The following is a 576,716-nucleotide window of genomic DNA, read 5'->3' as shown; positions in this document are numbered from 1 at the left end:
TTTTATAGATGAGAACCCTGTGTCACTGACAAGTTAAGTGACTTGCCCAAGGCGAAACAGCAGGGAAGTAGCCGAGTAGGAATTGGTGACAGCTCTACCTTAGACAAGAGTATTGTGGGCAGGGAATGTGTGTGTTTATTGTTATATTGGGAGAGTACTCCCAAGGGATTAGTACAGTGCTCTGCACACAATAAACATTCAGTGAATACGACTGAATGAATAAATGAATAGGTGGCTGGAAATCAGTCTTGTGATTCCCAGTCCTTTGCTCTTTCCACTAGACCACACTGCTTCCAGAGAGGAATGAGAAATCTAGGATGGGCTCTGGTTCACCTGGAAAATTCTGGTATTTCTTAAGTGCTTCCTGTGTTCCAAGTACTGTACTAAGCACTCTGGTATATCCAAGATAATCAGGTCATACACAATCCCTGTACCACATGAGGCTCACCGTTAAGGAGAAGGAGAACAGGTTTGAACTCCCATTTTACCAATGAGCAAACTGAGGCCCAAAGAAGTTAAGTGACTCACTCAAGATCACACAACAACCAAGCAGCAAAGTCAGGATTAGAACCCAGCTCCTCTGCCTCCCAGAACCGTGCTCTTTCCACTAGGCCATGCTGCTCTTCCTGGGAACGAGGAAGCAGTTCCATGGATGAGGCCACCTGAACCAAGAGCTTCCTTTGCTGGGTGCTCCGGCCTCTCCATTTGTTCCCTGGTCCTTCCAGTCTCTTCCCAGGGCTGTAGGAACAAAGGCATCACTTGCGAGTCACAGAACTCACCTGCGGAACCCATGTCAGAGGGAGGCTGAGAGCGGCAAAATAAAAAATCCAACGCTAAAGGTACCTCTTGGTGCTCAGCACTACTTCAAGGGGAATCTGATTTGCCACAGAGTCCTGCCTTCTGGTCTCTCAGAAATGGTTTGACCAAACAATCAGTGGTATTTATTGAGTGCTTACTGTGTGCAGGTCTCTATGCTAAGTGCTTGGGAAAGTACAACTCAACAATATAATATGGCATTTATTAAGCGCTTACTATGTGCCAAACACTGTTCTAAGCACTGGGGTAGATACAAGGTCATCAGGTGGTCCCACGTGGGGCTCACTGTCTTAATCCCCATTTACAGATGAGGTAACTGAGGCACAGAAAAGTTAAGTGGCTTGCCCAAAGTCCCCCAACAGACAAGTGGCGGATCCAGGATTAGAACCCATGTCTTCTGACTCCCAAGCCCGTGCTCTTTCCACTAAGTCACCCTGCTTCTTGTCTAAGACCCATTCCCTGCCCAAAGTGAGTTTACAATCTAGGAAACAAGCTGGGGAGAGGGCAGCAGTTGGCAAGTCCAGTCACACCATCGTCCTCATGACCTGAGTTTCAGAACGGGATCCAGAAGGGGACCAGCCAGCCCCAGATCACAGAAGCCTCTGGGGCAATAAGGTGGGTACACATGAGAGCTAGAGCTGTTGACTACCCTGATTCATAGGTCATCTCTCTTGCCATCGATGCTGTACCCCTTAAACACTTTAATGCTCATCCCTCCGCCAGCCCCACAGCACTTATGTCCGTAATCTTATACTCTGTAATTTATTTTAATGTCTGTCTCCCCAGTTAGACTGTAAATTCCTGGAGGATGGGAATCAAAGCAGTCCATCACCTTGCCCCTCCTACCTCACCTAACTTCTCTCCTTCTACAACCTAGCCTGCCCACTTTGCTCCTCCAGGGCTAACCTCCTCACTGTGCCTCAATCTCTTCTGTCTCACCATCAACTCCTAGCTCACATCCTGCCTCTGGCCTCCTCTAATCTGATGGACAACCACTCTCCCCGGCTTCAAAGCCTCACTGAAGGCACATCTCCTTCGAGAGGCCTTCCCAGGCTAAGCCCCACTTTTCCTCATCTCCCACTCCCTTCTGCGTCACCCTGACTTGCTCCCTTTGCTCTTCCCCCATCCCACTCCCAAAGCACTCATGTACCTATCTGTAATTTTATTGGCTTGTATTGATGTCTGTCTCCCCCAGTCTAGACTGTGAGCTTGCTATGGGCAGGGAATGTCACTGTTTGCTGTTGTATTGTACTTTCTCAATCGCTTGGTACAGTGCTATGTACACAGTAAGCGCTCAATAAATATGACTGAACGAATGAGTGAATGAATGTCCACCAACCTTTTTGTAATGTAGTCTTCCAAGGGCTTAGTCCAGTGCTCTGCATACAGTAAGCAGTCAGTAAACACCGCTGATGATTGACTGACTATTCAGTGGAAGCGTCAGGTTTACTGTGAATTCCACTGGTGGCTAATCCTAGTCTCCTCCACTTCCCTGCCTCAGAAGGCCCCAGCAGTGCAGAATGAACAAGGAGGGAGAAAATGCAGAGGAACAAAGGTGCAGTGAAAATAATGAAACCCCTCAGAAGAAAAATTAATTATGAAACCATACACTCCGGCCCATCTCTGTGATAAATTGGATAAAGATCCACTGAACATCAGTTGGGAGCCGGAGGGGTAATTAATCTCTCGTAAATCACAGAATCAATCTGATAACTTCTGCTCGCTCCACATTAGTGGGCCATTAAGCTGCTATTAGGGATAGCAATGAAGCTGAGGGGGTTTGGTTCCTTTCGTTATACAAGAGGCCACTCTTCCTCAGCACCCTGAAAGACTTGAGCTCCGTCAGTAAGCGGTGAAGCTCAGAAAATAGAATCTTGAGATTATGAAGCTCATCGTGGGCAGGGAACATGTCTACCAACCCTGTTATATTGTACTCTCCCAAGCACTTAGTACAGTGCATGGCACACAGTAAGTGCTCAATAAATGCCATTGACTGATTGATTGATTGATGAATAAACACTGAAGGATGGCAGTTTTAAAGGTGGACAAACACCGAAGGGGTGCCATTTGGAGGACAGCGCCAGCCAATCGGACTGCTCCCTGTTGTGTCCCAGTGGAATCCTGGGGACCCTTTGACCTCTTAGTGACCTCTAGCCCTTTCCTTCCATAGTGCAAGCACTGCACTCTTGGTACAGTGGTGAGGAATCTGAAATGAGTTCCAGACAGGAACTCATTTCAGATAATATTATGGCACCAAGGCCATAAAAGATGAACCTCTTTCAGTTTTAATATGCGAGGGACGGTCTGGTGAAGTATAAAGGAAGACAGAGGTGGAAATGACATCCGTAATTCATTCACGGCAGACACTTCATGAACTCAGAGGTGGCCAGATGGAGCCTCGGACAGAAAAAAAAAAAGGGAAATTCCATCTCTCCCCTGTGACTCCGGGTCCCTGAAGCTTGTGTAGCATCTGTTGGAAGGGAGAATGAAGAGACTGAGCCCAGGGTTAGGGTTACCTCAAAAGCAACTATTTTCTCTATTGGATTAAAATCCCTGCATTTTACTAAAAAGTTCCAAAATGCAGCTACAGCTTTGCCAAGCAAGATTTACCACAGACAAGCAACACACATGCCTACACCCAGAGACACACAGATACACATGCACACACTGCAAAAACAAATTTCAAATGGTTCACTGAGACACCCTTCTAAATGTCCCTACTTCCTCCCCCAGGCAAAGTATTACACCCACTGCCTCCCAGTCCCCTCTGCTCTCCAAGAAAGCTTCAGTAGGAATGCCCAAGTCCCTCTGATTCCAGTCACTTGCTTTTGGGTAGTTGGTTTGGTTTGCCTAACTAGGCCATTCAGTGAAGACTTTCCCAGCCCCAGCACTGCAGGGAGTGCACTAAGATTTCGTCCAAATTTGGGGGGCATGTCAATCTTTGTTTCCAAAGTTCAGGTCTCCCCATGATGTCAAATGCTTCTGTAAGAGTGTCAGCAAGCAGATGGAGAGTTTGTAATGTTGTTTCCCGTGGTTGTCCCGTGTCTGATATGTAATAAGGAATTAATCAATCAAGTGTATTTATTGAGCTCCTTCTGTGTGCAAAGCACTGTACTAAGCACTTGGGAGAGTACCATAGTCATTAGGCACATTCCCTGCCTACAAGGAGCCCAGAGTCTAGAGTAATCCATCAGTAAATAGATTTGAGTGCTAACTCTGTGCAGAGCACTACACTAGCACCTGTGAGAGTGCCGTAGTGTTAGCGGGAATGATCCCTGCCCTCAAAGAGCTTCAAATCTAAAGGGGGAGACAGATGTTACATAATAACTGCAATAGTTACCATCCTCTTCAAGGGGGACAAAGATGGAGTAAGGTCAGTAATCAAATAATGCCAAATAGGGAGGCCTTCTCCAAAATACGTTGCTCTAGAGAATGTTTTTCAATAATTAGTGATCTTTCTGGAGCATAACACAGCTTGAGAGGCAGCATAACCTAGTGGAAAGAGTGCAGGGCTAGAAGTCAAGAGTCACGGCTTCTAATCCCAGTTCCTCTACTTGCCGACCATGTGGCCTCAGTAAAAAACACTTTAAACTCTCTATCCCTCAGTCTCTTCATTTGCAAAATGGGAATTGAATACTATTCTCCTTCCCTCTTAGACTGTGAGCCCAGTGTGGGTTAGGGACTGTATCTGATATGATTATTTGGCTAGAGCTCCAAATAATACTTTGGAGCTCCGTGCAATACTTTGGCCCTGAGGAAATGCTTTAAATGCTTACTAAATGCCATCATCATAATTAATATTATTATTATTCTCCTCATAGATCTTGGTTTATCAATCAGTGGTATTTATTGAGCACTTTCTATGTACAGAGCACTGTATTAAGTGCTTGGAACAGTACAACACAACAGAATTAGCCGACATTCTCCCTGACCATAAAGAGTTTACAATCTGGAGGGGTTTTATATGCCACTGGTCTCCTTTCAGTAGTACTACACCCAAGCCTTATTTTAAACACCTGGTAAAATTATCTTTTCTCTCTTACTATGAAAATATCTAATGTTGAAACTCACGAAATTTTTTCTGAAATTGTTCCACTGCATATTTGATTTTGTTAAAGACCTTTTTATGCCAGATTTGGAGTGTCCTTTCCAATTAAATGAAAACAGTCCAATGCCTTCAGTATCCCGGGCTTTTTGGAAGAACTATGTTTGTAAACACCCATTTTGATCTATGCCTACACCATCTGCTAACCATTTTTCCCCATGGTGAAGTCTCCTTTAATCAAAATTAACATCGACATTCATTCAGACTCAGGCCCATTTTACATATTTTAATCAACTCTGCTCTCATATTCCTCTAGTGATACACACTCTGAATCACTGAGATTGGGAAGTAGCATCGCCTAATGTAAAGAGCACGGGCCTGAGAGTCAGCTAGATCTGGGTTCTAATCCCAGCTCCACCACTTGTCTGCTGTGTGACGTTGGGGAAGTCACTTCGCTTCTCTGTGACTGAGTTACCGTAACTGCAAAATGGGGATTAAGACTGTGAGCCCCAGAGGACATGAACTGTGTCCAACCTGATTATCTTGTATCTACTCCAGTGCTTAGTACACTGCCTGGTACATAGTAAGTGCTTAACATGGAAAAAAAAAAATCACTGAGCAATAAATGCACTCTTCTGTGCCTTTTATGTTTTGTGGTATCAGTTGTGTTCTTCTGTGGAAAACTTCAGCAGCAAAACTTCACTCAGACGGTAATTTTGTAAAATTGGTGTAGAAGGCGTAATGATTTGTATTGAGTGCCCACCATGTGCAGTGCCCTGAAATAAACACTTAGAAAAGTAAAATAAATGTCCAAAAAAGTCTCTTCCCACAAGGAGTTTACATTATGATTGATAGGAAGGCAGAAATAGAAATAGTCACAGTGCGTTGAACAAACCCAGAATCTCAAAGATGCATCTATAAATGAAAAGCATTTAAGGCCTTACCATTTCACCAAAACTTTCATCTCTGCTAAGAATAGAAAATGATCTCTCTGAATATACTTATTCAGTTCTTTGGGCTCCAAATACACTTATTAAGTACCTTTTAATTTTCCCTTAAAGTTAATGATACATTCTTTTGAGCCTATTTTATCTGAATGTAATCTTTCTTAAGCTCAGTTCTATATTGGATTTCTAACTTCCCTGTACCTTGAAATTCTACGGGATATTTATCTTCAGTGTTTACCCGAGAAAAGTAAGGTGAATTATGCTCTTTTAATTAGTCCAATCCCTGAACATATTTGCAATTCTAAAACTACCACCTTGTTCTCCTTAACAACTCTAAATTGTACATTTCCATTGCTTGTTTAAATGGCACTGGTAATTTCCAAGAGCCCATGGCTAGAATACTATTTCCAGGATAGGATCAAAAGCATACCCTGAACCATTATATACTTCTGCTTGAATTTTTTAATTTATAAATTTAAAATTCATTATAGTATTTGAGCACCTGGGAAGAGGAAAAACTCTTCTTCTGTAACATTTAGAATTTACTTTATACACCATTGAAAAGGGAGGGTGGTGGCAGTTTGGAAGAGGATTATTGTCCCCTCGCCCCATCCTGTCATGAAGAATTAGGGGATGGGTCTCCGTCAACACCCAGGATGGGGAAAGAGGAACTCAAGCCAACTAATGGGTAGCAGAGGGATGGAGAGAAGCAGAATAGCCTAGTGGAAAGAGCACAGGCCTGGGAGTCTGCGGTCCTGGGTTCTAATCTCAGCTCTGCCACTTGTCTGCTGTGTGGCTTTGGGTAAGTTACCTCACTTTTCTGTGCCTCAGTTCCCTCATCTGTAAAATGGAGATTAAGACTGTGAGGCCCATGCAGCACAGGGACTGTGTCCAACCCAATTTGCTTGTATCCACCCCAGCACTTAGTACAGTGCCTTGCACATAGTAAGCGCTTAACAAAGACCACAATTATTATTATTAATTATTATTAATCCCATCTCTACCAACTGCTTGATGTGTAACCTTGGGCAAGTCATTTAAATTCCCTGTGCTTCATTTCTCCTGTTCTCCCTCCAATTTAGACTGTGAGCCCCATACGGGACAGGGACCGTATCCAACCTAATTGACTTGTGTCTGTCCCAACACTTAAAAAAGTGTTTGACACATAATAAGCACTTAACAAATACTATTTAAGAGAGAGAGAGAGAGAGAGAGAGAAACGGGAATAGGGGAGGAGGAGACACCCAAGGGAGCCAAAGAAGAGCCCTTAATCTCATGAGCACCAGTTTAGTTTATCCTGCTCTTCTCCGGTCAGTCTGTCAATCATATTTATTGAGCCTTTACTGTGTGCAGAGCACTGTACTAACCATTTGGGGGAGTACAATATAGCAAAGTAACAGACAATATTCCCTCCCCACAAGGATCTTAGAGTCTCCATTTCTAATATGAGCTAATATTAATAACTGTGGTATTCCTTAAACACTTGCTCTATGCCAAGCACTGTAGTAAGTGTTGGAGTAGTTGCAAGGTAATCAGGTTGAACACAGTTCCTGTCCCACATGGAGCTCCCAATCTAAATGGAAGGGAGAACAGGGATCCAATTCCTATTTTACAGATGAGGAATCTGAGATGCAGAGAAGTGAAGTGATTTGCCCTAAGTCATACAGCAGGCAAATGGAGGAGCTGAGATCCAGGTCTCTGTCTCTCAGTCCTGTGGTAATTACAGACAAGCAAAGGAAATGGCTTACATTTGAGATTACAGAAGTCTGTCTTCAGCTTGACCTCTCAGCTGCCTTCAATCCTGCAGATCACCCCCTTCTCCCTTAAACATTGTTCAGTCTCGGCTTTACTGACACTGTCCCCTCCTGGGTCTCTTCCTATCCGACTGCTCCTTCTCAGTCTCTTTCACAAACTCCTCCTCTCCTTTCCACCAGACTCTGGAAGTCCCCCAAGGCTCAGTTCTGGGTCCCCTTCTTTTCCCCATTTAAACCCACTCCCTGGAGAACTCATTCACTCTAATGACTTCAACTATGAAGATTATTTCCAAATGTACCTCTCCAGTCCTGACGTCTCTCCTCTGCATTCTCACACCTCCTCCTGATTTCAGGACATCTCTACCTGAATGTCCCGGTAACAGTTTAAACTAAACATGTTCAGAACACAACTACTCATCTTCCAACCCAAACCCTGTTCTCCCCGTCTTTACCATCACTGTAGACAACACCACTAATATCCCTATTTCACAAGCCCCTAACCTCAACTCATCTCTCTTATTCAACCCACATATTCAATCAACACTGAATCCTGTCAGTTCAAACTTCACAGTATGGCTAAAATTCACCCTTTCCCCTCCATCCAAAATGCAACCAGGTTAATCCAAGAGTTTATCCTGTCCTTCCTTGATTACTCCTTCAGCCTCCTCGCAGACATCCCTGCTTCCTATCTTTCCCCACTCCAGTTGATACTTCACTCTGATGCCCACGTCATTTTCCTAAAAAAAGTTCAATTCATGTCTCCCTGCTCCTCAAGAACCTCCAGAGGTTTCCTATCCACCTCCGGCATCAAATGGAAACTCCTTACTATCATTACTCAGTTTCTCTCTTCCTACGCCTCCTTGCTGAGTTTCAGTACGATCCTGTCAACACACTTCACTCTTCTAATGCCAACCTACTCCCTGTACGTCGGTTTTGTATATCTCTCCGTCAATCCCTTGCCCATGTCCTGCCTCTGGCCCGGAACTCTCTCTCTCCCCTTCATTCATTCATTCATTCATTCAATAGTATTTATTGAGCGCTTACTATGTGCAGAGCACTGTACTAAGCGCTTGGAATGTACAATTGGGCAACAGATAGAGACAATCCCTGCCCATTGACGGGCTTACAGTCTAATGAGGGGAGAAAGACAGACAAAAACAATAGCAGTAAATAGAATCAGGGGGATGTACATCTCATTAACAAAATAAATAGGGTAATAAAAATATATACAAATGAGCAGATGAGCACAGTGCTGGGGGAAGGGGAAAGGAGAGGGGGAGGAGCAGAGGGAAACGGGGAAGGGGGGCCTAGCTGAGGGGAGGTGAAGGGGGCAGCAGAGAAGCAGCAGAAGGAGCAGAGGGAAAAGGAGAAGCTCAGTCTGGGAAGGCCTCTTGGAGGAGGTGAGCTCTCAGTAGGAAAGTTGGTATTTGTTAAGCTCTTACTATGTGCCGAGCACTGTTCTAAGCACTGGGGTAGATACAAGGTCATCAGGTTGTCCCACGTGAGGCTCAGTCTTCATCCTCATTTTACAGATGAGGTAACTGAGGCCTAGAGAAGTTGTGACTTGCCCTAGGTCACACAACTGACAAGTGGCAGAGCCGGGATTAGAACCCACGACTTCTGACTCCTAAGCCTGGGCTCTTTCCACTGAGTCAGACAGACCACCACTCTCCCCACCTTTAAAACCCTATTAAAATCACATCTCCTCCAAGAGGCCTCACTAAGCCCTCATTTTACCACTTCTTCTCCCTTTTGTATCACCTCTGTACTTGAATCTGTACTCTTTAAGCACTTGATATTCACCTTATCCTCAACTCCGCAAAATGTAGATACATATCTGTAATTTATTTATTTAAATGTCTCCACCTAATAATAATAATCATCATACAATTATTGTTTAAGATTATTATTATTCTTAGAGGGAGGCACATTCAAATAAATAAAGTATTACTATGGTATTTGTAAAGCGCCTACTTTGTGTCAAGCACTCTTCTAACCATTCATTCAATTGTATTTATTGAGCGCTTACGGTGCAGAGCACTGTACTAGGGGTAGAAGTTAATCAGGTTAGAAAGAGCCTCTGTTCCTCTTGGGGCTCTCAGTTTAAGTAGAAGGGAGAACAGGTAGTGAATCCTCACTTTACGGTTGAGGAAATTGAGATGCAGAGAAGTGACTTGCCCACGATAACACAAGCAAGGAAGTGGCAGTGTCAGGATTAGAACACAGGTTCTCTAACTTTCAGACTTTTTCCACTAGGCCGCACTACTTCCAACTCCAGACTGTAAGCTCCTTGTGCACAGGGAAAGTGTCTACCGACTCTATTGTACTGTACCTTCCCAAGTGGTTAGTACAGTACTCTGCACTCAGGAATAATAATAATGATGGTATTTGTTAAGCACTTACTATGTGCTGAGCACTGTTTTAAGTGCCGGTGGAGATACAAAATTATCAGGTTGTCCCACATGGGGCTGACAGTCTTCAATTCCCATTTTACAGAGGAGGCAACTGAGGCCCAGAGAAGTTAAGTGACTTGCCCAAAGTCACACAGCTGACAAGTGGCAGAGCTGGGATTTTAACCCACGACCTCTGACTCCCAAGCCCAGGCTCTTTCTACTAAGCCACGCCGCTTCTCAATAAGTGCCATTGATCTAGTGATCTGTTCCGCTTGGATTGTGAACCCCATGTGGGACAGGGACTCCGTCTGATCTGATTATCTTGTAACTACCTCAGTGCTTAGTACAACGCTTGGCACATAGTAAGTGCTTCAAAATATCACAGTTATTCTGGTTCTATAAATGATGAAGAAAAAAATAGGCAATCAAGCTTCCTAATGGACAGGGGACAGGACTGGGAGTCAAGAGACCTGGGTTCTATACTTAGCTCCGCTACTGTGTGACCTTGAACAAGTAATAGTAGAAGTAATAGCTGCCTTTTTTCAGTACCCATTGGGTGTAATGCACTGTACTAAGTAATAATAATAATAATGTTGGTATTTGTTAAGCGCTTACTATGTGCCGAGCACTGTTCTAAGTGCTGGGGTAGACACAGGGAAATCAGGCTGTCCCACGTGAGGCTCACAGTCTTAATCCCCATTTTACAGATGAGGTAACTGAGGCACCGAGAAGTGAAGTGACTTGTCCACAGTCACACAGCTGACAAGTGGCAGAGCTGGGATTCGAACCCCTGACCTCTGACTCCAAAGCCCGTGCTCTTTCCACTGAGCCATGCTGCTTCTCTATGGAAGTAGGGCAGCTTCTCTCTCTCACTGTGGGCCCTGGAGCAGCGTGCTCAGTGGATACAGCCCAGGCTTGGAAGTCAGAGGTCGTGGGTTCTAATCCCGGCTCTGCCACTTGCCAGCTGTGTGACTTTGGGCAAGTCACTTAACTTCTCTGTGCCTCAGTTACCTCATCTGTGAAATGGGGATTAAAACTGTGAGCCCCACGTGGGGCAACTTGATCACCTTGTATCAGAAAGACTGATATTTCTTGCCTCAGTTTCTCCCTGTTCTCCACCCTTTATGACAGTGATCTCCATGCAGGTTAGATACCGTGTGCAATCTGCTTCTCTTGTAGCCACCCACAAACTTTATGCACTTATGTCTGTATCCCCTAATAATTATTATGGTATTTGTTAAGCGCTTACTACATGCCAAGCGCTGTTCTAAGCGCTGGGGTAGATAGAAGGTAATCAGGTTGTCCACGTGGGGCTCACAGTCTTAATCCCCATTTTACAGATGACGTAACTGAGGCACGGAGAAGTTAACTGGCTTGCCCAAGGTCACAGCAGACAAATGGTGGAGCCGGGATTAGAACCCACATCCTCTGACTCCCAAACCTGTGCTCTTTCCACTAAGCCAAGCTGCTTCACTAAACACATCACCGAAACACTTTGATACTCACCCCCCCTCCCCACCACACTTAAAAACATATCTTTATACTCTTCAGTCTCCCCTAGCTATAATTTATTTTATTGTCTATCAGACTAAATGGCAAGCCCTTTGAGGACAGTGATCATGTCTGCCAGTTCTATCTTATTGTCTCGAGTGTTTAGTTCAGTGCTATACACACAGTAAGTGTTCAATAAATACCACTGATGGATTGATTGGTACCCCAGTGCGTAGTACAGTGTTTGACACAGAGTTAACACTTAATAGATACCATCACTGTCATTACACCCAAGAGTGCTAAGATGGCCAACTGGGTAACATGAACAAGAAAATGGGGATTCATCAGGGAAGTCCTCTAGGAGATGGTGGCTTTTTAGGAAAGCTTTGATGTTGGGACAGATGAGTTCCGATGAATATGAGGTGTCAGGGAAGGGCTAAGACATGAAGCATTGAGCCAGAGTAAGAGCTTCGTGAGTGACGTACATTTAGAAGTTGACCTACCAGCTCTGTACTGTATTCTCCCAAGGGCTTAATTCAGCGCCCTGCAAATAATAAGAGCTCAATGAATATGACTGATTAATTGATAGCTCAGGAAAACAGAAAGAACCTGCTCAGAAAGCATCCCTGGGCCCCTTCAGAAAACATCTCTTTTTCCTAAACCCGCGTCCGAGGATTAGAGTCAAAAGCCACAGTGGCATTCCTGCTTGTGAGCTAATCATGTTGTCAGACTGATCTCGTACCCACTCCGACAGGCACACCAAGGGGTCATGGGAAAATGGCAGAGAAAGAGCTAGAGACGTGCCGAGGAAGAGAGAAGGCTAAGAGGAGAACCAAAAGACAAATGGAGAAGAATGGAGAAGAGAGGCCTCCTAAAAAAGGAAAGGAAAGGGTGTCAGAGTCAGAGAGCACCATATGGCAGGTATGAATTATTTACCATTTATATACAATAAAAAGTACACTTTAACTAAAGGAAGAACACCAAATACACTCAATAACCATTTAAAAGCATATGGAAATAAAACAGAGCAATTTAAAGAACCGTAATAAATGTGCCTTGCTCACTATAATGCTCCTGAAAAACACAAGTGATAAGCTTCGGTAAATTACACTTAAAAGTAAATGTAACATAAAAATGAAATTAGGCAGGCAAATGACCTGACATTCAGGCATTTAGAGAGTCTGTTCCCAACAGTTAATTTAAAGAACCTCCAACGAGAGCAGGCTTTCCTTCTCCCGCATCTGCTTTCCTTATAGATCGTCAGGCAAGACATCTTGGGTACAATCCAGAAGGAGAGCCTGCACTGGCATCAGGCGAGCCGGAAAAAATCGAAAGCAGAGTCCAGAGTTCTCGCCTATTTCTTCACAAGAGGGAATGTGCCTTCTCTAGATGTGGGCCCGGAAGCCAGTGGGCTCCCAGAACTTGATGCCCTGAGTCTAAGCTGTAGTTATTCTGCTCTTCTTTTCCAAATAGAGCCAGTCATATACCCTCCTCATCTAGAGTCCAGAAAAAAGCCGAGGCTCCAGCCCTGAAGGAGGAACGGACTCACCGGGGTGTTCGGTGAGAGGGGCTAGTCGCTTGAGGGAGATGAAAGCAGCAGGAGGGTCCTGCCATGGACAGTTATGCTCCTGAGGTGTGGGGATCGAGTGCTGTTTGGGAAATCCTACGCCTATTTCTCATGTGGCCCAGGTGGAGATGATTACAGAATGAAAGATCAAGTGACTAGAGTTCTCCCAGGGCCCGCTCTTGCTCTCTCTCAAAGGCCTCACCCACAGGGCTGGCTTCATTCATTTGGCTGGTGTGAGACAGGGCCAAAATAGATTCCCCCACATGCTGTGCAAGAGGTAATCACATCACCCTGCAGTTGCTAGAAAATAACAAAATGCCACTGTACGCTACATTTTTCAGAAAAACAATTCTCCACCGCCTCCCTCAACTTAGGCAACTCAGTCCCAGCAGCCCAACTAATCCAACTCCAACTATGAGGGAAACCATGTGGCTGCCGTCTTTGAGAGAAACCACCAGCTTTAAGAAGGACCAGAGGGGGCCTTCCACCTTGGGAAGATCCCTCATAATCATCCCCCACCACGTGGCCCTGAGGCAATGGCTTATGTCACTTACCGTCTTAAACCAGCTTTATTCATTTCTGACTAATGCTCCCATCAGCAATTCCATGAGAAATGCCAGAACCTCTTATTCAAATGAGTCAGTGATTCAATCCCAAGAGACAGGAAAGATCTGACTACTTGAACTCGGGGAAGTAGCTCTCTGTTCTCCCTCATTGACAGGTAGTGAGCTTGGGAGAGGAGAGAAAGGAAGCAGGGAGTGAGGTTTTCTAAGGACTTTTGTGTGAAAGTTGTTTTTCATGGAGCTAATCCCCTGCAAATGACTCTCCCGACAAAAATCCCCAAGAAAGCCACGCTCTGGTTTTACTTCCTCAAGAGTAACATTGTCATGGTCACTGCCTCCAGAGGTGACATTTCTGTCCCAGTGGGATCAGTAGGTTGGGACTCCCCAGATGTCCATCCTGCCTGTTGGGCACTTCCTCTTAGCCTCAGGCAGATGTTTTCTTCTAGATTACAGAGGGAGCCCTCCACCGCTCCCCTCACAGCTAACCTAAGAAGCCCCCATTGAGGGAGAGAAGTTGTCCCCTTCCACAAGTCACTGGGACTCCCATGAGCCCTTGCTCCAGGCCAGAGAGGACGTACACAGCAGCAATAGCGGTATCCCTCCACCGATCCCCTGACACCTAAATAAATAAAAATGAATTGTGGTATTTGTTAAGCGCTTACTATGTGCAAAGCACTGTTCTAAGCGCTGGGGGATACAAGGTGATCAGGTTGTCCCACGTGGGGCTCACAGTTTTAATCGCCATTTCACAGGTGAGGTAACTGAGGCACAGAGAAGGTAAGTGACTTGCCCAAAGTCACACAGCTGGCAAGTGGCAGAGCCGGGATTAGAACCCACGACCTCTGACTTCCAAGCCTGGGCTGTATCCACTGAGCACGCTGCTCCAGGGCCCACCAGTGAGAGAGAGGGAAGCTGGCCTACTTCCATAGAGAAGCAGCGTGGCTCAGTGGAAAGAGCACGGGCTTTGGAGTCAGAGGTCAGGGGTTCGAATCCCAGCTCTGCCACTTGTCAGCTGTGTGACTGTGGGCAAGTCACTTCACTTCTCTGGGCCTCAGTTACCTCATCTGTAAAATGGGGATTAAGACTGCGAGCCCCACGTGGGACAACCTGATTCCCCTGTGTCTACCCCAGCGCTTAGAACAGTGCTCTGCCCATAGTAAGCGTTTAACGAATACCAACATTATTATGCCACCAGAACGCCCATCAATCCTTGCTGCACTCAGGAAGAACTCAATCAGCATCAAAAAGGAGAGCCCTCAACCACCCCAGAGCTTAGAACATGGGAAGACCAATACTGTGGCTGTGACTGTTGTTCTGAGTTGAGAGGAATCTGAAACCCTGCTATTCCTGTTGTATTTATCATCATCCTCGTCTTTTATATTTTTGTTTCATCTCTCCTTATGTTCATTCATTCAGTAGTATTTATTGAGCGCTTACTATGTGCAGGGCACTGTACTAAGCACTTGGAATGGACAATTCGGCAACAGATAGAGACAATCCCTACCCAGTAATGGGCTCGCAGTCTAAATGGGAGAGATAGACAGCAAAGCAAAACAGACCAAAACAAAACAAGCAGTCCGGCGCAGATATCGCCAAAATAAAGAGAATCGTAGAGATAAACACATCATTAACGAAATAAATAGAGTAATAAATAATATATACAAATATGCGCAGTGCTGAGGGGAGGGAAAGGGGGAAGAGCAGAGGACAGGAGGGGGGGAATGGGGAGGGTAGGTTGAGCAGAGGGAAAGGGGGAGGAATTATGTGTCTGTCTCCAACCACATCTCCCTCCTTACTCAGATTATGAGTCTTTTCTGGACCAGGGACCAGGTCTATACCTCATCAGGATATATTTTTTCCCAGGACTCAGTAGAGTACTAAGTACTATCTGCGCAGAATAGGTCCTTAATAACTACTATTACTGCCTGTCTACTTGATTTGTTTTGTTTTGTTGTCTGTCTTCCGCTTCTAGACTGTGAGCCCATTGTTGGGTAGAGATTGTCTCTAACTGTTGCCAAATTGTACTTTCCAAGCGCTTAGTACAGAACTCTGCACACAGTGAGCACTCAATAAATACAACTGAATGAATACTACTGCAAGAGTGATCCTGGACAGCCTGAAGCTGAAAAAGCCATTTCCTACTGAAAAATCATTTTCTAAGAATTATTCCTGTCTCATGCACGGGAAGCAGTATGGTGTAGTGGATAGAGCACAGTCCTGGAAGTCAGAAGGACTTGTCTGCAGTGTGATCTTGGGCAAGTCACTTCACTTCTCTGGGCCTCAGTCACCTCAGCTGTAAAATGGGGATTGAAACTGTGAGCCCCATGTGGGACAGCGACTGTGTCCAACTTGATTTGCTTGTACCCTCTCCAGTGCTTAATCCAGTGCCTGGCAAACAAGAAGCACTTAAAAAATACCATTATTATTATTATTATTATTATGATCTCCTTAACCTTCACAACACAGGCAGAAATCAGGAACTCAAATGAGAGTTAAGGTATTGGTTAAACACTTACTATATGTCAAAGCACTACAGTGAGCACTTAGGTCAGATACAAGAGAATCTTATCAAACATCATCCCTGTGCCAAACCTAAGAGGAAGGGAGAGCAGATATTTACTCCTGTTTTATGAACCATTGGTATTTTAATTAGTGGCATTTATTGAATGCTTTATTATTATGCTGTTTGTTACGTGCTTTTTAATGTGTCAAACACTGCTCTAAGTGCTGGGTTAGATATAAAATAATCAGGTTAGACACGGTCCCTGTAACACATGGGGTTCACAGTCTAAGTAAGAGGGAGGAGAGGCACTGGATCCCCATTTTGCAGATGAGGAAACTGAAGCAGAGGGAAGTTAGTGACTTGCCAAAGGTCGCATAGCCGGCAACTGTCAGAGCCAGGTTGTGCAGAGAACTGCACTAAGTGCTTGGGAGAGTGTAATATGACAGAGCTAGTAGACTCGTTCCTTGACCACAAGGAGCTTACAGTCTAGAGAAAGAGCTTACAGATGAAGACACTGGAGCACAGAAAAAGAGGATTTATCCAAGGTCACCCAGGAGGCCAGGTCTCCTGGCTCTCAGGTCCTGCGCTTTTTCCACAAGGCCACTTTGATCCTCGGGATGCCTGTGGGCAAACAGGTTCAGAGAGGAGAGAGGGGCTAGTGTCAGAGCTCAAGCACAGATGGACAAGGTCCCCTGGGATGCCTCATGAGCCACAAAGATAAATCCGCTGACCCGGGGTTGAAGATGGAAAGACAAAAAAACATGGGAAAAGGGGGGGAGAGTGTTTTCTTACACCTTTGAATCCTCTCCAACTCCTTTGTCTTCTTTCCCAAGGGTAGAAGGAAAAATTTGTTCAGTAAATTATACCCCAACTGCATTTGCTAAGTGTCATTAAAACAGCTCATTTTCTTCATCTGAAAAAATCCTCTTTCAACTCTTGCAATCAACCTTCTGCTTCCTGTCTAGCATTACACCTAAGGGTGTCACAGTCCCCACGAAGGCCCACCCTGTTTCATTTCATTAATAAACGGACCAAGTGTTTTGGACAGAAATTTGAATAGGCAGCCCAGGAAGGGACCAGGCATCCACTGCAAAGACTGGGCGTTTACTGCACCTTTCAACCTCCTTTTGATTTCTCATGGTCATTCAGTCAATCATTGAACATTTACTATGTGCAGAGCACTGTACTAAGCGCTTGCGGGAGTACATTATAACAGAGTTGGTAGGCACATTCTCTGCCCACCAAGAGCTTACAGTCAAGAGGGAGAGACAGATAACAATATAAATAATAGATACGTGCATAAGTACTCTGGTGGGGTAAATATCAAGTGTTCAAGTGTTTAAAGGGCAATAATAATAATAATAATTAACTTGTGTTTACTATGTGCCAAGCACTGTTCTAAACACTGGGGTAGATACAAAATAATTGAGTTGGGCACAGTCTCTGTCCCACATGGGGCTCACAGTCTTAATCACCATTTTACAGATGAGGTAACTGAGTCTCAAAGAAGTGAGGTGACTTCCCAAGGTCACACTGCAGACAAGCGGCAGATCAAGAGTTAGAATCCAGGCCCTTCTGACTCCCGGGCCTGTGCTCTATTAACCAAGCCTCACTGCTTCTCCTAGGGTAGATCCAAGCCCGAGTGAGACACAGAAGGGAGAGGGAGTAGAGAGATTCTGTTAAGGGGCAATAGCGCAGGGGTGGCCCAGAACATTCATTAAGTCAGATTTACTTTCTGCATGCTGTGCCAGAAGCCTCAGGAGCAGAGTTAGAGCACCAAGAAGCCAGTGTTGGAGGCTGTTCTCCTGGCATGTACGGCAAGTGAAGACATTCCATCCGATGGATGACCTTGGGCAAATCTCTTAACTCCTCTGTGCCTCAGTTTCCTCAGGCCTCAAAGGGTGATTAAATATTCATTCACTCATTCAATAGTATTTACTGAGCACTTACTATATGCAGAGCACTGTACTAAGCGCTTGGAATGTACAAATCGGCAACAGATAGAGACAGTCCCTGCCCTCTGATGGGCTTACAGTCTAATCACTGTTCTAATATCTGTTCTCCCTCCCACTTAGACTGTGAGTCCCATGTGGGACAGGGACTGTACCCAACCCGATTATTGTCTATCTAATCCAGTGCTTAGTACAGGGCGTGGCCCCATAGCAAACCCCTTATAAGTACCACAATTGATATTATTCCACCTGAACACCTAGACGCATCCCTCTGGTAGATTCCTTACGTCTGACACCTAATAGGCTCTGGCCCTCCTGGCGTGGGCTGTCACGCTGGGGGAAGCAGCATGGCTCAGTGAAAAGAGCTCGGGCTTGAGAGTCAGAGATCACGGGTTCGAATCCCGGCTCTGCCACTTGGCAGCTGTGTGACTGTGGGCAAGTCACTTCACTTCTCTGGGCCTCAGTTACCTCATCTGGAAAATGGGGATGAAGACTGTGAGCCCCACGTGGGACAACCTGATTACCCTGTGTCTACCCCAGCACCCAGAACAGTGCTCTGCACATAGTAAGCGCTTAACAAATACCAATATTATTATTATTATGACGTGGGGATGGTGGGAGTGGTGTCCTCCATAAGTAGATCAACTGCCAAACTCTCCTAGCTAATGTCTGACCCAGGAGAGCAGGGGCTGTGTGTTAGGGGAGGTGATGCATTACCCTCTGGTTGCTATCTGGTCCATCACTTGGAGGACAGGGGGCTGGGTTCCTTGCCAATGTGAGGAGACTGGCAGCCCTCATGAATGCTCCTACCTAGAGTAGTTGGCAGGTCCACCATAGCTCCCTTTATTATTATTATTATTATTATTATTAATAATGATAATAAAAAATTGTGGTACTTGTTAAGCACTTACTTTGTACCAGGCACTGTAGTAGATCCAAGCAAATCCGGTTGGACACAGTCCCTGTCCCACATGGAGTTCCCAATCTTAATCCCACTTTATAGATGAGGAAAATGAGGCATAGAGAAGTTAAGTGACTTGCCCAAACCACATAGCAGACAAGTGGAGGAGCTGGGATTAGAACCCATGACCTTCTGACTCCCAGGCCTGTGCTCTATCCACCACGCCATGCTGCTTCCAGTGAAGCAGCATATCTCCTCCAAGAGGGCTTCTCTGACTAAGGTCTCTTCCTTTTCTTCCACTCCCTTCTGCGTCACCTTGATTTGTTCTCCTATTCATCGCTCCCCAGCCCCACCAGCCCTACGGCACTTATGCACATATCTGCAATTGATTTTATATTAATGTCTGTCTCTCCCTCTAGATTGTAAGCTTGTTGTGGGCAGAGAATGTGGCCATTTACTGTTATATTGTACTCTTTCTAGCACTTAGTACAGTGCTTTGCACACACTAAGAGCTCAATAATTACGATTGACTGACTGACAAAACCACCACCCTCATGGGACAGTTCCCTTCTCAAAAGCCCCTCAGAGCTCAGAAAATAAGGTCCTTTAGCACGGTCACTCGCTTTTCTTTAGAACTGGCCTGATTTCTTTCAGATCCCAGGAACAGATTAATTCCAGATTGACCGAGGGATTCCAACTCATCAGCATTTTAGCTTTTCATGTTCACAGAAGCCGGTCAATATCTCCCAAAACATGACCATGAAAGTCACTTAGCTGGCCAGGAGGCTATGTCTTTGGTTCCTTCATGTCAGTCTATTAGGAGAGAACTAATTATACATTTTTCTGGCACCCCCGCCCTTTTTTATCCCTTGAGGAAAAAGGAATCACAAATAACAGCGTTTCCATAGAGAAAAGAGGTGCAACAGAGCAAACACATCCATCTTATCCATCTACTGAAGCACAAAAAAACCCCTATTAAGCTGCAGTGTAGTGGAATGATGCTGAATGCTAGCCACCGAGCACACCAATCCCTTCCTTGCAACCAACTTGAAGCAGCATGACCTAGTGGACAGAGCATGGGCCTGGGAGTCAGAAAGACCTGAGTCTTAATTCTGGCTCTGCCACTTTGCTGTGCGAACTTGGGCTAGTCACTTCACTTCTCTGTCCCTCAGTTACCTCATCTGTAAAATGGGAATTAATACTGTGAGCCCCATGTAGAACATGGTCTGAGTCCAACCTGATTAGGTTTACTCTACTCCAGCGCTTAGGACAGTGTCTGGCACATAGTAAGCACTTAACAAATACCATTTAAAAAAAGAAAACTTAGAAACATTTAGTGGTCTTTGTGGGCCATCCCTGACCTTTGGTGGACCGGAGTCAAGTTTTATTTTCAGCTGGTCCTGTGCCCTTGACACTCCAGGAAAAAAGAGAGACGGGCAGGATCCCACAGCAGGGGCATAGGCATTCATTAGAGCATGGCGGCCTGCTGGTTTGGCCTTCATTTGCAGACGTTTTCCAAACCGGTCAGGGCAACGGATAGGAAAATCAGACAGGGTGCCAATCGGGAAAGCCCTGGAGCAATGCAGCCAAGCCTCGGTTAACCCCACTCCACAGCTGGGCCCATGTTGGGAATCATCCTGGCATTTCCTCAGCAGAAAAAAAGATGAATGATGTTCCCATCCAGAGGAATGGTGACAAGCAGGGACAGCCTGGTGGGCCATTCTTGAAAACTATTAAGAAGTAAAGCCCTCCTGGCATTTATTTTTCCAATTCAGGTCAAAAGGCCTATTTCCCCTCTAAAAAGCACATCTGCATGATTAGATTTTTTTCGCCCATCCAAAGTGTTCGAGTTCATAATGAGGTGCAGCTGTTGGTAGGCTTCTATCCCTCCCCCTACCCAGAGGTCAGAAGCCATTCAGTGCCCGACCTCTGACTCATCTTCTATTTGTCAGAAATGTTACCTATCCAAGACCACTCTTTCTGGCCTAGTCCAAGGTCCTTCCAGCACATAGAGACCACTAATGATATCTGTTGTCTCCCCCTTTAGTAGTAGCAAGAATAGTACTTACTGATCCCCCACTGGAAACTATACAAGCAAAGATACATTGCCTGCCCACAAGAAACTTGCAGTCTAACAAGGGAAATAGACTTAAACCAATTTACAACTAGTAAAATCAGAAGAATCTATGAAACGACATCTTACGGTGGCAGAAAAGTTTGTGTATGTTGATGAAGCCTTGAGCTTTACTATATAGGGATACTCATAATGGAAGAATCTAAGCCAAACCATCAGGCAAAGTTGTTTCACCTATGCTGGGCAACAGAGACATGGGAAAAAGTCAAAGGTTGATCAGAAACAATGGCCGAGCCTCAAGTTTAATAGTGCAGAAGAAGGCAATAGTAAACAACTTCCATATATTTACCAAGAAAACTCTATGGATACACATACCAGAATGGCTTTATGACAGAAAATGGGATGTTCTGAAGAGGGGGTGTCCATGGAGTCACTGTGGGTCAGAAACAACTCGGCATTTGAAGATGACGAGAATCAAAAGTGACTGTAGAACTGAATACACATATACCCCCAGTTTATCTCCTGTCTCTCCATTTTATATTCCCTAGTTGCCACTTGAGCCCTTCAGCAACACTGGAACATTTAAGGACTCACAATCCCCCAACAGCTTATGCACTTATCTCATATACTCTACCATTTCCTCCTGTCTGCAGTTTATTTTAGGTTTTGTCTCCCCGGCTAGATTGCAAGCTCCCTGAGGTCAGGGATCATATTTACTAATTCCAAAGTACTCTCCCAACTCTTAGTACAATGCTCTGCACACAGCTGGCAATAAATGAATGTTATCAATTGATTGGCATATATATACCAGGACTAAGAATGGTTATAAATAAGGACTCAAGAGCTGGAGGTGGTTTTTGAGTTGATAGGATTTCAGTAGTGGGAATCAATGGAGGAAGGGTTGTTGAAGAAAGATAGCAAACTCCTTGAGGAGGAAAAGCTATAGCTTTCCTTTATTGTCTGAGTACCTCTTTCAGCCTCTTCACCCAGGAGGAACTCAATACTACAGCCGATACTCATTCTGAAGATGTTGTTTCAAGAAATGCGACTCTTTCTTTTACTCGACAAGCAATAATCAGAAAATCTCCTGCTTCAGTTGGCCAGCCATTAAGGTAGCCTGCCCTCCGGAACCTTTTCTACAGCAAATAGGCCTGGTTAACTGACCCCTTACTTTCAGGACTGAACGTTCAACCCAGCATCAGATCAAGGTGGATCCAGGGCTTCCACTTCCATCCGATATCCATGTCCTGGAGGATGGTGTCTTCCCAAGGGATTTAGCAGGAGGTTGTGTTGATGTTAGGGATGCTTCACTCTTAATCTTTTTCCAGATGTGCTGGACAAGAAGGACCTAAGGATTTTCCATAGAGGGATCCAAGCCACTCCAATCTGCTCAGGTGCCTGGGTATTTTGTTGTTATTGTTTTCATTTTTTATGGAACTTGTTAAGTACTTACTATGAGCCAGTCACTTTACCAAGGACTGGGGTAGGTATAAGATAATAATCAGTTTGGACTCGGTCCCTGTCCCACTTGGGGTTTACGGTCTAAATTGGAAGGATGACAATTTAATCCCCATTTTACAGATGAGGTTACTGAGGCATAGAGAAGTTTAAGACTTGCCCCAGGTCACACAGCAGACAAGGTAGATCCAGCAATAGAAACCAGGTTCTCTGAACCCAAGGCCTGTTCTCTTTTCACAGGCCATGCTGTTTCCCCAAAGTCTTCATTTTTTATGGAACTTGTTAAGTACTTACTATGAGCCAGTCACTTTACCAAGGACTGGGGTAGGTATAAGATAATAATCAGTTTGGACTCGGTCCCTGTCCCACTTGGGGTTTACGGTCTAAATTGGAAGGATGACAATTTAATCCCCATTTTACAGATGAGGTTACTGAGGCATAGAGAAGTTTAAGACTTGCCCCAGGTCACACAGCAGACAAGGTAGATCCAGCAATAGAAACCAGGTTCTCTGACCCCAAGGCCTGTTCTCTTTTCACAGGCCATGCTGTTTCCCCAAAGTCTTGCCCAGACTCTGGTTGTATTTGGCCCCCAGAGAAGGCAAGCCACAAGATCCATGATCATCTTCCTGTTCTCCTTCTCTCAATTGATAAGACCTTCCCTTCCTGCCTACTCTTCTTCCTTTCTTTTCTGAGAAATTCTTCCTTCACCGTCTTCTACGGACCCATCATGGATTTTGCCTTCTCATCATAGAACCCTAGGACCTCTTTGAAATTCAAATGCAAATGAGGCCCCGGTCACTTTCCTTCAACAAAGAATCATTCTGCAGTAGTGAAAGGAGAAGGGATATCATTCACTAATTCATTCCTTCAATCATATTTATTGACCACTTACTGTGCGCAGAGCACTGTACTAAGCAGTTGGAAAGTACAATTCAGCAACAGATGGAGACAATCCCTTCCCAACAACTGGCTCACAGTCTAGAAGTGGGGAGACAGACAACAAAACAAAACAAATGGAGAGGCATCAATAGCATCAGAACAGATAAATAGAATTATAGATATATACATCATTAATAAAATAAATAGAATAATAAATATGTACACATATACACAAGTGCTGTGGGGCAGGGAGGGGGGTAGAGCAGAGGAAGGGAGTAGGGGCGATGGGGAGGGGAAGAGGAGCACAGGAAAAGGGAGGGCTCAGTCTGGGAAGGCCTCCTGGAGGAGGTGAGCTTTAAGTAGGGCTTTGAAGGGGGGAAGAGAGTTAGTTTGGCGGATGTGAGGAGGGAGGGCATTCCAGGCCAGAGGTAAGACATGGTCCAGGGGTCAGTGGCGGGACAGGTGAGAACAAGGCACAGAGAGGAGGTTAGTGGCAGAGGAGCAGAGTGTGCAGGCTGGGCTGTTGAAAGAAAAAAGGGAGGTGAGGTAGGAGGAGGCAAGGTGATGAAGAGCTATAAAGCCAATAGTGAGGAGTTTTAGCTCCATGCAAAGGTTGATAGGCAACCACTGGAAATTTTTGAGGAGGGTGGTGACGTGCCCAGACCGTTTCTGTAGAAAGATAATCCAGGCAGCAGAGTGAAGTAAAGACTGAAGTGGAGAAAGACAACAGGTTGGGACATCAGAAAGGATGCTGATGCAGTAATCCAGTCGGGATATGATGAGTGATTTACCAACAAGGTAGTGGTTTGGATGAAAAGGAAAGGGTGGATCTTGGTGATGTTGTGAAGGTGAGTCGGGCAGGTTTTAGTGGTGGATTGGATGTGTGGGGTGATTGGAAGAGTCAATCAGTGTCATCTATGGAGCACTACCCGAATGCCAGGATCTGTACTAAGAATGAGGGCGAATGCAAAAGTAGCTTAGACCCACATTTCCCTGCCCTCGAGAAGCTTATGATCCTTTCCTCCCTTCTGCATCGCCCTGACTTGCTCCCTTTATTCATCCCCCTCCCAGCCCCACAGCACTTATGTACATATCTGTAACATTTTATATTAACATCTGCCTCTGCCTCTATAGTATAAGCTCATTGTTGGCAGGTAATTTGTTTTTTTTGTTGTATTGTATTCTCCCAATTGCTTAGTACAGTGTTCTGCACACAGTAAGTGCTCAATAAATATGATCGAATAAACGAATGAATTGAACAATTAATTTATTTAGTTATATTAATGTATGTCTCCCCCTCTAGACTATAAGCTCATTATGTACAGGGAATGTGTTTGTTATATTGTTATAGAGAACACTCTCCTGAGCATTTAATACAGAGCTCTGAACACGGTAAGCGTTCCATAAATATGATTGACTGACTAATGGGAAAGATAGACAAAAATGATTTACAGAGAGTGATAGCTGGAGGAAGAACAAGAAAAAAGAAGGAATACATACACATCAGGGTAAAACTGATGGAAAAAAACCAATTGAATGTTCCACTAAATATAAGGCTGGAATGTATAAATAAAAGCATACTTATGTCCCCAAGTGCTGAGAATAGGTCTGTGGGTGGAGAAAGCAGACTGTTTCCAGGATGCCATATTTCTCCTAGCTTCCCTCCCTGCTGGCCCATTTCCCAGATGAATGTAAGCTCCTTCTGGGCAGGACACATGTTCATTCATTCACACAATCGTATTTATCGAGCACGTACTCTGTGCAAAGCACTTACTAAGCACTTGGGAGAATATACTAAAACAATAAACAGACTCAAACCCGGCCCACAACAAGCTCACTAATTTCTGCATTATCCTCTCACAAGTGTTCAGTACTGTGCTCTGCACACAGTAAGCACTCAAGAAATACCACTGGTTAGCTGGTTGATGTAATGTACGACATAACATCAATCCATTAGAGATTCAAGAGCACAGGAAATCCATAACTTTAGAGCAGTCATCCTCATTACCGCTGAAGGTTCACAGATTTGTTTTGTTTTTAATACTGAAGCTTCAACAGCAATGGCTCTGCTGTCCACAAAGGGCACACTAAAGGTGCTCAATAAAAAATATTGATTAGTGATTGATTGACAAGGCGTAAGATGTTCCCCAGCTCTGCCTTCCACAAAGGGTCCAGTTTTCAAAGAATCAATCACTCATCATGAGTACCTACTACGTGCCGAGCACTGGAAGAGGACAGAAGAGTTAGAAGACTTGATCCCTGCCCTCAATAATAAGAATAATAATAATAATAATAATGGTATTTGTTAAGCACTTAATAAGTGCTAAGCACTGTTCTAAGTGCTGGGGTAGATACAAGGTAATCAGGTTGTCCCACGTGGGGCTAACAGTCTTAATCCCCATTTTACAGATGAACTAACAGGCACAGAGAAGTTAAGTGACTTGCCCAAAGTCACACTGCTGACAAGTGGCAGAGCCGGGATTAGAACCCATGACCTCCGACTCCCAAGCCTGTGCTCTTTCCACTAAGCCACTCTGCTTCTCTAGATCAGAGACAGCAGGCACTCAGTAAACACCTTGGCTAGGGATCGATCAATCCGTGGTATTTATGAAGCTCTTACTGTGTGAAGAGCACCGTACTAAGCACTTGGGAGAGTATAATTTAATGGAGTGGGTGGACGTGTTTCCCGCCCACAAGGAGTTTACAACCTAGAGGAGGAGCTTACGGTCTTCAAGGTCATTCTGATGATGACAATGAAAGGGTGATGTCATTAATTGACCTCTGGTTCAGTGCTGAGTCCTCTGTAACCATCAGCTGTCCAGCCTGATCTACTGAGGCAGAGATTTCTGTGTGAACTGCAGACAAATGAACCTTAGGGGAGGGTATGAGCAGAGGCTCAGACATTCAGAGCTTCCTCTAGAGCCTTCCTTTTTTATGGAATTTGTTAAGCACTAAGTGCCAGGCACTGTTCTAAGCACTGAGGGTAGGTACAAGATAATGCTGTTGGATATAATCCCTGTTTCACACAGGGCTCGCAGTCTTAATTCCCATTTTATAGATGATATAACTGAGGCACAAAAAAGTTAAGCAACTTGCCCAAGGTCACCTAGCGGTCAAGTAGTGGAGCCAAGATTAGAACCCAGGTCCTCCGACTCCCAGACCTGTGTTTCAGAGTTTCAAATCTAAGCAAAGCAAGCAGTTCTTGCTTGTGTCTAACCTGATTAGCTGCATCTACCCCAGTGCTTAGTACAGTACCTGGTACATAGTAAACACAGATTTAAAAAAAAATCCCATGCAGAAAAGCTGAGAGTGATAGCACAGCCATGCGATGACTCTTTATTATGCAATGTTCAATGGAAGACAAGCTCTAAACTTCTGGAAAAAACACACTGTCAGTTGTTTAATGGCCATACCCCTCAATGAATAATCAATCAGTGGCATTTAATGAGTTCTTACATTGTGCAGAGCACTGCACTAAATGCTTAGGAAAGTACCATACAGTTGGTAGACACAAACTCTGCCCTCAAGTAACTTACAGTCTATCACTCAGTGATATTTATTGAGCACTTCCTATGTGTAGAGCACTGTACTAAGTACTTAACGAAGGATAAGCAGACCTAATTCTTAATGTCACTATTCCTCCACCAAAAACCAAGAGGCACACTCTCATGTCGCTATCATCTTCCACAGCTTCTTCTAAACTGACTCTACACTGATCCTCCGGCCCGTGGCTCAGTGGAAAGAGCCCGGGCTTGGGAGTCAGAGGTCGTGGGTTCTAATCCCGGCTCTGCCACTTGGCAGCTATGTGACTGTGGGCAAGTCACTTCACTTCTCTGGGCCTCAGTTACCTCATCTGTAAAATGGGAATTAACTGTGAGCCTCACGTGGGACAACCCGATGACCCTGTATCTACCCCAGCGCTTAGAACAGTGCTCTGCACATGGTAAGCGCTTAACAAATACCAACATTATTATTACTCAGAAACAGAGGATGGAATTCAGTCACCTGGAAGCAGCAAGGCCTAGTGGAAAGGAAAGACAAGGGCCTGAGAGTCAGAGGAACTGGGTTCTAATCCCAGCTCCTCCACTGCCTGATCTATGACCTTGGGTGAGTCGCTTAGCTCCTCAGTTTCCGTACCTGTAAAATGGGGATTAAATCCTACTTCCTCCTAGTTAGACTCTCAGCTCCATGTGGGACAGGGACTATATCCAACCTGATTATTTTGTATCTACCCTGGAAACTAGTACAGTGCTTGGCACAGAGTAAGGACTTAACAAACACTTGAAAAATAAAAAGACACTTTACTTTAAAAAAAAACTGGAACTCAAACGCAGGTCTGCCAGTCCTATATTCTGTCCATAGGCCCTGCTGCTCTGCCAAATTCATTCAGTCGTATTTATTGAGCACTTAACTGTGGTTGGAAAGTACAATTCGGCAACAGAGACAATACCTACCCAAGAGGCTCACAGTCTGGAAGGGGGGAGACAGACAACGAAACAAGTGGACAGGCATCAATAGCATCAGTATAAATTAAAAAATTATAAATATATAATACACATCATTAATAAAATTAATAGAATAATTAGCAGAATATTAAATATGTGTACACACTGCTGTTGAGGGTTGATGGGGAGGGGAGGAGGAGCAGAGGAAAAGGGGGGCTCAGTCTGGGAAGGCCTCCTGGAAGAAGTGAGCTGTCAGTAGAGATTTGAAAGGGGGAAGTGTGCTAGTTTGGCGGATGTAATGGCCTTCGAGTCCTGAGTTCTATCAGTCAATTTCATTTATTGAAGATACACCCATTCTAATTCATGGGCTACAGTGTCCTAAGAGCAGAATATGGACTCTGCCATTCTCCAACGATGGTCCCACCTCATCCCAGCCTGGTCCACCACTGCCTCAGGGGTTTATTAGGGAGGACGATGAGTGAGGCAGCTGGACAGTTCCTCAGGTCTTCTAATCAGTTTATTTTAGTTTCCATTTTTGTCTTTTTATCACTTTCAAGTTCATGGTAGAAGAATATTGCATCCTCACTTGATTGATGCAATAAACAAGAACTGTGGGCAGCATTTGGACTGAATCCAACTGAGTAGCACATATAATCACCCCTAACTGACTGCTTGGTGATTACGACTTAGACAAAGCAAAATGATTTACAACTAAGGGGTAAGATTAAGATTTCATTTTAATTATTCTCTTTTCCTCCATGTTTGTATGATCTTAAAGGAAGGATTACAGCTTGGGCAGTTGATATACACTAGAAAATGGCCTCATAACAAAGTTAGTGAAGCTATGTCTGGTATATAATAATAATAATAGTATTTGTTAAGTGTTTATTATGCACCAAGCACTGTACTAACCTCTGGGGTGGATACAAGTAAACTGAGTTGGAACTCAGTCCCTGTCTCATAAGGGGCTCACAGTCTCAATCCCCATTTTACAAAGGAGGTAACTGAGACCCAGAGAATAATAATAATGTTGGTATTTGTTAAGCACTTACTATGTGCAGAGCACTGTTCTAAGCACTGGGGTATACAGGGTAATCAGGTTGTCCCACATAAGGCTCACACTTTTAATCCCCATTTTACAGCTGAGGTAACTGAGGCACAGAGAAGTTAAGTGACTTGCCCACAGTCACACAGCTGCCAAGTGGCAGAGCTGGGATTCAAACCCATGACCTCTTCTGACTCCCAAACCCATGCTCTTTCCACTGAGCCATGCTGCTTCTCTAATAATAATGATGACATTTGATTTGTTAAGCGATTACTGTGTGCCAAGCATTGTTCTAAGCACTGGGGGGATACAAGGTCATCAAGTTGTCCCACGTGGGGCTCACAGTCTTCATCCCCATTTTACAGATGAGGTCACTGAGGCACAAACAAGTTAAGTGACTTGTCCAAAGTCACACAGCTGGCAAGTGTGAAGAGAAGCAGCGTGGCTCAGTGGGAAGAGCACGGGCTTTGGAGTCAGGGCTCATGAGTTCGAATCCCAGCTCTGCCACTTGTCGGCTATGTGACTGTGGGCAAGTCACTTAACTTCTCTGTGCCTCAGTTCCCTCATCTGTAAAATGGGGATGAAGGCTGTGAGCCCCACGTGGGACAACCTGATTCCCCTATGTCTACCCCAGCGCTTAGAACAGTGCTCGGCCCATAGTAAGCGCTTAACAAATACCAACATTATTATTATTAAGTGGCGGAGCTGGGATTCGAACCCATGACCTCTGACTCCCAAGCCTATGCTCTTTCCACTGAGCCACGCTAAAGTAAAGTGATTTGCCCAAGGTCACACAGCAGACCTTTGGAGGAGCTGGAATTAGAGTCCATGACCTTATGACTCCCAGGCCGTTGGTGATCTATCTGGTTCTAATCCAGGCTCTGCCACTTGTCTGCAGTGTGATCTTGGACAAATCACTTCACTTCTCTGGACCTAAGTTACCTCATCTGTAAAATGGGGATTGAGACCGTGAGCCCCATTTGGGAGAGGGACTGTATGTCCAGCCCCATATGCTTGTATCCACCCCCACACTTCAGTATAGTGCCTGGAACATAGTTAATGCTTAACAAATACTATTATTGTTATTATTATTATTATTATGCCATGTTGCTTCTCTAGTCTATGCCCCGTTCAAGTATAAGTTCCTTGTGAGCAGGGAATGTGTCGCTTCATACAATACACTGTACCAAGTGGACATTCAGTACATGCTACTACTAATACTTTTCAGCTCAATTGTCCTGCCTTTGAGAAAAATTCCTTCTATGAACCGATTTGCAGCACCAAAAGATCTTTTAGTGATGACTACTTGTCACAAGGCAAAACACAACAAACACAAGAGTAAGATGAGTTTTTTTTATAACACTATGCCTGTTAAAATGCTAAACAAATTACAGGGACCAGATGGCATCCACCCTGGATTCCTAAAGGAAAGCAGAGAGTTGTGGAACTATTGGCAAGAGTACATAACCTATTGTTACAAATGGCCACTGTGCTAGGAGACTGGCAGATCATTCATTAACTCCCATCTATACCGTCCGGTGGGTCTCATTTTTACATCTGGCAGATTAGTAGAATTTATCATAAAGTTTAGGGTCCATGAACACTTATAAAAGTGCAACCTGCTGGAAGAAAGGCAACATGGTTTCTGCAAGAGGAAACAATACCCCCAAAATTTCTAGAGTGCTTTGAAGCTGCCAATAAGTACATAGGCAGATGGGAATTAGTGGACCTATAATTTGAGAGTTATAAGAGGGTTTTGATAGGCTTTTATACCAGTAGCTTTTTTAAAGGCTATTTATTAGTATACCTATTTATATATTTACTTATATGTTCAATTTTTCACTCATTTATTTCATTCTGATAAATGCATCCTATTTCCTCCAAAATCTTTATTCCCCCTACTGCTTTTATTATTTGTAAATTATTTTGGTCTCTCTCCGTTAAATTGTAAACCCCTCGAGGGCAGTACCTAGTATACATTGAACAATCTGCAAATGCCAGTGACTGGTTGTTTAAAAAACAGTGGGAATTGGATGGATGGGATTGGAGGAAATGGTCTGTCATGTTGTTGAAGGCACTCTGCTTCTGTCGAGTGTTGGAGAAGTCATCCAGTGACATTCCTCCGAAGAGGGCTAGGTGATTCATCATTTTCTGCTGGAAAAATTCCAAAAGTCCTTCAGAAATGCCAAGGCACCAAAAGTAACAATTAGTAAAATGGAAACTTTGAGAATATGTTTGAGGTGAGGTTTTGCACTTAGCCTCCTCAGGAGAGTGCGTCCTAATAATGATGGTATTTATTAAGCGCTTACTACGTGACAAGCATTGTTCTAAGTGCTGGGGGAGATACAAGGTAATCAGGTTGTCCCATGTGCGGCTCAGTCTTACTCCCTATTTTAAGGATGAGGTAACTGAGGCACAGAGAAGTTGTTGCCCAAAGTCATACAGCCAACAAGTTACGGAGCCGGGATTAGAACCCATGACTTCTGACTCCCGAGCCTGTGTTCTTTCCACTGAGTCATGCTGCTTCTCATCTGTACCTCATCTGTAAAATGGGGATTGAGACTGTGAGCCCCAAGTGGAATAGGGACTGAGTTCCCATCCAATGCTTCTCATCTTCACATACTTTCCTCACCCTCTGGAAAATGTTGACACCAGAGAAGCAGATTGGCCTAGTGAAAAGAGACCAGAAGTCAGAGGACTCACTGGGTTCTAATTCCCACTCTGCCACCTACCTATGGTACGATTTTGGGCAAGCCACTTACCTTCTATGTGACTCAGTTTTCTCATCTGTAAAATGGGGATTTTACAGACGCTCTCTGTTCTCCCTTCCACTCAGAATGTCAGCCCAAATACCTAGTACAATACATTGATTGTACTAGGGACTGTGTCTGACCTGATTATTTTGTAACTACCCCAGAGCTTAGTATGGCCTACTGGCAAAAGCACGGGCTTGGGAGTCAAAGGATGTGGGTTCTAATCCCAGTTCCACCACTTGTCCGCTGTGTGACCTTTGGCAAATCACTTCAACTTCTCTAGGCCTCAGTTATCTCATCTGTAAAATGGAGATTAAGACTGTAAACCCCACGTGGGACGGGAACTGTGTCTAACCTGATTATCCCGTATCTACCCCAGTGCTAGAACAGGACTCAGCCCATAGTAAGAGTTTAATAAATACCGTCATTATTATTATTAATAATAATAACAGATACCACAATCCTTATTATCTGGCCTGCAGCCTGAAAAGCTGAGAGTATTAAGTGAGAGTCTCCCAGGTTTGTTCAGCCAAAGCTTTCTCGGGATCTTGAGGAGTGACTCAGACTGTTGCACTTTCGAGCGTGATCTGGTCATTCTGTCTACATCTAGCCAATAGCAGCGGTCCATGGTTGAGTTTGAGAATGTTGTCCTCTTTCATGAGATTGTCATATCTCTTTAGAGACGTAACTGTCCCTCAGCTAGCAAAAGTTCACTCTGGTTTAGCTAGAAGTTAGAGGTTTGTAGCTGGCAATTCCTAAAGAGAACATAAATCTTCAACTGTTTTACAAAACAGAGCTTATTCTATCCTTTCCCCATCAAATCTCAGATTTAGATCTCAACAAATCACAAACGGAGCCAAACCAAAATTGAGTAAGCAATCCGACCGGTTTGCTCGAAGATCAGTGCTGCAACTCAGTACTAAACAATATTAACCACAGGAGAGCACAATCACTGTTGTTTTCAGAAAACTTTTCAGGTTGCTAACTTAATTTAATGACCACTGAGTCCTCTTCAAGACCAAAATAGACTTGTGGAAAGGATCATGGCCCGGGAGTCAGAGGATCTGGGTTCTAATCCCGGCTCAGCTGTTGGTCCGATGTTTGATGTGGGGCAAGTCGTTTAACTAGCTCACTGTGGGCAGAGAACATGCCTAGCAACTTGCAAAGTAATCTCTCAGCACCTAGTACAGTGCATGGGTATTTTTGTTGGTATTTGTTAAGCGCTTACTATGTGCAGAGCACTGTTCTAAGCGCTGGGGTAGATACAGGGTAATCAGTTTGTCCCACGTGGGGCGCTCAGTCTTCATCCCCATTTTACAGATGAGGTAACTGAGGCATCGAGAAGTTAAGTGACTTGCCCACAGTCACAGGGCTGGGGAAGCAGCATGGCATAATGGATAGAGCACAGCCCTGGGAGTCAGAAGGTCATGGGTTCTAATCCCAGCTCTGCCACTTGTCTATGTTGTGTGGCCTTGGGCAAGTCACTTGACTTTTCTGTGTCTCATTTACCTCATCTTTAAAATAGGGATTAAAACTGTGAGCCCCATGCGGGACAGGAACTGTGTCCAACCTGACTTCCTTGTATCTACCCCAGCGCTTAGTACAGTGTCTGGCACACAGTAAGCAATTAACAAATACCACAATTATTATTATTATTACAGAATGTAAAGTCACTAAGTTGCATTTATTGAGGCCCCGTATGCATATGAACAATTTTATCAACTCACCTTGGATCTTTACCTTTGAGAATCAAGAGTTCACTGCCTAGTCACCTAGCTGCTACAGTTTATGATGTTCTGCAAGGGTTACTTTAAGTATTATCATATTTGTTAAACGCTTACTATGTGCCAAGCACTTTTCTAAGTGCTGAGGCAGTTACAATATAATCAGGCTAGAGACGGTCCTTTGCTCACATGGCACTCACAGTCTAACTAGAAGGGAGAACAGGTAGTGAATCCCCATTTTACAGGTGAAGAAACGTGGGCCCAGAGAAGGTAAGTGACTTACGCAAGATCACCCAGTGAGGAACCGGCAGAGCTGGAATTAGAACCCAGATCCTTTGACTCCCAGGCCCGCGCTCTTTCCTCTAGGCCACGCTGCTTCAGGTTTGTGCTCTGAAGACATAGCCTGAATGTTAGAGATCATTTACCTCAGGAAGGGGGAAATCATGAAACCGCCATGGTAGAAGCTCCTATTTATATTCAGGAAATTGATCTTGCACCATTCTTCGCTTCCTGCACTTATTTCGTTGATTTTGCATCTTTTTTTCTACCCAGTGACCAGTTTAGGAGTATTTTGTTGTTATTTGATTGTGGTAATAATGCCCACATAACTCCAAATGCCCTTAAGACAAAACAGTAGTTACAAATTAAAAAGTCATGTTACCTAGTGGAAAGCACATGGGCCCGAAAAGTCATGGGGTCTGCATTCTAATCCTGACTCTGCCACTTGCCTGCTGTGTGACTTTGGGCAATTCACGTACCTCCTCTGTACCTCCATTTCCTCATCTATACAATGGTGAAAAAATTTCTACTCATCCAACTCCTTAGACTGTGAGTCCTATGGGGGACAGGGACCATGTCCAACCTGATTACCTTATATCTGCCCCAGTGCTCTGTTTAGTGCGTGGCACATAGTAAGTCCTTAACAAATACCATAATTACTGTTATTATTAGAATCAGAGTTCCTCTTGGAGGATAAATTGCATGCGGTCTTAATTTTAGACTAGCAGTGCTGCCCAGTCCTACCCTGGATTAGAAAGTTTGGGAATAGGAGAGATGCAGGAAAGAGGAGGGGATGGGTCTTTGAGAAGAAGGAGACTGGAAGACTGGCCATTCGCTTGTTTTACACTGGAAACTCTGGGTTTTGGCTCATTTATCCCTTGCCGAGTGGTGGGTGAATGGGAGCGGGGTGGCAAAAGGGTGGCCAGTTTGCCACAAAGCAGACAAGCGGCGGAGCCGAGAATAGAACCCCGGTCCTTCTGTCTCCCAAGCTTTTGCTTTATCCACTACGCCATGCTGTTTCTGGTGAGTGTTTGTGGGGGATCCAGGAATCAGATCCTTCAAAGACAGCATGGCTTAGTGGAAAGAGCACGTGTTTGGGAGTCAGAGGATGTGGGTTCTAATCCCGGGTCCACCACATGTCTTCTGTGTGACCTTGGGCAAGCCAGTTAACTTCTCTTTGCCTCAGTAACCTCAACTATAAAATGGGGATTAAGACTGTGAGCCCCATGTGGGACAACCTGATTGCCTTGTATCTACCCCAGCACTTAGAGTAGTGTTTGGCACATAGTAAGCGCTTACCAAATACTATAATAATAGTAATTATTATTATTATTATTATCATCAAAGACTATCTCCCTGCTCTCCCAAGACCCAGCAGCAGACAGGAAAGTCTCACCCCTTGCCTCCTCTACCCTCATCCAATCCAGCTCTTCCAGCCAATCAATGTCTGGGAGCCTCTTGGGACCAATCAGTGCTGTGTGTTGACCTAGCCCCGCAAAAAAATTTCTCCTTTATAAATATCTAACTGAGCCTCCTCCTTGTTGATGGTTTTAGTGCTGCCTACTTTTCTTTCCAGAAAGACAAATCAACATGCTGAATTATTTGGTTTTAATGTACACCTCTAATGAGGCACTCAAAGACTGTTCTTTTTACTTTTCTTTTTTCTTTTGTGGGGGGGAGGTGTACATATTAAATGTTTGCTTCATTCCAACAAGAAAAAAATCCTTTTGCACATTGATAATTAGATGTTTTGCTCTATTTGAATTCCTTCCAGCAATCTCCTGTTCCGACAGAGCTCTTATAATTAATTATCCTCTCACAAACGACTGGAAGCTGAAGTCTGACCAAAGTAAGGCTCGCACCACACAGATGTCCCAGTTACTCCACAAAAGGTTAATTAATCATAAGAGGTGTTTTAGCGCTGGAGACGCTGGAAGGAATTCAGATCTGGTTGCTGGCAACACATAGAAAATGTAAACCTTGCCTCTTGCTTGGGAGCACATAAAAGGAGCAGAATTTCAATCGCACACAGAATTCGGCTACACATAACAACGATTGGACATTATCTCTCCTCATTTATGGAGGGCTTTAATTAGGTAATCCAAATTCAAGCTTCCCTGAGGTAGGATTAGCTCGGTTTTCCTCATTTAACAAAGATAACGGAAGCCCTAGGGAAGCAGAGGACTTGTCTCAAATCTCATGACAAATTGGAGGGAAAAGCCTAGTTCTTGACCCTGCCTCTCTCCTCCCCCGACCTGTGACATTCCACTGACCCAAACAGCCTTCCCATTTCTCTTCTCCAGAATGGCACCACCTTGGGTTTTTTGTTTATTGTTGTTGTTTTTTTTTCGGGGAGGGGGGGAGGTGTTGGTATTTGTTCCTTCTGGGCAGGGACTGTGTCTGCCAATTCTCTTATACTGTACTCTCTCAAACAGTTAGTAGAGTGTTCTGCACACTGTAAGCACTTAGTGAATACCATTGATTCACTGATTGCTGCAAAACATGAATTCAATACCTGTTCTCCCCCCCCCCCCCAGTGGGTGCTCAATAAATACTATCACTACTATTGTAATTTATCAGAGGAGACAGACACTAAAATAACCACAGATAGGAGGGAAAAAAGAGAATATGTATTAATGTTGGTATTTGTTAAGCGCTTACTATGTGCCGAGCACTGTTCTAAGCGCTGGGGTAGACACAGGGGAATCAGGTTGTCCCACGTGGTGCTCACAGTCTTAATCCCCATTTTACAGATGAGGTAACTGAGGCACCGAGAAGTTAAGTGACTTGCCCAAAGTCACACAGCTGACAAGTGGTAGAGCCAGGGTTCGAACCCATGACCTCTGACTCCAAAGCCCGTGCTCTTTCCAGTGAGCCACTCTGCTTCCCTAAGTATTGGAGCTAGTGCTCAAAATAGGTAGGTACCCCTATTCTTGCCCACATTGATCAATCAATCAATTGAATTTATTGAGTGCTTACTGTGTATAGAGCACTGAATTAAGCACTTGGGAGAGTATGATATAGTAGAATTGGTAAACAGGTTTCCTACCCTCAAGGAACTTACAAGACTAGAAGGGAAGACAGCCATTAAAATAAATTATCCATACAGAAAAAAGCATTGCTGTATTGTACTTTCCCAAGCACTTAGTACAGTGCTCTGCACAAGGTAAGTGCTGCATGCTGCGTGTCCTCCCTCTGGCTTGGAACTCACTTCCCTTCACTTCCGATGGACCAGCAGAGCCCATCTTCAAATCCACCCTAACGAGATATCTCCTCCAAGAAACCTTGTCCCATTTAACCCCCATTTCCCCTATGTATCCCCTAACAATAATAATAATAATGTTGGTATTTGTTAAGCGCTTACTATGTTCTAAGCGCTGGGGTAGACACAAGGGGATCAGGTTGTCCCACGTGGGGCTCACAGTCTTAATCCCCATTTTACAGATGAGGTAACTGAGGCAGAGAGAAGTTAAGTAACTTGCCCACAGTCACATAGCTGACAAGTGGCAGAGCCAGGATTCGAACCCATGATCTCTGACTCCAAAGCCCATGCCCTTTCCACTGAGCCATGCTGCTTCTCTTATTTTTGCATCGTGTAGGCACTTGGTATGGGTCCTCTTAAAGCACTTTGATAATAATAAGGATGATATTTGTAAAGCGCTTACTATATGTCAAACACTATTCTAAGTGCTGAGGTAGATACAAGCTAATCAGTTTGGACATAGTCCTTGTCCCACATGGGGCTCACAGTCTTAATCCTCATTTTACAGATGAGGTGACTGAGGTTCAGAAAAGTGAAGTGACTTGCCTAAGGTCACACGGTAGACAAGTGGTGGAGCTGGGATGAGGACCCAGGTCCTTCTGACTCCCAGGCCCATGCTCTATCCACTAAGCCACACTGCTTCCCATAGTCACCCACCCCCCAGCCTCACAACGTTTTAGATCCTTCAACTCTCCCAATTTCCCTGGCTGTAATTTATTTTAATATCTACCTCCCCATCCATACTGTAAGCTCATTGTGGTCAAGGATCATGCTACCAACTCTACTGCATTGTACTCTCCCAAGCCCTGACTACAGTGCTCTGCACACAGTAAGCATTCAATAAATACAATTGATTTATTTGGATTGCACCAGGGTTAGGGGTGCAGAAATGCAGCCAGAGACAGAATTGCTGGCATGTGTGTATTTAAATAGCAAAGCCGGTCAACTGGCAAGTGCCTCCTAGCTACCTCACTCTCTTTTGGAGGAAAAGTGAAAGAACGCCCCTTTTCTCCCCATCTTTCCCTCTCCTACTTGAGGATTTTTCTTATTTGGTTCAACCTTGGCAGTTTTGGAAAAGGCAGAAAAGAACCCGCATCACCACTTTTTGTGGGGGGAAGCGAAGGGAGCAACTGTTTCTACTACTGTGTCTGCTTTAGGTGGGCAAAGACTTTCAAATATCATGATAATGATGGCCTTTGTTAAGCACTTACTATGTATCAAGCACTGTTCTCGAAAATCTCTAGTGGTTGCCTATTCACCTCCGTATCAAACAAAAACACCTCACCATTGGTTTTAAAGCTCTCCTTCACCTTGCTCCATGCCTAACTCACCTCCCTCCTCTCCTTCTACAACCCAACCCACACACTTGGCTCCTCTGGTGACGCTAACCTTCTCACAGGGCCTCCATCGCTCCTGTCTCACCACTAACCCCTGGCCCATGTCCTGCCTCTGGCCTGGAATGCCCTCCCTCCTCAAATCTTCCAGACATTTACTCTCCCTCCTTCAAAGCCTTTCTGAAGGCATATCTCCTTCAAGAGGCCTTCCCAGACAAACTCCCACTTTTCCTCAGCTTCCCCTCCCTTCTGTGTCACTGACTCACTCCCTTTGCTCTTCCTCCCTTCCCGCCTCATAGCACTTATTTATCTATCACTCATTTTAGTTATTTATATTGATGTCTGTTTGCTTGTACTGATGTCTGTCTCCCACCCTCTAGACTGTGAGTTGGTTGTGGGCAGGGATTGTCTTACTTTATTACTGTATTGTACTTTCCCAAGCACTTACTACAGTGCTCTGCACACAGTAAGCACTCAATAAATATGACTGACTGAATGAATGTTCTAAGCACTAGGGTAGATAGAATGAATCGCACTGGACACAGTCCCTGTCCCACATGGAGCTCACATTTCAAGTAGAAGGGAGGACAGGTATTGAATCCCTATTTCACAGGTGAGGAAAGTGAAGCACCAAAAAGTGAAATGATTGCTCCGGCTCACACAGCAGGCAATTGTCAAAGACAGAATTAGAACCCAGATCCTCTGATTTTCAGGCCTATGCTCTTTCCATTAGACCATGCTTCTTCAACAACTCACAGTAGCTGCAACTTTCACAAAACAAAGAGAATTATAGAGTCAGGCAGGGCTCAACAGGGAACATGACTCCTGCTTCTTTTTTTTTTTTTTTGCCAAAGCACTTAGCACAATGCATTGTATCCACCATTCATTTATTCATTCATTCAATCCTATTTATTGAGCACTTACTGTGTGCAGAGCACTGTACTAAGTGTTTACTACAGCAGAAGCACAGAGTTAGGCAATGCAAGGAAAACCCTCCCTCCAACCTGGGCCGTGAGCCCCATATGGGGCAGGGACCGTGTCCAACTTGATTATCTTGTATCTACCCTGGCCTGGCGCATAGTAAGCGCCTAACAAGTACCATTAAAAAATGTCTTAGCCATTATGGGATTGAATGGTGTTGGCAGTGAGTTGGAGAATTTACAGTCCAGTAGGCTGTAAGGTCCTTTAGGTCAGAAATCATGTCTACCAACCCTACTGTACTCTCCTGAGTGTGTAGTCCAGTGTTCTGCACACAGTACATGCTCGATATATACAGTTGACTGCTCGACTGATAGGAGTACATGGGTTGTGCTACCACTCTCTTCTGCCCCTCCTCCCCCAGTCATGACGAATGCTTCAATTACAGCCAAAATGAAAGTCCGAACCATATGTGAAACAAAATTTGGAATACACTAGAAAGGCTGCTATTCCCACAGGGCTGAACATAATTGCTTATCATCCATAAAAGCAGTTTTCTTATTTTGTATTCCTGTCTTTCTTTGAATGCCTGGAACGGCCTCCCTCCTCAAATCTGCCAGACAATTACTCTCCCTCTCTTCAAAGGTTTACTGAAGGTGCATTTCCTCCAAGAGGTCTTCCCAGACTTACTCCCACTTTTCCTCATCTCCCACTCCCTTCCACATCATCCTGACTCGCTCCCTTTGCCCTTCCCCCCTTTCCCCACCTCACAGCATTTATGTGTATATCTGTCTTTTTATTTATTAATATTGTTGTCTTCTTACTTGTATTGATGTCTGTCTCCCCTCCTCTAGACTGTGACCTCTTTGTGGGCAAGGATTGTCTCTCTTCATTACTGTATTGCACTTTCCCAAGCACTTAGTACAGTGATCTGCACACAGTAAGAGCTCAATAAATATGATTGATTGAATGAATGAATGAATGATTGATTGAACAAACTACCTGCTTTTCCTGAGGATCTATCTTTGGCTGCCTTCCCCAGTGCCTGGTGTGAGTGCCCTGCTTCCAGCTCTTGTCTGGAATTTCTTCCCACGCCCTCTAATCATTCATGCCAACAGCCACTTCCCTCAACACAGGGGGGAAAAAAACAACTAATCAAATCACAAAATCTGGGTCTGGATAAGCAAAGGTCGGAAGATCCAAGGAAACCCTTTAGGGGCCCCGTTTTTTCTTTCCAACACTCTCACCCACCCATCCACCCACACAGTCTTCCCGGTCTCCTTATTAAATCAATGGTATTTACTTAGTGCTAACTATCTGCAGAGCACTGAGAGCTACCATAGAGTAAAAGTACAATCACTACCGTCAAGGAGCTTTCAAGTCTAGTGAATGAGAATGAATGAATCAAGCCTGGCTATCGCTTCACCAGAAGGAGAGAGGGCAAGGATCCCTACAACATAAGCTTCCCAAAAGCCCCATTTATTCATGGTGCATCCCTGGAAAACATGATAATGATAATTATTATTAAAAATAGTAATAATAACAATGGTATTTGTTAAGTGCTTACTATGTGACAAGCACCGTACTAAAAGCTGGGGTAGATACAAGATTGTCACATCCCAAATGGGGTTCACGGTCGATGTAAGAGGGAGAACAGGTATTGAATCCCCATTTTGCAGATGAGGGAACTGAGGCAAGATGAGGAACTTGCCCAAGGTCACACAGCAGTCAGAACCCAGAACCCAGGTCCTCTGACTTCCAGGTACGTGCTCTCCACTAGGCCCCGCTGCTTCTCATCCAGTAATAGTAATCCAGTGATCATTCAAACCATCCAACAATAATAGTGTCAATAATAATAAGCACTACTTATTAACTGCTTACATCCCCAATCCCACAGCACTTATGTGCATATATTTAAATTATATATTATAAATTATGTATTCATATTAATGTCTGTCTCCCTCTATAGACTGCAAGCTTGTTATGGGCAGGGAATGTATGTGCCTGCTAATTCTATTGTATTGTACTTTCCCAAGTGCTTAGTAGAGAAGCAGCAGGGCGTTGTGGATAGAGCAAAGGCCTGGGAGTCAGAAGGTCATAGGTTCTAAACCCAGCTCCACCACTTGTCTGCTATGTGACCTTGGGCAAGTCATTTCACTCATCTGGGCCTCAATTCCCTCATTCGCAAAATGGGGATTGAGACTGTGAGCCCCACGTGGGACAGGGACTGTGCCCAAACCGATTTGCTTAGACTGTGAGCCTGTCAATGGGCAGGGATTGTCTCTATCTGTTGCCGAATTGTACATTCCAACCACTTAGTACAGTGCTCTGCACATAGTAAGCGCTCAATAATACTATTGAATGAATGAATGAATTTTCTGTGTGACTGTGGGCAAGTCACTTTACTTCTCTGTGCCTCAGTTACCTCATCTGTAAAATGGGGATGAAGACTGTGAGCCTCATGTGGGACAACCTGATTACCCTGTATCTACCCCAGCGCTTAGAACAGTGCTCTGCACATAGTAAGCGCTTAACAAATACCAACGTTATTATTATTGTATCCACTCCAGTGCCTAGTATAGTGCCTGGCATATAGTAAGTGCTTAACAAATACCATTATTATTATTACGGTGTTCTGCACATAGTAAGCACTCAATAAATACCACTGATTGATTGCTAGACCAGACGCCTGAGGCCTCAGAGAGAAGCTACCCAGTGTCCACCCCATCAGGACTGCCCATCAACCTCTGTTCTAGTCCAAGAAGGGTGAGGAAACTCCAGAAGCAGTGGAATGAGGCCTTGGCCTCACCCTGATAACCGGGCCAGACTCCTGCAGCCTCAGAGAGAAGCTGCCCAGCCTCCAGCTCATTGGGATTTACCATCAGCATCTGCACTGGCCCAAGGATGGTGAAGAAATTCCGGTAGCATGAGTCCATCACCACTTTCCAAACACAGGGAAAATTATAACAATGGCCGTAATGTTGATCTGAGCCTAAGAGAACCTGGAACTCTGCTTCACAAGCCAGAGGGCCCTGGTGACCTTATATCTCTCACTGTCGCGCCCCCCCCCCCTTTTTTTAATCTTTTCAGTTTCATCTTTTTTTTTGTCCCTTTTATTCTTAGACTGGGAGTCCTTGGGGCCAAGGGACCACTTCTAATTCTCACCTGTGAACATTTTCCTAGCACTTCCCACAGAGCTTTGCACCCAATTATGCTACCATTACAGCTAGAGTCCGCTGCCAGACACTGGGTCTCAGAAGACCAATCTCCAGTTCCGAGTAAATCACCTCCCTTCTAAGGGCCCCCGTTTCTCAAGACATAAAGTGATAGGAGTAGAGAGGAGTGTTAGCTGGCTTCATCAAGCTGATGGGGCTAATGAAATGTATTGATAAAATCCTCAGAACCCCTTTTCCCCACATACCTTAAAGGGTGAGCTATTAGCCCTGTTGTTTTCATGCAGAAAACCCTGCTCTCTACACCTCCTGCTCATTCAGTCCTACTGTTTTCAGGTGAATGAACAGAGCAGCAAGATAAGAGATTTGAATCCAAATCTTCTGATGGCCCAGGACAAGGTCACTTTACTTTTGTAACTCAATAATGTGTATTTCCCGGTCCTGTTCTCCAAGCGTGGACTCCAGGCATTTGACACCTGGCTCACACTAGAAGCATCATGACCTAGCAGAAAGGGCACAGGACTGGGAATCCCGAGACCGGGATTCTAATCCTGGCTCCACCACTTGCTTGTTGTGTGAACTTGGAGAAGTCCTTTGACTTCTCTCTGCCTCAGTTTCCTCATCTGTAAAATGGAAATCAAATATCTGTTCTCCCTCCTCAGACAGGGAGCTCCATGTAGAACAGGGACTTTGTCCAATCCGATTAACTTGTATCTACCCCAGCATTTAGCACGGAGTAAAACTTAACAAATACCAATCAATCAGTGGCATTCATTAAGCGCTTACTGGGTGCAGAGCACTGTACTTGGCGCTTGGGAGAGTATAATACAAAGAGTTGGAAGATACATTCCCTGGAACAACAAGCTTACAGTCTAGAAGGGGAGACCGACATTTATATAAATAAGTAAATTATGGCTATGTACATAAATGCGGTGGGGCTGAAGTAGGGTGAATAAAGGGTATAAATCCAAGCCAAAGGGTGTCACAGAAGGGAGTGGGAGAAGAAGAAATGAGGACTTAGTCAGGGAAGCCCTCTTGGAGGAGATGTGCCTTTGATAAGGATAGGAGCTGGGGAGAGTGGTTTTTGGTTGGTTATGAAGAGGGAGGGCATTCCAAGCCAGAAGTAGGATGTGGGCAAGAGGTTGGCAGTGAGATAGACGAGACTGAGGTACAATGAGAGAAGTAAAGTTATTCCATTTCCTCAGAGTGAAGGTGAGCACATGACAGTTGCGTGCTGCATTTGCTGTGATGCCACTAATCTCACTGAGTTTTCTGGAGTTCAGAAAAAGGCAGATACTGAACACCCAATCCCATAGAGATCTGTATTGTTTGGGTTAGCCATTATATTAACCACCTATTAATGGCCATTCAAGAATTTCAAGTGATCTAATCTAGATATTTTAAAGCCAGGAATAACGAAGTGGAATCAATCAATGTTATTTATTGAGCGCGGTGTGCAGAGCTTGAAAGAGTACAACACAACAATATAATAGACATATTCCCTGCTCACAACAAGCTTACAATCTAGAGGGATGAGTTTACAGTCTAGAGGGTAGATACAAAATAAGCAAGTGTTAAATGGGGCTCACAGTCTAAGTAGGAAAACAGGCACTGAATCCCCATTTTGCAGATGAGGGAACTGAGGCATAGAGAAGTTAATTGACTTACCTAAAGTTACACAGCAGACAAGTGGCAGAGCCGGCATTGGAATGCAGATCCTCTGACTCCCAGGCCCATGTTCTTTCCACTAGGCCAGGCTGCTCCTATCCTCATCTGTAAAATGGGGATTAAGAGTGTGAGCCCCATGTGGGACAGGGACTGTGTCCAATCTGATTAACTTTTACCTACCCCAGCACTTAGAACAGTGCTTGGCATATAGTAAGTGCTTAACAAGTACCACTATTATTATTATCATTACAGGTAGATATGTATGTAAGTGGCATCCATGCACACACATACACACACACACTTTCATTCATTCAATTCATTCTATCATATTTATTGAGTGCTTACTGTGTGCAGAGCACTGTATTAAGCACTTGGGAGAGTACTGTATAAGAATAAACAGACACGTTCCCTGCCCACAGTGATCTTATTCCTTCATTCGCATTTACTGAGTGCTTACTGTGTGCAAAGCACTGTACTTAGTGCTTGGGACAGTACAATAGAACAACAAATAGACACATTCCTTGCCCACAGTAAGCTTACAGTCCAGAGGCATACAGTGAGTGAGAAGCAGCATGGCATAGTGGAAAGAGCACGGGCTCGGGTGTCAGAGGTCGTGAGTTCTAATCCTGGCTCCGCCACTTGTCAGCTGTGTGACTTTGGTCAAGTCACTTAACTTCTCTGTGCCTCAGTTCCCTCATCTGTAAAATGAGGATTAAGACTGTGATCCCCACGTCAGACAACCTGATTACCTTGTATCTACCACAGCACATAGAACAGTGTTGGGCACATAACAAGCGCTTAACAAGTATCATCATCATTATCATTATTATTAGGGGGAGAAAGACATTAATATGAATAAATAAATTACACACACATACACATATGTACAAAATGGAAATGTTTCACTTCAATCCCATTCTTCCCCATTTCCACCTAGGATCTGCAACCACCGAGGAGAGCAGGTCTCTCTGGCCATTCACTCACTGCTTGGCCACACATTTCCTTGTTTAATCTTTCCACATAAATCAGCCCCTTTTGCTCCTTAACCATTTGTGACAGCCTGCAGTGACAGCATTTGAGTTCCGATTTCCATAGAAGATCTTGCAAATGAAGCAGGGCTTGCCCGAGTTCATGTTCAGACAGGAGGACCCAAAGACCCCCACCCCACCCTTAGTCAGTCGGGTGAAAAGATCTAGCACACTGTACCTGTCTGAGTCCCAATTCAATTAAATGTCCACCCTGCTGGGCCAATTAAAATCCTTGGATCTCTTCCCTTTCGAGGAGCAGAGAGTTTCTGATCAAGGGCAGATCAAATCGTTCTTTCTGGTTCTCTAAATTGCCCTGAGCGTCGCTGTTACGTGAGGTATGTCTCAGCTCAGCTGCTGGCTCAAATTTCCTGTTCAAATACATGTGCTTCTCCAGTGGTATATATGAAACCGAGGGGATGGAGAGAGAATTTCTGGTTACCTGGGGGAGGGATGTCTTTCTAGATCTAACAGAGAGGCAACGCATTACTTATTTATGTATATTAATGTCTGTTTCCCCCTCTAGACAAGCTCACTGTGGGCGGCGAATGTGTCTGTTTATTGTTATATTGTACTCTTCCACATGCTTAATTCTTTGCACACAGTAAGCGCTCAGTATATACGATTGAGTGAATCTCCTCCTCCCACCTCCAATTCCTCTGCCTGAGATGCATTAGTAGATTTTAAGCTACTCGAGGGCAAGGATCAAGTCTTCTTCCTCTACCGTACTTTCCTAAGTGCATAACACAGGGCTCTGCACACAATAGGTGCCCAATAATTAGTAAATACTATTAACTGATGGGCACCTAAAATACAAGGCCTAGGAGGTTGAATTTTATTTCTCTAGCAAACCTGGTTTGTGGGTGGGAGCCCACTCTCGCCCACCAAGATGAGGTGAGCACCTTCATCCTACTCCATCGGGAAGTAGATGTTCTGTTTATCAGCCTTCCCGGGAATAGAAGTAATTGTAGAATTTACTGAGCTCCCACATTGTGTGGTGCCCTATACTAAGTGTCTGGGAAGTACGGAATCAAGAAGTGACATGTTCCCTGCCAACAAGGAGTTGACACTCTAACAGGGGAGATGAATGTAACAATATTTATACCTAAAAGTGTCATCAGGAGCTGTGTATCAGTCAATGATAATAACTATGATATTTGGAGAAGTAGCCTGGTGGAGTGACTAGAGCATGGGCCTTGGAGTCAGAAGGTCATGGGTTCTAATCCCAGCTCTGCCACTTGTCTTCTCTGTAACCTAGGGTAAGTCACTGCACTTCTCTGGGCCTCAGTTACCTCAACTGTGAAATGAGGATTGAGACTATGAGCCCCACAAGGGACAGGGACTGTATCCGACCCAGTTTGTTTGAATCCACCCCAGCGCTTAGTACAGTGCCTGGCACATAGCGCTTAACAAATACCATAATTATTATTACGGTTATTATTATATTTGTCGAGCACTTACTTTGTGCCAAGTACTGTACTAAACACTGGGTTGGGTACAAGACAATCAAGCTGGACGCCATCTTTATCCCACATGGGGCTCACATTGTAAATAGGAGAGTAAACAGATATTGAATCCCCATTTAGCACATGAGGGAACTGAGGCATAGGAAGTGAAGTGACTTACCCAAGGTCTCACAGCAGAAAAGTGGTAGAACTGGGATCAGAACCCAGATCCTCTGACTCCCAGATCCATGGCTCTTTCTATTAAGCCATGCTGCTTCAATCAATCAATAGTATTTACTGAGTGCTTACTGAGAAGGAGCATGGCTTAGTAGAAAGACCACTGGCTGGGGAGTCAGAGGACGTGGATTCTAATCCTGACTCCATCACTTGTCTGCTGTGTGACCTCAGGCAAGCCACTTAACTTCTCTCTGCCTCAGTCACCTCATCTGTTAAATGGGGATGAAGACTGTGAGCCCCACTTGGGACAACCTTGTTTCTACCCCAGTGCTTAGAATAGTGTTTGGCACATAGTAAGTGCTTAACAAATACCATTATTATTATTATTATTACTATAATAGTAATAAATACTCTCGATGATGATGATATTGAGTGCAGAGCCCTGTACTAAGTGCTTAGGAGAATATAATACAACAGAGTTGGTAGACGCTTTCCATACCCACAGTGAGCTTGAAATTTAGAGGGGGAGACAGACATTAATATAAATAAATATGTATAGATGATGATGATAGTATTTAAGCACTTACTATGTGCAGAGCACTGTTCTAAGCGCTGGGGTAGATACAGGATAATCAGGTTGTCCCACGTAAGGCTCACAGTTAATCTCCATTTTACAGATGAGGGAACTGAGGCACAGAGAAGTTAAGTGACTTGCCCACAGTCACACAGCTGACAAATGGCAGAGCGGGGATTCGAACCCATGAACTCTGACTCCCAAGCCCGGGCTCTTTCCACTGAGCCATGTATGTATGTAGATACATACATACGTGTTGTGGGGCTAAGGGTCTTTATGGTGGCAGTTTCCACATTGACCCCAACACACTCCAAAGTTCTCGGTTCCACTAGCCTGAGACATCAGAGATTCTCCAGCCCGATATGCGGGGGTGGTTGCTCCCAGCTCACTGTGGGCAGGGTATGGGTCTACCAGGTCTATTATATGGTATTCATTCAATAGCATTTATTGAGCGCTTACTATGGGCAGAGCACTGTACTAAGCATTGGGAATGTACAAATCGGTAACAGAGGGAGACAGTCCCTGCCCTTTGACGGGCGCACAGTCTAATCAGGGGAGACGGACAGACAAGAACAATAGCAATAAATAGAATCAAGGGGATGAATAAATAGAATCAAGGGGATGAATATTGTAGACTCCCAAGGGCTTGGTACGGTGCTCTGCTCGCAGTAAGCACTCAATAATGTGGCTTATGGAAAGAGTGCAGGCTTGAGAGTCAGAGGACATGGGTTCTAAACCCAACTCAGCCAGTTGTCTGCTGTGTGACCTTGGGCAAGCTGCTTAACTTCTCTGTGCCTCAGTTACCTCATCTGTGAGTCCCACGTGGGATAACCTGATTACCTCGTATCTACCCCTGAGCTCAGAACAGTCCACGGCACATAGTAAGAGCTTAACAAATACCATCATTATTATTATTATTACTGTTATTACCACTGATTGATTGATGGATGGATCTTCAGCTAATCGTGAATGAAAATAGGGCATTTGGGGCTTTTAAATCCAACCAATCATGGGTCACTTTGGACAGCCTCAAAGAGTTCAATTCCCTTTTTTTATGGTATTTAAGCACTTACTATGCACCAGCTACCATACTAAGAGCTGGGGTAGATACAAGCTAATCAGTTTGGACACAGTCCACATCCCACGTGGGGCTCACAGTCTTAACCCCCATTTTACAGAAGAGGGAACTGACATCCAGAGAAGCTAAGGGACTTGCCCAAGGTCACACAGCAGACAAGCCAAGATTAGAACCCAGGCCCATGCTCTATCCACAGGTCATGTTGCTTCTTTTCTCTGCTTCTCTTCTCTGTTTCTCCTCACTAAAATGTTATGATTGCCCAATACCATTGGCTTAGCCCAGGCTCAGGTCGGCCAGAACCAGGTAAATTGTATTGTTCCCATTAGTCATGCTACTTAGCTGCCAAAAACCCCAGCCTGAAGATGGATGGGAGCTGAGGTGAACCAGAATGGCTTTAATGGGGAGCAGTTGGCCAAAGAAACCTCGGACCTCCCTGTTTTCAGTTTGCATTTTCCCCATCTAAAGGACGCTCAGACCTTGAGCCCAACCAGAAAGCTGATGCTCAGTTAACCTGGAAATTTGGGGTCATTTGCTCTCTCCTTTTGTTACCTCCCCCTTGAAGAAAATTTAACATCATCAGTGGTATCTACTGAACACTTACGTGCGGAGCACTGTACTAAGCGCTTGGGAGACTATGATACCACTGAGCTGGCAGACAAGTTCCCTGTCCACAATAAGCTTACAGTCTGGAGGGAGAGACAGGCATTAATATAAGTAAATAATTTATAATAATAATAATAATAATGTTGGTATTTGTTAAGCGCTTACTATGTGCAGAGCACTGTTCTAAGCGCTGGGGTAGACACAAGGAATCAGATGGTCCCACGTGGGGCTCACAGTCTTAATCCCCATTTTACAGATGAGGTAATTGAGGCACAGAGAAGTTAAGTGACTTGCCCACAGTCACACAGCTGACAAGTGGCAGAGCTGGGATTCAAACTCATGACCTCTGACTCCAAAGCCCATGCTCTTTTCCACTGAGCCACGATAATAGCAACTAAAGTCTGTTGAAGACAGCTAGAAAGCAGTGTGCTCTAGTGGAAAGATCTCTGGGAGTAAGGAGACCAGGGTTCTTACCCCTGCCCCACCATTTGCCTTCTGTGGGACCTTGGGCAAATCACTTAACTCCCTGTGCTTCAGTTTCCTCATCTCTAACTTGAGGATTAAATGCCTAGCCCCCCCTTAGTGCATGAGTACCCTGTGAGACAAGGACTGCATCTGATGTGATTGTACTGGATCTACCCCAGCCCTTGGCCCAGTGCTTGGCGCAGAGTGAGTGCATAACAGATACCAGAATCATTAGTAGCAGTAGTCTGTGTGGGTCATTGACTCCCCAAGCTTGAGTAGCAATACAAACCATATATACTTCTGGGATTTCCACAGGCAACTTGGGATCTCTTTCATGTACTATCATCACTCAGCATCAATCAACCAATCAATCAATGGGGTTTATTGAGAACTTACTCTGTGCAGAGCACTGTACTAAGCACTTGGGAGAGCACAATGCAACAGAATTAGGATGGCACTCAATCACCTCACCCCCTCCTACCTCACCTCCCTGATTTCCTACTACAACCCAGCCCACACACTTCGCTCCTCTAACACCTCAATCTCTATCTCGCCACCGACCCTTTGCCCACCTGTCCTACCTCTGGCCTGGAACTCCCTCCCCCTTCGTATACCTCAGACTGCCACCTTCAAAGATTTATTAAAATCACATCTCCTCCAAGAGGCCATCCCCAACTAAGCCCTCGTTTCCCCTATTCCTTCGCCCTTCTGTCAACCTGCACTTGAATTTGTACGCTTTATTCACCCCATCCTCAGCCCCGCAGCACTAATGTACATATCTTTAATTGATTTCAATGTCTGTCTCCCCCTCTAGACTGTAAGCTCCTTGTGGGCAGGGAATATGTCTACCAACTCTATTGTATTGTACTCTTCCAAGCGATTAGTGGTGCTCTGAACACAATAAGCACTCAATAAAATTTGATATATTGTCCTATACTCCTCTTGACAGCTCTAGTAGACAAGAACCATGAAAAATGTTATGTCTTATACAGAGTCTAGACCCTCATGGGTGTTCTGTAAAGGTTAAACAATAATAATCGTTAGGTTAAGTGCTGTGACTGCATTTTGCTAGGGGCTGAGTAGATTTTACAACCCCGGTGGCTTTCTGGTAGGGTAACCTAAGGTAATGATATGGGTAATCAAATCTCATGCTTCAGTTATAAACTGATTATCTGCAGAGGGAGGGGGCACAAAGGGTCAGGAAGAAATGTTCTTCTCCCCCCCAACTGCAATTAACTAAGACATATTTTGAAGAATCTTGCTTTCCTGTGAAACAGCAAAAATGGTTCCCTGCCAGAGAAAGAACCCTAACCCAGATGACATGGGGGTCCAAGCTAGGAGATTCAAATTTGCAGTCAATCAGTCCTTGGTATTTATTGAACATTTACTGTGAGCAGGGTATTGTACTAAGCACTTGGAAGAGTACAGTTTGTTTATATCATTACTACTACTAATAATAATGTTATTTGTTAAGTGCTTACTATGTGCCAGGCACTGTACTAAGTCCTGGGGGGGGGTTATAAACAAATTAAGTTAGACACAGTCCATGTTGTGCATTTCATTCATTCATTCAATCGTATTTATTGAGCGCTTACTATATGCACAGCACTATACTAAGCACTTGGAATGTACAATTGGGCAACAGATGGAGACAATCCCTGACTAACAACGGGCTCACCGTCTAAACGGGGGAGACAGACAACAAAACAAAACAAGTAATCTGGTGTCAATATCATCAAGATAAATAGAATCACAGATATATACACATCAATAACAAAATAGAGTAATAAATAATATATACAAACATGCACAAGTGCGTGGGGAGGGGAAGGGGGAAGAGCAGAGGGAAGGAGCAGGGGGAATGGGGTGGGGAGGAGGAACAGAGGGAAAGGGAAGGCTCAGTCTGGGAAGGCCTCCTGGAGGAGATGAGTTCTCAGTAGGGCTTTGAAGAGGGAAAGAGAGTTAGCTTGGCGGATATGAGGGAGGACATTCCAGGTCAGCGGTAGGACATGGGCCAGGGGTTGACGGTGGGACAGGCGGGAGCGAGGGACTGTGAAGAGGTGAGCGGCCGAGGAGTGGAGTGTACGGGGTGGGCTGTAGAAGGAGAGAAGGGAAGTGAGGTAGGAGGGGAAAGGTGATGGAGAGCTTTGATGCACAGGGTTCATAGTCTTAATCCCCATTTTACAGTTAGGGTAACTGAGGCCCAGAGAAGTGGAGTGACTTGCCCAAGGTCACACAGCAGACAAGTGGTGAAGACGGGATTAGAACCCATGACCTTCTGACTCCTAGGCCCATGCTCTACTACGTCATACTGCTTCCCCAGTTAATGTCTGTCTCTTCCTGTAGACTGTAAGATTGATGTGGGCAGGGAATGTGTCATTTTATTCTTACAATGTACTCTCCCAAGCACTTAGTACAGTGCTCTGCACATAGTAAACACTCAATAAATATGATTGAATAAATGAACGTATGAATAAATACGTTACAACATAGTTGGTAGACATTTTTCTGCCTCACAACCATCTTACAGTCTGAGAAGGACACAGACATGAATATAAATGAATAATTTATAGATATGTACATATTAGTGCTGTGGGGCTGAGGGTGGAGTGAATTCCAAATGCTCAAAATACAAAGATCAGTGTACATAGATGATATGGAAGGGAGATGGAGTCCAGGAAAAGAGGGCTTAATCGGGGAAGGCCTCTTGTAGGAAGTGTGACCTTAATAATAATAATAAACATTGGTTTCAAATTCCATTTCTTCTCACAGCTTTAAGACCATCTGGGCACTGGGTAAATTCTGATATTTTCCCTGAAATTGAAAGGTAAATACAGGCTGAGCTTAGGGCACGGTTATTCAGGATGTCCCTTTCATGGCGTTAAATGCTGTGCCAGGGCTAAACAGGCAGAATACAACCAGAAAAAAGAAGGCAAACTTCCTTCAGCTGCTACGGGGAAGGGTTGCTGATGTTTGCCTTAAGGAAAAAAAGCCCATTATGGAGTAGCTCGGTCATTTGTCTAATCTGTCCTGTCAGCTGAGGACTGAAGAATAAGGATTTCTGCCTTTGTGAGGCATCTTAAAGGGTCCTGGTTTTTGAGGTAACTGTGGAACAGAAACATTTTCAAGCTTGAGATTCCAGGTTGTAGGAAATGGGGCTGAAACAATAAATTGCGCAATTTTAAACGCTCTCAAACAGGATGTGTTTCCTAGAAATCCTTCTGCTCAAGATTCGGAAATGCCAAGGGGCTTGATGCAGAAACACAGTGGTGAGAGGCTTAGGTTCATCAGCCTTCCTCAGATTCACAAAACTCCTGGTTTTTAACAGGATGCAGAGCTTGACACTGAAGCCACTGTATTTGAGTTTTAATCTACATGGGAACAGATGTCACCAGCAATTTTGGAAGGAATGGAAATTGGAATACAGATGGAAGGAACTTGGAAGAGGAAATCATCGGGTGACGTGTGATACCGTACATAAGAGTCGGGATTGGGAGGAAATGCGTTTGAAGAATAATTCTCCTCAATTTCTGACTTTGAAACCACTATCCGCCACATCTTTTTCTGGGAACTCTCAGGGTAAGTGGGAAGCTGAAGCAGTTTCTACTCTTGCAAACTATTTACTGTTGTTTACATGGGTACAGTATGTTCTTTGGAAAATCACAAAGATAAACAGTGTGGCCTACAGGAAAGAACATGGATCTGTGAGTCAGAGGACCTGGGTTCCAATCCTGACTCTGCCACTTGCAGGCTTGTGACTTTGGACATGTCACTTAACTTCTCTGGGCCTCAGATACCTCATCTGTAAAATGGGGATTAAGGTTGTGAGCTTCATGTGGGGCATGAACATTGTCCAACCTCATTAATGTATATCTACCCCAGCACTTAGTACAATCAATGCCACATAGTAAGTGTTTAATACACAATTTAAAAACTCATTATATTGGGTATTCCATATTCCATATATCCCATGGAAATTTTAAAAACAATACACTGTGGTCTATTTAGAAAGTATTTTATTCCCCAGATTTTGGATGAAGTACACCTACTCTGTGAAGAACAGAATTCTTCAGGCAGAATCCTGAAATGGCTTCAGGAGGTTATACTCACAGCACGAAGGTCCAGCCTCATTTTTCATTCAAAGAGCCAAATCTACCAATAATAATGATACAAATTGGACTTATTAAACACTTGCTATAATAATAATAATGATAGCATTTGTTAAGTGTTTACTACGTGCCAAGCATTGTTCTAAGCACTGGTGTAGATACAAGGTAATCAGGTTGCCCCATGTGGGGATCATAGTCTTAATCCCCATTTTACAGATGAGGTAACTGAGGCACAGAGAAGTGACTCGCCCCAAATCACACACCTGACAAGTGGTGGAGTCAGGATTAGAACCCACGACCTCGGACTCCCAATCCCGTGCTTCTTCTACTAAGCCATTCTGCTTCTCTTGCTATGAAGCAAGCAGTATGCCAAGCACTGGAGTCGAGACAAAATAATTAGGTTGGATACAGTCCCAGTCCTAAATGGGGCATTTCAGTCTAAATAGGAGAGAAAAGAGGTATTACACCCCCATTTTACAGATGAGGAATCAGGCACATGTGCTTGCAATAGTCACTGGGCTACCCCAGAGGCGCTGAGGGATTGCCTCACTCACTGCACCAGGGATGGCGTAGTGACAGAGCACGGGCCTGGGAGACAGAAGGTCATGGGCCCTAATCCCTGCTCCACCCTTGTTCACTGTGTAGTCTTGGGCAAGTAACTTCACTTCTCTGTGCCTCAGTTACCTCATCTGTAAAATGGGGATTAAGACTGTGAACCCCACCTGGGACAGGGATTGTGTCCAACCCAATTTGCATGTATCCACCCCTCGCTTAGTACAGTGCCTGCCACAGAGTAAACGCTTAACAAATACCAGAATTACTATTATTAATACCCTATTCACTGGCCCCCAGAACCCTGGGATCACACTTCAGATGGACAGCCCCCCCACCCAACGTGTGCAACAATCCACTTTTGACTCTCCTTTTATGACTTTACAGCACGTTTTTTCCTTGAGTTTTATGGCATTTCATTAAAGCCGCCAGAAGGTGATACTGCCCCTTTTCTAGAAGTGAAATAAATTCAAGTTTTATCGCTTCTGGAAATGCTGGAGCAGCTGTCAAGACCCTTGATGGATTTTCTCAATTACAGGACTTGTGGAGCATTTTATACTTACATCTCCACTGGAGCCTGATAGACACTGGTTCTTCCTCCCCCTCTCCTTCATCGCTCGCAGCTCTTGCCTTATAAAGATCACTTTGTTCTCTCCCTTTATTCTTCCTCTTTTCTCTCCTTTCTCTCTTCTCTAGTAAAGGAAGATACCTGTGCTTATATTTCCCCTCCGACATAGTCTTCGCATAATTATTGTTGTTGTCTTATTCTTTCAAGTCGTGTCTGACCCATGGAGACACCACGGACACATCGTTCCAGAACGCCCCACCTCTATCTGCAGTCGTTCCGATAGTGTATCCATAGAGTTTTCTTGGTAAAAATATGGAAGCGGTTTACCAATGCCTCCTCTGCACAGTAAACCTGAATCTCCACCCTCGACTCTCTCCCATATCGTAGGGAAAAGTAAAAAGAACTCGGATTCATAGAATGAAAAAGTAAATTAAAAGCCTGCTTTTTTTTTCCATTTGGGGATTTACTATTAATGTAAAAAAGGTTATTGTATGAGGTGTTTATTAATATAGCACACTGAGCTACCTTTTAATGGGATACTGCATGCAGATTGGGTTACTTTTGACAGTTCATCAATGAAATCTAGATAGTAACACAGACAGATAGAGACAATGTCAGGAAGCAGAGAGAGTATAATAATTGCGGTATTTTTTAAGGGCTTACTATGGGCCAAGCACTCTACCAAAGTGCTTGGGTAGATACAAGATAATCAGGTCTCACATAGGGCTCACAATCTAAGTAGGAGGGAGAACAGGTGTTGAATCCCCATTCTGTGGATGAGGAACATGAGGCACAGAAAAGTGAGCTGATTTGGCCTACATCATACAGCAGGTACATTGTGGAGCTGGCTTGAGAGGCAGCGTGCTTTAGTGGAAAGAACACGGGCTTGGGAGTAAGAGGTCGGGCATTCTAATCCCAGCTCTCCCACTTGTGAGCGGTGTAACTTTGGGCAAGTCACTTAACTTCTCTGGGCCTCAGTTACCTCATCTGCAAAATGGCAATTAAGACTGGGAGTCCCATGCAGGACAACCTGATGACCTTGTATCTGCCCCCAGGGCTCAGAACAGTGCTTGGCACATAGCAAGTGCTTAACCAATACCATTATTATGATTATGAGAGCCCAGGCTCTCACTCCCAAGCCAAGCCGCTTCCTTATGAACAGAATATGAGCAGAGAAGTGCAACTTCTCTGCCTGGTTATAGCACCATGCCTCTCTAGACTGTGAGCTCTTTGGGGGCAGGAATGTGTCTCTTGTTATATTGTACTCTTCCAAGTACTTAGCTTTGCACACAGCACTGAAAAAATACTACTGAATGAATGAATGCCCCTCCCTTTATCATCGGGCATCCTAAGATATCAACATTCCTCCTACAACACGCTTGTCATGTTTCTGAAAAACCCACACTACCCAAAAGTGGCAGTGTTTACCATAGCTTCAGTAGGAAACAAGAGATTAGGAGGAAGTGCATGACTTCTGTCACATCAGATGAAATTCAAGAAGGTTGTAGAAGACAATACAGCCTCCTAGACTTGACTTCAAGTTCTCTAACAGCATTTCAGGAGAACTGCATAGGGGAAACCCAAGTCACAGCACAGCTGAGTGTTGCTTTGTTCCAGCAGAGCTTTGTAGACAGGGCCGACTTCAGGTGAGAGACAAGATTGGCATCTCAGAGCAGCAGTCCCTGCAGAGGAGGCTGCAGCAGGGTGGCCCAGGTGTTCAGGAAGTTAAATAATAATATAATAACAATAATGGTGTGTGTTAAGCACTTAGTATGTACCAAGCACTACATTAAGCCCTGGGGTAAATACACAGATGAGAAGATGGGAGACAGTCCCTGTCCCACTTGTGGCTCACCAGACCTGAAAGCTCCAGCCCAGTTGAAAAGCAGAGCCTTTGCGGCCAGGAACCAGAGTGGGGAAGACCACCACCATGGAGGAATGGGAGCAGGTCAGAGGTCAAGGTTCTGGGGTTTGAGGCAGCCTCCCCATGACACCACATGGTGTAGGCTACTCTCCTACTATAACCCCACCCGCACACTTTGCTCCTCTAATGTTAACCTTCTCACTGTACCTCGATCTTGTCTATCTGCCGCCGACCTCTCGCCCACATCCTACCTCTGGCCAGGAATGCCCTCCCTCCTCATATCCAACAGACAACTTACTCTCCCCAACTTGGAAGCCTTATCGAAAGCACATCTGCTCCAAAAGGCCTTCCCTGACTAAGCCTTCCTTTCTTCTTCTTTCACTCCCTTCTGCGTCACCCTGACTTTCTCCCTTTATTCTTCCCCATCACAGCCCCACAGCGCTTATGTACATAACTGTAATTTATTTACATTAATGTCTATAAGTGCAGCCAGCCCCACAGCACTTATGTACATAACTGTAATTTATTTACATTAATGTCTATCTCCCCGTCTAGATGGTAAGCTTGTTGTGGGCAGGAAATATGTCTTTTTATTGGTATGTTGTACTCTCATTCATTCATTTGTATTTATTGAGTGCTTACTGTGTGCAAAGCTCTGTACTAAGCGCTTTGGAGAGTACAATTTAACCATAGACACATTCCCTGCCACGAGTTCACAGTCTCCCAAGCACTTAGTAGAGTGCTCTGTACATGGTAAGTGCTCAATAAATACAATGGAATGAATAAACGAATGAATGAGTGTGGTATGAAGAGGCAGCAACACACAGAGTAGATGGAGGCGGTGGATTTCTCCCTCCCTCAGGTGTCCAGTCAGCAGTGGGCCTGGCTGGCCAGGTCTCCCTTCTGGCCTATGAGGAGGCCAATCCTGTCCACACAGCCTGCCTCACCACAAGGGGAGGCGGTGCGTGCAGAGAAGGGCCCCTTCTCCCCCAGAGGCAATCGATCGGCGTGATCCTGAGGGAGAGATTTTCTCATCCTGCACTTGGCCAGGGCCAGGTTACTTTTGCTCATAAAATCCATCCCGCCATCCTGACGACCCAACTGTGGTAAATAATTTTCTCCCTTCATGAGTTATGCTCCGCCTAGCCCATTATTTTCTCTATTTTTACAGTAGGTTTCCTCCCAAATAGCCTGTTTCATTGCCAGCTTAACATCTCTCTTATAACAAGTCCGTCCACAAGTCAATGTCTTACCAGCACTGTAAAAATGATGTTCTATTCTTGATCTTTCTAATCATAAAGTCTCTATTCCACAAGGAATGGTTAATCCCTGGACTGACAAGAGAGGAGGAACACACTTTTATGACCCCAACAACATTGTGACAATCCAAATGTAGTAATCTGCTCTTTAACGAGCATAGAGTTTTTAATTGTTAAAAATATTCCCAGATCCCGCTCCTTTCCAAGCCCCCAGTCCACTTCCAAGTCTAAGGCGTTGCCATGATATCACCCTATATCCAGCCTTGAATATGCACCTCCAACTCCACTGTTTATTCTTAAATAAATCACCCCGACGCCTCCTCCCCTGTCTGATTGTTCAGATTATTGATTCTGTAGTTTTCCTCAGAGAAGGAAGCTGGAAAATTTCATCGGTCGGAATTCATCTCCATGCTGGCTGTCACTCGATCATTGCAGCGGAGAAAAGGAGACAATCTACAGAATTCGAAACCTTTTTTTAAAGATCCTGCTTATAGATGAACATTCATTTCGGCGGCTCCCAGCGGAGTCATTCCAATCCAGGGAGCTCCAGGGACTGTTTCAAAGTGGGTCTATATGAAATCGTTTCTCAGACTCTTCTTCTCACTGTCATGTAGTCGACAGCCCGGATCAGCCAGCCCACACGCGGTAATGAAAATGTCCTGTATTTATAGAAGTATTTCTAGGAGGAGCGTCCCTAAGTCAGAATACCCCCAAGAGCTCTGAGAATTGAAGGACATATTTTTGAGACGTGTCAAACCTATCTCGGGGTCCCTATAAAAAGGATTGAGATACCAAGCTGTGTCTTCTCTGGTCTTCTGGCTTTAAATGGAATGGTGAAGCTGCTTGGTTTTGTGGAATGCGTGTCTCTGGGTCTTTCTGCAATTTTACACGGGGGCCAGGGAGAATAAAAAGCCACCGTGGATATCTGCACCTCACCCTCAGTAAAAGATAAAATATATTTACAGTTGGATGCTTAGGAAACCTGGAAGCTTCTGCTTTGGGCAGAGATATACGCTCTGTGAATGCTCAGTGAATACTTGGGGAGCATTACTTTTTGAACAGATGAAGAGCCTAGGCAGTGTACCGTCACCTAGACATTTCAGGTGGTTTTCACAAAAGTCAAATGAAATGGAACAAGCAGAAACTCCCCCAGTTCCTACCCTCAACTACCACCGCACAAACACACCCAAAAATAATCTGCCAGAGCACAGTCCTCCCCAACCGACTCTCTGTCCCTTGCTCTAAACATTCTTGCTGATGAACCATTCTTCACATCCTATCACCAGCCTGAAAATCCCTCCCACTTTATATCCAAGAGACCATCACTCTCCCTATCTTTAAAACCCTATTAAAATCACATCTCCTCTAGGAAGCCTTCACTGACTAACCTCATCTACCCACCCTATTTTCCATCCCTACTGCATCACCCACTTTTTTAAAAAATGGTATCTGTTAAACATTTACTGGGAGCCAGGCACTGTACTAAACACTGGAGTAACTACAAGCTAGTCAGGTTGGACACAGGCTATGTCCCACGTGGGGTTCATGGTCTTAATTCTCATTATACAGATGTGGTAACTGAGGTACAGAGAAGTAACTTGCCCAAGGTCACAGAGCAGACCAGTGGCAGGGCTGGGATTAGAACCCAGATCCTTCTGACTCCCAGGATCATGCACTAGGCCACAGTGCTTCCTCATTAGACCATGCTGCTTCTGGTTGCTAATGAACCCTTGTTCACATCCTACCTCCAGCCTGAAACTCCCTCTCACTTCATATCCAACAGACTCCATCCCCAAAGCCCTATAAAAATCACCTCCTTCAGGCAGCCTTCCCTGACTGCTCATCTCCTTACCCTATTCTCCCTCCCATGTCACCCATGCCCTTAAGTCCATATCCCATAAGCATTTAGGTACTCACCAAACTCCCACAGAATTTAGGTGCAGAGCTGTACTCTCAGTTGCTTCCTATATCAGATATTTGTTTTAATGTCCGTCTCCCCAGCTAGACTGTAAGCTCCATGAGGGAAGGGATCATGTCTAATGACACTATTGTACTCTCCTATGGGCATTATAACAATTCTCTGCACATGTAACTGCTGGTTTTTACACAAGAATAATAATGATAAGAAAGCTGTGTGGAAGCAACTTGGTCAATTGGAAAGAGTACAGGCCTGGGAGTCAGAGAACCTAAGTTCCACTAAACTCTGCTACTTGGCTGCTGTGTGACCTGAGGTAATCACTTTGTTTCTATGTGCCTCAATCACTTCATTTGCAAAAGAGGGATTCAATAATAATAATAATGTTGGTATTTGTTAAGCACTTACTATGTGCAGAGTGCTAGGGTAGATACAGGGTAATCAGGTGAGGCTCACAGGCTTAATCCCCATTTTACAATACCTGCCCTCCCTCCTGCTTAGACTGTGAATCAAGCCAATTGGACAGAGACTGTGTCCAACCTGATTATCTTGAATCTACCCTAGCTCTTGGAACTGTCCTCTACACTCTGAGCTCCTTATGGGCAGGGAATGTATCTACCAACAGCCCTTAGTATTCTCATTCGATCCGAATTAGGTCAACTCTGTTGTACTCTCCTACATTCTTAGTACAGTGCTCTCTGTCTGTCTCCCCGCTTCTAGACTGTGAGCCCATTGTTGGGTAAGGATTGTCTCTATTTGTTGCTGAATTGTACTTTCCAAGTGATTAGTACAGTGCTCTGCACACAGTAAGCACTCAATAAATGATTGAATGAAGTGCTCAATAAATTCCATTGATTTGATTGCTTGGTAACAGTAAGCACTTAACAAAAAATTATTGTTACTATTATTATTATCAGCAGCAGCTTCCTATACGGGACTTTTGGTCTACTCGAGGTTCTGCTGCTTCATGGCAAAATCCTTGGTGTGGCAAGAGTGGTCTTCCAGCATGACCCTGGAGCTGTGGGAGACCCCAAGAAGCCTCACACCTTCCCGGACTGCTCCAGTTCCGGTTCGGACCACGGTTCGTCCCACCACGGTTCGTCCCAGGGAGCAGCGCTGGACAGAGGCCAGGGGTTCTGTCACCTCTGCAGGCCCAGCCCATCCGAGCTGAGGCTTCTGCTCCACTCCTCCTCCCTGGAGCAGCTATAGGAGCAGCAGCAATCTGGACTGTAACCTCCTTGAGGACAGGGATCAGATCTTCGGGACTCTCCCGGTACTTAGTACAGTGTTCTGCACCCAGTAGTCAGTCAGTAAATGCTCAACTGCTCCCTCTGATGATGCCTAGCAAGAGCATGGCCTTGCCAACAAAGGCCTGGCTCTACACTTCAGCCAGCTCTGCCCCCCACCTACTTCCTGCCAGTTTCTTGAGCCTGACTCCTGCCAGGCTCAAGCCTAGAGTTTTAGCCTAGAGTGCAGGTTAACCTGCAGCATTTACTCTAGAGCCTCCAATAGATACGCAAAATGGACAAAGATTTCCAAGGGAGGTATACTTGATCATGATAACTTTCCCCTGATGGGCACCACGAGACGGCCCTGAAGGCAAAATTGTATGGCTTTAGGTCATGAGCAACTTGAGATTTCATTGGGAAAGTGGATTTCCCAAACCACTTCCTGGCTGCAGCTTTCCATTTGATTGACGCCGAAGGACTTCAAGACCGGCCTAAGGTCAAAGACCGAGCCAGTGACAGTTCATTTTTCTTCCTTTATCATTTTTGACGTGTTCGCTCTCTGTGATTTATCCTCCTAACAGCCTTGTGTGAGGGTTAAAATACACTTTATGTTTAAGGCCAAGGGGACAAAAGCATCAAACACAAACATGACTGCCTTTAAGGACATGGTAATAAAAGCCAACAGGGTTATTCTGAAACTCCCACTAGCCTGCAGACTGATTTCTCCTACACAGGACTCGAAAGCTCTTTGCCTTTCTGCAGTCCTGTCAGAATAATAATTATAATTATGGTATTTGTTAAGCGCTTACTATGTGCCAGACACTGTACTAAGCACTGGAGTGGATACAAGCAAATTGGGTTGGACACAATCCCTGTCCCACGTGGGGCTCACAGTCTTAATCTCCATTTTACAGATGAGGTAACTGAGACCCAAAGAAGTGAAGTGACTTACTCAAAGTCACACAGCAGATAAGTGGCAGAGTCAGGATTAGAACCCATGACCTTCTGGCTCCCAGGCCCGTGCTCTATCCACTACGCCATGCTGCTGCTACAATGGAACAGACCCTAACCGGTTTCTGGTTAAGACTGGATTAAGTAGGTGTATGCAGGGGCAAAAGTTTCACGGTGGCCGGTTGCTGGACATTGGTTCCCAGGAGAACTGGCCACATCGCTCAAAAAGGAGAGCTGTAAAAATCGCACGAAGGCAGGCAGCTCCTCAGCAGCCTCAGAGGAGGAACCTGCTGAGAGAGACCATCAGTTAAGACTGACATTTGCTTACGCTGGAAATTTTCCTGACAGACCCTCTCATTTTTTAGTGGCACAGTGCATCAGATGCTGCCAGATCCCCAAGCCTCCTCCCCTTGGCCCATTCTCCAACTGCTCCCAGACTCTCCCCAGAGCCAGCTGCAAGTGGCATTTGGCTCTTTATGGGCAGCCAGTGACATAATAATGGCAATAATTGTAGTATTTGTTAAGTGGTTACTATGCAGCCAAGTCCTGTACTAAGTTCAGGGGAAGATACAGTACATGCTGATAAGTCCCAATCTCTGTTCCACACGGGGCTCATAGTCTAAGCAGGAGGGAGACAGACATCAAATCCCTATTTTACAGATGAGGAAACTGGGGCATGGAGAAATTAAGAGCATGGCCCAAGGTCACACGGCAGGCAAGTTGGCAGAACTTGGAATTGAACCCAGGTGCTCTGATTTCCAGTTGTGGACCCTTTCCATTAGGCCAGGATGGTTCAATAACATTTGGGCCCTAAAAGTCTTTCCAACTCACAGCCCATTTAGCATTTGAAAAAGCTGGAAAAGCAGCATGACCTAGCGGAAAGAGCCGGGGCCTGTGAGTTAGAGGACCTGAGTTCTAATCCCAGCTCTGCCAGTGCTTGCTGCATCCTTGGGCAAGTCACCTCTTCTCTGTGCCTCAGTTTCCTCAACTGTAAAATAGGATTTAATATCTATTCACCTTCCTCCTAGGAATGTGAGCCCCATGTGGGACTGTGTCCAATCTAAGTAACTTGTACCTACCCTCAGTCCTTAAAACAGTGCTAGACACAAATAGTATACTATTACTACTATAATAGTAGTAATAACTGTTAGAGGATAATTCAAAGGCCAGGAAATTGATGCAACTGATGGTTCACAGGCATACCACTTACAAGCATATCTTTATGACTTCCCTCCACCTGTAATTTATTTTAAAGCCTATCTTCCCGATTAGATTTAAGCCCCTTTGAGGGCAGTGGTCATGTCTACTTATTGTACTCACCCAAGTCCAGTGCTCTTGGCACTGCAGGCACTCAAATATCACCAATCGATTGATTGAAAAATAGTAACTTGAGAAGTTGGGGGTGGTGTTTTTATATCTTAAATCTTGGATTTAGAACCAGTTTTCCTTTTGACATGACCTGCCCTCTAGAAGGTAAGCTCTTTGTGGGCAGGGAATGTGTCCGTTATATTGGTACACTGTACTCTCCCAAGTGCTTAGTACAGTGCTCTGCACACAATAAGTGCTTAATAAATGTGATTGATTGATGTTTTTCCAATGCTAGTTCCACCAGCCGATAGCCCCTGCTGACAACGGCAGACCAGTTCAAAGGAATCAAAGGAATGAGTCTCAGTGCCAAGGATCTCACCCACGTGACACTTCTGGAACAATGAACTCTTTACACCTGCTGGGCTTCTCCATAAAGAATTTTCAAGTGGAAGGGGGAAATGGGTGTGCGGGCAGTTTCTGATTTAACTCTTCAGTGGCGATTGAAAACGGGCAATTAGAAACAATTAGCTTCAAAGGACTTTGCCTTTGGTGCAGTGGGTGGATATCCAGCCCAATTTATAGACCTCTGGGAGAGAGAAAATGGATCCCGAGAACCTAGGAGATGAGCCTGAATCTGAAAATGAGGTTATTGGCTTGGGTCCATCACCATCACAAGGAGAAGGAGGTTTGGAGTGGACCACTGGTCAACGAATCGGGCATATGGACTAGAGTCCAGCCAGGAGAACAAGAATCCGGAGGGGAGAGGGTGCAGAGGGGACAAGGGAGGTGGGTAAATTAAAAAGACTTTTCCCCAGCTGTTCAATTTTTCACACTCTTGATTTTCCACGGTGAGAGTGTGCAATAAGAATATGAAACATTCTGCGGTGGGAGGGTGCCTATTTAGCATGAGGGTAGCAGTGGAATCATAACTAGGTTTAAAGAAAGAAAATCGTCTCCTATTATTCTTTCCCTCTGAGTAGGAGCCACGTGCCTGTGAATACAAAGCACTGCTGGAATTCACTTACTAAAACCTGGGGGACACCAGGGAGAGCGGATCACTTTCATTCCGTCTGACCTTGTGGGAGATAATAGGGTCCTTTTAAAATAATGAATATAAGACTTTCCCCTTACCTAGTTCCTTTCCACGAAAGTCTTCCTGAGAATTACTCTCCTTTCCGTTTCCTAGGGGAAAGGAGGAAAGGCCAGAGGGAGCCACGAGCTGGGCAAGGTCACGGTCAGGGCAGACCAAGCCTCGAGCGCTGACGCTCGGGGTCACCCTGCAAGAAGACAGGGTTCGCCCTAGGGGAGCCACCTCCGGGGGCAGAGGGGCATCTCTGTTTCACTGGGATCTCACTGGGAGCGAGATACCTACCCACCCAATCAATGGTGACATTGGACAGCACCATACATGTTGGGATGCTGCAGCTGCCAGGGATGGCGTTGGGTGGTCCGTCAGATTTTCACCCTTTATTCACCCCACGCTCAGCTCCACAGCACTTATGTACATATCCACAATTCATTTATATTAATGTCTGTCTCCCCCTCTAGACTCTAAACTCCTAGTTGGCAGGGAACAAGTCTACAAACTCTGTTCTATTGTATTCTCCCAAGCACTTGGTATAGCGCTCTGCACACAGCAAGCACTCAAAATATACAGTTGACTGACTGATGGACCTCCAGTGAGGCAACTACCCCAGAACACTCTGTCAAAGGGTGGGGGTGGCTTCTGGATTCAGCAGGGGGTGGGCACCATGTCAGAGGGTGGGGAGCAGCAGCTCCTAGGCCTGGTGCCCAAGGTAAAGAACACTGCATGTGCCCTAGCCTAACATAATAACATCATGCAGCCCTGGCAGCTTTGGACTAATCTGGCAGCCTCTCTGAATTGACTCTCCCCCCATTCCCACCCCTGGGCCTAACCACAGACTCTCAATCAGTCAGTCATATTTATTGAGTACTTACTGTGTGCAGAGCACTGTATTAAGCGCTTGGGAGAGTACAATGTAACAGACACATTTCCTTTGCCAAGACTGAACTTCACAAGGTATTGTTCCCTCTCCACTCTAGGTTCTTTCACAGTGCTTAATACAGAGCTGTACATATAGTGAGTGCTTGAAAACCATTACTGTAAAATGGGGATTCCCTGTTCTCCCTCCTACTTGGAATGTGAGCCTCATGAGGGACCTGATTATATCTATCCCAGCACTTAGTAATAATAATAATGATGATATTCGTTTAGCACTTACTATGTCCCGGGCACTGTACTAAGCACTGGGGTGGATACAAGTAAATCGAGTTGTACAGTGCCCAACATATAGCAAGCACTTAACAAATTCCACAACTATTATTATTACTATTAATATTATCACTGTTACTCGCCTCCTGAGAGCTCCACAGCACTTATGTACATATCTGCAATTTATTTATATTACTATCTCCTCCTCTAATAATAATTATTATGATATTTGCTAAGCATTTACTATGTGCTAAGCACTGTTCTAAGCACTGGGGTAGATACAAGGTAATCAGGTTGTCCCACATGGGCTCACAGTATTAATCCCCATTTTACAGATGAGGTAACTGAGCCACAGAGAAGTTAAGTGACTTGCCCACAGTCACACCGCTGACAAGTGGCAGAGCGGGGATTCGAACCCATGACTTCTGACTCCAAAGCCCGTGCTCTTTCCACTGGGCCACGCTGCTTACTCCCAAGCCTGCACTTTTGCCATTAGGCCATGCTGCTCCTCTAGACTGTAAGCTCCTTATGGGCAGGGAATATGCCTTGTTTATTGTTATATTGTACTGTCCCAAGCGATTAGTACAGTGCTCTGCACATAGTAAGCGCTCAATAAATATGATTGACTGACTGATGAAGGCAGCGAAGTCCATTCCATGACTTCTGCTTTCAGACTTCAGCTCTAACCACTGTGTCCCTCCTTCCTATCCCTGGCCCTCCCTCCCCTCTCACTCTGACACAAATGGAAATAAATGCAACATGGAGTCATACAGAAATCCCAAGGACACAAAGTCAAGGATCCCTTGCCCTCCTCCCTCCCGCCTGCCCGCCCGCCCACCAGCTACCCGGGTAAAGAATTACCAACAGTTCAGCATGAAGGAGGCAAGGCTTTTTGTAGATTTAAAAACAAGTAATAATCTCCATTGCCGTTCTCCAGGTTTATTCAAATTTGGACAATTAGGACAATTAAACATAAAACAGAGACAGTTCTAAAGAGGGAGCTACAACAAAGCAGAATAATTGCTGGTACAGGCTATCAAATTTACATAAAAAAAGATTAAAAAGCTGATTTACATTTAAAAAACAAGATCAGGCAACATCTAAAATAGATAACACAGCCCGCTGAGAAAAGCTCTTTTCATCAATAAAGGAGAAGCAAAGGTGATTATACATAACAAAACTAATCTTCTGCATTGCTTTAATCACCCAAAACCATTTTAACTGTTTATTTGGGAGCGGTTACCAGAAAAAGTATTGCATGTACCCAGCCGGCCGCATTTCCAGGTTGAAATAAAATCCACACACCTCCCTGACTCTCTCACTTCTCCTCCTTGGCTCTCTCTATCTCATTTCCTCTATCCAAAGAGCTAATTTTTCATCCCAGGCCCCATGAATTTTGAAAAATCAAGTACACCTAAAATCAATGCTGTCCAGGGTATCTTTTCCAAGTTCCGTTATCGAAGTGGATTGACACCTGTTCTTTTTTTCAGACTGGGGAGCAACTTTGCATTCGGAGGACTTTTCAGATAAAGTCCAATTTGTAGATACGGGAAAGGGAGGGCAGTTAGAGATTTTTAAGCAAGACAGGCCTAGCCACCAGAACTCCCATTAATAGCCATTGTTCTAGAAGCTGTTTTTCTTCTTCAGCATGGAACAGAAATGCTTCTTTCAGCAAATTCAAGATTTGAGAGGTAAGGGTCAGGAATAATGTGAGCCGGTTGAGAGCAGGGATTGTCTCTCTTTATTGCTGTTATTGTACTTTCCAAGCGCTTAGTACAGTGTTCTGCACACGGTAAGCTCTCAATAAATACGACTGAATGAATATCACCTGACTGTGTATGCATCCAAATGAGGCAGCCAGTCACGGTCAAATGAAAGGTGGAGCCCCCATGATAAAGTCCTTCATCTTTACCAGCCCCTGCAGCTAAAGAGAAAATTATAGCCATCCTTGCTCCCTCTAACTGTAAGCTCATTGTGGACAAGAACCATGTATGTCTGTTTACTCTGTTAAACTGTCCCTTCCCAAGTGCTTCGTATAGTGACTGAGTGATCCCTGGCCCCTTTTGGGGTTGAAGAAAAAGGGGGAAAGAGGCACTGAGTTTAGAAGAAAACAAGAAATCGTCCCCAGTAGCCTGTCTGTGAAGAAGCAAGGAAGCTCGTTGCGGGCAGGGAATGTATCTGTTTATTGTTATGTTGTGTTCTCCCTAGTGCTTAGAACTGTGCTTTGCACAGGCCAAGCTCTGAATAAATGCATCTGAACGAAGGAATGAAATACAAATGAGGTTCCGGCAGCCCTCAGATTAAGGTTCTGGAATCCCAGGCAAGAAGGTAGCTGACCAATTAGATTCAAAATGTTTTTTCCAAAGGAGGAAGAGGATGTTTCCAGGCGAACTTGGGACTACACCAATTTCTTGCCTAGGGTGAGACAAAATAGTCTGAGGGATTTCTCCACAAAGGACTTCTTATCAGAGAACAATCTCTGGGGCAATCTGAGAGTGAAGTGAGTGGTACCAGTACTGAAAATGGGTGATTCAGGATGCTTTCTGAGCCCCTTCTGAGGGGCTGTCATCAAACATTTAAAAAAGACAAGGGAGACTGCCCAAGCTGCATCCCTCCAAAAAAACCATTATATCCGGCAAGGATCAGCAAGAAGGAATGACTAGAAATAGACAAGAGAAGACCTCTTGCTCACAATCTGCATGTGACCTGGAACTCCCTCTCTCTTCACATCCATCAGATGATCACTCTCCCCACCTTCAAAGCCTTATTGAAAGCACATCGCCTCTTGGACGAGCACATCTCCTCCAAGAGGCTTTCCCTCACTAAGACCTCATTTCCTCTTCTCCCACTCCCTTCTGCATCAATTTCACATTTGGATTTGCATCCTATATGCTCCCCTCCCTCAGCCCCTACAGCAATTATGTACATATTCACCCCAGCACTTATGTACATATCCTTAATTTAATATTTGTATCCCCCTGTAGATTGTAAGCTTGTGAGGGCAGGGAACATGTCTACCGACTCTGTTATATTACACTCTCCCAAGCATTTAGTACAGTGCTCTGTACTCAGTAAGCACTCAATAAATATGATTGATTGATTAATATTGAAAAATCCTGGCTTGGCTTCAAAATCTTAAAGATGTTGACTCCAGCTCATCTCAATATAGTGACTTAACATCTTTTATAAGCTCCTTCCCATAGACAGTAAACTCCTTGTAGGTAGAGATCATGCTTACCAACTCTATGACGTACTTCTCCAAGCACCTACTACAGTGCTCAGAATACAGTAGGCACTCAATAAATACCAATGACTGAGTGAAAGTTTCCTGTGGGCAAGTAAGGGAAACTTCTTTATTCATACTTCATAAGTCCCCAGTACAGTATCTTGCAACTAGTAGGCACTCAGTAAATGCTGGATCGGCACAGAGAACTATCTGAGCATTTGAAACGGCAGGTCACTGGGAGCTCAGCACAGAGTAATGTTCCCATACAAATGCGGGAAAGTGTTTTAACCCCTCAAGCCACCTCAAGTTACCTGTCAGTGAAAGGAAGGATGACTAACAAACTTTCCCCTGCCTGCTACTTCACAAACTGATCATTGTGGATCAACCCCACTGCTTAGCTCAAGGTTTGGCACATAAACAGCAAGGAGGCAGCATGGCCTCTTGGCAGCTAGGAAGACAGGAGAGCAGTGATCTCAACCAAACCCTGCCATTGGCCTATGTCACCTTGGACAACTCACTTACTCTGAGCCTCAGTTTAATCATCTGTTAAATGAGCATAGTAATACCTGCTCTCCTTCCCTCTTAAACTGAGAGCTCCATGGGAGACAGGGACTGTGTCTGACCTAATTATTTTGTACCCACCTCTAGTGCTGAGCATAGTGTTGGCCCACAGTACACACTTAATAAATGCTATGGCTAACAAGAGGATGAATTAGAAAGAGAAAGAAAGGAGCTCTGGTAGCTATGTATTAATGACATGCGTCACCCAGCTATTCAAACTCTGGTAGTTCATCCTCACTTTAAAACACCAACCAGGAATAATAACAATTGTGGAAGAGAAGCTTTGTCCAGCTGAGACCTCTGGAGATTAGCCAGGCAAAATACCAACCGAATGAGAATCTGGAGAGGACTAGAGTTAACTCTTCAACATGAAAAGAAAGTCCTAAATTCTGCAGAAACCATGAAGGATTCCAAACCTCAGGCTTCTGTTTCATCAACAATTCCAGCTGAGAATCAGCTTTGAGAGATAGGGAGCTAAACCGAAAATATGACGTTTGGGACGCGGCATAGCACAGTTTATTTTCCCAGAACTCTTTCCCATCAACTAACTCGCTGTTTCCTTACAAATGAGAAACAGCATGGCCTAGTGGAAGAGCACAGGCCTGGGAGTCAGAGAGCCTGGGTTCTAACCCCGGCTCTGCCATTTGCCTTCTGGGTGACCTGGGGAAAGTCACTGAACTTAATTAATATTGGTATTTGTTAAGCGCTTACTATGTGCCAAGCACTGTTCTAAGAGCTGGGGTAGATACAGGGTAATCAGGGTGTCCCACGTGAGGCTCACAGTCTTAATCCCCATTTTACAGATGAGGTAGCTGAGACACGGAGAAGTTAAGTGACTTGGACCCAAAGTCACAAAGCTGATACGTGGCGGAGCCGGGATTAGAACCCATGACCTCTGACTCCTAAGCCCATGCTATTTCCACTGAGCGACACTGCTTCTCTATGCCCTTGCATGCCAACTTCTTTGTGCTCCAGTTCCCTCAACTGCAAAATGGGGATTCAATACCTGTTCGCCCTCCTACTTAGACCGTGAGCTCCATATGGGACTTGATTAAGTGGTATCTACCCCAATGCATAGTACAGTGGTTAGTCCATCGTAAGCACTTAATAAATATCACAAGCATAATAATTATTATTATCCCTTGAGGAAAGCAAACATTAATAATTTTAATAATCACAGCTGTGGTGGGCAGGGAACATGCCTACCAACTCTGTTGCATTCTCCCAAGCATGCAGTAAGCACTCAATAAATAACACTGATTGATATTTTTAGTCTTTACTGTATGCCAAGTTACTACAAGAACTAGTCCTTAGTCCTAAACTAAGTGCTGGAGCCTAAGCCAGTCAGTCAATTGTATTTATTGAGCCCTTACTGTGTGCAGTCCACTGTACTAAGCACTTAGGAGAGTACAATATTACAATAAACACCTTCCCTGCCCACAACAAGCTTATAGTCTAGAGAGGGAGACAGACATTAAGTCCCACAGAGGTTAAATGAATTCCCCAAGATCACATAGCAGGCCAGTGAGAGAGCAGGCACTAGAACCCCAGACTCCTGACTCCTCAGGTCATATGCTTGAGAAAGGCCACCCAAGCCGGAAAAGCCTGAGTTTTATTATTAATAATAATAATAATAATAACTGCGGTGTTTGTTAAGCACTTACTGTGTGCCAGGCTTTGTACTATGCACTGGGATGGATACAAATTGTGATGGGCATAGTCCCTGTCCCACATGGGGCTCACTGTCTCAATCTCCATTTTACAGATGAGGTCACTGAGGCACAAGGAAGTAAAGTGACTTGCCCAAGGTCATATAGCAGACAGGTTGTGGAGTCAGGATTAGAATCCTCACCTCACCTCCGCCAAACTGATTCTCTTCCCCTCTTCAAAACCCTACTTAAAACTCATCTACTCCAAGAGGCCTTTCCAGACTGAGCTCCTCTTCTCCCTCTACCACCCCCCCTTCACCTCTCCGCAGCTAAACCCTCTTTTCCCCCTTTCCCTCTGCTCCTCCCCGTCTCCCTTCCCATCCCCTCAGCACTGTACTCGTCCGTCCGCTCAACTGTCCGCCTCGATTCTATTTAGTTGCCATTGTTTTTACGAGATGTTCTTCCACTCGACTCTATTTATCGCCATTATTCTCGTCTGTCCGTCTCCCCCGATTAGACTGTAAGCCCGTCAAACGGCAGGGACTGTCTCTATCTGTTGCCGACTTGTTCATTCCAAGCGCTTAGTACAGTGCTCTACACATAGTAAGCGCTCAATAAATACTATTGAATTGAATGAATCTATGACCTTCTGACTCCCAGACCCATGCTCTATCCCCTACACCATGCTGCTTTCTCTATGCCTTGCTTCAGCGAGGAAGTCAAACCACCTGACTGGCTCCCTCAAAGCTCCACAGGGTGCTGAATCCAACCAGATTTGCCTTGTGGAGAGAACTCTCCCTGAATCCCAAACAACATTTCTGCTGATGCGTGGAATGGAAAGGTAGGCTACGGCAGGACCGAATACACGCAGACCAGCTATATTTCATCAGCCCCCAAGCCGAGGGCACAGGATCGAATCCTGGCAATCTGCCTGGAAACCTGCAACAATGTAAGGCAGCCCACTGGCTACATGGAAGCTGCGGGCACAGGGAAGAATTGCTGTCTCCGCACTCTAGTACCAAGGGGCCTCTGAGCTCACCCAAACTGGATTTTATTTTCTCCCAGAAATCCCTCATAGACACAGATGTGCACCTTAGGAGGATGCAGACTCCTAAAAGGTTTACAGCTGTCACACGCAGACTCCACCCCCTCTATACCACCTTTCCTTTACGGAAATTGATAGTCCTGAACAATGGAAGGGTTCAAGGTGAAAGATTCAGGAAGATGCTATGGTGCGCAATGACAAATGGCTTGTGGGACATCAGAATCCTGATGATAGAAGATCACCCAGATGCTGTTAGTTTAGGATCAGAATAATTAAGGGCTTCTAGAGACTTCTGCAAGACGGACCCCTCTGGAGAGCTGCAGGGGGGCTCAGACACTGTTTATTTCCACAAAGTCTACAGATGCTGTCACCAAATCGGCAATCCTAGTTATTTTAAGAACAAGCATCCTGAAAATAGCCCTGAGGCTAGAGACTAGCAATACCCAATCAGAGACACAAAATTCTATCCTTGCTCTCTCTCACGTTTAGTATTTCAAATAAATGACATGAGAAACCTGGCTCTTAAACATCACAGGGGCATTAGGCACGGTTTATTCTGACGTCTGGACAAAACAGCCACTATGATAGAGTCCATAAAACAATTGTATGCATGACTTTGACCATTCCAGAATCTGAGACAGCATCTCCGCATTCAACAAATGAAGTTTCATCAAATTCATGGTTCTGGATTCCTTTCAGGGGATCTCCAGAACTCTTGGTCTGGGCACAGGGAAGATGAACCAGTGGACATCTGACAACCTTTAGCTTTGCCACAGAACAGCTCCCTTGAAAATGAAAACCCTTCACCGAGTCACCTTTTGTTATTTAGATTCCACCAAAACCAAATGTTGATGTTCAATCCATGTCCGACCCGTTCCCGGACAACTGGAGCCTGATGAAACCATTCTAGGGGCTATAGGCATTTAGGAGAAGAGAAAGAAAGCCCACGCAGTTCTCTTTCTGAGGGTGATTCTCTCCAGGCCTCACGAAGCAGCTCCAGAGAGAAGAAATGGAAGAAGGGAAGGGTAAAGGGCAGTGAGGCCTAGTGGAAAGAGCACGGGCCTGGGAGTCAGGCCACTTGTCTGCCTTGTGACTTTGGGCAAGTCACTTAACTTTTCTGGGCCCCGATTATCTCATCTGTAAAATGGGGATTAATTCTTTGAGCCCCTAGTGGGCTAGGAACTGTGTCCAACCTGATTAGCTTGTATCTATATCAGCGCTTAGTACAGTGCCTAGCCACTGCTTCTCTTTCCTTAGAGTCATAAATCCTAGAGATGGAATTAGATCATTTCAAACTGAGGGACAAAGAGCCAATTGGAACACCATTCTGAGATAACAGCTGACGTGGATTCCATCCATCACTCAGGGAGTAACTTCGCTCACTCAGAATGCTCCGGTGATCTCACATGCATAAAGCCCGAGAAGAGAGAAGAAAGGAGGGAGAGTCTGACTGTGGTGGCCTGATTTCTAACGCCCCCTGAGTTTGCTAAACAAGACGTGGCCGGGGTGCCAGACTGGAGCTTCTACTGGCATTAGTGAGAACCACTTTCCTCTGGCTCAGGTGAGAAATATTCATAAACTACAATCTGCTCTTGGGGATGAAACAGCTCTGATATTATGAAGTGGATCCTCGATCAATCAGTGGCATTTATTGAGCACTTACTATGTGTGGAGCACTATACTAAGCACTTGGGAGAGTACTGGGAGCCCTATGTGGGACAGGGACTGTGTTCAATCTGATTTGCTTGTATTCACCCCAGCGGTTAATACGGCTCTAGACTATAAGATCACCGTGGGCAGGGAATGTTCAGATTACTATCACATTGTACTCTTCCAAGCGCTTAAGTAGTGTACTCTGCTCATAGCACTCAATAAATACGATTGAACGAATGAAGTGCCTGGCACAAAGTAAGCACTTAAATACTACAATTATTATATTATTATTACAATACAACAGAATTAGCAGACACGTTCCCGGTCCATAACGAGCTTACTCATTCCTAAAAGGATTTCCAAACACAGCTCGTTCACAGGAATCTGGCTACAAGAAGGAGAATTTAGTAGCCAGTGCCCTCTGCTCCCTCTATCCCCCCTTCACATCTCCGCAGCTAAACCCTCTTCTCCCCCCTTCCCTCTCCTCCTCCCCCTCTCCCATCCCACCCCCTCAGCACTGTACTCATCTGCTCGACTGTATATATCTTTACCACCCTATTTATTTTGTTTATTTTGTTTAATGAGATGTACATCACCCTGATTCTATTTAGTTGCCATTGTTTTTATGAGAGGTTCTTCCCCTTGACTCTATTTATTGCCATTGTTCTTGTCTGCCTGTCTCCCCCATTAGACTGTAAGCCCTTCAAACGGCAGGGACTGTCTCTATCTGTTGCCGACTTGTTCATTCCAAGCACTTAGTACAGTGCTCTGCACATAGTAAGTGCTCAATAAATACTATTGAATGAATGAATGATCCATTTTTCCTAGGGAAGGTTAGAGAGCACTAAATGAAGACGGCAAGATAATGCTCCCACTCTTCCCTCAACCCACCCTCTCAACTCAGCTTTCCTCTTTCCCTGCCCCTCTGGGAGTGTCACAATCGCAACTGAAAGTCCATTTGGGGTCCGGTTCAGCCATCCAAGAAGTGACCAGGATTTCTAATAGCATCTTCCACAATGTGGCCATTGATTCTCTAAACTTCGAAGAAGGGGAGGATTGGGGGAGCCATTCTGCTGGTTCTCATCTAAAAATTTAGACAATGAACCATGAACGCCCCTAGCCAATCCCACGCCGGGAGAGGCGATAATAATATGTCTGTCCAGGTTTCCCTGCCAAATGGAAGGACCAGGTTTGGGGAGCAGATGTGCCAGGGAGTTGATGCTTCGGCTTGCCGGTGGGAGGGGGAGGCCGGATTCATCTGTCTTCAGCATCCCTACCGGTCAGCTCACAGCTCACCAGTTCTGCCAGCTGCTTCTGCAGCTCCTTTCACTGGTGCCCTTGGTCGTTGGGAGGGACGCCATCCAGACTGAGAGGGAGAAGGAGAGAGAGAGAGAGGGAAAAGAAGGAAAGGAGAGAGGGGGGGAGAGAAAGAGAGAGACCCCTTTGCTTTTTCATCAGATGGCATTTTTTCCAAAGTCACACTGAGGCCTCCACTTTGCCCTGCAGGGAAGACACATCCCCTCCCTGGAACGAGACCCCTGGTAGGGTTGAGTTGGGATTTCGGGACTCGATGTGCTCCACCGCTCCCACGGGCATCGGATCCAACCCGGCAGGGTTCCAATATGCAAATACTTGGCCAGCTGTAAGCTACAGAGCAGGGCCCAATCGATAAGCTTCTGTCACGGGCATGCTGGAAAGCTACAGAGTTTATCAGCAGCAGCATGATAAGTGTCTATCTGCACAGCATCTCCTTAATCAATCCCTTTGTTATTGTTTGCATTATCTGGCCATAGGGCCGGTCAATAGATCCAGCTAATGGACAACATGAGCTCAGACGGCTTGTCAGTTTTCTGTTTAACAGATTAGGTGCCAGGCTGCAGCAGCAGTCAGGAAGCCGTCACAGGACTGGCTTGGGTCGTTCCGGGGGACAGATGCACACCGCCACATGAATTATACATGCTCTGAGTTCCAAAGAAATTATACAGGGTATAAGAAAATCTGGCAGGGAAGCAACCAAGAGGTCCAGCTCTGCCTCTCCTTTTTGTCAAATTTCTACTAGCTTTTCAGAGGAGCATGTGCTTGTGAGGAGCCACTGTAAGATCTCAGTCACTCTTGGTTCTACTGGTTCCCTCAGCCTGAGGGTCTGAAGATCACTAGACAGGCATGAGTCTGGCAGATGAAGGGGGAGGGAGAACTCTTCTGTCAAGGAGGTCGATGGAATTGCCTGGTAAAATCACCATGAAACCTAAAGACTTTTGTAACCTGTCTGCAAGGCTAGCCTAAAAACACAGGTAAAGGGTTAAAACCTGTCCAGTTGATCTCCTTTTTAAATTCCATTCATAGTCGATCACTTATTGAGAGTTCCCTAAGGGTAAAGTCATGTATTGAGGGATGGGGAAGGAACAAAGAGGGAATTAAATGGGATCCCCGCTCTCAAAGAGGTTATTCAACATTAAATCTAGGAACACACTAGAACAGCGAGCAAAGATCTAGCCCTGGGGAAGCCAGTCTGATCACATCTGGATAAATCAGTCAATATTATTAATAATCATCATAACTGTAGTATTTAAGTGCTTACTGTGTTCCAGGCACTGTACTAAACACTGGGGTAGATACAAGCAAATCAGGTTGGATACAGTCCCTGTCCCACATGGGGCAAGCAGAGAACTGTACTGAGCACCTAGCAGTGTCCAATGTAACAGTTGGGAGGCATGTTCCCTACCCACGAGGAGTTTAGAGTAGTTTGCTTACCTTAAGTTCAGCATTCCTGTTACACCTATATTATATTGCAGAAAGGGTCAGAGCAGCTGACAATGGCATATGAGAGCAAAAACAGGGCCTTTTTACCCCAAGTCCTCCTGTATAACACTGAAGTGAGAAGGAGAGGCTTTGAATGGTGCCAAGATGGACAACAGAGCAGATCAAAATGTAGGTGGGCTCCAGCCTCTCTGTTATCAATCAATGGTAATTATTGAGTGTTCAGTACATGCAGAGCAATGTACTAAATGCTTGGGAGAGGACAATACAACAGATAGAGCAGCAGACACATTTCCTGCCAACAACAAGTTTATAGTTAAGCCGTTATTTCCCAATGCACCAAAAATACAATTAAAGTCATTCCCCCTTTTTCCCCTCACTTTACCACCAAGTAGTGGGTGAGCACTGACCTGGAAGTCAGAAGGACCTGGGTCCTAATCCCAGCTCTGCAACTTGGCTCTGTGTGACCTTGGGCACATCACCTAACTTCTCTGTGCCTCGGTTGCCTCATCTGTAAAATGGGGGTTAAGACTGTGAGCCCCATATGGGATAGGGACTGTGTCTAACCTGATTAGCTTGTATCTACCCCAGCACTTGGTGCAGTGCCTGGCACAAAATAAGTAACTACTCCAAGCACTTAGTAGAGTTCTTTGCACACAGTAAGCACTCAATAAATGCAATTGAATGAATGGATGAAAATATCTTTTAAAAAAGTGAAGATATTAGAAACTTGCAAACAGAATTGAAAATCCTTCAGGGCTTCCTACACTTTAACAGACCAAGTCATATCGTATCATGTTAATCAATTCACACCAATGGCTCTAATTCACAAACCAAACTGCCTTAGAGCATGAAATTCTCTGTGTATTTACTCACAAGTCAGTAAATAGGTCAGAGTATCCAACTAAGTCTGACCAGGCAAGAAGAAAGAAAAACTACTCTCCCCACACCTGAATTTAAAGGCTCTGCCTTGTGTGCTGATTGGGTCTCAGCTCCCAAAGGATCCTGAGAAATTTAAAACTGTAGTTCCCAGTTTCCACCTCAGACACCTGAGCCTCTCTAACGAGGGTCTGAGAATTTCCACTATTCACTCGTTCCCTAAAACTGCCACACCCAGTTCATGAAGACCAAAGGGTCAATCAATCAATTATATTTATTGAGCACTTAGTGTGTACAGAACACTGTACGTACTAAGAGCTGGGGATGATTCTGCCTATTTTCAGCTAACAGATGAGTACCCTTAGTATATTAAGAAACAAGGGGAATTCAACTTTTACAACTGGAAGAATGTACCCTGCCCAGAAAAGTCTTGCTATCTAACAAACTACAAGAGTGGCCAAATGCTCGTTAGTCAAATATACCGGATATCTAGGAGTCGGAGTTGCCTAGCTGGGTGGTACCTGCATAATCAAATCAATTTTAGAGGGGAGAAGGCAGTGTCCTGCTCCAGTAAGGAGGTAACATGGAGCTGAAGCCACTTGATTGTCAGTGAAGTTTGAAATGTATTCACTAGGTTAGCAGATTTAGGCAAAGCTCCCCAGGGAAGTTCCAGAACACCCCAGAAGGATTCAACACTGTTGTTAACTCCTTCACCACCACTGATTGTCAATGTAGATTAAGGTTGTTTGCTCAATCAATCAATGGTATTTATTGAGCTGCTGTGTGTAGAGCACTGTATTCAATAGTTTTTATTCAATAGTATTTATTGAGCACTTACTATGTGCAGAGCACTGTACTAAGCGCTTGGAATGAACAAGTCGGCAACAGATAGAGACAGTCCCTGCCGTTTGACGGGCTTACGGTCTAATCGGGGGAGACGGACAGACAAGAACTAAGGGCTTGGGAGAGTACATATAACAAAGTTGGTAAATGTGCTTCCTCAGTAGATTAACAGGTTGATGCACATCTCCACAGAAGAACTGCATGCAGTTGTTAACTCCTGCATCTCATTTATGAATCCAACTCAGAGCAGAAAGTTTCTGGTGTTTCCAGATGATGAGCTGCTCGATAACAAAGCTTTTAGTGAAAGTTGCCCCGCTATCAATTAATCGATCAATGGTATTCACTGAGTACCTACTGTGTGCTGAGACTGTACTAAGACCTTGAGACAGTACAAAACAACAGAGTTGGTAGACACCTTTCCTGTCCACAAGGTGCTTATTTCTGCTAAGTGATTCAGTTCTATGGGGAAGTTGGATGACCTGGATTCTAGACCGTCTTTCCTCACTGGCGTCCTTGAAGATCTGGGGGAAATTATTTCACTTTGGACACTCAATTTTATCACCTCATAAACTAAGACTGTGGCTTTAATCCTTTATTGCAAAAAGATGTTGCACCCCATAGGGACTCACAGACATCAATAAAATCTCCATGAGGTAGTACTTTGGGAGTTTTCTAACTAAATACAGGGATGTTATTGGGTAGCATATTTTATGATTCCCGCGATGCTCACCAGAACAGTTAACCAAGGGTTGGGGAGGGGAAACAGGTTCTCACTGCTGAGCCTGACCAGTAGCAGCAGTTTAATTGCAATAGGAGTGTCTGTAAAGCGCTTCCTATGTGCAGAGCACTGTACTTAAGCTCTGGGAAAAAATATACCGGTGGGAATTAGACATGGAGTCTGCCCTTTGAGGAGCTCACAATCTATGAATATAGATGGTGGGGAGGACTGAAGACAGATCCATGAGGAGCAGTGAAAAAATAAAACATCCAAGCAGCTTGAGAGGCAAAGACAAACACACAATAGACAAAATAAAAACAAAAGTCAGGAGGAAGCTGTGGCTAGAGAAGTAAAATTGAGTCCCCTTGCGATTCAGAGTCCATGGCATACCCGCAGCCCAGGTGATCTGAGGCCTCCTGCTGCAAGTGTTGTTCTCTTTCCCGCAGCAGGCCGGGAGCAGGCGGTTGGAGTTCGATCAGCTGTGGGGGCGGGAGCTGGGGGCCAAGACATGCTGGGAGGTGAAGTTACAGTTGTCGGATGTTTTGTCCTGCCTTGGAGGTGACGAGGAGCTGAAAAGGCACAGCGGCAACTTTTACAGCTGGCAGGTGTGTGCATATGTGTGTGTGTGTCCGTGTGTGAGTCCATCTGTCTGTCTGTATCTATCCCTAGCCCTGGGTGAGTTTATGTGCATCCCTTATCCTAAATGCATGTGATTTGTCACCCCAGTCGTGTCTGTGCCTATGTGTGTTTCTGCATCTTCACTTCCCTGGCCCCATGTGGGTATCTCTGTGTTCACCCCCCGCTCCATCGTGTATATGTGAGTATGTGTTTGTGTGTGTATGCTCACCTTCCTGGACCCAAGTGTGTGTGTTGTGGGTGGTGTTTGCGTATTTTCTCCTCCCTGGCTCTATGTGTGTATGTGTTTTTGTGTACGTGTATGCATACTAACTCCCCTGGCTCCAAGACTGTAAGCCCGTCAAACGGCAGGGACCGTCTCTATCTGTTGCCGACTTGTTCATCCCAAGCGCTTAGTACAGTGCTCTGCACATAGTAAGCGCTCAATAAATACTACTGAATGAATGAATGTGCTTCTCCCCCTCCCATCCTTTAACTGTTGGAGTTCCTCAAGGGTCAGTTCTCGGCCCTCTTCTGTTCTCCATTTACACTCACTCCCTCGGTGAACTCATTCGCTCTCACGGCTTTGACTACCATCTCTACGCAGATGACACGCAGGTCTACATCTCCGCCCCTGTCCTCTCCCCCTCCCTTCAGGCTCGCATCTCCTCCCGCCTCCGGGACGTCTCCACCTGGATGTCGGCCCGCCACCTAAAACTCAACATGAGCGAGACTGAGCTCCTCATCTTCCCTCCCAAACCCGGTCCTCTTCCAGACTTCTCTATCACCGTGGATGGCACGACCATCCTTCCCGTCTCTTGGGCCCGCAATCTCGGTGTCATCCTTGACTCGTCTCTCTCGTTCACCCCACACATCCTATCCATTACCAAGACCTGCCGGTTTCACCTCTACAATATCGCCAAGATCCGCCCTTTCCTCTCCACCCAAATGGCTACCTTACTGTTACGGGCTCTCGTTATATCCCGGCTAGACTATTGTGTCAGCCTTCTCTCTGACCTCCCTTCCTCCTCTCTCGCCCCGCTCCGGTCTATTCTTCACTCCGCTGCCCGGCTCATCTTCCCGCAGAAACGATCTGGGCATGTCACTCCTCTTCTTAAACACCTCCAGTGGTTGCCTATCAACCTCCGCTCCAAACAAAAACTCCTCACTCTAGGCTTCGAGGCTCTCCATCACCTTGCCCCTTCCTACCTCTCCTCCCTTCTCTCTTTCCACCGCCCACCCCGCACGCTCCGCTCCTCCGCCGCCCACCTCCTCGCCGTCCCTCGGTCTCGCCTATCCCGCCGTCGACCCCTGGGTCACCTCCTCCCGCGGTCCCGGAACGCCCTCCCTCCTCACCTCCGCCAAACTGATTCTCTTTCCCTCTTCAAAACCCTACTTAAAACTCACCTCTTCCAAGAGGCCTTCCCAGACTGAGCTCCTCTTCTCCCTCTACTCCCTCTGCCATCCCCCCTTTACCTCTCCGCAGCTTAACCCTCTTTTTCCCCTTTTCCCTCCGCTCCTCCACTTCTCCCTTCCCATCCCCACAGCACTGTACTCGTCCGCTCGACTGTATATATTTTCGTTACCCTATTTATTTTGTTAATGAATTGTACGTCGCCTCGATTCTATTTAGTCGCCATTGTTTTTACGAGATGTTCTTCCCCTCGACTCTATTTATTGCCATTGTTCTTGTCTGTCCGTCTCCCCCGATTAGACCGTAAGCCCGTCAAACGGCAGGGACCATCTCTATCTGTTGCCGACTTGTTCATCCCATGTGCTTAGTACAGTGCTCTGCACATAGTAAGCACTCAATAAATACTATTGAATGAATGAATGTGCATGTGGGTGTCTGCATGTTCACCTCTCCGGGCTTGTATGTGTCTACCCTACTTCCCCCTCATTTCTTCCAGACCCCTAGGACCCATTTTGCAAGCTTACCTTCTCCTCCATGCCCACTTTCTCCTCTTCTGTGCTCACCCCTTCCTCTTTTCTCATCTACTCTCCAAGCTCACCTCCTCCTCCTTCAAGCTTTCCTCTTCCTCTGAACTCTCTTCCTCCCCCAAGCTCACCTCTTCCTCCTCCAAGCTCACCTTCTCCTCCTCCATGCTCACCTTCTCCTCCTCCATGCTCACCTCCTCCTCTGAGCTCTCTTCCTCCTCCAAACTCTCCTCCTTCTGTGTTCACCTTCTCCTCCTTCAAACTCTCCTCCTCCACCGCCTCATCCTTCTCCGAACTCTCCTCCGTGTTCGCCTCCTCTTCCTCCAAATTCTCCTCCTCGGATCTCTCCTCCCCCTCCAAGCTCATCTCCTCCTCTTCCTCCAACTTCAGCTCCTCCTTCTCCAAATTCTCCTCCTCTCCAGCTCACCTTCTCCTCCTACGAACTCACTTCTTCCTCCAAACTCTCACCTCCTCTTCCTCCACTCATCTCCTCCTCCTCTGAACTCTCCTCCTCCAATTCACCTCCTCCTTCTCTGTGTTTACCTCCTTCTCCTCTGTGTTCCCCTCCTTCTCCTCCAAACTCCCCTCCTCTGTGCCCCTGTGCTCCTCTGTGCCCCTACCTGCTCACCTCCTACTCCTCCAAGCCCACCTCCTCTTCCTCGGAGCTCACTTCTTCCTTCTTTGTGTTCACCTCTTCTACCAAGATCACCTCACCTCCTCCTCCATGTTCAAGTCCTCCTCCTCCTCCTCCAAGCTCTCCTCCTCTTCCCCACTCCCAGTGAAAAGCTGATGTCCCTGCCCGGGCCGGCAGCGCCCGGATGGAACGGGCGACGTCTCCGGCCTCAGCTTTCCGCCCCCAACACCCAATCCCGTCCCACAAGGGGGCATTTTCTGGACCCCACTGGCCCACTCCAAAGGGTTGGGCAGCAGCCGGTAGGGCTCGGGGGTGACTTGGGGATGGGTAGGTTGACTTCTCTGGCCTGTGACCTCCGGCTTGCCTGAATCAAGCCTCGGCTGCTGCCCCGACAAATACCCCACCGTCCCAACTCTTCTTCCTTTCCAGGAGCTGTGCCTTCCCTCAAGGGCACATGCCAGGCACCCTCCAGCCACCCGCAGCAGCTGGCCAGCCGGCCGGGACGGGTCCAGTGGCAGGCCGCCCTGGCTCTCTGCCTCCACCTTGAGCTCAGTCCGGCCCCACACGCCGCTCTGACCATTTACCAGGAGAAGATTTGCCCTAAATGAGCGGTGATTATTTATGGCCCTTGGAAATCCGGGAGCATCAGTCATCACTCTAATGAGCTGATCCTCCTAAGAAGGGCTGAAAAATTCCTGCAGGTTCCACACCAGCGGGACCGGAGAGCCTGGAAGGCTTCAGCTGCCAAACCCGGTTAGGAAGAGCCACTAAGATGCCAGGATCGCTCCCGATGTCCCAAACCACCAGCCTCCCCAACCTCAAGCCGACGAAAGCATCAGGGAGGAAAGTCGGGGCCAGGCTGAGCCCTCAAGTTCCCTCCGGGATGCCCAGAAGCCCCCAACTGCCCTGTGGATCCCCGTTAGTGAGAAGGGGACCTCATTCCCACTATTGGAATGAACTTTGTGTAATAACAATAATTGCAGTATTGGTTAAGTGCTTACTATGTGCCAAGCACTGTGCTGAGCACTGGGGTTGACACCATATAAGCAAGTCGGACACAGTCCTATCCTACAAAGGGTGCTCCGTCTAAGAGAGAGAAAGAACAGGTAATATCTGTCTCCCCGCCGTGGCTCAGTGGAAAGAGCCTGGGCTTCGGAGTCAGAGGACATGGGTTCGAATCCCGGCTCTGCCACTTGTCAGCTGTGTGACTGTGGGCAAGTCACTTCACTTCTCTGGGCCTCAGTTACCTCATCTGTAAAATGGGGATTAACTCAGTTACCTCATCTGTAAAATGGGGATTAACTGTGAGCCTCACGTGGGACAACCTGATTACCCTGTATCTACCCCAGCACTAAGAACGGTGCTCTGCACATAGTAAGCGCTTAACAAATACCAAGATTATTAATGTAAGCTCACTGTGGGCAGGGACTGTGTCTATTTATTGTCATATGGTACTCTTCCAACCACTTAGTACTATGCTCTGTACACAGTAAGTGCTCAAATATGATTAAATGAGATACGATTGAATGAAAGGTGTTGAATCCCCTTTTTACAAATGTGGAAACTGAGGCACAGAGAAGTGAAGTGATTTGCCCAAGGTCACTCAGCAGGCAAAGGGTGGAGCCGGGATTAGAGACCAGGTCCTCTGAGTGCCAGGCCCAGGGTTCTTGACCAGATGTCCCACATCAATCAATCCAACTCCATCATCTACTCCAGTGATTACTATAGTGCCTGGCACAGTGTAAGCGCTTAACAAATACTTAAAATTAATGAGCATTTACTAATAATAATGATGATGGTCTTTGTTAAGTGCTTATTATACAAGGTATACACGGTAATCAGGTTGTTCCACTTGGGGCTCACAGTCTTAATCCCCATTTCACAGATGACGACGGTATTTAATAGTATTTGTTAAATGCTTACTATGTGCCAAGCACTGTTCTAAGCACTGGGGTAGATACAAGGTAATCAGGTTGTCCCTCTTGAGGCTCAAGGTCTTAATCCCCATTTAACACATGAGATAACCGAGACACAGAGAAGTGAAGTGGCTTGCCCAAGGTCACACAGCAGACAAGTGGTGGAGCCGGAATTAGAACCCATGACCTCTGAATCCCAAGCCCGTGCTCTTTCCACCAAGCCACGCTGCCCCTCCAAACACTTTCTAATGCCATTTGCCAGGCACTTATTATGTGCTAGGCACTGTACTAAGCACTGGGATAGATACAAGCTAATCAAGTTGGACACAGCCCATGTCCCACATGAGGCTCACAATCTTAATCCCCATTTTACAAATGAGGGAACTGAGGCACAAAGAAGTGAAGTGAAATGTCCAACATCACACAGCAGACCAGTGGTGGTCAAGGTTAGAACTCAGGTCTTCTGACTCCCAGGCCTGTGCGCTTTCCACTAGGCCAAGCTGCATCTCTATTGCACTAGAGAGAGTACAGTACATGGGTTCTAATCCCGGCTCCGCCACTTGTTTCACTTCTCTGTGCCTCAGTTACCTTATCTGTAAATGGAGATTGAGAACGTTAGCCCCACGTGGGATAGGGACTGTGTCCAACCTGATTTGCTTGTAACCATCCCAGCACAGTGCCTGGCAAATAGTAAGCGCCTACCAAATATTATAATAATCATTATTATTGCAACAGAGTCGGTAGTCACGTTCCCCGTCCACATTATACACATTTGGTCACCGCCCCCGACCCCGGGCTATGGTTCCCAGGGCCTTATAAGAGAAGGCCGTTGTGAGGTGGCACAGTGGTACAGAGGGCCTTCCTGGGGACCATCGTGTCTTCCTCTGCAGACCCTCAGCCTCTGTCGGCATCTCCACCGAGACCTCCAGGGGACACCCCCCCCAAACCCCAGCCACGGTGAAGCTGACTGATTACCGCAAGGAGAGGGAGCCTGTGACAGGGGAAGTGGGAAGACTGTAGACACAACATCACCACCCCTCTCACCGCTGCCAAGCACTTAGTACAGTGCTCTGCACATAGTAAGCGCTCAATAAATACCACTGATAATGACGCTGCCATTGCAACTCTGATGTCTCTGCTGCTTCCGGCCCAAGAAGCCCAGACATAACCAATACACCAATACACGATAATAATAATAATAATGTTGGTATTTGTTAAGTGCTTACTGTGTGCAGAGCACTGTTCTAAGCGCTGGGGTAGATACAGGGTAATCAGGGTGTCCCACGTGAGGCTCACAGTCTTCATCCCCATTTTCCAGATGAGGTAACTGAGGCACAGAGAAGGTAAGTGACTTGCCCACATTCACACAGCTGACAAGTGGCAGAGCCGGGCTTCGAACCCATGACCTCTGACTCCCAAGTCTGGACTCTTTCCACTGAGCCACGCTGCTTCTATCCTTGGGAGCAACAAACACTGTGCGTGCATATGTATGCGGGTGGTTGTGCATGAGAAAATATGTGTGTGCAGGTATGCATGAGCACATCTGTACTTGGGTTTCCGTCACTCCACATTTCTCTCACTGAGTCTAGCTCAGTCTCTCACTGCCTCTCTGCCTTTCTGTCTCTCTCTCTGACTTTGTCTTCCTTCCCTACCTCCTTTGGCCTGGCTGGCTCCCCTTCGAACTCAGTTGAGTACGCTCGCTTTATGCCGGGGGGATTTGGGCTTGCTCAGATGAAGAGCTCTCTGGCAGAAGGGGGGATCCCAGGGTCCGCGGCTAGGTTGGCCACAGGTGGGCCTTGTGGACATCAAACTTCCAGTGTACATGAAGGTGGCGGGCCTTGCTCGGGGGACCCAGCAGAGAGCAAAGACAACAGACGCACCATGTTGTGGACGTCCACCTGATTCCGTCCAAACCCAGAATTTTTCTCCAGGGACCCCTGACCGCTTCCCACCCCTCCGTCCCCCACCTCTGCAGACCCCTCCCAGGTCTCTGCAAACACGGGTACCTCTCCCAAGTCACCAAACCTGGCGGCAGGAACCTAGGGAAGGGAGCCCGTTTGCTGAAAATGAAAATGTCAGGCATGAAGGCTGTAACTGTTCCAGGCAGGGGACAGATCAGCTGAAACAGAGACCGTCCAGAGTGAAGCTGAGCAGATGGCCACCTGAGGTGAACTGCCTGAGGGCCAGAAGGCGGGGCGGACTTGGACCTGGGCTGGACCCCTCATCTCCCCAGTTGGTGGGTGGGAGAGGAGGGTGTTTCCAACGCAGACAAGGAAATCCAAATCCCGGAGTTCAGTTTCGGTGGTCCGAGAAGGTTGGATGGGGGAGGAGAGAGAGAGTGTGTGTGTGTGCACGCGTGTGGCCCCGGCCAGGTTGGCATCGCCGTAGGGGGAAACAGCAAGCTTCGTCGGTCGGTCAATTGTATTTACTGAGCGCTTACTGTTGGCAGAGCACTGGCGTTTGTGAGAGTACAGTACAACAATATAACAGGCACATTCCCTGGCCAAATGAGCTTTCGGTCTAGAGAGGGAGATAGACATTAATACAAATAAATAAATTACAGCTATGTCCTCTGACAGGACTGGATTTCCCCAGGTAGAATCGGCCCTCGGACAGGACAGGACTTCTGGGCAGGTTCGCCCCTCAGACAGGTCCCGACTTCCAGGCAGGACCAGCCCTTGGGCAGGATTGGGGGTCCATCTCAGCTCCCGGAGCCTCTCGAACCAGCAGCTGCCTCTGGGGTTCGTGAGCTGCACGTGCTTCCTTTGTTCTCCTCCTTACACACTGCTGCTTTCTCCTTCAACTGTGGCGCGTGGGAGAGCTGAAATCGGGAAACCCAAAGCCAGCGGGGCAGAGGAAACGTCTTTTGGACACGGTAAAAAAAAAATAAGCCTCAGACAATGCTGTTTTCCAACCTGAACCTGCGAGTCTGTTGCTGAGAACGGATCAGCAGGGCACATTGCTGCCAAGGTAGAATTCCCACTTTTCCAGCCAAAGCTCCATAGAGAACAAGAGGCAAGGAAACAAAAGAGAAAACAGGACCAGGCACTGCAAACATCATCCATGATAGTCAATCAGTTGTATTTATTTAGCCCTTACTGTGTGCAGAGCACTGTCCTAAGCACTTTTTTACGGTATTTGTTAAGCACCTACTATCTGCTCTAGCCACCGACCTCTGATCCAAGTCCTGCCTCTGGCCTGGAACACCCTCTCTCTTCATATTCATCAGACGATCTCTCTCCCCACTTTCAAAGTCTATCTTCTCCAAGAGGCCTTCCCCCAATAAATCTCTTCTCCCGCTCCCTTCTGCTTTGCCCTTGCATTTGGATTTGTACCCTTATTCACCCTTCACTTCGCCCCACAGCACTGATGTACATATCCATAAATTTTTTATTTATATTAATGTCTGTATCCACTCTATACTGTAAGCTCACTGTTTGCAGGGAATGGGTCTACCAACTCTGTTATATTGTACTCTCCCAAGGGCTTAGTACAGTGCTCTGCACTCAGTAAGTGCTCAATAAATATGATGGATTGATTGATTGAGTGGATTGGTGTGTCCAGCATTCTTCAATCGCCGGGGTAGATACAAGCAAATCGGGGTGGACACAGTCCCTGTCTTACACGGGGCTCACAGTCTTAATCCCCGTTTTATAGGTGACGTCACTGAGACCCGGAGAAATGAAGTGACTTGCCTAAGGTCACACAACTGGCAAATGGCAGAGCTGGAATTAGAACACACGTCCTCTGACTCCCAGACCCATGCTTTTTCCACTAGGCCACACTCTTTCTTAAACCTCTTAAACCTTTAGTGCAGTGCTCTGCACACAGAAGGCGATCAGCAAATGCTTCTGACGATGGTGACAGTGATGTGAACAAACAAGTGTGCTACAAGCGGCTGTTGGATGGACACAAGATGGGGAAAAGGAGCTTCTCCCTTAAAACTACATGGTGAAACCACTGGGCCTTCATTCATCCATTCAATTCGATAATATTTATCGAGCGCGTCCTGTGTGCACCGCACTGTACTAAGCGCTTGGGAAAGTACACTACAACAATAAACAGTGGCATTCCCTACCCACAACGAGCTTACAGTCTGGGGAGGGGAGAGGCAGACATCAATACAAATAAAGTGTACATAAGCGCTGTGGAGTCGGGAGGGGGGAAGAGCAAAGGGAGCAAGTCAGGGTGACACAGAAGGAAGTGGGAATTGAGGAAAGAAGTGGGGTTTAGTCTGGGAAGACCTCTTGGAGGAGGTGGGCCTTCAAGAAGGTGTTCCCAGGGGAGAAAGTGTCCGCTGAGCCAGGCAGGAGGGATGGGAATCCCTCTCCAGGCCGCCAAGTCTAACCAGGGAGGGAGGAGGAGACTTAAAAGCCACTGGGCCAAGGGTCAGAAAACGATGAGAGTGGGGATGGGGATGGAGATGGGGATGGGGGATGGAGATGGGGATGGGGATGGGGGATGGGGATGGGGGATGGGGGATGGGGATGGGGGATGGGGATGTGGATGAGGATGGGATGGGGATGGGGGAGAGGAGGAGAGTGACGTCACAGCCTCCGGAGGCCGAGCCGCGGCCGCTTACACGAGCGTTGTCTGCCCTCTGGTGGCCATCTCCACAACTGCACGTGCCCTCGACTTAACCGGAGCAGACAGCGCGGAGCCTTGTCCTGCTGACAAACCCGATTTGGGGCGGTTTGTATTTGGGGGATTTTTTTTTTTTTTCTGCTTTTTAATGGTATTTTTATTATGCACTCTACTAGGCACTGTGGTCCCTACAAGTTAATCGGGTTGGACACAGTCCATGTCCCACATGGGACTCACAGTCTCAACCTTTATTTTACAGATGAGGGAATTGGCACAAACAATAATAATAATGTCGGTATTTGTTAAGCGCTTACCATGTGCAGAGCACTGTTCTAAACGCTGGGGTAGATACAGGGTAATCAGATTGTCCCACGTGAGACTCACAGTTAATCCCCATTTTACAGATGAGGTAACTGAGGCCCAGAGAAGTGAAGTGATTTGCCCACAGTCACAGGGCTGACAAGTGGCAGAGCCTGGATTCGAACCCATGACCTCTGACTCCCAAGCCCGGGCTCTTTCCACTGGGCCACGCTGCTTCTCAAATAACTGAAGTGACTTGCCCATGGTCACGCATAAGACAAGTGGCAGAGCCGGGATTAGAACCCAGGTCCTCTGATGCCCAGGCCCGTGCTCTTGCCACTAGGTCAGGCTGTTTTCCCTATCGAAAGGTAGCGTGGTGAAGTGGAGAGAGCACCGGTTTGGGAGTCAGAATGTCACGGGTTCTAATCCAGACTCTGCCATTTGTCTGCTGCGTGACCTTAGGCAAGTCACTTCACTCCTCGGTCCTCAGTTACTTCATCTTTAAAGTGGAGATTGAGACTGTGAGGCCCACGTGGGACAGGAACTGTGTCCATCTCAATTTACTTGTATCCACCCCAGTGGTTAGCACAGTGCTAGACACATAGTAAGTGCTTAACAAATGTCACCATTATTTCTGTATAAGCTCTTGCAGGGCAGGGACTCTCTCTTGTGCCTCTGTTGCATTTTTCCCAAGCAGTTAGTACACTACATTCCATTTTAACTTCGTCAGAATGTCCTCAGTGTCATCTGCTGGCAGCATAGAGGGAACACATTTCCCACAGTTTACTTTTTTGTTTGTAAAGAAAACAACTAGAACTTGAACTTGCCATGAAATCAAAACCTCTCCAGGAAACACACAGCAAGTGGACAAGTCCTCAGTCACTATCATTCAGCAAATAAAATATTCAGAGGAAGAGAAGAGCAGAGCCAAGCCAAGCACTGTTCTAAGCACTGGGATAGATACAAGGTGATCAGGTTGTCCCACGTGGGGCTCACAGTCTTAATCCCCATTTTCCAGATGAGGTAACTGAGGCACAGAGAAGTTAAGTGACTTCCCCACAGTCACACAGCTGACAGTCACACAGCTATTTTTTATTAACTTAACTTCTCTGTGCCTCAGTTACCTCATCTGGAAAATGGGGATTAAGACTGTGAGCCTCATGTGGGACAACCTGATGGCCCTGTATCTACCCCAGCGCTTAGAACAGTGCTCTGCATATAGTAAACACTTAACAAATACCAACATTATCATTATTATTATTATTATTATTAATAAACACTGGGGTAAATACAAGCTAATGAGGTTGGTTACAGACTAAGTCCTACCTGGGCCTCACAGTCTAAGTAGGAGAAAGAACAGGTATTGAATCCCCATTTTGCAGATCAGGTAACTGAGGCACAGGAAAGTTAAGTGACTAGCCCAAGGTCACACAGTCAGCAACTGGCAGAGCCAGGATTAGAACCCAGGGCCTTTAACTCCCAGGCCCAGGCTCTCTCCACTAGGCCATGCTTCTTCTGCCGTGCTTATTGTAATTTACTTTTCCAAGTGCTTAGTGCAGTGCTCTGCACACAGTAAGCGCTCAATAAATACGATTGAATGAACGTTCTGCATATAATAATAATGATGGTATTTGTTAAGAGCTTACTATGTGCCAAGCACTGTTCTAAACGCTGGGATAGATACAAGATATATTAGGTTGTCCCACTTGGGGCTCACAGTTTTGATCCCCATTTTATTTACAGATGAGGGAACTGAGGCGCAGAGAAGTGAAGTGACTTGCCTAAGGTCACACAGTAGACAAGTGGCAGAGTCTGGATTAGAACCCGTGACATTCTGACTCCCAAACCGGTGCTCTCTCCACTTCACCACGCTACCTTTCGATAGGGAAAACAGCCTGACCTAGTGGCAAGAGCACGGGCCTGGGAATCAGAGGACCTGGGTTCTCATCCTGACTCTGCCACTTGCCTTATGTGTGACCTTGGGCAAGTCACTTCAGTTATTTGAGAAGCAGTGTGGCTCAGTGGCCTCAGTGACCTCTGACTCCCAAGCCCGTGATCTTTCCAATAAGCCACGCTCTTACATGGTTACCCTGAAAGAATCCCTGTTTGGAAAACAGGAGGCCCCTCAAACCATCAGAACTCAGAAGTTTTATCCTTATTTCTGGCTGCCAAAATGGTTCCCGTTAAAGCACAGCTTGTGATGGAGTTCCAGGGATCTTCCTTCCCCCGCCGACCTTCACTATACTGCAGTCGATCATGGAGAAGAGGCCACCCCAAACTGCAAAGCTGCCTGCTGATTTACGGGAAAGAAAAAATAAATAAAAAGTGCTCAATAAATACCACTGATTGAGTGGAAATGTGGTAAGATAAGGAGTTTATTCAATAGTCATCAGCCAAGGAACTCCAGCTCTATATCCCTATGCATAACCAAAAGCGTCCTCGGCTCCAAGTAGAATGGAAAGCCCAAATTGCATTTAGAGACAACCGAATCTTTCCCCTTGAGAATCTCAAACCAGGCCGGTTATAATTCCCGGCTGTTTGCTCGGCATCCATGATGGCTCCTGTCTCTAAAACATACAAGAAAAGGCGACTTTGCAAACCAGTCTTGCAGCTTTATTTGTTTGGAGTTTAGTGAATTACAGTTCATGGAAACTGGCTAAATTAATCTGTTTGTTCTAAAACTCCCATTACCACTTAAACCAGGGACTGGGACTTACTGAAATTAAACAAGAATGGAGAGTTATATTCCTCCCTTCCCTCCAGGTCTATTATTTCTTAGCAAAGTATCCTTTCGACTAAACATAATTATCAACACGGACCATGCCACTGCCATAAAGGGACATAGCAGTTTCTGTTTGAAGAGGACGCTTCAGACCATCAAATCCAATCCATGTGGCATGACAATCTGCAGAACATGCACGGACAGCTTTCTCCAAGCTTACACACTAGATTGTAAGAATAATGATGATGGCATTTAAGTGTTTACTATGTGCCAAGCACTGTTCTAAGCGCTGGGGGAGATACAAGGTAATCAGTCTGTCCCATGTAGGGTTCACAGTCTTAATCCCCATGGTACAGATGGGGTAACTGAGACACAGAGAAGTTCAATGACTTGTCCAAAATCACACAGTTGATAAGTGGCGGAGCCAGGATTAGAACTCATGACCTCTGACACCCTTGCCCTTGCTCTTTCCACTAAACCTCGCTGCTTCTCTAGGTCTTCTAAGAGACCATGCTGCTACTAAGGTCCGTAAAGGCAGGGATCACGCTTGCCAGGGTTACTGTACCCTCCCAAGCCCTTAGCATAGTGCTCTTTGCACACTGGGTGCTCAATAAATACTATTGACAGGGCAGGGACTGTCTCTATCTGTCACCAATTTGTACATTCCAAGCGCTTAGTACAGTGCTCTGCACATAGTAAGTGCTCAATAAATACTATTGAATGAATACTAATAATGATGATGATTTTTATTAAGCCCTTACTGTGTGTCATGAACTGTTCTAAGCGCTGGGACAAGCTAATCAGGTTGGATGTAGTCCCTGTCCCTTGCGGGGTTCACAGTCCAAATCTGCATTTTACAGATGAGATAACTGAGGCCCAGAGAAGTGAAGTGACTTGCCCACGGTCACACAGCAGACAAGTGACAGAGCTGGGATTAGAACCCAGGTCCTTCTGATTCTCAGGCCCGTGGTCTATCCACTAGGCCACTCTGCTTCACACGGTGAGTCATTACACACTCACAGGACAAGACCTACACACTCAAAATTGAAGCTGAATGAAATGTAGTTCAGTTGGTGAGGCGAATCCCAGGAGAACAAAGGAGAGGGTCTGGCTGCATTCATTCATTCTTTCAGTTATGATTATTGAGAGTTTACTGTCACAGACACTCGTGTAAGCAGAAGAGGCTTGGCCTCAGTAGACTGGAACATCAGTTCCCCCTTCCCCACCCAATCCCCAGAGCTTTCTGAGCCTTGGCCCAGCAGCTCTGAAGTCTTCTTTTCATTCATTCAATCCTATTAAGCCTTTTCTGTGTGCAGAGCACTGTACTAAGCACTTGGAAAGTACAATACAGCAATAAAGAGAGAGAATCCCTGCCCACAACAGGCTTATAGTCTGAGGGGGGGGGAAGACAGATATCAAAACAAGTAATCAGGCATCAATATAAATAAAATTATAAATGTATACGTATATATATATATAAGTATTGTGAGGCAGGGGAAGGGCAAAGGGAGCAAGTCATGGTGATACAGAAGGAAGGAGAGCTGAGGAAATGGGGGCTTAGTCTGGGAAGGTCTCTTGGAGTCTGAAGCCTTTAGTGGGGCTTTGGTGGGAGGGGGTGGTGGGGGGAGTGTGATTGGCAGATTTGAGGAGGAAGGGTATTCCCAGGCCAGAGGTAGGATGTAGGCCAGGGGTCAACGGCAGGTCAGGTGAGAAAGAGGCAAAGTGAGAAGGGTAGCGGCACCAGAGGAGTGGAGTGTGTGGGCTGGGCTGTAGAAGGAGAGAAGGGAGGTGAGGTAGGAGGGGGCAAGGTGATGGACAGCTTTGAAGCCAATAATGAACATGTTTTGCTTGATACGGAGATTGGCAGGCAACCACTGAAGATCTTTGGGGGGGGGGGGGGTGACATTCCCAGAACGTTTCTCTAGAAAGATAATCCGGGCAGCAGAGTGAAGTATAGACTGAAGTGGGGAGAGACGGGAGGTTGGGAGATTAGAAAGGAGGCTGATGCAGTAATCCAGTCGGGATAGGATGAGTGATTGCATTAACGTGGAAGCAGTTTGGATGGAGAGGAAAGGGCGGATCTTGGAGATGTTGCAAAGGTGAGACTGGCAAGATCTGGTGACAGATTGGATATGTAGGGTGAATGAGAGAGCGGAGTCAAGGATGACACCAAGGTTACGGGACTGTGAGACAGGAAGGATGGTTGGGCCGTCCACAGTGACGGAAAGTCCGGGAGAGGACAGGATTTGGGAGGGAAGATAAGGAGCTCTATTTTGGACACGTTGAGTCTGAGGTGGTGGGAGGTCATCCAGGTAGAGATGTCCTGAAGGCAGAAGGGGGAGAGCCTAGAAAGAGGGAGAGAGAACAAGGGAGGAGATCTAGATTTGATAGCTGAAGCTGTGGGAGCGAATGAGTTCTCCAAGGGAGTGAGTATAGATGGAGAATAGAAGGGTACCAAGAACTGAACCTTAAGGGAGCCCTACAATTAGGCTGCAGGAATTCCGCCCTCCAGATGGGCTCTGAGTTCCAATGATGCCAGGCCTGAGTAGCAGCATGGCTTAGTGGAAAGCACACAGGCTTGGGAGCCGGAGGTCATGAATTCTAATCCCGCCTCTGCCACTTGTCAGCTGTGTGACTTTGGGCAAGTCACTTAACTTCTCTGTGCCTCAGTTACCTCATCTGTAAAATGGGGATTAAAACTGTAAGCCCCACGTGGGACAACCTGATCACCTTGTATCTTCCCCAGCGCTTAGAACAGGGCTTTGCACATAGTAAGTGCTTAACAAATGCCGTCTTTATTATTTTTATTATTATTAAACCGTATAGGAGATGTTGAGAGTGGGTAGCTGGGTAATATAAAGTGAAGAGGACAGGGTGGATCTGCGAATGCCTGAATTTCTCAGATCTGTCCACATCAATCATTGAATCAGTGGTATATATTGAATGTTTACTAGACACAGAGCACTGAACTAAACTAGAAGCACGCCTGCCCTCAAGGAGCTTATCCTTCTCCACCCTTAGGGCCACAGCCCTAGTTCAAACCCTTGTCACTTCTGGGCTGAATTATCATAGCAGACTCCAAAATGCTTACTATGTGCACTGTACTAAGCACTCGGGTACATATGAGTTTTTCAGGTTAGCCACAGTCCTTGTCCTACATGGAGATCACCATGTTCACCGTATGCAGACATTTATGGTCTTTTAGCCTAGAGATAGCACATGTCTACCAACTCCTTTGTATGGTACTCTCCTAAATCCTTAGCCTAGGAATAGAAGCAGAGTTGGCCAAAAGGATAGAAGCAATCAATCCATTGCATTTGCTGAGCACTTACTCTGTGCAGATCACTGTTCTAAGTGCTCGGGAGAGTACAATATAACCAAGCAGGTAGATGTGTTCTCAAGTTTACAGTCCAGAGGGGGAGAATGCTATGGATATCTAAGATAATAATAATAATGTTGGTATTTGTTAAGCGCTTACTATGTGCCGAGCACTGTTGTAAGCGCTGGGGTAGATACAGGGTCATCAGGTTGTCCCACGTGAGGCTCACAGTTAATCCTCATTTTACAGATGAGGTAACTGAGGCACAGAGAAGTGAAGTGACTTGCCCACGGTCGCACAGCTGACAAGTGGCAGAGCCGGGAGGTCGAACCCATGACCTCTGACTCCGAAGCCCGGGCTCTTTCCACTGAGCCACGCTGATGCAGGTTTCACAGACCTACTGATAGTAGCAGTGGATTGACAAAGTCTTTTAAATAAGGGTGTTTAAGAGATAGGAAGATCCCTTCAGATCTATCAGTCTGGGTTATTTATATACATGCTAACAATGAAGTCACTGTTCAAGCCTTTCTCATTTCCTTCAGATATCTTTCAGATATTCGCAACTCCTTTCTCTCATTCAACCCACATATTCAATCTGTCACCAAACCCTTTCAGTTCTTCCTTTCTTATGGTATTTGTTAAGCATTTACTGTCAAACACTGTTCTAAGCACTGGTGTAGGTACAACTCAATTAGGTCCGACACAGTACCCGTCCCGCGTAGGGCTCACAGCCTAAGTAGGAAGGAGAGCAGGTAGTTAATCCCATTTTACAGCTGAGAGGTTAAGTAATTTGCCCAAGGTCACCCAGCAAGGAATTAGAACTCAGGTCATCTGACTCCCAGGCCCATGTTTTATCCACTGGCCACGCTGCTTTTCAAGATGGCTAAAATCTGCCTTTTCTCTCCATTCAAACTGATACCATGCTGATCCAAGCACTTATTTTATCCGGCCTTGACTGCTGTACCAGCCTCCTTCCTCACTGACCTCACTGCTTCTCCCCAGTCCAGTCCATACTCATTGAGCTGCACAGAACATTTTCTAAAAAAAAGTTCAGTCCACATCTCCCCAATCGAGAACCTTCCACTGGCATCAAACAGAAACTACTCATCACTGGCTTTATGGCGGGAAGCAGCATGGTGTGGTTGAGAGAGCCCAGGCCTGGGAGTCAGAGGGTCGTGGGTTCTAATCCCGGCTCTGCCACTCTCTGCTCGTCTGCTGTGTGACCTTGGGCAAATCACTTCACTTCTCTGGGCCTCAGTTACCTCATCTGTAAAATGGGGATGGAGACTGTGAGCCCCATCTGGGACAGGGACCGTGTCCAACCCAATCGGCTTGGATCCACTCCAGCGCTTAGTACAGTTCCGGGCACATAGTTAAGTGCTTAATAAATACCATAATTATTATTATTCTTCTTCTTTAAAGCACTCAATCAGCTCACCCCTTCCCTACCTTATCTCACTGAATTCCTACTACAACTCAACCCACACGCTTAGGACCTCTAGCACCAACTTGCTCACTGTGCCTCCATGTTATCTATCTCTCCACAAACCCCTTTCCCGTGTCCACCCTCTCACTTGGAGTTCCCTCCCCCTCCATATATGGCAGACCACCATTCTCCCCACCTTCAAGCTCGTTGTGGGAAGGGAATGTGCTTACCAACTGTTATATCATACTCTCCCAAGCTCTTAATACAGAGCTCTGATTACAGTAAGCGCTTAATAAATAATAATGATGGCATTTGTTAAGTGCTTACTATGTGCCAAGCACTGTTCTAAGCACTGGGGTAGATACAAGGTAATCAGATTGTCCCACATGGGGCTTACAGTCTTCATCCCCCTTTTCCAGATGAGGGAACAGAGGCGCAGAGAAGTTAAGCGACTTGTCCAAGGTCACACAGCAGACAAGTGGCGGAGTCGGCATTAGAACCCATGACCTCTGACTCCCAAGCCCAGGCTCTTTCCACTTAGCCACGCTGCTTCTACAATTGATTGACTGATTCAAAGTCTTACTAAAATCACATCTCCAAGAGGAGTCCCCAAATTATGTCCTCTCCACTGCCTACCCTTTAAGCATTCAATATTCACCCCAGCCTCAGTCCCACAGTACCTGTATACATATTTGTCATCTATTTGTATTAATGTCTGTCATTCTGGGCAGGACACATATCTACCAACTCTTTGGTATTGTACTCTCCCAAGGTATAGTGTTCTGCACACTAAGCGCTCCATAAGTACCACTGATTAATACAAGTGATTGATCGATCCTTTATCATGAGACTCTCTATATTCCACTAGAACTCTGCTCAGTTTATAAATTGGAGCCCCTGGTAGCTTTTCAGTTATTTTCTTACTGCTGCCTCTTGTTGCCTAGCTGCTCCTGGGTCCTTTTAGAGTTTCAACAATGATAGTAAATTTGGAACATTCATGCCATTAAAAATCCTATCATTCATAAATATATATAAATTGTTCTACCAAAAACAGTCTTTCTCTAACCTCTAAAAATTGGATTTAGGTAATGACTGTTCAAAAGTGATTTGCTCAAGGATCAGACTGCACTGGCAACTAATCAAATGGCTTCCTGGTCATTAGCGAAACAAATCTGCATAATCAGTCTTAGGTTCTATTTACTGCAGTTAAAAGGAAACCTGCATCTCAAGATAAAAACTATTATTTTATGTCATGCTCATTATTGATTTTTTAACTGATACTTTAGTTAACTCCTCAGGGATATTCCACCTCACATAATCCTAATGCATCCTACAGTACATTTAATTTACATCTCATTAAGTCAAAGCACATGAGAAGTAAATGTATGTAGCACAGCTATATGGAGGGACAGTAATTATTCGGGAATTAAAGCCATACAAGCCAGACTGAACCAAAAAAAGCCATCTGTGTCCAAGCTACCCAAATTATTCATTTTATATCATTTGCTAAGCACTTATTGTATGGCAGCTACTAAGCTAATCAGGCCGGACACAGTCCATGTCCTACATGGGGCTGTCAATCCCAATTTAAAGATGAGGTAACTGAGGCACAGAAAAGTTAAATGATTTGCCCACGGTCATACAGCACACAGCCGAGCCAGGATTAGACCCCAGGTCCTCTGACTCCCAAGCCCGCACTTTATCCACCACGTCACGCTGCTTCATCATCTTAATAATAATTATGGCATCACCACCAACATCAGTACTTACTGTCTACTGGTGCAGAGCATTGAATTAGGCACTTGGGAACAAAGCAACAGAAAAAGATACAATTCTCCTGCCCTCAAGGAGCTGACAACTAGAGTGGCAAAATTCTTCATTGAATAAAAATACACGGGTGCCGAGGGGGTATAAATAAGCTGGTAAGCGCTAGAGTTGGCTGAAAAGATGATGCAGCCTAGGGTGATGGGAATTATTTGGGATAAACTGATCGGAGGGGAGATTTTAGGAGGGATTGGGAAAGGCGGAAACAGGGAATTCCAAACCAGGGGAACAGTGTGAGGAAGAAGACGGAGGCAGGAGAGTCAAGAGCAGAGGTACATCTAGAAGATTGGCTTGAGAGGAATGAAGACAGCTCGATGCAGGGTACCAGCTGAAGAGAGCAGAGAGGTAAGGTGGGGCCACATGGTGGAGAGTCTTGAAGCCGACTGAGGAGCTTTTTGTTAGACATGGAGAAATTTGGGGATCAAGTTCAGTATAAAGCCGATGGTGATTGAGAAGTTGGAAAACTGAATCGAAGTTCAGCGGAGCCTGTCTAAATCGGGGATAGAGCCTGTATTTAATAAGGATGTTGAACATTCCAACATTACTGGATAGCTTAGAATTTGGGAAAATTTAACTCCCAACTAGGTCAGAAAATGGATGCTTCTATAAGAATGGTTATGAAAAGGAGCCTGTACTTACCAACTGTAGAATAAGAGGATGAGAAATTATGATCCCAGGAATATGGGAAATAAGAGGGATCTGAAGAATCCAATGGTTCTATACTTTGGACTTTATTGAAATAAGTGTCTTTTAGGCATTTCCTGAAGGAGATTAAAGAGCTAATCAAGAAAGGAGATAGAAAGTCACAGGAGTTCAAAAAAGAGGCAGAGTTAATTAATATACCAACATCCAAGAATTAAGGAACTTTGTCAGGCTAGAATTAGAGTTGTCTGTTAAAACTGGAAGGAATAAGGCAAGTTTCTATGCTGACACCCTAAAAATTAGGGGAATGTTTCTCCACCTAGAGAAGGTCTAAGGGCCAGGTAGGAATAGTTATCAGGTCTCCAGTGAAATGGTTTTGAGGTTAAAATATTAAAACACTAAATGAGCTCAGTTGTGCAAATAAATTAGCCGTAATGAGTATGAAAGTAGAAGTGACAGCTCCTCAATTATGTTGAAAAACAACCGGGGGTTATGATTGCTTTGGACTTTGTGCATTAATTTAATTGTCTAACTCTTTGAGGACATCAACCTTGTGTGATTAGGAGATTAGCACTTGGGTTTTCATGATACTTATTGTATAATGTCTAACTCCTTCCAGTTAGATTTGATGCAGCACAATCGATCGCTAATATTTATTAAGCACTTTGTGTGCAGAGTACTGTCTTAAGTGCTTTGGAAGGTAGTTAGTAGACATGATCCCTACTACTAATTGTTGTATTTAAGTGCTTACTCTGTGCCAACCACTTTACTAAGCACTGGGGTAGACCCAAGATAAGCAGGTCCCTCCCACATGGGACTCACAGATTGAGTAGGAGGGAGAACAGGTATTGAATCCTCATTTTGCAGATGAGGGAACTGAGGCAAAGTTAGGTGACTTGCCCAAGGTCACACAGCACAAAAATGGCAGAGCTGGGAGTGGGGCCCTCTGACACCCAGCGCATGTTCTGTTGAGGGAGACAAACAATAAAATCAAACCCAGGTAAGGGAAAGTGACAGAGTTTCAGAGATGGACTTTATTGTTAATCATATTTATTGAGCACTTACTAAGCACTGTACTAAGCACTTAATGGACATAAATGCCATTGGGTGGGGTCTGAGTTACCCAAGGGCTCAGGGGACATGGAGGGGTTAAATTGGCTATAATGACCCCTTAGCTGTACTTTGGATGGCTAGATGTATTAGGGATCTAAAGCACCAGCAATCCCTACTGCTGTGTTCAAACTCAGAGGCTCTACTCCTCAAATTATTCAAACCTTAACAAGCAACCCAATATGGAGAACCATTGAGATTTCTGCTGGCATGATGGGGCTGGAGGAGTTTGTCTAGGGGAAGAACAGCAATGGGAACTCATATTGAAAACACTCTCATTCCCTTACATGGAATCAAAAATCCCACTAGCTCCCTGTGGACGGGAACAGTGTCTATCAACTCTATTATATTGTACTTTCCCAAACTCTCAGAACAGTGCTCTGGACACAGGAAGTGCTTAATACCATTGAAGGACTGATAGTTTCTGAAGGGTGAATGTACACCTCGATAAGGGGTGGAGCATCTTCTGCCACAGGCCTGTTGAGGCCCATTTCTCAGGGTTCCGGGAAGTCCAGCCTGGCTTATGAAACATGAGTAGCCAAAGGTGCTACTGAGACCAACTCAAATCACCAGCAAGCCAGAAACTCACCCGCTCGACCAAGTCCCAATATACCACACGCTCCAGCATGGGATCCCTATTGCCCTCCCTCCTGAAAAATCTTGCTCAGCCCCCTGCAGGTCCTATTGAGCCCCCAAACCCACACCGCCAGATTTCTGGACACTGCAAGTGAAGGGTTTTTTTATTCCCCAGTCCTCAACCCCAAGGCACCAGCAGCTCTGAGCCTCCCCTCAAAACCCCCCATTCGTTTCTGCGATCTCCCCTCATTATTCTTTGGAACTTGGCTCTGTGCATTCTAGTGATGACCTGTCTCTGTTCAGCTAAACAACTTCCCTATGTCTCTCCTATCTACTTTAGCAAAGCAGAGTTTTCCAAGGCTTGGACAGTTAACCAGTTACCCTACAACATAACATATTTCTGAGGAGATAAAAGATTGTCGGTGTTCCTCCGCAAACCATAAAATAAATAAAGGGCTCAAATAAATCATGAAGCAACCTCCCCTCCCTTCATCCTTCCCTTTGAAATAGCATCTCCTCTGACATTCAGAAACACACATTTGGCTGCTCCATGCACCTAACTTGGATTTATAGGTATTCATTTGGGCCCAGGATGACTTTCCTTTGGAAAAAAAAAAAGCGTTCAGCTTTTTCCACTAAAAAGATGATCTTACACACGGTATAGTAATACTTGGCACACACATTAACCACCCTCGTGAGGTTTTTCACTTTCCCGATGGGCTGTTTAGGGGAGGTGGGGGTCGGTCACTGTCAAGGGTCAGGTTCACTATTCTTATCTGGAGTGGCCTAAGAGGCCCATTTTCCTGCCCTCCTCCAGCCTGACGTGCAGAACGCACTGACCTTCTCTCACAAATGGCAACTGACCACCTCCTGGACATTCAATACCAGCCTTAAAATAAAAATCAGCCATCATCATCACCCTCGATAGCATTTATTGAGTGCATCCTCTGTGCAGAGCGCTGAACTATACACTTGGCAGGGAAAAACAAAGTTAGAAGACACGACCCGTGCCCTCTAGGGGCTTACGGTGTCCTCGGATTTTGTCTTCAGTCTCGTGGAGGAATCGGCCGACTCTGACGTGGACTCCTTTTTAAAAGCCTCAAGTGCCTCGGAAACAAATGAGTCCCTACCGAGGCTTCCGAAGGGCTGAAACAAGGTGCAAGATGCCCAGGAGGAAAGGGGCTTCAAACCTGGGCCTTATTAGGCCGGTACAAGGTGTTTATTATGTGCAGCGAAAAGGACTCCGGAGATTATGGTTAACTACTGTGTTCTTGCTCCACCAGCCTTTCACTCACACCCACTTCTGGAGTGAAGACCGGTTCCGCTCCCCAGACATGCAGATTAAGCGTATTCTGTCAGAGACGAGAAGTACGGTTTGACTATGGACGATCTTGAAGAAAAAGACCAAATTCCAGAGCTTTTAAACGCTTACATGGCAGAACGCACACATCGGGCAGATAAGTCCACAAGGAAATCCATTTCAGTACATAAAACCAAGCTTTACTGAATCCTCCTGTTGGTCCTTCATTTCCTATGCCCTTTCAACAGATTTTCTTTTTTAGGACATTTTACATTAATTTTATAACAAATGCAATCCGGGTAGGAATAAATATATCTATGTTGGAGACTGTTTTCAGGCTTCTTGACAGAGGAAAAGTGCCGAGTGTTCTCTCTCTCTGTAGCGTGTTTGGGTTCCCTGATCCACCCTGTGGTTTGGAAGCGTTCGGGGACCTGATCTTCCAGCATCTTTCTAGAACTACAGCTCACACTCTAACAAGAATCCTTAGGAGGTAAAGTCTTATTGGTACTGCCGGTAGTCTCCAAACGGCGAACTGGGCAGCTGGGCTGGAGGCAGCTGAGAAGGGTCCTCGGCAAACGGGGGGCCTGCAAACGGACAAGAAGACATTGTAATAAATCTTATTTTAATGTCTGTCTCCCTGAAGCCCATAAGTTCCTTGTGGGCAGGGATCATGGTACCAACTCATATTCTCCCAAGCGTTAAGTATGGAGTCCTGCACACTGTAAGCAAGCAATAAATACCACTGATTGATTAAAACATCAGAAATGGAAACAGTCAGGTCCGGCCTTTTGGGAACCCATCAGCCTTGCAAAAAGTTCCCGGTGACTGAACCAACTCAACTTCCAACCTAGCAGTTTGTAAATAATGCCTACAATTGTAAAGCAGAAGAGGATGACTATCACAGATACATTGCGAGACCAACGTCAATCTTTTCACCCAGTAAGGTCCTCTCCAATTCCAATGAATATTTAAATTCGGATGCAGCCAACTAGCAAAAGAAAGCAAGATTCTTTACTATCTATCCCCCAGGCATGAAACTATACTTGCCACATGCAAATGGGCTATCAGCTAGACAATTAATTGCTCCTCTTTTAATAGCAGCGTTTCCCATGTTTTATAGATTAGGGTCCGGGAGGGGGGGGAGAGAGACTGTGATTGGGATGGGGGTGGGGGGAGATTCCTTAATAGTAATCAGGAAGAGGATATGCTATTAAAAGAGTATCTCTCTGAGCAGAGAATATCAGCCTAAATCATTGGCCAAGTTCGAATCTTCATCTGTCTGATTCCTGAACTAGAGGAACAGGTCAAAATTTCAAACACCCCATATCATAAGAGTAATAATAATAGCAGTATTTGTTAAGCGCTTACTATATGTCAAGCATTGTACTATGCACTAGGAAGGATAAACAGTAATAAGGTCCCAGGTGGGGATCACAGGGTAAGTAGGAGGAAGAACAGACACTGAATCCCCATTTTGCAGATGAGGGAAATGAGGCACAGTGAAAGTGCCTTGCCCAAGATCACACAGCAGACAAATGGTGGAACCAGGAACAGAATCCAGGTCCTCTGACTTCCAGGCCTGTGCTCTAACCACTAGGCAAGCCGCTTCCAGATGGAGAATGGGTGTGTAAATGGCAAGTATATATATGGGTGGGCTTGGAAAGACGGTTGCCCTGTATCATAAAAGGGAGGAAATGGACTGCTGAAGACCCCAAAACCAGATACAAACACCCACCCAAAGAAGCTTCTGTTGACAATCGATTGTAGTTATCACGTGCTTACTATGTGCAGAGCACGGAACTAAGCCCTTAGGAGAGTACAATACAGAAGAATTAGTGGGTTCATTTCCTGCCCATAATGGGTTTACAGAGAGAAAGCTGTTAAAAACCTGCATAGGCCCTCCACGGACCAGCTCGGAATCCTAGAAGCCCAGAGCACCACAAGGTGGTATGAGCCAGTCATCAGAAAGCTGATGATTCAATTATTTCTTCAAAACCCCAGGAGAGGGTGGAGAGTCCCTCCCCTCAAGAGTGTGAAAGGTAAGGACAATCGCAATGCCTATAAAAGGCGGGAGTTTGGGGGGATGAAGGGGGAGGCCGTCACCCTAACCATCAAGCTCATCCTGTGACCAATAAGCCTCAGCGAACCCCCGCTCAACCCATGACAGTAGAACACTGAAAGGGAGCCCTGTAGGTGGTTGCTTATAAGGAGTCCTTGGAGCAACGGCCTTGGGCCTCGGAGTGAATAACAGCTCTGGGGTCGCAACAGAAGGAACGGGCTGGAGCACTTAGTGACAGGTGGCACCAACCTCCAGAGGTGACGGCATCTGTCACTACTCCTTGAAGGTGCTTGCCATTGCTGTTGAAAACTTTTTGCCTCAAGACTAGTAGTCAATTTCACTTCCTTTGGCTACAAAATCAGGTCCTGAATACTGATCCACTCTGCATCAAAACTATTAGATGTAGATAGCAATGCAGTTACCCTATATTTCTTAAGGGCCCCTGCTCTTCTTTACATGCTTCTAAGCAGCCTGCATCTTCATGATTCAAGAAGTAGATTTCTTGGCTTTAGGATTTTTTTTTCATTATGTTAACAGCTTGGAGCAGCATGACAGCCTAACCAAAGACAGTAATTAGGCGGAAGGAAATTTATAACCAGAAAGTATCCACACGAGAAAAATGTTCCAGTTTTTATAAATGTGGAAACTTTCAACCTAAGCGCTACCCTAACTTCCTTGAGAAGCAGCAGGGAAGCAACAAGGCCACTGGAAAGAGTGCGGTCCTGGGAGTCAGAGGACCAGCTCTGCCAACTGCTTGCTGCTGTGACCTTGGACTAGCCACTGAACTTCTGTGTCCCTCAGTTTCCTCAACTGTAAAATGGGTATTCGATAACTGTCCTCTCTCCTATTACACTAAGAACTCCATTCGGGACAGGGTTTAGAACGGTGTTTACCCCAGCGTTTAGAATGGTGTTTGACATGTAGTAAGCACTTAATAAATACCATTTAAAAAAAAAAAAGGAGCCAGAGAGGCAGGTGTCCCTTTGTGGAGGAACTAGCCGGAAGCAGAGATACGAAAGCCCCAAACAACCCCATCAGGCAGAAAGGGCTCAGGCCAGCTCGGGATCTCCAATGAGCAGTACAGCGCTTGAATGGTTTTGCCAGAGTGAAATGGGGAGCTCTGGCCAGGGCCGTGAGGAAGCAAGGTCAGATGTTTGGGAGACATGATCCCTTTCTCCTCCACCCAAAGACAAAAACAAGACCCCAGACCAGAGGCAGAGTCAGTTACTCTCTGACTCTACCTCTCCCTCCCCGATACCCTTTTCTTCAAAATAAAGGGCCCGAGTCAGTGATGAACTCTCCTCATCTTTCACAATGGCATAGTGACTTTCTCCAAGGAAGCTACAGAGTTTTGGGGGAAAAAGAGCAAATAAATGTGCTGGAGCCAAAGAACAGGTCTCATCCTCTGAAACACAAGGCCCTCAGGGTGAAATCACAGACCTTTTCAATCTGGAAAACAGTTCTGCAGCATACACATAGAACAAACGGCTTTGGCCTGAGAGCCCTGGCTTCGTCTGGGTTTGGGGCAAGCACTACTCACCATTTGGGAACTGCGCAGAGGCAAATCTTGTTAACAGGATGCCAGCTCCTTCGATTAAGGCCAGGAGGATTCCGCCCATCGCGGCTGAGCCGACCATGGCAACGGGTCCGTCTGAAGACAGTGAAGACAGGAGGGACATTACTCCCTAGGTCGGCGCAGTTACCCTGGAGTGAGCGCTGATTCTGGGGGACCACCTGACGGCCTCTCTTTGGCCCATTCCCCAAGTTCAAGAGCATGGGGGAGAGGGAAGGGGGGAAAGAGTCCACCAACAGGTGTCAATCACATGGAAAAAATGGTGACAACACTCAAAAAGGCCCCACACAGTTTTACCAAGGGGTTGGCCTAGTTGGCCCTCTAAGCCATCACGAAGTGATCGACTCGATCTATTCTAAGGCTCTAATTTCCCATAATAATAATGATAATAATGACGGTACTTGTTAAGGGCTTAATATGCACCAAGCACTGTTCTAAGCACTGGAATAGTTACAAGGTAATCAGGTTGACCCACGTGGGGCTCACAGTCTTAATCCCCATTTTACAGATGAGGTAACTGAGGCACAGAGAAGTTAAATGACTTGCCCAAAATCACACAGCTAAGTGCCAGAGCCGAGGATAGAACCCACAACTTCTGACTCCCAAGCCCGTGCTCTTTCCACTAAGCCACGCTCTTACATTGCTACCCTGAAAGAATCCCTGTCTGGAAAACAGGAGGCCTGTCAAACTGTCACAACTCTAAAGTTTAACCTTACTTCTCGCTGCCAAAATGGCTCCCGTTAAAGCACCGCTTGTGATGGAGTTCCAGGGATCTTCCTTGCCTCTGACCTTCACCATACTGCAGTCGATCATGGAGAAGAGGCCACCCCAAACTGCAAAGCTGCCTGTTGGTTTAAGGGGAAAGAAAAAACAATAAAGATGGCTTAGTTCCTTTCTCTCTACACCTAAATTGTGAAATGGAGATGAGATTAAAAGTTTAATTGCTTTTCCTTTTCAGGCTTGAGTCCCCAAAAGTAATGAGCCCTTCACTCTGGAATGTCTGTCTCCCCGTCTGGACTGGAAATTCATTGTAGGTAGGGAACATGTCTACTAACTGTTATACTCTATGCTCTCAAGCATTCAGTATAATGCTCTGCTCACAGTAAGCACTCAATAAATATAACTGATGCAGCAATAATACTGTCCTTACTGTAGACAGAGCACTGTACTAAGCACAGGGAAAGAGTATACAGATGGGAATTAGACCCAGATTCTGGACCGTGGTGGACCGTCACTGTGTGGCCCAAGTCTCGAAAAGTGCTATTCTCAGGCACCTGGGCTCTCGGAACAGTACAGTGTTTTGTAGGTCTTTGACAAGGGACGTAGTAATAATAATAATTATTATTATTACTGTGGCATTCATTAAGCGATACTATGTGCCAGACACTGTACTACACGTTGGGGGAATGTAAGAAAATTGGGTTGGACAGTCCCTGCCCCACAGGGGGTTCATACTCAATCCCCATTTTACAAATGAGGTAACAGGCACAGAGAAATGAAGTGACTTGACCAAGGCCACCCAGCGGACAAGTGGCAGCACTAGGATTAGAATCCAGGTCCTTGTGACTCCCAGGCCCATACTCTATCCACAAGACCCATTTATTAGGCCACAGACTATGAGCAGTGCGGCCCAGTGCACTGCAGATTCCCATAGAAGACAGAGCCCAATGTACTGCAGGACTTCAACACAAGACATCAGTGAACTATGAGCCCTACAGTCCAGGCACTGGCCCACACTGCTTTTTGGAAACCTGGGGACCAAAGGACCAGGGTTTTCAGCCCAGCTCCACAACTTTCCTGCTGTGGGACCTTGGGCAAGCCCATTAACTTCTCTATGTGTCAGTTTCTTCCCTGGAAAAATGGAGACGAAATACCTGATCTCTCTTACTTAGACTGTGAGCTCCTTGAGGGACAGGGTCTGTCTGTCCAATTAAATTATCTATGTCTATCCCAGCACTTAATAAGATGTTTGGTAAATAATAAGCCATTAACCAATACTATTATGATTATTATTATAATATTCTTCCCCATAACTCCAGTTTCCCTGGAGCCAGCCAGCTTTCTGGTCTTCTAGCCCCCACCAGTAGCTTCACTGGGGTAATAATAATAATAATAATGGTATTTGTTAAGTGCTTACTTTGTGCCAGGCACTGTACTAATAATGATAATAATAATTGTGGTATCTGTTAAGCGCTTACTTTGTGCCAGGCACTGTACTAATCGCTGGGGTGGATCCCGGCTCTGCCACTTGTCAGCTGTGTGATGTGGGCAAGTCACTTAACTTCTCTGTGCCTCAGTTACCTCATCTGTAAAATGGGGATTAACTGTGAGCCTCACATGGGACAACCTGATTACCCTGTATCTACCCCAGCGCTTAGAACAGTGCTCTGCACATAGTAAGCACTTAACAAATACCAACAGTATTATTATTATTACAAGCAAATCGGTTTGGACAGATGAGGTAACTGAGGCCTGGAGAAGTGAAACGACTTGCCCCAAGTCACACAGAGACAAGTGGTGGAGTTGGGATTAGAACCCATGACTTTCTGACTCCCAGATTAAGCCCTGAGGTGGATACAAGCGAACTGGGTTGGACAGTCCCTGTCCCACATGGGGCTCACAGTGCCAATCCCCACTTTATAGATGAGGTCACTGAGGCCCAGAGAAGTGAAGTGACTTGCCCAAGGCCACACAGCAGACAAGTAGCAGAGCCGGAATTAGAACCCATGATTTTCTGACTCCCAGGCCTGTGCTCTATCTTCTACGGGGTGCAGCCTAGCCCCCAGGAGGAGTAATCCTGGTAACAGCCGAGTGGTTCTGTGTGAGAGGAAGGGCTGTAGATGAAAGCCCCTCCTCTGGAACCTAGGACCCCCACCTCCTGGACCCAGCCAGCACAGGAGAGGGTCCCAGCCAGGACCTGCATCACCCTGCTGGTTTAATTAACTAATGAAACAAGCACCACAGAGTCCCCAACCAAGGCTACTGGCCAGGTTAAGGAATCACCCCAACACCTAACCAGAAAAGACTTTCCCCTCACTTCAGAGCTATCGCCCCCTCACCAAATTCATCCAGGCTGCTTTATCCACCAAAGCCCTGGGGCATTAGCAGCAGCTTCCCAAACAAACCAGATGGCTTCAACGGGGCTACGGGCTTCTATTATTAGAAATCTAAAACAGGCCTTAATTTTGTATGCCGTAACCAGATTTGTAGTTTAGCAAGAATGTCGCTCTTCTTGACTGCCTTAGGTAACAATTTAAGCAGAGGATTAATCACTGTCAACAGAGCAGGAATAAAATGAGGCTTGAGCAAAGAGGTATAAGAGGGTTGTTGAAATAAAATCAGTTGACCCAGATTCAAAAAAAAAACCAAACTCCTACATGTCTTAAACGTAACACCTCAAACAGACCTCCCCTCTCCTGTCTTGCTGTAGCTCCTCTTCCTAATTCCTCCCAACATGGTCGACGCATACCTTCCCCCACATCCTTTCCCACAAATGAGCAACCTCGAGGTCATATCTTTCTCTCTCTCCAACCCTCCACCGTGCTGGGCAGGTGGCACTCCTCCCCTGCCAGGGCACATGTGGGGACAACTTCCAGGCACAGGTCCCTTGAACCAGGTGAAATCTGAGGTCTGAACTGTCACCCCATTACGGCAGCTTCTCGGGCCCAGCACTGACTCACGCCTGCTTGGCGGGCCCAGACAGAAACAAGGGAGGTTTGCTCACCTAGGGGGAACCTAGTGGGACATGGCCAGGGCAATCTTCCAATTCTGCTGCCTCCCTTAGCTGCAATTTACTTTTTTTTTAAAAAAAAAAAGCTATTTGTTAAGTGCTTACTACGTGCCAGGCACTGTTGTAAGCATTAAGGTAGATAAAAGCTAATCAGGTTGGACACAGTCCATGTCTCTCACGGGGCTCACAGTCTTAATTCACATTCTGCAAATGAGGTAACTGAGGCACAGAGAAGTTAAGTGATTTGCCCAAGGTCACACAGCAGACAAGTGGCAGGGCAGGAATTTATCTTCAGGTCTGCCTTCCCCACCAGATGTCAAGCTTGATCGAGGACAGGGATGGTGCCGACCACTTTTCCTGGACTCTCCCAGGAGCTCTATCATTGTGGGAAGAGAATGTCACTGTTTATTGTTGGATTGGACTTTCCCAAGGGCTTAGTTCAGTGCTCTGCATAAAGTAAATGCTCAATAAACACGACTGAATGAATGAACCCCACAACACTGATGCACATAGCTTTAAATTTTATACTATGAACTATTTATAACATGTCTCCCCCTCAAAACTGTAAGCTCATGTGGGCAGAGAACATGTCTGCCAAGTGTTTCATAATGTACTCTCCAAAGCACTTATTAGTGTTCTGCACATAGTAAGCACTCATTATATGCCACCGGTTGATTACGCTACATAGGGTAGGGTCTCAAACAATTTGACTGGGGCGGGGCAAAGTGAGGGAGGTCTCCTTGTCTGCCCAGAGGAAAGCCAAGACTCGGCTTGCGATGCAGGAGGCCTGAAGCATATAGGAGCCAATCAATCAATTGTATTTATTGAGCACTTACTATGTGCAGAGCACTATACTAAGCTCTTGGAAAAGTACACAACTGAATTAGCAAACACCATCCCTGCCCAGAACGAGCATACAGCTACGTGGTTTCAGAACGGGGGTTGGGAGATGGGAAGGAGAACCCGTTGGATCAACTAGGGAACCATGGTGGAAGTAGGGCAGCCTGCACCTTAACACCAGAATTTGGTTTCTGTCAATTTCATTGTGCTCTGCTACCACTGTAACTAATCCTAATTGCTTCCTGAGATTTTTCATGAAATAAGTTTCATCAATCGATCTGAGTGCTTATGGTGTGCAGGGTACTGTACCTTTTTACTGTATTGTACTGTACCTCTCACCTTTTTCACCCCAAAGGCAGACTCTGTGAGTTTGTCTACCAACTCACGTCAAGGGAAGTTCGTCTGACACCCAGTTACGTCTCCAACCTTGGCCTCTCACATGCTTTACGTGTCTCCCGTCACATCTCAGGATGTCAGAAACTGAATTCCTCACCTTCCCTCCCAACCCTCTCCTCTAACTTTCCGATGGCTGCCAACTCTATCGCCGCCACCACCCTCGAGGTGCCAGAAGTTTGCCACCTGTGTCATCTGTGACTTCTCTACATTCTGCAGTCGGTTTCTAAACCTCGCCGGTTCTCCTTCTAGATGTCATCCATCCAGCGTCTCCCCACCCCCGTCTCCGCCCTTCCTGCTCGACACCCCGGATCAGACGCACTTCGCCTCCCATCTGGGTTACGTGATCACTGCCTCCACCCTTAGTCTCCCTGCATTAAGCTTCTTCCTTCACTCCATCCTACAAACACCTACATGTTTCTCTCACTGTCACATCACTCCCCTCCTCAATAACCTTGACCCATCTGGTCGTCCACACACACACACCAAAAAAACCTGCTCATCAAGTTCCCAGGTACTCTCCATCTCTCTCTTTCCCCACGACCCGGTTCCGTCACTTGCCTGCTGTGTGACCTTGGGCAATATCTCTTCACTTCTCTATTCCTCGGTTACCTCACCTGGAAAATGGGGATTAAAACTTTGAGTTTTATATGGCACAGGGACTGTGCCCAACCGGATTAACTTCTATGTATCTTAGAGCTTAGTATGGTCGCTGGCACATAGTAAGCACCCCCAAAAAACAAACAAAAAAATTACTCCAGCCTCACACTCTGCACTCTCCCCACACTAGACTTCTAACTGCACTTTGCCAAAAGTCTCCCATTGCTGAATTACCGAGCACCCCTTTCCATCTGCATGGATCTTCGCCCTCCCCTCCCCTGCCCCTTAAGAACTGCACAAACCACAGTCCTTCAAACCTCCTGTTTCCAAGGGGCATTCCCTGACCAGTTCCCCACTTGCCTGGATACGTCACCCCATTAACCACCGACTCTCATGTGAATATCTGATTCTTTATAACCTAATATTTATCTAAACCCCTGACAGTCATAACACCCTTCTTTCTGACCAACTGAACTCTCTCATTTCAATTTCATCTTATTTCTTATAAAATAAACAAATAAATAAGCTTATACAAGAAGTCCTATTTCTGAACTCCAGAAGTCAGGTTCTGGAGTACAACCTCGCTCTGTCTCAGCCGGCTCTCACTTCGGGACCGAGATGTTGTCGACTTCCTTCTTTCCAGAGCAAAACTTCCATTCCCCTGGTTTTTAAAGCTCAGTAAGCATCTCTTCCTCCTACTTGGGAAGAGCAGTTCATAGTCTGAGGAGCCAAACATGGCTCCCATTCAAACTTCTATTCTAAGACAGGGCAATGAGGGAACTAGACAGGAAGCTCCTGGAGGTCAGGGTATGCATGACCTGGTTTTGTTGCAGTCAGTCAGTCAATCGCGTTTCCTGAGCACTTACTGTGTGCAGAGCATTATATTAGGCGCTTGAGAGAGTACATATAAGACATATTCCCTGCACATGAGCTTGCAGTCTAGAGGGGGAGAAGGACATTATTATAAATAAAATAACAGATACATACATAAGGGTCATGGGACTGGAAGCAGAGGGGATGAATAAAGGGAGCGAGGCAAGCCACATAGAAAGGAGTGGGAGAAGCAGAAAAGAAGGCTTAGTCGGGGAAGGCCTCTTGGAGGAGATATGCCTTCAATAAGTTTTGAAGCATGGGGAGAGTAACTGTCTATCAGATGTGAAGAGGAAGGGTGTTCCAGGCCAGAGGCAGGATGTGGGTGAGAGGTCGTTGGTGAGACAGATGAGACTGAGGTATAGTTGGCATTAGAGGAGCAAAGTGTGAGGGTTGGGTTGTAGTAGTAGAGAAGCAAAGTAGAGCAGAGTACAGTAGAATAGTAGAGTAGCGAGGTGAGGAAGGTGGGGTAAATGCCACTGATCAACTAAATTAGCTGACAAAGCTTTTTCCCTAAAAGGATTTACCACAAAAGGACTTGGAGTTGACAAACTGGAGAGCCATGTCCTCAGAAAGAAAGGGGAGCCTGATTACAGCATAAAATGACTTTTCTCACCTCCCAACTGTGGCGCTCGAGTTTTAATTGCTGTCAAGCTTCCTCGCAGTCGGTGATTTACTCCCTGGAAAAGTGGGGGGTGGGGGGGAAACGGGTCAGAAAAAAAGAAAACCACAATGGTTCTAGTTCATCTTTCCTCAAAGAAACCAATACAGCCCTTCGGGATCCCACCCACAAAATCCTAACTGCCTTTGACCTTTCCACTCCACCCCTGTGATCTCCTCGATCTTGAGGTTTACGAACACAACAGGACTGAGATCTCACAAGCGAAAATCCCATGCCATCCCAGGTATCCCGGCCAGCTTACCACCGGAGAATTCCGGAAGCCTTTGATGGCTTGGAAGATGCCCCCACCGATGGCGCCCATGGTAAAGGCTCCGCCACAGTCGTCCACTATCCGCCAGGGGCTGGAGCAGAAAGAAAAGGTAGTTGTCAGTCGATCAGTACTTATTGAGCGCTTACAGTGTGCAGAGTACTGCACTAAGCGCTTGGGAGAGAATATAACAACAGACACATTCCCTGCCCACAATGAGCTTACAGTCTAGAGGGAGAGACAGACATTAATATAAATAAATAAGTTACGGATATGTACATAAGTGCTGTGGGGCCAGGGAGATAAAGGGAGCAAGTCAGGATGATGCAGATGGGAGGGAGAAGAGGAGAGAAGGGGTTAGACAGTACACTCGCCGGGCGGGGTAACACAACTTGGGATCCTGGTGGGCCTTTCCCAGCACCAATTACAGTGTCTAGCAAGGGCTACTTACTATGTTCCAGAAACTTACAGACACAAGCCCCATCCCTGTCCCAGCTGGGGCTCACCGCCACAACCTCTAGGTGCTCAATAAATATTGCTGCTAGTTACACAACTCATAGCCCACTTTAAGAAGTGTTGCTATTGGATTCTCACCCAAACCTACCCAGCCGGAGCGCTTTTTCACTCCCCCACCAACTGCACATCTACTATATTGTACTCATCCATGTGCTTAGTAACCATTCATTCATTCATGCAATCATATTTATTGACCAGTTACTGTGTACAGAGAACTGTACTAAGTGCTTGGAAAGTACAGTTCGGCAACAGAGACAACCTCGACCCAACAAGGGCTCGAAATCACTCAATCAATGGTAGTGTTATTATTATGGATTTATTAAGTGCTTACTATTTGTCAAGTACTGTACTAAACACTTTGGTATATAATAATAATTTTGCCATTTGTTAAGTGCTTACTATGTGCCAAGCACTGTTCTAAGCGCTTGGTAGATAAAAGGTAATCAGGTTGTCCCTCTTGGGGGACACAGTCTTAATCCCCATTTTCCAGATGAGGTAACTGAGACACAGAGAAGTTAAGTGACTTGCCCAAAGTCACACAGCTGATAAGTGGCGGACCCGGGATTAGGACCTGTGACCTCTGATTCCCAAGCCCGCGTTCTTTCCACTGAGCCACGCTGTTCTCTGCCTGTATATATTAACTTATATACAAGTTAATCAAGTTGGACACAGTCTGTCCCAAATGGGGCTCACAGTTTTAGTAGGAGGGAGAAGAATTTTATCTCCATTTTACAGTGGAGGAAACTGAGGCCCAAAGATGTTAAATGCCGGGCCCACAGTCCCGCAGCAAGGAACTGGCGGAACGAGGATTAGAACCCAGGTCCTCTGGCTCCCAGGCCCATGATCTTTCCACTAGGCCCTGCTCCTTCTCAACAATGATTGAGCACTTGCTGGGTGCAGCACACAATACAGTAGAGTTGGTAAACACAATTCCTGCCCTCAAGGACTTTAAGATCTAATGGGGGAGACAGCCATTAAAATAAATTACACTTAGGGGAAATGGCAGAGTATAGGGATATGTTCATAAATGCCGTGGGGATGGGCTGAATATCATAGTACTTAAGGGGTACACACCCAAGTATATAGATGATACAGAGGGGATGGCGAATAGAGTGGAGAAATGAGAGATTAGTCAAGGAAGGTTTCTTGGAGGAGATGGGATTTTAGCAGGACTTTGAAGGTGAGGAGAGTGGTGGTTAGTCAGACATGAAGGGGGAGAGGGTTCCAGGACAGAGGGGGAAGACGTGAGCAAGATACAGTACTCTAACTCTAATCCTAATAAAAATTAATAATTATGGCATTTGTTAAGCACTTACTATGGGCAAAGTGCTGGGGAGGATACAAGGTGATCAGGTTGTCCCACTGTCTCACTGTCTTAATCCCCATTTTACAAATGAGGTAACTGAGGCACAGAGAAGTTAAGTGATTTGCCCACAGTCACATAGCTGACAAGCGGCTAAACTGGGATTTGAATCCATGATCTCTGATTCCCAAGCCCATGGAGCCATTCTCCTTCTCTAACCACAGTAAGTGCTCAAAAAGCACTACATACATCTGCCGCAACTTTTTCCCCATTTTATTTCAAGTACTCTGCCCACAAGGAGTTATGTCTTCTTTATGGGCGCCACTGCCAAGCCCGCTAATGGCTCAAGAAGTAAGAACAGCTGTGGATGAGAATATTTCACGTTAAGGAGCCTGAAAATGATAGCATGATCTGGAAGATTTCTTTACTACATAAAAATCAATTCCCTTTCCAAACATTATTTTAAGGACCCACCCTTGGCATTATCAGGACTCCAAAAGAAGCACCAGCTCAAAGCTGCAATTTATTCTCACTAGGTTAGTCAGATCTCTTCAGCGGGTTCTATCTGTGATGCCGAAGGAGACGTCATTCAGTGACGTGAAGTAACATTTGCAAGCCCAGCTGTCCGATGTAATATTAGCCACTCCTAAACATAACCATTTCTTTGAAATGCATCCCCCGGAGAGTCAGTGACCTAGGGGACGAGGCCACCATCAGACAGAGGCTACGGGTTTATTCTCAAAATACAGGCCTAGGGAGAGCTGTTAACTGGGACAAATGCGGTAGAGTAGAGCTGTCAATGAAAGAGCAGGAATGGGAGAGTCCAAAGCAGTGCGCAGGGGAAAGAAACAGATGAAGAGAAGCTGTGTGGCCTAGTGGAAAGAGTACTGGCCTGAGAGTCAGAAGACCTGGGTTCTAATCTAAGACTGTGGGACAGGAACTGTGTCCAACCTGATTATCTTCTATCTACTCCAGCACTTAGTACAGTGCCTGGCCCATAGCAAGTACTTAACAAGCACCAAATTTAAAAAAGAGACAGAGAGACGAGGTGGGTAACCAGGAGACATTTGGTGGAGTGCTTTGAAGCACACCCCCAAGAGACTGCAAACTCCTCGTGGGCAGGGATCAGGCCTTCCCAGTCTACAGTGTCATCTTCCCCGCCCCCCACCCCCAAAGTGCCCTGCACTTAGTAAGCTCTCAATAATTACCACTGATCAATTGATGGAGAGGAAAGCATGGAGTCAACGGAGTCTTCTGAAGGAGAAATGTGTGTCAAATAAAAGGGAAGCAGCATGGCTTAGTGGAAAGAACACGGGCTTGGGAGTCAGAGGGCATGGGTTCTAATCCCACCTCCGCCACCTGTCAGCTGTGTGACTTTGGGCAAGTCACTTAACTTCTCTGTGCCTGTTACTCATCTGTAAAATGGGGATTAAGACTTTGAGCCCCACACGTGGGACAACTTGAGAACTTTGCATCTACCCCAGTGCTTAGAACAGTGCTTGGCACCTAGTAAGCACTTAACAAGTACCATCACTATTATTATAGAAAGACAATCCTGGAAGCTGAGGGAGAGGAGGGAGACAGGGGAACTTGTGGGTGTGTGAGAGTTAAGAGAAGGGGAGGAGTCAAAGATAAAACTAAAGCGGTGAGCTTTGGGACACAGAGGATGGTGGTGCCAAGTATGCTTCCAAGCATTTAGTCCAGTGCTCGACCCCTCAGCAGCCTTCGACAATGTGGACCACCCCTTTCTCCTGGAAACACCATCTAACCTTGGTTTCAATTACACTGTCCTCCCCTGATGCAACCGACAGTACTTATTGAGCACTTCCTGAGTGCAGTGCACTGTATTAACTGCTTGGGAGAGTACAATATAATAATAATAATGTTGGTATTTGTTGGTATTTGTTAAGCGCTTACTATGTGCCGAGCACTGTTCTAAGCGCTGGGGTAGACACAGGGGAATCAGGTTATCCCACTTGGGGCTCTCAATCTTAATCCCCATTTTACAGATGAGGTAACTGAGGCACCAAGAAGTGAAGTGACTTGCTCAAAGTCACACAGCTGACAAGTGGCCGAGCAGGGATTCGAACCCATGACCTCTGACTCCAAAGCCCGTGCTCTTTCCACTCAGCCATGCTAAATTCCCTGCCCACAGTGAACTTACAGTCTAGATGGGGAGACAGACATTAATAAGTAATTTACAGTTATGTACACAAGTGCTAAGGGGAGAGGGGATGAATAAAGGGAGCAAGTCAGGGCGAGACAAAAGGGAGTGGGCAAAGAGGAAATGAGGGCTTAGTCAGAGGAAGGCCTCTTAGAGCTGTGCCTTCAATAAGGCTTTGAAAGTGGGTAGAGTAATATATAAAAAGGGAGTGTGTTCCAGGCCGGAGGCAGGATGTGGGCAAGAGGCTGGTGGTGAGAGATAGATGAGATCAAGGTACAGTGAGTAGGTTGGCATTACAAGAGCAAAGTGTGTGGGCTGGGTTGTAAGAGGGTAGCAAGGTGAGGTAGGAGGAGGCAAGGTGAGTGAGGGCCTTAAAGCTGACAGTAAGGAGTTTCTGCTTGATGCAGAGGTGGATGGGCAACCACTGGAGGTTCTTGAGTGGTGAAACGTGAATTGAACGTTTTTGTACAAAAATTATCCAGGCAGCAGAATGAAGTATGGGCTGGAGTGGGGAGAAACAGGAGGCAAGGAGGTCAGCAAGGAGGTTGATATAATAATCAAGGTGGGATAGGATAAGTGTTTGGATTAACGTGGCATCAGTTTGGTGGAGAGGAAAGAACGGGTTTTAGCGGTATTGTGAAAGTTGAACAGACAGGAATTAGTGACAGACTCTGTGGGTTGAATGACAGACAGAGAGGAATCAAGGATAACTCCAAGGTTATGGGTTTGTGAGACAGAAAGGAGGGTGGTGCTGTTTTCGGTGATGGGAAAGTCACGGGGAGGATCGGGTTTGGGTGGGAGGATAAGAAGTTGTTTTGGACATGCTCAGTTTCAGATAACGCCAGGACATCCAAGTCGAGATGTCTTGAAAGCAAGAGGAAATGCTAGACAGCAAAGAGCGAGATAGATCAGGGCTGGAGATGTAGACTTGGGAATCATCTGCATAGAGGTGGTAGTTGAAGCCATGTGAGCGAATGAGTTCTCCAAGAGAGTGGGTGTAGATGGAGAATAGAAGGGGACCCAGAACTGAAGCTTGAGGGACCCCCCCAGTTAGGAGGCAGAAGGCAGAGGTGGAGCCCACAAAAGAGCTGAGCAAGCAGCCAGAGAAATAGAGGGAGAACCAGGAGAGAACAGTCTCAGTGAAGCCAAGATTGGATAATGTTTCCAGGAGAAGGGGGTGGTCAGTAGTGTTAAAGGCACCTGAGAGTTAAAGGAGGATTACGATGGAGTAGAGTCCATTGGATCTGGCAAGAAGGAGATCACTGGTGATCTTTGATAGGGTAGTTTCAGTGGAGTAAAGTGGACGGAAGCCAGATTGGAGGGGGTCAAGGAGAGAACTGTAAGAGTGGAACTTAAGACTGTGGGTGTAGACAACTTGCTCAAGAAGTTTGGGGAGGTATGGTAGAAGAGAGATAGGGCGAGAGGAGTAGGGCAGCCGATGGGGTCAAGGGGGGGAGGTTATTTAGAATAGAGGAGACATTAGCATGCTTGAAAGCGGTGGGGAAAAGGCCATTGAAGAGCAAACAGTTGAAGATGGTGGTCAGAGAAGGGGCAAGTCTTTTGATAAGGTAGAAAGTGATGGGGGTTGGATATGCAGATGGAGGGGGTGGATTTGAGAGAAGGCAGGAGATCTCCTCTTGAATACTGCTGGAGAGTTGAAGAAGGGGCAGAGAGGAAGGGTCTGGAGAACACACCCGATAATTTCTCTCTCTGGACATTCCTTTTCACTCCTTTTCACTGGCTCTTCCTCTGCACCCCACCCCCTAACTCTTGGAGTTCCTCTGGCTAGTCTGGGTCCCCCTTATACTCTCCATCTATACCCCCTCAATTTTTCTATTCGATTTTGATGGCTCAATTTTTTAATGGTATTTGTTAAGCGCTGGTAATCAGTCAGGCCACAGTTCCATTCCACAGGGGGGCTACAGTCTAAATACTGAATCTTAAGTCTCAGATTTTGAGCCTCTCAGGAGCAAGAGACCTCGAATAATAATAAATGGTATTCATTAAGCAACTTTACTATGTGCCAGGCACTGTACTAAGCACTGGGGTAGGTTACAGGCAAGTTGGGTTGGGCATGGTCCCTTTCCCACGTGGGGCTCACCAGTCTCAATCCCCAATTTACAGTTGAGGGGAACGAGGCACAGAGAAGTGTCTCTCCAAGGTCACACAGCAGGCAGGTTGCTGAGCCTGGATTTGAAGCCAGGTCCTTCTGATTCTCAGGCCTGTGGCTCTAGCCACTACACCACAGTGTTTTCCACACATCAAACAGAAAACTCTAACAATCAATCCCCCCCTTGGGGGGAACAAGACTCAATCAAGGAGTAAAAGGACAAGGGGCTAAAAGCAGAGCACTCTAGGAATTGATTCCATTAGCCATCAAGATACTGAGAAGTGAACATTCACAAAGTGCGGACCACTTTACAGAAACTCAGAGGAAGCAGTCTGGCTGTCCCAGGCTTGGAAAATAATCCACCCGTGACGAAGGGCTGAAACGTGCTGATTCACCCAAGTGCAGATCTGTGCTGCAATTCGTGGGCAGTGAATGTGACCGGTTACTGCTCTATTATACTCTCTCAAGCGCTTAGTACAGTGCTCTGCACACAGCGTTCGATCAATATGACTGAAGGAATGAATTGAATTCACCGCCCACTCCAATTTGCTAAGGAGGTACAGCCCGAAGCTGACTCCGAGCTGGCTGCTATTGCCCTGATACTGCTGTGGGGCACACCCAGCTGGGTCCACCCTCAGGGCCGGAGCAGGGCGTGGGCACTTGATCTGCCACATCAACCTGACCGGCTGCGCACAGGAGATTTCTGACCTGCACCACTCTCCCTCTCATACAGGGCTCTGCATACAGTAAGCAGTCAACAAGTACTATTGACTGACTGAATCTTTGACCTTCGGAGCCACATTGTCCTCCCACAAGCTCCCGCCTAGGGCGAAGGAGGGGGAGGCTGCACGCTCCCTCGCCATTTTGGGGGCCGTTCTGGGTGACTGATCGGACAGGCAAGCTCAGCTTCCACTGGTAAAATGGGGGGGACCCGGTGCTGGTCACTGGGCCCCACCAGGGGCCGAGCAAAAAAAGGGCCTCTGGCTTCCCCCTTCAAAGCCGGGGCCCCCGGGCACCAACTACAGTCGGTCCAGGCGTGGGAAGCTGGAACCGGCCAGGCCTGTACCCCGACACCTCGGCCACGCGCCACTCGGAGGGAGCCCCCCAATCCCACCCGGGGACTCCGCACAAGGAAGCGAGATCCGAGCAGGAGAAGGTTAGGTTCCTTGCCGGATCCTACACTGTAAAACGGGGATCATTCATTCAGTCGTATTTATGGAGCGCTTACTGTGTGCAGAGCACTGTACTAAGCACTTGGAAGGTAATATCAACAATGATGGCATTTGTTAGCGCTTACTATGTGGCAAAGCACTGTTCTAAGTGCTGGAGAGGATACAAGGTGATCAGGTTGTCCCATGTGGGGCTCATAGTCTTAATCCCCATTTTATAGATGAGGTGACTGAGGCACAGAGAAGTTAAGTGACTTTCCCAAAGTCACACAAGCTGACAAGTGGCTGAGCTGGATTTGAACCCATGACCTCTGACTCCCAAACCCGTGGTCTTTCCGATGAGCTACGAAGTAAAATATAGCAAAAGAAACAATCCTGCCCACAGTGAGTTCACAGGATCGAAACTATGAGGCCCACATGGGACAGGGATTGTGTCCAACCCAATCTTCTTGTATCGAACCCAGCGCTTAGTACAGAGCCTGGCACACCACCATTATCATCATCATTATCGTTATTAGAGCCGAGCTGTAGGAGCAGGCCACCCGGCAGCTCACCTGCTCCTCGAGCACCGCAGCCAAGGAAAAAGAGCCCCGGGGTTGGGAGTCTGCAGATCCGGATTCTAATCCTGACTCCCACACCTGCCTGCTCTGTGACCTTGGCAAGTCGCTTGCTGCTCTGTGCCTCATTTCCTCATCTGTACAATGGGGACGCACGGGGTGGTGGATGGAACGCGGGCCTGGGAGTCACAAGTTCACGGGTTTCAATCCCACCTCCTCTACTTGTCTGAAGGGCGATCTTGGGCAAATCACTTCCCTGGCCCTCAGTTCCCTCCTCCGTAAAATCGGGGTTGAGACCGTGAGCCCACGTGGGACCAGGACTGTGGCCAACTCAATTTGCACGTATCCACCCCCGTGCTTGGCACAGTGCCCAGCATACAGTAAGCGCTTAACCAAATACTACAGTTATTATTATGTGGCCAATTGTCTTTCAAGCGCTTATGCTCTGCACAAGCGCTCAATATGATCGAATGATGATATTATAATTATCCCCCTCAGACTGTGTGTCTCCATGGTCATGGGCTCTAATCCAAACCCCGGTCTTGGGAGTCAGAGGTCACGGGTTCTAATCCCGACTTCCTGGCATTTGATCACTTGTATCCTCCCCAGCGCCTAGAAGAGTGCTTTGCACATAGCAAGCGCTTAATACATCATCATTATTATTATTAATCTCCCGGCTCCGCCGCTTGTCACTTGGTGTGACTTCGGGCAAGTCCCTTCTCTGTGTCTCAGTTCCCTCAACTGTAAAACAGGGATCATGACGGTGAGCCCCAAGTGGGGGAACCTGATGACCTTGTACCCTCCCCAGTGCTTAGAACAGCGCTTTGCACATAGCAAGCACTTAACAAATACCATCGTTATTATTATTATTAATCCTGGCTCCACCATTCATTCATTCATTCAATAGTATTTATTGAGCACTTACTATGTGCAGAGCACTGTACTAAGCGCTTGGAATCAACAAGTCGGCAACAGATAGAGAGAGTCCCGGCCGTTTGACGGGCTTACAGTCTAATCGGGTCAGCAGTGTGACTTTGGCCAAGTCACTTCATTGTGCCTCAATTCCCTCAACGGTAAAATGGAGATGAAGACAGTGAGCCCCACGTGGGACAACCTGATGACCTTGTATCCTCCCCAGCGTTTAGAACAGTGCTCTGCACATAGTAAGCGCTTAACAAGTACCAACATTATTACCCTATTTATTTTGTTAATGAGGTGTACATCCCCTTGATTCTATTTATTGCTACTATTTTTGTCTGTCTCCTCCGATTAGACTGTCAGCCCATCATCATGGGTTCGAATCCCAGCTCTGCCACTTGTCAGCTATATGACCTTGGGCAAGTCACTTCACTTCTCTGGGCCTCAGTTACCTCCTCTGTAAAATGAGATGTTCTTCCCCTTGATTCTATTTACTGCCATTGTTCTTGTCTGCCTGTCTCCCCCGATTAGACTGTAAGCCCGTCGAAGGGCAGGGACTGTCTCTGTTACTGATTTGTACATTCCAAGTGCTTAGTACAGTGCTCTGCACATAGTAAGCGCTCAATAAATACTATTGAATAAATACTATTGAATAAAATGGGGATTAACTGTGAGCCTCACATGGGACCACCTGATGACCCCGTATCAACGCCAGTGCTTAGAACAGTGCTCTGCAAATAGTAAGCTCTTAACAAACACCAACATTATTATTGGGCAGGGATGGTCTCTATCTGTTGCCGAATTGTCTATTCCAAGCGCTTAGTACAGTGCTCTGCACATAGTAAGCGCTTAACAAATACCAACATTATTATTGGGCAGAGATGGTCTCTATCTGTTGCCGAATTGTCCATTCCAAGCGCTTAGTACAGTGCTCTCCACCTAAAAAGCGCTCAATAAATACCACTGAATGGGTGGGACGTGGTGGGCTTAATAATAATAATGTTGGTATTTACTAAGCGCTTACTATGTGCTGAGCACTGTTCTAAGCCCTGGGATAGACACAAGGGAATCAGGTTGTCCCACGTGAGGCTCACAGTTAATCCCCATTTTACAGATGAGGGAACTGAGGCCCAGAGAAGTGAAGTGACTTGCCCACAGTCACCCAGCTGACAAGTGGCAGAGGTGGGATTTGAACCCATGACCTCTGACTCCCAAGCCCGGGCTCTTTCCACTGAGGTACGCTGCTTCTCTACTATTAGTATAATAATACTAGAAGCAGTGTGGCTCGAGAAGCAGCATGGCTCAGGGGAAAGAACCTGGGCTTCAGAGTCAGGGGTCATGAGTTTGACTCCCGGCTCTGCCCCTTCTCAGCTGTGTGACTATGGGCAAGTCACTTCACTTCTCTGTGCCTCAGTTCCCTCATCTGTAAAACGGGGATGAAGACTGCGAGCCTCATGTGGGACAACCTGATGACCCCATATCTCTTCCAGTGCTTAGAACAGCGCTCTGCACACAGTAAGCGCTTAACAAATATTATTATTATTAATCCCACTCTGCCACTTGTCAGCTGGGTGACTGTGGGCAAGTCACTTCACTTCTCTGGGCCTCAGTTCCCTCATCTGTAAAATGGGGATGAAGACAGTGAGCCTCACGTGGGGCAACCTGATTACCCAGTATCCACCCCAGCGTTTAGAACAGTGCTCTGCACAGAATAAGCGCTTAACAGATATCATTATTATCATTAATCCCACTCTGCCACTTGTCAGCTGGGTGACTGTGGGCAAGTCACTTCACTGGGCCTCAGTTCCCTCGTCTGGAAAATGGGGATCAAAAGCGTGTGAGCCCCACGTGGGACCACCTGATGACCCCGGATCTCCCCCAGCGCTTAGAACAGTGCTCTGCACAGAATAAGCGCTGGACAAATACCAACATGATTAATAATAAATAAGGCCGGGGCTGGCGAAGCGCTCCCTCCCTCCGCGAAGGGCATTATGGGTGGGGCGGTGACGTCATGGGGGGGGCGGAGCTCCCCAGGGCCGAGGGGCCGCAAGGTCACGGCGCGGCCGGGAGGGAGCGGGGCCCTGCCCCGGCCGGCGCGGCCCGGAGCGGCGCGGCCCGGAGGAGCCCCTGGGTCCCGCGGGGTCGGGGGGAAAGGCGGCCACAGCGGCCCGCGCTCACCAGGGCTCCCGCGCGTACTCCTCCATCTTGCTCCGGGCGGCGGCGGCGGCGGCGGCGGCGCACGAGGGGAGGAGAGCCCGCCCCTCCCGGCAACCGGAAGTGCGGCCGCCCCGCCGGCCCCGATTGGTCGGCCGCCGCGGCGCGCGGACCATACAACAGGCGCCTCTGCCTCCGGGGGCGGGGCTTCCCCGGCGCCCGCCCTCCTCCTCCTCCCCCCTCCCCCCCCGCGGCGGAGGGGTATCGAGCGCCCCCTGGAGGCGGAGGGCGCTGCGCTCCGCGTCTGGAGAAGCAGCGGGGCTCGGGGGAACTCATCATCCTAATAATAATAGTTGGAAATTGTTAAGCGCTTACTATGTGCAGAGCACTGCTCTAAGCGCTGGGGTAGACACAAGGGAAATCAAGTTGTCCCACGTGGGGCTCACAGGAATAATAATAATAATAATGTTGGTATTTGTTAAGCGCTTACTATGTGCAAAGCACTGTTCTAAGCGCTGGGGGGATACAGGGGAATGAGGTTGCCCCACGAGGGGCTCACAGTCTTAATCCCCATTTGACAGATGAGGGAACTGAGGCACAGAGAAGTGAAGTGACTTGCCCAAGGTCACACAGCGGACAAGTGGCAGAGCCGGCATTCGAACCCATAACCTCTGACTCCCACTCAGTCATCCATTCAGTCGGACTTATTGAGCCCTTACTGTGCGCAGAGCACTGTACTGAACGCTTGGAAGCAGTGTGGCTTAGTGGAAAGAGCCCGGGTTTAGGAGTCGGAGGTCGTGGGTTCTAATGCCGGCTCCACCACTTGTCAGCTATGTGACTTCACTTCTCTAGGCCTCACCTCATCTGTAAAATGGGAATGAAGACTGTGAGCCCCACGTGGGACAACCTGATTACCTTGTATCTACCCAGTGCTTAGAACAGTGCTTGGCACAGAGAAAGCACTTAACAAATACCAAAATATTATTATTATTCTCTGGGCCTCAGTGACCTCCTCTGGAAAATGGGGATTGAGACTGTGAGCCCCATGTGGGACAACCTGATCACCTTGTATCTCCCCCAGCGCTTAGAACAGTGCATGGTACATAGTAAGCGCTTAACAAATGCCAACATTGTTATTATTGTTATATTACAGTTCAGCAACAAATAGAGACAATCCCTGCCCACATGGGGCTGACAGTCTAGAAGGAGGGAGACAGACATCAAGTAATAACTATAATAATGATGATGGCATTTGTTAAGTGCTTACTATGTGCCAAGCACTGGGATAATAATGATGGTATTTATTAAGTGCTTACCATGTGCCAAGCACTGTTCTAAGCACTGGGATAGATACAAGGACATCAGGTTGTCCCACATGGCAGTCTTAATCCCCATTTTATAGATGAGGAGACTGAGGCACAGAGAAATTAATGACTTGCCCAAAGTCACAGAGCAGGGATTAGAACTCACGACCTCTGACTCCCAAGCCCGTGCTCTTTCCACTAAACCACGCTGCTTCTCTCAAAACAAGTAAAAAGGCATCAACAGCATCAATATAAATAAAAATAAAAATAATTACAGATATATGAACATCATTAATATAAATAAATAGAATTATAAATATGTACACATATACCCAAATGCTGTGGCGGGGGCTGGGAGGTAGAGCAAAGGGAACAAGTCGGGGCAGTGGGGTGGGGGGGAGGGAGCTGAGGAAAAGGGGGTTTAGCCTGGGAAGGCCTCCTGGAGGAGGTGAGCCTTCAGTAGGGCTTTGAAGGGTGGGGTACGACTGTTCGGCATTCGATCGTATTTATTGAGCGCTTACTTTGTGCAGAGTACTGTACTAAGCACTTGGGAAAGTCCAATAGAGCAATAAAGAGAGACAATCCCTGCCCACCAAGAGCTCACAGTCCTAGAGCTCACAATTAATAGGCAAAATGGGTGGGCATCAGTTAACTTTCATTCATTCAATCTTATTTATTGAGCACTTACTGTGTGCAAGGCACTGTACTAAGCACTTGGGAAAGTACAATACAGCAATAAAGAGTGAAACTCCCTGCCCACAAGGAGCTCACAGAGTATACAATATCAATCAACCGATCAATCCTTATTTATTGAGAGCTTACTGTCTTTCTGTGTGCACACCACTGCATTAAGTGCCTGGGAGAATGCAATACAACAGAGTTGGTAGACATGTAGAATAATAATAATAACTGAGGTATTTGTTAAGCGCTTACTGTGTGCCAGGCACTGTACTAAGCACTGGGGTGGATACAAGCAAATTGGGGTGGACATAGTCCCTGTACTGCATGGGGCTTCCAGTTTTAATCCCTGTTTTACAGATGAAGTAACTGAGGCACAAAGAAGTGAAGTGACTTGCCCAAGGCCACACAGCAGACAAGTGGCAGAGCTGGGATTAGAACCCATGACTTTTTAACATCCATGCCCTTGCTTTATCTATTATGCCATGCTACATGGGCCTCGGATTAGAACCGAGATGTGGTTTGGCAAAGAGGAGTGGGAAGTCCATCCAATAAGAGGGGTATTTATGCATTCATTCATTCATTCAATAGCATTTATTGAGGGCTTACTACGTGCAGAGCACTGTACTAAGTGCTTGGAATGTACAATTCGGCAACAGATAGAGACGGGCTCACAGTCTAATCGGGGGAGACAGATGACAAAAACAAGACAATATCACGATAAATAGAATCAAAGGGATGTACACCTCATTAACAAAATAAATAGGGTAATAAAAATATATACAAATGAGCACAATGCTGAGGGGAGGTAAAGGGGAGAAGTGGGAGGGAGCAGAGGGCGGAGGGGGAGCAGAGGGGGAGCAGAGAGGGAGCAGATGGAGCAGAGGGAAAAGGGGAAGCTCAGTCTGGGAAGGCCTCTCGGAGGAGGTGAGCTCTCAGTAAGGCTTTGAAGAGGGGAAGAGAGTTCGTTTGGCGGAGGTGAGGAGGGAGGGTATTCCAGGACAGCGGGAGGACGTGGGCCAGAGGTCGACGGCGGGATAGGCGAGAACGGGGGACGGTGAGGAGGTGAGAGGCAGAGGACCGGAGCGTGCGAGGTGGGCAGTAGAAAGAGAGAAGGGAGGTGAGGTAGGAAGGCATTGGCATGAAGCCTAGAAAATTGATTTGGCCAGAGAAGAGAGAATGAAATGAGGTGTGAGAACTGATGAATGCCATTCTCCTCCACTAGATTGCAAGCTCCTTGAGGGCAGGGATCGTGTCTGTTAACTCTATCGTACTCTCCCAGGGATTTAATGCAGTGGTCTGCACAGTGTAAGCATTTAACAAATGCTATTAAATGACTCACGCCCATTGCTTCAGCCAGATTTAATTCCTGTCCTGACTTCATGCAAATCATCATACCCCACCAAGGTGATAAAGGTGAGAAGCAGCGTGGCCTAGTGGATAGAGTACCAAGCTGGGAGTCAGCGGGACCTGGGTTCTAATCCTGCTCTGCCACTTGTCTGCTGTGAGACTCTGGGCAAGCCACTTCACTTCTCTGTGCTTCAGTTACCTAGCCTGTAAAATAGGGATTAAGACTGTGAGCCCCATGTGGGACAGGGACCGTGTCCAACCCAATTTACTTGGATCCACCTCAGCACTCAGTAGGGTGCCTTGCACATAGTAAGCAACTAACAAAATATCACTACTATTGTTATTATTATTAATAATAAATACCTCAAGCCTGCCACACTCTCCTTGTCCCCTCAATAAATTGTTGCTCTTTGTACCGCCATAGAGTGGAATTCAACCCTTGCACTAAGATATTGGAAAACTGTTCCTTCTAAGCATTTCCTCCATCTTCTCCACCCTGCTTCTTGCACCTCCTTCTCCAGTCCCATGGTGCTCCCCAGCTGCACTGACATTTAATACTCCTATTCTCTGATCAATCTAGAAGCTCTTTTCCCCAATCCAGAGTTCAGGCTCAGGCCCTAGCATCCAGAGGGCTTGGCAAGAGTGTGGCCCATCCTTCGGGCCCAAATGGGCCGGGCTCTACCTCTTCTCTGGGCAGGGGAGGAAAGAGGGGAGGGGAGATTGGACGAAAATGAAGCATCCCTCCCAAGAGGTCACGCCAGGGCTGTGAGACACAGATTAAGAGAAGGAATTAGGTGGAGGTTGAAGGAGTATTGTATGTCTCTGGGACCTAAGGAAGTTGTGTGATTGATGAGATGTGGAAAGGTTTCACGCTCCTCCCGCCAACCCCACTGCCCTATCTACTATCAACCTAGAATAACATTTCCCTGAAAACCCACCAATGAGCCCTTGGGCTCGAGGGGGCCGTGTCTTCTGGGTTTTCAATTCTCTCTGCCCCCAGTGGGCAGCTGTCGGGCAGGCCAGCCACCCCCAGGGGAGAAGGGTGGGGTCTGGTGCACCTCACACACTCCTCCTTTCTGTGGGTCCCCACCGATCACAATCCCCAACCAAGTTGGCAAGGAAAGGATGGCAGCAAAGTTTCCTGCTGGAAATAGGAAAGAGAGCAGGAGTCCCTGGCTCCAACCAGGTGGACACGGCGAGCGGCGAAGGTGGGGGGGACCTCGACGGGCCAGTGGGCGATGGGCCAGTCCCCAGAACGCCTGTCTTCCGTGGGGCTGGAACAGCCTCATTGTGGGCCAGCGCATTTTATTACCAAATAGAGTAGAAAGGAGTGGAGTCCCTGAGAACCCTCCAACCCCACAGACACCTTCCCCTCCCGTGATGGGGCCCCAAAAAATCCTTCCCCAGAAGAGGGGATGGATGGGGCTGACGAGCTGAGCTGTTTATGGACACATTCTGCTTCTTTGCTGTTTTTCCTCCTTTCCAGCGCCTGCCCCGCCAGCCTGCGCATTTTTGTGTCTTTTCTCACTGCCTGGTCCCCTTGTCTTTAAAAGGCTAAATGCTCCGAACTAAATTTGGTCATGTAGCTCTCCAAGATTGCCTGGAATGTCCTCAGGTTTCAAACGGCCCTGACAGGGCGGGAGTCCCGCCTGCGGCCTTGGATGATTGGGCCGGCCTCCCGGCTCCGGCATCCTTCGGCTCTTATTGGCCGGAGGTTGCCCCAATCGCGACTTTTCCTTATAACCATTATCCCGGGTGCCTGGAGAAAGGCTGCTTCGATCTAACAGTCCAGCACCTGCAGGGTGGAGAAGAGGTGCCACTACCATCGCTGGCTCTCTGGGCTGGGAGGGTGTTTGCAAGTCCTTGGTTTGCACCTACCCGCCGAGTCCTCTTCACCAGGCTCCCCCCGACTCCTGCTGAAACACCTCCTGGCCCCCGGGGCCAAACGGTCCAAGGTCTCCAAGATGTCCAAGGTAGCCAAGTACCGGCGGCAGGTGAGCGAAGATCCGGACATCGACAACTTGTTGTCCACCCTGTCGCCGGAGGAGATGGAGGAGCTGGAGAAGGAGCTGGATGTGGTGGAACCGGACAGGAGCGTCCCGGTGGGACTCCGGCAGAGGAATCAGACCGACAAGCAGTCCACCGGCTTGTACAACCGAGAGGCCATGCTCAACTTCTGCGAGAAAGAGACCAAGAAACTGATTCAGCGGGAGATGTCCGTGGATGTAAGTGGAAGAGGCCGTTCCCGGCGTCGGGAGCAGGCTGGTGGCTTCGGGGTCCCCGGCTTTTCTCCCAAGGGGGTTCTTGGGCTGGACCGGGGCTGACGGGGTCCCTGAGAAACCACAGAAGAAAAGTCCCAGGAAGGAGCCAACCCTTACATTGCCCCCTTCCTAGGCTGGCCCTTAGTCAGATGCATCCTTGCCTCTCCCAGCTGTCTCCCACGCATAAGGGGTGAGATTTTGAGGTGTGTGAGGTAGGGGGGTCGGTCCTGCCAGGATCCAGTAAGGAAATTGCAAGTCATCTGAAGTCCCCAGCGGGACATATGAGCTTCGCTCCCCCAAAAGCTCGCCCTTCTGCAGGTTCCCTGTGAGCAAGCCAAGGGATCCCAGGGACTGGCAGATGCAGCTGGGTCTGCCCGCTCCTGACTTGGGGAACCGGGGAGCTGGTGCCTCACGCTGCCCCCACCGTGTCTGCGGCCTGCCCAGCCTTGGGGCCAACTCCCTGGCCTTTCAGGAGGAAGTTCATGTGGTCCTGGCTGGTGGGTTCTCCAGCCCAGAAGTAACGGGAGGCCGTGGCAGTGGGTGGTGGTTCGGGCGGATTCTGAGCTTCGTTGGGTTCAGCTCCACCCCCTGAGGCCAGGCTGGTAATGTAGCTTCCCTCCCACTCTTCCCAGAGGAAGAGGAGGACGACGCTCTGGACTTGTTTCTCCCTGCAGGGCAGCTTTCCTCCCATTTGCCAAGTGTGGGAGAGGAGGGCCTCGGGCCCCCGGCTTGAACTTCGTCGGCTCTGCCATTCTGCTGGGAGGAGGGAGGGACGTTCTTCATGGCATCGTGCCCCTCTGAAACTCACATTCGCTCATGAGTTCTCAGTGTGGCTCAGGGGGAGGCAGCTTTTTTCAGCCTTAATACGACCAGACAGCCCAAAGCCACGATTGACGTAGAGTAGATGACTTTGTCCAGGCCGCTCCAGACTCAGACGCTAAGGTTTTGGGGTGGGTGCAGGGGCAGCCGTTCTGTCCGTCATCCACCAGGTAGAGGGCTCGCCACTGGATAACCTCATCCTTGTCATCCTTTATTCATCCCTGCTCTCCGGCAGAGGTCTCCCTGGCCCGCCCTCTCCACTTTCCAGCTGGGGAAACTGAGGCCCCTGTTGTACAATGCCTCGTCACCGCTTCCAGAACGGAATCTAGCAGTCCCGGTCCTGGGGTCACGAGAAAGATGGGACGGGGCGGATTGGCACCCTGACATTCCTGGCCGGCTTTTGGGAGGGGCACTGCTGTGGGGCCCTGCGGGGAGCAGGGATTGGCTGCAAGAGAGGGCCCAGGAGGTGTGGGATCTGGGGCAGCTATGCCTCTCTCTACCCATGCTGGGCAGGTCAAGTGCTCCGGGCAGAGAGAAGGGAGACGGGGATCCAGTGGGGAACACTGTTGAGGAAGCAATGCCACCATCTCCATCGCTGCCGCCTCCACTATCACCACTGGGGATGTCCCTCGGGGCTGACCTACCTGCTGGAACTTGTCACTGCTCTCGGCTGTCCAGAGAGAGGCAGGGGGATCTCGAGAATCTGCCCAGGGCCATGGCCAAACAGCAGTCCCATGATGCCAAGGCCACAGCGAAGGACCCAAACACTGTCCCCTCTCCTCTCCTCTCTTCCCCGGGGAGGGTCGGCTCAGGAGACAACAGGTTAGAACTGAGCTTACTTAGCCTTGAATTTGGGGGAACCTACAAGCACCTCTTCCTTCCAAGACCCCCTCTTTCCCAGCTGCCCTTCGCGGCAGCCGACAAAGTGGGGGTGAGAGTAGAGCAGACAGGCAGTGATTGCTGCCTGACCCATTGGAGAGAGCCTGGGGAGAAGTCACCAAATTCCTCACTAAATAATGATAATAATAATAATGATATTTGTTAAGTGCTAACTATGTGCCAAGCACTGTTCTAAGCATTGGGATAGATACAAGGTTATCAGATTGTCCCACGTGGGGCTCACAGTCTTAATCCACATTTTACAAAAGAGGTAACTGAGGCACAGAGAAGTTAAGTGACTTTCATTCATTCAATAGTATTCATTCAATAGTATTTATTGAGCGCTTACTATGTGCAGAGCACTGTGCTAAGCGCTTGGAATGAACAAGTCGGCAACAGATAGAGACAGTCCCTGCCGTTTGACGGGCTTACGGTCTAATCGGGGGAGACGGACGGACGAGAACGATGGCAATAAATAGAGTCAAGGGGAAGAACATCTCATAAATACAATGGCAACTAAATAGAATCGAGGCGATGTACATTTCATTAACAAAATAAATAGGGTAATGAAAATATATACAGTTGAGCAGACGAGTACAGTGCTGAGGGGATGGGAAGGAGAGGGGGAGGAGCGGAGGGAAATGGGGAAAAAAGAGGGTTAAGCTGCGGAGAGGTGAAGGGGGGGTGGTAGAGGGAGTAGAGGGAGAAGGGGAGCTCAGTCTGGGAAGGCCTCTTGGAGGAGGTGAGTTTTAAGTAGGGTTTTGAAGAGGGAAAGAGAATCAGTTTGGCGGAGGTGAGGAGGGAGGGCATTCCAGGACCGCAGGAGGACGCGGCCCAGGGGTCGACGGCGGGATAGGCGAGACCGAGGGACGGTGAGGAGGTAGGCGGCGGGGGAGCGGAGCGTGCGGGGTGGGCGGTAGAAAGAGAGAAGGGAGGAGAGGTAGGAAGGGGCAAGGTGATGGAGAGCCTCGAAGCCTAGAGTGAGGAGTTTTTGTTTGGAGCGGAGGTTGATAGGCAGCCACTGGAGGTGTTTAAGAAGAGGAGTGACGTGCCCAGATCGTTTCTGCAGGAAGATGAGCCGGGCAGCGGAGTGAAGAATAGACTGGAGCGGGGCGAGAGAGGAGGAAGGGAGATCAGAGAGAAGGAAGGGAGATCAGAGAGAAAATAATGTTGGTATTTGTTAAGCGCTTACTATGTGCAGAGCACTGTTCTAAGCGCTGGGGGAGATACAGGGTCATCAGGGTGTCCCACATGAGGCTCACAGTCTTCATCCCCATTTTGCAGATGAGGGAACTGAGGGCCAGAGAAGTGAAGTGACTTGCCCAAAGTCACACAGCTGACAAGCGGCGAAGCCGGGATAAGAACCCACGACCTCTGACTCCCAAGCCCGGGGTCTTTCCACTAAGCCACATTGCTTCTCGGTGGTGCCTGTGTCCAGCACCTCACTGGGAGACTTCCTAGCTGGGTTCTAAGGGACCAGGGGCTGAAAGGCATCTATTCAATCAATCCATCATCAACTAATCAGTAGTATTAATTGAGCATCAACTATTGATGGATGGTTTGATTGAATAAATAGTATTTATTGAGCATCAACAGCAATCAGAACACTGTATGAAGCACCTGGGAGACTGTGGTAAAATTATCCTACCCTCACAGTGTTTATAATCTCTCAGGGAAGATAGACACTAAAATGAATTGCAGGTAGGAGGAAGGCGCAGAGTAGGAGGATATGGGTATGAGTGCTATTGGGGTACGGCATGTTTACCCAAGTATGATGAGGCCGTGTTGAAGTGGTAGACTTTGAGGGAGGAATAGGAAAGGAATAGGGAAGACCGCTTGGAGGAGATGTCATTTTAGTTGTGCTTTGAAGATGAGGAGAGCGGTGGTCTGCCAGATGGAAAGTGGGGAGGGTAGTTCCACGCACGAGGAGAGGTGTGAGCAAGTGGTCAGAGTGGAAGAGGTAAGAGTGAGACACATTGAGAAGTGTGGCTTGAAAGAGATGAAGAGTGTGAGCTGGGGTGGAGTGGAAAGAGACAATGGATAAGTAGAGGCTGGAATGACGGGGAGTGCTGACCTAGTGCCAGCTCTATTTTTTTTCAAGGTATTCATTAAGTGTTTACTATGTGCCAGGCACTGTACTAAGCTTTGTGGTAGATACAAGCTAATCAGGTTGGTCGCAGTCTCTATCCCACATAGGGCTCACAATCTTAATCCCCATTTTACAGATGAGGTAACTGAGGCCCAGAAAATCTAAGCTACTTGCCCAAGGTCACACAGCAGAGCTCTGGGAGGGAGGGAGGGCGGGCAGGGCTCTTCTCTCCTTGCATGACCCACTGGGGAGTTTGATTTACAATCCTAGGCAGCCCCACCCACGTATACGAGGGGCATCTTAGTCCCCGTCCGAGTCCCGCCGCGATTCTCACGGGCCCAGGGAGAGCCAACTGGGAGATTTGGGCAGTCTTCTGCCACACTGGCCTCTGCTCCTGTTTGAGCCTCTCCTTTCTCCAGGTTGGCAACCAAGCATCACTCCAGGCTCCAGGAGGAAGGGATTAGCTCCTAACATTGCCAGGCCAGGTCCCGCCGAGAGTTTTGCCGCAGTGTTGACACCCCTACTTCGTACCACATGAATCTCACTTTCATCCCTGGGAGCCCCGACCGATAGATTGCCAAGCCAGTCTGTCCACTCCGGCCCCACTGCTCTTCATATGTAACAATCACTCTCCCCACTTTCAAAACCTTATTAAACAATAATGATAATTATAGTATTTGTTAAGCATTTACAATGTGCCAGGCACTGTACTAAGCACTAGGGTGGATACAAGCTAATCAGGTTAGACGTAGTCCCTGAGATTGTGAGCCCCAAGTGGGACAGGGACTGTACCCACCCCAATTTGCTTGTATCCACCCCAGTGCTTAGTACAGTGCCTGGTATATAGTAAGCACTTAACAAATACCATAATTGCTATTATTATCATTATGGAGCTCACGGTCTTAATCCCCACTTTACCGATGAGGTAACTAAGGCACAGAGAAGTGAAGTGATTTGCCCAAGACCACATGGAAGATAAGTGGAGGAGGCAGGATTGGAACCTCTGACCTTTTGACTTCCAGGCCCATGCTCTATCCATTACATCTCCTCCAACAGGCCTTCCCTGACTAAGCCCTCATTTCTTCTTCTCTCACTCTCTTCTGCATCTCCCTTGTCCTCCCTTTATTCACTTCTCCCTCAGCAGCACAGTACTTATGTACATATCCATAATTTATTTATTTTAATGTCTGTCTCCCTCTCCTGACTGTAAGTTCATTGTGGGCAGACAAAGTGTCTCTACCAACTCTATTATACTCTACTCTCGTAAGTACTTAGTAACAATGTTCTGCACACAGTACTCAGTGAGTACAACTGATTGGTTGATTGATTGCTCCTGCTGGGGCTGTGGCAGAGGGCCTCAGGACCACCCCCAGAATCCAGGGAGGATGTTGGCTGGCCGGTTGCTTTGGGGAGAACTTCCAAAACCTAGGGCCTCAGCTGTCAATAGCTTGGGCTCCCAGACAGTCAGAAGACACACAATAGGGAGCAGGACCCACGGTCTGCAGCCTTGTTCCCAATCCCAGATTTTTAATTTCTCTGTGCTTCATCTGATCTGTAAAATGGGAATTCAATAACTGTTTTCCCTCCTCCTGAGACTGTGAGCCTCATTTCAGGCAAGGACTGAATCTGAACTGATTTTTTTGGACCGACACCAGGTTTAGTATAGTGCTCGGCAAATTCATTCCACCGCCCCAAAGGAGTGTTTTCCCAATGAATCGAGCTGAGGTGCCCCAAGAAGCTTGGCTTCCAGCCTCATTGGACTAGTAATGAAGATAGGGAAGCAACGGCCACTGAATAGCAGGAGAGAGTCGTTCAAGTTCCACTGGTTTTTTTTTCAAAGTGATGTCCAGTCCACTGACCCGGGGACTCAGGGACAATCAAGCTGGAGATGATATTTCCAGCAACAGCCCTGGGTTCCACCTTGCAGTGTTGCCACCCGGGCCAGGGGGCCTTACCTCCAGGCCCCTCTTCTTGGGCAGGGCCACCCCGTAGGACGCCCATGCTGGCCACACCGGTCTCTGCGGGCACCATCCTAATTGGCTCTGGCATGGTGGCTGCCGGCCCTCCTTTGGACCCCCACCTGTCCTCTGAGATGAGCCGGGGTCAGCAGGATCACATCCACAGGCACCACCCTTTTGCTTAAGGAGATTAGGCTCCGAAGGCTAAATCTCAAAATAGCCCTGGGGGCTGAGGTGAAGAGGGCAGGGGAGGTGAAGTGCCGCCCCTGTGGGCTGCTGTTGTGAGCTGCTGCTGCTGCTGGTGGTTGTTGCAGGATGCTGTTGCTGGCTGCAGTTGTAGACTGCTGTCTCAGGCTACGGCTGCTGTTGCAGGTTGTTGTTGCAGTCTGCTGTGGGCTTCTACTGTGGGCTGCCGCTGTGGGCCACTGGAGGCCAAAGGAACCACAGGCTCTGAGATGAGCTGAAAGTCAGGTCTGGCTTCTGCCATTCCGCTGCCACTAGCATTACACATGATGTCACTGTGACATCACTATATCAGCCCACGGGCGTTCACTGCAGAGCAGAATGACGTCAAATGGAAGTCCGCCCAGACTCCTGCCTGGAGCGTTTCTCTCTGGGAGACCCCTGAGGGCCCCCTGGGTCCACAGCCATGGCACTCTACTTGTTCCCTGTTCCCACTGGAGCCACTCCCAAACCCAGTAGGGCCGGTAGTTTGGGGGGGGGGCAGGAAGCGGCACTCTGGGAGCATTAGTGCAGGGCCAAGTGTAGCACAGCGCTTTGCACACAGTAAGTCCTCAATAAATACCACTCATTGACTGATTGATTGATTGATTCTGACCACCCAATGCTCCCCCTGTGTACCCACTGACCAGTGCTTGTCCCATCATCAAAGCCCTATTAAAATAACATCACCTCCAGGAAAACTTCCCTGACTGAACACTCATCTCCTCATCTTTTTCTTTCTCCCTTCTGCATCACCTATGTCCTTTGGGTCTGAATCCCTAGGCACTTTGATACTCACCCTATCCCCAGCTCCACATTACTTTTGTAACAATCAATCGTATTTAATCAATCATACTTATTGAATGCTTACTGTGTGCCGAATACTGTATTAAGCACTTGGGAGAGTACAATAGAACAGAGTTGGTAGACGTGTTCCGGCCCACAGGGAGCTTACAGTCTAGAGGAGGAGCTGTATATGTCCCTATTCTCTGCCACTTCCCCTATCTCTAATGTATTTTAAAGTCTGCTTCCTCTGCTAGATTGTTAGCTCCTACAGGACAAGGATCATGTCTACCAATCCTATTGTATTCTCCCAAATACTCAGTTCAGAGCTCTGTACACTGTAAGTACTTGACGAATACCACTGATTGATTGATTGGTCCCTTGGACTCCAGTGCTCCTTCAGGCAGCACCCTCACTGGAAGTGCACCGGGGGTGGAACAGGGACAGGTCCAGGGCAGGGGAATTGGTGATGGCAGGGACCACAGCTGGAGGAGCAGTGGGAGTAAATGCCCCAAGGAGAAAGCACTGGGTACAACACAAGTCCGCCAACATCATGAGCTTATCAAGGCCCCTCCTCTCTCTGAGCTATGCATCCCGAGATCCTGGCAGATCTTGCCTGCCCCACTGGACAGAAACAGATCCACAGTACTCGATAGAAACAGAATTCTAGAGCTGGAAGGACGCTCAAGAGGTCATCTGGTCCAGCCCCCTGCATCTGAGCATATCTAGCCCTACACCAACAAGGACAGATGGGGGTCCAGTGTCTTAGAGACATCAGGATGCCTAGACTATAAGCTTGCTCAGCTTAGGGAGCCCTCAGGGAGGCCTGCCTTAAGTCAGGGCCACATAAGTCTCCTGCAATTCCAACCAAGCCCTTCTGGGGAAAGAAAACCTCTCTGAAGGGGCAGGACTGTCATCCACCTCGGCCATAGAATCACCTCCCTACACCTCATTCTTCCTTCCTTGCAGGTCAGATTTGATTTCCCAGCTGTCTGCCACTGTCTCCCACCCAATCCTCCCCGGTTCTGGCCTCATTATCTCCCCACAACCCACCAACTCTGGACTATTTGCACTGTCCCCTCAAGCCAGCTCTCTCCTCACTCCCCTCTCTTTCCCTGCCACTCCCAGCACGTATTCCACATTCACCAGAGCTTATAATGCTCCTCTGCCCCTCCCCGTAGTCAGGCCACAGGGGAGCCCCGAGATGCTCTCCGCCTCCTCGGGGAGCACCTCAAATTGAAACAGGGGTGAGAGGCTCCCTGACAGAAGAGAAACAGCAGCAGGGACAGCCTATCATGTGAGCATGGGGCTGGGTAGTCTAGGGAGGGGGAGGACCAGGAAGGGGCTGATGTCCACAGGCTAACAAGCCAGTTAGCTGCCATTTTGGAACTTCTCAGCCCTGAATGGAAACTCTCAGGTCAGGTCTCTATCTGGGATGAGTAAGTCTGGGAGTTCAGCTTGAAAAGTTGTGGGGACCTCACCTAATAACAATAATAATAATAACTGGAATACCAGGTACCGGGGTAGATACAGTACAATCTGTCATGGGCCCTGTCCCACAGGGGGCTCAAATTCTAAGAGAGAGGGAGAACAGGAACTGAATCCCCCATTTTAAGATGAGGTAACTTAGCCACAGAGCAGCTAGGTGGCTTGCCCAAGGTCGCAGAGCAGGCAAGTGGCGGAACTGTGGCTAGAACCCAGATCCTCTGACTTCCAGATCCTTGCCCTTTCCACTAGGCCTGCTGCGTTAGTCAGCTGGTCAGTTAATCATATTTACTGAGTACTTGCTTTTGCAGAGCACTGTACTAAGCACTCGGGAGAGTACAATATAACAATATAATAGACACATTACCTGCCCACAGCGAGTTTACAGGCTAGAGGGATTTCTCAGCTGGGTGGCAGGGATGGGGAAAATGCTCAGACTCTCCCTGCAGGATGGACAACATTGACATGCCACCCCAGGGTGATAGAGTGGGTGAGAGAGATGAAACCCTGTTGAAGGAGTGGCGTATGTGGCCCACGCCACCGTCACATGTCCCAGTGTAGATGGCCATGATCCCCTCCCTCCACCCCGGCAGGGGGAGGGAGGCCGTTAGTCCCGGATGACGGAACTGCAGTCAAAGCTGCCATCAGTGCTTTCTTCCCCTCTCTTATTGCCTCCTCCATCATCACCCAAAAAAGATGGGTCCAAGTAGCCACACAGCAGGAAAGCATTCCATAGGCGTGTGTCATTTTGCCTGGGGTTCATTCCATTTTGGGCTCTTTCTCCCCCAGATGTCAGTAAATATTAAACAGTTTCTTTAATAAGCAAACAACGAAACTACATCAAGAGCAACAGCAGTCCCGCAGTCCCGTTGACCTTTTTCTGAAAAAATCTCCGAATAAGTTCTACCCCTGCCCATCCCTGTCCCTCAGGCTAGTCCCCCAGATGAATTTTCTGCATTTGCTCTGGACTGAAGTTGCAGCAGGGGAGATTTAAGTTAGAATTACAGAAGATTTTCCTGAGAGTAAGGACTGCGAATCCCTGGAGAAGGCCACTGCAGGAGGTAGTGACGTCTTCATATCTTCCAGAATTGGATAGACGCCCCCAAGGCTTGGGGATGTAAGCTCACTGAGGGCAGGGACTGTGTCTTTTCCTCCCGTTGAATGTGTCCAAGTGCTCAGTACTGGGCTCTGTACCCTGTAGGTATTCAGTAAATGTGGTTGATTGGAAGCAGCGTGGCTCAGTGGAAAGAGCACGGGATTGGGAGTCAGAGGTCATGGGTTCGAATCCCAGCTCTGCCACTTGTCAGGTGTGTGACTGTGGGCAAGTCACTTAACTTCTCTGGGCTTCAGTTCCCTCATCTGTAAAATGGGGATTAAGACTGTGAGCCTCACGTGGGACAACCTGATTACCCTGTATCTACTCCAGCGCTTAGAACAGTGCTCTGCACACAGTAAGCGCTTAACAAATACCAACATCATCATCATCATGAGGAGGCTGATGAGAGGTCTGCAGGCAGGGGGCTGGCCATGATGACCTTCAGAGGGCTCTTCCAGTCCTCTGACTGCTGCCCAGGAGGGAGCTGTTTCCCTCTGGGACAGAGATGTACTGCATCTGCTTTTCAGATTTCTACAGGGTAGGCTTGGTTCCTCTCCCCCACCCACAGTTTGATCCTGACCCACCCAGTTCAACACAGCCCCCAGATTGGGGCTCCAGTCCAGATACAATCCCTCCAGTAAATCAATCAGTCAGTCAGTAGGTAATATTTGTTGAGTGTCTGCTTAGCAAAGAAAAACAATAGCTGTGAAAAGACTCTATAGAGGAAAAAAGTAAAGTGATGACGGAAAGGAAAGAAGGAATGAGCATGGGAGAAGGGAAGAAAGCAGGGAGTTCACTGGAGGAGGAAGTCATCTTACCAAATTATTTTACTCCCTGCGACCTGAGGTGCCTTATTCCCACCGTCTGAGTTCCTCTTAGCTCCCTGGGCATATACTTAAGGGGTGACCCGCAGGCCTGGGGGCAGGGCATATGGAAGGGGGATCGACCTCAATCTTCAGAAGCTGATTCCTTCCCAGGTGAAATCTGAAGAAGGAACAACTGATTCAGAGATGTTTTGCTTCAGAAGTTCAGCTACAGCTACAGCTACAGCTTCAGCTACAGACAGAGCAAATAACTGGGTTACTAGAAAAGCTGATTGCAAACACCTCAGAATAGAATTGGGCTCCCCCCACCTGCTGCCCCTCCCACATGGGACCGCCTGCTTTGGTTGGGTTCAGCTGGCCATAACCTGTGTTTCCGGACGCAAGCCAGAAACCCTCCCTCAGCTCTTGACCCTCAGCCACCCAGGTCCCCAAGAACGAGCTTTGGAATCTGCTTAGGGGCTGGAACACGGTAGCATCCCAAAATGAATGGGTTAGGGTCTTTGCCAGGGGTGTGGCCAGGGTGCTGGTTGGTGGTGGGGGGGGGTGGGCAATGGCCACAGTCCCTGAGAGTTCAGTTGCAGCCCCCCGCCTCTCAGCAGCTTCCCCCTCCTGCTAAAACCCCCCTGCTAGAGATGCAAGATGGATAAACGAGTGAGTTAGTCATGGTATTTGTTAAGTGCTTACTATGTGCTGACTGTTGTGCTATTGCTGGGGCAGATAGGGGATAATGGGTCCGTGACTATGCCAGGCAGGATGGGTTCTCTTCCCACTGTCCAAAAGTATGAAACAAAATTCTGAATTTGGAGGAAAAGCTCTTTTCGTGAGTTCAAGCACTTGTACTCTCAGTAAATACTATGGCTTTGATGGGGGGTGGAGGAGGGGAGACCCGGGGCCCACGGTGGGCAGCAAGGGCAGATGGTCTCTGCTGGGCCATCCAGTGAGGGCCCAGATGGTTTCTGCAGTCAGGTTTGTTTCTCTGGATCAAGAGGAGAGGCTGCAGTTGGTTTGCAAATAGGTTCCAAGGATCCCAAAGAATCCTGGGCCTCACACAGGAATTGAAAGGTTATTAGGCAGAGAGTAGTGCAGACTGAGTGCCCCTGGGTACTCAGTATCCCCTGGGAATGGGGTGCTTAGCCAGGGTGGGGGTCAAAGGGGCAGGAGGAGGAGAAGACAGCCCCTGCCCTTGGTGGCCCATAATCTAATCAGACAGAGGCAGCACAGTCACAGAGAAGCAGACCTAAATGAGGGGACATAAATACACAGCACAAACAACATAAATGTTTAAATGATACTGTATACACAACTGCTGGAGAGGAGTGACAGGGGGACCATAGTCAAATGGGGTGAATCTGAGGAGGTTTCTGTGGAAGTGGGCTTAGGGCTAGAAGGAGGTGGGTGGGGGGTTCCAGTTTGGCAAAGGTTGTGGAGGCAGTGGGATGGGGGTGGGCATCAAGCAGCATTCAGAACGGTGCCCGCATTGACAGGCCCCATGGCCTGGATGGAATCTTCTGGCTGGACCCCAGAGATCGCTTCCTCCTCAAACTTAAGGGTGGTGGCCGCCATGGGGGGATTGGGAAGGCAAGGCTGCTTTTTCTCCATCTTTTCATCCCCTGAGCCCCCAGTGGGGCCCTGGGCTGAGAAGGAATATTTCCTCCAGGGTGGGCTGGGGAACAGTTTTTCAGTAGTTTCCAGATTCCGACCCCATAATACTTTCCTCTCTCTGTGGTTGGCTTGTTCTGGGGTCACCACAACCGCCACAGCTGCCATCTTGGGGAGGGAGGCAAGCTGTGTGTGTCTCCGGGGCTCTTCTGGGAAGGGGTGGTGGTACAGAGGGGTCTCTGGAAACCACCCAGTCAGGGGAAGGGGCCTTGATCTGGGAGTGAGGTGCTGGGAGCACACAGTTTATAGGGACTTCATGGGCTCATGGAAATAGGACCAAGTCCTTTAAAGAGGTAGTCTGGTTTAATAGAAAGAGCATGGGCCCAGGAGTCAGAGGACCTGGGTTCTAAACACAGTGCTGATACTTGCCTGCTGTGTGACCTTGGGCAAATCACTTAACTTCTCTGTGCCTCAGTTACCTCATCTGTAAATTGTTAATTAAAACCATGAACCCCATGTGGGACAGAGACTAGCTCCAACATGATTATCTTGTACCTACCCCGGTACTTAGTTCAGTGCCTGGAACATAGTAAGTGCTAATAAATACCATAAAAAAAGTCTTGCAGGCTGGATCAGGGTGAGGGAGGGAAGCTGAGGATAAACAGAGCCTGGCAGGGTGATGGGAAGTATGCTTGGTCATGCCCCTTTCTGAACCCTCACAGGGTGGCTGAGGCTAGCCAAGGGGCTGGTCACGTGGTCGAAAAATGGTCCACATGGAAATCCACCCCACCATTCTGTTACCCCAGTAAAATGTTTCTTTGTCTTCTCCATACCCTTGGTTGGCAGGGGGTGGGGATGACGGGAGAGGGATCAGGAGGGGGTAAATGAGTTCCTTCTGCTCTCCCATGATTCCCACCACCCAGGGAGAAACTTACCTAAGGGGCCTGCTGGGCTCCGATTCCACCGGCTCCAATCCTTCTTAAAATCTGGGTTCTTTCGGCGAGAGGTTAGTAGTAATAATAATCGTGATATTTGTTAAGGGCTTACTAAGTGCTAAGCACTGGGTTAGATACACGATAATCAGGTCGGATACAAGGGATCATAGCCACAAGCTTTCTGTGTGACTTTAGGTAAATCACTTCACCTCTCTGTTCCTCAATTTCCTCATATGTAAAATGGGGTTGCAATACCTATTTTTCCCTTGTATTTGGGTTCTGAGCACTGCTTAGTACAGTGCTTGGCACACAGTAAGCCCTTAACAAATATTATTTTATTATTATTATTACTATTATTATTAAAGGAGAACTGGTATGTAATCCCCATTCTATAGTTGAGGAACCTGAGGCCAAGAGAAGTAAAGTGACTTCCCTAAGGTCACCCAACAGGCATGTGGCAGAGAACTCAGGACTCCTAGGACCAGACTATTTCAACTAGGCCAAATGTTTCTCGGGTTCTGTGTTTCACTGAGAAACACAGATTAAACAAAGGCCAGGAGGGTTCTCTGAGGGGCAGGGGACAGTGATTCTTGCCACCAGTACCTCTCCCTGTGAGTGAGCCACAGATGACACCCTATGAAGAGGGTTTGGGGACCCTGCAGGAGGAGAGGAACCAGGACCCAAATCCCCTTCCCCACATCCCTCAGATAGCCAATTCACCCGCAGCGGCACACAGGTCCCCCTTTCCTAGGCAGGCACTGGGCCTTCCTGAGCAGATATTAGTCTTCCTGGGCAGGTGCTGGGCTTTCCTGGGCACGTACTGGCCTTCCTGGGTGAGTGCTGGGACTTTGAGGGTGCACTGACCTTGCTGGATGGATGCTGGGATTTCCTGGGTAGGTACTAGGCCCTCAGGCAACCACCGATCACATTCTCTCCCCACCTTCAAAGCCCTTTTAAAATCACACCTCCCCCAAGAGGCCTTCCCCAACTAAGCCCTCGTTTCTCCCACCCTCCCCCTTATGTGTTGCCTACGCACTTGGATCTTACTTAGCATGTGATATTTGCCCCATCCTCAGCCCCCAGCACTTTTGTCCAGATCCTTAACTTACCTTGTCCTTCTCTCCCTCTTGACTGTAAGTCCTCACTCCCCCCTTCTAGACTGTGAGGTCATTATGGGCAAGGAATGTAACTTTTATTGCTGTAGTGTACTTTCCCAAATGCTTAGTACAGTGCACATCACACATTAAGCACTTTATAAATACAACTGAATGAATGAATGAACTAAGCCTTCATTTCCCCTACTCCCTCTCCCTTCTGCATCACCTTTGCTCTTGAATCTGTATCTTTTAAGCACTTGATATTCACCTTACCCTCAACCCCCTCAGCACTTATGTACATATCCATAATTTACTTTAATATCCATCTCCCTCTCAAGTTCCTTGGGGGAGGGAATGTGTCTAACAACTCCACTGTACTCTCCCAAGCAGTTAGTACAGTACTCTACACATTCAATAAATACCATCAATTGTTGGATTGGGCAATGCTGGGCCTGACCATGCTTTTAAGTTCCTTCCCAGAGGCGGCTAACTCCACGTCTATTTACCCCAGAAGCGAGTGGGTGTGATGGATGACAATCATTTACCGCATGGCGAGCTCTACGCTTTGGGCCAGCCCGTCTGGCCCCTCACTGGACAACCTGCCAGAGAGAGAGAGAAAGAGAGAGACAGAGAAAGAGAGAGAGAGTATATGCCCAGCTGACTGTCAGCTCCTCAAACTCTGCAGTCTCCTCTCTCTGTCTCCCCCTCAGCATCCTGCACAGAGCTGGCATTCAGACAGACATCTGGCTGGCATCCTGACGGACAGACCGATTGACCTATGCCAAGAGAGCTGGGCTAGGAACTTGGGAGCTAAGAGCTCTCCCAGCTTGGCCATGGAGCTGCTGTCTGAAGGCTGCTTGCTCTCTCCGGGTCTGGATCCTGTTTCCCCTAGGGAGAATTCCCCCTGGCTCAGGCAGGCTCCCAGGGCCGATGAAAACAACAGGCACCACCGTGGCAGTCCAACGGCGCTCCGTAAATGGCCGTTGGAGCTCAGCGGTGAGCTGATACAAGAGTCTGGGGGGAAGCCACCATCTGGGGAGGTTATTAGGCAATGGAGCTGGCAAAATGGGCAGCAGGAGGGATGGAGGTTAGGCGAGAGGAAGAACTTACTGGAAGTGAAGAATTCTGGCCCTGTCAGATGTTAGTGGAAGGTCCCCGGTGAGGCAACCATTTTTTTGAGTTGGTTTGGGGGCTCCCCACTGGGGGATTTTGTGTTGAAGCTACAGGGATTTTTACAGTGCTCCTCTCAGGCCCCCCACCTCCCTGCCCCCCAGCCCTCCTCCCAGCTCATGTTAATCTTTGTTCAAGAGATTATTTTGGTGGGGGGAGGGGGAGGAGAAGCTAGCACAAGACTGGAGGGGCACAGGATATAGGTATCACCCAGCAGAGGGGCTAAGAGGAGGAATCCCAGGAAAAAGGAAGAAGCTTCATGAGAGGCAATACTTTGTAATTGTGATCCAGAATGTGACTGCTCCTTCTCTTACTTCAGAAAACCAGATTAACTTCTCCCCCAGGAATCCTTGTGGGGAGAGCTGCAGAGACAGGAGGGAACAGCCGCCGCCACCACCACCCCCTCTGCGACGGCCAGGCCCAGCTAAGCTCTGCTTTTTGTTTATCACATTCTTTAAGGAAATGACTTGGAGAGAAGGGGCGTTGGGGGAGGGAAAGGATGACTTGGCAGGCGATATGTGCTCACCCAGCTCTTCCTCCCTCCCGTGGGGGCCAAGCCTTGCTATTTGTGTTCTCCGCTGCCCGTTCCCTCCACATGGCCCTCCCTTCATCAGTGTTCCGGGCTGTTCCCAGACTCCTCTCTGATTGCGCTCAAGGCTGAGGCCAGGGGGTCTGGTGATAGAATTCATTCATTCATTCATTCAATAGTATTTATTGAGCGCTTACTATGTGCAGAGCACTGTACTAAGCGCTTGGGATGAACAAGTCGGCAACAGATAGAGACGGTCCCTGCCGTTTGACGGGCTTACGGTCTAATCGGGGGAGACGGACAGACGAGAACAATGGCAATAAACAGAGTCAAGGGGAAGAACATCTCGTAAAAACAATGGCAACTAAATAGAATCAAGGCGATGTACAATTCATTAACAAAATAAATAGGGTAACGAAAATATATACAGTTAGCTTCCTCTCTGCCCTCAGGGGTCCCTACCCAAACCGGGTACTACCACTGATTCTCCCATCACTGTAGACAACACCACCACCCTCCTTATCTTTTAGGCCCATAACCTTGGTGTTTTCCTGGACTCATCTCTCTCATTCAATACCCCCATATTCAATCTGTCACCAAATCCTGTCAGTTCAATTTTCACATTGTGAAAATCTGCCCTTTCTCCTCCTTCCAAATTGCTACTTTGTTGATCCAAGCAATTACCGTATCCCACCTTGACTACTGCATCAGCCTCATTGCCTACTTCCCTGCCTCCTGTCCCTCGCCTCTCCAGTTCTTACTTCACTTTGCTATCCGGATGATTTTTCCAAATACACATTCAGTCCACATCTCCTCACTCCTCAAAAACATCCAATAGCTGCCCAACTACCTCCACATCTAACAGAAACTCCTTACTGTCAGATTTAAAGCACTCAACCAGCTCTCCCACTCCTTGTTAATGTCCTACTACAACTCAACCTGCACACTTCACTCCTCTCATGTCAACCTACTCTCTGCTCCTCATTCTCATCTATTCCTCCAAAAGCTTCTTGGCTATATTCTGCCTCTGGCCTGGAACTCCTTCCCCCATTATATCCAATAGACCACCACTCATTCCCCATTCAAAGCCCCATTCAAACCCCTTCTCCTCCAAGAAGTCTTCCCTCATATCTCCTAACCACCCTGCCCTCTGCATCGCCTATAAACTTGGATCTGTACCCCTTAAGCACTTGATATTCATCCCAACCTCAGTCCCACAGTATTTATGTCCATATTCTTACACTCTGCCAATTCCCCTATCTCAAATTTATTTTATTTTCAATCTCCCCCTACAGACTATAAGCTCCTTGTGGGCATGGATCATGTCTATCACCCTCCCAAGTGCCTAGTACAATGCTCTGCACAGAGTAAGCAACCAATATATATTCACTGATTCACTCGTATTTATTGAGCACTTACTGTGTGCAGAGCACTGTACTAAGGGCTTGGAAAGTACAATTTGGCAACAAATAGAGACGATCCCTACCCAACAATGGGCTCACAGTCTAGAACAGGGGAGATAGGCAACAAAACAAAAGAAAACAAATAGACAGGCATCAAAAGTGTCAAAATAAATAAATAGAATTATAGATATATACACATCATTAATAAAATAAGTAGAATAATAAATATGTACAAATATATACAAGTGCTGTGGGGTGGGGGAGGTAGAGCAGAGGGAGGGAATAGGGGAGATAGGGATGGGAGAAGGAGAGGAGGAAAAGGGGGCTCAGCCTGGGACGGACTCCTGGAGGAGGTGAGCTTTCAGTAGGGCTTCGAAGGAGGAAAGTGTTCTAGTTTGGCGGATGTGAGGAGGGAGGGCATTCCAGGCCAGAGGTAGGACGGGGACCAGGGGTCAGTGGTGGGACAGGAGAGAATGAGGCACAATGAGGAGGTTAGCGGCAGAGGAGCGGAGTGTGCGGACTGGGCTGCAGAAGGAGAGAAGGGAGGTAAGGTAGGCGGGGGCAAGGTGATGGAGAGCTTTGAAGCCAATAGTGAGGAGTTTTTGCTTGTTATGAAGTTTGATAGGCAACCACTGGAGATTTTTGAGGAGCAGGGGTGACATGCCCAGAGTGTTTCTGTAGAAAGATAATCTGGGCAGTAGAGTGAAGTGTAGACTGAAGTGGGGAGAGACAGGAGGTTGGGTGATCAGAAAGGAGGCTGATGCAGTAATCCAGTTGGGATATGAATGAGTAATTGTACTCATTGGATGGACGATAGAGATTCTGTAGTAACTGCAGTTTGGATGGGAGAAGGAAAGGCGGATCTTGGCGACTGTTGTGAAGGTGAGGACCGGCAGGTTTTGGTGACTGATGGATATGTGGGGTGAATGAGAGATCAGAGTCAGAAACGGCACCAAGGTTGCGGGCTTGTGAAATGGGAACAATCAATTGACTGATCTGTCTAAGGAGACTGGAAGCCCCAAGAACCCAGAGCATCCAGGGTCTTTGAAAATGTGTAACAGTTGGTTAGACAGTTTGCCAGTTGGGTGGTCAGCTGACAGTTTTTACCCAGTGCTCAATGAAGGCAAAACCTGCTGAAGGGCCTGCTGGGGAAAGAGACTCTTACACTTAGAGGCAAGAGTCCTGGGTTCTATATTCAAAATTCTGCCCCTGGGCTAAGCTGAGCGACCTGGAGCATGTTACTGAAACCTTTTCTGGGCCTCCATTTTCCTCATCTGTAAAATGGAGATGGAATACTTGCTCTCTCTTCTTAGATGGTGAATGACATGTGGGATAGGGATTATACTTGATCTGATTGTCTCATATCTACCCCAGCACTTAGCACAGTGCTTGGCCCATACAAAGTGCTTACTAAATACTGTGACTAACTGTAGACAGAGAAAGGCAAAGAGGAGCTAACAAACTGATGAACGGGTCAGGACAGACCGACACAGAAACAGACAAACACACACATATACATACTGTACAGTTTGCTTTCCGGGAAGGACGGAGGAACAATACAGCTTCCATCCTTAAAGATGGCAGGGGGTGAGCAGGGTGAGGGCAGGTGCTGGAGGGATCACAAGTCTGGGAGGCAGGTGCAGGCATGATGCCAGTCCACTGGATAAGCAGGGTCTTGCAACCACTTTGGTATTTATGCCAAGGGTCCCATACTAAGGAGCCGAAGGGGCTGGTGGTGGCGGCTTCAACCTCGGGGGCATCCCCCAGGACCAGCTTCACAGGGGGCCAAATAGCTACCAGAATCTCCCTGCCTCTTCCAGACCAGGCTCCTTCTGTGCCTGAAGCCCAGGGAGCCACTACGGGCACCAACCACAGGGCACCATCGGGGCACCGCTGCTCTACCTTGTGGTGGTTCTGATAGAAAGTTAGAATTTCCCCCAGCCCCCTCCGTGTTACTGCGCCTCCTCAGCCTCCATCTCCTGAGGGCTATTGCTTGCCTTACCTGCTTTGTCCACCTAGATATTAATACTAACTTTAGCACTTGTTAAACATTAAGTGCCAAGCACTGTTCTAAGCACAGGGGTAGATACAAGTTAATCAGGTTGGACACAGTCCCTGTCCCATGTGAGGCTCCCACTTTCCATCCCCCTTTTACAGATGAGATAACTGGGGCCCAGAGAAAATGAAGCGACTTGCCCGGAGTCACACAGCAGACAAGCGACCAGAGCTGGGATTAGAACCCAGGCCCTTCTGACTCCGACCGCTGACAGGGGAATGGCAAGAGATGACCCCCTTGGCCACTGGCACCATCCTCTCCTGGCCCTCCCGGACTCCCAGCACTGCCGGGCAGCTCTGCCCTTCACACAGCCTTGAAACCGAGCTGGGATCCCCAGAGACTGTCGTTGGCTGGCATAGAAACCGCCGCTCACCCCCTATGCCTCCACCGTCCCCAGGCCCCGGCACTGGCCCAGTTACTGGACCAAGGGAGGGGCCTGAGGATCAGCTTGACAGGGGGAATCTCTTCAGCCCCCTCAGAGGGGCATGTGGGCAGTGGGGAGGAACAGCTTTCAGGCTGGTGGATTCCAGGAGAGGAGGAATGACAGGGATCTTGTGGAAACAAGATGGCCCATATTCCTGCCATATTTTCCCTCGATTCAGGAGGAAGGGGAGTGCGAGTCTGGGAATCCCAATCTCAGGCATAAGGGAAAGCTGGGGCAGGAAGGCTCGTGGGAAGAGAAGACACCTGGTTTCACCATAAAAAAGGGAAAGTAAGGGCCCAGAGCAACCTCCAGGGCAGTGGTCAAGTCCTAGCCACTCTACTGTACTCACCCTAGCATTTACTACAGTGCTCTGCACACAGTACGGAGCTCAAGTAAATACCATTGATCGAGTCCTCAGTCACCACCTGTGGGGACACATGGGGGGATTCCCTCAGTGGGTTGGTCTCCAGAGGCTGGGGATGCAGACCCAGGATGCAACCAAGGGATCCTTTGGTCACTGCCAGGAGAACATCTTGGGGGTCCCCATGAACTAGTCTCTGAACAGTGGGGGAGCCTCCAAAGAGCCAGTGTCTGGGGCATGACCAGTTGTTCTCAGTCACTGCCAGGGGCACATGCTGGGCGAGCCCTCAATAAGCTGGGTGTCCATACCAGCGGGAAGCACAGTTACCATAAGTCTGGTTTTCTCCATCAGTCACCCACCTGACTATGGACTGATGAGTCTGGAGTCCATCCGACAGACCGACGCCCACCCCAAACCCCAGATCCTGCTTCCAGAGGAAGAGTGACGGTGAGGGTGGAGGCCACAGGGATTACTTCACCTTGTCCACCCCGTGACTTCAGACTCACTACGGACTTGGGAGTTAAAGGTCATCGGGGTTCTAATCCCAGCTGCGCCATCTTGTCAGCTGTGTGACTTATGGCCAAGTAACAACTTCTCTGTGCCTCAGTTACCTCATCTGTAAATGGGGCTTAAGACTGTGAGTCTCACCTGGGACAACCCTGATAACTTTATATCTCCTCCCAGTGCTTTAGAACAGAGCTTGGCACTTAGTATGCAACTTAACAAATACCGTTATTATTATCATTATTAAACAGTCTGGGTTTCTCCTTTTCTTAAGGATCCTTGGAGCAGGACATTCTTCAGCCTCTCTCAGAACCCCAACCTAGTAGAAACTGTTATGACCTGGGAGTCAGAGGACCTGGGTTTCTAGTCCCACCTCCACCACTTGTCTGCTGTGTGACCTTGGGCAACTCCACTTCACTTCTCTAGGCCTCAGTTTCCTCAATTGTGAAATAGGGATGAAACACCTGTTCTCTTCTCCTACTTAGACTGTGAACCCCTTCTGGGACAGGACCGCATCCAACCTGATTAACTTGTGATCTACCCCAGTGCTCTAGGACAGTACTTAACACATAGCAAACACTTATGAAATACCATAATTATGATCCCCATTCACTTTCAGGACGTTCTTTAGGAATAACCTCAATTTCCTGATGCTTGCTCCAGCTGTTCATTACTTTCTCTTTTGAGCTTGTTCTCTCAGGTCAAGGAGACCAATCACTCAATTGATGGTATTTATTGAGAGCTCACTGTCTTGCAGAGCACTATACTAAGCATTATGGGAGGAGTACAACACAACAGAGCTGGTAAACATATTCCCTGCTCACGAATGAGGTACAGTCCAGATGGGGAGAGAAAACATTAATATAAATTCAATGAATTAATAAAATTAATAAAAATTATAAATAATCTAAAGATATGTGCCATAGTTTGTATAAATTATAAATAACGTATGGATATGAACTCGATGGCATAAGACAAGACAAGACATAAGTGCTGTGGGGCTGAGGATGGGAATGAATACCAAGTGCCCAAATGAGGACAGATCCAAGTACATAGATGACACAGAAGGGGGAGAGAGTTGGAGAATAATAATGAAATAATAATTGTGATATTTGTCCAACACTTACTATGTGTCAGGCACTGTTTCTAAGTGTGAGGAGAGATGCACAGTATAATTGGGTTTAAACACAATTCCCTATCCCACAAAGCGCTCCCACTGTTAATCCCCATTTTACAGATGAGGGAACTGAGGCACAGAGAAGTTGAGTGGACCTTGCCCAAGGTCACATAGCAGACAAGTGGTGGAGCTGGGATTAGAACCCAGGTCTTTCTGACTCCAAGGCTGGGTGCTCTATCCACTAGGCCATGCTGCTTCCGGAGGGCTAGACCTTTGTAGGAACAGCCCTGGCAGTGGAGAAGAGAATTCCTTCACATCAACAACATCCCACAGGCCCCCTCCCGCACTCCCCCCCACCACCCCCAGTTTCACTGAATGAGGCAGGCACAGGCCGGCATGGGGCAGACCGTGGAAACTAGGAATTTAGGAACAAGCAATACTATAATAATTAATAATAATTATGGCACTTGTTAAGCTTACTATGTGTCAAACACTATTCTAGACTTGTTAAGCTTACTATGTGTCAAACATTATTCTAAGCACTGATGGTAGATACAAGTTAATCAGATTGGACACAGTCCCTGTCCCATATGGACCTCTCTCTTAATCCCCATTTTACAGATGAGGGAACTGAGGCTCAGAGAAGTGAAGTGACTTACCCAAGGTTCCCACAGCAGACATGTGGCAGAGGTGGGATTAGAACCTAGGTCCTTCTGACACCCAAGCCTGTGCTAATCCACTAAGCCATGCTGCTTCTCTAAAAGATCCCTCCCTGCCCCAGGAAGCTTGTATCCTGGGTTTGGACTAGAACTTCCTAGAAATCAGAGAGGAGTCCGAGGAAGGAATCACTAGACATTTTAGGCATAACCACTTAAACTCTCTGTGCCCCAATTTCCTCATTTGTAAAAGGGGATGGAATATCTCTCTCACTTTCTTAGATCACCTTGTGGGGCAGGGAAGATAATAATTATTAAGGCATCTGTAAGCACTTACTAAGCACTTACTAAGCACTGCGGTAACTACAAGATAATCAGATTGGAGACAATCCCTGTTCCTCACGGGGCTCCACTGCCTAGGTAGGAGAGAATAGGATTTAATCCCCATTTTACAGATGACAAAACTGAGGGACAGAGAATAATAATAATAATTATGGTATTTGTAAAGTGAGCCAAGCACTGTTCTAAGCGCGTGGGGTAGATAACGAGGTTAATCACGTTGGACACAGTCCCTGTCCCACATGGGGCTCATTCCCTTAATCGCCATTTTACAGTTGAGGTAACTGAGGTCTAAATGAAGCCCAGAGAAGTGAAGTGATTTGCCCAAGTCACTCAGCGGACATGTGACAGAGTAAGGATTTGAACCCAGATCCTTCCGACTCCCAGGCCCATGCTCTGTCCACTAGGCCACGCTGCTTGGAGATGGGTCTGCTTGCTCTCGTCTATGCGGCTGTCCCTCAAGCAACAGTGAGTTAAACCCTTCGGATTTAAAGCCACATGTGTAAGAAGCCCCTCACACCTCATCGGATTTGTGCTTGGGGAATGGTGAAGGGCCTCTGGTCCCAGTATTAATGGTGCTGCCTGGGCCCACCTGCAGCTGTGGGGGAGTGAGGGCTGGTAGGGGGCCAGTCTGCAAGTGGTCTGTAAGGGTAGCTCACAGGAGAAACTGAGATTCGAGGGATGGAGGAGTGGAGGCAGAGGGAAGCACCTTCCGGCCCTTGGTTCCCACTCAAGGAGGTTTGGATCCCAAGAGGGAGATGTCCAGAGCTATCCTACCCTTTCCGTCCCCCACGCCAGCTTCCCCACAACCCTGTCTCCTGCTGCCCACCCTGCTGGGGCGGGCGAAGGGGCCAACCCCCACTGTAAAATCAGAGTGGACAACCGAGGAGATGGATCGGCTTAGGCTGCAGCAGGAGAGCCCGCAGTTGGACAGCAAGAAGAACTTCCTGAGAGGGAGGGTGGTGGGACACAATGGAACCCGGAGGCCAGGGCACCTTCATCTCCGAAGGGACTCCCGGGTGCTCTCGGCTGGGTCGGGGAAGCGGGGGGATGGACTAGATGGCCTCAGCGTTGCCCGAGTCCAAGATCATATCGGGGCCCAGATCTCCCCGGGGAGGGCCCCCCAGAGGGGTGGGAGGGGGTTCCGCAGAGCGGTTCCTGCTGGCTCCATCCTGCTCTCAGAACGAACAAACTCCAGGATTCCGGGGCTCAGATCCTTTTCCTTTTAAGGCAACTTCTATGAGAGTCTGAAACTCTGCAGCCTCAGTCCCAGCCCAGCCCAGCCCCAGCCCCAGCCCAGCCCCAACCCTGCCCCAACCCAAATCTAGCTCAGCCCCTCTGGCCCAGCCCATCCCAGCCCAGCCCCAGCCCCACCTCAGCCCCAGCCCAGTCCAGCCCAACCCTAGTTCCAGCCCAGGCCAAGCCCCAGCCTCTTCCCTGTTCATTCTGGGCTGTGGGAGCAAGCAGACCCTCCACTCGCTTCGCAAAACAGCTAATTAATCTGTTCCCAGTCAGTCTCCACCACCCCGCTACCCGGCTGTTCTTCATTAGTACATTTGTAGAGGCCCAGCACAGGGTTGGACACATCCCCCGCCTGCACCGACCCTGTTCCCCCGGGAACGGGGAACCAGAAGGCCCGGCCATATAGGGCAGAACCCCCAAAGCCTGGGCCGGCCGGGGAAAGCGCTGAGCTTCAGCTGGCGGCCCCCTCCACAACCTCTCCCCAGGGTCACAGGAGATGCTGAGAGGAGGGAAAGGAATGGGGTGGAAGACAGGGGTGGAGCCTCCTCCTGTGGTGGAGGGGCAGGGAGGGAAGGGAAAGGAAGAGAACTGGGTAAAGACAGCCAAAGGGCCTGGCAGAGAGGACAAGCTCTTTCCGAAGAGGCTGGGAAGGAGTCAGGCTGGGGAAGAGGTTGAACTGGGAGAGGGAATAGGGCAGGAAGCCTGCACAAGTCTCATCCAGACAACCCAAGCTTGTGGTCCCTGAAGATGAGGAAGAGGTCAGGGGATGTGCTGGAATTGGATGGGCAAGAGTAGAGAGCAAAGGCTGTCTGTGCCCTTGCCCCCGAGATGTCCACGGGCCTGGGGAGGAGGGCTAGTTTCTCCTCTGCCTCTACCCCTCCCATGAGCCCTGATGCCCAAAGCGATTTCCTGGGCAGGGGGTAGATGCTGCGGCGTCCAGGAATCAGAGAGGCTCCAGGTATGGGCCTAGGAGAGGAGGGGGCCAACTGGCCAGAGTCCACCGCTCAAGTCCCGGCACCAGCATGCCCACCTCTTTGGAGCTTCCTGTTTTGGCCACAGCTGTCTTCAGGGCTGCAGATCCTTGACAAACCATGACCGAGCTGTTGATCCTAAAACAACAACTGCTCCCGCTTAGCATGGCATCCCCTGTTTGTTGATTCCAGGAACCCCAGCCCTTGGGCTAGTCCGACCAGAGAACCCGCTAGTTGGACTGCTCCTGGGTTCACCCGGGTCCCCGCAGGCCAGGGGCTGCACACCGTTGTCTCCCGTGAGGCACGGGCAGAGGGCTGAGGGTGGGGAGAGACATTCCAGGGCTGTTGATCATTGTGCTCTGTGCCCTTTGGCAGCTGGCCTAAGTCCCGGTCAAAGAGCCAGGAACTTTCACTGCTAATAAATCCAGGCCAGGTCCCCGAAGGAGCCTGGTTAGGATCCAGGGACAAACCGTTACCAGAGGACTCTCTGGGCTGCTGGGGGCTGAGCCCTATGGGGGTTGAGTCATGGAGGGGAAGTTTGCTTCCCTTTGGTAGCCAACCCTGGCCCGGGCCAAGCTTTAGGGCCCACTGAGGTCATTTCATCCAGTCCTCTGCTTGTGGGCAGGCCTGCCTTTCTTCCCAATCCACACTGTCAGATTCTCTTACAAACTTCTGCATTTCCCTTGACTGTTCACCCTTTGAGAACAGGGAGCCTACCTACTAACTCTCCTGTAATCTCTGAGTGCTTATTACAGTGACATGCATAAAGTAGATTGCGAGCTCCTTGAGGGAAGGGGTCATTCTATAATTATTATATTAGGTTTTTTTAAAGTGCTTACTATGTGCTGGCACAGTTCTAAGCACTAATAATAATAATAATAATTATGGTATTTGTTGAGGCACTGTTCTAAGCACTGGGGGAGACACAGGGTAATAATAATAATGTTTGGTATTTGTTAAGCGCTTACTATGTGCCGAGCACTGTTCTAAGCGCTGGGGTAGACACAGGGGAATCAGGTGGTCCCACATGGGGCTCACAGTCTTCATCCCCATTTTACAGATGAGGTAACTGAGGCACCGAGAAGATGAAGTGACTTGCCCAAAGTCACACAGCCGGACAAGTGGCCGAGCCGGGATTCCGAACCCATGACCTCTGACTCCAAAGCCCGTGCTCTTTCCACTGAGCCACGCCGCCTTCTCTGGGGTGGTTACAAACAAATCGGGGTGGACACCAGTTCCTTTCCCATGTTGGGCTCACAGTCTCGATCCCCTTTTACAGATGAGGTAACTGAGGCATGGAGAAGTGAAGTGACTCGCCCAAGCTCACACAGCAGACAAGTGACAGACTGGGATTAGAACCTGATTAGAACCAGAGAAGCAGTGTGGCTTAGTGGAAAGAGCACGGGCTTTGAAGTCAGAGGTCATGAGTTCGAATCCCAGCTCTTCCACTTGTCAGCTGTGTGACTGTGGGCAAGCCACTTAACTTCTCTGTGCCTCAGTTACCTCATCTGTAAAATGGGGATTAAGACTGTGAGCCCCACGTGGGACAACCTGATTCCCCTGTGTCTACCCTAGTGCTTAGAACAGTGCTCTGCACATAGTAAGCGCTTAACAAATACCAACATTATTATTATTATTGTTGTTAGTGGCAAGAGCACAGGCTTGGGGGTCAGAGGATGTGGGTTCTAATCCCAGCTCTGGCACTTGTCTGCTGTGTGACCTTGGGCAAGCCACTTAACTTCTCTGTGCCTCAATTACCACATCTGTAAAATGGCGATCAGGATCATGAGCCCCACGTGGGACAACCTATCTACAAGGTAGATACCTTGTATCTACCCCAGTGCTTATAAGAGTGTTTGGCACTTAGTAAGCGTTTAACAAATACCATCATCAGTATCATTATTATTATTATTATTGACCCATGATCTTCTGACTCCCAGGCCCGTGCTCTATCCACTATGCCATGCTGCTTTTCACTCTACTGTACTCTCCCAAGCACTTAATACAGTATTCTGCAAACAGTCAGCACTCCATAAATTCTCTTGGTTGATTCCGCTTCCACACTGAGAGAGTTGGGAAGTTCTTCCTTGTGTCTCGCCATATTTTTTCCTGATGCAAGCCCCAGTCTCTCCTTTTGTTCTGCCTCCCGCGGTCAGCGAGCAGAAGGTTTGTCCCTCTTTGTGTAACAATCCTTAAACTGAAGATGGCTGTTCATTCATCAAGAGTATTTATTGAGCCCCTACTTTGTACAGAGCACTGTACTAAGCACTTGGGAGTATGCAGTAAAGTTAGTAGACACATTCCCTGCCCTAAAGGAGCTTCCTGTCTACTGGTTCTTCAGTCCAGTCCCCTGCACCCCCGGCCCACCCCATCCCCTCACCTAGCCACTCTTCTTCATGACTGTTGCCCTTGTCTCTGAATTCTCCCTAGGAAAGTAAGCCCGGAGAGTGCAAAAACGACCCCAAAAACGGAGAGGAAAGGAATAAGGATACAGGGGACAAAGTCTTGGGCCGGAAACGGGATCTGGACCTGGGGAAGGAGTCAAAAAAAGAGGCCCTGAAGAAGTTCAATAAGCAAGAGAAAGAGGATCCCGACAGCAAAGACAGAGAGAAACCCAGGGAAGAGAAAGTCATCAGGGGAATAGACAAGGGCAGGGTCAAGGCTGCCATAGACAAAAAAGAGACCGGAAAGGGAAAGGACCAGCAGGGAGAGGAGAAAAGGGTAGGGGCCAAGAAGGAGGAAGAGAAAAAAGGAAGTGATAAGGGACCAGTGGGGAAGAGGGAGGAGAAGGACAAGGGAGGAGAGAAGGAGGTGGGATCCAAAAAGGAGGGGGAGAAAAAGGAAGCGAAAAGGGGCCGGGAGTTAAGCGAGCGGAGAAGGAGCAGGGAGAGGAAAAGGGGTGGGACTCAAGAAGGAGGCAGAGAAGAAGGAAGTGAAAAGGTGCCGGCGGTGAAGCCAGAGGAGAAGGACAAGGGAGAGGAGAAAGGGGCTGCACCCAAGAAGGAGGAGGAGCAAGCCCAACAGGGAAGGGCAGAAGGCAAAAAGCAGAGCGGAGACCCTGTAGCCACAGAGGAGCCCAAGGAGGAGAGAGAGGCCGAGGCGGCGAGGCAGACAGCCGTCCCAAGAACAGCCCGGCCAGTGTCCCCCCCGGGCCTCCGGGCAGCCAGGCGGCGGCCGAGGGGGAGGAGGCTGCTTCCAGTATCTTCGACGAGCCCCTGGAGAAGGTGAAGAACAACGACCCTGAGGTGACGGAGGTGAACGTGAACAACTCTGACTGCATCAACAACGAGACCCTGGTCCGCTTCGCCGAGGCGCTGGAGTTCAACACGGTGGTCTAGGTCTTCGCGCTGGCCAACACGCGAGCCGACGACCACGTGGCCTTCGCCATCGCCCTCATGCTCAAGGCCAACAAGACCATCACCAGCGTCAACCTGGACTCCAACCACGTGACCGGCAAGGGCATCCTGGCCATCTTCCGGGCGCTGCTCCAGAACAGCACGCTGACCGAGCTCCGCTTCCACAACCAGCGGCACATCTGCGGGGGCAAGACCGAGATGGAGATGGCCAAGCTGCTCAAGGAGAACACCACCCTCCTCAAGCTGGGCTACCACTTCGAGCTGGCCGGGCCCCGCATGGCCGTCACCAACCTGCTCAGCCGCAACATGGACAAGCAGCGGCAGAAACGGCTGCTGGAGCAGAAGCAGGCCCAGGAGGGCGGCGGTGGCGATGGCGGAGAGAAGAAGAAGAAGGACCGGCTGGAGGTGCCCAAGGCAGGGGGGCCGCTCAGAGGCCCCTCTCCACAACAGTCCCCGAAGCCCTCGCCCAAGAACACCCCCAAGAAGGGGGATGCTCCACCGGCCCCGCCCCCACCCCCTCTGGCCCCACCCCCTCTGGCCCCACCTCTCCTGGTAGAGAATCTGAGGAACTCCCTCTCACCCGCCACCCAAAGGAAGATGGCCGACAAGGCGTTGCCCGCCCAGGAGAAGAACTCGCGAGACCAGCTACTGGCCGCCATTCGCTCCAGCAACCTAAAGCAACTCAAGAAGGCAAGAGGGGACTACCGTGGGACGGCTGGGGAGAGGAATCGGGCCATCCGGGGGGCCTGAATCAGGGGAGCCGGACGGGCTGAGGTGGGGTAGGCCTCATGCCTGCGAGGGCATTGGTCAGGCAGGAAACGAGGATGAGCCCCGTTGGAAACCCTAGGGTTGGGGTTGCGATGGGGTGACCAGGCCTGGCCCTCAGGATAAAGAGCTACTTGGGGTGGGATCAATCAGTCAGTCATCAATGGTACTAATTGAGCCCTTACTAAATGCAGTGCCCTGTATTGATAATAATAATGGTGGTTTTTGTTAAGCACTTACTATGTGCCAAACACTGTTCTAAGCATTGGGGTGGATACGAGGTATCAGGTTGTCCCATATGGGGCTCACAGTCTTAATCCCCATTTTACAGATGAGGAAACTGAGGCACAGAGAAGTTAAATGACTTGCCCAAAGTCACACAGCTGATAAGTGGCAGAGCCGGGATTAGAATCCACGATGTCTGACTCCCAAGCCCGGGCTCTTTCCACTAAGCCACGCTAGGAAAGTACAATACACATACAACAGAGTTAGCAGACACATTCTCTGCCCATGGCGAGCCTACAGTCCAGAAGGGATCGGCTGATGGCGTCAAGCAGTGAGCTGGGTGGAACGGGATGGACAGGGCAGGAACACCAGTGAGAGGGTAGGGTGACCCACAGATGCTCGGGACCTGGGACCTCCCTGAGCGGTAGAAGCTGGGGCCCCCTGAGTGGACCAAGGTGGGGGTTGATGTCCAGTACCCTCCACCTCCAGCCCGCCAAACCTTCGCTGGACACGGAGAGTTTCTGCCACCTTTAAAGACCCAAACTCCTCCTGCCCCTCTGCCTCGATTTAAGGTCTCTCGCTTTACAGATGTCTAGCCTGACTTCCTCAGGCTGCAGGTTAAAAGTTTCCTCCCACTGGCCTGTGCTTAGAGGAGTTGGGCAGCGGCCTGCCACTGCCTCTTGGGAAGTTGTCCCTTGGAGCCTCACCCTGAAGCCTCCTTTTCCCAGATCGGAATTGCCCATGAGATTCTTCCCCCCTAGGTGTCCTGCCAGGGCAGAGAATTCATGGCCAGAGCCAAGCTCTGGGTAGCAGGGACCAATGGGGGAATGAGAAAAGCCCCTCAAATGCCCCCCACATCCACCCCAGCAGTCCCAAAAACCCCAGGAGGGCAGAGTCAGTAACTCTGAGTCAAACCAGAGGTAAAATAATGGTAATTAAGGGCTTGAATAATGGTATTTATTAAGAGCTAGCTTTATCCTAAATCACTGGGTAGACCCAAGATAATCAGATCAACTACCGTCCCTAATCCACCCGGAGGTCAAGATGTAAAAAGTAGGGGGAGTGACCATTTTTCAGATGAGGAAAGCAAGGTAATGAGAGGTGACCTGACTTGCCCAAGCTCATACAGAAGGTCAATCAATCAGTGGTATTACTGGATGTTTAGTGGGTGCAGGGCATTGCACTGAGATTTTGGAAGAGTAAGGTACAATAGAGTCTTGCTACCCATGAGCCCTGCCCTCAAGGATCTTACAGACTATCGATCAGTCAATCAACGGTATGTAGTGAATGCTTATTATGTGCAGAGCTTACTAAGCGGTTGGGAGAGTACATCAGATTTTGTGGATCCATTCCCTGCCTATAATAAACTTACAGACTTGAGGAGGTCAGAGGCAGAGCAAGGACGAGACTCCTGATTCCCAGCCCAGGGTCTTTCCATTAAGCAACATTGCCCCTTTATATACTTGAGCAATCAAAGTGATGCAGCAGCAAGAGGGACTCTGTGGCCATGGAGAATGCATCATGTGGGCTGAAGGATATGTGGAATTAAATAACAATAATTGTGGTATTTAAGTGCTTACTATGTGCCAGGCACTGTACTAAGCACCGGGGTGGATTCGGGAAATCGGTTTGGACACAGTCCCCTGTCCCACATGGGCTCATAGTCTAAAATCCCCATTTTACAAATGAGGTGACTAAGACCCAGGGAAATGAAATGACTTGCCCAAGATCACACAGCATACAAGCGGCAGAACTGGGATTAGAACCCATGTCCTTCTGACTCCCAGGCCCAAGCTCTATCTACTAAGCCACATGGCTTCTGGCCCTTCCCTGCCCTTGGAGAGGAACGAGAGCCGGCCGGGGGATGGGAAACTGGGAGCCGTGAGGCGGGCGGAGAGGCAGACGGGCTCCTGGGGGGGGTCTAGTCGACCAAGACGAGGGTAGTAAATGTGGCTCTGAACGTCTCCCCACAGGTGGAGGTCCCCAAACTGCTGCAGTAGAGGAGCAGCGGCCGGCTTACGGAGCGGGCCCCTGGCACACTGTGCTTGTTTATCCCACGAGACCGCGCCTCGCCCCAGCCCCCGAGGACGTCGCAACTCATCTCCCTCCTCGCCCCCAGCCTGGAGAGCGGCCAGGCCCCCCACCCCCAGCACCTTGAGCCCCCGCTCCCTGCCAGGATGCAGCTCTTCATTCTCAGCTCTTTTTTCTTGTCTCTGGGATCTCAGCACACTTCTGCTTCCCGGTCCAAGCCACCCAGAGGGGGAGGAGGGGAGGAGGAGGTGGAGGAGGAGGAAGAGGAGGAGGAAGAGGAGAGGCAGAAGGAGGGGGCCCAAGGATGGAAGGTGGCACCCGCCGCGCCCCCGGCCCCAAGCCACCGCAGGCCTTGGCAGCCGTGCTGGAAGGAGTAAGCAGCAAGACCCCGTGGTTACCCTCGCTGGGGCTAGGATTCGGGCCTTGGCCCCCCAACCCGAGGAGCCCCCGAGGCCTGGCTGCTGGTGTTGGTGGGGACTTGGCCGGGCCCAGGGGTGGAGGCAGATAGAAGGAAGGGCAGGTTGGGAGGAAGGAGGAAGAGAACAGAAGAAAGGTGGAGCTGGGGAGAACAGAGCGGGGCGACAGGAAACACCTTTGATGTTGGGCCTAAACGGTGGGCTCCAGGGAAAGGGGGTAGAGCGAACCCCTTGCCTGGCCTCAGGGCCTGTGGCCCCAGGCACCATCCACCTGAGTAGAGAAGCTAAGGGGGCAGTGGTGTCTCAGAAGTTGGGCAGTGGGCAAGTGGGTAGGCATGGTCCGAGAAGGGAACGGGGCTAGTAGAGGGAGGGAGAGAGGGGCAGACTGAGGAAGCAGTGGCTCTGTTGGCAGCGGACATTGCCCTCTCACCCACGTGCTGCTGTATAAATATCCATGTATGTTTTTTGGTAAGATTTTGATAATATATACATATATATATAAACATATATATAAATATAAAATCTCTAGCTGTGGGTGGCTGTTCCGCGCTCCTGTGGCCACCAAGATTTGATGCGCAGGACACCCTCTGGATGCCCAACCCTCATTAAATTGTCTTCCATCCAGGCTTCCCCAATCACTTCTCGCTCTTCCCCCCAGCACTTCGGGAAAAGAACACTCCAACTGTGCCCCTCCTCCTCCCAGGCCAGCTGAGACCTGGTCCCGTGTCTTGTTGTGGGCGCAGAAACCGCATGGGTTTTTCAGAGCTCCCGAGGCTGTGCTCCAGGTGACTATACCCACACCAGCCAGGCTGGGGGTAGGTGGAGAGAGGACTGTGCCCCGTACTGGAGGCTGAAGAAGATCCGCCACCCAGAGAAGCCTTTGGCACTGACCCCCATCAATTTCTCAACAGTTGCAGGCCTGGGGGCGGAGGGGGGCGCAGGAATCAGCGGGTTGGGGGGATTAAGGACAGATCTATGGGGGCATCCTGGGTGCGTGCTGAAGCCCAAGTCCCTCTCCCAGGGCAAGCCTGAGCTGGTCTGTCGACGATAGCCACCTCTTCTTCCTTGGGGGCGTTTCTCAGGCCTGGTCTGCTCTCCCCACCCCCAGCCCAGCAGCAGGAGGAGGAGAGCAGAGATGTATAGGCTCCCAAGATGCCTTATTTAGGCATTTCCACTGAGCCGCAGGAGATGCTCATTCCAGTTCTCTGCCTAACTGCGGCCCGGGGCCAGCGCCACAGAAACTCAGGCCAAGAGAAGCAGCAGGCCCCTACTGCCCTGGAAGTAGACCAAGGTTTCCTGTCCAGAGGGCCTTGGCGGGGTGAGAAGGGCTCTGAGGAGAGGGGTCCAGATGCCCGGGTTAGACCTGGGACCCCTGCTCAGCCGCTGAAATCACCCTTCACTGCTACTCCTCGGCCCGATAGCACAGGAGGACTCAAGGAAAGGGGTTGAGCTCCTTCCTCCAGGCTCGGACCTGGAATCTCCCCCAACCTTAACCGGGAGCCACCCTTGTGTGCAATTACCTCCCATCCCTATGGGCAAGTCCCTTCCATCCCTGTGGGCATTTACCTTCTACTCACCCCTGCCAGGAACACTAAGGCACCTTAGTCAAACAATGCCAGAAATTGCAAACTTCTCTGCACCCCAAGTTTGCATATGTCATGGTGGGTGGGAAAGGGGGGGGGCGGGCAGCAGAGGGGAGGAAACAGAGAAATGATCTCTCCACCAAGACCGTGGGTCAAACTGCCAGTGATCCGAGCCCTGGGGTACCGATTATGGCATTTACTATATGTCAAGTCCTGTGCTAAGTGCTGGATAGAAGATAACAATACTTATGGTACTGGTTAAGCACTTATTATGTGTCAATAACTGTTCTAAGCACTGGAGTAGACACAAGCTAATCGGGTTGGATACAGTCCCTGTCCCACATGGGGCTCACCGTCTTAATTCCCATTTTACAGATAAGGTAATTGAGACCCAGAGAAGTGAATTGACCAAGGTCACACAGCAGACAAGTGGTGGAGAGAGGATTAGAACCCAGGACCTCTGACTCCCAGGCCAGTGTTCTTGCCACTAGGCCAGCCCAGCTGAATGCCCTGGGGTTGCCTGGTAGGGGGGTTCCCAGAACCGCCACCTCCAACACACACAACCCTGACCCGTCTGGGAGGAAGAGCTGCGGGCCCTGGTTTTCTCCAGGAGGCCTCGGGCTGGGGAAATAATAATAATAACGATGCTATTTGTTTAGTGCTTACCATGTGCCAAGCACTGTTCAAAACTGAAAAACCTCTTCACAGTCTTTCACAGTCTTGCCCATCTGTAAATTTGGGAACAGGGCTCCAAGGTGCACCTGCATTGCATGAGAAGCAGCGTGGCTCAGTGGAAAGAGCACGGGCTTTGGAGTCAGAGGTCATGAGTTCGAATCCTGGCTCTGCCATTTGTCAGCTGTGTGACTGTGGGCAAGTCACTTAACTTCTCTGTGCCTCAGTTACCTCATCTGTAAAATGGGGATTAGGACTGTGAGCCCCACGTGGGACAACCTGATTGCCCTGTGTCTACCCCAGCGCTTAGAACAGTGCTCTGCACATAGTAAGCGCTTAACAAATACAAACATTATTATTATTATTATTACTCAAAAATGCCAAGAGGGACCAGGACTTTGAAGCTCCAAGAATCAAGCAGTGGGGTTCACTTAGCGCTTAGCAGAGCACTGTGCTAAGCCCTTGAGAGTACAATTAGGCTTTGCTCTACCATCCCACATCAGATCCCTCTCTGCCTCCTGGCCAGGCCCAGGGAGCCTCCCGAGGCCTCTCTGCCACAGCAATCTCGTTATTGGCAGAGCCGGGAGTGGAACGGAACGGGAGATGGAAGGCCGGGAAGCAAGGCCCCCAGTCCCCAACTGGCACCTCTTAATCCCCATTTTACAGATGGGGGAACTGAGGCCCAGAGAAGTGAAGTGACTCGCCCAAGGGCACACAGCAGTCAAGTGGCAGAGCGTAGCATAGAAGTCACATCCTCTGACTCTCAGGCCCGTGCTCTATCCACTGAGCCAGGCTGGAGGTGGGCGCGGGGGTCGGGGCCGTGAGGCTCCTTCCCCCTTCCCCTCGGCCGGTCCGGGCCTCTCTGGCCGTCTGTCCATCTGCCCGTCCGTCTACCTGCCTGCCTGCACCCCGGGACTGGGCCGCCCCCTCCCCCCCAGGACCACCCCTACCTCCCCAACTTTCCTGGACCGCCCATTCTCTCCCGGACCATCGTGCTTGGGAGTCAGAGATCATGTGTTCGAATCCCGGCTCTGCCACTTGTCAGCTGTGTGACTGTGGGACAGTCACTTAAATTCTCTGTGCCTCAGTTCCCTCATCTGTGAAATGGGGATGAAGACTGTGAGCCTCATGTGGGACGACCTGATTACCCTGTATCTACCCCAGCGTTGAGAACAGTGCTCTGCATATATTAAGTGTTTAACAAATACCAACATTATTATTATTATTATCCACCCCTGGAGGGCCCTTCCTCACCCACCCCCTCCCCCCGGCGGCCCCTTCTGCCTCCTAGCCTCTGGCCACAGAAAAAGCCCCCACCTTCACCACCACACGCCGGCTCCGCCAGTTGTTTGCAGTGTGGCCTTGGGCAAATCACTTCACTGGGCCTCGGTCACCTCATCTGTAAAATGGGAATTAAGACTGAGAGCCCGCTGCAGGACAGGGACTATGTCCAACCCGATTTGCTTGCAATAATAATAATTATGGCCACTCCAGCGCTTAGTACAGCGCCTGGCACAGATTAAGGGCGTAACAGATACCATAATAATCATAATTATTATTACCTAGCCCACACTGGAGCGGGCCGCCAGGGGCTGCGGAGGGGCAAAGCCTACTTTCCGGCGCGGGAGAGGGGCGGGAGCGGGAAGGAGCGGGATGGGGCGGAATGGAGTGGGAACGGGGCGGGATGGGGCAGGATGGAGGGGGATGGAGCGGGATGGAGCGGGATGGAGGGGGATGGAGCGGGATGGAGCGGGATGGAGCGGGAACGGGGCGATGCCCGAAAAGCAGCAGGTCCCGCAGCGCCTCCCCGCGACCACCCGCCGCCAGCGCAGCGCCACATGCCACCGGGGAGCGCCTTGCTACGGCGCCGCTAGATCGCCCTGCCCCAAGATATACTACTACTAATAATAACGATGTTTATTAAGCGCTTACTATGTGCCAAGCAGTGTTCTAAGAGCTGGAGTAGCTACAAGGTAATCAGGTTATTGCCATTGTTCTTGTCTGTCCGTCTCTCCCGATTAGACCGTAAGGCCGTCAAAGGGCAGGGACTGTCTCTCTCTGTTAGCGATTTGTACATTGCATGCGCTAGGTTCAGTGCTCTGCACATAGTAAGCGCTCAATAAATACTATTGAGTGAATGAATGAAAAGGTTATAATAATAACAATGTTGGTATGTGCAGAGCGCCGTTGTAAGCGCTGGGGGAGATACAGGGGAATCAGGTTGTACCACGTGAGGCTCGCAGTCTTAATCCCCATTTTACAGATGAAGGAACTGAGGCACAGAGAAGTTAAGTGACTTACCCACAGTCACACAGCTGACAAGTGGCAGAGCCGGCATTCGAACCCATGACCTCTGACTCCCAAGCTCGTGCTCTTTCCACTGAGCCACGTATCAGGTTATCCCACGTGGGGCTCAGTCTTAATCCCCATTTTACAGATGAGGTAATTGAGGCACAGATAATTGAGGCACAGAGAAGTTAAGCAACTTGCCCAAAGACACAGCTGACAAGTGGCAGAGCTGGAATTAGAACCCACGACCTCTGACTCCGAAGTCGGTGCGCTTTCCACTAAGTCAAGCTGCTTCTCGTCCCGTGCCCCCGAACTCCGGTCCCCGGACGGCCCAAACCCCTCCTGGGGGCTCCGCGGGGAATGAGGGAGGGGAACGGGCTAGATGCCTCGATCCGGGAGGTGAGGGCCCCAACCGGGGCCGCTGGAGGGGGACCCCGCCCCGGCCTCGCCCTCCCGGGGTAAGGGCGGGCTGGAAAGGCAGAAGGGCATTCGAGGAGGGTGTCGGGGGGCCTGGGTTAAAAATAATAATGATGACAATAATAATGACGGTATTTGTTAAGCGCTATGTGCCAAGCACTGTTCTAAGCGCTGGAGCAGATACAAGGTAATCAGGTTGTCTCGCCTGGTGCGCACAGTCTTAATCCCCATTTTACAGATGAGGTAACTGAGGCACAGAGAAGTTAAGTGACTCGTCCAAAACCACACAGCTGACAAGTGGTGGAGTGGCGATTAGAACCCACATCATCTGATTGCCAAGCCCATGCTCTTTCCACTAAGCCACGGGTCCTCCTCCGGGACAGGACCCCGTAGCTGGTCCCCGTGTCCGTCCCAGCCAGGGGAGTACAAGCTACCAGGGCCATGCATGGCAAGAGTGCTTTGGATGTTTTCTGCTGGGAGCTCCGGTGCTCCCCTGCTCCTGCTGCGCACCCAGCCATCTCACCCTTCCCACCCCATTTCAAAGCACAAGTGCCCTGGGCCTTACCTCTCCTTGCTCCACCCCAAAGATAGATTTCATCCACTGGACCTTTTTGCCTAAGACTTCCTCTTCCCCCAGATCCCCTCCTCCCTCAATAATAATAATGGTACTTTTCAAGCGCTTCCTATGTGCCAAGCACTGTTCTTCCTGGAAGATAGTTCTCAGACACCTGCCCAGGCCCAGGGTCTATCGAGTGGGTTCAATTCATGCCTTTCTCTGCCCCAGCTCACTCATGCATACCTCAGAGTTTTCTCATACCTGAGTCTCTCCCCTGCTGCTGCTGGGTCCTGCCTGTTGTCGACTAGTTTCTGTGGACTGAGGGCTGTGGTTCTCCACTCTCCCTCTTCCTGCCCCTTTTGATCCCCCCATCTCCTGGCTCAGGGCTTCTCGCACTTCCATCCTGGCTGGCTCTTCAATGCTATGACTGTGAAGGAGCAGTCTGGCTCCTCCCCAGGACTTGCTGCATCCTCCACCCACCCTGCCCTTTCTCCCCTTTCCCAAACTCCCCTCTCCCAAACCACGTGTAATGCCCCTGCAGGGAAAGGCCCACAGGGTAAGTGGGCAGAGAGAGACAGGGAGCAGTGAGGGGTGGGCATAGATGGTGCCGTGGGGCCCAGCGTCTCCTGCCAGCTTCGAGTGGGTCGGGTGTCTCCGAGACGAAGGGCCCATAGAAATGGGAGCTGGTGCCTGGGCAGAGGGGCTGTCCACACTCCATAGGAGGGCAGGGGGGGCCACAAGGAGCAGAGAGGGAGTGATGGAGGGAGGGAGAGGGCCAGGCCTAGGTCCTCACCTGGGGGTGGAGAAGTGGGTGCCCCCAATCCTGTGGCTCCTGTTCCATGGTTCCTGCTCCATGGCTCTGGCTCTGTGCCTGTGGGTCCTTGGCTCCGTCGCTGCATCTCCGGCGCTATGACTCCAGCTCCACGGTTCCCTCTCCATGGCTCCGGCTCCGAGTCTCCGGCTCCATGCCTTCGGCTCTGTGGCTCCGCATCCATGGCACCAACTCCGGTCGTGAAGAGCTGTGGTCTCAAGCAGTGGGTCTCCAGAATTCCAGGACGGAGGTCCATGACGGGCCGGATCCCTGGCTGTTGGGCTTCCCATTCCAGCTGCCTCCCCTGCTCTCCCCTCGCACAGCCCCCTCCCCTCACCAAGCCCATCTGTCCCACCCTCCACAGCAAGCCAAGCCAAATCCCGGGTTCGGGGACCCACCCTCTGGAGGGGGAACAGTGGCATTGTTCCACTCCCTGTTGGGGGGTATTGTCATTGGGATGTCCAAGGCACCGGACATCCAGGTTTGCTCCCCTAACCCTAAACATGCTACCACATTAGGGCCCAGTGCCGGCCCTCCAAGCCAGTGCAACTGTGATCCTTGTCCCCAGGAACCTCCCCTCAAGACCTAGAAGAATTGCCTTGTCTAAGTGTCGGTGTAGCAGCCCCCCTGATGTGGGCAGGTGGGAAGTCCCCTGGATCAGCTCTGCTGGCACCCCTCTCCCCCAAAGGTGGGGGAGCAAGTAGACCCTTGGGTGATCCTGGGTGGGCAGCCTCCCACTCCTCCTTCTGTCCCCTCCTCCCAGGCCATCCGACAAGTTGGGGCAGTAACACAGGCCAGGCAGGGACCCATATTTACAAGTTTAATCTGGGCAATGGCTGGCTTTGGCCCCGGGTGGCTGAAGGGAGAGTGAATGGCGCATAGACCAGCCCTGGCCTAGATCCTCCCTGGCCTCCCCTTGACCGGGCAGCCACCCCTAGCCTGGGCAGTCTGGGCCAACCAGAATCATGGGACCAGCCCCCCCTGCCCTTCCTCCTCCCCCAAACCCCGCAGTCCTGCTCCGCTTCTCAGACCCCCAAGTCCAGATCCCAGTTTGGGCAGCCCCCAAACCCCAAGCCGCTTCTCTGAGGAGCAGGTGGCGGTTCAGTTCGGCGGCAGGGAGGCGGGGTCAGAAGTCGCAGCTCCTCAGGCTCCAGGGTAAGAGGACTGTGGGGGCATGTAGGGTGGAGGAGCTGGAAGAGAAGGAGTGAGAGTTGGTGGGACACTAGGGACCCTGGCTAACTGTCCCCCAAGTACCCTTTCCCGGCGTTTAGTACAGCACTTGGCTCACAGTAAGTGCTTAACGTCATCACCTCTTTCGGCATCCTGACCACCCTCCTACCCCCATCATCACTTAGGATCCTTGGGTGGCTGGGGAAGTGGGGGGTGGGGGAGGACCCAGGGAGGGATTGAGGAAACAGATACCAACAGATCCAGTGCTTAGTACAGTACCTGGCACATAGTAAGCACTTAACAGATACCATTAAAAAAAACAAACCACCTACCTGGATTGGGCGTTAGAGTAGTCTGGGGTTTGGGAGAGGCCTGAGGGGGATACATTCATTACCTGCTGGGTTGTAGCCTGGGGGCCCAGTTGGATACAGTGGGTACTGGGCAGGGGGGCCACCGGCTGGATACACGAATCCTGGCTGGGGGGGTGCGGGGCCGGCTTTGGGGTCCTCCGCTTGGTACGGATACACGGGCTGGACGGGGAAACCCGTCATGGGGATCTCCTGGCCTGTGGTAGCGGAGGTGGGGGCAGTGAGAGTGAGGAGGGCCAGTTCAGAGCCCCCCACCCATCCTGGGCCCTGAAGCCCCACCGCTCCCATCCCTTAAAGAGGATCGTCTCTAGCCCAATGCTTCCTGGCTGGGGCTCGTCCCTCCCTCTCCCCCTCCATTCTGATTCCCCATGGGACACGGCCCATGGGGCCGAAGCCCCACACCCCATTCTTTCCCCCGTGGTATCCACTGTATCCAGCCAGTTGGGGGAACTGCGCGGTCCCTGATTCCTCAGCCCTCAGCCCTGTGAAGGAGCAGCTCCTCCATACCCGAGTCTCAGACGCCCTCAACAGCCCTCCCACTGAGCCGAGCCCACAGCCCCGCGTGGTACCCGGCGCCCTCTACCCTCGCACCTTCGAAGGGGCTGTGCAGCTGGTGGCGCCGGCGATACAGGTAGCAGCAGGAGCAGAGGAAGCAGCAGATGACCGTGCAGATGATGGCAATGAAGAGGATCACGGCCGAGGCGATGCCCGCAATGGTCTTAGGGCTGGGGATACAGCGGCCGCCCGTCACTCCTCAGCTTTCTGGCTGCGGCCGGAGCGGGGACCGGGCCTGGGGCCGGGACAGAGCCCTGCCTCCGATGGCCAAAGAGACCCCACACATCCCAGGTGTCCGGGGCAGACGGCCGTGTCCCTGGCTCCACTTTAGACAACACAGATCTTTCTCCTACTACAGCTCTAGGAGGCTTTGCGTTGGAGCTGGGCTCCCCCCCACCTGCCCCCCGGAGGAGGGGATGGGACAGGAGAATGAGTGGGGTGGGGGATGAGTCCCAGCTTGAAGTCCCCCTCCCCGAACCGCTGAATTCACCTTTCACCACTGATCAAGAGCGTCATTCACAGCTCCTAAACAAGACAGCTTGTCTGATCCATGGCAGGAGGGGTGGGGGGATCCCTCCCAGATGGAAGATGGACAGGGATCAACCTTACTCAGCCAGATTGATACAGGCCAGCAAGCCAAAAAACACATAAGCACCCAGGAAACTGCCCAGCTGGAAGTTAAAATAAAGCAGCTTATCTCTCTAGTGACACCCAAATTCCTCGGGGGCGGTGAGGGGGGGAAGAGGAGGGGAATGTATGTGTGTGTGTGTGTGTGCTTTCATTCCTCTGATCTCACAGTTTGGGGCTAGGCCTGGGATACCTCAAAGGTTCAGGGCATCCAGAACCTGCCCAAACACCAAACATTCAGAGATACAAGATACAGAGATACAAGCATGTAGTACAGTGCTCTGCACACAATAAGCACTCAATAAATAATAATAATAATAATGTTGGTATTTGTTAAGCGCTTACTATGTGCAGAGCACTGTTCTAAGCGCTGGGGTAGACACAGGGGAATGAGGTTGTCCCACGTGGGGCTCACAGTCTTCATCCTCATTTTACAGATGAGGTAACTGAGGCACAGAGAAGTTAGTGACTTGCCCACAGTCACACAGCTGACAGGTGGCAGAGCTGGGATTCGAACTCATGAGCTCTGACTCCAAAGCCCAGGCTCTTTCCACTGAGCCACGCTGCTTCTCTATGAACTCAGAGGAGCCTCCCCATCTCGCACCCTCTCAGGAGAGGGGAGAACCCTCTTCCTGCCCTCTCTTGATGACTCCCCAAGCCATAGCTTCAAGCATCCGTGAGCGACAGGGGTCCTGGCTGGAGAGCGATTTGAGACAGCTGACAAGAGAAGGGAAGAGGGCCCCAGGGTCTGGAGGGAAGGGGAAGAGGGGCAAAGGTCTGGAGGCTGAGGGAGAGGGACAAGGGTGAGGGTCTGGAGAACTGTGGCTGGTTCCAGAAACTCCGGAAAATCCAGGGGTTCCAGAGGGTGTACGGTAAACTGAGGTCTCCAGGGTTGTTAGCAGAGGAAGATGGGCCCCCTGGGAGCAGGAGAAGGCTAGGTAATAGAGGGCTCCGCTGGGTTTCTCCTCTCCCATTTCACTACCACCATCTGGTCTTTCCTGGGAGGGGCAACACTGTAAACAGGGACCTTGCCGAGGGGTAGGGGAAGGGAGAAGGAGAAAGAGAGAAGAAGGGAAAGAGAGGAGGAGAGAGGAGAAGGAGAAAGAGAAGGGAAAGAAAGGAGGAAGAGAAGAAAAAGGGTGAGAGGGAGGAGGAGGGTGAGGGAGGAGAAGGGAAGAGGAAAAGGAGGATGAGAAGAGGGAGGAAGAAAAGGAGAAGGGAGAGGGAAGAGGTAAAGGTGGCGCAGGCGGTGGAGGAGGATGGAGCGGGAAGAGGAAAAGGAGGCAGGCGAGGGATGAGGAAAAGGAGGAGGGAAGAGGAAAAGGAGGAGGGAGAGGGAAGAGGAAATGGAGGAGGTGAAGGAGGAGGAGGATTATTATTACTTCTTGAACAAGGAAAACACGGGGTCGGGGTGGGTGTGGAGCTAGGCCACTGCCCGCCATGGGATGCGGCTTCTAGAGAGAAGGGGGCTCTCGTCTCCACTGCCCCCCCGGTGCAGCCATGCGGGGGCCCCCGCACTCCCGCTCAGAACTGCAAACTGCCAATTCCCCAGACCAAGCCAGCAAGGCACCCCGGGGGCCAACAGGGCTGGGGGCGGCGGGGAGGAAGAGGGCTTTGGTGGCGGGGGGGAGAGGACGGAGGGAGGGGAGAGAGGGGTCGCTGACCTGAAGGCCAGGCAGTGTTTCTGCTGCCGCTCGGTGATGAGCTTGGCCACGTTGTGGCAGCAGAAGCGCTGGTAGCAGTTGCCGCAGCAGAACGAGTAGAACTCGCAGTCGAAGCCAGGATGCCACGAGCCGTTCTGGTCCAGATACCACAGGCAGTCCTCGCCGGCCGCGGCTGCGGGCGGGCCGGGCATTTAGCGGGGCCCAGCGGCGCCGGCCGGCCCTCCGCCCCCACCCCCACCCTCCGGCCCCCCGGCCCCCCCCGCCCGGGCTGAGGGTGGGGGCTCTCCCCCCTGCACCCAGCGAGCGCTCAATAAATACGGTTCAATGAACGAAGCTGGTGGAGCGCGCTTTCCTGGCCCCGTCTCAGGGCCCATCTCCTGGCAGCTTCGTCCTTTCGGGGGGGGTCCTCTTCTGCTCGGCCCCCGCCCCCAGCCCCTGCTCCTCCTGGTTCCCCCCAGCCTCCCTCCCACGCCCCGGGGCTGTTGTCCGGCTCCGGCCCCCCGCATGGCTCACCCAGGGAGGCCGTCAGAGCGAGGAGCAGGGGCCCGGATAACCGGGGCGGCCGCGGGCCTGGCATAGCGCGGGGGTGGGGAGGGGGCAGGAGGAGGAGGAGGAGGAGGAGGAGGGAAGATGGAGGGGGACGAGAGGGAGAGGGAAGCCCGGGAGGACCTGCAGCGGAGCCCAGGCGGCGACGGGTCCAGCCCCCGCCCCTTGGCGGGAGGGTCTCCCGGGCCGCCTGAAACCCGGCCCCTGCTGGCACCGCCCGCCTGGCACCGCCCCGGCCGGGCACCGCTCCTTCCCCTCGGCCCCCTGGTCCGCCAGGGCCCGGCCCCGCCAGGCCCCTCCCCACTCCGCCCCCTCCCCCCGCCCTTCAGCCGCCGGTGCCTGGCTCCGGCCTGGCACGGCCCGTGCCGGGCTCGGGCAGTGCCTGTTCAGCTCCACTCTAGCGCGTCCCCCTCTCCGTCCTGAGGCTACCTCCCCCGCCCAGCGCCGGGATGTTCCCCGAAGCTTTAATAATAATAATAATGATAATGACATTCGGTAAACGTTTACTATGTGCCGAGCACTGTTCTAAGTGCTGGGATAGATCCCAGGTTAACGGGTTGTCCCACGGGGGGCTCACAGTCTTAATGAGGTTCTGAAGCACGGAGAAGTGAGGTCACTTGCCCAAAGTCACACAGCTGACAAGTGGCGGAGGCGGGATTAAAACCCACAAACTCTAACTCCCAAGCCCGTGCCCTTTCCACTGAGCCACACGGCTCCCACGGGGGGGCCTGGCACTCCCTCCTGCCCGCCCCCTCCCCCCCCCCCCACTGGGGCGCTCATGCTCTCCATTCCCAGGCCTGGCGAAAACTCCTCAGTCTAGGCTTCAAGGCTCTCCATCCCCTTGCCCCTTCCTACCTCTCCTCCCTTCTCTCTTTCCACCGCCCACCCCGCACGCTCCGCTCCTCCGCCGTCCACCTCCTCACCGTCCCTCGGTCTCGCCTATCCCGCCGGCGACCCCCGGGCCACGTCCTCCCGCCGTCCCGGAATGCCCTCCCTCCTCACCTCCGCCAGGCTAATTCTCTTCCCCTCTTCAAATCCCAACTTAAAGCTCACCTCCTCCAAGAGGCCTTCCCAGACTGAGCTCCCCCTTTCCCTCTGTTCCCTCTACCTCCCCCACCTCTCCGCAGCTAAACTCTCTTCTTCCCCCTTTCCCTCTGCTCCTCCCCCATCCCATCCCCTCAGCACTGTACTCGTCCCCTCAACTGTATATATCTTCATCACCCTATTTATTTTGTTTCATGAGATGTATATCACCCTGATTCTATTTATCTGCTATTGTTTTAATGAGATGTTCTTCCCCTTGACTCTATTTATTGCCACTGTTCTTGTCTGTCTCCCCCGATTAGACTGTAAACCCGTCAAAGGGCAGGGACTGTATCTGTTGCCGATTTGTCCATTCCAAGCGCTTAGTACAGTGCTCTGCACATAGTAAGCGCTCAATAAATACTATTGAATGAATGAATGAATGAATGGTACCTTTCTGGCTCTCTATCCCCTGGCTTCCGTCCTGCCCCTTGCCTCTCCTCCTCTCCCCCAGCTCCCTCCCCATTATGAACCCTGGCACCGATTCCGCAAGCCAAAGCAGGAAAATGCCCCCTTCGGTGGGCCTGGAGCTGCCACTGCCCCTTTCCTCCTCTAATAATGACAATAGTTATAATGATGGTATCTGTTAGGCACTAATAAGTGTCAAGCACTGTACTAAGTGCTGAGGTGGATATAAGATAATCAGGTTGAACACAGTCCTTGTCTTAATCATTCAGTCAATCTCGATTGTATTTATTGAGAGCACTCACTGTGTGCAGAGCACTGTACTACACCCTGGGGAGAGTTGGAAGACGTTCTCTGCCCACAGTGAGTTTACAATCTCACAGAGAAGTAGCGTAATTTCGTGGAAAGAGCACGGACTTGGGAGTCAGAGGTCGTGGCTTCTAATCACCACTCTGCTACTTGTTAGTTGAGTGACTTCAGGCAAGTCACTTAACTTCTCTGTGCCCTCAGTTATCTCATCTCTAAAATAGGGATTAAGACTGTGAGCCCCGTGTGGGACAACCCGATTACCTTGTATCTACCCCAGCGTTTAGAACAGTACTTGGCACAAAGAAAGTGCTTAACAAGTACCATCATCATTATTCTTTAGGGCTCACCATCTAAGGGGGAAGGAAAAAGGTACTGAATTCCCATTTTACAGATGAGAAAACTGAGGTGCAGAGAATAATAATAAATAATAGTAATTAGTATTATATTTGGTAAACGCTTAATATGTGCCAGGCACTGTACTAAACGCTCAGGTGGATACAAGCAAATCAGGCTGGACGCAATCCCTGTCCCACGTGGGGTTCACAGTCTCAATACTCATTTTACAGATGAGGTAACTGAGGCCCCAAGAAGTGAAGTGACTTGCCCAGGGTCACACAGCAAAGTGGTGAAGCCGAAATTAGAACCCATGATCTTCTGACCCCCAGGCCCGTGATATATCCCCTTATGCGATGCTGCTTTGCCCAAGGTCACATAACTAGTGAGTGGCAGAGCCAGGATTATCACTCAGGATTATCCTCTGACTCCCCAGCTTCTGCTCTTTCCACTGAGTGACAATGCTTCTCCAACCTTCCACCCTAACCTTACCCTAGGGAAGGGGCAGCGGCGACATTGTCTCTCAGCCTTCTGCCAGCTGAATTGGTTCTGCCCCGGGGCACTCTTAGGGTAGTTCCAGCCATTTTGGACAGGGTCCATCCTGGACTCTGGCAGTGGGAGTCCTTGTCTGCCCACCAGCACCGGGACCTAGAATGGGCAGCACCATCATTCTCCACTAATATTCACTTGATCTTAGAGTCCAGGTTGGGCTTAGCCAATAGCACCTTTCCCTGTGGGCAGCTTCTCATCTTTAAAGGCAAGAGAATAGCAACACAGTGGTGTCTGGGGTGGCCTCTCACCTGGGTGAGGGAGGGAAGAAGAAGGGTTAAACATTTGCTGGCAAAAAGAGGAGGAAGAGGGAGAGGAGGAGAAAGAGAGTTAAATCAACTAAGAGGGGACAAAGGGAACTGGGACTGGGAGGGATGGAGGGTCTGGGTAAGGATGGAGGAGGGGAGGCAGCAGAGAGACCAAGGACTATCCACAACTCTCATCTTTCCCTGGGTCTCTCCAGAAGTCCAAAGAATTATAAAGCGAGAGAGTAACAGGGAGGACATCTTAGGGCAGGGATGCTAGGAGTCTTATGGAGTTGTGGTCTGAGAGTCAAGAAATGAGATGGAAAAGCACAGATCTGGGCGGCAGACATCGTGAGATGTAATGCCAGATCTTCCTCTTGTCTACTGCATGTCCTTGGCCAAGTTACTTTATCACTATGGACCTCACTTCTGAAAATGGAAAGCAGAACACCTGCTTCTTCCCACCTCCCGGGATATTATAACAGTGGGGCAAAGAACTGACATTTATCTGGGGATTCCGGGCTGCTGGGACAGGTCTGGTCCCAAAAATCCCAGAAGGATCATGACTGATCCGTGTACTGTTTCTGTTCTTGGGCTAGCAGGGGGCTTCAGGAAGGGAGGAGAGGCTGACCTGTTAGCCCACTCGGAAAACCTTCTGGCCGGGGCGCCGGTCCAGGGGCCTTGCTAGCCCCAGGAGCACTCTGTCCTTAGCTCGGAAGCTTTTCTAGTGCTTCTGCAGTCGCTGGGGGAACCAACTCTGCCTCAGGATCCTGAACCTTCCTGCCAGCCCTGTCAGAATGATTTCAATCCAACAGTCCCCCCAAGCACTCACATATTCACTTAAATCCTTACTCAGCAATCACTTTTGTTCACATGAATATCTAATTAATGAATTCTGCTTCCAGGATGTGTAAATGCTTTTGTCTCTCCCATTACAATGCAAGCTTCCTGGGGACAAAGTTATACTTCTTTGGCTCCCAGAGGCCACTCGGTAAAAAAAAAAAGAAAGAAAATATGTCTACTACACAACATCCCAGAGATGGTAAGAGATGCCTAAGGTCACACAGTGAAGACAGAAACAGAAACACAGCACCCAATTCCTCTCCCCGCTGAGCTCCAGGAGTCCCAAACCCTTTGGACCCTGAGGAGGAGAAGCAGCAGACAAAGTGGAGATAGGGGAGACAATTCGACCCTCTCTTCCCCCAGGTCTGGGGAGGACTAAGGGACTTCGCAGGCCCCATTAGTGACAGCATTGAATCACTTCTGTGTAGACGACTCGGGAGTGTCTCCATCCCAGCCTTCCCTTCCATTAACAATCGCTAATCCCCATCAATTAGCATGTAATTGCTGGGCTCTTAGCTATTGCTAACAGGGCTATTAGCAGGTTCCACCTGCAGCGGGCTTTTCTTGGGCTTCAGCTGTTGAGTCTTCCAAGGGTTTTAGAGAGGTTGAGGAAGGGAGAGGTGAGGGGATGATCCTCTGACCCTGCTTCTCCCCTTGTAGGTCTGGGGGCTCTCTCCACTTCCCAATTTACTGAAGCCGAGCTGGGTTGCCAAGGGGCCAGGGGGCTGCCGTTCTCCAGGGCCCTTCTGGTGTGCTGTTCCCGACACCAGGAAGTAGGTGCAGGGTCGAGGGGCTGGGGAGAAAGTGTATTCCATAGGGCGGTGCTTCATGGCAGCTTCTGTAGCTTAATGGCAGCGCTTTGGGGTGGGCATAGTTGGCGGGAGCAGCTCGTGCACCTGGGGGCACCATTGAGGATGCTACCAAAGGGACCGTGACCTTGGTGGAAATGAAGAGGGAACTACAGGTATAGGGTCCTGCGTGACCCCAAATGAGCTACGTAGGATGTGAAGTGGAAAGCTGGGATGTAAACAAGGGATCAGATGGAAAGCCAGAATGTCAGTAAGATGTAATAGGCAAGGCTGGGTGTGAGATGAAAGGCCAGGCACGTGAAATAGGAGGGAGACCAGCTGTTGTGGAAAAGATACTGACCAGGTGCCGAAGAGAAGTCACCGAGTTAGGACGCTTTTAGTTATTGAGAACGGTTGAGACCAGGCGACTGGGGTCCCACAAGGAGGACAAAGCACAACCGGACCACCCTCTAGGCGATAAATAGACTCATCCAACCTATATGGTCTCCTTGCCTGCTGGTGGTTTCATTCCATGGCTCTCTTTGGGGTGCACCTGAAGAAAGGGGTGGGGGAATGTAACATTGAGTTTGTTCACATGTGGGTTAATTAGTGGAGCTCCTCCCTTCTAGTGCACCTAAAGTGAAGCAGCGTGGCTCAGTGGAAAGAGCACAGGCTTTGGAGTCAGAGGTCATGGGTTCAAATCCCAGCTCTGCCACTTGTCAGCTGTGACTTAACTTCTCTGTTAAGCAAGTCACTTAACTTCTCTGTGCCTCAGTTACCTCATCTGTAAAATGGGGGTTAAGACTGTGAGCCCCTCTTGGGACAACCGGATTCCCGTGTCTACCCCAGCGCTTAGAACAGTGCTCTGCACATAGTAAGCGCTTAACAAATACCAACATTATTATTATTAAAGTGGGGAATGTTGCCATAAAGGTTATTCATTCAATAGTATTTATTGAGTGCTATGTGCAGAGTGATGTACTAAGCGCTTGGAATGTACAAATCGGCGAATAACAAGAATAATAAGAATAACAATACTTTCCTAAATGCTTAGTACAGTGAGTGCTCTGCAGATAGTAAGTGTTCAATAAATACGTTTGGCTGAATGACTGCCAACCTTGGGACTCAGACTCCTTTGTACAGAGGGGAATGTTATGAGAGCTCTAGGCCACGGTTTTCAGCTAGGTGTTCAGTGGGTGGGGGTTCTTAACCCAGTGTGCCAGGCTTTGTCCGTGAAAGCTCCTGTGATAATCCTGCCCTAAATAGAGAGGAGGCAGGGCCTGACCAACCTGATTTTGACACCCTGAGTCCCTATGGAGTTCAAACTGCCACTGTGTAAAGGATAAAATGAGGCAGGCTGGCCACTTAGGCTGTGGAAGAGCGCCAGAGGAGGATCAATGTGATCCTGGGAAAACTCCCACCGAGAGGCCAAGCCTACGTGGGCTGCTGTGGGGCCTCGGGGACTCTTCATTCGCTCAAAGTTTGGCAGTTGGAAGGAGGGGAGCTTCCGCTCTGCTCCTCAAACGCCCCTCCTACAATCTTACACATGCCAGCTATAATTTCCCAAGGATGATCCTGGAGTCTGGCCCATGTCTGCATGGAACTTGTTCCCCCAAGAAGCAGTGTGGGAAAAGAGGAACCATTTCAAGAAGAGGTTGTGTCTCAGAGAGTTGGAAAGTTAGGGGTGATAGATGGTCGTTCCCCCCAGCCCCCATCATTTCAGAGGTCAAAAAGGGCAACCATCACCCTGTTCCCGCAAGCATCCTTCATGTCACTGTCGGAGATGGAATGCTGGGCCAGTTGGACCACAAGGCCTAGTGACTTAGTGAAGACACAGAGCACAGCCTTACCTTCAGTCACCGGGGCTGTTGCCATCCTCCCAGGCCCCAGCCAAAGACCTATCCAGAGGCTCCCACCCCTAAGCAGCATGGCCTAGTGGTTAGAGCACGGTTCTGGTGTCAGAAGGACGGGTTCCAATCCCAGCTCTGCCACTTGTCTGCTGTGTGACCTTGGGCAGGTCACTTAACTTTTCTGTGCCTCAGTTCCCTCATCCGCAAAAGGGGATAATGCCTGCTCTCTCTCCTACTTAGACTAGGAGCCCCATGTAGGACCTGATTATCTATCTACCCCATTTCCTAATACAGTGCTTGTTACATAGTAAGCACTTAACAAATACCCCAAATATGATTGCCCCGGACCCCTCCCTCCCTCCCTTCTCTACCCCATCTCTCACCAGTGCTGTCAAGTACCACACTACCTCTCCTGCCACTCAGGCAGAAGAGGAAGGCTGAGTGAAGGGGACAGGCTTCCCCGAGATCCCATCTCGAACCCATCTTTTCTGTCAATCAATCAATAGTATCTATCAAGCACCTACTGCATGCACAGTATTGTACTGAGCACTTGAGAGAGTGCAGTAGATGTAATAGACACAAACCCTGAAGCCCTGACTTGAGAAGCTTACAATCTAGTTGGAGAGCCAGACATTAAAAATCAATTACAGGTAGGGTAAGCGATTGAGTAGAAGGTTAGGGACACGAGTGCTAACAGGGAATATGGCCGATGATGCCCTTTCGGGCTTCTGGTTGACCTCTCATTTAGGTCATCCTCCCCTTGGAGGCCTCAATGCCAGTGATTCCCAGGCATCCAGGGGATCCTCTTACGGGAACATCCCCTGGCTCCGTCTCACCCCACAGCCTCAGTTGGTGACTAAAAATAGAAGCAGTGTCCTGGGCAATGTTCCCTGTTGTCTCAGGGGAGAGGAGGAGTCAGGCTATCCACTGGGAGGGCCCAGGGAGGTCACAGGAGTGAGGCCCGGTCCCCAGCCTGCCTGCCTGCCCGTCCGCCTGTCTGCCTGCATCTGCTCTCACTCAGTTTTCAGCAGCACCAACAGCATGCCCAAGAGAAACACAGTTGACAAGGAGGAGAGAACGGATGAGAATCCAATGATCCGTGCCCCGGCCCTGAGGAGAAGCCTGTCCTTTGAAGCTCCTTGGCGTGGGCAGCCCCTCGGCCAGCTTCTTCCTTCAGGCCAAACCATCCCAGGGAGAAGGTGCTTCAGGATTCCCCAGACTCTAGTGAGGCCTGGGGGCTCCTGTGAGGGGCAGGGCTGCTGCCCCAGTATTGAGTAGCAGGGTAGGAGGGGTGGTGGCCCTCAGACCACACCCCGGGGTCCCAGAGCCCCTATGGAGGAGGCATTCCAGACCCCGTAGCCTGCCCCCTCCCCCCTCTGCACAGGATGGGTCCTCGCAGCTGCCTGCTCGCTGCCTCAGGCATGGCCGGGCAAAGGGCCAGCTCACCAGTTGCCGTGGAAGCAGCCCACACAGCCAAATCCCAGAACAGCCGTGACCTCTCCCTCTCCCTCCCCACCTCCCAGGTGCCCTCCAGGCAGACCCCCATCACCGAGCAGAGAGGAAACCACCTTCCTTGGCCCCATCTCTACACCCACCATCTCCTGGCAGGCAATTCCGGGGGGAAGCTTCCTCACCGCTCCCCAGACTCTCCAAAACTCCCTCCGCCCCCGACTCCTCCCCCAGATCCTGGCCCCCACCCAGAACCCAGAGAACAGTCAGGTGGCACCTCCCAACCGGTTGGTGGGGTGCCAGCAGAAAGGAGGGGAGGCTGGAGCTCCCGCCTTCCTCCTATGGGCACTTTTCTGAACAGGATGGGAGGATGGTCCTCTCTCGATCTCTCCTCTTAGAGCAGGCAGGCAGCTCTCGGGGAGGGACCCAAGCCTGTTTTGTAGCTTGTCCCCTGCCTTCTCTGAAGGTGGGACCTGGAGGCCTTGAGCAGAGACAGCCCCCGCCAAGCAGAAGCATCATGGCTTAGTGAACAGAGCGTAGGCCTGGGAGTCAGCGCTTGTGCACCGTGACCTCAAGCTAGTCACTTCATTTCTCTGTCGCTGGGTTACTTCATCTTTAAAATGGGGATTAAGACTATGAGCCACATTAGAGACAGGGACTATGTCCAACCCACTTACCTTTTATCTACCCCAGCATTTAGTACAGTGACTGGCACATAATAAGCGCTTAACAAATACCACAATTATTATTATTATTAGTGCTACTCAGAATGGGGGTGGTTGGCAGCAGGGGTACCCTATTATCAACCACTGGTATTTATTGAACTCTTACTGCGTGCAGAGCACTGTACTATTTGGGAGAGTACAATGCAGTACAGTTGGTAGACACCATTCCTGCCTCAAGGAGTTTACAGGCTAGTGGGTTTACAATCTCTGCTAGCTCCTGAGGAAGGTGGGAGGTGTGCGAAGAAGCTATGAGATCCAGGTCTCTATCACCGTAGAGAACAATGTACTAAGCACCTGAGAAAGTACAAAATAACAGCGTTGGTAGATGCATCCCTGCCCACAAGGAACATATGGTCCACCCTCCCACTTCCTCCTGGTTCTTCCCCGAGGGAAGACGGTCCTGGCTCTCGATGGCCATGTCTGGACGAAGGATGGGGTCCATCATTCCTCACCTCTTGGCTTGTCCTTCCGCCTCATAATCCCGTGAGGACTCCGTGAATGGACAGTGAACTCGAGTCACTACAGTCCATGCCCCCAATAATCAATCAATGGTATTTACTAGGCAAGTATTCTGGGCAGAGCACTATATTAAGTGCTTGGGAGAGTACAATGCAACCAAATTAGGCCAAGTTAAGCTGCAGGTTCTTTTGTTCCATCCCTTCCTGCTTGGAAAATCATTCTCTGCTTAATGTAGAGTCCCACTCCAAGTCAGCTATGTTTCTCCAAGTGTGGTTCTAGGAGATTTGAATAATAATGGTGGTATTTGTTAAGCACTTACTATGTGCCAAGCACTATACTAAGCAGTGGAGTAGATGCAGGATAAACAGGTGAGACAGAATTCCTGTCCCACATGGGGCTGACAGTCTAAGTAAATGGAAGAACAGGTACTGAAAACTACAATGTGTGGATTTTTCCCCTGTGAAAAGACATTTGAAGACCATGGCATCATGACCAATGCCTTGGCTGGTTCAGGCCAGTGGGCTTTCCAGTTTAATATTGCTTCTGATCGAAGTCATGGGTGCTTGGAGGAAACAAATGCTGGTTGCTTTTCAGGATTGGGGGTTCCTAAACCCCATGACCTTGGCATTACCCTTGATTCCTTCCCCTCCAAGTCTGACATGGGTCCTTTGCTAGATCCTGGCAGTTTTTCCTCTATTTTTTAGATCCATCCCTCGAGTCTGCATTTGGGTCCAAGGGTACCATATACCAACCTAACTACTATTTCAATTTCCTTATTGGTCTCCCTGCCTCTCCAGTCTATACTTCATTCTGCTGCCTAGTTCATTTTTCTTAGCCAGTCTATGCATTTTCCTTTCCTCAAAAACCAAGTTACACATACATACCTCTCCACATCAAATAGAAACTTCTGATCTCTGGCTTTAAGGTCCTTCACTAGTTCTTTCCCTCTTACCTAACCACTCTCTTCTCTTGCACTACATCCCAGTTTACCCTATCCGTTCCTCCCGAGCCCCTTCTTCTCACTGTAACCAGTTTTGGACTCTGGCCTCTGACCCCTGGCTCACACCCTTCCTCCTGCCTGGAGCTCCTTCCCTTTTCAAACCTGTCAGTTCAGAGCTTTCTCCATATTCAAAACTCTTCTGAAATCCCACCTCCTCCAGGAAGCATTCCCTGGTTATTTTTTCTTCTCTCCAGGTCACTTGCCATCACCCTAGCCCAAACATTTTTGTACATATTACCTCTCATTCCACTTTTGTATATATTGTTTTACATACTGTATTAACCGGAGCCCTTCTTCCTTGTACTGTTATTTTATACAAAACATCCAAACCTCATTTGAACCCTTTTTTTTTTTTTTGGCCTGCTCAATTTCTAGCGGGAGCAAATTCAATGCTTTATTACCAGCTTTGTGACAACCAATTCTCTTGTATCTACCCTAGCATTTACAGCAGCGTTTGACACATAATTAGCACCAACAAATATCATAAAAAAGTGTTTGTTATAAAAACTCCCACCTCCAAGTTTCAGCATCCCTTGTCATCCTGGGGGTGTGGGGCTTGGTAAAACCCTCAGTTTGCCCTTCAAGTCTTTAAACGTCATTGACATCCCCTCTCTGCCTTGGCATTTCCAGGCTCTCCACCCCCCTGCAACTCTTCTGCTCCTCTAGTGGGAATTGAGGTAGACTTGGAGGAAATGATGGTACTGATGGTAATTTAACCAGCAGCACTTGCATTTCTCCCAGCTGTCTTGCCTTTGAGACCTAGCAGCCTCACAGCGAGTCAACAGAGAGGGGTGCTTGGGGATGGCAAAAGATTTTCCCACACGGGACCCACTTGTGGCTGGAGAGAGAGCAGCCTAGTGCCAAGGCTATACCAAAGCCCCACAACTCAGGCAGCAGTTGCCTCAGTAGCCATTGTAGTCTTAGCTGCCCACGTTGACCAGCTGTTCACAATTTTTCTAGGCCTGCCCACCTCTTGGATCCAAATTGTTCTTCTCTGAAGGCCCAGCCCCAGTGGGTCTTCCCCTACCTGTTAGAGCTAGGACTAGAATCCAGGACTCTTAATTCCCAGGACCAAGCCCTTTCCACCAGACCCACAGCAGGGCTCCTCCTCTGCAGCCAAAACTGAGCTGCCCCAGATCCAGTCCCAGGGGCCTTTAAAGCAAACAGGTCTCCTCCTGCCTTGGTGAGGAGGCGAATCAGGTGAGCGGAAGGGGGGACATGAGATGGAATGGGAGGGTGTCTAGGGTTGGAGTAGGTGGCCCATGGACCAATATGAACCATCTCAAGAGACTCTTGCAACCTGAGTGGCCCAAAGCCATCTTGTGAGCATGGTCACACGCCCTGGGTAAGGCAGAAATCAAAGCTGAGTAATCACTGCTTCCAAGTGCTAACGCCACATCCAAATTTAGCATCTTCTGGGAATCTGATTCACTTTTGTGACAAAGCAAGTCTCCAAAGCCACCGCCAACACCTGCAACCCCTCCCCTCTTTCGGGACCAAGTCTACTTTCCTTTCCAGCCTGGAGCACTCTGGTACCTCACAGGTTGGTTGGGACTTATTGGTGCCACAGTTTCCTCACCTGTAAAATGGGGATATCTCTTCCCCCTTCAAGACCTTGAGCCCTGTTAGGACAGGGACTATTCCATTCTGATGATCTTATATCTGTGTTCAGCACACCATTTAGCACAGTGTGATCACTTATTATAAAATAAGTCCCCAAACACACCAGGATTAGCAGATTGAATGTGAAATGAATTCAAACTGTCCAGTTCTTCCACAATATGCTTTCCACTACTTTTGGGACGGAACGCTGAGGGAATTAGAAAACGTTCCCCTGATAGCATGCACCTGCCTGCATAGAAGGTAGTGTTGTGGAGGATCTTGGCCAGGAGGCGTAGTTCAGGATTCGGCTGGCGCAGAGCTACGGATTGCTCGGCTGTGGCACGGGGCTGAGGTGCAGGGGCGAGCCATCCAGTCAGAACCGGGGAGGGCCCCAAAGGAGTGTGAGTCCACAGGCTTCCTGGTCTGGTGGGGCAGCACACTCAGGCACTGCTCTAAGTGACCCAGGTGCACTTTGACTGTAACATTCCCACTCGAGGACAGAAATAAATCCAGCCTGGGGGGAGCACTGTACCTTCCTGCCTCCCCTTCCCCAGCAGCCACAGCCACCACCATTGCTCAGTGAGATGAGGTAATAATAACGTTGGTATTTGTTAAGCGCTTACTATGTGCCGAGCACTGTTCTAAGCGCTGGGGTAGACACAGGGGAATCAGGATGTCCCACATGGGGCTCACAGTCTTAATCCCCATTTTACAGATGAGGTAACTGAGCCACAGAGAAGTGAAGTGACTTGCCCAGTCACACAGCTGACTAGTGGCAGAGCTGGGATTCGAACTCATGACTTCTGACTCCAAAGCCCGTGCTCTTTCCACTGAGCCATGCTGCTTCTCTAGGCTCTCAGCAGGTTGGCCCAACTGCCAGTTTTTGGGGTTTTTTTAAGGGTATTTGTTAAGTGCTTACTACGTACCAGGCACCGCACTTGCACTGGGGTAGATAACAGATATTCCAGTTGGATGCAGTCCACATCCCACATGGGCATCACAATCTTAACTCCATTTTACAGATGAGGTAACTGAGGCACAGAGAAGTCACTTGCCCACAGTCACACAGCAAGTAAGTGGCAGAGCCAGGATTAGAACCCAGGTCCTTCTGACTCACAGGCCCGTGCTCTATCCACTAGGCCAGGCTGCTTTTCATCCCAAATTTCCAAAGGCTCGGGTAGGATTGATGGCTGCACTCGGGTGGTGGAGGAGCAGTTGCAGGTATTGACCCTGACATTGCTCTGGGACGAGGCCTTGGAAGGGAGCCACGCTGGCTCTCCCCAGGGGCGCACACTACAGTGGCCCGAACCAACGGGGATGTCACTGAGCTCCTGTGGGGAAAAGCATTCAAATACACTGGCGACTCTGGGCCTGAGAGGCTGATTCGGGCAGAGAGGCTGGGAACCCGAAGTCAGTGCGAAAGCCTCCTACGCCAACCAGCGCTCCCTCTGCTCTCTCCTCGTTGTCCACAAGGCCATTTGATGAAAGGCAGGAGGGGAAGCCACCTCCTGCCACTTGCTCTCAACCCTCTTTCACGAATGAAAAAGTCCCAGAAATCCCAATTCACGGCCCCTCTTTCTGCGTGGAGGGGGTCACATTCCGAGGACCGTCCGCTTCTCAGAGAAGGCTCCGTCCCGTCCTTTCCATTGCTTTATTTTCATTTTCCCTCCGACGAGAACCCAGGACCGAGGGGTGCTGGGAGCCGCCTCACACCGGAAGGAGTAACTCATTGGTCAGTTACTTTTCTGTCCTAGAAAAATACACGTGGCTAATCTGTGGCTACGCTTAACCATTCCAGGGGACTCTGGGGACTAAGAAGCCCCTCAGATTCATCCACTGGAGAGAGGTGATGGGAGCTATTGTGTTGGGGAAAAAAGGGCAGGAGGAGAGGAGGCAAATTAAATAGATGGTGGTGGTGCTTTTTTTATCCTTTTTTTTTTTTGTAAAAAAAGAAATTCATCAAAGAAATTCAACACCATGGAGCTGGCCCTGGTGTGTATGTATGTTTGTATGCGCGTGCGTGTGTACGCACAGATCTCTTCACCTCAGAATTTGGGGGCCCCTCATGTGGTGAGGCAAGGAGCCAGTCGTGGCGGGTTTCTTCGTTGGGTGTCTGCCACACGGGGGGTGTGGGCAGAATGTCTGGAGATGGCCAAGGGCCCATCTGCTCACCTCGGGGGGGGGAAGGTTGGCGGGGAAGGGGAGCCGCTGCCAGAAGTCATTGTGGGGCAGCTCTCCTGCTCCAGCCCCAGCCAGGGGAATTCCTGCTGTCCGGGAAACGTGGCAGCTTCTAGTCCTGTTCCAGTCCAAAGGGTAGGGTGGGTTTGCCCTCGTGCTGAAACTCGAGGGTGCAGGTGGCCATGGCTTCCTGTCCCCCCTCAAAAGGTTAGAGGGACGGGGAACAAGGTGGGGCGGGGAGAAGTCGGTCCTGGACCCCTCGGCTCTCCATTGGCCCCAAGTGGCCATTTTCCAGGACTGGCTGGCCCCACGGTCAGAGGCTGAGGAAAGGAGGAATTCCAGGGGGTTGGGGGTGAGAGTCACCAATGGTTGTCTTCCTCCCTCCCACGCTTCCGGTGAGGAAAGCGCCAGGGTGCTCTGGGCGGGTTCCGGCCTCATTTCCCTCAGAGGAATCCAGGGCAGACTGGGGCTGGGAGCGAGCAGGAGCAGGCTGGCAGAAGGAGAGCGGGAGGGAGGGAAGGAAGGAGGGTTGGGTCAGAGGCGACGGCAAGCTCAGATTCCGATGGCCTGCAGCACCCTCCTCTCGTTGTCGTTGAGGTGGCCCGAGAAGACGGCGTAGCAGGGCTGCTGGGCGAACTGGCACAGGAAGCCCGTGAGATAGGCCTGTGGGGGAGAGCAACGATGTAGAGTCAGAGGGACTGGAGGCGCCAGCCTCCCAGAGGGAAAATCCAAGCACTTGTGGTGGTCCATCCCGGTCCGTGAGGTCAGTTCGGCTGAGAAGAGGGCGACCGTCCCACTGCTCCTCCAAGCACCCTCGGGTGCCATTGTCAGCGACAGGGTCCCAGCTGGGGAGACGGCTATCTGCCCCAGGGACCGCCTCCTAAGCTCTTAAGAACAGCCACGGGGGTTGTGACCCTCACCCCTCCAGAGGCTCCCTAAGGAGCTGTAGGTTGGACTCTGCCCCTCCCCCGCAGGCCCACCCAACCAGGACTGAAGGCTCTCTCCCGCCTGGACTCGAGGGGGTCGAGACTGCCCTAGGAGCAGCAAGACAAGCTCACTGTTTCCACCCCCAGCTCCAGCCCCCTCCCTCACCTGTAGGTCGATTTGATATAGCGGGTCCTTCAGGGCATCGGGGTCGTCCTCCTCATCATCTTCATAGTAATCCTCATCTGCTGGAAAACACCCACCCATGTCACCGCAGGGATTCGCGGTCTTTGTTAAGCGCTTACTCTGTGCCAAGCGCTGTGCTGCGCGCTGGGATAGATACAAGATCATGAGGTTGGACACAGTCCCCGTCCCACATGGGGCTCACAGTCTAAGAGGGAGGGAGAACAGGTATTTCATCCCCATTTTATAGCTGGGAAAACTAAGGCCAAGAGAAATGAAGTGACTTACTCAAGGTCACACAGCAGGTGAGTGGCAGAGCTGGGATGAGATCCCAGGTCCTAATAGGAGTGGCATGAGTATTTATGAAGCGCTAACCGTGTGCGGAACACTGAACCAAAGGCCGAGAGAGAACATCTGAGTGGAAATTAAACAGAGACCCTTATCCTTAGTGGGGCTCACTAAGTGACTCCCAGCCTTGTGGTCTGTCCGCTGGGCCACAGAATAAATTGGGGAAGGCAGCTTTTCAACCAGTTTTGAAACTGTGGCTCAGGATGGGTAGAGATGGTCCCGGCCACCTCCTGATCTGCCATGCTCTCGATTCAGCTTCCCTTTCAGAAGGGAATGGGAGGATCAGGGAGCCCGTCTCGGTAGACTGGGCTCTCTCTCCCCGGGAAACTCCAGCGCTCCTTGCCCCGACTGGTTTCCTCCCGGAGTCAGCCAGATGAGGGAGTGACAGCACCTCCCAGACTGCCTACCATATTTATTGGAGGAGGCGAGGATGTCCGATAAGAGTTGTCCTGCCAGACCTTCATCCTCTTCGTCCTCCTCCTCCTGATCCTCCCACATGTCGTTGGAGTCATCTGCTTGGGAAAGAACGAGAGCCAGAGTGAGCGAGGCCAAGAGAGCCCACCTTCCTTCCATGGAAAGGGGTGGAGAGTCGAAGAGCAGCTGCCAATGCTCTGGGTCCCACTTGTCAATTTGGAGCATAACAAAGGCCCGGCCCCCTCGATGCTTCTCCCCAGAACCCCTTCACTGGGTGATCAGGGAGGAACCCCGGCCCCCGGGGGACTGGCTGAGAATCTTTCCTCTGTGGCCACCAGACTCTAGAAAAGGGAGAGGGCGAGCAGCTCCCGTGGCTTCGGATTCCAGGGCCACTAGACCCCCCCTCTCCTGGCCCTCCTCGCCCACCAGCCTCGCCCAGCCCAGTCTGGTTCCCGGCGGGGACGGATCACGGACCACCTTGGCTCCACTCGGCTGCCGTTTGGCGAGAGGCGTTGGCTTCCATGACGTTGGACAGCTCGTTGATGATCAGCTTTAAGATTTTGACCAGCAGAGGAATGTTTGTCCAGCGCTCAGGGTCTGGGCGGGAGAGTTAGGGAAGGATGAGAACCTGGTTTCCGTTACCCAGTGGGAGCCAGAAAAGGCTCCAGAGGCAGAGTCTGCGTTTATTTCTTCCAGAGACATTCCCCAGTCCTTGGGTCACAGAGACAACTCAAGATGGGGCAATCTCCCTGGGATTTACAGACAATCAATCAACCAATGGTATTTATTGACCACGCTCTGTGTGCACAGCACTCTACTAAGCACTTGGGTGAGTACAATATGAGTTGGGAGACACGATCCCTGACCACAGGAGAAACACGTTAAAATAAATTACAGCTAGGGGAAATGGCAGAATATAGGGACATGTACATAAGTGCTGTGGGGCTGGGGTAAATATCAATTGCTTCAGGGTGCATATTCTAGTGCACAGGCAACACAGAGGGGAAGGCAAATAGGGTGGGGATATAAGGAACTGGTCAGGGAGGGCCTCTTGGAAGGAGATGGGATTTTAGTAGGGGTTTCTAGATGGGGAGAGTGGTACTCTGACGGATAAGAAGGGGAGGGGAGTTCCAGGCCAGAGGGAGGAGGTGGGTAAGGGGTTGGTGGAGAGACAGATTAAACCGAAGCATTAAAGGAGTGAAATGTGTGGGCTGGGTTTTAGTAGGAGATCACTGAGGTAAGGTAGGAGGGGGAGAGCTGATGAGAGCCTTAAAATAATTTCTGTCTGATGTGGAGGTGGATGGGAAACTACTGTAGGTTTTTGAGGAGTGGGGAGAAGTGGACTGAACATTCTGAGCCAAATGAAGTGGGGAGTGAGGAACAGGGAGAGACTGAAGGCAGAGAGGTTAGCGAGGGGGTGGTTGCAGTAGTCAAGGTGGGATGTGATAAGTGCTTGGATCAGAGTACGGGTGGAGAGGAATGGGCATTCTCTGGAGATGTTGTGAGGGCAGAATCAACAGGATTTAGTGACAATGTGCAGGCTGAATGAGAGATAAGAAGCAGTGTGGTCTAATGGAAAGGGCATGGGAGTCAGACAACTTGGGTTCTAATCCCAGCTCTACCACTTTTTCTTTTAAACAGTATTTGTCAAGCGCTTACTATGTGCCAAGCACTGAACTAAATGCTGGGCCGGATATGAGCCACCCAGGCTGGACACAGTCCATATTCCAGTAGGCCTTGCAGTCTTTACCCTCATTTTATAGATGACTTGCCTGCTGTGTGACCATGGGCAAGTCATATGACCTCTCTGGGTCTCAGTTTCCTCATGTGTTCTCTCCCTCTTGGACTGGGAGCCCCATGAGGAACAAGGACTGTTCATAACCTTATCTTGTATATACACCAGCAGTTAGTATGATACTTGGCTTATAGTAAGAACTTACGGAAACCAAGGTTACTATTATTATTATTATTACTATAAGAGTAGAAGATGATACCCCAGGAACTCCACGGAGGCCAGACCAATGAGCCTGAGCCCTCAAGTCTGTGACTGGAGAGTGGGAAATCAGGCCAGGAAGTCTGGGTTTCAACTCAGTTTAGGGTTCCTGGCATTCTTGGTTGCCACCTCACATTTCCCTGAGAAGGGTGCTAATTGCATTCCCATTTCTTAGGGAGAAACCAAAGCCCGAGAAGAGAAACACTGTGCCCCAAACCTGCCCTTCAGAACATAATAATAATAGTGGCAACTGTTAAGCGCCTACTATGTGCCGGGCACTGTACTAAGTGCTGGGGTAGATACAAGGTTGGCCACAGTCCCTATCCCACATGGGACTCACAGTCTTAATCCCTATTTTACAGATGAGGTAACTTTAACAGAGAAGTGAAATGACTTGCCCAAGATCACAGAGCAGACATATGGTGGACCTGAGACTAGAACTCAGGTCCTTCTGTCTCCCAGGCCCGTACTCTATCCACAAGGCCACACTGCTTCTCTCAGAAGCCAGTGCCCCCTCCCAGTTGAGCTGGCCCCGGCCCCTCACTTTTGGCTGATTTGGAGCGGGTCCGGATGCCCTCATCCATGTTGAAGATCTCTTCTCCCTTCACCCGGATGTCCTGCAGGCGCTTGTCGTCCGCGTTGATGCCGTGCTGAAGGAGCTTGCACAGAGCGATGGAGCTGGGGGCGAGGGGGAACTAGGTCAGTGCCAACCACCAGCCTCCCCACTTCAGGCCAGTTTCCTCCCCAGTCCTAGTCAGTCCAGGGTGCCCACTGGGTGCCGACTCTTGTACTGGGCACTCTGGGGTGACAGGGGAAGAAGTCACTCCCTCTTTTTTTTTTGACAACTCAACAATCGGATAAGGGGAGATTGGACCCGCACACAGTAACTCTAAACGCAATGGGAGCATCAAGCAGGAAAACACAAAGGCCGACCCACTCCCACAGACAGTTCTCTGAGCTCCATGTCAGGGCCGAGGGTTACCGCGGGGACTAGAAACAGGCAGGACCCAACAGGGACGGCTCCATGGAGGAGGAGGAGGAGGGAGGGCTTCGTGCCCTTTTGCCAAAAAGGGATGTGGTTCAGTGAGAAGGAGGAGGAGGGTGGGTGTCTCATTCCCATAGCAACCTGGAAGCAGGAGAACAGGCACAGGAATGGGGAAGCAAGTTAACAGAGCTGGAGCGAGCAATCGATCGTATTTATTGCGAGTGTGGAGCACTGTATTAAGCACTTGGGAGAGTGCAACACACAATATAACAGACATTCCCTGCCTACAAGCTTACAGTCTGGAGGCAGATATTAATATCAATAAATTATGGATATGTACATAACTGCTGTGGGGCTGGGGTGGGTGGTGACTAAAGGGAGCAAGTCAGGGCGAGGCAGAAGAGAGTGAGAGAAAAGGAAACAAGGACTTAGGGAGCAGTGAGCAAGCAGAGGATAGTTAAGGCGACATTTACAGAGGACCCAGTGACCACGGTGAAATTCTCTAATCTGTGGGCAGGGAACATGCCTGTCAACTCTGTTGCCTTGTATTCTCCCAAGTGCTTACTACAGTCCTCTGCACATAGAAAGTGTTCAACAAATTCCACCGAATGATACGAATGGTAATCAGGAGTGGGTAGTTAGGGTGGTCGCAGCAGCACTAAGAACCCAACTGGTGTGCTGAACTGTACAAGGTGCGTGGGAGCCACAGAATAATCAAATGGCACGTTCCCTGCCCACAAGGAGCTAACCACCTATGGGGAGACAAATGTAACAGGAACTTCTAACTACAGAGGTCAAAAATCAATACATAACGGCAGTCCGAGAGACCCGAGTGCCAAGGATGAGTGCCAAAACGCTAGAGCTGGTTGGAGGGACGCTACGGCTCTGGGGATGGGAAATTCATTGGGGAAAGCTTACTGGATGGAGAAGTTGGGATGGTAGGAGGGGTCTGAATGTGGGGAGAGCTAAGATCTGTCTGATGCAGGAGGGAGTTCTAAGTCGATGAAGCAACGTGAGCAAAGGGAAGGAGGTGGGAGAGTTGAGAAGATGATACGGCTAAAATAACTTAAGAAGAATGAAGACCACGAGTCGGAGAGAAGTAGGAGCAGAGGGATAAGGTGGACCCAGATGATGGCGAGCCTTGAAGCCAATGGTGAAGATGTGGAGAGACAGAAGGAGCCAGTGGGGGGTTCTGGGGAGAGATGTGGGCTGAGCGACACCTTGGGAAGATGATCTAGGTGGGATACCGGGAGACCAGAGAGAAGCCTGAGGAAACCGTCTAGCTGTGGTAAGACCACAACTTGTCCCGGGGTGGCCATGGTTGGCAGGGAGAGGAAAGGGCATATCGGGGAGCTGTCGTTCAGGAAAAATGGAAGGATTGGGCAGCGAGCCAGAGGCAATAGCTAAATGAAGAGTGAAGAATGGGGCATGACAACAAGGATGCTGGTTTCTGGGTCAGGGAGAGTGGTGGGACTTTTGATGGGGATGGGGAAGCCAGGGGAGGAGTGGGTTCAGGAGACACGATGAGTGGTTCTGTTTTAGACAAGTAGAACCTTAAGTGCCAGCAGGACAGCCAGGTGCAGAGGTACTGGAGGCCTGAGGCCAGGGCGGCAGGCTGGGTCGGATGGAGATGAGGGAGAAGGCCCTATCATGTGGGAGAGACTCTGCCAACCTTTGGGGACCACTCAGCGGGCCAAGCTGGAGGGCAGGAGAGAGGGGGACAGGGAGAAGAGGGGGAGGGCGAGAGGGGGAGACGAAGAGGGGGAAGACGAAGGCTAGGGGAATAGGAAGCAGTGGAGATGGGGGTGGGGGGAGTGGAGAGGGAGGAGCTGGATCCTCACCTGACTTTGCCCTCGTACTGTCCGTAGAACAGGTGCTGCCGGCTCGTCCACTCGGCCATGACAAACTCCAAGGCAGGCTTGCCGGTGGGCCCCGGGAGGCTGCACAGGAACTCCAACAGGGGGTCCAGCTGCGTGTGCACCAGGTGGGCAAACACCATGATCAGGGACTAGGAGAGAGAGAGAGAGAAAAGAGAGCACTCACACAGTGGGAAGAATAAGAATGAAGATGATAACGATGATGATAACCACCCTTCGCTGTTCAGCACTTACTTGATGCAAAACACTATGGTAAGCGCTGGATACAAGATCATCGGGGTCAGACACAGTCCTTGTCCCATAGGGTGTTGGGCTCACAGTCTAAGCACTGAGTCTCCTTTTTACTGATGAGGAAACTGAGGCACAGAGCAGTTAAGTGACTTGCCCTAGATCCTCCAGCAGGCAGGTGGCGGAGCCAGGATGAAAACCCAGGTCCTCAGATTCCCCGGCCTGAGAGCTCCACTAAGCCCCGCTCCTTCTGCCGGAGAAAGTCAGGGAGGTGGGGAGGGGGTGGGAGAGGGGAGGCGAGGGACCTGGACGGAAACACCCCCCCGGATGTCACCTGCATGACGCTGAGGGTCTCTGCCTGTTGCATCTTGCTGAGGATGGCCCGCAGGATCTGGTCCAGGCTCTCCCCCAGCCCCCGGCCCGTCTTGGAGATGAGTGTGGAGACCAGGCGACCCACGAAGGCCGCGGTGAACTCTGAGGTGCGGGGATCCAGCAGCTGGCTCACCACCTGCATCACGTACCACAGCCCGTTGTGGCCCTGGTCGTCGTGCCACTGGGCAACCTGTTCCAGGGCCACCGAGACGTAGGCCCTCAGGCACTCGCCGCCGTTCTGCAGGGAGGAAGGAGATGGCCCAGTCAGGAGGCAGAGGGTGGGGGCTGGGAGCTCCGCCCTCACTCCCAGGATCCACTGGGGACTCCGGAGCGGACACCCAGTTCTCGACAGATCGAGGGGCTGCACGGTGAGCTCTTGGCCCCGGGGCTACGTTTACAGGGGGCTCAAATCCCTGTAGGTCAGTGAGAAGCACCCCCACACCTTCTGCCCAATGATAGCAAAGTTGGCAAAAAACTCCAAAGGCAAGGGGAAATAGCCTTGTCATCGGTCAGAGGAGTGGCAGTTGGGAGTGAACATAAGGAGAGGTAAGGAAAACCAGGAATCTTGGCCAGGCTCTGGCATCCTCTGCCAGACAGCTCACGGTAGGCAGGGTTTGGGCAGGGGCTTTCCGGTCCGGCAACCCCGAGGTCAACGGGGCAGACCAACTGAATTTCAGCTCTCTCCCTCCCCAGTGGTCTTGAGGCACCCCCAGAGAGCAAGCATCCAAGCAAGCTGAGGTCACTGCCCCGTGGGCAGCAGTTATCAATCAGGAGACTGGTGCGGGGCAGAGAGGAGGCCCACGAACAAGGTCAAATTCTCATAGCCTACTGGGCTGAACTGTGCCCCAAAATTAAAGACTCAAAACTCACACCCGCTCACCTGGGGAAATATGTGAGGGCCTTCGAAAGCATAGAGAGCATCAGTGAAATGTGTCTGTCCACGCTCAGGTTTGCTCTTTGCAGGCCCGGCAAACCCTGGTGCCATCGTTCAGGATCCAGAGCCAGGCCCGGGGGGCGGTGGTGGCGGCGGCAGAGGCAGGGCTCCCCCGTGGCAGTGGTGCCCTGAGGGCCCAGGACACTCAGTCCGGGTTTTTAGCTTCCGGTTAAGAGTGGTGGCTTGGGCTCTATTCCAACCTGGCCAGCTAGGGCATGGAGCCTCGGAGGGGCTCCAGGAATCCCCCCCATCCTCACTGGAGAGATCGGGCAGTTTCCGAGTCCACCAGTACCTCCCCGGGCCAAGATGACTCCAATGCCGGGCCATTCCAAGCTTTGAGCTGTGGCCCGGTGTCCAGCCTCCAGGACCGGTGAGCCGGGCTCAGCCAGTCACCCCGCCGGCCTCCCGCAGCAGTACCATTACCTGCATGGTGGCATTGTCGTCTGTGTGTAGCGTGCACTGGGCGACGGCGGGGAACGCTTGACAGATGAGGAGCTGGGAGAGAGGAGGCTTAGTGTTCCGCACCACCGTGGTCAGGATGTCTATGGCTGTCTGAGGAAAGGGAGAGGGAGGGGGAGAGCCCATCAGATGCTTCTGTGGGGTGCCAGGGGGTGGTCGGGACAGCGGCATCCACTCTCTGGGGAACATTGCTGGTCAGGCCCCGGGGCCCGGTGAGGACGGAGGTGACGCTCTGCCTTATAGTTCCTCTCTCCCTCCGCCATCCATTCCTCCTTCCTCTGCTCCTTTCTGGGTGACTGGGGGCAGGAGCATAGTTCCTTTCCACACTCAAAGTGAAAGGTTGGTAGGATGGGCACAGCTAACTCCTTTCTCCCCAAAGCTGAGGCCAGACACACCCAGCTCACTGGAACCACGGGCCCTGGCACCCCCAGCATAAGCTCTGGCTGAGCAGGAGCGGACAGGGAGCACGGGAACCTCTGGCCCTCTGAGGAGCAGCTCCCATCACTTACTCCTCGGGGACGGGGCAGCCGTGGCACTCCTGTGGGCAATTCCCAGACCCTCCACTGGAGCAGGGAGGCTTAGTATTCAGCCAGGCCGCTGGAATCCCATCCCCTCCCTTCGAGGCCTGTGTGCAATGACCGGGGGGTGGTGAGAGAGAGAGGGACAGAGAGACAAAGAGAGATAGACAGATGGGCTGTGGCCTCCCGCCCTGCCCGGCCGCACCGCCCCCACCCGGGGGCTCTCTCGCAGTCCTGGCCCCTCACCGCACACAGCCCCGCCGGGATCTTGTCGGCTGGGGCCTGCATGATGCTGACGAGGGTTGGTATGAGCCTCATCTGCATGGGTCCCTGGCAGGCCTCGATCTGAGCCAGCTCCTTGAAGATATCCTGGGCCAACGAGGCCACAACGGGATCTGGAGAGACAGAGGAGGCGGCAGTAGCAGTCAAAGAAGAGCCCACAACAGATCGGTGACTTGGGCCGGGGCTCAGGCGATCTGATCCCCCGCCTTCACCTTCGGAGTCAGAAGCAATCGGGAGCGATGATCAGTTTGACTGACCGCCTCCTGAGTGCAACACACTGTACTAAGCATTTGGCAGCAAGGCCTAGTGGAAAGAGCCCAAGCTAGGAAGTAAGAAGACCTAGGTTCTGATACTGGCTGCTCCACCTGCCTGCTGCGTGACCCTAAGCAACTCATTTAATTTCTCTGTGCCTCAGTTACCTCGACTGGGAGATCCGATTACCCGCTCTCCCTCATTTAATTTCTCTGTGCCTCAGTTACCTCAACTGGGAGATCCGATTACCCGCTCTCCCTCCTACTTATACTGTGAGCCCTTTTGAGACAGGGACTGTGACTGACCCAATTAACTTAAATCTACCATGGTGCTTAGCACCTAGAAAGTGCTTGACAAATACCACAGTTATGAAATATTATCAAGTAGACAGGACACGGTTCCTGCCCACAAGGAAATCAAACTCTAACAGGAGAAGCAGGCACAGAGGTGTTACCTGCCCAGGTGGCTCATTTATCTCACTGGTGTCCATTTAGTCCCCTGTCCCCTTCCCCTCCGAGTCCCCCACCTCAGTTTGGGGTGAGTTGGTAAAGCCCGATCCCCTTCCTTCCACGTGCCGGCTCCTTGCCAACGGTGGCTGGGTGGTTCAGCGGCTCAAGCGAAGTTAGCACTCCTCCCTTGCTCAGCCCGCCCCCCCCGCCCTCCCTCCACCACCCACCGTTGCTGTACTTGAGGAAGATGGCAATAGTGAAGGGGCAGATCTTGTTCTCCACGCTGGCAGTGAACTCCGGGTCCACCGTGCAGACGATACACAGCGTCTCCATCACCAGGTTGAGCACCTCCGAGCTGAACTGGGCCGCCAGGTGGATCAGGCCGTCGAGGACGCTGGGGAGGAAGGGCCGGAGCACATGGCTACTCTCCGAGATCTTCAGCTGGTCGCAGTACCTGGAACGAGGCAGAGGACCGTAGTCAGGCACAAGCGCTGGGCATGGTCCACTGGGCCAGCTCAGGTGGGGCTCGCTCAGGAGGCTTGCGGTATTGCTTTTGAACCGGGACTCCCGGCCCAGGACCCTCAGCCGCTTGCTCTGTGCAGGGGAATGTGGGGCCGTCTGTTTGCTCCAAGTAATCAGTCATTGGGACTGAGGGGTTGTTTACTGTGAAAGGTTGCTGGATTCCCTTCAATGCTCTTTTCATCCTCCAGTTCTTGGCCTGACAGTGGTTCCTCTGTCCTATGGTGCTCAGCTACCAACCCAGAGACATGGCCCTTCTTTGGTGGGGCTTCAAGTTGAAAAGCATGTCTTTCTTACACCTCAATCATTTTTCCTTCTGATATCAAGCCACCGAGGTCTTCAAATGCCAAGTCTCTGATGCCCGGCCTGCCTTAGAAAAACCCCCGGCTCCCAACCTCCCGCCAAAGGGACGGATGGGAGTTACTTCAAAATGGAAACGGCCCCATCTCTGCAGAGCTTGTGATAATGATAATAATAGTATTTGTTAAGCGCTTACTATGTGCCAAGCACTGGTTTAAGTGCTGGGGGAGATTCAAGGTAACCAGGTTGTCCCACATGGGGCCCACAGTCTTAATCCCCATTTTACAGATAAGATAACTGAGGCACAGAGAAGTGAAGTGATTTGCCCAAAGTCACACAACTGACAATGACAGAGCCGGGATTAGAACCCAAGACTTCTGCATTCCGGGGGGGCAGGGGAGGGAGTTCCTGGAGGGAAATTCCAGAGTGGGAATTTCCCCAAACTCAATGGTAAACATAACAAACTGAGGACTATGCATCAGCTTCTGGACTCCTAATAGATTCCTTGACATTTTCCAAGTAAAATCAGTCGCTGGCCCTGCTGTGTGACCTTAGACAAGTCATTTATCCTCTGTGGATCTCAATTTCCTCATCTACCAGAGGGGGAATAACCCCAGCCTCTCTCTGCCTCACAGGGATATCACTGATGAGAAAGTGCTTTGGAAAAATTAAAAAAGCACTCAGCAGATTCACGAACCCAAGTATTACCAACCATGTGGTGAGTGCTGAATCCAGGCCCAGAGAACCCTCTGGTATCTAAAACCCCAGGCAGCAAGACCCCTGGAAAGCCAGGCCTACTCTCTCAATCCTTCCTACTAAACCTGACTTACCCACCAATCCCAAGCAACTCTGGCCTGGTTTGGCACAGGGTGGGTGGGAGGAAAGCAGAGCCACTCATTGTCAGCAATGAAAAGGTGAGCCAAAGCAGGGGAGAGAGAGCAGGAGCCCTTTGGCTGTGCTGTGCCAGAAGTCGGACCAAAAAGGAGGGAAGCCCCACGGCGCAGGCTCTTCAGGCTCTGCCATGCCACAGTGGTGGGCCCAGGTTTTGCTCTTGATGGAGGTTTGGAGGGGCCCACCTTCCCCCAGCCCAAGATTCCCAGCCCACTCACCCCCAGATAGCTCTGACGGCAGAGATCCGCACGGAGGGCGGCTGGGTCTCGTGTAGGCCGCTGACCGTAGCCTGTAGGAACTGCTGGATCAGCTCCGGGGACATGGCCGCTGTGAACCGACTGGCAGCCCAAAGGGCCCGGCCCAACAGGAATGGAGACACTGGGGGTTGGAGAGAGAGGGAGGGAGGGTGAGGAAGGGGAAGGCGGGGAGGGAAGGAGAGAGTGGGGGAAAAAGGAGGGGAGAGAGGGAGAGAGAGAGAGAGAGAGAGAGATGCAGCTGTGAGGCCCCTGAGCTCTTAAAACTGACACCGTACCAGCTTCCCAAGCCCATCCCAGCCTGCAGCACACCTGAAAAAATGTCAATGGGTTCAAGAAAGGTTTGAATCAATTCAAGAGTGGGAGGGGCAAAATTAGAGACGTTGGAGAGCTCAAGAAGGGTTAAACAGATAGTCACAATTTCTGTGTGGCTCAGTTCTCCCTTCTGTGAAGTGGGGAGAAAATATCTATTCTCCCTTGCCCTCCTGCTTTTTATGATATTTGTTAAGTGCTTACTATATGCCAGACATTGTACTAAGCACTGGGACTGATACAAGCTCATCAGTTTGGACAGAGTCCCCGTCCCACATGGGGCTCACAGTCTTTATCCCGATGAGAAGTGACATGGTTTAGGAGAGAGCACAGGTCTGGGAGTCAAAAGAACCTGGGTTCTAATTCTGACACCACTACTTGTCTGCTTTGTGACCACTTAACTTCTCTGTGCCTCGGTTACCTCACCTGTAAAATGGGGATTAAGACTGTGAGCCTCACGTGGGACAGAGACTGAGTCCGACCTGCTCGTATTGTAGCTCTAGACTAAACCCCTGGTGGGCAGGGAATGTTTCTACCAACTCTTTTGTGTTCTCTCCCACGCACTTAGTATACTGTTCTACACAGAGTAATAATGCAGTAAATATGATTGTTGCTACTCAGGCTCCTAGTTATTAGTTATTATTACTGTTATTATGTCCCTGTCAGATTATTGAAGGGAAATGTTAGGGATGCTGCATGTCAAGGAACCAACCAGCCCACAGCCTCTCCCCAAATCCTGAGCTATTAGCATCAGGGACAGAATTCCGGGCAGGGCTCCGTGAACAGGTGGCTTGGTCTCTGGCCTCTCTCTCCTATACTCTCAGGGCTGAGAGAAGCTGTACTTTAGGGAAAGCGGAACAGGAGAGGGTTGGGATGGAGAAGGTCGGGACGCCCAGGCTCTGCTCCTGCCTTGGCCTCTTATGATTACAGGACAAGCCACTTCTCTCTCTTGAACTCTACTTTTTCCCACGTCTCTTCCTTTGAATCATGACTAAACACCACCCCTCCTCTTTCTCTTCCAGGAAGCCTTCCCAGATTCACCTTGCTTGACCAGTCCCTTGAATGGTGCCATACATTCAGTTCTGCCAGAACACAGCAATGACATGAGAGAATGCTCTTCTGCCGACGTGCCTGTGCCTTGACCTGTGCCTTGATCTTGTGTGAGCAGGGTCAATCAACCAAGGGTATTTATTGAGCACTTACTGTTTACTGAGCACTATACTAGGTGTTTGGGAGAGTGCAATATAACAGAGTTAGTAGACCTGTTGCCTGCCCACTTGGACCTAACAGTCCAGAGCGGAAAACAGGAATTAATATAAATTACAGATCTGTACACAAGTGCTGAGGGTGAACTAAACATCTACTGCTTAAAGGATAAAGATCCAGATGCAAGGGTGATGCAGAAGGGAGAGGCAGTATGGAAAAAGGGCATAATCGGGGAAGGCCTCTTGGAGGAGAGGATGAGAATAAACAGTTGTGCACATGTGTACAATGTGGATCTTTCACAGGGCTTTTCTTCCTGAGGTGGAGAGCACCATCCCTCATTACAAGAGAAAAGGAGATCCTCCCCTACGTACTCAAGCATGCCTCCATATTTTATGTTTCTACTATTCTTTCACAATTGCTTTTGGTTTATTTTGAAATGTTGGTGTGCCCCACTGGCCTTTCGGCCCCCTAGGGGAGTTTTCTTCTTCTGTTCATTCCCCACAACAGCCAGCCCAGAAGCATAGACCCCCCCAGCCCCACAAAAATTTGGAAGAAGAGCTCCTATCCTCTGCTCATCTCACCAAGAAGACACTGAGAGGTTGAACAACAGACTGGCTACGGCACTTGAGCTCATCAGGAAAATGATGCAGGAAGTTGCAGAGCAGTGGTGGGGAGAGGGAAGAGTGGGGAGAGAGAGAGAGAAAGAGGGAAGGAGGAAGGGAGAGGGAGATGGAGAGGGAGGGGGGAGGAGGGAGCGAGAGAAAGAGAGAGAGTGCATGTGTGTGAGTGTGTGTGTGTGTTTTAGCTTTGAGCGGCTGCAACTATTTTGGGATTTGGGCTCTGAAAATGAGAACAGCCTAGCAGGCGCATTGCTCTCCACCCCAGCCAATGCAGCACTCCTCTGAAAAGCTGCCTCCATTAGGATAACGTCTGCTCTTCTGCCTTAGGTCTGAGCAGGGACTATCAAAGGGTCCAGGCCCCAGAGGGCAAGGACCATGGCCAAATGATTTGGTACTGGGCGGTGGCCAGAGAGGAATCTAACAGACGTCTGGGAGGCGGGCCGGGGGGCTGGGACGTCAGAGCCACGGAGAGGCCAGTCGCTTGGGTGACACACCTGAGGGCCGAGCCAAGGAAGAGGCCAATCCTCAGCTGAGGCTCAGGAGAATTCAGAAGTTGAATGGGGGTGCTTTTTTAAGGCAAGAACACAGAGGTTGTAGTCACTCGGGTGCAGACTAGGAGAACATTCAAGGAATAGACAAAAAGTCAGGGGAGGAGAGGAGGGGCTCAGTGGACGGCCCATGGCTGTTCCAGACCTGATCCAAAAAGAAGCGGAAGGAGAGTCCCACAGTGGAACGGCGACAGTCAGCCACTCGCTCCCTTTCCCCGTCAAAGTGGGCAGGGGCCGACAGAGTGGTCCGGATGTGACTCCCGGGGAATACCAGAGGAATTCGACCTGGGGTGGGGCAGGATTTAAAGGCAGCCAGGTCCCACTCTCCAACCTCAGGTGGTACGGGACAGCTCTGCAAACATGGGCTTGCAGACACCAGGCCGCCAAGGAGACCGCTGAGGGGAGGGGGCCCGGCTCCGGGCCGTACCGGACAGGTTGAGGTCCGCGAGCACCACGCCGGTCAGGAAGCCGTGCATGTCGAAATGCACCCTGCCGTTTTTCACGCTGTCGGTGATGATGGACTTGACGGAACCCAGAGCCAGCATGCAGGCTTCGTGAATCTTCCACCTGCCAGAGAACAGAGAGGCTGTGGGCACACAGGACCCTTTGGGCCCTGAGCTGGGGGTGGAGAGGTTGGGGTGGATGGGAGACTTGAGCCACAACGGCCACACCCAATTCCACTAACCGGGGCCTCCTCTTCTGCCTTTCTGATCAAAACCTGCAGCTCCAAGGCTGGGTGAAACGGCACGTTTGTCTTGGACAGGTATATGCCTCTTGCTGCCGGTGTCCTTTGGGAGTGAGGAGGATGGGTGGACCAGGACAGCTGTGGTTACAAGCGCCTAAACCCGAGGCTGCCTCTTGCCTCCCAGTCTTTGGCATCTATTACGGCTCCTAGCACCACCTGCCCCTCAGCTTCAGATTTCTCCCGCGCACCCATGTTCACTCTTGTCCCCCCGCCAGAGAATCACGGAGCGGGTGGAAACGGAATCAATCAATGCCATTGACTGCGTGTTTACTGTGCGTAAAGCACTGTACTAAGGGCTCGGGAGAATACACTATAAGAGTTGATAATAATTACGATATTAAGCGCTTACTATGTGCCAGGCACGGTACTAAGCGCCGAGGTGAATTCAAGCATGCCGGGTTGGACAAGTCCCTGTTCTGCAGAGGGCTCACAGTCTTAATCCCCATTTCACAAATGAGGTAACTGAGTCCCAGAAGTGAAGTGACTTGCCCAAGGCCACACAGCAGACAAGCGGTGGAGCCGGGATTAGAACCCATAACCTTCTGACTCCCAGGCTCGTGCTCTATAGAGAGATACCATCCCAGCTTTCAAGGAGCTTAAAATCTAGAGGGGGAGACAAGCATTAAAGTAAATTACAGGTAAGGGAAATAGAGTAGAAAGATATAGACAGAAACATAAGTGCCGTGGGGCCGGGATTGGGGTGAATATCGAAGTGCTTTAGGGGTACAGACCCAAGTCCATAGGTGACATGGAGGGGAGGGAGAATAGGGAGGGAGAGGGAGGGGTTAGTCAGGGAGGTCTCTTGGAGATGAGACTTCTCTGAAGGTGGGGAAGATTGGTGGATCGCCCGGGCATGGGACAGCGTTTGCTGCAGAAAGAAGCCGAAAGCTCGGGGGCCAGGGGAAGAGGAACAGCAGAGGTAGGGCAGATTCCACCACTCAATCAATCAACAATCAGTGTACGACTTGGAGCTGACACCCAGCCCCCTGAAACAGCCCAGCAGCCCCCAGAACTGGCAACGCCTGGACTGGCCATTCATTCCCGGGGTAGGGTCAAACTGGGAGCCCTGGGGATGGATGAGAAGAGAGCCCAAGGTCCAGAGCGCCACCATCTCCCTCGGCCACACCCGCCGTCCGCTCCTTACCAGTGCTCGGTGCCGCTGCTCTTGGTCTGCTCTGCCTCCTGCAGGTGGCGGGTAGCGGCGGCAGCCAGCGCCGTGGCACTCTCATTCTGGAAGTCGGTGGCCACCGCCTAGGGAGCAGGAGGAAGCTCTCAAAATCCGGCCCCGCTGAATTGCCAGAAGCCTCAACTAGGGTCTGGCCAGGCAGACGGGGTCAACTGCCGTGGGTGAAGACACTGGAGCAGCAATCCCTTTCACGATTCGCTCTGAAAATCACAGCCCCAAATCTGGTGGGGGAGGAAGAGGGTGCCTCTCCAAATCCCTGGGCATTGATTTGGGCCTCACCTGAAAGGCTCTTCCTCACTTTGGCTTTGTCCAGTGCTCTCGGTGAGTCCCGCACATCAGCCTCATCTATCAGCCTGGCCAGGTCCACTCTTTCAGGTAAGAGCCGCAGGGATTGGCCCTTCTGGCCACCCATTCCGGTCTGACATACCCTGGTGGTGTTCCCGCAGTACTTCTTGCACACAATGGAAAACTCATTATACACCCTCACTAATGATCCAGATAACTGAGGCTGAAGATTTGGAGGATCTGAACTACTTGGACAGTTTGCCTGGGCCAACCCAGCTTTAGTCAGTAAAGTTCTCCTCACTTCGTCCAGTGAATTCCCTTCAGCTACACCAATATCAAACAACAGTTTTCTGGGAACCCAAAGCGAGGTTGGCCCTAAGGATGTCCACGGCCCAAGTGATTTGGGAGATTTTTACTCTCTGAAGGTGATTCCTAACTTGGGGAGAACAGGCTGACTCCTTGCCACACAGTGGTGTTTAAGTGAGGGAAAAATTCCTGTGCCTAGATAGCATGTCTTGGAAAGGCAAAAATAGTTCAGCAGTTTTGGCACTCTTAACCCTCCCAATCTCCCCACACTGAACGACGCTCAGCCTGAGATGCCAGGATGGGCGGAAGCAAGGGCAGCTGGCACCCTGGCACTGAAACCAAAGGCAATGGGCGCAGATGCTGAGATGCTTATCTTCCAGCACCTCTGTGCCATCAAATCTGTCCACAAGTGAGTTGGGATACATAAACACTTGCCGGAGACTGGAGCAAGGGAAAACGCTTCTGACGGAATAGCCTCGGCTCACCAAACCGCTCTGACCGTTGCTCAGCACTGATCTAAACTTGTTGAAATCTTGGACACAAGTGTTCCCCGGCTCAGGAAGGTGCAAGTGCCAAGTACTGAGAGGACAGGCCTTGAGTCTCACCATTTCATTTGGAAGCTTTCGCCTGCCAAAGCCTGGAATAACTCCAACCCCTCCCTTCCACCAAGGACAGGGTTTCATCCCGGGCTAGGGGCCTGGAAAGAAGTGTTAAAGCCCACGTGACTGAGAATCTCCAGCTGCCCCTCCCACAAGGGTCCTCTTACCAGCAAAAGGTCTTGGGCGGCGATTCTGACGGTGTAGGAGAATGTGTCGTCATCCTCATCCTCGACAAACTGCTGAGGGTTGGCGGTCCACACTTTGATCTGGAAGGAAGGGGGAAAAACCACGGTCTCTCCAGGCTACTCTCCTGGCTCAGAAAGGGCTAGCAAATGGATTGGTGAAAAAGCAGTCACAACCTTGTTTCCTTTGCTCTAAGCAGGAAAACTTGCCTTTATTTAAGGTTGTACAGGGCCTCAAGGTAAAGCGCTAGATGGAGGGAGCCAGTGGAGTCTCTAGAAACACAGTTTTGGAATTTTCCGTTCTCTCCCCCCGACCCCCGATCTTCCCGTCCACCTCCTAAGCCCCATTACTTGAACCTGACAACCCCCAATGCACTGAGACCTGGGCTAGTACTTGTGTGGCGTTTTGGAAGGACTAACCGAGAGGCAGATCCTGCCCACAACCAGTGCACAGTCTATCACAGGAGGCTGAACAGTTGCAAATGCACATGATGCATAAGAATGCTCAATCAGTCGATTGGTAGCGTTCATTGAGTGCTTACCGTGTGCATAGCCTGGCACCCGTAAGGGGGTGAATTTCTCTGAGGGTGTGAGGTAAGCAGTAGTCCCCTGCTGGGGAGGTGGGGGAGGAGAGGAATTCAGGCTGTCCTACTTCTGGATGAGGCTGGATTTAGGCTGCGGCTGCAGCCGGCTCAAGGGTTGGAGAGAAGTGTGGGGTGGCCATCCTCCCCTCCTCAGGACTTAGTCACCTGCCCTGCTCCTCTGAGATTCAAGGTTGGGCGGATAATGCCACCTAATAGGGAGGTTGGAGGGATGGAAAAAGGGAGCTGGAGAAGGCCGGTGACTAGCTCCCTTCAACAGGATTCGGCTCTTCCCTCCGTTCCTTCCTCCCTCACCTGGCAACCGTCTTTGAGCCAATCAGAGCACTTAAGACAGCTCTGAGTCAGCCCAACTATTTATAGATGAGGTGCCATTTCCTGTCTTTCACCTCTTCTGGCCGAGTTTCTGAAGGCCCAAGATGAAGGTCTGGTGGTTGACCTAGCCTCTTTCTTCTGTCACGTGAGCTCAAACTCTGGAGGTGGAAGCGATGGGACAGCTATCCCTGAGGGGCTCTGGAGAAGGTGGGGGCAGCGTGGGAACGGGTCCCCTCCTGGGAGGACTCTGAGATCACGCGCTCCATTCAAGTCCTCCACTTAAGTCTGCCCCAGGCTCAATTCATGGACTGCGTCTAGCCTGACTAGCTTGTATCTTCTCCAGTGCCTGGAACCTAGTAACTGCTTAATAAATACCATGTGGCTGAAGGACTTATGTATATATAAATATAAATATATAGTATAAATATAATATATATTTATATATATATAAATCCTTCAGCCACAGCTGCTTTGGGATACCATTCTCGCCTCTCTCTATTTCCTGAGCCCAGGCAGAGCCTCACCTGCTCCTCAGTTATCTGCATGTAGAGGATGATGTAATAAATCAGCTCGGGCAAGGCTTTCTTCACGGTGCTTTTGAACTTGCTGTTTTCAAGCAAAGCGTGGACAAACTCAAAAATGCTGAACACGAGGTTCTCAAAGCCCAGCACTTCACCTGAAGAGAGGTGGGCGAGAGGAGAAATCAACAACCAAAGAGCAGACTCAAAGAGATCCCAGGTGCCCAGGGCTGGAAAGGACTATCATTCCTGAATCAAGATATGTTGGAAGAGGATACAGGACCACCAGACCAGACTGATCTGGTGGCAGAGGAGAAGGCCTTCTTCTCCATGGCAAAAGCCAAAATTATATTTCTGATCTGTCTTTTGGCCCAATGGCAACAGGAAGAAGAGGCAGAATAATCCCAAGGGAGGCTGGGTCTGATGCCAGCAAAGGGGCATCTGAGGAACAGATGAGGCCCAGCCGGTCTCCTCCAGGTCTCATCTCAACCACTTCCCGACTAGAGAACTACTACAGCTGTGTCCCCTTGGCCAGAGGGATCCCCGACTCCCTGCCTTCAAATCCAGCCCAGTGGGACAAGACTTGCCAACGAGAGCCACAAACCATCAGGCTTCCCGCTTTGTCCTCTTTGATCTCTCAGACCCAGCAACCCTGGCAGACACCCGCTAACCCCCCGATTTCTGCTTACCATCAGAATCCACAGGATCTTCCACTTCTTCCGTGTAATTCACTTCTGTCCTCACATAGGTACAATGAGTTCAGGAGGAGCTTTCAAAATGTACAGATCAAAATGACCATTTGAATGAGAGGCCTCTAACTTCCGCTATTCTCCCTTGCCCCACCTCTTTCCGGAACACCCCTAGGCATCTGCCCTGCTCACGTTTGGGGCAGGGAGCTCTGTCCGGTCAGATGGTGTCCACACCTGCCCTGGGCCCGGGCAGCAACTTGGCAGGGTGCCCTCAGAGAAAGGATATAAGGCAGCACTTTCCGTCAGGGTGTTCCAGACGATGGGCAGGATCTGCTGCATGGAAGACACCATGTGCTTGGGGAAGTTTTTCACCAGCGCCGTAACTGCCTGAAAGACAAAACAGAAAGCCCATAGTCAGTCGACGTCCTCGGCTTAACCAAAGTTCCAAGAGAGTGAGGGCAGAAGGGGACCAAATCCTATATCGAGCACCTGACACCTGCTGATGTTCAACATGTACAGCAAAAGAGCACCACAGAAACAATGGAAATTGCATTAATATGTTCCCCAGGTTAAAAAATAAAGTGGACTCAAATATAAGTATTAAAAAACAGTGATAAAATCTGTGATATAATTACAAGAGCAAATAGTAATGTAAGTATGTACCACTAACATTGAATTTGTTTTGTATGTGCACAAAGGTAAATATTTTATTTTGTAAGGGTTATCTTTAACATCCTAGTCAACAAAAAGATTCTGCTAATATCAAATAGCAAAAAGGAAAGAGTCAGCTGCTGAGATGGGCTTTTAGTCTTTCTAATTCAAGTGAAAATACTTCAAAGGATGAGGGGGTGGGAAAGGAGAAAGAAAGCTAAAGGAGGGAGGTGTTTGAGCCCTAGTAATGCCAAGTGAAAGGGAGCTATGTGAAACACCGGCATTAAAATTAATCCCCCAAGAGCGCTAAAAACAATCAATCAAGAGTATTCATTGAGTGCTTACTCTCTGTAAAGCACTGTACTAAGCCCTTAGAAGAGCCCAACAGAAATAGGAGATGATCCTTGCCCTCCAGCTAAACGATGACTATGGAAGGGGGAGAGCCTTTCAGTTGCAACAGGGAAAGGCTACTGCAGAAACTCAAGATGAAAGGTGACTAAGTGAGTTAACCCTAATAATGGATAGGCCTTGCTTACCAAAGTAGGGGGCAGAGAAGGGGAGGAACGGCTCTTCTCATAGGAAAGAGAGAGCAGAATTAAATCAGGGTGTACTGTGAAGAAAATAACTGAATTATTTATCGTGGGACTCCTCTATGCATGTTTTTGTATCTATCTGCTCCCTCGATTCCTATACCTGTTGGGCAAGGAACAGGTCACTGTACTTCCTAGGCACTGAGGACAGTGCTTTACCCACAGTAAGTATTCAATAAATTTGTGGACAGGGAATGTGACTGTTTATTGTTTACTGTTTATTGTTACACTGTCCTCTCCCAAGCACTTAGTACAGTGCTCTGCACACAGTAAGTGCTCAATAAATACGACTGAAGGAATGAATAAACACCACTGATTGACTCTTTGTTCTCAACTTCCCTAGTGCTTAGTGCAGTGAATTGTCCCAAATGGGCACTCAATAAATACTAGCACTGGAGGTGCCTGAGAGTTCCCTTTACTGATATTTCTGCTAAAGATGTGCAGGGGAATGGGTGGAGATAGTAGGGGTGAAAAGAGGAAAAGAGTGAATGTATTCTGCAGTGTCAGTTTGCCCAGATGGCGCAGGGCACCAGGGAGGGACATGCAGCCCTTCCTGACATGCATGCCTGGCGAGGCCTGGGGGGGGGTAGCTCACCTCTGTTCCAGCAGAGGGTTGAGATGAAGGGGAGGTCAAAAGGAAAGACTATAAAAGGATATAGGGAAAACAAATTCTCTCTTTGCCCCTTGATTTGGGAGTCAAAGAATCCATCAATCAATCAGTGGTATTTATTGAGCACTTACTGTATGCAGAGCACTGTACTAAGCTCTTGGGAGAATACAACAGAGTTGGTAGGCATAGTCCCTGCCTACAAGGAGCTTACGGGTGGCCTTCCACAAGAAGAAATGAAATGCCTTGTGTTTCAAACCCTTGCGATCATGACTAGCAGTTTTGTGGGAACCCAGATTAATATAAGGATTTGGCAGTGAAGCCAAATCTGGTTTAAATACATCTCTGCCTGTTTAAAACTGCCATTAATTTACTCAATCCTGGCTAAGGAAGACGGAATATTTTTACTTTGATACTTCTGAACTTACAGTACATTCTTTTCTATTTATTTTCTACAAAAACCCTTTCAATTTGGAAGTCCAGGAGCTCAGGAAGCCCACTGCTTTGGGGAGAAAGACGAGGAGATTGGTTTTCTTCGCCGAAGACTTCCAGTGCCCCTTGGGGGCCCAAATCTATCAAGTCATGGAGCGGTGGAGACAGTTTACCTGGACATTTTGGGGGCATACAGTGTCCCCTTTGATGGGGGGCGGGAGAGGAGAAAAGATTTAGGGTTCTCACAGACCGTAGGAGCCAGAGATGCCAACTTTTCCTTTTGAGCATGGGAGGTGAAAAGAAGGCAGAAATCCTCAGGGTCGGGGGAAGGACTGGGAGGTACCTGACAGCAGAGCTGATAGTCCAGAAAGCCACCATTAAGGACTCCTGCAGCCCGGCCCAGAAACTCTCGTCTTGTCTGAGGCGAGATGAGCTGTGGGGGCCATTGCCCTCTGGGCGTGGGGACCAGTTGTGAGGACGATGAAAGGGACACCAATAATAACAACAGTAATAATGATAATTGTAGTATTTGTTAAGCGCTTACTCTGTGTCAGGCACTGTACTAAGCACTGGGGTGGATACAAGCAAATCGGGTTGGACACTGTCCCTATCCCACAAACGGCTCACGGTCTCAGTCCTATTTACAGATGAGGTAACTGAGGCACAGAGAAGTGAAGTGATTTGCCAAGGTCACACAACAGAGAAGTGGCGGAGCTGGGATGGATTCACCCCTCTTCCCAATTAGAAAAGGGTCATAGTCTCTGACCCAGCTTTCAAGGGTGCAGTGCCCGGAGAGGAGCAGGACAGAGCCTCACCTTCAGGACCTCCATCTTAAACCCGCTGTCTGAGGTGGGGCCGTCTGGCATCTGGAGGGCCTGCACAAAGGCCTCAGTGAACTGCTGCACCACGGGAAAGATCAGGACTTTGGCTGCACCCTGGAGAAAAGGAAGCAGAACCTTGGGTAAGGCCGGACAAGCCTCATGGCTGCGTGGGGAGGTTCTAGAGCGCAGGAGTGCTAGCTATCATAATGCTACAGGGCTCCACCAAGCTCCACCCCACCAGGAGGGCCCCAGCTCCAGAGCTCTTGCTGACTCCTGCCTCTCGGCCCACCAACGAGAGGAATTCCCGGACAGCAACTGCCCCAGGCTGCTGGGCCTCAGCAAGTCATTAGAAACCCTGGGCTGGTTTCTCCTTGGGGATGTCAGCACCAATTCAGAATGGATGATTTTAGCTCCAGCCCCATGGGCCAGCTAAGGGGCTTTGCTAAGGGGCTTTGTCATCATGGGGGCCAGAAGAATCCGGTCTCCAAAACACCGGGGCCTCTCCCAGCCCGAGAAAATCAGCGTTTGCCACAGTTCGGTGATGGAATGGCCTGTCCTGGGCCCATGGCCCCGTCTCCCAGGGCCCGCTCACCTTCTCCAGCTCCTCCATGTTGCAGATCATATGGGCACATGTGGTGAAAATCTCAACCGCTCGGGATCGGGTTCGAATACCGTAAACCTGGAAGAGGATGCCAGACTCAGTGGAGGGGACAGAGAACAACTGTCACCCCACCTTGGAAATCCCATCTCCTCCAGGAGGCACCACCCCACCCCAGATTACTGCTTTCTCTTCCCAGGATGTAATCTCCCCAACAACCACCTCAGCCCTCTGGGTCAACCACCCCAAACACTTCTGTACATCCCTACTTTCACACCCTAGCACTTAAGTACTCGCCCATCTACAAATGCACCACTTATTCCTTCTATTGGTCAACTCTTGCAGTATTTCTCTCCTCCACTACTGTAAGCTTGTTGAGGACAGGGATCCAGTCTACTGTTCCATTATACTCTGCCATGTGCTTAGTACAGTGCTGTGCACACAGCAGGGGCTCCATAAATCCTACTGATTGAGTGATTGAGCACTCGGCTCTCTACCTGGAACCTGGGGCAGGTCAGAGAAGAGGACAATCAACCATGCGAAGGAAATCCTGTCCCAACGAAAGACACAACACAACTTATCCTTTCCAGGGCCCAAGATACATGTCACCTTCCCTGGTAACGGAATCCTAGAGCAGGAAAGTAGGATCAGCAGTAGCATTTACTGAGCACCCCCGTGGTGCAGTGCACTGTACTAGGCACTTGGGAAGTACAGAATAACGAAGCAGCCTGTTCCTTGCCTATAAGGTGCTTACCCTCTAAAAGAACATACTCCAATGTTCCCCATATCTCCAGGGAGCTGTCCTATCTCCAGGGAGCTGTGTGACTAAATCATCCTGAATAGTGGGTTGAAATGGAGGTGGCTGCCACATGTTTTTAATAGCTTCAGGGATGCAGATTCCACACCCTCCCTCAAAAGTTTGCCCTAATGTAGAAATATTTAACTCCCCAGATCACTAGAAAGTTATTCTCTGCAGCTAAATGAAACACCTGCTGCCATCTAAACCCATTTCCTCCTGTCTGACCCACTGGGGGCCTGAAGGACAACTTTCTAGCATTCTTCAAGTCAGAGACCTGAACCCAGTCAATTTCCCTCTTGGTCTTCCCTTCTCCCCAGGCTAACCAACCCTAATTCCTTTATAACTCTGCCTCAGAAGGTTTCTTTTCTCTTCTTTAGACCATTTCAGTTCTCTTCTCTGGATGCCCCCCCTCACCTCTCTGCAATTTTGTGGGGGAAAAAGGTGCTGACAAAAACTGGACCGGAAATGGGAAAGGTACCACATTTATGGTTTCAGCAAAATGCTCAGGGTGCCATCCAGATTCAGCTGCAGCCTGCATCATGGCACGCCATGCCGGGGTTCACCAACAATCACCCCCTGGCCACCACTCCCACTCCTGCACCTCACCACCCCTGCGCCTAATCCACTTCCAGGTACCCGCTAGTGGGGCGGGCCGGCTGCCGTACCTCTGCCATCGTGAAGATCTTATACATCTCGGGGAGAATGACGGGAGCAACCAGTGGCATCTGGATATCGGTCACTTCGCGGGTGAATTCTACGAAGAAAGCAAGGGGTCCCCGATGTCCATATTTCGTTCCCAGGCTGAGGCTAGTGAAATAGTCACAAGTAGCTTCTTCCTGTCATGTTTGGTTCCCACTCCCCACACCTCCCCATTTGTAAGGTTTTGGGGGCCACCCCAACCCCACAGTACTTATGAACATATCTTTAATTTATATAAGTTATCTATTTATTCATACTACTGTCTGTCTCCCCCTCTATACTGTTAGCTCATAATGGCCAAAGAACGTATATGCTAGTTCCAATGTATTGTACTCCCCCAATTGTTTAGTACAGTGCCCTTTATAGTAAGGGCACAATAAATACGATTGATTGATTTTCTGAGAAAGACTGAGGAGCCCCCAAGGCCAGAGATGCAGTGATGGGATTATTGTGGTGTATGGGGGAATAACATTACAATACTAATAATAATAATAGTAATTGTGGTGTTTGTTAAGCAATTACTGTGAACCAGGCACTGTACTAAGCGCTTGAGTAGATACAAGATAGTTGGGTTGGGCCCAGTTCCAGTCCCAAATATGGATCACAGTCTTAATCTCCATTTTACAGATGAGGGAACTAAAGCCCAGAGAAAGAAGTGACTTGACCAAGTTCACACCGCAGACATGTGGCGGAGCCAGGATTAGTACTACCCAGGTCCTCAAACTCCCAGGCCCCTGCTCTTTCCACTAGGCCATGCTGTTTCCAGACAGGAACCAGTCAGGGGCTAGAGGAGATACTTCAAGGGGTGGAAAAGGGGCCTGAGAAAGGGAAAGAAGGAAGTAGGAGGACAAGGAAATGTTTACTGAGGGGAAGGAGAAGAGAAGCTCTTGGGAAAACAGTACAATGTTGCAAAGAGTTCAGACAAATCAGGTGATCTGCTCAGGGCAGTCCCTAAGACCTTTTAGCAAGTATCTAAGTTTTGATTATTGTTTGGGGATTGTTAAGTGCTTATATGCTCCTGCTCCTTGGATTTGGGTCTACTTATGAAACCCATTCCAGTCTTGTTATAATGATTATGATTGGTGCATCTTCCCTGCTGCGCTCATCCTCCTGACCATAGGGAATTCTCCTGTACCCCATGCATGCTCAGTTGCTCCTGCTGACTAACTGGGGGAGGCTAGAATGGCCTCATTGTGAGCTGGAAGATCCCTGGGGGGGAACACCCTCGGGGGGACTACCAGGTGAACCCTCTGACCCTGGGCAACACCGAGTCACTGGGCTGTCCCCAACCCACCCCGAAACAAGGCCGCTGGTACCTGTGAGCACTCGCATGGCTCCGTGGACGGCCTTCAGATCCCCGCTCACCAGCATCTCCATCAGCAAGTTGAAGAGCTGGGGCCAGGCCTCTGGCCAGTCCCAGTGAGCGATTGCCGACACTGCATAGGCCACGCTAGACCTCACTTTGCTGATCGACTCCCTCAGGCCGCTGGGAAGCAGCTCCCGGATGACGATTTTTGCCTTTGGAAGAGAGGGTCCCCTGTTTTAGCCCGTGACCTTCAACCCCACACCCAAGAGGGTCCCGAACGAGGTAACTCGGGAGTCTGTGCCGAAAGAGCAGGATCTTGGACTGCTCAACCGGTGAGATGACACGCCATACGTGCCGAAGGGCAAGCTCTCTAGGTTGACTCACGAAATGAGGACATGTCAGTGCTCTGCATTTCCAAGTCTGGTAGAGAGGCATAAGAATCCAGGTTGATTGGAGGGTCCTTGGAGCCTCCATGCAGAGGACATGAGCTGGTACAAGCCAGGCACTCATACTTGGTGTGATGGGGGCGGTCCACACCATGACCAGCCCAAAGTTAGGATGGGAAACTCAGGAGGTCGACAACTGCCAGAGAGATTAACTACTGGAATGGGCTTGCCTCGAGGTGTGTGAGGTATGGGATTAAGAGGCCCACAACTCTATCTAGGTAGCAGCTGCAGGGAACTTAATTGAAGTGCTTGTCCGACTGTCTATCTAGATAGATTGTCACCAGGAGGTTCTCTTTCATTCTTGACTCAGGTATCCAAAATGAACCCCATCCCAACTCTTTCTGAGGTCGGTCAGTCACAGTCCCCTGCACGTGTGAGGTGACACACCTCAAGGTCTGCCCGCCCGCTTGGAGCCACGCACCCAGCGGCACTGTGATGGGCACTGCCTGTTCGCGGGGCCTTGTTCTTGTTTCTTGTCATGGACCCCTTGCTCCCATCCTCCCTCCTGCCTGGAACTCTTTCCTACTTCTCATTTGGCTGGCACTGCTCTCATCTTCAAAGCCTTAAGAACCTTAAAAACCTCCTCCAGGAAGCCTTCCTTGACTAATTCCTCATTTCCCGCCCCCACACACTATTCTCCCTTTGGCCTGTTGCCTATACCCCAGGCTCTCTAAGCCACTTTGATTCTCACCCAACCCCTGCAGCACTTCTAAACTCCTGATGGGAAGGAATGATGTCTACCACATCTACTGTACTGGATTTTTCCAAGTGATTAATAAGGTGCTCTGCACATGGTAAGTGCTCAATAAAGACTACTGAGTGACTGACTGAGACAGGGAACAGCAGGCATTTCCCTGGGAAAAGCCCCTGGGAGCAAGAAGAGTTCACCTCAGACTCTCCTGGGGAATAATAAGGTATTTGTTAAGCATTTACTATGTGCCAGGCATTGGACTAAGCACTAGGGTGAATACAAGCACATTGAGTTGGACACAGTTCCTGTCCCATTTGGGGCTCAGTCTCAATCCCCATTTTAGAGATGAGGCAACTGAGGCACAGAAGTGAAGTGACTTGCCCAAGGTCGCACAACAGACCTGGGATTAGAGGAGCTGGGATTAGAACCCACGACCTTCTGACTTCCAGGCCCATGCTCTATCCACTACACCAAGCACCAGTGGCTCCAACAGTGAAAGGGTGGGCCAGTTCTCCCAGCTCATCACACACCTCTCCCAGGGTAGGCTTGACCACTGGCTTGTTTCCTAGGCTCCGGCCCACCTCCCCACTCCAGTGAAACTGGTTCTGGCCACTGGGACCAACCATCCCTCAACTTTCCTCAGGGGAGAGAAGACAGAGGGAAACTCCTCACCCTTTCTGTTGTTTCCGGTGGCCTGAACTTCTCTGACTGGGCACACCAGTGTGTCTCCACATACTGCTTCAGGATGACAGATGCCAGCTGGTGAGAGAGAGGCAGAGAGAGAGTGAGTGGGTAAGGGGGAGGGAGGAGAGTTTGAGGAGGGGAGGGAGGAGAGTGTGAGGAGGGGAGGGATACACCCCCCACCACCCCCAAGGGGAGTTGGCAGGTTGAAAAGGGTGTGTCTCACAACATGCATAAAGACTCCCTGTCTGCCCAGAAGTGCTCTCCAGCTCAGCTTGTTAAAGAGCTCTTGCATGCCGCCTGTACAAAGCCACCCCTACAGTCCTCCCAGAGAAAGAGGAGAAAGTGTCGGGGCAGGGGGGAAGGGAGAGAGAGAGAGGGCGAGTGAGAGAAAGAGGGAGGGAGAGAGAGAGAAGAAAGAACCTTCCACAGCCCGTACTGTACTGACCTGCCGAATGGCCAAGGCCCCCTGGGGATCCACAGTCAGCTCTGCCAGGTGAACGCCAAACTCTGAAAGAGAAACCTTGAGGGTGAGCCCAGGGGCAGGCCGAGACCATCAACACAAAATGGCCAGAGTGGACCCTCGAGGCCCCAGGAAGGGTTTCGGGAAAGAGGCTCCTCCTTCCCAAAGAAAGGGCAGGTGGCCACCACTGGGGCAAGCGCTCAAGAGGTTCATTCATTCAATCAAATTCATTAAGCACTTACTGCATACAGGCAATGTACTAAGTGCTTTGGAGATTACAACAATAAACAGACATGTTCCCTGCCTACCACAAGTTTAGATTTAATGGTTTTCCAAAAATGAGCAATAGTTTCAAATATCCAATTGAATGACAATGCAAGGTCAAAGATACCCAAGCCTCAAAAGAATACCCAAAACAAATTAATACCTTTTAAATACACGATTCCAACACTACTATAAAAACAAATGAATGAAAAAGAAAAGAAGACAGTGCTCTCTTTACTCCTTGCAATACGAAAAATGGAAGTAGAAATCCATACTCTGAGTGGGCTGCAGCCCACAGCCACAGAGAAGCCTCAAAGTGATTCCCCATTCCCAGGCCTGGTGGGGACAGCCTCGCGCTCCCACCCCTCAAACCAAGCACCAAGAGGTTGCTAGGAACCATAGGACAACCATGAGGAAGGGAAGGGAAGAGGGTGGCACACCCTAAGGTATCTAGTCACCCCAGACTAGGTATGCCATGCTTCTAAATATCTAGACCCGGGAGATGGCTCCAGGTTTTAGGGAGAGGAGGACAAGCCAAGACCTCTGAGAACCAACTTGTGGAGAAATCTTGATGGGTGTCCCGAGTGTAGATCCAACCTAGGCCATCCCCTGATCCAATCACCTCTTGCTTCTTAATCATTTGGTGGCAGAGAAAGAAAAAAACAAGCCTGGAAAACTGGCTTCCACAAGGCGTGGCTCAGTGGAAAGAGCACGGGCTTTGGAGTCAGAGGTTATGAGTTCGAATCCCAGCTCTGCCACTTGTCTGCTGTGTGACCTTGGGCAAGTCACTTCACTTCTCTGTGACTCAGTTACCTCATCTGTAAAATGGGGATGAAGACTGTGAGCCCCACGTGGGACAACCTGATTCCCCTGTGTCTACCCCAGCGCTTAGAACAGTGCTCTGCACATAGTAAGCGCTTAACAAATACCACCACCAAGTAGAAATTTTTCAGGCCCAAAGAGCTGTCTCAGGACTATGCGAGATTGACCCCATCACTCGCCAACAATGCCAAACAGTGGCAGCATAGCCTAGTGATAGAGCACGAGCCTGGGAGTCAGGACCTGGATTCTAATCCCCGCTCCACTACTTGTCTGCTGTGTGACCTTGGGCAAGACACTTACCTCTTCTGGGTCTCCGTTACCTACCTGTAAAATGGGGATTAAGACTGTGAGCTCCATGTGGGACAGGGACTGTGTCCAACCTGACTAATTTTTAATCTTTCCCAGAGCTTAGTTCGGTGATGGGCATATATTAAGATAATAAGTGCTTAACACATACCCCTCCCGCCCCCGCAAAAAAAACAGTGATAATGGCAGAATGGACGGGCTGGGAGAAGGTGATGACTATGGAAAAGGAAATCTAAGGGACTAAAGGAGCCAGCCTCTATTTTAAATCTCTATTTAAAATCATGAGGGCATAAACTCACGATGTAAAGAGCCGAGTTATTCTGTCATTCAGAGAAAACCATCACGTCACCAAGAGCTTCAGAATGAAGCCAACTAAGTTTGAGCGTTTACATCCGATACCAAATGGACTGAAATGAGACGGTTATCTGGGAGAGAGTTGCTATCCAGAAAGCTCAGTCTAAAGATGGCACCTGAAATGGGCACAGCCACCAGAACCCCTCCGGGCCCACTGGCCCAATACCTAGGAGGCTCGGACTTATGTTTGCCGCAGCAAGAAAAAGAACGGGACATTTAGGTAAATTTCCCCGATATTGGGTCTGCAAAGTCAGTCAAAGCCACCACCTGCTCTATCCTCAGATCTTTGCTTTTGTGTCGTAGAAAAGGTCTTGAGCATCCACCAGATGCAATGCTCTATACTAAGCATGAGGAAAGTGCAGAACAAGCAAGTGACACATTTCCTGCCCACAAGGAACTTACACTTTGATGAGGGGGCGACTGACAGGCAAAAGTATGTATAAACAAATATATATATTTACAAATGAGTAGTAGCATAGCCTGAAGGAAAGAGCACAGGTCCAAGAGTCAGGGTACCTGGGTCCTAACCCCAGCTCCCTCATTTGCCTACTGTGTGGCCTTGGGCAAGTCACTTCAGTTCACTCAGCCTCAGTTTCCGCATATGCAAAATAAGGGTTCAGTACTTGTTCTCCCTCCTATCTCGATTGTGAGCCCGATATCTGATAAGGACCACGTCCAACTTAATTACCTTCTATCTACCCCCGCACTCAGAACAGTTCTTGGCACATAGTAAGCACTTAACCAACACCATCATTTCTTCTAGACTGTGAGCCTGTTTTTGGGTAGGGGTCGTCTCTATTTGTTACCAAATTGTACTTTCCAAGCACTTAGTACAGCGCTCTGCACAAAATAATAAATATGACTGAAGTGACTTGCTCAAGGTCACACACCAGACGAGTGGTGGAGGCGGAATCAGAACCCACATCCTCTGACTCCCAAGCCCGAGCTCTTGCCACTATGCCACATTGCTTCTCACAGGTACATAAGGAAAGCTGGAATTAATCACAAAAGGCAGGTTGAAGGAGGTGGGCTTTCAATTTAGGGGAAAGCTGTGTGATCTAATGGAGCTGAGGGGGAAGAGAGAGTGCTAAGCCAAGGGCACAGAGTGAGCAAGGACTGGAGGTGGGGAAGTTGAGAACAAGGTACAGTTAGGAACCTGGGTTGGCAGGAGGGAAGGAAGGCCCAGGGTGGGTTAGGAGGAGCAGGTGAAGACAGCAGATGTGTACACTGGGATGAGGGTGCAGAGAGCCTTGCACCAATCACACGGCATTTTTGCTGGGTGTGGAGGAACCCGGGGAGCCAGTGCAGGGCTTCGAGAGGCAAGGAGATGTGAGCCAAGTGACGCTTCAGGAAGATGATCCCTGCAGAGACCTGTAGGATAGGCTGAAAAGGGGGGAAGCTGGAAGCAGGGAGGCCAGCCACCCGGTGGCCCTAACTTCCACCAAACCAGCAGCCGGTTGAAGAGGAAGGGGTAGATTTGGGAGTGGAGTAGTTCAGCTTTAGCATCTAAATTCGAGAAGTTGGCAGAACATTCAAATGGAGATGTCCCAGAGGCAAGTGGAAGGTGCGGGATTGCGGGTGAGATGACAGGTCAGGCTAGAGGGGGTAGAGTCGTCCATGAAGAGGGAATTGCTGAAGTCAGACGAGTGAATGAGCACCCAGAGAGAGAGTATGGGGGCCCAGAGAGAAGAGAGAGGGAGCATCATAGGACACCTGCAGTTAAGGGAAGAGAGGCATAAGAGGAGCCAGGGAATGGAGAAAAGAATGGGCAGTCAGAGAAGCAGGAGGAGAACCAAGCTAATACCAAATCAGTAAAACCAAGGCACTTTAAGGAGGGGGAGTCCCACAGTGTCAGAGGTGGCTGAGAGGTGGACGAGGATGAGGACAAGGTAGAGCCCAGTGGATTTGGCTTTGAGGAGGTCAGTGGTGACCTCGGAGAGTGCAGCATCAGTGGAAAGGTAATAATTGCCATTAGGTAAAAGTGCTTCAGTTGTAGCAGGCAGGGAAAGAGATCTGAGGGGCCATCATTAAGCATTTTGGACCTCTCAGGTTCACCTCTTCCTTTGGCTGGTGGGGTGCCAAGTGTCTATAAACCAGAGGGCCACCCAAGGTGGTCTCCCCATTATGTACGGGCCCACCAGAGCCAAGAGCAAGAAGTCCCGGATGAGCCGGAACTTAGGGCACTGGAGAAATCGTCACGAGGAGGGGTCGGGCCAAAGGAGCGTCATTTGCCTGCCACGGAAGCCTCGCCAATGAGGAGGAGGGATGATGGCCCAACGTGGGAACCACGCGGGCTCTTGGAGCAGTTTCTCAATAGCCAGCGGCAAGTCCCTTGTAGGCAACTGCTGAGGCCTGACAGTGTGCTCCCTTCAAAACCACCGCCACCAGCAGTTCCCTCCAGAGCGGAGGCAGCGTGGAACCTCGGCCTGCATCTCTTTCTTTCTCCTCGAGACTTAGCTGGGTCCTGGGGGGCGGCCCGGTCAGCCATCCGCTTCCAGGAGCAGATTTGCAGGTGAGAGAGAACCCGATGATGATTAGTGACCAGCTTAACTGCCCAAGGTGGTGGCAGCCTCACCCTGCTCCCCAAACTGCCCCATCACTCCCTCTGGACACCTGGCTTCACATGCCCCGGGGACTTGTTTGGGAGTGGGGATTGTGCAGTGCTGGTCATCGCCAACACCAACGTGCCCGAGACCAGCCCAAGGAGGAGGAGCCCAGAACTCAGCCCATCCCCTGCACCTGCTCATCTCCATCTCATCTGGCCCCTTGCACTATGTATACCGGAAAGGATCTCTCAGCTACAAAGAAACAATTTGGGTGCTGGGGTTGGCGCAACCTCCACTTAGATGTCTGAATAGAGTCGGTCTCGGAAACTGAGGAAGGCTGCCATTTCGAGAAGAGGGAAGCTCCGCTCGGAGGGGCTGCTTTATGAAGCCGAATGTGGCAGGAGGTCCAGCGCCGCTCTTACAAAGGTGGTCAGTAATTCTTCACCCGGTTGCTTTGGAAAAAAAATCAAGTCAGTTCAACGCCGACACTACTGGCCTCAGTTCTCCGGCAAATAAACTTTCCCCGGGCTCCTGAATTGTGTTGTCCTGACTCGGGCAACGAATCCCTTCTTCTGCCAGAGCTGTAAGGGTATTACCTGCCTAAAAGCTGCAACATCATGAAAACTAGTCTCTGAGCCACACAGAAGCATTACATGAAGGTACAGGGAGGCAGCCCAGTCGAGCAGAAGGAGGATAGATCTGGGAGTCAGGCGACTGAGGTTCTAGTCCCAGATCTTAGAGAAGCAGCAGGGCGTAATGGATAGAACACACCTGGGAGTCAGAAGGTCATGGGTTCTAATCCCGGCTCCACCATTTGTCTGTTGTGTGACCTTGGGCGAGTCACTTCACTTCTCTGGGCCTCAGTTCTCTCATCTGTAATATGGGGATTGAGACTATGAGCCCCACGTGGGACAGGAACTGTGCCCAACCCAATTCACTTGTATCCACCCAAGTGCTTAGTACACTACCTGCCACAAAGTAAGCGCTTAACAGAAGCAGCAATTATTATTATTAACTGCCACAGTCTTGCTATGGGCTCTTGAGCAAGTTATTACCTATCTGGGCTTCACTTTCCCTATCTGTAAAATGGGGATAATAAAAATTATGGCATTTGTTAAGCATTTACTATGTGCCAGGCACTGTACTAAGACACTTGGGGGAAGCAGCGTGGCTCAGTGGAAAGAGCACGGACTTGGGAGTCAGAGGTCATGGGTTCGAATCCCGGCTCTGCCACTTGTCAGCTGTGTGACTGTGGGCAAGTCACTTCACTTCTCTGTGCCTCAGTTACCTCAACTGGAAAATGGGGATTAAGATTGTGAGCCTCACATAGGACAACCTGATTACCCTGTATCTACCCCAGCGCTTAGAACAGTGCTCTGCACATAGTAAGCGCTTAACAAATACCAATATCATTATTATACAAGCAAATTGGGTTGGACACAGTCCCTGTCCCATGTGGGGCTCACATTCTCAATCCCCATTTTACAGATGAGATAACTGAGGCACAGAGAAGTGAAGTGACTTGCCCAAGATCACACAGCAGACAAGTGGCAGAGGCAGGATCAGAACCCATGACCTTCTGACTCCAGGCCCATGCTCTATCCACTACACTAGGCTGACATCTGTGGCTTCCTACCTCCCAGGTATATTCAGTCCACACATTTCGCTCTTCTAATGCCACCTGGCTCACTGTTCCTCAATCCTGTCTATTTCATCTTCTGCACTGCCCTAGTTCCCTTCATTCATCCCTGCTCCCAGCCCCCCAGTACCTATGTACATATCTGTAATGTACTCATTTGTATTAATCTCTATCTCCCCCTCTAGGCTGTAATCTCATAGTGGGCAGGGAATGGCTCTGTTATTTTGTTCTCTCACAAGTGCTTAGTACAGGGCTCTGTAAACAGTAAGCACTCAATAAATACGACTGACTGACATCCTCCCTCTGGTCTGGAACTCCCTCCCCCACCATATCTGACTGCCCGCCACTCTCCCCACCTTCAAAACCCTCCTAAAATCACATCTTCAAAAGGCCTTCCTTTTGGCATTCGTTGAACACCTGAGGACGACTGCATTAGGGATTAGTAGACATGATCCACACCCTCCAGGAGCTTCCAGACTAGGCATCCTCTTGCCCCACGTCTTTTCATCCCCAAGGGTGAAGCTCCCCTCCCTCTCCCTTCACCCCACTCCGCTTTAAACAAACTTATTTAGCCTGCCAAGTCCAGAGGAGAAAAGAGGAACACAGGGCTTGGGATGCTAGTTTGGGTGTGGGAGGAGTGCACGGAGGGTCAGGGGGAAGGGAAAGGGCCGGGGAGCGGGGGACACCAGCCCAAAGGAAAAAGAAAAGTCCACCACTGGCCTTTCTCCGAGCACAGCCGCCTTCCGCCCGGCTCAGTGACCGCCGCCACACGGCCCAGGAGTGCGTCTGGATCCTCCAGGGACTCCCCCTCGCTTACGCTACACTGCAAGAGAGCCAGAAAAGCGCTCATGAGAACCAGAAAGGAAAGGTCCCGGTTGGTAGGAATGTCTCTCCAGGCAGCCAAGCTGGGAACATCAAAGCTCAGGGATCTGGACATCCCCTGAATGGGGTGGCGGAGGTGGGGCAGGGGGAGGGTCAGGGAAGGGATGTCAGGAAGAGATAACAGCCCCCACCCCTCAAGCCCTACATTCTAGGGTGCCATGGGAGGCGGGCGCTAAATGACCCCGCCCAGAGAAGCATCGGCTGTCAGGGGCCAGACAGCAAATGTGACTGACATTTCGGGTCAACAGGTCACGGGAAAAACGCCTCCAATCTCTCTACCCAAAGGCAACAGCCCGAAGAAGTGAAGGAAATGATGGTCCAAGGCCTCAATCCCCAAGCAAGGATCTACCACGCCCGACCCGCTGGCCTGGCAGGCAGCAGATGGAGCCCCACCCCCGGGGGCTCTGGATCCAGAGCTCTCAGGTGGGAAGGAAGGTGCGGGGGAGAGGGAGACAGAACTGCTTCCGAAGGTAGTCTCCTCTGGACTGGCCTCCCAGACGATCATGGAGGATGACCGACCATCAAGGGCCCGAGGGACGTGGGAGCCAGGAGGCGGGGAATTCAGCTCTAATTCTGCCGCCGGGGGATCTGGAGCACATCTGGGCCCCACTTTCTCCTGTCATCCCTGTCCCTCCCTCCCTCCCTCCCTCGCTGCACATGTGCCAAGGCCATCTTGCCAGGCTGCTGAGAGAAACCCGTCAGAGCCATCCAACTCCAGGCAAACCAGCACCTCATCTCCGGTTGGGGATGCAGAGGTCTCAGACACAGGTCTTCCCAGGCAACTGCTCCTCAGGTCACTTCTTCCCTCCCAGAAAGACGAGCCAGGAAATTAGACCAGAAAATTGGACCAGGGCGGTCAACTCCCTGATCTTTGGGGCCAGACACGTTTTTCTGACCTCGCCCACACCCGGGGCTCATACAGCAGGCTCTGGTGAAAAAGCTTTTCATCGGTTCTTCGGGTCAGGGGCTGGAAGAAAGAAGGTGCAGTTTGGAACTGGATCCTGGCCACCTGCCTCACTGGGGGGAACGTTTCTCATCTGGGGCTGCTGCTGCAGCTGGCAGTGAGGGACCAGGTGAGAGCTTGAGAACCCTCAGTTCTGCCAAGTCCCAGAGCCATACCCCAAGGCCCCAGGAAGACAAGGAGATTTCTTTTGGAGTTAAGGGGCTGTGAATAAGCAGTCCCCAAGCCCACCCCCTATTCGGGAGTTGGTGTAGGGATGGGGGCGTTGGGGAAGCTGGGGGGAGAAATCAGTTGTCAGCAACCCCGGGCAACATGCTGAATGGCCTTGAAAAAGCCCCAGGGGCACTGGAGAGGACAAAGAAGCCGGAGACATTGATGGATGTGGTCTGGTGCTTCCAGCAGACCAGGCACGACCCAGCACTCAGGAAGGAGGGTCAAGGGGGGCCCGCCTGTGGGACTCCGGGGGCCCTCCAGCAGTCTCTCAGAACAAGCAAACACAATCTCTAGAGGCTGCTCATTGGTTCATTCAATCTGAGGCTCATTCCTAAAAAACTCTGGGCTCAAAGGCCCTGGTAACGGAGATTGGCCTAGGCCCTTCAAACCCAATCCCAGGCCAGACCCTGGAGGAACTACGGAAGACCAGGCCAGAGACAAAGGAGGAGTCTTGAGGGGAAAACAGGCTCAGTCACTCTGCCATGCTAAAACAGCAAGGGCCTGCTGAAAAGAGCCCAAGACTGAGAATCCGAGGACCTGACTTCTCATCCTGGCTCTGCCCCTTGCCTGCTACATTACCTGGGGTAGGTGACTTCACTGGACCTCAATTTCCTCATCTTTGCCATGGGGATTCAATACCGGTTCTCCGGCTTACTTAGATAAGGAGCCTAGTGTGGGACAGGGATGGTTTACAACCTGATTATTATGTACCTACTCCTGAGCTTAGTACAGTACCTGGCATATAATAAGCGCTTAACAAATACCACCGTTATGATGATGATGTCACTTTTCCTCAGAAAAACATGTAAGAGCACACTGAGTACCACCAAGCCCGGAACAGAGCCTGCCTACTGACCTTGGGGCAGGAAAGGAGGAAGAACAGGAGTTGGGGGGGTGGAAGGGGACTGGGCTCTTGCTGGAGCCCTGGGTTTAGAAAAATCAGAAAAGAGGCAGTTCTACCAGCTGTCCACCCTTTCTCTGAGACATTCCAACTGTCCCTGAGAGTACAAGGACCAGAGGTCAACACGAGGGGCATGACCCCAGCAGCCTGAATGTCTCAGTTGCCTAGGACATGGTGGGCCAGATGACTGTCCACAAGCTGACCATTTTAGGAAAAAAACGCCAATGCCGATCAAAGCACCTCTCTGGCCAGTTAGACAGATGCTAAAGAGCATCTTCTGAATCTGCCTGTAGCTGCAGTCTTAGCCCAGGCCTGAATGCAAAGCTTCCAGAAGTTTTCAAAAGGTGCCCGGTGCCAAACAGGTCCTGTGAAACAGAAATCTGTGGATCTGTGACCTTTGAGCACTGGATACTTACCCCACCCTCAGACCTACAGCACTTTTTTTTTCTTTTAAGATGGAATTTGTTAAGCGCTTACTTCAAGCCAGGCACTACATACACTATGTGCTGGGGATAGATAAATGCTAATCAGGTTGGACACAATCTACGCCTCACTTGGGGCTCACAGTATTGATCCCCATTTTCCAGATGAGGTAACTGAGGCACTTAGGTAACATCTACAAATTACATATTACAGATTATTTATAATAATCATGCTATTGGTGAAGCACTTACTATGTACCAAGCACTGTACTAAGCATTGGGATAGATACAAGATAATCAGGTTCCACATCTAAGTGTCTAAGTATCAGGATCTAAATAAGAATCCCCATTTCGCAGATAAATCACTTAGGCCCAGAGAAGGTAAGTGACCTGCTCAAGGTCATGCAGTAGGCACTTGGCGGCGCTGGGAGGTCCTCTGACCCCCTGGCCCATGTTCTTTTCACTGGGCAATGCTGCATATTTATTTTAATGTCCATCTTCCACGCTATAATGTAAGTTCGTTGTGGGCACGGAAGATGTCTACCAACTCCTATGTATTGTACTCTCCCAAGTGCTTAGAACACTGCTCTGCACACAGTAAACATTCAATAAATACCACTGATGATGAAAAGGGACTGGATCTGGATGTTCAGCCAGATTCTTGACAGTCTGTACCTAGCTTGGTCCAGCTGAGGCTGTACCTCCCTACCAAAATACAGAACAAAGTTACAGTAAGTTGGAACATGCCAGGAACCTTGATGCTAGAGCAAAACACATCCCTCACCTCCCCTGGAACATTGGCTCACCAAGAGAAGGATCAAATCAATCAATCTGGTCACTAAGGAAAGATGCAGGGCTGTAAAGGCTGTGGCAGAGGCTTGAACAAGGAGACACAGAACCAAAGTGGAGCCCATATTTGTGACATGGAACCATCAGTCACAAGTCCCTCCCCACAACCAAGGAGCAGCAGAAAACTGTTCTCTAAGGGCTAGTTTCAAACTACCCTTCATGACCAGAGGGACTCAAATCTCACAACCCCTCCCACCAGGGAGAGAAAACCCTACCCACACAATAGATAAAATGGCCCTAGGCCCCTGTGAAACTGTTTATTAGAGGGTAAAAGGTGTATGTGTGTTGAGGGGAGGGGGAGAGGAGGGAAACTCTTCTTCTGGAAGAAAGCCACCAAGCAGGGAAGGGGATGAATTAAGTAATTATAGTATTTGTTAAGTGCTTACTTTGTGCCAGGCACTGTTCTAAGTGCTGGGATAGATAGAAGCAAAAATGGTTGGACACAGTCCCTGTCCCACGCGAGACTCACAGTCTCAATCCCCATTTTACAGATGGCGCGGAGAAGTGAAGTGACTTGCCCAAGGTCACACAGCAGACAAACGGCAGAGCCGGGATTGAAACCCATGACCTTCCGACCCCCAGGCCCGTGCTCTAGCCGCTACTCCAAGCTGCTTCCATATCAAAGAAGGCAACTATCTCACTGCTGGCTTGGATGGACCGCTGGGTCTAACCTAGTGACCTCACAACCTGAAGAGACTCTCCCCTGGCACTTAATAAATAACCATTCCCAGGGTTGATCTAAGATCACTTTCTCGGACAAGAGAGCCAGGCTAGAGGAAGAACACTCTGTCCCCTTGAGCTCCAGATCAGCATTGTTGCTCAAGAAGGGATGTCGAACTCATCTCTTTGCAAAGGTTTTGGAATATATTATAAGCAAATCAAATCACATAGGCATTCCAGGGCTGAGGCCCCAAGGCACCAGGAGACAAAGAAAGACAAAGGAGTTCTCTCCCTCCTTTGTACAGTCCCAGGCTCAATCCCCTCTTGCTCAAGTGGCTAGCATTCCTGATGACAGGCATACAGGGAGAAAGGCCAATTCACTGGGGAAATTCACTGCCAAACCCAGGTCCTCATTTAATAAATGCTCAAGACATTCCCCCCCCCCCCACCCAAGTCTCTAATACTCCTCAATCAACAGTACTTACTGAGCGTTCACTATGTTCAGAACACTGCACTGTACAGAGCCCAGGAGATGTGACCCATGGTGGCCTCAAAGGGACCCTTGTCCATCCCCTCTCCACTCTTCGGTGGCGGTGGACAACAGCAGCAGTAAAATCACCGAATCGGAGAAATAAGAACGAGGCTCCTGATAGAGATGCTAAGACCAACTAGCCTGAGGGTTGTGTTGGTTCTAACAAGGCTGAGGCATCTTCTGGACAACCTCTTGGAGGTGGTGACTTTTAAGCCTGAAAGCAGTGTGGTCTAATGGATAAGGCACAGGCCTAGGAGTCAGAAAGACCTGGGTTCTAATCCCGACTCCACCACTTCTCTGCTGTGTGATCTTGGGCAAGTCATTTCATTTCTCTGTGCCTCAGTTACCTCATTTGTAAAATGGGGATTAAGACTGTGAGCTCTATGTGGAACAAGGACTGTGTTAAATCTGAAGAGTTTCCCCAGCGCGTAGTACAGCGCCCTGTACAAAATAGCACTAAAAAAATACCATTACAAAAGAGAAAGAACAGGGTAGAACAACACTGGGTCCCAACAGGCCTGGCTGTGACTTTGAATAGGGTAAAAGGGTCTACACTCCTAGCGTTTGATGGAAAACTGGGGTGGATATAAGCAAATCGGGTTGGTTCACAGTCTTCACCCCCTTTTTACAGATGAGGGAACTGAGGCACAGAGAAGTGAAGTGACTTACCCAAGGCCACACAGCAGTCAAGCTCTCCATCACTTTCTCCCCTCCTACCTCACCTCCCTTCTCTCCTTCTACATTCCAGCCCGCACACTCTGCTCCTCTGGCCCTTTCCTTCTCACCGAGCCTCGATCAAGCTTAACTCACCTCCGACCCCTGGCCCACATCCTACCTCTGGCCTGGAACGCCTTCCCTCCTCAGATCTGTCAGACAATCATTCTTCCCCACTTCAAAGCCCTACTGAAGGCACATCTCCTCCAAAAGGCCTTTCCAGACTAAGCCCCACTTTTCCTCAGCTCCCCCTCCCTTCCGCGTCACCCTGACTCGTTCCCTTTACTCTTCCCCCCCTCCCAGCCCGGCTGCACTTTCGTGTATCTGCATAGATCTGCAATTTTATTTATTTTTATTGATGCCTGTTTATCTGTCTTGATGTCTCTCCCCCACTGCTGGACTGTGAGTCCGCCGTGGGCAGGGACTGTCTCTCTTTACTGCTGTATTGTACTTCCTAAGTGCTTAGTACAGTGCTCTGCACATAGTAAGCGCTCAATACATATGACTGAATGAATGAATGCTGACTGGGAGAAGCAGTCCCTGATCTCCAGTAGGAATCAATGATATTTATTGAGCACTTACACTGTGGGTAGTGGACTGTACTAAGCACTTGAGAGAGTATACTATGACAGAGTTGGGTGACACATTCCGGTTCCACAAGGAGCTTACAATCTTTACTGAATACTTACTGTGTGCAGAACACTGTACTAAGCTCTGGGGAAAATATAATTTAACAGAGTTGGTAAGCACGTTCCCTGCCCACAAGGAGCTTATAGCATAGAAGGGGAGGCACGCACTAAAATCAACTGTGGATATGTACGTAAGTGCTGGTGGGTGAATAAAGGGTGCAAATTCAAGTGCAAGTGAGACGTAGAAGGGAGGAGTAAAGGAAATGAGGGCTTAGTTGGGGGAAGGCCTCTTGGAGAAGTGATTTTAATATGGCTTTAAAGGTGGGGAGAGTGATCCTTTTTTTGGATATGAAGTGCCAGAGGCAGTAGGTGGGCAAGGGGTCAGTGGCGAAACACAAGAAATCGAGGTACGGTGAGTAGGTTGGCATTAGAAGAGCAAAGTGTGTAGACTAAGTTGTATAGGGAAACCAGTGAGGAAGGACAGGAGGAGGCAAGATGATTGAGCGCTTTAAAGCCGCCGGTAAGGAGTTTGTTTGACGCGGAGGTGGCTGGGCAATCACTGAAGGTTTTTGAGGAAGGGGGAAACATGGAGAGACATTAATATAACTAAATTTCACGTGAGAAACGCGGGGTGGTGACCAGACACCTCTGGAACAGGAATCTGCGGGGCTGACCCCAATGCGGCTTTGACGATCAGCACCAAATACCCCAGATCTCCTCACCCGCTTTTCAAACTTGGCCATGGCATCACTCTCTCGTGGCCCCCTGGGGCTGCGCCTCACGTGGGCTGACAGCCCCGTTTTCTGTTGCAAAAGGCACTGGGGATAGTAATAATAATAATATTGTTGGTATTTAAGCGCTTACCATGTGCAGAGCGCTGTTCTAAGCGCTGGGGTAGATACAGGGTAATCAGGTTGTCAGGATGACATACCTGTGACCCCCTGTGGGTCAGGAACTGGGTCTGCCCCAGTGGTAGCGCATACTCTTGGGACATGGTAAGCACTTAATTACAACGATCAGGCTCATTACCCGGCCCCCCAGGTCAGTGGCTTCAAGGCAGTTTTGATACAATCGATCAATGCCACTTACTGAACCCTTACTCTGTGCAAAGCACTTTACTAAACGGTTGAGAAGAGATCAACCCTTCTCTACTCCTCTTTGGCCCCGACCTAGGCCCCTCTCCAGTCCTGCTCCACCTCTTCCCAGGACCCCTGACCCAAGACAAGCCTCATCTTTTAGGGGCCTCTTAACCACCCCCGTTCTGATTACAATCAATCAGCGCTATTTAGGGAGTGCTTACTGAGAGCAGAGCACTATACTAAACGTTTGAAGAGAGATATAACTCCTCTCCGGTCCTGCTCGGCCTCTTTCCAGGACCCCCGACCCAAGACCCTCCCCATTTTTAGGACCCTCCTAAGGGCCTCCGCTTTGATATAACCGATCGGTGCTATTTACTGGGCGCTTATGTTGTGCACGGCACTGTACTCAACGCTTAAGGGGGGGATGCAACCCCTCTCCGGTCCTGCTCGGCCTCTTTCCAAGACCCCTGACACTCCCCATTTTTAGGAGCCTCCTAAGGGCTCCCGCTTTGATATAACCGATCGGTGCTATTTATTGGGCACTTACGGTGGGCAGAGCACTGAACTCAACGCTTAAGGGGGGGGATGCAACCCCTTCCGGTCCTGTTCGACCTCTTTCCAGGACTCCTGACACTCCCCATTTTTAGGAGCCTCCTAAGGGCTCCCGCTTTGATATAACCGATCGGTGCTATTTATTGGGCGCTTATGGTGTGCACAACACTGTACTCAACGCTTGTGGTGTGGGGGGGAAGCAACCCCTCTCCGGTCCTGCTCGGCCTCTTTCCAGGACCCCCGACACTCCCCATTTTTAGGAGCCTCCTAAGGGCTCCCGCTTTGATATAACCGATCGGTGCTATTTATTAGACGCTTATGGCGTGCAGAGCACTGAACTCAACGCTTAAGGGGGGGATGCAACCCCTTCCGGTCCTGTTCGACCTCTTTCCAGGACCCCCGCCCCATCTTTCGGGCCCTCGTGTCTCTCTCTCTCTCTCTCTCTCTCACACACACACACACACACAGAGCCAGCCAGACAGCCGCACGCGCATGCGCGCGCCGAGGCCCGGCAGCCCAGCCCTCCGCGGGAGCGCGCGCGCGCCGCACTCACCCTCCGTCACCTCCAGCACCTTGATCTGCTCCTCGGCGGCGGCGCGCACGTCCTGCACGGGCGACAGGATCCCCGTCAGGGTCTCCACCAGCGCCTCCTTCAGACCCTGCGCCACCGGGCCCGGCAACCCGGACCCCGCGCCCGCCGCCGCCGCCATCTTCCGCGCCGCGCCGGCTCCGCCCGCCGCCGCCGCCGCCGGGACCCGCCACCCGACCGGCACGACGGCGCCCGCGCGCGGCCAATCCGCGAAGCCGCGCCTGCGCGCTGGGGGCAGGGGGGACGGGGGCGGGGGGGAAAGGGGGCAGACGCGCCTGCGCACTGGGAGGAAGGGGGCGGGGGCAGGGAGCAGCTCGCGCACGCGCAGTTGAGGCCACCCGCCACAGCGCCCCCCTGCGGCCCCGAACGGGAAGAACTCCCCCTAGGACGCGCTCCTGCCCTGGTTTGGAGGAGTTTAATAACAGTGATGCCGACATTCGTTCAGCGCTTACCATATACCATGCTCTCTACTAAGCGTTGAGATAATAATAATAATAATGATGGTATTTGTTAAGGGCTTACTATGTGCAAAGCACTGATCTAAGCGCTGGGGGGATACAAGATCATCAGGTGGTCCCACGTGGCGCTCACAGTCTTCATCCCCATTGCACAGATGAGGTCACTGAGGCCCAGAGAAGTGAAGTGACTTGCCCAAAGTCACACAGCTGACAAGTGGTGGAGCCGTTGTTTTAACGAGATGTTTATCCCCTTGATTGTATTTATTGCTATTGTTTTTGTCTGTCCGTCTCCTCCATCAATAGGCAGGAACTGTCTCTATCTGTTGCCGATTTGTACATTTCAAGCGCTTAGTACAGTGCTCTGCACATAGTAAGCGCTCAATAAATACTACTGAATGAATGAATGAATGAATTAGAACCCATGACCTCTGACTCCCAAGCCCGGCCTCTTTTCGCCGAGCCCCGCTGCTTCTGCTTCTAGGTAGACTGTGAGCCCGTTGTGGGGGAGGGGTTGTCTCTATTTATTGCTGAATTGTACTTTCCCTGCATTTAGTACAGTGCTCTGCACACAGTAAGTGCTCAATTAATAGCACTGAACAAATAATAATGATGGCATTTGTTAAGCACTTACTATGTGACAAGCACTGTTCTAAACGCTGGTTGGGGGGGATACATGGTAATCAGGTTGTCCCATGTGGGGCTCACAGTCTTTATCCTCATTTTAAATAATAATAAATAATGTTGGTATTTGTTAAGCACTTCCTATGTGCTGAGCACTGTTCTAAGCGCTGGGGTAGATACAGGGTAATCAGGTTGTCCCATGTGCTCACACTTCTAATCCCCATTTTACAGAGGAGGGAACTGAGGCACAGAGAAGTTAAGTGACTTGCCCAGAGTCACACAGCTGACAAGTGGAGGAGCCGGGATTAGAACCCATGACCTCTGACTCCCAAGCACGGGCTCTTTCCACTGAGCCACGCTGAATGAATACACGGTAATTAGGTCGGACACAGTCCCTGGCCCACGTGGGGTTCACAGTCTAAGTAGGCGGGAGAACAGGTATCGAGTCCCCATTTTATAGGTGAGGAAATGAAGGCACAGAAAATTGAAATGTCTTACCCGAGGTCACACAGCAAGGAAGTGGTATTACGGATTAGAACCCATGGCCCCTGACTCCCAGGCCCATGCTCTTTCCTTAAGGGCATGTTCCTTCCCCAAGAGTGTTAATCTCTGTGGGGCACCCACTTGGGAAGGCACTCTTGGAAAGTACAGAATAAGGACGGTGTCATATTACCTCCCCCCAAGAAGCTTACACTCTAGGGGGAGAGATAGAATGAAGCAGCACGGCATAATGGATAGAGCATGGGCCTGGGAGTCAGAAAGGCACGGGTTCTAATTCCGGCTCCGACACTTATCTGCTGTCTGACCTCGGGCAAGTCACTTCTCTGAGCCTCCGTTACCTCATCTGTAAAATGGGGATTGAGACTATGAGTCCCGTGTGGGTTAGAGTCTGTGACCGACCTGTTAAACTTGTATCTACCCCTACACTTAGTTCAGGGCCTGGCATATAGTAAGCACTTAAATACTACGATTATTATTATTATGGTGTCTCCCATCATGGTCTAGTGGATAGAGCACGGGCCATGGGAGTCAGAAGGGACCTGGGTTCTAATCCCAGCTCTGCCACTTGTCTGCTATGTGATCTTGGGCAAGTCACTTCACTTCTCTGGGCTCCAGTTACCACATCTGTAAAATGGAGATTAAGACTGTGAGCCCCCTGAGGGATAAACTGTATCTACTCCAGGGCTTAGTACAATGCCTGGTACATAGTATGTGCATAACAAACACCATAAAAAAAGGAATGCCAAACCTCAGGACCAAGTACCTACTCAGATTCATAGAAGAATTGACGGGAGCGTTAATAATAATGTTGGTATTTGTTAAGCGCTTACTATGTGCAGAGCACTGTTCTAAGCACTGGGGTAGACACAGGGGAATGAGGTTGTCCCACGTGGGGCTCACAGTCTTCATCCCCATTTTACAGATGAGGGAACTGAGGCACAGAGAAGTGAAGTGACTTGCCCACAGTGACTTGCACAGCACCGGCCACTCTCTCTTGTCCCTTGCCACTTACGTTCCCACCGGTGCCCAAAGCAAGTAGTTAGGCTGAGGTGCACAGCCCGTGACCTAAGGCCAGAGCCATCTTTGTCCCTTTTAACCAGCTCTAGGCAGAACCAGGAGTCGAACCTTAGGCTCCCCAGAGCAGGGATCTTTCTCCGGGACCAGTAGTAGGGCCCAGACAGGGACACAGAGAACAGATATTGAGTATATAACTCTCCTTCCTGTTCAAAGAAGATGTTCAGAGCTTTCCCACCAACACTTCCACAGAGGCAGGCAGGGGCACTGTAAGCCTGTTTACTCGTTTTGATGTCTGTCTTCCTCCTTCTAGACTGTAAGGCCGCTGTGGGCAGGGATTGTCCCTCTTCAATGCTGAATTGTACTCTCCAAGCACTTAGTACGGTGCTCTACGCACAGTAAGCGCTCAATAAATACGATTGAATGCAAGCATGAATGAAACACAGGTCTGGTGGAAAGAGCGCAAGGCTGGTAGTCAGAAGAACCATGTTCTCATCTCAGCTGTGCCTCTGGCCCGCTGCGTGTCCTCGGGCAAATCACTTAACCTTTGTAGTCCTCGGTTTCCTCGTCTGTAAAATGGGAGACACCCACCCTCCCATCCCTTAGATTGTGAGCTCTGTGTGGGATGGCGACTGTGTCGGACTTGAATATCTTGTAGAGAAGCAGCGTGGCTCGGTGGAAAGAGCACGGACTTGGGAGTCAGAGGTCATGGGTTCGAATCCCGGCTCTGCCACTTGTCAGCTGTGTGACTGTGGGCAAGTCACTTAACTTCTCTGTGCCTCAGTTACCTCATCTGTAAAATGGGGATTATGGCTGTGAGCCTCACGTTGGACAACCTGATTACCCCGTATCTACCCCAGCACTTAGAACAGTGCTCTGCACATAGTAAGCACTTAACAAATACCAACATTATTATTATTGTATCCATCCCAGCCTCTCATATCTAGTCAGCGTTTAATAAAGATCATAATTTTAAAATCTCTAGAGAGAAACTGAGCCCCAGAGACATCTGCGATCCAGGAAGGGGCTCCCTGCAGTCCAGAGCTCCTGGCTCATGTGCTACAACTTATTGGTTGGTTGGGAAGGTGGAGAGGGAGGAGGCTGAAGGGGGCTTTCAAAAGAACTGATGTGATGCAGAGGAAACAGGAATCGGGGCAGCAGTCTCACTCTAACCCTTTCCCTTCCCCACCCCTCTCTCATTCCCCATTCGACTGCAGTCTCGTCCTCTCCCGGGGCTGCGGAAGCTCCGTGGCCTGCAATGGCTTGGGGAAGCAGTGCGAAGTGGTGGACAGAGCACAGGCCTGGACGTCAGAAGGTCATGGGTTCTACTCACGACTCCGCCACTTGCCTGCTGGGTGACCTTGGGCAATCACTTCACTTCTCTGTGCCTCAGTTTCCTCATCTGGAAAATGGGGATTGAGACTGTGAGCCCCAAGTGGGACAGGGACTGTGCCCAACTCGATTTGCTTGTATCCACCCCAGAGCTTAATGAAGTGCCTGGCACATAGTAAGCGCTTATCAGATGCCATTATTATTATTATTATTTTGGGGGGGTCGGAGGTTGGGGGAAACAGGAGTAGGGGAAAGAGTGATGATCTCATGAAACTGGCAACTTGGGAGGTGAGAACTCCTGGATGAAGGAAGTAGGGCACAAATGCCTGCCGTCCTAGGGTCCAGTGAGATTAAATGGCCCCAGGGTCCAGCTGGATGGAGAGAGGGGAACAGCTGGAGGTGACTGGGAGCCAGATTGCCCGGATTCCAGCCTACCTCCCTCCCCTGATGGGGGAGTCTCCTTGGGGCCACTTGGTTCCCATCGACGCAGTGACCCTTCAGACCATGGAGCAATATTCCCAGAAAGTCCTGGGATGTCCCCTGTTCTCAACATACAGATCATGCTGCGGATGGAAGAATGAAGGGGGAGGTTCTTGTAAATAGCTTTTGCCTATCTACCCCATTCGACTGCAAGCTCCTGGTGGTCAGTGATCTTGCGTCTCACCTCTGTGGTGCTCTTCCCAAGTGCTTAGTTGTAGGGCCTTATACTCAATAGACATGAGGATAAGGATGATCTACTGGATTTCATCTGCCATCTACTCATATCTCAGCTTGACTACTGCATCAGCCTTCTCACTGGTCTCCTTGCCTCCAGCCTCTCCCCTCTCCAAACTATATTTCACTCTGCTGCTCGAATCATCTTTCTAAAACCGTCATTTTGTACAGGTCTCTCCACTTTTCAAAACCCTCCAATGTTCAATCAATCAATTATATTTGAGTGCTTATGGTGTGCAGACCATTGTACTAAGCACGTGGGAGAGTACAATATAAGAGAGTTGGTAGACACATTCCCTGCCCACAAGGAACTTATAGTCTAGAGGGGGAAACAGACATTGATAGCAATTAAATTAGGGATATGTGCATAAGTGCTGTGCAGCTGAGGGTGGGGGTGAATAAAGGGTGCAAATCCCAGTGAAAGGGTGACGCAGAAGGGAGTGGAAGAAGAGGAAATGAGGGTTTAGGTGGCGAAAGCCTCTTGGAGGTCATCCATTCATCTTCACATCAAAAAGAAACCTCTGACCACCGACTTTAAGGCACTCCCATCAGCTCCCTCTCTTACCTATCCACTCTCTTCTCCTATTACACCCCAGCTCACACTCTACATTCTTGCCCAACCCACCTTCTCACTGTGCCTCCTCTCTCTTGCCTCCGACTCTGGCTTTAAGGCACCTCATCAGCTCCCTCTCTCTTACCTATCCACTCTCTTCTCCTACTACACCCCAGCTTTCACTCTACGTTCCTGCCCAACCCACCTTCTCAATTGTGCCTCTATCTCAACTCTATCACCTCTGATCCCTGGCTCACATCCTTCCTCCTGCCTGGAACTTCTGCTTCCAGTCCGTCAGTTTCTGGCTCTCCTCATCTGCAGAGTCCTTCTGAAATCCTACCTCCTCCAGGAGGCTTTCCCTGGTTAATGCTTCTTTTCCCCAGGATTCATCTTCCCTCCGGTAATCTCACCACTTTTGCACCCAGTATTTTCTGAAGCCCTTGCATAGGTATCATTTTACCTACTTTACTGTTTTAGCGCTTCTTTCTCAGTGCCCTGTGGGCAATGTGGGCAACTTACTCTGTTGCATTGTACTCTCCTAAGCACTTAGTACAGTGTTCTGCGCATAGTATTGGGGATACCTGTTCTTCCTCCTACTGAGACTCTGAGCCCCATGTGGGGCAGGGACTGTGTCTAACCTAATTAACTTGTACCTACCCCAGTGCTTGATGCATACCAAGTCCTTAACAAATACCATAAAACAAATGATGGATTATTTGATGTCTGTCTCCATCAGATTATAAACTCCCAGTGGACAGAAATTTTATCTTCTTCCTCTGGTGTAATCTCTCAAATGCTCTAAACACAATAGTCATTCAAATACTATTGATCAATCCACTATATTTTGTAAAATAATAGATAAACCTCTCCAAAAGCCCAAGTTTTTCTTGATACTTTCGCTGCCAAAATGGACTGGAATCAGTTAATTTGAATCCGTCTGGCCATCATGTGCCAAATAGAATACGGTCCTCTAGATCTTAAGGTCTTGTGCTACACTGTAGAGTCCTCAGTTCAACTGGAAACTCCTTGAGGGCAAGGATAATTTCTACCAACACTACTGTACCCTCCCAAGTGCTTAGCCCAGGGCTCTGCACACCACAAACATTTAGTAAATACTAAATGTATTTGATTGATTTTTGTGGGTTGAACTTGAAAGGGCTTTTTTGTGGCATTGCTTAAGTGCTTATATGTGCCAGTCACTGTACTATGTACTGGGGTAGATACAAAATAATCAGATTGGATTACAATCCATGTCCCACATGGGGCTCACAGTCTTAATCCCCATTTTATAGGCGAGCCAACTGCGGTCCAGAGAAGTTAATGGCTTGCCCAAGACCACACAGCAGATGAGTAGCCGAGATGGAATTAGAACCCAGGTCCTCTGACTCCCAGGCCCATGCTCTTTCCACTAGGCAACGCTACCTCTCTTGCCGGTAGGATGTATGAGCATCTTAGAGTGTAGTAACTGGATGGATTAGCCATTTTAAAATTCTTCCATTTTCTGAGGGAATTTATCCTCTCCCTACTCTAAAAAATCTGGAGTCTCTCTGGTTAGCTGGCACTTTTCCTATCTCTTTAGATGAGCACTATCCTGCAAAATAAGTAGCCTAGCAGAAAGACCACAGCCTGGGAGTCAGAGGACCTGGGTTCTAATCCCAGCTCCACCACAAGCCTGCTGTGTGACCTTGGGCAAGTGACTTCACTTCTTTCTGTCTCAGTTCCCTCATCTGCCAAATGGAGGTTCAATGTCTGTTCTCCCCCTTACTTAGACTGTGAGCCCCATTTTTTTTACAAAACCGTTCAGTCAGTCCATGCTTCTCCACTCTCCAAGAGCCTCCAGTGGTTGTCCATCCACCTCCTCATCAAACAGAAACTCGTTACTATAGGCTTTAAAGCACTCAATCACTTTGCGCTTTAAAGCACTCAATCACTTTGCCCCCTCCTACCTTACCTCTTACCTCCCCGATTTCCTACTGCAACCCAGCCTGCGCATTTCGCTCCTCTAATGCCAACCTACTCACTACACCTTGATCTCATCTATTCCACCGCCAACCTCTTGCCCACATCCTGCCTCTGAACTGGAACGTCCTCCTCCTTCATATCTGACAGATGATCACTCTCCCTACCTTCAAAGTCCAATTAAAAGCACATTTCCTCCAAGACGCCCTACCTGACTAAGCCCTCCTTTCCTCTTCTCCCTCTCCCTTCCATCCTCTAGGCTGTGAGCTCATTGTGGGCAGGGTTTGTCACTCTTTATTGTTGCACTGTACTTTCCCAAGCACTTGGTACTGTGCTCTGCGCACAGTAAGCGCTTAGTAAATATGATTGAATCGAATGAATGGATGTCACCCTTGTGCTTCAATTTGCCCCCTTTATTCTTCCCTCCTTCAACTCCACAGCACTTACATACCTATCTATAACTTATTTATATTGTTGGTCTCTCCTTCTAGACTATAAGCGCACTGTGGACAGGGAACATGTCTACCCACTCTGTTATAATACTGTACTCTCCCAAGTACTTAGCATAGTGCTCTGCACATACTAAGCACTCAATAAATATGATCTGTTGACCCTCTTTTCCCTGATTTTAGAGGGCATGAGCAGGGAGAATTACTCTCATAAGATAAACTTGCTGTTTCTAGATATCTGAATCCAATACAGAGACTATCTGGGTTGCTTATCCTCTTTTTCGGGTGGCCCATCTCCTGGCTTTACGGACCAGCTGATTTTCTTCAGGAGGAGCTGGGGAAGACCAAAGGCTTGAGGATTGTCCAGCTGTGTTGTGGAGGTCACAGAGAGGGAGGAGCTGTTGGGGCTCAACTTCCCCACTCTTCCAATTGCCACCCCCAACCCCCGCCCCAGCACCACTTAACAGGAAGGTCTCACATGTCCTCTCCCTCAATCCTGGGGACAAGGAGGCATTTCAACTCATCCTCTCAGCTCCCTCAGAGAGAGAGAACCTGCCCACCATTTGGCTCCAGGGAAGCAGGGAGCCTAAAGAGAGGAGCGGAGGGAGAGATAGGGAAAGTGAGTAAGGAGATGTTGTGAGGGGAGAAGAGAAGGAAGACTAAAAGTTTGACAGACACAGAGATAGGGAGAGAGAGAGAGAGAGAGGCCCAGTGGACAATACAGGAGATAACTTTATTTAAACTTAAATGGCATCAGACAGATGAATCTAGCTGAGAGGAGACATGCCTGGGTTAGAGAGAAGGCAGCGGAGGCCATGATGATGAAGGGAGGCTTTTCTATGAGACCCAGGCTTGGATTCCTGGTTTTTCCAAAGATTTTCAATCAACGTCTTAAGGAAAACGAGTCCCCGCAGCTCTCTTCATGATTGTTACCGCAACTATGTACAACTGTTGGCTTTCCAAGTTGGGTTTTGCTTTGTCTACATCAGATAAAAAGGGGGGGAAGGGAAGCCGATGACAGACAGAAAAGACACACATGCACACGCGCACACATGCTCTCATACACGCACACACACACACTCTCTCATACACGCACATGTTTTTCAGGGCCCTGTTTGTTATTTTTTATCTTTGTTTTTTTCCCCAAGAAATTAAAAAGAAGTGGTACAAAAGATTGTCCCCTTCCTCCCGCTGCTCCTTTGCCCCACTAGCTGGGGGACACCACGCATTTAAGGAACACGGGCTCCGCCACGGACACAGCTCAGCACAAACAGGACAGGGGCCCCCAGGGGTGGCTCTCATCCAAAAAAAAAAGTTGGGTGTTTTGTTCTAAAAAAAAAAAATGAACGTTGGGTGACAGGGAGCTGCCGCTCAGCAGCAACTCAAAGACCGTCTGGGCCTCCGTGGAGACCCCCACCCTGCTCGCCTCTGATCCTGGAGCCCTAGACAAAGGGAAATGGCCAGGGGTGAGGGGCTGGGGATATTCCCCTGGCGGGCAGAGCAACAGGTGATTTTAGTGCAATTTGCCTAGCTCCCATCCGTGAGGCTTCAGAGTTTCCTCCAGGCCCTTAGCACCAAGGCCCAGGGGAGAAGCTGCTCCGAAAGACCAATGCCAACTATTTAGGGCAAGTCTCACCCATGTACCAGCTGTCCAGGGCTGACTCAGGATCCAAATCAGAACAAGCTCCTACCCTTCCCTCTGAACTGAAAATCTGTCTGAGTTTGGTACAGAGGCCAGGTCCCTTCAGAATCCATTCTTCAGGCAAGTTCACTAGCCTCAGGAATCCTGCATTTCTCTTTCAAGCCACATACCTGAGCCCGAGGGATGGGAAAATGTAGGGGCAAAGAGAAAGGGAGCAACACAGTTCAGGATCCAGGGTCCCCAGCCCTGCCAGAGGGTGTTTTGGAGCTTAGAGAATTATCATCTTTCCCTCTCTCCGGTCCTCTGCAGGTTCTTGGCCTCTCCTTGGGGGCCCAGGAATCGCTAGGATAATGGGACTTGTGTCTGTGAAGAGGGAGGTTCCGAGAGGGGAACAGAACCAATTTAGAGCCTGACAAGATGGGGAGGGAATGCAGCTATGAATCTGGGGGAGGGGGGGAACGAGGATCTTGCCACAAAAGAGCTCTGATATGGGAAGCTGGGACACTTCAAAGCGGCCTTGGGTCACCCCACTCGGCACCAGCCTTTCTTTAACTGAAGATTGCCAATTCCGGGAGATAGCCAATTATCCAAACCCAGTTCAGATCATGTCACATTCAGAAAATGTGATAAAATTAGGTTTAGCGACCTCTGACAAGCCTTTGCCCGGTTATGTTTAATTAGCCACACGTTTTAAAAATCCCAACTGACCCTGGGTCAGATAACCACTCAGCAAGGGAACCGTGGTTTGGATAACCGACTCTCCAGCGTATACGAAGCCAGTGATTAGAAAGGAATTAAAGGTGTAATCCACCTACCATTAGCATCAGTAACAAGGAGCCTAATTCGCCCATTCTGCAGGGGAACCTCAAGGCTGCTTGTAAGGTTTTATTTATTTGTTTAAACTCAGAAGTGTGTATTCAAGTAACTGTAATTCTCAGATGGCCACTTAGTGTCCTCTATGTTAGTTTCCTCTGATTAGAGTGCATAGGCTCCCCATAGGTACAGGACACTTAACTAAACAACCAAGAATCAGAGAGTTGCTTAAATCGCAGCCCTTAAAAAACCATCCCTACTTTGGGCTTATAAATCTGAGCTGGGTGGCTTACTTTTTCTAAAATGGAAGCATTTTTCCCTCCATTGCTCTGAAGCAATTTCACCTGGCTCTTCATCTAGTCCCCTGCCTCACCTGGTGTGCCCCTTTCACCTCATCCATCTCAACCTGTGGGTTCCTCCTCATTCTGGGAGAGAAGGAGGGTTCCCAGATTTTCCAGAAGGTGTGGGGTAGGAATTGTGATTGTGCCTGTAAAAGGTGTTGGGATCCTCCCTCATAAGGAGAGGGCCAATTAAACAGCTTCACCCTCTTTGACCGTGGGGAGGTCACACTGTCTTGCCAGCTGTGATACTAAACTGTACAGTTATGGAGGGATGATTTTTTTCCCCTCTCTCCCCATATCTCTTTTCATAACCAAAAGGAACTAGTCCCACTGGGATACCTTGACCTCTCCTCCTGACAGGACACTGAGCATGGTGAGGAAAAGACCTGAAACAGAAGTAAAGATGATTTTTTTCTGCCGTCTCAGTTCCGTTAAAACCTCGCTTGTAGCCCTTTCCCTTCCTCCCCTCTGCCAATCCGGGGACAGCAGCTTTAGAGAGAAAAAAGAGTCTCCTTTTCCTCCTTCCCCTCCACCTTGGACTTGGCTAGGAGAGGTCTGGCCCGCCTTGGGAGAGGAGAGGGCCTAGGTCAGTTCTGGAGGATGAACAGGAAACCCACTTGTTTGCTCCCTCCTGGATCACTCGTTTAGCTCATTCTTTCTCTCGTCTTCATTCCTCCACGGAAAAGAGCTGAGCTTCTTGCTGGCCTGTCTCTCAGCCATGGCCTAGCTGGAGGCGGAGCCAGGAAAACCCGTTAGAAAACCCAACCCCATCCTGTCTGGGAAGGAGAGTCCCCTAAGTAGTGGACAGGGAGTAGAGTTTGACTCTGGTCACCTCTGCCTTGGTGCTCCCAAGGCCCAGGGCCCCCCCAGTCTACCCGAGTGGCCATTTCCTCCAGCTAGAGAGCATCAATCCTCTCTGACAGCAGTCCTTGGCTTCTAGATCTCTCTAGGCCCAACCCTGAAGGCCCTCCCACCCCACCATCGAGTCAGGGAAAGGAGGAAGATCAGGAGAATCTCAAGCACTGGCCACATCCAGTGTCCTGGGAGGAACTTGCAATATCGGAGTTCCACATTAGAGGTGACAGGCGAAAGAACTGAGAAACGTGAGTCTTCCTCCTCTGGTTCCCAGAGCAGGGACCCTCTCGCCCTTCGATTCTGGATCTAAGGGTCTAGGAATTTGGGAGAAGCAGATCATGAATACCAAGTCTCGAGGAAACTGGAGGTGAAGTGGTTGGGAGAGCTAGCTCTTTGTGGAGGCCCTAGCCAGAGAAAGTTCCCAAGCCCCAACTCCCTCAAATCCCAGAATGTTATGGTTTCACAGGTAGCGATGTTTTCTGTTCAAACCTCTGCATGAATCCAGTCAACAGACTGCAGAAGCTATCTGTCCCCTCACCCCACCCACCGGGCTTCTGGAATCCCTCTTCTCCTCCATCCAATCCCATAGGGAGATCCCTAGATGATGGTTTGGTTACACAACAAGGACACGGGCACACACATGATTACACATGGACGTAGACGTGAGCACCTTAGAACTGCACCGGTTGTTTCCTGGGAAGTCTCCCCCGAGGAGATGGTCTTGGAGGAGAGGAAAGAAGCCCGCTGATCTGGCCTAAAGGGATGGACACATTCACGTCCCGAGCCGGCTCGTGACTGGCCAGCAGGGCTGGCCCTGCCAGTTTAAACTCCCCTTTAATTGCATGGTTTTGAGAGGCTGGGTTAGGGAGGCAACTCAATTGGTCTTCTCGTTGTCGATTTTCAGTCAGAAGAGAGGGGGAGCGGGAAGGTCTGGATTTCCCCCGAGAAGGGTGGCGAGGGAATTCAATTCGCGCGATCCCCCGGCCAAGCAGGAGGGCAGTATCATTGCCAGCCTCTTGTCGAAAGTTCCTGGGGTCCAGGGCCAGGTTATGGACTCCACTTTATCCTCTGTTAGCGGAGTGAGTTCTCCAGTTCCCTGAAAGGAACCAGGGTGAAGCGAGTCCTCCCCATCTCTGAGGAATCTGGCAGGCGGAGGGGGACGGTGAGAAGGAAGGAGGCGAGGCGAGGGTCAAGGTCCCAAGGGTCATAGCACCATGAACAGGCAGACCCGAATTGTCTGCAGCTGCTACAAGCCTGCAGTTTCTCCTCTGCAGGACGACTGCTTCTAGGGTGAGGGGCCCAGGGGAACAAGTGGCGGCAGAGTCCCGGGGTGCTGGAGGCCGGCTCATCTCTCGACCCGGGGGGCTCCCCGGGGGAGGCTGGTCTGAATGCAGCAGAGGAAGGGCAGGAGGCTCAGAGCCCAGAACGGCGGAGGGACCGGTTCCCTTACAGTTGAATCTTCTCCCTTTTCCGGACTCAGAAAGACACAGCGAGTGAGACAGGGACAAACCGAGCCCGCTGGCAGTCCCTTGGGGTTGTCGATGCCCTTGGGGGTGGGGACACCTGGGACCCGAGGCAGAGGGGTTGGGCGGGAGTTGGGGGGAGATCTGAGGAAGCTCCTCTCTCCCTCCTCTCAACTGCCAGGAACATCTGGGCAGAAGGCACTGGCTGGGCAGCACCCGAAGAGAAAGAGGGGAGCGCGCTCCCCGCCGCGCTCCCACCTGCCCAGAGACATCTCTCCAGGTTTGCGGTCAGAGCTCGGGGTGTTCTCAGGCCCCTCTTCTCTCCCACCTCTGAGCCGGGAGAGAGCCGTGCTCCCATCGGCCGGGTGGAGCATTAAGGCAGTGGATGACAGCACCGTCCTCGGACAAACGGCCTCTGATAGGTCCAGAATTGCATATTTTCATCAGACTGTGTTGGATGTTGCGGGGCGGGGAGGTGCCTCTTCGCAGCTTGCAGAAGTGGGAGGGAGCAGCAGCAGTGGGGTCCCCCGGGGCTCCAGCGGTTTCTTGTTTGGGGGAGCCGGGCCAGAGGGGACTAGCCTCTGAGGGGCAGGTGGGACAGCGATACCGCGGGACCCTCCAGGATAGAGCTCCTGCCGAGAATGAGCCGAGACCTGGAGCCCCGTGTTAGTCTAGAGGGAGAGGACCAAGCTTGGCCCTGTGGGATCCTTTGGAACCAGAGATGTCAGCCTCATGGGAGGTGGAGGTCAACACACACTCGCCGGCAGCGGGCCGGGGTCCTGGTCCCGGCAGCCCTGGGGAAGAGCCCGAGGCCGCTTCTCCGAGGCGCCCGGCACTCCAGGGATCGTGGATCTGGGTCGCCGTTAAGCCCAGGGCAGGAGACACGGAGGGCACCGGCCACCCCAAAGCCCACCCGGGTGGCCAGGAACCTCAAGGCGTGGAGTGGAGAGAGAAGGTGAGGCCCGTCTGGCTTCCCAAGCCGGGTGAGCTTTGATGGCAACGGCTGCCGCCTGGCTGATGCGGGGAAAGCGGAAGGGCCGGGCCCAGCCCGGAGCGAGATGACGTTCCCGCTTCCCCGGGAGGGTTTCCTGGCGGGGCTTCCGTCCGGCGGGGCCCGGAGCTTGTGCTTTCTCGAAGAGGGCAGAGGGGTAGGGTGCGTCACTTTGCCGCCGTCCCTCCAATCCGGTGGGCCGGCGTCTTGTTGCCGGAACTCGGAGGGAGATCCTGGAGGCAGGCGTCTTGGCCCTACGGAGTTCTGAGCAGCAACAGTCGGACGGAGAGAAACCTCAAGAGGAAAACCCTGAGCCGGAGGGCCCGAGGCCCCTGGTTTTTGAGGGAACAGAAAAAGCAGCAAAACAAACCAAACCAAACCAAAACAGGCTAGAACAAGAGGAGGTGGGGTGGGGAGGGGGAAGGTAGGGAGGGGAATAAATAGGAAAAATGGAGGGGAACAAAACAAAAGGCTGGGTTTATTGGCGGTCCTCATGCACGTTAAATTAGAAGGTACAAAGACAGAGCGGGACAGTCCTTCCTTGAGGGCCTGGCAGCCAGGGTGTGTGGGGCGGCTGGGGGCTGGCTTGCGCCGGCGGCTGTCTGCCGGTCTGCCCGGGCCATTTTGGCGTCAGCCGGGCGGGTGGGTGGCCAGCTGGCTCTCTCTACCGGCTCAGCACTTCCCCTCTCCAGGTTCATCTTTTCTGTTTGGTTTTTAACCCTTTTATTGACTGAATGAAAACTTTTTTTGTTTTTTTTAAACCACATGCTTCTTGCTCAGGGCTTCTTGCACGTCTCCCGGGAGAGGGGCTGGTAGCGGGGGGGGGGGGAGGAGGAGGAGAACAAGGGGGTGAGGATCTGAGAGGCATTCCGCCTCTCCACCGCCCCCAGCAATCCCAGAGTTCACCACTTGGGCCTTCCCTACAAGCAGCCATTATTAACCTACACACCCACCGGCAGGTCTTCGCCGATACCTTTCTCAATCTCTCCGTGAAGCCCAGGAGTCCAGAATCGAGACGGGAAAACAAGAAAAAAATATCCCCAGAATCCTCCTCTTCCCAAAGTCCTTAGAGGAGGCCAGTCTGTTGATCTTGGGGAATAGGAGTCCCCCATTCCCACCCCACCAACCCTCACCAGGAAGTTCTCAAAGGTGCAGCACCGAAAACCCATTCCTTCCCCTCCCACTCCACACTCCCCGGGGTCCCTCCTCTGGCCTGGAGATGCCAGTGCTCCTAAAGAAGAGGAGGAGGAGAAGGGAGAGGAGGAGGAGGAGGAGGAGGAGGAGGAGAGGCTGCCGCTGAGGCCGGCCGACTCTGCCCTCCAGGGCCACTCTGGCTGCGGAGCCTCTAGAGGGTGGCCTGGAGGTTGGGATCCAAGATGGTCTCACGATCTGGGGACTCGATGTAGTTGGCAGCTTCCTGGAGCTTCAGCAGCATAGCCATCTGGAGAGGGAGATGGGGAGCAGGGAGTTAAGAGGAGGAACACCAGGAGGTCAGGCCCTGATTGACGACAGTCTCCTCCTCCGGCCACTCCGGGACCAAATTCTGCGGTCCATCTGGGCCAAGGCCCGACTTGACCTACTCTGGTTTTTCTCTTGGCCGACCCGGACTGGGCCCCACCTGACATCCAGGAGAGGGAGAGGGAAACAGACGAGGCGGTCTCCGGTCTCGGCTGGGATTCTCAGTACCAGCAGGCCCCGAGGGATTCTCCCAGCTGGCCAGCTGGCCCCGGACTTGCTAGGGGCTCCTTGCTTCACGACCCACAGAGGCCCAGTGTCAGGAAAGCCACAGGCCCCTCCGCCCCACTGCAAGCCCAGCTCATTTTAGGGGTGCCTAGCTCGAGTAACCCAATCTGCGAGTCAGGTCTGAGCCAGGCTGGTACCCCCTCAGGGGCCCCTAGAGCTCCTCTCTGGGTCAGTTCCTAAAACAGCTTCTCTGGGAACACAATCTACCCCTCTCCTCTCCCCGGTGTTCCCCACGGCCGGCTCCCTTCGGGGTTACCCTCCTCGGCCCCTACCCCGCACCCGGCTCACTTTCCCCCGTTCTTCCTCCCGCCAAGATCACGGCCATGCTGAACAAGGGGGAAATCATCAACAGCCCCAGATGAAGCATCGTGGCTTAGTGGAAAGAGCCCGGGCTTGGGAGTCAGAGGTCATGGGTTCTAATCCCGGCTCCGCTGCTTGTCAGCTGTGTGAGCTTGGGCAAGTACCTCATCTGTAAAATGGGTATGAAGACTGTGAACCCTAAGAGGAACAACCTGATGACCTTGTATCTCCCCCAGCACTAAGAACAGTGCTTGGCACATAGTAAGCGCTTAACAAATGCCAACATTATTATTATTATGTGGAGGAGCCCTTCCTGGGCACTCCAGCCCAAAGGCACCATGACAGACACATCCGCAATGGGCGCCCAGTTCATAACACCCATACGCTATGGGTCCGGGATTGGGTCCTTCAACCACACAAATCTCCATGGGTGAACTTCACCACGGTGTGGACTCCTTGAAGCACCAAGGGCAACTATATGTCCTCTACTAGTAGCCTGAAGAATGTACTGCAGGTAGAGGAATGGTTCCGACCCTCGAGGACTTCACAATCTAAGGACCGTTTCAGTACACCGGTGCCTTAACCCTCATTATTAGTTTGAGCAAATGTGCAAAATGTTTTAGCTGGTGAGACAGACCTGGGGTTAAAGGACCTTAAAAGACGCCTCTAGACTGTAAGCTCTCTGTGGGCAGGGAATTCGTCTACCAACTCTGTTGTACGATACTCGCCCAAGCACTTAGTCCAGTGCTCGGCACACAGAAACCGCTCTATAAAGGGAAGCAGCATGGCCAGTGGAAAGAGCATGGGCCTGGAAGTCTGCCGATCTGGATGCTAATCCCAAATCTGCCACTTGTCTGCTGTGTGACTTAGGGCAAATCAATTAATTCCTCGATGCCAGTTACTCCAACTGTAAAATGAGATTTAAGAGTGTGAGCCCCATGTGGGATACGGACTGTATCTAATCTGATTGCTTGCATCAACCCCAGTGCTTAGTACAATGCCTAACACATAGAAAGTGCTTAACAAATACCATTAAAAAATAAAAATAAATGAATACCATTGTTTGATTGATTGATTGATTGCACACCTCAGGGATCCCCATGGAGAGGGGCGGGGCAGAGACAGGAAGGAAATTAGAAATGGAGAAGTATAGTCGGTTCTTCAGTAGTATGGGGGTTATGTTCATGAAGACACCTTGGTAAGCAAATCTCTCGGTATGGAAGGCCTGTCTTGCCCAGCCTCCGGTCCAGACGCATAACTGGCTCCTTCAATCACGCCTTGCATCCTCTCCAGTCTGACCCATGAGTTCGGAAGAATGATCCCTAATTCCCTGACTGTGTTCTAGCCAAAATGCCAAGGAAAAACATGAAAGGAATAACAGGAATTGCCCCTAACATTTCTCATCTTTGCCCAAGACCCTAAAAATGAAAAAGAATCTCTTTAAATAATAATAATAATGATAATGTTGGTATTTGTTAAGCGCTTACTATGTGCAGAGCGCTGCTCTAAGAGCTGGGGTAGATATAGGGTAATCAGGTTTTCCCACGTGAGGCTCACAGTTAATCCCCATATTACAGATGAGGTAACTGAGGCACAGAGAAGTTAAGTGACTTGCCCACAGTCACACAGCTGACAAGGGGCAGAGCCGGCATTCGAACCCATGACCTCTGACTCCCAAGTCTGGGCTCTTTCCACTGAGCCACGCTACTTACCATTATAAACACAATTAAAATAAAATATAATTATGACTACATATGATTCTAATTCAATGGTGAAAATAGGTGCTTCAAGGAATTCTTATTCTCTGTCTTGTACTTCCTCCTCTTTGTCCCCTTCGCTTTTTTTTTCCAGCCCCAGTCCCCTTCCTCTCTCTAGGTCTTCTTCACCCTTGTCCCTTCCCCTTCCTTCTTGTCTCTCTCCTAACGGTGCCCGGGGACCCACGGCTTCAGGGTTTCGAGGTCCAGCTCAGCTGAGACTTTCAACAGGACTCTTTTGACAGAATGTTACTGGGCACCCCCAATTCTGCCTGACGGGGGGCTCCCCCAATCCCTACCTGTGCCATGGCCACAGAGCAGCATGGCCTAGTGAGAAGAGACTGGGCCTGGGAGTCAGAGGACCAGGGTTCTAATCCTAACTCTGCCAGCTGCCTGCGGGGTGAACCGGGCAAGTCTCTTATCTTCCCTGTGCCTCAGTTACCTCCTCTGTAAAATGAGGATTTAGACTGTGAGCCCCATGAGGGACAGGGATGGTGTCCAACCCAATCATCTTGTACCTACTCCAGCATTTAGTACAGTGACTGGCACATAGTAAGTACTAAACAAATACCACAGCTCTTCGAACAGTGCCAGCACTTAGAAAAGTGCTCGGCACACAATAAGCGCTTAAAAAATATCATAAATATTATTTTTTATTATTATTGGTGTTCTTCTCGGTGCTTCACTGTCTTCATCTGTAAAAATGGGGATTCAATGCCTATTCTCCCCCCTAGACTTTGAGTCCCATTTGGGACAGGGACTGTGCCCAACCTGATTAACTTGTATCAACCCCAGTGCTTAGAACAGTGTTCGACACATAGCAAGCACTTAACAAATATAAATTCAAATCTGATTCAATTCAATTCAGTGCCGTCCACTGAGGAACAGTGGAACGTTCATCCGACAACGCGAGCCTGTGTGGCTCCAAGACGGGGCAGGGGGCCCGGAACAGACCAAGTTCTCCCAAGTTGGGGGAAAGTAGCTGCTGAAGAGGGAAGGACCTGCGTGGTTGGGAGAGGTTGGGACACTGCTCTGTGGAGACCTACAGGACGGAGAGATGGAACGGGGGCCCAGCTAGCCACACGCAGATAGGCGCTATCACAAGTTCACCACAGTTTGGCTGGCAATGATTCTTGGAGACTAAGAGACCAGGGCCAGCAAATCTGTCCTTGTGAGAGAACTCTCGGTAAGGGTGAGTTGTTTTGGCAACTCCACCGTTTCCCTTTTCATGAAGGGAGTGTCCCTGTCACCAGGAAACTTCCCTGGGCAGGCTGATCTTCCCTGGCAGGGATTTTGCCACTACGGGCATTCCCCCAAACCTCGCAATCAGGTCCCACCACTAGAGAGACAAGAGGGTGCCTACTGGAAACAGCACGGGCCCGGGAGTCAGAAGACCTGAGTTCTAATCTCGGCTCCGACACTTCCCTGCTGTGGGAACTTGAGCGAGTTCTATGTGCCTCAATTCCCTCATCTGTAAAATGGGGATTAAGATCGTTAGCCCTATGTGAGACAGGGACAGGGGCCAATCCAATTAGTTTATATCTTCCCCCATGCTCAGTAAAGTGCTTGGCACACGATAAGTGCTTAACAAACATCACAATTACTAGTACTATTACTTTTATTATTATGAGGAGGAGCGACGGGGGAAGGGATGGGAAGGTGCTTTGCCACATGCCAAAGACCAGTCAAGGCTAGCCCTACGTGGGAGGCGTCTCCAATCAATCAATTCATGGCATTTATTGAGCGCTACTGTGTGCTGAGCACTGGACTAAATGCCTGTGAGAGCATCACTCACCAAAGGGTCCGAATCTAGAGAGCTGGGAGTGCTGTCCTTGGCGGTCCGCTCTTCGGGGGGTGAGGCTGTGCTGTGGGGGCCCCCGCTGGGTGGGGGCAGGTGGTACAGCTTGGACTGGTCCTGTTGAGCGGAGGGCCAGGGGAGGGTGTCCCGGACCCACTCCACTGGGTCTTCCCAGGCCGCTTTCTGTCCATGGACCTGGAGGGCGGGAGGAGGGGCGGAGTGTGTTTGGGAGGAGGGGCACGCGGGAGGAGGGGCAGGGGTGTGCAGGAGGAAGCGGCGATGCCCTCTCCTGTTTCTGGAGCATCCTGGTCATGAGAACTCTGCCCTTTCTTCAGACTCAGGACCTTGCGGAGGTGAACCCTCTCCCCTCTGGGGTCTCTCTCAAGACAGGGGGCCGGAATCCTAGCTTACCCCCAGCCTGGACCGCTCCATCCCCTGACTTCCAAAGAACTTGGGTTCAGGGAGCCTACAGGCAGGGTGAGCTCCTTGGGCTCTTCCAGACCCCAGCCAAGAACGGGAGGCCCAGGGGAAGGTGAGGGTGGCAAGGTCAGAGTCAGATCCGAAGGGTTGTGACATTGACTCTCCGCCGGGCCCTTCGTGACTGGTCGAAGGTCAGGAGAGGAGTTGGGCACGGATGGGGGTGGGGAAGGGGAGCAGAGGAGACGCCCAGCGGCCGAGCCTCACCTTGATCCCGTCTTTGGCTCCCTCCTGCAGGTAGGGGATGATGGAGTTATTCCACAGGTCGATGAACCAGGTGCGGAAATCCTCGATGCCGATGGGACAGGACAGGAAGAAGCAGGGGCCTGGGAGAGGAGTGGGCCAAGGGTGAGAGGGCACGGCCCATCCCTGTCCTGTTCTCCTTCTAGTGGGTTGATGTGCCAGGAGGATCTTAATAGGGTGGAAGGAACCAGCTAACTTGGGGACAAGGCGGTGGGGTCCACCTTCAGGCAGCAGGATAGAGGATGGCAGGTCATCCCCACCAGTTCTACCTCAAGGGGTGGGACAGTACTTAAGAAGGGGAAATAGAGGCAGAGCATGGCCACAACTTGGCCAAATTCAGGGGCACGGACACATAGTGGAGCCCAGGAATGTTGGCTTTCCTGGCTCTGGGGATTCTTTGAACTCTCCCAGACTCCACAGAGGGTGGGAGGGGAGGGCAGTTGGTGGGAGGGCCCCGGGGTGGGGGTGGAGGGGCACCCCGCGAGCACCCTGTACCGATGAGGAAGTCCGAAGTGCTGTGCTTCTCCAGAAAGGTGTGCAAATGGTACCACAGCTTGGGCACCCAGTCCAGCACCCGCAGCAGCTCCTCCCGGTTGGCGTTGACGTCGCTGTCCGACTCCACCAGCTTCCGCCTCAGGTAGCGCACCAGGAAGCCATTGGCAGGCTCCACGTTGTTGGAGAAGGTTAACATCCTGGCCCGGGGTAGTGGGGAGTGGGGTCAGGATGGCTGGGGTCCGAGGCTGGGGTCCGCCTCCGGGGACATCCTCCCAGCAAGGCCCGCCCGCTCCTCGCTCGGAGAACTCCGGGAGAATGGGAACTTAGGGCAGACCACCCAACCCGGGGCCTTCTCGTGGATCCCACCTCCCCCAGGAAGCCTTCCCCGATTTATCTCCCCACCACTTCTGCCACTCCAGCACTTTCACAGCTTCTAAGGCTTGGGTGCTCACTGTCCCCAGTGTTCTCATAGCACTCGGGTACTCTCATCTTTAAACTCGGCTGCCTCCCCCTAACTGGAGTCTATTTTAGCATCTGTCTCCCGCCATTAGATTGTAAGTTCCTCGAGAGCAGGGATGGGATCTATCGACTCTTGGACTCCCCAGCACTTAGGACAGTGTTCTCCCCAGAGTAAGTGCTCAATAAGGAGGCTAGTGACCATCTGTCCCCACTAGTTCAGAGCCCAAGGGAAAAAGGGACAATAGTATCCTGAGTGGTGGCAAAGCTCATCCCCCTCCCAGGTGGTCCTGCCCGCCTAGTGTCCCTGAAACTCCCCCAGGCGGAATCTTTTTGGCCTACCTCTTCTTCACCAGGTGTTCCTGCTGGCCCTCCCCCACCCTTCTGAGCTTAGTCCCCTCAGAACAAAGCCCTCTGAACAGGGGTATGTCCCCCGCCCCACCAAAGCTGCAGCATCCAGGGGCTGCAGTGTCCCTACCTGAAGCTTAAGTGCAGGCCATGGTTGGGTGTCATCTTCACAGGCTGGTTGGTCGTGCCGATGATGTAGGGGCTGCGGGGGGAGAGGGGAATAGCGGTGGCCACTGACAGGCTGACCCGCTGGATGTTCTCTCCCCATCCCCGGTTCCCACTGACCCCCTGGGGGTGGCTGTGGTGCCTCCTCACGGGCCTGATAGTTTTCTGCCTTTCTGGAAGCCCCCACGTGCCGGTTGGGACCCCTGAGTACACAGATACTCCCCTCTCCCTCTGCTCTCCATCCTGGCCGGAATGGGGCTGGACATTCAATGCCCCCACCCTCCACACCCTGAGCTTGGCTGAGGCTGGGCCCCAAGTTTCCAGCCAGGCAGGGTAGGGCCAAATGGGAACGGGCACATCTAGACAGGAGAGGAGAGGGAACGGGGAGGGGGAGCAGCAAGAGTGGCCTCTTCTCTGGGACTCAGGGTCCTGGGGTGGGACCGATCCCCCAGATCCTTTGCTGACTGGCTCCGATCTCTCCAAGGGGCAGAGGGCGGGGTCTGGGGCTGTGGCAGCTGGGCTCCGCTCCCCCCACCAGCTAGCCCACGGGCCTCGCTCCCCGGCAGCACAGCTCACCATTTGTGGTATTTGCAGGTGAGGGCCCCGTTCACCAGCTCGCTGATGGAGCCCGCCTCGCTCAGGTCATCCAGCAGGATGACCAGCGGCACGTCCCCGATGCCCGTCTCCCGGTCGATCTGGTTCGCCAGGTTGGAGAGGTATAACTGCAGGTCCTGGAGAAGGAGACAGACAGAGACGGGGAGGGCTGGGGAGGGCGATGCGGGGAGCAGAGACGGGGAGACCTATCGGCGCTGGGGGCAGAGCCTGGGTGAGCACCCGCCGGAGGTGGCACGGAAGGACAGGTGAGAGGGTGGAGAAGGTGGAGTGGGGGTTGGAGGAGGCGGGAGAGGAGAGGAGGGGGCAACAGGGAACAATCACCCGGGAGGGACAACTGGCAGGGGATGGGCAGGGAGGGGCAAAGGGAGTTGGGAGGGGCCCGGGCACCGGGTACGGGCTCGGGGAGAGGCACCTTGCAGGACTGCTGGTGCATGTTGAACGTGCTGACGATGCCCTCGGTGGCCTCCCGCCCGGACCGCTCCACCAGGTACTCCGCCAGCCGGTTGGTCAGATAGGTCTTGCCCGTGCCGCTGGGGCCCGACAGGACCAGGCGCCGGTGCTTGAGCAGGAGGCTGATGTAGTGCTGCACCATGGGCTTGGGGACCAGCGTCTCAAACACCAGGCTGTCCACACACTTCTCCTTCAGACCTGCCCCGCCCCGCCCGCACTGTGAGCCACGGCCGGGGGTGGGGGCGCGGCCTCCCCCTCCCCACGACCAAGCGCCCGGGCCGGAGTGGCTGACCGGGGCCACCGAGACCAAATCCCACCAGGGGCAGGCCGCGTCTGTGCTTAGGTGAGATACTCCTGGGGGCTGTTGGTCTCCACCGGGCCCTGCCCCTCCCTCCCCTCCACCACCCTGCCCATCCCCCTGGGCAGAGACTGGCCTTTGAGAGACACGGCGATGCTGTTGACGCCTCGGCGGCAGGGGGGCAGGTCGGGGGGCTCGGCGTCCAGCACCCGCTTCACGTGGCTGATGCTGTAGCCATGGACGGACTCAGTGCTCAGGCCCAGTGTGGAGGCCGGGTCCATCTTAGTGATGTAGTCCTAGGGACGGGGGGGTGAGTGGTATGGGAGGCACCAAGAAGAGGAGGGAGGGAAGCAGAGTGTCACCAAGAGAATTGGGGGAGGGGAGAGAGGGAGGAGAGAAAAGTGAGATGGAAAGACAAGAGAAGCAGAAGGAAGAAAGTGAAGAAACAAAAACGAGGGAGGGGACATGGATTTGAGAAAGAAAAAACACAAGGCATCAGAAGGGAGTGGAGTGGAGACAGAAGAAGGAGCGAGGACGACGGATTCAGTTTAGGTTGGAGGAGGGGAGGAGGAAGGGGTCATTATTCCATCCTTTCTCCAGCTCCAGCTCCAGTTGCATTCCGGCCCCCAGCCCCCAGTCCTGGGCCCCTAGCCACTTCCTGAGGCCTCAACAGCCCAGAACTCCTGGCCGGGCCAGGGGCAAGCCGGACTAGGGGGTGCTGGCCATTAGGCCTCCCTACCTGGAACACTTGGCACACAGCCTCATCCAGCACTTTCCAGTCCACCTTCCCGCTGACCTTGCTGCTACCCAGGAAAAACTCCTGTTGCTTCAGGTCCTAGGGAGAAAAATCCAAGGGAGAGCTTGGCGACGCCCTTTGCCGCTGGCTCTGGGGAGGAGCTCACTTCTCATCTCAGGGCTAGGGGACCCTGTAACCTCTGGTCCAAAGCCCACCCTGCCCCGACTGCTCCCTCGCCCACCCCGCCCCGGCCACCCTACATCGCCCCCCAGCTTCCCACCCATCCTGGCGGTGCCTACCCCCACCCCAGCCACGCCAGGGCCGCCTGCAGCTTCTCACCCCCTTGATGATGTGCTGGGGGGGGCATGCGGACCACCACCCGCAGGGTCACCTCCTCCTTTGGGCCGCAGGTGCTGATCCCCTCCATGGGTGACAGGTCTGCTTGGGCACAGAGGGGAGGAAGGTAATGGTCCTGGGGGCACTGGGCAGCCCTCCCCAAGCACCCCTCCCCTCCCCGAAGGAGACCCCGAGGCTCCGCAGTAGGGAGAGGCTTGGGTGGTGTCCGGTAGGGCTCGGGGACACAGGGGAAGGGAACGCCTCAGGTTCTTCTGGCACTGGGATCTGGCTCGTTTGCGGCCCTCCCGTTGCAAGGAGATGGGCGGTGGAGCCTTCTCAGCCTCCTTGCACAGCACCGCCCACCCCTGCCCACCCTGCCCAGGTACCTGTGTCTGGGAGGACGGGGCTGAAGGAGTGGGCAAGGGCGAGGCCCAGGGAACGGCGCGGGGAGGAGGCAGCAGAGGAGCCGGGGACCTGCCCCGGAGTGGAGCTGGATGGGCCCGGGGCCACTTTCAGCCGGTCGTTTTCGGCCTTTAGCAGATCCACCTCCAGCTGCGGAGATAGAGAGAAGGGACCCAGGAGGGCGGACGGGTGTGAGTACGTCAGGTGTGTGTTGAGTGTGTGCCGTGTGTGTGAACATGTGCGAGTGTGCACATGGACAGGGTGGTGTCATCCCGGGACTCTCTGGTCTCAAAGGAGTCAGTGGTGCCCTTCTGGCCCCACCCCGCATCCCCCTCCCCCTGGCTGCCACCCTCCCCACTCCACATCCCCTCTGTCCCTCCCCTCCTGCCCAGCCCGGGCCCCCACCTCGGGCCCCCACCTGCATGTTGTGCATGGTCTCCCGGAGCTGGTCCAGCTGGTGGGCAGAATTGAGGGCCTCCAGACGGATATCGGTCAGCTTCATCTCCTTCTCCCACAGCTCGGAGCGCAGCTCCGACACCTCCTTCTTCTCCGGCTCCTCCTCCTCCTCCTCTTCCTCCTCGTGGGCGTGGAACATCCTGGCAGGGGAAGCGGAGGGGACGGGGCCCCTGCGGCCGAGTCAGAGGGAGGCCAGCTGCCCACGAGGGAGGCCGGCCCAGGGCAACCCCGGGTGAGGGGGGGGGGCCCAGGGCTCTCAATCTACATGGTATTGGCTGTCCCTGAGGCAAGCGGCCGGTGGTGCTGATAAAAAGGAAACATGCAATAACAGTCGCTGTGGTTGTACGCTTACTATGGGCCAAGCACTGTGCTAAGTGCTGGAGGAGATAATCGGGTCAGGCACATGTGGTTCGCAGTCTCAGGCGGAGGGAGAGAGGGTGTTGAATACCCATTTTACAAAGGAGGAAACTGAGGCCCAGAGAAGTCAAGCTATTTGCCCAAGGCTTTGCCACCACAGGCAAATGATTGAGCCGGAATTAGGACCTTGATCTCCTGTCTCCTGGTCCATGCCCTTTCTACTAGGCCTCGCTGCTTCTCCAAACCATCACCCCTGGAAACTGCTTCCACGGGCTGTCTGGGCCAGGCCGGTACCCCTGTGAGTCCGGTCCAGGGAATGCGGGGGAGTAACTTACTCGGCGACATCAACGCCGCCCACAGAGGAGGAGTTGGATGATTTAATGGAGGGAGAGGCCGCCTCGGTGGAGCCCCTCTGCAGCTTGGGGGAAGATGGGGCAGAGGAATCCGGTGTGGCGATCTCCTCGATGTCAGAGTACGAGGAGGCAGACTTGGGGCCTTTCTTGATGCTGAAGGCTTTGTTGAAGGAACTGCGCAGCTGCAACAGAGAGAAGCCAGTGCTGAGGGCGGAGGTGGGGGCGAGGAGGCCTGAACCCCGGGTGAGGCCTGGCCCTGGAGAGAGGCAGGGCCCGGGCCCAGTCGGGAGGACAGGAAGGCTGTGCCTGAGGGAGCCACAAGCCTGTCGGGTTCCTGGAAGCTGGAGGCCAGGGAGGACCAGCGGCCCATCTACCCACAGGCCGGCCATTCTTTTTTTTAAAACGGTATTTGTTAAGCACTAACTATGTACCAGGCACTGTAATGAGCACTGGGGTAGTTTAATCAAGTTGGACACAGTCCGCATCCCATATAAAGCTCACAGTCTTAATCCCCATTTCATAGATGAGGTAACTGAGGCACAGAGAAATGACAGGACTTGCCCAGGGTCTCATAGCAGATAAGTGGCAGAGCTACGATTAGAGCCCAGGTCCTTTTGACTCCCAGGCCCATGCTCGATCCATTAGGCCATGCTGCTCTTCTTAGGTGACACAGAGCCTGGGCGGTTTGGGCAGGTGGGGATTTGGAAGGAGCCAGAGGATGGACCGACGCAGGCTGTCCAACTCGTAAATGTCCTTTCCCCGTTCGGCACCCCCACCCCACAAGCCATCGGTGCTGGCTTCCAATTTGATCCCACCTCCTGATTTCTCCCAGACAGAATGACCCAGCCTCTAGTCAGGCCCTGAGGCAGCCAGTTCAGGATGGAGCCTGAGCCCCCTTTTCAGCAGGGGACACCCTCACCCCAATCCCAGCAGGCCTCTCCAACTCCACCAAGATGGCGTCTTTGACTCCCTTTCTATTTTTTGGAATGGTATTTGTTAAGCACTTACTATGTGCCAGGCACTGTACTAAGCGCTCGGGTAAATACAAGAATATCAGATTGGACACAGTCCATGTCCCCCATGGGGCTCATGGTCTTTATCCCCATTTTACAGATGAGGTAACTGAGGCACAGAGAAGTGAAGTGACTTTGTCCAAGGTCATAGAGCAGACAAGTGACAGAGCCAAGACTAGAACCCAGGTCCTCTGACTCCCAACCCTGTGCTCTGTCCTCTAGGCCACGCTGCTCCTCATTCACCTGCCCGAGATCGAGTCACCCGGCAGCCACGGGCCCCGGCTGAGCTCCAGGGGGTAGTGGCAGGAGCAAGCACCCCCCGCCCCCGCACCCAGTGCTCTCCGTGCCCCTTAGGTGCCAGTGATCTCATTTTGCCCGACACCTTTGCACTTGGGAGAATGGCCCGTCTGGGAGGTGGAAAGGGGTCCCTAGAGCCGAGCCGACACCGGGAGAAGGCAGAGGGGTGTGGGGACGTGAAGTAGAGCGGCAGGCCGGGCACCAGTTCCACGGTGCAGGCTCCGAGCATGCAGCATGCACAAACCCAACTGCCCGCGCTCGCGCCCACACGCAGGCATGTAGGCATATGCAGACAGGCTGACCTGGCCCCCAAACAGGGGTGGCAGGAGGATGGGGGGGGGGGGATAGGACCTCATCCCTGAGGGAGGCAAGGAAGGGGATGGGGAGAGGATGGATGAGGAAGAAACTGGGGTCTCTGAAATCCAGGGGTCCCTCCTGAAGCCCAAATGGCTTCATCTTGAGGCACAGGCTTGGCTGGGGGTTGCCAGATTCCAGATGGCGCCCACTCCAACGCGGTGTGACCATTAAGTCCGATGTTCTCCCATGGGGGCAGAGAAGGAAACAGAGAGCTCAGATGTGTGTATGTGTTTGTGTAAGCAAGCAGGCACACACAATGTAACTGGAGGAATCTGTATGGGAGTAGGTTCTCAGCACTCACTGAGGGAACTAGCAGGGGTGTCTGTGTGCGTATGTGTATGAGTGTGGAGGTGTGTGAGGGACCTGGGAGTGTATGAGTGTGAATGTGAGTGTGTGTGTGCACATACATGTGTGTTCTCCCTTTAAGAGTGTGGCATCTTAGAGCCTCAGTGTGCCCTCAAGATGTCAGAATCTGTTCTATCTCTCCCCTCACAAGGTACTCTCCCTCCCTCCCTCAGCTGGAGAGATGCCCCAGATACGGCCCCACCACCTCCTCATCAACATTTGGCATGCAAATTATCAGTCAATCATATTTATCGAGCGCTTACTATGTGCAGAGCACTATAATAATAATAATAATGTTGGTATTTGTTTAGCGCTTACTATGTGCAGAGCACTGTTCTAAGCGCTGAGGTAGACATAGGGGAATCAGGTTGTCCCACATGGGGTTCACAGTCTTAATCCCCATTTTACAGATGAGGTAACTGAGGCCCAGAGAAGTTAAGTGACTTGCCCACAGTCACACAGCTGACAAGTGGCAGAGCGGGGATTCGAACCCATGACCTCTGACTCCAAAGCCCGTGCTCTTTCCACTGAGCCATACTAAGCGCTTGGGAGAGTACAACGCAAGAGAATTTAGTAGTTACGTTCACTGCCCATAAGAAGCTAAGATCTCGCTGGGGATTCCCGGTTGAAGGGTCAAGGTGAGCTCCCAGTTGCTGGGGGGGCCGGGAGGCCTGAGGGGCAGTGGAGAGGGAGATTGGGCTGGATTAGGTCAATGCCGGAGGTCACCCCAAGTCCCTCCCCTGAGGCAGACCCTGGAGGTGGGCGCTGAAGGACGAGTGCTCTGACAGAGCCACCTTGCTCCTTAACCAGGCCCCTCTTAAAGGGTGGGGCTGGGGTGGCCCATCCCACCCTCAACAATGCTAGTCCAACGGAGGTCATCCCCTCCACTTGCACATCCCAATCCAGCTCAGTACTTCTCTGATCTGCCAGGGCTCCTCTTGCCTGGGACAAACCCAGAAGTCACCTAGATGGCCCAGCCCTCTTTGGTTCAGACCAGAGTTGCCAACCCTACAGCTGTGTGAGCCAGACTCCTGGAGCCTGACCTGACAGACTCCATTCAGGGATGGAAAACAGCCAAAATGGTGATTCTCTGGCCAGTTCCTCCCACCCCAGAATGCCCACCCATATCTGGCCCCTGCACTCCAGAACCGGACCAGCCTGGGGAGACTGGGTCACTGCCACTCACAGAGGAGCCAGGAGCACAAACCAAGAGACTTGGGGGAAGAGATGGAGGAACTGGACCTTGGGAGGTGAGGCTACCTTGGACTGTCCTATGAGAGGGGTGGGATCCTTCCCTGACAGGACCCTCTCCTCCAGCCTCAGCTTGAGGGACGGGTGTTGGGGGAAGAAGGAGAAGGTAGAGAGGTGGGTTTGGAGGAGAAGGGGAGGCGCCGTGGATGGACCATGCGGCGAGAGTCGATCTGGAACTGTGGAATGGACGTGATGACTGGTTTCATGAGCGCTGGCCCATGGAGGGAAGGTGGAGGTGGAAGAGATTCCCTTCAAACAAAGAAGAGGCATGGTACGGGGACCGGAAGGAGGGACAGAGGAGGGTCTGGGTCTTCGACTTACCTCATAGACCTGGAAAAAAAGAGGGTTTTTTGAGGTCAGCATTTGGGAGGAAAAAACAAAAAATAAGCAACACTTAATCACTTGTTTCACATTGCTGGAACCACAGGGAAAGGGAGGGAGGCATAGCCGGGGCAAGGAGGAGGAGGGAGGCGTGTAGGAAGGAGGATGGGGTGCATCCTGGGCCAGGCCTGCTGAATAGGCTAGGAGGGGAAAGAAGGCAGGAATCGAGATAGAGGGGTGGGTCTTCTTGTCACAGAAACCAGGAGTTGAAACTGTTTCAGAAGCCGCCTGAGTCGTTCTAGAGAGTCCCCCTAGAGCCTACCCGGGGACCTCCAGAAAACCTTTCCGAGGCTCTCTAGAAGTCTCCCGAAGAACAGTGCCCCTCAGAAGTCGACGGGAGACTCCCGAAAAAAGACCCTCCAGAACCTTCTAGAAAGGCTCTTCAGAAAAAATTTAGACATTTTCAAAACGTTCCTCCAGAGAGGTTCTGGAGATGCCTGGAACTGGTGGAGCTGACTGGTCCTCCACTGAGGCCCCAAGGGGTGTGGGGTTTGATCGGATGTCTCTGCTCCTTGATTCTCCTGCTGTTGCTGCTGCGCTGCTGCTGCTGCTGCTTGGGATCCCTGAGTCAAGCCAGGATGGGGACCCCCCAGTTCCTTTGGGGAGTCACCCAGGGATAGCTTGGGGAAAAGGAGCCATCAACACACCCGGAACCTAGTAAGCCATGATTCTCGGCTAGGGGGAGGAGCGGGGAATCTCCCAAAGCAGGCCACCTCCAGAAAGTGGGAGTCAGATGGGGTCACGGGGGTCCTGCTTAAGTTCTTTCTGCTTTCACCTACCCAACTCTTCTTCTTCTTCTTTTTGGCATCGGAGTCCTTGGCACTGCCGATGCTGGAGTGGCTGGTGATACTGTTGAGGCTGGAGATGCTGTCCGAGGAGTTCTGCCGCTTGATTCGCAGCTCTGGGGTCCGCGGCCAGAGGGAAGAAGACAGAGCACACTGAGGGGGAAGTGTGGAGGAGTGTGGGGGTGGGGGGGGGAGGACGAAGGTGCAAAGGGCTGGGCCACCTGGTTTCTGTCTCTCTGGCAAAGACAAACTCAAGCCTGATGAAGCAGAAGATCCAGGTCTGCCACTTCCCATAGAGCCCTGGCTTTCCCCAGGCCCAGAGGCAAAACCTTCCAATACCTCTCTGGGGAAGTGGCTGAGGTTGCATTCATCCAAGCCCACAAAACCCATAGTGAGCTTTAGCCCTGTCAGCTCCCTGAGGGCAGTGAGCAGATTTGATGATGATGATGATGATAGTATTTTTTAAGCACTTACTATTTGCCAAGCACTGTTCTAAGCTCTGGGGTAGATACGAGGTAATCGGGTTGCCCCATATGGGGCTCACAGTCTTAATCCCCATTTTACAGATGAGGTAACTGAGGCACAGAGAAGTTAAGTAACCTGCCCAAGGTCACACAGCAGAGAAGTGGCAGACGGGATAAGAACCCAAGTCCCCTGACTCCCAAACCCATACTCTTGCCACTAGGCCACGCTGCTTTCTCTGTCCAGCTTGGGATGGTTGGACCTCGAAAGGCAGGAATCGGAGGTGGTGATGACCCAAGGGACTCCCAGAGGTCCTTTGAAAGCTGCCCCTTCTCCCACCGCTACTGAGGCAGCCAACCCGAACCCCTCTTCCCCGGTCCCTGGAGAGGCTTCAGACAGACCCGCTGAGGCTCTCCACCCTCAGAAGCCCCACCAGAACTGTTGACAAAGGAAAAGGGTTAATGTTGAAATTCATTCATTCAATAGCATTTAAGCGCCTACTGTGTGCAGGGCACTGTGTGTACTGAGCACTTGGAATGTACAATTTGGCAACAGATAAGAGACAATCTCTGTCCAACAACGGGCTCACAGTCTAAAAGGATGCCCTCAATGCAGTGAGGTCCCTTTTTCTAGGGGACCAACCTTCCAAGATAATGGTTGGATTGTACATAAAGATAATAATAATAATACTCATGGTATTTGTTAAGCAACGGGGCTTAGTGAGAAGCAGTGTGACTTAGTGGAAAGAGCACAGGCTTGGGAGTCAGAGGTCACGGGTTCTAATCCCAGCTCCGCCACTTGTCAGCTGTGTGATTTCGGGCAAGTCATTTAACTTTTCTGTGCCTCAGTTACCTCATCAGTAAAATGAGGATTAAGACTGTGAGTCCTATGTAGGATAACCTGATTACCTTGTATCTACCCTAGGGCTTAGAAGAGTGCTTGGCACGCAGTAAGCTCTTAAATACCATTATTATTATTATTATTATTATTGTTAATAAGCACATGCTACATACCATGCACTTTACTAAATGCTGGGGTAGATGCAATTACCCACATGGGGTTCACAGTCTAAAAGGGAGAGAGTACAGGTATTCAATCCCCACTTTATATATGAGGAAACAGGATTAGAACCCAGGTCATCTGACTCCCATGCCAATGCCCTTTCCGCTAGACCATGCTGCTTTCCCAAAACGGCATAGGAAACCTTGAGAAAATACTGAGCGAGACAAGCTGGAGCCAACTGGAAATTGAGTCAGCGCCTTGCAGGGATGTAGCTGACCTATGCCATCACATTAGCTCCCGGACATGCACAGTGGCAAAGATGATGATTTTTGCATGGTGAGAGACGTATTTGAATGATTACGTCTCGCAAATGTAGTAAAGAAGCACATAGTATAAGCTTGGTTTTGGGTTTTTTTATGATACTCATTATGTGCTTACTGTGTGTCAAGCACTGTTCTATGCCTTGGAGTAGATTCAAGTTTATCAGCTTTGACATAGTCCCTTTCCGAACATGGGGCTCACAGTCTAAGTGGGAGGGAATAGTACTTAATCTGTTTTACAATTGAGGAAACTGAGGCACAGGGAAGTTAAGTGACTTGCCCAAGATCACACAACAAGTAATAGTCAGAGTTGGGATTAGAACTCACGTCATCTAACTCCTAGGTCCATGCTCTTGCCACTAGGGCAGGCTGCTTTCCACGCTGCTATTTGTGAGAAGGGACCAGATCTACCAACTATGTTATACTGTACTCTCCCAAAGGTTTCGTACAGTTCTCCGTAAACAATAAGTACTCAATAACACTCAATAAATACCACTGATGTTGATGACACTAACTCGGCACAGCAGACGGTGTGGGTGGAGAAGGAACTGACCAACTTCACTCTGTCCTCTGGGCAGTGCCCTTCTGAACCACCGGGGATAAAATGTGATCCCCAGTGTGGGATCCTGAAGGGCACGGGGACCCTAGAGTGTGGGGGCCGGGGTCTTGGATCTCTTGATCTTTGGGTCCTTCAGCAGAGGGGGGCACGCGGTTAGGGGAGTAGGGGCTGCCACGGAACCAGCTGATAAACTCAGCTGGATTCTCATTTGGGAGACGTGCCCAACACCCCCAGGTCACTTGCCAATGGGGAACAGATGGAGGAGTCACATGGGGTCCTGGCTAGCTAGAATCACTAGCCCCTCTCTGAAATCGCTCCTCGAGGACAGGCCAGAGACATGCCTGGTTCTGATTGGGCCCTGGCATACTGTGGGAGATTGGCTGGTCGTAGCCCAGTCAGTCCGGAAGAGGGGTAGTCCTGCCGCCCTCCCCTCGCCAGTTGGTCCCCTTCGGTCTCACCCTTAGGCGTGATGTCGGTGGCATTCAAGGCCCCCTGGATCACCGCCTGGGCCTCCGAGTTCTTCTTCTTGAGGAAATCGATCGTCTCTCGCAGATCCAGCAGCTCTGTATCCTAGGGGAGAAGCCGCCCGAGACCGTGAGCTGGGCCGATGAGACCCCGGGTCACCGTCCGAGGTCAGGGGCAGCTGGTGGTCCCATTAAGTTCCAAATGTGACCATCAGGTGCTCCTGGGAGCCGGGAGAAGGTTCGGGCCCATAGACTGACCGCGGCCTTCCAAATCCCCCAAATGTCCGAAACCTAAATTGTTGTCTTCCTCGCCCCCCAGGCTGGCCCCCACTCACCTTCTCCTCTGCAGTCTCTGCGAGGTGCCGCAGGCGGGATGTCATGTTCACCAGGCTCTGCTCGAAGGCGGCCACGAGGTTGGCCTGAAAGCGACACCGAGGCGTGTGACTCAGGAAGGCAGGAGGGAGGAAACAGGTGGCCCGGCTCGGACCGCGCACCTACGATGTCTACCGGGCTTGAGCCACCCTCCGCCCCATACCCATGGGACTCTTCCTTATTATTATTATTGCTATTATAATCATTATGCTGATGACTGTGGTACTTGTTAAGAGCTTACATTGTGCCAGGCACTGTTCTAAGCACAGGGGTAGATATAAGCTAATCAGTTGGGACCCAATCCATGTCCCACAAGGGGCTCCTAGTCTTAATCCCCATTTTACAGATGAAGTAAATGAGGCACAGAGAAGTTAAATGATTTGTCCAAGGGGTCACACAGCAGCCAAGTGGCAGAGATGGGACTAGAACCCAGGACCTTCTGACTCCCAGGACCATGTTCTATTCACTAGGCCACGCAGCTTCTCTAGGTATCAATCCTGTTCTAGGCGCAGAAGTAGGTACCAGTCAATCATGTTGGACACAGTTCCTGACCCACTTGGGGCTCACAGTTTAAGTAGAAGGGAGTAGGATTTAATCGCCATTTTACCCTTGAGAAAACTGAACCACAGAGAAGTGAAGCCATTTGCCCGAGGTCACACAGCAAGAAATTGGCAGACCTGGGATTAGAACCCAGGTCCTCTGACCCCCAGGTCCTGCCCTTTCCAACAGGTCATGCTGCTTCTTCCTTGATTCTAACCTGTCCACCGGACCGAGCTGCTGGGAAATGGGGAGCCAGCACCTCCCAGCCTTAAGGTGGCGGCTGGCAGAGATAGTGGCACGGCATGGGTCTAGGTGATAGGAGGGAGCTGCATAGAGGTCTCCTGCCTGTCCCCTCAGCCCATCCACGGCTCAGGAGAGGAAGCTGATGGTGGGAAGACACTTTGGACTGTGCCCCTCGACCTCTGGGATCGCTGTGACAATCTGGCACTTTTAGTTCCGGAGGGTTGGAGGATGCTGCCCTGGCCAATAGGGATCCTGGTAAAAATCCACCAGTCTAATTCCTCTCCACACACTCTCTCCGGGGAAGTTGAAAGGGCTGTTCAGTCATGGCATAGTGGATAGAGCACAGGCCAGGGAGTCAGAAGGTCGTGGGTTCTAGTCCTGGCTCCACCACTCTGCTGTGTGGCCTTTACAAGCCACTTCACTTCTCTGGGCCTCAGTTACCTCATCTGTAAACTGAGGATTGAGACTGTGAGCCCCACGTGGGACAGGGGCTGTATCCAAACTGATTAGTACGGTGCCTTGCATACAATAAATGCTTAAAAAATACCACAATTATTATTATTCTCATTTACTTAGCACTACTGTGTGCGGAACATTGTTCTATACCCTTGGGAGAGAAGAACAGAGTAAGTGAACATGATCCCTATCCTCAAGGAGCTTATTCAAATTCCTCAAGGAATTTGGTGGGGATAGAGGGACATTAAAATGAATTACAGGTAGAGAAACTTGTATCTACCCCAGCTCTTAGAACAGTACTTGGCATATTTCTAGACTGTGAGCCCGTTGTTGGGCAGGGATTGTCTTTATTTGTTGCCAAATTGTACTTTCCAAGTGCTTAGTACAGTGCTCTGCACACAGTAAGTGCTCAATAAACACGATTAAATGAAATAAATGAAAGCTAGCTAGTGTAAAGATATGTGAATAAATGCTGTGGGGAAGAGGTGAGTACCCAAGGGCTAGGGTGGCTATAGACCCAAGGGCAATGGTGAAGACAAAGCGAGTTCGCTCTTGCTCCACTTGGGCTTTGGGGATGGTCCAGGCTCCCTCGGATTGGCCCCGGGGGTGGTGCCATCCAGAAAGCAAGGGACCCAACTCGGAGGGATGCAGGGCATCATGCCAACTCTGTTGTGTTGAACTCTCCCAAGCGCTTAGTACAGTGCTCTGCACGTAGTAAGAGCTCAATAAATACCACTGATTGATTGATGGGCTACCGGTTGTCCAGGAAACTGAATTCCAAAAGAGGAGCTTATCCCAGGGTGTCCCCTAGAGGGCATCAGAGCTCTTTGCGGAAAGAACAAGCCCGCAAGGGGCAGATGGCCACGGGCTGGGGGAGTTTAGGAGAGAGGGGGTTGATGATGGTAATTGTTAAGGGTTTAGTATGTGCCGAGCACTGTTCTAAGCGCTGGAACCAGTAGTGGTCCTGGGAAAGGCTGTTCTAGGGCTGGGCGAGGAGGGGCTGCAAGGAAAGGGGACGCGGGGTCCGGAGCCTCAGCTTTGTCCCACTGGGCCTCGTTCCTGGCACAAAGCTGCATCCCCCTCCCCTCCGCCGCTGTGCCGCTGGAGAGAAGATGCGGTGCCAGGGAGCCACACTGGCATGGGAACACGGAGGGAGTTCCTAAGGGGGGTAGCCTGACCGGGCCGGAGCTGGCCCTGAGCTGGGTCTCCGACCTTGGCTGTCGTGACCCAGAGGGGCAGGGCGCAGGGAGAAGTCTGGAGGAGCGGCATGGCCTAGTGGATAGAGCACGGGCCTGGGAGTCAGAAGGTCATGGGTTCTAATTCCGGCCCCTCCACTTGTCTGCTACGTGACCTCGGGCAAGTCGGTATCTCTGTAACCTCATCTGTAAAATGGGGATTGAAACTGTGAGTTGGCCAGGGAGTATGCCCAGTCCAATTTGCTTGTATCCACACTAGTGTTTAGTACAGTGCCTGGCACATACTTGATAAACATAATAATAATAATTATTATTAATATTAAGTCTGGATGGGCCACACAGCAGGTCCTGTGGGAGTTGGAAGGGGTCCTCCGCTAACCCCTTAAAGCCCTTGAAGGAGAAGACTTACAAACCGTTAGGCCATAAATTCTTCGAGGGGAGGGATATGGTCTTTCAATTCTATTGCATCGTACTCTCCCACGGGTTCAGAACACTGCTCTGCTCAAAGGCAACACAGTAAATACCACCGATGGATTGACCGAGGCAGTGTACATGAAGGCTGCCTGTGATTCTCTCCTGCCCCTCCATCTCCCAACCTCTCTCTCTCACTCTCTCTCAGGACGCACTGCAGTTTCAATCACAGTGTTCTCCCCGCACCTGCAGCCCAGGCCCTTCTCTTGAGTGAATGGACAGATCCCTGTTTTAACTGTCCATCTGTTGTTGGGGTGGGGAACACCAGCCACAGCTAGGACCCTAAGCTTTTTGCCACCTTGGAGGCTCCTCCGTTACCTCCTTGGTGTCCTCCACCAACTTTATTCTCCATTCCTTTCCTCTCCCCATAGTCTTTAAACTCCTCGAGGGCAGGGATTGCACCTAGAACTACTCCCCTGGCACTTAGTCTGGTGCTCTGCATGCGGTAGGCACTCAATAAATGTCATCGCTTGATTCTTCCTCCTATCGCCAAATGATTTTGGAATTCTTCCCCATTAACGGTAAACTCTTTGGGAGCAGGGTGATGTATCCTGCCTCGAATGTACCCTCTCCAAACCTCAGAACAGCACCACGGTAGGTGCTCAATAAACATGAGTGACTGATCGATTGATTCTGTCCCCTCCCTTCACCCTGGGTTGCAGAGCCCGGGAGTCCAAGGGCAGGGCTCAGGCAGGAGAGGGGCTCCTCTGGACCTCTGGGGAACCCAGAAGCAAGGACAGAGAGGAGGACTGAGAGGTGGGAGAAGGTGGGGCAAGAGGAAGAGTCGCTGGGGGCTGGAGGCTGAGGAAAGGTGAGGGGCAAGAGGGGTCTGTTCTGTCCTCTCCCCTCTCCCCTCCCCAACCAGCCTCTCCGTCCTGATCATTTCAGAAGCAGAAAGCCCCATTACTGGATGTTTGTGTCTGTCTTTTCGTGGCCAAAGGGAACTTCCTGTTCTCAGAAATGAACCTCCCAAAACCTTTTGTTGGCCCCGGTCCAGCTCTGACAGCTTGCAGATCGTGGGGCACAAGTCTCTGAAATGATGATGCCCTTGGGCTACCAGGCTCCTCCCTGGATCCCTGAGCGCCAGGGATGTGGAGCGGACTCCCAGAGACCCAAAGGTTCGGGGGGTTGTCGCTCCCGATGGACCCCTTCTCCCTCTGTGAGACTGAGTGTGTGTGTCTGTGTGTGTGCGTGCTTGTGCGTGCATATGCATGACTCAGCAGGCTGGGGTGGGCCGCTCCTCTGGATGGTCCCAGCCATGTCAGGGCCAAGCATCTGGGATGGTCTCTCGCCCGGCTCCAGCCAACAGCAGCTGGCCTGGCGGGAGAGGGAGGAAGCGAGGAGGCCGGAGAGAGCTGCGGAAACTGGACACGGTGACTTTTGTCCAAACCCTTGGATGGCTCCTCTAGTTCCGGCTCAGCTGCTCTTTTCCACGGCGGGGAGAATTGGTGGGTGTCTCCCTTCTCTTCCCACTCCCTCCCCCCGTCTCTACAACATAGAAGCCCCTTCTGTTTTCAGTCTCTGCCTGCACCGAGGCTGGAGGTAGAGATCCCCCAAGGCCAATCTGTGGGGGTTGGGGGTCTTTGAAGCTGCTCCACTTCACAGGTCCCAAAAAGGGGAGGGGACCCCAACCCTGGTCCCTCTGAGGAGGCAGGATGGAGGACAAGACCCTAGGCAGGGCCCCAGTTCCTGGGAGCCCCTCGGGGACACGAATGAGAAATTCCAGCGGGAGGAGCTGAAACAGGTGGAATTGGGTTTTGTAGGTATTCCAAATAAATCCTATCCATTCTCCAACGCTCCTACCCACTCCTCCCTTTCCACTCATACCTCTTACTCCCAAATATTTACGTCATGCTGACGTGGACTGTCCATCCATCAGCCCAGGTTTCCTCCCCTCTAAGGAGAGAGGCAGAGAGGAGGACGGCTTGTGCCACGCACAGCTGTTCGGTCCAGGGCAGAAGCGGTAGCATAATGCTTGCAGTCAGCGGAGGAGTCCGAGGTAAGCCAGTCCCAGGTGAGCCCTCTTGCTCCGACTTGGTACCAGGAGCCTCCCCGTCCTTCTGGGAACGGACAGTTGCCTCTTCTTCCTCTCCCGCACTGTTCTGTCCTCCTCTCACTCACTTCCCAACAGCTGCCTGAGCCAACCGGGGCTTCTCCATCCCAAGTTTCCTCAACTCTTTCAGAGGCTTCCACACCGAAAAGGTGTCGGCTCAAACTGTGGCTGGGTGGAGGAAGGCTTTACAGGATTTGCTTCTTGTAGACACCGAATGGGCCTCTAGCTTCTAGAATATTTTTCCAAGCACTTAAAGCAGTGCCTGGTGGCCAGTGGGCATTCAGTAGGTACTGCTATTTCTCCTCCCCCCTCGTGATTGTGGTTTGATCTTTCTCCCCTTCTCCCATTTCCCAAATGGACTGTCCTCCATTCCCCTCCTCAGCTGCTGTTTCTCCTCCTCATTCTCCTCCTCCTCCTCTAGATCTTTCATCAACAAACCCTCCTATTCTGCTGCCTCCAACTGCCTGCCAAACTCCAACTTCCCCTCAGATGACCAGGCTGAAGAAGAGGCTATGAAAAACAAGCCTACCATTTCGGGGGGAGAAAAAAAAAACCACTCTGAATTCAACTTCCAAAGTTTAGTAAACTCCAATTCTCTAAAGGCAATGACCACACGCTGACTCATTCAGCTTCCCTTCCCAAAGGCTCAGAGAGCTCTACCAACGACAGGCTAGATCCCATCTCACCACCAAACTTCCTGGGTGGGGATGATTCTTCCCATTTTCCACCCCAGAGAAGCAGAGGGAGAGGGACAGGGAGAGAGGGACCTGCCCAGGAGTATCTGATGACAGAGCTGAAGACCAGTTTCTGGACTCCAAACCACCGGTTCCCTCTCCCAGGCCCAGTGTAGGACTAACGAAGGGGAAACTTGATTCCACCGGGGGAAGTCGGTGTTATTTGGGTGGAAGTGAGTGTCGGTGTTATTTGGGTGAGTTCCATTTTAGGCACATCTCCTCCGAGAGGTCTTCCCCAGTTAGGCCCTCCTTTCCCCATCTGTCTCTCCCTTCTGTGTCACCTGGATCTGTAACCTTTGGGCATTGGGCATTTGTCCCACTCTCAGCCCCACAACACTTATGCATCTACCTATAAATTAGATATTATAAATTATTTACTTATATTAATGTCTGTTACCACCTACAGATTGTAAAGTCATTATGGGCAGGGAATGTGTATACCAACTCCGTTGTAGCATACTCTTCCAAGTGCTTAGTTAAGTAGAGAGCTCTGCACACAATAAGGGCTCAATAAATACCACTGACTGATCTTGGAGCCACCGCTCCTCAACACTGATGCAAACACGGAGGAGACATCACCAAACCCTGGAAGGATAGGCCTCTTCCCCTCCCCCACCGCCTCCCCGCCCCCAGGGGAGCGCCAGAGCCCACCAGAGAATGGTCCGGCATCAAGGAGCCAGTCTCAGCTGGGGGAAGCCAGCTCCGACTCTCCCAGCTTAGGGTGGCCGGCTGGTGGCCCCCGAGGCGGACTGGGCCCTCCCCGGGCCTTGAGGGACTCACGTTGGCAGACAGCTGGGATGTCAGGGTGGCCACCTTCTCCTGCGACGATTCCAGCTCCCGGCGCAGCTTCCGGATTTGCTGCGGGGGCAAGGGATGCTCTGGTTTGTGGGGCGGGGCTTGGCGAGGGGTAGAGGGAGCAGAGAGGGGGCACTGAGCATTAACCAGGGGAGGGATGGGGCAGGTTACCCTACCTCAGACTGCATCCTCTCCTCAGCCTGGAAGAAAGGCGTGCAGAAGGAGAGACAGAGACAGAAAGAGAGAGAGAGAGACAGCAGGTGGTTAACGATGGAGGCGAAGCGGCAGGCTTTTCAGTGGGAGGGAGGAGGAACTTCAACCAGTGTTATATAGACAGGCAGCAGATGTGCAGAAATCCACTCTCCCCCTGGGCCCCCACTTAGGATCCTGTTCAGTGTCCCTTAGTCCAGCTGACAAATCAGACAGCCCTGCCCCCCGCCCCCCACCCCGGCCCCGTCACCTCTACCAGGCTCAGACCTAGTCCCTTTCTTCAGAGGAAGTTGAGAGGGGTGTAGTGAACCCAGGACCTTCCCTTTTCCCACTCAGGATCCACCCCCCCCGCCTCTATGCCTCTCACGCCCATCAATCTCCCGGAACCACGGGAGAACCTCCAAGCAGGCTTGTAGCTCCTGGAAGAGACAGGAAGGCTGAGGAGCAGAAGGAGCTGGCAGTGAGATGATAAGCAGCCAGGTGGTCCTGACTCTGGCCAGAACACCTTCCTTCCCATTTTCAGGCCAGGTGTTTTAAGCTCAAAGGGGATCCTGCCCACTTTTCAGAGGAGGAGGCTGATGCCCCAAGAGGGGAACTAGGAACAGAACCCAGGAACCCCAGCCCTCGAGCCTCCTTCCCCTTCCATGGGGCAAGACACAAGCCAGAGAAGAGGCTTATTGCCATCAGGGCCTCACTCAGAGGGGCTTGTGGCAGGAATGGAGCCAGGAAGGGCCGGAGTTGGCTGGGGCCAGGAAGGAGAAGGAGTTCTTACCGAGGAGTAGGTGGACGAGGCACTGGAAGCCAAGGACAGCACTGAGCCATGGACTGAAACAAAAACGGAATCCAGAGTTAGCAGGGGTCCCTGCGGGGGGGTGGTGAGGGGGGTGGTAGGGGAACAGGACGGAAACTGAGGAAGGAACTGAGATTCTAGGAAAGAAACATGGAGACTGGAGCCATAACTGTCACGACAGCTCCCCGCTAGGGAGTCGGGCCTGCTTGTGGTCCTGGGGGCCGGCCACCGGAATCGTAACTGTGGTTTTAGTGAAGTGCTTACTGTGTGCCAGACACTGTACTAAATGCTGGGGTAGATTGAAAACAATCAGATCTGGTACAGTCCCTGTCCCATATGAGGCTTGCAGTTGAAGGGAGAGGGAGACAGGTATTTGATCCTCATTTCACAGTTGAGGAAACTGAGGTCCAAAGGAGTGAAGTGACTTACACATTCAGGGGTGGAGTGGAACTAGAGCCCAGGTCCTCTGACTCCCAGGCCTGAGCTGACTCTTTCTACTAGGCCTCAGGTGGGTGGCGCCTTCCTCCTCAGGCTGTTTAAGGGCAGTTGTGTGAGAGCCAAAGCCAGTCCTAGCGAGCTTTCCCTTCCTCCCCATCTGGGTCAGGTGGATTTCCCAGGGAGAAATGCCCACGCCCACAATACAAAGGACTTGGACCAAGACAGACCTCCAATCATTGTCCTAAGCTTTGGGAATGACACTCACCCCTTAATTCCTCTCCAATCCCCACTGCACCCTCTTGACCTCAAGCCTCAGTCTTGCCTTGGGGCTAAGTGATGCAGAGACAGGAGCCTTTATTTTCAGAGTGGTTCCTGCCCTTGTGGTATCCTGGGAGTTCTCCTCTGGGAGCCACCCTCCCGGTCGGGGGCATTGCACTCTGTTCGCCAAACTCTTCCACCTGTCTCCAGTGACAGATGCCCCCAGCCAACACAACTCTTCTTAAAGTCTCTCGCCCTCCCTCGTTTTACCTGTTCTTCCCGGAGGGCGGGGTGGAGGGAGGGAGAGGAGAGGGCTATTTGGCCCCAGGGAGATGCTACTTTGGGGTCTGGGAGCTGGGGGAGGGACCCGGGTGGGAAGGAGCCAGAACCGTCCCCGCAGGACATCTCACCGTCGTCAGAAGGATCTCGGAAGGATCCAGACCGAATCATCCCTTTGGGTCTGTCAGCCAAGGACAAGGTGCTGCCCGTTTGGGAAGTGCTGTAGAGCTCGAAGGCGGCCTCGTGGGTGGGGATGCTGTTGGACCGGCTGATTCTTGGCGTTGTGGCTGCTGTGGGACTCACTGGAGGTGGGGTAGAGGGGAGGAAGTGGAGGAGGAGGATGAAAAAGAGGAGAAGGAGGAGGAGGAGGAGAAGGCAGGAGCATTAGCGTTCTGGTCTGGGGTGAGTTGGAGCAGCAGGAGCTCAGGGAGGTGATAGGTGAAAGGACAGGAGGACCTGGCGGGGCGGGGGTGGGCCAGGGAGGGTTGATGGCCCAGATCTGGAGGACTGTCCAGAGCAGCCTCCTGAAGCCCCATCGGAGAACATGCCAAACCCTGGCCAGCGGTTTGGCCAGAAAATGGCCAGAAATGGCCAGTCTGTGCTGATGAGGGCTGCTGGCTGGCCATGGGGATGACTTACCAAACTGTTGAGGCCCCGGTACCCTCACCTCAGAAGGGCAACAAGAGGGGAGGAGGACGTGGAGAAAGAGGTGGACTCTGTCACCAGGGATGCAAGGTGGGGAAAGAATGCTACTCTGGTGAAGAAGCCATGTATTGTACCAGGGGAACAGCTTGGGGTCTCAGCTGGGACTCCCCTAGAGCGCCATCTCTCTTAAGCTGCATTTCCCACCCAAAGTAGTCAATTCTATGGACCACAGGAAGCAGCATCCAGAAGGTTGGAAACAGCTGAGGAAAGACGTCAGGTTGCCTGCCCGCCCACTCATCATGGCCGTAGGCCTGGCTCAGCTAGAAATGTCCAGGCCGTTGGGTTAACTGTTCCATGGCAACAATACCCAACCCTTGGGCTGGTAGGACCCTGAGCCCATCCCCTTCTTCCAGGCGGGACTGTCTCTGATCGAGCTTAGACAACTGGCAATCTGTCTGTCCACCCCATTTGGAAAGACCTCCACAGGAGTTCCTATTCCTTCCTGGATAATCCATCCCAGCTCTCAACACCTCCTCCAACCAAGAACCGCTTGCTTTCATCTAAGCCCAATCCCTCTGATGGCAGTCTCTGGACGTTTCTTCCGGTTTGGTCCTCAGTGGACCACTGCCTTCAGGTGCTGAAGCCTTCCCAGATGTTTACACGATAGGATAGTTGACTCATTGCCCAAGCAGTCCACCGCGAAGCCATTGCTGGCTGCTCTTCCCTGCTCCGCCAGCTTCCACGTGGGCTCGATGGACTGATCTGCCGAGTCTGCTTCCCACCTGGCAGCCACTCCCTGACTGTCTGACACGAGGCCAATTTTCACCAGTGGCCCGCTAGGGTGAGAAGTGGCCCTGCATACCCCTAGTGGGAGGTACCTTTTCTTCTCCCTACAGCTCCCTCCCTCGAGAGACTGAGTCACATCCTCCATCTTCCATCCCCTGTTCTTGGGTAGACGCCCATGGGCCAGGTGGGTTCTGGATTCCTCTCTGCTAAGGGCAGCAGGATGGGCCTGGCCCAGATATAGGGGCCAAAAAGGCGGGAAGCTGGGCTTCTAGATGTGTGGACCGGGGCTAGGCCCCATCCTGTCAGATGGCCACCCTTCCTGCCGGACCCACCCCACGCAGGGTCCTAGGCACAATAGATCAGGGAGTGCTGGGCGCTTTTTACTTGACAGGGACCCGAGCCAATTTTCTTGCCTCAGCCTGCCCCTGGGTCTGCCTCTGGGTACTGCCAGGCAAGGGTGTCTACAATGTCGCCCAGTGCCCAGTGGCTCTTCTCTGTAGATAGCACATGAGGCTCTCTGGGGAGGGTCGAAGTTCGCCTTCTGCTCGCCCCTCCAGCCCTCCTCCAGCCTTCCAGCCCATCCTTTGGTGGAACCAGGAAAAGAGCCCAGGGGTCTCCCCGCCTCCAACCACGCTCTCTCCCAGGCCACGGCTGGGGATACTGACCTATGTTGGTGAGCTGGCTCTTCCCGCCCAGTGACATGGAGAGAGCAGGGGGCGAGGGCAGCTCTGATGGATCATCGGCCTCAGGCAGTCCTCCGATGGTGTGGGAATGCCGTCGTTCCTTGGTCTCCTCCTGGGATTGAAGCTGATACCTGTGGGAGGGGGAGAGAGGTGCCGCATGTCGGGTGCTCAGGGCCGGACTGAGGTCAGGGCCAAGGAAAGTGGGCACAGGCAGGCACCCCCAGACCTCAGTTGGGCCCAGATACCCAGTCTACAAGACAGTCCTCCAGGGCCAAGAGTTGGAAGGGGGTGGAGAGACACACACACCCGGGTTTACTCCCACTGTCCATTAGAGGGGATGAGGACCTGAGGGGCCAGGCCTTCATAATCCAGACAGAAGGTGGGGGACCCAACTGAGGTTAGCCCCTCAGAGGTCAGTTCTAGGCTTCAGTCAGCCAGGCCCAACCCCGGCCTCCCTGAGTGCAGGGGCGGGGAGGGAACCTAAGGCCTGTCTAATTAGCAAGTGTCCAGGTTTGGGGGTCGGGAGGGGAGGGAAGGGCGTGTGTGTGTGTGTGTGTGTGTGTGTGTCCATCCGTCCCAGCCCTGGCTCCACCAGCAAAGGCTTGGCAGTAAAACCAGCGACTTGAGGGTGAATGGGGCTCCAAGTTGAGGATTCGCTGTGCTCCACTTGGGCTTTGGGGTCCAGAGGAGGACAGAGCCAAGAGGCCAGGGACATGAGAGAGAAGGGGGAAGGCAAGAGGATGTTACCTTAGCCCCTTCTTGGGGAGAGTGTTCCGATCCCGCTGGTTACTGTCGGGGTGAGAGCAAAGAGGTCAAAGATGGTTGTCAGGTGGGCATGTTTTGGGTCTGACAAAGGCACGGTGGGGGTGCTGAGGAATCCCTCCAGAGATCGGGTCTCTTATTGCCCTGGGGAAGCCCAGAACATTCTCCAACCTGTGGAACCACGAGCCATTTCCATTTCTAGTTCAGGAATGGCTCATGGAGGCTGCCGGACTGTCCAGCAGAGACCGCCCCTGTCCCCGAGGGAGAGACCACAGGTTCCAGGGAGCTCTCTGGCTCCCCTTTGGAGGCCATGGCTAAGCTGATCAGATGGCTCTATTTGGGCAGGTCTGTGGGGTCCCCCACTTTAGATTCTTGCAGTCCAGTTTGGGTTCTTTATCCCCTCCTTCCAGCCCCCATTCCTTTCCCACTTATTCCGTTTCGCTCTTTCCAACTGCACGCTTCAATCATTGCCACCCCTCCACCCACCCTGAACGCCCCACCATCTGCACACGTGACCCTAGGCCCCGGAACATCTCTCTGCCTGCTTGGTGAGCAGCCCACTAGGCCCCACAGGGCTCAGGTATCCCTGCACAGCCCGATGACTGTGGACCCAGAAAGGCCCGAGGCTCCTGGCCCCAGCCTGCTCACCCCACAGGGCCGAGGCAGAGGACACAGGTCTCTAGACACAGCAGGTTGCTGGATGGTTTGGAGATGGGGGAGGCCTTTTTTAATGGTATTCATTAAGCTCTTACAATGGGTCAAACACTGTTCTAAGCACTGGGGTAGGTACAGGTCAATTAGGTTAGACACAGTCCCTGTCCCACATGGGGCTCAGTGGCTAAAAGGGAGGGAGAGCAGGTACTGAATCCCCATTTTAGAGTTAGGGAAACTCAGGCACAGAGAAGTCAAGTCATTTGCCCAAGGTCACACAGCAAGCAACTGTCAAAGCTGGAAATGGAACCCAGATCCACTGACTTCAAAGCCTGTGCTCCTTCCCCTATGCTACACTGCTTCTCCTGGGGGTTGCCAGGGGCCAGCAGGGCATGGGGTCCTGCCAGTGGGGCTGGGAAAGTGAAAGCAAAGAAGAGCCCCTGGGGTGGTGGTGGAAGGATTCAGGCAGTAGGCGATCCCCCTGCCCGTCCCACCCCGACTTACCCGTCCACCTGCCCGGCTCTCGGGCTTCCGCTCCAGGCCACCTCCGCCACCTCTTCCTCCGGAGGGGCCGGCGGGGCGGTGGGCGGGGCAGGAGGTGGGGCACCCCCCGGGAAGGCACCGGGCAGGCTCATGGGCATCTGGAGGGATTCCATGCTCCTGTGCAGGCCCGAGAGCTTGTGGTACATGCGGGGCTCCTTGGGGACACTGAAGCCCCCCATGAGCTCCAGGCCCTGGGAGAAGCTGGCCGAGTTGATGTTGAGGACGGGGGCAGGGCTGGGGGTGAAGCAGGAGGGGAGGTGGCTGGCTGCCCCGGAGCCCGTCGAGTGGAGCTCCTGGATCTTGGGGGCGTGGAGGTCGCTGCAGGATGGCAGGTCCAGGCTGTTGGAGTTGACCTTGTCCAGGTTGGCCAGTGAGGGTGGCTTAATGAAGCTCTTGGCTGTGGTCCTAGAGGAAGCACAGGATGAGGGAGGGGTCCAGGGTGGGGGTAGAGGACATGCAGTGCAGGGAGAGGCGGGATGGATGCAGGCGGGAAGGAGGGTGATGGGGCAGGGTAATGCTGCGGGCAGGGTGTGCCTGCTCCCTCTCCATCACCTCTGCCCACCCTCTGCCACTCAGGGACCGAGCCTGGGGCCTCTTCTGCTCCAGTTCTGAGCCTGGTGATCCGGTTGTTTCTGGGACACAGGAGGCAACAGGGGCTCGCTTGCCCGCTCTGCTCTCTCCCTCCTCCCCTCTTGCCCTCCCACACTTGCGCTGGGGGGCTTGGAAGCAGGGTTGTCCCAAGGAGGAGGTAGTGAAAGCACTTCCTGCGAAGGGGGAGGGAGGAACCTGAGATCAACGGGCTGATTCTCGGAACTTCCAGTTTTGGACACCCAGAAGCAAACTGTGGCTCTGATTCCATCAGAAGTGGCAGCTCAGGGAGAAGCTCACTTGCTTGGGTGCATGGAAAAACACACACACACATCTCCCCCCCACACGCCCCGGGAGCAGGAGGTGGAAGGTGGGACAGATGGAACCCCTTTCTGGGTGTTCCTGTCCCCTGAGAGCCAGGTGGGGTCATGGGCCAGCGGAAGTGCCTGACTCCTCTTTCCCTTTCATTTGAGCCCAAGGGTGAATCCGGCCCAGCCTGCGCCACCATTACACTCCGCTGTGTGCCCAGCAGGACCTGGACCCCACTTTTAGTTCTGGCCCTGTTGTTGGGCCTTGGGAAGAACTTCCTGGCATCTTGATTGTTCAGGCCCTGGCAGGGGACAGGGCGGTAAACAGATGTTCTCGAATCTGCTTCTGGGCAAAACTGTAAGAAGAGGAGTGAGTCCTATCCCCCGAGGAGCTAAGGGTGACGGGGCCCGGCCTGGGGCCAGGGGATGAACGAGACGTCCCTTGAGCATCCCAGAATGCCCAGGGATGGGCTGGAGGGACGGACCCATTGAGAGAGAAACGGGAAGCCTCCGGCCCTGGTACCTGAGCGGGGTTGGAGGCAGCTCAGCCCCCTTGGGGCTGGCCGGGAGGCCAGCCTGGCTCTTGGAGATGCTCTCTGGAGAGCCGACGCTCTTCAGCGAGAGGCAGTCCGCATCTAGGGCCACTGCTTTGGCTTTGGCCTTCTCCTTCTCCCGATCCGTCTGGTTCACCGGGGCGGGTGCGGCCCGCCCACCCCCAACCTTGGCTGGCTCCTTCAGGCGTGAGGCTGGGAGTCCTCCGCCGGGCTTGGTGCTGAGGGCGCTGGGGTCGATGCTGCTGCTGACGGGGCGGGGCCCCCCACGGCCGCCGGTCACGCTCATGGCGCTGGACTTGGCCGGTCGGGGCAGGCTACGGTACTGGATGTTGGAGCGGGCCCCAGGGGCCAGGAACCCAGGCTCCCCGGCGTTGGACACATCCAGGCTGGTCTTACGCCCATTGCTGGGCTTCACTGGGATGCCCGATGACTTCTGGAGCTTGCCGAGGGTGGCCGAGCCACCCGCCTGCATCACCGTCGCTGTGCCCGTGGCGGGGGGTGGCTTCTTGTAGCCGAAGGAGCCCGAGGCGGAGGGGCGGGCGATGCCCGAAGGAGGCTTCTTGGCATCCGCCGGGCGGTCCCGGCCCGCATCTGAGGAGGAGCGCTGCAGGCCTGCATTCTTCACCGACAGCTTCCCCTTATCCGGGGCCTTCCCTTCGGGCTTGCCTGCTAGGGAGAGAGGGCAGAGTGACCTGAGCCCCGGGGGGAGCGGGGCCACAGCTGCGGGGATCACGGGGAGGGAAGCAGTCAGCCTCTGTTCGACTCGCCACCTTCCCAAAACTGAGTTGGTCCCTGGTGACCCCTAGAGTTTGGCTTGCAGGGGGCTCAGGGAGGAGCGGAGGTGGGGGTTCTGCCTGTCAGCGGTCCACCTGAGGGAGGATGGCATGGGGGACCTTGGGTTGCCCTCAGCGGACCTCTTCCTCCTGAGGGCAACCCTGCCCCTATGGGGTCCTAAGGTCTGGGTTGACCCGGGGCCAAGCTAGGCTTCTGAAGCTTCTGCAGGAGGAAGTCAGGCTCGCTCAGGGCAGTCCCAGGCGGGCCCAGACGGCCCCAGACCAAACAAGTTTGGGCAGCAGAGCTGTGCGTTCCCTAACCCTGGGCTTCCCACTCCCTGGCCAAGTGGCCGCAGCCCATGCGGGAGCTCCAGAGATGGTGCAGTGGTGAGAAGAGGCTCATGGGAAGGTTGGGGTGTGCTCCCAGCCCTGGGGAGTTGCTGGACTCGGGGCTGAGATTTGCTGAGCCCGAGGGGGAAACAATGTGGGGCCCGGATCTGGGCCCCCTCCTCTGCCATCCTCTTCCCTCCCGCTCCTGACTCACCTGCTACCTTGAGCGGGTTCTGGGCCGTGTGGGTGATGGGCGAGGTGACGGCCACGGGGGGAGTCTTGCCCTTCTTCAGGGAGCCAGGTGGCCCCAGGCTGACGGGCTTCCTCAGCTCCCCACCTTTGGGGGAGTCCTCACAGCTCTCGGGCCGCTCCCGCCGCCACTTGGAGGCACCGGGCTCCATCTTGAGGCTGCCACTGTCGTACTCCAGTTTCCTGGGAGCCTTCTCCTCCGCCTCGCTGAACCAGCTGAGCCCGCTCTCCACCAGTGAGCGCTTCTCCGAGTCGGTGCGCAGCTGTTGGGGGATGGAGGAGGGGGTGGGAGAGAATACGAACCAGTGAGTGGCACCGGCTGGCCCAAGGCCCTGCCTTCCGCCGGAGCCCTGAGATACCGGGAGGAAGCGGGTCATTGTGACGACTGGCCTCCTTGGCATCCAATCAATCAATGCTATTTATTGAGTACTTCCTGTGTGCAGAACACTGAACTAAGAGCTTGGGAGCGTGCAATACAACAGACACACTAAGGTAAGACACAGTCCCTGCCCTCAAGGAGCTGACATATTAGAGGGGGAACGAACATTCAAATAAATGACAGCCGGATCTATACTAAAGGCTGTGGGTCCAGGAGTGGGGGGAATAGCAAGTGCTTAGGGGAACGAACCCAAGTGCAGAGGTTACGCAAAAAAGGGGGAGTGAGGGGCTTGGTCGTCCTTAGAGAAGCAGCGTGGCTTAGTGGCCCGGGCCCCAAGTGAAGTGAGCACGTGATGGCAGCGTGGGAGAGAGGCCGGCATTGCCCAGCCCAGTGTCTGGCCGGCCTCGGGGACTCTAGCCTTCAGGCAGGCCCCGGCTCTATCCGTGGCTTGGCGGACAGACGTACCACTACGGTGGAGTTCCTCCGGGAAGCCGTTGGGGTGGAAGGGAGAGAGTTGAGTGAGGAGCTGGCATTGAACTCCTCTGAGCTGAGGTTGTCCGAGGCATCGCTGAGCCCGCTGCTGATGGAGCTGCTTTCATCCCAGCTGCAACGACAATGAGGGGGCAGCGCCCGGACGGTCAGAGAGGAGGTCAGCAGGAGGAGACACTCTGCTCCAGGGCACGATCAGGCAGGTGGGGAGCCAAAGGGCCTGGAGGCCCTTCCACCAAGGTCCCTGGCTAATAGCTCCGGGATCCCTCTGGAGTCTCCACAGGGGACCCGTAGAGCCAGGGTGACCCCTTCCCTCCTGGCCGATGGTGGAGGGTGGGCAGAAGTGGTTTGCAGAGGGGTTTCTGGAGGGTAGGGTGGACTCCTCCAGCCACCCCAACCCTAGGAGAGAGAAGTCCAATGACCTGACCACATTTAAGATGTTAGGAAAAGTTGCAGCTTTATGCCTGACAGTGATCCTGCCTGAAGCAGAAAGGAGTCAGAGGAACAAATACTAAGGAAAAGCTATGTGTTTTCTTTCAGCAGTGTTAAATTTTAGCCTGTATCTTGTTGAATCTTCTTGGGTAGCCTCACTTCTCTAAGACATGAGCCCCTCACAGTCTGGGGATGAGTTCCCTCCCCAGAGCTTATCCCAGTGACTTTCAAATTGTTCAGGGCTTAATAGGTGCCACTAATTTATGTTTTATAGATCAGTTGATGCTAAGGACAGAGGTACCTAAGGTGTTCAGACTTTCCAGAAAACAGACGTTCCATAAAGACAAGATCTTAGTCTTTTATTACAAGTGGAGCCTGGGAATACTATCATGGGTACTGGACTGTGAATCTCAGCTCCTTAGCCCCCCTAAGCTACAGCTTCTGTGGCTTTGTGACTGAGGGAATGAGGAAAGGAGGGAGGGATGTAGGCAAGGAAAGAAGGAGAGAGAGAGAGAGACAAAGAGATGGAGAGGAGACAGAGGTGAGGGGAAGTGAGGGGGAGGAATAAAGAGGGAAGGAAAGAGACAGGGGAGAGAGAGAAACAAAGAGGACAGATATAGATACCGAGAGAGACTCTCTCTCGGGACAGGGCAACAGAACAGTGACAGGTTGCCTTTGTTTTGCCTCCCAAGATTCTTCACAGCAGGAATATCTAAGGTCTGACCCCAAACTCCATTTCCACATTCCTCCTGCTCACTCAATTTACAGCACTCACAGCCATTGGAAACGACACCTGCAAGCTAAAACCCTCTCCAATCCCAACACTTGAGCACCTCTCTAGAGGTGCGGGGGATTTCCCACATTGGAAGCCAACCAGACAGAGGGATTTGCCAGTTTAGTCCTCTTCCAATTCTCTCCTCGACCCCCTCCACTCCATGGAAACTGTACTCTCTAAGGTCACCAGTGATCTCCTTCTTGCAAAATTCAACAGCTTCTACTCCATCCTAATCCTCCTTGTCCTCTCAGCTGCCTTCAATCCTGTGGATCATCCCCTTTCTCCCAGAAACATCATCTAACTTTGGCTTCCCTGACACTGTCCTCTCCTGGTTCTCTTCCTATCTCTCTGGCTGCTCCTTCTTGGTCTTTTTTGAAGACTTCTCCTCTGCCTTCCATTCTAACTGTGGGAGTCCCTCAAGGCTCAGCTCTAGCTCCCCTTCGGAAAGAAAGACATAGGGGAGACCTCAGCAGAGAACCAAAGTAAAGTTTGCTGGACCTCAGACCAGACTGACCAGCAGGGGGAAGTTAGTGGAAGAATCTCGGCCCCTTCTCAACCGGGCAGACCTGAGCAGTTAAGGGTGCCTGGGTACTTCCCCGATTGTGGTTTGAGCCATTTTCCTCCCTTTGCAGCTGGAGATCCTTGGGCAGTGGCAGTGGCAACAGATGCCACAGACAAAACCAGTATCCTGTCCTGTCATCCAGGATGTTCCACTGGCCAGAATGCTTTTGTCCCTTCCTACGAATCCTTCCTCAAAACACACTCCTTCCAAGAGCTCCTTCCCATTTCTTGGATTCCTTAAGTCCCCTAAATATGACTAGAAAATGGATGGATCCCACTTGGACCCCAGCCTCTCTGTTCCACTTTTCTCTGGGTTTTCTCCAACACATCCATCTGCTTCCCCATCCTGCCCTGTCCTGGGCCCACCTCTCCTCTATGTCTGCCACTGTACCGTCACCCAGGGTGGAAACTATCAGTCTCAGAATGGTGGTAGAGAGGGATGCTCCAAAGCGTTGGTCTGCCAGCAGCCTGGACTGGTGTCCCGGGAGAGCAGCCCAAGTTGGTGCCAGGCAGAAGTTGCACTGGGATTTCCGCAAGTGTGCGTGCGTGTGTCGTGCTGTCTATCCAAATGGGGGTATGTGCTTCTATATACATGTGCTTATACATAGTGTACCCAGAACCCTAATGTCTCCATCTGCCCCAAAAAGAACACCACCAAAACCATTCCAGACTGATAGATGTTAACTCGACTTTCCAAAACCACCCACCTTCCTCCGGAGCCCATTCCTTTATAAGACGAGCCCGACAGAGGTTTTGTTTTGTTTTTATGGTATTTGTTAAGCACTTACTATGTGTCAGGCACTGTACCAAGCACTGGGGTACATAAAGCTAATTAGGTTGGACACAGTCCTTGTCCCACATGGGCCTCACAGCCTTAATCCCCATTTTATAGATGAGGTCACTGAGGCACAGAGAAGTGACTTGCCCAAGGTCACAAAGAAGACAAGTGGTGGAGTCAGGATTAGAACTCAGGTCCTCTGACGCCCAGATCTGAGTTCTATCCACTAGGCAACACTGCTTCTCCAGCAGACAAGTGGTGAAACAGTTCTTCTTGAAAACCTCTTTGTCCTCCTTTTATTCTTTCTTTGTGATTTAAAAACAACAATAACAACAATAATTAGGGTATTTTTAAGAGCTTACTATTTGCTAAGCACTGTACTAAACGTCCGGGGTAGAGACAAGATAATCAGGTTGGACACCATCCCTGTCCCACATGGGGTTCACTGTCTAGGTAGGAGGGAATAGGAATTAATCCCCATTTTATAGATGAGGAAAGTGAGGCACAGAGAAGTGAACTGACTTGCTTAAGGTCACATAGCAGACACCTCGCAGAGCCAGGATTAGAACCTAGATCCTCTGACACGCAGACCCATGCTCTTTCCACTCAACCATGCCGCTGCTCTCATGGAGATTAGGATTTCCTCCCAACCTACCTGAGCTGAAGAAGGGTTGCTCTGAAACTTCCTGGATAACCCACGCTTCACACATTTGATTGAAACCTTTTTAGTCACCACTGAGTCCCCTACCCCAAGATAATGACTCTGAGGCCCCTTAAACTTCTGGCGGAGGGCCAGCTCTGCAAGACTTTAGCCAGTTCGTTCCCCTCCTCAGAGTCTTTTCCCCAATTTTCCACGTTTTCCTCAAGTGACAGAGCACACACCTTACCGTGTTCCTTCAATGAGACCCCAGGCAGGAGACCAGTGCTCACATCTATCTACTTGTGCGTGTATCTGTGTACACGTGTGAGAGAATAAGGGTAGGCATGCACTGTGCACATGTGCCGTGCACGCCTACAGCTTTGGGCTCTTGGCAGCTGGCTTGCACTGGGGTGTGTCTGCTTGCTTGAGGGAGAGTGAGCATTGAGGAGGCTGAGAATGTTTTTGTGTGTGTGAATTAGCCGGTGCCTGGCAAATTTTTCGTTTTTGATTGATTTTCCGTTTTATCACGGAACAACAGACGGCCGAGCCATCCGAATGTCTGGCCCTGGTTTCGGCGGGGCTCATTTTCACTCATTTGCTGGGAAGAGGCGAGGGGGCGGCTGTGGCTTTTGGCTCAGATTCTGTGCAGTGATTTATCCAGACACGGTGAGAGGGATGGAGGGGAGAGCAAGCCTAATTCACTGTTATTTGGACTTGCGATACCATGAGTTATTACCATTAGTATTTTTCACTCTTAAATTTTCTGCTTTCGAGCCTTTGAACACGTTTGCTATTAATACTCACAGCTGGGCTAGGCCAAGACCACCCGCTTGTCCCCCTGCCCATTTCTCAGTCTGGGAGACCGGAATGTGGGGGAGCAGAAGATGTCCCAGCTCTGGGCCCCGTCAGCTCCAACTGGGCGGGGTCCGGGGTTTGGGAGGAGACCGTCAGCCAAGGAATCCCGCTGTGCTCTCTCCGGCCAGAGGCGGAGGAGGGACAACCGCAATTTGGGATTGTCGACCTGAACACATTTCCGGAGAAAACTATGGGGGGGTGGGGGGATGGAGAGTCAGGGTCGTTCCCCTCGCTGAGAGCTGGGAAGTCTGCTCACAGAGAGAGATGGGAGGATGGGAAGGGGGGTACCATGAACCTCAGGAGTTAATAATGATGATGATAATTGTGCTATATGTTAAGCACTTACTATGCGTCAAGCACCGTATTAAACATTGTGGTAGATACAAGTCTACTGTATTTACTGAGTGCTTACTGTGCGTAGAGCACTATACTAAGCACTTGGGAGAGTACATTATAGCAATAAACAAATACATTCCTGCCCACAATGAGCTTACAGTCTAGAGAAGGAAGTTGGACACAGTTCCTGTCCCGCATAGGGCTTACAGTCTGAGGGGGAGGTAGGACATTCACCGAATTCCCATTTTTTAGATGAGAAAAGCAAGGCTCAGAGAGGTCAAGTGACTCACCCAAGGTCACATAGCAGGTGAGCAGTGGAGCTGGAATTAGGAATTAGCTCCTAATGTTGGTATTTGTTAAGCGCTTACTATGTGCCGAGCACTGTTCTAAGCGCTGGGGTAGACACAGGGGAATCAGGATGTCCCACGTGGGGCTCACACTCTTAATCCCTATTTTACAGATGAGGTAACTGAGGCACAGAGAAGTTAAGTGACTTGCCCACAGTCACACAGCTGACAAGTGGCAGAGCTGGGATTCAAACTCATGACCTCTGACTCCAAAGCCCATGCTCTTTCCACTGAGCCACGCTGCTTCTCTAACTTCCTAGCTCCTCTGACTTCCAGGCCTGTGCTCTCTTTCAGTTGGCCATTCTGGTACACCCTCTGAAGCCCATAGCTACTCATCCTCCCCTGAATCCACAACACTTACAGACTCTTATTTATTCACGGTGGCTTCCCTTATCTGAAATTAATTTTCGTGTCTGTCTTCCCCTGCTAGATTGTAATCTCCTTGAGGCCAGGGATCATGTGTACTAACTCTATTGTACGGTCCCAAGCACCAAGTACAGCGCTCTGCGTAGAGTAAGCGTTCTATACCAGCTCTGGACAGAGCCTAGTCAGGGAATTCTCTGGGGCTCAGGGAATCCCAGTCGCCAGCACCCCCAGAACTGTGAGCAACAGGATCACTTTCAGGCTCAGCTTGAGGTGGGGCCTATGAAGGAGCACAACCAACTGCTGGTATAGAAGCCTGAGGCACTAGCCCGGGCCAACTCCCACCAGCTGATTTGCCCCTGACCAGAAGCCCTTAAAAATGGGGGTCCCAGATGATAGCCCAGCTCACTTGCCCTCCTAATGGCTCAGTCACACTAGAGATGGCCTCCACCCCTAAACCACCTTCTGCCCCACCTTCCCTCTTCCTGTGGTCAGGGTACTCGGCTACCAGCTCTATTGTATGGTACTCCCCTAAGTGCTTAGCACAGTGCTTGCTACACAATCGATCAATCAATGGTGCTTATTGATCGTGTACTGTGTGTAGAGCCTGTACTAAGACCTCAGGAAAGTACAGTACAACAGAGTTTGTAGCCATGATTCCAGCCCAAGGGGAGCTGAGAGTCTAGAGGGGGAGACAGACATTCAAATGAATTACAGATAAAAGAATAAGGATCCATTCCATAATCAACTGGTCCCCTTCTATTCTCCATTTATTCTCACTCCCTTGGTGAACTCATTCGCTCCCTCGGCTTCAACTATTGTCTCTATGCGAATTACACCCAAATCTAGATCTCCTCCCATCCTCTCTCCCTTCCTCCAGGCTCGCATCTCCTCCTGCCTTCAGGACATCTCTACTTGGATGTCCTCCGGCCACCTTAAACTCAACATGTCCAAGACAGAGCTCCTTATATTCCCTCCCAAACTCTGTCCTCTCCCTGACTTTCCCAACATTGTGGACAGCACAACCATACTTCCCATCTCACCAAGGTTGAACTTGGTGTCATCCTTGACTCCACTCTCTTTCAACCCACATATCCAATCTGTCACCAATGCCTGTCGGCCTCACCTTCACAACATCGCCAAGATCCGCTCTTTCCTCTCCATCCAAGCCACTACCACGTTAGTACAGTCACTCATCCTACCCCTCCTGGATTACTGCATCAGCCTTCTTTCTGACCTCTTCACCTCCTGTCTCTCTCCACTTCAGTCTATACTTCACTGCCCGAATTATCTTTCTACAGAAACGTTCTGGGCATGTCACCCCCCTGCCTCAAAAGTCTCCAGTGGTTGCCTTCAGCCTCCATATCAAACAAACACTACTCACTATTGGCTTCAAAGCTCTCCATCACCTTGTCCCCTCCTACCTCACCTCCCTTCTCTCCTTCTACATTCCGGCCCACACACTCTGCTCCTCTGGTGCTAACCTTCTCACTGTGCCTCATTCTTCCCTGCCTTGCTGTCGACCCCTGGCCCATGTCCTACCTCTGGCCTGGAATGCCTTCCTTCCTCAAATCCGCCAAACAACCACACTTCCCCCTTTCAAAGCCCTACTGAAGGCTCAACTCCTCCAAGAGGCCTTCCCAGACTAAGCCCCTCCTTCTCATCAGCTTTCCCTCCCTGTGTCCCCAACTCACTCCCTTTCCTCTACCCCTACAGCACTTATGTATATATGTACATACCTATAATTCTATTTATTTATATTTTTGCCTGTTTACTTGTTTTGTTTGTACATATCTATAATTTTATTTATTTATACTGAAGCCTGTTTACTTGTTTTGATGACTGTCTCTCCCCTTCTAGACTGTAAGCCTGGTGTGGGCAGGGATTGTCTCTATTGCTGAATTGTACTTTCCAAGCACTTAGTACAATGCTCTGCACACAGTAAGCGCTCAATAAATACAACTGAATGAATGAAAAGTGCTTAAGGGGTACATAGGTGATTCAGGAGGGAGGAAGAGCAGGGGCAATGTTTAAGTGATGATGATGATGATTATGGTGCTTGTTGAATGCTTATTATGCATCAAGCACTGTTCCAAACGCTGAGGTAGATACAAGGTACTCAGGTTGGATACAGTCCCTGTCTCACAAAGGGCTTACAGTCTTAATCCCCATTTTCCAGATGAGATAACTGAGGCCCAAAGAAATGAAGTGACTTGCCCAACATCACATAACAGACATGTGGCAGAGCTGGGATTAGAACTCATAACCTTCTGACTCCCAGGCCTGTGCTCTATCCACTAGGCCACACTGCTGGACTGACAGCCATCCCTCTCTGGTTCTCATTCATTCAATAGTATTTATTGAGCGCTTACTATGTGCAGAGCACTGTACTAAGCGCTTGGGATGAACAAGTCGGCAACAGATAGAGACAGTCCCTGCCATTTGATGGGCTTACGGTCTAATCGGGGGAGATGGACAGACGAGAACAATGGCAATAGATAGAGTCAAGGGGAAGAACATCTCGTAAAAACAATGGCAACTGAATAGAATCAAGGCGATGTACAATTCATTAACAAAATAAATAGTGTAACGAAAATATATACAGTTGAGCGGACGAGTACAGTGCTGTGGGGATGGGAAGGGAGAGGTGGAGGAGCGGAGGGAAAAGGGGAAAATGAGGCTTTAGCTGCGGAGAGGTAAAGGGGGGATGGCAGAGGGAGTAGAGGGGGAAGAGGAGCTCAGTCTGGGAACGCCTCTTGGAGGAGGTGATTTTTAAGTAAGGTTTTGAAGAGGGAAAGAGAATCAGTTTGGCGGAGGTGAGGAGGGAGGGCATTCCAGGACCGCGGGAGGACGTGACCCAGGGGTCGACGGCGGGATAGGCGAGACCGAGGGACGGCGAGGAGGTGGGCGGCGGAGGAGCGGAGCGTGCGGGGTGGGCGGTGGAAAGAGAGAAGGGAGGAGAGGTAGGAAGGGGCAAGGTGATGGAGAGCCTCGAAGCCTAGAGTGAGGAGTTTTTGTTTGGAGCGGAGGTCGATAGGCAACCACTGGAGTTGTTTAAGAAGGGGAGTGACATGCCCAGATCGTTTCTGCAGGAAGATGAGCCGGGCAGCGGAGTGAAGAATAGACCGGAGCGGGGCGAGAGAGGCGGAAGGGAGGTCAGAGAGAAGGCTGACACAGTAGTCTAGCCGGGATATAACGAGAATTCTCCCGGGTTTATCCCATCGAGCGATGGTGGCCACGTGATTACGAACCCATGGTAAAAGGAAGATGCTGTCTATGCCCTTAGGGAGTTCAATGGGCCTGTGCTCTGAGCCTGGCATCCTAGAAGAATGTGGATTCCTGGAGGCCAGAACCTCTGGTCTGCAGAGGATTCCCGAGCGGTGAATTGCACACCCGTGAGCAAGACCCCTCTCCAGGCCAATGTGGACAGGTCCCGGTGAGAGCCTGGATTGTAGGGCGCAGAGAAGCAGCTGGTCTGGGGCTGGGGGAGGGGAGGCCCTCGCGGCAGGCCCGGCCGGTGCCACGGTCAGGCCTTGGCCGCCTACCCTGGGGTCGAGAAGAGGAAACAACGTTTCCTTCCAGGTCACCGGCTGTGTGGGTCAGCCTGAGCCCTGCGGGAGTCTAGGAAGGTTTTATGGGAGGCTGGAGGAAAAGCCTGGCTAAGCATCTGCCTCTTCCCTTTCATGTGACTGCCCATGCACCCACCACATAAGACATTTGTCTGGGCCTGAATTCCTTGACCCCAGGCTCATCGGAAAATGTACGAGCCAAGCTGGGGGTGGGCTACCTTACTTCATCGGTGGAATGATTGCCGTGATGGTCTCCTTGGGCCTTCCTCACCTCAACCCCCTTGGGAGAAGGACAGGGGCTTCCTGAAGGGAGTCCAGCTTCTTGGAGTCCTGGGTTCCGGCTGCCCCATCATCTGCTAGGATGGCACGACAACAGGCAGTGCCACTCTGGTAGCAGACGATGCCCCAGCCCAGGCCAGAGAGGGAGTCATGAAGGGTCTGGCCCTCAAGGTTTGGCTCAAACCTGGTGAGTTTCATAAGGCGCAAGGAGCCAGGTTAGGTTCGTACGGACCCACAGTGGAGTTGGAAAGTCAGGGAGGGAGGGAACATGGCTACATTGGCTGTAGAGTTCCATCACTGAGACAAACTGTGAGCAGGGAGGGGAGAGCAGGAGAGCCTGGGGGGATCTGGAGAACAGAGACTCTGTCTGCCCCTGCTCCATGACAAATCACTAGAGAAGCAGTGTGGCTCAGTGGAAAGAGCATGGGCTTTGGAGTCAGAGGTCATGGGTTCGAATCCCGGCTCGGCCACCTGTCAGCTGTGTGACTTTGGGCAAGTCGCTTAACTTCTCGGTGCCTCAGTTACCTCATCTGTAAAATGGGGATTAAGACTGTGAGCCCCACGTGGGACAACCTGATTCCCCTGTGTCTACCCCAGCGCTTAGAACAGTGCTCGGCACATAGTAAGCGCTTAACAAATACCAACATTAATTAATTAAATCACTATCTGCCTTGGAGCCTCAGTTCTCTGCTCTGGAAAATGGGAACTATGAGGGTAGTAGTCGTGGTGGTTTCTGAGCACCTCCTGGGGGCGATGCATTTTGCTAAGCATTTTGCTGGGAAAGTGAGACAGAAGGGATGTAGAGTTCCTGGAGAAGCTGGGCTGGGGAAGCCTTATTCTGAGCAGAAAGCAGACCTGTCTGGTGTAACACCAATACAAAGAAGGAAAAAGGGACAGACTTTCAGGACCTGTGACCCGAAAGCCTGTGACCCTGTGACCACACCAGGGGGAAGAGGCAGAAAAAAGGGACATGAGATTTGGCAAGAGGAACCCTAACAGAGGCTAAGCTGGGAGGCTGGGAAGCAGAGACGCCGAGAGGAAAGAACCCAAACCTGGGGGTCAGAAGATCTGGCTTCTAATTCTGCCTCTGCCACTTGCCTGCTGTGTGACCTTGGACAAGTCACTTCACTTCCCTGAGCCTCAGTTTCCTCATCTGTAAAATGGGGATTCAATACCTGTTCTCTCTTCCCTACACTCTGAGCCCCACATGAGACAAGAGGTGGTATCTGACTAGAGGATTCTGTGTCTATCCCCGTGCTCAGAGTATAGTAAGGGCTTAACAAATGCTACCATTAGAATTATGAGAATACTACTCAGATGCCAACATCCCCCGGACATGGTAGCCCTTGTTTTCTGATGCTGTTCCCAGGTTAAAGACAGCTGTGCCCTCTTCTTTCCTGGCTTTGAATTCAGTCCGCGCCAACCTCAGCTTTCCGGGGAAGACCCATCTTATTCAACCTGAGTGGAAGGACTCGGGGCAAGAGGTCCTGGGGAGATTCTGCCAGGATTCAAACAGTACTGAGTGGAGCTGGCAGAAGCCACTAGGCCTATTTTTTTTTATGGTATTCATTAAGCACTTACTATGTGGCAAACACTATTCTAAGTGCTGGGATAGGAATAAGTTAATTAGGTATGATTAAGTCTCTGTCCTGCTTGGGGCTCACAATCTATGCTCCGGCTCAGCCTTGATGGCCAGGTCCTGGTGCTGACTGGTGGCCTTAGCTCCCTTTATTAGGTGAGGCTCAAGGCATTTTGGTCTCCTAAGGGAAAGGAGGGCCTGTGCAAGGCAGCTGAGCCACAAGGCAAGAAGCTGAAGTTGTTTTGGTCCCTGAGGCAACAAACCCCTCCCTAGGGGCTTGGGGGTTCTTCAGTGGCCTCAATATTATCCTCTTCCTCTGACCCTCCCCAAACGCCTAGGCTGGGCTCTGCTTCCAGTGAGACTCAATACAGCCAGCTGACTGGCAAGGGGAAACAGCTGAAGGGCCCTGAGATGAGCAAAAGATTATTTTTCCAGAAAACTCAGCAAGATGCACGGGAAGAAGGCAGGTCTCGAGGGTGAGGAGGAAGGGGCAGGAGGGGCATGCTGGTTAGGCTTGCTTCCTCCTTAGCCTCCCTCAGAGATCAGCTGCTCCAAAAGCAGACCCGAGAATTGCTGAGTCCTCTGCAGAATGGACTTCTTTAACCCCCTCCCTTTCTACTCCCTATCACAGTTGCCTTCCTGCCAACAAGATGACCAAAAAAATACACCTTTAGCCTCCCCCCGCAGCATCTCCTCCAGATTGTAAGCTCCTTGTGGGCAGGGAATTTCTCTACCAACTTTGTTATACTTTACACTCCCAAGCGATTAGTACAGTGCTCTGCATACAGGAAATGCTCAATAAAAACCATTGATGGATTGACTGATCAGTGACAGCACTGAACATTATGGAGGGAATCATAATATGGAGGGAATCAGGGTTGGTTATAAAACACACTCCATAAAGGCTCATTCACCTCCTTTCCTGTTGGGAAAGTCTGCCCCAGGCTTCTTCCCTTCAGACAGTACCGACAGGCCAGCCACCCCTACCCTCCTCTTTCCTGACCCAGCTCTGCCTGGAGAAGTCCAGTTCAGGGAGCCTGAGGGTAGGAGGGAAGAGGGAGGAGGGTGGGGCGGGGCAAGCAGAGACTTGCTTTACCAGGAGGTGAGGGTGAAACACGGCAATCCAGACAAGCATCTGCTGGTCTACCACCCGGCCCTCTAGGCTTGCTGGGAACAGAGCAGGATAAAACCACATTACCGGGCATCATCAGAGATTCACCTGTTGGACACGATCCAGGTGGTGAAATTGCTGAAGCAGCTGGAACACTTTTTTCTTTTAACCCGGACAACTGAGAAGCAGTGTGGCCTAGTGGATACAGCCTGGGCCTGGGAATCAGATGGACCTAAGTACTAATCCAGGATCTGCCACTTGTCTACTGCATGACCTTGGGCTAGTCACTTCATTTCTCTGTGCCTCAGTTACGTCATCTGGAAAATGGAGATTAATTCTGTGAGCCCCATGTGGGACACGGATGGTGTTAAACCTGATTACCCTGTATCTATACCAGTGCTCAGAACAGTGTTCGGCACATAGTAAGCACTTGACAAATGCATTTATTATTACCTAGTAAGAGTCTTCAACTCAATAATAATGATAATAGTAAGTGATGTTTGCTAAGTGCAGTGAGCTTTCATCCTAGAAGAGCTCACAAATGCCATTACATTTTTTAAACAATGCCATTGAAAAAAAAGAAAAAAGGAAAAAGGGAGGGCTTCATGCTCCACAGGCCTTTGACTATGAAGGGAGGCAGTCACTTGATCCCTAAATGACTCTTCAACCTACAAGTCATTCGTTCATTCAGTAGTATTTATTAAGCACTTTCTGTGTGCAGAGAATGTGTGCAGAGAACTGTACTAAGAGCTTGGGAAAGTACAATACAACAACAAACAGTGACATTCCCTTCCCACAAGTCTAGAAGTGAAGAAACAGACATCAATACAAATAAATAAAATTACAGATATATACATAAGTGCTGGGGGCTGGGAGGGGGCAGAAGGAGCAAAGGGAGCCAGTTAGGATGACGCAGAAGAGAGTGGGAGATGAGGAAAAGTGGGACTTAGTCCTGGAAAGCCTCTTGGAAGAGATGTGCCTTCAATAAGACTTTGAAGGGGGGTGGAGTAATTGCCTGTTGGATTTGAGGAGGGAGGGCTTTCCAGGCCAAAGGTAGGACGTGGGCCAGGGCTCGGAGGCAAGCAAGATAGGCGAGACTGGAGCACAGTGAGAAGGTTAGCACTAGAGGAGCGAAATACGTGTGCTGGGTTGTAGAAAGAGAGAAGCGAGGTGAGGTAGAAGAGGGCAAGGTGATGGAGTGCTTTAAAGCCAATGATGAGGAGTTTGGTTTGATATGGAGGTGGATAGGCAACCACTGGTGATTTTCGAGGAGGCAGATGACATGTCCTGAATATTTTTGTAGAAAGGTGATCTGGGTAGTGGAGTGAAGTATGGACTGGAGTGGGGAGAGACAGGAGGTTGGAGGATCAGTAAAGAGGGTGATGAGGTAAATTAGGTGGGATAGGATGAGTGATTGTATTAATGTGATAGCAGATTGGATGGAGAGGAAAGGGAGGATTTTAGTGATGTTGTGAAGGTGGGACCCACAGAATTTGGTGACGGATTGAATAGGTGATCCAGATGCCGGGTGAGAGACGCTTCAGAGAGGGTAATGGACTCTTTCAGAGTACTTAGACCTAGTGCTTGAGCAAAATCTTCTCCCTCCTGCTCCCTTCTCTCTCAAATCAATGAGTCAGTCAATGGTGCTAAGCCCTTAGAAGAGTACAACACACCAGAGTTGGTAGAGTCCTTGCCATCTTTCCTCCCTTCTCACCCCCTGCTTCCCAGCCCAGCTTCACCCACCATGGATCCATCTCTTCCAGAACACCCCGGTGAACTCCATCTCTTCTGGAGAATGAAAAGAGGGACTGTGAGGTGGGTGGCTGGGGCAAACACTGCCCTGTTTGTGCCTGTGCTATCCAACGCAGAAGCTCCCGGGGCTGGGCCGTCTCCTCCTCACCGGGAAAAGCCCCAACACTAACAAGCCTCTTGGCGGGCACTGGCCGCTCGCTCCTCATGGATTTCTCTTGCCAAGTCACGGTGACGGAGATCCTTGCCTCACTGACTGTATGGAGAGGGCCTGGAGGAGCAATCTGGCTGCTGGAGATCCAGCCCCTGTTGCTTCTTGAGAGACTTCTTGTCCAGACTGATTTTCCTAGTGATCCACCCTGCTTATCAGGAGGGAACTCTGTGGATACAATCTTGCTTCTGCTCAGGGGGTAGGTGGGAGGACAGAATGGACTCCCTCAGTGCCTCCTCATTCCAGTACCTATGAACGAGTTTCTATTTTGAAGAATTCTCCTCTCTCCTGCTGTGTTTCTATAGAAGTTACTATTCTCCAACCCGCCTTACGCACCCTTTAGACTGTGAAGATCTGTAGGACAGGCATATCCCAGAATGTTAAGTGGACATTAGAATACTAAACTGAAGACCATCCTGGTCTAGTGGATACAGCACAAGTCTGGGAGGTAGAAGGACTTGGGTTCTAATCCTGGTGCTGGCATTTATCCATCTTTGTGAGTAAATCACTTCACTTCTCTGTGCCTCAGTTACCACATCTGTAAAATGGAGATTGAGACTGTGAACTCCATGAGGGACATGGACTGTGCCCAACCTAATTAGCTTGTAACTACCCCTGTGCTTAGAAGAGTATCTACCACATAGTAAGCACTTAAAATGTACCATTCAAAAAAAAAGAAAAGAGGCTGGGGCCCTGGAATCATCTCAGACTGCTGGCTTTCCTTCTTAATTGTTAAATCCCAGGAGCCCCTTGGGCCCCTCACTCTCCTAGCTTGAGACAGTGACAGAGACAGTGGTCTCTGTCTCCGGAGAGAGACAGGTTACCATGACAACCCAAGCTGGTCTGTCCAGAGTTCACAGCTTGGGGAGTTGAATCCCCAAAGCTAGTCCTGAAAAGGAGCTGGACTCAGACACAGGAGGCTTCTCAGCCCCCTGGCTGGGCCAACAAGGAGGCTGTGTTCCTTTGAAAGGATCTGACACCAAAGGAGCAGGGGGTGGGGGAGGAGTAAGTAGAGGGAGAGCGTGGAGCTCTTCTCTCACCCAGCCTGGCCCAGTCTTCCCTTGCTCGGGGTCAGGGAGTGATAATCCAGGTGGGAAAGGCAGGTGGGCAGGGACTGTGTCTGTTTATTGTTGTACTGTATTCTCCCAAGCGCTTAGTACAGTGCTCTGCAAACATTAAGCGTTCAATAAATATGATTTGATTGACTAGAGAGCAGGAGCCCGGGACCTCTTCACAAGCCTCCGGAGGCCGATGGAAGCCGGTTTGGAAGCCAAGACGGTTTAGTTCCACAGCTCCCGACCCCTCCCACCTCCACATGATTCCCGGTTGGCCCCGGCACTACATATCCTGATCGGGTACAGCCATGGACACGGTTTAGGATTCCCTGAGTTACAACCCCTAAGGCGACCCCGGGATCAACCCAACCTCCTGGATCAGAGGGGATCTAGGACTGGGTCTGAGCCCCTGGGGCCTCTCTGGTCCCTTGGAAAATGAAAACAATAAGCATACCTACTGAGCACACCCAGAGAAAGACTAGACCCATACAAGGCCATGCTCTCTGCCTCCAGGGCCCGCCCAGTTTAAAAAGGGAGGAGACAGGACTGCAGCCCTGACAACTGGCACCGATGAACACAGTCAGTGCAGAAACAACAAGACTGAGCTGAGAGAAAGAAATGAGTCCCAGATTCTGCTGGTGGATTAGAAACAGGGGGTTGAGGTAGCTCGTCACTTCTTACCTCGGCTGAGTGACTTCCTAGTGAAATCAGCGCTTAGTACGGTGCCCGGCACATAGTAAACACTTAAATACTATAATTATATAAAGACAATGAGCCTCACATAGGACAGGGATTATGTCCAATTCAATTTGATTATATCCACCCCAGCACTTAGAACGGTGCCTTGCATAGAGTAAGCGCTTAACAAATACCACAATTATTATTATTATCATCACTGTTGGCCACAGGAGCATCCAGGAATCTATTGAGACCACTGTCCCACTACACTCTAAACTCCTTATGGGCAGGGATTCATTCATTCAATCATATTTATCGAGCGTTTACCATGCGCAAAGCACTGTACTAAACACTTGGAGAGTACAATACAATGGAAACATTCCCTGCCCACAACGAGCTCACAGGCTAGAGATCTTGTTCACCAGCCTTACTGTATTTTACCCTCCCAAGCACTCTGCACACAGTAAGTGCTGAATAAAGACCGTTGATTGATTAATTGACTGGCTGACTGGAGGCAGAGCCTCTGAATCTGGCTCACATTCTCTCTCTGCTCCTCAAAGGGCTCAGAGGGCAAGCGAGGTGGGGGTGCAGGTAGTCGGTCGGTCCGAACTCCTTATTTCAGCCTTCCCTCGGTTCCCAATCCACTCACCTCCCACACTGCTCCGACGCCGCTCACAACGCGGCTACTGTTCGATCAGTAGCAGGTTAAAGGAGTCTTAGAGCAGGCCTGGTCTCCCGCCTACTCTTCGCAGCAAGCTGGTTCCTGATTCCATTGGCTAACAAGGTGACAAATCCCAGGGTGGAAGGCTTCCAGTGCCCAACACGCCAGCTCCGAGGGGCCGGGGGTTTATGAGCTCTTTCAGTAGTTCCACTTGGCTCTTGGCCAGGAAAAGCTGTGGTTTGTGTGTTTCAATTCCAACTGACTCTTCCCTTTGACGGCACCATACATGGTAGCATTAACGGCACGTGGGCCCTCGTTCTGAGCAGCCGGCTTGAAATCAAGCCCTCAAAGGGTGCGTCTGACACGCTTAAGTGCGGGAGAGGGAGTCAGCAGGACAACAGGGAGGGTTGTGACTCTCTGCAGGAATATGCACCAAAGCCACGTGCAGTAGCTGCATTCGGCTCGGGTTTAAAATTCCCAAATCCCCCGCAACCTCCTCCGCTGACCGCCTCAGAGCACTCGGCTATGGGGAGTCGGCTGTCTGCCTCATTACAGGTCTGTGGTTTGGAGCCACTCGGAGCAAGCTGGTCTCTTGTGTCAGTCGAGCCGGGCACTGGAGGAGAGGATGAGCCGGGCAGAAAAAGGGATATTTGGAGGATGGGCTGGTGGGACTGGAGAGGCACCAAGTTGAATGCTTAGAGTGCTAAATTAGGTTTGCCACGATTTAATCGCGGAGGGGGAAGATGGGATTAGAGAACACAGGGCGGCCAAGGCTCCTGTCTGGGTGAAGGGAATGACTACTCGCTCGGTGGAAGAGAGATATCTGACCCTTTCTAATAGGCCAGCAGTGAGCTCACTTCTCTAACATCACCCCTCTAGGGTGGTCAGCTGGTTTCAGAAATTGGCTCCATCCTTGGGTTCGAATCCCAATAATGCTGACTCTCAGATGCTAAGGAGAGACTGAGGGATTGGTGGGGTGGAATATTTCTATGGGCCCCACAGTTCTAATCCTAGTTCAATTCTCACAGTAGCTTGCTGTTTGATGTGGGTGATCCCCTTTCTTTTCCCAAGCCTCAGTGTCCCCATCTGTAACAGAGTGCATATGTGTCCCTACCAATCAATGGTATTTATTGAGCGCTTATTGTGTGCTTTGCACTGTACTAACCACTTGGGAGAGTACAATATAACAAAGCTGGTAACCACGTTTCCTGCCCACAAGAAGCTTACAGTCTAGAGAGGAGCTTATGTTAACAGCTGAAGAACACTTCAGCATTTCTGCTTCTCACCTGGAACTAATATTGACTCAAGCTCAACAGGGAAGGTTGTAGGAAATGGTTTCCAGACTTTGGGTCCTGAAATGCTAAATGTTAGGATCCCAAAGCTGGGAGACACCACAAGAGATCATCTTGTCTAGCTCTGCTCCCCAGTGGTCTGCTCTAAAACACTGTTTGAGAATGGGCTTCACTCTTATTCTACCTTCCTGGCTTGCTTGGGCCCCTTTTTCTCAGTTCAGAGATCCTGCTGCTGTCCATTCATCTTGAGAAAGAGTGTAGCCTAGTGGAAAGGCCACAGGCTTGGGATTCAGAGGTCCAGGAATCTATTTTTCAAATTTTTTTTATAGTATTTGTTAAGCTCTATGTGCCAAGCACTGTACTGAGTGCTGAGGAAGATACAAGCTAATCAGGTTGGACACAGTCCATGTTCCACATGGGGTTCACAGTATCAATCCCCATTTTGTTAATGAATAATAATAATAATGGTATTTGTTAAGTGCTTACTATGTGCCAGACACTGTACTAAGTACTGGGGTGTGTACAGCAAATTGGTTTGGATACAGTCCCTGTCCTGCATGGGGCTCAAAGTCTTAATCTCCAATTTTACAGATGAGGGAACTGAGTCACAGAGAAGTGAAGTGACTTGTCCAAGGCCACGCAGCAGACAAGCGATGGACTGGGGGTTAGAATCCAGATCCCTCTAACTCCCAGACCTGTGTTCTATCCACTAGGCTTCACTGGTTCTAATCCTAGCTCAGTCATTCAAGTCCCATACCAAGTTGAAGTCTATAAAGCTGTTGTGATCCCCAGCCTCCCATATGACTGAAAGACCTGGACCTTGAGGCCTGTTTACTTGTTTTGATGTCTGTCTTCTCCCTTCTAGACTGTAAGCCTGGTGTGGGCAGAAACTGTCTCTCTCTATTGCTGAGTTGTACTTTTCAAGTGCTTAGTTCAGTGCTCTGCACACAATAAATAAGCAATAAATGTGACTGAATGAATGAATCTAGCAGACACATTCAGCTTCCGGAGTTGTTTTGCCAGGGCCACCTATGAACCACATTTGGCATTAACTGGCAGGACGAGAACAATCCACAGAACTTCTTGAGCACTTCGTCTGTGCTGCACACCGTACTAAGCACTTGGGAGAGGACACTAACAGTGGACACGAACTCTGCCAAAAACAAGTGCAAACAATAAACACAAGGTCACCCTGCTGCCAACCCAGTGGGAAGCTAGTGTGGGAGAAGCACGGAGATCTTGGTTCTTCCTGAGTCCCTTGATATTGACATCTTGACTCCTTATATTTCCCCAAGAAGGGGCGCCTCAATCTCACCCTACTACCCCTAGCCCTCCTGCCACTCTCTCTACCAACAACTGAGGCAGAGCCTGATATCGGCTTCATGGTGACAACCCCAAGATGTTCATCAGCCATAGATTTGGCAGTGGCTCCTCTGGAAACAATCAATGGCATTTATTGATCACTTACTTTGTGCAGAGCACTGTACTAAGAGCTTGGGAGGGTACAACAGAATTAGCAGAAATGTTCTCTGCCCTTAACAAGTTTACAGTCTAGTGGGGGAGAAAGACATTAAGCATGAATCCCCATCACTGTGAGGTGGGGACCAAGGAGACAGGCTGGGAAAACCTGGGAGTAGCAGCATGGCATAGTGGATCGAGCATGGGCCTAGGAGTTGGAAGGTCTTGGATTATAATCCCGGCTCCACCACTTGTCTGCTGTGTGATCTTGGGCAAGTCACTTCATTTCTCTGGGCATCATTTACCTCATCTATAAAATGGGGATTGAGACTGTGAGCCCTATTTTGGATAGGGACTGTGTCCCACCCCATTTTCTTGTATCTACCCTGTGCTTAGTGCAGTTCCTGGCACACAGTAAATGCTTAACAAATACCACAATTATTATTATTATTATTATCCAGAGGGCCGGGATTCTGCCCCTGGGAAGCCCGTCGCCTTCTATTAATGTCTGTCTCTCCCTCTAGATTGTAAACTCGTTGTGGGCAGGGAATGTGTCCGTTACATTGTCCTCTCCCAAGCACTTAGCTCTGCACACAGTAAGCACTCAATAAATACAACTGACTGACTGAATGGGGCTGGAAGACGGATATTATTGCCACACCCACCGCTCCGCCATGTGCCATTCCACTGGCTCTTCTCTGAGACCAACATGTGCATGGGGAGTTCGGGTCTTGAAGCTGCACCTACAGGAGCCAAGAGGGAGCAGGGACACGAAAACCCACTGGAGAAGGTTGTCAGCAGGCCAGCCGCTGGGTGGACCGGGATGAGGCGTTGGGCTAGAGCTGCCATGTCAGCTGGCGGGGGCCAGAGCACAAGAGGACAGACTTGCAAGGCAAGCTGCTTAACGCCAGCCTCCTTAATTGGGACCAACTGTGTGAGAAGAATGCTGACTCGGCTGGCCACAGTTTGTTTGTGTTTTCTCCAGTTTCAGAGATTTCCCCTTACGACCGCCCACCCGCCCAGAGCCTTTTCCCTGAAGGCTGTTGCTCCTTTCCACCACTTTCACAGGGTCAGGAGAGAAGAAGATGTTAACGTCCCTCTCTCCAAGGATGGGAATTGGAATTCTTCCCACTGAAGAAGGGAAAAGAACCAGGAATTCCAAAATTCCGCCAGGGAGGATGAGGTGCAGGGTGACACAGAATTTTCTGCCTGAAAGAAAACAGTTCACCTTTCTCTTTTCCACCGGCACCACCTACGGGCCGTCCCTGCCGACCACCAGGTTACAACAGTTGATCTGTGGAAAAGGCGGATTTTGAACCTCAGCTCCATACTTGGCTTATTTCTGAATTTGGGCAGGAAACACTCAGGAAACACTTAGATAAGAGGGACACGATCAAAATTACAGAACTCTATGCTGTGTACAATGTGCTGCACACTTAAGGTGTTCGATAAGTACAATTGATCAGTTAGATTTATTAAATGCTTACTGTGTGCAGAGCACTGTACTAAGCACTTGGGAGAATACAATATGACAGCTTTAGTAGATAGGTCCCTGCCCACAATGGGCTTATTTGATTGGTTGTTATTGAACCCCAGGGTCTCAATCATCTTCTTTAGGCTTAAAGGTATTTTCTAGCAGAATAGTAAAGCTGCTCAAGTTTCTTCAGGGCTCAGAGCCCTTGCTCCCCTTTCAAACTCACGCTCTCCTCTGTCAAAACTAGATGAATGAGTCCCACTGTCCAGAAATTTACTGAGGGAGATGACCCTTTCTGAGCCTTGCCTCCTTTCCACCGATTTCATCTGGAACTAATCCCAGAGTCTTCCTCATTGCTCTGAGAAAGCTGCCCTAAAATGATTGGATACACAATCCTTGAGCTGGAAGGAGCCTCGGGAAGTCAACCGATCCAGTCCCCTGCACCCAGACGGGTGAACACTTTCCCTTCTCAGGACAGATGAGAATCTATTTTTTTTTCCTTTTTAAAAATAGTCATGACTCCTCTGCACTTTGACCACTGAAGGGGTTTAGGGAAAGGAAAGGGTCAAGTTGAGGACTCAGTCCCTGAAAGGTGTCTATCCACAAAGCCCCAGGAAAAGAGAGAGCCCTCATCTCAGCTGACTGTCAAGTCCTGGCTGCAAAAGCAACGCTGTCCTAAGAATGACCTTGTGGGTTTCCTCTCATTCTTTCCTCAAACTCTTTCTGATCTGATCTGCTATGTTCCCAGGTCAAAACAAGATTCTTTTACCAGCAGCCTAACTGGCTCAGTTCCATGTCAAGGAAAAAGGAAAGAAAAGAAAACACACAGCTCTGATTCCATTTCACACCTTAAGAGAGGCCTCCAGATGCTGGAATCAGACCCTGCCTGGGGCAGAGGGACATTCAGATATTTTTGTCAATGACAGTAGGGATGGCTAGATGGTTTTTGGGAGTCAAGCATCTTTGAAGCCAAGGAGAGCATGTCTGATTACACAGACAAGTTGGAGGAGGCAGAGATAATTTAAATACACATATCTCTTCCTCTACATATGCATCATTGAATATATCATTGAAAATATCCCAAATCCCCTTTCATCTGCAGGTTTTCAAGCATCCTGTATCAAGTGAGTTCTGCTTTGGCGATATGAAGCTGAAAGGCATTTCCAATGTGATATAATAATAACTATTATTTTTAAAAATGGTATGTTGAGCACTTACTATGTGTCAAGCATTATGATGTGTATATATCTATAATTCTATTTATATTGATGCTAATGATGCCTGTTTACTTGTTTTGATGTCTGTCTCCCCCCTTCTAGATTGTGAGCCTGTTGTTGGGCAGGGATTGCCTCTTTTTGTTGCTGAATTGTACTTTTCAAGGGCTTAGTACAGTGCTCTGCACCCAGTAAGCACTCAATAAATACAATTGAATGAATATGAGTAGATACAAGATAATAAGGTCTCACATGGGCTCACAGTCTAAGTAGGAGGGAGAACAGGTATTAAATCCCTATTTTGCAGATGAGGGAACTGAGGCATCTAGAAGTTAAGTGACTTGTCATATAGCAGAAAGTCACAGACACCACCACCCAAGAAGTTAAAAGGCTTCCCCAAGGCTCTACAATAATTCACGCAGGTAAAGAACCCTTTAAACCTGGTGCCCACCCCGACATCTGCACTATGAAGACTATTTTTAGTTGTTCTTTTTTTTGTGTACGGTATTTATTAAGCACTTGTTTCTTGTCAAACATTGTTGTAAACACTGCGGTAGGTACAGATTAATTAGGTCAGACACAGCCCCTGTCCAGCGTAGGACTCATGGTCTAAGTAGGAGAACGGCTATCCCCTTTTTACAGTTAAGGAAACTGAGTCACAGAGAAGTGACTTGCCCAGGGTCACAAAGCAGTCAATTGGCAGAGTTGGGATTAGAACCCAGGTCCTTCTGACTCCGAAGCCCAAGGTCTCTCCATTAGACTGTTCTGCTTATACCTATGTGAGCAGTCACTGCCAACTCCAAACAACCAACCCCAGGCTGGTGCTATGAAATGCCAAGAGGACAATACATTCCTATGGGCTGTGAGTTACACCATCCCTGAATCAAAGCTTCCTGGTCCAGGACAAGCCACTCAATATGCGACTTTGAGCTCAAGGTCCTCACCAAATCCCTTCCTCCCCTCCTTATGTTAGATGCCACCTCCTTCTTCTGAATTTCAGAGCCTTTGCCACCCCCACACCCTTTTCCTACCTAGGCAATAAAATAATAATAATAATAGCATTTGCTAAGTGCTTACTATGTGTCAAGCACTGTTCTAAGCTCTGGGGTAGATACAAGTTAGTCAGCCAGTCAGTTGTATTTATTGAGCACTAACTGTGTGCAGAACACTGTACGAAGCACTTAGGAGAGTACAATATAACAATAAACAGTGACATTCCCTGCCCTGATCAGATATAGTCCCTGTCCCACTTGGGCTCACAGTCTAAATAGGAGGGAGAGAGGTATTGAATCCCTATTTTACTGAGGAGGAAACTAAGGCACAGAGGCTCCTTCCAGACACTGAAATTAGTGCTTTAGTGGATAAAAGCAAATTGGATTGGACACAGTCCTTGACCCTTTTGGGTCTCACAGTCTAATCCCCATTTTACAGCTGAGGTAACTAAAGTACAGAGGTAAGTCACTTATCCAAAGTCACACAGCAGAAAAATGGCAGTGCCGGTATTAGATCCCAGGTCCTTCTGACTCCCAGGCCTGTGCTCTATCCACTAAGACATACTCAGCAGGCCAGGCGGGGAGGTAAAATTAGAACTCAGGTCCGTGGGCTACCAAGCCTAGTCTCTTTCCACTAGAACATGCTATGCTGCTTCTCTGGCTCTCTCTCCTCTTTGGCATTCTGCAAACCAACTCTTTCAAACTCTGGCTGCTTTCTCCTTTACCTATCCGAAAGACCTGATTAACCTGTATCTACCCCAGCTTTTAGAACAGTGTTTGGCAGACAGCAGTTAACAAGTATCAAAATTATTCTTATTATTGGGTTGGTTCTGACCCATAAAGCCATCTTCCCGTCAATCAAAACTCCCCATGTCATCTCTTTGTCTCTCTTCCCCAAGTAATGACTCAGGTTAAGAGGCTTACTTTGGGGCCTTTGACCCCCTACAAGCATTTCTGACTACTGTCCTAGATAAGAAACAAGAAAAAAGTCCAAGGAAGAAAAAACTTCCAAAACATAAAAGGAAACTGCCCATATGTATTTGCGGCATAATAACGATAATATTTAAAGGGCCTAATTTAAATACAGGCCACTATGTGCCAAGCACAAGGCAATCAGAGCAGACACTCTTCCTGTCCCAAATGGGGCTCACACTTGGAGGGTGGCAAATAATTATTCCCACTTTACAGATGGGGAAATTGAAGAATAGAAAGTTTAAGTAACTTGCCCAAGGTCCCACTGCAGGTAAGCGAAAGAGTCGGGACTCAAACCTGGGTCTTGATCCCTAGCCCCCTGCTCTTTCCACTAGCCCAGGTGATTTACTGGGAGCTGATGGAACTATGTGAGAGTTTACTAAAGCACTGGAGTTGGTAATCGATGGAAAATGTTTGCCCATCCACATTGTCCCAAATAATGACACACCTTGTTGGGACCTTCAAGACTTCAGGTTTATAGTTTCCCGCACCATCGATCCAGTAGCCAGTGTCTTGTAGAATCTCCTACACTGTATCTGTGGTCTTAAGCAGCATCACAGCAGCCAAAAAACATCCTGATCCTTTTTCCCCACCTGGCCTTTCAATAAACTCCCTAGTGGTAGAGGGAAGACTGTCTCCCTTCTCATGTCAGGCTGACCAAGGCTCTCCCCATCTTCCAAGTGCTACTAAAATCTCTTCTCCTCCAGGAAGCCTTCCCAACTAATCACTCATCACCTACTTCCCTTGAATTGTATCACTCATACACTCTTTCCTAGGCAATCAATCAAGCACTTAGGCAACTATTCCCACCCCCAACCAGCACTTACGTACAATCAATCATTTATTGAATTCTTACTGTGTACAGGGCACTGTACTAAGCACTTGGGAGAGTACAGACAATTTAACAGACACATTCCCTGCCCACAACAAGCTTACAGTCTAGAGGGAGAGACAGACATTAATATAAATTTAAAAATTACAGATCTGTATGTAAACACTATGGGGCTGGCTGAGGGTGGGGGTGGTGAATAACGGGAACAAGTCAGGGTGACACAATATGGAGTGGGAAAAGAGGAAATGAGGGCTTACTCAGGAAGGGTCTCTTGAAGGACATGTGCCTTCAAAAAGGCTTTGAACTAGGTGAGAGTAATCATCTGTGGGATATGAAAAGGGAGGGCCTTGCAGGCCAGAGAGAGGACATGAGAGGTTGGTGGTGAGATAAAAGAGAACAAGGTACAGTGAGTAGGTTGGTATTAGAAGAGTAAAGTATGAAGGCTGGGCTGTACTAGGAGAGTAGCCAGGTGAGGTAGGAGGGGGCAAAGTGATTGAGAGCTTTGAAGTGGATGGTAAGGAGTTTCTGTTTCACGTGAAGGTGGATGGGCAACCACTGGAGGTTCTTGAAGGGTGGGGAAACACAGACTGAACATTTTTGTACAAAAAGGACCCGGGCCGCAGAGTGTAGTATGAATCGAAGCAGGGAGAGACAGGAGGCGGGAAGGTCAGCAAGGAGGCTGATAAAGAAATCAAGTCAGAATAGGATAAGTGCCTGGATTAACGTGACAACAGTTTGGATGGAGAGGAAAGGATGGATTTTAGAGATGTTGTGAAGGTTGAACCCACAGGATTTATTGATAGATTGGATATGTGGGTTGAACAAGAGAAAGCAGTCAAGGATAATGCCAAGCTTATGGACTTGTGAGACAGGAAGAATGGTTGTCCTGTCTACAGTGATGGGAATATCAAGAGGAGGACAGGGTTTGGGTGGAAAGATAAAGAGTTCAGTTTTGGACATATTAAGTTTGAGGTGACAACAGGACATCCAAATAGAGCTGTCTTGAAAGCAGAAGGAAGTACGTGCTTAGTACAGTGCTCTGCACACAGTAAGCACTCAATAAATATGTCTGAATGAATGAAGTGCAAGAGTGCAGAGAGGGAGAGAGATCAGATGCAGATTTGGGAATCATAATAATAACGGTACTTGTTAAGCACTTCTTATGTGCCAGTCACAGTTGTAAGCACTGGGGTAGATACAAGTTAATTGGGTTGGACACTGTCCCTGTCCCACGTGGGGCTCACATTCTTAATCCCCATTTAAAAGATGAGGAAACTAAGGAGCAAAGAAGTTAAGTGACTTGTCCAAGGTCACACAGCAGATGAGTGGCAGACCTGGCATTAGAACCCATGACCTTCTGACTCCCAGGCCCGTGCTCTATGCATTAGGCCATGCTACTCGGTGGTAGTTGAAGCCATGGGAGCAAATGAGTTCTCCAAGGGAGTGGGTGCAGATGGAGAATAGAAGGAGCCTCGGGACTAAACCTTGAGGGTCACCCACAGTTAAGGGGGTGGGAGGCAGAGGAGGATCCTCAAGACATATCTTTAAATACATATCTTTAAGTACGGTTGCTTCCTCTACCTCTAATTTATTTAAGCATCTGTCTCCCAGCTGGATTGGAAACACGCATGTGCACACACACACCCTCACACATTCTCTCTCTCTCTCTCTCTCTCTCTTTTCAGGGAACGGAGTTTTTCCTAGCAGTCCTGGGACCGAGCTATAAAATCACTAGAGCACTCTACTGCTTAAACAGTACATTTTCAGTCTGAAGCCTACTGAGGAAGGGAAAAAATAACACTCAGAAACCAGAGAGCAACTGCTCGTTTCAGGACTTCACACCCATTTGTGAGTCCTGGGGGACAGCTTCATGACTAGGGGATGAAGTATCCTCTTGGCACAGAACAACCCCAGGGCAACGTAACTGTTTGCGTGACCTTCTCGTCTTGCCACATTTTTCCTTCCCTAAGGGAAGAGTTAAACAAACAACAGGATGGTTGGGAACTTGTAAAAAAGGAGAGGCAGATGGGCTATGGCAAGAAGCGCTCAGGCATGGGTTATGGAAGCTCCCAACATTCAACTCCACCCGGGCCATTCAGGTGGTCTGTGACGGTGTGAATTTCCAACTCCGGTCCACCCATCCTCCTCCTCCTCCACCGCTTCCTTGGAATTCCCAGAAAGGCCAGAACCTGGGCTGGGAGAGAGACTGCCAGCATGGTAATGATGATGATAATAATAATAATAATGACAGTGATATTTGTTAAGTGCTATGTGCCAAGCACTGTTCTAAGCATTGGGGTAGATATAAGTTCATCAGGTTGGACATAGTCCCTGTCCACATGGGACTCACGGTCTTTAACCCCATTTTACAGATGAGATAACTGAGGCACAGAGAAGTGAAGTGACATGTCCAAGGTCACACAGCAGACACATGGCAGAGCTGGGATCAGAACTCACATCCTCTGACTTCCAGGCCCGGGCTCTTTCCACTAGGCCACGCTGCTTCTCTGGTTCAAGGAACAGGCTTATCCGATTTATTGCATCCACACCACCACCCCAGTTTCTACAGAATCACTAGTGGAAATGCGGGAGAATTGAAGGCCACCCGTCTTTATTTGACTTTACTCTGCAGGATTTCAACAGTCAAGATTTCCATTGTAGCAAGCAATCCATGGGGCAGTCGGAGAATGCTTTCGGAAAGTTGGTGTTCATTCGATCCATCAGGCAGGCTGGGATCTGACCCAACATTAGCTATTACTTATACCCACTCAGTCGAGCATAACCAACATAACAACCTCTACATTGCTGGACAAACGTGTTAGGAGATGCCTTGATCTTAGCCAGGGCGAAGGCAGCAATTTGACTGAAAAGACTCATTTCTTCCTGGAAGCCTACCCTGTACAACCTCGCAAACTTGAAGTCAACCATCTCAACAACTCCACACTCCTGCCTACTCTGCCACCCATCTGTGAAAAAAAGTTGAAGTCTGCCCCTTCCTCTAGGGAGTCCTTTCCAAAGATTCTGTTTTTATCCATTTTCTCTTTTCCTGTGTGTAACCTGTAGTAAGCACACGATGGCTGCTTTGCATTATACTCTGCGGGTGTTTAATCACAGTGATGATTCTGAGGCAGCTGTACATTGTCAGGTCCTAGAGAATGGGGATCTTTCCTCATACCTTGTGATCTGTCTCTGGCACACCAGAGATCACGCCTATTTCCTTCTTCCTCCCCTCTCTGCCTCATCCACGTTTTTCCCTGGTAGCCTGTTCCTTCCTCTCCTACTACCACCCAGTCCACACCCTTCACCTCACTAATGCCAACTTACTAAGTTGTCACATCTTGTCTCTCTCACTATAGACCCCTTATTCATGTCCTCCCTACTGCCTGGAACTCCTTCCCCCCTCCATATCCTTCAGACTGTAAGCTCATTGTGGGCTGGGGATATGTCTAACAACTCTTTTAAATTGCACTCTCCCAAGTGATTAGTACAGTGGTGTTCTGAACACAGTAAGTGCTCGATAAATACTACTGACTGATTGATATCTGACAGCGCACAGTCCTTCCCATCTTCAAAGTCCTATTAAAATTATATATCCTCTAGGAAGCCCGGGAAAAACTCCCTGGCTAAATGTTCATCTCTCCACCATTTTTCCCTCCCTTCTGTGTCATCTAAGCACTTAAATCTGTATTTCATTCATTCAATCATATTTATTGAGCACTTATATGTGCAGAGCACTGTACTAAATGCTTGAAATTCCCTAAGCACTTAGGTACTTGCCTTCCCTCCAACCCCATGGCACTTATATACTTATGTTCAGTTGCTTCCTCTACCTGTAATTAATTTGAATGCCTGTTTCCCCTCACCCCACTCTCAACTAAGCTCCTTGAGAGCAGGGATCATGTGAACTTACTCCACTGAAATAATGATAATGATAGTATTTGTTAAGCGCCTACTATGCGTCAAGCTCTGTTCTCTGTCCTCTCCCAAGCACTCAATATATTTCTCTGCTTAGACTAAGCACTCTAGAAATACCACTGATTGACAGGCTTATATTGAGGACCGTTACTACGCTAGACTGGGAGTTAAAAAACAAAAAGGCTACTGAAAGGAAGCAATCAATGCACTGAAGAAATAAGCGATCTCACTACTTGCTAAGTCTACGTTGGTCAACTCTAACCAGAGAAAATTTGTGAATCTGCAGTAACTTTAAACACATTGAAGAGAAACCTGGACATCTCCTTGTGGAGCAGGAACAAGTGGCGATAGGACATAGAGGTTCTCTATTTCAATGGCAATGGAAAATGTTGTAGGGAATTTAATATTAATAACAATAATAGTAACAATAGTGGTGGTTGTTAAACTCAATTAACTCTGTGCAAAACACTGTCCTAATTGCTGGCATGATAGGATCAATGCAAATCGGATCAGTCCCTAACCCACGAGGGGTTCAGAGCCTTAGGCAGGGGCTGGCTGGAGAGAACAGGTAGTTAATCCCCTTTTTACAGTAGAGGAAACTGAGGTCTAGAGAAATTAATTGATTTGCCCAAGGTCACACAGCAAGCAAGTGGCCGAGTAAAGATTAGAATCCAGATCTCCTGACTTCCAGGCCTGTGCTCTTCCTACTAGGCCATGTTACTTTGCCTGTTTTTCTTTCCCCCACACCTGATCACGTACCTCCCGGTGCAGCTCTGGGGAAAAGGAAAACAATGAAGCACAAGCCTAATAATAATAATAATGTTGGTATTTATTAAGTGCTTACTATGTGCCAGGCACTTTTCTAAGCACTGGGGTAGATTCAAGGTAATCGGGTCATCCCACGTGGGGCTCACAGTGTTCATCCCCATGTTACAGAAGAGGTAACTGAGGCACAGAAAAGTTTAGTGACTTGCCCAAGGTCACACAGTTGACATGTGGTGGAGCTGGGATTAGAACCCACGACCTCTGACTCCCAAGCCCATGCTCTTTCCACTAAGCCACACTGCTTCTCTAATGCTAACTTTCTTGCTGTACCTCAATCCCGTCTATCTCTCCGCTGAAACCTTGCCCAAGTCCTGCTTCTGGCCTGGAACAGCCTGGAACACCATCCCTCTTCAAATCCGACAATAACTCTCCTCGCCTTCAAAGGCTTTTTGAAGGCCCATCTCCTCCAAGAGGCCTTCCCTGATGTAGCCCTCCTCTCCTCTTCTCCCACTCCCTTCTGCATCGCTCTGACCTATTCCCTTTATTCATCCCCCACTCCGAGGTCCAAAGCACTTACGTACATAACTATAATTTATTTATATTAATGTCTGTCTCCCCCTCAAGACTGTATGCTAGGTGAGGCAGGGAATGTGTCTATTGTTATACTGTACTCTCTCAAGAGCTTAGTATAGTGCTCTACACCCAGAAAGCCATCCATAAATACGATTGAATCCCCTTGGTGACATCTGTAAAATGGGGATTAAGGTTGTGAACCCCATGTGGGACAGGGACTGTGTCCAACTCGATCAGACACAAGGGTGTCTGGGGTAGATACAAACTAATCAGGTTGGGTGCAATCCCCGTCCAAAAATGGGGCTCACAGTCTTCATCCCCGTTTTACAGAGGAGGGAACTGAGACCCTGAGAAGCTAAGTGACTTGCCCAAGGTCACACAGCAGACAAGTGGCAGAGCTGGGATTAAAACCCATGACCTTCTGACTCCCAAGCCTGTGCTCTATCCACGCTGCTGTTGTATATATCTGCAATTTATTTATTTAACCAATTATATTAATGTCTACACTGGGAGCTCATTGTGGGCAGCTATGTGTCTGTTTGTTATGTTATTGAGTAGTACTGTGGTTCAGTGGAAAGAGCCCGGGCTGGGGAGTCAGAGGTCATGGGTTCTAATCCTGGTTCCGCCACTTGTCAGCTGTGTGACTTTGGGCAAGTCACTTAACTTCTTTGTGCCTCAGTTACTTCATCTATAACAGGGGATAAAGACTGTGAGCCCCACATGGGACAATCTGATGACCCTGAATCTACCCTAGGGCTTAGAAAAGTGCTTGGCACATAGTAAGCACTTAACAAATACCAATATTATTATTATTCTCTGGGCCCCAGTTCCCTCATTTGTAAAATGGGGATGAAGACCGTGAGCCCCACGTGGGAGAACCTGATGACCTTGTATCTACCCGAGCGCTTAGAAAAGTGCTTGGCTTAGAGTAAGCGCTTAACAAATAACCACATTATTATTCTTATGCTATACTCTTCCCAGCACTTAAAACAGTGCTTGGCCCAGAGTAAACGCTTAACAAATGCTCACATTATTATTAAACTGTGAGCCCGACACTGGGCAGGGATTGTCTCTATCTGTTGCCAAATTGTCCATTCCAAGCGCTTAGTACAGTGTTCTGCACATAGTAAGCGCTCAATAAATACTAATGAATGAATGAATGAATGAATGTTATTATGCTGTACTCTCCCCAGCGCTTAGACCAGTGCTTGGCACCTAGTAAGCGCTTAACAAATACCAATATTCTTCTTCTTCTTCTCTGGGCCTCAGTTGCCCCATCTGTCAAAGGGGGATGAAGATTGTAAGACCCCCACGTGGGACAATCTTATGACCTTGCATCTACTCCAGCACTGAGAACATAGCAAGCGCTTAACAAATACCCACATTATTACGTTGCACTCTCCCCAGCGCTTAGTAGACTGCTTTGCACACCGACTGAACGAATCCCACCTCGAGGACCGAGGGGGCAAGGTTGGCCCACGAGGAGTCGCCCCCCCCGCCACTAACTGCCTAGAGAAGCAGTGTGGCTCAGTGGAAAGAGCCCAGGCTTGGGCGTCAGAGGTCATGGGTTCGAATCCCGACTCTGCCACTTGTCAGCTGGGTGATTGTGGGCAAGTCACTTCACTTCTCTGTGCCTCAGTTCCCTCATCTGTAAAATGGGGATGAAGACTGTGAGCCTCATGTGGAACAACCTGATTACCCTATATCTACCCCGGTGCTTAGAACAGTGCTGTGCACAGAGTAAGCGTTTAACAAATACCAACATTATTATTAGAGAAGAATATTATTATTATTATTAGAGAAGCAGTGTGGCTCGGTGGAAAGAGCCCGGGCTTGGGAGTCAGAGGTCATGGGTTCGAATCCCGGATCTGCCACTTGTCAGCTGGGTGAAGTCACTTCACTTCTCTGGGCCTCAGTGACCTCATCTGTAAAATGGGGATGAAGACTGTGAGCCTCATGTGGGACAACCTGATGACCCTATATCTCCCCCAGCGCTTAGAACAGTGCTCTGCACAGAGTAAGTGCTTAACAAATACCAACATTATGTACATCACCCTGATTCTATTCATTTGCTATTGCTTTAATGAAATGTTCTTCCCCTTGACTCTATTTATTGCCATGGTTCTTGTCTGTCTCCCCGGATTAGACTGTAAGCCCCTCAAAGGGCAGGGACTGTCTCTATCTGCTGTCGATTTGCCCATTCCAAGCGCTTAGTCCAGAGCTCTGCACGTAGTAAGCGCTCAATAAATACTATTGCATGAATGCTTTAATGAGATATTCTTCCCCTTGACTCTATTTATTGCCACGGTTCTTGTCTGTCTCCCCGGATTAGACTGTAAGCCCGTCAGAGGGCAGGGACTGTCTCTATCTGCTGTCGAGTTGCCCATTCCAAGCGCTTAGTCCAGTGCTCTGCACGTAGTAAGGGCTCAATAAATACGAATGAATGAATGAACGAATGAATGAACGAATGAATGAATGAATGAATGAATGAATGAATGAACGCCTCCGGGATTCTCAGAGAACGCGAGGCGGGAGAGCGCTTCCCCCCCTCCCCCCAACCTCTTCCCCCCCCCCCGCGCCTGCGCAGTGGCCGGTCCTCCCCTCCCCCTCCGGCGCCCTCTCTCGGCCAGGTGAACTCTCGCGAGAGTCGGGGCCCGCGCGGGCAGGGCGGCAACCGCCGTTGGCCCAGGGCGACGCCCCCCGAGGTGCGAGGCCCGTTAGCGGCCGCCGCCCTGCAGCCCGGGGTCGGGGACACGGGCCTGTGCCACTCGAGGTCCAAAGAGATGGAGGAGGGTCAGGAGAAGGAGGAGACCCAGGAGCCACCGGCGGCAGCCGGGGCGAGGACACCCGGCGAGGCGGGAGGGCCGCCCGCGCCCTGCGACTCCAGCGCGGCGGACCCCGGTCCTCCCGCTCCCCCTGATCCTCCCGCTCCTCCCGCTCCTCCGGGCCCACCGAGGCCCAGCGACCGGGCGGCCGGCCTAGGAGAGGCCCCCGCCGTGCCCGTCGAGACCGAGGAGGCACCGGCCAGCGGGGACCTCGTCGACGGATGCCCGGGGTCCGCCGGCAGGCAGCCGCAGTGGGAAGGGATGCCCTTGGACAACGGGGAGGAAGACCGAGAAATCACGCCTCCCTCCCCGAGTTGGAGGCGGTACCAGAGGAGGGCTTCGGTTCAGGCCGAAGCCATCAATCCGGGGGAGGGATCGTCCGTCTCGAGCCCGGCCGGCGTCAGGTGGGCCCAGCATCCCAAATCTGCCGAGCAGATGAAGAGGCTGAAGGAAACCTGCGAGACCCTCCTCCCCTTCAGGGAGCTCGAAGAAGAGCTGCTGACCCAGATCTTCAGTGCCATGTTTGAGAGGAAAGTGGAAGCTCAGGAACACGTGGTGGAACAGGGAGAGGACGGGGACTACTTCTATGCCATCGAAAGCGGCATGTACGACATTCTGGTTGCGAGGAACAAGCAGGACTGCCGCATCGGCCGCTACGAAGACCGCGGCGCTTTCGGAGAGCTAGCTTTGATGTACTCTTATCCTCGGCCGGCCACCATCGTGGCCCTGACGGCGGGAGTCCTCTGGGGTCTGGACCGCAAGACTTTCCGGACCATCACGGTGACGTTTCAGGCGGAGAGGCGGAAGAAGTTCGAGTCGCTCATAAACTCTGTGCCCTTTTTCAGATCTCTGGAGAAGTCGGAGAAGATGAAGCTCCTTGATATGATCGAGAGTAAGACCTATCGGCACGGCGACTGCATTTTTGCCCAAGGGGAGATGGCGGATAAGTTCTACATCGTCGAGTCCGGGGAAGTCAAGATGCTGACCGAAATGCCCACCGGCAAGGAAGTGGGGATTGTGAAGCTTAATCCGGGAGAGTATTTCGGAGAAGGCGCCCTGGTCGGCAACAAACCGAGAACCTCCTCTGCCTATGCTGTCGGGGATGCCAAATGCATAGTTATGAACGTGGAGGCCCTCGAGAGACTCCTTGGGCCGTGTCTGGACATTCTGAAGAGAGATATGGCCCAGTTCAAGGACTTGATAGCCCTACATGACTCCAGCGTGGATCTGAGTGAGGAACACAAGGAAACGAACAGCACATAGGCTTCTGAAGAAATGGGAAAACCTGCTGACAGTAACATCCCACTCGAAAGACGTGGACAGGGGAGGAGTTCAACCCTTTTATTTCATCTGTTGCGAATGGGGACTTGTTTTCAGCTGGCTTCCACGTGGGAGCCATCCACTTGGTTTTTACAAGACAAGTCTGTGGCTCCGAGTTGCTTAAATGAAAGGATCCCGGCATATTTAGGTGGATTTCCCTCCCACCCCCTTTTATCTTTTGCTGTCTCTTGAAACTCTGCCCTCAGCAGAATTTGAAGACTGGGTAGTTCCCGGTAATGACGCTGTCAGGCATCTTCAGAGTTTTTCCTCCCTCCCTGCTTGGCTTCTCCAGACATAGAAAGATTTCCTTTTGTTATTCCAGCCTTCTGGGACTCCTCTGCTCTAGCCACTTGTGCGTTTAGTCCCCTGATCCACCTTCCCCTCCACCCCCCAACCCCACCCCGGTACCATCATCTTTCAGTGAGCAGAACTAGCCATCGGTAGATGCAGATTCATTTTCAGTACTCTGACCTCTTGCCATTTAGTTACCCTGACTCTTCCATCCCAGCCTGGATCTACACACCAAAAAATCACTTCTGGGTTTCTGGAGCACACTTCACAGTGCCTGCCCCAGCTCTTTGGTGACCAAGCAAAAGAGCTCTCCAAATGTTTCAGACAGAAATCCAGATAATAGTTCCATAAGCCCCAAAGAGAAATAGGTCATCTGACTCCACCTATTGTTCTTTAGGTCTCTGTTTTGAGCTTATTGAACACTTCATTTTCAATGTACTCAGCTAATTAATTCTGCTTTTCTTTATGGTGTTGCTGAAAGTCTTGGAATGTTTGTCAACTGCCACTATTTAAAGCAACCTATTAAAATACAGATCTACCTAAATATTTTAAACGTTATGAATCCTTTAAGTGTCTTGCGTCTTTAAAGTCATATCATTTCTGTCCCTCTTGGCTGGTGCTCAAGCTCAAGCTACATCTGATGCTACGTCGCTCTCGTAAAAGTTTAGTGAACTGTTGCTTGAAACCAAGTTCTCCACCTTGGTTTTGTGTTTTGAGTGTAATGGATGAAGTTTTCCTAATGGAATTTTTTTTTTAAAGCTACAAAGTTGAACGTTTAGTTATCTAGCAGGATGAAATGAATGTGTCTCCTGTAATACCAAGAAAATAAAAACAGTATTCCAAATATAAATGTGAGTGCTTGGATCAGGTTTGGAGGTTGGGAATATACAGGTAGAGTCACCGCTGCAACTTCCATCTCCACTTGCACAGCGGTTGCAGTTCTGGGCATGCTGCATTATCACAGGATGCACGAAGGCATGTTTGGAGGTCACCTTTGGGTAGTCATGATTTAACTCAAGGTCCAACCCCCAGGCCACCCCTTCATCCCCCAAAATGTCACTTGTTTTCTTTTTAGTGTGTCCCTTTAGCCTGAGGCTACTCCACTGCTGCTGCTTTTTGAACAAGATGGAAGGGAATGAATTAAACCCAAGGTTTTTTTTAAATCTGTTTGGTTAAAACCACAAAGTGGCAGGCTGCTGAGTCCAAAGAGCTCGCAAGGGATTGTATATGGGGATGGGGCTTTCTCAGATGAATATTTGAAGTACCAAGTGCAAAGATGCAGTTTGGAAGGATTTCTGCCTTGGATTTTGGGCAGCTAAGGAAATGTTAAGTCACAGGGTAGAAAGCTTGTTAAAAGGATATTAGTTTAGAGGCCCCAAAGGTTTGATTGTTTTTTTTAAGACTGTAAGCTCGTTATGGGCAGGGAACGTGTCTGCTAATTCTGTTGTACTGTCCCAAGTGCTTAGTACAGTGCTCTGCACATAGTAAGCCCTTAGTAAATACCGCTTGCTTATTGTTTTTATGTGGCCCTGCACAGAGCTCAGCGACCTGACTGTCTTCATTGGGGACAGACTGACATATTCCCCAGTTTTAGACACTCCCAAAATGCAGCCCACCTCTGAAACTAAGATATTACGAGCATTTGAAATCCAAAGACAAACTATGCTAAATGCCAATTTTCTTCCCCACCAAATTGTTACTGGAGCTGCTACCAAAAAGTAAAATGGACTGAGATTTACTACCTCTGGTATCCATTTCCTGCCACTTCCACCTTTAGCTGGGGCTGCTAATAAGCAGGATGATGGCATCGTGAGTAGCTGAAGGAAGCCAGACAATACTTAAAAATCTACAAAATAGGAAATTGCCTCCTGAATAATTGGGAGTTGGCTAGAGTCAATTCAGTGAGTGAATTCCTGTTACCAATCTGTTGTAAAAGCAGGAAGCAGCATGGCCTAATGAGAAGAGTACAGGCTTGGGAGTCCTTAACCTTTTTGGGCCTCAGTTCCCTCATCTGAAAAATGGGCAGACTTATTCCCCCTCCTCCTTAGACTGTGAGACCCATATGGGGCCTGTTATTCCCCCTCCTCCTTAGACTGTGAGACCCCTATGGGGCCTGATTATCTTGTACCTACCCAAGCACTTAATACGGTACTTAGTACATAATAAGCACTTAAGTAGTAAAATTATTATTATGAAAGGAATTGCACTTTAGATCACAGTTGAGATTCAAGAGCAAATTGGCATGGGCAGTGTTTGCCTACATTCTACATTAAAAATTAGAGGTCCGTCCAAAGCCCACTGACCAAGTCTGTCAAATGAACTACCACAGTAGCTTATTTCTGGAATATGAAGAATCTACCCAGGTATTTTTCTGCAGCCTATTACCCTTGCAAATGCTGACATCCACATTTGATGCATGTTAAGAAGCAGTAGCAGCAGTAATGAAAAATGTTTCAATCAGTGGTATTAATAAGCACTTACTGTGTGCAAAGCACCCTAAAGTGCTTAGCGGAGTACAGTATCACAGAGTTAGTAGACACGTCCCTGTCCACAAATCCTTTGATCAGTGAAATATATTTATCCTTATCTAGGAGGAGTTTGTGACAAATGTGTCATGAAGCTTAAGAAGCAATTCTCACCTGGTTTACCAGCAGACTGAAAAAACTTTTGATTTCCTAACAAGATGTCCATCCCCCCAACTTCCACTCCAAAGGAGACCACCGATCCCTTGAACGTTTTCAAACCAGAATCATTTACCCTTAAGGGTGAAGAATCAGAAAAAGGAAGGTCAGCTCAAGGAGAAACGATTTCAGGAAACAGGAAGAGAAAATATTTGGGGGCAGGATGGAAAGTTTCCTTTCAACTCCCTGTTAATTGATGGGGATCATGGCCTCTCTGGGCGACCCACGAGAAAATCTGCAGCCTAGCCTCTTTCTAAACCCAAGAGAGGTTAAGCATATTTAATTGCCTTTTTCAACAGTGTCCATTTTCTTATTTAGGATCTCCCAAATTCCACTCCAACAGAGGTCCCCGTGTTCGTCCCCCAGAGACCATCTCCTTGAACTTTGGTCTAGATGGGCTGCCAGTATCGCTGCCTCTTTCCAGCGGATGGTTCCTGCTGCCTAACATCCCACTGTGTACCCGTCGGCTCCAGCCCGACAAGTAGGAGATCCCCTTCCTCGCTCTCATATCTACCCCCTAACCGACAAGCAACTTTTCACTCGGCCTCTAATCTAGTTCTCTTCAAGCCTCCTGTGGCTTGCCCACCTACATTTTTGACAGATGAAGCAACTGAGGAAGGACAACATGGAGGTGGAATTTGCGCTGCGGTTGCTTGGGTTGTGGAATTCCACTATTTGACCTCTCAGGATGTGAGGTTCTTGAAGTGCCCGGAACCCTGTCACTTTTCCTGAAAGCACTTTTCCTGCAGCCCAGCAGGGGTGGAGTCAAAAATCTTATGGTAGTTTGCTCTAACTGTTGTCCGACTGCAAGTACTATAGGAGAAGATCTGTTATGGGAACACCACAATCTCAGCAGGGAATTTGGACAGAGTCCCACACCTCTGTCCCTGAAATAACTATCCTCCAACCCCAAGCCAGGATTTAAAACAGAGGGTCACCCATTTTTTATTTTTTTCTGCCACACACCGTATAGTGGAATTTAATTAAATAGGGGGCTTCTCCAATTACCCAACTATGGGTTGGAATTTAATATAGCCAGTTTCTTCTGCTATTTCCATTTCTGAAGTGTGCTAAATCGTTCCTACAGGGCTCATCATATAACAACCATTACCTATTGCAGACTGCAGCCCATCGTGCCACGACAGGTCATGCTTGGGCCAATTTTTTTTTCAAACGTGTGCTGTATGAGCACCACCCCTCTATCCGGGAATTCTCCCTGGAGACAGAGACACTCGGACCCTGTTCGTTTGAGGGGATGGCAGTGAGGGTCAGAGGGAGGGTGTTGGTTTCTAACACATGAGAAGCAGCATGGCGTAGTGGATAGTGCACGGGCCTGGGAGTCAGAAAGTCATGGGTTCTAATCTTGGCTCCACCACTTGTTTGCTGTGTGACCTTCACTTCTCTCTGCCTCAGTTACCTCATCGGTAAAGTGGGGACTGAGCCTGTGAGCCCCACATGGGACAGGGGCTATGTCTAGTTCAATTTGCTTGCATCCACCCAACACTTCAAACAGTGCCTGGCACGTAGTAAGCACTTAATAAAGACCATTATTATTATTATTACACTCCACACAGTCGTTCATCTGGGTTATTGGTCTCTCTTTCCAGTCTAGAACGTTGGTCTAGAGATGAAGCCTTTGTTTAGCTAAACTCCCAAGGGAAAAAATATAGGTTCCTTTCTAATGTAAAGATTTCCAATAACAGCCCCAAACTGGCAGTTAATAATAGGGCCTTCCATGGAAATTACAGGGGGTTACCAAAAATAAAGCTTCACGGGGAAAATTTTTCAAGTTACCACTGGGAGGTATACACTCTGTCACGCCACAGAAATCTGGACGTGCTCTTGCAACTGGCCCACTTTTATTCAGAATACTTGGAAATCATTTTCTGGGTAAACCAAACCATGGTTCTCGCCACCTCGCCTCACTGTCTCCCCTTTCTCAACCAAAGTTACAATTAGATACCCAGGGTCTGCTCCTACATCCGTTCTTGCCTTCCAGGGAGTGAGAAGGAGTGAAAGCAGCAAAAGAGGTGAGCTGACATCATCTCAGCCCTTTTCTTCAAGGATGTTGAGACCACATGACCTCTGAAATGTGCCTTGTTGGTGGAATTTCTTGACTGGCCCACCAGCCCACAATTTGCTTACATCGTCATAGTTCTTAGCACAGAGTTCTTGTTGACGGCTTTGAAGCAAGTGTGCCCAGGAGGCCTGTTGGAAAATCCATCTTTCTGGGATTGTATTCTGATTAGCTCTGGCCTCTCGAGGGAAAGACCGGTGCCCCACTCTTAGATAGAAACCAGAGGCAAAGAGAGAAAGATACATTCACTCAATCCCAACTTGATTGCTACCAATAGGAAAGCTTGTCAGTTCAACCTTGACAACATTGCTAAAATCCACCCTTTCCTCTCCATCCTCACTGCTACTATGCTGATCTAACGACATATCATTCCCCTTGAATAGTGCATCAGCCTCTTTGCTGACTTCCCTGCCTCTTGTCTCTCCCCACTTCAGGCCACAGTTCACTCCACTGCCCACGTCATTTTTCTAAATCAAGTTCAGTGTTTATTTGCCCACTCCGCAAGAACCTCCAGTGGATGCCCACTCACCCCCACATCAAACAGAAACTCCTTACCATCGGCTTTAAAGCACTTCATCTCCTTGCCCCCTCCTACCTTATCTCACTGATTTCCTACTAACATGACTTAGCATGCTCACTTCACTCATCTAACACCAACCTACTCACAGTTCCTTGATTTCATCTATCTTACCACCGACCACTCGTTCACATTCGTGCTTCTGGCCTGGAACTCCCTCCCCTTTCAGTCTACCACTCTCTCTCACCCATCTTCAAAGTCTTATTAAAATCCAAGAGGCCTTCCCCAATAGAGTTCTGGGAGTCAGAAGGTCATGGTTCTAATGCCGGCTCTGACACTTGTCTGCTGTGTAGCTTTGGGAAAGTCACTTCACTTGTCTGTGCCTCGGTTACCTCATCTGAAAAATGGGGATTAAGACTGTGAGTCCCATGTGGGACAGAAACTGCATTCAATCCGATTTGCTTGTATCCAACCCAACACTTAGTACAGTGCCAGGCACATAATAAGCGCTTAACAAATACCACAATTATTATTATTACTCTCCCAAGCGCTTAGTACAGTGCTCATACACATAAGCACTCAACAAAAACATGGGACTGACTGAGCAAATTATTCTGAAACACTGATAAATCCTTGTGGACTAATTGATTGTGTGCATTGCACAAATCAGGCCTTGATGAACTCCGTTGTTGATGATGATGATGATGAGAATTGAGGAAAAATGTCAACTGACACCCAAGACAGTCTAAGGCTGACTGGAAAGACTCCTAGGAAATCGAAACTTCTCCCTGGCTGGATTGGGAATTCCAAGGATTTCAGAAGTTTCTTGTCCTCCTGCTTTCCATTTTCTGAGTGACCTAACTTCTTATCTCGAATCACATTTAGTCACTCTTAGGTGAAAGGCCTTTGTTGAGGGCTCCAGAGGGTTTCACTTCAGAGAACAGGACAGTTGAATACCTCATTATCCCCATAAGTCAAAGGTCAGTGGAGGAAAAAGGAGATTAAACTTCACAGACTGATAGTGATAGGCTTTCATTTCATGGGGTGCTTTTTCACTATTGTAAAAGTCTGCGCTTCCTTCACTTACTCAAAAGCTGTTGACTGAGAATGAAATCACAGGGGAGCCTTAACTCTGAATGAACAGTTTGGCAAGTATCCTCAAGACTCAAGATGAGGAATGTATCCAGAAGAAGCAAGTCATACACAGGTGTTCTGGCAAGGTGAAAAAAGATCTCAATTACATGCCAAAGGCATGAAACTTCTTGTCAACTTTAGCACAAAGAAAGAATGGGGCAGGAGCAACAGGACACTAAAATTTAGCTCTCTTTGATCCTTCACTTGTAGAAATGTCAGCTTGACCAAAAAAAAAAAAAAAAGCAGCTGAAAAGCCCCAGCTTCATTTTTTTTAATGGCATTTATTAAGCGAGTAGTCTGTGCCATCCATTCATTCACTCCATCATATTTACTGAGCACTTACTGTGTGCAGAGCACTGTACTAAGCACTTGGAAAGTACAATATGGCAACAGATAGAGACAATCCCTACCCAACAACGGGCTCACAGTCTAGAAGGGGGAAGAAAGACAACAAAACAAAACAAGTAGACAGGCATCAATAGCAACAAAATAAATAGAATTATGGACATAAACACATCGTTAATAAAATAAATAGAATATAAATATGGACAAATATGCACAAGTGCTGTGGGGCGGGAAGGGGATAGAGCAGAGGGAGGGAGTAGGGGTGATGGGGAGGGGACGAGGAGCAGAGGAAAAGGGGGCTCAGCCTGGGAAGGCCTTCTGGAGGAGGTGAGCTTTCAGTAGGGCTTTGAAGGGGGTAAGTGAGCTAGTTTGGAGGATGTGAGGAGGGAAGGCATTCCAGGCCAGAGGTAGGACGTGGGCCAAGGGTCAATGGTGGGACAGGCGAGAATGAGGCATAGTGAGGAGGTTAGTGGCAGAGAAGTGGAGTGTGCGGGCTGGGCTGGAGAAGGAGAGAAGGGAGGTGAGGTAGGAGGGGGAAAGGTGATGGAGAGCTTTGAAGCCATTAGTGAGGCGTTTTTGCTTCATACGAAGGTTAATAGGCAACCACTGGAGATTTTTGAGGAGAGGGGTGACATGCCCAGAGCATTTCCGTAGAAAGATAACCCATGCAGCAGAGTGAAGTATAGACTGAAGTGGGGAGAGATAGGAGGTTGGGATATCAGAAAGGAGGCTGATGCAGTAAACCAGCTGGGATATAATGAGTGACTGTACCAATGAGGTAATGGTTTGGATGGAGAGGCAATGGTGTTGTGAAGGTGAGACTGGCAGGTTTTGGTGACGGACTGGATGTGTGGGGTGAATGCGAGAGAGGAGTCAAGGATGACACCAAGGCTGCAGGCTTGTGAGACCAGGCACTGTTCTAAGCATTAAGGTAGATACAAGGTAACCAGGGTGGACACAGTCCACATCCCACATAAAAATGTTGGTATTTGTTAAGCGCTTACTATGTGCAGAGCACTGTTCTAAGCACTGGGGTAGACACAGGGGAATCAGGTTGTCCCACGTGGGGCTCACAGTCTTAATCCCCATTTTACAGTTGAGGGAACTGAAGCACAGAGAAGTTAAGTGACTTGCCCACAGTCACACAGCCGACAAGTGGCAGAGCTGGGATTCGAACTCATGAGCCCTGACTCCAAAGCCCGTGCTCTTTCCACTGAGCCATGCTGCTTCTCCACATAGGGTTCACAGTTTTAGCCCCTATTTTACAGACAAGGTAACTGAGGCACAGAGAAGTGAAGTAACTTGCCCAAGGTCACCCAGCAGAAAAGTGGTGAGGCTGGATTAGAGCGCAGGTCCTTCTGACTTCCAGGTCCTTGCTCTATCCATTAGGCCACGTTGATTCAAATGTAGTGAGGGACGGGGAGGCAGGAAAGGCAGGTCCCTGGCCCTTAGCCCCCGGCTAATGAACGGGACCAAGACCCTAGAGCTCTGGATTACCTTCCCTGGTAGTAGAACTTCTGTAGCATGTTGCAAATACAAATGTTCTGAACATCTTTGTTTATTATTGTTCAGAATAGCTCAAGAGTTAGTAACAATAATAATTGTGGTATTTATTAAGTACTTACTATGTACCAAGCATTGTAATAACTACTGGGGTAAACATACACATTTCCTGACCATCTTTGTTATTGTTCCGAATAGCTCATGAGTTGGTAACAATAACAACTGTGGTATTTGTTATGTGTTTACTCTGTACCAAGCACTGTACTAACTGCTGGGGGTAAATATGCAAATTTTCTGACCATCTTTATTTATTATTGTTCAGAGTAACTCACGAGTTAGTAACAATAATAACTGTGGTATTTGTTAAGTGCTTACTATGTACAAAGCACTGTACTAACCTTGGGAAAATAAAAGATGAGCAGGATGGACAAAGTCCCTGTCCTACACAGGGTTCACAGTCAAAGTAGGAGGGAGAACAGGTACATAATCCCCATTTTACAGGGGAAGAAACTGAGGCCAAGAGAAGTCAAGTAATTTACTCAAGGTCATAAAACAGGCAAGTGGCAGAGCTGGGATTGGAATTCAGGTCCTCTGACTCGCAGGCCTGTGTTCTTTCCACTAGGCCATGCTGCTTTTCTAATGTTATTAAATTGGATAGACGGATTTCTACAGCATTTCAGAGCCTCAGTATGTTTTCTACTGATTGTGGAGCCAGTGAGTGCCAGAGGAGTTCAGGACTCATCTCAGGATACAGAGCTAAGTCAGAGAGAGAGTTGGAATTCTTTACCCCAGTACCAGGATGGAATCAGTAGCCAACTGAATGGAATGGAAAGCATTCCTCCAGGCCCTTTAGGTGGGCACTTTTAATCCTGCCTCCCTTTTTGTAACTGCAAAACCTCAGCCTCTACTAGCTCAACCATCACAGACTCCCAGGAATTCCAGGTTGAATGAAGGCAGCTTTTATTATCTCAAGACAAACATCTAAAATCACAATCTTGGGAGTACAGGAAATGACTGGATAAGGAAATTACTTTCTGTCTCAATGTGCTGTTCTTTCCTGACTGCTTTGGAGAGAAAAAAAAAAACAACAAAAAACCCTGCTCTAAGGCCTAAGCTCAGTGGTTGAGTTAAAAGTCAAAAGGAAAAATAGGAATTGAAAAATTTTTTTAAAAGTACACAGAAACTGAGCCAGTGTTGTTTCTGGGGAAGTTGTCTGAAGGCATGAGAGAAACACAAAAACTGCACCTTTCCTCCCTCTCTCATTCTGATGTAGCCAAAATCCCTTTAGAGTTTATGAAAAGGCTCTATAGAAATCACCGCCCCCCCGCCCCCCAACCACCTCCCCCTCAGCAGGGGTCCCGCCCGAGCCACAAGGCACCACATGAAATGACAGAGCCGGGGCTGGGCCGCTCAGTAAGTACCACATTGGGCACAAGCAGGGATGTAAACCAAGCGCCAACTCTAGGTCAATAGGAAATTCAGCCACGATCACTTCCAGAAAGTTGGGAAACCAAGAGGGTAGGGTGTGCCTTTGGCTGGCTAAAACTGCAATCCCCGGTCTTGGAATGGGCTCCTCCCATTCCCACTTCAGAGTCTCCAACGTTTGGGGATACGAAGGCCCTACAAGGAGCACTATACACACTCTACCTTTGGGTCAGCTTCCCTTCCATCTCAGGAAATTGGCTCAAGGGGCATTGGTGAAGCCAGGCAGGGAGCCCGATAAGGGTGACAGAGGAGCCTCTGGATGGGGGGAAGCTGTGATGTCTAAGCTGTGCGGTCTCGGTAAAATTTCCTATGACTTCTAAGGAACCAAGAGATGCAAATGGCAGACCTATGGACAAATTTCCTTACAGAGGGTTACTAAACTCATGAATAACTGACTAGGTGACATGTCCAAAACAGAACTCCTCATATTCCCCCAGAAACCCCCTTTGATTTTCCCATCACTTTAGACAGCACCACCATCCTCCCCATCTCACAAGCTCTTAACCTTGGCATTATGCTCAACATCTCTTTCATTCAGTATGCTACCAAATCCTATCGGTTCAACGTTCACCGCCAAAATCTCCATCCAAACTGCTCCATGTTAATCCAAGCCCTTATCCTAACCAGCCTTGATTACTGCATCAACTTCTTTGCTGACCTCCCTGCCCCCATCTCTCCTCACTTCAGTCCATATGTCACTCTTCTGCCCTCATCGCTTTTCTAAAGAAATTCAGTCCATATTTGTCCACTCTTCAAGAACCTCCAGTTGTTTGCTTATCCACCTCGTCTCAAACAGAAACTCCTTGCCACAGGCTTAAAAGCACTCAATCACTTTGCCCCCTCCTACCTCAACTCCCTGATTTCCTACTACAGTCCAGCCCACACACTTCACTCCTCTAATGCCAACCTACTCACTATATCTCAGCCTCATTTATCTCACCGCCTACCTCTCGCCTACATCTTGACACTCTGGACTGGAACTCACTTCCCTCTTCATAGTCAATAGACATTCACTCTCCCCACCTTCAAAGTCTTATTAAAAACACATCTCCTCCAAGAGGCCTTCCCCAACTAAGTCCTCACTTCCTCTTCTCCCATTTTCTTTTGGTATCGCCCTTGCACTAGGATTTGCACCCTTTATTCATCTCTTCCTCAGTCCCATAGTACTTATGTACATATTCTTAATTTAATCTATTTATTTATATTAATGTCTGATTCCCTGTCTATGCTGTAAGCTTGCTGTGGTCAGGGAACGTTTCTACCAACTTTGTTGTACTGTACTCTTCCAAGCACCTAATACAGTTCTCTGCATACAGTAAGTGCTCAATAAATAGGTTTGACTGGGGAGGTGGCAAAGCCTAGTTCCCTGCAGGTCTTTAAAAAAAGGAAAGAACGCTCAGTCTGAGGAGACAGGAGGATTGAGATCATAGCAGTTTAAAAGCTCTTTTGAGGAAGTTGCTGTCAATTGTAGTGGTATTTACCAAGGGCTTTATAATAATGTTGGTATTTGTTAAGCGCTTACTATGTGCCGAGTACTGTTCTAAGTGCTGGGGTAGGCATAGGGGAATCAGGCTGTCCCACGTGGGGCTCACAGTCTTAATCCCCATTTTACAGATGAGGGAACTGAGGCACAGAGAAGTTAAGTGACTTGCCCACAGTCACACAGCCGACAAGTGGCAGAGCTGGGATTCGAACTCATGAGCCCTGACTCCAAAGCCCGTGCTCTTTCCACTGAGCCACGCTGCTTTATTGTATGCAGGGCACTGTACTAAGCCTTGGGAGAGTACAGAGATCGAATACATGTATTCCCTGCCTAAAAGGTGCTCACAGTCTAGAGGACCATACTCACACTTCTCTGATTCTAGTGAAATTGGCCATTTCCACAATGCCCCTTACTCTTTTCCGGCAGCCCCACCCTATTCTCCTAGACAGGCTTGGGCAGGCTAAGAGGGAAAGACCGCAGAGTCTGCCCACCCTTCCTGGTCAAATGTTCCACAGCCTGGCAGGTCTCCAGATTCCATCCATATGGGGAAAAAATCCCCTTCCTATCCCTCCCTTCTCAGGTGCCTCTAAGCTTGCTCAAGCCAAATCCAACCAGACCATCTCAGACTGCCCAGTGAGGGAGCAGGACAGAAGCTGTGGAGGGACATGGCCAGTATGGCTTAATGGAGTCAGACCTGGGAGTCAGGAGACCTGGGTTCTAACCCCAGCTCCACCACTTGTCTGCTGTGTGATCTGGGGCAAGTCACTTTACTTCTCTGTGTCTCAGTTATTTCATATGTCAAATGGAAATTAAGACTGTGAGCCCCATGTGGGACATGGACTATGTCCAACCTAATAGCTTGTTACTACTCCAGTGCTTAGTACGGTGATTGGTACATAGTAAACATAGTTAACAAATGCCATAAAACAAAAAATAAGCTTTGCTCCTGACCATAGATTGCTTCATTCTTGTCTTGCTGTCGATTCGCCTCTGACCCATCGTGACACAATGGATACATCTCTCCCATCGGCAATTGTTCTGGTAGTGTATCCATTGAGTTTTCTTGGTAAAAATATGGAAGTGGTTTATCATTGCCTCCTTCTGCGCAGAAAACTTGAGTCTCTGCCCTTGACTCTCTCCGGTGCTGCTACTGCCCAGCACAGGTGAATTTTGACTTGAAGCAGATTGCCTTCCATTCACTAGCCACTGCCCAAGTTAGGAATAGAATGGGTATGCCTCTGCTTGACACAGCGTGGCTCAGTGGAAAGAGCATGGGCTTGGGAGTCAGAGGTCATGAGTTCGAATTCCGGCTCTGCCACTTGTCAGCTGTGTGACTGTGGGCAAGCCACTTCACTTCTCTGTGCCTCAGTTTCCTCATCTGTAAAATGGGGATTACCTGTGAGCCTCACGTGGGACAACCTGATTACCCTGTATCTGCCCCAGCGCTTAGAACAGTGCTCTGCACATAGTAAGCACTTTACAAATACCAACATTATTATTATTAGTCGAGACTGGTAGAGTACTGGGGTAACCCTGACAGGGCAGATTGCTTCACAGCTCTACTAAAAATCACATCTTCTCCAAGAAGCCTTCTCCGCTTAACCTCACCTTCCCATCTTATTTTCCCTCCCTAATGTGTCACCTACACCCACTAAATACCTGGGTACACACCAAACTCCCTACAGCACCTATGTTATGTATCTTTAAGCTCAGTGGCTTCTCCTACCTATAATTTATTTTAGTGTTTGTCTCCCCGATTAGATGCTTAGCTTCTTCAGGGGGCAAGTGGGTCTACTCTTTCGCCTGCACACAGTCAGCATTCAATAAATATCACTGATTGACTGATGAATCAATCTTCTGGCACTTTTCCCCAGCCCTCTCACTCCTCCAGAACCAGGAGGGGATGAGGGGAAGCTAGGGGCCTTCTCAGAAAATGACGGGGCAAGACCAGGCCCAGAACCCAGGAGTTCTGATTTCCCATCTCAGGCTCTGTTGTTGAGGCCACCTTGCCTCCCTCAGGTGGCTTTTTCCAAGATCCTTAGGACTTGGGGCCTTAGGACCTCTAGACTGCAAGCCCATCCTATAGACTGTAAACTCTCTGTGAGCAGGGAATGTGTCTGTTTATTGTTGTATCGTACTCTCCCAAGCGCCTAGTACAGTCCTCTGTGCATAGGAAGTGCTCAATAAATACGATTGACTAACTGACTTTCTAAGGTAAAATTGACATGGCAATTCTCCCAGCATGGAGCTGGGCTACACTGACATCCAGCTCCAAGGAGATGGGCTGGACTAGTTGTCCAAACTGCATAAAGGTCTCTGGGCCCACCCTGACTGCCAGGAGGGGCTGAGCAGCCTGTTCCTCTCTTGGCTTCTCCCATTCTCTCCCTCCCTCCCTCCCCCCAGGCCCAGGAACTTCCATGAGTTCATCACCCATTCCCCAGACAGAGGAAGTGGTGTCCCAGTCAGTTCTTTTACTCCTTGGATTCCTGAGGCTGAGGAGGGGCTGAGCAGGGCCGCCCCCCCACCTCCACCCCCGGCCCCTCAGGCTTCTGGGTGAAGTCATTCTGAAAGAACAGGCCTGGATTTCATCTTCTCTTTCAACATGACACATAAACCTGGCCTCGGGGGCAGTAGCCCCCTTGGGAATTACTGTATTGAGCCAGAGTCTCCACGCTCCTGTCACTGGGAATGCAAATGGATCCTTATGGGAGAGTCCCTGCTTCCCTGTGGTCTCCCTCTGCTGGTATTCTTCCTTTAGCCATGACAGCCCAGAGCCTGGACAACTTGGAATCGGTCACCTGGTATTCTGCTCTTCTCTCCCTCCCATTGGCAGTATTCCCAGAGTCCTTTGGACAACTCAGTGACCTTGGGCAAATCACTTCACTTCTCTGCCTCAGTTACCCCATCTGTTAAATGGAGATTGAGACTGTGAGCCCTGTATGGGACAGGGACTGTGTCCAACCCAATTTGCTTGAATCCATCCCAGCCCTTACTACTGTGCCTGGCACATAGTAAGCACTTTAAAAATACCATAATTAGTATTATTATTATTACGACTAGAGAGATGCCCCCTGAACAAGTGATTCCCCCTTGTGAGTAAGAGAGGACAAGGAGAGTGTACTCGCCCAAGCACTTAGTACACTGCTCTGCACACAGGAAGAGCTCAATAAATACCATTGACTGAGTCAACTCTTTTGCTGTTTTTAAATAATGATGGCATTTTTTTAAGCACTTCGATACCAGTTAATCAGGTTATAGTCCCTGTCTCACACGGGGCTCACAGTCTTAATCCCCAGTTTATAGATGAGGTAACTGAGGCACAGGGAAATTAAGTGACTTGCTCAAGGTCACCCAGCAGACAAGTGGTAGAGCCAGGATTAGAACCTAGGTCCTTTGGACTCCCAGGCCCATGCACTATCCACTAAGCCATACTGCTTCCTCTCAAAGCTACCACCCTCTCTTTCCTTCCTTCCCTGCAGCCACCCCAGGGCACAGCAGTGGCCCACCCAAGAATCCATTGGCCCAGGCGAGCCCCAGAGTGGTCTCCCTGCCCAGCTCGGCCCAGATGGGTTCCAAGCTGTTTTACCCATTTCTCTCCATCATCGGTGACCGAGAATGGCATGGAGCCTGAGGTACTATTTGGCTGTAATCAGTCAGCAGTTGGGGGCAGGCTAAAACTTGGCCAGGACCCCAAATTGAGTCTACTGGCCAGAGAAATTTCCTCCAGGCTCCTGCACCTGTGCCACATTAGGGAAACACTGAGGGACAGTCTTCTCACCAGGGGTGGTGGGAGGGCAAGGGGACTTTTTAATTTTCCAGGCTGCCAGCCTGAACTGATACGTGCCACGCTGGTCCAAATGTATAAAACAGCAACTCTCCCCTTTGGGTGGCAGCCTCTTCTAAGTCACTGCCTCAGTGGCACAAGCTCTGAGGCGAATGTGAAGAAGGCCAGAAGCGAGACCAAATTAACCAGAAGGTCATTCATTTGTTCAGTTGTATTTATTAAGCGCTTACTGTGTGCAGAACACTGTAATTCACTGTTGCTCTAGTGGCAAATCTAAGCCTCAGTGACTGTGGCAAGGTATAGGTAGAATGATACACTGCAAAATGCTCCTGCCATTCCACCACCCCAGGCCACACAGATGGGTGGGAAAATCCTCAGTTCACCGAGATGGGAAATGTTTTTGATGGCCGAGTTTCCTCAGTGCCTTGGCTCGCCCTGCACCATAGGCACTCCAGGCAGAGGAGAGCTGAACTCCACCTATCCCAAAGAGGTCTCTAGTTCTAACCAGGCTTCCTGGACTGCTTGTAAACAAACATGGTCCAGCTCTCTCCGAAAATCTGGTCCTGATGAGACGGATGGGAATGCGATATGAGACATGGGAACATGGGAATGCAAATAAGCTGGTCTTTAACGAGCCTGGGAAAATCCTGCAGCTCTGAGGCCTACTTTGTTGCCACCTCAAATCTAGGCATTAATTCTCAAATCCCCATCCAGGCCTCTCTCCTTAGGGAGAACATTTAGGAGTGACACTAGGTTGAGTGAAGTTGAATTTGTGGTGTGAGACACTTGTCAATTGCTATAAGATATGGGGTTATTCCAAAGATATCGATTAGTCATACCTCAAATGACAACCAGTCGCAAAGGAAAAGGAATTCAGTTGACCCACTGCATTGTTGCATTCTACCATGTTGGTGGTTTGAGCTGAGAGATAATGGTTGAGCCTACAAGGCTTGAGCTCATTCATTCATTCAACTGTATTTATTGAGCCCTTACTGTGTGCAAAGCAGTGTACTAAGTGCTTGGGAGAGTGCAATATAAAACAAACAGACACAATCCTACCCACAATAAGCTCACAGTCTAGACGGGGAGAAAGACATTAATATAGATAAAATTATCTATAATTAAAATCTATTATCAAAATAGATAAATAAATAACGTACAGATATATACATATGTGCCGTGGGGATGGGAGGGAGGATGAATGAAGGAGCAAGTAAGAGCAGGGCAGAAGGGAGTGGGAAAAGAGGAGAGGAGGGCTTAGTCAGGGAAGGCTTCTTGGAGAAGATGTGCCTTCAATAAGGCTTTGAAGTTGGGAAGAGCAATTATCTGTCTGATATGAGGAGGGAAGGCATTCCAGGCCAGAGGTAGGATATGGGCGAGTGGTCGGCAGCAAGATAGACGAGAACGAGATACAGTGAGGTTAGCATTAGAGGAACGAAGTGTGTGGGCTGGGGTGTGTGGGTTGGGTTGTAGTAGGAGAGTAGCGAGGTAAGGTTGGAGGGGGCAAGGTGATTATGTGATTAGGTGCTCAGTATGGCTCACGTTGAGAGTAACTAGGGTGAATTTCTGCATAGTGTTATCTTCTCTCTTCCCACTGCCAATTTTTGGACTTTCTGAAAACAGACTTTTATGTCAGAGGCACTGGTTAAAATGCACCTCACCCTTCCTCATCAATCAACAGTACTTACTGAGTGCTTATTAAGTGCAGAGCTTAGGAGCTTAGGAAAACTGAGTTGGCAGACCTATTCCCTGCCTACAACGAACTACTCACCCCCAAACCAAGCACCATGTCACAAGGTGTTTCTTTTATTTGTTGGTATTAATGCAGTACTTACTGTGTACATAACAGTCCGTGGGAGAAAATAAAATGAAGGATAAAACATTACCTCCAGCATGAACACTGTCCAGAGAATGGATGAGAAACTAAGTCACCTTTCTGAGAGATTCCAACCCTGCCTGACTCAGCAGTGGCTAAAAGTGGTTCTCGGCAGCCACGTCCCCACACCACCACCAGTGGTATTTATCGACTACACACCATGCAGAGTACTGTACGAAGGGCAAGGGAGAATAAGGTACAGCAACCATGACACGTACCCATGATGCAGAGGAAATTATTCACAGCTCCCTGGGGGTCTCAAGGGGCAGAGAAGGTGTACCATGGAACTGTCGTTTTGAACTCTGGTGTTCTTGCTTTCTGTCCTCCCCAGAGTCTACCACCTAACCCTAACTCCTTCTTCTATTTTCAAAGGGTTAGTCCCAGAACAGCCAGCCACCTGGGAATTAGGGGCCTGAATTGAGACCTGGGTTCTCTCCTGTAAGGCGAGTGGTAGTGACCTGTCTCAGCCTTATCAGACTCCTCCGACGAGGCCGAGCCTGCTTTCAGCCGGGGTGAAGGGGGCATTAGCTGCACGAGCTGCCAGGAGTTCATAACTGAGCAGCACAGGGGGCAGGGGAGGGGAAGGGACCAGAGTTTTAATCTTGATTCTACCACTGCTATGCCATGTGACCTTGAGCAAGTCATTTAACGTCTCTGTGCCTCAGTTACTTCATCTGTAAAAGGGGGGTTAAGACTGTGAGCCCCATGTGGGACAGGGACTGTGTTCAACCTGATTAGCTTGTATCTACTTCAGTGCTTAGAACAGTTCTTGACACATAGTGAGCGCTAAAAGAATAAAATCATCATTAGTAGTAGCAGTAGAGTTAGGGAGCACCTTCACCATGCTCATGCCTGACTCTGCCCAAAAACACAAGTCCTGGTCAAAGCAAATGGCCACCCATCGGGAGGGCTGTTCCCTGGGTTTACCCAGGGGACTTAGGGTCATTTGCAGATCACAACAAAGGGCATTCTTGGAATCACTGCAAATGGGAAAGGAGTTGGGGAATCAGGGAGAAGACCATGGTTAGAGAAGATGGGACAGTGATTGAGTCAGGAGGGAGATCAGGCCGGCGGGGCAAGAAGGTAATCAAACCTTCTGCCTGGGGGCCTGTGGGTAGGAGCGGAAGGGGTTGAACCAGCCAGTGGACTGTGGGGGTGCACACCTGATCCTGCACCACCACCCTACCAAAAGGGCTCTCCGACCCTCCTGTGCTCCACGCTCTTTCTTGGGCCAAGCCCATGTCAACAGTGTCCGGCCCAGGAGAGTGGAATGTGGAGGCAACATCCAATGCCTGTGACTGAAAAAGCTCTCCTGGGTCATCCGTGTGATCTTGGGCCAGTCACTTAACTTCTCTTGGCCTCAGTTCCCTCATTTGTAAAATGCGGATTGAGACAGTGAGCCCCACGTGGGAAAGGGACTGTGCAATTTACTTATATCCACCCTAGTGTTTAGTACAGTGCCTGGCACATAGTACTTAAATACCATCTTTATCATTATCATCACATAGTAAGCGCTTAACAAAAGCCATTATCATTATTACCCTGCTGCTTCCACTCCACTGCCCTCGGAGGAAGGGAGTCAGTAGCCCATTCAAGTGTTCAATGACCCTTGTCACTAGGAAGGTCTTCCTACTGTCTATTCTAAATCCCTCCAACTTCATCCCAATCCTCCTTATTCCATGGTGGGTCTTCATCTCTGAAGACCTGGAGTGGAGTGGTTCCAGAGTCAACTGAGGGCCCCAGGCAGGAGGCTGGAGAGGAGAGAAAGCCAAAAATTTCTGGCTGCCTTTCGCCCTTACTTTCAGAGGCCTGAGGCTGGGGGTGGCGCGATATTAGAGTTAACTTGTTCATGACCACTTTGTATCTCTTAAAATTCTTTCTGAGAAGTGTTTGGGAGCCCATGGCAGTCATGAAGCCAAACCCTGGGGTGGTCCGGAAGGGAAGCAATGGACGGACCCCGCCACAGGTGGCCTGTCAATCAGGAAACTTATCGGTCCCCAGGATGACCTCTCCTTCTGGGGGCAAATGGAGGTCTCCTTCTCGGGGCTCACTCGGTGACAGCCCAGAGGCCAGGAGGGACGGAGGGACGGGGGGAAAGATTTGAGCCTTCTTCCCCTCTCCCAGCCATAGAAGGCGCCTTATGGAACCGCAGATACTGGGCACTTCCTCTTTCACTATTTTCCATTTGAGGAAGCTGTAAACAGTCCCCAGATGGGGAGGCGGACCAACTAGCCTCTTCAATCTACTGCCTGGACTTTTGGGTAGGTGGCATTGGGGAAAGGGCTACAGAGGTCCCCCAAGGGGTAGGGACCGTATAAGCAGCGTGGCTCAGTGGAAAGAGCCTGGGCTTGGGAGTCAGAGGTCATGGGTACGAATCCCTGCTCTGCCACTTGTCAGCTGTGTGACTGTGGGCAAGTCACTTAACTTCTCTGTGCCTCAGTTACCTCATCTGTAAAATGGGGATGAAGACTGTGAGCCTCACGTGGGACAACCTGATTACCCTATATCTACCCCAGCGCTTAGAACAGTGCTCTGCACATAGTAAGCACTTAACAAATACCAACATTGTTATTATTATTATAATATATTCTTTCCCAGTTCCTGATACAGTGTTCTATACACAGTAAGCAAGCCTTTACTGAATCCCATGACTACTACTACAGGTCCCCAGGGGCCCCAGAAAGGAGGAAGGCAGCAGTCCCGCCCAGCCCAAACTTTGTAGGGAACAGCCAGGGTGGAGCAGGTATAACGTTTCCTCTCCCTGCTCCGCTCCCTCCTGCTGGCAGATTAATGACCCAGTCCTTGGCACACCTGTGCCCACAGGACCTGTTTCCATTAAGGAGCCAGGGCGGGTCCCTCGCTTGCTTGTCAGTTCTGGCCCTGGAAGCCGTTCCCAATACACTCAGCATAGGGAGGGCGGGAAGGGCTAGACCAATCCACAATCTGTCCAGAGGTAGGAGTTTGGGGGGGGTGGGGTGTTGGAGGTTGGGGTGAGAGTTGGGGAAGGAGGTGTGAGCAGAAATGAGTTTGGGGTCAATAATCCCCTCTATGAAATCAACGATCCCAGGGTGGAAATTATCTATTTAGATGGTAAACTCTTTGTGGGCAGAAAATGCGTCTGTTAACTCTGTTCCACTCTACTCTCCCAAGCACTTTTTTTTCCAATAGTAATTATTGAGCGCTTACTATGTGCAGAGCACTGTACTAAGCGCTTGGAATGAACAAGTCAGCAACAGATAGAGACAGTCCCTGCCGTTTGACGGGCTTACAGTCTAATCGGGGGAGAGGGACAGACAAGAACATACAGTGCTCCCTGTACTCAATAAATGCCCCTGTTAATGATAACGATGATCAGCTTCATCATCCCTGGGGCATGGATTGAAACTGTGCCCCTTCCCCCCAGGCCAGTGGCCCAGCCAGGAAGGCCCAAAACTGGCCCCTCCTGAGCTCGACTGTGTCTCCTGGTTCTACGGCACACTCTCAAGTGCTTAGTTCAGCGCTCGATACAACGTAAGTGCTCATTCATTCATTCATTCATTCAATCGTATTTATTGAGTGCATGCTGTATGCAGAGCACTGTACTAGTCGCTCGAAAAGTACAATTCAGTAACAAACAGAGACAATCCCTGCCCAACAACGGGGTCGCAGTCTAAAAATACTTAATAAATACCAGTGATTGCCTGATTTTCCTTTAGGCACCCTTCCTCCTTTCTCAAGTCCTACTGTGAATGGGCCCAGATATGTCACTTCCCGCGACCCCCGACCCCCTCCCCAGGCCTGGCGGAGGGCTTGGGGGGGGGGGGGAGCAGAGCATCTGGGGCTCGAACGCTGAACCGCGGGGTCCCTTCCTTCTCCTCCTCTCCTTTCCTCGCCCAACGTCTTTGTGGGTTCGACTCCGGCTCCCGAGGGGGATCAGACCCGTCCGGCTGGGGGGCGAGGGAGTCCCGGCGCTGCCCCTCCGAAAGGCACGTTCCCCAACACGCCTCGAATCCCGGCGGGGAAGCTTGACCATCCCGACCGTCCCCAGCCTCCCCGGCCCGGGCCCTCCACCCCAGCCGTTGGAAACCCCCTTCAGCTTCCCCTGGCTGGGGGATCCCGCGGCCCGCCCCCGTCCCCCTCCTCTCCCAAAGGACCGGCGTGGTCGTGGGTTCTAATCCCGCTCCCCCATTTGTGTGACCTTGGGCAAATCACTTCACTTCTCTGTGCCTCTGTGACCTCATCTTTAAAAAGGGGTTGAAGACTGTGAGCCCCACGTGGGAAAACCCGATGACCTTGTATCTACCCCAGCGCTCAGAACAGTGCTTGGCACATAGTAAGCGCTTAACACACACCATTATTATCATCCCCCCTTTCTCCCTGCCTTCCTTCCTTCCCCCCGACCAGTGTCAGGCCGGGGGGCGGCGGAGAGGAAGGCCCCGGGCCTGCGAGAGATGGGGCCGGTTGCCACGTTCCGCGCCTCCAAGTTCCATCAAGTTCTGCCGTGCCTAGGACCGGTCCGGTCCTGTCCCCCGTCTCCTTCCCCCCCATCTCCCCCAGCCCGGAACCCGACCCCCGAGGAGGAGGCTGCCAAGGCAGAAAGGACAGCGGGGCTGAGACTGCCTCCAGGGACCACGGCTCTCCCTGACAAGAGAACCCCCCGCCTCCCTGCAGCAGACCTCCCCCACCCCTACAGCAGACCCCCACCCACCCCTCATTCTCGCAGCAGACCCCCTCCACCCCCATTCCTGCAGAAGACCCCCCCCACCCTTCATTCCTGCAGCAGACCCCCCCCCCAACGCCCCCATTCCCGCAGCAGACCCCCACCCACCCAATTCTGCAGCATTTCTTCCCATTCCTGCAGCAGCACACCCCCCCCTTCTCCCCCCCAATTTCTGCAGCAGACCCCCACCCCCGCCTCGGGGGTCCTCGGGGCGGCCCAGGTGCGCTGTCACCCGTCGCCTACGGTGGGGCCGGGGTCCGGAGGAGGGGACCCCCCCCCCTTTCCCCAGCGCGGGGTCCGGGGAGCCGGGGACCCTTCTTACCTGCCGGCAAAATGCGCGGTGCGGAGCGGCCTGCCGGCTCTCGGCAGGGGAAGATGCAGCATTTTCTCCGCGGGCCGGGGGAGGCCGGCGCAGCCCCCGGCACGGCACAGCACAGCCCCCCGCACGACCCTCCCGGCCCGACAGGCGGCGGGGAAACAAAACCGTGCGGGGTCCCCGTCCTCCCTCCTCCTTTTCCGCGGGTCCGGCGGCGGGGGTCGTGTCAGCTGCGCTTAAAGCGCCAGGCCCCCATACGACAGCCCCGGCCCCGGCCCCCCGACAACGCGGCCGCTTTAACGCGCGGGCCAGGTAGACAAAGAGCCGCCTCCGCCCTGCCCCGCTCGGGGCTCGGCCTCCACCCGGGACCCGCCCCCGAACCGAGCCTCCATCCTCCCCCCTCCATCCTCCCCCCCACCCCCGCCAACCCCCGGGCTCCCCTCGGGACACGCTTCGGATCAGAATCGGCATCATCAGCGGGCGATTCGTTCGTTAAGCGCTCACTACGTGCCGGGTCCCGTACTAAGCGCTGGGGTGCAGACGAGCAAATCGGGCTGGGCACCGTCCCTGTCCCACGTGGGGCTCACCGTCTCCATCCTCATTTTCCAGAGGAGGGAACGGAGGCGCAGAGAAGTGAAGTGACTCGCCCAAGATCACACAGCAGACAAGTGGCAGAGTTGGAATTAGAACCCACGACCTTAATCGTAATAATGATGACTGTGGGATTTGCTAAGCGCTTACTACGTGCCAGGCGCTGTACTAAGCGCTGGGGTGGAGACGAACAAATCGGGCTGGGCACGGCCCCTGTCCCACGTGGGGCTCACCGTCTCCATCCTCATTTTCCAGAGGAGGGAACGGAGGCGCAGAGAAGTGAAGTGACTCGCCCAAGATCACACAGCAGACAAGTGGCAGAGTTGGAATTAGAACCCACGACCTTAATCGTAATAATCATGATTGTGGGATTTGCTAAGCGCTTACTATGTGCCAGGCACTGTACTAAGCGCTGGGGTGGAGACGAACAAACTGGGTTGGGAACAGTCCCTGTCCCACGTGGGGCTCACCGTCTCAATCCTCATTTTACAGAAGATTGAGAACGAGGATTGAGAACGGAGGTGCAGACAAGTGAAGTGACTTGTCCAAGATCACACAGCAGACAAGTGAGCCCGTTGTTGGGCAGGGATCGTCTCTATATGTTGCCGAATTGTACATTCCAAGCGCTTAGTACACTGCTCTGCACACAGTAAGCACTCAGTAAATACGATTGATTGAATGAATGAATGAAAATGGCAGAGCCGGGATTACAACCCACCACCTTAATAATAATCATAATTGTGGGATTTGCTAAGCACTTACTATGTGCCGGGCACTGTACTAAGCTCTGGGGTGGATAGAAGCAAATCGGGTTGGACACAGTCCCTGTCCGGCATGGGCCTCACGGTCTTAATCTCCATTCTACAGATGACGTAACTGAGGCACATAATCAATAGTAAAGGAACTAGTGGCCAAGACATATGCTGAAGATTAACGTTAGGGAGACTTGTTATGAAGAGTCTAGAAAAAATCGTGAAATATGCTAATGTAGCAATTGCCACAAAAATACAAATTGTCAACTCTATGCTGTTTCCAGTGAAAATGTATGGATCCGAAAGCTGGACAGGGAAAAAACGGGATAGAAAGAACATCGATTCTTCTGAAATGTGGTGTTGGAGAAGGCTTTCGCGAATACCAAAGACTGCCCGAAAAACAAACAAATGGATTTTAGAGCTAATTAAACCAAAGTGGTCTTTGGAAGGCCAAATAACTCAACTTAGCATATTTTGGACACATAATCAGGAGGATTAATTCTCTGGAGGAGACACTAATACTAGGAAAAGTCCAGGAAAAACGCAGAAGAGGCAGACCAGCAGCTAGATGGATAGAGACCATAATGATGATAACGGAAGAACCGTTAGGTTGCGGATTATGGCAGAGAACAGGACGTTCTGGAGAAACTGCATCCATGGAGTCGCTATGAATCGGAAATGACTCGATGACTCTTAGTAATAATAACTGAGGCACAGCAAGTGAAGTGATTTACCCAAGGCCACACAGCAGACAAATGGCAAAGCCAGGATTACAACCCATGATCTTCTGACTCCCAGGCCCGTGCTCTATCCACTACACCATGCTGTTTCCTACAATGACCCTCTTTGGCCTGTCGACCTTCTGTCTGCCCTCCCCAGCCCCTCACTCAAGGAAAGAATGAAGAGGAGAGGAGGAAAAGGAGAGACCCAGTGCACTGGGAAGAAGACCCTGGTCCCAGAGAAGACGCTGAAAGAGAGGCTGTGGGATCTTCTATCAGGACTAGGAATGGGGTGGAGTCCTGCTGGAAGACAGGAGGTGGATTTGATAAGTGAGGAGTGGATGAGGTCACACAGAGCTTCCACAGACTCTGGTCTGCAGTTGGAGAAGGAAGCCAGGGGCCCCGATCCTAAAAGCTGCGAGTTTCACAAAGCCATCACTTTTCAGAGAAAGAATTTGTGGTGAAGGGGCTGGTCATCACCGGACTAAGTTACAGGTGGCCACTTTCACCCTTGAGGGGCTGCTCAACCCTGTCCTGATCACCCAACCCAGACACAGGCTGTGTTGGGAAGGCAGGTTGGGGGGGGGGGGCGGTCCTTCTTTCCCTCAAATGTGATGCATGGGCACCCAAAATCCCCTTTGGCAGCAGATCTTGAAGCACTTGTATGGGAGAGTACAGGCTTCTTGATTAAGGATACCCTGGTGGGGACTGTTGGAGCCCCTACTGAACCGAACAGGGTGACAGAGTTAGGGACTCCTGGCTTCCCCTTGTAGATTGATATCCTACCTCCAGGAGGGAACCTTTTCCCTCCCAAAATGTCACTCACTTCTGTGAAGAGGATGGAGACTGCCCCTCCTCCTCAGAAAGCCCACCAGGTCACCTTCTCAGGGGCCCTGGATTGCCTCTGGGACTCTATGATCTCTCCTGGCTACCTACAAAAAGGTGACGTGCTGTGGGCACCTCCCCACAAAGCCTGGAGGAATGGGAACACCCCGGGCAACCAATCTCAGGGCACAGCACTGGGTGAATGTTACCTGCTCTCAGCCTTATTCCCTCACTCCTGGACCCCATCCAAACAAATCCATCTGCTCATTACCTTCCCCCACAAGTCCATCTGCCCATTACCTCCCCCCACAAGCCCCAACATCTCAGGTCAGCTGGGCAAATCCTATTTGGATGTCCTGAGGTCTCAGAGTTGGTATTCAAGGGACAAAGGCAGCAATGTCCACCCAACCAGGGGACTATAGAAAAAGATCTAAAAAAAAGTTCTACTGAATCCCAGGAGAGTTCCCTAAATTGACTTTCTCAACATAATCTACAGGATCAATCAGCCAATCGATCATTGCTATGTATTGATCACTTACTGTGTGTAGAGCACTGTGCTAAGCGCTTGGAAGAGTACAATACAACAAGAAAATAAAATCTGGAATATGGGGAAAGGGGACGAGGTAGACAAGAAAATAAATTTCAGGTAGGGGAAGCAGCAGAGTATAAGGATACCTACATAAGAGCTACAGGGGTGTGGTGAGTATCAAAGTGCTTAACGAGGGCAGACCCAATGTATAGATGACTCACAAGGGAAGGAGAATAGGGTGGAGAATGGAGAGGTTTAGTCAAGGAAAGCTTCCTTTCATTTATTCAATAGTATTTATTGAGCGCTTACTATGTGCAGAGCACTGTACTAAGCGCTTGGAATGAACAAGTCGGCAACAGATACAGTCCCTGCCGTTTGACGGTCTTACGGTCTAATTGGGGGAGACGGACAGACGAGAACAATGGCAATAAATAGAGTCGAGGGGGAGAACATCTCGTAAAAACAATGGCGACTAAATAGAATTGAGGCGATGTACAATTCATTAACAAAATTAATTGGGTAAAGAAAATATATACAGTTGAGCAGACGAGTACAGTGCTGAGGGGATGGGAAGGGAGAGGGGAAGGAGCAGAGGGAAATGGGGGGAAAAGAGGGTTAAGCTGCGGAGAGGTGAAGGGGGGGGTGGTAGAGGGAGTAGAGGGAGAAGGGGAGCTCGGTCTGGGAAGGCCTCTTGGAGGACGTGAGTTTTAAGTAGGGTTTTGAAGAGGGGAAGAGAATCAGTTTGGCGGAGGTGAGGAGGGAGGGCGTTCCGGGACCGCGGGAGGACGTGGCCCGGGGGTCGACCGCGGGATGGGCGAGACCGAGGGACGGTGAGGAGGTGGACGGCGGAGGAGTGGAGCGTGCGGGGTGGGCGGTAGAAAGAGAGAAGGGAGGAGAGGTGGGAAGGGGCGAGGTGATGTAGAGCCTCGAAGCCTAGAGTGAGGAGTTTTTGTTTGGAGCGGAGGTCGATAGGCAACCACTGGAGGTGTTTAAGAAGGGGAGTGACAGGCCCAGATCGTTTCTGCGGGAAGATGAGCCGGGCAGCGGAGTGAAGAATAGACCGGAGCGGGGCGAGAGAGGAGGAAGGGAGGTCAGAGAGAAGGCTGACACAGTAGTCTAGCCGGGATATAACGAAAGCCCGTAGCGGTAAGGTAGCCGTTTGGGTGGAGAGGAAAGGGCGGATCTTGGTGATATTGTAAAGGTGAAACCGGCAGGTCTCGGTAACGGATAGGATGTGTGGGGTGAACGAGAGAGACGAGTCAAGGATGACACCGAGATCGCAGGTCCGCGAGACGGAAAGGACGGTCGTGCCATCCACGGTGATAGGGAAGTCTGGGAGAGGACCGGGTTTGGGAGGGAAGATGAGGAGCTCGGTCTTGCTCATGTTGAGTTTAGGTGGCAGGCCGACATCCAGGTGGAGACGTCCCGGAGGCGGGAGGAGATGCGAGCCTGAAGGGAGGGGGAGAGGACAGGGGCGGAGATGTAGACCTGCGTGTCATCTGCGTAGAGATGGTAGTCAAAGCCGTGAGAGCGAATGAGTTCACCGAGGGAGTGAGTGTAAATGGAGAACAGAAGAGGGCCAAGAACTGACCCTTGAGGAACTCCAACAGTTAAAGGATGGGAGGGGGAGGAGGCGCTAGTGAAGGAAACCGAGAAGGACTGGCCAGAGAGATACGAGGAGAACCGGGAGAGGATGGAGTCCGCGAAGCCAAGGTGAGATAAGGTATGGAGGAGGAGGGGATGGTCGACAGTGTCAAAGGCAGCAGAGAGGTCAAGGAGGATTAGAATGGAGTAGGAGCCATTGGATTTGGCAAGAAGGAGGTCATGGGTGACCTTAGAGAGAGCAGTATGAAGGCTTTGAAGATGGGGAGGGGGTGGACTGTTGAAAAGTATTTTTTGAACTCCTACTGGGTGCAGAATATTGCACTAAACACCTGGGAAAGAACAGTAAAGCTAGTAGACAAAGTCTTTGTCTTTAAGAAGGTCTTTGCCCTTAAAAAGCTGACAATCTAGAAGAGGGGCAACCTGAGTTCTAATTCTCCATTGGCTTAAAGTGACTTGTCCAAAGACTGGCCAGCCTGCCCACAGAGCATTGGAATACTCAGGACTAGCCCAACAACTGGACTAGCTCTCAGGGTACATAAGCCTGAGACAGACCATTCATTCATTCATTCAATAGCATTTATTGAGCGCTTACTATGTGCAGAGCACTGTACTAAGCACTTGGAATGTACAATTGGGCAACAGATAGAGACAATCCCTGCCCAATGATGGGCTCACAGTCTAATCGTGGGAGACAGACGGTGGAGCAAAACAATAACAAGACAGCATTATCACGATAAGTAGAATCAAGGGGATGTACATCTCATTAACAAAATAAATAGGGTAATAAATAATATATACAAATGAGCACAGTGCATGTTGTCAAGCACTCAGCACAGTGCTTTGCCCACGGTGGATAGAACACTGTTCTGGTCACAATAGGTGCTTGATAAATATTGATGATGATGATTCATTCATTCAACTGTATTTACTGAGGGCTTGTTTGGAAGATGGTGAGGGAGAGAAGAGAAACAGTGGACAAGCACTGAGATCAGGTAATAGCCCCTGCCCCTAAGTGACACCACCAAGGGAAAGGCAGAGGGAAAAGCTGGAGGAGGAGGGGATTTAGGTATTCATTCAATTCATTCAATTCATATTTATTGAGTGCTTAAGGTGTGCAGAGCACTGAACTAAGCACTTGGGAGAGCACAGTTCAACTATAAACAGATACATTGCCTGCCTCCATCCTCCTCACCCATTGTCATCACCCAGGAAACCCTCAGAGTTTGCAGCTTTCACAGAAGAATATTTAAATTTTAGTGGGAAGAAGCCCCACCTCCAGTATTCTACCCCAAGAAACCCCACCCTCTGGCCTGTCTAGATAACCATTTGATTGAGCTTTTTGGGGGAAACAACCCAAACCTGGTTCCCTTCTGCTCTCCGGACATCAATCTGCCCAGCTGTTACATGGGGATCAGCTCTAGGAGAGGTTTCTGTCCGGTGCACTCATGCCAAACCCACAGACATGCAGCTCTTTCTGGGGTGGGATGACTAGCAAAGGAACAGCCTTACAATAACACTGTGGCATTCGCCTCCGCCAGAATGGTACTGGATATGGGGAAAGATGATGTCACCACAGCAGGAGGGAGGTCACCAGTCCAAAATGTTTTCTTCTGGGTCTGGCTGAAAAGTCCCTATCGCATTTCCACCCTCCCAGTTTTCCAGAGGAGGAGGCGGAGATCTGAGCTTTGGGGAAACCCAGCCTCCTGAGGAGAAGGGCTGACTCCATCCTTGTACATTCCCTCACAGCTCTCCATGTGTCATACAACCCCCTGCCTCGCCTCCTTTCCTCCTGGCAGTTTTCCCTTTCCCTCTTCTCTCCCTCTGCCCCTTGAAGGTTTAAAGAGACAGGATCCCAGCGAGGCAGACAACTAAGATGATTAGCTCTGAGTGCTTGGGGCACTGAGGGCATGAAGGAGCCATGCTCCTGTACACCTATTGATAATAATAACAATGGTATTAGTTAAGCACTTACTATGTGCCGGGCACTCTACTTAGAGCTGGAGTGGATGCAAGCAAATCGAGTTGGACACAGTCCCTGTCCCATGCGGGGCTCACAGTCTCAATCCCCATTTTACAGATGAGGTAGCTGAAGCCCAGAGAGGTGAAGTGATTTGCCCAACATCACACAGAAGACAAGTGGTGGAACAGGTTTAGAATCCTTGACCATACTTGTCTCCCCATCTGGGCAGAAGACTTCCCCGTGGGATTGTCTGTCCTTTCCCCAACCCCACCTTTGCTACTGAGCAGGCAGAGGGAAACAGGGTTTCCCTGGGTTTCAGCCATCCCTCGGGACACGCTCCTCTGATTCCTTGAGGTATAGGGTCTGGAGGGTGCTTGGTGGGAGGGGTGCCTTTAAAACTTCCCAGCCTTCAGCAGAGGATGAGCCCTAAGCCACAAGGCTCTCTCCTGATGACTGGTCAATCAAAAGAAGTAACTGGGAGCGATGTTGATCAAGTATTTGCATCCTGGTATTCCACATTGTAGGGGCAGGTTGGTGGTATCTAATCAACCCATCACTGATATTTAAGAGCTATGTGTCCGATTTATTTATTGAGGTATTTATTGAGGCCTACCATGTGCAGAGCACTGTACTAAGCCCTTGGGAGAGTATAATACCATAGATGAAGTAGATCCAATATCTGACCTTGAGGAGCTAACAGTCCTAGTGGGGAAGAATCAATCAATAAATGGTACGTATTGAGTGCTTTCTGTGTGCAGAGCACTGTACTAAGTACTTGGAAGAGTACAATACAGAAGTCAGTAGACATAATCCTTGCCCCCCTACATCAATCAATTGTATTTATTGAGCACTTACTGTGTTTAGAGCATTGTACTGAGTGCTTGGGAGAGTACAACACAACAATATACTAGACAAATTCACTGCCTACAACGAGCTACAGCCAAGAGGGGGAGACAGACATTAATAAAATAAATTATGGATATATACCTAAATGCTGTGGGGCTGTTGGGGGGATGAGTAAAGGGAACAAGTCAGGGCAATGCAGGAGGGAGTGGGAAAAGAGGAAATGAAGGTTTAGTCAGGGAAGGTCATTTGGAGGAGGTGTGCCTTCAGTAAGACTGGGAAGGTGGGGAGCGTAATTGTCAGATATGAAAAGGGAGGACATTCCAGGCCAGAGGCAGGAAATGGGCGAGAGGTCAGCGGCGAGGGAGACAAGATCTAGGTACAGTGAGGGGGTTAGCATTACAGGAGCGAAGTGTACGAACTGGGTTGTAATAGAGTAGGGAGGTGAGTAGGAGGGGGCAAGGTGATTGACTGCTTTAAAGCCAATAGTGAGGAGTTTTTGTTTGATGCAGAGGTGGATGGGTGACCACTGGAACTTCTTGAGGAGTAGGGAAACACAGCCTGAACGTTCTGTAGAAAAATGATCCAGGCAACAGAGTGAAGTATGGACTGGAGTGGGAGAGGCAGGAGACAGGGAGGTCAGCAAAGAGGCTGATATAGTAATCAAGGTGGCTGATATGGTCATCAAGGATAAGTGTTTGGACTAACGCATTAGCAGTTTGGATGGAGAAGAAAGGGCCCTCCATCTCTTTCAGTCAGTTACTGACTTCACCTTTTTCAAGCTCAATCAATCACATTTATTGAGCATTTACCGTGTGTAGGGCACTGCACTAAGCACTTGGGAGAGTACAACATAGCAATATAACAGACACATTCCCTGTCCACATCGAGGTCATTCACTCCTTTCTCCTAATCACTGGTATAGAGAGAGCATTACTGTGTGCAGAGCACTGCACTAAGCACTTGGGAGAGTCTGAGTTGAAGAGATCCCTGCCCTTCAGGAGTTTACGAACAGTGGAGAGAGACAAGCAGTTAGAGGTAAGAGAAGCAATAATAATAATAATAATAATGTTGGTATTTGTTAAGCGCTTACTATGTGCAGACCACTGTTCTAAGTGCTGGGGTAGATACAGGGTAATCAGGTTGTCCCACATGAGGCTCACAGTTTTAATCCCCATTTTACAGATGAGGCAACTGGGGTACAGAGAAGTGAAGTGACTTGCCCACAGTCACACAGCAGACAATGAAGTATAAGGATAGTAATAATAATAATGGTGGTAACTGTAAAGCCCTTACTATGTGACGAGCACTGTTCTAAGCACTGGGGGAGATACAAGGTAAACAGGTTGTCCCACAAGGGGCTCACAGTCTTAATCCCCATTTTATAGATGAGGTGACTGAGGCCCAGAGAAGCTAAGTGACTTGCCCAAAATTACACAGCTGATAAATGGAGGAGTTAGGATTAGAACCCACAACCTCTGACTCCCAAACCCGTGCTCTTGCCACTATGCCATGCTGCGATGTGTTCATACATGGGGTGGGGATGGGGTGAGTATCAAAATGCTTTGGGGCTACAGATTTGTGTATGGGTGACGCAGTAAGAAGGGAAAATAGGATGGGAAGAAGAAATGTTAGTCGGGGAAGGTGGAGAAGTGAAATCCTTAGTACAGGGCTCTGCAGAGAGTAAGCACTCAATCAATGGCATTTATTGAGTGCTTACTATGTGCAGAGCACTGAACTAAGCGCTTGGGAGAGTACAAAAGAATTAGTAGTCATGTTCCCTGCCCATAATGAGCTTACACTGAAATTCCATTGATTGATGGATTGGTTGGTCTGCCAAATATGAAATGGGAGGGAATCCCAGGTAGGAGGGAGGGGTTGGACAAGGGCTGATGGTGGGAGACCCCAAAGTAAAGCACAGGCAGTAGCTTGGTGTTAGAGGCCTCTGCTAATAATACTAATGATGGTATTTGTTCCATGCTCACTATACGCCAAGCACTGTACTAAAGCTGGGGTGGATAGAAACAAATCGTGTTGGACACAGTGCCTGTCCTACATGGGGCTCATAGTCTCAAACCCCATTTTACAGATGAGGTACCTGAGGCCTGGAGAAGTGAAGTGACTTGCCCATGGTCATACAGCAGACAAGTTGGGGAATTGGGATTAGAACCCATGACCTTCTGACTCCCATGCCAGTGCTCTATCCACTACGTCATGCTGCTTCTCTGTTATCTGCTCCTCTCTTCTTCCTCTCTTTCCATCACTCTCTCCCGGCCTCTGCCTCCCTGTCCCTCCATATTCCCCGGCCATCCTCAGGCTAGGATTTAGCTCCCAGTGGCCCATCCATCTGCCCAGTCCATCTGTCAGAACCCCAGTCAGTCTGTCCATCTGTCTGCTGGATCCAGGACCTGGGGCCCAGGGCCATTCTCTCCTGCGCTGTCCTACCCCAATCCTTAACCCCAGGGCCCTGACTCCAGGTGGCTCAGCTGGGGGTGGAGAGGAAAAGAATCCAAGGGAGGGGAAGCCAGCTCAGAGGCTCCCCAAGCTTGCTACTTAGTATCTCAAACCCCAAGTTCATCCAGATCCCCAAAGGGAAAATGACCCCAGCCTGACTGGGAAGGCAGGGGTTGCCCCCTGGAGTGTCAGCCCTGAACTCAGGTCCAGGAGCTCCCTGCCTCCTGCCACCTCAAGGCAGGGCCCTTCCCTGACCACCCCTGGGACTTGGCCTGGGAGGAGCAGGATGGGGAGAAGGGTGGATCCTGGGAAAGAGTTTGGAGCAGGACAGGGGCAGAGAGTCCCAAGGCTGAAGGCGGCTCCCTCTGGAAAGGCCCCAGGAGTCAGGGTGGGGCTGGGAAGGAGCAGGGAGGAGTAGGACATTGGTGCTGGAACAGGATGAGGGGGATGGGGATAGACAAGGCAGCTGTGGGACACTTGGTGAAGGGGAGACACCTGCTGAGGGGAGAGGAGCTCACCCAGAAAGGCAGTTCAGCCAGTGAGAGACTGGGGCTGCATAAAGGCTCTCTATCTTCCATAAAAGCCCTCTGTAGTTATCTCAAGAGTCGCCTGCTGCAGATATAACCTTGTTTGCCCTCTGGGCCACCCTTCCCTCCCAACCAAGAGAAGTGGGAAACTGAGGCCAAGACTGGGAACAAGTCCTGCCAGAAGAGGAGAAAGGGAGGGCCCAGTGGGGGCCAAGTGAGGGGTACCCAGAGGTATTGAGCACCATGGCCCCCAAGGCCTGGAGAGGGGTGCTCCTGAGCCAATGGATACACACCCCTCCTTCCCAGTGCCTGAGGAAGTGCAACTTAATTAGGCACCCAAAGGCTAGGCAAGACTCTGCAACCCAGAACATACCAGCACTCACTGTCTCAATGTGATGATAATAATAACTGTGATATTTGTTAAGCACTATGTGCAGGCACTGTACTAAGCACTGGGGTGTCTACAAGCAGATCAGGTTGGACACAGTACCTGTCTCACATGGGACTCACAGTCTTAATCCCCATTTTACAGATGAAGTAACTGAGGCCCAGAGAAGTGAAGGGACTTGCCCAAGTCCACACATCACACACATGATGGAGCTGGGATTGGAATCCATGACCTTCTGCCTTCCAAGCATTATCCACTATGCTATGCTGCTTCACTTGACCCAAACAAGAGTGGAATGGGTTAACTTTTCTATCCACAGACAGAAAACCCAAGGGATGAGCTCTGGCCAGGGAAATGGCACTGACCCATCCTCCCTTCATTCAATCGTATTTATTGAGTGCTTACTGTTTGTGGAGCACTCTACCGAGCTCTTGGGAGAGTACAATATAACAATAAGCAGACATATTTCCTGCCCACAACGAGCTTATCCAACCAGCTGCCATGTAATGCGGGCCAATAGGGATGGAGACAGAGGGGGGGGATGACTCACTACAAACCATCTCTACTGGTGGACAGAGCATGACTTTCCTCATTCTGCTGCATTATACTCTCCCAAGCGCTCAGTACAGTGGTCCGCCCACAGCAGGCGCTCAATAAAAACCACTGACCGGTTGATCGCCACTGCAGCAAAAATGACTCGGGCACACACCCTGCAGGTGGCAGGAATTCATGGGTTCTAATCCCGGCTCCTCCACTTGTCAGCTGTGTGACTTTGGGCAAGTCACTCCACTTCTCTGGGCCTCAGTTACCTCATCTGTAAAATGGGGATGAAGACTGTGAGCCCCATGAGGAGCAACCTGATCACCTTGTATCCCCCAGCGCTTAGAACAGTGCTTTGCACATAGCGCTTAACCAATACTAACATTACTACCCCCCCCCCCCCCCCCAAAGGTTGGTGTCCGAGCAAGACACCAGAGAAGGGACACTATTGTAATTTCTTGGGCAAAGGAAGAATCTCGGTGTGCCAATCTCACCAGTGGCAGCATCTTCAGGCCAAAGGACCGCTGTGCAAGGTGAGCAAAGCCTGCCATCTCTGGGGCTGGCAGCGCTCCCCCCTTCCCGCACCCCTCACCAGTGAGCTGAAAGCCCCCTGACAGCCCGGGACAAAGAGCAATTAAAGCCCAAGCGCAGTCCTTCCCTGCCCCGTGCTTCGGGAGGCAGGCGCAGCGAGCACGCTGATTAGCCAAAGAGATAATTAAACCCGAATGGTGGGGCGGGTGGGCGTGGAGGAAGGGGAGGGGGGAGAGAGGAGCCAGAAAAGGGAGAGAAAACACTGCGTTTTAACCCTTTCTCGGCTGGAGCCGGCGGTAGGGGGTCCTCCTCCTCTGAATCAGATCAGTTCCTGGTGGGGCCTGATTCTAACCCCTCTGGGAACTGAGATCCATATGGGATCCAGCCCCGGAGGCATTCAGTCTCTCCCAAAACTTTCTCTCTGGAGGCCCATCTATCACGACTCAGGCAGAGTTCCCGACCTCAGCACGGTGAAATAATAATAATGATAACTGTGGTATTTGTTAAGGGCTTACTATGTGCCAAGCACTGTGCTAAACATTATGGTCGATATACTGCAATCGGATTAGATGCAGTCCCTGACCCACACCTAAACAGGGAGGGAGAATGGATATTTAATCCCCAGAGGAAACTGAGGCACAGGGAAATCAAGTGACTTGCCCAAGGTCCCACAACAGGCGAGTCGCAGGGCCAGGATTAGAACCCAGATCTCCTGACTCTCAGGCCTGGGCTCTTTCCACTAGGCAACACTGCAGTCTTCTGAAGCTGGAGGACTTAAGTTTGAGTCCAAGATCTGCTACCAGCCTGCTACATAACTTCTACTCTCTGTGCCTCAATTTCCTCATCTGCCAAATGGGGATAACTGTCTTTCTACCTTCCTCAAAGGGTTGTTGTTAGGGCTTAAAAGGATTTAAATAATGTAAGAGCCCTTTGGGAATAAAAATGCTTTACAAAAGCCTGGTATTGTTATTTCAATCAATTAATCAATTGTATTTATTTAGAGCTTACTTTGGGCAAAGCACTGTACTAAGCACTTGGGAGAGTATAATATAGCAGTTAGGAGACACGTTCCCTGTCCACATTATTATTACCCCGGCTTCTCTCAGGATTATGGATCTCTGAGTGCGGACATCTTCCCTGAGATCTCTGTGATCCATTTGGGTCCCTACGATCTCTCTCCTTTTCCTTCTCTTACTCTTTCTCCTCCTCAAGCTCTCCCTCCCCCACTGGAAGACTCTGAGGAGCAAAGTGAGGACCACTCAGAGGGCTTATAGCCTTGTTCTGAAGGGCCTCTTCCTCACTCTCCTCTACCCTCTACCATCTCCCTCCCCATTCTGGTCCCAGCCCAAAACACAAAGCCATCACCTTGAATTTCCTCTCGGTCAAGAAACCTCAACTCGGAGTGCTCTCCTCTTGTCCTCCTGCTCTCCCTGCTCATCAAGAAGGAGAGGATTGTGGGTCTGGCTGGGTGAGGGAGTCCCAGCATCCAGAAGGTATCCACTGTTCTCTGCTGTTTCTCCTCTGTCAGGATGACATCAGCCCGAAGCCTGAGCCCGCCATCCCCTCTGTGTAGCAGCGGTGGCATTGGATGGACCTTCCCCCCATCTCCCCGACCCCACTCGGAGGGCCAACAGGTGGCCGGCTCCCACTCCTGCCCCACGCAGGACCGGATGCTCTGGGGAAGCCAGCCTGGCCAGTGTCCGTGGTCTTCAATGAGTGGAGTGGAGTTACCTGCAGGCTCCTAGAGGAGGAGCCGTGGTTCTGGAGAGACTCTGGGATCTCTGGGTCCCATACAGGGTGAGACTGGGGTGACCCTGAGAGTCCTGGACAGAGCCAGCCTTCCAGGCCTGACTTCAAAGAGCTCTGAACATGGAGTGGGTCCTAGTCTCAGAGGAAGAGACAGATTGGCTCTCTGCCTTGGGGATTTGGCATTTTGCCTGTTCACTCTTTGGCCCCAGAATGAGCCATGAGAGGAAGATGCAATTTCAGCTGTCCAATGGCACCATTGTGTGGCCCTACTAAACCCCACTTCTCCCAGAAACTCAGAAGCGGCCAGCTCAGTGCCCACCCCAACAGAGATTTTCCCCAGGAAGGCTGGGCCTGCTGCCCCAGCCACTATTTATTCGGGCTTCCTGAGGCTCTTGTGTTCTCTCCCTCTGCTGGAGCTGGGAAAAACAGCAAAACTGTAGTACTCTGACTCTGAGAAACTTGGAAGGGAAACCTCTCTCCCTCTCTGCAGTCTCACATTTCCTCTTGCCTTCAAGACATCTCTACTTGGATGTCCTCCCGCCCCCTCAAGCTTAACATGTCCAAAACAGAGCTCCTTATCTTCCCACCCACACCCTGTCCTCTCCCTGACTTTCCCATCACTGTAGATGACACCAGCGTCTTTCCTGTCTCACAAGCCCATAACCTTGGCATTATCCCTGACTCCTCTCTCTCATTCAACCCACATATAATAATAATAATTATGGTATTTGTTAAGCACTTACTATGTGCCAAGCACTGTTCTAAGCACTAGGGTAGATACAGGGTCATCAGGTTGTCCTGCGTGGGGCTCACACTTTTAATCCCCACTTTACAGATAAGGTAACTGAGGCACAGAGAAGTGAAGTGACTTGCCCAGGGTCACACAGCAGACAAGTGTCGTACCCGGGATTAGAACCCACATCCTCTGACTCCCGAGACCGGGCTGTTTCCACTAAGCCTTAATGCTTCTCTATTCAAATATTCATATATATTCAACCCATCACTAAATCCTGCCTGTCCCATCTTCACAACATCGCTAAATCCACCCTTTCCTTTCCATCCAAACTGCTACCACGTTAATACAATCACTCAACTTATCCCTCTCCTTGCTGAACTTCCAGCCTTCTGCCTCTCCCCACTCCAGTTTATATTTCACTCTGCCATCTGGATCATTTTTCTACAAAAACATTCAGGACATGTCACCCCACTCCTCAAAAATCTCCAGCGGTTGTCCATCCACCTCCGAATCAAACAAGAAGTCCTCACCTCTGGCTATAAATCACTCTATCACCTTGCCCCCTCCTATCTCACCTCACTACTTTCCTATTACAACCCAGTCTGCACACACTGCTCCTGTAATGCTAACCTTCTTATTGTGTCTCCATCTCGCTTTCTGTCCGCTGACTCCTCGCCCACGTCCTACCTCTGGTCTGGAATGCCCTCCCTCCTCAAATCCTACAGTCAGTTACTCTCTCCATTTTCAAAGCCTTATCAAAGGCATATCTCTTTCAGACAGCCTGGAAGAGATACTACTCTCTAACTCCCCCTCCTTTCCTCTTCTCCCATCCCTTCTGTGTCACCCTAACTTGCTCCCTCTGTTCTTCCCCCCTCCCAGCCCCACAGCATATATCTGTAATTTATTTTTTTATGTGAATATCTGTCTCCCATCTCTAGACTGTAAGCTCTTTGTGGGCAGAGAATGTGTCTGTTTATTGTTGTATTGTACTCACCCAAGTCCTTAGTACAGTGCTCTGCACACAGTAAGTGCTCAATAAATACAACTGAATCCCCTTTGTGACTCTGCAAGTCATATTCTCTTTTCTGCTCTCCTGGCCTTTCCATCCAGTGCCCCATCTCTAGACTGTGGGGAACAGCATGGCTTAGTGGAAACAGTACAGGTCTGGGAATCAATCATTGGTATTAACTGAATACTTACTGTGTGCAGAGCACTATACTAAGCACTTGGGAAAGCACAAAATAACAGAGTTTGCACAAACGTTCCCTGCTCATAATGAAATTACACTCTAGAGGGGGAGACAGAGGATCTGAGTTCTAATCCCCATTCTGCCTCTTATCTAGTGTGTCACCTTGGACAGTTGCTTCACTTCTCTGTGCCTCAATTACCTCACCAGTAAAATGAGGATTAAATCCTCTACCTCTGATTAAGACTGTGAGTCTCATGCCAGACAGGGACTGTTTCCAATCTATCTTGTATCTACCTTGGTGCTTACTACAGTGCCTGGCACATAAAAAGCACTTATCAAGTACTTTTTATGTGCCAGGCTTTATCGCCAAGATCCACCCTATCACCAAAATCCGCCCTTTCCTCTCCACCCAAACGGCTACCTTACTGCTACGGGCTCTTGTTATATCCCGGCTAGAGTACTTTGTCAGCCTTCTCTCTGATCTCCCTTCCTCCTCTCTCGCCCTGCTCCAGTCTATTCTTCACTCTGCTGCCCGGCTCATCTTCCTGCAGAAACGATCTGGGCCTGTCACTCCCCTTCTTAAACACCTCCAGTGGTTGCCTATTGACCTCCGCTCCAAACAAAAACTCCTCACTCTAGGCTTCGAGGCTCTACATCACCTTGCCCCTTCCTACCTCTCCTCCCTTCTCTCTTTCTACCACCCACCCCGCACGCTCCGCTCCTCTGCCGCCCACCTCCTCGCCGTCCCTCGGTCTCGCCTATCCCGCCGTCGACCTCTGGGCCACGTCCTCCCGCGGTCCCGGAACGCCCTCCCTCCTCACCTCCGCCAAACCGATTCTCTTCCCCTCTTCAAAACCCTACTTAAAACTCACCTTCTCCAAGAGGCCTTCCCAGACTGAGCTCCCCTTCTCCCTCTACTCCCTCTACCGCCCCCACTTCACCTCTCCGCAGCTTAACCCTCTTTTCCCCCCATCTCCCTCTGCTCCTCCCCCTCTCCCTTCCCATCCCCTCAGCACTGTACTCATCCGCTCAACTGTATATATTTTCATTACCCTATTTAATTTGTTAATGAAATGTACATCGCCTCGATTCTATTCAGTTGCCATTGTTTTTACGAGATGTTCTTCCCCTCGACTCTATTTATCGCCATCGTTCTCCTCTGTCCGTCTCCCCCGATTAGACCGTAAGCCCGTCAAACAGCAGGGACTGTCTCTATCTGTTGCCGACTTGTTCATTCCAAGCGCTTAGTACAGTGCTCTGCACATAGTAAGCGTTCAATAAATACTATTGAATGAATGAAAGTACAATTTTTTTTAAAGTGATGCCTTAATCCTCTAAAATGTGCTGTCTCCATCTCTAGACTTCTCTGCATCCTGCCTAATGACTTAACTCTAGAATACACCACCTGCTTGTAAATGAATGACAAGGTGTCTCTTCAGTAGCCTCATCTCCAGAAAAAGAAGTCTGGAGTGTTTGTATAACCACAGGGAAGACAGCAACAGGGAGAGCTGAGGTCTAGAAAATCTGCTTCAAAACCCTTCCCATTCAAGGCAAGGGATGGGGATCTGCTTCAAAACCCTTCCCATTCAAGGCAAGGGATGGGGACAAAGGAGGAGTGAGGGACATGGGGAGAGGCAGGAGCAGGCCAATGGTAAAAGGAAGAGAGGTCGGGCATAGATAGAAAGCTTGGGGCAAAGGCAGGTTAAAGGTCGGGACCCAGAGAAGGGTCTGAGGCAGCGATCCAACTTAGGGTCTGTGGTTTGACCTTGGGCAAGTCATTTCATGTCTCTGTGCCTCAGTTACCTCAACTGTAAAATGGGGATTAAAACTGTGAGCCCCACACACAGGACAGAAACCACGTCCAACGTGATAACCTTTTATCTTCCCCAGTGCTTAGAACAGTGCTTGACACAGAGTAAGTGCTTAACAATCACCATCATCATCATCATTATTATTATTATCCTTGTTAAGCAGAAAGAGGGGAAGGAGCAGGGGCAAGGAAGGAGTCAGGGCTGGAAAAATGGAAGGAGTGGGACAGGGAAGGGGCTGGAATGGATCTGGGGAGAAGCTCCCCTGAGAGCCTGGGGCTGAGGAGAATGGCCCAGAAGCAGCTGCTCTCCGAGCCAACGCCCCTCTGGTCTAGGCCCAGAGCAACTGGGGTTCTACAGTCAAGAAGTGTTTCCTGACTCTGGGCCTGCTTCATTTTCAGCCAGTCCTTCATCACCTCCCCATGGGACAGAGGACTGGGAACTCAAAATAGGGAATCCAGGAGGTAGGCATCAGTCAGGAAGGGCCAGTTAGGGAAGCCAGTTGGGGGGACAGGTGGAGGTCACAAAAGCTGCCCCACCAGGTCAGATTTAAGGGAAAACCAATTTCCAGCAAGGAGATGGAAGAACTCAGACCTGTTCCTGGATTTGGGGTAACAGGGAAGCAGCTGGGCCTAGTGGCAAAAGCCCAGGACTGGGAGTCAGGAGACCTGGGCTCTAATTCTGGCTCTGCCACTTGCCTGCTGTGTGACCTTGGGCAAGTCATCTGACTCCTCTGTGCCTTAGCTTCCCCAGCCATAAAATGGGGATTCTATATCTGTTCTCCCGTCTTCCTAGACTGAGCTCCTTATGGGACAGGGGCCATGTCCAACTTGATTATCTTTTATCTACCCCAGTGCCTGGTACATAGTAATGTTTAACAAATACCACAATTATTATTATTAGTATTCTAGCTGAGGAAAACAGGGAAAGATGGATGGAGTGGGATTATATGGACTTTTCCAGGTCTGACATCTGGCCAGGAGTCTCCATATTCCAACTGCAAATCCTTCACTTCCCTTCCTTCCCAATCAGTCAATCAATCAACGGCGGGCTCATCACTGTCTCACAATGACACATCCAGCTCATTGTTTCTGTTTAACTCACACACACCCTTTGGGCATCCATCCATCTTGCTCTCATATGCTTCCATACACTCTGTGTCTCTCTCCCCAATATAGGTAATTGTGTGTGCACCTTTGTCTTTTTCACATACTCACCCTCTATGTTCCACCACATGTCCTTTCGGTCTGAATCTTTGCACAGATCTGGTATCTGTCTTTCCCACACGGATCTCTGGGTCCCACGGCCATTCACACTCTCCCTGTCTGAGCCATTGTTCGGGTGGTTCCTTTCTGCCCGCTTGCCTCTCTGCCTCCCTGCCTGTCTGTCTGGGACTTGACCTCCTGGTGATCTCTCCTGACCCTGCACCTACCTTTTTCCTACCCCTCCCTTGCTTGTCCATGAAGGTCTGGGATGGGAGGGTCCGGCAAAAGGGAACTGTCAGTCCTGTCCCAGGTCTGGCTGCTTAGTGTAGAGGGATGAGCCCCTTCTTCCCTGCCTTCACTTTCCCCCTCCCCCCAGCCTGGTCTGCAGAATCTCTTCTCCCCAACCTCCTCCCATCTGCCGGCTTTCCCCATTTTCCCCTTCTCTCCCATCTCCCTGATCTCCCCCATCCCTCCACCTTTTCCCATCTCTCTGCAACTCCTCTCACTTCATTTTACCTGTCTCCCATCTCCCTCACCACCCCTTACCTCCTCCCATCTCCCTGCACTACGACCCTTCCCGCCCCCCAGCCCATCTCCTCCCATCTCCCTCCATCTCCCCCTCACTCCTCTAGGTACTTGGCGGCTTTCTCTGCCCAGGCTGGGATACCCGATAGCCTGGGGAGCAGAGGCTGATCCAGACTAGCCATCCCAGGAACAACTCTGCCTTTGAGCTGGGGCCCAAACAAGGGCTGTATTCAACAGCTGGGCTGCTCCAGAGGCTCTCTCAGTCCTGGGTGCAGAGTTCCTAGCTGCAGACAGCTCCCCCTGCTTTGTTAATAGGGCCCAAGGACACCTAGGGGACAAGGGGATTGCTAGTGATTGCCCAGTCCCAAGGGCCTGGCTCCAGCATTCTTCAAGGTGGGCACCCTCCAAACGCCCTGCCCAGTTTACTCAGGGTCGCCAACTGTCAGTGTCCTTGCTGGGTGACCTGAGTCCTGACTCCCTGCATTTCCAGCATCCCGAACACACTCAGAGCCCCCAGCTCTGCCAAGCAGGGATGGGGGCTGGGGGAACCGGGCAGCAAGAGTGAACTGGGTCTTGGCCTCAGCAGCAGGAGGGCAGCAGAGGGGGCCTCCATGTGGCAGAGTGGGTGGAAGGGGGATGGAGAACCTCTATGATTGACTTCAGAATGATTCCCCCATGCCTTTCATTCATTCAGTCGTAGTTATTGGGCACAGCGTGCAGAGCACTGTACTAAGCATTTGGGAGAGTACAATACGACACCTCCCCCAACAGTATCTGAGTCAGGTCCCACTCCAGGTCCCAATATTGATCAGTGGTATTTATTGAGTGTTTACTGTGTGCTGAACACTGCATCCTTTTCCAACTCAACCATGTAAGAGGGATGTGGGGAATTTGAAGAAGGTTCAGAGGAGAGCAACCATGGAGAGGATGGGGAGCCAGGGCAAATTCAGAACCGTCCCAGTGGATGAGCATAACCGTAGCCTGGCCTCGGGCCGGGATCGAATGGAAATATGGCAAGTCTGTCAGCTCGCTTGTAGGTTACTAGGACACGCTGGAGATGAGAGACCCTCCGCAGCCTGCATCTGTTGCCATGGCAACTGGCCCGTGCTGGCTTCCCTCCTCTCCCTGCCTCAGTCCCTACGCCTCCCGCCCTGGGCCCTTGCGCCATCATGGCTGCAGAATGGCTGCTTTCCAGACTTAACCCTGTGTGGGCCTGAAGGAGAAGGGGTGCCACCCTGGTGACCCGCATTCCAAGGACCGTGCCCTTCCTGACCTTCCTTCCCACACCAAATCCCCCTTTGACTGGAACCTGCCTGACCCTTGTCACAGAATCTCGAGGGAAGTGTCTTCAAGGGAGGCCTGTAGAGTGCCCTAGGGGAAGGGAAGGGGGGAAGGGGGTGCCCCGGAAGGGCCAATTCTCATTATGCCAGACCAGTTTCTGGATGTAGGGCCCAGGGCTTGGTGTGGCTCAGTGGAAAGAGAGTAGGCCTGGGAGTCAGGAGATCTGAGTTCTAATCCTGGCTTTGCTACTTGCCCACTGTTTGACCTTGGAAGAATCACTTCACTTCTTGGTTCCTCGGTTTCATCATCAGTAAAGTGGGGATTCAATACCTGCTTCCCCTCACCTTTAGACTGTGAGCTAAAAGAGGGGCAGAGAGGGTATCTGATCTGAATGTATTATATCTCCCTAGCTTTTAGCACAGTGGTTGGCCCATAGTAAGCATTTAATAAATGCAACTATTATTATTATTATTATTGTTATCATTATTATCACACTGGGTGGGGTGTTTTCTGGGGAGAGGGGTGCTATTGGCCACCATGTTCCCCCAGTGCTGCAGACAGAGCTGATGCTAGAAGTAGGCAAAACAGGCAGTGGCAATTTTGGGGATCTGCCCTGCCCTCTGAGTCACAGGGTTCCCCCATTCTCTTGCCTGACCAGACAGGGTGGTGTTTGAGAGGACCTGGGCCAGCCGGCATTTTGGGGCCCCAGGCTGGGAGTAGGGTGCAGGAGAGGAAGTGTGAAAGGGTGGGAGGGAAGAAGAGCTAAACAACTGGCTTTTCCCATTATCTAGTTTCACCATCCCCTTCTCCCCTCCTTCAAGAACATTGGCCTGGCCAGGCTGCCAAAACAATAATAAAAATAACAATAATGATAATAATAACAATAATAAAAGATGATTTCTTTAAGAGCTTTCTGTGGGCCAAGCACTGTACTAAGTGCTGCGGGAGATACAAGATAATCAAGTTGGACATAGTCCCTATTCCACTTGATGCTCACAGTCAAAGTCTAAGGAGAAGAGGAATTGAATCCCCATTTTACAGCTGAGGCAGAAAGAATTTAGGTGACTTGCCCAAGGCCACACAGCAGACAAGTGGCAGGGCTGGGATTAGAACCCAGGTCCTCTGGCTCCCTGGCCAATGCTCTTTCCACTAGGTCACGCTGCTTCCAAAAGATTTTCTAATAAAGAGAAGAGGAGGGTGAGGTCCTGGGACCTGCTTTTTCTTGGCTAGCTCTCTACAGTTCCCACCCCGGGTATGGCAGCAAAGTGATCATTCACCGGGAATAGAGCTACTGAAACCTCTCCTATTTGAAACCAGGAGGACTAGAGAGGGAGGCCTCAGTTCCACCTGCCCTCTTCCCTTTCCTCATTTCCCATGACACCCAGCACATGGTCTATGCACCTTCTGCTCTGAGTTTCCTTGGACAAAGCTGGCATTGCCCACTAGGTTAGGCCCAGTTACCTGCTGGGCTGAGTACCCAGAGAACTTTTGAGAGAGAGATGGTGACAGGGGAAGGGAAAGAGCAGGTGACCAGGGAAGGGAGAGAGGTGGTGACTAGGAAAGAAAGGGAGTTAGTGAGTGTGCATGTGTGTCTGTGTGTATGTATGTGTGTGTGTCCCTGTCCCCTACTTCCCACTCCTCCTCCTTGTCCTCTTTGAACCCCAGTCTTTTCTTTATCTCCTTTTTCCTCTGGTCTGGTCCTTCCACCCTCTTTTATCCCCCTTGCCCACATCTCTCCATCCTTTCTTTTCTCTACCCACCTTTTGATCTCTTTTCCCCGTCTTTTTCTCTATTCACCTTTGGCTCTCAAGCTCTCTGCCTGCCCTTGCCTCCCTCTCCCCGACTATCACTTTGTGCTCATGACAATCTAGCTAACCTCTCTCTCTCCCTACCCCCAGAGGACACATGATCCTGGGGGGCTACTTCCAGGACAGGTTCACATGCCAACACACGCAGTACATGTCGATATTCACAAAGCCAGGGGAACATAAGCACACCTTTGGACTCAGCCACGTGATCTGAAGTACAAACTGTCTGGCTGTCATGGGGCATGATTGTACCTGTGCAAGTCACCACTCTGATTGGTCTATATCTTTCAGAAACAGATTTTTCCTCTCATCAGGAATGCCCTGAGTGTATCACCATGTAGTGCATATGGATAGAGCAAAAGGGGGGATGGCAGCAGGAGAGAATTGAGTTAGACATAAAGAAGAAGCAGCGTGGCCTAGTGGATAGAGCATGGGGCTGAGAGTCAGAAGAACCTGGATTCTAATATCGGCTCTGCCACTTGTCTGCTGTGTGACCTTGGGTAAGATGCTTAACTTCTCTGTCTCACAAAGCTTATCTGTAAAATGGGGGTTGAGACTGTGAGCCCTATGTGGGACAGGGGACTGTGTCTAACCTGAATAACTTGTACCTACTCTAGCACTTAGAACAATATCTGACACAAAATAATAATAATAATAATTATGGCATTTGTTAAGCACTTACTATGTGCTGGGCACTGTATTAAGCGCTGGGGTAGATACAAGCAAATTGGGTTGGACACAGTCCCTGTCCCATTTAGGGCTCACGGTCTCAATCTCCATTTTACAGATGAGGGTCCTGAGATGCAGAGAAGTAAAGTGACTTGTCCAAGGTCACACAGCAGACAAGTGGTAGAGCCAGGATTAGAACCCATAACCTTCTGTCACCCAGGCCCATGCTTTATTCACTATGCTATGCTGCTTCTCCTACATATGCAGTAAGCACTTAATGAATAACATGAAAAATAACTTTCTGGGGTCCCTGCACTTCATAAGAGGATGAGGAAGGGAGGAGGGTGAGCAGTTCAAGGTAAAGAACATTCTCAGAGAGTCTCTCCATCAGCAGGGAATAAATCAGTAGGGAAACCCCCGAAGGATAACTTTTACTCTGCAAAATTCTTGGAGAATTCACAGCCACTGAGTATGGGGGAGAGTTGAGGATGAAGGTCAGATGACTGCCTCCCTGGGGGTGAGTTTCGATCTCTCTCTCCCCTACCCCACCCTGGTCAGGATGGATTAGCCCAGTGAGAGTGAGGAGTCTCCATCCCTAGAGGCACAGGACTTGACCAGATGAACCCTTGAGGTTCCTCCCACAATTCAAAGATGCTTGAAGCCTCTAAATAGCTGTGCCCAGGAGAAAAGTGGCTAGTTAGCCCAGATCCCAGAAGCCTGGACTTTCTATGCGGTATCCATCTTCTGGCTACCTTAAGATGTAAATTGGCAATGACAATGGGACAGGGTAGCAGGGGTGGGGGGCAGCTGCAGCTGAGAGTACTGACGGCCCTAAAAGAGGGGTCAAGGGAGGCTTTTATTCCTTTCCAGATCCCACTGCCACCCGCACCAGCTGCTCTGCTGACTTGCTTCTGGCAGTAAACAACACCCGCCTGTGTGTCAGTTGTTTTGCTTCTGACTAGCTTCATGGGCTGGACCACAGCAGCCTGCATCCATCAGCCTCGTCCCAGAGGGGCCTCCTGGGTGGAGGCAGGGTGGAGGCGGGAGGTGGACTTGTTACTCTGGGAGCCCAGGTCTGGGATACTCCAGCCCCTCTGGCCAGTTGAGCTGCCTGTCCCTCTCCTTCTCTCCTCCCGGGCATAGTATTGGGTCTGAGAGGTCTGGAGGGATTAGGATGGGGAGCAAAGCCAGGGGTCAGGGCCTGGTGGGGCCGGAAAAATGGGACTGCACTACTTCGAGGGAGAAAGATGGTGAGTAGTGTAAGAGGAGCTGGGAGACTGTGGGAGGAGAAGGAATGGGAACTGAGGGCCAAAGAGTAGAGGAGGAGGAGGAGGAGGAACTTGGGAGAGAAGCAGGAATTATTTGGGAGGAAGAAAGCAAAGAGAGGTGTTTGTGAGAGACAGGAATGGGTACTGAGTGACCAGGGAGGAGGCAGAGCAGGGAGACTGACCCCTGAGGGTGAGCCCAAGGGGTAGGCTTAAAGAGTGGAGGACACTGTAGCCCCTTCCATTACTGACCTCTATGCCCAGCTCCACTTCCTTCCCTCTCTGCCTGGCTCCAACTCTTCTCACAGCCCTAGAGGAAGAACCTAGGCAATCCTCCAGAAATGGCATGTACGACATCTTTGGTTCTCAGGTCTCCCCTCGTCACCCCCTGGGGGTCATCTGTCCTTTCCAGTCCTTCAGCCCCCACCCAGGTGATGAGAAACACTGGAGAGATGTCATGACTGTGGAATTTCTATATGGCTACAGAAAATGAATCTGCCATTCCTCGCCACCGTCCCCCTCCCAGCTCTAGCCAATGACCCTTAAAGGGAAGGTGACTTACCCGGTGGTGATGTCATCATCCTCGGTCACAGTCTTTCCCATGAGGTCACTGTCGCTCATGTAGCCGGATTTGAGGTCCGTCTCGTCAGGGTCCAGGGACTCGACCAGCTCCAAGCGGGAGATGTGGCTGAGCTTGCTGGGGGTGCGCATGGGCATGGTGTGGGCGTAGTGGGTCCGCTCGCCGGGCAGGTACCAGCTTGGAGTGCCTGCCGAGGGCGCATCCCCTGCCTGCAGGCGGGGACTGGACTGGCCATAGCGCCAGGAGAGCGGGGAGGAGCGGTTGGAGAGGCTGGAGACGCTGCGGGGGTTGGCCTCATCGCTGTCATAGCAGGTCATCTCCAGGGAGCTGGGGAGGACGGGACAGAGAACGCAGCCCAGATCCGGGACCCTGTCACACCACTGCCCTGCCTGCCAATCCTCTCCCCACCCTCCACCGCCCCACCACACCCCTGGCCCACCCGAAATCTTGGGTCGTCCAGTTGGCCCTGCTGATCACTTGCCGGCCTGAAAACGCTTTCGGAGATGTCTGCCTCCCCCACTTGAGTGAAAGGTCCTGGTGGGCAGGGAACGTGTCGCTTGCTGTGTACGGCCCAAGCGCTTAGCATGGTGCATCAAACCCAGTAGGTGCTCAGTAAATATTATGACTCCTATTCCTACTAGGAGAACTCCCAGTTACAAAACTACATCCTTCTTGTCCTTCAGCTCATCCTTACAGCTGTAGACTGTATTCTCCTTGTCATCAGGGATCATGTCTACCAAGTTTGTTGTATTGTACTTTCCTAAGAGTCAGTCAGTCAGTCATATTTATTGAGTGCTCACTATGTGCAGAGCACTGTATTAAGCGCTTCAGAGAGTACATTATAATGATATTATAGACACATTCCCTGCCCACAATGAGCTTACAAGCTAGAAGGGAAGACAGACATCAATATATATAAATAAATTATAGATATGTACATAAGTGCTATGGGGCTGGGAGGGGGATGATAATAATAATAATTATTGTGGTATTTGTTAAGCACTTATTTTGTGGCCAGTACAGTACTAAATACTGGGGTGAATACAAGCCAATCGGGTTGGACACAATCCCTGCCCCATGTGAGGCTCACAGTCTCATTCCCCATTTTCCAGGTGAAGTAACTGAGGCCGAGAGAAGTGAAGTGACTTGCCCAAGACCACGAAGCAGACCTGTGGCAAAGTGAGGATTAGAACCCATGACCCCGTGAGTCCCAGATCCGTGAACTATTCACTATACCATACACAGTGGGAGTAAGTCAGGGAGACGCAGAATGAAGTGGAAGAAAAGGAAAAGAAGGCTCAGTCAGGGATGGCCTCTTGGAGGAGATGTGCCGTCAATAAGGCTTTTAAGTCGGGGAGAATAATTGTCTGTTGGTTATGAGAAGGGAGGGTGTTCCAGGCCTGAGGCATGATGTGAGCAAGAGATCAGCGGTGGGATAGACAAGATTGAGGTACAGTGAGAAGGGTGGCGGTAGAAGAGCAAAATGTGTGTCCTGGATTGTGGTAGGAGTCTCTCTGCCCTGTACCCAAGAGGAAGCATGTTCTAGTGGAGATAGCATGGGACTGGATGACCTGAGTTCTAATTCTGGTTTTGCAAATCACTTCACTTTTCTGGGTCTTAGTTCCTCTTCTGCAAAATGGGGATACGATATCTGCTTTCCCATGTGAGCTGTGGCTCATGTCATTATCTTGTACCTACCCCAGGTCTCTTGGATATAGGAAATGTCTAATAAGTAGTATTAATTTATAAGAGGGAAGAGGTGAACAAAAGCCCTGACTAGGTCTTGGTGCAGAATGGAGATCTGTAGGAAGCCCATCTCTGCCATGGGTCTAGGAGCTCTAACTAAATATCAAAACTCCTCCAAGAGGCTTCACTCGGGCTTTGGAACACCACCTCAGCAGGGAAGCAGCTGGAGGGGAAGAAGAGGTCACTAGATGCCTTCACTTTCCAGGCCCCGTCCCATCATGCCACCCTCCCACTCTGAACACCAGCCAATTTCACCTGAAAACCTCAGGGGTGAGAATAATAACAACAACAATAATAGTAATGATTGTGGAATCTGTTAAGCAATTTCTTTTTGACAAGCACTGTACTAAGCCCTGGGGTAGGTGCAAGATAATCAGGTTGGACACATACGGGGCTCAGTCCACAGAAGAGGAGAACAGGTATTGAATCCCCATTTTACGGTGCTCAGAACAGTGCTTGACACATAGTAAGTGCTTAAAAAATTACCATAATTATTATTTTACAAATGAGGAAACTGAGGCACAGAGCAGTTAAGTAAGTTGCCCAAGTCCCCACAAGAGGCAAGAGGCAGAACTGGGATGAGAACTTGGGTCCTCTGTCTCCCAGACCTGGGCTTTGTCCTCTAGGCCAAGCTGCAGGAACACAGAATGCAGAAGTGGGACAGAAGCAGCAGCTCTAGTGATTCCTCTTCACTGTAAGCTCATTAGGGGCAGGGAATGTGCCTGCTAATTCTGTCACACTGTACTCTCCCAAGCACTTAGTACAGTGCTCTGCACATAGCAAGCACTCACTAAATACCATTGATTGATTAATTGATTGACTGCTCAGGGTTCACTGGATCCTGACTGAGCATAGCAAGAGTGAGAGGCAGAGAGCTGTCTTGTGACTAGGATTCTCCAGTCCCCTCAGGGGTTGGCATTCTCCTTTTTGCAGGGTGGATGGCGAGCAGGCAGTCCTTGCATCCTGCCATTCTGCAGAATGGCCGGGAGCTGAGGGGAGATGGTTCCTATTTTTGTTTAAATTCTTATTTGCTCCCTGCCGTATTTCTTCTAGGGATGGTCACCTATCTTTCTAAAGTGCAAGGCTGAAAGAAGTGATTTCCCTTGTCCTTTCTCCCAGAAACTCAAAACTGCTTGCAGTCAGGATCTCAGTTCACTCACTGTACTGAGTGGGTGGAAGGAAGAAACAGGGCTGCTGTTTTAAGAACTGGAACACCAGTCCTTGAATCAGGGCCAGATTAGAGCAGGAGTTTTAAGAGCTGTAGCCCCAGCTCTCAGGCTGGGAGGTGGTGGTTGGGGGCTGGGGGGGGCTGAGGGGGGCGGTTCATGAACACACTACTATCTGGCTCCCAGGTCGCTCAGACCAAAGCTACACTCACTCAACTTGTCTCCAAACTGGCCAGGTGGATGGACCCCGGTCAATCCCACGGAGACTGTTCTGGGGCAGAGCCAGCCAGGTGCACGATTCAGCCGCCACTAGGCTAATTGTTCTGGTGAGGCATGAGAGGCCCTGTCAGGAAATTTCAATCAGCCGTGGGGAAAGGAAAAGCGGAAAGGAGGCAGATGGAAGGAACTGGAGCCATAGATTGGAATGGAGGAGTCAGGCAGTGTGGGTCAGATCCTTTTAAGCCTGCTTCTCAGTGGGCCATCCTGTGGACAACCTTGCAGCTCGGTCTAAAAATCTACCAGCCTGTCAGATTTTGAACAGTCTTCCCTGCTAAACAATGAGGGATCTGACAGCAGCAGTCTAAATAGACAGTTCTAATGAAAAGAGTCATTTTCTCCCACTTACATTCTAAATGGGAAGCAGCATTCATTCACTCATTCATTCAGTCGTACTTACTGAGTGCTTACTGGGTGCAGATCACCGTACTAAGTGCTTGGAAAGTACAAGTCGGCAACAGAGGCAATCCTTATGCAACAATGGGCTCACAGTCATGGCGTAGTGGATAGGGCATGGGCCTGGGAGTCAGAAGGTCATGGGTTCTAATCCCAGCTCTGCCACTTGTCTGGTGAGTGGCCTTGGGCAAGTCACTTAACTTCCCTGTGCCTCAGTTACCTCATCTGTAAAATGGGAATGAAGACTGTGTGCCCCATGTGGGACAGAGGCTGTGTCCAACCTGATTTGCTTGTATCCACCCTAGTGCTTAGTACAGTGTCTAGTGCATGCCTAGTGCTTAACAAATACTATAATAATAATTATTATTATTATTATTACTCTTTGACACAGAGTAAATGCTTCATAAATACAACATTTATATTTTTTCATGGTATTTGTTGAGTGCTAGTTATGTGCTAGGCACTCTACTAAACCCTGGGTTAAATACAAGCTAATCAGGTTGAACGCAGTCCATGTCCCACATGGGACTCATGGTCTTACACTTAACTTACCACTTTACAGATGAGGTAACTGAGGTACAAGCGTAGTGACTTGTCCAAGGTTATGCAGCAGACAAGTGGCTTGAGTGGGGATTAGAACCCAGGTGCTTCTGACTCGCAGGCCTGTGCTCTATCCACTAGGCCATGCTGCTTCTGTATATTTTGGATGAGCTTCATCTCCAATAGGCTGGTGAGCTTCTTGGGCTCACCCCAGTTGGGAACATGCTCCTTAGGTCTGTTTGCCATTAGCTCTCTCAAGGTGGACTGCTCCTGGTCCTGTTCTATTGATGTCCCTCAGTCCTAGCCTCCTACTTCCCCAGCCTCAGCCCTAGGAAAGAGAGGATGTAGTGTTGCCTAATGGAACGAGCCCAGGCTTGGGAGTCAAAGGACTTGGGTTCTCATCCCAACTCTGCCAGTTGCCTGATGTGGGTTCTTGGGTAAATCACTTAACTTCTCTGTGCCTCAGGTACCTCACCTCTAAAATGGGGATTCAATACCTGTTCCCTCTATCCCTTAAACTATGAGCTCTATGTGAGACAGGGACTATGCCTGACCTGATTATCTTGTATCCCCCCATGCTTGGCACAGAAGCAGCATCGCTTAGTGGAGAGAGCATGGGCTTGGGAGTAAGAGGTCATGGGTTCTAATCCCAGTTCCGTCACTTATCAGCTGTATGACTTTGGGCAAGTCACTTAACTTCTCTGCGCCTCAGTTACCTCATCTGTAAAATGGAGATAAAGACTGAGAGCCCCACGTGGGACAACCTGATTACCTTGTATCTACCCCAGCGCTTAGAACAGTGCTTGGCACATAGTAAGCTCTTAACAAATACCATCATTATTATTATTATTATCATCATCATTATTATATTTATTAAGCACTTATAATGTTTCAAGCACCATTCTAAGCATAGAGGTAGATACAAGTTAATCAGGCTGGATACAATCCCTGTCTCACATGGGGCGTACAGTCTAAGTAATAAGCCCATATTAAGCACTTAACACTCTGTTATATTATACTCTTCCAAGTGCTTAGTACAGTGCTCTGCACACAGAAAGTGCTGAATAAATATTATTGATTTAATAAATACCAGTTATTGTTATTTCTATTGTCATTATTGTTGTTATTGTTGTTAAAGGGATGGTGTATGAGCAGAGGGATAGGGAGAGGGTTGGGGGGGAGAAATAATGTCACTCTATTGCTGTACTGTACTTTCCCAAGTGCTTAGTGTAGTGCTCTGCACACAGTAAGTGCTTAATAAATATGATTGAATGGATGAAATGGGCCTTCAGCCCCACCCCTTCACTCTTCTTGGGGCTGAAGCCTAGCTTTTTAGAAGAGAGAACCAGCCAGAATCCTCTGCCCAGTCCCAGCCCCAGACCACTCCACCAATATCCTACTGGTCAGGATCTGGAGTGCAGGGCTGAGGCAGCACCGCCACTTGGATGGGGAAGACCCCAGAAGTCCCTGAACTGCTCAAGCTTGCTTCTATCCCATTCACTCCAAGGAGTCGGTTTAATGAGGAGGGGAGGGAAGGGGAGCGAATGGCTGATAATGGACCCCAGGTTCCTTATAGAAGACTCCCCTGAGGGGGAAATCCAGCAGCTCCTCAGACAAATGTTGTCCTGTCCTTTGGATCACTCTGCCCCATCTCCGTCCTCCCCACACAGGACTACTACCCCCTATTAACCCCATCCCTACAGCTCTCTGCTGTCTCTTATTGGCTCACTCCCTTCCTCCAGGCCCACGGTAGGCCCATGAGGGCCAACCTTGAAGGCCAAGGAGGTGGAAATAGCTGGCGAATGGTGTTTCCTCCCTGCAGCTCTCCTTCCTGGTCCTGGTCTGGTTTGGTCAGGATTAGTCCACCTGCAGTTTCTGGGACAGGGAACACAGAGAGAGGGGATATTGGCCAACTCTGACCCCAAAGACCTCAGGGAGACTGGGTTGGTTCTACTCCCTCTCCCCTTTCCCCTAGGGAGACACCTCCTCTCTGTCCACCTATCTCAGAACCAACCAGTCCTCCTAGCTCTTGGGAGTCTCTTAGGGTCACCCAGAACTGCACCTCCCTTTACCCACCCAATTGCAAAGGTGGAACTAGCAAACCTACACCATTCACTTCGGTTTCCAGATTTTGGAAGGATGCCCGAAAAGAAAGCATGTTGAGGCCAGTTAGATTTAATAATAATCCCCATTTTGCAGATGAGGTAATTGAGGCACAGAGAAGTTAATGATTTGCCTCTCTCATCTATCTGTCTGCCTACCTCTCACTCTCATCCTGCCTCTGCCCTTCCTCCTCATATTAGACAGGCAATTATTCTCTCTGCCCGCCCTCCTCGTATCTGAGAGACAATTATTCTCCCCCACTTCAAAGCCTTACTGAAGGCACATCTCCTCCAAGAGGCCTTCCCAGACTAAGCCCCACTTTTCCTCATCTCCCACTCCCTTTTGCATAGCCCTAGCTTATTTCCTTTGCTCTTCCCTGCCTCCCAGCCTCACAGCACTTACGTATATATCTGTAATTTATTTATTTGTACTGATGTCTCTCACCCCTCCTCTAGACTGTGAGCTCATGTAGGCAGGATTGTCACTCTTTATTGTTGTACTGTACTTCTCCAAATGCTTAGTACAGTGCTCTGCACACAGTAAGCGCTTAATAAATATGATTGAATGAATGAATGTGTCTGCTAATTCCATTGTATTGTACTCTCCCACAAATTTAGTACGGTGCTCTGCATATTGAAAGTTCTCAATAAATACGATTGATTGATTGATTGATTGATTGATGGGCAGGGGGTGTCTTGCGGGTTTCCTCGCTCAATGCCCAGGATGAACCATGGTGAGAGAGGCACTAGTCAGAGCCCTGATTGCCCACAGCTCTGTCCACAAGGCTAGAGCTCCACCTGGTCTCCCCCTCTACCCCGAGAAGCCCTGGGAGCCTTCTAGGTAAGGGCTTCAGAGCCTGACTGGCTGACTGGAACCCCGTCTAACCCTGGACCTGGGCTCTGCGGGCACATTAAGGACTTGGCCAGACAGTCCCAGTGCTTGCCGAGGGCAGGTCTCGGAGACTAGTCTGCTGGGCTCCCTGGGATCTGAGTTGGCTTTCTTGCACTCCCTCATCTCTGCTCCCTTGCATGGGCTTGGGCTTGTAGGGGCTTGGACTGGGGTAGAGACTTTAAGGAAAGGCTTTAAGAAGAGGAGGGTTGAGGGCCCCAGGAATGCCCCTTGGCCTTGACTTGTCAGCATCCTTGCTCTGTTGCTCCTTCCGAGGAGCCCCTGGAGTCAGGGCAGCAGCTCTGCTTGGAGCCAAGAGAAGTGAGAAAGGAGTAGGGAAAGGAGGGGAAGGGGGATGGAGGGAAAGGGGAAAGGAGTGCTGATTGGCTTCCTCCCTTTCCAGTGATAAAAACCAGAGCCCTAAGGGCCTTCCAGAGTTGGGGCGGGGTGGCCATCTGGGACTACCTGACAGGTCCAAATTTCCCTGCTGCCGGCCCCTCTCTAAACACTGCACTCCAAAAATAAAAGGCTGGGGTCCAGGTCCACAAATGCCCTTTAGGTGGGAGCAGGTCACCTCAAAGTACAGGAGTAACAGCATTGGACAGAGCACAGGCCTGGGACTCAGAAGGCCAATGGCTCTAATCCCAGCTCCACTACTTGTCTGCGGTATGACCTTGGGCAAGTCGATTAACTTCTCCGTGGCTCTGTTACCTCATCTGTAAAAATGGGGATTAAAGACTGCGAACCCCATCTGGGACATGGACTGTGTCCAACCTGATTATCTTGCATTTACCCCAGCACTTAGTACAGTTCCTAGCACTTACCATTCACACAAAAAAGAGTATACTGTGAGCAGCTGGCACCCACAGGCCAGAGAGAGCTGCTTGCACACTCCCCTGCCCATGGGGTGTAGCATCCCTGGAGAAACCCCTCCAGCAGCCACCCTGGGCTGGGGAATCGCAAGCAGGGTGGCCTGGTAAAGCCCCCAGTCCCGCAAAGCCCCCAGCCCAACAGCAGGAGGGGGTGGGCAGATCACTCTCTAAAGCCAGGCTAGGAGCAGGGACTCAGGAGAGCTGAAATCTAGGGCCCAGGCCTTCTCCTTGAAGTTCTCTTTCTCAGACCCCCAAAGGGTGCCCCCTCTCCTGGTAGGGAGCTCAGGAGATGCAGAGATCCTCCCTGCCTGAGCTCCCCCAGGGGACCCAGACCCAGAGTCCTTCCTGTGTCTTCTGAATCCAGAGTCGGCTGTCTAGAGGGGGTTCACACTTCCTCTCTGAGGCAGAGGCATCCTTTGTCAGGGAGTCCTCCAGGCTACAAGGGCAGGACCCCCTGACCTCTCTGGTGAACATGGGGAGGGGACTGCTGCAGCCTGGCCATCATGGAGACCAAGGCTCCCAGCCACGCCACCATTTTTATCTCCATCTGAGAAGCAGCGTGCCCTTATGGGAAGAGCCCAGGTCTGGGAATCAGAGGACCTGGGTTCTAATCCTGGTCCTGCCACAGACCTGCTGTGTAACCTTGGGAAAGTCTGTTCACGTATCTGTACCTCAGTTCTCTCATCTGCAAAATGGGGATTCAATACATATTCTCCTTCCTTCTGTGACTGTAAGCCCCATGTGGGACCTGATTATCTTATATCTATCCCAGTGCTTAGAATGGTGCTTGGCACAGAGTAAGCACTTAACAAATGCCACAATTATTATTGTGATTATCTCCCAAGATTCTCTGTGTGGAGGCTGCCAAAATGTATCAGAGGGTGGCAAGGAGAGACAGCTGGATCTGAAGTTTTAAGCCACACTGCCCTTTACTCTCTTTCTCCAATCATTTCTCCTGGATCTCTCTGCAGTCTGCTGGCTTCACCCATCCCCCTCCCCACTAGTTCCTCAAGCAGGAGCGTGGGGGGGGGGGGGGTGGGCGGGTCCCCTCCCCAACACCAGGGAGTTTCCCATTCTCAGTTCCAACCTTCTCATCAACTGAGTCCCCACTGCCCTCTGCCCCCCACCAAGAGAGAGAACGTGAGCTCATCTGGGCCACAGAGCCAAGAAGGGGAAACACTGAGTCAGGAAATCTACGGGATGTAGCCTGTTGCTGGAGTGAAGAGAAACCTCCCTCCCACTTCTCTGCCAGAGCTCTAGGGTGGTGAGTTGATGAGCTTCATACCAGCCGGACAGGCTATTTTCATCTGATCAGACCTGTCTACTACAGATAGGGCAGCGGATGCTTTAATGTCAGCATGTTTCTTTCAATTCCCTGGCCTTCCCTCTGCTGCTGCCAAGTTCCCACGGTTCAGAAACTGTGCCTGGGTTGAAGGGACCTGGGACTTTGAGAAGCTGTGTGGTTTAGTGGAAAGAGCATGGGCTTGGGAGTCAGAAGTCGTGGATTCTAATTCCAGCTCCGCTATTTGTCAGCTGTGTGACTTTGGGCCAGTCACTTAACTTCTCTCTGCCTCAGTTACCTCATCTGTAAAATGGGGATTAGGACTGTGAGCCCCACTTGGGACAACCTGATTACCTTGTATCTACCCCAGTGCTTAGAACAGTGCTTGGTACATAGTAAGTGCTTAACAAATATCATTATCATCATTATTTTTACCTGGGATGGGAAGGCAAGGACACTGGAACAAAGCACAAGTCCCTCTGGACTGTAAGCTCCTTGTGGGCAGAGAATGAGTCTATCAACCCTGCAGTATGCTTCCAAGCACTTAGTATAGTGCTCCACACACAGTAAGTGCTCAATAAATACCACTGATTGACTGGTGGTTGATTGAGATGGGAGACCCCTCTCCACCCCACCCCAGGGGACAGGCTCTAGGGTCTGCAGATTTCCATAAAGCATTCCCTATGACATCATTATATTATAACCCGCATATCGCCATAATCAAGACTTGTTATTTCTGGGTCACAAAGGTCAGACCAAGATTTGCAAGTGTGCTCTTATAATATCCCGACTGGATTATTTTGTCAGCCTACTCTTGGATCTCCCTTCCTCCTGTCTCTCCCTACTCCAGTCTATTCTTCATTCCGCTGCCCGGATCAGCTTCCTTCAGAAACGCTCTGGGAATGTCACTCCCCTCCTCAAAAACCTCCAGTGGTTGCCTATCAACCTTTGCATGAAACAAAAACTCCTCACTCTTGGCTTCAAAGCTCTCCATCACCTTGCCCCCTCCTACCTCATCTTCTTTCTCTCTTTCTACTGCCCACCCCATACACTCCGCTCCTCTACCGCTCACCTCTTCACTGTCCCGCATTCACGCCTATCATGCCGTTGATCCCTGGCCTACGTCCTACTGCTGTCCTGGAATGCCCTCCCTCCTCACATCCACCAAACTAACTCTCTTGCCCTCTTCAAATCCCTACTGAGAGTGCACCTCCTCCAAGAGGCCTTCCCAGATGGAGCCTCCGCTTTCCCTCTGCTCCCCCCCCACCCTCTGCTCCTCCCCCTTTCCCTCCCCTCAGCATTGTGCTCATTTGTATATATTATTTATTACCCTACTTATTTTCTTAATGAGGTGAACATCCCCTTGATTCTATTTATTTTGATGATGTTTTTGTTTTGTTCTGCTTTGCTTTGCTGTCTGTCTCCCCCATTTAGACTGTGAGCCCATCATTGGGCAAGGATTGTCTCTATCTCTTGCCGAATTGTACATTCCAAGTGCTTAGTACAGTGTTCTGCACATAGTAAGTGCTCAATACATACTACTGAATGAACGAATGATTAGCCCAGAAACACTTCCAGAGAGGTAAAGTTTGGGGTCAGTGAAAAGGGGAGGTAGGAAGGGGAGGACTTTTGACCAATCAAGATTTGGATGGAGGAGATGATTAGGATGTCTGGCCAATGGCAGGAAGAAGGGGGAGTATTCGATCATTTTTAAAGAAGGGGTAAATGGCTAGAGCTCATGTACCTAGAAAATCAATTAAACATCGTCATCAATGGTATTTATTGAGAGCTTGCTGTTTTCAGAGCACTGTACTAAGCACTGGGAGGGTACAATATAACAATACAACAGAGTTGGTAGACATGTTCCCTATTTACAATGACCTTACAGCCTAGGAGATAAGGAAAAGGGTTAGGAAAGGCCACATCCCCGCCACAACCAAGGAGTAGGGGAAACCTGCCATGTAAAGGGGAGAGCAGGGAGAGAAGGGGAGGGTGGGACCATCTCAGGTGCTTACCTGTGAGTCACCTGTGACCCTCGCAGACTGGACATGGTCTCCTCCAGGTTCTGTCGAAGATCCAGCACATTCTGGACCGTCCTCTTCCTCTGGGATTCAGGGTCTGCACAAGGAGAGAGAGAAAAGGCCAGGTGAACCTGGAACCTCTGAGCAGAGGAGACCCAGTGCTATCTGGGGTGAAAGGCAGTAATTCCAGTGTGCTTCCCAAGGGATAACCACCCCAACACTACTGGGATGCCCACCAGCCCAGCTTCCAACCCATGCACCTGGTAGGGTGTCTTCCCAGCTCTCCCCAGGCACTCCCTCCTGCAGCTGAGCTCCAGGCCAAGGCTTCTGGAGGCTGGCTTAGCGTGAGCAGTGTCTCCTCAGGGCCCCTGTCCTAGGGGAGGAGGGCCAGCTACAGGCCCAGAGAAGCACTGGTCCTCACTTAAGGTCTGTGGCAGGGGAAGTAGGCTGGGAGGGAACACAGAGGCTGAGGAAGAGGAGTCGGAGCTATCCATGTGTGGGTCAGTGAGAACAGAGGGCTCGTGTTCCTGTTGAAGAGAACTGCTCCATAGGAAGGGAGGAAGTGGGGGAAGGACAAAGGGGGGGAAAGAAGGAAGGAAGTAGGGAAGGAGGGAGGAAGAAAGGTGGGAAGTAGGAAGGAAGGAAGAAAGAAAGGAAAGAAGGAAGACGGGAGGGAGGGAGACCACTCAGAGGCATCCTTGGGATGGTTGATCCCTGCAGAGGGGGCAGGATGTTAAATACACACATACACACACAAAAACACACACATCCTCTCTCTCTCTCTCTCTCTCACCCAGGAGGGTGGGAAAGAGGAACAGCCTTGTGGGCAAGAAGGGAGCGGTGAGGTGCACAGCAAGCCTCCTGAAGTGACCTGACCCACTGCTCCACACAGTAGCCAGGGTGGATGCTTTGGTGAGAGGATGGGGCAGGGTGGACTGGAGCCCTCCATAGGTCAGATAGTTGGTCCTGGGGCTCAGATTCCAGGCTCAAAAGAATCCCTATAGCTGGGAAGGGATCTTAAATGTCATTTGGTTCAGTCTCCCTTTTTGAGGCCCACCATGTTAGCAAATCTTCCTCAGGAGGTAAAAGGTGGGCTGGGAAGAACCAGGGACACAGAAGTCACACTGCACCAGGCTCCGAGGCCTCCGTCCAATCTCCATCGCCAAAGGATTCCCTCCCTTGCTGAATGGGGTGGGGAAGGGGAAGGGTGAGCCTTCAGCCTGTGTACTCCCCACTTGCCCACACTACTCTGCTGCTCCTACCCGAGGGAGGGCACTGAGAAATTGTACATTCCAAGCGCTTAGTACAGTGCTCTGCACATAGTAAGCGCTCAATAAATACTATTGAATGAATTGAATGAATGAACTCCAGGGTCCTGTTATCACCTGTGGGGAATGAATAAGCAGTCACAGCCAGGAGGAAGAACGTGACTCAGAACCTCAGCAACTCCGGGGTGATGTGTGTGTAGCAGGGGGCTCACTCTTCATCATCATCCAAGACCATCCCCACCCTGCTCTAGGAAAGGATGGAGCCCAGGATGGATGCTCTCCTCCAGCCAGCCTCTGAAAAGCCCTGGGGCACCGTGATCTCTGGGTTCGAACTAAGCCAAGCGACTGGGGAGACAGCAGGCTGGATAGGGATAAAGTCCTTTTTTCTGCATGATTAAACTGGCCAAACCAAAGAGCGTGAAATAGGCCTCGGCCTCGTGGTATCGACCTGGCCCTGTAGCAGTGAGGCTCACACGGGAGTGGGAGAATCAATTCCTGCCCAGTTGGGCTCTCCACAGGGCAGGGCAAGGGTAGTGGGGGGCTTCCCCTTCATCCCAGGGCAACCACTGTGTCTAGCAGCACCCCTCTTCCTTGTCTCCTCTTATCAGAGGCCAGGCTTCATGCTGGGTCTTATTTTAGCAAACTGGTAAGTTCCTGAAACACCAGAACTCTAGGGTCCTTGTCCTGACTCTCAGGGTCCTTCACTGACAACAGAGAACTGAACAGGCTCAGAGAATTCTGTTACCTAGACAGCACACTGTCCAACGAAGTTACAATAGACAAGAAAATAGAAAATTGAATCAAGGAGGCCAACTAATAACAGTCTTTGTGTATGTGTAGTGTGGATGGGACTGTGGGTTCTTCCTTGGTATTTTCAACCACATACATATTAGTGGAAAGAGCATGGGCTTGAAAATCAGAGGTTGTGGGTTCTAATCCCACCTCTATCACTTGTCTGCTGGGTGACCGTAGGCAAGCCACTTCACTCCTCTGTGCCTCAGTTACCACACCTGAAAAATGGGGATTAAGACTGTGAGCCCCATGTAGGACAACCTGATTACCTTGTATCTACCCTGGTGCTTAGAAGAGTGCTTGGCACGTAGTAAGCGTTTAACAAATACCATTATTACTATTATTATTATTATTATGCCTTTAGGTAAATGTCACCATTATGGTAGAGCCAGGAAAAATGACCTATAATCTAGGGGTCTCTGGCTTCTCCTCTTTGGACCACAGTTTCTCCAGAGAAATGGGATCCTTGGTTTTGTGAAAGGGGCCCTGAGATCCTCAGGTAGGCCCTGCCCGACCTGGACCAGAATTCCACCCCACTCCAAGTACTTCTAGACAGATCGGCTCTGCAGCCTCTCTATGAACTCTCCTCTACCACTTGTGCCATCTAGGGATCCCAAAGCATTTTTCTGACTTGAACCCAGCAAGCACCAGGAAGACAACCCCAACCCTTTCTCTTGCCTCCAGTCTCCCTGCCATTAGCCAGGGGACCGTAGTCCAATCAGTCAGCCATGCTGGGATCAGTCTTCTGGAACATCCCAAGGAGGCTGGGAGTTCTGGGATCTGGAAAAACGGAGGAAAGGAGGGAGGGCCGGGGACGGGGAGGGATGTGTTTGCCTGGTCTAACCTGGGGCCTAATAAACATCAGCAATGCAGCTAGAGTGTTTACCTAGATGCGCTTCTGATCTCTCTGCCCCCTTTCTGTCAAATCTGACCTTTCCTCTCCAGCCGGGAAATATTGAGCAGGTACACAGGCTTAATGAAACAAAAGTCCTGGGCAGTGCTGCCTCCTCCTTACTTTGCCTTCCCTACCTTGCTTGTCCTTCCTGCCTTGCCTTCCCTTCACCCTCTCTTCCTCACCCTTCCTGCCTCATCCTCTGTGACTCACCCTCCCTGTCTCACCTTCCCTGCCTCATCCTCTCTGTCTCTCCAAGGCCTCCTCACTTTCTCAATTCCCAGTCACCCCTCAAGGGAAGAAGTAGGCTGCAACACCTCAAGTCGGAAGGCCTGACTAGTGTCTACAGCCTCCACTTCCTCTCCTTCTTCTCTTTGCCTCCTAACTGCCCTTTTCTCCTGCTACTCTCCTGCCCTGCCAGCCTGCCCACTGTCTCCCCAGACTCTTCCACCATTTCTTCCCACTCCTTTTCATCAAAGCCAAGCTCTGCCCTGCCTCCCTCTTTCAAAATGAAACCCAAATCCTACTCTTCCAAGAAGTTTCCCCAGATTTATCCTTTCTGGTTCTGCCCTCTCCAATCACCTAGTTACTGTCTAGAATGTGGATATGACTCCTTAAACTAGGTGAACGCATCCATTTGTACTCTTCTCCAGTAGGTCTTCCCTGACTAAATTCCCATTACCCCATCCTATTTCCCTAACTACTGTCACTTCAGCACTTCCACATCGGTTAAGTACTTGGGACCTCACTCCCTCCATCCCTCTCCCCAGTCAATCATTCAGTGATATTATTTGCGTACGTACTATGTGCAGAGCACTGTACTAACACTTGCATTCTTGCATATCTTTATATTCTATCGCTTCTTCCTACCTGCGGTTGATTTTAGTATTTGTTTCTCCTTCTAGGTCATATGCTCCCAGAGGGCAAGATTTGTGGGAATCTGCACGGCCTACTGGATAGAGCATGGGCCAGGGTTTCAGAGGACCTTGGGTTCGAATCCTGGCTCCACCATTTGTCTGCTGTGTAACTTTGGGCAAGTCAATTCACTTCTCTGTGCTTCAGTTTCTTCATCTGTTAAATAGGGATTCAATCCTACTCTCTTCTACTGAAACTGTGAACCCCATGTATGGCAGGGACCACATCCAACCCAATTATCTTGTATCCACTCCAGCATTTAGTACAATGCCTGGAAGATAATAAGTGCTTAACAAATACCATAATTATCATTAATTACTACTCACTCTATTGAACCTCTCAATCAATCAATCGACCTCTCCAATCAATTGTATTTACTGAGCACTTACGGTGGCCAGAGCACCATACCAAGTATGTAGGAGAGTACCATATAACAATATAACAGACTAACAAATACCATAATTATCATTAATTACTACTCACTCTATTGAACCTCTCAATCAATCAATCGACCTCTCCAATCAATTGTATTTACTGAGCACTTACGGTGTGCAGAGCACCATATCAAGTGTGTAGGAGAGTACCATATAACAATATAACAGACACGTTCCCTGCCCACATAGAGTTTACAGTTTAGAGAGGGAGAAAGGCACTGATATAAATAAATAAATTGCGGGTTTTTACATAAGCGCTGTGGGGCTGGAATTACCCTATTTATTTTGTTAATGAGATGTACATCCCCTTGATTCTATTTATCTTGATGATGTTGTCTTGTTTTTGTTTTGTTCTGTTTTGCTTTTCTGTCTGTCTCCCCCGTTTAGACTGTGAGCCTGGTACTGGGCAGGGATGGTCTCTATCATCTGTTGCCGAATTGTACATTCCAATCGCTTAGTACAGTGCTCTGCACATAGTAAGCGCTCAGTACATGCTATTGAATGAATGAACGAAGGGGAAATGAATAAGGGGAGCAAGTCAGTATGATGCAGAAGGGAGGGGAAGAAAAGGAAAAGACGGTTTAGTCAGGGAAAGCCTCTTGGAAGGCATGCGCCTTCAGTAAGGCTTTGAAGGCAGGGAGAGTAATTGTTGGTCGGATATGAAGAGTGAGGGTGTTCCAGGCCAGAGGCGGGACATGGGCGAGCGGTGAGCGGGATGACTGATTGATCGATAAGCCATCCCCCCGTTGGAGATTTTTCTTTGTGTCTGGGTCTTTCACAGCTGCCCAGTGAGCCTAAGGCGTCCAGGGAATATGTGATCAGAATTCAGTTTTGTGGGAGTGAAAAAGTGTAGACCTCAGGTAAAGTGACGTTACCACACGGCTGACTAGGCCCACAGAAAGTGGCAGCAGTACCCCCCAGTGGCCATCCCGGGTATGACTTTGGCCTGAGCCTGAGACTGAAGCTGGGGCTGGGGCTGGGGCTGGGCTAAGGCTGAAGTTTGGGCTGGACCTGAGCTAAGGCTGAAGCTTGGGCTGGGCTAAGGCTGAAGTTTGGGCTGGGCTAAGGCTGAGGTTTGGGCTGGGCTAAGGCTGAAGTTTGGGCTGGACCTGAGCTCAGACTGAAGCTTGGACTGGGCTAAGGTTGAAGCTTGGGCTGGACCTGAGCTAAGGCTGAAGCTTGGACTGGACCTGAGCTAAGGTTGAAGTTTGGGCTGGGCTAAGGCTGAAGCTTGGGCTGGGCCTGAGCTAAGGCTGAATCTTGGGCTGGGGCCTGAGCTAAGACTGAAGCTTGGGCTGGGCTAAGGCTGAAGCTTGGGCTGGACCTGACCTAAGGCTGAAGCTTGGGCTGGGCTAAGCCTGAAGCTTGGGCTGGACCTGAGCTAAGGCTGAAGCTTGGGCTGGGTTAAGGCTGAAGCTTGGGCTGGACCTGAGCCTGGGCCTGAGCCTGAGGCTCTCCGGGAAGGAGGCGGGAGGCAGCTCTTGCCAGGGGCAGTGGGGAGGTTCCCGATGATGAATCTCGAAAAGATCCTCTCTGCAGGCCGAAGCCCCACCCTTGGTTCTGGAGCTGTGCTCTCTCACCTGGGGGGGCAGAGGGGTTTGTGAGAGCGCCTCTTGGGGGTTGAGACCCTAAGGGGGCCAGAGAAAGGCCAGCCAGCTGCCCTGGGATTGAGGAGTGGGAGTGGGGAGGGGAGACGGTCCCCCATTGGGCCTGGGTCCACTCTGCGGAGTCTGCCCGCCGGCAGTGTCTCAGGGGCCAGGCCAGTTTCACTCCTTCTGGACCTTTCAGGTGTTCATCCACAGGAGTCACTGGCAGATGAAGGAGGCCCCTTTACCTCCAGAACAGGTCCATGAAACCTCCCTCCCTTGGGGAAAATTCCAGGGGGCTTCTCCTTGGGGCATTCCCTGCTGAGCTCCATGCAATTTGGGCAGAAGAGGCAGCTAGAGGCACAGAGAGACCCCAGTGTGAGACAGCAGCCGACTCGATCCCCATGAATCCCGGGGACCTGGGCTGCTGCAGGCCGGGGAACCCCATCACCTTCATTAGAGGGGGGCCACCTCCTCAGCCATCCCCCCCCGGGGCCCTGCCTCCTTCACAGATGGAGAGACAGCTTCGGGAAGCCAGGCAGGGAGGTGGGCGTGTGCCATTTGAGCACTTTTGAGGAACAACGCCCTCCCTTCCCCCCAACCCCCATTTCCAGCAGTCCCCATGGCAACTCGCATGCACTGCAAGTAAACAACCGCAACTATCCAGCATGCACTGGGGCATCTGCATTGTAGGGTGGAGGTTTTTCCGAAATACTGTTTGCTTTTACTCATCATCAGAAAGGGCATTCTGCTTCTCTGGATGGTGTTGCAAGGACACAGAAGCACACATACACAACCCTTTAAACATGCGATGTCTCCAAAACACTGGGTTCACTCAGAGGCACGCCCACCCAAAACCACAAACCCAGGGGAGTGAGAAGCTGAATTATGCAAGGGTTGGAAGCTAAGACCTCGGAGGAAAGGTTAAAGGAAAGAGGATTGCTCAATCTGATCTGAAGCAGGGCTGGAGTGGAGGGTGAAGGGTGAGGTCTGACTAACTCTTTTCAAGTGTCCGAAAGTTTCTAGCATTGAGATTAGTGGAGATCTGTTTTCCATCTCCGCCAAAGATGGACCAAAAGGAAAAACGGCTAACACTGCGGCAGGAAGGATTGAGATTAGACATAATGAAGGTCCTTAAAACTCTGGTAATGATTCTCTGAGGAGCTTGTGAGGGACAAATCTACACTCAATAAAATAACAATCTTCAACCTGTGTTCTGGATAGTTTGGCTCCCTCCATACCCTGGTCCACAGGCATGGCAGGGGTCAATGGCCCTCAGGGTAAATGCGAAGGATTTTCCCCATGAGTATCCAAGAGGGATGGTTTGGCAGAGAAAATCTCCAATAATAATAATAACAGTAATTATTATTATTGTGGATTTGTTAAGTGATTACTACATGCCAGACACTGTACTTAGCACTGCGGTGGATGCAGGCAAATCAGATTGGATACAATCCCTGTTCCACATGGGGCTCACAGTCTCAATCCCCATTTTATGGATGAGGTAACTGAGGCACAGAGAGGTAAAGTGATTTGCCCAGGGTCACACAGCAGGCAAGTGGAAGAGCCGGGACTAGAAAACCAACTTTATGCTGACAAAATAATGAAGAAAGTTACAGCCCCACTCCCCAAGCTCCAGGTCTCTTTCCACCTGGGGATAAGAGTGCTCAGGTTGCTGCCTCCTAGGAGAAGTATCGCTGCAGCCCAGGGGCAGATGGGACCAAGACCCTGAAAATAACCGCAACCATGATCATGAACTCAACCGTGAACATGAACATGACCAGGACTACCACCTCAACCATTACCATGAACATGACCGTGACTACGACATTAATCGTGACCATGAACACATCCAACCACCACGACCTCAACCATGACCATAAACATGACCACAATCTCAACTGTAACCATGAACACACCCATGATTATGAGCATGAACACAACCATGACCATGACCATGACTCAACCACGACCTCTTTCTCCTCACCTAATGATAATATTTTGATATCCTGGTCCCTGCAGGACTTGGGGCTTTGAGATTGGGTGACAATGTCCCACAGAGGGCAGGTGATTGACAGGTTCATCCAAGGACTGCAGGGGATCTGCACCCCCTCCACTTTTTTTTGGCTGTTTTTATGGTATTTGTTAAGTGCCTACTATGTGTCGAGCACTGTTGTAAGCACTGGGGTAGGAACAAGGTTGGACAGAGATCCTGTCGCTCACGGGAATCATTGTCTAAGTAGGAAGGAGAACACGTATTGAATCCCCATTTTGCAGTTGGGGAGACTGAGGCCTAGAGAAGTCAAGGGACTTGCCCAAGGTCACACAGCAAGCAAGTGCCAGAGCCGGGATGAGAACTCAAGTCCTCTGGCTCCCAGGTCCAGGCTTTATCTATTAGGCTATTCTGCTTCTTATTTCAGAAAGAGCACAGGTTTGGGAGTCAGAGATCATGGTTCTAATCCCGGCTCTGCCACTTGTCAGCTGTGTGACTTTGGGCAAGTCACTTAACTTCTCTGTGCCTCAGTTACCTCATCTGTAAAATGGGGATTAAGACTGTGAGCCCCACATGAGACAACCTTGTATCTACCCCAGTGCTTAGAACAGAGCTTGGCACATAGTAAATGTTTAACAAATACCATTATTATTATTATTATTATTATTATTATTATTATTATCTCATTCTGCTGCCAACTTCGCTGGACCCTGGAAACTTCAGTGAGACTAATAATAATAATAATAATAATGTTGGTATTTGTTAAGCGCTTACTATGTGCCGAGCACTTTTCTAAGACCTGGGGTAGACATAGGGGAATCAGGTTGTCCCACGTGGGGCTCACAGTCTTAATCCCCATTTTACAGATGAGGGAACTGAGGCACAGAGAAGTTAAGTGACTTGCCCACAGTCACACAGCCGACTAGTGGCAGAGCTGGGATTCGAACTCATGAGCCCTGACTCCAAAGCCCGTGCTCTTTCCACTGAGCCACGCTGCTTCTCCAGGGCAGCAATGAGCTTGGGGACAAGGATGAAGCTAGAAAGGTCCCAGACAGTAGCCATCAATCAGGTATAAGCAGTGTGGTCTGGCAGAAAGAGCACAGGCCTGGGAATCATAGGACTTCTTTCATGGTTTTTGTTAAACACTTACTATGTTCCAGGCACTGTACTAAGCAACTTGGTTTCTAACCCCAACTTCTGCCACTTGCCTGCCATGTGACCTTGGGCAACTGAACTCCTCTCTTCCTCAGTTTCCTTATCTGTAAAATGGAGAGTTAATACTTGTTCTCCCTCCCCCTTAGACCATGAGCCCCATGTGGGACAGGGACTGTGTCCGATCTTATTATCTTGGTATCTACCCCAGAGCTTAGTACAGTGTTTAGAACATAGTAAGCACTTTAGAAATACCACAGTGAGTATTATTAGGTGGACATGGTGGGGTCCCAGGGAGGGGTGGGGGTGTTGGGGGGAAGGGTGGAAAGGAAAGTCAGTTCTGCAGTTGGATTAGTGCCTTCAGCTGAGGGTTAGTTTTACCCCATGCAGCCTTGGGTCATGAAAGGACTTTTCCTCAAGAAAAATCCTTTAAAAAAAAACACCACTTGCCTCATGAGGCATGGTCCTATTTTCTACCCTGACACAATTGTTCCCCAACACACCCTCAACCACAGGAGGATGGAACCATCCAGGGAAAACATCAACTCAAAAGTTGTCTGTGAATCACTGTTTATTATTGGAGATAACACAGAGTGAATCCTTGCTGGTTTCCATGATGAGCATCATTATTTTGCTTGTATGGAGTGCCTTTTCTGGGCTCCCCACTCCCAGACCTTTTTCCCGGAGATAACCTCAGGGCGAGAATAATACTTATCGTATTTATTATTATGAATGGAACTCATTAAGCACTTACTCTGTTCGAACTGCTGGGGTAGATGCAAGATAATCAGACTGGACCCAGTTCCTAAGCCACACGGGACTCTCAATCTACCAGTTAGCTTCCAGTAGGTTAGCTTATCCCCATTTGACAGATGAGGAAACTGAGGCTCCAAGAGGTTAAGTAATACTTCACCCTCCTACCTGGATCGTTGTTCTGAAAAACTGTTAGGTCTGGAACTCCCTCCTCTTTCATATTCGAAAGACTACCGCTCTCCCCACCTTCAAAACCCTGCTAAAATCACAACTCCTTCAAGAGGTCGTCCCTGACTAAGCCCTCATTCTTCTTTCTGCCCTTCCCACTGCATCGATTATGCACTTGGATATGTACCCTTTAGCACCTTGTTATTCACCCCATCTTCACTGCACTTTTGTAAATATTCTTACCCTTTATGTTCCCGCCTTAGGGGAGGGGCTTGAATCAACCAACTCGGTTATATTGCATACACCCAGTTAGTGCTCAGTAAATGCCACTAAGTGATTGATCACATAGCAGACCAGCAGCAAAGCTGGGATGCAAACCCAGCTCTCTCAATCCCTAGTCCTGTGCTCTTTCCACTAGACTATCCTGCTTCCCAGCAAAGCAAGGAGAAACCTGGTTTCCTGATCAACAGACTAAGCTTGATGACTTCAAATTGCTCAGTGGTGTCAGGTGCTGTGCCTAGGAGGATGGATTAGTCTAAGGAGTCAGGAAAATCAATCAATTAGAACACTGTACTAAGCATTTGGGAGAGTACAAAGTAACAGAGGTGGTAGACATGTTCCTTCCCCACAAGGAGCTGACAGTGTAGTGTGGGCGGTGGGAGGTGGTGGGGTGGACCAGGGGAAGTGGAAGAAGGGAATACGATGTGGGCTGGGAAAGTGAGTTCTTTCACAGTCAAGGGTTGGATTTAGAGTTGCCTTTCTGGCTCTTAGTTTGGACAATCCTCCATGAGGGTGTGAGCTGGAAGTCACTAAAGAGCCTGTCCATCCCTGGAGCATTCTCAGAAAAGGAGAGGCCCCTTCCCCATCATTCTGGGATGGAAGCAGGGCAGTCCTATAATAGCAGAATACATAGCTATTTCAGGCCTAAAATGTCCAAAATATCTGGATAATATCTGGCTAAACAAGAGCATGGAATGCAAGAGTCCAGAAGCAATCCATTGGCTTTACTCTGGATGCTACTGCTCCATCCAGCTGTCTCCCCACCTCTCTCCTCCCTCTCCAAGTCCAAACTCCTGGAAGAGATTGTTTACACCTGCTGACTCCTCTTCCTTTCCCCAGTTCCCTTCTTGACCCTCTATAATCTGGTTTCCACCCTGTTCACTCCACTTAGTCTGCTTTCCCCAAGGTATTCTGAGAATTCCTCTTTGCCAAATCAAGTGGATGCCACTCTATCCTAATCCTCCTTGACCTCTCGGCTGGTTTCGACACTTTAGGCCAACCCCTTTGGAAACCCTCTTTAGCCTTGGTTTTCCTGACAGAGGTTTTTGTTGGTGCTCCTCCTCACTTTGGCTGTTTCCTCTCAGTCTCTCTCTTTTTTGTTAAATGGTATTTGTTAAGCACTTACTCTGATGCCTGACTAGTTGTTTTGTTTTGTTTTGCTGTCTCCCCCTTTTTGGCTGTGAGCCCGTTGTTGGGCAGGGATTGTCTCTATCTATTGCCGAACTGTACATTCCAAGCGCTTAGTACCGTGGTCTGCACATAGTAAGCTCTTAATAAATTCGATTGAATGAATGAATGAAAAGCACTCTTCTAAGCACTGGGGTAGATACAAATTAATTAGGTGGAACACAGTCCCTGTCCCACGTGGGGCTCACAGTCTAAGGGGGATGGAAAATAGGTATAGATCCCCATTTTACAGTTGAGGAAACAGAGGCACCGAGAAGTTAAGTGACTTGCCCAAGGTCACCCAGCAGGCAAGTGGCAGAGTTGGGATTAGAACCCAGGTCCTCTGGCTCCCAGGCCTATACTTTATCCACTAGGCCATGCTGTTGCTCTTTTGCTAATAAGTAGACAGGCATCACTAGCATCAAAATAAATAGATTTATAGATATATACACATCATTAATAAAATAAAATAATAAATATGTAAGCACATAAGTGCTGTGGGGCGGGGATGGGGGTAGAGCAGAGGGAAGGAGTAGGGGCAATGGGGAGGGGAGGAGGAGCCAAGGGAAAGGGGGCTCAGTCTGGGAAGTCTTCCTGCAGGAGGTGAGCTCCCAGTAGGGCTTTGAAGGGGGGAAGTGAGCTAGTTTGGTGGATATGAGAAGGGAGGACATTCCAGGCCAGAGGTAGGAAATGGGCCAGAGGTCGATGGCGGGACAGATGCGAATGAGGGCCCATGAGGAGTTTAGTGGCAGAGGAGCAGAGTGTGCAGGCTGGGCTGTAGAAAGAGAGAAGGGAGGTGAGGTAGGAGGGGGCAAGGTGATGGAGAGCTTTGAAGCCAATAGTGAGGAGTTTTTGCTTGATATGAAGGTTGATAGGCAACCAGTGGAGATTTTTGAGGAGAAGGGTGACATGCCCAGAGTGTTTCTGTAGAAAGATAATCCGGGCAGCAGAGTAAAGTATAGACTGAAGTGGCGAGATGCAGAAACCAGGCTGCCCCTAGGATTTGCAGGCTGCAGCGGTGCAGAAGTCCAGAATTATTCACCAATGATGATACATCCAATCTGTCATAATAGAGAAGTAGCGTGGCCTAGTGGATAGATCATGGGCCTGGGAGTCAGAAGGATCTGGGTTCTAACATTGGCTCTGCCACTTGTCTGCTGTGTGATCTTGAGAAAGTCACTTAACTCCTCCGTGCCTCAGTTACCTTATCTGTAAAATGAGGATTAAGACTGTGAGCTCTATGTGGGACAGGGACTGTATCCAGTCTGATTAACTTGTATCTACCACAGCACTTAGTACAGTGCCTGGCAAATAGTAAGCACTTAACAAATACCATAAAAAGTGTATTTTCTTTTTGCATTTTGAAAAATAATCTTGGCATTTGTTAAGCATTCACTTTATACTAAGCACTGGAGTAGATACACGGTTATGGGATAAGACCGAGTCTCGGCCCCACACTCGGTTCCCAATCTATCTTATTATCATTTTGCTACTCAGGAAACTGAGGCCCAGAGAGGTTAAGTGATTTGCCCAAGATCACAGAGCAGGTCAACTATAGAGCTGGGATTTTACCCGATTAAAACCCGGGTCTCCTGACTCTCTGTCCATGGCCCTTTCCCCTAGGCCCCACTGCCTTTCTGGGGAACCACTCTTCCCACAGTGTGTGTCTGATTGGATAGAACACAACTCACAACTTGGTGCAAGAAGACACGGGGTAGGAGGAAATGGTCGGGTTCATGTTCTGGCCTCAGACAAGGCCTGAAGACTACAAACCACAAATGCAAGTTTTCTGCAATGTGAGTTTCTTAGAGGACACATAACTGACTGACCAACAAAAAAGAGATTAATTTTTTAGCTTTCATTACATTTTATCACCCTGAATGTACCCTGTAGTTCTTTTCCATCCCCAAATATATGACTGTCCCATCTAGTTGTCTGAGCTGTTAAAGACATTTCACTCACACGCTCGAATCTCTGGATTTTTTTATTCAATTCTGATCCCGGGGTCTTTGGAAGCAAGTGTCAGGACCAAGTGACTTCTCAGCTCTCCTCCAACAAAAGAGTCTCTGGGTTTATGATGGTTAACTTGCCAGAAGTGAGAAATGCTCTGCTCTCAAACTAATCTCTCAAAATAGCTTAATCTCCAACTCATCATCATAATAATAATAATGTTGGTATTTGTTAAGCGCTTACTATGTGCAGAGCACTGTTCTAAGCACTGGTGTAGATGCAGGGTCATCAGGTTGTCCCACGTGAGGCTCACAGTTAATCCACATTTTACAGATGAGGTAACTGAGGCACAGAGAAGTGAAGTGACTTGCCCACAGTCACACAGCTGACAAGTGGTAGAGCAGGGATTTGAACCCATGACCTCTGACTCCCAAGCCCGCGCTCTTTCCACTGAGCCACACTGCTTCTATAATTGATCAATCACTTAACCAGTGGTATTTATTGAGCACTTACTAATGCAGAGCACGGAACTAAGCACTTGGGAGAGTACAATACAAAAGAATTAGTAGGCATGCTCCTGGACCATAACAAGCTTGCAGTATCGATCAGATCAATTGTCAAGGGACTCTTGTTGAGTCCATGAATCGTGTGGTGAGAGATCCGATTCACCCTCTCGTCATCGTCCATCCCTAACTGCTCCTTCCTTATCCCAAGGGGTCGGCTGGTTATCTGACATCTGGAGATGAAATTCCAAATCTTTGCAACAATCAGCCGGGCTGAACTGGGTTCATCCGGGCTGATTCATCCCATCCCAGCTTTAAACATGAGATGTAAAATTCAGTAGGAAGCCAATTACCCAATTCCTCTTCTCTGAAATGGCCAGTCTTCTGAATCCCAGCTGGCTCAGATAAAAAATAAATAAAAATTTTAAAAACTGGTCAGATTGGATAATAATAATAATAGTAATAAATTGTGGTATTTGTTAAGCGCTTATTACTATATGCCAAGCACTGCAACTAAGCGCTGGGGTAAATTCAAAGTAATCTAGTTGAAAAAGGCATTTTAACCCCATTTTACAGGTGAGGAAAGAGAGGCCCTGAGAAGTAAAATGACTTGCTCAAGGTCACACAACAGATAAGTGGTGGAGCCCAGATTAGAACAGGTTCTCTGACTCCAAGGTGCATGATCTTTTCACTAGGCCATGCTCCTGTCACTCCAGGATAGCCACTCCTAATTTGGGTTTGGGTGTCAACTTAGTTTGGAGAAGTGACAGTCTATTGGAATGTAGTTGGAAAAAGTGGGGACTGGACCGCCAAGCTGGAGCAAGCGAGGGGGGAGAATCCAGAGCCACATACGGATGTCTTTAGCCTCAGTTTAGGTACATCAGGTACTCTGCTCTCTGCCTTCCCCTGATGCCTGGGGAGGGGCAAGTTGGAGAGCTGCAGGCTGGGACTGCTTCTGGGACTACTGTTGGGGCCACTACAGCTGGGCTGATGATGGGGTTGCTGGGGCTACTGTTAATGATAATAAGGATAATAATAATAATAATTATGGTATTTGTTAAGCACTTACTATGCGCTAGGCACTGTTCTAAGCTCTAGGGTAGATACAAGTTAATTAGGTTGGTTACAGTCCCAGTCCCATGTGGGGCTGGCAGTCTCAATCCCCATATTACAGATGAGGGAACTGAGGCACAGAGAAGTGAAGTAACTTGCCCAAGGCCACACCGCAGACAAGTGGCAGAGCCGGGATTAGAAACCATGGCCTTGTAACTCCTAGGCCCATGTTCTCTCCACTACTTGCTGGGACCACAACTGCTGAATTGCTGCTGGGACTGCTGCTGGGACCACTGCTGGGCTGCTGGGAATCAGAAGGACCTGGGTTCTAATGCCCACTCTGCCACATGTCTGCTGTGTGACCTTGGGCAAGTGACTTAACTTCTCTGGGCCTCAGTTCCTTCATCTGTAAAATGGGGATTAAGACTGAGCCCCATGTAGGACAACCTGATTAACTTGTATGTACCCCAGTGCTTAGAAAAGTGCTTGGCACATAGTAAACATTTAAAAAGCACCATTGTTGCTGCTGGGACCTCTGCTGGGATTGCTTCTGACACCTCAAACTTAACTCGTCTGAAATAGAACTCTGCATTTTCCCACCCAACCCTGTCCTTCCCTTACTGACCCATCACTGTAGACAGCACTACCATCTTCCATGTCTCCCAAGCCCATAACCTTGGCATTGTCCTGGACTCATCTTCCTCAGTCAACCCACATATTTAATGCCACCAAATTCTGTCAGTTCTACCTTTGCAATATTGATAAAATTGCCCTTTCCTCTCCATCCAAACCACTACCCCCTTGATCCAAGCATTTTATCATATCCCACCTCAACTACTGCATCAGCCTCCTCACTCACCTCTTGACATCCTGTCTCTCCCCACTCCAATCCATACTTCACTCTGCTGCCCGGATCATCTTCCTAAAAAAAACCTTTCCAGTCTGTCTCCCCATTCCGCAAAATCTTCCAGTCGTTGCTCATCCACCTCTGCATCAAACAGAAACTCCTACCCGTCGGCTTTAAGCCACTCGATCAGCTCCCTCCTGCCTTACCTTGCTAATTTCCTACTAGAACCCAGCCCACACACTTAGCTCCGCTACCACAAACCTACTCACTGTACCTCCATCTGGTACATCTCACTGCCAATTTCTTTCCTGAAACTCCCCCCCGACCCTTCATATATGATAGACTACCACTCTCCCTCTCTTCAAAGCCATACTAAAATCCCATCTCGCGAAGTCCTTCCCCATTTAAGGCCTCATTTTCCCTCTTCACTCTCCCTTCTATATCACCTATGCATTTGGATCTATACCCTTTAAGCACTTGATATTCATCCCACCCTCAGCCCCACATGATTTACATATTGCTTCTGGGACTGCTGCTGGGGACACTGCTAGATTGCTGGGACTCTTGCTGGGAATATTGCACTGTGGCCTAGTAGCAGCTCCACAACTTGTCTGCTTTGTGACCTTAGACAAGTCACTTTACTTCTCCGTGCCTCAGTGACGTCATCTGTAAAATGAGGATTAAAGCTGTGAGCCCCACGTGGGACATAGACCGTGTCATCCCCTATTATGGTGTAGCGGATAGAGCACGGGCCTGGGAGTCAGAAGGTCATGGGTTCTCATCCCGGTTCTTCCACTCGTCTCCTGTGTGACCTTGGGCAAGTTACTTCATTTCTCTAGGTCTTAGCTACCTCATCTGTAAAATGGGGATTGAAGCTTGGAGGCCCTTATGGGACAGGGACTGTGTTCAACCCGATTTGCTTGTATCCGCCCCAGCACTTGGTACAAGGTAAGAGCTTAACAAGTGACAGAATTATCATTACTATTATTATTATTATTATCTATCCCAGCACTTAGTACAGTGCCTGGCACATAGTAAGTGCTTAGCAAATGCCTTAAAAATAAAAATACTGCCATGGGTTGGGGCCAGGTTGGGGCTGTTTTATGGGGTTTGAGACTGTGAGCCCTACATGGGACGGGGACTGTGCCCAACCCTTTACAGAAGCACCATCGCTTAGTGGAAAGAGCAGGGGCTTGGAAGTCAGAGATCGTGTGTTCTAAACCTGGCTCTGCCACTTATCAGCTGTGTGACTTTGGTCAAGTTACCTCATCTGAAAATGGGGATGAAGACTGTGAGCCCCACATGGGAAAACCTGATTACCTTATCTCTACCTCAGTGTTTAGAACAGTGCTTGGCATATAGTAAGCGCTTAAATACCATCATTATTATTATTACTTAACTTCTCCTCTCCTCAGTTTCCTCATCTATAAAATGGGGATGAAGACTGTGAGCCCCACATAAGACAACCTGATTACCTTGGATCTATCCCAGCGCTTACAGCGGTGCTTGACACCTAGTAAGCACTTAAATACCATTATCATTATTATTATTATTATTGTTACTACTACTTAACTTCTCCTTGCCTCAGTTCCCTCATCTGTAAAATGGGGATGAAGACTGCGAGCCCCACGTGAAGCAACCTGATTACCTTGGATCTACCCCAGCGCTTACAGCAGTGCTTGACATATAGTAAGCACTTAAATATTATTATTATTATTACTACTTAACTTCTCCTTGCCTCAGTTCCCTCATCTGTAAATGGGGATGAAGACTGTGAGCCCCACGTGAGACATCCTGATTACCTTGGATCTACCGCAGCCTTCAGAGCAGTGCTTGGCACATAGTGAGCGCTTAAGAAATACTATTATTATTATTATTGTTGTTATTATTATTATTAATGCGCTTTCACCCAAAGGGGGAGGAGGCCACAGCGGATAGGTTTCTCCCCTCCCTTCTTGCCCCTTTGTCCTTTTCCTTCGTTGCCCGTCCTCGGCCTCGCCCGGGTTGGCTGCCGACAGGCGGTCACCAGGTGGCGCTGTGCGCCCTGGGCCGAGACGCTGCGGGACTCGCCCTACACCCTCTTCACTCTGTAGTATTTATTGAGCGCTCACTAGGTGCAGAGCACTGTACTAAGCGCTTGGAATGGCCAATTCGGCAACAGAGACAATCCCTGCCCAATAACGGGCTCACAGTCTAAATGAGGGAGACAGACAGCAAAGCAAAACGGAACAAGACATCATCAAGATAGAATCATGGAGATATACACCTCATTAACAAAATAAATAGGGTAATAAATAATATATACAAATATGCACAGTGCTGAGAGGAAGGAGGAAGAGCAGAGGGCGGGAGAGGGGAAGGGGAGGGGAGGAGGACCCTCCTTGGCCCGCCCCTCTCCATCCCCCTTCTCTCTGGAGGGGAAGCAACGTGGTCTAATGGGTAGAGCACGGGCCTGGGAATCAGAAGGACCTGGGTTCTATTATTATACCATATTATTATTATACCATAATAATAATGGTATTGGTTAAGCCCTTACTATGTGCCCAGCACTGTTCTAAGTGCTGGGGTAGATATAAGGTAATCAGGTTGTCCCACCTGGCGCTCACACTCTTAGAGAAGCAGCGTGGCGCAGTGGAAAGAGCACAGGCTTTGGAGTCAGGGCTCGTGAGTTCGAATCTCGGCTCTGCCACTTGTCAGCTGTGTGACTGTGGGCAAGTCACTTCACTTCTCTGTGCCTCAGTTCCCTCATCTGTAAAATGGGGATTAAGACTGTGAGCCCCACGTGGGACAACCTGATTCCCCTGTGTCTACCCCAGCGCTTAGAACAGTGCTCTGCACAAAGTAAGCGCTTAACAAATACCAACATTATTAATCCCCATTTTGCAAAGGAGGTAACTGAGACACAGAGAAGTTAAGTGGTTTGCCCAAAGTCACACAGCTGACAGGTGACAGAGCCGGGATTAGGATTCACGTCTTCTGACTCCCAAGCCCCTGTTCTTTCCACTATACCACGCTGCTTTTTGTAATCTAATCTTGACTCCACATTTCTGCTGATTGACCTTGGTCAAGTCATTTTACTTCTCTGTGCCTCAGTTACCTTATCTGTAAAATGGGGATGAAGACCATGAGCTCTGTGTGAGTCAGGGACTGTGTCCAACCTGATTATCTTGCATGTATCCCCATGGTTAGTACAGTGCCTGGAACATAGTAAGCACTTAATAAATACCACTGTTGTTATTATTACACTACCTGGCTTCGCCTCCCTTTGCACTGGCAGCTTGGGAACTCTTTCCTTGTCCATCCCTCAGTGGTACCTAGTGAGGGCTCACTGTGTGCAGAACACTTTAATCACTGACATCATAATTTTGCTACTTGTTATGCACGGTCTATGGCTCAAACACTGTACTGAGCGCAGGGGTAGATAAACGATAATCATGGAGGGCACTGCCCCATCCCACCTGGGGCTTATGCCTCAGGAGGAGGGAGTACAAAGGTTCATGGCTAGGGAAACAGCATGGTTTCGTGAGCAGAGCATGGATCTAGCAGTGAGAGGACCTGGGTTCTAGTCCCGGCCCCACCACTTGACTTCTGTGTGACCTTGGGCAAGTTACTCTACTTCCCTGGGCCTCAGTTACCTCATCTGTAAAATGGGGATTAAGAGTGTGAGCCTCACCACATGACTGCTGTGTGACCTTGGGCAAGTTACTCTACTTCCCTGGGCCTCAGTTACCTCATCTGTAAAATGGGGATTAAGAGTGTGAGCCCCACCTGGGACAGGGACTGAATCCAACCTGATTAACTTGTATCTACCCAACTATTTAGAACAGTGCTTAGCACATAGTAAGCACTTAACAAATACCATTATTATTATTAGGACAATCCCCATATTACACATGAGGAAACTGAGGCACACTTGAAGAACCTATTATGGACAAGAAGGAAGACACTTGTGGATTTATAGACAGGAATTGATAAAAACTTCTGTAGGTCTCAGCTTCTTCACCTGGCCTTCCACCTACTTAGATGGTGAACTTCACGTAGGACAAAGACTGTGTTCGACCAGATTATCCTGACTCTACCCCAGTACTTAGTACAGAGTTTGGCATACAACAATAAATGCTAAACAAATATTATTATTATTACTATTATTGTTACCAAATCTGACCAGTTTTTTTCATTTTTATTTATTTTTTAACCCGATACAGCTGGGGTTCAGAAGACTGGCCATTTCAAAGAAGAGGCATTCAGGTAATTGGCTTCCTACCGAATTTTACACCTCACGTTTCAAACTGGGATGGAATGAGCCAACCCGGATGAACTCAGTTCAGGCTGGCTGATTGCTGCAAGGATTTGGGATTTTGTCTCCAGGCATCAGATAACCAGCTGACCCCTTGGGATAAGGAAGGAGCAGTTACGGATGGACAGTGATAAGAGGGAGAATTGGCTCCCTCACCACACGATTAATGGGCTCAACCTGTACCTGGAAGAGTTCAATACAATCGAGTTAGTAGGATGGATCCCTGCCCCTCAAGGTTCTCCCAAGCCCAACTTCGGTCCTGTGCCGTGGACAACCTCCCTGGCCTCCTTTCATGCTGGGCCCCTGGGACCTTCAGAGATTGATTAGACTCTAGACTGTAAGTTTGTTGTGGGCAGGGAATGTGTCTTATTGTTATATTAATAATAATAGTACTCGTTAAGTACTTACTATATGTCAAGCACTCTTCTAAGTGCTGGGGTAGATACAAGCTAATCAGGTTGGACACAGTCCCTGTCCCACATGGGGCTCACAGTCTTAATCTCCATTTTACAGATGATGTAGCTGAGGCACAGAGAACTGAAGTGATTTGACCAAGGTTGCACAGTAGTGGTAGAGCCAGGATTAGAACCCAGGTCCTTCTGACTCCCAAGTCCTTACTCTAACCACTAGACCATGCTGCTTCTCATATTGTACGCTCACCAATTGCTTAGTACTGTGCTTTGCACACAGTAAATGCTCGATAAATACAACTGAATACATGATTAGTTTCTCAGCGCTACCTGCTCAAGAGTTCGTGCAAGGGTCCCTTGCCCTGTAACAGCCCATCAGTTTTCTGTCAGGCTCCAGTCCCTTGTGGGTTTGGTTTTCTCCCCCCAAAGTCCATCTCTTGGGCCTCAGCGAGTGGTAATGAAAACAGGAGGCTGGAAAGTGCAGAGGCAGAATTAGAAGAGGCCATTGCTTCCTTGCTTCTGCAAAGCAGCCCTCTGGGGAGGAATGAGCACAGCTGTGGCCCAGGCTGAGAGTCCAGCTGGGCGACAGGCCTGCCAGAAAGCAGAGTCCTGTGCCCGGCAGCAGCTGGGCAGCGGGCGAGGAGGCAGCTCCCATACCTGAAGTAAGACCTCTTCCAGACCTGTCTTCCCCTGGAACAGCTCCAGATGGGTTGTCAGCTTTGGTAGCTGGGGGCAACTCAGCAGCAGAATGGCATAGAGGGTAGAGCATGGGCCTGGGAGTCAGAAGGTCATGGGTTCTAATCCCTGCTCCGCCATTTGTCTGCTGTGTGACCTTGGGCGTGTCACTTAGCTTCTCTGTTCCTCAGTTACCTCATCTGTAAAATGGGGATTGTGACTGTGAGCACTACTTGGGACAGGGACTGAGTCTAACCTGACTTGCTTATATCCACCCCAGCGCTTAATGCAGTGCCTGGCACATAGAAAGTGCTTAACAAATACCATAATTATCATTATAACAATCAATCAATCAGTGGTCTTAATTGAGCACTTAGAGGGTACAAGCACGGTACCATGCCCTTGGGAAAGTACATTACAACAGAGTTGGCATAATATCAGTGGTGGCATTTGTCAAACGCTTATACTAGGTGCCAAGCACTGTGCTAAGCACTAGCACAATACATACCCAGTCCCTGTCCCAAGTGGCAATCACAGTCTAAGTAGGAGGGATAAAGGGTACTCAATCCTCATTTTACAGAAGAGGAAAGTGAGGTGCAGAGAAGCTTTTATGTCTTTGTTGGTGTTAGTGTCTCCCTGACTATCCTGAGTCTCTCTTGGATTGCTTGCTCTTCAGTCAATCAGTGGTATTTATTGAGTGCGTACTGTGTGCAGAACACTCTATTAAGCGCTTAGGAGAATATATCACAACAATATAACAGACTCATTCCCTGCCCACGATAAGCTTATAGCCTTCTTCATCTGCTTTCTTCCCCTCTTCCTTTCCTGGGGGTCCAGGACTGGTCTGTCCGCACTGACTGACAGGTAGACAAACTGCCCCCATTTTCCAATTCAAACTCTGAGGACCAACGACTCCAGGCTGCTGAGCTCTCTGCCTTCTTCCAATGATGATTTCTCCTCTTCTCCCAACCCCTCATCCACAGCAGGCTCCAGGTCTTTGCCCAAAGGGGTCCAGAGGTTTAGTTGAAGAGGAAGGTTGTGATGCAACAGTGAAAACAGCAGAAGGGAGCATCATGGGTGGGTTGAGAGAAGGGATGGGTGTGTTAGGTGTCTTGCCCCAGGTGTCCTTCTAGGCTCTGAGTGACATTTGGAAATGCTTCATGGGGGATTTCTTGGTAATGCCTGAAGGTGGATGGGAGGTTGTAGGAGGCAGTGTGGTCTAATGGAAACAAAGAACAGTGTGGCCTAATGGGAAGCAGTGAGACCTAGTGGAAAGAGCAGAACATGGGTCTGGGAGTCATGAGACCCAGTTTCTAATCCCAGCTGTGTCACATACCCACTCTGTAACCTTAAGCAAGTCACGTAACCTCTCTGGACCTCCGTTTCCCCATCTGTTAAAATGGGGTAAAACACCTTATTTATTCAGTCATATTATTGAGCACTTACTGTGGGCAGAGCACTGTACTAAACACTTGGGAGAGTACAACAATAAACAGACACATTCCCTGCCTACATTGAGCTTGATTATGAGGACAGGGACTGACTGATTCTCACTTCCAGCTTTTAGCACAGTGCCTGACACATAATAAGCACTTAATTAAAACCATGACTAATGGGGCAAAGCCAGTCATTCAATTTCATTTACTGAGCACTTGCTATATGCAGAGCACTGTCCTAAGCACTTGGGAGAGTATAATAGAACAATAAACAGATACATTTCCTGCCCATAATGAGCTTATAGTCCAGAGGGAGACAGACATTAGTGAGGAGACCTGAATGGCAAATGGGAGTTATGGGTGGTCATTCTTCAGGCTTTTTGCTGTCCTCTGCCCTTGTCTAGTACTGATATGGCCCCAAATGCCCACTACGGGCCATATTTTTATGTGACACTTCCCAGCTTTCTGCCCCTTTGGCTCTTGTTGCCAAGCCCAGCATCTGCGCAGCAGCAGCTGAGCTCTGGGCCCAGGGAGGGCAACAGCCTGACTCTGGAGCAAGGGAGGGAGGCAACCAGCGAGGAGGTTCTGTGGATGTTTACAAAGAACTTTTTAGTGAATCTTTATGATGCAGTTACTTTATTTTATGGAACTTATACCAGTCACGTGACCGAAAACACGTAAATAATATCTGCACCGTCACGTACATCTGCCACTTCTGTGTTGGCAAAGGGGTGTCTGGTATGTCATCCTACTTCACATCCGGATGTGGCTCATGAACCATGAAGTGTTGGGTCAGTGGGCTCACGGGAGAGCTTTCCAATGACCACTGGGCAGGCAGTGTGGCCTAATGGAAAGACTATGGGACTGAGAGCCAGGAAACGCAGATTCTAACCCCAGCTTTGCTTCTGGCCCGCTATATAACTATGGGCAAGTTGCTTAACTTCTCTGAGCCTCAGTTTCCTTATCTGTAAAATAAGGATATGATACTTGCTCTCTGCACATCCTAGACTTTGCCACAAGGGATAGAGATTGTGTCCAATCTGATTATCTGCAACTACCTTAGTGCTTATTCCTGTGCTTGGAACATAAGAAGATGCTTAATAAATGCCATCATTTTTATACTCAGCTGATGTTCTCTCTCCCAGGTGAGCTAATCTCTTTTTGTCTTCTTCCTCCTGATCCTTCCAGGAGAGCTAGTCAACCTGAAAGTCTGTTCTGACACCCATAGAAAAGAGAGAGGGGCTTGGTCTGCCCTGCAACTGGAATACTACTTGTCTTGGGGCATGGATATGCGACCCTTTCATAGTGTGGCATAAACAGCCTCCCCTACCCTTCCCCCGCCTCAAGTTTTCAGTCAATCAATCAGTCATATTTATTGACACCTACTGTACAAAGACCATTATACTGAGCAGTAGGGAGAAATAATAGGAGTAAAAGATGCAATTTCCTCAAGGCAGTTTCCTCAAAAGAGTTTCCTCAAGGAAACGCACACCATCTAGGGAGGGTGGGGACACAGGCAGATATAAATTGTATATAAATAATGAGGGCAGGAAGAAGAACAATGCTGCACCAGTTGATAGAAGGCGACTGGCAAGATAAATAGATAAGTGTAAATGAACACAAATCATAATATTTGATTTATGTTCATTTGCATTTATTTTCAGTGTGCTAAAGACAGTGCCCGTTGAAAAGACACGACAAGGGAAAATGGAGATTACCCGGGGAGATGTCCCCATTCCAGAGATTTCTTTGTATTTGGGAACTATCTCTGCACCATATAAATGGAGGTCTGCCATTTGGGTTTTTATACACCAGTTTGTTTTGGGACTCCTTTCACTTGTGTTCATTTATTTTCAGTGGTGTGTTTCTGTCCGCCCGTACACTGAAAGGTCCTCCAGGGCAGAGGTTTCCTTCCCTTTCCTCAGAGTCTCCACTGAGCTGCTGGTTCTCTGGTGTCATCCAAGGTGGGAGCTCAATCAACACCGCTGACTGAACAACACTTTCCAAGATAGCCACTGAGGCCTTTCAGGAGCCAGGAGGCCCTAGGATGTGGGAATGCAAGCTAAGTGACAGTGAGTGTCAGGAACTAAGCAAGACTGAGTCAGATCAGAAGTGCTTCAACTGGGGATTCGGCCTCTAGCAGTGGCCAGAGAGTCACTGGGAAATTGGAGAAAGGAGGGGTTGTAGAGGCAGAAGGCCAGTTCACATAGACAGAAGCCAGGGGCCAGAAAAGGCCCAGAGTCGTCCCTGCTTGGGTTCTCATTTCCACCCCTGCCTCCCCTGTGCCCCTTGTGATCTTGCGCCCAATTTGCCATGGCTAACTCCCCCCAAACCCAGCCCCAGGACATCTGCTCTGGAATCAAAGAGCTTTTGTGAGAATTCAGCCTGGCTGCATCCCTCGAGAGGTCAAGCATCCCTCTGTCAACCCTTCCCTCTGGGTCACCCGACCTCCCTCTGTGTCACCTGACTTCTCTCTGTGTTACCGGACCTCCCTCTGCGTCACCTAACCTCTGCCACCACCCCCTGACCATCCCCGGGTTTGGTTTCCCAACCCATCTGTCATTCCCTTCTCCACCACCTCTAGGGAGGCTCGGCTGCTCACAGGGAACTGGCCCCAACAAAGGGAAAGGAGTTGGCCAAGTAATGGGCTGGATTGGCAGCAGGAGGAATTCATATTAGACATAAGGAAGAACTTCCTGATGGCCAAGGTGGTTTGATATTGGAATATTGGAAACTGGAAAAAAATATTATCTGGGTGGGGTGGCGAGGGACTGATTTTCACTCACTACTGCTTGAATCAGAGATCATATCGTATCACTCAATCGATGAACAAATAAATGGTATTTACTAAGCACTTGCTATGTCCAAAGAGCTTGCGAGAGTACAGTAGCCTAAGTAGGCATAATTCCTGACCTCAAGAAGTTTACAGTCTAGTGGGGGTGATAGAAACTGAATATAGAAATATCTAACTGCTATGGGGGTGAGGTGAGTACCTAAGCATTTAGGGGAGTACCCTTCCAAATGCTTAGTACAGTGTTCTGCTCAGAACAAGCATTCAGTAAAATATGATTGATTAATTGATGAACTGCAGCGAGAGGGACATGGGTTACACATCAGAAAGAATCTTCTGCCACTGAAATTGTTAAACATCCTCACAATAGCACAGATGACCATGATCTGGTGGGCTGGTGTTGAACAGAGGGAAGGGCATAGATAAGATGACCCCATGAGAGCCCTGCCAGGTGTTCGACAACTCTGCTAGTCTGTCAGCCAGTGGTTCCAAAGCCTGGGTTTCTAGGCCAGTGTTAAACCCCGAAGACAATAACTTTCCTGATCTGTCTCCATCGGAGAAACTCCTCATGTGTCCCAGCCTCGTAAATAAATCTCTCTGACGCTGCCGGACTCTGATTAAGTGGCCAGGATGTCTGGCAGGAGGAGCCGCCACCCCCGCCGGCCCGCCTGCCTGCCCAGACCAGTGGCTGTTTTCCGCTCTCTAATAAGATCACTCAGAATTCTCCTTGTTTGTCCAATTGAAGCCTCCCTGCCGGAGCCTGGGAACAGATGGGAGCCAAAATGCGCGTTCTAGTGTTCCCTGGCTCGGGCCCTGGGCTTCTTCCTCCACAACAGATGTGGGAGACGTGTGGAACATGCCAGCCCCCGCCCTCCACCTCCTCCTCGCAAGCCCCCAGCTGCCTTGTCATTACAAGAAACCAGTACCTTCACTCAACCTCTGAAGAGGTTCACCAGTAAGTATGTACTAATGAACACCTGAATATTTTCATCTGTGTTCAATTACCCATTCCATTCATTCGTACTTATTAAGTGCTTACTGGGTGCAGAGCACTGTACTAAGCACTTGGGGAAGTACAATACAACAATTAACAGTGACATTCCCTAACCACAGTGAGCTCAGAGTCTAGAGCTGGGGAGACAGACAACAGAGATAAACAAAATGACAGATATATATGTAAGTGCTGAGGGACTGTGGGAGGTGGGGAGAGCAAAAGGAGCAAGTCAGTATTTCACTTGATATATTAGTACTGTTTCCTGTAACCTTCTGGCTTTTTCTCCTGCTCCTTCTTTTTCAATCAATCAATCAGTCGAATTTATTGAGCACTTACTGTGTGCACAGCGCTGTATTAAGCACTTGGGAGAGTATGCTATAACAAGAGTTGGTAGACATGTTCCCTGCCCACAAGAACCTTACAACCTAGAGGTCATCTTCGAGAGAAATCTGTGTCTGTCCGTCTCCCCCATTAAAGTGTAAACTCCTTGAGGGCAGGGATCTGGCTTCTGTCGAACTCTCCCAAGCACTTAATTCACTGCCTACCATTCAGAAGTTCCCCAGTAAACATGAGTAATAGATGGGTAGAAGAGTTAACGGGCCTTGGAGCTGAAGCCCTGGGTGGTGGAAGGACACTGGGTTGCAAGTCTTGAACCTAGCAGTGTAGCTCTAAACTGTAAGCTCAGTGTGGGCAGGGGGTGTGTCTGTTTATTGTTGAAGTGTACTCTCCCCATCGCTTAGTACAATGCTCTGCACACAGTAAGTGCTCAATAAATACCATTGACTATTAAACATATACACATATTAAGCATACGTGTACTAAATGTCGGGAGACAAAACCCACGTGGCAATTAAACACAATCCCTGTCCCTCCTGGAACTCAAAATCGATGGCGATCTCAAGTCCTGTGTGCCCTGCATCCCTGGGCCTCACTATTCCCATCTGAAACAGGATACTGTATTCTGACCCTTCCCGCTCTCCGGGAACCTGGGCTGCTCCTACAAGAGCAAAGGATTCCAAGAATTCAGGTCTAAAAAGACCCTCTTCCCCCCCAGATCACATCTGCCCCAAATAACCAGATCTTTGATGCCAAGGATTCTTTTGAGGTCTGAATGAGCCAGGGCAGAGCCAGTCAGGGGAAGTGGCGTGGTATTTGTAGACAATCCTCAGAAGAAAGGAGCTAGAGTAGTGCCACGGCTGGAGTCACTCCTAATCTAATTTGACGTGTCTGAACTTGATTGCATATGGGAAGAGTTAGCATTTCTGTGAGCTTCTCTCTTGATCTCTTTGATCCTCGGAAGAGTTAGAGTCCTAGAACCGACAGGGTCCTAAAGGCACTCAAACCCTCCAGGACAGATGGTGTCTGTCTTGATTTAAAGGTCCCCCGGAAGGAGATTCCATTCTCCCTCAATAGTCTGCTCCAGTGTACAGTTCCCGGAACAGTAAGGAAGTTCTATTTTGTGTCTAACCAAATTCCTTCTGCTTTCGCCTAAGCCCAACTGCTCAACGTCTTCCTCAAAATGATTCTTCATGGATTTGAAGTTAGCAATTACACCCCCCTCCATTCCCTCAACCTTTTCTTCTCTAAGCTTAATGATCCCACTTTCTATCTGGGTCTGATCTGATTGCCCTGAATCTACCTCAGTGCTCAGCACGGAGTTTCATATATAGTAAGCACCACTCTCCCGATCTGTAATTTATTCTAACTTCTGTCTTCCCTTCTAGACTGTAAGCTCTGTGAGGGCAGGGATGGTGTCTACCACCTTAGAAGCAGTGTAGCATAGTGGAAAGAACATGGGCCTGGGAGCCAAAGTACCTGGGCTCTTCTCCTGGTTCCACCATTTGTCTGCTGTGTGACGTTGGCAAGTCACTTAACTTCGCTGTACCTTAGTTACCTCATCTGTAGGATGGGCATTAAGACTGTGAAGTCCATTTTGGGACATGGATTGTGTCCAACCTGATTAGCTTGATTCTACCCCTATGCTTAGTAAAGGGTCTAACAAGTAGTAAGTGTTTAACAATCAGAGATCAATAGAGATAATTTTGGGAGAGCCCTGGTTAGGCATGTCCCCCGTTACTCTTTGACAAAAGAGCTCTTATCTCTGTCTCTCAAGAACCAGGACCTTACCATGAGTCTCTCCAGCTCCACCTAACTCCCAGCCATCCCCTGGCTTCCAGCCCACCAGCTTCCAGCCTCCCAACTCACAGCCCTTCAGTTCTTAACCCCCTCCTTGCCACCACCACCACTGGAGCTCCGTCTTAATCCCCATCTTACAGATGAGGTAACTGAGGCATAGAGAGGTTTAAGTGACTTACCCAAGGTCACACCGGAGACAGGTGATGGAGTCGGGAGAAGAACCCAGGTCCTTAGATTCCCAGGCCCATGCTCTTTCCACTACGCTACACTGCTTCTCAGGTGGTAGATACCATCAATAAATACGATTGATTGAATTATTACTATTATCACTATGATTTTATCTCTTGTCCTAGCACCTATTTCCCATCCCTTGAATCGCTTGCACCCAGCTAGAGGGTGAAAGTTGGGCAGGCCGGGGGAACCAGGGAAATGGACTTGGCCTTCCAGGGGTGCTCGGGAGGGTGGGAGTGAATCGGGTGATGCCTGTTTCTTCTCCCCCTGTCCCTCAGATCTTCCCAGCTTGGTGAGAATCAACTGACATTTTGGAGAAAAGGTTTGATTGGGTCAGGCAACGAGACAGGAGTCGAAACTCCCCAGACAGAACCTGTTCCGCAGAAGTTTCCCACTTCGGGGAGCTTTGAGGCCCCCTTGGGACTCCGGTATGGCTGTGCTGGCCGGGGTAGGAGCCCCATTCCAAATCCTCCTACCAGCGGTGGCCACTCTGTGTGAGCATCCAAAAACAGAAAGAGCTCAGATTCAGAGAGGGCAAGTCGCTTAACTTCTCTGTGTCTCAGTTACCTCATCTGTAAAATGGGGATTAAGACTGTGAACCCCATGTGGGGCAGGGACTTGTCCAACCTGATGCTCTTGTGTCTATCCCAGTGTTTAGAACAGTGCTTGGCCTATAGTAAGCACTTGAAAAATACTATCGTCATCATCATCTTGGAAGACAAGGAGTTGTTTCTCTCAGCTGGATCTATTTGAAAGATGCAGTGCTCTAGAAAGCAAAACACCCTGACCCTGAGCTAAATAAAGGTGGCCCAGGCGGCAGTTCTCCCCTGGGAGCAGCAGAAACGTGCTTAGTACAGTGCTTTGAACACAGTAAGTGCTCAATAAATATGACTGATTGAATGAATGAAAGGTTGGCAAAGTGGAAGAAGGGTTGATCCCCAAAGACTGGCATTTACTTTCTACCGATAAGCGGAGAGGGGATAGACGGTGGCAGTAAGTTGAGGAAACCTAGGCCCTCTGCCTACCCAGGCTTTTTGCCTGACTAGGCACTACCCCCATTGGCCAAGGCAGGAGACTTGGCCTTAAGAGGACATTTTGGAAAGAGCTGCACCTTGCCTGGAGGAAGGTCCTGCTCAACGGATGCCCAGACTAGGGTGCGCTATGTCACCCGAGCACCACTCGAGAGAGTGTCAGTTTGAGGAGCGATGGGCACGGAGAGAAGGACAGGAGGAGGATGAGAAGCCTCAGGAGCCAATGAGGCTCATGGCTGCTCCTGTCCCCAGATAGACTATCCATTAGACTGAAAAGTTCCTTGAGGGTAGGGATCCTGTCCACAAACTGTACTGGACTCTCCCAAATGGTAGTACAGTTCTCTGCACAAAGTAAGCGCTCAGTAGAGACCACCGATTAGATGCTATAATACTTCCTTACAAATAAGTACACATTTTACCAGTCCACACACTAATGTTTCACCAGCTTACCCTCCCTTAGGGAGGTGCTCAGGCAAGCAAAGAAATGAAATTAGCATACTAGATTCCTCTCTTAGTACAAACTATTATTAGCCCGGTGATTGGGCAAGTAGGCTAATGTCTCCATTTAACCCTCAAGTTCCCATGGACCTCGGAGTTTCTCCCATGAACTCTTTTTTACTGTTGCATCCAGCTTGGGATGATCTAGGCTTAAGGCTGGGTGGTTGATTCCAAAAGGCAGAGAGATGGCACCCTTCCCGCCTGGCACTGCTAATGCCAGTGCCATGTCAGGACTAGAAATTAACTCTCAGATAGGGGGTGACTAGGAATTAAGGGGCTGGGAGCCGGGGGGTGGCTGGGAGTTAGGCGAGTGGAAGCTGAAGAGACACATGGGAGGGTCCTGGTTCTTGAGAGACAGAGAGACATGTTCACCCAGGGCTGTCCCAAAATTCTCTCCATTGATCTCAGGCTAAGTATGTTCTGTTGCTGGTGACAGCATACCCATGAGCCAGCTGTTCTCTTTTCCAGAGTAGCACCACCTGCTGTTCCACCCCCCCCCCCCCACCAATCCTGCTCTCTCTTCCCACTTGGCCCTTCTCCCCTTCCCTTCTCAGTCTCAACAGCACTTGGCTGAACATTGGAATTGTCATGGAAATGCAGGGGTGTTCTGGCTGCACTTGGGTCTCAGACTCGGGGTGATGGCATCAAATTGCATGGGGAAGCAGCATGGCATTGTGGATAGAGATGGGCCTGGGAGTCAGAAGGTCATGGGTTCTAATCCCAGCTCTGCCACTTGTCTGCTGTGTGGCCTTGGGCCAGTCACTTCACTTTTCCGTGCCTCAGTTACCTCATCTGTAAAAAGGGGGTTCAGACTGTGACCTTAAGCAGCACAGGGACTGTGTCCAACCTGATTTCCTTGTAACCACCCCAATGCTTAGTACAGTGCCTGGTACATAGTAAGCATTTAATAAATACTAGAATTATTACTTTTATTATTATTATTAAATCCAACCTCCCCCTCCACTTTTTGGAGAATCCAACTTTCTGAGCTGCCCAGTGCCACCAATTCTCAGACAGGCTGGGACCGACTGGTTCCCACTGGGGCCATGTGTAGACCAAAGGTGGTTGCCACAGTTGGGATTGGCTCCTGCAGGCCAGCAATGCCGGGGACCTTTGTGACCTTCTTGCATCCGTGGGCCTTCCCCACTGCATTATCATTCCTTGAGGGCAGAGACTACGGGTCTTACTCAGTTGTACTCTCCTAAGCATTTAGTAGAGTGCTCTGCACATAGTACTACTCTATTGTATTGTACTCTCCCAAGCACCTAGCTCAGTGTTCTGCACACACCATAAATACCACTGAAGATGATAGTAGGCATTCCATAAACACCACTGATCGGGCCCGGGTGTTATTGGCCACTACACTTCATTCCTGGTTTTCCCAGCTCTTCCGGGCCAGTTCTTGGCGGAAGTGGAGGAAGGAGTTGCGGACGTGTCCCTGCCACTATCTGGCCTGCCCCTTAACTACTGGTCCTGCTGGAGCCACAAAAGGCAGAGGAAGAACAAAGTGGTATTGGGTGCTCCTGTGATGCCCATGCCAATCACTCTCTGGCATCCCTACATATCTGGCTCCTGGATGACCTGATACTTCTACCCATCTTGGCACTGTGCCCTCTCTAGAACATGGCACCCTGAGTGGGTCACTGTGATTTCAGACGTGGGAGAGACTGGAGAGCCTTCAGAGAAGAGAACAAAAATCATTCAAGGGATGGAAAAAAGGTCTAGGAGGAAAGTTGGAGGAAAATAGCCCTACTAAAATCACCTGTCCTCCAAGAGGTTTTCCCTAACTAATCCCTCATCTCCTCTACTCCCTTCTCCATCGCCTATGTACTTGGATTTGTACCCTTGATTTTTACCCCACTCTCAGTCCTACAGCCCTTATGTCAATATCCATAATTTATGTAAATGTCTCTCCCTGTAGACTCTAAGCTCTTTGTAGACAGGGAACATGTCTATCATTTCTGATGTATTTTACTCTCCCAAGCACTCAGTACAGTATTCTACCTTACAGTAACCCATCAATAAATACCATTGATTGATTGATTGAAATGTAGTTACTCATCACAGAGAAGAGAAGACTGAGGGGAGAGAGCCTTTGAGACTGAGATGAGTTCAATTTTTAATGGCATTTTTTAAGCACTTACTATGTGGCAGTCACTGTGCTAAGCACTGGGGTAGATACCCTTTAATCAGGTTGGAGAGAGTCCATATCCCATATGAGGCGCACAGTCTTAATTCCCATTTTACAGATGAGGTACTTGAGGCACAGAGAAGTGAGGTGATTTGCCCAAGGTCACACAGCAGATAAATGGCAGAGTCAGGATTAGCATTCAGGTCCTTCTGACCCCCAGACCCATGCTCTTTCCACTAGGCCATATTGCTAATATTAGGAGTTTGACTAGGGGTTCTCTAAGGCCTCAAAGGGCTGAGCAAGAGGAAACAGGCTTAAGTTTTGGACTTTCAGGGGACAGAGGCATTAGGACAAGGGACCCATGGGGTGAGCTCTCTTTCTGGCAGTGTTTTCGGCAGGAAGATTCAGGACAAGAGCCTGGAAGGGATGACATCCAGGGTCCCCTTCCAGATCTAGGAATCTATTCATTCATTCATTCAATTGTATTTATTGAGGGCTTACTGTGTGCAGAGCACTGTACTAAGAACTTGAATCTGGCGCTCAAGGCCAGCTCCCCCAAGGAAGAGAGAGCGACTCAGCACTCGGAAGCTCACAGGTTGTTGGAGGCCCATCTGGAGAGAACGTTCGTGTCCAAGCACACATGGATGATTCTGTTACCAGCTGGGCCACTTTAATCTTCATTCTCCTGTGCCACATGCCCAACTAAGGGGAACAGTCGTTTGTTCCCCGGCCCCGTAGACGAAATTTACAGAGGTCAGGAACTCGTCCTGCCTCCATTTATCCATCATTTCATTGAATCTTTTGGCTGCTTAGTATGTGTTGAGCAAGATACTAAACTCTTGGGCGAGTACAACTGAGTAAGGAGATATGACCCTTGCCCTCAAGGAACTTAAAGCGTTTTAGTGGGAGGCAAGGGAATGGGGAAACAAAAAACAGTTTGGAGAACCCACTTGTGAAAAAATCCCTCAGGGTGCAGTTCAAATCAGTGGGGAGGGTTGTGGTGAGTTAGAGTTGTGGTTGATACATTTGGGGGGCCATAATAAGAGTGGTATCTATTAGGTTTTGACCAAGTGTCAAGCACTGTGCCAAGCACTGTGGTAGATAAAATACAGTGAAATCAGACACAGTCCCTCTCCCACACAGGGTTCAGGGATTAAGGGGGAAGCAAGAACTAATATTTTATTCCCATTTTACAAGTGGGGAAACTGAGGCACAGAGAAGTCAAGTGACTTCTCGAAGGTCAGCGTCCACGTCTCCTGCCTTCTTCCTGTGCTCTTTCCACTAAGCCACATTGTTTAGTAACACACTTTAATTGCTTGACACTTGGTCCGTTCCGATCCCAAATTCAGACCTAAATGTCCTGGTTAAATTTCCATTTGGCATGAGAGGAAAAGATCATAAAGGAGTCAAGAGCATCAGAAGTTGAAGCCAGAAAGCAAATTTGGGGAGCCCTCCCTCTGCAACCTCTCTTTCCAGCCTCTTGGGTAAACAGCTCCAGAGAGGTAAAGTTTTATGCTGTCATGGGGGTGTGGGGAGGAGAAGAGATGAGGTACTCTTACTATTACGGGCTCTCGTTATATCCCGGCTAGACTACTGTGTCAGCCTTCTCTCTGACCTCCCTTCCTCCTCTCTCGCCCCGCTCCGGTCTATTCTTCACTCCGCTGCCCGGCTCATCTTCCTGCAGAAACGATCTGGGCATGTCACTCCCCTTCTTAAACAACTCCAGTGGTTGCCTATCGACCTCCGCTCCAAACAAAAACTCCTCACTCTAGGCTTCAAGGCTCTCCATCACCTTGCCCCTTCCTACCTCTCCTCCCTTCTCTCTTTCTACCGCCCACCCCGCACGCTCCGCTCCTCTGCCGCCCACCTCCTCGCCGTCCCTCGGTCTCGCCTATCCTGCCGTCGACCCCCGGGTCACGTCCTCCCGCGGTCCTGGAACGCCCTCCCTCCTCACCTCCGCCAAACTGATTCTCTTTCCCTCTTCAAAACCTTACTTAAAAATCACCTCCTCCAAGAGGCCTTCCCAGACTGAGCTCCTCTTCCCCCTCTACTCCCTCTGCTATCCCCCCTTTACCTCTCCGCAGCTAAAGCCTCATTTTCCCCTTTTCCCTCTGCTCCTCCACCTCTCCCTTCCCATCCCCACAGCACCGTACTTGTCCGCTCAACTGTATATATTTTCGTTACCCTATTTATTTTGTTAATGAATTGTACATCGCCTTGATTCTATTTAGTTGCCATTGTTTTTATGAGATGTTCTTCCCCTTGACGCTGTTTAGTGCCATTGTTCTTGTCTGTCCGTCTCCCCCGATTAGACCGTAAGCCCGTCAAACGGCAGGGACTGTCTCTATCTGTTGCCGACTTGTTCATCCCAAGCGCTTAGTACAGTGCTCTGCACATAGTAAGCGCTCAATAAATACTATTGAATGAATGAATGAATGAATGAAGTGAGAGAACTCCTGAGTTTCAACTGTTGGGCTGAGATGTTAATAAATTCTTTCCCCGATTAGACTGTAAGCCCGTCAAAGGGCAGGGACTGTCTCTATCTGTTGCCGACTTGTTCATTCCAAGCGCTTAGTACAGTGCTCTGCACATAGTAAGCGCTCAATAAATACTATTGAATGAATGAATGAATGAATGAATAAATTCTTGGTCAACGCAGACAATTTCCAGGCAGAATCATTTATCTCCTGAGATTTATTCAGCTAATTATGTTGGCTCTCAGGATTCCCAAATAATTATTTTCTCCGTGGGGTGGACATCACTGATTAGCAGGGGATATCAGAACCTCCGCCCTGAGTGTGATCCCTGACTTTAGAGTTTCCTGGTCCAGAAGAGAGTCCAAAAGGGCCTAGGTTTCTGTACAGACTGGTGTGGGAAGCCCCAACAATAATAATAATGATAGTAATAAAAATAATTATGGTACTTGTTAAGACTTACTATGTGCTAAGCACTACTCTAAGCGGTGGGGTAGATACAATGTAATCAGGTTGGACACGGTCCCTGTCCCACATGGGGTTCACAGTTTTAATCCCCATTTTACAGATGAGGCAACTGAGGCCCAGAGAAGTTAAGTGACTTGACCAAGGTCACACAGCAAACATGTGGTAGAGCCGGGATTAGAACCCAGGTCCTTCTGACTCCCAGGCCCATGGTCTATCCACTAAGCTAATGCTGCTTCTCCAATAATGATGGTATTTGTTAAGTGCTTACTATGTGCCAGGCACTGTACTAGGCGCTGGTATGGATACAAGCAAATTGGGTTGGACACAGCCCCTTCCCATGAGGGGCTCACAGTCTCAATCCCCATTTTACAGATGAGGAAACTGAGACCCAGGGAAGTGAAGTGACTTGCCCAAGGTCACATAGCAAACAAGCAGTCGAGCCAGAATTAGAACCCATGACTTTCTGACTCCCAGGCTCGTGATCTATCCGCTAGGCCATGCTACTTCGCATTTCAGTCCTACCCTTCTCCCACATCACCCCTTATTCTGGGAAAGACTTGCCATTTTTTTTAATGATTTTTTTAAGTGCTTACTATGTGCCAGGTACTATAATAAGCACCGGGGTAGATACAAGCCAATCGGGTTGAACACAGTCCTTGTCCCACATGAGGCTCAGTCTTAATCCCCATTTTACAGATGAGATAACTGAGGCATAGAGAAGCCAAGTGACTCGCCCAAGGTCACACAACAGACAAGTGACAGAACCGGCATTAGATTAGCCTTTTGGACTTAACCCATTATCTCCTTGGGCTTCTTACTGGATGGGGGCAGTCACAGATCTGCTGGGGCCAGACTGGGTCCTCAGGGGGGTGAACCCTCTGGGACCCCCAGGAGGGCTTATCTCAACTTGATCCCCAAGGAGTGACCCGGAATCTCTCAGACCTCTGGCCTGGAGGGATGTTCAGTGAACTGAGAACCATTCAGCTTCTGCCACTGTTTCCTGCTTGGGCACATGCTCACCTCAGTGAAGAGGGTCCAGGGATAGTTCATCCACCCAAGGAAAATATCAAATGCCACAAAAACATTCTTGCCCAGCAAATAATCCAGGCTCGTGAAAAAGTGAATTCCTAGAGAGAATAATTGAGGTATTTGCGAGCGCTTATTATAGGCCAAGGACTTCACCAAGCACTGAGGTAGGTACAAATTAATCAGGTCAAGCTCAGCTCCCATCCCACAGGGACTCAGTCTAAGGAAGAGGGAAAAGCGGCATTAGGCAGTCTGTTGGGTCATGTTTAGTGTCATGCTGTCCAACTGAGCATTTGGGGAAGATCAGGGAATATTCTGCTTGGGTAGAAGCTCCCTGTGGGCAAGGAACAGGTTTTATGCTTTTCTTGTGCTTCCCAAGTACCTAGTACAGGGCTTTGCACTTAGCAGGTGCTCAATAAATACCTTCATTAATAATAATAATAATGTTGGTATTTGTTAAGCGCTTACTATGTGCCGAGCACTGTTCTAAGCGCTGGGGTAGACACAGGGGAAGCAGGTTGTCCCACGTGGGGCTCACAGTCTTAATCCCCATTTTACAGATGAGGGAACTGAGGCACAGAGAAGTTAAGTGACTTGCCCACAGTCACACAGCTGACAGGTGGCAGAGCTGGGATTCGAACTCATGAGCCCTGACTCCAAAGCCCGTGCTCTTTCCACTGCGCCACGCTGCTTCTCGTGCTTCTCGTATAATATTCTTCATTATATCTTCCTCTCCTGTTTGAGAACTGATAGTAGTAACTGGGGGTATTTGTTACATGCCTATTTTGTGCACTGGGGTAGATACAAGATAATCAGGTCAGACACATCCCCTGCTCCATAGGGGCCTCACAAGTTTAAGGGGGAGGGAGAATAGTTATTGAATCCCCATTTTACAGGTGAAGTAGCTGAGACAGAGAGAAGTCAAGTAACTGGCCCAAGGTCACCCAGCAAGAAAGTGGTGGAGCCTGGATGAGAACACAGGACCCGTGAGTCTCGGGCCAAGATCTGTCCATTAGACCACGCTGCTTCTAAACTTCTAATACTCACAGCAGTCAACCTGAATTCCCAAACCTTGACACTGCACAGGAACTCTCGGTTCCGAAACTTCATTGCCACAGCATCTCCTCCCGGGGAAGGGAGAGGAGCCTGGATTAACGTGAGCTGGGCATTAACCCCGGTGGATCAAGGTTTCAAAGCTTCTCTTCAGGCAGCTGTAACCCAACCCTACGGGTCTGGTCACTGACAGGAAGTATCAGGTGGCCCTCCAGCAGGATTTTGGAGGCAGCGACCCAAACCACCCAAACACAGAGTAAAGCAAACCTCTACTTAGCCTCTCTGCTGTCCCCATAATCAGTTCAGCATCAATCGTGACACCTGAGGAGAAAGGATTAGGACTCAGCAGAGAAACAGGGAAGGGAAATGGGGACAGGAATGGACTATATCTGCCCAGCAGGCTAGGGAAATCCTAGTACCAGACTAATAGACAACACTTTCAAAGGTGGGGTTCTGGAGATTGGTGTAATTCTGTATGAGAAAAATAATAATTATAATAATGATAATTATGGTATTTGTTAAGTGCTTACTAAATGCCAGGCACTGTACTAGGCACTGGGGTGGGTTCAAGCCAATTATGTTGGACACGGTGCTTCTCCCATGGGGGGCTCACAGTCTCAATCCCCATTTTACAGATGAGGTAACTGAGGCACAGAGAAATGAAGTGACTTGCCCAAGGTCACACAGCAGACAAGTGGGGGAGCTGGGATTAGAACTCACGACCACTAGTGGGTTCTAGTGGTCCTTAGAGTCACTAGTGGATAGGGATTGGGATGGGGGGAGGGGAGGCGGGCATTGCACAGGGGGAATGGAGCATGGTGCTGTCAAATGGAGCATGCTGCTGTCCAAATAACTGGTAATTATGGGTACAGACAGCATCTGAAAGACTCCCTTCAGTAAGCAGACAAATTTCCACCATGGAGGTAAATAGAATGAGGGTGAACAACCTAGAGGCAGGACTGCACTAGGACAGTCAGGGTACCCATCCCAGGGCCCCAGATTTTAGGGGCCCATTTGTCCAGGCATAGTTGCCTGTTCCAGAGAGGTCGAATGTTTGGTCCTATAGCTGATATATCACAGGAGTCCCCAGTACAAAGACTCGAAACCAAGTGTGGGACTATAAACACTGCTTTGAACTATTTCTTTCAAGCACGACCAATCAATCAATGGTATTTATTGAGTGCTTACTATGTGCAGAGCACTAGACTGAGCACTTGGAAGAGTACAACAGAGTTGACAGACAGGTTCCCTGCCCCCAGTGAGCTTACATTCTAGAAGTCAAGTTTGATGGGATAGCTCCATGATTCTAGGGGGGAAGGGACTGAAGACCCTGAAGTTTGATCAGGGATTTACAGAAGATGCGTCAAGCCTTGCACTTTTGTACTTCCATCAGCCCTTCAGAGGGCACCGAGGACTGGGCTGAAGCAAACTATGGTGCAACTAAGGACTGATTCTGAGTCCAAGGGGGAGATGAGAGGCAAGAAGCAGAAGTAAAGGGAACACACTCTCTAAGTCCTAAACAGCTCTCCTAGCCCCTCTTCTCTACATCTTTTAATTCCAGGTTTCTCTGGTCACCACCACTGCCATACTGAGAAGCAGCGTGGTCTAGTGGAAAGAGCACAAGCCTGGGAGTCAGAAGACCTGGGTTCTAACCCCGACTCTGTCACTTGCCTGCTGTGTGATCTTGGGCAAGTCACTTAATGCCTCTAGGCCTCAGTTTCCTCAACTATAAATGGAGAGTCAGTACCTGTTCTCCTTCCTATTTCAGCTGTGAGCCCCATGCAAGATGGGGATTGTGTTCAACCTAATTATCTTGCATCTACCCCAGCACTTTGTATAGTGCTTAGAAAATATAATTATCATTACTTGCAGGAAGATCGTTTCTGTCTGGGAACTCCTGAAACACCACAATGGTTCTAGGTGGAGCTCCCAATGGGGAGAAACATTTTGGGATTTGTGACATCCCTCACATAGCATCAGAGTGGGGGGAGGTACAGGATTAGATGACAAGGAGAGGTGGCACTTGGTGGCCAGCTATGAGAAACTGATGGGTGCCTTGTAAATCCTCAGGCAAACTCAATCAGTCAATTGCATTTTTTGAGCACCTACTTTGTGTACAGCTCTGTACTAAACACTTGGGAGAGTACAATAGTTAGCAGATACAATCCCCTGCCCTCTAGGAAGTTATAATCTAGAGGGAAGACAGATGCTGAAAGAGGATGTAATAGACCATAGAAAGAAGTTCCTAAGTGCTCGGCAGGTGTGAATGCCCAAATGCCCAGATGTTTACTGAGGTGATCTCATCCTGTACAGGCGGGGCCGAGCATGCCTGTCATCGGTGCATCCGATGGGGATAAAGGAAAGGAGAGAGGAGAGGGGAAGATGCTGCTGAGAAGCCCAGCTGCCTCTGGCTCCAGTATCCCAGATAATTGACCTCTCTCTTGCCCTCCACTTTGCCTCCGGGTCTCTGGAGTGGCTCTTCCCACTGTACGCAAACCCAAGCCACTCCATGATGCAAATTTTCCACTGTGGAGGGTTTGTGAGGTCTGCACAGCTAGGGTCTTCATTTGCATCCCTGTCCTCATTAAATCTCCTCTCTTCTCCTCAAGCCCCCCACCTCAGCTCCCAACTCCTCCCCAGACCATCCAAACAAACCATTTCCCTTCTCTCTGCCTTCTGCACTGCCCTGACCTTTGTCTCGCCCTAGTTCCCACCCCCCGCCCCTTTCCCCAGCAAGGGGTGCCCTGTCACCCCAGATGGAAGCAGATGGAGAGGGGAGGGGCTGCCAACCCCTGGAGGAGAGGGGAAACACTACTAGGACCTTAACTCTTTCTTGCCTGGGCTAATTCTGAGGCTCAGGAATAGTAGTCGTAGTATTTATTTAGTGCTTACTGTGGGCAGAGCACTGGACTAAGCACTGGGAAAGAGTGCACGGGTAAGAATTAGATCCAGATACTGTCTCTTGAGGGACTCAGAGCAGGGTACAGAAGGGCTGGGAGTGAGGAGAGTAAGAGAAGAGTTGCTGGATTTAGAGAATCCACCTTGCAGGCACAGAATACAAAGCATTGGCTGACATTTTTGCCATTCTGAAGCATCTTCACCTAGAATACCAGCTCTGCCAACTGCTTGCTGTGCGACCTTGGGCAAGTCACTTAACTTCTCTGGCCTCAGTTTCCTCAACTGTAAAATGGGGATTCAATAGCTGTTCTCCCCACTACGTAGATTGTGAGGCTCATATGTGACAGGAACTGTGTCCAACCTAATAAACTTTTATCTACCCCAGCGCTGAGAAGTGTTTGGCAAATGGTAAGCCCTGAACAAATACTATTTAAAAAAAATCTGGCTATTTCCTCTATATTATCACAGTTGCGTTTTTGAAGACCTGCAGGTTAAAGGAAATTCACATCAGAACTCTGATTTGTGGGAAATTAATAGGTAAGGGGGCAGATGGCAGATTCCACTATGGCAAACTGTGATATCCTTGTTACGTTCACCACTATTTGGGTGAGTGATATCTGTTTTTTTATGGTATTTGTTAAGCACTTACTAAGTGTCAACCACTGTCCTCAAGCACTGGGCTAGATACAAGTTAATCAGGTTGGACACAGTCCCTGTCCCACATAAAGCTCACAGGGTAAGTAGGAGGGAGAACGGGTATTTAATCTATTGAAACCCCATTTTCAGTTGAGAAAACTGAGGGAGAGAAAAGGTAGGTGATTTGCCCAAAGTCACCCAGCAGGCAAGTGGCAGAGCTGGGATTAGAACCACGGTCCTCAGACTCCCAGAGCTGTGGCCTTTCCACTAGGCCATACTCCTTCCCTCTGGCATTTACTGTACTGTAAAGTTGCAAAGACAAAGAAACACAAATTAACAAAGGGCACAGTTTGTTACAGACACTGAGACAGAGGTTGGGAGGATAGTAGCCACTCGCCTTGGCTGATGCCACGTGTGTCCAGAATGTTTGTCAACTTTGTGGATTGTGTTTTATTGGAACAGGCTCTTATTATGAGTGTGGGGCAAGGGGCAGGGAGTGCTATAGACCAAGGTTTGTTCAATATTCTCAAGGGCTGCCAGTATCTACCCTGGTTGCCATAGTAACAATGGGCTCTTGCTCACCAACTCAACAAAGTCAACAGCAGGCAGGAGTTGTAGCCCAGTTCACTTTCATAGTGGCCAAGAGCCTCTCACCGCCTATCCCAAGAGGCTCTGAATCCCACCAGTGAAATCAAAGCAGGGACAGTCAAGCCGAGGCCTAACGCTGATTTTTGTCTGCAGCTTCCTCGGCACTTCTTGGGCGGTGCTCTGAAGTCACGGGAAGCTTTGTTTCTCGCAGGAGAGAGTCCAGTGTCCTGAAACCTGAGACCACCCCCAGCTTAAGTGAGAGCAGCTTTTAGGAGAGAGTCAAACTTTCTCAGGCTTTTAAGTGCAATGGGAGAAGGAGACGGATGTGGGATTGCCAAGGTCTCCTGAGTGCTGCCATTTTGAATCCCCCCGAGACTCTCCAAGCAAGCTGTCTCTCCCAGATTATGACTGAACTGATCTCCATTGAATCCCTCCAACTTCTCTGAGGGAGCCCTGGGCAGGCAAGTTCTTCTTGTTTCTATCAGCAGCCTTAAGAGGAGAGAAAGCTGTCTTCTATTTTTCCACGGGAAGCAGGGTGCCTAGTGAACACCCAGGCTTGGGAGCCAGAGGACCTTAGTTCTTATCCCAGTTCCATCGCATGTCTGCTGTGTGACCTTGGGCAGTCACTTAATTTCTCTATGCCTCTGTTTTCTCATCTGTAAAATGGGGATTATATCCTACTTCCTCCTACTTAGACTGTGAGCCCCATGTGGGATAGGGACTATGTCCAACCTGCTTGTTTTGAGTCTACCCCAGTGCTCATTGCAGCACACAGCACACAGTAGGTGCTTAAACAATACCATAATTTTTATTATTATTATTTCTAAGAGGAAAATGGAGGCCCAGGGAGGACATTCATGATCTCAATTGCTTTTACTGAGTGCACCTACTGTGTGCAGAGCACTGTACTAAGTGCTTGGGAGAGGGCCATGGAATGATTAGACATGCTCACTCAACAGAACTAGGAGTTCTGGGCACACAGATATAAATGATCTCTTCTCTCCGGAGACTCTGTTTCCCCTCAAGAGTAACCAAATCCTTAGGAGCGCTCTAGAGTCAAGAGATGTATAATTTGGCCCTAAGGTAAACTAGGTAAGTATGTGTGAGTTTACCAAACTGACCAAGAGCAGTTCAGGTAAATTCCCTAAAAAAGTTTAGATTACTGAGGAAAATGGGCACCTGCTTGCACTACACTTAACACCGAGAATACATGGGCAAGAATGCTACAATATCCCTTGCCCTCAAAGTGCTCACAACCTAAGAGTTTGAAATGCTCTTCACTGATCTGAATGAGCCTCAGGTTAATGAGCTTTGATCTGTTTTGGGTTAGTCATGAGGAAAAACTTCCTTTCAGAGAAGGGTGAGTTGAAGGAATAGGTTCCTGAAAAGGAAGCCCTATGGCTCATTGAGATTTCCTGGATGGGGTTAGAGTGGATGCTAAAAGAATCAGAGAAGGCTCTCCAATTTCTGGTAAAACTCGCCTTTGCTCCTCCACCTTTCTCCCCCCTACCCCTCCTAACCTCTCCCCCCGCCCCCCGACCGGCACAGACACCCTACCCCCACCCAAGGGGAATGGTGGAAGTGAGACATTGCAGATGGCACTTTTTTTCTCTCTCCTTTCAGGCTTAGTCTTGTTGCCATGGCAGCCAGAGTCCCTGTCATCCATCAGTTACCATGGTGACTTCACCTGACTCTGGATCCACAGTCTTCAGAGGAAGAAGGGGAGGGTCCCCACTTCTTGCTATTCCCTAGAGACTCAGGCCTGGAATAAAGGTGGCCTGGGGATGTACCCTGGGGTAGATGGCTGGGATCAGAGTGCTGGGAACAAAAATTCAGTTTTCCAAACCAGTCAAAAATCTTTAGGGTGAGTTTTGAACCTACTACCTGAAGAGAAGTCAGTGAGGCTGAAGGCAGTGGAGGAAAAGGAGGGGAAAGGCTCCTGCTGCTATTGTCTGCTGTCCCAGCTGACCGCATCACCAGGCACATCCCACAACCTTCTCACCATGCCGGTTATGGCCTGGACTCAATGGAGTGAGGCCCGGTTGCTGCCATCCAAAAAGCTCCCCCCACCGCTTCCTTCCCTGGACTGGATGGAAGCCACAGAGGGGACCTGGGGGAGAGTCCAGAAATGGGCATAGCTCTAGAAGGTCTACATCTCTGACTCCTAGGCCCACCAGAAGGGGCTATCCAAGGCTGAGTTAGCCCCACATGGCATATTGGAAAGAGTATGGGCCTGGGAGCCAGAAGGTCATGGGTTCTAATCCCAGCTCTGCCATTTGTCAGCTGTGTGACCTTGAGCAAATCACTTCACATCTCTGTGCCTCAGTTCCCTGATCTGTAAAATGGGAATTAAGACTGTGAGCCCCATGCGGGACAGGGACTGTGTCCAACCCGATTTGCTTGTACCTACTCCAGTGCTTAGTACAGTGCCTGTCACATAGTAAGGGCTTAACAAATACCACGATTAACAAATACCACAGGTATTATTATGGAGACCAGAAGGGGCCCAGATGGAGGAGATGGAGGGAGAGAAACTGAGGGTCATCCCCAAGTCCTCACAGAGTTAACCAATTCAAAACCCGGAAGCACAACATCTCCTAGGAGGACATGGAAGGGGGAATATAGTAGGTTGACAAGAGTCAGCACAGAAAGGGCCCCCAGTGGCCGTGGCTACCGAAAATGCTTCAGGGAACTCTTCCTCATTAGCCCTAAAACACTGCTCTCTGCCTAGTCGCCTCTGGGGGTGGTTCCCTCTCAGCTGCAGGTCCTTCCCCATTTAGTCTTTACCAAGGAGGCTCTTGTCAGGTCTGCCCCATGGGTCCTCAATCAATCAACCAATCAATGGTACTTACTGAATGCTTACTGTGTGCAGAGAGCACTGTACTAAGCACTTAGCACTGTAACTAACCACTTAGCATTGTACTGAGCAATGCCAGAGCCCCTCCAAGACTGGCAAGACCACCACAGGCTGGCCATTCCATCAATCCATCCTTCTTACTGAGCACCTATGTATGCAGAGCACTGTCCTAAGGGCCTGGGAGAGCCCAGTACAGCAGCTGGTAGACACAATCCAGGTCGATATCCAAGAAATTTGCAGTCTAGTAGGGAAACAGACACTGAAATCAATGACAGAGAGGAGGAAGTGATAGAGTGTACAGATTTGTACCTAAGTGCAGTTTGGGCAGTGGTGAGTTCCCAAACACTTGGGAGGGGCAGGAGTCCTGAAGTGGCCATGAAGATGGGGAGATTAGGAATTAATCTGGAAAGCTCTCCTGAAAACTGAAGGCTTTACTCTTATTCCTATCGTATGTTTACGATTTGGGGCTGCTTGCTTCCCTCCTTGGATTGAGCTTTTCGGAAGCCTCGATGCCGTCCGTTACTTCTGTGTAAATCTCCAACTCACTCCCTCGGTGAACTCATTAGTTCTCACGGCTTCAACTATCATCTCTATGCAGATGACACACAGATCTACATCTCTGCCCCTGTCCTCTCCCTCTCCTTTCAGGCTCGTATCTCCTCCTGCCTCCAAGACGTCTCTACCTGGATGTCTGTCTGCCACCTAAAACTCAACATGACCAAAACTGAGCTCCTCATCTTCCCTCCCAAGCCTTGTCCTCTTCTTGACTTCCCCATCAGTGTGGATGGTACGACCATCCTTCCCGTCTCTCAGGCCCGCAACCTCGGTGTCATCTTTGACTCGTCTCTCTCGTTCACCCCACACATCTGATTCATCACCAAAACCTGCCGGTCTCACCTTTATAATATCGCCAAGATCCGCCCTTTCCTCTCCACCCAAACGGCTATCTTACTGTTACGGGCTCTCGTAATATCCTGGCTAGATTACTGTGTCAGCCTGCTCTCTGATCTCCCTTCCTCCTCTCGCTCCCCACTCCAGTCTATTCTTCACTCTGCTGCCCGGCTCATCTTCCTGCAGAAACGCTCTGGGCATGTCACTCCTCTTCTTAAAAACCTCCAGTGGTTGCCTATCAACCTCTGCACAAAACAAAAACTTCTCACTCTAGGCTTCAAGGCTCTCCATCACCTCGCCCCCTCCTACCTCTCCTCCCTTATCTCTTTCCACTGCCCACCCCGCCTGCTCTGCTCCTCTGCCACCCACCTCCTCACAGTCCCCCGTTCTCTCCTATCCTGCCGTCGACCCCTAGGCCACGTCCTCCTACGGTCCTGGAATGGCCTCCCTCCTCACCTCTGCCAAACTAATTCTCTTCCCCTCTTCAAAACCCTACTTACAGCTCACCTCCAAGAGGCCTTCCCAGACTGAGCTCCCCTTTTCCCTCTGCTCCCTCTACTCCCCCCCTCACCTCTCCTCAGCTAAGCCCTCTTTTCCCCCCTTTCTCTCTGCTCCTCCACCTCTCCTTTCCCATCCCCTCAGCACTGAACTCGTCCACTCAACTGTATATATTTTCATTACCCTATTTATTTTGTTAATGAGATGTACATCACCTTGATTCTATTTATTTGATACTGTTTTAATGAGATGTTCTTCCCCTTGATCCTATTTATTGCCAGTCCCTCTCGTTCACCCCACACATCCTATCCGTTACCAAGACCTGCCGGTTTCACCTCTACAATATCGCCAAGATCCGCCCTTTCCTCTCCACCCAAACGGCTACCTTACTATTACGGGCTCTCGTTATATCCCGGCTAGACTACTGTGTCAGCCTTCTCTCTGACCTCCCTTCCTCCTCTCTCGCCCCGCTCCGGTCTATTCTTCACTCCGCTGCCCGGCTCATCTTCCCGCAGAAACGATCTGGGCATGTCACTCCCCTTCTTAAATAACTCCAGTGGTTGCCTATCGACCTCCGCTCCAAACAAAAACTCCTCACTCTAGGCTTCAAGGCTCTCCATCACCTTGCCCCTTCCCACCTCTCCTCCCTTCTCTCTTTCTACCGCCCACCCCGCACGCTCCGCTCCTCCGCCGCCCACCTCCTCACCGTCCCTCGGTCTCGCCTATCCCGCCGTCGACCCCCGGGTCACGTCCTCCCGCGGTCCTGGAACGCCCTCCCTCCTCACTTCCGCCAAACTGATTCTCTTTCCCTCTTCAAAACCTTACTTAAAAATCACCTCCTCCAAGAGGCGCTCCCAGACTGAGCTCCTCTTCCCCCTCTACTCCCTCTGCCATCCCCCCTTTACCTCTCCGCAGCTAAAGCCTCATTTTCCCCTTTTCCCTCTGCTCCTCCACCTCTCCCTTCCCATCCCCACAGCACCGTACTTGTCCGCTCAACTGTATATATTTTCGTTACCCTATTTATTTTGTTAATGAATTGTACATCGCCTTGATTCTATTTCGTTGCCATTGTTTTTACGAGATGTTCTTCGCCTTGACGCTGTTTAGTGCCATTGTTCTTGTCTGTCCGTCTCCCCCGATTAGACTGTAAGCCCGTCAAACGGCAGGGACTGTCTCTATCTGTTGCCGACTTGTTCATCCCAAGCGCTTAGTACAGTGCTCTGCACATAGTAAGCGCTCAATAAATACTATTGAATGAATGAATGAATGAATTGCCATTGTTCTTGTCTGTCTGTCTCCCCCGATTAGACTGTAAGCCCGTCAAAGGGCAGGGACTGTCTCTATCTTACCGATTTGTACATTCCAAGTGCTTAGTACAGTGCTCTGCACATAGTAAGCGCTCAATAAATACTATTGAATGAGTGAATGAAGTGCCTAGTATAGTGCTCTGCCCACATAAAGTGCCTCATAATGACTGAGGCTGATATGCTGATGATATCTTACTTAGTCTGTGAGGCCCATGTGGGACAGGGACTGGACTCGAACTGATTAACTTGTATCAACTCCATTGCCGAGTACAGTGCTTGGCACATAGTAAGGACTTAACAAATACTGCAATTATTATTGATTATGAAATTTGTGTCAATGGGGTGAGCTTCCTGGCCTCCTCCTGATCCAACTGTCTCAGGGGAGCAGGGAGAACCCTGCCTTTTGACCTCCCGAGGTTGTTGCTTGGTTGTGGTGACTCAACAAAAACGTGATTGGATGGGAAGCCAAATGATTGCCATTCAGTACAGAGAAACTCATGTGGATCGGCTCTGGGACAACTTCCTCACAAGAGAACAACTGCATTTGCTCTTTGACTGCTGGAAAGGCCCCCAGTGGGAATCCCAAGACAAGGAGCTCTTTGTAAGGGGGATCTAGTGACTGGTGATCTTTGTTTAAAGACATGCGTTTCCAACACAATTACCTACCACCTCAGCCTCCTCAACCATCCCAGCTGACTTCCTTCTCTCCCTCAGTCATCTGATGGTTACTGCTCCTATTTATTCTCCCATTCCAGAGGGGATATTTGAAGAGGGAGAGACATCCCCGTATCATGCATGAGACAGAGAGGAGAGTGGCTGTTGGGAGTTTTTGGGTGGATGCGGTGAGGGGACAAGAGAGAGGGTTGGGAGAGGAGGAAGTTTAGGAAAGAATGGACATGGGTCCCATAGGGTAGGGGGAGAACAAGAGAGAGAAAAGGACAAGAGGAAAATACAATCAAATTGCAGCAAGAAAGAGGAAGTGTAGACCTAAAGGGGGGTCTTCCCATCAGTAAGAGTTGTGAAATCCTGAATGGGCTACCAAGGGAACCTGAACATCCCCTTGTCTGCAGAATGTGAAGAACAGCTGTTTGAGATGGGGGGGGGGGGGAGAAGGGGTGGGCAGAGGGAGAGGCCTTTTAGCCCCTTGCAGAGCTCTGATTGGATGATTTTAGGTCTCAGTCAATCAATCAATGGTATTTATTGAGCACTGTACTAAGCTCTTGGGAGTGTACAGTACATCAGAGTTGGTAGAACCATTCCCTGCCCACAACCAGCTCAGTGGGCAATCTTAGTTGGACTGGGCAGATCAATACCCTGGGGGGTTGGGGGAAAGGACTGGAGGACACTTCTTTCAACTTCCTCAGCACCTCTTCTCAGCCGGAAAACCAGGCTGGTCTGAAAATCATCAAAAGAAGTGGGGCAGGGAATTGGGGGAAAGAGGGGAGTTAGACCACTGGCTAACCCAGAGGCTCCAATCAAGGATAAAGAAGGGACTGGGACACTTAGGTCCTTTCTGCAGTCTTCCTCCCCCTCCCCCCCATCCTCCCTTCTCCTCACCCCTCCCCCAGGATCAGGCCAACAGCCCCCTCTCCCCATCAACTGTCTCATCAGCTATGACCGTGGCCATTATAATGGTGATGACAAGGGTGGCCCCAGCTGGTAACAGGAATGAGGGCTCACCCACCTTCTTTGGAAACAGAGGAGTCTTTTCTTGCCCGCTTGGGTGTCCCCTTCCAGGGTTTTAGTGAGATCCGGAGTGGCCTCTTGTCGGAAGAGCTCACCGGGCTGCTGATGGGGAGGGGCTTCTTGTAGTTAGCAGGAGATTAGCTGGCACTGCTATTGGCTATGTATGCCACCTCAAAACCAACAATTTACTCCATCCTTGAAATCGAGTTTCCTCTGCCTCTCAGCCCTAACCAAACTCCCTTCTGCTCTCTCAGACACTTTCTCTTTGTGTTCTGGGACACTGGTTCATCCCAGTTGCCCATTCAGCCTCTTCCCTAATAATAATCTTTGTGCTATTTGTTCAGCACTTACTATGTGCTAAGCACTCAGGTAGATACAAGACAATCAAAAAGGGACCGAGTCCCTGTCCCATGTGGGACCACAAAGTCTAAGGTGTGTGTGTTGGGAGAGTGGGCAAAGACAAGTATTTCATCTCCGTTTAACAGATGAGGAAACTGAAGGTCAGAGAAGGGATGTGACACAGCAGGCACATGGTGTAGCTGGGAGTAGAACCCAGGTGGCCTGAGCACGGAGGAGTCCCATGCTCTTTTCCACTAGGCCACGCCTGCTTTTCCCTCTACCTCACAATTGTCCCCAGGGATGGGACTGGTTTAAAAACTGCATTCACACCTCTGATAGACATCAGCAAAATCTCAGTACTGGGGAGACAGTGGATTTGGAGGCACAAGGAAGATAGCGGGGCAAAGTCCTGCAGAGGCAGGGAGTACTGAACTCAAGGAGGAAGGGAGCAGAGCTGACTGGGAGAAGCTAGCATCGTCACTGCCCACAACAGACCTGACTCTGGGCCAGACCAATTTAACCTCCTGCTGACGAGCTGCACATTTCACCCTTAAAGGAAATCACCAAGATGACAAGCCAGTCAGTGTGCCTGCTCATTTCCTGTGTGGTTGTTCGCATTTTCCACTGGAGCAGGAAAACTGCTAAAACAATCAGACAGAGAAAGTGAGTGGAGTATTTGGTCTCAGGGGCTAAAACGCCGACGGCTCCCCTGCCTGCAACAAGCCCATGCCGGCCAGGGGCTCCAAGCCCTTCCCAGACGTAATATCTCATTCATTCAGTCATATTTATTGAGCCCTCACTAGGTGCAGAGCACTATACTAAGCACTTGGGAGAGTACAGTATAACAATAAACAGACCCATTCCCTGCCCACAACAAGCTTACAGTCTAGAGGGGGAGGCAGATGTTAATAGAAATCAATAAATGACAGATATAGACATAAATGCTGTGGGGCTGGGAGGGGGATGAATAAAGGGAGCAAGTCAGGGTGACACAGAAGGGAGTGGGAGAAGAGGAAAGGAGGGGCTTAGTCAGGGCAGGCCTCCAGGAGGAGATGTGCCTTCAGTAAGGCTTTGAAATAAGGGAGAATAATTGTCGAATTTTAGGAGGGAGGGTGTTTCAGGCAAGAGACAGCATGTGGGCAAGGGGTCAGTGGCGAGATAGATGAGATGGAGGTACATTGAGAAGGTTAGCATTACATCGTCCTCCTTGCAGGTCAATCAATCAGTCAATGGCATTTATGTGCAGTTACTACATTCAGAACACTGTATTAAGCACTTGGAGAGCACCATATAGTGGATAACAGAGTTTACATTCTAGAAAGGGAGATAGACATTAAAGTAAACTATGCATTCGTATACATGTACTGCGGGGCTGGAGGTGGGGTGAATATCAAGTATTTAAAGAAGACAGAGCCGAATGCATAGGCGACACGGAAGGGAGAGGGAGTAGGACAAATGAGGGCTTAGTTAGGGAATGCATCTGCTCAGGGGTAGTGTAACTCAGGGGGCATGGAGAAAGGTCGGGGCAGTCCTTCTCCCCTCACTCACTCCTGGGGAGTCTGACACCTACAGAAGGGAGCAGGGGGTCTAACTGGAAATAGGATTCAGGAAGAAAACTCATTCACTCCCATGTCTTCAACTACCATTTCTATACAGATGATTCCCAAATCTACATCTCCAGGCCCAACCTGACCTCTCTCTTTCTCTACAGTCTCACATTTCCTCCTGCCTTCGGGACATCTCTAAGTGGATGTTCTGCCGACCTCTCAAACTAAACATATCCAAAACCGAATTCTTTATCTCCCGACCCAAACCCTATCCTCCTCTTGTCTTTCCCATCACTGTAGGCAATACCGCTCTTCTCCCTATCTCACAAGCCCGTAACCTTGGCCTTGTCTTCGATTCATCTCTCTCATTCAACCCACATATGCAATCTGTCACCAAATCCTGACGATTCAATCTTCACAACATCACTAAAATTTGCTTTTTCCTCTCCATCCAAATTGCTGCCATGCTGATCCAAGCACTTATCCTGCCCGAGAAGCAGTGTGGCTTAGTGGATAGAGCAAGGCCTGGGAGTCAGAAGGACATGGGTTCTGATCCCCAACTCTGCCACCTGTCTGCTGTGCGACCTTAGGTAAGTCACTTAACTTCTCTGTGCCTGTTACCTCATCTGTAAAATGGGAATGAGCGTGAGCCCCATGTGAGACAGGAAATGTGTCCAACCTGATGAACTTCTATCTACCCTAGTATTTAGAACAGTGCCTGGCACAGAGTAAGTGCTTAACAAGTACCATAATGATAATTATTATTATTACTGCATCTGCCTCCTTGCTGACCTCCCTATCTCCTGTCTTTCTTCAAACCATTCCATACTTCACTCTGCTGCCCAGATAATTTTTCTAAAAAAAGTTCAGTTAATGTCTCTCCACTCCTCAAGAACCTCTAATGGTTGCCCATCCACCTCCACATCAAACAGAAATTCCTTAACATTGGCTTTGAAGCACTAAATCAGCTCTCCCACTCCTACTTTACCCACTGATCTCCTACTACAATCCAGTCCACAAAGTTCACTCCTCTAATGCCAGCTCACTCAGTGGGCCCCCATCTCGCTTATCTTACCACCAACCCCTTTCCCACATCCTCCTTCTACCTTGGAACTATCTCCCTTTCCATATATGCCAGACAACTACTTTCTCCACCTTCAAAGTCTTATTAAAGTCACATCTCCTCCAGGAGGCCTTTCCCGATTAAGCTCCCTTTTTCCCGGCTCCCTCTCCCTTCTGCGTCATGGATGCACTTGGATCTGTGACCTTTAGGCATTTAGCATTCACCCCACCCTCGACCCCATAGAACTTACATACACATCCATAATTATATATGATAAATTATTCATTTATATTAATGTCTGATTTGCCCTCTAGATTGTGAACTCACTGTGGGCAGAGAATATGTTCACCACCTCTGTTGCACTATCCTCGCCCAAGCGCTTAGTACAGTGCTCTGCATACAGTAGGGAAGCAGCATGGCTTAATGGAAAGAGCACAGGCTTGGGAGTCAGAGGACATGGATTCTAATCCGGGCTCTGCCACTTGTCTGCTGAGTGATCTTGGGCAATCCACTTAACTTCTCTGTGCCTCAGTTATCTCATTTGTAAAATGGGGATTAAGACTGTGAGCCCCACGTGGGGCAATCTGATTACCTTGGATCTACCTCAGTAGAACACAGCTTGGCACATAGTAAGTGCTTAACAAATAGCACAGTTATTAATATTATTGCACGCAATAAATACTACTGATGATGATGATGATAAGTCCTTACTGTGTGCAGAGCACTGAACTAAGCGCTTGGATGAGTACAGTATAACAGAGTTTGTAGACATGTTCCCTGCCCACAAGGGGCTGGACTATTGCTACAGAAGCCTCTCAGCAGGACTTGGAACGCCCATGGAATCTGAAAAGTGGGAGAATCTTAGAAGATCAACTTACCAACTCCATGGCCTAAACCATCAATCAATTAGTGGCATTTATTCAGCACTTCCTGTGTGCAGAACACTGAACCCAGCACTTGTATACTAGAATTAATAGGCACAATCCCTGCCCTTAAGGAGTTTTCAATCTCCAGAACTGGTGTGCCTGTTTTTTATTTGAAAAGTCCTCAAAGCTGGAGCCTTCACAACTTCCTTAGATCACCCTGACCTAGCTCCCTCTTGCTTTCATTCAAATCAGTTGAACGGGGAAATGCCTGTCATTCCTCTCTCAGAATAGTGGCCTTAAACACCAGAGATCAGGGCAAGAGGGATGGGACAAGGCCAGTCCCAGGATTGAGCTAGGCCAGCAGTCACCTGAGGGAGTTTGAGGAAAATAATAATAATAGTGGAATGTGTAAAGGGCTTACTATGGGCCACCATCCTCCTTGGCATTATCCTCGACTCATCTCTCTTACTCAACCCACACATTCAATCTGTCACCAAATCTTGTCAGTTCTATCTACACAACATTTCTAGAATCCCCCCTTTCCTCTCCATCTAACTGTTACCTTGCTGATCTAAGTACTTGCCATGTCCTCCCTTTACTATGATATCAGCCTCCTTACTGACCTCTCTGCCCCCTATTTCTCCCCACTCCAGTCCATACTTCACTCTTCTGCCTGGATCATTTTTCTAACAAACTGTTCAGGCCTTGTCTTCCCTCTCCTCAAAAACCCCACCTGCAGCCTTACAGCACTTACGTAGGTATCCTTATTCTCTGCGGCTTCCCCTTGCTTTAATGTCTGTCTCCCCTAATGAACTGTAAGCTCCTGATGGGCAGGGACTGCATTTCCAGCTGTGTTATACTGTACTCTCCTGAGCACTTAGTTGGGGCTTTGTACATAGTAAGCATTCAGTAAATATGTTTGATTGATGTGACAAGCACTGTGCTGAATACTGGGGTAGATACAAGATAATCAGATAGGACCCAAGTCCTTTTCCACAAGGGACTCAAAGTCTAAAGGAGAGGGAGAACATCTGTAAAATCTCCATTTGACAAATCAGGAAAACGAGACCCAGAGAAGTAAAGTGAACTGCCCGAAGTCACAAAGCAGAACGTGGCAGTGCCAAGATTAGAACCCTGATCTCCTGGCTCCCAGGCCAGAGCTCGTTTCACTAGGCCACATTACTGCTGTCAGAGTAATTGCACTTGCCATTTATGGTTCATTCAGAAAGTAAGTGGTGAAGTGGAAGGGGGCAGGGAGGGGGAGAAGAATGGATGAGAGAGCAGAAGATATGTATTGTAATTTGAGACTAAAACCTCAAAGCTACAGCTCTAAAGATTCCTAGGAGCTACTCAGCAGGCAAAAGCTTGTTAATAAATTTAAGACAGAGCTGTTGCCTCTTAGTCCTGTGTGGAGGGGTCCTGGTCTGAGTCCATGATTCTAAGGATTGCCACCTTGGGCCTGTCAATCATTCAATGTCAATCTATTTATATTAATGTCTGTCTCCCCCTCTAGACTGTAAGCTCACTGTGGGAAGGGAATGTGTCTTTTATATCATTGTATTGTACTCTCCCAAGTGTGTAGTACAGTGCTCTGCACATAGTAAGCACTCAATAAATAGGATTGACTGATTCTTTACATCAATGGTATTTATCAAGTATTTGCTATGTGCACAGCACTGTCTAAGCACTTGGGCAAATACAATACAATGGAGTTGGTGGACACAATCCCTGACGATGAGGAGATTACACTCTGGAAGGGAGAGTCTAGTCCAGGATACTGAGACAGCAGAAGCACAAATTGGATGCAGGGGTCAGTTGGGCAGTGGAAGAGAACCCCATGGTAAGGTTAAAGGGGGCAGGTTGTGGCAAGGCAGCCTGTGGTCCAGAGATCTGAAGGGCTCCAAGGGATGAGGTGGTGTGGGGCAAAAGGGGGTGAATGGAAGAGTTGGTGAGGGAGCTTGCCCCACAGCCATAGGTAGAGAGGAGTCAAAGGAGGTCTTCTGGGGGCTTTCCTCTCCCACTCCTCGGGTGGGCAGATGGCTCCCAGGCCTGGATCCTTCTTGCCCATTTCTGACAAATTCCAGCAAGCTCCCAGCTCAAGGCGGGCCGCCTGCTCTCTCTGAATCACATCCCAGATTCTATGAGGTGCCATCAGGACATCGGGCCACCCTCCAATCTTCCAAACCTAGAAGCCTCTGGCTGGAAAGACTCTGCCCCTCCCTCCCTCCACTTCCTCACCTCTTCAGAACCATGGCTACCAGACCCCAAGCCCTTGCCCCTCCTCACCTTCTTAGATCCAGGGCTACCTTGCCCCAAGCCCCTGCCCCACCCCACCTTCTCAAGACTCATGGCTACCTGGCCCCAAGCCTCTCCCCCTTCCTCCATCTCACCTTCTCCGACCCATGGCTAGCTAGACCTTGGGCCAGGCCCCTGTACACCTGGGGTTAGATAAATGCTACTGGTGAATTGGCTATGCTCAGAAAAAGTTTCCCAGACTCTCTCAGAGTCAGTAAGTTCTTTCTGTTACCTAACCTCAATCCTTCTTCCTGCTTCTTTCTACTCCTTTTTTAGGGTCTGAAATCCAAACTTGCCCTGGAGGTTATCTGTCTGGGTTTATTTTTCTGAAAGCTGCCTTTTCTCAGGATGCTGAGCCACTATAAAGCACTATATTTCAGAGCAAATCAGTGCTCTGCCAACTTGGCTTCACAAAATTTTTCCCTGAGCAGGGAGGGATGGAGGAAGGGGAGGCAAAGGGAGGTATGGTTCAGCTTTTGTTCCTGACCTTTCACCTTGGAGCCTGGAGAATCCTCAGAGGCAGCTTTAAGCTTTCTCCACTCAAATAAGCCATGCCCATTTGGTCTGGAACCAGCCAACTCCATCATGCTATCAAGCTTGCCTCTCCTAACTCAGATTTTCCCTTAGCCTGGGGAGGTAAAACAGTAGTCAACTGAGGCTGCTTCTGGCACTACCAGTCCAGGAGAGAGAGAATTCCTACCTAAAAATGATAATTATTGGGGTATTTGTTAAATGTTTTTACTGTACTAAGGGAGGAGGTACATACAGGATAATCGGATTGGACACAGTTCCTATCTCACATGGGGCTCATAGTCTGAAGTGGGGATGAGAGAAGGGATCATAATCATCAGTGGTATTTATTTAGCTCTTACTATGTGCAGAGCAGTGTACTAAGTGCTTAGGAGAGCACAATACAATAGAGTAGGCAGACATGTTCCCTGCCCACAGTGAGCTTACGGTCACACAAGAGGAAGCCTGGGTTGAGAAAAAGAAAAGTGTTCTGTCAATTCTCTGTCTGGGTGGACTGGCACTGCCTGCTACCATCCCTGACCTGCATGCATCCCAAACAGGGGGTTTGCTTGCCACCGAAGCATCTAAAAAGGCACTGATATGCCCCCAAATTCTGACAGTCTGGGAGACAGAACGGGAGCTAGGTGGTCAGAGGCAAAACTGCCCACTGCCCTTGGAAATGGTGAAAGCACTTGGAGCCAACCAGTCACCTAAGGACAGGTGGCTTCATCCAGCTCAACCCCAGTGGAGCCTTAAGAGCCTGAAGCAGGACAGCAGGCGAACAGAGCTAAGAAGGAACTGAAAAAATTGAGCAGGGACTAGGGCTAACGAGGAGAGTATGGACTGAAAACGCTGAAGAACACTGAGGGTAGGGGTGGGGGTGGAGGAGAGATTTGCAAATGATATGCAAATAGCATGCAAATCGGCATCTGTTATTTTTCCGTCAACAAATTGGGCAAATGATATAATTCTAGAGCTGAGAAGGCCATCTCAACCAGCCCTCTGCCTCCAAACAGATACATGCTTACACCATCTAGGGGAAATGGACATCTGTCTCCCTGCCTGTCTTTGTTCCTGATCCATCTTACAGTTAGGAATATCCAAATCAACTCTCCCTTGTGGCCATTTAAGCCTATATCTGCTCATCCTTTCCTCCGTGGGCAGAGAACAATTGGTCACTGGACTCTTTCTTCTATTTGAAAAAAGCTTTCAAGACCCCCTGAGTCTTCTCTTCTCCAGTTCAAACAACCTGAATTCCTTCCATCTTTCTTTTTGCTAATTCCATCCTTTTGCTATCTATTTTCCATCCCCAAATCTTTTTTGTTGCTTTTCCCTGGGAGCTAGGGGGACTGGGGAAATGGACCTTCTGGGAGTTGGGGAGATGCAAATAGCCCTGCTATTCAGGAGTCAATAGCTGGGGTGCTTGGCAGGGAATGTGCATACTACCTCTGTTGTATTGTACTCTCCCAAGCGCTTTGTACAGTGCTCTGCACAGTATAAATTGTGCTCTGAACAGTAAGTGTTCAATGAATATGACTGATTGATCACAATAAGCCTGGAGCACTGATCTTCGACGATGCAGCTGCCTCGGTTTTCTTGTAAGTAAATCTGTACATTGGGTTACTTCTCTCTTTGGCTTGGGAATTTAAAAATTAGACCGAGACCAGGCCTGGGGGTCCTTCCAATCGATCGATCGATCAATTAATTGAATTTATCCCTTGTCTCCTGGGTGCAGAACACTGAACTAAACACTTGGGGGAGTCCTGGAGTGAGCAGGCCCTGCCCTCTAGGAGTTTACAATACTTCAGTCAGAACATGGCACCCAGAGGAGGTAAATTATGGGGCTTAAAGTAAGGTTACATGACCCTGAGTTTGGCATTGCCCAGTGATCCACTCGGCAAAGCACTGGGGGCAGGATAGCACCGAGCAAGGAGGCGTAAACACGCCAGGGACCTGGAGAGGCCACTCGGGTCAGTACCAGGGACAAGGCTGGAGGGGCGGCCTAGGCCTCTGCCCACCTAGGTATCCCAGCCCACAGTCCCAACTCCCACCGTTTCACCCCTCCATCGTCCCCACCGCCCCGCCCTACCGAGGCCAATTTCTTTCCATCAGCTACCGGCTAGCACCTCCCCACTCCCGCACCCGCCTGCAGGATGGCTGTGGGTGGGCAGGGTTCCAGGCTCCTGAGCCCCCATGCTGGTGGGAAAAGTGTCACCTCAGTTCTGAGCCCATCCACCTGCTCCCTGGGAGCAGCAGGAAGGAGCCAGGAATTCTTGGCTCTCTCCCTCTCTATCCTCCAGATGTCCCACTGATCCTGGGAGAGGGGCGGGCGGCGTGGGGCCCCACAAGCAGTGTGGGTCGGGGTGGGGAGGAGCCAAAGGGCACAGAGCAGGGCGGCAGCCTCCATGGACTGGGGAGAGGACGGACCCCAATCACGGGGAGCTGGCACTGCCACGGGGTCGGGGGGGCTGAGGGGGTGAGGTGCTGAGGTGCACTCTAGGGGTAGTGGAGCCCCAGAAGAAGGCATGAATAGGTCAGATCTCCCTGGATATCCCAGCTAGCCCTTTCTCCTTTAGCCCGTCCTGTCTTCCCGAAGCCCATCTAGTCCTATCTCTGATCTCTCACCGAGTTTCCCAGGAACAACCTCTTTGCTTCACCTTCCCCACCATCCCCCTTTTAAACCTCAGTTCAAAGTCAACCCTTCCAGGAAGCCCACCTTCTCTTCAATCTGTGGCCCCCCCCGATCCTCCCACCTCAACACACTCTGGTCCTGCATCTATTTGGGCAGCCTGACGGGGCTTGTCTTTTCCCTTCTCTTCGACAAGGAAGCAATCAATCCATCAATGATATTTCTTGAGTACTTCCTCTGTGTAGAGCAACTGGGCAAAAGGGCTTAGGCCAGGATCAAGTCTGTCCACCACTCCGGGAACTAGAAGCAGTGCTGAGCCAACTGTGAGGGCTCAGGAGGGACTTGTTGTTGACGGGGATGAGAAAGATATGAAGGGGGAACACAGATGATAAAGAATGACCTGAATAGAGAGGGCATCTGCATTGGCTATAGGAGCCAGTCACTGGGGAGGTGTGGGCTGCTTCACTGGGTATGTTAATTCCCTTCTAGAAGGCCCCTTGTCTTCCTTGCCACTGTCTGGGGAGCTGGGGGAGAGGGCCAGGAGGGGTGAGGGCAGGTGGCTGGGACATGCCTTGACCGCCTTCCTCGCCCATCCCACCCTGCCCACCTGATTGTCAGACTTGTGAGTGTGGCCCTAGCACCGACTGCCCCCCAGCCCCACCCCCGCATCCTCAGGTCTGGCTAGCACTCTCCTCCTTCCTGTCTGGTGAGAGTGGTAGGTGCTGCCACACCTGAAGCTGTGATTGTTTGTGATTCATTGATGGTGTGAAGCCCGCTCTATTTAGACAGCAGAGGTCTGGGGGTGGGGGAGCAGGTGTGTGAGTGTGTGTGTGTGTGTGTAACCGAGTAGCCTCCTGAGTGAGAGTTGACCAGACCCGGAGAGGGCACTGCCTAGCTATCTTTCTCAGGGCCCCTCGGTCCCAGGTTCAGCAGTACTGGGGAGCAGCTTCTGAGATCATGGAGTGTGGAGAGGAAAGGAACGCGGGGATTAAGGGCAGCTGCCAGAAAGAGTTGGCCGCCCAATGGTTGGAATTTTGCCAAAGCCCTCGGAGGCTATGAAGTGGAGATTTTCACCATGGATGCTCTCTACTGCTTTCACGTTCCCCTTCCCCGTGTCTGTGGGCTCCCTGAGCTCCCAACTCCCTGGTCCCCATTTCCAGCAGGTGAGCCTCCTCTAATTTCTCCACCTCTCAATCGATGCTGGGATCTCAAATATAGTTATGTTTACCATCCCACCATGAGACTGGAAGCTTCTTGTGGGCAGGGAGTGTCATTTTGTTATTTGTATTTCCTAAATGCTTCCTACAGTGCCCTGAACTGGGTGGGAGCTCAATAAATGCTGCTGCTACTACTCCTTTTCCTACTTATCCTCTCCCTTCTTTTTCTTTTCCCTCCTTCTCTTCCTCTCCTGTTTCTCCTCCTCCTCCTCTCCCCACTCTTCCTTCTCCTCCTCTTTTTCCTCTACACCAGACTAGCTCCCTCCTTCTCTTTCACCCAGATCCTCCTAGTAATCTACCCTAAGTGAGTCTGGAATCCCACTGGTCCAAGCACATCTATCACAAACTCTCTTGTAACCAGAAAGAGGCTAAAAGAAGGAAGGGAAAAACTTTAACTAGAGGCATGTGGGCCAAAATCTGAGAGTCCCGGAACTGAAAGTACCCCCAATCTTCATTTGGCCCAGTCCCCTGCCCGCGGGCAGATAAATCCTATTCAGGATAGATATGTGTCTACTCTGTATTTCCAGAGCTCTCAGGTTTGGAATCTCTGAGTTGTCGTGCCTCCAATCTAATTCTCTCGTTGCCATTTAAATCTGTTGTTCTCATTCAGCCCCCTGTGGACGTGAAGGACAACCGTTGGGTTTCCTCATAAAAATCATTCAATGGTTTGAAGGCAGTAATCTATTTATTCAGTCCCTCCTTGGCCTTCTCTTCTCCAAATGAAACACCTCCAAGTCCTGGTTGAGGTCCGAAGAAGAGGAAATGGACAGCAGGAGAGTCTGAGGTTAGAGCTGGGCCCTGAAGGAACACTGGGAGGGGTGACTGAGGGAGGATGTCAGTGGGGTAGATCTTTCATCCCCACCCATACACAAACACCTGCAGATCTGCCCTACTGCCCTGGGGAATTCTCATGGGCAGGGCTAAGTTCGTTGTGGGCAGGGAGCGTGTCTACCAACTCTGTTGTATCGTACTCTCCCAACTGCTTAGTACAGTGTTCTGCACACAGTAAGTGCTCCATAAATACCATTTACTGATTTATTGGGTTGCGGGCAGTTCTTCCTAAAGGCAGGAGACTGAATTAAATAACCTCTGGAGCTTCCCCTTTTAACGCCCTTCCTCCAGCTTCAGAAATGCCTCAGTAGGAAAAATAACAAGGCTAGAGCTATTAAGCGTCATTTCCTTGTTCGTGCAAGCCCGTGTAAGGGCAGAGTCTGCCTGTTCTGACCCAGAAGCTCGGAGAATAGACGTATTGGATCTGCCTGGGAGACAATCATAAGGATCACAATTGTGGTATTTTAAGTTCTTACTATGTACCAAGCAGTGGTAAATACAATCATATCAGATGCAGTCTTATCACATATAGCGTTCAAAATCTAAACGGGAGGGGGAGCAGGCACTGAATTCTCATGTAATAGATGAGGAAACTAAGGCAGAGGGAAGTTAAGTGACTTGCCCAATGTGCCCCATGCTGGACTCCTGGAGTGCTGAAATCTTGGTGATAGACTGCTGTATCTTGCCTCAGCCCAAAAGGCATGGGTTAAGGGGCCCTGGGGAAGTCTATTCCCTTGGAAAACAATGGTTGCTAAGCTGAGAGCCTTTGGCCCCGGAGAGACCTAGAGCCTGGCAGCCCTTGCATCTTCCTCCTCCCCGGAACAATTGCACAAAGCAGTGCCCGCTCATTGAAGAAACCCGGAGCCAAGGAGCCTGGAGCCAACGAGCCCAGAGACAAGGAGCCTGGAACCAAGAAGCCTGAAGCCAAGGAGCCAAGGAGCCAAGGAGTCCGGAGCCCAGAGCCAAAGAGCCTGGAGCCAGCCTGCTCCACCGGCGGACAGTGTAGTCCAGAAGCTTCAACAGGAAGCAAGGAGAGCCGGTGCCCTCCCCAGCTGCATCTCTCGCTCTTGGAAGCCCCGGGGTAGCTGGCTTCACCCCTCTCCACCACACCTCAACATCCCTGCAGCAGCGGGTACAGGCTCGGATAGCCTGGCGATCCACAATGGGACACAGACTTTATGGGAAGTGGAGTCAACTCTGGAGCTCCCACTCTAGTTCTGCTTCAGGGTCCAGGCCAGTCCAGAACCCTCCCTGGAACTGTCCCTGGGAGGTGACTCTGGGATGGACCATGGGGATGTTTGACCCAAACCAAGACAATCTCCAGCGGGGAGGAGGGAGAGGCCAGCTTCCTTGGGACCTTTTCCCATCCTTGCTGCAGACCCTGACCCTCCAACCTCCTGCCCCTGGGCCTTCAGACCTCTCCGCCAAGGCTGCTTTGGGGAAAACAGTCTTAGCAGGAGGTGGGGAGGCAGCTGGGGCTCCTTCAATATCAACACTTCAGGAGGCCTCTGTCCCCCTCCAGCCCTGCGGGGGATGTAAAGGGAGGGGATAGAGCTTCCATTCCCCACCATTCACAAACACCTGCAGAGCTCTGTCTATGCACACACGCACACGCACTCAGGCACAGTATACACACACACACACACACCCCCACACACACACATATACACTAGAAAGCCCCAAATGTAGGCCATCCCTACTTAATCCAAAACACACTCCATTCGGCCCTCAGATCTGATGGAGCTACATAGATGAGTCCTGCCCACATCCTTGGGTTTCAATGACTATAGTCTAGACAAGCAACTCATAACACTTCCCCAGCTCTACAAGAGCCCACTCGCAACAGAGATACGCACAAATACAAACACACACATACTCACACATACGCATAAGTGCGCGAATGCACACTAGAAAGCCCCAAATGCAGGCCATCCCTACTTAATCCAAAACACACTCCATTCAGCCCCCAGATGTGATCCAGATACATATACATGTCTTACTTATATCTTTGGATCTCAGTGACCATACTCTAGACAAGCAGCCCGTAACACCTCCTCAAGGACCCACTCTCAACATGCATATACACACACACACACACACACGCACGTACACTCTCACTGCTCAATGTAGCCACAAAATCAACTCCCCTCCCACTCACCCCCAGCTCCCAGTCTGTTGGAATGGTGAGCAGCAGAGATCCTTGGTCTTGAGCCCAAGAAAACAAGGGCCCTGCAGCCAAACCTCCAGTTCCAATTGCCCCGAAACATCTCATTTAGATGTTCAAAATAGATTCTACCCAAAAGCCACCGGCTCACCCCAGCCGTTGCTGCCCCTGGCAGCCTCTCTGAGGTTTGGCCCCGGCCTTTAGGGAGAAGAGGCTGGATGTTAAACAAGCTGGAGACAAGAGCCTCTGGCAATGGGATTCTGCGCAGCCGAGAGCCAAAAATTCTTAGAAGCAGGTACGGGACCTTGAACCCCCCCAAGGTCACCAGAGGAGTAGTTGGCCCACACCCTCGGCTCTGCAGGCACTAGCTGAGCTCTCCTCCAAGAGGCATGATTCTTCTTCCTCAGTCACTCCGTCGATAAATTGTATTTTTGAGCGCTTACTCTGTGCAGAGCACTGTACTGAGCACTTGGGACAGTGCAGTATGACAACAAAATAGACACATTCCCTGCCCACAAGCTTACAGTCTAGTGGGGGAGACAGACATTAATGTAAATGAATAAAGTACATAAGTGCTGGGGGACTGGGAAAGGGGATGAATAAAGGGAGCAAGTCAGGGAGACGCAGAAGGGAGTTGAAGAAAAGGCAATGAGGGCTTAGTCAGGGAAGGCCTCCCCACACCCCATCCTGACACCAATGATGCCAACCTGAAAGGTCCCTCCTTCTCAGAGAGGACAACCCAGTACCAGGCCCAGAGGGACTGAGATTCCTGCCAGGCATCAATGCTGGTGTTGGGTGGACCGGGCCCTCAGGTGGGCCAGCCGCTTGCCTTTCCACGCTATGCCACAAATCCAGAAGGGGTTGCAATGACTCAGGCCTGGAGTGGTTTCAACCGAGTTGGGGCACAGGCCGAGGGAACCCATCCGTAGAGGGGTTTGAGGCCAGGGGATCTTTTCAGGGTCCGCTGGGCTGGACATGTGCAGTTGAGCCACCGGTGAGTGTGAGAAGGAAAGGATGTCTCTCAGAGACGGCAAACAGTTCCAAACCGGGAAAGGTGGGGGTGGTGGCCCCAGCCGGCCGGGGGGAGGTGGAGGGAGGGAGGACTTTCCCTTGGCTTGCTTCCAGTTTGCAGTCGACGAGTGAAGTGTGCCGAGGGCAGCCAGCAGCTGCTGAGGGCTGGGAGGGCCTTCTGGGCAAAGGGGGTGTGGGAGGTGGCGGGGGCCCCAGCCGCAGCTGGTCTGGCCCATCTGTCTATCAGGGAAACACCGAGGGGCTCAGGGGAAGATGGAGTGTCCTCTTGGTGAACTCGCAGAGTGAGAGGCCAGACGGCCAGGGGGCCCAGGGAGTGATGTCAGGCAGAGCCCGCCAAGGAGCCTGGGAAGGGATGTGTGGGGCCCCAGGAGCGATGCCAGATGGGACCCACTGAGGAGCCTGGGAAGGGATTTCTGGGGTTCAGGGGTCTGGCAGGCAGAAGGAATCCGGTCTTTCCCCACTCCAGTCCATACTTCAATCTGCTGCCTGACTCATTTTTCTACAGAAATGTTCAGTCCATGTTTCCCCGCTCCTCAAGAACCTCCAGTGGTTTCCCATCCACTTCCATATCAAACAGAAACTCCTTACCATCGACTTCAAATCGCTCAATCACCTTGCCCGCTCCTACCGCACCTCCCTACTCTCCTATACAACCCAGCCCGCGCACTTCGCTTCTCTAATGCCAATCTACTCGTTGTGCCTCCATCTCATCCCTCTTGCTGCTGACCCCTTGCCCACATCTTGCCCTGGCTTGGGATGCCCTCCCTTTTCATATCTGACAGAAAATTACTCTTCTCAACTTCAAAGCACATCTCCTCCAAGAGGCTTCCTTGTCTAAGCCCTCATTTCCTCTTCTCCCACTCCCTTCTGCATTGCCCTTGCACTTGGATTTGCTCCCTTTTTTTCACTCCTCTCTCAGCCCCACAGCACTTACGTACATAGCAGCGGCAGTGTGGCTCAGTGGAAAGAGCACGGGCTTGGGAGTCAGAGGTCATGGGTTCGAATCCCGGCTCTGCCACTTGGCAGCTGTGTGACTGTGGGCAAGTCACAACTTCTGTGTGCCTCAGTTACCTCATCTGTAAAATGGGGATTAAGATTGTGAGCCTCACGTGGGATAACCTGATTACCCTGTATCTACCTCGGCGCTTAGAACAGTGCTCTGCACATAGTAAGCGCTTAACAAATACCAACATTATTATTATATCCATAATTTTATTTATTTACATTAATGTAGGTCTCCCCTTCTGGACTGTAAATTCCTTGTGGGCAGGGAATGTTTCTACCAGCTCTGATATATTGTTGTGTCCTACTCTCTCAAGGGTTTAGTACAGTGCTCTGCACACAGTAAGTGATCAATAAACATGATTGATTGATAGATTGATCCCATCAGCATAACAGAGAGAGAACGGGCAGACCCCAAGCAAGATCAAGGGTACTTGTGGGATCCAGGGTCAGCAGGGGGTGGCTGGGCTGGAGAAATCACCCCACTATGCAGCCAGAGGCCGGGGTGCGTGAGCTAGGCTGACAATGTGCCCAGGTCCTTGGGGACGCTGCCACCCACAGGGGCCAAAGTTAGGGTGGAGGTCACATCCCATTCCCTGCAGAGAGGCCCAAGGGAGTCTGCAGTCGAGTGGTGCTGGAGGGCAGGGGCAGGGGTGGGATGCTTGAGGGCCTGCAGCTTGAGGAAGGAAAATGAGTCAGCACGATTTAGAGGATAGACCACAGGACTGGGAGTCACAGTGATCTGGGTTCTAATCCCAGCTCTGCCATTTGTCTGCTGTGTGACCTTCAGCAAGCCATGTCACTTTTCTGTGCCTCAGTTACTTCATCTGTACAAAGGGGTTTAAGATTGTGAGCCCCATGTGGGACACGTACTGTGTCCAATCTCATTATCCTGTATTTGCCCTAGCACTTAAGTACAGTACCTGACAGCGTGGCTCAGTGGAAAGAGCACGGGCTTTGGAGTCAGAGGTCATGGGTTCGAATCCCAGCTCTGCCACTTGTCAGCTGTGTGACTTTGGGCAAGTCACTTAACTTCTCGGTGCCTCAGTTACCTCATCTGTAAAATGGGAATTAAGACTTTGAGCCCCACGTGGGACAACCTGATTCCCCTGTGTCTACCCCTGCGCTTAGAACAGTGCTCGGCACATAGTAAGCGCTTAACAAATACCAAATACAAATACCAACATTATTATTATATTATCCAATTCCATTAAAAAAAGCCATGACCAAAGGTAGTTCAGTGCCCTGCCCTGCAACGATGCTCAATAAATATAGTTCCTCCTCTTCCACAATCTCCATGCTGCGGGCATTTAAGCAGCAGCAGTGTGCAGCCTCCACAAATTTTAGAAGGCTCCTACTCGATCGCTTTAGCCGCAGACTTGTGACTCTGCGTTTCGATTTCATCTTTCCCACCGTATCTGTCCCCAAATCCTGCCCCACCTTATGTTCAGACTGTGAGCCCTGGAGGGCCAGGCATCGTGTCTAAATCTCACTTTTCCCCAGGGTTAGCGCAGTGCTCTGCACCCAGCAAATGCTTAACAATTACTATTACTTCTCGGATTCCTGAGGCTCCTGGCTTTGGCTGGGGTGAAGTTTCCTCCCTCCTCCCTACCTTCCTGCCAAATCATTATGCCAAGTAGGACGCATCTCCCTCTGGGCCAGTTTCCTCCACAGAGCGAGGGACAATCATGTTCATTTGTTCATCCCTGGCCTAGACTCACCATTAGAAGTCAGCTCAGAGGATAAGCAAGCCAAGTAGGAGGCTGACAAGGCTGCGGTTGGAATCCCTGCATTGGCTAGAGGGTGCTGGGTGACCTTGACAAAGTCACACTCCTCCCCTTCCCCCGGTTCTTCTCAATGAGAAGAAGCCTGCACGTTGTTGGAAGGAAGTGCAAAGAAAACCTAACAAGAGTTCTTTCTCCTCTTCTCCCAGGGGCTCTAACACAGCTATATTAAACCAATATTCCCAGTAAGGCCTGAAACAAAGGATGCTCTCAACTAGTTTAGAAAATGGCTGTGAAGCCCGAAGAATTGTTGAACTTCTGACTACTTTCCCGCCCTGCTGTGGCTAATGCGGTTGGATAGGGTAGGTTAATGGCCCCATTTACTGTATTTTCTCACCACAACCCCCAGGCCTTCTGATCTCCAGCTGGCTTTGTGACATCACAGCCGGGTGCCAAGGCATCGGCCTGTGATGTCATAAGCAGCTGGCAACAGCTTCAATACCCAGACTTTTAAGAGATTCTGAAATGGAGTTTTAAGAGAGAACCCCATGGGGTCAAGGCCTCTTTGACAGAGAGAGGGAGAAAGAGAGAGGGAGAGAGAGAGGGAGAGAGAGAGGGAGAAAGAGAGAGAGAAAGAGAGAGAGAGAGAGAAGAAGAAGAAAGCTTAGCCTTATGGTTTCTTTTCTGGATCACTTGCTAATGCATGGGAACTTGGAGCCAAGTCAGTTAACCCTTCTAGACCTTAGTTGAGAGAAAGTGTGAGAAACAGAGGAAAAGTGCTGACTGGAAAATTGTTTTGAATGCTTTGAGATCCTAAGACTAAAGGCCCTAAAACTCCAGCAAGTAAATTTTTAGTAGTGTTGTAACATTTTTAGTGTCATTAATGTTTCATTATTATCATTTGTGCATACTAACATTCTCCCAAGTTTCTTTCTCCAGGGCATTCGGCGCATTCCCGTGACCTGATCTCGTTCATTCTCACCCTGGTCCTGAGTCCCAGGGAAAAGGCAGCTAGGGGAAACAGAGGCCCGGAGAGGGGCTGGGATTTATATGAGGTTATTCAGCATTTCAAGTCAGGGAATCAGCAGTCCTGCCTGCCAGCTGCACCCTCTCTAGTAGGGACAGAGTCAGCAGGAAGAAATAGACCTGCTCAAATAGCAGCCCGATAGATGTCCCAGAATGACTTGGGCAAGAGAGCAGGTGCTGTGGGGGGGGGGGCAGAGCTCTGGGGTCTGGGTTCTGGGCACCTCTCTCCACTCTTTCAGGATCTCCATTGCTGATGCTCCCAAGTTGATGGTGTGAGAAGGGATGGGAGTGAATCCTGCAGGCCCTGGAGGGGGAGGGAGAGATGGAGTGGGAGAGATGGAGTGTCAGGATGGCCCAACTCTGCCATCTGTCTCTGCCCACTGGGGCGGAGAAAGCCTCTCTCGATTTTGGGAACCAGCGTCTCAGCAGCCTGGGGGGCTCTCAGGGATAGTCCCGAGAGGAAAGAAAGATAGGCCGTTTCTTTAGCATCCAGCCCCAGACCCCGGAGAGCTGTCCACATCCTCCTCTCACCTTCCAAGAGGACCCTCTGGGCTGTAGCACCCCTGTCTCTACATTATCCCCGACCCTGGCCAGCCCTGCCCCTTCTAGTGCCACTCCACTAGTGAACACACTGTGCTGGCAGGGCTCTGCTCCCCACCATACCCAAGTAGGACTAAATGCCTACCAGGCTCCATCCCAACTCACGCATCCTCTTGTTCTCCTACCAGCAGCCCCAGGATGCACTTGTGGCTGCAGAGAAACTCGGTGGGGTTCATTCCCCCGGCCCCTGCGGAAGAGCACTGTGGGCAGGGAATGTGTCTGTTATATTGTTGTACTGTACTCTCTCAAGAGCTTAATGCAGTGCTCAGCGCACAGTAAGCGCCCAATAGATATGACTGACTGAGCCCTGAAGACCTTGCTTGGTCCTTGGCATCACCTCCCGGCACTTCCCTCCTATCGCCCTCAGGCTGGCACGTTTCCCTCTCCTCCCCTCTTCTCCCTGCATGTCCCTCCCTCGGGGTCCCAACCACCACCACCACGACCCAAGAAAGGGTCTGCAAACGAGATCCTATGGTCTCTGTGTAGGGAAGAGGGCAGAGCCAGGGAGAGCCAGGCGCAGAGGCTTTGCTGAGTCAGCAGCTGCACTCCGCAGTCGGGTGCAGGTTTTTCTTTTCCTCTCGGGTAAGTTTGAGGCGCCCGGGAGGCCAGAGAGCCGGGGAGCCGGCGAACCGGGGAGCTGGGGCTGAGCCTCCCTCTCCCCTGCCCCAGACCTAGGGTCAGATGAGGCTGGTGGCCTCCCCTTCCCCTGCCTGGCCCTTGCCCCTGCCCCAGGCCCGGACAGGCCCTTCCCCTGCCCTGCAAACCTATCCCCCTCCCCACACAACCCAATAGAGTCCCCTTCGTGGCGGGCCCTGCCCTGAGCCCCTGCCCAGTCCTGGGATAGAAAAGAGCCAGCGTCAAACCCAGGATGGGAGCTGCTCCCCTCCGAGAACCCCAGGCAGCCTAGGAGAGGCCAGTGGCTTCTGCCCTCCCTCGGCCCCAGCCCGGTCCCTGGCCCACCGAGCTCAGGCCCCACGTCGACCCCGATGCCAGCTCGGCCTCAGCCAGCCTGGCCAACTAGAATCGCTGCTCCCTAGGCCTGCTGAGCTCCTGGCCGGCAGGACCTTTCTGTAGGGAGCCCTTCTAGATTGTGAGCCACCCCTCTCCCCCGCCAAAGGAAGTGGATCGTGTCCAATTCCCACCTGTGTATTCTTTCTCAGTGCTTAGTACAATGGTTTGCACTCAGTACGGGGCTTAATGCATGCTATTACTACTACTACTTCGGAACCCGAGGCGCTGGGACCCCGTTCCCGGCTCTGCGGCTGCCTTTTCGGCCCTCCAGCAGGGCTAGGCCCCTCCCCCCACCCCATCTCTTTCTCACACACGGGAAACCAACCACCCATCAGACAAGCTGCACCCACAAAGGATGTCGTCCTTCCGAACAGAGCTGAGGCACCCAAGGTGGAAAAAAAAAAAAAAAAGCACAGACAAATCGCCCAGGGCTCCCGCATCCTTGTCCAGCCTCCTCCAAGAGCTCAATCGGACCCAGCGGCGTTGGGGTGGGGGAAGGGGTGGCACTGCCAGCCTCACCCCCAGGAAGTCAGCCCCTCCCCCAGCTGGCTGCTCTCCTGCTTCCCTGGACCCAGAAGCCCGCCCCCCTCCCAGCCCCCCGCAAGCCCCCACCCCGAGAGGAAGCGGCGCTGGCCGGCTGGTGGATCCGGGTGTTTTAAATAGACCCCGTTGGCTCGGAGAACAATCCAGCCAATCTCTCTCTCCTTCCTCTGCCAAAGAAAGCATTGTTCTTCGCAGGCGGAGGGGATGGACGGGTTCTCGCTTCCCCACCCCCGCTCTGGTTTTAAGGTCGACCCTCCCCCGTATGAGACAAGCTCCACTGGGAAGCCCCGGGGGCGGGGATGGGGGGCGGTGGGAGGGTGGGGGGGGGGGGCTGGGCCCCGGATCCGACCGCGGCCTTAGAGAAACTGGAGTTGAGGGGGGGCGGTGTCGGGGGGAGGGGGAACGTGAATGAACTCCAGATCCCGCGGGCCCCCCGCTCCCGGACAGGGGGTTGCGGGCCAGCCTGCCTCCTCGGAACCTGGACTCCGGCGAACTGCGGGGAAGGCCTTGGGGGGAGAAGGACCCCGCCCCTAAATCGCAGCCCCCGCCCCCGGCCTCTCACCGGTGCCCCCAACCCCCCAGGACCCTCCTCCAGTCCTCAGGCCCGGGTCCGTCCCGCCCGGACACCGAGGTCCGACCCGGTCCGACCCTCCAGAGCCAGGTAGGAGGGGGTCCGGGGCCCCGGGCCCGTCCAGCCCCATCTCCGGCTCTGGGCCCAAACCTGAGCACCGAACCCAGGCTTCCCGGGTCCCCGGGGTCGGGGGGTGGGTGGGGAGAGGGACACGGGAAGGGAGCGGGAGGGGGAAGGGAAGGGGGAGGCACTCACCCAACATCTGGCTGAAGAGCAGCTGCTCCAGGTCCCCCAGGACGGTGACCACCAGCTCGGGGTCCACCTTGAGGAAGGCGCGCTCCCCCGGGCCCTGGCCCGCCGGGGGCGGCGGCCCTCTCTGGCCCTTGGCCTTGCCGGACAGCAGCTCGTCGTCCGAGCGTCCTCCTTCCTCGCCGACGCCGGCCTCGGGGGCCTTGCTCAGGGGCTTGACCTCAGCGTAGGGGCCCCGGGGGATGCGGCTGGGCTTGCCCAGGCCGGGGGCCAGCGGGGCCAGCGGGGCCAGCGGGGCCAGGGTCTTTCCCCCGCCGGGGCCCACCTTGGCCTGGAAGAGCGAGTGCTCCGACTTGGACAGCGTCTTGGACAGGAGCGGGGGGTCCCGGGGCCGGAGGCCGGGCCGGCCCAGGTCCTTGGCCGTCCTGGCCATGTCGTCGCTCCACTTGGGCTCGTACAGCTGCATCTTCTTCTCGGCGTCCGTCAGGAAGGTCAGGTTGGTGAGGGACTTCTGCTTGCGGAGGTTGGAGGCGGGAGGGGGCTGCGGGGGCTGCGGGGGTCGCCCCCCGTCCACGCTCCCCGACTTGAAGACCTTGAGCTCCCCGGGGCCGGGGCCGGGGCCGGGGCCGGGGCCGGGGCCTGGGCCGGGGCCGGGGCCGGGGCCGGCCTTGGTCACCCCGCCGGACGCCTTGGGCCGCTTCTGCATGACGGCCTGGCCGGAGCCTTGTCCGGCTCCTCGCAGCCCCTCCGCACCCTGGCCGCCGCTCAGCTCCGCCTCCGGCTGCTGCAGGCTCTTGAGGCTCGCCCCCAGCATCCTGCCCGCCGGGCAACCATGGGAGACGCCGACGCCTGGCACCGCGGAGCGACGGACCACCGAGCGGGAAAGCAAGGGGCGGGAGAGGAGAAGCCCAGCAGCAAGAGGAGAAGCGGGAGAAGTCCAGGGAGGAGGAGGAGGAGGAGGAGGAGGAGGAGAGGGAGGGAGGAAGGATGAGGAGGAAGGTAGAGTTGGGGAGGGGGCGGGGGGTAAGGGGCAGGGAAGCCGGAGACAGAAGGGGGAGAACCGAGGACGGAGAGGGGAAAGAAAGGAGGGGAGAAATAATAATACAAAAAAAATAATAAATCAATGGAGGAAACGGACTCCTCCCCGTCTCCCCGTGCCGGGGTAGGGGGTCTTTCCCCTCCCCTCCCGGCCCCGGAGCCGCCCCCGACCCCCGTCCTGCCTCTCGCCCTCTCCCCTCCGTCCTTCCCGGCGCGATGCTCCCGGCTCCGGAGGAGGGGACAGGGAATGAGAGAGGCCGGGGAGGAGGGAGGAGGGAGGGAGAGAGAGGGAGAGAGGAAAAGGGGGGAGGGGGTGGAGGGAGGGAGGGAGGGAGGGAGGAAGAAGGGAGAAAAGAGGGAGAAGAGAGAAAAGAAGAATCTATTTCTGGCACCGGGAGGGGGAGGTGTGAGCGCTGGGAGTCGGGGAGGGGGATGGAGGGGTGGGGGTTTTGGGGGGTGGGGAGGGGGCAGATGAGGGATCGGAGCGGTTTTTCCTATCTGACAGAGGAGCGGAGGGAGGAAGGAGGGAGGGAGAGAGAGAGGAAGGGAGGAGGGCGATCGGCAGGGCCGGAGCCCTGAGGAGCCCTAAGGAGCCCTAAGGAGCCCTAAGGAGCCCTAAGGAGCCGGGGTTATTCCTCCTTCCTCCCCCCCGGGCTTGGGCAGGACCGGTCAGGCCGCCCCCCGCCCCGCAGCTCCGGACCGTCCTGGGGAGGGGAGCAGGGAGAGGATCTGGCAGCGGGCGGGAGGAGGGGGTCGGGGGCCATGGGGTGGGACGGACACCGCCTGCTGTCCGTCAGGAGGTTCCCAGCCCCCTCCCACCCCCCACCCCCCACCCCCCATCCACCGGCACGATGCCCACCCCGCCGCCTGCCTGGGGAGAAGCCTGCAGTCAACGGGAGCCCCTAACGGCAAGGCGCTTTAGGGAGAAGCTGCGGGCTCAGCTGGGAGCCCACGGTCGGGGAGGGGGCCGGGGAGAGAGTGGGGGGTCGTCTCCCGAATTGCTTCGGTGTTCTCCGCCCTGCCCCTCCCCCTGGCCGGGGCTGGCAATGCGCATTTTAAAGGGGGAGGGGCGGGTGGGGGGAGTCTACCAGGGAGAAGTGAATCCGGCCTGAGTGAGCAGAATAGCGAGGCGGGGAGGGGGCGAGGTGGGTGCCACTCTAACGGACCCCGAGAGGACTCGGAGCCGGCAGAAAGGCCCAGGGCCAGGGATCCTGTCCAGTTTTCACGGGTGGACTCCTCCCCAGCGCTTAGTACCCCACTTTACATCTATCACGGGTTCGATAAATACTATTATTACTACCACTACTACTGTCCTCTTCTTACCCCCTCCTGGGGGGCGTGCCCAGGGAGACCGTGATTCGGGGGCCGAGGGGGGTGAGGGTTCAGAACCCCCTCACCCCTATGACAGGCAGAACGGAGCTCGGCCGTTGGGGGTTTGGATGGTGAGTCCCGTAATAATAATAATATTGGTATTTATTTAGCGCTTACTCTGTGTCGAGCACTGTTCTAAGAGCTGGGGTGGATACAAGTAAATCAGGGTGTCTCACGTGGGGCTCACGGTCTTAATCCCCATTTTCCAGATGAGGGAACTGAGGCACAGAAAAGTTAAGTGACTTGCCCAAAGTAACTCAGCAGACAAGTGGTCGAGCCAGGATTAGAACCCACGTCCTCTGACTCCCAGGTTTGTGCTCTTGCCGCTAGGCCATGCTGCTTCTCAAGGAGACCTTGTCCTTAGGACTTGTGAGGCAGGAGAGTGGGGAACAGTCAGTCAGTCAATAGTATTTATTGAGCACTCACTATGTACAGAGCACTGTACCAAGAGGTTGGGAAAGCACAATATAACTATATAAAAGACACATTCCCTGCCCACAGGAAATAGAAGAGTTTTGAAATGCCTCACTGTGGAGCCTTCCAACTCAAAGCCTTCTCGCCCTCCTTGGACACTGTAATCGGGGGCGGGGGGCGGGGGGGGGGGAGAGGCAGGAGGGCCAGTGGTTTGGCAGGGGAGAAAGCTAATCATTAGGAGTGGGCAAAGAGGGGCAGCAGCAGCAGCTGAGAGGGCAGAGGTAGGCTGACAGACTGAGAGAAAGCAGGCCTGCCCTCAGACCGGCCAGAACCCCCAGATGAGGGGAAAGCAAGCTATGGATCACTTCCAGAAGGAGAGGACTCTGAGAGAGGGGGCGAAAGACTAGGTCTGGGAGGTTCCGACCTCATTCCAAGCCAAAGCCAAGCTGCCCCCGTCCCTGCCTATCCCCTTTGAGAGTCCAGGGTCCCGAGTCTCCTCCTCATCCAGCTCTCTCCACCACATCAGTGTCCCTCTCCCTCGGTGAGCTCAGGGATCCTGTTTTGAGCCCCGGGAGAAACCTGGTGACCAGAGTCTCTCTGCACAGGCCATGCTGCCGCCACTTCCCCCCATTCCCACCCAGTGCTCTCTCCCTTCCAGACCCAGATCCCCCAAGATGCTGGAGAGCCTGGCGTCTGGGTCTCCTTGGGGAAAAGAAGGCGCGAGCCAGGCAGGAGATGGATGAGTTTGGCAGGCCGCAGCTGCCGGCTCCATGCCTGGATCTCCCGGGCAGCAAGATGGAGAGGCAGGGGAGAGCTGTTGGTTTCCAAGACAGTCCCGAGTGCAGAGCCCAGAGTGGGGGCCAGGGGCAGAGGTTCGGGCAGATACAGGAGAGGTGTACGGCCAGGAGCGTCAAAGACGGGAAGCTCGTCCTCTAGACTGTAAGCCTGTTTTGGTCAGGGAATGTGCCTGCTAATTCTTTCATACAGTATTCTCCCAAGCACATAGTACAGTGCTCTGCACATAATAAGCACTTAACAAATACCATTGATTGATTGGTTGACTGTTCCCTCCCTGAATTTTCATAAATTGGATATTCCCTTCGGGAAGCCATTTCTGAGGTCCCCCAGCCTTTCTCTTTCCTCTAAATCCAGAGTTGGGTTCATTCATTCATTCAATTGTATTTATCGAGCACTTACTGTGTGCAGAGCACTGTTACCTCTCAGGGGCAGATGCCTTTTATGTGTGTTGGGGCAGGGGTGGGTGGAGAAGAGAGGAGAAAGGGCCTTGTGCTGGTGTCTGGCTTGCATCAACCCCCCTGCTTAATGAGGTCCCATTGGAGCTGTAATTCAAAGACAGGTAACTGAGGAACAGAGGAATGCTGCAAGTCCCAGATCTATAGCTGACACCCAGGAAATGGTAGGAGGGACTGAGGAGGCAGCTTGCTCCCACAGAGATTTACAACTGAGAGCTTAGTACAGTGCTCAGCACTCAGTAAGTGCTAAATAAATGCCACCGAATGCCAGATAAGGTATGGAAGGTCCACTTTGAAGGTCCAACTTTTAACTCTCTTCCCCGGAGTTCGGCTCAGTGGAACAGCCAATTCTGAAGAGGGCTTTTTTTTAATGGTATATGTTAAGCACTTACAATCTTCCAGGCACTGTATGAAGCACTGGGGTAGATACAAGATAATGAGGTTGGACACTGTTCCTGTCCCACAGTCTTAATCCCATTTTATGGATGAGGTAAATGAGGCACAGAAGTTAAATGACAGCAGACAGTGGAAGAGGTGGGATTAGAACCTGTGACTCCCAGTCCTATGCTCTTTCCACTAGACCACCCTGCTTCCACTTAATCAGTGGTATTTAGTCTACACCTACTGAGTGACAAGCACTGTACTAAGACTGGGAAAAGTAGAACAGAAACAAAACACAGATTCCTGTCCCACAGGGTGTTTGCAATCTACTGGATCCAATTCCCTGAGTTTGTTCTCAGCCCACTGAAGAGACACCTGAGGGAGGAGAGAGGGTTAAATGGAAATATTTTTCTGCCCAAGAAAAGTACCAGCAGGGAACCCCTCTGAGTGGGGATGTTCTCTTTCAGAACGCAAGTCAGGATGGAGAATGTCTTGCCTTCCACCAGTCCCCTTAGTCTTCTCAGGAGCTCTCAGGCCTCCCCAGATATTATTCCCCTCTCTATTTCTCCCAGAATAGAAGAAAGGGAAGGGAAGGGCAAGGGGCATACACCTCATATTTGACCAGAAGGTAATCCAAGGCCCAGAGAGGTAAGTGACTTTTCCAAGGTCACACAGCAAAGCACAGACAGCTAGAAATAGGACCCAGGTGTGGTGACTCAAGTGCAGAGAATCCCAGAATCCTAGTTCTGGTCCCCCCATGCAGGTGAACGTCTATGACACCCAAGACTCCAGAACTAGAGACTCCTCAGCCTTCACAGAGAAGCAGCGTGGCTTAGTGGAAAGAGCATGGGCTTGGAAGTCAGAGGTCGTGGGTTCTAATCCCAGCTCTGCCACTTGTCAGCTATGTGACTTTGGGCAAGTCACTTACCTTCTCTATGTCACAGTTACCACATATGTAAAATGGGGATTAAGACTGTGAGTCCCATGTGGAATAACCTAATTCCCTTGTATCTCTCTCAGCGTTTAGAACAGTGCTTGGCACAGAGTAAGTGCTTAACAATACCATTATTATTATTATATGACTTCTCAAGGGGCAGAGAAGTTCTTTCTGCTGTCTGATCCAACTGGCTCTTGCTGCACTACGTAGTCGGCTGGTTCTCAGAAAGGTTAGGGTTACTCTGAGTTTTCTAGGCTCTGCCTAGGCTAATTCCCCAGCGGGAATTAGGAAAGGAAGAAGGAAAGGAGGATACTAAAGTGTAGAATGCAGCCCAGATCTCAGAAAGACTGCTTCAGCCAGAGTGCCCTAAAATTCCAGGAGCTGGACGGGAACCCAAGAGATCACCAACATCTTCTTTCTCGTAAACCTTCCTTGATGCCCTCCCCCTCCCCCACCTCAAAAACCTCCTCACGAGAAGGTTCCAAGACCCCTTTGAAAACACATGACAGGAAGTTCTTCTTGAGAGCCAAACCTAAGCCCACCACTGCAGGCTAATCCCGTTTCAACTAACCCTGGGCTGGAGGGGAACCGAGACCTCACACCAACTGCCCCTTGCCCCAGCTCCTACACTATTTCCCCCTGAAGCTTGAATGGTGGGATTCTGTCCCCTCCTACTCTTCTCCAGGAGAAAAACCACACATTCCCAATCTGTTTGAGGGAACTGGACCAGACCGGCGTGAGGACTTCTCAACTTTTAGATCAGGAAAGACCATAGCTGTGGCAGCCGCTGAGGCTGCTGGCACTGTGCCACGAGGAGCCTGAAGTGCTGTTCCTCAAAGCCACAATGATCCACTGCTTTTGCATCTATTGTTGTCCTTGCCTTTTATGTTGCTTTTGTGTTTTTACTATGTTATCTTTCCTTGTGAGTCTGTGCCAACCTCTTCCCTGACATTCTTAGGTAGTGACCACCTTGGGAGTTTAGGACCTGCTTATTTTTCCCCAGGTCTTAGTACAGCTCTTTGCCCACAGCAGGTATTATATTGTTACTACTGCCATTACTAATAGTAGTATTCATTCATTCATTCATTCCTCCATTCATTCAATAGCATTTATTGAGCGCTTACGATGTGCAGAGCACCGTACTAAGCGCTTGGCAGTGAAGCAGCGTGGCCTAGTGACAAGAGCACGGGCTTGGGAGTCAGAGGACGTGGGTTCTACTCCCGGCTCCGCTACTTGTCTGCTGTGTGACCTTGGGCACATCACTTCACTTCTCTACTAGACTACATGACCACTAGAGAAGCAGCGTGGCTCAGTGGAAAGAGCATGGGCTTGGGAGTCAGAGGTCATGGATTTGAATCCTGGCTCTGCCACTTGTCAGCTGTGTGACTGTGGGCAAGCCGCTTCACTTCTCTGTGCCTCAGTTACCTCATCTGTAAAATGGGGATTAAGACTGTGAGCCTCACGTGGGACAACCTGATTACCCTGTATACCCCAGCGCTTAGAATGGTGCTTGGCACATAGTAAGCGCTTAACAAATACCAACATTATTATTATTGTTATCTGGGCCTCAGTTACCTCATCTGTAAAATGGGGATTAAGACTGTGAGTCCCAAGTGGAACAGGGACTGTGTCCAACCTGATTACCTAGTATCTACTTAGTACAGTGCTTGGCACATAACAAGAGCTTAACAAATACTATTTCATTATTATTATTATTATTACTACTACTATTACTACTACTAGTATTACTGCTGTGGCTACTACTACTGCTACTACAACTATTATGACGTTCCTTGTGGGCAGGGAACGTTTCTATTAACTCTGTTTTACTCTACTCTCCTAAGTGCTTAGACCAGGGCTTTGCATACTTTAAGCACTCAATTGAATGATTGATCGATTGATTTACTACTACTAAAAATAAATAAATGGTGGTATTTGTTAAGCACTTACTAGGTGCAAAGCACTGTTCTAAGCGCTGGGGGATGCAAGGTGATCAGGTTGTCCCACGAGGGGCTCACAGTTTTAATCCCCATTTCACAGATGAGGTAACTGAGGCACAGAGAAGTTAAGTGACTTGCCCAAAGTCACACAGCTGGCAAGCGGCAGAGCCGGGATTAGAACCCACAACCTCTGACTCCCAAGCCCGGGCTCTTTCCACTGAGCCACGCTGCTTCAATAATAATGGTATTTGTTAAGCGCTTACACTGTGCCAGGCACTGTACTAGGCACTGGGGTGGATACAAGCAAATCAGGTTAGACGCAGTCCCTGTCCCTTGTGGGGCTCACAGTCTCAATCCCTATTTTACAGGTTTGGTAACGGAGGCCCTGAGAAATGAAGTGACTTGCCCATGGTCACATAGCAGACAAGTGGCAGAGCTGGGATTAGAACCCATGACCTTCTGACTCCCAGGCTTGTGCTCTACTCACTATGCCACGCTGCTACTAGGAGGCCACTTCCATCTCACCCTGCTGCCCAGGCTGTATAAACCTGGGGAGGGATTGGGGAGAGGGCGCCTGAGGCCCTCCTGCACAGGGGACTGTTCCAACTCACACAACTGATCTGGGACCCACCTTGGGGAGGTTGTGATGGCAGAGTCTCTCAGATCTCATGGCTCCCTTCTAGGGAAAATCCCGAATGGTTCAGAGGACAGTGGCCGGGAGTCCTGTGGGTCTGGAGCCAAGGTCATGCCCCTCATGACTGGCTCCATTTTCTTCACTCTAGGGTCCTCTCGCTGGACCTCTCATAGCAGGAGGAGGAACAGCTCGGTGGGGGAGATTTGGCAAACACAACCTCCCCTCCAACCCCTTTCCAATCCCCTCAAGACAACCGTCTTCTGCCCTGACCATGTCCCAAACAGCTGGCCGGGACTGCCCAAATATGCTCCCGTGATGCCCACGGATGGAGCATCAGCAAACCAGCTGGACAGCAGTCTGTCCCCCAACCCCATCGCCCCCTTCCCAGCCCCCTCCACCTGATAATTCCTCTTCCTCCCGGGTGGCAGCATCAGGCATGGGGTTTGCCCATCCTGTCCTGCCCAGACCTTAGGTCGGCGACCCCCTCAGGCACTCTTAGAGAGCCTGACAGCTCAATAAAGCCTGGAGGCTTGATGTCTGATTGGATGCAAGTGGGAACTTCAATGCCATTGGATTGGAAAAAGAAACTCCCTCCCTCTTTTCTTTCCCCCAAGGCTCCCCGGCCTTGCAAGACCTCTTTACCCACCCCATCCTTGCTACCTCTATCCCGGATCCGGCGCCTGTCAACACTTTGTGACCGAGACATGACCACTTCAGGCCACTACAGGTTTGGGGATTTTTATGTCCCTTCCCCTGCTGAGGAGGAACACAACTTCCAGGTTAGGACTGAAAAACATAAAGCTGCTTATTAAATGGCTTATGAGGCAGCTGGAGCTTCCAAATGCTTGGCTAGGGGAGGACCAGAGTGTGAGGAGCTGGCTCCATATGGAACCCATTTCCCTTCAGGACACATGTTCTTGCTAACACGAGCAAAAGCTCTGAGCCGAGGCAATGGCAGCTTAGCACTATCAACCCTTAGCGTTGCCGGAATGGGACACCTTGTGCGTAAAGATAGTGGTGACTGCTCCCCGACCATGTGGGCAACCGCCACACAGATGAAAAAAAAAAAGAAGCCAGGAGCAGTTCAGCTTCCCCCAACTCCCACTCCTGGCCCCAGCCCCTCTGTACAGGCGGGCCATCCCATCTGGGCCCTGATCTCCCAAACAAAAAAAATCCCAGTGTCATTGTACCGATTCGTTCCCAACAGCCTAAGTCGTGCCAACCCACAGCCACACCTATATGTATTTAAATGTACATGTGTAAATATAATTTACATATTTAATACCTAACCTCATTCAATCAGCTTTCCCACTCCTACCTAACCTCACTCATCTCCCACTACAACCCAGCTTATGCATTTTGCTCCACTGACACCAACCTACTCGCTTTACCTAGAGCTCATAACTCTTATTGTCAACTCCTTGCTCCCCTCCTCCTTCCTGCCTGGACCTCCCTCCCCCTTCCCATCTGACAGTCCACTACTCTCTCCATCCACAAAGCCCTATTAAAGTCATTATCTCCTCCAAGAAGACTTCCCTAGTTATCCTCTCATTCCCCCACCCTATTTGCCCTCCTTTTTTGTGTCATCTATTCAACTGGGTCTGTATCCTTTAAAGATTTTGATACTCATCCCCCCCCAGCTCCACAGCATTAATGTATTCATATCTTTATAGAGAAGCAGCATGGCGTAGAGGACAGAGCCCGGGCCTGGGAGTCACAAGGTCATGAGCTCTAACCACAGCTTCTCCACTTGTCTACTGTGTGTCTTTGGGCAAGTCAATTCACTTCTCTGTGCCTCAGTTCCCTCATCTGTAAAATGGGGATTGAGACAGTGAGCCTCATGTGGGACAGGAACTGTGTCCAACCCCATTTGGTTGTATCCATCCCAGTGCTTAGTACAGTGTCTAGCACATAGTAAGAGCTTAACAAATACCATAATAATAATTATTATTATTCTTATACTCTGCCTGTAATTTATTTTAATTTCTGTCTTCTCCACAATCAAACAATGGTACTTGAGCACTTACTGTGAGCAGAGCACTGTACTTAGCACTACATTACAAAAGAGATGGTAGACACATTTCTTGCCCACAGTGAGCTCACAGCCTAGAGAAGGAGACAGACATTAATATAAATAATAAAATGCATATGTATACATTAGTGTTCTGGGGCTGCAGGTGGGGTAACTACCAAGTGCTCCCAAAATACAAACGGTCAGTTCCTTGAGGGCAGGGATCTGCCTAGACTGTAATAATAATAATTACAGTATTTGTTAAGTACTTACTATGTGTGGGGAGAACAACCAATCTGTCACCAACACCTGCTGGTCTCACCTTCACAATATCGCCAAGATCCGCCCTTTCCTCTCAATCCAAACTGCTACCTTGCTGGTACAAACCCTCATGATATCCCGACTGGATTATTGTGTCAGCCTCCTCTCTGGTCTCCCTTCCTCCTCTCTCCCCCCGCTCCAGTCTATTCTTCATTCCGCTGCCCAGATCATCTTCCTTCAGAAATGCTTTGGGCATATCACTCCCCTCCTCAAAAACCTCCAGTGGTTGCCTATCAACCTTCGCATGAAACAAAAACTCCTCACTCTTGGCTTCAGAGCTCTCCATCACCTTGTCCCCTCCTACCTCGCCTCTCTTCTCCCTTTCTCCCACACTGTACACTCCGCTCCTCTGCCTTCTCACGGGAGGCATTATTCTGCCTTCTCTACCTTCTCACAGTCCCCCGTTCATGCCTATCCCGCCATCCACCACTGGCCCACGTCCTACCACTGTCCTGGAATGCCCTCCCTCCTCACATCTGCCAAACTCTCTTCCCCTCTTCAAAGCCCTATTGAGAGCTCATCTCCTCCAAGAGGTCTTCCCAGACTGAGCTCCCCTTTCCCTCTTTTTCCCCCTCCCTTCACCTCCCCCCATCCTCTGCTCTTCTCCCCCCGCCCCAGCACTGTGCTCATTTGTATATATTATTTATTACCCTATTTATTTTGTTAATGATGTGTATATCTCCTTGATTCTATTGATCTTGATGATGTTGTCTTGTTTCTGTTTTGTTCTGTTTTGCTTTGCTGTCTGTCTCCCCCGTTTAGACTGTGAGCCTGTCACTGGGCAGGAATTGTCTCTATCTGTAGCCAAACTGTACATTCCAAACACTTAGTACAGTGCTCTGCACATAGTAAGTGCTCAATAAATACTATTGAATGAATGAATGAATGAATGACGGTTGTCCCATGTGGGGTTCACAGTCTTAATCTCCATTTTACAGATGAGGGAACTGATGCACAGAGAAGTTAAGTGGCTTGCCCTAGGTCACACAGCAGACAATTGGCAGAGCCCAGATTAGAACCCACATCCACAGACTCCCAAGCCTGTGCTATTTCCAATGAGCCACTTTTTCCAAGCAGTCCCTGCCTCCTTTAAGGCAGTAACTGTGCTTTCTACTATACTATCTACTAATCAATCATTCAATTGCATTTATTGAGTATTTACTGTGTGCAGTGCACTTTACTAAGTACTTGGGAAAGTACAATTTAACAAGGTTGGTACACACATCCCTGCCCATCGAGCTTACAATATAGTAGCTTACAATCTATGATATCCCTGTTCTTCCTCCTGCTTCAGCTCTTTTCAAATACTTTTGTCTGTCTGTTTGCCCAATTTGATTGTAAATTTCCAGAAGGCAGGGGACACGGTTTTTGTTTCTATTTCACTCTCCCAAGTGATTAGAATGGGTGCTCAATTGACTGATCATCTGATTCTTTTGTATATGTAGGTTCACTTCCCAATCCCACCATTCTATACTTCACAACTCCTCCTCTCTCTGTTCCTTTCTACCCATCCCTACTCTGGGAAGTAGCTGGGCTGGGAGTAAGGAGACAGGGATTCTGGTCCTCTGCTCAGGCTCCTGATGCAGTATCACTGGGGGCAAGTCATTCAATAATAATGATGGTATTTGCATTTAACCTCTAGGCCCTCATTTTCCACAACTGTAAAATGGCAACAGTGAGCCCATCTCCTCCCTATCTCCCAGGGATTCATTCATTCATTCATTCATTCGTATTTATTGAGCGCTTACTATGTGCAGAACACTGTACTAAGTGCTTGGAATGTACAATTCGGCAACAGATAGAGACAATCCCTGTTCAATAACAGGCTCACAGTCTAAATGGGGAAGACAGACAGCAAAGCAAAACAGAACAAAACAAAACAAGTAGTCTGGCATAGATATCAAGAGAGATAGAGTCATAGATATATACACATCATTAACAACATAAATAGAGTAATAAATTATATATACAAATATGCACAGTGCCGTGGGGAGGGGAAGGGGGAAGAGCAGAGGGCGGGAGAACAGGGAATGAGGAGGGGAGGAGGAGCAGAGGGAAAGTGGGTGCTCAGTCTGGAGAGGTCTTCTGGAGGAGGTGAGCTCTCGGCAGGGTTTTGAAGAGGGGAAGAGAGTTGGTTTGGCAGATGTGAGGAGGGAGGGCATTCCAGGACAGCGGTAGGACGTGGGCCGGGGTCGATGGCGGGACAGGCGCGAATGAGGGACCGTGAGAAGGTGAGCGTCAGAGGAGCGGAGTGTACAGGGTGGGCAGTAGAAGGAGAGAAGGGAGGTGAGGTAGTAGGGGGCAAGGTGATGGAGAGCTTTGAAGCCAATAGTGAGGAGTTTTCGTTTCATGCGAAGGTTGATAGGCAACCAGTGGTGGTTTTTGAGGAGGGGAGTGACATGCCCAGAGTGTTTCTGTAGGAAGATGATCCGGGCAGCGGAATGAAGAATAGACTGGAGCGGAGAGAGACAGGAGGAAGGGAGATCAGAGAGGAGGCTGACACAATAATCCAGTCGGGCAGGTGTTGGTGACGGATAGGGATATTTGGCAGGATTCACAGAAAGCCCTCTAGGTGAATTTTATTGAGTGTTTACTTTATGCAGAGCATCATATAAGCAGGTGGGAGAGTACAATACAAGAGAGTTGGTAGATGCAATCCTGGCCCACAAGGAGCTTAAGAAGAAGGCTTCTATATAAAATCCATAGGGCCCTAAATCCAAGGCATTACTATTTTAGATGCACAGGGGAGAGGTTTTAGAGAGAAGTTAGAGTTCTCTCTACCACCGTCACTTGGACTTCCTCAGTCAAAACAACTGCCCCTATAAATAGTCATCATAACCATGGAACTTTCAGATGCTCCCTAAAGCAATCTTTCCCTTCTCTCTGGCTCTTTATATATTCCTTTCACATCCCATGAGTATCCCACCATCCTCCACTGCAGAGTGAGTGCCTGGCTGCCGTGGCAACAGCCATCCCAGCATCAGTCAATAAAACCGGCACGGGCCAGCTTGGAGCCAATTTGCGCAAAAGCCTTCCTAGTTATTCCTAAAAAGAACCAAGGAACCTCCCTCTTTTTGCTCACCACTCCCCCACACACAGTCCCCATCATGGATCCTCCCTCTCCACACCTCCCTGTAGGGACCCCATGGGACAGAACTAGGCCTGTGAATGGTCCATTGATGAAAGAATCTCTCTCGGTGGAATAGACCATCAGCAGGGAAGAGGCGGGGGGTGGGGGCGGTGGGCAGTGGGGAGAAAGGGATGAAAGCTTGCAAGGGACCAACTCTCTGATCTCTCCAGAGATCTTCTCACCCTGCATCCTTCTACCCAGCACCATAATGACTCAAAGAAAGTGCCCCCGAAGCCCATTCAGAATTTGGGGTGGACTGGGGAGAAGAGGGCAAAGGAAGTGGATCTAGAGAAGCCGGAGACCCAGTTAGGCAATCGGGGGGTGAGGGGAGGCAGAGGGTAAATTCAGACTACTGGCTCCTTCCACTTTTACAGCTGGGAAAGAGCTGGTGAACTGTTTTTTTCCCACCGCCAACCACCCGACAGGATGTGACCTGATTTGTGTCGTGCTTTTCCTGGCCTTGGCTAGGGTCCGGGACCCGCGGGCTTTAATGAACTCTCCTTGTTTTAATCAGGTTACAGAGCAGAGGGGAGGCTAGACAAGGGAGGGCTTGGGGGAGTGGGTGTGAGAGGGGCTGGGGGCTCAGTTTCGGAGCCCTCTGCTCTCCGACTTCTTAGGGTGACCTTGAAAGCTGGGGAGGACGAGGCAAGCGGGACGAAGACTGAATCTGGCCTTACCAGGCTGAAGGAGAGGAGCTGTGTCCCCCGACTCCCTGTGGGGACAAAGGAAGTCCTCCAATGGGACCTGGGACTGAGCTTTCCTAGTAGTAGTACTACTAATAGTATTTATTAAGTGCTTACTGTGTGCAGAGCACTGTACTAAACACTGGTGAGAATTACATGGATGGGAAATAAATTAAATTCCTGTCCCTCGTGGAGCTCACAAGGAAAGGGATGTGAAAGGGTCATTTGACTGAACCTACTGTCTGCAGGCTGGAGATACTTAAACCATCCATGGGAGTTGGAATTGGGCTATTTTTGAAGATGTCCAGGGAAGAAGACACCTTTCCAATGTCCCTAGGTGGTATAGCTTGCCCAGCTTGTATGGACAAGGCAGGTAAAGAGGTCCAGAACTTGAAGTAACCAGCTTTCCCACACTGGCCAGGCCAGCTGGGGGTCAGGATTAATTGTTGGTACTTACGGATCACTTTCCGAGTGTGGAACACTCGACTCGGGGCTTAGGGGAATACAACAGCATAGTCTAGTGGAAAGAGCAAGCGCCTAAGAATCAGAAAACTTGGGTTCATATTCCATCGCCATCACTTGCCTTGGATAAGTCATTTAACTTCTCCATAGTCCCGGTTTCCTCATCTGTAAAGTAGGTATCCACTACCTGTTCATCTTCCCACTTAGACTATGAGGACCATGTGGGTCAGCGACTGTATCCCATCTAATTATCTCACTTCTATCCCAGTGCTCAGTACAGTGCTAGGCACATAGTAAGTGCCTAATACCACAATTATTATTTTTATTATTATAACTATTATTAATAATAACCACATTCACTGTCCTTAGGGAACTCAGAGTTGAATGTAAGGATGATGCTTAGATCCAGGCCAGGGAACACCCCCACTCAGCTAAGGGGTTAATCAGGGTGGATCATGCTCTAGGGCACCCCCACTTTTCTGCCCCTCCTTAGAAGCCCACTCCTCTCCCTACCCCATCCACCCAGAATTTACCTATATCCATGGAGCTGCCCTCTGCCACCTCCATTCTGGGGTATGATGCCCTTCTTCTCTGTAAGGGTCCAAGGCTCTGGTTCCTGCTCCCCAGGACTCCTGGGTCCCTTGGGTGCTCTGTCTCTGCCTTGCTGCTAGGTGGCCCTAGATCAGCTTCTGTGAGCCTCCCCATCCCTGCTCCCACCCCGGGGGGCAGGCGGGAATGATGCCACAGGTTGGGGCTCCTTGAAAAGTGGTGCTCCCCCTCCCCCAACCCTGGCAAGAGTCAGAAGGACCTGGGTTCTAATCTCAGCTCTACCAATGGTCTACTGTGTGGCCTTGGGCAAGTCACTTCACTTCTCCGTGCCTCAGTTCCCTCATCTGTAAAATGGGGATTAAAACTTTGAGGCCTTTGTAGGACAGGGACTGTGTCCAACCCAATTACCTTGTAACTACCCCAGCACTTAGAACACTCACAATCACTCATCCTATCCTGACTGGATTACTGCATCAGCATCCTTTCTGATCTCCCAACCTCCTGTCTCTCCCCACTTCAGGCTATACTTCACTCTGCTGCCCGGATTATCTTTCTACAGAAATGTTCTGGGCATGTCTCCCTTCTCCTCAAAAATCTCCAGTGATTGCCTATCCACCTCTGCAACAAACAGAAACTCCTCACCATTAGCTTTAAAGCTCTCCATCACCTTGCCCACTCCTACCTCACCTTGCTTCTCTCCTTCTCCAACCCAGACCACTCACTTCACTCCTCTGGTGCTAATCTTCTCATTGTGCCTCGATCTCACCTGTGTTGCCTCCAACCCCTGGCCCATGTTGTACCTCTGGCCTGGAACGCCTTCCCTCCTCAAATCCGCCAATTATTCCTCCCCTCTTCAAAGCCTTACTGAAGGCACATCTCCTCCAAGGGGCCTTCCCAGACTAAGCTCCATTTCTCCTCATCTCCCACTCCTTTTGGCATCACCCTCACTCCCTTTGCTTTTCTTCCCTGACCCCGCCCCACAGCACTTATGTATAAATCTGTAATTTTATTTATTTATATTGATGCCTGTTTACTTGTACTGATGTCTGTCTCCCCCGGTCTAGACTATGAGCTTGTTGTGGGCAGGAATGGTCTCTCTTTATTGCTGTATTGTACTTTCCCAAGGGTTTAGTACAGCGCTCTGCACGCAGTAAGTGCTCAATAAATATAGTTGAATAAATGAGTGAATGAACGATTAAATCTCTGTTCTTCCTCCCTCTTAGCCACATCTAGGATAGGGTCTGTGTCCAATTTGATTATCTTGTATGTACCCTAATGTTCAGCTGAATAAATGCCACAATTCTTATAATAATAAAAGGACTGGCATGGGAGCTGGTTATAAAAGATGAAGTCCATTCTCTTGGGATAACCTTATATCTTCTACATTTTACAATTGGGGACACAATCTATCAATCAAATTTACTGAGCTTCTACTCTGGGTAGAGCATTGTACTATATGCTTGGGAGCCTATGATTAAGTTAGAAGACATGGTGTCTGCCAAGTCAAGGTACAGAAAAGTTAAAGAACTTTTCCCGTGGTCACCCGGCACTTCAGTGGAGGAATTAAGCCTGGGACCCAGAGCTTCTGCTGTTCAGTGTGTTTTTCCCTAGTTGACCCTGCATCCTTCTGTGATGCTAAATTCTGGCTACAACCTGGACAGATGCCCAGTTGGCCACCTCTTGAAAGGGGTAGGTAGCGGGGGATCAGGCTCAGGCCTCAGAGACTCAACACCCTCCACTCAAAGGGCTAGACTGCCTCCAACCTGGTTACCTTGTATCTACCCTACTGTTTAGACCCGTGCTTGGCACACAATAAGCACTTGATGCCATCATTATTATTATTCCCAACCCTGAACAACGAGAGAACTCCCTCTTCTGAGATTTACCTCTCTCTGTGCTGTTGGGCCCACCAAGGGACGAGAAGAAGACGATGGGATGTCTTCTTGTGTGGTCTAATGGAAGGAGCATGGGGCTGGTGGGGATCGGGAGATGTGGCTCTAGTCCCTACATGCTAATAATTATTAATTAATAATAATATCATAATTGTGATATTGGTTAAGTGCTTATTATATGCCAAGCACTGTACAAGATCATCACATGAGACATAGCCCCTCTTCTGCAAGAGGCTTACAGTCTAAGTAACAATGTCTGTCTCCCCCTCTAGACTAGAAGCTCATTGTGGGCAGGGAATGTGTCTGTTATATTGTTATACTGCATTCTCCCAAGTGCTTAATACAGTGCTCTCCACACAGTAAGTGCTCAATAAATTTGATTACCGAACTGACTGACTGCCACTAGTCTTCAGTGTAACTTTGTGCAAATTACTTAACCTCTGTGAGCCCCAGTTTCCTCATCTGTAAAATGGAAATAAGAATACCCGCCTCTCTCTACCTCTCAGGGATGCTAGAAGAATAAAATGAAATAATCGGGCCAAGAGTCCTTTGAAAAAAAGAAAGCTCTACTGCTTTTACTACTATTATATAGTCATTCTCAGTTGGTGTGGCTCACAGAGTCAGCCGGCAGCTGCCCTGGGGAAAAGCTGATTTCAATGTTACCTTCACCACCAGCTCTAGGGATGGGAAAGGAGGTGGGCGGGCGCGAACTTTTCACTCCCCTGGGGAAATCACCTGGAATTGGGTCTGAGCTCAGGGCTGGGAGCTAGGACTAGGTCAGGGGCAAAGGGCTTGGAGCTGGGGCAGGGGTTGAAGGTTGAGGCAGGGACTGAGTCTGGGTGTTAGAGCTTGGGGGTTGGGGCAGGAAAGGGGCTTGCCTAGGAGCTAAGGCTGGAGCTGTGGCTACAGAATGAAAGCCATCTGGATGGTGTCTGTTTGTAAGAGCTGGGACTGAGCACTTATCTGTCCACCCAAACTCCACCTCTTGATTGAGAGGAAGGGGTTGTCCTGGGCGGCAGAACTTTTTACATCTGCCGAACACTCACTGAGAGACCATGGGACACGGCACCTTCCTGGTCGGTTTCCTCCAAGGCTGTCAGCGTGGGGAAGGGGACTGAGAAACTCTGGTGCTGGGGATCGCATCCATACCTCTCGTCCCATGGCAGAGCTGAAGTATGGCCTGGAAGCCCCTCCCTCTTTCCTCCCTCTAATACAGATGTCAGGCAACCGGGTCTTCAATCTGGCTAATGATTGCACATCTGCAAGCACTTTGTCAGAATAAGAGTCCTGAAGGCTCTTTGACAAGGATAACCCACCAAGGAGCTATAGCAACAGGTGGACAGTGCTTTTATTCACCATAGTCCCTTCCACAAAGAAGGAGCCCAGAGGAGGAAGATGACTTGAAGGCCCAAAGACTGAAATGTGCTGGGTTTCATAGCCACGTGTGACCAAAGGAAGGAGAGAGAAAGATTCCTAGAATCAGGGAAAAATTGAAATCGTGAGGGATCAAGGTTTGATTAAACAGATGAGCAGGAGGAGGAGATGGTATCTCTCTCTCCTCTTCCTGCCTGCCTGAGCCACAAGCTGTATGCTGTGTTAGGGAGGCTTAGCTGAGAGCCCTCCAACCTCAGGACTCCTGGAATGTTCTCCTGGCTCTATTCCTAGGATGCTGTGTGTTTGGAGACAAACATTGAGAAGCAGCATGCCTAGTGGTTGGAGCACGGGCCTAGGAGTCAGAAGGACCTAGATTCTAATCCCAGCTCTGTCACTTTCATTCATTCAATCGTATTTATTGAGCACTTACTTTGTGCAAAGCACTCTACTAAGCACATGGGAGAGTACAATGTAACAATAAACAGACACGTCCCCTGGCCACAACAAACTTACAGTCTAGAGGGAGAGACAGGTATTAATATAAATAAATAAATTACAGATACGTACATAAATGCTGTGGGGTTGGGGGGACGATGAATAAAAGGAGCAAGTCAGGGCAATGCAGAAGGGAGCGGGAGAAGTGGAAAGGAAGCCTAGGTGAGGGAAGGCCTCCTGGAGGAGATGTGACTTTGACAAGCCTTTGAAGGAGGGGAGAGTAATTCTCTGTGCCAGCCACTTACCTGTCGGCGCCTCATTACCTCATCTGCACAATGGGGATTAAGACTGTGAGTCCCATGTGGGAGATGGATTGTGTCCAACCTTATGGGCTCGTATCTACTCCAGCACGTAGTACAGTGCCTGGCACATAGAAACCGCTTAATAAATACCATTAAAACAAACAAAATTTCTTCCTCTGGGTTCCAATTCCCCCCTCTGGAAAATCAGGAGGATGAATCCTAACCCCCGATGCACCTACCCAGAGAGACACAGAGGATGAGCTACAGGTGATGCCAAATCAGAAGAATCCCAATTTTTAAGTTTTGCCCCTCTTCTTCTTCGGGCTCAGAAACACCCCCAGGTTAAACAGCTACATCCTGCCCCAGCTGGGTTCCACATGTGCTCAATATGTGCGTTGCCACGGTAACTATTTCCGACACCCCAGCTGGGGGGTCCGCCTCCAATCAGTCTGGTCCTGGGCTTTACACGGCACCCGTGGCTCAGGATCAGCTTGGGCCAGGCCCTGCCCAGCTCGGTTGCTATAGCAATCGCCACATGCAAGAGAGAGACGCGTGGCAGACAGTGAGGAGAGATGCAAAACATGCATGTGTGAGAGTACGTGTATGTGTGTGCGCATGTGCACATGCTTGCCTCAGTGGGTCGGGGTGGATAGCGCTGACTAGGTAGCAGCCTAGGGGCTCGAGGGGGCAGACAATCTCCATAAAAGGAGCAGAGCAAGATGGATCAAATTCAAAGCAATCAAGCTCTGTGGCTTCTCCTCTCTCTTCTCCCCTTCTCCAACCCTATCCGGCTTGTGCCCTTTGCTCTGATTAGACAGCCCTACTCCTCAATTTTGCCAAGGACTCTTCCCTCATAACAAGTCATCATGGGGATCACTTCTAGAGCCTAGAATCCTGACCCAAGACTGAGCCAGACCATGTCCCTCTCCTTTTGCTCAACATTACCAAAATTCCATTTTCTTCAGTTAGCTGGGAGGTGGGGAGTCTAGTGGAAAGAGGAGAACAGCTACCACCCCCTTCTTTAACCACCTTGAGATTGAAATGTGTTTCCAGGTCTCCACTAATAATTAATGAGATTAAATGGAGTACTGGTTAAGTGCTCACTGTGTGCCAAGCACTGTACTATGCGCTGAGGTAGATCCAAGATCATCAGGACCCACATTAGGCTCACAATCTAAGTACCAGGGAAAGCAATATTGACCCCATTTTACAGATGAGACTACTGAGGCATGGAGAAGTTAAGTGATTTGCCCAAGGTCACACAGCAAAGTGGCAGATCCAGGATTGGAACCCAGGTCCTCTGACTCCCCAGCCCATCCTCTTTCCACTAGGCCATGGCTGCTCTTCGTGGGTCCCCCAGACCATAGGATGGACCCTTTCCCAGGAGTACGTGGGTCTGGGGTCCAATCCGTGGGCATCCTGGGCTGTGAGAATTCCCCCTGGACTTCAAGGGGTTGCCTAGAATTGGCCCTTCCGGGTCCCCGAGGCATGGAGAAATGAAGTGACTTGGCTTGGTGACAAAGAGGGTGAGGATGAGGGAGGGGGAGAAAGAGGAAGAAAGAAAGTTTCATTAACTATTAATCAATCAGTGGCATTTAACTTACTGTGTACAGAATACTATACTAAATGCTTGGGAGAATACAATAGAGTTAGTAGACACAATCCCTGCCCTCTATAAGGAAGGACAAACAGTAAAAGAAAATACAGATGGAGAAAGCAACTGAGAGCCAAGTCATGTCCACAAGTGCTGTGAGGGATAGGGTGTGGTTAAGTATCTAAGCATTCAGGAAGTGAGGATTCGGTGCATAGATGACACAGAATTGTGGGGCACTGAGATTTTTTCTATGGCATTCACTAAGTACTTACTGTGTGTCAGGCACTGTACTCCACTCTGGGCTAGATACGAGCTAATCAATTTGGACACAGTCCAAGTCCCACAAGGGACTCACAGTCTTAATCCCCATTTTACAGATGAGGTAACTGAGGCCCAGAGAGGGAAGAAAAGAAAAGGAAACGGGAAGAGAAAGGGAAGGAAGGAGGGGAGAGACGGAAAAATAAAGACTGAGAGTAGAAGCAGTGTAGGGTTCTTGAAGGACCTCACTGTTTGGACTAAAAGAGTGTCTTGAGAGGGCTGAGGCAAACCCAAACCCTTAGGGAAGGAATTCCACTCCCACCCCCACCCCTGCATTTGGCATCCTTAAAGGGGAATTCATGGCAGATCACAGCAGATCTTACCAATCTCCTGGAGACTTGGATCCCAGGAAGGAATCTCCCAATTCATGGGGTGGGTGGGCTCTTTTTGCTCTCTATCAGTTTCCTTTTGGCTAGGGACTCCCAATGGTGGTACCCTAGGAAATTGGGCAATTCCCCCAGAATGCCTCTCTCTCCATTCTCTTAGTGACCTGGTGTGTCCATACCACCCAGTCTCCTCCCTCCTCTCCAGCTCCTCAGGTAGCACCTACAACATCAGCCATTGGCCTCAGGCCCTTCACAGGTCCCGCTTGGGTGGGGCATTGGGGGTGCAAACAGCCCCCAAGAAGTGCTATCAGCCGACGGCAGAAAGTCTGTGGGAACAGGGAGGGAATGTTTGTCCCTTTTCTTGTGGAAGGGACCATTTTTGGCCCTTCTCTGTGCCCCACAGGCTGAGAACCTGGGGGCTGACTGTGGCCACATGACCTCACTCTCTCCAGGCACGGAACCCCAGTGTCCAGCACACATCTGGCAGGGTGGAGAACCCAGGCCCCACCCATCTTCCTTCCCTCTCCCCCAGTTGGTTCCCCCAAATGCCCCCACCACGCCCCAAACCCTGAGGACCTCCGCCTGCCTCTCCCACCACCCCCTCGGGGCACTTTTGATGCTCTCATTTCCAAATGCCATGAAAAGCATACTTGTTGGATTACACCGTTACACGGAACAGGCCAGACAATTAAGACCAAATAGGAAAAGAACCAACAGCTCGGCACCAGGCAAAACCTCCTCACTGTCAGGTTCCAGGCCCCCTCTTCAGCACCCCTGCCAGGATCAGAACAGGGACAAGAATCCTATTTGCCCCCAAGGACCAAGGAAAGATCCATTCCTCATGGGTCTGCTTCATGCTGTTTCCAAACAGACCCAAATGTCTAAATCATTTACAAATACGTGCAAAGCCCAAGGAAGTCTTCTAAATGCCTCTCCCTGTGGACACACATTTATTATGGGCAAATTGGAAGACTTCCCTGTTTCCTCCAAATCTAATGTGCACAAGAGTTTATTTTTATATGGTTTTCATTTCATTGATATCCACAAATGCTGCCAAATGTAACTCATTCCCTTTGCCTAATCCTCCAGTAGATACAGACTGTCTGTATGGGTCTGTATCGTCTCTCTAGCGGATTGGCAGCTCACCAAGGACAGGCACCCAGTCAGCAAAATTATAAGCTCTTTGAGGGCAGGGAATGTGCTCTGTTTATTGTTATATTGTAATAATAATAATAATAATGTTGGTATTTGTTAAGCGCTTACTATGTGCCGAGCACTGTTCTAAGCGCTGGGGTAGACATAGGGGAATCAGGTTGTCCCACGTGGGGCTCACAGTCTTAATCCCCCATTTTACAGATGAGGGAACTGAGGCACAGAGAAGTTAAGTGACTTGCCCACAGTCACACAGCCGACAAGTGGCAGAGCTGGGATTCGAACTCATGAGCCCTGACTCCAAAGCCCATGCTTTTTCCACTGAGCCACGCTGCTTCTCGTACTCTCCCCAGTGTTTAGTACAGTGCTTTGCACATAGTCAGCACTCAATAAATATGATTGAATGAATGAATGAGCCAATCAAATGCCCTTTCCCTAGCAGGTACCCCAAGCTGAATAGAGTTAATAATGTTAATAATGTTGGTATTTGTTAAGCGCTTACTATGTGCCAAGCACTGTTCTAAGCGCTGGGGTAGACATAGGGGAATCAGGTTGTCCCACGTGGGGCTCACAGTCTTAATCCCCATTTTACAGATGAGGGAACTGAGGCACGGAGAAGTTAAGTGACTTGCCCACAGTCACACAGCTGACAAGTGGCAGAGCTGGGATTCGAACTCATGAGCCCTGACTCCAAAGCCCGTGCTCTTTCCACTGAGCCACGCTGCTTCTCCAGCGTGCTGGAGAAGTTCTGCTCTCTGTAGAAGCTAGAGTTCTGCTCTCTGTAGAAGTTCTGGGCACGCCTGCTAAGCTATCTGAGACATCCCTGCTGAGCACCACTATAGGTCTGAGATGTGCTGAGTTTTCAAGACAGTCATGGATGTCATGTCTTATTTTGTCTTTAATCTCTTCCAAAGTGGCCCAGTCCACCCGAGCTTATTATCAGGAAAATTCAGTCCTGAAAATACTGGAATTTCTTAGAAAATATACTTCCCTAACATTGGTTTTAAAAGCACCATGGCCTAGTGGGGGTTAAAAGACTGGAGTTCTAATTCCGACTCTGCCACTTGCCTGCTGCGACACCTTAGGTGAGTCTCTTAATTTTTCTACATTTCAGTTTCCTCATCTGAAAAATGGAAATTAAATACCTGCTCTTCCTCCCCCCTTATACTGACTGAGCTCCAAGTAGAACAAGAACCATGTCCGATCCACAGGTATTGTATCTACCCCAGTGCTTAGCACATTGTAAGCACTTAAAATACTACAATTATTACTATTATTGGTGTAGATGGGGACTTTATGTGTTCCCCTCCTCCAAATAGAAGATACCGCTCATCTGAAATGAGATGGAAGCATGATTGTAGTCTGAGCGCTCCCTCCTCTCTCAGCTTCAGTTCATCCATTGGCAAACTCAAGTCCTCCTTCACATGAGCCTATTGCAAAGCAGTTTGTTGGCAGTTGGGCAGGGAAGCAGTGCAATCTGTGACTGGCTGGTGGCAGGTACCATCCTCGCTCACAGTGGGAAACTCTCTTCCGGGTCCTGTTTCGGGGAGAGGGGGAAGGGGGGAAGAAGGAAGAATGCCTGCCTTCACAGTCAGGTGTCAGGCCGCTATAGTCCTGGGGAGTGGTAATGTCACTCTGATCCGGAGACTCAAGTTCATGGGTTAAATATCCCAGCTCAGGGCACTAAACCAATTGCTGAAGATGAAGATGATGATGATGACAACAGCAATAATAATAATAACAATATTTGTTAAGCACTTACTATGTGCCAAGCACTATGTGCTAAGCACTGGGGTAGATACAAGACAATCAGATTGGACACAGCCCTTGTTACTCACGGTATCCACAGTCTAAGGGGAAGGGAGAACAGGTATTGTACATCCATTTTACAAATGAGGAAACTGGGGGACAAATCAGTCAGGGGTATTTATTGAATGCTTATTATGTGCAAAGCACTGTATTAGGCACTTGGGAGAGTACAACAGAAGTATTGGTAGACATGTTCTCTGCACATAGAAGTTAGTGATTTGCAAAGCAGGCAAGTGGCAGATCAGGGATTCATGGGCAGGAGTTCATAAGCAGCGTGGCCAAAGGATAGAGCATGGGCCTAGGAGTCAGAAGGACCTGTCTTCTAATCCCGGCTCTGTCATTGGTCTGCTGTGTGACTTTCTGGCCTCAGAACCTCATCTGTAAAATGGGGATTAAGATTGTGAGCCCCATGTGGGGCATGGACTGTGTCTAACCTGATTAGCTTGTATCTACCCCAGCACTTAATAGAGTGCCTGGCACATAAGTGCTTAACAAATACCATTTTAAAAAAAAATTAGGAAGAATTCACTAATCTGGACAAATTGGTAATAGGCTGGTGCCTGGTGGACCCTGAGGTAGCCTGCATCTGGTTCTGAGTGACTATTTAATTGCTCGGAGCTAATGAGGGCCTGCTTATAGTCAGCTAGGAGACTGTCAGGTAGATGCAGAGAAGCTTCCTTCACTTAAGTCCCCTCAGGCTCCACTCCAGGTTGGTAGGGCAACCCTGGCTTCTGGCCAGTAACCTTAGGGCCAGGGCCAGATTCTACTGCCTAAGGATGGGGCCAGCAGGGCCCTTTGCAGTGATCCCATTGATCAGCAACTGATTGTTGTAGAGATTTATAGCCCAGGAGAGAATCAGGTTGAATTCTTGTGCCTGCACCTCTGCTTTTTCTATCTCTTTCTGCTTCTCAGATTTGTTTATCTATCCCTGCCCGGCTTCCCCTCTAGTCTGTCAGCTCCTCGAGGGCAGGGGCCCTGAATAGTCTCCTGTCTCTGTAACTCCCACATTGTCCAGTACTCTGTGTGTGTGTGTGTGTGTGTGTGTGTGCACACGTGTGCCTATCCTGTTTCTTTCACAAGGCTGTCAGCCCATCAAAGGCAGAGACTGTCTTTTCTCCTTCTTTCTCCTTCATAGTTCCCAGGAAAAAGATCTTGTGCATCATGATCACTCAGGACACGCCGGGGTGAATAAATCTCATTCCTATTCAGTCTTGCTCCTTGAAGGGAGGAGGGATGAATGAACATCTTTGCCAGGGAGGCGCTTAATGTTGGTCCCTGACAGAGACAAGATAGCAAAGAACCCCTCTCTGCTTGTTCCAGGTCAGGAATGAATGATTAGCCGTGTGACCGTCCCAAACCCCATCTTGCTGCAAACCTTTAGTCATTCAGGCCTCTGAAAATCCTTTCATCAAATCCTTAAATAACATTAATTAGCGACTGCCCAGTTTGATGGAGATTATTAGCCCTATACCACTGTGGCAAACACATGAGGAAGTTATTATCCCAACACAACTGTAAATATAAAAATAGAGTGATACATACTTTCCTAGTTACAACACTGATGCTTTCTAATTTTTGATGGCTTCACCCAGCCAGTAACATTTGGTTCCCTTCCGTCCTTTCTGTGCCCTCTTTCTTCTGCATTTGCATTTGTTTGGAAAGAAAGCGGTTTTCACACAGACAATTCTGCTGCTTTTAATGGGAATGAAAGTGTCGGAGTTAAATGTGTATACACACCCGGCATTTTCACCCGCCCACAACCACAGATCTCAGGCCTGTCAGCCGGATTCAGAATGGAAAGAAGTGGTGTAGAGATGTGCAAAGAGAGAGGCAGACAGACCCATCAACAGAGGTGAAGCAGGTGCAGAAGCAAGACTCCCCCACCACCACCCAAGTAACCCTCTTGTCCGGGCAAGTGATGGGAGTTGGGGGCAAGATTTGTGGTGGGGGTCCTGGTGGGATTTGTACCCTCTGATGCAGCAGACTGAGGCAGAGTCCGCTCTGCCTTCTTTACCAGCAAGAACAAATTCAGCTTTGCAAAAAGCAAGTGGCCTTCCAGCCAGGTTGCTGGGTGATTATCTAGCAGGCTGGTTTCATCCAAATTCCTCCCCAGTCAGTGAGGAATTCAAGCTAAGAACAGCAACCAGGTGAACCGGTACCTTTTTGCAAGGCTGAGTGATGGGCATGAGTTGGAAGCTTTCACCAAACAGAACTGAGCTGGCTGAGATGGCAATTCAACCGGAACCTGGTTTGGCAATGGGATATCCTGACGGGGAAACCTTTTGTCGAAAGGAAGAGTTTATCTCCTTTCCCCATTGCTCCACTCCCGGGACAGACTTCTCAATCTTGACTCACCTAGGCTGTGGAGGTCATCATCAGAGGGGCTGCAGTGGTCCTCAAGGGCAAAGCTGTCCAAGGAGGCAGAGTTGGGGTCCTCGTCTGCCTGCAGCCTGTGGGACAGAGAGAAACCAGTGGTGACCTTTGGAAACCCCAGAGGTGCGGGCTCACAGTCAAACTTGGAGGGAGTAGGACCTAATGTCCATTTTACAGACGAGGAAATTAAGGTACACAGAAGTTAAGTGACTTGCCCAAGGTCACACAGCAGACAAGTGGCTGAGCCTGGAGTAGAATCTAGATCCTCTGACTCCCAGGCCCATACTCTTTCCACTAGGCCACACTGTTTCCCTGTAGCTGGCGAACTTGGGCAAAGACCCCCACATATGCTTTTCAGTGTTCTGCACGCCTGCTCGCTTTCCCACTTGTTGCACTCCGTGCCCAGAGGGAACACTCCCGACAGGGTTGAGAGAGTGTGACTGGCGCTGGGCAAGTCACTAGCACTAGAATCAACTCCTGAAATTCATCCATCATTCTTGATGGTAGACTCAAGAAGCAGTAAGGCCTAGTGAATACAGCATGGGTCTGGCAGTCAGAAAGACCTGGGTTCCAATCCTGGCTCTGCCACTTGTCTGCTATGTAACCTTGGGCAAGTCTCTTAACCTCTCTGGGCCTCAGCTACCTCATCTGTAAAATGGGAATTGAGACTGTGAGCCCCAAGTGGGACAGGGACTGTGATCAACCTAATTAGCTTGTATCTACCCCAGAGCTTAATACAGTGCCTGACACCTTACCAATACCATTTAAAAAATACATCATCATTAGCACCTGATATTGGCTGAGTTGTTGAACAAACTTTTGTAAACTCTTGGGCCATCTTTACAGCTCCAGATAAACCTGCCTCTTCAACCCAGGAAAGGTTGGCAGAGAGTTTGGGGCACTAATAATAATAATAATAGTTGTTGTTAAGCACTTAGCATATGCCAAGCACTGTCCTAAATGGTGGGGTAGACACAAGACAATCAGGTTGGACACAGTCTATGTTCCACATAAGGCTTACACTGTAAGAGAGAGTGGGCAGGCAATGTGTCTACCAAATCTGTTTGTATCGTACACTTACAAGTGATTCATACAGTATTCTGCACACAATAAAAGTGTTCAATAAATACCACTGTTGATGATGATGATGATAATGAAGATGATGATGATGGGTATTTCATCCCCATTTTACAGAAGAGGAAATTGAGGCAGAGAAATGAAGTGATTTGCCCAAGGTCTCACAGCAGAAAAGTGTCACAGCAGGACAGGCCGCAGAGTCCCTGACTGACTTGCTGACTGATTCCACCCACCAGGGATTTCTGCTTTTCCCTAACCTTCTCCAAACCCATCAAGGCTCCCAATACAGCCCACCCCCCTAGAACACAGAGGGCACTTTCAAGACAAATCCTACAGTAAGGAAATCTTATATTATGGGTCACAGACCTGCAAGCAGCATGGCCTAGTGGAAAGAGCACGGGCTTGGGAGTCAGACAACCCGGGTTCTAATCTCAGCTTGGGCACTCGCCTACTGTGTGACCTTGGAAAAGTCACTAACTTCTCTATGCCTCAGTTTCCTCACTTGTAATATGGAGATTCATTACCTTCTATTTAGACTGGGAACCCCATGTGGACAGGAACTGTATCCAACCCGATTACCTTATATCTACCTTCCTGCTTAATACAGTACTTGCCACAGCGTACATGTACGTATCTGTGATTTATTTATTTATTTATATTAATGTCTGTCTCCCCCTCTAGACCGTAAGCTTATTACGCTCAGGGAATGTGTCTGTTTACTGTTATATTTTACTTTCCCAAGCGCTTAGTACAGTATTTTGCACAGAGTAAGTGCTTAATAAATATGATTGAATGAATGAATGAATGGTGAGCACTTAAAACATTCTACAGTTCTTAATTCTAGACCTGAAGCAATGCTACCCAAGGCGGGTGACCTGGCATACAACTGTCTCTTCCAACATCAGGTTCTATTCCGAGCAAGAGCCAACTTGGGAAGAAAGCCCCAAATTCCCCCAGGGCGTTTCTCCCCAGAGCAGAAGAACCCATGGCTTGTATGCCCCTCGACCATCCTCCTCTGACCCCAGGCCCACCAGGTCTCCCCTGTGGTTGAGTTCACGCCCTGAGGGAGGCCCAAGTTGCCAGGCGTCGGGCAGAGCCCACCCTGGCTGCTGGCCCTGGTGGCTCTGGCGCAAGTCCCATCCGGGCAGGGCCGGCTGTGGAAGCTGCAGGAAGCGAGGTGGCTTTGGGCTCTGGCCTGAGTGGTGCACAGCCTGCCGAACACAACACAACCCTGCAATTTGCCCCAGAACAAAAGGCTGCCAGCATTTTATTGTGGGTAGTGAAGCTGCCCTCCTCCCTCCCTCTGTCGCCAGCTAAATGGACCCTTGGAACCATGGCTGGGGTGATGGGGCGGATGGGTAGGCAGAATGTGGTGGGGGGGTGTGCGTGCGTGTGTTTTCTTTTGGCGGGGGGAAGAGTGTTCTTTGCTATCCCTTCCTAGAATGGGAAAAGGGTCATGGGACAGGCTCCTCTATGGCCACCCTATTTGTCTCTCTACTGCTTTCTTTTCCAATACTTCCTCAACTCAGACTGACCTCCTGATCCCTGTCCTCTTAGCAGCTGCTCTCCCTGGGGGCAGAAGCTCTTGGCTTCCAAAAAGCCCTCCCAGATATGGGTTGGGTTGCCCCACTTAGATGACCGACCCACTTGCTCTTCCAATACATGGAAGCCCCTGTTTTTGTTTATTTATTTTTTTTAAAAGGTCTATTCAACTGCACGTTCATTTTTTTTACTTTGACGACTATATTTGTAAATGTTTTTATGTCTGTCTTCTCCAATAGGGTATAATCAATCTGTCAATCAATCAGTGTTATATATTGAGCCCTTACTGCCTGCAGAGCACTATACTAAATGCTTGGAAGAGTACAATTCAATGGAGTTGGTTGGTAAACAAGTTTCCTGACCACAGGGAGCTTGATTAGATTGTAAGCCCGTCGATGGGCAGGGATTGTCTCTATCTGCTGCCGAATTGTACATTCCAAGTGCTTAGTTCAGTGCTCTGCATATAGTAAGCGCTCAATAAATACTATTGAATGAATCAAAGGAGCTTGCAGTCTAGGCAGGGAGACAGGTATTAAAATAAATGATGGATAAGGACATAAATGCTGTAGGGCTGGGGATGGGAGGAATATCAACTATGGGCAGGGAGAGAATCAATTGTTACATATTTCCCAGTGGGGGCTCAGATGCTATTTCATAGAGAAGCAGCACGGCCTAGTGGCAAGAGCATGGGCTTGGGAGTTAGATGATGAGGGTCTAATCCCGGCTCTGCACTTGTCAGTTGTGTGACCTTGGGTAAGTCACTTACCTTCTCTATGTCTCAATTACCTAGTCTGTAAAATGGGGATTAAGACTGTGAGCCCCATGGGGAACAACCTGATTATCTTGCATCTACCCTAGTGCTTAGAATAGTGCTTGGCACACAGCAAGTGCTTAACAAATGCCCTCACTGATGTGAGGGCAGCGCTGCCCTGCAGGGGAATGGACAGGTTGACCTCTTGAAGCCCTGGCAGCCTGGGGAATCTCTGGTTGGCTGCTCCATATGCTCTTGAGGAGGGCCGGTTCAGAGATGCCAGGTTGTAAGGGACAGATTTCCACGAAAGTTGGAGATCTGGCACTCCTGGAAAGCAGATGGGCCTTCTGGGGAATGTGGGCCAGCAACATGAACCATCCAAAGTCCCGTGGTGTCAGCAGAGAGTCAGCCCTCCCTCCTTCCTCTCCCCGCTATTGTGTCCCTGGCACTTCCCACCTGCCCACGCTTCTGGGCCTCCTGGGTGCCTTGGGTTCGGCTGGGCCAAGGCCCTGTGGTCTCTGGGCTTTGCCGTCTCCCAACCCCCCTGGGTGGGGATGATCCCGGGCTGTGAGATCTGGCCAGTAATAATCAGGGCGTTGGCCTGATTGAGTGGCAGACTACACCGGTGGGGTGCTTTAGTAGCGGCCCTTCTCCGGGCAGGGTCAGTGATCGGGTCCAGAGCCGAGAAGCAGGCAGCTGAAGCTCTGAGTGCAAATTCTGAACATTGCTCACTGCCACCCACACAGATTCTCTAACCTTCAAGCACTGATGCATGCCAAATGCCCTCCCTGTAAAGCCCCTCCCCCTCTTTGGATCCCACAGTGACCCACCCCTCCACCTTTCTCCAATCTCCCCAGCTCCACCCCTCCATATCCCTTCTGAGGGATTTATGCAAGATAGGCCTTGTCTCTTTGGCTGATGAGTCTCTCTTTATAGTGCCTGGCTGAACATCTGATTGGCTTTCATCTCTGGATTTTGGGGTCATTTTCTGTCTTTGCTTATGGTTCTCCCTGTGAAATTTTCACCTTCTTGGGGTCAGGTGGACCTTGCCTCAGTGGGCCTAGGGACAGCCATGGGAAGGAGATGGGCAAACTTACTCAGTGAAGGGGGTAAAAAGAGGCTGTAAAGTCCTCTGAGGTCCCTCAGAGCCTCTAGGCAGCAGAACCGTCTGGACTGAACCAGGCAGTGGTTAGAATAGGGGCTCTCCTGCTGCCCAGCCCCCCAAAGCATCCAGCCCCCAGGCCTGGGGACAGAGCAGTCCTGAACAGGCTAACTGGGGACAAGGGATTTGTGGCCTCTCTAGCTAGGGTGATGGAAGTCTGCCTCCTCCAGGCAGCCCTCCCTCATCCTGTTTAAGCTGCTCTGTCTCTTCCTCAAAAGGTCAATCAATCAATCGTATTTATTGAATGCTTTTTTTATGATATTTGTTAAGTGCTTATTATGTTTCAGGCACTATACTAAGTCCTGGGGTAGATACAAGGTAATCAGGATGCACAGAGTCCCACATGGGGCTCACAGCCTTAATCCCCATTTTACAGAAGAGATAATTGAGGCACAGAAAAGTTAATTGACTTGTCCTAGGCCACACAGCAGACCAAGTGGCAGACAAGTGGCAGAACCAGGGTTAGAACCCAGGTCTTTTGGACTCCCAGGCTTGCCCTCTATCCACTAGGCCACATGCTTACTGTGTGCAGAGCATTGTATTAAGCGCTTGGAGTTGGTAGACATATTCCCTGGCCCGGGAAAGGACCACCTCTCTTCATTTAGTCGCTACTGACTCCACTAAGCAGAGAGATGGCATAGTGGATAGACCATGGGCCTGGGAATCAGAAGATCATGGGTTCTAATCCCAGTTCTACCACCTGTCTGCTGTGTGATCTCGGACAAGTCACTTAACTTCTCTGTGCCTCAGTTACCTCATCTGTAAAATGAGGATCAAGACTGTGAGCCCCATGTGGGACAGGGACTGTGTTCAATCTGATTTTCTTGTATCCACCCCACCGTTTAGTACAGTGGCTAGCACATACTAAGTGCTTAATAAATACCGTAATTATTCCAGCACTTAGAACAGTGCTTGGCACATAGTAAGTGCTTAACAAATAACGACATTATTATTATTATTATCTCCACCAGTAGAGCAGGCAAGGAATCAGGACCTCAGGCAAGGAAACAGGTGACGACACGTGAAGAACAGAATGAAACAATATGAGACAGAGAGCAAGGTGGCTGAGGCAGGTGGTTGTTAGGCTGGGTATATTTGGGATATGGTAAGTGCTTAGTACAGTGCTTGGCACACTGTAAAAGCTCCATAAATATGACTGAATGATTGAAGGGGAGCCTCCCCAACCCCTACCTCAACCCCGCTGTGCACCACCCGCACCAGTTCACTCAGCCTCTGAGTCTGATGGCCCTGCCTAGGGGGGCCCCTACCCAGGGAGTTTGAGTTGAAGCTCAAGCCATTGAGCTTTGGACCCACAGCAGGCCTTCTTGGACCCACCTGCACCCCAGGGGGCGACTCACCCGACTGCCCAAACACTGCCCCAGGGTGAGCTGGAGGTTTCTCCCTTCCTGACCCCCACTGGCCCAGGCCTCTCCTGCTCAGGGCCGGGAGCCTCCCTTATCCGCGTCAGAGCTCTGAGCAAGGGCATAGCAGGGCGGTCTGCGTTGAGTGGCGGGGGGAATACCTTGTGGACTTAGAGGGTGGGGCCTTCTGGTCCCTGACTGGTGAAATCTGAGGGGGACAGCGGGAAAGAAGATCCTGAGCTGGCAAACAGAGAAAGAAGGGTAATCTCTTTAAAAAGTGACCCTGCTCATCTGTGGAGCCTGGGTTACAGGTTGCCCACCTGGGGACAGGAGATGGACAAGATGGTGCAGTCAGTCCCAGGAGAAAAGTGTTTGGAAGGCACCCACCTCTGAACAGCTGCCCCAGCCCTGCTCCCCCACAGTCCTCCCTCTCCTCCCCCTCCCCACCCAGCCCCGCAGACCTCAGGCTTGGGCTAACTCCATCTAGAAGTCCCTGGTAATGGGTCTTCTGCGCTTAGTGATGCTCTGTGCAACATTGTGAAGGGGTGAGGTTGGAGGCAGCCCAGAGGGGTTGGTGCTCTCAGAGAAGAAAGCCCCCCCTCTGGCCCCTCAGCTCACAGGAAGGCTGACCCTGACCCTGCTGCTCCATCCCAGCTCCCCATCACCTGAGCCACCCCGCCACCAACTCACCTGTACTGGAAGGGGGCCACCGTGGCCGTGACCGGGTGGCTCTGGGAGGGGGCTGACGAGAAGCTGATGGCTCCAGAGGCAGGGACAGGGCCTCTACTCCTTGCCAGGCTGCCACTGGTTGACCAGGAAACTCCCAGGTCCTCCGGCTGACCTCTGTCCTCAGGCCCCGGAGGCCTGGGCCTCCCCGGGATGGACCAGTTCCCCTCCTTCCGGTCTCTTCCTGGGCTGTCCTGAGGTTTTCGGACAGCCACCAGGCCTTCAGGAGTCATTGGACGGATGGCATCACCTTGGGGGCTGGATCGAGAGGAGCCCCTCACTGGGATCTGGGGAGACCAGATTCCCTCAGAGGCTCTCTCTGAGCACTTCTTCCTGCTTCCGCCACCGCGGCCCTCTCCGCTCTTCTTGGCCCCACCTGTACCCCTGGGGACCACTCGCCGGACAGACCAAGGGCTGCCCCGGGGGGAGCTGTGAGGGCCTTCGCTGACCTCCTCCTTCTTGCCCTCACCCGGCCCCGGTCTCTCCTGCCCGGGGCTGGGGGCCTCCCTCGGGCCTGCCAGAACTCTGGGGGAGCCCTGGCCCCTGCTGGCCTTGGGGGAAGATGAGGCGGCGCCTCCTGCCGCTTTCGCCAACCGTGGGGTGGGTCCAGGAGTCAGGCCGCTAGGTCGTGGGCGCAACCTAGGTGAGCCCGCCGGGGGTTGGAGCTTGCTCTGGGAGCTGCTGGCCCGAGGCACAGGGATGGAGGAGGCGGCATAGTGGGGGCGGGATCCAGCGTCCACATTGGCTGCTCCATGCATCATCATCAGCAGGGCCGCCGCTGGGACCAGACCAGGGCCAGGCCCGACAGTCCTGCTGGGAGACAACATAAGCGAGATCAACCTTTGCCCCGGCAACCGTCACCAGCAAACCATCCCTGGCAGTCTCCACCCCACAATCAGTCCGTTCATCCTCTGCGTGACACAGGGCCAAAACAGGGCTCCATTCCCTCATCCTGAAGCTGGTCGGCACAGAGTCGAAGGGAAGGCTTTCTTCCCAGTCTGGTTTGACATATATGTTCCCTCTGGACTGTAAGCTCATTGTGGGAAGCAGCATGGTCTAGTGGACAGAGCACATGCCTGGGAGTCATATGGACCTAGGTTCTAATCCCAGCTCTAACACCAACTATTCTGGGTAGGGATTGTCTCTATCTGTTGCCGAATTGTACTTTCCGAGCACTCAGTACAGTGCTCTGCACACAGTAAACGCTCAATAAATACGATTGAATGAATAAATGAATGAAAAGTGCCTGGCACATAGTAAATGCTTAACAAATGCCACAATAGATGTGGGCAGTTTGTCTACAAACTCTGTTGTATTATATTTTCCCAAGGACTTAGTGTAGTTTTCTGTATGCAGTAGGTGCTCACTAAATCCCATCGATTGATTGGTTTTTGCATCCCAACACTAGCTATGGTGGTTCAGGGAATGGCGCCCAAATGGCAACGACTCACGTCCAGCCAATGGACCTCAGGGACACCCCCCCCCGCAACCTCCACCTCTGCTGCAAGCGAAAGGCAGTATAGCCAAGTGAAAGTCGGAGTCCTGGGCTGCACTTGGGTCTCTCCCTGTCCCATCGGGTGATACTGGATCAGTTATCCCAGTTTCCCCAGCTGGAAAATGGACGGAAGATCCTCTTCCCCGAGGATCGGAGTGAGGCGTGGTAACGATAGCAGTAGCGATGGTATTCGTTGAATGCCTGAGTGTAATGCACTGTATTAAATGCTTGAGAAAAAATATCAGAATCTCAAGAGCTAGCTGCTTGCTCAAAAGGAGCTTACAGTCTAATAGGGGACACTGACATAAAAATATTTACACTCGTTGAAATCAGGGTAAGGCTGTCTTTCTAATCAGCCTTCTGGACTCTTGACCAATGAGCATCTTCCAGCTTTCTGGATGATGATGACTGTGGTATTTATTAAGCCACGCTGCAGCGATGCTTAGTGGAAAGAGCCCGGGCTCGGGAGTCAAAGGTCATGGGTTCTAATCCCGACTCTGCCACTTGTCAGCCGTGTGACTTTGGGCAGGTCACAACTTCTCTGTGCCTCAATTACCTCATCTGTAAAATGGGGATTAAGACTGTGAGCCCCATGTGGGACAACCTGATTACCCTGTACTTACCCCAGCGCTTAGAAAAGTGACTGGCACATAGTAAGCGCTTAACAAATACCATCATCGTCATCATTAAGCACTTACTATGTGCCAAGCACTGTACTAAGTGCTGGGGGAGGAGCCGGGGAAAAACAAGCTAATTGGGTTAGACACAATCCCACATCAGGTTCACAGTCTTAATCCCTATTTTACAGATGAGGAACTGAGGCCCAGAGAAGTGAAGTGATTGGCCCACGGTCACATAGCTGACAAGTGGCAGAGCTGGAATTAGAACCCATGACTTTATGACTCCCAGACCCATGCTCTATCCACTAGACTATGCTACTGGAGGCGAGAAATGGGAATTGGAAATGCTCAGGCTTTGGCAGGGTCAGATTGGTTTGGTACTCAGAACACCAAGTCACAAAGGGCTACTGGTGGCTGAAAGCAGAGCAATTTCTCCTAGCCCATAACCACCTGCTGCCCCATAATAATAATAATTATAATTATGTTGGTGTTCGTTAAGCGCTTACTATGTGCAGAGCACTGTTCTAAGTGCCGGGGTTGATAAAGGGTAATCAGGTGGTCCCACGTGAGGCTCACAGTTAATCCCCATTTTCCAGATGAGGTAACTGAGGCCCAGAGAAGTGAAGTGACTTGCCCACAGTCACACAGCTGACAAGTGGCAGAGCGGAGATTCGAAGCCATGACCTCTGACTCCCAAGCCCGGGCTCTTTCCACTGAGCCACACTGCTTCCCATGAAGCTGGTACACAGGATGTGGGGTGGCCATGGTAGAAAAACACAGAAGCGGAATTGTCCTCCCATGTCACCCTCCCGCTCTGTGAGGCTCGGCCCTCCCCCCGGCTCTGCACCCTCAGTCTCACAGTTGCTGTCGGAAAACAGACTTGCCAGCCAGCTGGTCGCTCCCTCTGCCCCCCACTCCCTGCCACCGAGACAGGGCTCAGAGCCAGCCAGCAGGCATGAACTAGCAGGGATGGGCCACTGAGCCCAGTGCAGATCAGTCTAGAGTGTAAGCTTCGTTATGGGCAGGAAATGTGTCCGTTTACTGCTGTATCGTACTCTCCCAAGCACTTAGTAGAGTGCTCTGCACACAGTAAATGCTCAATAAATATGACTGAATGAATGAATTATGGGATGAGGGAGTACCAGGGGAGCCCTAGGAGAACATGATAGAAGCACTAGGGGAGCACTAGGGGAATGCTTGGTTAGTGTTATGGAAATGCTAAGGAAGGCTAGGGGTATGCTAGAGAAGCACTAGGGGAGGGCTAGGGGAGCACTACAGGAGCACTAAGGGAAAGCTAAGGGAGAACAAGAGAGTGATAGGGGAACCCCAGAAGACTATGAGGGGAGCACTAGAGTAGCACTAGGGGACCTCTAAGAGGGCACTAGAGGAGTGCTAGGGAAGCACTAGAGGAGTGGCAGGGGAACACCAGAGGAGTGCTAGGAGAGTGCTACCCTCCCTGCAGCAGGGATCCAAAGCTCTGGTCACGGCCTCACCTGCAGGCCAAGGGGTGGAGTTGGTGTGTCAGGATCTCTCTTGCCACTGGGGCCAGCTGGTGATGGTCTAGTTGCTGGTTGGCTCTGCGGTGGATGAAACCTGCCAAGGAATTCAGAGGGCATCATTGATTGGAAAATGGTCTCACAGACACCGCAGTGAGCCCAGAGATGGTCACCCAGAGGAGACGCTGACTGCTGGTCTACATTCCCACAGGGTTCAGTGAGAGGAAATGGGCTTCAACTGCAGCAAAAGAGAGTTGGATTAGACCCAAGGAAGAACTTCCTGACCACTGGGGAATTAAGTACTGGAACAGGGCATTGAGGGAAAGTCTTAAAAAGCTGGCCAGAGGCCCACTGTCTGAGTGATTTAGGGGTTCACTATCCTGGAGGCAGGGGGGTTGACAAGATGAGCTCTTGATTTCTGGTCCAGTTGGTCAATTGTCTCTCGTAACTCTAGGATACTCTACCAGGCACTTAGAATAGTGCTCTGCACAGACTAAGTGCTCAATAAATGCCAGTGACTGATGAATGGATTCAAGGATTTGTCCTTTTTCACAGCTTCTATGATACCCTGGATATATTATTTCCTTGGTCCTAAAAACTGAGTTGGGGTGAGGTTGAAGCAATCAGGGTCAGGGTTAGCGAAGCTCCCCTCAGACCCTCCCCAAAGCAGCAGGTTAGAATGAGGGAAGAGGCAAGTCCTTTTCCGAGCCCCAGCCCCTGGCATCCAAACCTTGGCTTCTTTGCCCAGCATCCTGCCTCCCCGATCCCGGCCCCGGCCCTCTCTGCATGTCAGCCACCACAAAAGGCTGGTCAGGCCTGGTCCATCCGGAACGGAGATGTGAGCTGCCCGGGAAAGGAAAGCCAAAGCCAACCTGTCTCCTGACCCATCGACCGCACATCCCAGGCCCGGGCCCCCACTCCCACCAGGAGGCGGGAATGATTCATTCAGTAGTATTTATTGAGCGCTTACTATGTGCAGAGCACTGTACTAAGCACTTGGAATGTACAAATCGGCAACAGATAGAGGCGGTCCCTGCCCTTTGAGGAGCTTACAGTCTAATCGGGGGACACGGGCAGACGAGAACAATGGCGATAAATAGAGTCAAGGGGAAGAACATCTCAAAAAAACAATGGCAAATAAATAGAATCAGGGTGATGTACATCTCATTAAACAAAATAAATAGGGTGGTGAAGATATATACAGTTGAGCGGACAAGAACAGTGCTGAGGGGGTGGGACGGGAGAGGGGGAGGAGGAGAGGGAAAGCGGGGAGAAGAGGGTTTTGCTGGGGAGAGGTGAAAGGGGGGGTAGAGGGAGCAGAGGGAAAAAGGGGGGAGCTCAGTCTGGGAAGGCCTCTTGGAGGAGGTGAGCTTTAAGTAGGGATTTGAAGAGGGGAAGAGAATTAGATTGTCGGAGGTGAGGAGGGAGGGCGTTCCGGGACCGCGGGAGGACGTGGCCCGGGGGTCGACGACGGGATAGGCGAGACCGAGGGACGGCGAGGAGGTGGGCGGTGGAAAGAGAGAAGGGAGGAGAGGGAGGAAGGGGCAAGGGGATGGAGAACCTCGAAGCCTAGAGTGAGGAATTTTTGTTTGGAGCAGAGGTCGATAGGCAACCACTGGAGGTTTTTAAGAAGGGGAGTGGCATGCCCAGAAGGTTTGTGCAGGAAGATGAGCCGGGCAGCGGAGTGAAGAATAGACTGGAGCGGGGCGAGAGAGGAGGAAGGGAGATCGGAGAGCAGGCTGACCCAGTAGTCTAGCCGGGATATAACGAGAGCCCGTAGCAGTAAGGTAGCCGTTTGGGTGGAGAGGAAAGGGCGGATCTTGGCGATATTGTAAAGGTGAGACCGGCAGGTCTTGGTAATGGATCGGATGTGTGGGATGAACGAGAGAGACGAGTCAAAGATGATCTTCATCTTCAGCCTCTGGGGCCTCAGACTCTCAGGAGCCATGACAGAAGAAGCTGAGCTGGGTTTGTCTTTCTCATCCTCTGCTGTCCCTAACCTTGCTCCCTTCCCCAGCTCCTCCCCCATCCTCTGCTCCAGCCCTTCCTGACTTCTTAAAGCCCTGACCCAGACTCTGCCCCAACCCCCTGTCCCAGCCCGGCCCTGCCCCAGTCCAGCCCAGCCCCGGCTCCTAGCCCCCAGCCCCAATCCAGCTCAGTCCAGCCCCTGGCCACTCTCGGGTCTGATGGGGGTGGGGATGGAGAAACCAGGACAGAATTGGCCTTTGTTTCAATCTCTGGAAATAGAGGAGTGATCTTAATGGACTTTTTCACTTTTCTGTGTCACATGCTGCAAAGTTTCTGCTGCATAATGGCCTAGAACCATAGTAAATAAATGAGTACGTGATGATTAGTTTGAGAAGCAGCATAGCCTAGTGGCAAGAGCCCGGGTTTGGGAGTCAGAGAATGTGGTTCTAATCCTGGGTTCACCACTTGCCTCATTTACCTCATCTGTAAAAATGAGGATTAAGACTGTGAGCCCCATGTGGGACAAGCTGATTACCTCAGTGCTTAGTACAGTGCTTGGCACATAGCGCTTAACAAATACCGTAATTATTATTATTATGTTAGTGCAGTTTTCATTCGCTCCATTATTTTCCAATAGCTACATGTTGAGAATTCCCATCCCCTCCTCCGCCTCAACTCACTCTTGCCATTCCTTGTAACTGTATGGATTTATGGGAGAGGCTTGTCTGGGGGTCTTTCTGATTATACTGGAAGCTCCCTGAGGGCAGAAATCCAGGTTTTCCTGCTGGACGTACCCCAGGAGCAGTCCCTTCGAGGGTGCTCCAGCACCGATCTGGGATGCCAATCATTTTGAAGCAGCGTAGCCTAGTGAAAAGAGCATGGGTCTGAAAGTCAGAGACCTGGGTTCTAATCCTGACTCCACCACTTGTTTGCTGTAGGACCTTGGGCAAGTCACTTAACTTCTCTGTGCCTCAGTGCCCTCATCTGCAAAATGGGGATTCAATATCTGTTTTCCCTGTTACTTAGAATGTGAGCTCCCCGTGGGAACTGATTATCTTGTATCTACCCCAGCACTTAGTACAGTGCTTGGCACAGAGTAAATGCTTAACAAATACCACACCTCCTAAAATAGCCCACTGAGGTAGTCTTCAATCAGGCAGAGGCTTCCTAGGGGAGCTCTGGCTTCTCCTTCTCAGTTCTGCTGCTTTATCATTGGAGGCTCAGAACACACACACACACACACACACACACACACACGCCATTCTGAACTCTAACTTTTCCCTCCAGAAATGGGAGCGCTGCTTTGAGTTTTCCCACAGGACAGCCGGCCCCTGAAGGATCACTTCACTTTCTCCTCTGATTCACAGAAGGTGTTTCCTGCGCTCCGGATTAAGCTCCGCATCAACAAAGTGCTGAGCAGCTAGGTATTGATCAGCCTCCTGCGGAAGGAGTGAGCACCTCAGCGAAGCCGGGAGGTCTGCCCGAGGTGACCCAGGAACAACTGGGACGAGAACCCAGATGGGCTGATTCCCAGGCCTTTGTTTCCTTCATGGCACCATCCAGCCCTAAGCATAGACCCCCTCCTCCCCACCTTCCTGTCTGCTCACACCCACCCTTTTTTCCTCCTCTCCCCGCAGTCCTGCTTGATTTTGCTCAGATGGAGTCACGTGGCTCCCACAAACAGCGCCTGAGAAATGAATTTTTGGTCAGGCTCAGCATGAGTGGTTTGAATTTCAGCTGGGGCTGAGGTGTGGAGGGGCAGATGTGGAGGGGAGACTGCCAGAGGGAGGAGGTTCTCAGGGCGGGGAGAGAAGAGGAAAGAGGGAGACATCCCGGGAGTTTGACAAGCAGGAGGGTGTGCAGCTGGGGGAGAAGCTGTCAGGCTTATTTCTCCAACCAACGGGGTTCCGCACCCATCTCAGCTCAGACTGGCTCCCTCAGGCTCTGGTCCAGAGGGCCTCAGACAGTCCCCTTGGGATCAGGTCCAGAGCTGCGGATATCATGGGAACAGAGAAAGTCGGTCCCTTTTGAGAAGCAGTGTGGCTTAGTGGAAAAAGCAGGGGCCTGAGAATCAGAGGACTAGCGTTCTAATCCCAGCTCTGCCATTTGTCTTCTGTGTGATCTTGGGCAAGTTCCTTAACTTCTCTCTGCCTCAGTTTCCTCATCTGCAGAATAGGGATTAAGACTATGAGCCCCATGTGGTACAAGGACTTTGTCCAACCTGATTATCTTGTACCTACCCAGCGCTTAGTACAGTGCCTGGCAAATAGTAAGCACTTAATGAATACCACAATCATTATTATTATTATTACTATCATTAATAATAATCATAATGATAATAATCATAATCCCTCAAGACTGTAAATTCTTTGTGGGTAGGGAATATGTCAACAAACTCTGCTACATTGTACTTTCCTAAGTGTTCCATACAGTGTTCTGCACATAGTAAGCCCTCAATAAATACGACTGAATTGTGGTATTTGTTAAGAATAGACTTTGTGCCAAGCACTGTGCCAAGCTCTGGGGTAGAAACAGGATAATCAGGTCAGATACAGTCGCCGTCCCACATGCGGCTCCAAGTAGAAGGGCGAGGGAGAGCAGGCCACCTCTGGATCTCCAGAGAGGACAGAGAAGGTCGAGCAATAAAATGAAGCATCGGCGTGATCGCTCAAATTCTCTCAGCCAGCAAACTCCAAGAATTTCTGGCAAAACAGAGCAATGTCCCTGAGGAGTTATTCTGAGAGAAATCGAGAGCAGAGAGGGGAGGGAAGAAAGCCAAAAGGAAGCTCTGCCTATCTGGGCTCCATGGTCCCCACGGTCTCCAGCTTCAATATGGGGAAAGGGACTGGATTCTGGGAGCTTTAACAATGTTTGCTCCCCCACAGCGTCCCTGCTTCCCATTTATGTCCATCAGTGGCTCTCCCAAAGCAAACTCACACTCTCTGTTCCCTTCCTCGGTCCCCCAATCTGTCAGTCTTTACTGACTTACTGGAGACAGGAAAATAGACGATATGATCGGAGGTGGGGGGAAGAGGAGTTCTTGCTTCCTCAAGGATATCGTTATCAGTTCCTGCCCCCAGGGAGCTGTCAGTCTAATCCTGGCTCCACCACTTGCCTGTTATGTGACAGTGGGTGAGTCACTTTACTTCTCTGTGCCTCAGTTACCTCATCTATAAAATGATAATGAAATACTTGTTTTTCCTCCTAATTAAACCGTGAGCCCTGTGTGGGACAGGAACTGTGTTTAACGTGATTATCTTGTATCTAACTCAGCGCTTGGCACCAAATAAGCACTTAACAAATACCACAATTATTGGAAATAATGAAGATACTTATTAACTGGTTGCTATAGGCCAAGCACTGCAGTGGATAGAAAATAATCACATGGGACACAATTCCCATCCTACCAGGGCTAACAGTCTGAGAGTAAATAGGGTTTTCATAACCATTTTACAGCTGAAGAAGTGGCGGTCCAGAGAAATTAAGTTTCTCGTCCAAAGTCAAAAAGCAGGCAAGTGACTGAGCTGGATCTAGGAACTGGGTCTCCTGACTCCCGGGCCCTAGGTCTTCCCAATAGACCACACTGCCTTCCCACAGGGGAAGGAAGGGACTGATACAGATACACAGACAGGCACAGGCAATAGAATAATCCAAGTATTCAAACAACAGAAGCATAGACCGAACCTCTTGCAGAGCTATTTATAAGTGCTAAGCATAGCTGGAGGAATTGGAGCGATAGGGGAGAAGGGGTGTCAAGAGAGGTAGGAAGGAAGAGGAAGAAAGGGAGGGACCTGATTTTCTGAGAGGTGGGAAGGGTACTGTGGGTGGGGGGAAGCATCTCTTCAGGTTTTCCCCAACTCCCACCACCCCTCCATCCTACAACCTGCCACATCTCTCTTGTGGCAAAGGGGGACCCGGCCCCTCACCTCCCCCTTCCCCCAACCAAATGGCAGGAGTTATTTCTGCCCACTTACGTGTTTATTATTAATTATTACGATTATGGTATTTGTTACGTGTTTACTATATTCCAAACACTGTACTAAGCACCGGGGCAGATACAAGCAAATCGGGTTGGACAGAGTCCTTGTCCCACACGGGGCGCCCAGGCTCAATCCCCATTTTACGGATGAGAAAACTTAGAGAGAAAATAAGTAACTTGACCCAGATCACCCAGCAGACACATGGAGTCGAAATTAGAATCCATGACCTTCTGACTTCCAGGCCCGCGCTCGATCCACTCAGGCCCTGCTACTTCTCCTGTTTAACTATGTTTCCAAAGCGCGAGAGGACTGCAGAGAGGGAGGAGTGAAGGCGGGGGCTTTTTTTGAGTGAGCGAGGTTCCCAGGCTCAAGGACAACGCGGAGATGCGGGGTTCCCGGGCGGGGGGCTTATGGGGAGCTTAGTGGGAGGGTCCCGGGCCGGCCTTTCCCGCCCCCTCCCCAGCGGTGCTGCTAAAACAGCTCCCTGCCCAGCCTCCCACTTTTAAAGAGCCACCGAGCTTCCATATCAGTCCTTCCCTTTTTGCCAAAAGCCTTAAGGATTTTTACACAAGGGATCGGGTGGTTTTAGGGAAGGAGCCGCCGCAGAGCAGAGAACATTCAAGTCGTAGGCTGAGAAGCCTACTTCCATTACCGACTCTAATGTTGGCTGTGTGACCTTGGGCTTGTCACGACCTCTCTGAGCCTGAGGTACCCCCATCTGTCCTGTTGGCAGAATGAGCCCTAGTTCCTGGCTGCCCCCCAGAGACAGAAGGTTGGCAAATGTGATAACAAATGGGAAAACATTTTTAGCTCTTTGGAAACCGAGAAATTCCTAAATCGGAAGCATTTTACCTAAACCCCCTTGCAACTCCCACCTTAAAGTGTGATTTACACATTTTCTCCTCAAAGAGTTCTCCCTTCATTCTAACCCACTTCCTGCTTTTCAGTTTGCAGCGGGGGGCGGGGGGAGGTCTTAGATTAGATTTCAGAGCCAAATTCTTAAAAGTAAGGTAGTGGAGGGCCATTTCCTGGAGATTTGTCAGAACAGGACAGACCCCACCTCCGCCCCATGGAAGATTAGGAAAATCCCCCTCGGAGATAGAGGAATGGACAATATGATCTGAGGTGGAGGGAAGAGGAGTTCTTGCTTCCTCAGGGATATAAGTTTTCTAAAATATTTCCAAAGCACTAACTAGGTGTCAAAGCCCCATGCTAAGCGTTGGGGAGAGGTTGGACCATCGGATGAGAGAGTCCTTCTGATCATCATTAAATCCTATCACTTGGACCTTCATAACGTTGCTAAAATCCGCCCTTTCCTCTCCCTCCAAACTGCTAATACATTAATCCAATCACTTATCTTATCCCACCTTGATTACTCTATCAGCCTCATGCTGACCTCCCTCACTCCTGTCCTTCCCCATTCCTGTCCATCGCTCTGCTGCCCGGATTATTTTTCTTCAAAAACGTTCAGGCCATGTTTCCTCACTCCTCAAGAAACTCCAGTGGTTGCCTGCTCACCTCTGCATCAAACAGAAACTCCTCGCCATTGGCTTTAAAGCAGTCAATAGCCTTGCCCCCTCCTATCTCACCTAACTACTCTCCTACTACAACCCAGCCCTCACACTTGGCTCTTCTAATGCTAACCTTCTCACTGTACCTCAATCTCGTCTGTCTTGCTTCCGACCTCTCGCCCACATCCTACCTCTGGCATTTCTAAATCCGGCTCTACCACTTGTCTGCCGTGTGACCTTGATCAAGTCACTGTCCTTCTCTATTCAGTTTCCTCAATTGTAAATTGGGAATTAAGACTGTGAGTAGTATGTAGGTCATGGACTATGTCCAATCTGAATAGCTTGTATCTACCCTAGTGCTTAGTTCGATGCCTGGCACATAGTAAGCACTTTACAGATATTTAAAAGTCACCCAACACCTCCAACTCTTCCCCTCTACACCCCTGACCTCATCTTCTTTTATTGGCAGGTCTCTCTCACACCCCTCCACATCTGGCAGTATTATCAGCCTGGACATAGATTCCAAATTCTTATTAGCCGCTGGGTGAAGGAGTCCTTCTTTAGTTTGGTTGTAACCTACCACCTTCAAGCTTTGGGTTGGCAGGGGGGTTGCTTCCTCTTCCTGGGTGACTGGGAGAGAAATACATAGACGAGTGGCTGGAGTGGCAGTAGGGAGGGGAATAAGGTGAGGAGATGAGAGATGAATCAGGGAAGACCTCCTGGAGGATATGGGATTTCAGAAAGACTCTGAAGATGGGGAGAGCAGGGACTCCACAGGATATGAAGGGAGAGGGAGTTCCAGGCAGAAGGGAGGGCACGAGCAAGAGGTCGACAGTGAGACTGGTGAGAATCCATTCCCCCGCCTCCAGGCAGTTGAACAGATGTCTGTCTAGTTTTTCAAGACATTTCATAACCTCCCTGAGACCATTCATTCATTCCATTGTACTTATTGAGTGCTTACTGTGTGCAGAGCATTGTACTGAGGGCTTGGTAGAGTATAATATATCAAAAGATACATTCCCTGCCCACAAAGAGCTTCGGTCTAGAGGAAGAGACAATAATATACATAAATTGCAGGTATGTACCTAAGTGTTTTGGCGCTGTTCCAGTGTCTCATCCCTGACTATAGGAAACTTGCCCCAGTTCCTCCTGCTGCCCCCCAAGCCCTTTTTTCTCCAACTCCATGCCACCGGGACAGTGGTCTCCTCCCAGCTCACCGTAGGACTCTCAGATAGGGTGGGCTTTGGGGGCAGCCGACAGCCCCTGCTGAGCCGGCAGTTTCATTCATTCATTCAATAGTATTTATTGAGCGCTTACTATGTGCAGAGCACTGTACTAAGCGCTTGGGATGAACAAGTCGGCAACAGATAGAGACAGTCCCTGCCGTTTGACGGGCTTACGGTCTAATCGGGGGAGACGGACAGACAAGAACAATGGCAATAAACAGAGTCAAGGGGAAGAACATCTCGTAAAAACAATGGCAACTAAATAGAATCGAGGCGATGTACAATTCATTAACAAAATAAATAGGGTAACGAAAATATATACAGTTGAGCGGACGAGTACAGTGCTGTGGGGATGGGAAGGGAGAGGTGGAGTTTGGGGCTTGGAGCTGATTTGATCCATATGTAGGGTCCCACCCATCAATATCTGTGGGTTCCTTTTCAATTAGCCAAGAAGGGAAGTGATTTAGAGTGAATGAAAATCAATGGTTTAAAACCAGCCCACAGATCACCCCGGGGAGGGGTTTGAGGGAGGAGGAACGCAGAGGGGAGGCAGAGGCCATGGCTATAAATATCTCCCTGGGAGGCCGAGTTGGACTTGGGGAACAGTATTCTGACCATCTCTTCCCTGGGCACCCAGCCTCCCTCTCCCCTCCTCATTCTTCTTCTCCCTCCCTTCCACTGCCCCTCCCCACTTCCACTTCCCTTCCTCCCCATCCCCTCCCCAGAGAGGAAGTGTGCTCTATAAGAACAATAATAATAATAATGATGATAACAATTATGGAATTTATCTAGCATTTAATATGTGCCTAGCCCTGGGGAAGATACAAGATTAAGAAATCAGAACCAGTCCCTGACCCACATGAAGTTCACAATCTAGTGTCTCCCCACTTTCTAGATGGGGAAACGGAGGTCCAGAAGGGTTAAGTGACTTGCCCAAGGACACATTGTTAGCCACAGGTGGAGCTGTATTAGGATCTCCTGATACCACTGGCCATCCTCACTCCCCACCACAAGGCCACCAAGCTGCTTAGGTGGGCTTCTAAAAGGAGGCCTGGCAGGGTGAGGACTGAGAGCTCACTTCCTCCAAGAGGCCTTCCCAGACTGATCTTCCCCTTTTCCCTCTGCTCCCTCTGCTGCCTCTCTACACCCCCCCCACCTCCCCTCAACTAAGTCCTCTTCCCCCCTTCCCCTCCCCTCAGCACTGTTTTTTCATCTGCTCATTTGTATATAATAATAATAATATATTTTTATTACCCTATTTATTCTGTAAATGAGATGTACATCACCTTGATTCTATTTATTACTATTGTTTTAATGAGATGTACATCCCCTTGATTCTATTTATTGCTATTATTTTTGTCTGTCTCCCCCACTTAGACTGAAATCCCGTCAATGGGCAGGGACTGTATCTGTTGCTGATTTGTACATTCCAAGTGCTTAGTACAGTGCTCTGCACATAGTAAGCACTCAATAAATACTATTGAATGAATGAATGAATGAATGAATGAAGTCACTTAACCTCTCTGTGCCCAATTTCCTTACATGTAAAGTGGGAAGAACCAATTTGCATCTCTCTCCAACTCTCAGAGTTTTTGAGAGGATAAGAGGGTACATACCCAGTCAATCAATCAGTGATATTTATTGAGCCCTTACTGTGGGCAGAACACTGTACTAAGATCTTGGGTGAGTACATACAATAGAGTTGGAAGATACGATCCCCACTCACAAGAATCCTACAATCTAGGGGAGGAGCTGCACTGTGAAATTCTAGGGAGATAGAAAATATTATCAGCAGCAGCGGGAGACCTAAAGAACACAGGAAGCCTTCCCTGATTAATTCACAGTGCCTAAGTTGTGTCTGACCTACAACCACCCTTACCACTTAGTACTCTAATTTCAGCCTCAGTACTTGCGAATCCATATTTTCATTTATTTTTATATTTATCTATGCACTCCATTATTTGTTCAGCTCTTTCATCTTATTTGTCCTGCTTCCTGCTTTTCTTTAATTCGATTGTACTTCACCCAGCACTTAGGGCAGTTTACTGCACAGAGTAAGCTTCCCAATAGATACTATTGGTTGATTGATTGATTTTCCTTAAGGCTCTCATAATTTGCACCTGTTTCCCCTATGAGACTGTGAGCTCCTTAAAGGCAGGGAACCTATCTAGCTCCTGCTATACTCTTCCAAACCTGAACACACAGAAAGTGCTCAATAAATGTCATTTATTGATTGACAGATTAAAAAAAAAACTAAGAAGGTCTCTGTATCTGGTTCAGGAAGAAGTCTTTTTTTTTTTTGGTATTTGTTAAGTGGTTATTATGTGCCAAGCACTGTTCTAAGCATTGGGGTAGATCCAAGCTAATCAGTTGAACACAGCCTCTGTTCCACAGAGGGCTCATAATCTCATTCCCCTTTTTACAGATGAGGGAATTGAGGCCCAAAGAAGTGAAACAACTTGCTCAATAAAATGCAAGACAAGTGGGGGAACCGGAATTAGAACCCAGGCCCTTATGACACCCAGGCCCATGCTCTGCCACTAGGCCACGCTGCTTCTCGAATCAATTCCAGCAAAGTGGAATCCCATGAGGCCACCCAAAGATCAGGAGTGATGTCACAGCTCAGGCTCAGCAAACAGAGCTGAGCCTGGGGGCCACTGGATTAAACTGGGGTTGGTCCCCTACTGCGGCCTCCATCTTTTCACTGTCCAAGCTGACCAGGGCAAACATGCCTTGACCCTCTCCTCTTGATGCCCTAAGGTTAGGTTGGGGGGCGGGCAGAGGGGATGAGTGAGAAACAGCATGGCCTAGTGGAAAGAACATGGACCTGGGAGTCAGGAAACCTTGGTTCTAATCCTGGCTTTGCCACTAGCCTGCTGAGCAGCCTTGGGCAAGTCATTTTACTTCTCAGTGCTTCAACTTCCTCATCTGCAAAATGGGGATTTGATACCCATTCTCCTTTCCCCCTACTCCCTCTACTTAGACTAAGAGCCCCATATGGGACAAGGTCTGTGTCCAACCTGGTTATCTTGTATCTACCTCTCAGTACTTAGTACAGTGCTTGGCACACAGCAAGTTCTTAACACTTATCATTTTTATTATGATTATTTTTATTATTATTTTGGGGAGGGATAGAGTAGTATGTTTGGGAGCTGGAGCACATCCAGATCCTGAGTGCAGCTACCAAGACAAATGCCCTCTCCTCACTGCTCTGTCAGTCCTGTCTTACACATTCACTTTATTATTTTTTGCCTTTCCCCCAAATGAAACCCCAAACTCCCGGGGCTCCGACAGCCAAAACATCAACTGGTAATGGCTTCTGCGGCAAGAAAAAAAGGTGCTTCAAAAAGAACTAAATGTGTCAAGCACTGCTCTAAGGGCCGAGAAGCAGCGTGGCTCAGTGGAAAGAGCACGGGCTTTGGAGTCAGAGGTCATGAGTTCAAATCCCAGCGCTGCCATTTGTCAGCTGTGTGACTGTGGGCAAGTCACTTCACTTCTCTGGGCCTCAGTTACCTCATCTGTAAAATGGGGATTAAGACTGTGAGCCCCACGTGGGACATCCTGATTCCCCTATGTCTACCCCAGCGCTTAGAACAGTGGTCGGCACATAGTAAGCGCTTAACAAATACCAACATTATTATTATTATTATTATTCAAGGTAATCAGGTTGGACACAGTCCCTGTTCCAAATGTGGCCCATAGGCTTAGTCCCCATTTTACAGATGAGGTAACTGAGGCAGAGAGAAGTGAAGTGACTGACCCAAGGCCACATAGCAGAAAATTGGAGGAGCCAGGATTAGAACCCAAGACCTGCCTCCCGGGCCCAGGCTCGATCCACTAGACCATGTTCCTTCACCGTTCCGCTCTCCCTCCCCTCCCAAGCTGTGGTCTGGGAGGTAGAGGCCCCTTGAGCTGCCCGGCGGTGGGGCCCAATAGGGTCTGGGTGGATTTTGAGCTTAGATGGGCACCAAGCTGTTCTAGTAAGGGGCTTGGTGGCACTGAGATAGGCAGGCTGGCACAGAGTGGGTAGAGTTGGTTCTCTTCTGCTGGATGGCACAGGAACCAGGACCTTCAGGAGCTGGGTGGGCCAAACCCCCTAGAATCTGCTCTCCTCTTGCCCTCCTGGGAGCCAGGCCTTTAGCCAGCTGTGGCAGTTGGAGGGAGTAATTCTGGGAGCCTGGAGTCCAGTGAGGCTCTGAGAAGAAGCTGAGAGGTCCCACCAGGCCTGGGAGCACAAGAGTTGGCCAAGCCAGCATGTAGCAGGTTGATGGGGCAGAGCAGAGCTGTGTGCACATTCGGGGCCGGGGGATGGGGGGGAGGAAGGGGAAGGGGAGCGGGGGAAGAAAGTTGGGGAAAGAAATTCAGCATGGCCTAGGATTCAGTATGAGATTGGGATTCAGAATACCCTGGTTCTGGTTCCAAGTCTGCCACTTCATAACAATAATAATTATTATTACTATTATGCTATTTTTTAAGGGCTTACTATTTGCCAAGCACTGTTCTAAGTGCTGGGGTAGATACAAGGTAATCAGGTTGTCCCATGGGGGGCTCACAGTCTTAATCCTCATTTTACAGATGAGGCAACTGAGGCACAAGGAAGTTAAGTGGCCTGCCCAAGGTCACACAGCAGGTAAATGGCAGAGCCAGAATTAGAACCCACGTCCTCTGACGTCCAAGCCCAGTCTCCAGTACGCTATGTTGTGTGACTTTGGGCAAGTCACTTAACTTCTCTGTGCTTTCATTTCCTCAGCTGTAAAATGAGGATTTGATACCTATTCTCCTTCCCTCTTAGACTGCGAGCTCCACGTGGGGCAGGGACTGTATGCAATCGGATTCTCTTGTAGGTATCCCGGCACAGTGCTTGGCACGTCATAAGCAGCATGGCCTAGTGGAAAGAACACGGGCCTGGGAGTCAGAGGACATGGGTCCTTTGCCCGGCTCCACCACCTATCTGCTAGATGACCTTGGGCAAGTCACTTCACTTCTCTGCACCTCAGTTACCACCTCGGTAAAATGGGGATTGAGACTGTGAACCCTAAGTGAGACTGGGACTGTGTCCAACCTGATTATCTTGTATCTACCCCAGCACTTAGAACAGTGTTTGGCACCTAAGTGTTTAACAAAAACCAAAATTACGATTAAACGTACCATAAATACCATCATTAACAGGGAGTGGTGTTCACAGGGCAGCCACCGACCCCTACTGTGAGCACAGGACTGGGTCCCCCCCTGGGAGCTGGAAGGGGAATCAGGTGATAGGGTTCAGCAGCTGTGTGGTCTCTGGACCTGCTCTCCACCCATCCCATCTCGCCCTCTCATAGCAGGCTTGTGGGGAAATGGTAGATGAGACCCAATAAGATGAGCAGCTCTGGGGTTCTGGGTTAAAAGAATCATGATAATAAGCTTTTCTCATTCATTCAATCGCATTTATTGAGCACTTACTGTGTGCAGAGCACTATCCTGAGCACCTTCTTGAATCTCCCCACCACCCTTGGACACTGGGCTTCCGCAAAGATGGTGTCTGGCAGGTTGCCTGGTCGTCGCCACGGTGTGGGCTGGCACTACCCAACCCCCGGCCCCCAGGAGAACGAGACAAAGTAGAGTGCACCCTCCCCCACACTCCCTGCCCCTCTGACACAAATCCCCTCCACTTTCCTCAGCTTCTCATTAGCATGGGGTGCCCGTCAAGGCTGAAAGACCCCGTTGTAGTAGGTCAAACTCAGCTATTCCCCTGTCCGGGGACCAGGCATTCATTCATCCATTCATTCAATAGTATTTATTGAGCGCTTACTATGTGCAGAGCACTGTACTAAGCGCTTGGAATGTACAAATCGGTAACAGATACAGTCCCTGCCCATTGATGGGCTTACAGTCTAATCGGGGGAGACGGACAGACGAAAACAATAGCAATAAATAGAATCAAGGGGATGAACATCTCACTAAAACAATGGCAAATAAATAGAATCAAGGTGATGTACCTCTCATTAACAAAATAACAGAATCAAGGTGATGTACACCTCATTAACAAAATAAATAGGGTAATGAAAATATATACGGTTGAGCGGACGAGTGCAGTGCTGAGGGGAGGGGAAGGGAGAGGGGGAGGAGCGGAGGGAAAGGGGGGAAAAGAAGGTTTAGCTGAGGAGAAGTGAGGGGGGGTAGAGGGGGTGCAGAGGGAGCAGAGGGCAAAGGGGGAGCTCAGTCTGGGAAGGCCTCTTGGAGGAGGTGAGCTTTAAGTAGGGTTTTGAAGAGGGGAAGAGAATGAGTTTGGCGGAGGTGAGGAGGGAGGCCGTTCCAGGACCGCGGGAGGACGTGGCCCGGGGGTCGACGGCGGGATGGGCGAGACCGGGGGACGGTGAGGAGGTGGGCGGTGGAAAGAGAGAAGCGAGGAGAGGTAGGAGGGGGCAAGGTGATGGACAGCCTTGAAGCGTAGAGTGAGAAGTTTTTGTTTCGTGCGGAGGTCGATAGGCAACCACTGGAGGTTTTTAAGAAGGGGAGTGACAGGCCCAGAGCGTTTCTGCGGGAAGGTGAGCCGGGCAGCGGAGCGAAGAATAGACCGGAGCGGGGAGAGACAGGAGGAAGGGAGATCGGAGAGAAGGCTGACACAATAATCCAGCCGGGATATTACGAGAGCCCGTAGCAGTAAGGTAGCCGTTTGGGTGGAGGGGAAAGGGCGGATCTTGGCGATATTATAAAGGTGAGACCGGCAGGTTTTGGTGACGGATCGGATGTAGGGGGTGAACGAGAGAGACGAGTCAACGATGACACCGAGGTCGCGGGCCTGAGAGACGGGAAGGATGGTCGTACCATCCACGGTGATAGGCAAGTCAGGGAGAGGACAGGCACAGCTCTGTCTGTCACTCCTATGGGATCCGGGTGCCAATGGGGGCATCGGTGCCATCCCTCCTCCTCTCCTTGCCCCCTCCCTGCAGAGAAAGGGGCCCTGTGACACCAGAGTTGTAACCTCCCGTTGTTCTCCTCCCCGTACCCGGTCCCTGCCAGAAACGAGGAGGCGAAGAAAGGCACAGTGTCAGCTGAGAGCAGCGTTCCAGCCGGAGATAGGGTGCGGGGGGGAGACTTCTCCCAAGAGGTCCCCACCCGAGTGCCCACTGCCCAGCCCAGCCTGGTCCGGCCTGCAGTCCTGGCCAGCCAGTCAGTATTCCAGGAGGGACAACGTGCCATGACCCAGTCAAGATTGGGAGGAACAGGAACACGAGAAGCAGCGTGGCCTAGTGGACTGAGCATAGGCCTGGGAATAAAAAGGATCTGGGTTCTAATCCCGGCTCTGCCACTTGTTTCTGTGTGACCTTGGGCAAGTCGCTTCACTCCCCTGGGCTTGTTAACTCATCTGGAAAATGGGGATTCAGACTGTGAGCCCCATGTGGGATAGGGAGTGGGTCCAACTGATTAGCTTGCATTCATTCAGTTTTATTTATTGAACACTCACCATGTGCCGAGCACTGTACTAAGCACTTCTACCCCAGCGCTTAGTAGAGTGCTTGGCACATTGTAAGCACTTAAATACCATTAAAAAAAACCCCAGGAGCAGTAGGAATTGGGGGGAATTGAAGTTCTAACCTGAGGGAATCAATTTTCTCTCCGATCTCCCTTCCTCCTCTCTCGCCCCGCTCCAGTCTATTCCTCACCCCGCTGCCCGGCTCATCTTCCTGCAGAAACGCTCTGGGCCTGTCACTCCCCTTCTTAAACACCTCCAGTGGTTGCCTATCGACCTCCGCTCCAAACAAAAACTCCTCACTCTAGGCTTCGAGGCTCTCCGTCCCCTTGCCCCTTCCTCCCTCTCCTCCCTTCTCTTTCCACCGCCCACCCCGCACGCTCCGCTCCTCCTCCGCCCACCTCCTCGCCGTCCCTCGGTCTCGCCTATCCCGCCGTCGACCCCCGGGCCACGCCCTCCCTCCTCACCTCCGCCAAACTGATTCTCTTCCCCTCTTCAAAACCCTACTTAAAACTCACCTCCTCCAAGAGGCCTTCCCAGACTGAGCTCCCCCCTTTTTCCCTCTGCTCCCTCTACCCGCCCTTCACCTCTCCGCAGCTAAACCCTCTTCTCCCCCCTTTCCCTCTCCTCCTCCCCCTCTCCCGTCCCACCCCCTGAGCACTGTACTCGTCCGCTCAACTGTATATATCTTTATCACCCTATTTATTTTGTTTGTTTTGTTTAATGAGATGTACATCACCCCGATTCTATTTAGTTGCCATTGTTTTAATGAGATGTTCTTCCCCTTGACTCTATTTATTGCCATTGTTTTTGTCTGCCTGTCTCCCCCCATTAGACTGTCAGCCCGTCAAAGGGCAGGGACTGTCTCTATCTGTTGCCAACTTGTACATTCCAAGCGCTTAGTACAGTGCTCTGCACATAGTAAGCGCTCAATAATTACTATTGAATGAATGAACTTAATATTATTATTAAAAATAATGGTATTTTATTAAGCACTTACTATGTGCCAAGCATTGTACTAAGCACTCAGGAAGATACAAGATATTCAAATTAAACACCGTCCCTGTCCCTCATGGGGTTTCCATTCTAAGTAGGGGGAGGAGGATTTAATTCTCAGTTTGCAGATGAAGGAACTGAGGCACAGAGAAGTTAAGTGACTTGCCCAAGGTCACAGAGCCACAAGTAGCGGAGCCAGGATTAGAAACCAGGTCATCTGACTCCCAAGCCTGGACTCTTTCCACTAGGCCACGCTGCTCCCCACTTGAACTGTACTTACACTGCAGCTGGAGGGACTTAAGTCAGACTACAGGGTATGCTGGCTGTGAGGGCAGGAACAAGGTCCCAAGAGAGGCCTCGAAGGTATCTGTTTCTGTGCCAACAGGGAAAATAAGCCCTCTTCCAGGGTAATTTAATTCCAACTGCTGAGTCAAGATGAAATTTGAAGGGAATGGAGACTCCCACTAGGAACAGTGATTAAACCTTCACCCTGAGAATCTGGGTGGAGGAATTGATTCTAGTGCTATTGGTTTGCTTGGCACCACTTGCAGTCCCATCCTGACAATCGTGACCCCGCTGGGGCACCAAGTACCACAAGTGAGAGGGTGAACGGGGATGCAGCTCACTGCCAAGTGCAGGGACAATTGTTGCCCACGGTAGCCAACTACAGGTAGAAACGAGATTAGAACCCAGGTCTCCTGATTCCCAGAGCAGTGTTCTCTCCGTCGGACCCTCAGAAGGGTCTCTGAAAAAGGATGGCCTGGAAGGTTTCTGGAAGACACATCCAATGAGGAGATTCCCTCCAATTTCACACACTCTCTGAGTGCACAACCCTTATTGTTAGTCAGAAACAGTTGTGACTTCCAGGGGGAGAGTGAACCAAGCGGTAACTGAGATCCTATTTTCAGACACGTCACTTGGTAATAAACAGCGGGGGAAGAGATGCCACGATGATACATTATCTCAGTGGAATTGTTTCCAAATAGTGTGCCTGGTTTTTCTTTTTCTCAAAATGTCCCCAGAGACGCCCACAGCTCTTAAAAGCCACTAAATATCTTCCCTTGTTTACAGCTGAAATGGGCTCGGGCTCTCAACCTGATCTCTTTAGAGCAATTATTTGAGTGTCGGGGTTCGCGGGGAGGTGGAATAGGGGGCTGTCATTGCTGCTGCCAGGGGCCGGCTCCCCTGGAGACCATAGGGAATGAGGATGATTGTTGGGGGAGGGGGGGCAAAGTTAGGACAGGTCTGAGGCCAGGCTCTAGCAAGGACCAGAGGGCCAGAGTGGACCACAAGCTAGGTATGTCATTGTATTGCCTTTCCACTACCACAGAAGAGGGGTGAACTGGGGGTGGGTGGAGGGTGCGCAGCCTCGGGGCCTCAGAGAAGAAAGCCACCGGCCAACCGTCACAACTCTCCACCTCTGGTACATTCAAGGGAGGAGGAAAGGAAGACTGACATGCAGCCGGTGAGGAAACGGACCAGGAAGTCTTCCTATCTAAACAGGAAGCAGGATGCGGAGCTGGGGGTGGCTGAGCTTCCTCTGAGTGGGAGAGAGCCGGAAGAAGCTGACCGTTCATCGGCTTGACCATTTCCAGGATGACGCTATGGGGCCTGGAAGCCGAAGGAAGCCAAAGGGAGCCAGGAGGTTAAGTCTGCTGCTGCTGAGCTCTCCGGTGGGGGGGATATTTTTCCTCTGGTTTAACCTGAGCCCCCTGGGGATAGGATGGCGGATTCTGTGGTGCGTTGCGGTTTGAGCGGTGCTGACAGGCCAAGAGTGAGCGACATAGCCGGGGAGGAGCCCCGGGGCCTGGGTGGATGGGAAGGGGAAGTGCAGAGGCAGCGGGAGGGAGCCGACCCGATTATCCAGCGTCTGACCCTGGCTCTTATAGTACGGTGCTCGTCATACGTTAAACTCTTGGCCTAATAGAAGGAGCACAGGGAACCTAAATTCTAATCCTGATGCTGCCACTCACCTGCAGTGGGACCTCAGACAAGTCACTTGAACACTTCTCTGGGCCTCAGTTTTATCAACTGTAAAATAGGGATTCAATATGTGTTCTCCCTCCCCCCTTAGACTGTGAGCTCTATATGGGACAGGGACTAATTATCTTCTGTCTACCCCAGTGTTTTGCACAGTCCTTGGCCCCTACTAAGCACAACATATTCCACAATTATCCATTATTAACCACAAATACCACCATTATTATCCTTATGCTACAGTGTTGGCTTCCTTTTCTCAAAAGCCAAGATGGGATTTACAAACAAGAGATTCTGTTGTGCTATTTCAGGATCGGCTGAAACTCGCCAGAGTCAGTGCATGTGCAAAGTATTGGCTGTGTGACTGTGTACACAGGAGGACCTTTTGATTGGTCAGGAGTGTCTGATTGATAGCTTCTGTCCAAAGGTGAGGGGGACTCGGGGCTGTTACATCTGGTTGTCTGGGGGCTGACACTGGAGCCTGCCCCAAGGCTTCTCAGGATGCTAAAGGCTGGGGGAGTGGGGGCTGGGGAGGAGGAAAAGCAGAACTGGCCTCTGGAAAAGCTCAAAATACTTCAGTCAATCAGGTGGACGTGCTGACCTCAGGATACCTAGAGTGAGGCTCCAGGCAGAACTCACCAGAGTGGAGTTACAAACCTCTTACCTAGTGGAAAGTTCATGGGCCTGAAAGTTAAAGGAACTGGCTTCTAATCCTGGCTCTGCTCCTCACCTTCTGCATGACCTTAGGCAAGTCAGAGAAGCAGCGTGGCGCAGTGGAAAGAGCACGGGCTTTGGAGTCAGGGCTCATGAGTTCGAATCCCAGCTCTGCCACCTGTCAGCTGTGTGACTGTGCGCAAGTCACTTAACTTCTCTGTGCCTCAGTTCCCTCATCTGTAAAATGGGGATTAAGACTGTGAGCCCCACGTGGGACAACCTGCTTCCCCTGTGTCTACCCCAGCGCTTAGAACAGTGCTCGGCACATAGTAAGCGCTTAACAAATACCAACATTATTATTATTATTATTATTTAACTTAGTGCCTCAGTTCCCTCATAGTAAGCATTTAATAAATATTATTATCAATTAGAAGTAGTAATAATACTAGTAGTATTCCCACAAGCCCTGGTGTGGCCCACTGTTAGATTTTCCCTATATGAATACCAAGAGGAATTTTCTATTAGAAAAATATTTCCAAAAATGTTTTCACCATTGTGAACAGAGCTCTGTTCAAGGCTAAGAGGGGGGGAAGAGAGAGGGGGGAGGATATGATTTTACCCTCAAGGAGCTGACAGTCTCCTTGAGAAGGAAAGAGCAAGGCTAGGGTCCAGGAGACATGGGAGTGAATTCCAGCTCTGTTGCTGACCTGCTGGGTTCCTATGGACAATTAGTAATAATAATCACTGTGGTATTTGTTAATAATAATAATGTTTGCATTTGTTAAGCGCTTACTATGTGCAGAGCACTGTTCTAAGCGCTGGGGTAGATACAGGGTAATCAGATTGTCCCACATGAGGCTCACAGTTTTAATCCCCATTTGCCAGATGAGGTAACTGAGGCCCAGAGAAGTGAAGTGACTTGCCCACAGTCACACAGCTGACAAGTGGCAGAGCTGGGATTCGAACCCATGACCTCTGACTCCCAAGCCCCGGCTCTTGTGTGCCAGGCACTGTACTAAAGCGCTGGGGTGGATACAAGCAAATCGAGTTGGTCACAGTCCCTGTCCCACGTGGGGCTCACGGTCTCAATCTCCATTTTACAGATGAGCTAACTGAGGCACGGAGAAGTAGAATGACTTGCCTAAGTCATACAGCAGACAAGTGGCAGAGCAGGGAGTGGAATCCAGGTCCTCTGACTCCCAGGTCCGTGCTCTATCCACTAGGCCTCGCTGCTTCTAGTATCAGCAGTAACAGCGGAAGCAATAGTAGCAACCAGTAGTAGCAACGGCAATTACAGAACCCCCCCCCCTTTTCCCTCTGATCCTTCTTCCCTCCCCTTCCCCTCTCTCGCCCTCTGTTCTTCCCCCTTCCCCTCCCCTCAGCACTGGCACTGTGCATATTTGTATATATTATTTATTACCCTATTTATTTTGTTAATGAGGTGTATATCTCCATGATTCTATTTATCTTGATGATGTTGTCTTGTTTTGTTCTGTTTTGCTTTGCTGTCCGTCTCCCCCGTTTAGACCGTGAGCCCGTTATGGGGCAGGGATTGTCTCTATCTGTGGCCGAATTGTACATTCCAAGCGCTTAGTACAGTGCTCTGCACATAGTAAGCACTCAATAAATACGATTGAATGAATGCATAAATAATAGCAGCAGCAATAGTAGCAGCAGAGAAATAGTAGCAGTAGCAATAGCAGTAGTGAGAAGCAGCATGGCGTAGTGGATAGAGCCAGAAGGTCATGGTTCTAATCCCAGCTCCACCACTGGTCTGTGTGACCTCAGGCAAGTCCCTTCACTTCCCTGTGCCTCAGTTACCTCATCTATAAAATGGGGATTGAGACTGGGAGCCCCACATGGGACCAGGACTGGGTCCAACTTGATTTGCTAGTATCCAACCCAGTGCTTAGTAGTGTCTGGCACATAGGAAGTGCTTAACCAATACCATCATCGTCATCATCAGTAGTAGTATTAGGAGCAGCAGTAGCAGTAGTAGTAGCATTTATTGAGCCCCATTTAGTGAAATGCACTCTTCTGGCACTTAAGAAATACACAATAAAGAGCCCCTTTCCCCGACTAAAGGGAGTTTACACTCTTACCAGAAAGGCAAAAATCTATCAAAAATAAACAGACATGTATATATGAAGGATACGGAAGGTGTAAATAAGTTCCTAAATACTAGACACTTGACTGTAAACTCATTATGGACAGGGAACAGGTCTGTTACCTCTCCTGTATTCCCCCAGATGCTTAGAACAGTGCTCTGCACATAATGGTCAATAAATAAGACTGACTGATTGATAGAGTCGTCTAAAGGGATGTTATGGCACAAAAGACTTGTAGGAGGAAGTGGGACTTTAGGAAGGCTTTGAATATGGGGAGCGCTAGGGTCCGTTTGATGATGGGAGGGAGTTCCAAGCCGGGGGAGTAACGTGAGCAGGGAGATGGAGGTGGGAGAGTGGAAAGCAAAGGACAACTAGAAGGTTGGCTTGGGAGGAACAAAGGCAGCAAATTGGGGAATAGCAGGAGAAGAAAACCCAGATAGGTGTGTGTGGGCGTGGGGGACAGATGGTGGAGAGACTTGAATCATTCAATCATATTTACTGAGTGCTGTGTGCAGAGCACTGTACTAAGCGCTTGGAAGAGTACAGTACAACGATAAACAGATATATTCCTTGCCCACAATGAGGTTACGGTCTGGGTGGGGGCAGAGACAGCTAATCTTTCTAGGCCTCAGTTTCCCCATCTATGAAATAAAACCGGGATAATCCACCAGCAACTCCTTTAAAAGCAAGGGGTAAAGATAAAAACGAGATCATGGATGTGAAAGGCCTTTGGGAAAATAAAAATGCTTTCTAGGAATTCTAGATATTTCATATTATCATCTTCACATATTCATTACATCTGAATAAACCCAAACTCTCGAGGCGGGAGGGTAAAACCGTGAACACAAACAGTAGCAATCTATATGTTATCATTTACTGTCGTCAACAGCGGTGCTGCAGTTACTAGGATGGGCCGGGGTGTCTGAAGCTAGGAGCAGGTCATCTGGAGAAGCTTCCTCGGGGAGGTGGCTTTTTACACAAATTCTCAAGCAGGCGGGGATGAGGTCTGGGGAAGAGGAGGGAAAAAATAATCAAAGCCCTGAGGAGATTCAGGGAAGAGGCAGTCTAGAGGGGATGCAGGGAAAAGTGATGGTCTGGGGGGTGGTGTGTGTGTGTGGGGGGGGGTTTCTTCCATCGCTGCTGCCCCAGCCTGCCACCCCAGCCTGTCCCAGTGTTCTACCCCGACCTTCTTCCCTGTCCTACCCCAGCTTGCTGCCCAGGTCTGCGACCCCAGCCTGTCCTGTACTGCTCTAGTCTACTGCCCTGGTCCATCCCAGTCTACTTTCCCAATCTAGTCCCTTGGGGGGAGGAGTTACAGAGAGGGGAGGGAAGGAAAAGGAGGTGGAGAGGGAAGGGCCCCACCCTGCCCCTTCCCCTGTTAGCAGAGGTGGCCAAAGTGCAGGTCCTCCCTGTAATCTCCAAGCCTAAACCCCAGAGAACAACCAGCCTGTGGCCCTGGCTCCAGGTTCTCCCTCCCCCTAAGCTTCGGGCTCCTGCTTTTACCATCACCTTCTCTCTGCAGCCCAGACAGCATGGGGTGAGTCTCGGGCAGGGGAGCGGAGGAGGAGGGAGAGGAAGGGGAGAAGAGGTATGAAGAGGAGGAGAAGAATGAGAAGGAAGAGGAGGAACCCCGGGGTGGTGGGCAGAAGGGACTCCAGGGGAGGGAGGAGGAGAGAGGACTGCAGGGGAAAGGGGAGGACTCATCTGATAAATGGGAGAGGGAAGGGAGTGGATTTGGAAGGACTCTGCAAGGGATTGGCCTGGATCCGGGTTTCGTTCAACTTCATGTCCACAGAGAAAATACAGGATATTCAGGGACCAAACATGGCTCAAGACTTTATGCGCTAGAAGCCCCTTGGAGAGGACCTCAGAGGCCTGTCAGTCACACAACTACTAGCGATCCCCAGAAGCCATCCAGCCCAGCTTCCAGTTGCCAAGCAGGTGAATGCCCAAACTACCTAGAGTGTCCATCTTGCTTTTAAAGATCTTCCTGGAGGGAGACTCTATACCTAATCGCCCCTGAAGGACCTCTCCTCCTCGTAGCCGATCAGGTCTCTTCAATCAATCAATGGTACTTACTGAGCGCTTACCGTGCGCAGAGTACTGTACTAAATTCTAACTATTCACAGTTAATAGACACTTTCCCTTAACATAAGGGAAAGTCTACAGTCTAAAGGAGGAGCATCAGTCTAGAGTTCTCTAGCCTGTAAACTCATTATGCGCAGAGAACATGTCCGCTAATTCTGTTGGATTAGACTCTCCCAAGCACTTAATACAGTGTTCTGCTCATAGAGAAGCAGCGTGGCTCAGTGGAAAGAGCCTGAGCTTCGGAGTCAGAGGTCATGGGTTCGACTCCCGGCTCTGCCACTTGTCAGCTGTGTGACCGTGGGCAAGTCACTTAATAATAATGTTGGTATTTGTTGGTATTTGTTAAGCGCTTACTATGTGCCGAGCACTGTTCTAAGCGCTGGGGTAGACACAGGGGAATCGGGCTGTCCCACGTAGGGCTCACAGTCTTCATCCCATTTTACAGATAAGGGAACTGAGGCACAGAGAAGTGAAGTGACTTGCCCACAGTCACACAGCTGACAAGTGGCAGGGCCGGGATTCAAACCCATGACCTCTGACTCCCAAGTCCGGGCTCTTTCCACTGAGCCACGCTGCTTCTCGTAACTTCTCTGGGCCTCAGTTACCTCATCTGTAAAACGGGGATTAACTGTGAGCCTCACGTGGGACGACCAGATTACCCCGAATCTACCCCAGCGCTTAGAATAGCGCTCTGCACATAGTAAGCGCTTAACAAATACCAACATTATTATTATAGAAAACATTCAATAAATGCCACCGATTGATGGACAGTCTAGAGTCTGAAGAGTGTAGCGTTTAGAGGGTCTAGAGACTAGAGATTCTAGAAGATTTAAAGGGTCTAGGGATTCTAGAAGTTCCAGAGGTTCTAGGAGGCTCTCAAGTTTACAGGGGGTCTAGAGGGTGGGTTCTAGGGTTTCGAAGGTCTACAGTCTAGCGGAGGAGCATAAAGTCTAGAGTCTGGAGAGTCTAGAGATTTAGTGTCTGGAAGGTCTAGAGTCTAATATCTGGAGGGTCTAGAATCTAAGGTCTGGAGGGACAAGAGGCTCTAGGGGTTCCCAAAGCTCTAGGGGTTTGAAGGTTCGAGATTCTGGAGGTTCTAGGGATTTCAGAGGGTCTTGAGGTTCTGGAGGCTCTAGGGTCCAGTGGTTCCAGTAGCTTTAGAGCCTAGGTTCTAGGGTCTAGAATGCCTAGAGTCTAGAGGAGGCGAATACAGTCTAGAGTCTCGAGATTCTAGAGAGCCAGAAGGGTCTAGAGTCTGGAGGTCTCTTCCGCTGCCCGTTCGGACCAATTTTTTAAATGGTATGTGTTAAGCACTTCCTATATTCCAGGCAAAGTACTAAACGCTGGGATAGATACAAGCTAATCAGGTGGGACACAGTCCATGTTCCACATGAGGCTCCCAGTCATAATCCTTATTTTACAGATGAGGTAACTGAGGCACAGTGAAGTTAAGTGACTTGCCCAAGGTCACACACAGCAGGTACGTGACAGACCCGGGATTAAAACCCTGATCCTCTGACTTGCACACCTGTACTCTTTCCTCTAGTTCCCGCTGCTTCTCAATTCCTCTTGTCTGATTAATAATAATAATAATGTTGGTATTTGTTAAGCGCTTACTATGTGCCGAGCACTGTTCTAAGCGCTGGGGTAGACACAGGGGAATCAGGTTGTCCCACGTGGGGCTCACAGTCTTAATCCCCATTTTACAGATGAGGTAACTGAGGCACCGAGAAGTTAAGTGACTTGCCCAAAGTCACACAGCTGACAAGTGGTAGAGCCGGGGTTCGAACCCATGACCTCTGACTCCAAAGCCCGTGCTCTTTCCAGTGAGCCACGATTAGAAACAAGAGGGAGGTTGATGAGGATGATGATGATGATGATGGTATTTGTTAAGCGCTTACTATGTGCCAAGCACTGTTCTAAGCGCTGGGGTAGATACAAGGTAATGACGTTGTCCCACATGGGGCTCACAGTCTTAAACTCCATTTTACAGATGAGGTAACTGAGGCACAGAGAAGTTAAGTGATTTGCCCAAAGTCGCACAGATGATAAGTGGCGGAGCTAAGATTACCTAAGAGTAGCAGCGTGGCTCAGTGGAAAGAGCCCGGACTGGGGAGTCAGAGGTCGTGGGTTCTAATCCCGGCTCCTCCGCTTCTCAGATGTGTGACCTTGGGCAAGTCACTTCACTTCTCTGTGCCTCAGTTCCCTCATCTGTAAAATGGGGATGAAGACTGTGAGCCCCACGTGGGGCAACCTGATTACCTTGAATCCTCCCCAGTGCTTAGACCAGCGCCTGGCACATAGCACGCACTTAACAAATACCAATATTATTATTATTATTTCCCCCTTCCCCTCAGCCCTGTGCTCATTTGTATATATTATTTATTACCCTATTTTATTTTGTTAATGAGGTATACATCCCCATGACTCTATTTATCTTGATGATGTCTCGTTTTTGTTTTGTTCTGTTTTGCTTTTCTTTCTGTCTCCCCCGTTTAGACTGTGAGCCCGTCACTGGGCAGGGATTGTCTATCTGTTGCCGAGTTGTACATTCCAAGGCCTTAGTAGAGTGCTCTGCCCAAAGTAAGCGCTCAATAAATACTACTGAATGAATTAGAACCCACGACCTCTGACTTCCAAGCCCGTGCTCTTTCCACTAAGTCACGCTGTTTCTTGTTGTTAGCTCTCCTTTTCTCCGACCCTCACACCTGTCCCCATCCCAGGGTGAAGCAGAAGCTGCCGAGAGGGGGCTATGAGGCCGAGAAGGGAGGGCGGCAGGTTGCCCGGAAGCAGCGTGTCTCAGTGGGAAGAGCCGGGGCTTTGGAGTCGCAGATCGTGGGTTCGAATGTCGGCTCTGCCACTTGGCAGCTGCGTGACTGCGGGCGAGTCGCTTACCTTCTCTGTGCCTCAGTTCCCTCATCTGTAAAATGGGAATGAAGACTGTGAGCCTCATGCAGTACAACCTGCTGACCCTGTATCTCCCCCAGCGCTTAGAACAGTGCTCTGCACAGAGTAAGCGCTTAACAAATAGCGACATTATTACCTTCTGTGCTGATGGTCCCTGAAGATTTCAGCAGGTTCCTGTGCTGGACAGCTCCCCCAGCCACCACGCAAGTTTAGCGAGCTCCCTCCCTTCCTGTGTTCAGATTTTTATTTTGTATATGGTAATAACGATCACTGGGGTATCTGTTAAGCCTTTACTATGTGCCAGGCACTGTACTAAGCGCTGGATAAAGCCAGTTGGGTTGGACACAGTCCCTGTCCCTCCCCATCCCCTCGGCACCGTACTCGTCCGCTCAACTGTATCTATTTTCATCACCCTATTTATTTTGTTAATGAAATGCACATCGCCTCGATTCTATTTAGTTGCTATTGTTTTAAATGAGATGTTCGTCCCCTCGATTCTATTTGTTGCTATCGTTCTTGTCTGTCCGGCTCCCCCGGTTAGACTGTAAGAAGGGCAGGGACTGTCACTATCTGTTACAGATTTGTCCATTCCAAGCGCTTAGTACAGTGCTCTGCACATAGTAAGCGCTCAATGAATACTATCGAATGAATGAACGAATGAACATCGGGCTCACAGTCTCATTCCCCATTTTAGAGGTGAGGTAATTGAGCCACGGAGAAGTGAAGTGACTTGCCCGAGGTCATACAGCAAACAAGCGGCGGGGTGGGGACTTGAACCCACGACCTTCTGCGTCCCAGGCCTGTGCCGTATCCAGTGCACGATGCGGCTTCTCGCTATCTGTAAAGCGCTTCCTTCTCCTCTCAGGGTCACATGTGGAGAGTTTCCAGGCCTCTTCTAGTCTTGGCTACGGGAAGGAGAGTCAAGCAGAGGCCTACCCATTCCATTTCTCGCTTGGGCAGTGGCTAGCGAATGGAAGGCGATCTTCTACAGGTCAAAACTGACCGGTGCCGGGCAGTAGGAGCATGGGAGAGAGTCAAGGCCGGAGACTCGTTTACCGCGCGGAAGGATGCAGCGGTAGACCACTTCCGAATTTTTACCAAGAAAACTCCACGGATACATTACCAGAACGATTGCAGATGGAAGTGGGATGTTCTGGGAGAGATGTGTCTATGGCGTCGCTATGGGTCGGACACAACTAAAGACGATGTCTGTTAAGCGCTTACGATGTGCCAAGCTCTGTTCTAAGCGCTGGGGTAGATACACGGTAATCAGGGTGTCCCACATGGGGCTCACAGTCTTAATCCCCCTTTTACAGACGTGGTTACTGAGGCACAGAGAAAGTCCAGTGACTTGCCCAAAGTCACAAAGCTAGTCCCGGCTCCACCACTTGCCTTCTGTGTGACCTTGGGCAAGTCACAACTCCCCTGTGCCCCAGACATCTCATCTGTAAAAGATGGGGATTAAGAGTGTGAGCTCAGTCTGGGACAGGGACTGTGTTCAACCTGATTAACTTGTATCTACCTTGTATCTATCTAAAGCACTTATGCACCATAATTATTATTATTATTATTAAAAAGGGCGGCTATTAAGCTTCCTGCAGCCTTGACTTCTACCTATTATCTGCCGTATGCTTTCTTCAAGGGTCCTCTCATTACTTCCAGCATAGCTTGTGGGAAGCAGCATGGCTTAATGGCTAGAGCATAGGCCTGGGAGTCGGAAGGTCGTGGGTTCTGATCTCAGCTCTGCCACTTATCCGCTGTTTGGACTTGGACAAGTCACTTAACTTCTCTGTGCCTCAGTTACCTCATCTGTAAAATGGGGATTAAGGTTAGAGCCCCATTCAGGACAGGGACTGTGTCCAACCTGCTCAGCTTGTACCCACCCCAGCGTTTAGTACGGTGCCTGGCACCCAGGAAATGCTTAACAAAAGTGACAATGAGTATTATTATTCCCAAAACTTTTCTTCTGACCCTGCTCTGAGCCTGGGTCTCTCCAGCTGTTGAAGGGGGATGACGGTCGTACCCAGAGATGGCTTCCGTCAGGGGCACGGGGGTCTGGAGCCACAAGACACGCAGCTTGGGAGAAGCTTTGTTTAGATGCCACTTTTCCTTTCTTCCGCCTACAACCGGTCAGGTCTGTACAGGACATCAGAGGAGCCGAGCTCCGGTTGAACCTCGGTGGGTGCGATATCCCCACCCCCGTCAGCTCACTGCCTTCAGAGCCACAACACGGATAATGCCCCGCAATCGGCGGGCTATCTGAGCCTACCTTCCCGTCAAGAGGGTTAATGGAATGCAGCCCGCGCTCGCCTTCCACTTCTCCGTTCCTCTCTCCTCCCCGGTCCGCGGGCTTCAACCTCTTGCTCCAACACTGGGCCCGTCCCCGCAGTTTAGTCCGAATGCTGAGCTCTGCTGACTGCTAAACCGGCTTTTAACGTCCCTCCCCTTCCCCCCGCCCAGGAGGGTCTCCTCAGCTGGGGAAGCTTTAATGAGCTTTAGCATCCAAACAGCTGCCTCCCTTCCTCCTCCTGCTCCTCTCCCCTCCTCCTGGGCTCGGCTCGCCAGCCCCGGGAAGAGGCCCCGGACCCCACCCCCCGTTGCTCTTGGAGGAAAACTGAAATCATGATGCCCCTGGTGAGTGGATGGCAGGGGGGAGGGGAAAGGGCTGCCAGTCGACGAGAATTTATGCAGCAATGGGCTAGGCTGGGGGTGCATTTCCAGTTTGGACGGCGTAAACCGAGCTGGCGATGGCAGTTGGAGTTGATCTCGGGGTCCTCAGGCGCCACAACTGCTGGCCACTGGGGAGCTCTGGACCTCTCCTGGCCCCCTGGCTGAAGCCCAGTTCACTCGTATTTACTGAGCGCTTACTGTGCGCAGACCACTGTAACCGAGCGCTTGGGAGAGTACAATGTAACAATAAATAGACACATCCCCCACAACCATCTCTTGCAGACCCCAGGGATTAAGTGTAATGGGGAGGAAGGAGACTTTCTTTAGGTGAGCCAGAGGCCACCCCCTCAGGAATCCTCCCCGCCTGGAACCCCCTGGGGCCGAGGCTGAGACAGCCCAGCCTGCCCTGGCCAGTGATGTGATGGTAATATTTGGTTCAACTCCCAGACTGACTTCTGACCACCTACTGACTCATTCGTTGATTCCTCCCGTCTCCTTCCAGCCGGCCCCGGGGTCCAGCTGAATGGGAGCTGGCTGGGCCAGCCAGAAGAGACGAGGGGAAGAAGAGTCGTAGTGTGAGAGCAGATGACTCGATTTACAGGCCTGGATTAGCCTTCTCCACAGGAGAGGAAGTGATTCTCTCCAGCCTGTAAAGAGAGCAGAGAGCTGGAGACTTGGGATATGCTCTGCAGCCGACAGGTTTCCGGGGCTTCCCAGTGGGCAGCCTGGGCAGGCGGAGGCAGAGATGGGAAACCCATGAGGTGGGTGGAGTCTCTCGGGGAGGTTGGTAATGATGGTCGGGTAGTAGTAATAATAAGTGACAGTAACTGGGATATTTATAAAGCATTTACTATGTGCCAAGCACTGTTCTAAAGGGTAGATACAAAGTTATCAGGTGGGGCTCACAGTCTTAATCCCCATTTTACAGATGAGGTAACTGAGGCACAGAGAAGTTGACGGGCCCCAAATCACACAGCCGACAAGTGGCGGAGCGGAGATCAGAACCCATGACCCCTGACTCCCAAGCCCGTGCTCTTTCCACTAAGCCATGCCGCTTAGTACAGTTCCATCTGCTGTCACACTGCAACTCTTAGTCCCTGGCCCACATGGAACTCACAGACTATGGGGGAGAGAGAACGGATGTGGAGAGAGAACAGATGTTGAATCCTCATTTTACTGAGGAGGAAACTGAGGCACAGAGGAAATGAAGTGACTTGCCCAAGGTCACATCAGGTAAGTGGCAGAGATGGGATTAGAACCCGGGTCCTGGGCTCTTTCCAACAGGCCCCACTGCTTCTTTAGGTCCCCTTCACCCAATTCACAGGATTTTGTCAGGAGCGGTGGCCGGGAAGAGGGATATAGTCCTCATTCTCCACCTTGCGGTTCTTCTCTCCCCAGGGCCTTCGATTTTCCCATCCTATTAGGGGTAACTTGCAAAGCGCTGTGGATTAAGTACTGGGCCACGGACGTGGCATCTCGATTTCATTCATTCATTGATTCAGTCAATCATATTTATTAATAATAATAATAATAATTACCATGGCATCTGTTAAGCACTTACTATGTGCCAAGCACTGTTCCAAGCGCTGGAGTGCTTAGTGGATATACAGTATTGTACTAAGAAGGGTGGGTTAGTGGAAAGAGCACAGGCTTGGGAGTCAGAGGTCATGGGTTCTAATCCCACGATTAGACAGCTGTGTGACTCTGGGCAAGTCACTTAACTTCTCTGTGCCTCAGTTCCCTCATCCGGAAAACGGGGATGAAGACTGTGAGCCCGCCTGATAACCCCGTATCTACCCCAGAGCTTAAAGCGCTTAAATACCATCATTATTATAAGTGCTTGGGAGAGTACAATGCAACAACAGAACAGACACATTCCCCGCCCCCAACAAACTTACAGTCTAGAGGGAATCGTGGTTCTGCTGTGTGCCCTTGGACGAGCCGCTCGACCTCTCTGAGGCTCTGTCTGTCCAAATAGGAACCCTGAGCTTCTCTTTCTCCTCACCTCCCACGAAATTCTCCGAGGAGAGGCCCCGTGATGATGGAAAGATGCCAGAGAGGCTCGAAGGCTTTCCTGGTTGCAGTTCCAGGGCAGGAGCCCCACAGCTGGAGGATGGCACAACTAGAACATGGCACAGCTGGTACAAGGCCCAATAGAAAGGTGGCACGGCTGGAGTATAGTGAGAGAGGGAAGACAAGCAGGAACCAAACCAGAGGCAGGGCAGCCCTGCTGAGTCATTCATTCATTCATTCACTCACTCACTCACTCATTTATTAGGTGCTTACTGTGTGCACAGCACTGTACTAAGCACTTGGAAAAGTACAGTACAAAAGTAAACAGTGGCATTCCTTGCCCACAGCAAGCTCATCAAGGCAGGGGGACCCCTAGGTCTCCAGGCCAGCCTCTGCCTCCCCGGGCTACTGCTCACTCTCCAACTTCTCGAGCCAAGCCCACAGCTCTTGGTTTAATAACAACGTTACGACCTACCTGCAACTCCGGCCCTCCGACGATCTGGGGTCCTGGACACGGTTCTTTGGAGGGCAGAGCAATCCCTCAGAGAAACCCCACCCCCACCCCCAGAGGCATCACTTCCAAGCTATGGGGTCCTCTGACCCTGTTGGGGTGGTCCCTTGGTTTCTGCTCTACCACGTTCTCCGACCCTCAGATATCCGGCTTCCTCCTAGAAGCCAGCAAGCCCAGAAACCCAGGAGACCACAGGGCTGGAAGCCCAAGAGGAAACGTCACCAGGGGCTGGGGCTCGGGGAACGGTGCCGGGAGGAAGACATTCACTGTGCGCAAGGTATCTATTGTTATATTGTACTCTCCCAAGCGCTTAGGACAGTGCTTTGCACCTAGTATGCACTCAATAAATACGAATGAATAAATGAACAAACCAGGAAGACTCCGGGCAGAGATGGGGAGCCGAGGAGTGGGGGCTAGAATAATAATAATAATAATAATAACAACGGTGGTATTTGTTAAGCCCTTACTATTTGCCAAGCACTGTTCTAAGAGCTGGGGTAGGTACAAGGTGATCAGGTTGTCCCAAGTGGGGTTCACAATCTTAGTCCTCATTTTACAGATGAGGTAACTGAGGCACAGAGAAGTTAAGTGACTTGCCCAAAGTCACACAACTGACAAGTGGCGGAGCTGGGATTAGAACCCATGTCCTCTGACTCCCAAACCCAGGCTCTTTCCACTAAGCCACGCTGCTTCTCTAAGCAGCATTCTCTGGAAGCATTTCTCAGGATGGAATTAGAGGAAAGAGGGAGGGGATGGTTCTACCAGAGGCCAGGATCACACGACTCATGTACACAAGCGCACACGCACGTACGCAAGAGCACACACATCCAGGAGCCGATGCTGATAACATCCCGCTCCAGCCTCCCGGATGCTGACTCAGTGTTTCCCCGTCTCCGTGTCCCACCTCACCCTGGAAATTAGACCAGCAGCTCCAGGGGCCAGCTGGGCCACCCATCCGGGGGCAGTTTAGAATGGTGTGTGTGAATCAGCAGCTGTTTTGGCAGAGGGGCTAGCAAAGGACTGGGAGTCCCAGTTTCTGGGTTCTAATCTTGTTACTGGCGGCAAGATGGGGGAGGGGGCAGTAGGAAGGGCCTGACCCATTCTGGTCTTGAGTTTTCCTACCTGGAGAATGGGATCAGCTCTCTGCATACCAAATTGGGTACGCATAGTGGGGTGGGAGCTGGAGAGAATCAATAATAATAATCATTATGGTATTTTTTAAGCGCTTACTATGTGCAGAGCACTGTTCTAAGCGCTGGGGTAGATACAGGGTCATCAGATTGTCCCACGTGGGGCTCACATTTTTTAATCCCCATTTTTACAGATGAGGTAACTGAGGCCCAGAGAAGTTAAGTGACTTGCCCAAGGTCACACGGCTGACAAGTGGCGGAGCCGGGATTAGAACCCACGACCTCTGACTCCCAAACCCGTGCTCTTTCCACTAAGCCCCGCTGCATGGAGTAAAGAGCCAGAGGAATAGTTTATTTCCCCTCTAGATCTAGACCGTAAGCTCGCTGTGGGCAGGGAATGTGTCTATTATATTGTTATACTGTACTCTCCCAATCACTTAGTACGGTGCTCTGCACACAGTAAGCATTCAATAAATGTGACAGAGTAAGAGAGCGCAGAATCACTGCATCCTACAGCTAGGGGGAGGCTAGAGGCCAATTGGGCAATCCCCCTGCCTGGAGACTCCAGGCTCTGAAGGGAGCCAGATTTAGGGGTTCTTGGCCTAAGGGACCCACTGACGATGTGGCTTCTGTGGGGCATGACCCTGACGAGGACTCCAGGGTGTCATGTGCCTGCCCAACTCGGGAGGCTGAAGGATCGGTAAGTAGAGGGGCAGGGAGATGACCTGCCAGAGAAGCAGTGTGGTCTAGTGGAAAGAGCACAGGCCTGGGAGTCAGACGACCTGGGTTCTAATCCTGGCTCCACCACTTACCTGTGTGTGTGACCTCAGGCAAGTCACTTAACTTCTCTGTGCCTCAGTTACCAAAATGAGGATTCAATGCCTGTTCTCTCTCTTACTTAGACTAAGAGCCCCACGTGGGACTGATTATCTTGTATCTATCCCAACTTAGTACGGTGCTTGGCACATAGTAAGCGCTTAACAAATACCATTATAATTATTATGGCCAAGATGACATCCAGTGGCCCCTTCCAGGCTGAAATCTTTTGAGGAAAAGCTAAGGGATTTGGCGTTGTTCGGTCTGGAGAAGAGAAGCTTGAGGGGGGTATTGAATCACTATATGCAATGCACCGAAAGGGTTTTAGAAGGAGGAGGAGGCTGTTCTCCATCGCCCAAATGGAAAGAAATAGGCCTACAGAAGAGAAAATAGGCCTGAACAGCACCACGAGTTAGGATAGACCTAAGGAAGAACTTCCCGATTGTCAAGGAGATTAAACCCCGGAGCAGGAAACTGAGGGGGATTGTGAAGCCCCTACCCTAGATATTTTCAAAAATTAGTGGAAACCCATCATTTTAGAAGTCTACTCACCTGGAGGAGGGAACTGGACCAAAATAACTTTTGTGATTCCTAACACGATAATCACAATATTAACAATAATCTTAATAATAATGGTACTTTTTAAGTAGTCACTGCGTACCAAACCCCCTCTAGACTGTAAATTCATTATGGGCAGGGAATGTGACTGCTAATTCTGCTAAACCGTATTCTCCCAAGCACCTAGTACAGTGTTCGGCACATAGAAGGAGTTCGACGAATACCACTGATTGAGATAGAAGATAAGCAGAAGAGACACAGTTCCTGTCCCTTAAGGGGCTCACAGTCTGACAGGGAGAGAGAACAGGGAAAGGCTTTTCCTAATTTCCTCCCTGCTCTGGGACCCGGGGAAGCTGTGACTGTATCTCCTCAGGCCCAGATTGAGTACCAGTTAGAAAAAGGCCTGGATCTTGAGAGCATTAAAAATTCCAGACTCTTTTGCCAGCTAATGGCAGGGGAATTTGCTACTAGTGCTTTTTGCTGCAATCCAGCCCAGAAGGGTCAAAAGTCAGACTTCTGGGGTCATGCCACTGGGGAACTCTCGAGGCTGGATTGCTTCCTTGTGTGTGCTTCCTGATTGGTGGGGGAATGCTAGCAGCAGGAATAGCACTAGCAGTCATGACAACAGTAGCAGCAGCAGCATTTAATGAGCACCCACTTGGTATGGTGCCCTGGACAAGTCAGTGAATCACATTTATTGAGTGTTTCCTGTGCGCAGAGCACTGTACTAAGCAACCGGGAGAGTTCGATACAACAGTATCGGCCTACATGTTCCTCATCCATAATCAGTCGATCACATTTATTGAGTGCTTACTGTGTGCGGAGCACTGTACTAAGCACTTGGGAGAGTACGACACAACAATATAATGGACACACGGTACTTGGGAAGTATAGAATAATAAATACATTCCTTGAACTCAAGGAGCTTACACTCTAACAGGATAGACAACCCTAAGAATATTTACAAGTAGAAGGGTCAAAATAAATGAGATATACAAGGGCACCTGATGATGACAGTTGTTGCCTTGGGTGCTGGCCACTTGCCTGACTGGGCTCCCATAATGTCCCTGGGTGTGGGCAGGGCCAAAATGCCCTCTGCCAATCGAGTGCCTGTGTTGACATCAGTGTTCTTGGGGGCAAGGTAAGAGGCAAAATGAGGAGCCCTTGGTTCCAGAAATGGTCACCCCACCCGCCACGTCAGGCATCCCTGACAATCGCTTCATCTGGATCAAATCCAGATTCTTGGGTGGAGAATCTCTCCTTCACAAACTCATTTGTCCCCGACAGACAGACTTGGAGTCCCCTGGTTTTTACCCCAAGCAGCCTGATGCCCCCCAGTCAGAGTTTCTGGGGACCTGGGATAGAGAGGCCGGCAGGGGAGGTCTGGATCTCCTCTGTCCCCGCCTGCCCCAAATCCTCTCCCCCGATGAATTAGGGGGGATTAGAGGGCTAAGCGGACAGATTAAAACACGTAGACTCCTTGGAACCTCGGGCTGTGGCAGCTCCTCGGCTCCCTCATGCCAGGAGATAAGCAGAGAGCTGGAAAGTTTCCAATCTCTCTCTTTCCTCTCCTAATAAAGCCCAGGGCCCTGATGGCTTCCTGGGGGTCCGGAGGGCAGGAAGGGGCCTCTGATCAGAGCAGAAGTGAATTCTGCTGCTCCTTTTCTCCTGCGGCTTCCTCTCAGCCCAATCCTCCCTCTCCTCCTTCAAAGAGACCCCATTCCATAGCCCTCTCTAACTCCGGTCATCCCAGTCCTCCCACCCTGGTTCCGGATTACATATTTTCTCGGATAATCATGTGGGATGCTCCTGTCATGTATACTCTTAAATTCCTCTAATGCCTCCACCTCTAACCCGTGTGCTTTAATAACAGTATTTATTAGGTGCTTATTATGTGCTGAGCACTGGGGTAGATAAAGGATAATCAGATCGAACACAGTCCCTGTCCCAAATGGGGCTCATCATAGAAGAGGCATTCATTCATGAAGCAGCTTGGCTTAGTGGAAAGAACACAGGTTTGGTAGTCAGAAGATATGGGTTCTAATCACTGCTCCGCCACTTGTCTGCTGTGTGACCTTAGGCAAACCACTTAACTTCTCTGTGCCTCACTTACCTCATCTGTGAAATAGGGATCAAGACTATGAGCCCCATGTGGGACAACCTGATTACTTTTTATCTACTCCAGTGCTTAGAACAGTGCTTGGAACCTACTAAGCGGTTAACGAGTAACATAATTATTATCCATTCAATCATATAATAATGTTGGTATTTGTTAAGTGCTTACTATGTGCAGAGCACTGTTCTAAGTGCTGGGGGAGATACAGGGTAATCAGGTTGTCCCAGGTGAGGCTCACGGTTAATCCCCATTTTACAGATGAGGTCACTGAGGCACAGAGAAGTGAAGTGACTTGCCCACAGTCACACAGCTGACAAGTGCCAGAGTCGGCATTCGAACCCATGACTTCTGACTCCCAAGCCCGGGCTCTTTCCACTGAGCCACGCTGCTTCTCCAATTTATTGAGCGCTTACTGTGCAGTGGCTAGAGCCCAGGCCTGGGAGTCGGAAGGACGTGAGTTCTAATCCCGGCTCCGCCACTTATCCGCAACGTGACCTTGGGCAAACCGCTTCACTTCTCTGGGCCTCAGTTACCTCAACTGTAAAACGGGGATTGAGAGTGGGTGCCCCATGTGGGACAAGGACTGTGTCCAACCCAATTTGCTTGTATCCACCCCAGCACTTAGTAGAGTGCCTGGCATATAGTAAGCGCTTAACAAATACCGTTATTATTATTAAGTGCTTGAGAAATTATAACAATATACAGACACATTCAAGAGGACAGGCATCTCAGCCCCATTTTACAGGCACGGAGAGGCTGAGTGACTTGCCCGAGGTCCCACAGCCTGGCGGTGGCAGAGTGGGGACCAATTTGGTTTCTTGACTCCCAAGCTCAAGCTGTCTCCAGGAGGGCACACACCTGGTTTATTAGTGCTGTGCATCTGGGTTTGCCTGTGGTTCTCCATGAGATCGACAGCTCCTCGAGGGCAGGGAGCATGTCGTCTTCTGCCTCTGTGGGTCCCGCTCCCTCCCCGCCCCCAAACCCTGCTGCCAGCACAGGATCTGCTCACAGTATTCATTCATTCATTCATTCAATAGTATTTATTGAGCGCTTACTATGTGCAGAGCACTGTACTAAGCGCTTGGAATGAACAAGTCGGCAACAGATAGAGACGGTCCCTGCCGTTTGACGGGCTTACAGTCTAGTGGTGGTGGGGCTGGAAGGCACCTCAGTATAGACTGGTACAGACTGACCAGCTGAGGCATTTGCCACCGGGTACCCCTAAGATGTCAGCTGGAGAAGTGACCTTTCTGAATGACTTGAATCCTGTGGGGTTTTTTTTAATGATCTGTATTAGGCATTTATTACGTGCAGAGCACTGTACTAAACGCTTGGGGAGAGTACAGTACAACAGAATTAGCAGACACATTCTCTGACCCTCATGAGTTCACAGTTTAGAGCAGCAGACAGACATTAATATGAATAATTTATAATATATAATTTAAAGCAATAAGTCTTGAGGGATTGGGGGTGGGGAGAACATCAAATGTCCAAAGGTCAGATTGAAGTGCATGGAAGATGTACGATAATCATGTTGGACACAGTCCATGTCTCACATGGGGCTCCCAGTTTTCATCCCTGTTTTTCAGGTGAGGTCACTGAGGCACAGAGAAGTTAAGTAACTTGCCCAAGGTCTTACAGCAGACAAGTGGCAGAGCCGGAATTAGAATCCAGGTCCTCTGACTCCCAGGCCCGTTCTCTTTCCACTAAGCCTTGATGCTTCTCAAACTGATTCTGCTATTTCTATAGATGGTTTTCCCCACTGGGAAATGAATGATCTGAATTGCTTTTGAGACATTCAGAGAACATCACAGTTCCCTTTCCAACATTGCCGGGAGGCGGGGAGGAGCCAGGACTCTTCTGACCATTTTTTTTTTAGAAGGGCAAAGAGAGGAACAGAGAGGTTAAGAGGCTTGTCCTGGGCCACAGAGCAAAGCAGAGCTGAAACAGGATCCAAGCTAGAACCAGAACCCAGATCTCCTCGCCCGTTCTGGGGATATAACGTTTAACAGATACCATCATCATCTATGTCTTCTGAGAACACGGGGGTTGCCAAACCCCATATTAATAACAATAATAATAATTATGGCACTCAAGTGCTTTCAATGTATCAAGCACTGCTCTAAGCACTGGGGTAGACACAAGATAATCAAGTTGGAGACAGTCTCTGCCCCACATGGGGCTCACAGTCTAAGTAAGAAGAAGAACAGGTAATTAATTCCATTTTTGCAGAGGAGGGAAGTGAGGCACAGAGAAATGAAGTGACTTGCCCAAGGTCTCACAGCAGGCCAGTGGCAGAACCGAGATTAGAACTCATATCCTCAGACTCCCAGGCCCGTGCTCTATCCACTAGGCCATGGGAAAATCCACGTTGTAGAACTCACCGGATCTGATGCCACGTGAATGCTCACGGCTGCTCCTTCCAGTCCCCGGTGCACTGAGTCTAGACAGGCTCGTGGAGACGTAAGAACGTTCTCTACTTCTGCCGACGCCACATTCTAGCCGAAGCGTGGAGGGAAACCACTCCCCTTCGATGACCTGCGTGAGCAAAGGACAACCAAAAAATCAGGAGGAGGGAGAAGCTTCCTAGGGAGGACTGTCTGAAAAGGTTAGGACTCCATCATTCCACCAGGAAACGAGATGGCCTAGTGGATAGAACACAGGCCTGGGAGTCGGAAAGACCTGTGTTCCAATCCCTTCCCCGCCACTTGTCTGCTGTGACCTTGGGTAAGTCACTTCACTTCTCTGTGCCTCAATTACCTCATCTGCAAAATAGGGATTAAGACTGTGAACCCCATGTGGGACATGGACTAGGTCCAACCTGATTAGCTTGTATCTACCTCAGCCACTAGCATAGTGCCTGGCTCCCAGGAAGCACTTAGCGAATACCGTTAAAAAAAATAATCAATGGTATTTATTGAGTGCTCACTGGGTGCAGAGCACTGTTCTGAGTACTTGCGTGAATACAGTAGAGTTGTGAGACATTATCCCTGCCCTCCAGGAGTTTGCAGGGAAGACAGACCCTAAAATAAATCACGGTTTGGGGGAAGGAATTGAATATAAAGATACGTCCATAAGTGCTGGGTTGGTAGGGTAAGAAACTCAGAGAAGCAGTATAGCACAGTGGATAGAGCATGAGCCTAGGAGTTAGAAGTTCATGGGTTCTAATCCCAGCTCCGCCATTCATCCGCTGTGTAAACTTGGTCAACTTCACTTCTCCGTGCCTCAGTTACCTCATCTTGGGGATTGAGACTGTGAGCCCCAAGTGGGACAGGGACCGTGTTCAACCCGATTTGCTTGTATCCACTCCGGTGCTCAGTATAGCGCCTAGCATATAGTAAGTGCTTAACAAATAACATTATTGTTATTATTATGTGGGGGGGGGGGCAAAGGATGAGCATCCGAGTACTTAAGTGACATACAAGTGCTTAAGGGCAGTAAGGGGGCTGAAATAGGGTGGGGAGATGACAGATTAATTCTAGAAGGCCACCTGGAAGAGATGTGATGGCAGAAGGACTTTGAAGCTGGAGAAAGTAGTGGTCTGCCAGATGTGAAGATAATAATAATAACAGCATTTAAGCACTTACTATGTGCCAGGCACCGTACTAAACACTGGGGTGGAGTAAGCGCTTAATAAATACTATCGAATGAATGGATACAAGCAAATTGCTTTGGATATAGTCCCTGTCCCAAGTGGGGCTCGGAGTCTTCATCCCCATTTTACAGGTGAGGTAACTGAAGCCCAGTACAGCGACTTGCCCAAGGTCACACAGCAGACCAGTGGTGGAGCCAGTAATAGAACCCATGACCTTCTGAATCCCAGACTTGTGCTCTATCCATTATGCCATATTAAAGGGCTCAGGGCAGAAGGGAGGGCATGAGCAGGGGGTCGATGGTTAGAGGGACAAGAGCGGGGCACGCACAGAAGGCCAGGGTGGTTGAGGCTCCCAGCATCGTGATGGGGGCGGACCGGGGACAGTGTTGCTGTGGCCCAGGATGGGGGTGTCCACTAAAGCATGAAAATGGTAGGTTTCAAACAAACCAGTGGTGGTAACCATATGGAATTCATTACCCGGTAGAAGGAGCAGAATGGAATTCTTTACCACAGGAAGTTGTGTAGGCTGAAAATATCCGTGGGTTCAAGACAGGCTCGGGCAAATTTCCGGACAAGCCGATGAATGAGTTACTGAAGGAAAGCTTTGAGACCTTAGATGTTGCCACCCAACCCAGGAGGGTGGGTGACAAGCTGCAGCCATCACATGAACAATTCAAGTGCACAATGGCACTGTCATAGGCAGAACACTAGGCTGGGGTTGAGGCGGGGAGGGGCGTAAGCCTGACTCCATAATGGTCTCGCTTATGTTCTTATCTTACCGGGGGGATGCTTCATGCCTGCCCTTCACAACCCCGCCCAGTCCCACAGAATTTATGAACTCATCTGTAATTTGTTTTTTAATATTAATGTTAGTCTCCCCCCATCAGACTGTAAGCTCATTGTAGGCAGAGGATGTGACTGCTTATTGTTGTACCCTCCCAAGCACTTAGTACAGTGCTCTGCACCAGTAAGCGCTCAATAAATATGATTGAATGAATGCACTCAAATACGATTGAATGAATGCACACTGATGTCACACAATGGAGCCTGGAGGCCAGAGAGGTTAAATGACTTGCCCAAGATCTCACAGCACAGCTGCACTAGAGCTAGGATCAGCACCCAGGAGGTTTCCTTCTAAGCCCAAAGATCTCTCCGCTAGAATCCCACAGCCTTCCACGGGCTTCCAGGGACCGGGCAGGTCAATGCCCCAGCAGGGAAGGGGTGTTACTGCCAATCACGTTGGCCTCTGCGGGGGTTACTCTTGAGAGCAAACCTTTCAGCAAGGGCCTGCCAGATTATGGGAGCAGGAGTGGTAAACAGAGCTTTCTGTTAATTGCAGGTGGGAGAAGTCAGACTGTTGAGGTGTGGAGACAATTAACACAGCCGGTCCCTTCTGCCAATCTTTCCAGAAGGGGTGGAGGGATGGAGAGGTGGGGAGATGGGTAGGGGGGATGGAGAGAAGGATCCTGGATCCCTGCTCCCTTCCCAATTCATCATTTTACCAGCACCAGGTGAGGCTGCTGCAGCATGAGGTCCCGAGGAAATCTACTTTAGGGCAGACAATCCATCAGGCAAACCAGGGGCATTCTGAGAACGGTATTCTGAGCACTGCAGAATGGAATGGGTCAGGGCAGGAGTTCAGATCCCTCCACTCTGGGCAGCCCTTGCAGACTCCCACATCTCCCTTCTGGAGGCTCAGAAGGCGGCAGAGAAATTTTAGTGGAAAAGTCTCTACTTCTAATCCAGGCTCTGTCACTGTCAGTCGGTCGTATTTATTGAGGGCTTACTGTGTGTGGAGCACTTTACTAAGCATTTGGGAGAATGCAATACAATAAAAAGCAGACTCATTCCCTGCCTACAGTGAGCTTACAATCTAGAGGGGGAGAAAGACATATCAATAAATTACAGAGATGTACATAAGTGCTGTGGGGCTGAGAGCAGGGGTGAATAAAGAGAGCAAGTCAGGGGAATAAAGAAGAGAGTGGGAGAAGAGGAAAGGAGGGCTCAGTCAGGGAAGGCCTCTTGGAGGAGTCACACTTACTTGTGTGACCTTAGGCAAGTCTCTTAACCTCTCTAGGCTGGGCTCCCCACTGTACCATACCTCTTCATACATTTATCTTCAGTTAAACTTTCAATCATTTATCCTGATATTTCACCTCGGTATATCACTCTATATTCTATTTTAACCTTGTTTCTTCCTTCTGCAACCATTATTCGTCAAGAACTTTGTACATCTGCTTTCTCTATTAGTGAACTCGTTCTGTGTAGAGAACAAGTAGTTGGTTTCTTAGTACTCTCCCAAGCGTTTTGTGTAGTGCTTTGCACTCAGTAGGTCTTCAGTAAATACCCTTGCTTGAGTGATCACATGGGAACTCCTAAAGGCCACAGGTGAGCTGGCCCTTCCCTACCTGCCTGTCTCTGCCTCTCCTCTGTCCCTCTAGGCCATGTTGAGATCACCCTTCCAGCCCAGCTGATCGTCTTACACCTCCCAGGGGACTTCCTGCTCCAGGTTTCTAGCCCACCAGCATTTCAAGGCCACCTCCTCCAAGAATGATGTGCTGGTATTTGTTAAGCGCTTACTATGGGCCGAGCACTGTTCCAAGCGCTAGGGTAGACACAGGGGAATCAGGTTGTCCCACGTGGGGCTCACAGTCTTAATCCCCCTTTTACAGATGAGGTCACTGAGGCACCGAGAAGTTAAGTGACTTGCCCAAAGTCACACAGCTGACAAGTGGCCTAGCTGGGATTCGAACCCATGACCTCTGACTCCAAAGCCCAGGCTCTTTCCACTGAGCCACGCTACTTCTCCTGATTGGTCACACCCACTTTCCAGTCAATCATATTTCTTGAGCACTTACTATGTGCAGAGCATTGGACACTTAGCACTTGGGAAAGTACAAAAGAATTAGCAGGCACTTTCCCTGCACATAAGCTTACAGTATAGATGGGGAGACAGACGTTAATATGGAGAAGCAGCCTGGCTTAGTGGGTAGAGCATAGGCCTGGGAGTCAGAAGGTCATGGGCATCCCAGCTCCACCATTTGTCTGCTGTGTGACCTTGAACAAGTCACTTCACTTCTCTGGGCCTCAGTTACCTCATTTGTAAAATGGGGATTAAGAGTGTGAGTCCCACGTGGGACAGGGACTTTGTCCAAAGTGACTAACTTGAATCTACCCCAGCACTTAGAACAGTGCTTGGCATATAGTAAATTCTTAAGAAATTCCATTAAAAAAAAAAACCTCTCATCACCCCACCTTTTTGAGTCACCTCTGCATTTGAGTCTTCACTCCCTGACTGCTTAGGTACTTAATCCCACCACAAACCCCAAAGCACCCGTGGACATATCTTGGCTCTCAATTGCTTCCCCAGTGTGTCATTTCTTTTGCTGTTTGTTCTTTCTGAGAGAGGACAGGGATCATGACTACCAACTCTATTGTATTCTCCTAAGCATTTGGTACAGTGCTCTGCACACAGCAAGTGCTCAATAAATACCATTGGTTGATTAATAATAATTGTGGTATTTTTTTAAGTGCTTACTATGTGCCAACCATTTGCATAAAGCGCTGGGGTAGATGGAAGATAACTGGGCTACATACAGTCCCTTTACCACCAAGGAAGCAGCATAGCCCAGTGGAAAGAGCACAGACCCGTGTTCTAATCCCGGCTTTGCCATTTGTTGTGTGACCTTGGGCAAGTCACTTAACAATAATAATAATAATTATGGTATTTATTGAGCACTTACTAAGTGCCAAGCACCGTTCTAAGCATTGGGGTAGATACAAGGTAATCAGGTTGCCCCACTTGGGGCTCACAGTCTTAACCCCCATTTTGCAGATGAGGTAACTGAGGCCCAGAGAAGTTAGGTGACTTGCCCAAAGTCACACAGCTGATAAGCAGCAGAGCCATAATTAGAACCCACGACCTCTGACTCCCAAGCCAGTGCTTTTTCCGTTAAGCCACGCTGCTTCTCAGTTCCTCCTTCTACTAAGACTGTGAACCCCATGTGGGATTCATTAACTGTATCTACCTCGGCATTTAGTATAGTGCTGGGCACACAGTAAATGCTCAACAAAAACACAATTATTATTATTTTTAATGGCATTTGTTAAGTGCTTATTATGTGGCATGCATTGTATTAGGTTTCGGGGTAGATACAAGCTAATAAAAAGGAGGAGAAAGCAGGTTTTGATTCTCCATTTTACAGATGAAGAAACTGAGGCACAGAGAGTTAAGTGATTTGCCCAAGGATACACCACAGGCAAGTGGCATAGCGGGGATTAGAACCCGGGTCCTCTGATTCCCAGACCCAGGAATTCTCCACCAGGCAAAACTGCTTCTAAAGCTGAATTCGACTCCCGGGCGGGGAGCAGTTCAGATAGCACCTCAGTTAGACTAACCAGACGGGCAACTGGACGGAAGGAGGGTGGGATGATGAGGAGGGCTGGAAGTCTTCACCTTGACAGGCCATGCCCTCGTCCAGCTCTGGCGGATGGGCTTATTTGTTTTCATTTATATTCTTTCTTTCATTCTCTCTCATTTCTTTCTCTCTCACTTCTCTCTCTCTTCCAAAGGAGAAAGAAGAATGGAAGCAGCAGGCCAAGTATGACCCAGATGTTTAGAACCAAGGACAAGGAAATGGCTTCAGGCAACAGCTGCCTGGGAAGGACTTCAAAGGAGGGAGAAGCCAGGACAGGGTTGTGCCTGGGCAGCACTGAGGCCTAGCCCTGGCTGGGGGCAGCTGGGCTGAACCCAAGGATTCTCCTACCTGCTTTCTCCTTTCCCATTCCTGCCCTCCACCCCCAAAACCCGGAGGACAGTGGGGGAGCTGGAAACAGGCCAAAGAAGCAGTGTGGCTTAGTGGACAGAGCACAGGCCTGGGAGAGTCAGAGGGACCTGAGTTCTAATCCCAGCTCCACCACTTGACTGCTGTATGACCTCGACCAAGTCCTTTAACTTCTCTGGGCTTCAGTCACCTCATGTGTAAAACGGGGATTAAGATTTGAGCCCCATGTGGAACAGGGACCGTATCGAACGTGATCAGCTTCTACCTACCCGAGCACTTAGGACAGTGCCTGGCACATTGTAAGCACTTAACAACCTCTGTAAAAAAAAAAGTCAGTTAATCCCAAAATGAGGGAGGTCAGGGTCAGCCCCAGACCAGAGAAGGCTGAGAGGAGACAGAGAAGAAGGGGGTTGGGAAAGAAAAGGAGGAATCTGAGCCACGAGGCCATCCTTATTGCATGACTGACCGCAACTGGTCCTTCTGGGACCGCAAGGCCCCCGGGGCCTCGTCGGCCAGTGAGGAATCACCACTGAGCCAGAGGCCAGGGACAGAGGGGAACGGGACACGGGAGTCCTGAGCCCCAGCCGGAATGGCATCCTTTTTGCTTAGGCCTAGCCAGAGTGGTTTGCAGCCAGAAGGTCAAGGAGATAGGACTCCAGTGCTTGGAAGGGGGACGCTGACCTGGGGCTTCCCTCACTGACCCCACTTCTGGCCCGTGGGTCTATGTCTGGCCCCCCTTGCCCCTTGGGTGCCCGTGGCTGCCCCGATCTCAGCCAAGTGGGTTTTGTTGTGGCTCAATCCCCTGGAGGGCACCAGCCACATCTGGAGGGAAGGGGAATAATGGGCTGGGGTTGGGAATGGGGCAGAGAGGACGGCAGCTCCCGCTCTGCCTACCGGCCTTTGGAGAGGCCCAGTCGCCCCTGCTAGGGAGTGAGGGAAAGCTTCTGGGGCAGGAAGAGCCCCTGCAGGGCCAGGGAAAGACCCCAGAACCCCCAGTTTCTGAGGAATTGGAGCTCCATGCTGAGGCCTGCTCTGTTTTAAAGGATATCCATTTTCCCCCGAATCCATCAAACGACCCTTACAGGGACACCCACTTTCTGCAGATACTAAGCCTGCTCAGAAGGAGCCATGAGGGACGGAAACGCCAGGATTGTGGCAGAACCAGTCGCGGGGTGGGGTGTACCAGGAACTCTGTGAGCCCACCCCTACTCGGCAATCAAGGGACAGACAGAAAGACAGATAAGAGCTGGGAGAGAAGCCTTCCAGAGCACTGGGTCCCCCTGCAAATCTGCCTCAGGTTTGTGAAATTTGCTGTTGGGAAGCAGATGGTAGCTCAGAAAAAAAATGGCCCACAGCTGTGAATTGGACACGGTTTCAGGACCACAGTCACCCCAGCCCATCAACTGCCTCCATGCAAACATTTTAAACATTTCCACTCCCTAGAGAGGTCCCTAAACCCCCACCGGTCACAGCCTCCTGGCTGCCTCATCCCCAGCCACACCCCCATAAACAGCCGGAGCAGGAGAGAGAGGGACAGTCAGCACCTGGGGGTGGGGGATTGCCACAGGAGGGGCACACGGACCCCCTCTGGCTTCAGGACATTGTCCCCAGTGTCACTAGAGGGCCACATCTCTCACGATTCCTTCCAAAGCAATCTCCACCTGTTACACCCTTAAGCCCGGCAGCATTCCTCTGGTCCGGAGCCCGCTCTGGTGACGTCCTCGGCAGCACTGGGGGTGGGAGGCGGGGGTCTGTCCCGGTTGCCCCTTCTCCCTCCCTCCCCTTCCCCAACCCCATTGGCGGTGGAGAAGTCCAAGGAGAAGAGGGTCAGGAGCGAGGCCTCGCTGAAGGGGTGGGGAATTTCCTGGAGATGCGGGGTCTTGTTGCCTTGACGACGGGAGGCCTGGGTCCGTGTCAGAGGAAAGGCAGTGGCCAGACTGCTCGTGAAGAACGGGAGATATAATTAGGCCTGATCTTCCGGTGATGGAGCTGGGGCCCGCTGACAAAGTAGGACATCGGATTCAGTCAGGGGTGTGAATGGAGCAGAATACAGCATGGCCTCACTGGCTCCCATAAAGCAGCCCTAGGGCCTCAGGGCCTGTCTGTGTGCCTCTGGATAGGCCCCTGGAGAAATCATCCTACGCTTACCAACATCTGTCTGGCTACATAACCACCCCTCCCCTCCTCTGCTTCTTCCTCATCGTCCTCCTCCTTCCATCCTGCTGGGTCTCATCTCCGCTCCTTTCTCCCTGGCCTCCGAGCTGGAGGTGGGGGCACGAGGTGGGGATGATGAGAAAAGGGGAAAGTGAGACGGTTTGACATCTTAAACACCCATCACTTCGGAACTCTCTGGTTTGCACGTATTACCATCCTCGCGATGTACTCGTCTTTGACCTCTGTGATTGTAAATGTGACCGTGTCTAGCTCCCCCATTAAGTGGAAGTTTCTGATGAGCAGGGAATGAGTCACTTCTTTGTCTGTGCTTCCTAAGCCCTACGACGGTGCACCGCACAAAATGGACACTCACAACCACACTACGGCTACAACTATGACGCTACTACTACTGCGGGGAGGCAGATGGATGGGTTACACGGAGAGGGAAACGGCGGTGCCGGGGTACTGACGCCCATGCCACGGTCCGGCCCCCATCTCCCGCCCCTCCCCTCCCCAGGACGAGCCGCCCAGGACGTGGGCCACTTTCCCTCCGATGAGGGCCCTCGTGTAGAGTCCGTCTCTTCGACCAATCCAACGAAAGCCCTGACTGAACACTTCCTAAGAGCAAAGCATTGTACTAAGTGCCTGGGAAAGTCCAACCGAAGCAAAACACTCATTCATTTAGTGGCTTTATGGCCACCTTGTTTAAGCTTAAACGCCGATCCCATTTCAAATATTACACGTCATTACAAAAGTGGCCCGTACCTGGCAAATCTTACCTCATTCACTGCTCGCTCTGCCAATGAACACAACCACACAACTATAGTCTCTGTTGTGCCGTGTGTGTATGTGTGGATGTGTTTGTGTGTGGATGTGTGTGTCAGGCTGGGGAGGGACAGGGAGACTGCATTGACCTTTTCAGTGACACACAAGCACCCAGAAGTGAATCTCTGGATCAGAGAGAGACATCTCCTTCAAGAACGAAGGACAGCCATGGACGCCAAAGCTCTGGCCAGATGTTCCCTGACTTTGGGGATTTGGGGTTCAGTCTGCCACTCCCCGGCTTCCTACTCTGCACTCTGACCTCTTCACAGAGCTGGGAATCCCCCCGAACAGCAAAAGAACAGTGTGGCGACAAACTACCCTACATCCTTGGATCCTCATGAGACTCTAGTGCTGTGGTAACACCAAGGTGTTTTGTCATAATAATGATAATAGTAATAATACTAACAACAATGATAATAGTTGGATATGTGGCCAGAGGTCCTGGGTTCTAATCCTGACCCCGCCATTTGTCTGATGTGTGACCTTGGGCAAGTCATTTAACTTCTCTGGGCCTTGGTTCCCTCACCTGCAGAATGGGGATTTAATACCTGTCTCCCTCCTACTTAGACTGCGAGCCACGTGTAGCAGCTGATTATTTTGTATCTACCCCACCACAGAGTACAGTAGCTGGCACAAGGTAAGCACTTAATAAACACTACCAATTAAGGGAGTCATCTATGCATTTGGATCTGTACGCTTTGGGCATCGATATCCACCCATCAGCCCCAGAGCACTTACGTATATAGCCATAAATTGCTGATTTATATTAATGTTGGTTTCCCCCTCTGGACTGAAAACTCACTGTGGGCAGGCAACGTGTCTACCAACTGTTTTGTACTGTACTCTCCAAAGTGCTTAATACAGTGCTTTGCACACAGGAAGTGAAAAGAAGTGTGGCCTACTGGAAAGAGCATGGGCCTAGGAGTCTGAAGGACCCGGGTTCTAATCCTGGCTCTGCCACTTGTCTGCTCTGTGACCTTGGGCAAGTCGATTCACTTTGCTGTGCCTCAGTTACCTCATCTGTAAAATGGGGATGAAAACTGTGAGCCCCATTTGGGATAGGGACTGTGTTCAACCCGACTGTCTTGTATCCACCCCAGCGCTTAGTTCAGTGCCTGGCACATAGGAGGCACTTAAATACCAAAAAAAAAGAAAAGGAAGCACTCACAAATACCACTGATTGATTTATTAATTAAGGGCCAAGCACAGTACTAAGCATTGGGGTAGGTGGAAGAGAATCAGGTCAGACACAGTCCTTGTCCCACAAGGGGTTCATGGTCTAAGGGAGATGGAGAATAGGGATTGAACCCCATTTTACAGATGAGGAAACCAAAGCCCAGAGAAGTTAAGTAATTTGCCCAAGGTCACACAGCTCGCGAGTGGTGAAGCTGGGATTAGAACTCAGGTTCTTTGACTACCAGAGTCAGAATCTGTGCTCTTTCAACTAGGCCAAACTGCTTCCTTCAAAGGGATTCTTCATGGGAAACAACCTCTTGGGTTACCAGTAGGTGTGGGTTGGGAAAGGAGCTATTAAATAAATACTGTTTTTCAAAAGGTCAGTTTGGGATGGAGGGTGAACTGACGGAATCAAAGACAGAGGTAATGGTTATGAAAGGCTCACATTCTAATGAATGCTTCTGGTAAAACTATCACGCTTCACTGGAAACATAAGGTCACATTCTACCTTTTATTTGTTGTAGAATTAATTATAGGTTAAAGGTGTGCACTCTCTCTCTCTCCCTCCGTGTGTGTATGTGTGCGTATTTTAGTGTGGCAGCCCACACCTTAAATCTGGGCCCTGGATAGCATAACCCCGAATCTCCTGAATTTACATCTCCCCCGCCAGGATTGGGCCGGTCTGCCACTATGAAGATAGGACAAAATGATTCTTTCCAGAACTTAAAGTAAAACTTGACTTTAGCTAAATGAGTGGGGGGGGAGGGGGAGAGAAGAAGGGGGCAAAGTATTTAAAAAGTCCCTCGTCATTCTGCTAAGACCAGGCCGCATACAGGGTGGGGGACAAGGCGGAGCAGAGCACGTTAAACTGAGGCAGAGGCGACGGCAGCGAGGCTCTGGCGCCCCCGGCAGCCAGTGAGGAGAGAGCAAGAGAGAGAAACGACTCACAATAGGACAAGTAAATAATAATAATAATAACGTTGGTATCTGTTAAGCGCTTACTATGTACTAGGCACTGATCTAAGCACTGGGATAGATACAAGGTTATCAGTCTGTCCCACCTGGGGCTCAGAGTCTTGATCCCCATTTTACAGATGAGGAAACTGAGGCACAGAAAAGAACAATGATAATGGTATTTGTTAAGCGCTTCCTAAACGCCAAGCACTGTTCTAAGCGCTAGAGGGGATACAAGGTCATTCATTCATTCATTCAATAGTATTTATTGGGCGCTTACTATGTGCAGAGCACTGTACTAAGCGCTCGGAATGTACAAATCGGCAACAGATAGAGACGGCCCCTGCCCATTGACGGGCTTACAGTCTAATCGGGGGAGACGGACAGACAAAAACAATAGCAATAAATAGAATCAAGGTGATGGACAGCTCATGAACAAAATAAATAGGGTAATAAAAATATATACAAACGAGCACAGTGCTGAGGGGAGGGGAAGGGAGAGGGGGAGGAGCAGAGGGAAAGAGGGGGAAAGGGGGCTTAGCTGAGGGGAGGTGAACGGGGGGGTGTAGAGGGGCAGCAGAGGGAAAAGGGGAAGCTCAGTCTGGGAAGGTAATCAGGTTATCCCACTTGGGGTTCAGTCTTAATTCCCATTTTACAGATGAGGTAACTGAGGCACAGAGAGGTCAGGCGACCCGCCCAAAGTCACACAGCTGACAAATGGCGGAGTCGGGATTAGAACCCATGACCTCTGACTCCCAAGCCCAGGCTCTTTCCACTGCGCCACACTGCTTATCAGCACAGAACCGAAGACAGGCTCATACGGCAGGAGGAAGGGTTTTGGTCAGACACGCAGATGCACTGAGAAGCTGGGATAATCACTGGACCAAGCTCCCAAGCTCCATCTTTGAAGATCTTTCCATTTAGAAGAGTCCCCCCTCCCTCGCTCACATACAAAAACCTGTTCAGGATGGTTCGAGGAAGCACGACTGGTCACAACAGATCTCAGATTAAAACATGAAACCACAGGAGGGCAGATCTCAGGGTTTAGCAACTCTTCATGAGCCAACGGAGCACTGTGGCCTTTCGGGGGCAAGCACGATCCTGGGAATCAAGGGGCCCGGTCCCCATTCCTTCGCAAGCCTGCTCTATGTCCTCGGGCTATAATAAGAATAATAATAATTACGGTACTCGTTAAGTGTTTATTATGTGTCAGGCACTGTACTAAGTGCCGGGGTAGATACAAGCACATCGGGTTGGACACAGTCCCTGTCCCACGTGGGACTCGTAGTCTCGATCCCCATTTTACAAATGAGGTAACGGAGGCCCAGAGAAGTGAAGTGACTTTCTCAAGGTCACACAGCAGGCAGGTGGCGGAGCTGGGATTAGAACCCATGACCTTGCGACTCCCAGGCCCTTGCTCTATCCACTATGCCAGGCTGGCTATACCTCAGTTTCTTCTCCTGTAAAATGGTAGCAGTACTACCAGCCTCTGCTTTCCTCATGGGGATTTGGGGTTTTTTTTTTAATGGTATTTGTTAAGTGATTACTATGTGCTAGGCACTGTATTAAGCTCTTGGGTAAATACAAGTTACTCAGGTTGGCCACAGTCCATCTTGTACGTGGGGCTCACAGCCTTACTCCCCCTTTTACAGATGAGGGAACTGAGGTACAAAGAAGTTAAGTGACTCGTCCAAGATCACACAGCGGACAAGGGACGGAGGCAGAATTAGAACCCAGGTCCTTCTGACTCCCAGTCTCATGCTCTTTTTACTAGACTACAGTGTTCCTCAGGGATGTCATGAGACAAAGTGAAATAACTGATGTGAAAACTCTCTCGAACAAATGAAAATTCAAGACGTTATGCGTACCGCAATCCCACCTGAATCAAGCTGGGAGGGAGTTGGGTGCCGCCAGAATAAGAGGGATTGGGCATGTCACTCCCCTCCTCAAAACCCCCCCCAGTGGTTGCCTATCAACCTTCGCATGAAACAAAAACTCCTCACTCTTGGCTTCAAAGCTCTCCATCACCTGATCCCTCCTACCTCACCTCTCTTCTCTCCTTCTACAGCCCACCCCGTACACTCCGCTCCTCCGCCGCTCACCTCCTCACGGTGCCTCGTTCTCGCCTGTCCCGCCGTCGACCCCCGGCCCACGTCCTACCTCTGCCCTGGAACGCCCTCCCTCCTCACATCTGCCAAACTAACTCTCTTCCCCCCTTCAAAGCCCTACTGAGAGCTCACCTCCTCCTGGAGGCCTTCCCAGACTGAGCCCTCCCTTTTCCTCTGCTCCTCTTCCCCTCCCCATTCCCCTTACTCCCTCTCTCTGTGCTACCCCCTTCCCCTCCCCACAGCACTTGGGTATATTTGTATTATTACTCTAATTATTTTACCAAGGATGTGTATATATCTCTGATTCTATTTATTGTGATGGTATGGATGCCTGACTACTTGGTTTTTTTTGCTGTCTCCCCCTTTTAGACTGTGAGCCCATCTTTGGGCAGGGATTGTCTCTATCTGTTGCAGAATTGTACATTCCAAGCGCTTACTACAATACTCAGCGCTCAAGCAGCGTGGCTCTGTGGAAAGAGCCCGGGCTTGGCAGTCAGAGGTCAGGGGTTCGAATCGCGGCTCTGCCATTTGTCAGCTGTGTGTCTGTGGGCAAGTCACTTCACTGGGCCTCGGTTACCTCATCTGTAAAATGGGGATTAAGACTGTGAGCCTCACGTGGGACAACCTGATGACCCTGTATCTACCCCAGCGCTTAGAACAATGCTCTGTACATAGTAAGCGCTTAACAAACACCAACATTATTATTAAAAATACGAATGAATGAATGAAGACATGTGGGCGCTGCGGCTGCGCAGTAGAGACAGCCCGGTGTTCGCCCAGAAGGAACGGGGAGCAAAGCGCTCTCCCGTACGGCTCGGCACCGCCACCTGGTGGTCCGGCCCGGGAGCGACCCCAGAACTCTGGCGGCTGCTGCTTGGAGTGGATGTTTTTTTTCTAATGGTATTTATTAAAGCCTTTCTATGTGCCAGACTGTGTCCTAAGCGCTGGGGTAGATAGAATAATAATAATAATAATGGAATTTGATAAGTGCTTATTATGTGCCAAGTACTGTTCTAAGCTCTGGCTAATCGGGTTGGGCACAGCCTATGTCAGTCAATCTATCGTATTGAGCATTTGCTGTGAGCAGAGCATTCATTCATTTAATCGCATTTATTGAGTGCTTACTGTGTGCAGAGCACTTTACAAAGCGCTTGGAAAGTACAGTTCTGCAACAAATTACCACCATGATTTTTATTATTATTACCATGGTGTTAACTGAACACTTACTGTATGCAGAGCACCATACTAAGTGCTTGCATCCCCAGCACACCCCTGTTGCCCCTCATTTGCTGTGAGATCATGGGTTTGATCCCAGCCTTCCTGGGCCTGTTTGATTAGTGAGCACAGGAGTGACAAGGCGATCAGACTGAATCCACAGTGTTGATTAGTTGTTAGAGAACGGGCCTGGGAGTTCGAAATACCTGGGTTCTAATCCTGGCTCTGCTACTCATCTGCTGTGTGACTTTGGGCAAATCACTTAATTTTTCTGTGCCTCAGTTCCCTCATCTGAAAACTGGGGATTAAGACCGAAAGCCCCATGGGGGACACAGACTGTGTCCAACCTGATTACTTATATACCCCAGGGTTTAGGGCAGTGCCCGGAATATAGGAAGCACTTAACAAATACCATAAAAAAAAAAAGGCCCATATTTTCTGCTGGTCTTCTAGAGCCGGTCCCGCTCCCAACCTGAGGTGGGGGCAGGAGGGCTGGCTCTCGGCAGAGAGCCACCTGTGCTTGCTGACTAGTCATTCATTGTGATCATTCATTCCTTCATTCAATCGTATTTATTAATAATAATAATAACTATGGTATTTGTTAAGCACTAACTGTGTGCCCAGACACTGTATTAAGTACTGGGGTAGATACAAGCAAATTGGGTTGGATGCAGTACCTGTCCCATATGGGGTTCACAGTTTCAATCCCCATCATAGAGATGAGGTAACTGAGGCCCAGAGAAGTCAAGTGACTTTGCCAAAACCACACAGAGGACATGTGGAGGACCAGGATTAGAACCCACGATCTTTTGACTCACAAGCCCAGGCTCTAGCGCTCACTGTGTGCAGAGCGCTGACTAAGCACTTGGGAACATACAATACAATAATAAGCGGTGACATTCCCTTCCCACAACGAGCTCACAGTCTAGAGGTGGGGGAGACAGACATCAATAGAAATAAATAAAATGACAGATATGAACACAGGTGCTGTGAGGCCGGGAGGGAGGAAGAGCAAAGGGAGCCAGTCGGAGCGATGCAGAAGGGAGTGGGAGATGAGGAAAAGTGGAACTTAGACCACATCAGACGCCCACAGTGGACAAACAGAGATAAAGAGACAGAAGGCCAGGGAGGCTCCCAGCCCAGCGGAGAGCTGGGGAGGGTCAGTTCTGCCCCTCCGCTCGAACAGCTTCCCACAGGAAGGGCAAGGGTGTGGGGAGACCCCCCCCCGTCGGAGACCCTAATCGGCCTCCTCAGCTGCTCGGCCTCCTTCCTGGCCCCAAGGGCCGACCGCCCTGGCCACAGTTCTCCCCGCTCTGCAGGTCTCCCCCCGGCATGACCGGGGGCTCTCTGGTCTCCTTGTCTCACTGGGAGGGATGGAAGGGAAAGAAGGCCTCTCCGTGAAAGCAGACAAGGCCAGATCATGAGACGGGAGCGTGACCATTGCGGAAGTCAGGCAGGCAGGGAGGGGAGGGAGCTTGGGGAGGGAAGAGGGTTCACAGTCTTGGCTGTGGGGATGGGGGAACCAGGAGAGGACTGAGGTTTGTGTAGCAGGGGGGTATCCAGGCAGTCAGCTGGGGCTCAGTCCTCAGCCTGAGGATCCTACCCAGGGGCTTTGTTCTAAATGAGGCCCAATGTGAAGGCTCTCCATCTTCAAGGTCCTGCTGAAATATCCCCTCCAGGAAGCCTTCCTTCTCATCTCCCTGCCCTATTCTCCCTCCTTCTATCCACACACTTAAATTCTTAGCTCACCCCCATAGCATTTATGGACATATTCTTATTCTCACTCATGCCAGGCACTGTACTATGCACTGTACAACTCTACTGTACTCTCCCAAACTCTTAGAACAGTACTTCACACATTGATTGATTCAGTTATTCATACTTCGGGAGGATCTCAAAGTTAGGGCTTCCCAAGAGGTCCTTCACCCGTGCCCTTCCATTCCTCACTAAAATTGCAGCTAGCCCTGGGGTGGAGGGGAGGGGAGGTAAGGTGTGTGGGTGGGAGGAGGAGGGGTGTCACTGTATTCCAGCACAGCTCAACCAAGAATTTCTAATAAAACCACCCAAATTAACATTGCTGGGCCTAACAATCAATCAATCAATCGTATTGAAGTCTAAATCATATAAGCAGCAAATAAGTCTTTCTGGCTCTAAATCCAGCCCATCCAATCCTCCTGCACTCTTTTTATTATATTTAAGGGCTACTACTACTATGTGCCAGGCACTGTACTAAGCACTGGGGTACACACAACGTAATCAGATTGGACACAGTCCATGCCCCACTTGTTTGATTGTCTTAGTCTTAATCCCAGTTTTACAGATGAGGCAACAGAGGCATAGAGAAGTTAAGTGACTTACCTAAGGTCACAAAGCAGACATTTGGTGGAGCTAGATTAGCATCCAAAAGTCCTCTGATTCAGGCCCGTGCTCTCTCCATTAGGCCATCCTGCTTCTACACATCCTTCAATCTAGACTGTAAACTCACTGTGGGCAGGGAATGTGACTGTTTACTGTTGTAATGTACTCTCCCAAGTGCTTAGTACAGTGCTCTGCACACTGTAAGCACTCAATAAATATGATTGAATGAATGAATGAATGAATATCCACCTAAGATCCGGGAGGCTGGAGATAGGGTTGGGGGAGAAGTAGGGGTGGGAGGGGAGGGAGGAGCTGGGGTCTGCCACTAGTACCTTCTGTCCCTCATCTTTCCTTCTCTGCTTTCCTTAGTCTTCATGTCCTAAGTGAACCCAACGTGGGGAAATGGGCTTATTGTGCAGTAAGAGATAGTTTTAATTAATTAATTAAATTAAACTAAAGTGGTCTTTGGAAAGCCAAATGACTCAGATTAGTATATCTGGACACATAATCAGGAGGACTAATTCTCTGGATGCTAGGAAAACTCCAGGGAAAACGTGGAAGAGGCAGACTAGCAGTTACATGGATAGAGAACATAACAACGATAATGGAAGAACCATTAGAAAGGTTGCAGATTATGGCAGAGGACAGGACGTTCTGATCAAGTTTATCCATGGAGTTGCTATGAATTGGAAATGACTCGGCACATAATAATAATAATAATAATAATAATAATAATAATGAGATTGTTTAGACAGAAGGAAGAACCTCCCTGCTGCTTGGAAGATTAGACTTTGGGAACATCAATCGATCAAAAGTTTGAATTGAGGGACTACTATATGTAGAGCTGCACTAAAAGCTTGGAAGAGTACAAAAGAAATAAATGAAAGACCCTGCCTTCAAGGGGTTTACCATCAAATAGAAGAGATGGGCAGACACTGATTATTTACAAATACTGACAGCAGGAGGAAGAACACAACTCCTAATGGGCAGGGAGTGCTTCATTTCCTTCTTCTGAACTTCCCAAGTGTTTAATACAGTGCACTGCACTAGTGGGCTCTATATCTACTACTACTAGATATAACCGGCATTAGCGGAGTTGGGAGCGAGTCAGGGCGATCCAGAAGGGAGTGGGAGAAGAGGAAAAGAGGGGCTGAGTCTGAGAAGGCCTCCTGGAGGAGATGCACCCTTAAAAAGGCTTTGAATGTGGGGAGAGTAATTGCTGGAATTGAGGAGGCTTCCTCCAGTAGTGCTGCAGGGAAGGGGTGGGGGCAGGGGAGCAGCTGGAGCAGGATTCCTGGATTCCTCTCCCAATTTGCTGCACCCTCACTAAGTCGAGCCCCGAGTTGTCTGTCTGCAGAGAAAGGGTCAGATCCGATTGTACCTTCCCCAGTTCTCAGCCCAGTGCTTGGCGAAGTCGGCATTAGAACCCACGTCCTTCTGATTCCCAGGCCCATTCTCTATCCACTAGGTCATCCTGTTCCTCAACTTCCCAACCCCTCACACCTCCTGTGCCCACTATCCTCACCAACCCCACAGCCCAAGCTCTCGCTTCCCCCCGGCCCCCACCACCAACACACACCCTGATTGCCTTCCACCTCTAACACACCCGGGGTCCGAGGTGGGCCCGGATCTCATCCCTCCCACCTGGCCACCCGCCGCCCTCCTCCCACACGGAAACACCTTTTTCCGGCTCCATCGGGCTGGGATGTTTCCTGCGCAGGAAAGGCCTTTGATTCCAGATCTTATTTATAGCCCAGCTCCCCCAGGGTGAGGGACAAGGGACAGAACACCGGAAGGGGGCCACTCCTCAGTCTCTTTCACGATCTCCTCTTCTGCCTCTCACCCTCTAATTGCAGGAGTCGTCCATGGCTGGTCTGGGTCCCCTTTTACTCTCCATCTACGATCACTCCCTTGGAGAACTCATTAACTCCCATGGCTTCAACTACTATCTTTATGTGGATGATTCCCAAATCTACCTCTCCAGCCCTGACCTCTCTCCTCTGCAGTCTCGCATTTCCTCCTGCCTTTGGGACACTCTAACTGGATAGCTGCAGACACCTCAAACTTAACTTGATCAAAGCTGAACTCATCTTCCCACTCAAACCCTGTCCTCCCAATATCTGTAACGCTGCAAACAGTACCATCATCCTCCCTGCCTCACAAGCTCATAACCGTGGCATTATCCCCAACTTCGGTTTCTCATTCCACCCATATATTCAATGTCATCAACTCCTGTCAGTTCTACCTTCACAACATTGCTAAAATCCACCCTTCCCTCACCATCCAAATTGTTACTAAGCTGATCCAAGCACTTATCATACACATCCTGACTTGATTACTGCATCTGCCTCCTTGCTGACCTCCTTGCTCCTGTCTCTCCCCACTCGAATCGGTCAATTCTATTTACTGAGCACTTACTGTCTACTAAGTGCTTGAGAGAGGACAATAAGCTAAGAATCAAGTCACTTAGCTTCTCTGTGCCAGAATCCCAGAGTCGAAATGTCTGTTTTAAGGTCACATCTCCTCTAAAGAGGTCTTCCCCAATTAAACCTTCTTTTTCCCAGCTCCCTCTCCCTTCTGCATCGCCTATGCTCTTAAATCTTTGACCTTTGGGCATTTGGTATTTACCCCATCCTTGGCCCCACAGCATTTTATGTACATATCGATTAATAAGCAGCATGGCCTAGTGGATAGAGCATGGACCTGGGATTCAGAAGAACCTGGGTTCTAATTTCTCCTCCACTACTTGTCTGCTGTGTGACCTCGGGCAAGTCACTTCACTTCTCTGTGCCCAAGTTACCTTATCTGTAAAATGGGGATTAAGACTGACCCATGTGGGACAGGGCTTTATCAAATACCATTATCATTATTATATATCATAAATTATTTATTTACATTAATGTCTGTCTCTCCCTCTACATTTTAAATTCACCGTGGGCAGGGAACGTATCTACCAATTCTGTTATATTGTATGCACTTAGCCCAAGCACTTAGATCAGCACTCAGCACACAGTAAGTGCTCAATAAACATCCATTGATTGATTGATTGCTCTCCCTCCTACTTAGGCTTTGAGCCCCATATGGGTCAGGAACTGTGTCCAACTTGTGTTATAGCTACCTAAGCGTTTAGAACAGTGCTTGGCACAAAGTAAGTTCTTAAATAGCATTATTATTATTATTATTATTATACTAAGTCCTGAGAGTACAGTTTGGGGGTGCTTGCCAGTGTTTGTGGTGGTGGAGAGGTAATTCTCCCAAGCACCAGTCATCACCTTTGCTCTCCGATCAGGCCTTGACCTCCAAATGGAGAAAATGGGCCTTCCTCTCCTCTTCATTCATTCAATCATATTTACTGAGCGCTTACTGTGTGCAGAACACTGTACTAAGCACTTGGAAAGTACAATACAACAATAAAGACAATCCCTGCCCACGACGGGCTTACAGTCTGGGGGTGGGGGGGAAGAAGGGGGCAGGACATCTGTATAAATACATATCAGTATAAATAAATAGAATTATCACCAACCCAAGCCCCTCTCTTCTTTTAAACCTGAGTTTTTTGAACCACCTTATTTACTCATATAATTGCCCCATGTTTGGGGAATGATTTTTGTAATATTTTTGTAACGGGGTGGGACTTTCATGAAGACACAGCAGAAGGGAGTCTAACAGTAAGGGGAGAAAGAGGAGAAGAAAAAGAGGGGAAGAGAGGAAGACAGAAGAAGGAGAAAGGTAAGAGGGCACTTGGGAGAGTGAGATAGCCACTCCACTCCCCCCACCACCACCACACACACACATAGCCACTCCATCCACCCCCCAACACACCACACCCCTGCTGTGTTGTCCTTTTATCCCTTTGGTTTGTTCTTCCCTGGGCCCATTCTTCTCACCTGCTTCACTACATTTTCACCCTTCTGTTCCTCCCCCCACACCTCTCCACAGTTCTCACTGCTTACATTAAAACAACCCTTTTATTTCCTACTCAAAAATCAAGCTGGGGCAATTATGTGAGTAAATACAATATCTCTTCCAATAATCTATCAATCAATCATATTTATTGAGTGCTTACTGTGTGCAGAGCACTGTACAAAGCACTTGGAAGAGTATAATACAACACTATAACAGACACATTCTTGGGATAGTAGATAGAGAACTAGCCTGGGAGTCAGAAGTTCATGAGGTCTATTCCCGGCTCTGCCACTTGTCTGCTGTGTGACCTTGAGCAAGTCACTTCATTTTCCTGTGCCTCAGTTACCTCTCTATAAAATGGGGATTGAGACTCTGAGCCCCACATGGGACAGGGACTATGTCCAACTCCCTTTGCTTGTATCCACCCCAGCGCCTGGCACATTGTAAGAGCTTAACAAATATCATCATTATTATTCCCTGCCCACAGTGAGCTTACAGGCCAGATCCCTTCTAGATTGACCCCACCTGGCTCCACTCCCTGCCATTAACCTCCAGGCTCTGGTGTTCCTCTCTGGGTTAGGTCTCTTTGCTTTCCGGCCTTTGTGCGTATTCACACATGAATGTGTCTCTGCCACTTATTGGGAGTGTCTGGGGCCTCTCCCCTCTCCTCCTTTCCCCTTAAACCAAAGTTTACCAAAAATCCCTGGATTTGTCCAAAACTGTGCATTCTTTTCCGAGTTTCGTCCCAATTTTGTATTAGTCAAACCCAGAGAATTCTCTGGAATCCAAATGTCTGAGACAGAGTCTGGGATCCTTGGAGGAGAAAGAGGGGAGGGAGGTGGAGGGAGAGGAGAAGGAGGAGGGAAGTGGGAGGGGAGAGAAGGAGCAGGAAGGAGGGAGGGAGCGGGAAGGGGGATGGATGGAGAAGGAAGAGGAGGAGGAGGAGGAGAAAGAGGGGCAGCTACCCTGTCCCTTGCCTGCTGCAGGAGGCTCCCTAGACATCACAAGGAGTTGGAGAGGGGACCGGGACCTCTCTGCCCCAGGGTCCTGAGCCCTGAGCTGGTGGGGAGTGGGGGAGGGTGAGGAGCCTGGATTTCCTGGGGAGATAAGGGACCCTGAACCCATTTATGTCCCCAAACAAATTCTGATATTGACCCAAGACTTGCACAGATTCTTTTCACCACTTTTGATAATGTAGTAACAAACCCTGGAGAGAAGATCCCAGAAAACAGAAGACCTGTTTCTCTTTCTGTTTCCAAAATTGTGCTTCTCTCTTCTATCTCCCCCATTAAAATGTCAACTCTATAATGCCAGTTATTACGCACTTACTAAGTGCCGAAGATCCCGGTAAATACAGGATCATAGGACCAGACACAGTCGATGTCCCAAACAGGGCTCACAACCTAAGAGGTGGGAGAGTAAGGATTCTCTAGTTTACAGAGTGAGGTCCAGAGACGTCATGTGACTTGCCCTGGGTCACAAAGCAAGTAGAATTAGAACCTGAGCCTCCTAACTCCCAATCTTGCGCTCTGTCCAGTAGCCCTGCTGCCTCATCCTCTGAGGGAATGGACAGAGTCTTCCTTTCCCCCACTGCGTCATCCTTGCACTTGGATCCGTATCCTTTAAGCACTTGACATTCTCCCCACTCCCAGCCTGCAGCACCTATGCACATATCCCTGATCCATGCTAATATCAATTCCTCCCTAGACTGTAAGCTTCTGTGGACAGGGAACATGTCTACCAACTTTGATATATTGTACTTTCCCAAGCACTTAGTACAGTGGTCTACACACCAAAAGCACTCCATTCATACGATTGACATTCTCTTCTTCTGTCCCCCGCTCAGGGCTCAAGGCAGGGAAAGATTGTGGCTGCATGTCAAAATCAGGAGAAGTATGGGGCACGCAGTAGGCACTCAATAAATAGGATTAATTGACTGATGTTATGACTTAATAATGTTGGTATTTGTTAAGCGCTTACTATGTGCAGAGCACTGTTCTAAGCGCTGGGGTAGATACAGGGTAATAAGGTTGTCCCACGTGAGGCTCAGAGTTAATGCCCATTTTACAGATGAGGGAACTGAGGCACAGAGAAGTGAAGTAACTTGTCCACAGTCACACAGCTGACAAGTGGCAGCGCCGGGAGTCAAACTCGTGACCTCTGACTCCGAAGCCCAGGCTCTTTCCACTGAGCCACGCTGCTTCCCAACTTGTCAGCGGAACTCAGGATAGCAATGTGCTGACACCCCCAGAATGCAGAAGTGGACAGGTAACACGTCAAAAACCAGAAGCTGAAAGACCACGACCAACAATAAACCCATCATGAAGACTTCAGCCATCCATGGCCTGCTTGTGGAAAGTTCAACTCCTACCGCCTCCACTGCAGCCTGTGTACTTGATTCCTTTTTGGCAACCTACTCCTGGTCCTAGTTCAATCAGTCGATCAATCAATGGTATTTATTGAGTTCTTACTGTGTGCAGAGTACTGGGCTGAGCTCTTGGGAGAGTACAATACAACAAAGTTGGTAATAATAATAATGTTGGTATTTGTTAAGCCCTTACTATGTGCTGAGCACTGTTCTAAGCGCTGGGGTAGACACGGGGGAATCAGGTTGTCCCACGTGGGGCTCCCAGTCTTAATCCCCATTTTACAGATGAGGGAACTGAGGCATAGAGAAGTTAAGTGACTTGCCCACAGTCACACAGCTGACAAGTGGCAGAGCTGGGATTCGAACTCATGACCTCTGACTCCAAAGCCCACGCTCTTTCCACTGAGCCACGCTGCTTCTCATGTTCCTGCTCACAAGGGAGGACTGGTTCTTATCTCTTTTACCACCAACCTCTTGTTCACTCCCTCCTTCCTGCCTGGACATGCCTTCCCCTTCCCAGCTAGTAGATAATGCTCTCCCCATTTTCAAAGATCTTCTGAAATCATATCTCTTCCAAGCAGCCTTCTCTGATTAATCCCTCATCTCACTGCCTTATTTCTGCCCCCCAACTGCCACTTCCACACTTCCATGTCACCAGATCACTTATCCTTATGTTGTTCTTAATGTGTATACATTAATACTCTATGATTTCCCTCTATTGTAATTTATTTTAATGTCTGTCTCCCCAGCTGATTTTAGGCTCCTTGAGAGCTGGGATTGTGTCGACTATCTCTACTGTACTTTCCCAAGAGCCTAGTGCAGTGCTCTGCACAGAGTAAGTACTCAGTAAATGTCCTTGATTAAAGTTCCTTATGTATTCATTTATTCATTAAATCGTATTTATTGAAAGTTTACTTTGTGCAGAGCACTGTACTAAGCTCTTGGGAAAGAGTGACATTTCCCGCGTATCCTTCACCCTTCTGGCCAAAAGGCAGACGGAAGGGACGAAGCCAGCCCTGGCCACGGGCCCAAACTTTTGAGTCTCCCTCTGGCCGGTAACAAACCTTCCCCTCTTGTATCATTTCAAATTTCCCGCGTCCCTGTGTCCTCTCCACTCTGCTTTTGCTACTCCCTGGACAGGGCCACCTCTGCAGAAGCCCTGGCCACGGGCCCAAACTTCTGAGTCTCTCTCCGGCCGGTAACAAAGTTCCTCTCGTGTATCATTTCAAATTTCCCGCGTCCCTGTGTCCTCTCCACCCTGTCTTTGCTGCTCCCCGGACAGGGGCACCTCTGCAGAAGCCCTGGCCCCGGGCCCAATCGGAGTGTCCCTGTGATTGATAACAATTCCTCTTCTCTTGCATCGTTTCAAATTTCCCACAAGCCAGAGTCCTCTCTCTCTCTCCTCCTTATCCCCAACCCTCCCCCCCCCCCCCCCCCCGGGCACAGGGCAACCTCCACAGAAGCCGTGGCCCTGGCCTTGGCTGTTTACAATGCCCTGGAAACCCGGCCCAGGCCTACACAATAGGCAGGATGTGCCGAACAAAGCCTCTGCCTCTCTGCCCCCCGCCCCCTCCTCTTGCCCCCTCATCTCCGCCCAACTCCCCTGCCGCACGAGAGACTTGCAAGCTGGCAGCCGGAGCAGCATGGGGTGAGACTAGACAGTTTGCAGCTCATGTGCCAGGCTGTGCTTCTTCCTCCTCTGCCCACCTGAGCCCTCTCCCCTCTGTCAACCCCACCACCCAGCTGCCCCCTGGGACTGCCCATAGTCTGGCTGGTGGCAAACGTACAAGTGCCAGCAACCCTGTTTTTCAGGCTAGCCCACGGTTTGCTGATGGTAGCCCAGCCCCGGTGCTGTCCAGCCTGTGCCTGTCTCAGGGGCTGCGAGTTCCAGTCACCCCCGAAATGGATCCCTCTTGCTTGCCTTCCAAGGAGGGTTGGCTGAGGTGGGTAGGGAAAGTGTCTCCTGTTTCCGTTGTACATCCCACAGCACTTTTGTAAGTATTTGTAATTTATTTTAATGTTTGTCTCCTCTTGCAGACTGTAAAATCCTTGGGAGCAGGAAATATATCTACCAAATCTGTTCAATCAATCAATCAATACTTATTGAGCACTTACTGTGTGCAGAGCACCGTACTAAGCCCTCAGTCAGTAAGTGTTCAATAAATACAACTGATTGCTCAGTACCTGCGTCATTACTAGCAGTAGGGCAATTGAGGGCCAGGCCATGCCCCCTGCAATAGGGCAGGAGTCCCAAATAAGCTCTACTACTTGCCTGCTGTGGCCTTGGGTGAGTCACTTAAATTCTCTGTACCTCAGTTTTCTCACTTGAAATATGGGGATTCACTACATGTTCTCCCTCCCCACTTAGACTGGAGTCTCCCGGGGGACAGAGACTACATCTGACCTGGTGATCTTGTACCTACTTTAGTGCTTAGAACGGGACTTGGCACATAGTAAACCCTAACAAATACCACAATTACAATTATTATTGGGAGATGATGCCCTTGACTGACAAAGTAAAGCTCAGTTGGAGGTTGGCTGTGGTGGGAGGGAGCGTGGGGGCTTGGTATGAGTCACAGGGCTAGTCTACACTCAAACTGGGCCACGAACATCAGAAACACCCCCTCCCCACCCTCAATCTGCCAGTCCCGTGCTGCCCTTGCAGGCGCCATCTGACCTGAGGCCACGCCACCGCCGTGGCCAGGAACACTGAGGCCTCTGTCCGAGCTGGGCCGGGCCCCCGCGTGGGGTTGCGAGGACATCCTCTGGGCTCTCTGCACCCAAGGCTTACATTCCCACCACCGCCTCCAGCTTCCTTCAGGGCCAGGGTTTAGGGAAGCTGACTCAGACCCCCAGAGCCTGGAGCCTGGAGGTGGCAATGACCACTGAGGAAGCTGGGTCCTATGAGTGGCTGAGAGTCAGGCGGTGTGAGAGGAATGAGGAGAGTGGGGCGGGGAAAAGTCGACCACATGTGCCCTCCAGTCCAACCCACCAACACCACCATGACCTTCTTTTGAGAGAGCGGATGGTCCTGTGGTGCAGGTCCAGGAGGTCCCACTTCCTTTTAGGGTTGGGGAGAGGTAGCAGAGGGTAGGGATCCGAAGCATCTCTGACTCTCTCCACAGAGACGGAAAGCCACTGAGAGGGAGGGTCGGGGGTCGGGGGCGGGGTAAGAAGCCGCTCAGAAAGAAGCCAAGGGGTGGGGGGTTGGAGAGGGCAGGGGAAGAGTGAAGAAGCGGTGGAGGGGTTGCCTTTCTGAGCTTAAGAATCAGGGAAGGAGGTGAGTCGGAACAGATGAGGGAGACTTGACAGGCCCCTGACCAAGCTTTTGATCCTCCCTCTGGCCTGAACAGAGGCGTCCCTCAACTGTTTAATCGGGCCAGCTGTCTTCCTTGTTTTACAGCTGAAATGGGAGAACAGTTCAAATCTTTGCCCCAGGCCTCCTAACAAAGTGATAGACTATGCCTACAGCCTGACAGCAAGGTCCCGATCAACACCCCTGGTAACTGTTGGGGGAGATGAGGGGAGTCACTGATGGCTACCCAGAGCTGCAGAAGAGAAAACTGAGGCTCAGGAAGGCAACTTGTTCAGGTCCGCCCTGAGGAATCCAGATCTGGCTCTCTGCCCACTAGGTTTCCCTGCCTCTCTCTGCTCGGACAAACTAGACCTGGAAAAGTACTTGTCGGTGTGCTGCAGCCTTGCCCACTTCCTCACTCGCTGCCTTCAGGCCCTGGCGGGAATGTGACAAGCAAGGATGAGAGGGAGCCAGTGGCTTAGCGCCAGCCACTAGCACTATTAATCAATCATCGTATTTCTATAGTGCTTACTGTGTGCAGAGCACTGTACTAAGCTCTTGGAAGAATACTGGCCTAGTCGGTAGAGCACAGGCCTGGGAATCAAAAGATCACGGGTTCTAATCCCGGCTCTGACATATGTCTGCTGTATGATCTTGGGCAAATCACTTCACTTCTCTAGGTTGCCTCTTCTGTAAAATGGAGATTGAGATTGTGAGCACCACATGGGACAGTGACTGTGTCCAACCTGATTTGCTTGTATCCAGCCCAGTGCTAGTACATTGCCTGGCATATAGTAAGTGCTTAACAAATATCAAAAGTATTATCATTACTATCATTATTAATAATACACTATAACATTCAGTAGACACGTCTTCTGTCCACAACAAGCTTAGAATCAATTCCTCTGCTCAGGTTCTCTGGTCTGAAGTCTCAAGGCCAAGGTCTGTAATCATCATCGTCATCGTCTTAATCATTCTCCTCAAACCTAGATATCAGCCACCTTGTAAATCCGCGCTCCAGTCGAGAGTTGGCTGTGTACCCTTTAAGCCCTTTGCTACTCACACCGGCCCCACAGCACTTCCGTCCACATCCTTCTGTTCTATTTCCCGTAATTTATTTTACTGTCCATCTCCCCCTGTAGACTGTAAGATCCTTGTGGGCAGGGATTGCATCTGCCAACTCTATTACATCGTACTCTCCCAAGCGCTTAGTACAGTTCTATGCCTACGGTAAGGGCTCAATAAATAGCACTGATGGATGGATTGGGTTGGATGGCTTGGATTGGGATGAATGGATTCACCCCTTCACAGTGCTCTGGCCCACAGTGGGGGCAACAGTGAACAGGGGAGGGCTGGAGGGATCTGGAGCTGAGATGCAGGTCGCTGAATACCACTGATTGATGGATTGATTGAGTATGGGGAGGAGCCAGGCTGAAGACCAGATTCAGGAATAATGAATTGTGGAACTCGAGCCGATGGTGGGCCCTGTGGGCTCTGGGGTTGTGGGGGGCAGACGGAGAGGATCTAGTCTGACATTTTAACCCCTCTGGTCTCTGGCCTCTAAGGCCATAAACCAGAGGAGGGAAGGGCCGGGCTGCCCAGCTCCCTTTGAAGTTGTAAAATCTAGTTATTACGGGGGGCCTTTTGCCGGCCAGAGGCTTTGGGGCCGCTGAAGTTTCCTTTCCACGTTGCTGGGTCTCCTGTTCAACGAAATAGGCCAGATGATTTTCTCAGGGCTGGGTGTGTGTGGCCTGGCTGGGCCTCAACTGAGGGGGAGGGCCGACGCCCACAGCCCCGGGTGGGTCTGGGTCTCCGAGAGCCTCTGGACGGCCGTCTCGGGACAAGCGTCTCGGGACGACTCAGTCACCCCGTTTCCCTTCACGTCGCAGGAAGCCGGCTAGCGTGATGCCAGCCACCTTGGAGGAAATTGTGGCGCGTCACGGTCCGCCCAGGGCAGGCCTCTAGCAGGTCGGAGGGGAACGGCTGAGGACGGGGCCGTTTGCCACGCAGGGATTTTTGTTTTTCACTCTCACTCTCTCTAATGGGATTTTCTTTAACTGAACGAAAGTGTTTTTCATTATTTTGGGGGCGGCAAAGAGAGCCATAGGGAAAACAAAGCCAGAAAGTTGAAACCTTTGCCAGAGGATTGTTCCACGTGTCCAGCTCAGTTCTTGGGTTCCTTCCGCCCAAGTGCCTGGGGGCTGGCAAGGGATGCCCCTACTCACACCACCCACCCCGCTTTCTCCCCCAAGAAAGTCAGCCAGGAAATCTGCATTCAATTCCTGTCCCAAACTGTCTGCTGAGCCTCACTTTCACCCTTAATTAATCGTATTTATTGAGTGCTTACTGTGTGCAAAAACACTGTACTAACCACTTGGTAGAGTATGATATAACAATATGACAGAGTTGCTAGACCCATTCCCTGCCCATCAGAAGCTTAAAGTCTAGAGAGGGGGAGACAGGTAATATGAATAGAAATAAATTTTTGATACGTAGATGAGTGCTGTGGGAATGAGAAAGGGGTGAATAAGGGAGCAAATCCAAGTGCAAGGGTGATGAAGAAGGGAGTGGAAGAGGAGGAACAATAATAACTAATTATAATAATAATAATAAAATGTTAAGCACTTTCTGTGTGCCAAGCACTGGACTAAGTGGGTCACATTTCCATCCCTCATGGGGACCACAGAATCCAGTCTTCACCCCCAGGCGAAGATCTAGAGATCCCTGGCTTAAGTACACTTAAAAAGCAATATCAAACCCTTCTAGACTGTTATACCAAAAGAAAGGCTGGCCGGGGACCCCAACACTGCTGCCTGATAGGGGAAAGAAAAACACACATGCATATCTTCAGAGCAAAGGTACAACTGGGCACAATGTGGGCACAACTTGGGCAGTGGTTACCCAGCTAAATCCACAATCACCTCCGAACTGTGGGCCAGGAGGCATGGGCTCGGGGATAGAACTAGAAAACAAACCCCATGTTCTCTTTCTCCGGCCCCTCTCCTCACCCTGCACCCCCCACCCCAGGGAGTCGATCCTCCCTGCCTGAGAAACTCAGAATTCGGGAAAGCCAAAATGCCTGGAGTTGGCCCAAACCCACGTGGTTTTGCTTCTCCCCCAATTAAATAGCAGCTGCCCCAGCTTGGGCCAAGTTTCAGGAAAAGAAAAAAAAAATCAAATAATTGACTTTGGGACTGATTCATGTAGCTTCTGAATCTGGGAAAACAGGGGTGAGAAGTCAGGGAATTTCCAAGGGGTTGGGAGTCAAGGGGGAGACAGCGATGTGGGGAGGAGAGAGTTCAGAAACCAAGGAAAGACCCTTACCCTGAGGATCTCAAAGCACCTGGTGGGGGGTGCTGGAGCGAGAAGGGGGAGGCAAGTCAATGGCAAGAAGTTTTCCTCTCCCCACTGTACTGAGGAAAACTGAGTCCCAGGAGAGGAAGATGACCTGGAGCCAGGCATCTCCACACTGAAGCCAAGGGCAAAACTATTATTATTAATAATAATAATATTTGCTAAACACATATGTGCCAAGCACTATTCTAAATTCTGGGAAAATTATAATTGTGATATCTGTTAAGCACTTACTATGTGCCAAGCACTGTACTAAGTGCTGGGGTAGATACAAGATAATCAAGTTGCACATAGGGCTTGCAGTCTAAGTAGGAGGGAAAACAGGTACTGAATCCCCATTTTGCAGATGAGGAAAGTGAGGCACGGAGATGTTAAGGGACTTGCCCAAAGTCACACACAACAAATATGTGGTGGAACCAGGATTAGAATCCAGGACCTCTGACTCCCAGGTCTGTACTCTTTCCACTAGGCCACACTGCTTCTCTAGATAAATACAAGATCACCAGGTCAAAGCAGAAGCAGCATGGCCTAGTAGATAGAGCAGGAGCTTGGGACTTAGAAGAATCTGGGTTCTAATCTGAGCTCTGCCACTCGTCTGCTGTGTGACCTTGGGCAAGTCAGTTCACTTCTCTGTGCCTCAGTTACCTCATATATAAAATGCGAACTAAGACTGGGAGCTCCACATGGGACATGGACTGCGTCCAACTTGGTTATCTTCTAATAATAATAACGATGATGGTATTTGTTAAGCTCTCACGATGTGCCAAGCGCCGTTCTAAGCACCGAGGTAGATTCAAGGTAATCAGCTTGTCCCACGTGGGGTTCACAGTCTCCATCCCCATTTTACAGATGAGGTAACCGAGGCACAGAGAAGTTAAGTGACTTCTCCAAAGTCATACGGCTGACAAGCGGCAGAGCCGGGAATAGAACCCACGACCTACGGCTCCCAAGCCAGCGCTCTTTCCACTAAGCCACGCTGCTTCTACCCCGGGGTACAAGGGGTACAGTGCCTAGCACATAATAAAAATACCGTAAAAACAAAACAAAGACATATTCCCTGCCCTACACAGGCCTCACCAGTCGAAGGGGGAGGAGGGAGAATGGGAATTTCATCCCCATTCTACGGATGAAGAAAGTGAGGCCCAGAGAGGTAAAGTGATCGAGGCCCAGAGAGGTAAAGTATTTGGCCAAAGGTCATACGGCAGGCAAATGGCCCAGCTGGGATTAAAACCCAGGTTCTTAGAAACATATTTTTGAAAACACCCACAGCCCTGAAGGGCCACAGTTTTTTTTTTTCCGGGGCTTTTTTTCATTTTGCCAGCCGCTCTCTGCGGTCTCTGGCCAGATGAGGTCGAAAGCAGAAGTGACTGAAATGTAGATGAGAAGTGCTGATGGCACAGAACTTCTTTGCCGACCCAAGCCCGGATGGCCACAGATGTCACAAAGAGCCTCTTCACAAAAAGCGACGGGGCTGGCCCCCTCGCAGAGCCGCAACGATGAAGCCACGGAGGAGCTTTTGGGGGGGGTGGGGGGGGTGGCTCCCCAGCATCTCTCACCGCCCTAGGGATTCCCTCCCAGACCGAGAGTCATTCATTCATTCAATCGTATTTACTGAGCGCTTACTGTGTGCAGAGCTCTGTACTAAGCGCTTGGACAGTACAATTCAGCAACCAGTTCACCGTGACGAGGGATCTAGTTTGGAGGGGAGGAAAGAGGAGGAGACTTGGAGGGTCGCTGAAAATCTCAGCAAAGCTTCGGTTTTGTGGAGGAGGGTACCCCAAAAGGAGCCACGTGGCCTCAAGGAAAAGTTTGAAGAGCCAGTGGCTTTCCAAATAATCGAAACAGGAAGAAAGATAAACACTGCATTATCGCAATTCGCATTAGGGCTAGGACACCAGCTGCATGCGAATATCCTCATTGAGTCTGATTCCCCACTCCCTCTCCTCCTTCCCCTCCCCCTCCCCACCCCGGCTATTTTTCTGCATTAAAGCTGCAGGGAATACTTTGCTCATCGGTGGTTACGATTCCCACTCTTTCACTTCCAAACTGTAGCCCTCCCTTCCACTAAAATAATAATTTAGTATTTATGGAGCGCCTACTATGTGCAGAGCACTGTACTAAGCGCCGGGAATGTACAATTCGGCAAGAGATAGAGACCATCCCTGCCCAGGGACGGGCTCACAGTCTAAAAGGGGGAACCAAACAAAAACAAGACAACATCATCGGGATAAATAGAATCGAGGAGATATACACCTCATTAACAAAATAAGTAGGGTAATAAATAATATATACAAATGAGCACAGTGCTGAGGGGAGGGGAAGGGGGAAGAGCAGAGGGTGGGGGGGGGAGGGGGAGCAGAGGGAAAGGGGGGCTCATGATAATTATGGTATTTATTAAGCGCTTACAATGGGCCAGGCACTGTACTAAGCGCTGGGGTGGATACAAGCAAAACAGGTTGGACACGGTCCCCGTCCAGCACAGGGCTCACGGTCTTCATCCCCATTTTACAGATTAGGTAACTGAGGCAGAGAGACGTGAAATAGCTTGTCCAGCGCAGCGGGCAATTGGGGGAGCGGGATTAGAACCCATGACCGTCTGTCAGGCCCGTGCTCTACCCATCACGCCATGCCGCTTCTCACTCTGGGAGAATCCGTCAGACTGCGCGGCTCCCCTGCCGGGGACACCGGCAGCCTTTAGACAAACCGTTCCCCTGCCGGCATCCTCGGCACGACCCCCGACCCGAAAGGCCCCAGGGCGTCGTCAACCCCATTGGGGCGTCTGTCAATGAGGGTCCAGTTCTGTCTGGGCTCCACTGGGCAGGCACCCCCGGCAAGGAGATCGGCCGGCCCACTGGGTACTCCAACAAGGAGCCTGGCCAGCAGCCTCCAGGGCCCACTGGGCACCCCAACGAGGAGCCTGGCCAGCCCCTAGGGCCCACTGGGCACCCCAACGAGGAGCCTGGCCAGCAGCCTCCAGGGCCCACTGGGCACCCCAACAAGGAGCCTGGCCAGCAGCCTCCAGGGCCCACTGGGCACCCCAGCAAGGACTCTGGCCAGCCCCCAGCGCACTCTGGGCACCCCCAGCAAGGAGCATCCAGCCCCCGGGGCCCACTGGGCACCCCAGCAATGAGCCTGGCCAGCCCCCAGGGCCCACTGGGCACCCCAGCAAGGAGCCTGGCCAGCCCCCAGGGCCCACTGGGCACCCAGCAAGGAGACCAGCCAGCCGCAAGGCCCACTGGGCACCCCAGCAAGGAGCCTGGCCAACCCCCAGGGCCCACTGGGCACCCCAGCAAGGAGCCTGGCCAGCCCCCAGGGCCCACTGGGCACCCCAGCAAGGAGCCTGGCCAGCCCCCAGGGTCCACTGGGCACCTCAGCAAGGACTCTGGCCAGCCCCCAGGGCCCACTGGGCACCCAGCAAGGAGACCAGCCAGCCCCCGAGGCCCACTGGGCACCCAGCAAGGAGACCAGCCAGCCCCCGAGGCCCACTGGGCACCCCAGCAAGGAGCCTGGCCAGCCCCTTCTCCCGACCCCTACGGCATCTAGCGCGGGAAAGAGGCCAAGGTCCGTCCTTCTCTGTGTCTCCTCTCGCCCTCATATGGCTTCTACCATTCTAGGCTCGCGAAGGTTTTTAGACAGGGCATCCACCTAGAAGGGGGAAACCGAGGCAGGGACTAATAGAGGGCACTGTGGTTTAGCGGAAAGAGCCCGGGCTTGGAAGTCGGAGGACGTGGGTTCTAATCCCCACTCCGCCCTTTGGCTGCTGTGCGACCCGGGGCAAGTCACTTAACTTCTCTGGGCCTCAGTGACCTCATCTGGAAGATGGGGACGGAGACTGTGAGCCCCACGTGGGACGACTTGATGACCTCGTATCTGCCCCAGCGCTCAGAACAGTGCTCGGCACAGAGTAAGCGCTTAACAAATACCATAATTAACTAATAGGAGGCGATCTCTCCGGCTGCGCCCCTGGGCTGCTGTGTGACGTCGGGCAAGCCGCTTGACTTCTCCGTGCCTCAGTTTCCTCATCTGTAAAATGGGGATGGAGACCGTGAGCCTCACGTGGGACGACCCGATGACGGTGCATCTCCCCCAGCGTGTGGAACAGGGCTCGGCACATCCTAAGCGCTTGACAGGTACCATCGTGATTATTCTCTCTCTCATTCATTCAGGCAATCGTATTTACGGAGCGCCTACAGTGTGCAGAGCACTGTCCTAAGCGCTTGGAAAGTACAATCCGGCAAGGGAGAGAGGGACGATCCCCGGCCAAGAAGGGACTCTCTTTCCGTTGAGTCCGGTGCAGAAGTTAGGTCCCGGAGCAGCCTCTCCTGCCCCGCCCCGGTCAAACCCGATGGGGCCCGAGGGGGCCGGGACACACGACCCCGGGACCCCCGCCCTCCCGCCCGCCCCCCGACTCCGGACGGCCGGACCCCCGAGCCGCCGGCCGCAGCGCTTACCGTGCCCGCCGGAGCCGCGCTCCTCCGGGCGGGCCTCCGGGACTGCCTTCGGGAGCTCCTCCGGGCGGGCCTCCGCTCTGCTCGGCGCACGGAGCATCTCCGGGCCCGCAGCCTTGGTCCAGCCGCCCCGCCCCGCCCCGCCCCTCCGCAGCCCCGCCCCTCTTACCAAGCCCCGCCCCCGCCACGCGGGCCCCGCCCCCTAGACTCAAGCTCCGCCCCCTGATGCTCAGGCCCTGCCCCTAAAACGCAGGCCCCGCCCCTTTCAGCGAGCCCCGCCCCCTGACCCTCAGGCCCCGCCCTAACACTCAGGCCTCGCCCCTAACCCCTGTGCCCCACCCCCTGACCCTCAGGCCCCGCCCCTAACACACGTGCCCCGCCCCCTGACCCTCGGGCCCCGCCCCTCTCAGCGAGCCCCGCCCAGCAGAGAAGCAGCGCGGCTCAGTGGAGAGAGCCCGGGCTTGGGAGTCGGAGGTCATGGGTTCTAATCCCGGACTCCGCCACTTGTCAGCCGTGTGACTTGGGGCAAGTCGCTTCGCTTCTCTGTGCCTCAGTTCCCTCATCTGGAAAATGGGGATTAAGACTGGGAGCCTCACGTGGGACAACCCGATTCCCCTGTCTCTACCCCAGCGCTTAGAGCAGCGCTCTGCACATAGTAAGCGCTTAACCAGTACCAACAAATACCAACATTATTAACACTGAGACCCCGCCCCTCCGAGCACGCCCCTCCCTCCAGGCCCTGCCCCTCCCCACCCGGCTCCGCCCCTCCCCATCGTGCTCCTCCCCTCCCCTCCCTTCCAGGCTCCTCCCCCTCTCCCGGCGCTCCGGCCCTTCTCATCCCGCCCCGCCCCCCGTTGGAAGCTGTGCGGTCCCGGTTCCCCCCCCCCCCCCCCCCCGCTTTTCCCGAGCGATCCCTGCTGGAGGCTCCCTCAGACCCTCCAGACCCTCAGACCCGCCCTCACACCCGGTCCTCCCGGGGCGGGCCGCCCCCGGGACCAGCGGGCTGGAAGGGGGGCCCGGCTGATGACTGTGAGCCCCTCATTGGCCAGGGATTGTCTCTAAATGTTGCCGGATTGTCATTCATTCATTCATTCAATAGTATTTATTGAGCGCTTACTATGTGCAGAGCACTGTACTAAGCGCTTGGGATGAACAGGTCGGCAACAGATAGAGACAGTCCCTGCCGTTTGACGGGCTTACAGTCTAATCGGGGGAGACGCACAGACAAGAACAATGGCACTAAACAGCGTCAAGGGGAAGAACATCTCGTAAAAACAATGGCAACTAAATAGAATCAAGGCGGTGTCCATTCCAAGCGCTTAGTACAGTGCTCTGCACATAGTAAGCGCTCAATAAATACTATTGAATGAATGAATGATGCCGCGCTGCACCTAGTAAGCGCTCAATAAATACTATTGAATGAATGAATGATGCCGCGCTGGAGGGAAGGCGGGGGCCCCGCCTCCCGTGCCAGTTTAACCCCGGAGAAGGCAGAGGCGCCGAGGTCCCCTCCCGGTAACCCTGTGCTGCCCACCACCTCACTTTGGGAGCAGTCCCCGGGCCCTGGCAGGAAACCTTAGCACAACCGTGTTCTTCCTTGCCTTTCAGCTGTCTTTGACCGAGCGCTTAATACAGCGTTCTGCACAGAGCGAGCACCCAATCGGTACCCCCCGGTGGGTTGACCGATGGACTCCATGTGCCCCCGATACCACTCTCGGATTCCCATTTCTTGTTTCCTTTCTGAAAGGGGACGGACGGGTGTCAGCTCCCTCAGTCCTCCCGGCCTCCTCCCTGGTCCTTTGCTTCTTGGCTCCCCCCAAAGTTTCAGAGGCACTTAATATGTGTCAAACACTGTTTTAAGCCCTGGGGTAGATAGAAGTAAATTAGCTTGGAAACAGTCCCTTTCCCACATGGGGCTAATAATCTTAGTAGAAGGAAGAACAGGAGAACTGAGGCACAGATAAGTGACTTACCCAAAGGGGGGGTGGGGGCAGGAGGTTGGGGGAGGGGAATGAGAGAGGAGGGAAGTGTAGCAGGAGGAAAAAATCGAGAGGATGGGGAGAGAGCAGGAAGGAGGAGACGGAGGGAAAGAGAAGAAAGAGTGGGGAGAAGCCAGGGAGAGATTGAGAAACCAGTGGAACAACCTAGTCACCCACCAAATGATGCACAGACCTCCTCAGAGGAAAGACGGGAGGGAAAATGAATGACGGCGATGACCAAGAACTCTACATTGCTGGTTTTCCTGCAACTCCTTGGGGGCGGCCACGGGCCCAGGAAATGGGGTGATTCCGTGTTCTAGGTTGGGAGTAGAAGGGGGACCCTAGGTAATAGAAGGGGGACGGGCAGAATGAAGGGGAGGGTGATCATGTAGGAGGAGGAAGGGTAACAGCGGGTAGGGGGGCGGTGATGTTTCTGGGTCCCAATCGTAGGCGTGGGTCTCCTAACCCCTTGAGTCTTTCCAGGAGTAGAGAGGTGTGGCCTAACTGAAAGATCAGGAGACTGGGAGTCGGGAGACCAAGGTCCTAATCCCCTTTAGGACCCCAGCCTGCTCTGTGACCTTGGGAGAGTCACAACCTCTCTGAGCCTGGTTTATTCATCTGTAAAATGGGGATAAAATATCTGCTCTTTTCAGGTGCTCACTCCCTAGTGCTGATGGTTCTCTGAGCTGGACTACCAGACTTACTCATCCCGAGTGTCTAATCAGACCTGAGAGTTTTCAGTTGGGGCTGAAAAAAAGAAAAATTGTGACTTTTTGGCCTATTTGCTCTTTAAAGCCTTCAGGTTAGGGCTAGGGTTAAGGTTAGGTTAGGATTAATGGGGGTTTTGGGAGGGAGGGGGGTTATGATATTCGTAAACGCTATGTGCAAGGCACTGTACTAAGAGCTGGGATAGATGTGAGCTAATCAGGTTAGATACAGTCCATGTCCCACATGGGGCTAATGGTATTACTCCCCATTTTACAGATGTGGTAACTGAGGCACAGAGGAGTTAAGTGATTTACCCGAGGTCACACAGCAGACAAGTGACAGATTCAGGATAGGGTTAGGTTTAGTCCCCTCCTCCCTTCGCCTCCCTACCAGTCCCCCCATACACAAACAGAAGATAATCAAGTTTCAGGGACTCCAGCTTAATTGAACGAATAATTTAGACTCCCCCACACTGGGGCTTGTTGGGAACGGAATAGGGGGCCTGGCCCTTTAAGAATGCGCTCGAACCTGTTTCAGCTAGAAGTGATGAGGCTGCTATGGACCAGTGGATGACCCTCTGAGCAGATCAGTCAGTCCCATCTCACTCTCTGGGAGTCCAGGTCAATATTAGTCATCCTGAGGTGGGGATTGAATATCACCTAAGGGCTGTGATCGCGCTTAAGACAGTGTTCTGCACACTGAAAGTGCTCAGTGAAAAGCACTGCTTGATGGATGAACTGGAAATACAGTATTACACGGGCCAAACTCCAGCAGTACCTAGGCTTCTCTCTTCCTTCTCCCCACAACCCCTCCTCAGTCTCCTCCTTTTCAGCCTGCTGATCTGCAGGGATGCCAAGAGGGAGACCAGCTCATTTTTTTTGACAGAGGGACCTGGAGGATCAAGGGAGTCCTCGAGGAGAGGGAGAATCTTGGGACGGTAACATTTAAGACCCACAGGACGAGGGGGCCGATCAATGCCTCAGTTTCTCCATCTGTACAAAAGGCCCAGGAATCCCCGCCCAGTCTCTCCAGAATGCTGTGAGCGTGAATGACATCATGTCTGAGAGGAGCATTAGAAGAACTGAAGGCAGCAATTACAGACAGAGGTACACTCAGGGAGAAAGATTTGATTTTGGTTTGGTCAAGGACCAGGTAGAAGAGCCGGGGGTAGGAGGGGAGTGGGTAAGGAGGGGAACGTCGCTTCAGGGTCCCAGGCAAGAGCCTCGGAGATAGAGCTTGCTGTCTGTGGGCTCTCAAGATGACTCAGTGGATTTGAATTGGTCAGAAGGATTTTCCTTAAATCTGAAAAATCAATAAATGACGCCACTTATCGATTTTTATATTTAAAGAAAATCCATTTGCCTAAAGCAAAGCCGGGCTCCAGTGACTGAAGGGCTGGCACGTGTGCAGGTTGCAGCGGAGATACAAACTCTGAGTGAGTCTTAGTCAGAGTGACGGACAGAGCTGGCAGCTAGCTGGGTGTAGAGGGAGACCACTGGAGAGCTACAATCAAAAACTTGTCTCATCTATGCTGTCGAGTCATCTCCGAACCATAGCAACACCATGGACGCATCTTTCCCAGAACGCCCCACCTCCATCTGCAATCGTTCTGCTGGTGTATCCATAGAGTTTTCTTGGTAAAAATATGGAAGTGGTTTACCACTGCCTCCTTCCGTGTGGTAAACTTGAGTCTCCGCCCTCGACTCTCTCCCATGCAGCTTGGGTGAGTCCAACTAACAGGTCCCAAAACCATCCCAATGTGCCCCAGTACCCTCCTTAGACTTCGTAACTGTCTTCCCTCTCCCTCCCTTTTTCCTCTTCCTTCTTTCCTTCCTCTCAGTATTCATCTTTCTGCTCCTGTGACCTGAGATAATCTGCTCCTTGACCACGGATGCACCTGTCCTCTACTCTTTCATGATGTGTCACCTCTGAGTGAGAGAGAACCGGGCCAGAGAGTGTGGATGGTTCAGTGAACATTAATTCATTCAATTGTATTTATTGGGCACCTATTGCATGCAGAGCACTGTACTAAGTGCTCAGGAGAGTACAATACAGCAGAATTAACCGACATGTTCCCTGTCGTTATGGAGACAGGTTACAGTCTAGAGTGGGAGACAGACGTTAATATAGATGAATAAATTACAGATATGCTACGGATTACCATCTCACATCCCTATAACCTCCCCTCTACACCTCTCACTTTTGCTCTACTAACTCATTATGGTCTTTTCCCCCATAAATCGATCCAAATCTTCCCGGAGTCTACTGACCTTCTCAGCCTTCTCAACTGTTTGAGTGGGAAAACTAAGCTCTGCTTTCGAGCAGGCTGGTGAAAGCCTGCTTCCTTTAGTTTGTTTTGAACCTACCACCTTCCTACTCCAAGAGAGGGTGGGGGGATAGCAGTGGGACTGTCTTGCTGTTGGCATGAGTTCGGGTGAGCCACAGTTGCAGATTTGCCCTGCCCACACCCTCCCTGGTTTAACAACTTCCTTTATGTCCTCTCCCCCCATGTCTTTTTTCCGGAGCAAAGAGTCTTGAACTTTTCATTCCCTCTATTTTTTTAAATTGTATTTGTAAAAGTGCTTAGTGTTTTCCAGGCACTACTCTAATCCCTGGGGTACATATAAGCTAATCAGGTTAGATACGGTCCATGTCCTTTTCTCCACAGACCATTTCTTAGTTACCATTTTACAGATGGTGTAACTGAGGCACAGAGAGGTGAAGTGACATGCTCAAGGTCACGCAGCAAAGTGGTGGAGCCAGGATTAGAACCCAAGTCCTTCTGATTCCCAGGCCTGTGCTCTATGCACTAGGCCAAGCTGCTTCTCTCTTTAGATGGAAGCTGTTCTTGGGGAGGTTTGGCTGGAGGGCACCCAGATCAGCGAGTCAGAGAATGTGGGTACCAGTGCCAGCTCTTCCCCTAACCTGCTGGGTGACTTTGGCAAATCATTGAGTTTCTCACGTTCTCTCATCTGTAAAATGGACATGATAGTAATACCTGTTTTACCCTACTTCCCAGTGGGGTTGTGAGAATATAAGTGACCTGAGTAATGTGAAAGCACTTTGGGAATAAAAGTGCTATCTAAAATCTAAACATTATTCTTTTATGCCCTTCCCAAGTCATGGTCATCATAACTGCAGGCCATTTCTAGGCAAGGACACAGTATGGTTTTACTGATCTGATTATATCTACCTCAGAGCTTTATACCTGGCACATAGTAGACACTGAACCCACACCCCAGTTATTATTATTAGAACTGTAAACTCTCATCAGGGGTGTGTTGAGCCAGATCTCTCTCCAGTCATCCTTTTTCTGTCCACAATGAGCCCCTGCCGCCTTTCTGGCTTCCAGCTCCACGGCCAGGAAGCTGGTCTCCCCTACCTGCTGCAGAGCTTCCAAGTGTACTGAATGCCCCTTTAAGAGAAACTCATTTTCCCCTCTCAGGCCCACAGCCCCTCTGGAGAAAAGGCCTGTGGGGAAAAGCTGGCACAGGCATCAACATTTTACGAGAGAGAGAGTGAGAGAGAGGAGAGAGCCTCTGCCCTTATCGGGAATATATTTTCTCTCTCTATTACCAGGAAGTAACTGAGCTCCAAGCCTGGATGCTGTGCGCTTAAGGAGGCTATTACTGAAAAGAGATGGGGTTCCTAAATGAAAATGCAAACCAACAAGGAACAGGATACTCATCCACGTGTCTCTGGTGGACAGCACAGAGTGGAGACTACCTCCTCCAGGGGTCAGCAGGAACCCTCCACCTAGCAAACAGCAGCTACTGACCCGGGTGCTCGGGACCGCCACCGAGGATGGCCAGAGAGGCAGAGGTCAGTGGGCAGGTGGAGGTATGGACCGCCCTTTTTTTTAATGGTATTTCATAACCTCTTGATATGTGCCAGGCACCGTACTAAGAGCTGGGGTAGATAAAAGTCAATGTTTGGACATAGTCCCTCTCCCACATAGGGCTCACAGTCTTAATCCCCTTTTACAGATGAGGTAACTGAGGCACAGAGAAGTGAAGTGACTTGGCCAAGATCACACAGCAGACTAGTGACACAGCTGGGATTAGAACCCACGTCTTTCTGACTTCCGAGCCCAAGCTCTACCTACTAGGCCACGCTGTTTCCCTTGAACGGGGGCTGGAGTTCCCCCACCCTCTTCTGGCCAAACGACCCAGCCTGGGTTAGGGGCAAGACATCCCAACCACGTGGGGAGAGGGATGCAGGAGAACCCGCTAGTGACCCCTCCCAGGGATGTGTGAGTCAGAAGTCAAGAGCCAGAGAGTGCAGTGACGTGCAATCTTGAACTTTGACCCACTGTGAGAATGTTCTGTCCCTGATCAGGACCTGAGGTTTGAGGTTTAGAAACCCTTAGAATTGTTTGCACTGGGAGCAGGGTGGAAGGAGCAAGGGAGAAAGGCTTCCTCTCCATGGGGAGTCATTCATTCATTCATTCAATCAATCATTCAATCATTTTTACTGAGCGCTTAGTGTGTGCACTGTACTAAGTGCTTGGAAAGTACAATTCAGCAACAGAGCCAATCTCTGCCCACAACTGGCTCACAGTCTAGAAGCACTAGAAACACTACAGAAACGCTTTGGGCATGTCACACTCCTCCTCAAAAATCTCCAGTGGTTGCCTATCAACCTTCACATCAAGCAAAAACTCTTAACTATTGGCTTCAAAGCTAACCATCACCTTGCCCCCTCTTACCTCACCTCCCTTCTCTCCTCCTACAACCCAGCCCACACACTCCGCTCCTCTGCCTCTAACCTCTTCACTGGGCCTCATTCTCTTCTGTCCCACCGTCGACTCCTGGCCCACATCTTATCTCTGACCTGGAATGCCCCCCCTCCTCACATCTGCCAAACCAACTCTCTTCCCCTCTTCAAAGCCCTACTGAGAGCTCACTTCCTCCAGGAGGCCTTCCCAGACTGAGCCCCCATTTTTCCTCTGCTCCTCCTCCCCTCCCCATCACCCCTAGTTCCTCCCTCTACTCTCCCCTCCTCCCTGCTCCACAGCACTTGTGTATATATGTATATATTTATTATTCTATCTATTTTATTAATAAAGTGTATATATCTATAGTTCTACTTATTTATATTGATGCTATTGATGCCTGTCTACTTGTTTTGTTTTGTTGTCTGTCTCCCCCATTCTAAGCCCATCAAAGGACAGGGACTGTCTCTATCTGTTACCGATTTGTTCATTCCAAGCGCTTAGTACAGTGCTCTGCACATAGTAAGTGCTCAATAAATGCTATTGAATGAATGAATGAATGAATGAATGAATGGACTGTGAGCCCATTGTGGGCAGGGATTGTCTCTATTTGTTTCCAAACTGTACTTTCCAAATGCTTGGTACAGTGCTCTGCACACAGTAAGCGCTCAATAAATACAATTGAATAGAATAGAAGGGGGAGACAGGCATCAAAACAAGTAAACAGGCATTGATAGCATCAATATAAATAAATAGAATTATAGATATATATATATATATATATATACACATCAGAAAAAGTAAACAGGTATTAACATAAATACATAGAATTATAGATATGTATATATATTCACAAGTGCTGTGGACAGTGGTTGGCAAAGCAAAGGGGGAAGTTGGGGCGTTGGAGAGGGGAGGGGGAGCTGAGGAAAAGGGGGGCTTAGTCTGGGAAGGCCTCTTGGAGATGGTGAGCTCTCACTAGAGCTTTGAAGGGGAAAGTGTGATTGTTTGGCAGATGTGAGGAGGGAGGGCATTCCAAGCCAGAGGTAGGACATGGGCCAGGAGTCGACGGCGGGGCAGGTGAGAACAAGGCACAGTGAGAAGGTTAGCACCAGAGGAGTAGGGTGTGCAGGCTGGGATTTAGACAGAGAGAAGGGAGGTGAGGTAGGAGGGGGCAAGGTGATGAAGAGCTTTGAAGCCAATAGTGAGGAGTTTTTGCCTGATACGAAGTTTGATAAACAACCACTGGAGACTTTTGAGAAGGGGGTGACATGTCCAGAATGTTTCTGTAGAAAGATAATCCGGGCAGCAGAGTGAAGTATAGACTGAAGTGGGGAGAGACAGGAGGTTGGGAGATCAGAAAGGATGCTGATGCAGTAATCCAGTCGGGATAGAATGAGTGACTATACAAAAGTGATAACTGTTTGGATGGAGAGGAAAGGGTGGATCTTGGAGATGTGAAGATGAGACCGGCAGCTTTTGGTTATGGATCGGATATGTGGGGTAAATGAGAGAGAGGAGTCAAGGATGACACCGAGGTTGCGGGCTTGTGAAACAGGAAGGACGATATTGCTGTCCACAGTGATGAGAAAATCAGGGAGAGGACAGGGTTTGGGAGAGAAGATAAGGAGCTTAGTCTTGGACCTGTTGAGTTTTAGTTGGCAGGAGGGCATCCAGGTGGAGATGTCCTGAAGGCAGGAGGAAATGCAAACCTGGAGGGAGGGAGGGAGGGAGAGAGAACAGGGGAGGAGATATAGATTTGGGTATCAACCACGTAGAGATGATAGTCGAAGCCATGGGAGCGAATGACTTCACCAAGGGAGTGAGTATAGATGGAGAGTAGAAGAGGACCAAGAACTGACCCTTGAGGAACCCCTACAGTTAGGGGAAGAGAGGGGGAGGAGGATCCCGCAAAGGAGACCGAGAGACCGGCCTCAGAGATAAGAGGAGAACAAGGAGAGGACGGAGTCAGTGAAGCCAAGGTTGGATAACACGTTGAGGAGAAGGGGATAGTCGACAGTGTCAAAGGCAGGTGCTTTCCTTCCAAGAATAGGGCGATCAAGTTGGTCATAGTATTTTGTAAAGGAGAGAAGCTCCAGGGAGGTCCAGGGAAGAGCAACAAACACAAAAAGGTGAAAAATAGAATCTGTACCTATCTCAGAGCTTAGAATATGTGCTTGGCACATAGTAAGTGCTTAACAAATGTCACAGTTATTATTACTCTATACCAATCCCCATTTCCCCCATCCTCCCTCCCCATCTCTGGGAGAGCATGGATGGTTCTTTCCATGTGACTGAAGAGAAACTGAGGCAGCAGACAAGTAAAGGACTCAGGTGAGGTCAAGAAGGCAGACATGGGGGAGGTCAAATTCTGATCTCTCAACTCTGACCTAGGGTGTTGGAGAAATCAATAATGACCAGCACTGTGCCACATTCTAAGTTCCTCCCCAGAGGGGAAGCTCCCAGATGAACCCTAAGCCAATGGGCACTCAAACTCAAACTGGGCAGACCCTCGCCGCTCCCATCCCCAGGGACTTCAGCTAGAACTCTCTTCCAAGCTGGGCAGAGGTTGTCAACAACAGCTGCAGCCTGTGGCGATCCACCTGTTTCCAGGGATCAGCTGCTGTAACCCAACCCCTGGGAGAGCACAAAGCCTTCCCCCTGCAAAGCAGGAACAAAGGCAGAGGCTGAGGAGCCTCCCCAAGGGTCCCTCTGGCACCCTAATAACCCTGGGGTCCAGGGGGCAGCACCACTGTCATTCTGTTCCACGAGACAGAAGCTCATACCCTGTGACAACCAAGCCCCAGTGAACCCTCACATTTCCATCCAGGCAGGTGTACACACATCGCTGGTCCTGAATCTGCAAACAGACCAGCTTGGTTGTTTCCTTCTCTGCCCCTCTCAGCAATTCCTCTAAGCTCAGGCTTGGCCTGAACCATCCCCTCCATCCACTGGGTGTACTTTTCCAGCACCCCTTTCCTGCAGCCCTGATCCACTATTTTTCCAGCACGGCAGGTGTTGAATAAATATTATGGTTTGGAATTCAGAGGTATTTATTTTCAACCTAGAAACATAAATGGTCAATCCCTGTTCCTGTTCATTTTCCAAAACAAAATTGAAAGGAAAGAATCTACCAGGACTTGCAAAAGTGAACTTTTTCCAAGTCAGGAATGGCAACTTTAGCAACCAAGCCCTAACACTGTGGTCTCCACAACTATCTTGTATTGGGGATTTTGTTGGCAGAGTTCCCGTGCCACAGAAAGGAACGTCTCAACTCCCTGCTAGAATATTAAAGCTTGATGGGAACATTTTTCTCCACTCCCAATCCAGCCTGGATAAGGCCTGGCGGAAGGTCTTCGCTTCCCAGGGGGCAGAGAGTCCATCAGTCTTCAGTCCTGTGTGAGCAGAGACATAGGGTAGAGTCAGAGAAAGGGGAAGATGGAGCCCCCTCCCCTGGAAGACAAAAGAGTTGGTAGGCATGATTCCTGCCCTCAAGGAGCTTATATTCTAGAGGGGGAGACAGGTGTTAAAATAAATTATAGGTAGGGGAAGCATCAGAGTATAAGAGCTGGGGGCTGAGGCTGGGGTGAGTATTAGAGGGCTTAAGGGGTACAGACCCAAATGCATAGGCAACACAGAATGGCGGGGCGGAGGGGAAGGTGGTGGTGAATAGGTGGGGAAATGAAGATTTAGGAAAAACACCACATTCACTTATAAAAAGAAAATCCATGGGTCAGAAGAGATCATTTCTCTCATTATGCGAATGGATTTACAGTTGCCTGAATGTCTTGAGATGGATTCCAAGTCTGTGTGCCTGGCACACAGTTCTCACTTGTTTTTGTCCACTAAAATATTCTTCCCCTTTCCAGCTTTTCAAAACAAATTTCCACAGTAACTTTAGAAACGAGTCTGTTTTGAATGAAGCATTCAGAGGCCTTAAAACATGCAAAGACTTAACTTGGCATATGTTACACACACACACACACACACACACATCCATGCTTTAGACATAACAGTTCCCTAGAATCCTGGTCATCAAAAGGTCACCTTGTCCAGTCCCTTGTCTCTTGGAAGATGAAAGTCTAAAGTAGCTTGAGTTTCCAATCCCCCAATATGTACCTCTATGTGCCTATATTATGCATATATATCATATACATATTTTATTTATCTCTTAATGCCTTGAATCTTGCTTCTTGCAGTTCCGGCTTTTTTAAGCGGTGGGTGTTAACACTGACTCTTCTAGTAGATTGAAAGTCAATGAGGCTATGTCTTGCTCTGTCTCGTGGAATCCATCCAGGGCCCAGGAGAGGGCTCTGTGGAAAGGTAGTGGGGGTTGGGGTGCTCCCCCCCACCAGCCAAAGGGTCCAGTTCTCCTCCCTGAGAAAGTTCTCTGTGGACAGACAGGCAAGACCCTTATTTTGTTTTAGCGTCTGTCTCTCCCAACTATACTGTAAGCTCCTGGAGGGCGGGGATCATGTCTACCTACTCTGTTTTACTTTTCCAGTTGCATAATACAGTGCTCTGCATACAGGAAGAGTTCAATAAATTCTGTTGATTGACTGTTTGAGGACTCCCTTTTGCCGTGTCTTTCCCTCCTGGGGTCTCCAGTCTGGGTCGTGGAAAATCCTTGGCAGTTCCTGAGAGCATTTCATACTATCTGGGAAAACCCAGTTGCCAGTGTGAGGAGAGCTGAGGATCCATAGTCGGGAGTTTGGGTCCAGCATACTCTCAGCCTCACTGCTGCCCTAGCCTTATTCCCTGTCCAGGTCAACTGTTAGGCACAGCATGCTTTTGCTGGGCTGCCCAGATTAGCACAACAACCCTTCTCCAGTCAATGCTTGTTACCTGCTACAGCCCGTAGAGCCCCTGGTGGAGACCCACGGGGTGAGATTAACAATAATGTTCATCGACATCCCTCCCTGCCTCCCCCACAGAAGGTTTGTATCGATCTATCAGCGGGGACTTACTGTTTGCAGAGCACTGTACAAAGTGCTTGAGGGGAGAGTTTGGGAAGCAGCATGGTCTAGTAGAAAAGCAGGGGCCTGGGAGTCAGAGGACACAGGTTCTATCTAATCCTGGCTCCGCTACTTACCTGCTGTGTGACCTTGGGCAAACCATTTAACTTCTCTGTGCCTCAGTTCTCTCATCTACAAAATGGGGATTCAATACCTGTTCTCCCTCCTATTTTGTGAACCCCACGTGGTACCTAATTACCTTGTATCTATTCCATTGCTTAATACAGTGCTTGGCACATAACAATTGCTTAACAAATACCACAGATATTATTATTATTATTACATTGTAATAAAGTATAAAGTCACATCTGTTTCTAGAGATTCCCCGATTAAGCCCTTTCTTCCCCTGGCTCCCTCTCCCTTCTGCATCGTCTTATGCACTTGAGATCTGTGACCTTTGGACATTTGGTATTCACCCCATCCTTAGCTCCACAGAACTTATGTACAATCTATAAATCATTTATTATAAATTATTTATTTATAGTAATGTCTGCCTCCCCCTCTAGACTCTTGGCTCTTTGGGGCAGGGAATGTGTCTGCCAACTCTTCATTCATTCATTCAATCATATTTATTGAGCGTTTACTGTGTGCAAAGCACTGTACTAAGTGCTTGGGAAAGTACGATACAGCAATAGACTCTCTTGTATTGGACCTTCCCAAACAGGGTGATCTGAACGCAACAAGCACTCAATAAAAACCATTGATTGGATGATTGATTAAATGATTAAACAGACACAACCCATACCCACAAGGAGCTTACAGACTAGAGGATGAGAAGGGCATTAAAATAAATTACTGATGGATTGACAAAGTAGACAGGGTACAGATGCAGGTGTAGAGTTGTTGGGGATGAGGGGGGCGAGGAGGGCAGAGCTAGGAGGAATGGCTGCCCCATTTGGTTGGGCCTGAAGGATGACAGGTTGCTGATCCCCTCTGTCCTGATCCTGCAGCAGGGGACGAGGTGGGAGAGACTCTCTGTGGAGACCTGAGAGGGAAAAGAGGAGTGGAAAACCCTCACAGAAAACCCATCATCTGGAGCCACTTGGATGAGACCAACGCGCAATTAGAATTAAATCCAGACTGAACTTCTGGAAAGAGGAAAAGCAACTCAGAGCAGCCCTTCCCTTTGAGTGGCTGGGCTGGTTTGAGGCCGGCTGGAGGCCCCAGGAGAGGCTTTGGTGGGCTCTGTACAAAGCAAGTGCATTTCTAGGAAGAATTTTCCTTAGGAAAAATCCACTCGAGGCCCAAATCTGTCCAAGGCAAATGTAACGTCAGTCTGGGGGTCCAGGGTGGGACAAGAACGATGTCTAACCCAATTATCTTGTATCTACCCCAGCACTTAGTACAGTGCCTGGCATAGAGTAAGCACTTAACAAATGCCACCATTATTAATATTAAGGGTTGTGTGTGTGGACAAGGCAGGAAGCAGTATGATCCAGTGGAAAGAGCACAGGACTGGGGGTCAGGAGACCTGGGTTCTGCCCCTTGCCTCCTGTATAACCTTGGACAAATCAATTCAGTGGGTCTCAGTTTCCTCCCCCTCAGTTTCCTCCCCCATTCTAGTCCCTCAGCACTTTTATATGTATCTGTAATTTAGTTATTTATATTAATGTCTTCCCCTCTGAACTTTAAGCTCGTTGTGGTCAGGGAATGTGTCTGTTATATTAGAGAAGCAGCGTGGCTCAGTGGAAAGAGCACGGGCTTTGGAGTCAGAGGTTGTGGGTTCGAATCCCGGCTCGGCCACTTGTCAGCTGTGTGACTTTGGGCAAGTCACTTAACTTCTCAGGGCCTCAGTTACCTCATCTGTAAAATGGGGATTAAGACTGTGAGCCCCACGTGGGACAACCTGATTCCCCAGTGTCTACCCCAGCACTTAGAACAGTGCTCGGCACATAGTAAGTGCTTAACAAATACCAACATTATTATTAAATTATTATTATTATTATAATGCACTCTCCCAAGCATTTAGTAGAGTGAATAATAATAATAATGTTGGTATTTGTTAAGCGCTTACTATGTGCAGAGCACTGTTCTAAGTGCTGGGGTAGATACAGGGTTATCAAGTTGTCCTACATGAGACTCACATTTAATCCCCATTTTACAGATGAGGGAACTGAGGCACAGAGAAGTGACTTGCCCACAGTCACACAGCTGACAAGTGGCAGAGCTGGGATTCGAACTCATGAGTCCTGACTCCAAAGCCTGTGCTCTTTCCACTGAGCCATGCTGCCTCTCCACACACAGTAAGTGCTCTGAGTGCTCTGCACACAGAGCTCTGAGTGCTCTGAGTGCTCTGCACATAGTAAGTGCTCAGTAAATACTATTGACTGGTATCTGTAAAATGGGAATTTTAGCACTTAACAAATATCACAATTCCTGAGGGCAGTCAGCCTGCCACCCCGATCTTTTTCAGATGGAGCAGCTGAGCTTCTGTTGCCTCTCCCATTGCCAGTCACAGGGAGGGGGATCTGGGTCAACGGGGCCTATCCTGCAGCGACCCTGGCCAAGTTTGTTGTTCTGAGGTTTGTTTCCTCATTCTTGTTTTCCCATATGTTTTTGGATGGATGAAGACTTAAAGTTTTTCATGACAGCATGGCCCACTCTGGATTGTACCAATCTGTTGGGTTGCCTTTGCTGGAATCCCCAGTTAGGGACTAGGTAAACCCGTGCCCTCCCCACACACTCCTCCATTGTGATTGTTGTATTTGCTAAGTGCCTTGCCAAGTACTGTGCCAAGTCCTGGAGTAGATACGAAATCAATCAATCGATTGACCGATCATATTTATTGAGGACTTACTATGTGAAGGGCACCATACTAAGAGTTTGGGAGATTACAGTGTGACACAGTTGGAAGATGTTTCCTGCACACAACAAGTTTGCAGTCTAGAGGGGGAGACAGACATTAATATAAATAAAAAAATTATGAATATGTATATAAGTGCTGGGGGATGATGGAAGGGTGAATATGGGAGCAAATCCAAGTGAGCTTAGTCAGGGAAGGACTCTTGGAGGAGATGTGCCTTCAATAAGGCTTTGAAGAAGGGGAGAGTGATCCTCTGTCAGATATGAAGAGGGAAGGTGTTCCAGGCCAGGGGCAGGATGAGAGCAAGAGGTTGATGGCGAGAAAGATGAGATTGAGTTTCAGTGAGTAGGTTGGAATGAGAAGAGAGAAATGTGCGGGCTGGGTTGTAGTAGGACAGCAGCAAGGTAAGGTAGGAAGGGGCAAGGTGATTGAGTGCTTTAAAGCCAATGGTAAGGTGTTTTTGTTTGATGCAGTGGTGGAGTTTTAGTTTGATATGGAGTTAGATGGGCAAGCACTGGAGGTTCTTGAGGAGGGGGAAAACATGGACTGAACGTTTTTGTAGAATAAATGATCCGGGCAACAGAGTGCAGTATGGACTGGAGTGGGGAGAGATAATAGGCAAGGAGGTCAGTATGGAAGCTGATTTAGTTAATCAAGGCATGATTGGATAAGTGCTTGGATTAATGTGGTAGCAATTTGGTTTGAGTGGAAAGGGCAGATTTTAGCAATGTTGTGAAGGTTGAACTGACAGGTTTTAATTTCAGACTGAATATATGAGTTGAATGAGAGAGATGAGTCAAGGATAATGCCAAAGTTGCAGGCTCGTCGGGCAAGAACGTTGGTGGTGCTGTCTACAGTGATGGGAAAGTCAGGGGGTGGGCAGAGTTTGGGTGGAAAGCTAAGGTGCTCTATTTTGGACATGTTAAGTTGGAGGTATGGATTGAACATTCGAGTAGAGTTGTCCGGAAGGCAGGAGGAAATGCAAGACTGCAGAAAGGGAGAGAGATCAGGGCTGGAGATGTAGATTTGGGAATCATCCAAGTAAATGTGGTAGTTGAAGCCTTGGGGGAGAATGAGGTTTCCAAGGGAGTGGGTGTAGATAGAGAAAAGAAGGGGACCCGGAACTGAATCTTGAGGGGTTCCCACAGTTAGGGAGTGGAAGGCAGAGGAAGAGCCCCTGAAAGAGACTGAGAATAAGGGGCCAGAGAGGTAGGAGGAGAACTAGGGGAGGACAGTTCAGTAAAGCCAAAGTTGGGTAATGTTTCCAGGTGAAGTGGGGGTTAGTGCCGAAGGCAACTGAGAGGTCGAGGAGGATTAGGATGGAGTAGAGTTCACTGGACTTGGCGAGAAGGAGACAATTGGTGACCTGTCAAAGGGAGGTTTCTGTGGTGTGAAGGGGATGGAAGCCATATTGGAGGGGGTCAAGTAAAGAATTGGAGGAGAGGAGAGGAACTGGAGGCAGTGGGTGTAAATTCTCTCAGTTTGAAGAGGAATGGTAGGAGGGAGATGGGGCAATAACTGGAAGGAGTGGTGGGGTCAAGAAAGGGTTAGGTTGGACATCATACCTCTCCCACATGGGTCTTACAGTCTAAGGAAGAGGAAAAATAGATACTTCATCTTCACTTTTAGGTGAGGAACTGAGATACAGGGAAGTTAAGCAATTTACCCAAAGTCACAACAGCAGGCAAGTAGCTGGGCTGGAATTAGAACCCATATCCTCCAACTCCTAGCTCTGGGCACTGTGGAAGTAGTGTGGAGTGAGTGTGGAGGCATAAGTGCATAGATGGTGTAGAAATGCCTAGATGGAACTTGGGGGCTTCTCCCACCCTCTCTCTGTTGAGCTCATGCCTTGCTGCACAGCAGCTCATCAGCAGAGTTAAGCCCGTATCTTGCTGCACTAACAGCCCGGGGCAGATGATGAGCACATGTCTTGCTCCATCAGCAAGCCAGCAGCAGGGGCTGAGTGCGTGTCTTGCTCTATCAGCAGAAGATGCTGAGTGCACCTCTTGCTGCACCAGCGGCTCAGCAGCAGAGGCTGAGTGAATGGGGGCTGAGTGCATGTCTTGCTCCACCAGCAGCAGAGGCTGTGTGCATGCCTTGCCGCACCTGCAGCCCAGCAGCAGGGGCTGAGCTATTCCCACAGCACTGAGGTCTGGATTTTCCCAGCTGGAGGCTGTGAGGGGAAGGACGCTCCTGGGGGATTCCTTACTTTGAAACCCTTCCCTGACTAATCTTTCCTCTACCCATCTTATTCCCCTCCCTCTTTACCATCACCTAGGCATTTGGGTCTGTATTCCCTTAGAATTTAGGGACTAGCCTTACCTTTCACCACAGGATTGTCTCCCCTACTCCGTAGCCTCCCCCTTCAAGAAGTACAAGCACTCCAACAGGAGGTTAGGGTTTAATCCAGTGGGCTTCAAAGTGCTGCCTGGAGTCCAAAGAAAAGAACATTTTCCCTCATCTGTAAAATGGGGATTGAGCCTGTGAACCCCACGTGGGAAAGGGACTGTGTCCAACCTGATTCGCTTGTATCCACTCCAGTGCTTAATACAGTGCCTGCCACATAATAAGCGCTTAGCAAATTATTATTATTATCTTGTCATTGAGTCATTTCTGATTCATAGGGACTCTATGGATATATTTTCTCCAGAATGTTCTGTCTTCTGCCATTATCTGTAACCTCATGGTTCTTCAGTTGCTGTTGTTATGGTCTCTATCCATCTAGCTGCTGGTCTGCCTCTACCACATTTTCCCTGGACTTTTCTTAGCATTAGTGTCTCCTCCAGAGAATTAGTCCTCTTGATTATGTGTCCAAAATATGCTAATCTAAACTGAATCATTTGGCCTTCCAAAGACCACGTTGGCTTAATTAGCTCCCAAATCCATTTATTTGTTTTTCAGGCAGCCCATGGTATTCATAAAAGGCTTCTCCAACACCACATTTCAAAAGAATTGATGTTCTTTGTTTCCTGTTTTTAATCTGTCCAGCTGTCAGATCCATACACTGTCACTGGAAACACCACAGGGTTAACAATTTGCATTTTTGTGGCACTTGTTACATCAGCACATTTCATGACTTTTTCCAGGCTCTTTATAGAAAGTCTTCCTAATATAAATCTTTGACATATTTCTTGACTATTAGTTCCTTTATTATTGATTATTGATTCCAGAAGAGAAAAATTGGCAACTATTTCAATCTTCTCTCCATCCACTACAAATGTGTTAAAAATTCCAGTTGTCATGATCTTTGTTTTCTTGACATTCAAAGGTTGGCCCACCCTTTTGCTCCATTCCTTAATTTAAAATAATAAGTCCTTCAAATCCTCTTCACTTTCTGCTGGTCGGGTGGTATCATCAGCATAATGAAGGTTGTTTATATACCTTCCTCCAATCTTTACTCTCCGTTCTTCATCCAATCCCACTTCACTCATTAGGTATTCGGTGTAAAAGGTGAACAGATAAGGTGATAAAATACAACCTTGTCTTACACCCTTACTGATGGGAAACCAATCTGTTTCTCCATAGTCTGCTTTTATTGTAGCCTTCTGTTCAGTCTAAAGGTTCCGTATTAATGCAATTAAATGGTCCGTCATGCCCATTTTCCTTAATGTGCTCCAGAGTTTCTCGTGATCCACACGGTCAAAGGCCTTTTTATAACCAATAAAGCACGTGCTGACTTCCTTTTCATATTCTCTTGTCCTTTCAGTATCCCAAGGGCATCAGCAATAATATCTCGCATCCCTCGTCCTTTCCGGAATCCTGCTTTAACATCTGGCAATTCACATTCCATGTAGGTCTCCATTCGATGCTGTATAACCTTTAGCAATACCTTGCTGGCATGTGAGATCAAGAAAACTGTACGATAATTGTCACATTTAGTTGTATTTCCTTTCCGCAGTATTGGAACATACACTGATCTCTTCCAATCAGATGACTACTGAGTGGTTAGCCATATCAGTGGACATAATTTGGTAAGGACTTTAATCGATTCCTCTCCAGCTGCCTGAAACACCTCAACAGGAAGCCTATAAAAGCCAGGTGCCTTGTTTTTGGCAAGACAGTGTAAAGCTGATCTAACTTCACTTTCCATGATGAGTGGCTCTAATTCAAAAGGTATTTCTTCAAATACTTACTGTATATTGCTATCTTTCTGGTACAATTCCTGTGTGCATTCCTTCCATCTCTGTTTGATTCCATTGGCATCATTTGTAGTCAGTCCATCTGCTTTTGACACAGCCAATCTGGGGATGAAGCATTCCCTTACTTTCCTTAATCTTCTGAAATAGTGATCGTCTGCCCACATTTGTTATTGACTTCCATTTCTTTATATATGCTGTTATAACTTTCCTGTTTTTCCTTCCTGACAGAGCACTTGAATTCTCGGCTCAGTTCTTTAACCAGGTTATTTTGTCCACTGATTTTTGCTTCCTTCCTTTTTCTGGCTACTTCCAGAGTAATGTTCAACATCCACTTTGGCTTTTTCTGCTTCCTGACCTTTTGCAATACTGCATCACTTTCTTCCTTGATGACATTTTTAATCTCTGTCCCCATTTTCTCTGGTTCCTTGTCTGTGAGATTAAGCGCCTCAAATCAACTTTTTTTACAAGATCCTTAAATACAGGGGGAACATTCTTCAGGTCATATTTGGGCGGCTATAAGGCATTATAGATCTCTCTAAGTGTTAGCCTGAGTTTACACATTAACAGCTCATGATCTGTTCCACAATCAGCTCCAGGCCATGTTTTGACTGCCAAAATAGAACTCCTCCATCTCTTTCTACAAATAATATAGTCTATCTTATTTCTTTATAGTCCATCTGGTGAAGTCCATTTGTACAGTCCTCGTTTAGGTTGGATAAAGAAGGTGTTGGCAATAAAAAAAGGCATTTGATTCACAGAAATCAATGTCGGTCCCTGGCTTGATTCTGATTTCCAAGGCTATATTTTCCAACAACCTTTATTTCTATTCCATTATCAACTTTTGCATTTCAATCCCCAGTGATAATCGGAGCAGCGTGGCTCAGTGGAAAGTGCCCGAGCTTGGGAGTCAGAGGTCAAGGGTTTGAATGCCGCTCCACCACTTGGCAGCTGTGTGACTGTGGGCAAGTCACTTCACTTCTCTGTGCCTCAGTTCCCTCATCTGTAAAACGGGGATGAAGACTGTGAGCCTTAACTGGGACAACCTGATTACCTTGCATCTACCCCAGCGCTTAGAACAGTGCTTGGCACAGAGTAAGCGCTTAACAAATACCGACGTTATTATAAGAGAAGCAGCGTGGCTCAGTGGAAAGTGCCCGGGCTTGGGAGTCAGAGGTCATGGATTCGGATCCCAGCTTCGCTACTTGTCAGCTGTGTGACGGTGGGCAAGTCACTTCACTTCTCTGTGCCTTAGTTACCTCATCTGTACAATGGGGATTAACTGTGAGCCTCACGTGGGACAACCTGATTACCCTGTACCTCCCCCAGCGCTTAGAACAGTGCTCTGCACATAGTAAGCACTTAACAAATACCAACGTTATTATTATTATTATTATTAACAATTCTTGCTTGCACCTTATAATTATTATTACTGCTCGTCCGGCCTGGTCAAATGGAAAGAGAAGGCGCTAGGAGGGGGGTGATTCTACAGCGGACCAGCAGGGGGCGCGCCTCCCCCGCGTGTTCTGCCTGGATCTTGGGGAGCCTCGACTGGAGACGGGAAGGCCTTTTGAGATAAAAAAATAAATAAATTGTGGTATTTGTTAAGCGCTTACTATGTGCAAAGCACTGTTCTAAGCGCTGGGGGATACAAGGTGATCAGGTTGTCCCACGTGGGGCTCACAGTTTTAATCCCCATTTGACAGATGAGGTAACTGAGGCACAGAGAAGTTAAGTGACTCGCCCAAGGTCACACAGCTGACCAGCGGCAGAGCCGGGTTTAGAACCCGTGACCTCTGACTCCCAAGCCCGCGCTCTTTCCACTGAGCCACGCTGATCCTCGTCGCCCTTCCCCTCCATTATCCCGCTCTGCGAACTTTCACATTTGAATAACATTTATGGTATTCGTTAAGCTCTTACAATGTGCCAGACACTGTACTAAGCACTGGGGTGGATACAAACAAATCGGATTGAACGCAAACCCTGTCCCGCGCAGCGATCGGTCTTATTCTGGATTTTACAGATGAGGGAACTGAGGCACAGAGAAGTGACGTGACTTGCCTGAGGTCACACAATGGACAGGTGGTGGAGGCGGGATTAGAACCCACGATCTTCTGACTGCCAGGGCCGTGTTCTAGCCCCTACTCCATGCTGCTTCCTGAAGACAATCAGGCAACAGAGTCCCCTTCCACCTGCAGGAGGGGTGGGTCTGTTGGAGGTGGTAGTGCTTGCCCCAGGCCTCAAGACCCCCCAAACTCTGGCCCCAGGGGAGGACAAGCCTCAACCCCACATCATCCAGAACCTAGGCCCCGGCCCGGAGGAGTGGAGGTAGTAAAACTGCTGCAGTTTCTGCACAGTGCATTCAGCCGGCTGCTGGGGTCTTTTTTGCTCATTTGTTTGTTCGGTTTTTTAGTGGTATTCGTTAAGCAGGCACTGGACTAAGCTCTGAGATAGATTCAAGATAATCAGGTTGGACACAGTCCATGTCCCACATGAGGCTCACTGTCTTAATTCCCATTTTACAGATGAGTTAACTGAAACACAGAAAACAGAAGTGACTGGCGCTTTGGCGGTCAAATCTGTCAGCGATGTGCATTTAGGATCCCAGACCAGAAACAGAGAAAGATTGTTGACACTCTATTTACTTCTCCAGTTTTCAGTCAAGGTCACACAACAGTCAAGAGGCAAAGCCGGAAGTGGAACTCAGGTCCTACCCACTCCCAAGCCTGTGCTCTATTCAGTAGGCCACGTGGCTAATGTGTCCCTTCCCCACTTTTCCCTCTTAAATTGTGAGCCTGCTATGGCAGGAACCTGGTCAGGATTTTTAAATAAGCTTAGTACAGTGCTTTGCAAGTTGTAAGCGCTTGATAGACTTAGTATTTAGGGATTAAGGAAGCAGCATCACCTAGTGGAAAGAGCAGAGGACTGGGAGTCAGGAGACCTGTGTTCTAATCCTGCCTCTACCACTTACCTGTTGTGTAACCTTGGGCAAGTCACTTATCTTCTCTGTTCCTCAGTCTCCTCAGCTGTAAAAGTGCCACCCCCTCCACCTGCGCCTCGGACCCCATTCCCTCTCACCTTCTTAAAACCATCGCCCCTGCCCTCCTCCCTTCCTTAACTTCTATTTTTAACCACTCAATCTCCAAGGGCTCCTTCCCCTCTGCCTTCAAACACGCCCACGTCTCCCCCATCCTAAAAAAACCCGCTCTTGACCCCACTTCCCCCTCCAGTTATCGTCCTATCTCCCTACTACCCTTCCTTTCCAAAATCTTAGAACGAGTCGTCTACAATCGATGCCTAGAATTCCTTAACTCCCATTCTCTCCTAGACCCCCTCCAATCTGGCTTCCGTCCCCTCCACTCTACCGAGACTGCTCTCTCTAAGGTCACCCGTGACCTCCTTCTTGCCAAATCCAATGGCTCCTACTCCATTCTGATCCTCCTTGACCTCTCTGCTGCCTTTGACACTGTCGACCATCCCCTCCTCCTCCGTACCTTATCTCACCTTGGCTTCACGGACTCTGTCCTCTCCTGGTTCTCCTCTTACCTCTCTGGCCGATCATTCTCGGTCTCCTACGCTGGAGCCTCCTCCCCCTCCCATCCTTTAACTGTTGGAGTTCCTCAAGGGTCAGTTCTTGGCCCTCTTCTGTTCTCCATTTACACTCACTCCCTCGGTGAACTCATTCGCTCTCACGGCTTTGACTACCATCTCTACGCAGATGACACGCAGATCTACATCTCCGCCCCTGTCCTCTCCCCCTCCCTTCAGGCTCGCATCTCCTCCTGCCTCCGGGACGTCTCCACCTGGATGTCTGCCCGCCACCTAAAACTCAACATGAGCAAGACTGAGCTCCTCATCTTCCCTCCCAAGCCCGGTCCGCTCCCAGACTTCTCCATCACCGTGGATGGCACGACCATCCTTCCCGTCCCGCAGGCCCGCAATCTCGGTGTCATCCTTGACTCGTCCCTCTCGTTCACCCCACACATCCTATCCGTTACCAAGACCTGCCGGTTTCACCTCTACAATATCGCCAAGATCCGCCCTTTCCTCTCCACCCAAACGGCTACCTTACTATTACGGGCTCTCGTTATATCCCGGCTAGACTACTGTGTCAGCCTTCTCTCTGACCTCCCTTCCTCCTCTCTCGCCCCGCTCCGGTCTATTCTTCACTCCGCTGCCCGGCTCATCTTCCTGCAGAAACGATCTGGGCATGTCACTCCCCTTCTTAAACAACTCCAGTGGTTGCCTATCGACCTCCGCTCCAAACAAAAACTCCTCACTCTAGGCTTCAAGGCTCTCCATCACCTTGCCCCTTCCTACCTCTCCTCCCTTCTCTCTTTCTACCGCCCACCCCGCACGCTCCGCTCCTCTGCCGCCCACCTCCTCGCCGTCCCTCGGTCTCGCCTATCCCGCCGTCGACCCCCGGGTCACGTCCTCCCGCGGTCCTGGAACGCCCTCCCTCCTCACCTCCGCCAAACTGATTCTCTTTCCCTCTTCAAAACCTTACTTAAAAATCACCTCCTCCAAGAGGCCTTCCCAGACTGAGCTCCTCTTCCCCCTCTACTCCCTCTGCCATCCCCCCTTTACCTCTCCGCAGCTAAAGCCTCATTTTCCCCTTTTCCCTCTGCTCCTCCACCTCTCCCTTCCCATCCCCACAGCACTGTACCCGTCCGCTCAACTGTATATATTTTCGTTACCCTATTTATTTTGTTAATGAATTGTACATCGCCTTGATTCTATTTAGTTGCCATTGTTTTTACGAGATGTTCTTCCCCTTGACGCTGTTTAGTGCCATTGTTCTTGTCTGTCCGTCTCCCCCGATTAGACTGTAAGCCCGTCAAACGGCAGGGACTGTCTCTATCTGTTGCCGACTTGTTCATCCCAAGCGCTTAGTACAGTGCTCTTCACATAGTAAGCGCTCAATAAATACTATTGAATGAATGAATGAATAAAATGGGGATTCGACACCAGCTTTCCCTCTATGAGCCCCATGTGGGACAGAAACTGCGTCTGAATTTTGGATCCCGTGTTTACCTCGGCACTTAGTATAGTGCTTGGCACAAAGTAAATACTTAACAGATATTTCAGCTGTTATCATTTATTATTATTGCAACATGATAAATACCCCAATCAATAAGGATGTTGAGATAAATTTATAAACAGTACTTTGAGCAGACAGTCCTCCCCTCTGTTCTCACTGGTGGAACAGCCAACTTTAACTCCACAGCCACCCGAGTGAGCCGGTGTGAATCTTGCTCTCCCGTTTTACAGAGGTGGTAACTGATGCTCACAGAGGGGCAGTGTGAGCTCTGGCCAAGATTAACACTCAAGTCTCCTGACTCCCGGCTAGAGGTCCAGTCACTAGGCCTGCCAGATCTGCAGGGCTGGGTGGGGTGGAAGCCCTCCTTCAGGGAGGTAGGAGGGAAGGGGGAGTCCCTCCAGGCGCCCCCCACCTAGTATGGGAGACCGTTGAGGGGTTGGTTCAGTAATTATTTGTAACACTAACTCAACCACTTCCTTTTTCTCCCTGCCTTCCTGTGACTTGCTGCAGCAGGCCGGAGATGGAGCCAGGGGCAATTGGCGGTCAAATCTGTCACCGACGTGCATTTAGGATCCCGAGCCAGAAGCAGAGAAACATTGTCGACACTGTTTGCTTCTCCAGTTTTTAGTTTGCTTCCTGTTTTATCCTCGTTCTTTCCCCCGCTCACTTTATCTGTAAATAACTTTTGGTATGTAGTAAGTGCTTGCTGTGTCCTAGACACTGGGCCTGCCTCTGCCTCTGTCCCAAATGGGGCTTTCAGTCTAAGAGGGAAGGGGAGCAGTACTCCAGACTAAGTTCACTGTGACTAGGGAATGTGTCAGTTTGTTGTTATATTGTACTCTCTCAAGCATTTAGTACAGAGGTCTGCACACAGTAAGTGCTCAATAACTACGACTGAATAAATGAAAGGTAATTTATCCCCATTTGGGTTTGTTTTAAGGTATCTGTTAAATAATAATCATGATGGTATTTGATAAGTGCTTACTCTGTGCCTGCCAGTGTTCTAAACTGGCACCGTTCTAAGCGCTGGCACTGTTCTAAGTTCTTACTGTATGTCAAGCACTGTTCCGAGCACCGGGATAGATACAAGTTAATCAGGTTGGGTACGGTCCCTGTACCACACAGGACTCACAGTCTAAATAAGAGGAAGAATAAGTATTTCCTCCCCATTTTACAGTTGAGGAAACTAAGGCACAGAAAAGTTAAGTGACTTGCCCAAGGTCCCAGGCAAGTGGTGGGTCCAGGATGACAACCCAGGTCCTCTGACTCCCAGGCCTGTGCTCTTTCC

At 50.0% G+C, this 576,716-nt stretch overlaps 7 protein-coding genes across 8 annotated transcripts; 3 read left to right on the top strand and 4 right to left on the bottom strand.

The window, feature by feature from the left end:
- Nucleotides 1–101,150: 101,150 nt before the first annotated feature.
- Nucleotides 101,151–123,539, bottom strand: TIMM17A (translocase of inner mitochondrial membrane 17A). The gene is made up of 6 exons (XM_029069533.2): nt 123,446–123,539; nt 112,525–112,624; nt 112,218–112,281; nt 105,885–106,013; nt 105,136–105,246; nt 101,151–102,120 (listed from the first exon to the last, which is right to left on the bottom strand). Exons 1-6 carry the CDS (start codon nt 123,469–123,471, stop codon nt 102,035–102,037), a joined length of 516 nt encoding a protein of 171 aa, XP_028925366.1. The 5' UTR covers nt 123,472–123,539; the 3' UTR covers nt 101,151–102,034.
- Nucleotides 123,540–128,557: 5,018 nt separating this feature from the next.
- Nucleotides 128,558–160,987, top strand: LMOD1 (leiomodin 1). The gene is given in 4 exon segments (XM_007666682.4): nt 128,558–128,978; nt 156,003–156,674; nt 156,677–157,618; nt 159,892–160,987. Coding segments are annotated over 4 exon segments (1,902 nt in total). The 5' UTR covers nt 128,558–128,717; the 3' UTR covers nt 159,919–160,987.
- A 6,512-nt stretch (nt 160,988–167,499) lies between these two features.
- On the bottom strand, nt 167,500–171,849 carry SHISA4 (shisa family member 4). Its single transcript, XM_029069263.1, has 5 exons — nt 171,591–171,849; nt 171,078–171,249; nt 168,823–168,956; nt 168,258–168,428; nt 167,500–167,883 (listed from the first exon to the last, which is right to left on the bottom strand). Exons 1-5 carry the CDS (start codon nt 171,652–171,654, stop codon nt 167,837–167,839), a joined length of 588 nt encoding a protein of 195 aa, XP_028925096.1. The 5' UTR covers nt 171,655–171,849; the 3' UTR covers nt 167,500–167,836.
- A 13,051-nt stretch (nt 171,850–184,900) lies between these two features.
- On the bottom strand, nt 184,901–229,543 carry IPO9 (importin 9). 2 transcript variants are annotated; one of them, XM_029068963.1, is made up of 25 exons: nt 222,061–222,153; nt 221,169–221,271; nt 214,503–214,564; nt 214,046–214,132; nt 212,247–212,448; nt 210,897–210,985; nt 209,427–209,513; nt 208,829–208,948; nt 206,020–206,120; nt 205,734–205,792; nt 205,051–205,202; nt 203,598–203,696; nt 202,199–202,305; nt 200,737–200,876; nt 197,588–197,747; nt 195,887–196,113; nt 194,923–195,071; nt 194,123–194,251; nt 192,728–193,003; nt 192,130–192,296; nt 189,848–189,981; nt 187,788–187,907; nt 187,304–187,408; nt 186,534–186,610; nt 184,901–186,104 (listed from the first exon to the last, which is right to left on the bottom strand). In XM_029068963.1, the coding sequence occupies exons 5-25, from the start codon at nt 212,305–212,307 to the stop codon at nt 185,994–185,996; spliced, it is 2,670 nt and encodes an 889-aa protein (XP_028924796.1). In that variant the 5' UTR covers nt 212,308–212,448; nt 214,046–214,132; nt 214,503–214,564; nt 221,169–221,271; nt 222,061–222,153; the 3' UTR covers nt 184,901–185,993. The 2 variants fall into 2 exon arrangements, with proteins under 2 accessions (XP_028924796.1, XP_028924798.1); XM_029068965.2 differs by lacking the exons at nt 221,169–221,271; nt 222,061–222,153 and adding an exon at nt 229,396–229,543.
- Nucleotides 229,544–237,746: 8,203 nt separating this feature from the next.
- On the bottom strand, nt 237,747–551,122 carry NAV1 (neuron navigator 1). Its single transcript, XM_029069967.2, is given in 37 exon segments — nt 237,747–244,578; nt 248,730–248,927; nt 249,417–249,535; nt 249,948–250,144; nt 250,882–250,953; nt 251,493–251,647; nt 251,944–252,179; nt 252,416–252,575; nt 253,019–253,114; nt 253,355–253,378; nt 253,380–253,453; nt 253,738–253,903; nt 254,172–254,379; nt 254,902–255,101; nt 258,504–258,512; nt 259,343–259,464; nt 262,150–262,261; nt 262,491–262,574; nt 269,001–269,078; nt 269,192–269,215; nt 269,998–270,050; nt 271,122–271,292; nt 273,087–273,235; nt 273,852–273,893; nt 275,022–275,465; nt 276,480–277,176; nt 277,828–278,125; nt 278,707–278,845; nt 359,594–359,938; nt 370,896–370,998; nt 440,891–441,733; nt 467,566–467,660; nt 474,167–475,015; nt 477,811–477,910; nt 500,564–500,692; nt 516,880–517,033; nt 551,039–551,122. Coding segments are annotated over 33 exon segments (6,609 nt in total). The 5' UTR covers nt 474,967–475,015; nt 477,811–477,910; nt 500,564–500,692; nt 516,880–517,033; nt 551,039–551,122; the 3' UTR covers nt 237,747–244,482.
- Nucleotides 287,147–313,185, top strand: LOC114813215 (cAMP-dependent protein kinase type II-alpha regulatory subunit-like). The gene is made up of 3 exons (XM_039912477.1): nt 287,147–287,253; nt 289,035–289,149; nt 310,827–313,185. Exons 1-3 carry the CDS (start codon nt 287,147–287,149, stop codon nt 312,282–312,284), a joined length of 1,680 nt encoding a protein of 559 aa, XP_039768411.1. The 3' UTR covers nt 312,285–313,185.
- On the top strand, nt 548,023–550,130 carry LOC114813297 (basic salivary proline-rich protein 2-like). Its single transcript, XM_029069678.1, has 2 exons — nt 548,023–548,112; nt 549,279–550,130. The coding sequence occupies exons 1-2, from the start codon at nt 548,023–548,025 to the stop codon at nt 550,128–550,130; spliced, it is 942 nt and encodes a 313-aa protein (XP_028925511.1).
- Nucleotides 551,123–576,716: the final 25,594 nt, after the last annotated feature.

Source organism: Ornithorhynchus anatinus, chromosome 7 (assembly GCF_004115215.2).
Source record: "Ornithorhynchus anatinus isolate Pmale09 chromosome 7, mOrnAna1.pri.v4, whole genome shotgun sequence".
NCBI classification, from domain to species: Eukaryota; Metazoa; Chordata; class Mammalia; order Monotremata; family Ornithorhynchidae; genus Ornithorhynchus; species Ornithorhynchus anatinus.
This window is presented reverse-complemented; position numbering and strand designations above follow the sequence as displayed.

Excerpts from the sequence above, each read along its gene's own strand:
- TIMM17A (XM_029069533.2), bottom strand. The coding sequence starts at position 123,471 with ATGGAGGAGTACGCGCGGGAGCCCTG. Across the intron at positions 112,625-123,445 it reads GAGTACGCGCGGGAGCCCTG|CCCCTGGCGGATAGTGGACG; the intron begins GTGAGCGCGGGC and ends TTTCTGCTCCAG. Across the intron at positions 102,121-105,135 it reads CTCTGCGCAGTTCCCAAATG|GCCCCCCGTTTGCCGAGGAC; the intron begins GTGAGTAGTGCT and ends GTCCGTTTGCAG.
- SHISA4 (XM_029069263.1), bottom strand. The coding sequence starts at position 171,654 with ATGCCAGGCCCGCGGCCGCCCCGGTTATCCGGGCCCCTGCTCCTCGCT. Across the intron at positions 171,250-171,590 it reads CGCTCTGACGGCCTCCCTGG|CCGCGGCCGGCGAGGACTGC; the intron begins GTGAGCCATGCG and ends GCCCGCCCGCAG. Across the intron at positions 168,429-168,822 it reads GCTGCACAGCCCCTTCGAAG|GCCAGGAGATCCCCATGACG; the intron begins GTGCGAGGGTAG and ends CCGCTACCACAG.
- IPO9 (XM_029068965.2), bottom strand. The coding sequence starts at position 212,307 with ATGGAGATGCTGGTGAGCGGGGATCTGAAGGCCGTCCACGGAGCCATG. Across the intron at positions 206,121-208,828 it reads TTAAGATGGAGGTCCTGAAG|GCAGTTACGGCGCTGGTGAA; the intron begins GTGAGGCTCTGT and ends TTTGTCTTTCAG. Across the intron at positions 205,203-205,733 it reads AGATCCTGTGGATTCTGATG|GTGAAGTGCTGGGCTTTGAG; the intron begins GTAAGCAGAAAT and ends ACCTCTCTTCAG.
- LOC114813215 (XM_039912477.1), top strand. The coding sequence starts at position 287,147 with ATGTGGATTCCTGGAGGCCAGAACCTCTGGTCTGCAGAGGATTCCCGA. Across the intron at positions 287,254-289,034 it reads GCCAATGTGGACAGGTCCCG|GTTAAAGACAGCTGTGCCCT; the intron begins GTGAGAGCCTGG and ends TGCTGTTCCCAG. Across the intron at positions 289,150-310,826 it reads GGAAGGACTCGGGGCAAGAG|GTGAACTCTCGCGAGAGTCG; the intron begins GTCCTGGGGAGA and ends TCTCTCGGCCAG.
- LOC114813297 (XM_029069678.1), top strand. The coding sequence starts at position 548,023 with ATGTCACAAAGAGCCTCTTCACAAAAAGCGACGGGGCTGGCCCCCTCG. Across the intron at positions 548,113-549,278 it reads CGGAGGAGCTTTTGGGGGGG|CCTTTAGACAAACCGTTCCC; the intron begins GTGGGGGGGGTG and ends GGACACCGGCAG.